This window comes from Drosophila subpulchrella, chromosome 2R (genome assembly GCF_014743375.2).
Source record: "Drosophila subpulchrella strain 33 F10 #4 breed RU33 chromosome 2R, RU_Dsub_v1.1 Primary Assembly, whole genome shotgun sequence".
NCBI classification, from domain to species: domain Eukaryota; kingdom Metazoa; phylum Arthropoda; class Insecta; order Diptera; family Drosophilidae; genus Drosophila; species Drosophila subpulchrella.
In genome coordinates, this window is record NC_050611.1 from 1,037,821 (window position 1) to 1,544,877 (window position 507,057).

At 42.4% G+C, this 507,057-nt stretch overlaps 76 protein-coding genes and 1 long non-coding RNA gene across 121 annotated transcripts; 34 read left to right on the plus strand and 43 right to left on the minus strand.

The window, feature by feature from the left end:
• Positions 1 to 1,841: 1,841 nt before the first annotated feature.
• On the minus strand, positions 1,842 to 4,039 carry LOC119551704. The gene is made up of 3 exons (XM_037861177.1): positions 3,862 to 4,039; positions 2,739 to 3,808; positions 1,842 to 2,675 (listed from the first exon to the last, which is right to left on the minus strand). Exons 1-3 carry the CDS (start codon positions 3,974 to 3,976, stop codon positions 2,022 to 2,024), a joined length of 1,839 nt encoding a protein of 612 aa, XP_037717105.1. The 5' UTR covers positions 3,977 to 4,039; the 3' UTR covers positions 1,842 to 2,021.
• Positions 4,040 to 6,420: 2,381 nt separating this feature from the next.
• On the plus strand, positions 6,421 to 9,718 carry LOC119552122 (putative inorganic phosphate cotransporter). Of its 2 annotated transcripts, none has more exons than XM_037861909.1 (4): positions 6,421 to 6,524; positions 7,907 to 8,116; positions 8,172 to 8,626; positions 8,693 to 9,718. In XM_037861909.1, the coding sequence occupies exons 1-4, from the start codon at positions 6,491 to 6,493 to the stop codon at positions 9,425 to 9,427; spliced, it is 1,434 nt and encodes a 477-aa protein (XP_037717837.1). In that variant the 5' UTR covers positions 6,421 to 6,490; the 3' UTR covers positions 9,428 to 9,718. The 2 variants fall into 2 exon arrangements, with proteins under 2 accessions (XP_037717837.1, XP_037717836.1); XM_037861908.1 differs by lacking the exon at positions 6,421 to 6,524 and adding an exon at positions 7,461 to 7,842.
• LOC119552124 (phosphatidylinositol-glycan biosynthesis class X protein) lies at positions 9,466 to 10,845 on the minus strand. Its single transcript, XM_037861911.1, has 4 exons — positions 10,655 to 10,845; positions 10,462 to 10,594; positions 10,256 to 10,404; positions 9,466 to 10,191 (listed from the first exon to the last, which is right to left on the minus strand). The coding sequence occupies exons 1-4, from the start codon at positions 10,783 to 10,785 to the stop codon at positions 9,783 to 9,785; spliced, it is 822 nt and encodes a 273-aa protein (XP_037717839.1). The 5' UTR covers positions 10,786 to 10,845; the 3' UTR covers positions 9,466 to 9,782.
• A 1-nt stretch (position 10,846) lies between these two features.
• On the minus strand, positions 10,847 to 12,203 carry LOC119552123 (ribonuclease H1). The gene is made up of 5 exons (XM_037861910.1): positions 11,823 to 12,203; positions 11,705 to 11,764; positions 11,413 to 11,648; positions 11,087 to 11,357; positions 10,847 to 11,026 (listed from the first exon to the last, which is right to left on the minus strand). Exons 1-5 carry the CDS (start codon positions 12,165 to 12,167, stop codon positions 10,931 to 10,933), a joined length of 1,008 nt encoding a protein of 335 aa, XP_037717838.1. The 5' UTR covers positions 12,168 to 12,203; the 3' UTR covers positions 10,847 to 10,930.
• Positions 12,204 to 12,248: 45 nt separating this feature from the next.
• LOC119552120 (ribonuclease 3) lies at positions 12,249 to 16,559 on the plus strand. Its single transcript, XM_037861906.1, has 3 exons — positions 12,249 to 13,822; positions 13,877 to 16,201; positions 16,263 to 16,559. Exons 1-3 carry the CDS (start codon positions 12,319 to 12,321, stop codon positions 16,391 to 16,393), a joined length of 3,960 nt encoding a protein of 1,319 aa, XP_037717834.1. The 5' UTR covers positions 12,249 to 12,318; the 3' UTR covers positions 16,394 to 16,559.
• A 364-nt stretch (positions 16,560 to 16,923) lies between these two features.
• LOC119552121 (mitochondrial-processing peptidase subunit alpha) lies at positions 16,924 to 19,185 on the minus strand. The gene is made up of 6 exons (XM_037861907.1): positions 18,981 to 19,185; positions 18,515 to 18,893; positions 18,043 to 18,459; positions 17,846 to 17,986; positions 17,286 to 17,790; positions 16,924 to 17,228 (listed from the first exon to the last, which is right to left on the minus strand). Exons 1-6 carry the CDS (start codon positions 19,034 to 19,036, stop codon positions 17,056 to 17,058), a joined length of 1,671 nt encoding a protein of 556 aa, XP_037717835.1. The 5' UTR covers positions 19,037 to 19,185; the 3' UTR covers positions 16,924 to 17,055.
• A 96-nt stretch (positions 19,186 to 19,281) lies between these two features.
• LOC119552125 lies at positions 19,282 to 19,749 on the minus strand. Its single transcript, XM_037861912.1, has one exon. It carries the CDS (start codon positions 19,640 to 19,642, stop codon positions 19,337 to 19,339), a length of 306 nt encoding a protein of 101 aa, XP_037717840.1. The 5' UTR covers positions 19,643 to 19,749; the 3' UTR covers positions 19,282 to 19,336.
• Positions 19,750 to 19,896: 147 nt separating this feature from the next.
• LOC119549590 (protein lifeguard 1) lies at positions 19,897 to 24,809 on the plus strand. The gene is made up of 3 exons (XM_037857749.1): positions 19,897 to 20,057; positions 23,793 to 24,004; positions 24,059 to 24,809. Exons 1-3 carry the CDS (start codon positions 20,006 to 20,008, stop codon positions 24,662 to 24,664), a joined length of 870 nt encoding a protein of 289 aa, XP_037713677.1. The 5' UTR covers positions 19,897 to 20,005; the 3' UTR covers positions 24,665 to 24,809.
• Positions 24,810 to 24,861: 52 nt separating this feature from the next.
• Positions 24,862 to 42,872, minus strand: LOC119549589. The gene is made up of 4 exons (XM_037857748.1): positions 42,342 to 42,872; positions 41,091 to 41,505; positions 31,161 to 32,082; positions 24,862 to 25,697 (listed from the first exon to the last, which is right to left on the minus strand). Exons 2-4 carry the CDS (start codon positions 41,232 to 41,234, stop codon positions 25,444 to 25,446), a joined length of 1,320 nt encoding a protein of 439 aa, XP_037713676.1. The 5' UTR covers positions 41,235 to 41,505; positions 42,342 to 42,872; the 3' UTR covers positions 24,862 to 25,443.
• On the plus strand, positions 26,461 to 28,420 carry LOC119549591 (protein LIFEGUARD 1). The gene is given in 4 exon segments (XM_037857750.1): positions 26,461 to 26,815; positions 26,818 to 26,918; positions 26,988 to 27,221; positions 28,003 to 28,420. Coding segments are annotated over 4 exon segments (792 nt in total). The 5' UTR covers positions 26,461 to 26,757; the 3' UTR covers positions 28,402 to 28,420.
• On the plus strand, positions 28,420 to 30,919 carry LOC119549588. The gene has a single exon (XM_037857746.1). The coding sequence runs from the start codon at positions 28,501 to 28,503 to the stop codon at positions 30,559 to 30,561; it is 2,061 nt and encodes a 686-aa protein (XP_037713674.1). The 5' UTR covers positions 28,420 to 28,500; the 3' UTR covers positions 30,562 to 30,919.
• Positions 33,489 to 34,281, plus strand: LOC119549593 (neo-calmodulin). 2 transcript variants are annotated; one of them, XM_037857752.1, is made up of 2 exons: positions 33,489 to 34,079; positions 34,148 to 34,258. In XM_037857752.1, the coding sequence occupies exon 1, from the start codon at positions 33,602 to 33,604 to the stop codon at positions 34,046 to 34,048; it is 447 nt and encodes a 148-aa protein (XP_037713680.1). In that variant the 5' UTR covers positions 33,489 to 33,601; the 3' UTR covers positions 34,049 to 34,079; positions 34,148 to 34,258. The 2 variants fall into 2 exon arrangements, with proteins under 2 accessions (XP_037713680.1, XP_037713681.1); XM_037857753.1 differs by having other exon boundaries at positions 33,499 to 34,079; positions 34,128 to 34,281.
• Positions 34,156 to 34,777, plus strand: LOC119549594 (calmodulin-1). The gene has a single exon (XM_037857754.1). It carries the CDS (start codon positions 34,293 to 34,295, stop codon positions 34,734 to 34,736), a length of 444 nt encoding a protein of 147 aa, XP_037713682.1. The 5' UTR covers positions 34,156 to 34,292; the 3' UTR covers positions 34,737 to 34,777.
• LOC119549592 (calmodulin-2-like) lies at positions 36,451 to 37,085 on the plus strand. Its single transcript, XM_037857751.1, has one exon. The coding sequence runs from the start codon at positions 36,562 to 36,564 to the stop codon at positions 37,039 to 37,041; it is 480 nt and encodes a 159-aa protein (XP_037713679.1). The 5' UTR covers positions 36,451 to 36,561; the 3' UTR covers positions 37,042 to 37,085.
• Positions 42,873 to 43,328: 456 nt separating the features above from the next.
• On the plus strand, positions 43,329 to 45,138 carry LOC119551228 (protein RRNAD1). 3 transcript variants are annotated; one of them, XM_037860465.1, is made up of 5 exons: positions 43,329 to 43,454; positions 43,508 to 43,708; positions 43,778 to 44,595; positions 44,644 to 44,834; positions 44,891 to 45,138. In XM_037860465.1, exons 1-5 carry the CDS (start codon positions 43,374 to 43,376, stop codon positions 44,968 to 44,970), a joined length of 1,371 nt encoding a protein of 456 aa, XP_037716393.1. In that variant the 5' UTR covers positions 43,329 to 43,373; the 3' UTR covers positions 44,971 to 45,138. The 3 variants fall into 3 exon arrangements, with proteins under 3 accessions (XP_037716393.1, XP_037716394.1, XP_037716395.1); XM_037860466.1 differs by lacking the exon at positions 44,891 to 45,138 and having other exon boundaries at positions 44,654 to 44,829; XM_037860467.1 differs by lacking the exon at positions 43,329 to 43,454 and having other exon boundaries at positions 43,576 to 43,712.
• LOC119551229 (zinc carboxypeptidase) lies at positions 45,068 to 46,680 on the minus strand. Its single transcript, XM_037860468.1, has 2 exons — positions 46,268 to 46,680; positions 45,068 to 46,185 (listed from the first exon to the last, which is right to left on the minus strand). Exons 1-2 carry the CDS (start codon positions 46,613 to 46,615, stop codon positions 45,193 to 45,195), a joined length of 1,341 nt encoding a protein of 446 aa, XP_037716396.1. The 5' UTR covers positions 46,616 to 46,680; the 3' UTR covers positions 45,068 to 45,192.
• Positions 46,681 to 47,866: 1,186 nt separating this feature from the next.
• On the minus strand, positions 47,867 to 49,650 carry LOC119550149 (septin-2-like). The gene is made up of 2 exons (XM_037858659.1): positions 49,414 to 49,650; positions 47,867 to 49,325 (listed from the first exon to the last, which is right to left on the minus strand). Exon 2 carries the CDS (start codon positions 49,293 to 49,295, stop codon positions 48,024 to 48,026), a length of 1,272 nt encoding a protein of 423 aa, XP_037714587.1. The 5' UTR covers positions 49,296 to 49,325; positions 49,414 to 49,650; the 3' UTR covers positions 47,867 to 48,023.
• Positions 49,651 to 51,244: 1,594 nt separating this feature from the next.
• On the minus strand, positions 51,245 to 52,885 carry LOC119550281 (septin-2-like). The gene is made up of 2 exons (XM_037858870.1): positions 52,809 to 52,885; positions 51,245 to 52,720 (listed from the first exon to the last, which is right to left on the minus strand). Exon 2 carries the CDS (start codon positions 52,688 to 52,690, stop codon positions 51,419 to 51,421), a length of 1,272 nt encoding a protein of 423 aa, XP_037714798.1. The 5' UTR covers positions 52,691 to 52,720; positions 52,809 to 52,885; the 3' UTR covers positions 51,245 to 51,418.
• A 483-nt stretch (positions 52,886 to 53,368) lies between these two features.
• LOC119549012 (RNA-binding protein spenito) lies at positions 53,369 to 57,585 on the plus strand. The gene is made up of 3 exons (XM_037856653.1): positions 53,369 to 53,506; positions 53,676 to 54,309; positions 54,375 to 57,585. Exons 2-3 carry the CDS (start codon positions 53,750 to 53,752, stop codon positions 56,203 to 56,205), a joined length of 2,391 nt encoding a protein of 796 aa, XP_037712581.1. The 5' UTR covers positions 53,369 to 53,506; positions 53,676 to 53,749; the 3' UTR covers positions 56,206 to 57,585.
• A 70-nt stretch (positions 57,586 to 57,655) lies between these two features.
• LOC119549014 (tctex1 domain-containing protein 1-B) lies at positions 57,656 to 58,966 on the minus strand. Of its 2 annotated transcripts, none has more exons than XM_037856657.1 (4): positions 58,526 to 58,609; positions 58,234 to 58,314; positions 57,974 to 58,173; positions 57,656 to 57,922 (listed from the first exon to the last, which is right to left on the minus strand). In XM_037856657.1, exons 1-4 carry the CDS (start codon positions 58,592 to 58,594, stop codon positions 57,757 to 57,759), a joined length of 516 nt encoding a protein of 171 aa, XP_037712585.1. In that variant the 5' UTR covers positions 58,595 to 58,609; the 3' UTR covers positions 57,656 to 57,756. The 2 variants fall into 2 exon arrangements, with proteins under 2 accessions (XP_037712585.1, XP_037712584.1); XM_037856656.1 differs by lacking the exon at positions 58,526 to 58,609 and adding an exon at positions 58,777 to 58,966 and having other exon boundaries at positions 57,682 to 57,922.
• Positions 58,967 to 59,140: 174 nt separating this feature from the next.
• LOC119549013 (PX domain-containing protein kinase-like protein) lies at positions 59,141 to 62,896 on the minus strand. 2 transcript variants are annotated; one of them, XM_037856654.1, is made up of 8 exons: positions 62,523 to 62,894; positions 62,135 to 62,420; positions 61,655 to 62,063; positions 61,411 to 61,592; positions 61,112 to 61,351; positions 60,746 to 61,053; positions 60,454 to 60,637; positions 59,141 to 60,355 (listed from the first exon to the last, which is right to left on the minus strand). In XM_037856654.1, the coding sequence occupies exons 1-8, from the start codon at positions 62,622 to 62,624 to the stop codon at positions 60,141 to 60,143; spliced, it is 1,926 nt and encodes a 641-aa protein (XP_037712582.1). In that variant the 5' UTR covers positions 62,625 to 62,894; the 3' UTR covers positions 59,141 to 60,140. The 2 variants fall into 2 exon arrangements, with proteins under 2 accessions (XP_037712582.1, XP_037712583.1); XM_037856655.1 differs by lacking the exon at positions 60,454 to 60,637 and having other exon boundaries at positions 62,523 to 62,896.
• Positions 62,897 to 63,683: 787 nt separating this feature from the next.
• On the plus strand, positions 63,684 to 65,254 carry LOC119548979 (COP9 signalosome complex subunit 4). Its single transcript, XM_037856574.1, has 2 exons — positions 63,684 to 64,341; positions 64,409 to 65,254. The coding sequence occupies exons 1-2, from the start codon at positions 63,754 to 63,756 to the stop codon at positions 65,057 to 65,059; spliced, it is 1,239 nt and encodes a 412-aa protein (XP_037712502.1). The 5' UTR covers positions 63,684 to 63,753; the 3' UTR covers positions 65,060 to 65,254.
• Positions 65,255 to 65,296: 42 nt separating this feature from the next.
• LOC119548978 (acetyl-CoA carboxylase) lies at positions 65,297 to 78,540 on the minus strand. Of its 2 annotated transcripts, XM_037856572.1 has the most exons (14): positions 78,386 to 78,540; positions 76,838 to 77,020; positions 76,302 to 76,687; positions 76,107 to 76,228; positions 73,766 to 74,132; positions 72,268 to 72,556; positions 68,477 to 72,210; positions 68,112 to 68,414; positions 67,879 to 68,049; positions 67,386 to 67,814; positions 66,455 to 67,324; positions 66,044 to 66,391; positions 65,848 to 65,982; positions 65,297 to 65,784 (listed from the first exon to the last, which is right to left on the minus strand). In XM_037856572.1, the coding sequence occupies exons 2-14, from the start codon at positions 77,001 to 77,003 to the stop codon at positions 65,650 to 65,652; spliced, it is 7,455 nt and encodes a 2,484-aa protein (XP_037712500.1). In that variant the 5' UTR covers positions 77,004 to 77,020; positions 78,386 to 78,540; the 3' UTR covers positions 65,297 to 65,649. The 2 variants fall into 2 exon arrangements, with proteins under 2 accessions (XP_037712500.1, XP_037712501.1); XM_037856573.1 differs by lacking the exons at positions 76,107 to 76,228; positions 76,302 to 76,687; positions 76,838 to 77,020; positions 78,386 to 78,540 and adding an exon at positions 74,687 to 75,096.
• Positions 78,541 to 79,765: 1,225 nt separating this feature from the next.
• On the plus strand, positions 79,766 to 82,969 carry LOC119548980 (nucleoporin seh1). The gene is made up of 5 exons (XM_037856576.1): positions 79,766 to 80,175; positions 81,265 to 81,385; positions 81,447 to 81,884; positions 82,351 to 82,559; positions 82,618 to 82,969. Exons 1-5 carry the CDS (start codon positions 80,126 to 80,128, stop codon positions 82,922 to 82,924), a joined length of 1,125 nt encoding a protein of 374 aa, XP_037712504.1. The 5' UTR covers positions 79,766 to 80,125; the 3' UTR covers positions 82,925 to 82,969.
• Positions 82,970 to 85,672: 2,703 nt separating this feature from the next.
• On the minus strand, positions 85,673 to 87,796 carry LOC119550726 (mitochondrial dicarboxylate carrier). 2 transcript variants are annotated; one of them, XM_037859624.1, is made up of 2 exons: positions 87,315 to 87,796; positions 85,673 to 86,796 (listed from the first exon to the last, which is right to left on the minus strand). In XM_037859624.1, the coding sequence occupies exons 1-2, from the start codon at positions 87,725 to 87,727 to the stop codon at positions 86,343 to 86,345; spliced, it is 867 nt and encodes a 288-aa protein (XP_037715552.1). In that variant the 5' UTR covers positions 87,728 to 87,796; the 3' UTR covers positions 85,673 to 86,342. The 2 variants fall into 2 exon arrangements, with proteins under 2 accessions (XP_037715552.1, XP_037715554.1); XM_037859626.1 differs by having other exon boundaries at positions 86,556 to 86,796; positions 87,319 to 87,796.
• A 1,941-nt stretch (positions 87,797 to 89,737) lies between these two features.
• On the minus strand, positions 89,738 to 95,590 carry LOC119551391 (hairy/enhancer-of-split related with YRPW motif protein). The gene is made up of 3 exons (XM_037860718.1): positions 92,641 to 95,590; positions 91,821 to 92,035; positions 89,738 to 90,783 (listed from the first exon to the last, which is right to left on the minus strand). Exons 1-3 carry the CDS (start codon positions 92,904 to 92,906, stop codon positions 89,960 to 89,962), a joined length of 1,305 nt encoding a protein of 434 aa, XP_037716646.1. The 5' UTR covers positions 92,907 to 95,590; the 3' UTR covers positions 89,738 to 89,959.
• A 3,378-nt stretch (positions 95,591 to 98,968) lies between these two features.
• LOC119551393 lies at positions 98,969 to 100,451 on the minus strand. The gene is made up of 2 exons (XM_037860719.1): positions 100,230 to 100,451; positions 98,969 to 100,043 (listed from the first exon to the last, which is right to left on the minus strand). Exons 1-2 carry the CDS (start codon positions 100,269 to 100,271, stop codon positions 99,201 to 99,203), a joined length of 885 nt encoding a protein of 294 aa, XP_037716647.1. The 5' UTR covers positions 100,272 to 100,451; the 3' UTR covers positions 98,969 to 99,200.
• A 2,751-nt stretch (positions 100,452 to 103,202) lies between these two features.
• LOC119549955 (ornithine decarboxylase 1) lies at positions 103,203 to 105,219 on the plus strand. Its single transcript, XM_037858338.1, has 6 exons — positions 103,203 to 103,493; positions 103,750 to 103,907; positions 103,957 to 104,254; positions 104,308 to 104,556; positions 104,907 to 104,975; positions 105,036 to 105,219. Exons 1-6 carry the CDS (start codon positions 103,224 to 103,226, stop codon positions 105,174 to 105,176), a joined length of 1,185 nt encoding a protein of 394 aa, XP_037714266.1. The 5' UTR covers positions 103,203 to 103,223; the 3' UTR covers positions 105,177 to 105,219.
• Positions 105,220 to 112,004: 6,785 nt separating this feature from the next.
• On the plus strand, positions 112,005 to 113,154 carry LOC119551342 (daxx-like protein). Its single transcript, XM_037860659.1, has 2 exons — positions 112,005 to 112,210; positions 112,261 to 113,154. The coding sequence occupies exons 1-2, from the start codon at positions 112,016 to 112,018 to the stop codon at positions 112,648 to 112,650; spliced, it is 585 nt and encodes a 194-aa protein (XP_037716587.1). The 5' UTR covers positions 112,005 to 112,015; the 3' UTR covers positions 112,651 to 113,154.
• Positions 113,155 to 121,034: 7,880 nt separating this feature from the next.
• LOC119550651 (ornithine decarboxylase 2-like) lies at positions 121,035 to 131,563 on the plus strand. The gene is made up of 6 exons (XM_037859492.1): positions 121,035 to 121,307; positions 122,086 to 122,243; positions 122,301 to 122,598; positions 122,657 to 122,905; positions 131,285 to 131,353; positions 131,411 to 131,563. Exons 1-6 carry the CDS (start codon positions 121,038 to 121,040, stop codon positions 131,555 to 131,557), a joined length of 1,191 nt encoding a protein of 396 aa, XP_037715420.1. The 5' UTR covers positions 121,035 to 121,037; the 3' UTR covers positions 131,558 to 131,563.
• A 3,602-nt stretch (positions 131,564 to 135,165) lies between these two features.
• On the minus strand, positions 135,166 to 140,086 carry LOC119550631 (leucine-rich repeat-containing protein 70). 4 transcript variants are annotated; one of them, XR_005219492.1, is made up of 9 exons: positions 139,451 to 140,086; positions 138,746 to 139,285; positions 138,456 to 138,678; positions 138,264 to 138,400; positions 138,052 to 138,204; positions 137,817 to 137,997; positions 137,229 to 137,368; positions 136,635 to 137,152; positions 135,166 to 136,584 (listed from the first exon to the last, which is right to left on the minus strand). XR_005219492.1 is itself a non-coding variant. In XM_037859466.1 (9 exons), the coding sequence occupies exons 2-9, from the start codon at positions 139,122 to 139,124 to the stop codon at positions 136,567 to 136,569; spliced, it is 1,410 nt and encodes a 469-aa protein (XP_037715394.1). In that variant the 5' UTR covers positions 139,125 to 139,285; positions 139,451 to 140,086; the 3' UTR covers positions 135,166 to 136,566. The 4 variants fall into 4 exon arrangements, 3 of the variants coding, with proteins under 3 accessions (XP_037715394.1, XP_037715393.1, XP_037715392.1); XM_037859466.1 differs by having other exon boundaries at positions 136,974 to 137,152; XM_037859465.1 differs by having other exon boundaries at positions 136,829 to 137,152.
• Positions 140,087 to 159,854: 19,768 nt separating this feature from the next.
• LOC119551713 (protein Optix) lies at positions 159,855 to 171,250 on the plus strand. The gene is made up of 4 exons (XM_037861187.1): positions 159,855 to 160,745; positions 161,796 to 161,914; positions 162,902 to 163,151; positions 169,928 to 171,250. Exons 1-4 carry the CDS (start codon positions 160,459 to 160,461, stop codon positions 170,763 to 170,765), a joined length of 1,494 nt encoding a protein of 497 aa, XP_037717115.1. The 5' UTR covers positions 159,855 to 160,458; the 3' UTR covers positions 170,766 to 171,250.
• An 11,542-nt stretch (positions 171,251 to 182,792) lies between these two features.
• Positions 182,793 to 197,381, minus strand: LOC119550743 (homeobox protein 2). 4 transcript variants are annotated; one of them, XM_037859659.1, is made up of 5 exons: positions 197,102 to 197,381; positions 186,930 to 188,099; positions 186,500 to 186,862; positions 185,501 to 185,638; positions 182,793 to 185,444 (listed from the first exon to the last, which is right to left on the minus strand). In XM_037859659.1, exons 2-5 carry the CDS (start codon positions 188,097 to 188,099, stop codon positions 184,962 to 184,964), a joined length of 2,154 nt encoding a protein of 717 aa, XP_037715587.1. In that variant the 5' UTR covers positions 197,102 to 197,381; the 3' UTR covers positions 182,793 to 184,961. The 4 variants fall into 4 exon arrangements, with proteins under 4 accessions (XP_037715587.1, XP_037715591.1, XP_037715589.1 ...); XM_037859663.1 differs by having other exon boundaries at positions 186,500 to 186,829; positions 197,102 to 197,380; XM_037859661.1 differs by lacking the exon at positions 197,102 to 197,381 and adding an exon at positions 196,646 to 197,018.
• Positions 197,382 to 198,093: 712 nt separating this feature from the next.
• LOC119550290 lies at positions 198,094 to 202,595 on the minus strand. The gene is made up of 3 exons (XM_037858881.1): positions 202,210 to 202,595; positions 201,986 to 202,151; positions 198,094 to 198,910 (listed from the first exon to the last, which is right to left on the minus strand). Exons 1-3 carry the CDS (start codon positions 202,477 to 202,479, stop codon positions 198,753 to 198,755), a joined length of 594 nt encoding a protein of 197 aa, XP_037714809.1. The 5' UTR covers positions 202,480 to 202,595; the 3' UTR covers positions 198,094 to 198,752.
• A 353-nt stretch (positions 202,596 to 202,948) lies between these two features.
• Positions 202,949 to 214,533, plus strand: LOC119549185 (protein lingerer). Of its 10 annotated transcripts, none has more exons than XM_037857006.1 (15): positions 202,949 to 202,968; positions 205,045 to 205,450; positions 205,506 to 205,683; positions 206,069 to 207,483; positions 207,579 to 208,003; positions 208,646 to 208,753; positions 208,868 to 208,972; positions 209,102 to 209,202; positions 209,822 to 210,345; positions 211,402 to 211,536; positions 211,592 to 211,717; positions 211,786 to 212,034; positions 212,257 to 212,412; positions 213,257 to 213,289; positions 213,722 to 214,533. In XM_037857006.1, the coding sequence occupies exons 2-15, from the start codon at positions 205,073 to 205,075 to the stop codon at positions 213,818 to 213,820; spliced, it is 4,032 nt and encodes a 1,343-aa protein (XP_037712934.1). In that variant the 5' UTR covers positions 202,949 to 202,968; positions 205,045 to 205,072; the 3' UTR covers positions 213,821 to 214,533. The 10 variants fall into 10 exon arrangements, with proteins under 10 accessions (XP_037712934.1, XP_037712940.1, XP_037712939.1 ...); XM_037857012.1 differs by having other exon boundaries at positions 209,822 to 210,249; positions 211,783 to 212,034; XM_037857011.1 differs by lacking the exon at positions 213,257 to 213,289 and having other exon boundaries at positions 211,786 to 212,028.
• Positions 214,534 to 216,545: 2,012 nt separating this feature from the next.
• Positions 216,546 to 217,351, minus strand: LOC119549996 (vacuolar protein sorting-associated protein 28 homolog). Its single transcript, XM_037858409.1, has one exon. It carries the CDS (start codon positions 217,256 to 217,258, stop codon positions 216,626 to 216,628), a length of 633 nt encoding a protein of 210 aa, XP_037714337.1. The 5' UTR covers positions 217,259 to 217,351; the 3' UTR covers positions 216,546 to 216,625.
• A 441-nt stretch (positions 217,352 to 217,792) lies between these two features.
• Positions 217,793 to 228,104, plus strand: LOC119550654 (solute carrier family 2, facilitated glucose transporter member 3). 3 transcript variants are annotated; one of them, XM_037859498.1, is made up of 5 exons: positions 217,793 to 217,931; positions 226,002 to 226,285; positions 226,706 to 227,306; positions 227,367 to 227,688; positions 227,762 to 228,104. In XM_037859498.1, exons 1-5 carry the CDS (start codon positions 217,905 to 217,907, stop codon positions 228,013 to 228,015), a joined length of 1,488 nt encoding a protein of 495 aa, XP_037715426.1. In that variant the 5' UTR covers positions 217,793 to 217,904; the 3' UTR covers positions 228,016 to 228,104. The 3 variants fall into 3 exon arrangements, with proteins under 3 accessions (XP_037715426.1, XP_037715425.1, XP_037715424.1); XM_037859497.1 differs by lacking the exon at positions 217,793 to 217,931 and adding an exon at positions 225,758 to 225,876; XM_037859496.1 differs by lacking the exon at positions 217,793 to 217,931 and adding an exon at positions 225,759 to 225,882.
• LOC119550656 (solute carrier family 2, facilitated glucose transporter member 1) lies at positions 217,815 to 225,505 on the plus strand. Of its 2 annotated transcripts, none has more exons than XM_037859501.1 (7): positions 217,815 to 217,931; positions 222,008 to 222,112; positions 222,177 to 222,337; positions 222,847 to 223,441; positions 223,501 to 223,713; positions 224,412 to 224,514; positions 224,763 to 225,505. In XM_037859501.1, the coding sequence occupies exons 1-7, from the start codon at positions 217,905 to 217,907 to the stop codon at positions 225,014 to 225,016; spliced, it is 1,458 nt and encodes a 485-aa protein (XP_037715429.1). In that variant the 5' UTR covers positions 217,815 to 217,904; the 3' UTR covers positions 225,017 to 225,505. The 2 variants fall into 2 exon arrangements, with proteins under 2 accessions (XP_037715429.1, XP_037715428.1); XM_037859500.1 differs by lacking the exon at positions 217,815 to 217,931 and adding an exon at positions 220,457 to 220,856.
• On the minus strand, positions 217,945 to 219,647 carry LOC119550657 (sugar transporter SWEET1). Its single transcript, XM_037859502.1, has 5 exons — positions 219,470 to 219,647; positions 219,317 to 219,394; positions 218,563 to 218,792; positions 218,306 to 218,481; positions 217,945 to 218,235 (listed from the first exon to the last, which is right to left on the minus strand). Exons 1-5 carry the CDS (start codon positions 219,544 to 219,546, stop codon positions 218,116 to 218,118), a joined length of 681 nt encoding a protein of 226 aa, XP_037715430.1. The 5' UTR covers positions 219,547 to 219,647; the 3' UTR covers positions 217,945 to 218,115.
• A 339-nt stretch (positions 228,105 to 228,443) lies between the features above and the next one.
• LOC119550598 (solute carrier family 2, facilitated glucose transporter member 3) lies at positions 228,444 to 230,724 on the plus strand. 4 transcript variants are annotated; one of them, XM_037859409.1, is made up of 6 exons: positions 228,454 to 228,656; positions 228,707 to 229,453; positions 229,541 to 229,753; positions 230,086 to 230,188; positions 230,242 to 230,520; positions 230,585 to 230,724. In XM_037859409.1, exons 1-5 carry the CDS (start codon positions 228,540 to 228,542, stop codon positions 230,493 to 230,495), a joined length of 1,434 nt encoding a protein of 477 aa, XP_037715337.1. In that variant the 5' UTR covers positions 228,454 to 228,539; the 3' UTR covers positions 230,496 to 230,520; positions 230,585 to 230,724. The 4 variants fall into 4 exon arrangements, with proteins under 4 accessions (XP_037715340.1, XP_037715339.1, XP_037715337.1 ...); XM_037859410.1 differs by having other exon boundaries at positions 228,533 to 228,656; positions 228,715 to 229,453; XM_037859411.1 differs by lacking the exon at positions 230,585 to 230,724 and having other exon boundaries at positions 228,451 to 228,656; positions 230,086 to 230,191; positions 230,242 to 230,313.
• Positions 230,725 to 231,091: 367 nt separating this feature from the next.
• LOC119551324 (potassium channel subfamily K member 15) lies at positions 231,092 to 237,569 on the plus strand. Its single transcript, XM_037860619.1, has 7 exons — positions 231,092 to 231,543; positions 235,635 to 236,080; positions 236,141 to 236,492; positions 236,552 to 236,781; positions 236,842 to 236,968; positions 237,089 to 237,190; positions 237,247 to 237,569. The coding sequence occupies exons 2-7, from the start codon at positions 235,776 to 235,778 to the stop codon at positions 237,316 to 237,318; spliced, it is 1,188 nt and encodes a 395-aa protein (XP_037716547.1). The 5' UTR covers positions 231,092 to 231,543; positions 235,635 to 235,775; the 3' UTR covers positions 237,319 to 237,569.
• On the minus strand, positions 237,487 to 239,006 carry LOC119551326. Its single transcript, XM_037860620.1, has 2 exons — positions 238,877 to 239,006; positions 237,487 to 238,817 (listed from the first exon to the last, which is right to left on the minus strand). The coding sequence occupies exon 2, from the start codon at positions 238,757 to 238,759 to the stop codon at positions 237,623 to 237,625; it is 1,137 nt and encodes a 378-aa protein (XP_037716548.1). The 5' UTR covers positions 238,760 to 238,817; positions 238,877 to 239,006; the 3' UTR covers positions 237,487 to 237,622.
• Positions 239,007 to 239,241: 235 nt separating this feature from the next.
• Positions 239,242 to 242,991, plus strand: LOC119549238 (calcium permeable stress-gated cation channel 1). The gene is made up of 3 exons (XM_037857137.1): positions 239,242 to 239,386; positions 240,067 to 240,989; positions 241,049 to 242,991. The coding sequence occupies exons 2-3, from the start codon at positions 240,084 to 240,086 to the stop codon at positions 242,417 to 242,419; spliced, it is 2,277 nt and encodes a 758-aa protein (XP_037713065.1). The 5' UTR covers positions 239,242 to 239,386; positions 240,067 to 240,083; the 3' UTR covers positions 242,420 to 242,991.
• On the minus strand, positions 242,778 to 246,799 carry LOC119549237 (cullin-4A). The gene is made up of 11 exons (XM_037857136.1): positions 246,493 to 246,799; positions 246,006 to 246,420; positions 245,702 to 245,946; positions 245,180 to 245,640; positions 244,941 to 245,127; positions 244,689 to 244,881; positions 244,490 to 244,626; positions 244,046 to 244,435; positions 243,702 to 243,980; positions 243,490 to 243,642; positions 242,778 to 243,428 (listed from the first exon to the last, which is right to left on the minus strand). Exons 2-11 carry the CDS (start codon positions 246,328 to 246,330, stop codon positions 243,333 to 243,335), a joined length of 2,466 nt encoding a protein of 821 aa, XP_037713064.1. The 5' UTR covers positions 246,331 to 246,420; positions 246,493 to 246,799; the 3' UTR covers positions 242,778 to 243,332.
• Positions 246,800 to 246,817: 18 nt separating this feature from the next.
• LOC119549244 lies at positions 246,818 to 247,715 on the plus strand. Its single transcript, XM_037857143.1, has 2 exons — positions 246,818 to 246,932; positions 247,036 to 247,715. Exon 2 carries the CDS (start codon positions 247,065 to 247,067, stop codon positions 247,530 to 247,532), a length of 468 nt encoding a protein of 155 aa, XP_037713071.1. The 5' UTR covers positions 246,818 to 246,932; positions 247,036 to 247,064; the 3' UTR covers positions 247,533 to 247,715.
• Positions 247,716 to 248,502: 787 nt separating this feature from the next.
• LOC119549236 (arfGAP with SH3 domain, ANK repeat and PH domain-containing protein) lies at positions 248,503 to 256,221 on the minus strand. Of its 4 annotated transcripts, none has more exons than XM_037857134.1 (13): positions 256,063 to 256,221; positions 252,840 to 252,912; positions 252,630 to 252,775; positions 252,224 to 252,564; positions 251,714 to 252,156; positions 251,202 to 251,637; positions 250,659 to 251,139; positions 250,480 to 250,599; positions 249,582 to 250,335; positions 249,451 to 249,527; positions 249,295 to 249,342; positions 248,857 to 249,042; positions 248,503 to 248,796 (listed from the first exon to the last, which is right to left on the minus strand). In XM_037857134.1, exons 1-13 carry the CDS (start codon positions 256,189 to 256,191, stop codon positions 248,599 to 248,601), a joined length of 3,432 nt encoding a protein of 1,143 aa, XP_037713062.1. In that variant the 5' UTR covers positions 256,192 to 256,221; the 3' UTR covers positions 248,503 to 248,598. The 4 variants fall into 4 exon arrangements, with proteins under 4 accessions (XP_037713062.1, XP_037713060.1, XP_037713063.1 ...); XM_037857132.1 differs by having other exon boundaries at positions 249,582 to 250,419; XM_037857135.1 differs by lacking the exon at positions 249,295 to 249,342.
• Positions 256,222 to 256,960: 739 nt separating this feature from the next.
• Positions 256,961 to 258,954, plus strand: LOC119549241 (nuclear pore complex protein Nup50). Its single transcript, XM_037857139.1, has 3 exons — positions 256,961 to 257,214; positions 257,271 to 258,439; positions 258,500 to 258,954. The coding sequence occupies exons 1-3, from the start codon at positions 256,989 to 256,991 to the stop codon at positions 258,836 to 258,838; spliced, it is 1,734 nt and encodes a 577-aa protein (XP_037713067.1). The 5' UTR covers positions 256,961 to 256,988; the 3' UTR covers positions 258,839 to 258,954.
• On the minus strand, positions 258,880 to 261,337 carry LOC119549239 (coilin). Its single transcript, XM_037857138.1, has 5 exons — positions 261,118 to 261,337; positions 260,978 to 261,063; positions 259,413 to 260,917; positions 259,149 to 259,355; positions 258,880 to 259,091 (listed from the first exon to the last, which is right to left on the minus strand). The coding sequence occupies exons 1-5, from the start codon at positions 261,250 to 261,252 to the stop codon at positions 258,952 to 258,954; spliced, it is 2,073 nt and encodes a 690-aa protein (XP_037713066.1). The 5' UTR covers positions 261,253 to 261,337; the 3' UTR covers positions 258,880 to 258,951.
• Positions 261,338 to 261,536: 199 nt separating this feature from the next.
• On the plus strand, positions 261,537 to 263,391 carry LOC119549243. The gene is made up of 2 exons (XM_037857141.1): positions 261,537 to 262,225; positions 262,284 to 263,391. The coding sequence occupies exons 1-2, from the start codon at positions 261,669 to 261,671 to the stop codon at positions 262,753 to 262,755; spliced, it is 1,029 nt and encodes a 342-aa protein (XP_037713069.1). The 5' UTR covers positions 261,537 to 261,668; the 3' UTR covers positions 262,756 to 263,391.
• A 51-nt stretch (positions 263,392 to 263,442) lies between these two features.
• Positions 263,443 to 264,805, minus strand: LOC119549242 (snRNA-activating protein complex subunit 3). The gene has a single exon (XM_037857140.1). It carries the CDS (start codon positions 264,765 to 264,767, stop codon positions 263,640 to 263,642), a length of 1,128 nt encoding a protein of 375 aa, XP_037713068.1. The 5' UTR covers positions 264,768 to 264,805; the 3' UTR covers positions 263,443 to 263,639.
• On the minus strand, positions 264,798 to 265,433 carry LOC119549245. The gene is made up of 2 exons (XM_037857144.1): positions 265,274 to 265,433; positions 264,798 to 265,197 (listed from the first exon to the last, which is right to left on the minus strand). The coding sequence occupies exons 1-2, from the start codon at positions 265,337 to 265,339 to the stop codon at positions 264,820 to 264,822; spliced, it is 444 nt and encodes a 147-aa protein (XP_037713072.1). The 5' UTR covers positions 265,340 to 265,433; the 3' UTR covers positions 264,798 to 264,819.
• Positions 265,434 to 265,774: 341 nt separating this feature from the next.
• On the plus strand, positions 265,775 to 269,376 carry LOC119550893 (polyadenylate-binding protein 2). 3 transcript variants are annotated; one of them, XM_037859881.1, is made up of 6 exons: positions 265,775 to 266,048; positions 266,255 to 266,460; positions 266,745 to 267,146; positions 267,768 to 267,901; positions 267,964 to 268,033; positions 268,625 to 269,376. In XM_037859881.1, exons 2-5 carry the CDS (start codon positions 266,362 to 266,364, stop codon positions 268,004 to 268,006), a joined length of 678 nt encoding a protein of 225 aa, XP_037715809.1. In that variant the 5' UTR covers positions 265,775 to 266,048; positions 266,255 to 266,361; the 3' UTR covers positions 268,007 to 268,033; positions 268,625 to 269,376. The 3 variants fall into 3 exon arrangements, with proteins under 3 accessions (XP_037715809.1, XP_037715810.1, XP_037715811.1); XM_037859882.1 differs by having other exon boundaries at positions 265,775 to 265,962; XM_037859883.1 differs by having other exon boundaries at positions 265,777 to 266,048; positions 267,967 to 268,033; positions 268,625 to 269,222.
• Positions 269,368 to 270,101, minus strand: LOC119550894 (general odorant-binding protein 99a). The gene is made up of 2 exons (XM_037859884.1): positions 269,946 to 270,101; positions 269,368 to 269,889 (listed from the first exon to the last, which is right to left on the minus strand). The coding sequence occupies exons 1-2, from the start codon at positions 269,988 to 269,990 to the stop codon at positions 269,503 to 269,505; spliced, it is 432 nt and encodes a 143-aa protein (XP_037715812.1). The 5' UTR covers positions 269,991 to 270,101; the 3' UTR covers positions 269,368 to 269,502.
• Positions 270,102 to 271,746: 1,645 nt separating this feature from the next.
• On the minus strand, positions 271,747 to 292,618 carry LOC119552171 (phosphatidate phosphatase LPIN2). 5 transcript variants are annotated; one of them, XM_037861999.1, is made up of 12 exons: positions 280,851 to 281,053; positions 277,789 to 278,220; positions 276,988 to 277,196; positions 276,785 to 276,922; positions 275,582 to 276,715; positions 275,418 to 275,517; positions 275,146 to 275,274; positions 274,857 to 275,052; positions 274,587 to 274,798; positions 274,023 to 274,523; positions 273,727 to 273,830; positions 271,747 to 272,442 (listed from the first exon to the last, which is right to left on the minus strand). In XM_037861999.1, exons 2-12 carry the CDS (start codon positions 277,966 to 277,968, stop codon positions 272,247 to 272,249), a joined length of 3,099 nt encoding a protein of 1,032 aa, XP_037717927.1. In that variant the 5' UTR covers positions 277,969 to 278,220; positions 280,851 to 281,053; the 3' UTR covers positions 271,747 to 272,246. The 5 variants fall into 5 exon arrangements, with proteins under 5 accessions (XP_037717927.1, XP_037717928.1, XP_037717924.1 ...); XM_037861996.1 differs by lacking the exon at positions 271,747 to 272,442 and adding an exon at positions 272,777 to 273,375; XM_037861995.1 differs by lacking the exons at positions 271,747 to 272,442; positions 280,851 to 281,053 and adding exons at positions 273,015 to 273,375; positions 292,483 to 292,618.
• On the minus strand, positions 281,964 to 292,621 carry LOC119552172 (PDZ domain-containing protein GIPC3). 3 transcript variants are annotated; one of them, XM_037862002.1, is made up of 2 exons: positions 292,483 to 292,621; positions 281,964 to 283,504 (listed from the first exon to the last, which is right to left on the minus strand). In XM_037862002.1, exon 2 carries the CDS (start codon positions 283,389 to 283,391, stop codon positions 282,378 to 282,380), a length of 1,014 nt encoding a protein of 337 aa, XP_037717930.1. In that variant the 5' UTR covers positions 283,392 to 283,504; positions 292,483 to 292,621; the 3' UTR covers positions 281,964 to 282,377. The 3 variants fall into 3 exon arrangements, with proteins under 3 accessions (XP_037717930.1, XP_037717929.1, XP_037717931.1); XM_037862001.1 differs by lacking the exon at positions 292,483 to 292,621 and adding an exon at positions 284,452 to 284,608; XM_037862003.1 differs by lacking the exon at positions 292,483 to 292,621 and adding an exon at positions 284,056 to 284,197.
• Positions 292,622 to 293,602: 981 nt separating this feature from the next.
• Positions 293,603 to 295,423, minus strand: LOC119551884 (ras-related GTP-binding protein C). The gene is made up of 5 exons (XM_037861480.1): positions 295,239 to 295,423; positions 294,686 to 295,156; positions 294,403 to 294,621; positions 294,201 to 294,343; positions 293,603 to 294,147 (listed from the first exon to the last, which is right to left on the minus strand). The coding sequence occupies exons 1-5, from the start codon at positions 295,239 to 295,241 to the stop codon at positions 293,826 to 293,828; spliced, it is 1,158 nt and encodes a 385-aa protein (XP_037717408.1). The 5' UTR covers positions 295,242 to 295,423; the 3' UTR covers positions 293,603 to 293,825.
• Positions 295,424 to 298,945: 3,522 nt separating this feature from the next.
• On the minus strand, positions 298,946 to 303,178 carry LOC119551150 (fatty acyl-CoA reductase wat). Its single transcript, XM_037860342.1, has 5 exons — positions 303,044 to 303,178; positions 302,145 to 302,257; positions 300,125 to 300,635; positions 299,254 to 299,950; positions 298,946 to 299,194 (listed from the first exon to the last, which is right to left on the minus strand). Exons 1-5 carry the CDS (start codon positions 303,117 to 303,119, stop codon positions 299,044 to 299,046), a joined length of 1,548 nt encoding a protein of 515 aa, XP_037716270.1. The 5' UTR covers positions 303,120 to 303,178; the 3' UTR covers positions 298,946 to 299,043.
• A 908-nt stretch (positions 303,179 to 304,086) lies between these two features.
• LOC119550380 lies at positions 304,087 to 304,837 on the minus strand. The gene is made up of 2 exons (XM_037859030.1): positions 304,698 to 304,837; positions 304,087 to 304,636 (listed from the first exon to the last, which is right to left on the minus strand). Exons 1-2 carry the CDS (start codon positions 304,730 to 304,732, stop codon positions 304,195 to 304,197), a joined length of 477 nt encoding a protein of 158 aa, XP_037714958.1. The 5' UTR covers positions 304,733 to 304,837; the 3' UTR covers positions 304,087 to 304,194.
• A 218-nt stretch (positions 304,838 to 305,055) lies between these two features.
• On the plus strand, positions 305,056 to 307,925 carry LOC119550616 (probable ATP-dependent RNA helicase DDX27). The gene is made up of 5 exons (XM_037859443.1): positions 305,056 to 305,221; positions 305,280 to 306,104; positions 306,302 to 307,034; positions 307,096 to 307,639; positions 307,700 to 307,925. Exons 1-5 carry the CDS (start codon positions 305,129 to 305,131, stop codon positions 307,851 to 307,853), a joined length of 2,349 nt encoding a protein of 782 aa, XP_037715371.1. The 5' UTR covers positions 305,056 to 305,128; the 3' UTR covers positions 307,854 to 307,925.
• Positions 307,926 to 308,181: 256 nt separating this feature from the next.
• Positions 308,182 to 310,391, plus strand: LOC119550617 (poly [ADP-ribose] polymerase tankyrase-1). Its single transcript, XM_037859444.1, has 5 exons — positions 308,182 to 308,368; positions 308,436 to 309,319; positions 309,373 to 309,435; positions 309,492 to 309,687; positions 309,750 to 310,391. Exons 1-5 carry the CDS (start codon positions 308,288 to 308,290, stop codon positions 309,906 to 309,908), a joined length of 1,383 nt encoding a protein of 460 aa, XP_037715372.1. The 5' UTR covers positions 308,182 to 308,287; the 3' UTR covers positions 309,909 to 310,391.
• A 355-nt stretch (positions 310,392 to 310,746) lies between these two features.
• Positions 310,747 to 313,902, plus strand: LOC119550510 (DNA mismatch repair protein Mlh1). Its single transcript, XM_037859216.1, has 2 exons — positions 310,747 to 311,570; positions 311,621 to 313,902. The coding sequence occupies exons 1-2, from the start codon at positions 310,766 to 310,768 to the stop codon at positions 312,796 to 312,798; spliced, it is 1,983 nt and encodes a 660-aa protein (XP_037715144.1). The 5' UTR covers positions 310,747 to 310,765; the 3' UTR covers positions 312,799 to 313,902.
• On the minus strand, positions 313,680 to 315,513 carry LOC119550511 (succinate dehydrogenase assembly factor 2-A, mitochondrial). The gene is made up of 3 exons (XM_037859217.1): positions 315,354 to 315,513; positions 315,071 to 315,258; positions 313,680 to 314,519 (listed from the first exon to the last, which is right to left on the minus strand). The coding sequence occupies exons 1-3, from the start codon at positions 315,369 to 315,371 to the stop codon at positions 314,243 to 314,245; spliced, it is 483 nt and encodes a 160-aa protein (XP_037715145.1). The 5' UTR covers positions 315,372 to 315,513; the 3' UTR covers positions 313,680 to 314,242.
• Positions 315,514 to 317,528: 2,015 nt separating this feature from the next.
• LOC119551824 (prolow-density lipoprotein receptor-related protein 1) lies at positions 317,529 to 383,708 on the plus strand. Its single transcript, XM_037861385.1, has 21 exons — positions 317,529 to 318,167; positions 356,841 to 356,954; positions 359,934 to 360,059; positions 360,136 to 360,258; positions 361,071 to 361,322; positions 361,386 to 361,718; positions 362,101 to 362,477; positions 362,699 to 363,444; positions 363,507 to 364,574; positions 364,655 to 366,413; positions 366,478 to 366,773; positions 366,839 to 367,194; positions 367,256 to 367,524; positions 367,584 to 370,320; positions 376,895 to 378,932; positions 379,000 to 379,386; positions 379,442 to 380,255; positions 380,318 to 380,882; positions 380,954 to 382,286; positions 382,345 to 382,471; positions 382,587 to 383,708. Exons 1-21 carry the CDS (start codon positions 317,990 to 317,992, stop codon positions 382,737 to 382,739), a joined length of 14,151 nt encoding a protein of 4,716 aa, XP_037717313.1. The 5' UTR covers positions 317,529 to 317,989; the 3' UTR covers positions 382,740 to 383,708.
• On the minus strand, positions 355,096 to 355,911 carry LOC119551825 (protein nemuri). The gene has a single exon (XM_037861386.1). The coding sequence runs from the start codon at positions 355,901 to 355,903 to the stop codon at positions 355,184 to 355,186; it is 720 nt and encodes a 239-aa protein (XP_037717314.1). The 5' UTR covers positions 355,904 to 355,911; the 3' UTR covers positions 355,096 to 355,183.
• A 1,666-nt stretch (positions 383,709 to 385,374) lies between the features above and the next one.
• Positions 385,375 to 385,878, minus strand: LOC119551237. Its single transcript, XM_037860477.1, has one exon. The coding sequence runs from the start codon at positions 385,811 to 385,813 to the stop codon at positions 385,388 to 385,390; it is 426 nt and encodes a 141-aa protein (XP_037716405.1). The 5' UTR covers positions 385,814 to 385,878; the 3' UTR covers positions 385,375 to 385,387.
• Positions 385,879 to 386,368: 490 nt separating this feature from the next.
• Positions 386,369 to 391,313, minus strand: LOC119550334 (protein deadpan). 3 transcript variants are annotated; one of them, XM_037858953.1, is made up of 4 exons: positions 391,010 to 391,313; positions 389,334 to 389,616; positions 388,875 to 388,970; positions 386,369 to 387,719 (listed from the first exon to the last, which is right to left on the minus strand). In XM_037858953.1, exons 2-4 carry the CDS (start codon positions 389,457 to 389,459, stop codon positions 386,631 to 386,633), a joined length of 1,311 nt encoding a protein of 436 aa, XP_037714881.1. In that variant the 5' UTR covers positions 389,460 to 389,616; positions 391,010 to 391,313; the 3' UTR covers positions 386,369 to 386,630. The 3 variants fall into 3 exon arrangements, with proteins under 3 accessions (XP_037714881.1, XP_037714880.1, XP_037714879.1); XM_037858952.1 differs by having other exon boundaries at positions 389,334 to 390,105; XM_037858951.1 differs by lacking the exon at positions 391,010 to 391,313 and having other exon boundaries at positions 389,334 to 390,420.
• Positions 391,314 to 393,797: 2,484 nt separating this feature from the next.
• Positions 393,798 to 394,926, minus strand: LOC119551064. The gene is made up of 3 exons (XR_005219523.1): positions 394,362 to 394,926; positions 394,164 to 394,300; positions 393,798 to 394,101 (listed from the first exon to the last, which is right to left on the minus strand). It is a non-coding gene; the product is annotated as an uncharacterized LOC119551064 (long non-coding RNA).
• Positions 394,927 to 396,170: 1,244 nt separating this feature from the next.
• Positions 396,171 to 398,691, plus strand: LOC119550709 (protein peanut). Its single transcript, XM_037859588.1, has one exon. The coding sequence runs from the start codon at positions 396,373 to 396,375 to the stop codon at positions 397,999 to 398,001; it is 1,629 nt and encodes a 542-aa protein (XP_037715516.1). The 5' UTR covers positions 396,171 to 396,372; the 3' UTR covers positions 398,002 to 398,691.
• Positions 398,692 to 409,312: 10,621 nt separating this feature from the next.
• Positions 409,313 to 415,049, minus strand: LOC119549492. Its single transcript, XM_037857596.1, is given in 3 exon segments — positions 409,313 to 409,345; positions 409,347 to 409,493; positions 415,029 to 415,049. Coding segments are annotated over 3 exon segments (201 nt in total).
• A 295-nt stretch (positions 415,050 to 415,344) lies between these two features.
• LOC119549493 (serine protease 44) lies at positions 415,345 to 418,488 on the plus strand. Its single transcript, XM_037857597.1, has 3 exons — positions 415,345 to 415,566; positions 416,215 to 416,929; positions 417,818 to 418,488. The coding sequence occupies exons 1-3, from the start codon at positions 415,345 to 415,347 to the stop codon at positions 418,486 to 418,488; spliced, it is 1,608 nt and encodes a 535-aa protein (XP_037713525.1).
• A 3,572-nt stretch (positions 418,489 to 422,060) lies between these two features.
• Positions 422,061 to 422,515, plus strand: LOC119551377. Its single transcript, XM_037860699.1, has one exon. It carries the CDS (start codon positions 422,150 to 422,152, stop codon positions 422,408 to 422,410), a length of 261 nt encoding a protein of 86 aa, XP_037716627.1. The 5' UTR covers positions 422,061 to 422,149; the 3' UTR covers positions 422,411 to 422,515.
• A 262-nt stretch (positions 422,516 to 422,777) lies between these two features.
• Positions 422,778 to 424,276, plus strand: LOC119551162. 3 transcript variants are annotated; one of them, XM_037860360.1, is made up of 2 exons: positions 422,778 to 422,863; positions 423,824 to 424,276. In XM_037860360.1, exon 2 carries the CDS (start codon positions 423,886 to 423,888, stop codon positions 424,192 to 424,194), a length of 309 nt encoding a protein of 102 aa, XP_037716288.1. In that variant the 5' UTR covers positions 422,778 to 422,863; positions 423,824 to 423,885; the 3' UTR covers positions 424,195 to 424,276. The 3 variants fall into 3 exon arrangements, with proteins under 3 accessions (XP_037716288.1, XP_037716287.1, XP_037716286.1); XM_037860359.1 differs by having other exon boundaries at positions 422,779 to 422,899; XM_037860358.1 differs by lacking the exon at positions 422,778 to 422,863 and having other exon boundaries at positions 423,704 to 424,276.
• A 1,052-nt stretch (positions 424,277 to 425,328) lies between these two features.
• On the minus strand, positions 425,329 to 426,195 carry LOC119550947. The gene has a single exon (XM_037859971.1). The coding sequence runs from the start codon at positions 425,955 to 425,957 to the stop codon at positions 425,610 to 425,612; it is 348 nt and encodes a 115-aa protein (XP_037715899.1). The 5' UTR covers positions 425,958 to 426,195; the 3' UTR covers positions 425,329 to 425,609.
• Positions 426,196 to 428,111: 1,916 nt separating this feature from the next.
• On the minus strand, positions 428,112 to 428,725 carry LOC119551238. The gene has a single exon (XM_037860478.1). It carries the CDS (start codon positions 428,646 to 428,648, stop codon positions 428,319 to 428,321), a length of 330 nt encoding a protein of 109 aa, XP_037716406.1. The 5' UTR covers positions 428,649 to 428,725; the 3' UTR covers positions 428,112 to 428,318.
• Positions 428,726 to 429,437: 712 nt separating this feature from the next.
• On the minus strand, positions 429,438 to 430,473 carry LOC119550662. Its single transcript, XM_037859508.1, has one exon. It carries the CDS (start codon positions 430,286 to 430,288, stop codon positions 429,560 to 429,562), a length of 729 nt encoding a protein of 242 aa, XP_037715436.1. The 5' UTR covers positions 430,289 to 430,473; the 3' UTR covers positions 429,438 to 429,559.
• A 1,326-nt stretch (positions 430,474 to 431,799) lies between these two features.
• Positions 431,800 to 433,912, minus strand: LOC119550550 (venom serine protease). Its single transcript, XM_037859281.1, has 4 exons — positions 433,688 to 433,912; positions 433,129 to 433,561; positions 432,347 to 432,515; positions 431,800 to 432,293 (listed from the first exon to the last, which is right to left on the minus strand). Exons 1-4 carry the CDS (start codon positions 433,904 to 433,906, stop codon positions 431,918 to 431,920), a joined length of 1,197 nt encoding a protein of 398 aa, XP_037715209.1. The 5' UTR covers positions 433,907 to 433,912; the 3' UTR covers positions 431,800 to 431,917.
• A 350-nt stretch (positions 433,913 to 434,262) lies between these two features.
• LOC119550056 (venom serine protease) lies at positions 434,263 to 435,908 on the minus strand. The gene is made up of 5 exons (XM_037858515.1): positions 435,639 to 435,908; positions 435,248 to 435,572; positions 435,049 to 435,147; positions 434,739 to 434,898; positions 434,263 to 434,680 (listed from the first exon to the last, which is right to left on the minus strand). Exons 1-5 carry the CDS (start codon positions 435,864 to 435,866, stop codon positions 434,293 to 434,295), a joined length of 1,200 nt encoding a protein of 399 aa, XP_037714443.1. The 5' UTR covers positions 435,867 to 435,908; the 3' UTR covers positions 434,263 to 434,292.
• Positions 435,909 to 507,057: the final 71,149 nt, after the last annotated feature.

Here is a 507,057-nt window from a genome sequence, read left to right on the forward strand (position 1 = left end):
AGAACTAACTGAATCTACAGACTTTCTTAAAATCTCTCTCATGTATTGCTCTTAATTCGGAATGCTTTCGCTTGGCGCAAAGAAATTCATTAAGAGGACTTGTTGGGCAATTGTAGGCGGGCAACTTTGGGCCAATAAATCCTTCCTAGCTGTCACCAAATTCCTTGGAGTCATGCTCCTTTTGACAACCTGCTAGGTAGAAGATAAGCACGAAGACATTCACTTCAGCGGAGGGACAACTCCCTTCGTGACGTAGACAAATTAGTGCAGTTTAAATTAGCAGGCGACTAATTTGATTACGAGCTGATGAAAAATGTTCCGTCTTGTCAGGGGGATTTTAATAGGCGGCAGACAATTTTCAGGAAAACGCCCCTGAAGTTTGCATATAATTAAAACACAATTCAAAATGCAAGCAGACAGACGAAGCACACAAAAAATACATGTTTATTTTTAGCAAAACTACAGTGCATATATTCCTAATTGCCACTGGAATTTGTCTGCTTTTCTTTGACAAATTTTCTCACAAATATTGACAGGGATTTTGATTGCAAAATGCAAAAGTCTTGCATCTCAGCCACAGGCCAAAAATGTTGAATAAATATTTATCCAGCAAACAATAATGACTCGCTCCAAATGGAAAATGAAATGGGAGAGTTTGTTATTGATTCAGCTTCTGGCTTAATTAAGTGGCAGGGTGAAATACTCCGAAAATGATTTACTATTTCAAGGGGCGAAAGTGCATTAAAGCGAGCCAAAGATAAACACGAGGAAACCCTAATGACCATATATTCGGAACATAGGTAAGTAATACTTGGCTCATCAATCATCCGCTGTGTGAAACTTTTAGCGAAAACGTTTAAACGTGACTTCCGACTTTGGGGAGCAGAATGCCGAAACCAGAAACCCCAAATCGTGTGCTGATGTTGCTTCCCCCTAAGTGAAGTATTTATTACAGCCATGTATTTCTATCTATGCCAGCGCAAGGTGCCAACTCTTGTGGCCATTTCCATTTCGGGACTGGCCCCCAAAATAGTCTGCTGAACCCGGCATAAATCAATTATTTTGGGATAGCCGCTTAACGGCCGATTCGCCGCCGGCCTGCACTCGTAAGGTAAGCAGCCCCCTATCGTCCCCTCATATCTGATGCATTCACATGCTCGCCTGCACTCGTAAATTGCACTGAACCCTTTTAAGCGTTCCGCGAATTCGATTTGACCTTTCGTCTGAACTTTTCGGATTTTTTGCGATCCGATCTGCGGGGTAAACACGACTGCCAAAGCGTAATTGTCCATAATGGAACCATATTACATCGGTTTTAAAAGTTTAACCGAATTTTGTTGAATATTTGACCCTGTTAACAGAATGAACAAAAAGAACTCAGCAACCAACGTAACTTATTAACTAATTGCCAGATTAAATAAAGTTACACTGAGAATACATCTTCAAAATCATGGGTGCCACTGGAGTGGGTGTGGTAAAGGGCTTTAGATAATTTTATATTGACAAGTATTGACAAATTAAGAAAAAATGTTATAAAAAATTAGAACTTTTTAGTATTACTCATTAAAAAGTTATAAGCAAGAAATGGAGCCGACTCCAGAAGAATCTCGTGTGTAATCTGAGTACCATCTAATAATTATATCATCTTTCTTAGGGCCTTTTGGCTGTAAGCTAGTGTAATCGAACCATTCGACTACAGCACTCTCGTCTTATTGTTGTTGAAGGTTTACAGGCGCCACCTATCGGAAAGAGTGCTGCCCATCATGAGAATACAAAGCGCGCCTCTTTTCAAAATTGTAAAAGCCGCAAAAATATCCCAAAATACATTCATATTGCACAAGTACTTGTTTAACAATCTATATTTTCTTGGAATAACTTGCGATATCTTAAGAACGGATACATTTAATACAAATGATTGTAGGAAACGAGATTTTATCACTTTGGATTGCAATAATCCAGTTTCATATACCTACACTAAAAACCTCGAAACTGTGTTTATATTTTTTCTCTTTAATCTTGTTTTAGAGATTGACTTTGCAAGTGGCCTGGTGGCGTTTCTTATCGCGTCGCTGGCACTCTGCGCTGCAGTAGGACGCAGTAAAGCAGCAGTCGAAGACGGCCTCTTGCAGGCAGAGATAGCACCAATGCTTCCTTTTAACTTCATCCAGCTTCTTTTGCATGGCGGTCAGCTCGCTCTGGCAGTTCAACAGATTCTCGTGCGCCTGCACTATTTCGGCGGTTAGATTTTCATAGGTAACTAAGTCAGAAATGCCACGGATGGGCACTGGTGATGGGGTATCTGGAGCGCTGAAATTAAGCCTTCTCTTCTTTGCAGTGCCGAGAGTGGCCGGAGTCGGAGGTCTTCCTCGCTTGCCAGTCGAAGTAGTTTCTGTTGATTCCGTGCAATGGGAAAGGGCTACCTGGATGAGATTCTCGGCAACTATGGGATCTGCATGGAACCCAAACAACGAGGCGGAATAGTGTGACAAGATCATGTGGCACTGCAGTTCCCTTAAAGCTGCACTCAGGGCTCGAGAGTTCCGTGGCTTGAAATGCGACTGAATGTCGGACTCTATGGGAGTAATATCACGTTCAGAGATGAGTGCCCGGGAATGAGAACCACCGAAAAAGCGGACATCGTACTTGATGGGCTGCCTTCTTGACACGCTCATGACCTGGTGAAAAATAACTATAGTATAACATTGCTATAAAGTTTAAAACACTCTTCGAATATCTACCTTTGCAGGCCAGGGTGGCGAACCCGTTTGTTTGGCAAAAACCAACTCGTGCCGCTGAAGACAGGGCTTGGCGAACCAAAGCTGAGACAGACTAGCCTCGTTGGAATACCTATAGCAGTCGGGACATCGTCGTATTTCCCGGATATCGTGCGTCACATCCCTCAACAACCACTTGGTGGCATTGTACTCGACGCTTTTGGGCCCAAAAAATACTGCAATGTTGTGTTGCAGATCGAGCAGGTCCATTAGAAACTCCGCCAAGTACTTATACTTCTCAGTCTCGATGTTCCGCTCGATGTCGGACAGCCCCAAGATCTTTGTCTTAAAAATGGTGCGCTTGACCAGCGTCTTGTCGCGTTCGTTCCAGTGCTTGGCCATGTACTTGGAAACGTCCATGGATATCCAGGAGTAATGCTTTTCCCAAGAGTATCTCAAAAGGCAGCCCAGTTCCTGTTTTTCCAACTGCGGTGGATTGAGGAGAGCGGCCAGGGCGAGTAGACGGCAACGTGTGCATCGCTGTAGATCACTGCCCTCATCGCTGTCCGAACTAGTCTGCACTTCATCCTTGACCCTGGCCTGCTTTCGCTGGCGGGCGCCCTTCCGCTCGCTCACAAAGAATACATCGTCGTCCCACTCGGGGCTCTCGTGCTTAAGGAATTCCGGAGTGGCTATTGGTTCCTGACTGATGTTGCTATTGTGATCGAGCAGGAGCTTTGGCGTGGGTGTCCGGGCAGCCTCTAAGTTCGGGGTGCTGTGCTCCGGCTCCTTGTCCGACTCGCTGACCGCTGACGGAAACCGGTAGGGCTGATTCTTGTCCGAGGGCACCGAGTAATTGGGCTTCTCGGGATCCTTTCGCTGGCAATCCTCGTGAAAGCAGCGTTCACAGGACGCGCATTTCTTCACGACTCCTGGCAAATGGCACTCGAAGCAGTAGGGATCTCCCGTGGGACTGGGCAGGCTGCTCACCTTCTGGCAAAAGGTGAGGGTCAGCCGCTTGGCCCTTCCGTTGGCTGCTCTTGGCACCAGTATGCCCCGCTCCATCGCATTCTTCACCGACAAACTGGCTGCCTCTGGGTGGAGTTGTTAAACTTTGGATTGGATTGGGTTAAAATGATTCACCTACCAGCACTCATGGAGTTAAGCAGGGAGCGTTCTAGGACAGCCACTGGCTGGCCAACGCCCTTCTTCAGCTTGTCCATCCAAATTCGGATGGCCAATGGCGGAAAATCGCTGGCCATTTCATCTGCGTTTTAATGTTTTTCTGGTGAACGGAGTAAAGTGGAATCAATCTTTGGCGAAGTGGAGAAACATCGATAAACTTCGATGTTGTTCCATTTTGTAGTTCCCTCCTGATATCGATGTTTTGGCAAATGATGTCGATGTTGTATCGACTTTTAAAAATGAGCTGTAAAGTATATTACAACTTATATTTTTTGTTCAATGCGGCAGTGTTGTCTGCGAGCAACAGCCATATCATTAATCAGATGTTTAAAAATAAAAAAGCTATTAAACATACGAATCCCTTGTGTCAATTGTTATAGGTTTCAAAACATATGATTCAAAAAATTAGTAAATGTTCGCTAAACCATAATTTTGTGGTACAAAAATACTTCAGGGAGGGAGTTTTACCAGTTAAGGGAAGTGTTTGAAACAAATAATGCAAAATAAATAGTGCAGTGCTTTCGTACAATCTTATTGTTTGAAGTATTTTTTTTTGCACTAATAACTGCATCCATTGGATCGCACTTCCGACAATTCTACAATAATTTAAACAAATAAATATTATAATTAGAGTATTTGCACCCAAATATAACGGCCGATACGCTCGAGAAAGTCATGGAAAATGCTCCAAAACTGACACTTTTTGCCATCAACAACAAAGGTGGCAATTTGGTCGATGTTGTATTCAAAACCTAACTCAAATGAATTGTAAAAGATCAATCTAAATAAACATAAAACATTTTCAATGAATTTTTGTTTTTGAATGTGAATTCCTTTCACCCAGCCAATCTATTAACAAGGATTATTATTTGAGCGTTGTTCGACGTTTGCGAGAAGCAGTTCGTGTAAGAAGACCAGAATTATGGAATATAACACGTCTTGGTTTTTGTGACAACCACCGTATTTGCCTGATTTAAGTCCGTGTGACTTCTGGCTATTTCCACATCTAGAGAGACTTCACCAGGGAACGCGTTTCAAGTCAAATGCGGAAATAACAAAAATTGAAGAAATCGCTGATGGCTATTACTGGAAATGGACTTTTAGGCATATTTCGGTGATTGGAAATGTGCTGCCCTAAGTGTATTTTAAATACTTACAAACAAATTGATCATACTTTTTGCCACAGTAGTAAACACCTGTAACCAAAAAAGTTGTGGTTTTTATACCCTTGCAGAGGGTATAATGATTTTAGTCAGAAGTTTGCAACGCAGTGAAAGGGACGTTTCCGACCCCATAAAATATATATTCTTGAGAAGCATCACTAGACGAGTCGATCTAGCCATGTCCGTCTGTCCGTTTTGACGCAAACTAGTCTCTCAGTTTTAAAGCTATCCTTAAAGCTAGCCTTCCCAAAATTCTTATTTCTATTGCAGGTAGTATATAAGTCGGAACGACCCGGATCGGGCAACTATATCCTACACCTCCCATAGAATTGATCAATAAATATTTTTTTTTAATTTAAGAATATTATAACTTTTGTTTTTCATAACATATTCAAAATCGGGCGACTTTTTAGCATATATGTATTTAGCTGCCATGGGAACGACCTGAAAGGGTAAAGAAACTTCAGCTTGCCGAAGTTACAATTTATTTTACGTTAAAAAATAAGAAATAAAAAAAGAACAAGTACATAATGTACAGCTTATTTTAAATTACAAGAAATAAGAGCAGGAAAAGAAGCTATAGTCGAGTACCTCGATTATAAGATAAGTAGCCTTTAAGTCGGTTTCGGTTGCAGGAATGCCGGAACGAAAATAAAATTTCTGCACAAAAAATAGGGAAATTGTCGAAAATTCTGGTGTTCAGCTTCTCCCTTGCCCTAGCCTCACTGATTGGATGTTATAGATTTCAGGGACCCCTTCATTTAGTTATTATCCCACACACTTTCTCCTTATATAATGATAATTACATCAATGATACACTTTTAAAGTTGACACATCGCTTAAACCTATATAGGCTTTCCCCAGAATTCACCTGGAATCCGATGTGTGGACGACTCTACTCGGAGGCCATAAAACAATTAGATAATCACCAACTCTTGCCGACACAATTCTGTGAAAAAGTGCACAAAACAAGAGATTACACTTGAATCACAGGCCTTAAAAGGGCTTTCTACTGCAGCACAGTGACTCTCTAAAGGTGAGATAGCTCCATTCCCACTATACTATTACTGTGGCCAGTAGCAGATCGCGATAATGGATCAATTGTTTATAGACCTCTCGGCAAGTAAAAGTAAATCAAAGACAAGGCAAAATATAATTCGAATTGGATCGGTCGCAACAAGTGCCGAGATCTCTGATGGAGGTTTATGGTTTTATGATTATTGCCGCGATAACGGCAAACGATCTGCGTAGCCTCGCCGGCACTCAAGAACTGGAGGCGGAGGCCCCTGTAATCAGGGAAGTGGGTTCTTGTGATATCAGTATAAAAGCGAAAGGTACACCAATCGCTCCGCAGTCATCTAACGATTTCGCGTCCAGGCACTCCTGACGACTTTTAGTCCGACGTGAAATAACAAATATATCATTAACATGGGTTTCGACACCTCAGAGGATAAGGCAAGGCGTAAGTGACTAATCCAAGAGACAGTCGATGTGTTTTGAGTTTCTGTTCAAGTGCAATTAGCTAAACCGTGCGAAATACAGTCGAAGTAGTGCATCATACAAAGTGTAGTTTATATATTTTGAGTTATATTTACTTACATTTGTAAAATGTAAAATATTGCATTATCAAAATATCGATTTGGGTCAATATTCAGTCTGATACAATGAAATTTTGATATCATAATAATTAAAAGAGAGGCGTTAGCATGTTTACTTCTTCTAAATTATCTGGTATCAGATTGATCCACGAAAATACGATCTAAAGAATATCTTTTACAAAATATGGGCTACAAAGTTCTGTTGCCAGAAGGTAAAATAAGTTTGGAAAATATTACCAAAGCTGGACTGCCTTCGTATCCAAAGGGTTAACGAGTGATTCTGTGGGTCTCCGGTCAATGTGACAGATCTTCATCGGAGTCTTATACAGAACCAACAGCTAATTATAGGTTATTGATAGGAAATGGACGACGTATGTTATGACAGAAATCCAAGATTATAGTGTACATACTTATATCACTGATAATCTTCATAATACCCCGCCGCCGCTTTAAGAGGTGTTGGTCTTATACGATCGCTGTCTTTCTGTACTATAACTGCACTTTACGACACACCAGACCTACCCTAAGAGATGGTTCCATTGCGAAACAAACGTCTGGCTATATTTGCAAACCATATCTGGTCGTATTGTACATATATCAGTCACTTGCTGAGACTAGAGACTTTATGAAGATCATCAAGAGTTAAATACGTTTGACACAAAGAAAATACTTATTATCTTTTGTGAGGACTGTACATCTTCAAGGCCACAATTTTTGGGGGACTTAATCTCACGGTCCATCGAGTTCATAAGAGGCAATTAAAGTATACGACTCTGCTCACACATTCTGCCCCCTCTCAAATCTACTCCACTGTCGCCATCGAGAACTTTTCCATTGAGAGTGAAGCGGCTTTTGTTTTCCTCATTGGCAGGCGTTAATGATAATGACAATATTATTATAATAAAACTCACAGAGCTCTGTCGGAACCGTTAATTAATGGAAAAGTCACTATCAGAGCATTGTTAAACGGCAATAAAATGTAAATTGAGTAAAAAGGGTCCCAGAAATAATCAAGCCAGTGACAAACAATTCGCACAGTACATTTATAATGAGGCAATCAATAAATCGTATGGCCAGACGCCCGTTAAATCCGTAACTAATCAAACATGGTTTATTATTCCAACGGAGAAAGAAGGCCCCTGCTAGTGCGCGTATTTCCAAATCCGCTCAGGAAAATAGCCTGTAAAAGATACGTTCACTGTTTTTGTAACATAATTAACTAATATAACTTATCATATCCTTTTAGCCAGAGGTTTTGGAGCACGCCACTGGCAGGCAATCCTCCTGTTCGTTGGCATGATGATCAACTACTTCCAGCGGGTCAACATCTCGGCTGGCATCGTTCCCATGACCCAATCCACCGCAGGTGCTCCATTCTACAACTGGGATACGTCGGATAAGTCCTTGATCCTCAGTAGCTTTTTTTGGGGCTATGTGGTGTCCCAGGTGCCGGCAGGTGAGCTACTAAAACACCTGCCGAAATTCAAAATTTGTAACCCCTTCTTTTTTAGGACTCCTTGCGAAGCGATTTGGAGCAAAGTTGGTCCTGGGTTCGGCGACGGCAATTGGAGGCATCTTATGCTTCTTCCATCCCCTGGCAGCCAAAAGCGGCTGGGAGAGTATTTGCGTCCTGCGCGTCTTCACCGGACTGGTTCAGGGAACTGTCTATCCGTGTGTTCACACTCTGCTGGCCAAGTGGGTGCCGCGCACAGAGCGAGGAGTCCTTACAACGGGCGTTTATTCGGGAGCACAGTTCGGAACGGCGGTTATCCTGGTCACCAGTGGGTTTATCTTCGAATCCAGCATGGGCTGGCCGGGATTATTCTACCTGTCCGGAGGTCTAGGCCTGGCCTGGGCGCTGCTCTTCTTCTGGCAGGCGGCCGATGAACCCGCCACGGCGACCAGGATCAGCAAAAGCGAGGTGGAGTACATCGAGAGCCTTACGGGCAGCAATAGCTCAAGTCAGGTTAGTGCGCTTTTAGTGGTCTCATCAAAGTTTGGGTAATCCTTAAGGTTCCACCTCTACTTTCAGTCTATGCCCGTGCCCTGGTTGTCGATCTTCAAGTCGCCAGCCTTCTACGGTCTGCTAGCAGCCCATTGTGGATTCACCTGGGGCTTCTACACACTACTCACCGAAATGCCCACGTACATGAGCAAGGTTCTGCAGCTGAACGTCAAGTCCAATGCCTTCCTCTCCTCGCTGCCGTACTTCGCCATGGGTTTGCTCTGCTTTGTGGTCAGTCCCATATCGGATTTGCTCATCAATCGGGGCACCATCACGATCACCACGGCCCGGAAGCTCTTCAACTCAATAGGACAGTGGGGACCGATGGCTTGTTTGATTGGATTGGGATACATGACTGCGGACGAGAAGACATGGGCCATTCTTCTGCTGACGCTGGCCGTGGGTATCAATGCGGGCTGCTTCTGCGGCTACCTGATCAATCACATCGATCTTTCGCCCAACTTTGCCGGTGCCATGATGGGAGTGACCAATGGCATTGCGGGCGTGACCTCCATAGTGGCTCCATTAGTGGTGGGGGCGATCATATCAGATGAGGAGGATGCAAGCGAGTGGCGGCTGGTGTTCTTCATAACGGGAGGAATTTACCTGGTGTGCAACACCTTGTTCGTGATATTTGGCAAGGCCACTATTCAGCCGTGGAACGAGCCGCCTTCCATGTCCAGCACCATGACACTGCGCAACCACCAAGAGAACGATTCAAAGTTCATTGCTCCAACGTCCGAAAAGGATAATCGGTTCTAAGGCACACGCCCTGCTCATGTAGCCCACTGACAATCTCGTTAATTGTAGTAGTTATATATTATTGTTATTATAGCTTGCCGTCTGTGCCAGCGAAATTTTGATATGCCTAGCTTTAACTAAAGATATTGGTTTATGTTTACGCTTATGCTAAGGGAAGCTTAATATGACTTAGTTGTGTGAAAGCACTTTACGACGTGGCACGTTTCTAGGGTGATTAAGTCGTTTTGAGTATGTCAATAAGTAAATCGTCTATGCATACAGCATACTAATAAATATTTACAGCCCTGTGTATTCGCCGGAATGTGTCGTTAGATTAACCATTGTTGACTTGGAACCGCACCGACTTTGTCGCCTGTTACTTGACCTTTTGCTGTAGCAGACGCTGCTCGTTAAGACGCTGATTGATGCGTCGCGTGTTGGCCATGGAGCGGATGATGGTCCACAGGGCCAGGGACCAGCCGAGCAGAATGGTGGCGCACAGCACCGGGCCGTAGGCGGTCGCCTGGCCCACCGGTATCTCGGCACGTAGTGGCGTCTTCAGCTGGCAGTCCACGTGCACCCGCCTCCAGTTGCAGCGCTCCAGATTCGCCATGGTCGTCGGCTGGCCATCCTTGACGACGTTCTCATCAAAGCGGCTTTCCGCCGCATTCAGGCAGTATAGCTTATCGGGCCGGGCAACCAACTCGTTCTCGATTAGCTCACTATCGGCCATCGGGCAGTTCAGATAGAGCTCCGGCAGGGGGATGGCCACCGTGGCAGCCGACCTGAGGGGATTACATGGTGTTATTCTGGTGTGAAAATGCAATTCAACATTCAAGATCACCGCACCGCTTATCACTGGGGGCATGGTAGCGAAAATGCACTGGCAAAGCCAGCGTCTCCGTAATCTTGGGTGTACCGCGCAGTAAAACGGAGAAGGGCTGCGCCCGTTCCGTGGCCACTTCAATGTTGACGAACTTCGGGTAGACGGCACTCAACTAAAAAGGCACAATGTTATGGACGGTCCTTGTAAGTTAATCTTCCCGATAACGCACCCTCTTCAAACGCTGCAGGTCGTCCAGTTCGTCCGTGCTTATGTAAACAGATGCGGGAAATGCCTGGAGCAGCGCGTACTCGCAACCCTTGCCCACCAGTGGATAGTCGAATCGCAGGCGGTACGTGAGGGACCTGTAAGAACAATTCTCACTTTAATTTAACAAATTCAAAGAGCACTCTCCTGGCAAAAACCTGTGCATGCCGGCTTTGTCCATTTCCACTTGAATAATGGGTGGTTCCACCACATAGCAGTAGCCCACTCCTCCCGTTAATGCCAAAACCAAAATAAACAATAAACACTTGTCGTTTACCCTGGAAAACATTTGTATAGCCTAGTTAAACTTAAAAACTTCCGATGAAAAATTGTAAATAAAAACATTTGGGTTAGGGTTGTCAATGCACTTCAATTTATTCAGCGTTGCCACATCGATTACACACTACAAAGGCGCTTAATTTCAAAAATGCTTATCAGGAGTTCCTTTCCTTATACATAGCGGATCCTTGTCGCGCTAATTTATCGGCCATTTCGTTGCCCTCTATGCCCTTGTGAGCCTCCACGTAGTTCTAGGAATTCCGAAATAAAGTTAAGCAAAATGTTGCAAGGTATTTTACTAATTTACCCACCCATTTTACTGATATATTGTTGTCCTGGAGCAGCTTATCCAATTCTTTGAAGTCAACTACGTTCTTCACAGGCTGATTGTTCTTCAGCTTCCAGTCTCTTTTCTTCCAACCCGCTACCCAAAGGGTTATGGAGTTGATCAGGAACTGGGAGTCAGTGCTGATGCACAGTTTCTGGATTCCCAAATCCAGGGCGGTTTTTATGGCATAAATTGCGGCCTGTATTTCACCGACATTGTTGGTGACGCGGCCTTCCACGGGCTTGGCTGCATTTCTTTAAGGGTTTAGTGGTTATATAGCATTAATTTCGACTTACATTAACCACTTACAGCTGGTGATTCTTGCCGAAATAAACGCCATAGCCGGCACTGGCTCCAGGACGCCCATTTCCTATGCAAGAGCCATCTGTGTACACAATCACATAGCCCTCGGCGTCGATTTCGAACTGAAAGGCACCCACCTGCTTGAGAGCCGTGGCTTCAGATACGTGAGATGCATGTCGTGGGATCTTATTTCTAGTACCGCTAGAGTCGTTGCCTTTTCGCTTGCGATTGAGGATGTCTGCCTGAAAATGGGTACATATGTTTAGTGTGGTCTACGGGAGGCACTTTGATCACCTACCAAACTGCCACTGCTAGATGATGGCTTTGGATCTCCTTCCACTTCGTTCATGGCAGCATTCTAAAAGTAGAGACGGTCAGGGATTGCATATTTCACACTTGTATATTCTCCTGCTCACCAGCTCATCTTCAATCAGGTCGTGATCCTCTTCGGGCCAGGCCTCTGTGTACTTGGGCTTCTCGATCCTATCGATCCTTTCCTTCCAACTAGCCGGAGCTGCCTGCTTCTGGCCCAGGGGCACCGCCGCATCCTGTGGAGCATACAGCGGTTTACAGCCATTGACGAACTGCTCCGCCTCCTGGCGCGTGTTGAACTTCTTGTACTTGGCGTTCTTGAAGCCCTTGACCTGCTCCTCGCACTCCGCCCAAGAGCCGTATACTCCTGCCCTCCGACCACTGGCTACGGCGTAGAAGGCCATCGTGCAGCGTTGGAGGCTCCACGAAAAATACCGGGGAAGTAGCATATTTCAATGGCGTCGTCTATCGAAACATATGTGGCATGGCCTTGCCGGATGGGCGAATGTAAACAAACCCCCGGGAGTTGCCAGATCAGTCCATTCGCGGTGGAAAAAAAAACAACTTGCCGGTTTTCCAGAAAGTTTTTCATAAAGAAACATGTACCAACCGCCTTTACCGCCGCCGCCTGTCCAGCCTCCTCCTCCGCCTCCTCCACCCCCGCCCGAGTCAGACGATGCCCTGTCTCCGCCGGGAGTCGGTGTGGCCTCGCACACTTACTTGTCCAATGAAACGCAAGCTCAGGATTACGTGTATCCGGCGGCATCGACTCTTCACGCCGGCCCCATCCCCAGCTACGATCCCTACCAGCAGCAGGCGACTTACGGATACGATGGCTATGCTTACCAGGACCCAGCACAGAAGTTCTATGGACAGGAGTCCGCCTACCAGGCACCAGGAACATCCTATCCCCACGAGAGTTACAAGTACCCAGAGCGCTATCCCGCATACGCCTCCAACTACCGACAATCATCGGAAAGGGAGAGGTACAGTTCCTATGGCTCCAGCCAAGGCTACCACCATTATCCAGGCTACAGCTCGGGAAAGCGTTATGAGCAGCGACATGGCCAGGAACACCGACATCAGCAAGAGCCCCGATATGCTCACGAATCACGACATGGACATGGACACTATGCCCACAGGCCACCAAAGGGATCCCACCATGGCTACTATGGATCTGGAAGGGGTGCAGGCAGCGAGGATTACCCGCAGCGCAACTATCGCGAGAGGGAGAGAAGCGAGCCCGTAGAGAAGCCCAGACCAAAGCCCAAAGTGGAGACCGAAAGGGACCGCCTCCTGCGGCAGTGGTGCTCCAACTTCTGCGAGAAACCCGAGGATTATGTCAAGAAGATGAACGCCCTCAGCGAGGCGGATGCACCGGCCGAATCCTGGGTGCGATCCTCGCCAGCTGAGCCCTACTACGAGCGCACCAAGAGCGAGAACGAGGTCAAGGGTCGCGTGCGGCTGCAGAAGCTGTGCAACCTGTTCGACGAGGAGCTGCTGCAGAGAGCGGAGCGGGTACGCCAGAAGCTGCCCGTTTACGTGCCGCCTCCGAGGAAGGCGCGCCGGCGTGTCTGCAAGCATAAACACAAGTCAGAGGCCTGCTCATCCTCCTCTTCCTCTGACGAGGACTCCGACGACGACGCCTTTAAGATCGAGCAAGACTGCTGCATGGAGGAGTTGTCACGCAAGGTGCAGCATCCGCAGAGGGTTCACGCAGATCTCTGGCACAACGATGCCGGTGAGATGAACGACGGTCCTTTGTGCCGTTGCTCGGCCAAGTCTCGGCGCATTGGGATCCGCCATGGCATCTATCCGGGCGAAACTGGCTACAAGTTGTGCGACCCAAACAGCAACAATGCCGGAAAGCTTTTCCACTACAGGATCAGTATCTCGCCGCCCACAAACTTTCTGACCAAGACACCCACCATCATCAAGCATGATGAGCACGAGTTCCTGTTCGAGGGCTTCTCGCTTCTCTCGCACGTGCGTCTCACCGATCTACCAGTGTGTAAAGTGATCCGTTTCAACATCGAGTATACCATTGAGTACGAGGAAGAGAAAATGCCGGAGAACTTTACGATCCACGAGTTGGATCTTTTTTGTAAGTAAAACTAAAAACTGCTTAATATTATCTATACCCAGTGCTTGATTTCAGTCAAATACCTGTTCCATGAACTGCTGGAGCTGGTGGATTTTAATCTGATGCCTAATGTGGTGTCTGGCAGCGCCGAGGAATCCTGCCCGGCATTCCACTTCCTACCGCGTTTCGTCCGCGATCTTCCAGATAATGGAAAGGAGGTTCTGGCCATGGTCGAGGTACTCCGCTACCTCCTGGATAATTCCGCCCAGCTAGTGGAACGGCAGCAGCTTCTGCACCTGAACCAGATTAGTCAAAGCGAGTGGCAGAACTACGTGGACTTCATCAAGGGAATGCTGGTCACAAAGCCGGGACACAAGCCGTGCTCCCTGCGCGTAGATCAATTGGACAGGAACAACTCCGATCTACCGGAGTGCGTGGATCGCGAGACTGGAATCTCGCATCCCGCAATTGTGCACTTCGGTATTCGTCCGCCACAGCTAAGCTACGCGGGCAATCCGGAGTACCAGAAGGCGTGGCGGGAGTACGTCAAGTTCCGGCATCTGATGGCCAATATGTCAAAGCCCTCGTTCAAGGATAAGCGCAAGCTGGAGGAGAAGGAGCAACGCCTTCAGGAGATGCGTACGCAGGGACGTATGAAGCGCAACATCACGGTGGCCATCAGCTCAGAGGGATTCTATCGCACGGGAATTATGTGCGATGTGGTGCAGCACGCCATGCTGGTTCCTGTCCTAACAGGTCACCTCCGCTTCCATAAGTCACTGGACCTGCTAGAGGAGAGCATTGGTTATAGCTTCAAAAATCGCTATTTGCTTCAGTTGGCGCTGACGCATCCCTCCTACAAGGAGAACTACGGCACCAATCCGGATCATGCCCGCAACTCGCTAACCAACTGCGGCATCCGGCAACCGGAATACGGAGATCGTAAGATCCACTACATGAACACCCGCAAGCGAGGAATCAACACATTAGTAAGCATCATGTCCCGGTTTGGCAAGGATCACGAAACTGTTTCCAATATCACACACAACGAGAGGCTGGAATTCCTCGGCGATGCTGTTGTTGAGTTCTTGAGCTCGATCCATCTCTTCTTCATGTTCCCGGAACTGGAGGAGGGTGGCTTGGCCACATATCGGGCAGCGATTGTCCAGAACCAGCACCTGGCCCTGCTGGCCAAGAAGCTGCAACTGGAAGAGTTCATGCTGTATGCCCACGGGTCCGATCTGTGCCACGAGCTGGAACTGCGCCACGCCATGGCCAATTGCTTTGAAGCACTTATGGGTGCCCTTCTCCTGGATGGTGGGATCAAGGTGGCGGATGAGGTGTTTACGGATGCACTTTTTCGGCAGGACGACAAGCTGTTAAGTATCTGGAAAAACCTGCCGGAGCATCCGTTGCAGGAACAGGAGCCCCTAGGCGATCGCAACTGCATTGATTCCTATCGAGTGCTTAAGGAGCTCACCAAGTTCGAGGACTCCATCGGAATCAAGTTCAAGCACATCCGGCTCTTGGCCCGCGCGTTTACCGATCGGTCCATTGGATTCACACACTTAACCTTGGGGTCCAATCAGCGATTAGAATTCCTCGGAGACACTGTGTTGCAGTTGATTTGCTCGGAGTACCTGTACCGCCACTTTCCCGAGCATCACGAGGGACATTTGTCCCTACTGCGTTCCTCACTGGTTAATAACCGCACACAAGCGGTGGTCTGCGATGACTTGGGAATGCCCAAGTATGCGGTTTATGCCAATCCCAAGGCAGATTTGAAGACCAAGGATCGCGCCGATCTTCTGGAGGCCTTTCTGGGCGCCCTTTACGTGGACAAAGGTCTCTTGTATTGCGAGCAGTTCTGTCACGTATGCTTGTTCCCGCGCCTGCAGCTATTCATCATGAACCAAGACTGGAATGATCCCAAGTCCAAGCTGCAGCAGTGCTGTCTCACCCTGCGCACAATGGATGGAGGCGAACCTGACATTCCCTACTATAAGGTAGTGGAGGCTAGTGGTCCAACCAACACGCGGGTGTACAAGGTGGCCGTGTACTTCCGATCGAAGCGGCTGGCCACCTCCAGTGGCTCTTCCATTCAGCAGGCGGAGATGAACGCGGCCAAGCAGGCACTAGAGAATTCGAGGGATCTCTTTCCGCAACTGGATCACCAGAAACGCGTGATCGCCAAGAGCATCAAGAAGCAAACGGGAAACGAGTTGGACAACGACAGTGATCGGCAGCACCAGGAGGAGAAGGTCAAGCGGCCGAAGTATGCGGCTCCGCTACAGGATGAAAGTCACCTGCCCAAACAGTATCGCATGCACGAGAACATTTCCAGCGACGAGCTGCCAGAGGATGATGACTTTGAAAGCCCTGCTCCCAAGAGCCCAACAAGTAAGTTTACAGACAGAATGTGCGGTGTATATAACTACATATATATCATTTCCTTTTCCAGTGCCCTTAAAGTTGAATAGAAGTGGCAATAGCAGCAGCAGCAGCGATAGCGATGGGTCCAGCTCATCTGCCAAGCGTCAGCGCCGCGTTAGAAAGAGTTCTTCGGTATCTTCCCTAACATCATTGGGATAAAAGTATCTGATATTAGTAGAGGACCAAGCCTAGTAATGAGAATCGTAGGTACGGAACTGAAAATAGTTTGCTTTTGTCAATATCAATAGATTGACTAAAAAATTCTCTCAGTTAGCATAAGCATAAAAATTGTATCACGGTTTTGTAGATTACCTAGAAACTTATAAGGGAAGTTTAAAGGTAATCTACAAAACCGTGATACAATTTTTATGCTTATGCTAACTGAGAGAATTTTTAGTCAATCTATTGATATTGACAAAAACGAACTATTTTCAACTATTTTGCAAACCAAAACATTAACACATTTTCATAAAACATAGATTAGACCTTTTTTCCAATTTCGTCATGTGGCTTTAAATATATGTAATATCATTGCCAAATCGTTTTTGTTCTTTCTTCCCAACACATTTTAAAAAAGTATTGTCTTTAACGTGTTATTCCTCGAATAGGACCCAAAGATAGGTCCGTCCTTGTTGGCTTAGATACACATATATCAACCCAAAGTCAGCCAAAGGAAACGCTTGGTAAAATAACCGAATCGAATTTTGGTCAATATTTAAGCCAATTTAAACTTAACACGATTGCCCTTCGTACAAAATTGTGAAATACGAGTCCAACAAAGCGAAGTGATCTCTCAGATCGTAGCCGTCTCACATCCAGCGCTATTTGAACAGGGAAAGCCGCCGGCCCAGTCCGGATCGTCCCGATCCACTGACTGCGTTGGTGATGTGGCTCATCTCGGGAAGATTGTGGATGTCGCCGCGGGCAGCCACCGAGGGCGGGGAACTCAGGAGGCGTTGGGCCACGCGCTGGATGTCGGCAGCAGTCACACTCTCTGAAACATTTTAAAATCATTAATTGAAAAGTTCGAAAGTATCATAAAAGACCTCACCAATTTCCTTGATAAAATGCTTGGGTCGTTTGCGGTGTCCTGTTACCAGCACTTGACGGCCCACATCCTCGAACACAACGGGTCGCGACTCCAAGTTCATCAGCAGCATGGACTGCAGCTGGATCTTTGAGCGCATCAGCTCCTCCCGGCCCGGCTCTGCGGCCATGCCCATCATCTCGCGGGTAAGCACCTCGACCATGTCGTTCATGTGCTGTGGCGGTGCGCTGCCATGGATGCAGAACAGCCCGGTGTCGGCGTAGGCATGGTTATACGCCGTTGCGCTGTACATCCAGTGGTAGCGGTTCAGCACCTTTGTATACAGTCGGGAGTACATGCCCTTGCCAGGACCGCCGGCCGAGAAAGAGCCACCACCGCCCATCATGATGTTCAGTACGCACAGCGGCACAAAGTCTTTGTCCTGGTGGGAGCAACCCTCGAAGCCAAGGACCACGTGAGCCAACTCGGGAAGACCAGCGGCTGCATAGATAGGGATTTCGCATTGTTCCTATGGGTAATGGAAAGGTTTTAAAAAGGTAGTTAAGGGTTTTTGTGGAACCCACCTTTACTATTCCTCCAGTGTACTGGGCAATAGACGTATCCACTTGATTGGGACCCAAGTCGTCCAGGGCTTCCGTATCCCATATGGCTTTGTCCTCTACAAAGTATCTCTTCACATGATTCACCAGCTCATCGTGATCCACCTAGCAAAAGTTTACTTTATCCAAATTCCAGTACATAAACTTTGCCAAAGACTTACGCCAACACCAGCAATGACCATGCGCTTGGGAGAATGGTGGTACTTGAGGTAGTTCATCAGCACCTTCCGATCGATGTGGTCTAGATTCTCCAGCGGACACAGCTTCGGCAGGCCCAAAGTGTTGTCCCTGTAGGCCGCCGCGTGAATCATGTCCATCAGTATGGGCTCCTGCTCCGGCCGCATGCCCAGCGTCTCCAGCTCAAAGTTAACGGCGCGCCTGGCCAGACTCACTTCCTGATCGCTGAGCGTGGGCCGCAGGGTGACGTCCGCCAGCAGACGCGTCACAGAATCAATGGCCCGGCTGTCGATGCTGGCAGCATAGATGAGCGTATCCCGCGAGCTCTGACAGTCGCAGATGCCGCCGTTCTTTTCCAGCTCCTTAAGTATGGCGTCCTTGTTGGGAAAGTTGACTGTGGACTTTGGAATGGGTAGCCCAGTTAGCAAGGATCTTACTCAACAGAAGCAAACTCACATTGAAGGCCAGCTTTTCGAGGAAGTGCGAGACGCCGCTGGGGTAGGCCACCTCGTACCGCGGTCCGGAGTCGATTACCAGGCCCACAGTGCAGAACTGTCCGTATCGCGGCTCCGAAGCGACCCGCAGGCCATTCGGCAGCGTGGTCACCTTGGTAATGGCGCTCTCCGCCAGCGGAGCTGCGTAAACGGCCTCCGGCAGGTTGGGCAGTGGCTCGGTGAGGGGCGGCAGGTGGGTGACGATCTCCTTGGACGGCGTGTTCACCTTCTGTGGCCCATCGCTCGTCCGCACGCCGCCGGTAATCTGGCCGATTCCGGTGCCACTGCCTACCTCGTCGCCGCCCAGCGTGGTCACCTTGGTGGCCAAGCGGCGTGGAAACCTGCATTACGTTCAGGGGAAAAGGGCAATCGTTATTTTTCGCCGGCTCCATAACACCCCACCTTTCACCACCCCACGAGATTCTTACGTGCGCCAGGAGTGTCTGAGCATTTTCAGCATGCCGATGCTGCGCGCGTTCATCATGTGCTGGTGATTTGGCTTCGGTAATGGTATTTACAAATTTATGTGATTTATATTTGAATTTGATTCAGAAACATATTTTTTTATTCTTTTTAAACGAGAGAATTTCGAAGAAAAAATGTTGATTTCTTCTTCTTCTGCTCTTGCCTTAAGTGTCAGTCACACAGAAAACCAGGGCTGCACGAATGAAAGGGTTGCCAGCCCGCTTGCAGCTCGGTTTTCCGTTACAGTGATAAATCTTTATAATATCGTTTTCAAATGGACTTTATTTGTGTATAATACAGATGGGTTGGCTTAACAACGCTAGTCAAAATTGAAACGCCTCTTGCCATCAAACCGATAGCCATAGGCAGCTGCATTTTTTGTGTCCACCAGCGCTGGGTTCCGGTGCTTGAAGAAGCTGCCATGTCCGTGGGCAGGACGTGAGGCGCTGTTGGGGATGCCGTCCACTTCCCGCGGATAGAAGGCCTCGAAGTTGCCCTCAGGCGGCAGGCAGCACTCGGCTATCTTGGGATCGTTGGGATCATAGGCGGCCACAGTGCCGTATCCAAAGAGGACGGCCAATGCGAGTGCAAACAACGCCTTGAGCAATATTGTAATTAAACTCATTATCTTACAATTACACTCACACGCGGACAGGGGACTTTTACTTTTTGCTGGCCGAACCCGTTTAAGCCTGACTCTGCGGGCCCGTGGCTTGTGTGAACTGAAGTGATTTTGACCATGTCGACGGCTCATATACATACATATGTACTACTATTTGTTCGAATCAAAATATTTGAAAAACAGCTGACTCTTTGCGCGACACTCTGGCATCTCTGAACAAAAATAAAAGCCGGCAAGCTTGATTTCCATTCCTTTCCTCCAGTTTTGCGGTACAGACACAAAAGATTTTTCTTATTATTTCATCCTTAGCACTCTGTAGATAGGCATATTTTATTCAGTTATCACTGTTATCCATTACTTTTCGGCATGGATTCACCTAAAAAAGTGACTGTGTTCCTAGATAAAGCTGCGGTGGTTGGTAAGTTCCTACCATTTATTTTAAAACTGCATATTAATGTACGACGTAAATTGTACGTATATATGTGATTGCGGAGCCCAGAGGGACTTCTTAAAACCATTAACTTAAAAAAAAACATAAAGCGATAAGAAACATTTATTTAGAATGAATCACCCTGCTTTATGAACGAGCTATTCGGGGGTACCAAAAAACACCTATGTACATCTTTAGCGTAAGTATCTTATTTGCATAATTATACAATTTTCATGACAGCGCTGAAGTGATTTTTGTGAATCCCCTGATAAATATGTATTTCTGGATTAATAAAAAGTTGGAAGTAATAGGGTAAAGTGACGAGCAGGGTAAGGGTAATCTCATATCAATAATCTCAAATAAATGTTGTCGATTTCTCTTCTCGTGCAGACAATGTGTTTACAATAATTTTATCAACAATTCGCGGAATTTGTTCGTGAGATAATTTTGACTTAAGAGGTGGAGCAAAAATTAGAAAACCTATTCAATTAATAAGTGTTCAGCAGTGCCAGGACAACGATTTGTGAAAAATTAAGTCAGATAAATATATACCCGTACATATGTATTAATAAGATCTTCAGCAACAGTTCGTGGGACTTTGTGTTTTTTTAGCGCATTATGAAAGTGGAACCATCACATTTTCAACAGCACATTGTAGGGTATCGTGACGAACAAAGAAAGTTTTTTCGGTATTTGTTTACATTATGTCGTTATTTCTTTCTTCAGAAAAAGCTGCAGCCGTTAACTAAAAACAATACGATTTTTTTTTGATTTTTGAGATCCTGAGATCATCTTATTTAACCGTACAGTTCAATTTGTAGTCCATTGTTCATTTAATAATGTTAGTGTATTGTATTTTGTATTTTTAATAATTTAATCATTTTCACATCTGCATAGAGTTTTGGTGTGTATTTATAAGGGGCAACCCCTAGAATCTGCATGCCTAATCGCAACATTCTACCTCTTATAGTTTCCGAGATGTCAGCGTTCATACGGACATGGCTAGTTCGACTCGGTTAGTGATCCTGATTAAGAATATATATATATATAGTCTACATACGACCCCGTTTTTTTGATTTTACCAACTTACCAACCGCAAAGCGCGGACTTAAAGATTATAGCGCACGCTTGGGAAATTATGGAGAAAAAAGTGCTAGGGAAGAAATCGTATGTTCACTTTTGTCAGGCCGGTTTTTAAGTTTTTGTTTATAACTTAAAGAGTTTAAGTTGAATAAAGACGAAATTGAAATAATAATAACATTTAAAACAAGATTGCATCATTCTCTTCCTGTAAAAGCTATAGAAGTTGGTAACATCAAAAAAAAACAAGGAAGAACGCTATAGTCGAGTTCCTCGACTATCAGATACCCGTTACTCAGCTTAAGGGACCAAATGGAAATGGAGATATGGAAGCAGCAAAGCGAGATTGAAATGCGCCACCTAACCGCGATATCGATATATGGTTATGTGGGCAGTAGACTGATTTAAGCGTTATGGGCGTTAGGGTGGGCGTGGCAAACTTTTTTTGGATCAGTCGATAGGTATTGACGAGACTTAAACATTTCAGTTAAATTTTTTTATCTAGCATGAAAATTGTGAGCGCCACAGGCTTATGCGGTTTGTGGGCGTTAGAGTAGGCGTGGCAAATTCGCGTAACAAACTTGCGCTGCTTACAAGGCTACGGAATCTAAATCTGAAATTCAAATTGTCTTTCTTTGAAAGCTTCCGAGATATACAAGTTTATACTTGCGATTTCTTAAAGCTTGTGGGCGTTTCGTGGGCGTTTTGTGGGCGTGGCACCCTGCTGAAACAAACTTGCGCTGCGTAAGAAGCTCAGGAATCCCAATAGCCTAGCTCTAATAGTTTCCGAAATCTCAGCGTTCATCCGGACGGACAGACGAACATGGCTAGGTCGACTCGGCTAGTGATCCTGATAAAGAATATATATACTTTATGGGGTCGGAAACGCTTCCTTCTACCTGTTACATACTTTTCGACGAATCTAGTACACCCTTTTAATCTACGAGTAACGGGTATAAAAAGGGGGTCGTATGTAAACTTTAGTTTGCCACTGTATATACTTTATCGGGTCGGAAATGCTTTCTTCTTGTCACATACCTTCAGACGAATCTAGACCAGTGGTCGGCACCGGCCTATCTAGTGAGCATAGGGAAGTGTTCTGCCCATCCTCTGCTCGCTCACGTATAACGTAGATGTTCGTATGACTTCGGCATGGGTCTTCGGGTCTTTTTTTTCTCAGCTTCGGCGCACTTTTTTGCTGCTGCGGCAGAGAATTTCAGTGCAAAACAGAGAAACGTCAGGCGTCAGAGCGCTGCGCGCCAACTTCGTGTTTCTTACACTCACACTAATGCAAGGCAAACTTGTGATGGTATGTGTGTGCCGACCACTGATCTAGACTATTAGATACCCGTTACTCAGCTAAAGGTGCTGAGTGCGAGGGAGATGGAGATATGCATGCAGTAAATTTGCTGATTACATATTTATCACTTCTCAATCAAAAAGTGATGTGTCCTCGGAAGATACATCTATTTACTTTAAATAATGCCAATTGTCAAACGGTTGTATAATTGGATTGTGAGATAGAAAGATAATTGGATTCTGAGATCACTGTGGACGGCAGTACACGTAGTGGCGAAGCGCGCAAGAGAGCGTTCGAAGACAACTACTATATACATATAGCCCCAGAATTGAAAATCTGCCATTATGGTCCGATCGTAACGAGTGATACACCATTCGAAAGGTATCGCAAAAACTAAAAAGATTGCATACCAAGACTTTCGAAATATAGATTTGTTTGTGACGAAAATTGATATTACATTCGATAAAATAAATAAACTATAATAAATTTATGTATTCGGCACGCTACAACAGAAAATTCATGTGTAGGTAAATAAATATTTACTGTTGCGGCCCGAAATCATAAATTTAATATAGTTTATTTATTTTATCGAATGTTATATAATTTTTGTCACAATTGTTGATATCAGAAATTTTTGATAAAGGCGCGTTTGCCACTACTTTTTACCTCGTTAAGAGGTGTTTTTGTTTGATATGTTTTAGCGAATACCTCAAAGACGATTATTTGGAAAATAGTGACACCAGCGTGTACAGTGTACACTGTACACCGATTGGAATTAGTCTAGAATATTTGGGTTTAAAGCTAAACTTTTTTGGCAGTAAGCTAGTGTAATAGTTCTACAAGACCCAATAAACGTTTTTTATCTAATTTATTAATGCCAATTAAATCCTCATTACATAGTTAAAAAAGATTCGCTTCCGAATCGAAAAGAAGTTTGACCGAAAGGTATCGGAAAAACTTAAAGGATTGCATACCACGACTTTAAGAAAATCAATTGACTTGGGAGAAAGCGGTAAAAACTTAAAAAATTGGAGCTGTTGGGACCGGTTTTGGGCTCTTTCTGACAATACGCCTCGTTTTCTAAAATCGGATGCTCTGTTGAGTTATTCCAAAAACAAGATTTTAGGGGGCTTTTCAAAATGCCTTTTTTGGGAGTTTGTCTTAAAACGTTAAGAGGTGTTTTTATTTGATGAGTTAAATTTGTACTACAAAGTTGTACTGAAAAGTTTGTAAACTTTTAACATACTCTGTATATACATATGTATGTATATTAAAGTTTTTGTTTCATTGTATTCTCATAGATCCAAAATGCATAGTTTCTATGGCGTTTATTTCTGTTTCAGTACCCAATAACAATGACCGCTACCCACCTATTCCATTGCCACCACCTCCTCCAAGAAATGGAGCCCAGCCCGAGGATTCGGCTGCAGAAGCTGTACAGCCGCACTTGCTGGAATCTGGAACGATTACCCATGACCTAATTGTAAAAAGCATTATCTTTGATGATCAAACTATTCGCAAGGGCTTTGTGCGCAAAGTCTTTGGAATTCTCATGGTAGGTTGTACATCTTACATCCAGTTTGACATTGTATCAGTTTTATTCTTGCAGATCCAACTACTGTTCACTTGTGCAGTAATGGCTACATTTGTTTACCACGGGCCCACCAAGCAGTTTGTGCGGGAGAATATCGTTGTCTTTTTTTTGGCCATGATCGTTAACATTATCGTCATGATAATGATCGTCTGTGTGGAGAGCGTGCGACGCAAGCACCCAGTAAACCTGATTTGCCTGGCCATCTTTACCTTCACCATGTCGCTGCTCCTGGGAGCCGCAGCGAGCCTAATGGATTCCAATGTTGTCCTCTCGGCAGTGGCAATTACTACGGTGCTGGTCACAGCACTCTGCATCTACGCCGTGCAAACTAAATACGATTACACCGCTGCGGGCGGGGTAGCTATAACCTTTGTGATGATCCTTCTCGTCCTGTCAGTGTGTAGTTTCTGGATGCCCGGATTCGTGGATAGCTTGCCAATTTCTTGCTTGTGTGCCGTAATCGGATGCTTTTTCCTGATCTACGACATGCAGTCCATAGTCGGCGGAAATCGTGCGGAACAGTTGGATCCCGAGGAATATGTATTCGCAGCTCTCACTCTGTACGTCGATGTGGTCCGCATATTTATTTATGTTCTTCGGATCGTACAGAAATTTGCTTAGTGTGGCTAATGACAGTCACGCTGAAAGTAACCTATTGCATTTGTTTGTACTCATTTACCTCTACAAGATATAACCAGCTTCAGCTTTACTAAAATGTGAAAAAGTGCCATTTACAATTGAAGGGCTACCTATTAACTGATATATAATAGCAGGTTCAATTTATTGGCCACTACGGAGTCAGAATAAGAACGGTTTCGTTTGGTATTGGTAATTCAGAATTTTATTAACTTACTTTTTTGGCTCGTCTTGTTCTAGGATAGTTACAATACATTTATATTTATATACTGTATATGTTTGTCTATGCGTGAGTAACTATAAAATACAATCACAAAATGTATGCCATTTGATGTTCTTATGTATTTACAGTTGGGGCAGTTAACTAAACAAGGGGTTTTACAATTATCGATGCGCGCAGCAAGTACATGGAAACATTCACACAGATATTCATGTAGATTTTCGGTAAATAAGTAACTAGGGCTTGACTAAATTGTTATAAGTATTGATAAACTGCACATCCTAACGCTACGCTAAACTACTGTGCTCTGGTCTGTTCACTTCTGATCTTGTCTTGGACACCAAATCGTCTGTCAATCTCTGCTTGTTAGGGAATCGCCCGAGCGTTATCTAATTCATATTAAGGATTCTCTTTTACGCCGTAATTCCTACTAATCTTGGTTTGTTCCGCCGGCTCCTGAGTGTGTCTGTGTGTGTCTGTAGAAAATGTTGTATCAAATGCTTTGGCCACGCCCACGTTCACTTCTAATTTCAGATCTCCCTGCTCAGTCGTCCGTAAACGGATGGTCGGATGTCTCGCTGCTGTTGCGCCGCCTGCTCTCCAGAATCCGCGTCGCCTGCTCTAGCGTCTCCTTGTAGAAAATGTTGCGTGGACTGTCGCTGGGCAGCGAGTACTCAGTGTTGTCCATTTGCGAGGTAAGACCCAGAACAATGTTGAAGGCGGACGCATCGTACCCGTGGCACCCGGAATATCGGTACAGAGGCTTCTTGTTGAACTTGCAGCCATTAGATTGGGCACCTGCAAAAAAACAAATGTAATGATATAGTTAACAGTTCAATTTTCGGAGGGTAGATATATAAAATAAGATGAGCCTTAAAAACCCAAAATTTAATATTCTTGCTTTTATGGTTTTACCAGCGACGGCTCAAGCTTATAACAACTATAACAAATGCAAAATTTCATTCCCACCACCGTCTTTAAAATATAAGGGAACTATCTTTAACTTAGGAACTCCTGGTTATACACAATTAAACAAGACAGAACGCTATAGTGGAGTGCCTCGAATATCAGATGAGCAACGGAGCTAAGGATATTAATATATGAAAGCAGCAATACGACTTTTTCCTAGATTGCAGGGCGCAATCGACTAAGGCGTCCTCCCTTGCTGAAGAGAGTTAGAGAGTTAAACTTTGACGTGCAGATTCTACCAGTGCCTTTAAAGCTTATGTTTATTTCAGCCGAGAGTTTGTTTGTACCCACAATTTCAATGATTATTTAGTGTGCATTTTACTTTTATTAAATTTGTTAAGAAGTAAAATTGGTTAGGTGAGTGACGGCTATATGATATTTGAATCACTCGACTACAGTGGTCTCAACTTTACTCTCTCACACGTCTTCCTCAACCGTTGGGCATCCCTATGACTTAAAAAATCGAATTGACGAAAGAACTTAAGCAGCATCGATTGGTGAACTTCCTACGAATATCGACCGAGTATCGGCCGTTTTATGCTTAAAAATTCTACATTAAATTATGCTAAAAATCGAGATTCATAGATAATGTACTTTCACAGAAATAAAGATTTTCATTGACATTCCAAACCGTTCTGGTTTTTAAAAACATTTTAGCGCTCCTATTGAAAAACCCGTTGTATCTACATCACCCTTTTGCTCCCTTTAGCTGAGTAACGAGTGCCTCGACTACAGCGTTCTTCCTTGCTTTTATGTATGGTGTGGGGCGTTTATGGAAATAAAATGGAAATGGAGTATACCAAATTAGATAAACTATTAACTGGAAAACGGGGCTTATCAAATACAGAAATATAATTAGGCAGCAGTATCTCCTCAGTTGAGTGGTGAAATGGACGCCATATTGATGGTGGAAAAATCGGAAATCCCGGGAATTGCTATACAATGTGAACTTTGCTGCCCAATGGACATTTGCAAAGAACTTTTGAATTTGACATAACAAACATTGGACTCCGACGTCGTCTGGTGCGCCGTTTCTATGGAATACTAATCGTAGGTTTTCCGCTATCTATTTTCGAATCGAACAACTTAATTTTACTCATTATAAAATGATGCTTGCAGCTGCAGGTGGTATTTACCTTGCCCTGTCTGGAGTTGTTGTTAAAATATCCTTTGCCTTACAATTATATAATGTCCATATCCATGGTTTTAACTATGATCTTGTATACGTGCTTCTACGTTTGGCGGGAGTGGAGGAGATTCGGCCCTTTCAACTACTTGGTACTTTTCTTAACCACATGCATCGGGTCCTTTAATAGGAGTGTATATCTACTTAATTTGGTGCAATCACACTGGGTGAGTCAAAACTTGTTTTTAGCATTAGACGTCGGATTGTTTGTTAAATTTTTTTTTTAAAATCCATTTTAAGTATTGTAATTTAATGAAAAACAAGAAAGGAGCTAGCTACGGCAAGCCCATGTTTCTATACCCTTGCAGGTCGTTCCCTTGGGAGCGTTGTATGTTCAGAGGTTTTGGATTTTTCAAATACTGAAAACCAATTACAGAAGCATTAAGATAATGTTATATTTTAATTAACTACCGTTTATGTTTACCGAAAACGAAATATAAGGGTCTTTGTGTTACTTTGACATTATTATCCGATCGTTCCTATGGCAGCTATATAATAAAGTCGTCCGATCTTATTAATATTTTATTCGGAGTTCTGAAATATTAAAAGAATGATATTGCCAAGATAAAAAATAATTTTTGATCACTCCTATGGCAGCTATAGGATATACATACATAGTTGTCTGATCCGGCTGGTTCCCACTTATATACTACTTGCAATAGAATTAAGAAATTTGGGAAAGTTTCATCCCGATAGCTATAAAAATGAGAGACTAGTTTGCGTAGAAACGGATAGACGGACATGGCTAGATCGACTCGTCTAGTGATGCTGATCAAAAATATATATACCTTATATTTACTTACCCTCTGCAAGGGTATAATAATATATTTTAATAACGATTTTAATGCTTAAAAAAATTATACTTGCATTACTAATAAGCTCACATTGAAATATTTTGCCTAAATATAGAGAGCATTAAGCTTTATTTTATAACCGTTCGTATTGCAGGTCTATGTGTATCCCGTCATCCTAATCGTAGAGATCTTAGCCCTAATGCTATACTCCGCCCAGGAGCGCTTTCGGTTCACCCAGATTCGAGGGATTTCCATAATCTGTCTCATCTTTGGGTTATTTCTGCTGCTGGCCTACCGACTGAACCGCGTGGTCGAGGTCTTCTCGGGAATGGCCTGCACTGTGGAGGCGTGGTACGTCATATACGACACCCACTACATGCTGTGCGGTGGACATGGCTACAATATTGGACACCAGGAGTATGTTTTTGCAGCCTGCAACATTCACTGCGATTTGCCCAAGGGGGTTTGGCATTTGATGAAGTTGCTCTTCTTCAACCAAATCATGGATGCCATACGCATGTTCCGCGATTGCTTCAGGACCGAAGTTTGCTAAGGGAACCCCCCAGTTGGCTTTGAAATACAACACTTATTGTTCGATTTTATTTCGGCTGTCAAAATTTTGTAATAAAACCAGTCTAGCATTTTCTTAACCATGCCAACATTTTTCCAAGCCATATCCAAGTCAACGCTGCATCCCACGGTCAGGGATAAGCATAAAATGTTCCTGGGACATGCTTGTCCGTTTTTCAGCAGTGCTGGCAAAATCTCTAGGGCAGAGAATCATTACAGCCTCCTTAGGATCAATAATGAGAAATCGGAGATGCCTCTGATCAAACGAATGGAACACCTCCAAAAGGGCATGTTTTCAAGTGGAGTTAAATCATGCAATGCGCAAATCGAGATGCCCAAGTGGAAACGATTCAAGAATCACATAAGGCAGCTAAAGCAGATGTACCAGTCGCCTCATGGCCAGCAGTTAAAAGCTAGCAAGTCAAAAAGAAAGCTTCCCCGAGTAAGAGAAAAACAATTGTTTGAGCAAAAGGAAATTTCAAACAAAGTTTTCGAAATAAATCAGACTAAAAGGCAAAGAATCCGATTCAAGCCCCAAAAGAATGTTCCCGTGCCTTTGGCAAAACCTATTAACTCAAGTCCAAATAGTCCAGGATTTTGTCACATTCTTAATCGACTGCTTAGTAGATTTGTGTTTAGAAAAAACAAAGCAAAAATGCAAACAAAGTTCATTAAGCCTAATGATAAAGCAACGAAAATATATAAAAGATCATCTCAACTCAGGCAGAAATCTTTACAAAATCATAGGTTATCTGTTGTAGAAACAGAAAAGAAGCTAACAGAACTGTGGCCAGCCCTAGTAGAGCTGGGCGAGTTAAAAGGCCCAAAGAATCCATCAAGGCTAAGCACGAATATGCAGTATACGATTTTAAAGAAATTATCTCGAACTGCCTTAAATTTGCCCACGGAATATAGAGATCTTTTGAAAAACATGTCTACAAAGAGGTCAATAAAACACGGGATAAATTCGTTTTATGCACCATCTAAAACATCGTCACTAAAAATAAAAAATCTCAAAAAACAGCCCTCTCTGAACCAGCGATTTGATTTTAAACTGGGTGAAAGCCTAAAAATTCATGACTACGGGTTCAAGTATCTAAAGGAGCGGGCCTCGAAACTAGATGCTTCCAGTAGAACAAATATGCTTAAGAAACAGCTAATAGATTCTACTTCACCACGGGAAGCGGAAGCTATTTCCAGCAAAAAGGTCTTTCGAACTATGGACATGAGTTTAAGACGTTCAACTAGACAAACTGCGGCGAACATGTTCCTTAACATACAAAGATCCTACGAAAGAAAAATTTCTTCTAAGACAGAACTTGTACAGCAACTTCATCGCTTGGATAATTTAAACCATGAGGAGCCTAACAGCTTTGATTATTCTGATGAAACTGTATCGCCGTTATGTTCCGACTTGTCGGAGCGGTTAAATAGAACATTTAAAAGACTTAATCAATCCAAGGCGAATGCTGCACTCACGATTTCAGGCATCAACGATTCGCCTCAAGAACTCTTGACTTTCGATAATTATGAAGTTGTTCACGTTCCTTTGAATAAAAAGAAACGCCAACCTGTCAAACTCTTAAGGAAAAAACAACCCAAGAGTTGTAACAGAATTCATGTACCCCAGGCTGATGCAGTTACTCAAACTGAATGCGAATGTGAAATTTGCAATTTGCTGCAAAAATATAGGGCAGAAAAAGTACCACCATTGGTGAAGGAAATGGCAATCAAACAAGACTTCTTGGCGCACCGACAATACTATATGGAAAATTTAAAGCATAGGAACTTTAAGGTGTGTACTAATAATGTGGAAAAAAGCCAAAACTTTTTGGGCTCTGTAATAAAATCCCCCCCAAACGATTATTACACAAAAACCAAATATCTTTGTACAAGCATCGTAAATCTGAAAGATACAAATATTTATTTGCGGGGCTTCAAGCGCATTTCGGAAAATTATCGTCAACTAGGATCACCCTTCGGTATCGAAAATTCCAAACCACAAATAATTAAAGCTTACAAGAAACCCGATGTGACGAAAAATTTGTTACAATGCTATAAAACCCTTTTCGAGGCTGAACAGCGGACACATGAAATATTTACTAATGTCTTTTATCCGAAAGAAAATATTTGTCGAGCATGAAGATACATTTTCAGTTTGCATTTGCTGTTAATGAAGTGGTGATAAGGTCCACTGCTCTTTGGAACGAGTTTAGTTGGTTTTGCCATTGTCAATCAATGAAAAAAGGAGAAATGCGCGGCCATCGGTTTCTAATTTATCTTCAAGAATATAAAAAAAACATATTCATTTTATTGAATTAATTGTCAATGAACTGTGTGTTCACTTCACATGAAGTCACGGAAACGAACACAGAGTTCATTTCAATGAAATTCAAGGGAATGAAGCCAGAATTATGTTATGTTGGTTCATCTGCAATATATGTAATAAACAAAGGAAAAGTGAAAAATGGCCGGTTGAATAAAAATGAATTGTTCGATCAAAAAAGGCACTGTCACGTTTGCTATCAATCCCAATTCAGATGGTAATTACATAATTTTCCCTGATGTGAGTGCCATCAACGGAATGCCGTGCAAATGACGGTCATTAGTACACCAAACCCAAAGGAGAGAATGGGGTGGTGGCACGAATGTAGGTTTGATTGATTTATATTGGGGAAAGAACAGGGCAAATTCCTAATGACAGTTTTCCATATCCGAAATTCACCCCAACTGCCGACTCACCGATTGGATCGATGCACTCGAGGGTCAGACAACACTTTAGCCAGGGCAGCATGATCTTCTCGGTAACCAGGGGATTGTCCGAGAAAAATACTGCATCCAGGTCGACCATCCGCAGGAAGTTGAAGTCCTCAGCTTTCGACTCGAAGTAGTCGAACATTTTGGGATGCGTCAGCGAGGACACCGCCGTTGGCGTGTTCCAGCCAAGGACTCCCGCGGACCGGACCCCAGCGGTCTTTACTCCAGGGTTCATCACGCTACTCTGCAGCTTGTGCAGCTGGGCGGAGCCGCCTCGCACCCGCATGTAGTTTTCCAGGAAGAGAACCGACCGGGCACGCATCAGACCGTCCTTGATCACGATGGGCCGGTACGCGTGCGTCCGCTGATCACTGACGAAGGAGGGGAACTCCGACAGGTCATAGGTGATCACCGAGCACCGGCTGTTGTTGCAGTAGGCGCCCAAGTCCCGCAGCTGCTCCTCTGACACGCCCAAATCGTATATGAGGAGGTATTCGCTGGGAAGCTTCGCTGCAATGTTCTGGGCCAGTAGGATGGCCGATGGAGCCTGACCCTCCAGCACATAGGTGACGATGGTGAAGTTGATCTTTGTTCCGTTGTACGGTGTGGTGATCCGTTTGCGCTGGCCCCGTTGCTCTCGATCTCCCGGCTGGCCATCAAAGGTGACGGCATCCTGGGGACGCCGTAGTCCTCGTAGCTCGCTGAGCTCTTGTTCCGCTTTGGTAGCCGGCGCTGGGAAATCTGTTTTAGGCAGGTGCTGGCCTGGTAAGCCAATGACGGCCCCATTCTGCTGAGCCTGCTGTTGCTGTTGGCCTGAGGCATCCTTTGGCGAGGTGAAGCCCAGAAGTAGCAAATACTTTGGGTCTATTTCAAGTTTTTTGCGTTCCAATCCAACGCGGAGGTTCTCCTGCAAGAATTAAATAGAAAATTAGTGTTTAAATAGGGATTTCCAAATTAATAATTCATATAATAGCAGACTGCGGTTAACTAAATATGGCCACAGTTCTTGTGCCCAAAAGCCAAGCTCGGCGAGTGAAATTTGTCCCGTCATGGGAGCAATTCCGAGGCGACACATATTAGTTGGCCCGGCGGAAACACACATGTGAGAAATCTTTTCATTACGGCCCTCAAGCACGCTCCCTTCCCGCAGAAACCAACTCATACAAATACCCCAACCCAAAACACAAACGCCGCCACACAATGGAACCTTCTCGTGCCGATGCCAAATTTGTGTCTACTATTTGTTTTGAATGTGGCCAGAGGAGAGCGTGCCGCATGCTCTGGCTCCTGGCGCTGCTCCTTCTCCAGCCAAAAGATGGTGTCAGGTGTGCCTCACTGCGGGCAGGTGAAAGGCCCTAAGAGGAAAACAACTCAAATTAACCTGCGGCAAAAGGCGAAGGCTAGGCGTCGCCAAACCCAAATCGCATGACAACCTTGCTCGACCGATGGCAACCACTACTTCTAAATTACACTTAAAACAAAAAGTATTGCCCTAATTCATTTCATTACCGTTTTAATCATCTTATTTTTCGGCATTGAGTTTAAAACATAGTTAAAAAAAGTAATTTGTTAGCTTTAAAAGAAAACAATCAAGCATAAAATTAGAAAGCCATCATATAAATTTTGAATAGGGATATCACCATTGAAACTAATTTAACCCAAATTTCCTATAACTCTAGAGAGATTAAAAATCTATCTTTTATGAAATCAGATAAGCAAAGATAAGCTAAATATCAGGTTTACAAAAACCAATATTTTGTTGATCATGGAAAATCAAGTAATGGTAGTTATTGTAAAGTAAATTGACTCAAAACTAATATGTAAATTCAGTTTTTATAATGAGTTTACATAGAAGCTAAAACAAGCAGGGACATTATATATAAGCTTTATGAAAAGTGGTGATCTATTTTGTTTATTTATTTCTTTTTAAAGTAAAAATTTGCCGTGCAAACTTTTATAGTTTAACATTAGGAAAAGGAAAGTGACTGTGCTTTTTTTCTTCCTGAACTTTGTTAGCAAAAATCGAAAGATACTAGTTGTAGATTACGGTTGTTATCTATGGGTATAGCCGTCTCTATGTCGCAACTGAAAGCGATCAGCTTCAGGGCCTTTTGGCCCAAGGACATTCGAATCAATCAACTCTGTCCCTGTGACATTGCGCTTACACAACGAGTTTATTGATTTTGTGCCAATCGGTTTTGTGCACTCTGCAGCGAAATGAAGCCACAGGGGGATGTTCATTTTTCCGTTTTTATTTTCCGCAGCTTTTCCCTTGGGGTAGGAATCGATTTCAATGTCAGGAGCCGTGTGAAGTTGAAGGGGGAAATTCAGTTAACACCTCTGAACAGAGAAATACACAGTACAACAAATATACGATACAACGCCATATACCACTTATACACCCCCTAGCAACCAAACCAATTAAGATGGAGGATATATCGCATGAGGAACAGTCCCTGATCTGGGAAGCCTTCCGCATCTTTGACAAGGAGAACGAGGGCGCCATCACCTCCAAGGAGATGGCGGTGGTGATTCGCGCCCTTGGTCGCCAGCCAAACGACTCGGAAGTTCAGGCCATGATCAATGAGGTTGACTCGGATGGTAATGGCTCCATCGCGGGTCGTGAGTTCTGCAACATTATCGTTCGCAAGATGCGTGACACGGGCCAGGAGCAGGAGCTGCGCGAGGCCTTCCGCATTTTCGACAAGGAGAACAACGGCTATATTACCACCACCGAGCTAAAAAATGTTTTCTCGGCGCTGGGCGTTAAGCTTGGCGACGACGAGTTGGAGGAAATGATACGCGAGTACGATTTGGATCAGGACAATCACATCAATTACGAGGAGTTTGTTAACATGATGACAACGCGATAGCCTCTCTCTGGTTATATATAGCTCTTTTAGGGTGAGTCCATGATATAAATTAAATTAAAAGTCTCAAACTGTCCTATAGTATCCGTTTTTCTCCTGCAGGCAACAGAGGAACCTTTCGATCCACCTTAGATTTATTTGTCAATATATATTTTTGGTTTATTATTTAGGAACTGACACCAACACGAAAAGAAACGTAAAACAACGTTCCAATACTAAAAAAAAATAACACTTTATTTTGGCCAGTATGAGCAGTTTGACCGATGCACAGATAGAAGAGATCCGGGAAGCTTTCCATCTGTATGACACGGAAAAGTCAGGATTTGTGACCATTAGGCAGCTCGGAGGAGTAATGCGGGCCCTTGGCGAGATCCTTACCGAAGCGGAGATATATAACCTGGCCAATGAAACTGACTTGGACTTTGGTGGCCAGGTTCAATTCAAAGACTTTCTGTATGTTATGTCTAAGCGGCTGGAGGAGCAAAACAGTCTTGTGTCCTTAAAGCAGGCCTTTAAGATCTTCGATCGCAACGAAGTGAACAGTTTTACGATTTTGGATATCAGAGCGGTGATGACCAATCTGGGCGAAAAGATGTCTGACAGTGATTTGCAAGAGATGTTCCAGGACATTGATATGGATAAAGATGGAAAGATATCCTTTAACGAGTTTGTTGCTGCCATGCGAAGCTGAATGAGAAATTCCAAATTGAAAGCATTAAATAAACACGAACCCCTTCTAAAAAAAAAAACCCACCCTGGTAGCGTTTTTTTTGTCTCGGCGCCACTTGGAATTCCCACCGAATTCCTTTGGGTCAGTCGGGGCAGCGCCAGAAAGTCGGCTGTAAAACCTTGTCCCAAGAATTCGGATTGTGTGTGTCCATGTGACTGGGCGCGTGACTCCGAAATGGGCAAAATGGTCGCATGTGCCTAATGGTCGCCGGGGAGTGCCAGGATATTCCAAAGGGTGACGGCGATGAGGCAAAGCAATCATAAAAACGAGCCACGCTGATTACGATGCCAATTTAAATATTTGACCGCGACCGCACTCCCTGTTTACTTTTTCTCTGGCGAAGTTGATCATAAAATGTTGACTCATTCAGCAACTTAGTACGCACATCTTGCTAATAAAATACTGCAAAATTACTAATAATATGGGAAATTCCTATATGAATTAAATAAATAAATATAAACACATGGATCTGACTTTTAAAATCTCTAGAACCTGCATTCTTAGTCCCAACTATCTGTTATAGTTTCCAAGATCCCAGCGTTTATTCGGACGTATTTAAGCGGATTGTGACAAAATTTATCTAGGGCAATCGATACATTTTTGCTACAAATTTTATTATAGCCCAACACTCTAGCTCCTCTAGTTTCAGCAATCACAGCGTTTACACGGACAGTTGGACATGGTTAGATAAACACGGCAAGTGATTCTGATCAAGATTATTTAAATATTGAGGGGTCGGAAATGCATCCTTCTACCTGTTACATACTTTTTCCCGAATACAATATATTTTTTTACAGTTCGAATAATACTTAAAAAAGCATTCACCTTTTGTGATCCACAAATGACTCAAAGAATCAGTCTAGAAGTTTTGGGACCTGTGATGCGTGCTCTCGGCCAAAACCACGGAGTCTGAAATTTACAGATATTCCAAAAGACTTGAAGGTGATTTCTTTGGCTACATAACCCTAGAGGATTTTATTGAATTGATGACCAAAATTTATAAATTTATGGAATATTCGGGGCATTCAAAGGCAGCATACAATGTTTTCGATTACGACAAAGATGGATTTATATCACATAGCAAGCTGCGAAACCTTTTTTCCAATCTTGGAGAAAAATATGTGACGAAGAGTTTGATGATGTGTTCCGCCTGATTGATTGAGATGGCGTCAATACCTGAAAGGATTTTTACACCGCCTATAAATCTCAATCTAAGGTTTAATTTACTTTGGCCTGACCCCTTAGTTGTACCGCAAACTTATTTAAAATTTTACACTCAGTAAAAAATAAACATGAAAATAAATATTTTGACAGTACGTTACAATAATTTTAAAATTGTTGGGAGTTATAGTAAATGAGCCAAATAAGAATACTTGGCAGTTGTGTATTTTCAATACATAATCACAATTCGTTAACGGTAATCCGTAATCTGTTATGTTGCAGAATTGATGAAATTGTTGCCATGACCAAGGCATGATTTTATTTATTGTAGATAACTGTGGTCTTAGCAAATCTATAGCTGACAACATCTGAAAACTCAAAAGTTTAGGGAATATCTAAGTGCTCGAGATCTCGCAGTTTTTACGGACAGATTATAGTCTGATAATTTTCGACAACAATAACGGGTTAAAGAAGGCTTTGAACTTAGTTTATTATAACAATTCGGAATGTCACTAGAAAATATGACACATATAACATTAACATTTCAAAGCTAAAACCTACACTACACACTAAAAGATATAAAAACTGTACAATAAAAACAAATACATAAATATAACCAAAAAACATGGAAGACACAAAAGAGGAGGAAACAACTATTCGTTCTCTGACTGAGGACCAGGTCACAGAAATTTGCGAAACATTCGCGCTTTATGAAACCCCCCGTACACCTGGAATGATTAGGCAAAATGATCTTGGCAATGTGATGTACCAACTGGGAATAATTCGCACTGAATCGGAGATCAACTGCATGTTCCAGGAATTTGAATATGAATTAAACGAGGGGGTCACGGTAGCGCAGTTCCTCCATGTTATGACCAAAGTCTACCAGCAGCTGTACGACAAGGATTCACTAAAGGCAGCTTTTGACGCGATCGACGAGACTAAAAATGATGCAATACACGGCAGCGATCTGCGCCACTTTGCCCTGTCCATGGGTATGAAGTTTACAGATCTCGAGTTCGAAGAAATGTTCAAACAAGTCGACTTTGATGGCGATGGTAAAATTGGCTGGACAGATTTTGTAAAAGCTGTTACAAAGCCCTGAATTGGTTATATAAAAACATGATTAAAAGACACGTATAACTCTTATCATCTTGCCTTTTAAGTTTGGTTGGAATATATAACTTTTCTGTTTTATTGCAGGCTTTTTAAGATGTGCGACAGCATTAAATAGTTGTTCTACTCGTAAAGTAAAATGGAATAACTTATTCGTCTGAAAGTATGTAGCAGGTAGAAGGAACCGTATGGGACCGAAATCAATTATCTTGTCGCTAGGAATTTTGAATTTTGACTACATGGCAGTTTAAGCAAAAACTTATTTTTTGAGAGTAAAAATAAAAAATAAAAAATATCTCAATTTCATCGATTAGCGAAAAGATAATTCTTTTTTTATAAGTAGCAAAGAAGGGTTCGGGATTTTAATTTTCCCGGAATTGTGTCCACCACAAGCACCATTCCAAAATAATCGCGTTTTAAAATGTAAGTTTGTTGCTTAGGTAGCCTAAGGTAGTAAGCTAAGATAAGATAATGTAAGATATTGCGTTAATATCTTCAGTTCTTCAAATGCCAGAAAATATATATCATTTTTTTTAGAACCCTTTATAGAGAACTGAGCGATGCCTCGTTTACTTTATTGTCTATTTGCTCTCCACATAAAGGCCATCTTTTTTCAACAACCGCATTCATGTTAATCAAAGTTCAGGAGGTCAGTCGGTTCATCGCTTGTCAGCAATATTTTCCTAGCGCCCTACATGGATAATTTAAATAGATCATCGTCCAACTGCAGCTTAATTGCATTATTCAGCATGTGAGTGGGTGGCGGTGCGACATTGAAGCGATGGCTGTCAAAGCTATATGGCAATCAATAGCGCTCGTTTAGATACTTCGCACACAGGTAAACATGAAATATAGGTAATCGCTGTGCAAACGCATTGATAAAGCTCGCGGACATCGGGGCAATTTAAGTCATTGATTAGTCCATCCATTAAGAGTTGACACAAATTGTCACAAATAGGGCAGTGTTAATATTTCATAATATTCGGAATACCCTAGTATAATGCTATAATTGGATTATCAATTTTCGAATTACTTTGTTGTTTGAATTTTAAAGCAGTTCTGTCTGCCCCACAGTTTTAAAGTCCACTTAAAGTCGTAGTTTGTTTAATCCCACATGTTTATTTCCCACGAAACAAGCACTTAACTGTATGAAAAATGTGGGGTGAGTTTAGAGCCATATTTGTACATTTGTATGTATAAGCCATAATTAATAGAATGAATTTACTTTGGTATGTACAAATTTTTTGCCTTTCAGAGGGCCCTATAAAGTATATGTATTCTTGGTCAGCATCACTAGACGACTCGGTTTAACCATATCCGTTTTTACACAAACTAGGCTCTCAGTTTTAAAGGTGTCGATAAACCCAACTTTCCCAACCATAACATATAGCTCCAATAGAAGGGTCGGAAAAATATTGGATACAAATTTTAGCTTAGCTGTTTTTTATCAAGTTAGTTTTATACCCGTTACTCGTAGAGTAAAAGGGTATACTAGATTCATCGGAAAGTATGTAAAAGGCAGAAGGAAGCGTTTCCGAACCCATAAAGTATATATATTCTTGATCACGATCACTAGCCGAGTCGATCTAGCCATTTCCGTCTGTCCGGATGAACGCTGAGATCTCGGAAACTATGAGAGCTAGGCTATTGAGATTTGGCGTGCAGATTCCTGAGCTTCTTACGCAGCGCAAGTTTGTTTCAGCAGAGTGCCACGCCCACTCTAACGCCCACAAACCGCCCAAAACTGTGGCTCCTACAGTTTTGATGCTGGAATAAAAATTTTAACTGAAATGTATTGTTCTCATCAATACCTATCGATTTATTAAAAAAAAGTTTGCCACGTCCACTTTTACGCCCACAAACTTCAAAAAATCGTAAGTATGAACGCGGATATCTCGGAAACTATCAGAGATAGAGAATTGGGATTTCAGATTTAGATTCCGTAGCCTTGTACGCAGCGCAAGTTTGTTATTCGAATATGCCACGCCCACTCTAACGCCCACAAACCGCCCAAGCCTGTGGCGCCCACAATTTTCATGCTAGATAAAAAATTTTAACTTAAATGTATTGGTCTCGTCAATACCTATCGATTGATCCAAAAAAATATTGCCACGCACACTCTAACGCTCATAACGCTTAAATCTGTCTACCGCCGGTAGGTGGCGCATTTCAATCTCGCTTTGCTACTTGCATATCTCCATTTCCCTTCGGTCCCTTTAGCTGAGTAACGGGTATCTGATAGTCGAGGTACTCGACTATAGCGTTCTTTCTTGTTAACTCTGGGTTTATCACTTTTATAATATACATAACTATCGGTATATTATACGGCTTCTGTAATATGATTTTAATGGCATGATATAGATTTCGGCTTGCCGCAGTTAGCTTCCTTCTTATTGTTTATAGTGCAATCACAATTTTCCACTAACGTAGCTATTCCCTTGACTTATCAATTGGGGTCACTATTTTGTTCGGTCAAATTACCAGTGTCACGTGTTGAAAAAAGAAACAAAACATTCATATTTCTAGTTGTGCAGTACTAATAGAAATAAAGTTTGCTTGATTAATGAATACTCCATCTTCATAGACAACTAAATGTTTCTGAGACACTTGGTGGAAACGGTCGGCATGCATCATGTGTTTGCAATTGCACACTCAATCACTTTAATTGTAAGTCTATATGCTTGCTTACATCAGTGGAAATCGAATTGAACATATAAGCGTAATTCGAGTTAGATATATATATGTAGGTATCGGTACTAGGGCAAACCAGTTTAGTGGAAATTCATTGCAAATTACTCACGGAACACAATATTATATAGATATTGTTGCAATTGTAAAAACGGGTTTATAACAAAAAATAATTGAAATGCGTAGAACTCCCGTTCAATATATTCTGATTTTTACAAAATAATGTTGAACCCTATCAAAACAGTGGTATTATTTATTAATGCTTCCATTATCTTTGTTTGTCATGATTCCGAAATTGTACTTTTCTGGTTATCTGACTTCGATAACAACTAGTTGTAAACTTAAAAGACAAGACTCTTTCTTTACGGTTCCATAAAATCTATTTGCTTTTATATGCTTACGTGATAAGAAAACAGCCAAAATACGAAGCTCCACGTTTGGATATTTTACTAGCCAATGTAAAATGATGAATTATAACCATCTGGCTATATAATTTAAAGAAATCCCATAGCAGCGAAAGTCTCTGGGCTGTGGTTAACCGCAGTCCCCTCGAGTTACCCAATAACTCAACGGGCTTGCAACCTGACTCCGGCCGGAATCTAATTAGTGTAAACAGTAAACGCTTTGGCATGCGAAACCCAAACAGAACCAGCACTGGCCATGGCTTTTCGTTTGCCACCACGGCCAAAAGTGTTCTGAAATGAACCTGAACCTGGTCAACATCCGCCCCTTTCCTCTCTTCCTCCTCCAGACACTTGTGTGAGTGATGCTGATGACTTTCGGTTTGCTGCCGGCCTGTTTGTCTTGGCCAAATGTGCCAGACTGCCTGGCGTATCTAGCTTTCGGCCCGCCCAGCCAGCAGGACGTGCTTCAATTTGGCTAAAAGCATAAAGTGAGTGGAAAATAAGCTACATGTGTGGGCGGGGCAAGGGCGGAGCACAGTTCAAGGCCAAGTTTGATGCCAAAAGCCAGACACTGCCAAAAGCAATTGCCAGAAAATGTCGTGGATATAGGGCCGTCCATCAACATTAGACAATCTGCTGATAGTGGAAACTATGAATCATACATGTGACCCGCACCATAAATCAATTAGGTTCGCATTTGTTTTTCCCGAGCTCCACCCTGGTGATAAGTTCAAGCGCTTCAAATCTAAGGAACCCAAAAACAAGTGCACTGTGGTTTCGATTTTCCCTATTTATATGTGAGTTTCAACACGCCCGCGATAGAAACGAACAGATAATTGTTATTTAATTCCCTTATCTAAGCCATTCGGCACAATGTGGGGCGCGGAGTGTCCGTATCAGTGGTCGGCGTCGGCACTTAAATCCCCGAAAATGTGAGTCAGCTCACCTGAAACTCTTTGAACTGCTGGTGCGTCTGGACGACGATGTTCTTGAATGAGTCGTTCGGCTCGCCGGCTGGTCCGAATGCGATGAATATGATCGTGGCGATTATCACTCCGATCAGTAGCAGGATCAGGTGTTTCGTGCGCATGGCCGCTAAAATTGACTTCGATTTCGCCTTGTAGCCAATTTTGCGGGCAAATATGCGCTTCAGGGTGAGTGAGGCCTCCAGTCTGAAGGCTTTTTGGCTTCCCTTTTAGCCAGGTGGCAAAATTGGTCTAGTCCGCCGATGCTCACATTAAATCATCATTAATCTCGCTGGATTCTAGCTTGCAACGCAATTTCGTTATTGAGCATTTATTTATTTAATTTGTCTTCATCATTATGACTGCAGTTTCCCGTTGTCGACATTATTTTGCGACCTGTTAATGAAAAACGAAAGCAAGCATCGGTGAATTTGTTGGTTTCTTTCGTGATATTGAAATGTTTTTGGCATAGGCTTGGGTGTTTAAATTATCCAAATAAATACAGATTTATTGTGCACGCTCCCAGATTGTGTAAATAAACTATTATTGATTTATTTGTGAGGTATTCTAAACAAATTTATTTTCTTTAAGTTTTTGCTACAATTGCTTTAGGGCAGGAGAAAATTTATTTATACATATGTTTATCTAAAGTTTTAATTGTTATAAAGGTACAAATCTAAAGCTCTACTAAAGATGTATTGAACTGATTTTTTTTGGATCTGGAACATTGATATGAAATGAGTCATCATTATAAAGTTCCATGAGTCGATCAGAAAAGTATTTTATTAATAATATTAAACATCATCAAGTTTACATTACTTTATGTTTCTAGAATTGAGTGTGTTCTGTTGATTTAATAATAATAATCATTATTAAAGAAAAGTTAATGATTATTGTATTGGCTATTTCTTTTTATACTTTGGAGATCACTTCATGGAAAAATATCTGATTTTGATCACTTATGAAAGACAGTTCAGATCGTATGTAAATTGCCCCAGAAACTCTATTATCCCTGATCTGGGGTGCGGGTGACTGCATTTGTTAACACCCTCAAAGCAAAAGCCGCGTGGTCGCCTTGATGGGGTTAATTTCCTGGCGCCGGGCCAAAAAGCAAGATGACGAGTGCAAGGTGAGGGCAATATAGCGATAAATACAGATGTATGGAGCTACATATAGACATGTGTATATTACAGCGGCGATGTGACAACGATGTGCAATGTGCGTCGACTTACGCTTTTTATGCGGCGCTAAACAAGGGGCAGCGGCTATTTACAGTTGCTTTTGTTGTCCGCCGCTTGCAGTTGTTGTTGCTGGGGGATGTTGGGGTGGCGAAACGAAGAAGGCCGAGAAACTACCGGCGCAGCCTCCATTAAACTTTTCTGATAAGCCCACCCGACACACACACTGCCACAAACGACTTGTTGTTGGCCCAATACTTTTACATAATTTACAGTTTCTGCGGCTTGTGAATTTTACTTTCAGTTTCGCCTCGCAACGGTAAATAATATATGCGAATCACGACGGGCGGCGCGGCGAGCAAACAAAACACTTGAATTCGCAGTTCAGTGGGCTACTAGAGCGCTTGATGTTGTTACTGATGGCCTGCGTTGTGAATTTGTCGTTCAACTGCTGCCGAAAGTGCATCTGCCAGCGGCGACTCAGTTCACAGGCCAGAAATTTAAAATATAAAAAAACTACAACTGCACTAGAAAAGGAAACGCCGTGCGCGCTTGGGCTTGCTGAAAGTTTTTTTATGCAAATTCGATGGGCCATAGAGGTGGGGGAACACCGACGGAAACATCGATGTTTCAGGGCGACTATCGATATCATCAGTATCATCCGCTGTTCCAGGATGGGGTCTCAGCTGTGAGAGGTGGGTGTCTGTGCTAACGGCCAATGTACTATGGGTAAAAAGTCCTACTTTTTGTTTTCAAATTTTCATTATTGTGGTTTTCTGATTGAACGATGTTTAAATTTAAAGACACTGATTTAAGAAATTTGTTTGGTTGTTTAAGACTACTGTAAATTTCGGTTTTAGAATATATTAAATTTTGATTGAGAACGTACTAAACTGCTCAGGGCAAATATATAAAAGAACAAATTGATAAGCATTGAGCGTGAAAAACTTGATATCATCATTACATCGATACCGTATAGTTATTATAATCGACTAGTCGAATGGTTGGAAGCTCCACTAACTGAAATGTATTTGATGTAATGTTGTGATGTACATTTTATCTTTATTCATTATTCCTTTTTAAGAAATGTTGTTCATAAAAGAAAAACTGGATAAAAGCTTGGCATTGCTGAAAAAGTATGAGTGGTTGCTGGATGCTTATGTTCTGGTTAGAACTTACAATATATGTATAAGAGTTAAATAAAACAGCGTTATTTATAGGACTTCTTTCTGGACGACCATTGGAGTAAGCTTCCTGAAAACTGGCAGCAGCACTTGGAAAACATTCCCTTGGAAAACCTAGGAGATCTGCTCCAAAACGAGGATCATGATCTGCAGCTGAACTGGCCAGTGGATCTACTGGACTTGCGACAGGAGCTGCGCAACCTCTGCATCGGCCGTGCACCCAAGAAACAACTCGAAGTTGGTAAAATCCCTTCGGTTTCTGAACAAGAATCACCACCATGTATTTAAATGTCTAACCCGATGTAGAACTCCTTTCCCTGCACACTCCTGGATCATCCCAAACTAAAGCACATGTTCCTGAAGCGGGTGAAGCCCAAGAAGCAGCACGAGGTCGCCCGGATGGCAGAGATTTGTGCTCTTAGTCATCGACAGACACCTGTTGATTTTATCGTGGACTTCGGAGCCGGTGTGGGTCATTTGGCACGCATTCTGGGCTATGGATACGGACTGCAAGTGTGCTGCTTTGAAATGCAACCTGATCTCAACCAGCAGGCGGGGGAAATCGATCTGAAACTCGAGTCCATGGCAGCGAAACATCTGTCGCAGGCGGAAACCAGGCACTTCCGGCGACCAGTGCATCTCACACAGCGTTTGGAGACCAGCACGCAGCCAGCTCAGTTCCTCTCCAGCATCCGGAAGGCGCTGCAGCTGGAAGACGACAAGTTCCGTTTCGGAATCATCGGCCTACATCCGTGTGGAAACCTGGGACCGACATTGATGCGCATGTTCCTCGGCTGCCCGCAGGCTAGGTTCCTCAATTTTGTGGGCTGTTGCTACCAGAAAATGACCACCCAACCCACGCATCCCAGGGAGCAAGTACATGGCTACCCGCTCAGCAGATTTCTCAGGAACACACCAGGATGCCAGCTCAGTTACGAGGCCCGCGAGATCTCTTGCCACGCCTTGGAGGTGTATACCGATCGTCTCAGTGCTGGGGACTACGAGCACCTCCGGATACACTCTCTGCGGGCCGCCGCCGAGCGAATCATTGTCCAGCAGTTTCCAGACCTCCGGCACTGTGCTCTGCGGAATGTAAAGCATTCACCCGGCATGACGTTCCACCAGTAAGTTAATCCTATTCCCAAGACATCGATAGCCAGCATGTTGCTTAGATATTTCCAGAAAGCCGTGCAGGGAACTCGATTTGAAGCTCTGGACAGCCGGATTCTGAGTAACGAGCAGTTACAAACAGACCTGGCCAACTGGCAGCGGATAGTTTCCTTCTACACACTTCGATTAATTATGGCTCCACTGGTGGAGAGCATTATTCTCTATGATCGCTGCCTGTTTCTAATGGAAAACGGTATAGTTCAAGTTTTAACAGAGAACAATCAAGTATTAAGAACCCCCTTCTTGCAGACTGCCAAGTGCAGATAGAGGCCATTTTCGATCCCCGCCTCTCACCTAGGAACCACATTACCAGGGCCGTGAAACCCTAACTCGGATAGGGTAGAATTACCCTAATCTGACGACCATAAATCCCGCAGAAGTGACATGCCGTCTGAATCTTATCGTTAAGTGGCTTTGTGATTACACTTTATGTTGTCTTTATATGAGTTTATTTTTATATAGATAAAGATAATATCGTGTTGCCGATAAAAAATGCACTTAGAGTTTGTCTAGATCGTTGAACGTAAAACAAGCTGGCAAATCCAGGGCCTTCACTTGTAGTAGCCCTTCTCGGCCGCCGCTTCAACGATGGCGCGAATGGCGGTGAAAGCTTCGCTGGCAGTGGGCTGGATCTCCACTGCGGGCAGGATGAAGAGGTCCTGGCTATCCGGAGGACCGCGCAGCTCGAAGGTGTATGCTATCGGGATACCCGCCTCGGAATGCGCCCAATCCATGCTGCCGCCGCTCGACGGATAGATGGTTTCGTACAGACTGCCACTGACGTAATCCCTGCCGCTCTCCGCCTTGATCGCCGCCGATGCCTTCTTGCCGAACTCCTGCAGGTCGTCGTAGTTGGACACCCGCTCCTTGGTGTAACCATATGGGAACATCAGCATTTGGGAGTAGGAGTGCAGCGCAATGTACGTCTTGATCTGCTCCTTACCCGCGTTTGCACGTATGAACTCAATCAAGCGCTGGGTCTCCAGCTCGCTACCAGCTGAGGGTCCTGCAAAATCGTAGCGGGTGGGATCGCTGCTGGAGCCCGTTGAGTTCCAGTGGTCCGGGTAGTTCCTATTGAGGTCCACCCCACGGCAGGTGCCGAACAACTGACGATTCTTGCGCCACATTCGATCGTGCTCGAATGTGTACTTGTAGCCATCGGGGTTGACACAGGGGAAGACGAACCAGTTGTAGTCCTGGGCCAGTTTCTGCACCTTCGGATCCTGGGAGGTGAGCAGCTGGTTGATGATGTAAGTGGCCGCGGCTGGGGCAATCCACTCCCTGGCATGGATGCCACTCTCAATGAAGATGGCCTTGTTACTGGGGCTGCTGCTCAGCTTGACGCCCTTGATGGCATTGCCCTGAGTGCTGGTGCCCATGTCCAGCACGGTCACGCGCTGTGGGTACTTCTCGGCCATTTTATCCAGCCACTCGTAGATGGTCTTCAGGTGGAAGAAGTGCTGCCAGTCAAACTTCGAGGCATCAATGCTCTCCGGCTGAACCTCGCCCAGATTACGGTCGATCTTCTCCTGGAAATTGTAGGTCTAAAAGAGGGTTTCCTCGTTTAGTAAATACATATGTACATAGGTACCAAGTCAACTTGTTGACTTATTTATAGCAACTCACCAGAACCCGGTGCTTAACTTTGTAGGTCTTGATCAGGTCGGCAATATCAGCCACGCGATGCGCCGCCACCAGAATGGACAACTTCTGGCCAATCTCGCGGGCATGGCCGATGAAGGTGAGGCTGTCGCTCTGCTCCTCCAGCTTCTGGAACAGTTCGATCTGCTCCTCGTTCTCGAACTCCACGTTGTAGATGCGGTAGTTGTCGTAGCGGGCCTGGTCCGGAGGAGCTACTCCGCAGCCGGAGGCCGTCGCCACCGGGCACGTTCCACTTTCCAGTTTAGTAGTGCTCGCTGCCATCGTCAGTATCAGAATGACTAACCATTGCGCTCCGATCCGCGACGTTAGCATATTTATAAAAATTGTTTTCTATTTTTCCACTTTGTTTTGTTTGCCAGAGAGAGAGAGAGAACCGAACCGCAGAGAGGTAGTCGCTATCAGCGGAATGAAATGGAGGAGGGCTGCTTGCGGGCAGGGCGTGAAAACCAGAAGTTCCACCACAGCTGTTGGCTAAGCCAGGGTTTCCAGCGACCATATTTTGCATACACATATGGCGGCCTTACAACGATTCCGCGAAAAGTAACCCATTTTCATATTTTACAAGGTGTGCCAGTCAGGTAATTTTCTTAAATTTCTACTTTACGATTACAAATTATAGAAATGTATCAAATTACTCTAGTTTAATTTGTACTGTATCCCCATATACCTATAATAAAATCAAAATTAACATACATAGGTACTTAATTAATATAAGATAATGGTTAACTTTATAATAGTTTGAACTATAACTGTTTTTCACCATTATTTTCATTAAATTTTATATTAAAAGATTTACTTCAAAATATTTTACATGTATATTCAGATAGTGATTTTTTAAATTATTGGTATTGGAGACATAATTTTTCCCTGTGAAAACCTTTAGAATTTCAGCTGTAAGGACCTATTAAACTAAACTCTATAAAGTTCAAAAATTGTTGTTCAAAAGTGTTGTACATATGTACATAACTCCAGACCTTTAACCCTCAACCAGTGGCGGATCCACGGGGGGGGAAATAGGGAAATTGAAAATGCATGCACTCTGTAATGCATGCATATGGTTGACTTTTCAAATATAACCACTTTGTTTACCTAAAAATTGGGATGAATAATTTTTGTTTTATAATTTGTACTGTATTTCTCTCGCAATAATAAGATTGAACCCCAAATCGAAGAACAAGTTCAATTTCCCCCCCCCAAGAATCGTCTCTGGATCCGCCACTGCCTCAACCCACTTTTAAAATTAGTCTAACATTTCATATAAACTAGTACAAATATTATGAAATATCAAACAAACAATAGGTATGTCCTAAAATATTCCGAAGAGTAAAATGCTACAGTGAATATCATAAAGATTTGATCTTTGGACAAGTGCATTCGCCTACCATAGCATGGCATATACATAGATAACACCTCTATAAAAATTCCGCAACCCCATGTTTTATTTTTATCAAAAATATACAAGTACTATTAAGATTTTAAACCAAAACCCAAATCAATCCATAAAAACGAGTAAGTTCAGTCAAGAATCTATTTTTTTGCACTTTTTTCTAAAAGTATGAGAAAATCGTCATGCCTTATATCTACATTTACGACTAAGAATAGCATTATATTTATGTTGTTTGATTAAAATTCCTTAACTGTAAAGTACAAATCGATCGTATCGCATCGTAAGATTAATAAAAATCGAAATCGTTTAAAATTCGAAACACTTAATAGTAGGCTACTTCTTCTTGCTCCTGCCCAATGTGAGTGTGTGCGTACCAGCATTGGCCAGCTGCAGCCTGCGACGCTGCAACTCCTGGCATTCTTCCTCCAGCTTGCGACGCGCATCTTCCAGTTGCGCCTTCTCCTCAAGGTGCTCGCGCTTCAATCGCTCAAACTTGGTGTGCAGGTCCTTCTCACTGTCCTTTAGCTCGTTCTCCTTCTGCTTGACCCGCTGCACGAACATCTGCCGTACTTCCTCCTCCTTGGCCTGCAGGCTGGCCAGATGGTCGGATCTCTTCGACTCGAAGGTCTGCTGGAAGGACACCGGCTGGTTGTTGCTATCCACGTCCACAAAGCCCATTTGTTGCAGGCGCCGCTGACGGAAGAGCTCATAGTGTCGTGTGTGGGTTAGCTCACGCAGATCCTCCATATTTGTGCGTATGAGCATCTCGCGCAGCTTCACAAAGTCACAGTGCGATTCGTTCTCTATGTGTACCGCTCCCCAGGGATATTGCCGGGCACGGACCAGCTTTCCGGCCACCTTCACGAACTCCGTACTGCCAACAACGGCAAAGGGCAGATGCCCATTCATGGAGGCGTTGGTATCGGCCACTGTCTCATCGTCCGTAGGAAACTGGTAGATGCTCACTTTGTTCCGGCGCAATTCCTCCATTATCCGCTCCTTGAACCCAGACAATTCGGACTTGGAGATGGTGTCCGCCTTGGCGATAACGGGTATAATGTTGACCCGAGTGTCCAGCTGTTTCATGCACACCAAGTCCATTGCTTTCAGTCCATGGCCAGTGGGGCAGATAAAGTACAGACAAGCGTGTACGCGTCCATCGTGACCACTGGCCATCGCACGCTGGATCTTGAGCTCCTCCTGCAGGTACGCCTCGAACTGGCTGTCCACATACTCCACCAGAGCCTTATAGCTGTCCTCCTTGTTCACCTGGTCACCATATCCGATCGTGTCGCAGACGGTCAGCTTGAGGCGGACGCTACTCTCCTGCAGCTCGTATGTGCATGCCTTTAGCTTCACATTGGGAAGGTTGTGCGGACTGGGCGTGGACCCAAAGCTGGTGTTAAACAGCGTGTCCATGAGCGTGGATTTGCCGAGAGCCGTCTCCCCGATGCACAGTATATTGAAGCTGAAACCGTTCTGGACGCTCTTGTTGACCAGTTGGTCCGGCAGAGTGTCGAACCCCACGTGGCCACCTAGCTGGAGCTGCCTGGGGGCTTTCGGCGACACCTCCTGGGTCTTCTTTTCAGTCGCTAAATGCACCATTTCGCTTTTGGTTCTGGCAAAACAATGGGTCTGAATGGCAACGGGCGCCACTCTTTATATTCGAAAAACTTAAGGCAGCTGCTTGTGAAAACCCCTGCCTTTCTTTCTAATCACTTACTTGGGTTTTCCGGCATGTGGTATATAACGAGATTTTAATTCTGTTCTGTCCCTTTCTACCTGTGATCTATTTTACCTGTACCCTTGACGAATTTGAACGAGATGCCGCGTCAAATGCTTATCGAGAGACTGCTGCTCGATAACAAAATACATCTCGACTGAAAATAGATGAGTAGGTTTAGCTATAAAACAACCAATAAAATATGTATGTTTATTTCGAAAAACATTATGAATGAGCTGCTGTTGAGACTTAAAAATATGGTACACCCATCGTTAAACGTGAAATTTCTTAAATTGCTACGCTTGCTGAGTTTAGATTGTCGGAATATTTATTTATATAAAGCTTATTAACAGTATAAAACTATGAGCTAACTAAATTAACAAACAACTTTACGATATATTGCCAAAGAAATAATGTCTTAAAAATCAAGTTTATAAATAAAAAAGAATAATAATATTTTAAACATATGTTATATATTTTTTATTTACTACTTATATTAATTAAATTATTTCATTACAGGCTTAAAAATAGCCAAATGTGTGATGGCTATCGATAACCGCATTCCACTTTCGAAGGAAGTGAGGTTATTGCGTCTTAAGTGTCAGTATGTTTTTGTCATCGGTGCGAAAATGAACTTCGAACAAAGAGCCAACATTAAATTTTGTTTTAAAATTGATAAAACTTTTACCGAAACGTTTCAATTGATGAAAAAAGTTTATGGCGATGATTGCCTATCCCGTAGCAGAGTGCTCGAGTGGTTTCAACGTTTTAAAAGTGGTCGTGAGGACATAAATGACGATGAACATGTGGGCCAATCAAAATCCGTGATCACCGAAAATTCCATCGAAACTGTGCGTGAATTCATAAAAAATCAGCCGAAATCATCATTAAAATTCATGGAAATAGAATTGAACATCTCCAAAACATCGATTTATCGCATTTTGACCGAACATTTGGGCTTACAAAAGGTGTGTGCACGGTTTGTTCCGCACAAATTGACTGACGTCGAAAAATTGCTCAGAATTCAACATTCGAAGGACATCATTAAAGAGGCAAAAAAAGACCCGAACTTCCTTTACAAGATTGTGACTGGTGGCGAAACGTGGTGTTTTCAAATTGATCCCGAAACGAAACGCCAGAGTGCTGAATGGAAGGCGCCGGACGAGCCGAAACCCAAAAAATCGCGCTTGGAGAAGTCAAAAGTGAAGACAATGCTGATTTGTTTTTATGATTCCAAGGGTATTGTCCACAATGAATTTGTTCCACCCGGCCAAAACGTTAATGCGGAATTCTACCTTGGAGTTTTGAAGCGTTTGGTGCGCCGTATTCGACGTGTTCGGCCCGAATATCGCGAAGATGGAAGTTGGCGTTTGTTGCACGATAATGCGCCGTCTCATCGATCGGCGCTTGTGTCCGACTATTTGACCAAAAATCACATTTTAACCATCAACCACTCCCCGAATTCACCTGATATGGCACCGTGCGACTTCTACCTTTTCGGAAAAATGCATTTGCCGATGAAAGGAAAGCGTTATGCAGACGTAGAGGCCATTCAAAAGGCTTGCACCGGCATACTGGCGGCCATACCGGGCAACGAGCTAAAACACTCGTTCGACATGCTTTTGGACCGTGCAAAACGCTGTGTTAAAGCAGGAGACTATTTTGAATAAAATAAATTGATTTTGCCGAAAAAACTATTAGTTCTGTCTTTTTTTTAAAAGGCCTGTTTACTTTGGAACTCACCTTGTACTATTAAGATTTCAAACCAAAACCCAAATCAATCCATAAAAACGAGTAAGTTCAGTCAAGAATCTATTTTTTTGCACTTTTTTCTAAAAGTATGAGAAAATCGTCATGCCTTATATCTACATTTACGACTAAGAATAGCATTATATTTATGTTGTTTGATTAAAATTCCTTAACTGTAAAGTACAAATCGATCGTATCGCATCGTAAGATTAATAAAAATCGAAATCGTTTAAAATTCGAAACACTTAATAGTAGGCTACTTCTTCTTGCTCCTGCCCAATGTGAGTGTGTGCGTACCAGCATTGACCAGCTGCAGCCTGCGACGCTGCAACTCCTGGCATTCTTCCTCCAGCTTGCGACGCGCATCTTCCAGTTGCGCCTTCTCCTCAAGGTGCTCGCGCTTCAATCGCTCAAACTTGGTGTGCAGGTCCTTCTCACTGTCCTTTAGCTCGTTCTCCTTCTGCTTGACCCGCTGCACGAACATCTGCCGTACTTCCTCCTCCTTGGCCTGCAGGCTGGCCAGATGATCGGATCTCTTCGACTCGAAGGTCTGCTGGAAGGACACCGGCTGGTTGTTGCTATCCACGTCCACAAAGCCCATTTGTTGCAGGCGCCGCTGACGGAAGAGCTCATAGTGTCGTGTGTGGGTTAGCTCACGCAGATCCTCCATATTTGTGCGTATGAGCATCTCGCGCAGCTTCACAAAGTCACAGTGCGATTCGTTCTCTATGTGTACCGCTCCCCAGGGATATTGCCGGGCACGGACCTGCTTTCCGGCCACCTTCACGAATTCTGTACTGCCAACAACGGCAAAGGGCAGATGCCCATTCATGGAGGCGTTGGTATCGGCCACTGTCTCATCGTCCGTAGGAAACTGGTAGATGCTCACTTTGTTCCGGCGCAATTCCTCCATTATCCGCTCCTTGAACCCAGACAATTCGGACTTGGAGATGGTGTCCGCCTTGGCGATAACGGGTATAATGTTGACCCGAGTGTCCAGCTGTTTCATGCACACCAAGTCCATTGCTTTCAGTCCATGGCCAGTGGGGCAGATAAAGTACAGACAAGCGTGTACGCGTCCATCGTGACCACTGGCCATCGCACGCTGGATCTTGAGCTCCTCCTGCAGGTACGCCTCGAACTGGCTGTCCACATACTCCACCAGAGCCTTATAGCTGTCCTCCTTGTTCACCTGGTCACCATATCCGATCGTGTCGCAGACGGTCAGCTTGAGGCGGACGCTACTCTCCTGCAGCTCGTATGTGCATGCCTTTAGCTTCACATTGGGAAGGTTGTGCGGACTGGGCGTGGACCCAAAGCTGGTGTTAAACAGCGTGTCCATGAGCGTGGATTTGCCGAGAGCCGTCTCCCCGATGCACAGTATATTGAAGCTGAAACCGTTCTGGACGCTCTTGTTGACCAGTTGGTCCGGCAGAGTGTCGAACCCCACGTGGCCACCTAGCTGGAGCTGCCTGGGGGCTTTCGGCGACACCTCCTGGGTCTTCTTTTCAGTCGCTAAATGCACCATTTCGCTTTTGGTTCTGGCAAAACAATGGGTCTGAATGGCAACGGGCGCCACTCTTTATATTCGAAAAACTTAAGGCAGCTGCTTGTGAAAACCCCTGCCTTTCTTTCTAATCACTTACTTGGGTTTTCCGGCATGTGGTATATAACGAGATTTTAATTCTGTTCTGTCCCTTTCTACCTGTGATCTATTTTACCTGTACCCTTGACGAATTTGAACGAGATGCCGCGTCAAATGCTTATCGAGAGAGTGCTGCTCGATAACAAAATACATCTCGACTGAAAATAGATGAGTAGGTTTAGCTATAACACAACCAATAAAATATGTATGTTTATTTCGAAAAACATTATGAATGAGCTGTTGTTGAGACTTCAAAATATGGTACACCCATCGTTAAATGTGAAATTTCTTAAATTGCTACGCTTGCGGAGTTTAGATTGTCGGAATATTTATTTATATAAAGCTTATAGCCAGTATAAAACTATGAGCTAACTAAATTAACAAACAACTCTACGATATATTGCCAAAGAAATAATGCCTTAAAAATAACGTTTATAAATAAAAAAGAATAATATATTTTAAACATATGTACTTCTATTAATTAAATTATTTCATTACAGGCTTGAAAATAGCCAAATGTGGGTCGATGTTATCGACGATGCCACGATGCCAACACTGGTCTGATGGCTATCGATAACCGCATTCCACTTTCGACGCATACAGAATTTGCAAAGCCGCAGAAAATTTAAGAATCCGAGGAATATTCGCGATATATTGGGAAAAAAGCACTGTAATTATCTTTTGACGCAAGCAAAAGAGGTAAGGACACTGGAAACAATGCTCATTTTCGTGGTTTTGGGGTATTTTCCGCCTTCAGCGTTTTTTTTTTGTCGTCGGGGCTCCGCCATTTTCTTTTCACTCGGCCGCCGCTTGTCTGCTTGCTTTTCACCAGTACTTTCACAAGGCTCGTATCTCGAATAATTCGCAGAATCCACACAACCAAATTGCGAGAAAGTTCTCAAGCAGCACCAACCGAGGAAAGAAGTACCGGAAGAGCCGCCCATGAGTAGTCATCGAGACGGAGCCGGAGCCGATCGAATCACAATCAAAATCCACAACATGAAGCGCAGCGCCTCGCGCTCCCCGGGTCCGGCCGCCAGGAGCAGTTTGTCGCGCAACTCGCGGAGCATGGGTCGTGGCTACGACAACGGCAGCGGGGTGCCGGGCGACTCTCCCGAGCGCCTGTCGCCGGAGCGCATGCGACGCCGCTTGGATCGCTCGCCAAGTCCACGTGGCCGCTACGGCTCTCCGCACCGGGAGCCCTACTTGCGTGGTCCTCCACCCGCTGAGCGACCCGCTGCCTACAAGGTCCTGTGCGTCAGCGCTCTGCCGCCCAAGGCTCCGGACGAGTTCATCGAGGAGACACTGTACCGCGAGTACAAGAAGTTTGGAGACTTCAGTGTGCGACTGGCTCATGATCTGGATGAAAGGGTGGCCTATGTTTGCTTCCGGACGCCGGAGGATGCACGCGAGGCCAAGCACCACAAGCCGCGCCTCATCATCTACGACAAGATGGCCATTGTGGAGCCGGTGTACAAGTCCACCACTAGGCCAGAGTATAGGTATGGTTTCATCATTAAAAATTTAGCTTGTTCCTAAAGCCTAACTTGCTTTTGGTATTTTATAGACCCCGCGGGCACTCCATGTCCCCGCCAGACTACGAGCGCTATCACTACTCTCGCTCACCCATGGGCCCGGGGGCTCCTCTGGATCACCGCCGGCCCCCGCTTGATCCCTATGACCGCTACGGTCCTCCGCATATGCATCCGCACGCCGTACATCCACGGGATTACCGGCCAATGCACCATGACTATCCACATCCGCCACGCGGTCCACCTCTGCATCGCGGCGGCCATCCTCATCACCTCCATGGCCACGCACCACCCCATCAGTACGCTCCCATGAGACCACTGGCGCCACGTCCACATGCTCCTTACGAAAAGCCCGAGAGCAAAAAGGACAAGTTCCCCAACTATTTGCACCACGTGCAGCCCGAGGACGATCCCCTTTCCACGCGCACCCTGTTTGCAGGAAATCTAGAGGTGACCATTGCCGACGACGAGCTGCGTCGCATCTTCGGCAAGTATGGAGTAGTGGATGATATTGACATCAAGCGTCCACCGCCTGGCACGGGCAACGCGTTCGCGTTTGTGCGCTACCAGAATCTGGATATGGCTCACCGGGCAAAGATCGAGCTATCCGGGCAGTACATCGGCAAGTTCCAGTGCAAGATCGGATACGGCAAGGTGACTCCGGCTACTCGTATGTGGATCGGAGGATTGGGCGGCTGGACCTCGGTCACTCAGCTGGAGCGAGAGTTCGATCGTTTCGGCGCGATCAAGAAGATCGAATACCAAAAGGGCGAGCCATACGCTTACATTCAGTACGAGACCGTGGAGGCGGCCACGGCGGCGGTAAAAGAGATGCGAGGATTTCCCCTGGGCGGACCGGAGCGTCGACTTCGCACGGACTTCGCAGAACTACCGGGCGCCACACCGGCAGCACCATTTAAGGGCTCCAAGCCGCCATATGACGAAAGTGCGTTGGAGTACCGGCGTCCGGAATATGATCCCTACTACGAGGAGTCTGCGTCCTACGCACCGCGAGGTGGCTACTCCCCGTATCCACCCAGAGGTGGCTACCGCGGACGTGGTGGCTATCGTGGAAGAGGACGCGGCATGTACCACTACCACAATGATGTTCACAGGCCGCCGCATCCTGGGTCCTTAGGTGGGTCCTCCTCGTCGGTGCCGCCTCCTGGAGGAGTGGATGATGAGTGGCGACGCCCACCTGGAGAATCTTACGACAGGGGAGCCCGCTCCAGCTCTCGGGAACCTGGCGTGGAACGCTCTCGGTCCAGATCGCCTTTGAAGCGCGCTCGCTCTCCCGGATCCGATTCCGACACGTCGACTCGCCGCAACGACGCTCTTGGATCAGCCAGTACAGTGCCCGAGGTGGCTCGCAAGTGCAGTACAGTGTGGACCGGAGCCCTGATCCTTAAGAGCTCCCTGTTCCCAGCCAAGTTCCATCTGACGGACGGCGACACAGATATTGTCGAGTCGCTGATGCGCGACGAAGAGGGCAAGCACAACCTACGCATCACCCAGCGACTGCGCTTGGATCCGCCAAAGCTGGACGATGTGCAAAAGCGAATTGCATCGTCTTCGTCGCACGCTATCTTCATGGGCTTGGCCGGCTCAACAAATGACACCAATTGCGACGATGCCAGCGTGCAGACGCGTCCGCTGAGAAACCTGGTCTCTTACCTAAAGCAGAAGGAGGCGGCTGGCGTCATCTCTCTACTGAACAAGGAGACGGAGGCAACCGGAGTGCTGTACGCCTTTCCGCCCTGCGACTTCTCCACGGAGCTGCTAAAGCGCACATGCCACAGTCTGACAGAGGAGGGTCTGAAGGAGGACCACCTGGTCATAGTGGTTGTGCGCGGTGGAACGGCCTAAAGTGTAGCTGAGTCGGTGGGGAGGAGAGGCAGGTGTTGGACAAACTGGAGGTAATGACTAGCCACAGTGCTCAAGGAGAGGCTCCGACACACCTAACTATAACATAAAAGCCGTAGTCGTATCTTAGATGGCCCCTCAAAAGGAGGAGGACAAGGGGGTTACATACACGCATGGGTCGTGTATGTGCATCCTCCAAGCACCGCACACACACACACACACATGATGCACACATCCAGAGACATGAGCAGAACCGAGGAGATATCACCCACACCTCATGACCCCTATCGCGTATTAATTAACCATTAATTAACCTTCTTTTGCAGACAGGATCTCTCTTTATGGTTTCATTTCAAGTTCTCGATGTGTTAGTGCCAGTGAAGTTCATACATCTTTTTTATTATTGTGCTAAAAAGTTCGAAAAAGTCGATCAAGATTGTATTTAAAAACAACCCATACAATTTTTCCAATTTTATTATGTTAAAGTGTACAACTGAGAATGAAAACAACATGAGTAAAAAACCAAACATTTTCTAAAAAGTCCATTCGAGTGTCCGCCTATGATCAACAACTAGTGCATAATAATCTCGATGAAACAGTTTTTGTGTTCCTTAAAGTTGATTTCCTATTTTCATTTGTGTTACGCTGATGATTTCGCCTTTTGGTCTTTAGTTTGTGATCCTGAAAATACAGTGCGACAAAAGTGCACCAAGTAGTGGTCTGATTGTCCAGTTGAGTCCACAACCAAACATTACGAAGTGTCTCAAGAGATTGTCTGCAGTGCGATTTTCCCGTAACAAGAGCAATCAGTGCGAAGTGTTTAATTCTAGCTGGGCTTCAGTTCAGTTCCCCTCGATCTCTCAGAGGTTCCTTGGTGATTTTGGCCTGTGGGTGCGTGAAAGTGGCTACCATATCCAAATCGTGTTCCGATCCCCGATCTATATCCGTCTTCCATCCGAAGAGAGAACGTCGTGTAGCATTTGCTCCAAAATGTCTTTGCTGTTTGATTGGGTTTGGCAATTGTTACATTGGTTTTCTTGTGGCTGCTATCAACAAAATGGTGTTTTGTTTATAATTTATACATGCGTTCATGCTACATTATGTTTCTGTGAGTTCAAGTGTCATTTCACGAACAAAAATCAGTCGATTTACAATGATAATCCAAGGAGTTGGCCTAGTGCATGTGTTGTGTATGCGAGTGTTCTCAAAAATATTATTTATATATATACCAATCGTAAATCTGTACACTCAGAGATAGTTATAACGATCTAACTGCGTTTGATCTTGCATCATTAGACAGATGTTCGAATAATTTAGGCTTGAGAAAATATTATATCAAACTATTACACTGATATTTAAATAAACGTCAACTACCGAATCCTACCTAATGTGTTAAAAAGTCTGGTGTTAAACAACGTGAGCTGTGAGTTACAGTGCAAGTCCGAGTGCCAAACAAAGTGAATTAATCTGATGACCAACACAGCAAGGTACAAACATTTTGCAGTTAAGCATTAACGTCAATTTTAATAACTCGAAGGCGCCAGAATGACGATTTCAATCGTAGTACAGGTAAAAGGTGGTGCAGACCGCAAAGTACGAAGGTCTCTCCACGCTGTAGGTCACAAATCCATCTTTTTCAGCATCCCACAAGAAGTTCACCATCGAGTAGAGGCCTTGCATCAGGAATTCGCCCACAGTGACCAGCACTATGTAGCGATATCTAGGGGGATATGTGCTTAGTCAGAAATAAATGGGCACAGCACCAAGTCACCTGTCGTAGTTGTCGAGCTTGATCCGGTTCTTGATTTCCTCGCTGACCTGGGCCGCCATGTGGAGCGAGTGCTTGGGATGGAACATGTACTCTTCGTTGTAGTGTCGGTTCATCACCGCCTTGATGATGTTCTCTACGCGCTCCTTATTCAGAGGATTCTTTGACTCCAGGCGGTAGGTGGGCATGAAGCGCATCGTGGGCTGCGAATCATACGGACCTTAAGATACAAAGGGGGACGGCTGGTCACTGTGCAGACTTACCTTTGCCGCCGGAGCACCCATGCCCAGGGGAACGCCTATATGGGACTTGGTCAGCGATCCGCGCTGGCTGCTCGCCGGCCTCTGCATGACGATGAAATGGGAAACCGAATATGCATGTTAGTAATGCCTTAGACACTGTATCCCCCAATAGAACTCCCACAAGATATGGCGTGACTTGGCCAAATTTCAGGCAATCCATGTACTCCCGTGTTCACATTCCGTTACAAGCATCAATTCATTAAAAAGACATAAAATACCTATTGTAACCATAATGGCAAAATCAATCGTATACCTTCTCGCGCTCCTGCCCCAGGCAGAGATCCACCAGACCCGACCAGTTCTTCGCTGCAGCGGCTGCCATTGCCTGGTATTAGGGGAATCGAGTCGGGTCGAGTGCGTAGCGGTTACCCATAAAACCACAAATGATTATGCCATTAGGCCATTCCCTGCCAGATTGCTTGACGGCCTGTCGCCGTGGCAATTCGTGGCGCTTGTTGAATCAATACCGAGCCAAATTATGCGCCACTTGTCAGCCAAACTTACCTTCTGATTGCCCTCGGCCGACTTTTCCTTCTTCTCCTTTTTCCCCTTGCCAGTTTCCGCCTCCTTGGCGGAAACCTCGGGCACAGCGTCCTTGCTACGGCGCTCTTCCGGAGAGTCACCCATGATCACTGTGTTTAACTAAACGTATTTTGAGAACTCCCAGACTCAAACAGAAATCTAATCTCAGACAACAGAAAAATGATAGCCCCCTTGGATCGACAGGAGATTAAAGTCCGGTTTACAACGACAATTAGTTTACACTTTATTTGGTTTGCAATGTGGGGAATACATTTTACTTTCGTGCTAGCATTTCGGTTCCGACTCCCTTTTAAAGTATACATATCAAACACATACACACAGTCGGTAGATGATAATACGATATTTACGTTATTACTGGGTGCTCTTGTGGCCACAAAACATCAATTACATGTATATACACATATTCAAATATAAATATACTCGATACATAATTTGGATTCGGTTAAATACACACCTAATAAATTGTCTATAAAAAGAAAAACGATAACAGTGCGAATTCTTGGCCACATTTCCTTGTCTTTGTCTTTTGTTCCAACTATTTTGAGTCCAGGACTCCGAGTATGTCTAGACTTTTACGAACAGTTGAGTGTTTTAAAAACATTCGTGGCTCTTCGAAATATAAAAAACTCAAATTTACAAAACCTGCAGTACAACTACTAAAAATTGGCGATAAAAACGCACTGGTGGAGATAGCACAACACCGAGGAACAGTTTCTTAGACATCTAACATCCATATCCATGTACTATATGGGCCAGTGGGCCTTATAAAAGAATAGCGTCTCGTCCCGTGCAAATTTTGGTGCAGACTTATGTAAATATTGGAAAGTACGAAATTTCTTCTTGTCGTTTCTTTCCCGATTTTCTGTTTGTTTAAGATTCTTTGTTTCCGTTTTTCATTTTTAGATATTCGTACCAAAGTTAGTTTCAGTCGTGTAGTGGACACATAGGTAAAGCTTTAGTTGCGATCTGGGAGTCTGTTCGCAAATGAGTGACATGTAACTTGTTTACATAAATAGACATATTCTTTTAGCCGATAAATCGTATGCAATGTATAGTGGACACGTATAAGATGCAATAATTATAATCAGTGGGTTTCGTTAGTACATATAGTAATTGCTGGATTGTTTTGGGGTATATGCTATGCTCAGCGGTGTCTTCGATCTGCTGATTTGTTTTTTTTTGTTTTTCTTTTTTCAAATATGCCTCTAAAAATGTAGCTTTTGGAATTCGATTAGTTTCCGAGTTATTTTTTGATTGCACCGTTATTTCATAACGCCACATTTGGTCCAAAAATTGTAATGTTTATAAATCTTTTAGTACCCCAGCTAGTCGTTGGAGCGTACTTTACGCAGCGACCCGCGATTGAACTTGCAGATGGACTCGAGTAGAGCGGAGCGGGTCGGCTCGTCGCCATCGCCGTCCTCCGCATCCTCAGCTAGCATGTTCGGAGTCGAAGATTGCCGTTCCACGGAGGCGCCTGGCGACGCCGGCACCTGCTGATATATGGCGCCCAAGTGCGGCCCCGGAGTAAGCGGTGGTGCTGAAAGGAAGACGGAATTGCATGTGAGTCAAGTTAGTTCGGAGGAACAGGCTAACAAACTACTAATTTGAAGCTGTGAACGGCTGTTAGATAACTACATTTGATGCCGGCCAGTAAGGGCTCCTCGGGAGTGCTGTCGGAGCGGTTAAAGGAGTCTGCCCCACCAGCCACCGCTGTGCTGGAGGAAGCTGCTGTTGCAGTTGCAGCCACAAGCGACAAGCGTCCATTGTTTGTTTGGATAGAACCTTGCTGCTTTAGCTTCGACTGTTTGTGCTCTAGTTTCTAGACGTAAGCATCGATCAAATAAACGAAAAGAGAAACCAAAAAGTGTTCGTTAAGTGGCTGTGTGAGATTGATCTACGTGTAATGGTTGGGAATTGGGCAACTAACTGCTTTTTGCTTGGACTTGCGTTTCTCCTCCTCGGAGCTCATCAGTTCCTGGACGCGCACGATGCGCTTCTGGTTCTTCACCGACTTCTGTTCGTCCCGCAGGCGGTTCTCGCTCTTGATGGCTGCCTGCTTTAGCAGCTCTTTGGCGTTCAGGGATAGCTTGAAGTACGGCTTCTCAGCATTGGCAGCAGCGCCAGCGCTTTCACTTGAAGCGTATTGCGTGAAGAATCTGTGACCCAGCAGTTGCTCCAATGTTGGTAGGCCAGCCTTGCAAGCTTCCTTGGACAGAATGCTCTCTAGCAGGCATTCTGCAAAGACAAATAGGTTAAAAGAAACTAATATGCTTGTTAATATAAAGGGACCCACTTAACGCCTCTGGACATTCAGTGATCTGGCGCACCACAGACTCCTGCAGCGGATAGCCCATGGCCATTTCGAAGAGGACGTGACCAAAGCAGTATACATCAATAGTCTCGATGGCATGGATCTTGCTGTGCTGCATAAAAAAGGGCCGGTAGAATGCTGGCACGCCCAGTAAAAAGTTCTCGATGTCCAGCAGCTTAACACAGTCGTCCACTATCACTATGTTTCCGGAATGGAGATGACCTTAAAGAATTTTAAAAACTAAATTATTTGTTTCTTCAACGTGTCCTGTCCTGACTTACCATATGCGTATCCCTTGGAATGCAAAAATATGAGAGCCTCTAGGATCTGCTTGCCATACGTGGCAACCTGTTTCATCGAGAGGGCAGTGCGCCCCTTCGGATTGCCGTACTTGCTGAGGAAGGGATTCTTTGGGTTTGCGGCCATGCACAAAACATCCTTCAGGGTACCGTGCTTATGGAACCTATGTGCGGAATATGCAATAATGTTAGCCTTGCTCTGCGAAAGATTACTTCAGATACTGACTTCCTGATAACGAGGCATCCATTTTCAGTGTGGGCGGCCAGGAGCACCGGCTCGATATGCGGATGCTGGAGGCCCATCAGGCTCTTCATTATGCCCCCGATTTCCTTCTCGTCGACGAACTTGTCTGGCCCGTACTCGAGCCACTCGGCCACCACCTCGGCCCCCGGATCCAGGGTTCCTGCATCGATGGAGTGACCGCTGCCATTGCTGCTCCCAGCAGCGAAATGCTTGCTCTGATGGGTTTGCGAGCCGCTCTTGACCAGCTGCTTGTTGTGGCTCTTCTCCGGCGGCTTGGTAGTCACCTTAAAGTAGTGCTTTCGGAGGCGCCAGCCTATGGCGCCCATGGTTCCGCCCAGCGACCACGTAGAGTCGTTTCGCAGGCAGAGCATGGCATTCTGCACGGCATGGTCTGCACAGAAATCAGGGTATATAGATTATGGGTATTTTGGTCAATCTAGGGCTCTAGGAAAGTGAACCCACCGTGGAAGGACTGCGAGTAACTCTCGGGATCGACGAAGCGCTTGGCTGGCAGCGAGGAGGCCAATATGGGATTCATTAGTACGGCGTTTATGTACACTTGCAGGGCTTGCTTCCGTTCAGCTACGAACTCCGGGCGCATGTTACCAAAGATGCGCTTGCGAGGCAGCGGCAGCTCGATGCCGGAGACGCGGAGAGACTTGTCCAGCCGGTCGAAGTCATTGTAGCGGCGCAGAACGGTCCAGTAGTCCTTGTTGCTGGCGCCCCTCCACACGCGCAGCAGGTACTCCTGCAGCCAGACACACACACGCACACCGATTGCATGAAATCATCAACAATTATTGATTTTTCGCTGGGGTCAGCAGCTCCACCCCCCCAAGGTTCCACCTACCGTATGTCCGGCGACCTCCTGGACAGCGGTTATCTCGCAGCTCAGCGCTTGGGTGTCGTCAATTGGCAATTTCCGTTCATATCTGCTCGCAAAAACGGCCATTGGACTCCTTTGGATACATTTTCCACTTCACTCGGCGAGCTGCGCTGCTCCTGATAAGTGTATGTATGTGTGGGATTTGTCCCCACCCTTTTGGAAGCAGGGTGGACTTCACACTAGTTGTCTTCGAGTTCCTCGACTAAACACTGATCATATAGGATTTGCGGATTGTCTTGCTCGACCCCGATACAGGTTTTTAAGGCCAATTGGGCCCGTACACATATATAACTTTTTTCACCTGTTTACTGCAGCGAACTCACTATCAGTTTGGTATCGAAATCTAATTATCGATAATTTGCAGGACTGCATCTCTTATTTCTTTTGTTTCATAAAAGCGCCAATTTTAAATATACATATTTATATGTGTATCGTTGCCGAGGTGTTCATTTATGTGGGCATCTAACCTTTTTTTCAAACCATCTTCTTTATTTTCCCTTCTCTTAAAACGTTTGTTTTTATTCAGGATGCTTTCTTTTGTAAACGAAATTTTACCCAATGCTGAGGGACCAAAAGCCCAGCTTGTTTATCGATTAAAAGCCAAGTGTTCCACCGTTTAGCAATTCGGATATTTTTTTCCAGGTCTGCCAGCTCTAAATCAGAACTGTCGCTTACAAAAACATAGCTTTAAAAGCCATATTTCTGGAAGGGTACTTGGAAAACCTTCAAACTGATAATAATAGTGTTTTTTACGCTGTTGACTTTCATTTAACCCAGGTTAAAGGCAGCTAAATATACAAATGTATGTAACTTGTCTATTTTGATATTTTTTTATAAACGTGCTAAAATTTATTTATTTATATATAGCTAACTTACAGTGTAAAACTATGAGTTAACTGTTAGAGTGAGACAACTTTCTTAAATGGTATGGGATAAAATAGTTTTACGAAGGACGGAGAGGATTTTGTTAATATGATTTTGGTAGGGTTTGCAATGGCGTTAATGGGGTTTTATATTGAAACAGGTAAAAAATACAATACATTACATATATTATAGAACTTCCAGCTACTTTTACCAGACCTAGCTAGAAAAAAGCTGATGCCCCATTAGTGCCCCGGCCGGACTCGCCTGTTATCGATAACGGGGATGAGCTTGCGTTGTTGTTCTTAGCTAGTGCGAAATAATACAAGTGAATATGGCCGCAAACTACGCAAAAACGAACAAGGGTATCTCGACGGCCATCCTGCGCAACCAGCTGATGGGCCTGATCAACTTCACCGGCACGCACAAGGATCAGGCGGACAAGTACCGTCAGCTGCTGAAAACGGTGCTGGCGAACACCGGCCAGGAGTTAATCGACGGCCTCCGGCTCTTCGTGGAGGCCATTGTGAACGAGCACGTCAGCCTGGTGATCTCGCGCCAGATCCTCAACGACGTGGGCAGCGAGCTTAGCAAGTTGCCCGACGACCTGTCGAAGCAGCTCTCCCACTTTACCCTGGAGAAGGTCAATCCGCGCGTCATCTCGTTCGAGGAGCAGGTGGCCGGCATCCGGTTCCATCTGGCCAACATTTATGAGCGCAATCAGCAGTGGCGCGATGCGGCCACGGTGCTAGTGGGCATCCCACTGGAGACGGGCCAGAAGCAGTACTCCGTGGAGTGCAAGCTGGGCACCTACTTAAAGATAGCCCGTCTCTACCTGGAGGACAATGATTCCATGCAGGCCGAGCTGTTCATCAATCGTGCCTCGCTACTGCAGGCCGAGACCAACTCCGAGGAGCTGCAGGTAAATCACATCTAGCTAGATGAAACCCTACCAAAACTATACCTTTCGATATCCGCATCCTCCTAAGGTACTATACAAAGTCTGCTATGCCCGTGTCCTGGACTACCGGCGCAAGTTCATCGAAGCAGCCCAGCGATACAACGAGCTCTCCTACCGCAAGATAGTGGACCAGGGCGAGAGGATGACGGCGCTGAAGAAGGCGCTCATCTGCACAGTCCTCGCCTCTGCCGGGCAGCAGCGCTCCCGCATGCTGGCCACTCTGTTCAAGGACGAACGCTGCCAGCACTTGCCGGCCTACGGCATTCTTGAGAAAATGTACTTGGAGCGCATCATCCGGCGCTCCGAGCTGCAGGAGTTTGAAGCCCTGCTGCAGGACCACCAAAAGGCTGCCACTCCCGACGGCTCCTCCATCCTGGATCGAGCTGTTTTCGAGCACAATCTGCTGTCGGCCAGCAAGCTGTACAACAACATCACCTTCGAGGAGCTGGGCGCCTTGCTGGACATACCCGCGGTGAAGGCGGAAAAGATCGCCTCCCAGATGATCACCGAGGGCCGCATGAACGGACACATCGACCAGATCTCGGGCATTGTGCACTTCGAGAACCGCGAACTACTGCCGCAGTGGGATAGACAGATCCAGTCATTGTGCTATCAAGTTAATTCCATAATAGAGAAGATAAGTGTCGCCGAGCCCGATTGGCTAGATAACCTGAACTGAAACCGACTCTCACCAATCCATTTTCCCCACGCCACACTCAACTTCATTTTTATGAGAGACGGCAAATAGGAGCGCAGCAAATCGGAGGATATTACCCGCGACTGCGATAGATTTCATTATTAATTTATATAAAATAAATGAAATTATGTACATTATCGATCCTGTGGAACCAAAAGAAAAGAAAACGAAAAACCACTTGCCATCCAGCGATTTTTAAAAAATGTATTGTACCATATATATATTTTCAGTAACTCGTATAATTCAAAAAAAGCTCTGTGTACAAAGGACTTTAGTTCTTAGACAACTAATGGAATGATTTGTATTCAAGCGATATACATATTCAATTATGTACACGATACAACTAGTTTATCGGGGCCACTTAGGCAACAAATCTACCCATGCCTACAACTCCAATACATAACTAGATTTAGGCTAATTACGTTTAAACAAATTCAACTAAACAAAATGCACATCATGCAAGCTTTGCGGTATTTTACAAGCGCAAAACGGGGTTGAGAAATGTGGTGAAAGGCGGGAAAGGGTAGGGGTGAAATTGGGGGCCTAAAACGAACTTAGAACCTAGCGTAGAATCATCCCTGGGTGCTGTTTGAGGTTTCCTCGTTCAGCTGCATCTGGGCTAGTGTGCGTACGACCACGCCCCGATTTACGGGCGTCAGACCCTGGCAGAGACCCACCACAGCGTCCAGCGCTACGTCGGGACAGTCCTGCAGAACAAATAAAACCAAAGTCAGTTTTGAAACGATTTGGATCGATTTGGTTACACTTACCTCGAGCATTTTCGAAATGGTAGAAATGATGGCATCCCGCCTCACGGAATTCACGTTGCGGGAAACGATAGACTCGCCATTGCTCTGCTCCTCATACCAAGACACCATTTCCTCGTTTTTGTCCCACAGATATGCCTGATAATAACATGATATATTTTGTAATGGATGCCGAGAGTGTATAGTCTAAATTGCTCACCTCTGTGGCACCCTTTTCCTCTACCAGCCAGCGTCGCAGCATCTGCTTGGCCTGGCCCACGGAGAGGTTGTCCTGGGCGCGCAGGATCTTCTTGATGTACGCATCCTCCAGCAGGAGACGGCGCAGGCGCCAGTACAGCCAACGGCGGGAATCGCGCCAGGGAACAATCTCGCTGATGCACTCCTTCTCCAGCATTCGCTCCGGGGTGTCGTGCAGGTCGGCAAAGTGAACTGCTACCGTGTGATAAACGTGCATAAGCACAGCAATGCGAGCCTTGATCTTTTCGTCCACCTGAGCAGCCTTGACCTTGTCGCCAGATGTATTTGCATCATCAAGCTCCTTTTTCAGCTGTATTTAAAAATAAAAATTCAATTAATCGCTCCATGTGTTGAACTAGCATTTGAAACCTACCCCAATGGTGGTGGGATCTAGGCGATGTATCGTCTTGACCAGGTCTTTCTCTTTGTACTTTATCTCCACAATGCCCTCCGGCTCAAGCACACCTCCTCTGGCCTCCGGATCGGCATATGTTTCCATGTAGCGCGGGTTAATGAGGGAGTCCAACACGGCCCAGGCTCCACCTCGCAGCTCGGCATTGGGCGGCAGGTAGATGAGCACTGGCTTCTTGTACTCCCGCAGGCCATCGACGATGTAGGCACCGAACTTGACGATTTGCTCGTACATGTCTTTCATTCCTCCGGAGAAACCACGCCAATTAGCGAACACGATCAGCGGCAGCTCCTCTCGCCCAAAGTCCTTGATTGCCTGCGCCGTTTTGTACGAGGAGTCCGGGTACCACACTTGACCCGCCTGCTGCAGGGTCTTGGCCTCCGAGTCCAAATTGGCGGGATCGGCGGGCATCTCCACCTCCACGGTGCGTGTCTCAACAGCAATAACGCCCACGGGGACACCACCCAGTCGGGCGCGACCGGTGACTACCGTCTTGGCCCACGGCGCCATAATTTCGCTCCAGGAGTCGCGGTCAAAGAAGCCGTTCTCCCAGTCATTGGCATTCACGGGATTCACACGGCCACCGAGCATCCAGCGCGGGTCGTACGGCGACTTGGTGGGCATGAAGTCCACTGGCCGATCGACACGATCGCAAGGCAGGATGATGGGCAGGTCGCAACCGATGTAGGCGGGGATGTACGAGAGCCAGTCGAGGATGGTGTACACACCATCCAGATCGATGGCCTCAGTCTTGTGGGTGACACCGTTGTTGAACATAATCTGGGTGCCTCCCAGTTGGTTGTTGGAGGCGTATACCTTGCGTCCAAGCAGCTGAAAAAGAGGAAACAATTATTAATCGGTTCTAGATCAAAAATAAATGCTGCCTTGTTACCTTATTCAGCGCGGCATAGCCCGTGAGTATAATGTGCGAGTTGTCGATCTGGATGACGCGCTGGCCCAGACGCACCACATAGGATCCAATGCCGATGGTGCGGCAGGTGACCATAGCGATGGTAACAATCTCCTCGTAGGCCTGCGACGTCTCACCGGCAATCAAACCGGCGTACCGCAGGTTCTCCACACCCAGGCCGTCGTCCTTGCCGATGATGTCGGTGATCTTGTAACGCTGCTCGCCCTCGTCCTCGATCAGGATGGCCCTCACCGAATTCAGGTTGGCCACCTGGGCGTAGTCCTCGGTGGTCAGGTAAAGGTACTTGAAGCCCTTGTCCGGCTCCTCTGGATCCTCCCAAGCGATTTTGAACATTGCCTTTACCTCCTCAGCAAGTCCGATGCGGGCACCGCTGTTTACGGAAATGTATATCTAGAAGAAAATGAATGGAATAGCATAAAGTAAATGAAGAACCGCGGAGAAAAATCAGACTTACCCTGGGTACTTTGCGTTGGCGGGCCAACTGGGAAGCCTTCGCGAACAGGACGTCCTCCTTGATGCCGAAGGAACCAATCAGGTATGTAAGGTCGTTGGCTATTACAATGATCTCACGGCCATTCGGATACTCGGGAGTGGCCAGGACAATGCGCCAAGCCACCATTCCGCACTGAAATAAAGAAATAACCGGTTTTAGCTTCTCTGATGTTGTGAGTCGAATAGAAAACCCACATTGTTTTCACCAGGCAGACGCTGCATCTCTACAAGACTGTCGCCCTCAAGGACCAGCTCCTTGCACTCGATTAGGATCTTGTCCGGAGTGCGGATGTCCACAGTGGGACGAGCCTTCGAGAACTCCCTCCAGTGACGCTCGGTCATCTGGCGGAACATGTCAGGCACATCGTAGACATAGGTGGTGCCGTTGGACTGCGCCTGGAAGCGTTTCTGCTGCAGGAAGTCCTTGGTCATGTAGGGCGTGGAGATGGGATGTCCGTGCAGAGATCCCTGCTTCTCTCCGTAGGCCTTGAACTTGATCTGCAAATAAAGGGTGAAAAGGTTTTAAAACATTTTAGAAAGAGGTTTTTATTTCAACTTACGATTCCTGTCTCCGGTTCCGTTTGCTCCGTGTACATGGAAATATCCAGGAAGTAGCCGGAGTCATTAGCAATGCATAGGCGCACTGCCTGAGTGGGCGACTGCGGTGACTGGCGGATTACCATCTTGAGCTCGGCCTGCAACACACGCAGCTTCCACAAACGTGGTCCGTACCGCATAATCATCTTCGTCACAGACTCTTCAATCTTGGCCGGGTCCATAATGACGGTGGGCACAAAGTTCAGGAAGATGTGATTGCAGTCGGTGCGCTTGGCGTGTGGATGCGAGAAAGCCACCTCCAACTCATCCATGGCCTCCAGAAGAACGCGCTCTCCCTCGTTCTGCAGATACTCGAATGAGGCCTCCTTGGTAATCAAATCCGAGTGACGGATAATCGAGCGAATAAAGAAGCGGTAGTCCGTCACCTCCTGACCCTTGGACACCTTTGCTCTGCCGAGATACAAATGCATCTTCTGGTTAGCGGTGGGCAGGGCCTCTAGATCGTATGTCTTCATGCGGTTTAGCTCCAAATGGAAAGCAGATGCTGGCTCAAGATGCCGGTAAATACGATCCTCCGTGAACTTGTCCCTAGCTCGGTACGTGAAGAACTTGGGGAACTGTCGCTTCTTCAGAGCGGCAAATGTAATTCTACGGATGCGTCGCTGGAAGAGCTCCTCGTTGTGCTCCTGGCAATAGTTTCCAAAGATCTGAGCCATTTGCAGATCATCCAACTCTCCCGTTTCCCTGACAGCCACGCTAACAATGTGAATTGGTTCCGTGGACTTGGCCTCCTCAGCAGCATTCGCCCGGGTCACGGGATCCGAAAGCGAAACATTGATAGAGGTGCTGTGCCTGCTGTCCGAGATGGAATCCGCAGCCTCCACAGCCTCCAAGACCTTGGCATTGACCATCGCAGGCGAGACAAAGTCCTCGAGCAGATCCAGAATCTCGTCCGAGTACATCTCAAAGTGCTCGAATGAGTCGAAGGCCGCAATCGCACCGGTGCGCACGAATGAGCTTCCCAAGGACTCGGCAGCTGCCTGATCTAATCCATCGGGAGAGGACATACGAGAGAACAGCCTGTTCGGATGGGCGGTGGGTAGGAGGAACTGGAAGTGAACAAGCGGTAGGCCACCGGACAGCTCCAGATGCTGCAGGCAGGTCAGCTCATAGGAGGTGTAAGCTCTCCTCACATAAACCTCCAGAGCGGCATTGCACACGGCGCGGTTGGAGTGGTAGAAAAAGTCGTGCAGGATGTCGAAGATCGAGGTCTCCGACAAAATCAGACGCTGCAGGTTCTCAGGGTGGAAGTCATGGCCGTACATATCAACGGCCGACAAGAAGATCGACTCCATTTGATTGTGACGCAGTTCATAGGCGGGCTGGTGGGCAGCGATCAGCACTTGGCGGGATCGCAGTGCCACCCTCGAATGCTCCGCTCGGTTCAGGGAGGTTAGCTCACTCAGAGTGTTGGCCAGTTCGTCAGTTAGTCCAGGTTCGTTGGCCCACAGGTGATCGATGAGCAGGGTGACCAGCAGATTCTTCTTGGCCACCTGAGAGTGGGAGAAGATGGTATTCACCACCGTCAGCATGTCGTCCTTGTGGTGCTCCCGTACCAATCCCACGCACTTGTCGTAATGTCCGTGCTGGAACTGCGACTCAACGTCATAGTACTGACGCAGTAGCTCATGCACGGCGGCCTTCATCCTGCCACGGATTCCATTCCTGTAACGCTGCACCAGCTGCACAATGCTCTGGGTGGTCAAGAAGAAGACATCTCGGTCAGCGCGCTTCTGAAGAGTGGCTGCATGGCTGTCGATCACGCTGGCGATCTGCTGCGATGGGAACTGGGCCAGGACACTGGTTATGTTGCGCTCATACAGCGTCATTAGCTTGCGGATCTTCTTCTCCACAGAGATGGGGATACGGCCAGAGATGGAGGCGATAACCTCTTGCAACTCCAGCAGCGGCAACGAGGGATCGCGCAAACTCTGCATGAACTTCTCGATGATGTCCCTTAGTCTCTGCGCATTGAAAGGTTCCGGCAGACAATAGCCAGCCAGTGTGTTCTCCAGGATGCTCTTGTAGGTATTGTGCACCCTGTTCAGCTTCTCCGGAACCGGTGCATTCTCCGGCTGGTGGAACTGTCCCTTGAAAGGCTGCGCCTTCGTCACGAGCGATGGATCGTCCAACTCCAAATGTCCCAGCAGCGATCCTGCATCCAGAACCGCTCCTGGTCGACGCACAAATGTCACTGTGCCCGCCTCCTGAGACGTCAGAGTCATCACCATCTTCATTACCTCGATCTCAGCAAAGGCCTGGCCCTTGCCAACATGGGCGCCATCTTCCACAATCATATTGATAAGCTTTCCCGCTGAAGGACTGCGCAACAGCGAGGGATCGTTCTCCTTCTCGAAGACGCACGTCTGGTTACCAATTACGATACGGTAACGATCCACCTCCTCCTTCATGTACGTGGTGTAGGACGCTCCCTCCAAGGAGATGAGCAGCCCACCGTCGGAGAGGCGGTGCACCTCGATCTCCTTAAACGAGCTATTCATCAGCAGGAAGTAGGAGTTGGCTCCGCTCTTGGCAGCCTGAACCTTGTAGCGGATACCATCGTTGATCAGCTCAACATCCACCACGTTGGTCAGCGTGTTAGCCGCCTGGATCTGACCCTTCTCTAGCGAGGTCTGGAAGCTGGAGAAGCTCTCGGTTATCTGACGATCTGCGATGTGCAGCGAACCGCACATAACGCCCAGCAGGATGTCCGGTTTCTCGGATTGCACACGTTCTGCAATCAAGGCATCTAACCAGGCGGTGTCGATGCTGTTGTCCAGGAAACGATTCGTCTCCAACAGAGTGATCAGGTACTCCACGGTGGTACGGAAATCACCACGAATGGATAGCTCCTTAAGGGCAATCACCAGATTCTCTCGAGCCTGCTGACGATTTTCGCCCCAGGAGAAACAATGTCCAAACTGTGAGTCGGCGAACTCGTGCAATCCACCACTGGCGGCAACACTGAAGTAGCCCCACACGTTCTTGCTGGACCGGAAGTTCAGCTCCTGCACGGTACCCGAGCTGGGCTTGAAGCCCTCGTCGGGATTCTCTGAGGTGATACGAGCAGCAATGACATGACCAGAGGGACGTGGCTTGTTCGGCGGATTTTCAAAGTCAATGATAGAGGATCCCCACGGAGACTCTCCGTACAGCAGACGAATGTCCTTCAGCCGGTAGAGGGGAATTCCCATTCCAATCTGCAGCTGAGCGGCGGGCAGATTCACATCGGCCACCATCTCCGTACACGGATGCTCCACCTGCAGGCGGGGGTTCAACTCCAGGAAGAAGTAACGGCCCTCCTGATCATACAGATACTCCACGGTACCAGCGCTGACGTAGCCCACCATTTTGGCCAGTCGCACGGCGGCCTTCTCCATGTCCTCAAACACCTCTGGCTGGGCTACGATGGCAGGGGCTTCCTCAATAATCTTTTGATGGCGACGCTGGATTGAGCAGTCACGGCCAAACAAGCTGATGGCATTGCCGTACTGATCTGCCAGCAGTTGTACTTCCAAATGGCGAGCACCGCGGGCCAGCTTCATCACAAAAATAGGTGATCCGGGCACCTCGGCTTGAACCTGGCGGAACAGCGCCGGGAACTCTTCGGTGGTGTCCACACGACGAATGCCCTTGCCACCACCTCCCTCCGAGGCCTTGATCATCACAGGGAAGCCTGCGAAAAAAAATGCGTTAAACACTTTCCTTAAAACGTCGTACGGATTTCACTCACCAATCTTGCTAACTGCGGCCAGACCCTGCTCCACATTGGTTACACAGCCGCGGCCGAACAGCTCGCTGGATATCTTGATCTTCTTGCCACTGTACTGGGCCTTCAGGTCCGAGCCCGACCAGGGCAGGGTGGGGATTTCGGCCGTTTGGGCCACAATCGAAGAGGCCACCTTGTCGCCCAGCGCCCACATGGCACGCTCCGGCGGGCCAAGGAACACCAGACCCTCCTTGTGGAGGAGCTCCGGCAGCTTAGGGTTCTCGGAGGCATGACCCCAACCAGCCCACACGGCCTGCAATCAGAAACGGTTCATAAACGGGATTATAATCAGTTCATTTTGATTTAATAAGTCAAACACCCCAAGGACAGCGGAGTGGAGGTGGGTGTGGGAAAAATTATGGTATCGAGCTTTATTGTTGGTAAAAATCAATCGTGACGTCATTGCCGCACTCATCGACAACACCCGGAAAACAAAACAAAATAGATAATTCACACTGTGCAAAAAGATTTCGACGCATTTGCTAATTAACCCCAAGTTGCCTGCAATAACTATTGGAAAGTAAACACTAAACAGTGAATTTCCACTCGTAAGTGTTTTGAATGCATTCCAATCTAACCAGCAAGTTTCTAGACCAGATTGTTGGCCCTGGTCCGAGGGAGGGGAATGAAATAATGAAGGGTCTTAGATTACCGGTATAAGGTTGGTTTTGAAGGGAATCTCAAGAATAAGTCTATAATTACTATTTTTTAATTACTACCTATTTACTTTTGGCTACAACAATACATCTATAGCATTAATAATCTAAGCAATAATCTAAAAATCTATTAACATTAATAAAAATCAATATCACAATAAATGTCATAATGTCATTATCACATCCTAGCAAGCTTTACTAGCTTTGGATTTGGTTTAAAAACTGAATAAATTAAAATTACGCAAAACTGTTTTAAAAATTAAAAAGACATTACATTTAAGCCTTAGTAGCCTTTGTAGTTCTCAAGATGTATGTATACCTATTCAAAAACATGTTATTTTATTTGTTAATTGGTAATTGGCACGTACAATCGTTTACACAGTAAAAGTGTCCGTGAAAACAAACTACAGGCTTTCATAAAATACATTTGAATTGCTCTCGAGCGTATATTATAAGATGACCAATTTCGGAAATTGGGCAGGGCAGTCGGCTTATACTTTGTTCATATCTCGAAGTAAAGCCATAAACAACCTTTCCCCGGGTATTTAGTCACATTTTGTAGCACAGTGTTGGCTGACACATACAGTCTTCTATATCTATCTGCTTTCAAATGCCGGCCGTCTCGTAAACACTCGAACACAAATAGGGGTCTCTTTGTTGGTATGCGGGACGATCGCTTAACTTTGCTAGTTCCTCCGATTGACAGAGTGCAAATACAAATCGTACGATGCGTTTTAGGCGGAGCTGGCTAAGCCAAATAGACAATACGGACCGACAAGGCGGTGGCCCCCAGATTCCGGACTCACCTGCACTTGAGTGCGAAGCGCAATGTCCACGATGAGCTCAACGTTGGCGTAGTTGTTGTTGTTGGATCCGCCGGGCACGGGCACATAGTGATCCGCCATCTTGATGTACTCGGCATTCGCCTTCAGATCCTCCGGCGTGACCATCACCACAAACCGAATGGCGCGCTCGTTCTTGAACATCTCGTATGCCCATCTTCGGATGGAACGCATGCACTTGACGGCCGCGATTCCGTTGTTGGCGATCAGGACTCTATTGATCACACGGGTGCCACCGAAACGCTTCACGAACTCCTCAGTGGTGGCGATGTGGAAGTCACGGTCCTGAAGGCGATCCTGGCCCAGGCCAGTGCCTCGCGACATGCTCGGCCTGGAAAAGATCAGGAGAAAGGAGTTAGTAAGAATAATATAAGAAATGCAGTGAAAACGGATGGGATCCCAGAGGACAGGGAATAACAGATTTGCAGAGACCTTTAAAACAAAAAATATAAATAGTGGTTTGAAATCCTTTTAAAACCAATTAGAAATAGCCCTGTAGTAATTATTAAAATACAATGTCCTATTGTTCAAACCGGACTTTTAGAAACCTAATAAAGAGATTTAAGTCCTAGGAAACCCTAAATTTGTAGATTTGAAGGTGGGCTTCGACTTATACACTTTTTGTCCGTGGCTTAACGTTTTTAATCTGTTAAATATAAGACCTTATTAAATCAATACCCCAATTTTTGCTGATATGTGTAGATAATGGCGCGATGAGACAGGTGGGAAAGCAAAGGGAGGGGCGGGCCAATGGCAAGAAGATTTGACAAAACCGGTTTAGCTGACATGATCAAAAGTTCTTGCACATAATTCGCTTTTGTTTACAACCAGTCGACGAGTATTGCATTGCACTAAACAAACAGGGGTATTTGATATGGGATTTACTTGAGGGTTCCCACCACGGGGACGCCGAGTAGCGATGGCGACGGCTGGTTGTTGTTGGCGCTGTGATTGCTGATGTTGGCACTCATCTCGTTGGCATTGTTATTAGTCTCGTCCTGGCCACAATCTACGGCAACAAATTGGGGTATAATGGGGCCCGAGCCCGCTCCTGATCCCGAGCCTGAACCCGATCCATTGGCGTTGTCTTCACCGGATTCAACAAGTACGAAACGCTTGCTGGCACGACGCTTCAACATTCTAATTAGCTCCACGAGGGCCAATAGCATCCAAAGTGAACTCTGGCGAGGGGATCGTCGTTTTTTATCGGGGGCTCCTCGCAATTATGCAAGTGTGACTAATAAGCGAAAATATTTTAGTGCCACTGCACCACTTTCACCGCGCTCCGCTGGCCGAAAAAAACACAAAAATCAATGTCGAACGATGTCCGCACACGCGAGAAACTTATTTGGGCAACGGGCTGGGTCTTGTGGGTTATATTCTTCGAGTTTCTGGGGTTTGCGGAATGCGGACCGACGGAGCCGACGACTGCCTGGGAACTGAACCTCGGAGCGGTGCTGGCCACCATCGCTCATACGCCGCGTTGGCCGGAGAAGCGGAGAATCGGAGAGACCCGAAGAGCGGGCCAGTCGCTGGCAAAACAAGTTTTAAGCATTATGAATGAAAACAAAACGCGGCGTCCCCACATGGCACTCTCTTTTTGATGGCCCCCTCTCACTTTTTCTCTCCATGTTTGCGCACCGCGAAAAGTTCTCGGAAAGCTGGGGGACTGAGACTGCCTCTCGGTCGCACTCACGGTCCCGAGCTTTGTGCCGTCTCTTTTCCCTAAACTCACGCGATATGTTTGGCGGCGTTTGGCTGTGACGCAGTCACCTGTTCTTTGTTTTGCTCGCTACACTGAGCGGAAATGCCTGTGCAGTTGGCAACAATCAAAACTATAAACGAATCTCTAGTTATAATCGCTTCATTATTGAAGTGTCTAATTAAAAATATAGCTTTCATTCAAGTGGATTGTTTGACGGATTTTGAAAAATCCTTATCTAATACAAGGACGTGAAATACTCCAGACATTCTACAGATAAGGTTGAACTTGAAAATTAAAATATATGAATTGAACAAGATAAGGCTATTATACATTTTCTAGATAAACAATTTAAAACTATAGTGCTGTTCAAGATTTTTGAAAAATTTAAGATAAATGTAAATTTTAAATTTTACTTGGCCTGACTTTCGCTGTACTATATAAAACAATTTAATAGTTTAGTACAATTATTTTCGCCATCACATTTTTGACTTTGATGGAAAAGTTTTACTGCTGACTAATAAAATGCTGCCATCGTAATACCGATAATGTATTTTTGATGTTATAGCTATTTTTGATTTGGGTAAACCCTATTCGCCTTACCTCAACCGCTTGCGCCGCTCGGAAATATCGCCGTTCTGCCGAATATCGTTCTGCATCTTCTGGGGGAACTCGTCGCAGGCCTCGCCCGCCTCGGCAGCCTTCTCATCGATCTCGTCGCCCACCTGTGGGATGGTCGAAACAAATATACAATCGTTAGTGGTGGTGCCAACAGATTGGGATTACAGTGCTCTTTACCAGAAAGCTGGGCCTCTCGCCCTCCGCGGACTGGGCGGCGGTCTCATTGGACTCATTTGTTTCACTCATCTTGACAATGTTAATGTCTATGCTGTTGTTGTTCTTGTTCTTGTTGATGCTGTTGTTGTTGTTCTGATGGCAGGTGATGCGGATGTTGTCGTTGCTCAGGTCGGTTAGTGCGCTGTCCTTCAACTGTTCGCACAGCTCCTCCACCTCGGACTTGAGGCTCTCGCTGGAGAACTTGACCTTCTTGATGCAGGCCTTGGGGAATCGCTTGTCACCCGCTTTCACCGCTGCTGTTGCTGCGGCAGGTGGTGTCGCTGGTGCAGCCGAAGGGTTGCCAGTTGTGGTTGTTGTTGCTGTAGCTGCAATCACGCTGGAGTTGTCTGCAAGCACAGAGATAAGAAAAGTAATACAAAAGTTAGTCGTGGTCAAAAGTCACACACATTACAGACTAATTATACTGGGTTATCAGCTAGGTGTGCGATTTGTGTGCCCTTCAAGTGTTTCGGTGTAACAAAGTTGTGGATTCTTACGATTGGTAGCGGTGTTGCTGTTGTCGCTGTCGCTAGTTGTTGCTGTCGTGGCCAATGGTGCTGCTGACGACTGGACGGGTTTGAATCTTTTCTGGCCGCGGCCAAAGATCAATGTTAAGAGGAATGCGAGAAAAGCAGCCAGAGTGCCTAATAGTGTGATCAACATCGGCTATATCCAAAAAGCTGCTTTAAATCGGTGAATGCAAATCGGATTAGATAATCGTATCTTGTGTCGGGCTTGGCTTAATTTACATTGTGGGGACGGTGAAAGTGCCTGTGCATTGCTATGGGTTTCGCATCATCTCGTTTCGGAGACTTTTCAAGTTCAAAAACCTTGCCACGAAATTGTAGGCCAAAGCGGCGAAACAAAACAAAATAAAAATGCTAATCTATGCATAAACTAGTTGGACAGATACAATTAAGAAACCGAAAAACAGCCATATGGAAACCAAAAATAAATCGTTGCCAGGTCAATGAGGAGTTGATAAGAAACATGGTTAGCGAATAAGGAGTACTCTGTCTCAAAACTAAAAATAATTTAGGGTGTCCTAATTAAATAGTTCAAAGGTTGTGATTGCATCGAAAATATCAAAACAATAATAGGACATTTTTGAAGTTCGTTGGTTAAGGTTGAAAATCAAGCGATGGTAGCGGTTATCTACTGATCTATATATTACGTGGTAGCTGTTATCTACTGATCTGTATATTACGTTAGACATACGTGTAATCATTGACAGATCATTAGGTGGCAAATTCGAATTAGTCTATACTTAAACACAACCAAGTCAATAAACATTCCACTCTAAGTATATGCACATATTGTTTTCAATATACTATGCAAAAATACAGAAGCTCAAAGTGTTCCCGGGCCAAAAGTCAAAGATTGCTGTACTAATAAGCAATCCCACTAATAATCCCCTTCGGCAGAGTGTTAAAAACGCTAAAATTAATGTTGGATATTGGGGGTACAATGTGCAGCGCATTAAAATTTAAAACAAAACGCAGAAGAGTGCGAAAGAAAATGGAAACAACTCAGACTGACAGAAAAAAACCCCAGTTGGCGGTGTGGAAATGCAAATTGGTATGGCCAGTAGAAGAGGTCAATGATTTTGGCATTACAGTGTATAAGTGTGCCAGCCAGCGGGGCTTTGAAAGGCAAGGAAAGTCGAATTAGACACCGGAATCGATCTCTGGCAACAGTCGGGTGTTATGTAACGCCCCGCGGCAGGCGCCTTACTCGGAAATCCCGAAGTGAACTAGGATTTGGGTTACACTCCGCGCTAGAAACGACTCAACAGGTGTGGATCCGCACTCGAGTAGCTTTATAAACACCTCCCAAGTGGAGTCGTATGTTTTTCTACGGACGATCTTACGATAAGAACTCGAGGGCTCCGCATCTGTTTGAATTACTCAACAGCCGAAAGTACAGAAGTCTTACTAACTGCGATAATCTTGGGGGCAACACTTTTCGGGGACCTTGACTAGGTTTTATTTGGTTTAGTTTTAGCTTTAGGTTATTTTTAGGTTTACGGTTTGATCTCGCTTTACCACTCTGCGTGTGCCTTTGTCTAGTTTCTGGTGTAAGTTTCGAAGACGAGGTCGGATCGGATCGTATCGAATAGGATCGGATTCAACTTCCTAGACTGACTGGTTCCGCACGATTTCTAGATGGCTACTGCAGTGACCGACGCTTGGAACTCAACTGGGCCATGCTCGTCCGAAAAGCGCTATCGATGCCTGGACACCGCTGCCCGCGTAGCGCCGACTTCGACTTCGACGTCGCCACTATCAATATCAACTATAGCTATGGCCAGGTTTCCGTGCGCGGACCTGTGTTTGTGCGTGTTCAGGTTGTTGCGCTCGTATGTTAATCGCCGGCGGGTCTCGCGGGTCGCCAAGCCAATTGTTGTTGCCGGCGCTGAGTGACCAGAAGGAATACAAGCGTACAAGTGAGCCCCACTAATTCGAACAGTAAAACGGTCGACTTAAACAGGGAAATCTCTGGCACTAAAAGCACTTTTATAAGGCCGACACGGGTAATTGTAAAAGTATTGCCCAACGGCTTGAGTGATCTTCATTCAAAATGAATAGGCCATAACATTTTACGAATGACTAGATCTCTGATTTAATTTTAAAAACAAATTTATGTGTGGAATACACACTTTAAATAGTAAACACAGTGGTTTTTGAGATAACATAACTACACTGTTTGAGTTTTCTTCAATTGTCTGATTTAAAAATATTAACCAATCTTAGATAATAGATCTTTTAAAAATATTTAACGACCAAAAACTTTTATTTTTTGGTTTAAACTGCGTAATAGATAACACAAATTTGTTTACAACACCTAGAGTCAAGGCAGAAGTTCGTCTTACGAAAGTTCCACTGTTGAGGGCAATACGTTCCTAACGGTCTGCACTTGATAAATCGAGATAAGAGCGATATGTCGATGGTGATCAGCTGTTGCCAACAAGCTGTAGTTGTCGTTCCCTCTCTGTCTCTATAAGTCCGTCTTTCTCTGCTCTCTTAAATGTATCTGTGCCAATGTGGGAGCTTTTCAATGTCAAGGTCGCCGATGTTTTAACTGTGCTGTTGTTTTTGTTGGGGCAGCGCCACCTGGATTTAATCTGAAAGTTGACCCATCCGCTGACGGTAATGCACTCTAGGGTAATACAATAACAATAACAACAACAACCATAATTTCTCAATTTGCTGGCGTAAGTGGCAAGCGATGCTGATTAGGGTTAAATGAGCGAAAACGCCAGAAATTGATTAGCGCGATGCACTTGAAATCGAATCATTAACGAATTCAGTCCGCTGCCACGAGCAGAACACGCAAATGCCGCTGATTTGTTTTCATTTTTTATTGTTCGGCTTGTACGGTTGCTCCCGGCATCGGCAGAGGTTTTTTAAAAGTCATAAAAGAAATTCCCGACGCGACGCCCGCTTTAATCTCAGATAGGAGAGGGCGAGTGCCTGAAAAATCTTCCGATTTCGGCATTGGCCTTGGCGACCGATTATGATTAATACTTAACGGTGACGGGTCTCCGGGCCTCGAAATCTTTCCCGGGATCTTATCGCACGGAAATTTTTTGTATTTTGGTTTTCGATTTTTGGTCAAATTATTCATGTTTGGCGCGTGGCCACAAAAAAACCGTCTACTGGTATCACCTCCAAATAATAATAGAACCGAAGTCGGTCGCGTGTGAAACGCCTGATTTCGATGGGCTTATCTGTAGGATTTCTACACAGAACCGAACTAAGATTGTGTTCGAATGACTGGAAGGCATGTTGAAGATGGATGATACATTTAAAGAAGGCATCCGGCGTACAACAAAGTAATGAATCCCTTTATTTTAACCCACTATTACATTAATTTATGGTATTTATATGATTAGTTCTATATTACTCAACATGTTTTAAATTTTTCCCAGTGTACAAGTGGGTTTGTTTTTAAATACCACAACAGCATTTTTGGGACTGCCCTTTGAATTTTCGGTTGTAATTCTTTAAGGGATTTCATTTGATGATATGTTTAATATAATATTGTGTAAACATTTCCAAAAGAGATGCTGAATTATCTGTAATGGGGATGCAAGTCCTCAATTTAATTCTTATTAGGTAATTGAAGCCGGCTGACACACACACGCGCAGCTATGCTGCTCACTCGCCCACACTCATACATACATACGTCACGGGCATCGCGCGATGTGTAAAATCCAATAGGAATCAAGGTCAGTAACGAGTGGGAGAACGAGAGAGAGCGAAAGAAGGCGAGCATATTGCAGATGAAAAGAATGGGAATGTGAATTTATATTTATGCTGCCCACTGCACTTTAATACTCTGATAGAATTCGGCACTTTGGCCAGCGCATTCAAATGATAAACAAACGCGGGTCCCGATCTCTGTCTATGCTGGGGGGTTATTCACCCCGCCGATTTGCATATATGCGCATACATTTCGAATCGGGCTGTAATTACCCGTTTAGCGCTTAGATTACCGCACTTACTTTTCTCCATCGCACTGCGCTTCGCACGTTTCTTTCGGTTGGCAATTTTGTTGTGTGTAACTGTTCTTTTCCGGGTGCAAAACTCTCTCTCCTAGGACTTTGGGGCCTTGACTCCCCTATTTCACAGTTCCTAGCGGTTCCCAGAGGGGCGTGTGGCACGGCTGATAAGTTATCAGGTTGTGATCGACTGCAGTGCTGTGTTTGTTATTTTTCGCTTGATATTTGTTCGTATTTCACGCGTAATTATTCACACTCGATTGGTGTGGCCGTTCGTTGAGAAATACTGAAAAATACTGGGCGAGGAAATCAACAGCTGTTCGGCGGGTGCAAACCAACCCTGTCCTCCCAGGGCTGCATTAGCGGCGCAGATTTTTCGGCGCGTGCATTTTATAAACAACAATTTCGGCAAATAACCAGGTTTTTGAGCATGTTCGACGTGGAACCCATTATTGCCGACCACAAGGACGTAATACACGATGTGGTCTTCGACTATTACGGCCGCCGGATGGCCACTTGCTCCAGCGATCAGACAGTAAAGGTAATGGATTGGTTTTCTCTCTGCGATAAAGACCTCTGTGATCCGGAATTTCTACTTACAGATCTGGGATGAGGACGGGCAGGGCAAGTGGAGCGTCACCAGCAGCTGGAAGGCCCACTCCGGCTCCATTTGGCGCGTGTCCTGGGCGCATCCGGAGTTCGGCCAGGTGGTGGCCACCTGCTCGTTCGATCGTACCGCCTCCGTTTGGGAGGAGGTGATAGGCGATAAGATCTCCGCCAGCAATACCCCATCCCGGAGATGGGTGCGCCGCACCACCCTGGTGGATTCGCGGACCAGCGTCACGGATGTGGAGTTTGCGCCCAAGTACCTGGGACTCCTGCTGGCCACCGCCTCCGCCGACGGCATCATCCGCATTTACGAAGCCCCGGACATCATGAACCTTTCGCAGTGGCCCGTGCAGCACGAGATCGCCAACAAGCTGCCGCTGAGCTGTTTATCCTGGAACACGTCCACATACATGGTCACCCAACTGCTGGCGGTGAGCATACATATATCTCTAAGAGAGATCTACAGAAAATACAAATTATCCATGATAGCTAAATGGAATCTTAGCGTGCACAATATTTAATTGAAATGCATCTAAAATCCTCTTATATGACATCGTTCTAACATTTAACTATATAAGTTGAAGGAGAATTAAGAAGCAGGATGTATCAGATATCCCTATGATTTTTTTTATTTTTCAATTCTGTATTCGAAACTTGTATTCTTTGGAATTCCAATTTATTTTATGGTACAAAAGTGAAGATATCCGGGTTAAAAGATGTTATTTAAAGATTATAGGTCGTTTTCTCTTCCGCACGGTAAAATAAAGTGTTCCCATAAATCGTATGGATATTAAGAGTTTTAAACCTACATGCGGATGAGAAACTGGCGCTAAGTGTTGACACCAAATTGCCATACTTATTAACCAAATTATATTTTATTCTCTTTTTTTTTTGCAGGCCGGCAGCGACGAGGCGGCCACGCCTACCGGGAAGGTGTTTTTATTTGCCTACAGCGAGAATGCCCGAAAGTGCGTGAAAATCGACACTGTTAATGACATAACCGACCCGGTAACGGATGTGGCCTTTGCTCCTAATGCCGGTCGCACCTTCCACATGCTGGCAGTGGCCAGCAAGGATCTCTACATTGTAAACCTGCGGGGCGTGACGTAAGATTGATAACAATATTTAAAGAGAATCTATTCTAAATAATGTCTATAATTTCAGAGATGCCACTGGCGTTTCGAAGTTGGACATCCAGACTATCAAATTCAGTGAGCACATGTGTCCTGTGTGGCGCGTCTGCTGGAATATGCTGGCCACCATGTTGATCTCCACGGGCGACGACGGCTGCGTGCGTCTGTGGCGGATGAACTACAACAGGCAATGGCGATGTGCCGCCGTCCTCAAGGCGGAGGGCAGTGGACCCACCTACGAGCCAGCTCCGCCCACCCCGACGCTGGCCACCACCGCCTCGGCCACGGCCAAGTTCTACAAGAAGGGCACCATCGGCAACCAGGTGCCATGGCACTGATCTTGTACTTAACCTTTAGAGTCCCGAATAAATTCCTAAGCTAAATCTCTTTTGGTTACTTTTCATTTTGGGTAGAAACGTTTCTTCCTGACTAAATATTTTCAAATGCCTAAAATAAGTTAAAAGAATTTCTAGTTGTGGAATACACTTTACACTTTTCTTATATATTGTTGTTATACATTACAATTCTTTTATACCGATATATTCAAACTAACATGTAATACAATTTATTTATACCGATAACAAAATTGTGTTATTAGTTTCGGGTACTAAGAAAGTTGGAAAACATTTTTATATTCCTTTTTTTAATTATACATAGGGATAATATTAAGGTAAAGAAATGTTCTTTTAATATTTTAGTAGGCCAGAATTCCTTTTCAACTAAATAAATCGCTTGTAACAGCATGAGCAATATAATTTTTTTAGAATTTGAAGATCTTAATGTTGACATTCGACCAATGATAAACTAAATGCTGTTATAAAAGATTCCGAAAGCATTCTAAACATTAGGGAGGGATGTGAATTGGTGGTGTTTTTTTTATCCCACTTACGTCTCGGAATAGGAGCCTGCATTCTAATAAATCCAACAAGTATCTTCCTGGTCCACATTTCTCTGTTGTGTTTAGTATTTTATAGATCGTGATTCCTTCCGTGCATTCTCGCGTTACATCACAAAACGTGGGGATCTAGTTTCCCAAATGTAACAGGGACTAACGACAATATGCACTAATACTCAAACTTTTGCCGGCAAACTGGAGCAATATTGATTTCGGACAACTTCCCCGGAAAGCGAAAAATCAAAACAAAATTAAAGTTCACATGACAAACAAGAGTGAGCACTAAAATAATAATAAGAAGTGCTCTCTCTTGCGTCACTTATGTGTGTGTGAGCGAGAACGGCAGATCTGATATGCTAGCTATTTTTAAAAGCCCACATCGCAGGCAAAATCGAATTGATAAACTAGAATACAAGAAGAAAAACGCATTTTCAGGTTCAGTGGTTGCATTCAAATCCATTTATTAACTTTTATTTATGGGTTATGTGTGTTCGATTAACCCCTCTCATTGGAACAAAATCAATGGATCATAAAATTCGGCTTAAGTGCATTTACATTCCATCCACATGTGCATAAATTAAATATTAGAACACAACAAGTGCCCATAGCAACGTTTTTATTATGTTTAACACGAAAAACCATTCAGAAATGTCGCGAAATATTCCACTTAATTGACTCGAACCGCAATAAAAACAGGAATCATTTTCACTTTCGATGACACCACACAATTATAATGATATGCAACCACCCCACGGCGGGTATTCGGCCTCCTGATCCTGTTGCTCTGCTGGTAATCGAAGGAATGAAATCCCGACCGACCAGCTCAATGGTTTTTGTAGCGTGGATTTGATAAAACCACCCCGCATGCGTCGATGTCAGAAATACTACCCGTCCCAGATCCGAATGATTGTCTCTAATTGGAAGTTTTGACGTATGTATTATGTTAAAGGCGATGGTGTTGACGCCGATCTCTGAGCCGAACCACCCTTAGACATTTTATAGTAGACCCGGTGGGTGGTGGTTGGTAAATCGCGTGGGAAGTCAAAGCTCAGGGGTCTCTCACATAGCCGAATACGTGGTAACTCCCGAAGCATTTATATGTGTTTAACCGGCAAAAATAAATTAATGCGCAAAAGATTGTTTCTTGTTTTTTATTTTAGGGGTGATTTCGGATTTTCCCATATTCCACGGACAGCAATTCTGGTTGCTCGGTTTCAATGTAATTTTGGTTTCAAGTGATTTTTCGGTGTGGGCTATTGGTTCTAATTGCAAGTACTGGAATTCTACCAAATTAAATTAAACTATTCATTTGGGAACTAAGAACTGAGGGATTTAAGACATATTGCTATCATTTTTCCCTGACTGTGGGAAACGCATTTTGAGAAGAAGTGATATTCAAAAAGTCAACAACAAATTGGTTTTGAAAACCCCCTTCACAACCAAATCATGGATCCGCTATGGGACACCATATTATTTTATATTCACAATGGAGCCCAGCAGCACTACTGTCAACTGACTTATATATTTCAAATTTTGTGAATGATAAATTAATGATATATTATTATATATTTATATTATTATTAGAACAAGGAATAGAAAATAAATATGTATATATAAACTGTATTCGCTGGCATTTTTGAACCTCATTCTCCGAAGAATTCGAGATTTAATTTTTGAAATACTACCGTGGGCAAAAAGTTAGGTGAATTTTTAATTTAAACTTCGCGGGCCTACTATTTTGGGCTAGTTCTTTGTTCTGGAGTTGGCAGGACTCTTCATGACATGACTGCTAATAACGAATATTATTTGACCGTTATGCGTCGTTTACGTGAAGCAATTCGTCTAAAATGACAGGAATTATGGGATAAGCGTTTCGAGTCGATTGAGGTGTTAAAAGCAGAATCGAAGAAGGCGCTGATAGCTATACCAAAAACGGACTGTTTGACATGTTTCGTGGATTGAAAAAATCGTTGGCATAAGTGTATTTTATCGGAAGGGGATTACTTCGAAGGGGATTAAATTGATTTAGAAGAATAAATATGGATTTTTCATTTTACAGTCAAATTCACCTTACATTTTGCCCATATTTTGTTACTAATTTACATCGGATACGAATGCCTCTATTAATCAAAATATTAGAATCGTAGTTAATTCTAGTCCTTTTATAAAGAATACTTTATCATGGTTTTTATTTATAAATCACTTATTCAAGTAATATAGTAAACAAGTTTTGAATCAGATGGTGACTTGCACTTCATTCGATTTAATGTTTGTAGGAGTTCTTACTTGAAATTTCATAAACATTTAGCTAACTTGAAAACTTTTGAAAATAATCCTTTATACCACATCCAGTTATATTAAAAAAAGTAGCTTGCTTTATTTTAACCCTGCTACTTTTGTGATACAGTTTCCCTTTCGGTGTTTATGTTTCTGGAGCGGAGACAAGATCCTGGGCCTGTTTTCCAGTTTTTCTCGAACACTTCCGGTTTCTCCTGCGGTTTCGGGTTCAGTTTTTGGTGTTCGGGGTTGCGACCCCAGCACCTTGCTAACCCCGCTCCCTAATTACGGGCGGCGAATGTGCAGCCGGCTTAACTAACCGCCGCGGATTGGGTGCTCACGTGCTTAGTTAGTTGCTCAGAAATGCATAAGCGTATGCAAATTTTATAAACCGTGAGCGGCATTCGTTGACCCCCAGCGCAGGCTGACCAGCGGTCAGCGGTCAGCGGTCCGCGATCCAGTGGTCCAGCGGTCTAGTGAGCACAGTGGCAGTCTGTTAGATCCGGATTATTTCCGATTCGGTGCATTTGTAAAATATAAAATATTAAAAATTTAAAAGCGAAATGGCGACGGAATTGGGAGCATCACTTCGCATCTGGCGGCAGATAACCGAAGCGGAGTCGCGCCTGCTCGTACAAGATAAAAGTGATGATCGTGTTGGGACTGACTCGTATCAGGGCCGGAATGAAGCCCTTATAGAAGGCCAACGGACCCTGCTTGGCGATGCTGAGAAAGGCCCCCCCAATTCCGGAGAACTCGCCCGGCTTGGCGTTCATGAAAGTGGTCTTAATCACATCGAGCGGTTGCGTTATGACCGTGGCAATGCATCCGGCTATCGTGGAGGTGGCAAAGTGCAGCGGTACACCATCCTTTGCTCCTGTGGCGTTCTTGAGCATCTGCTTCACCTGGTCGTAGGCGGCGTTGGTGCCGATGGTCAGCAAGATGGCCCTCGACACGGCGGGCACAGTGCCACGGAAGAGACTGGACAAGCCTTCCTCCTTGTAAATGCGGAACAGGCCGTCAAACACGTTCTTGTAGCTGAGGAATTGGTTTCGATGAGACGTGTTGATAAAGGGGAAAGGGTACTGCAGACAAGAGAACAAAGCACGAGATACAAAACGCCACCATTGTGAAAGATGTTGCATACTTCAAAGGCGTAAGCAAGTGTTCTTATTGTAATGTAAAGCCTGTGTTACCCAGCTTAAGCAGTGCGCACAGTTTATGGACCTGTAGTACAAGGCCTCAGTAATTCATCAGAAGTTCCACAGAAACACTTGAATTATGCATTAATTATCATACAAATGATTGATGTTGTTAACATGGGCCTGTGGTAGGGTTTTGCTATCAACATTTAATCGACTTGTTATCGAACTTTAATCAACTCGGCACATTGATGTCATTAGCCTATTGGTGACATGCCGAACTGCAGTGAGGTACACAATTTCTCTGATTGAACAATTTAACGGACAGGGAACGGAAGCTCCTCTTCCAAGCTAATATCCATTAGCTTTTAGTTAAATGGTCCCTAGAAGATCTCTAGGACATGACATACTCACTTACGTCGGCTTTCCGGCGGCAACTTGCTGTCGTTCTGGAGCCGCACTGTGACCACGTCCCCCGGAACGCCCACAATACCACCAACGAGTCCCGCGAAGGCTGCCAGGCCCATCTTGGCACCCATGTTCCCGGCGTCGACAAAATCCTTGCCAGCTTCGTACAGGGCAAAGCGTGTGGTGGTGTACGTCAGCTGACGGAACCACGATGCCGAGATGCCATTGTAGAATCCCAAAAAACCACCTCTCTGGTAGATGTTCCTGATGATCGCGCCCACCGGCATCCTCTCCTTTCGCGACTGCGTCTGCAATTGCACCTTGACCAGGTCCAGCGGGTGGGTGGTGGTCACTGCGATCGCCGAGCAGATGCCGCCGGACCACCAGCGCGGCAAGCGCCTCTCGTCTTTAGTACCCATAGAGATCTCTGATTGCCCTATACTTACTACAGGTTTCACTGATTTTTTTGAACAAATACCAAATAACTGACAAGTAATGATACACAGGTTTTTTGGATCTTTTACACTGAAAAACAGTGTTTTTTGTGCGTGCTTGTGGAATGCTATGGCAATTAAATTATGTTAATATACACAGAGAGATATATTCAAGTACATTGTTCTTGTATTGAGAAAATTCGTTCTTAAAACCCGTGTAAGTACATTTTATTATCATTGTTCTCATTACACCAGTTTACAAAAAAAAATTGATGAAATACGCACTTCAGGAAACCTTTGTTTTCCGGTAGGATACATCTCCCTGATTAAGAAAAGGGCATTTAAAATTTTTTCTATGGTACCAATTTTTTTTTAAGTGTAAAAAACGTTTTTCGCACTTTTTTATTTTCTAACTCGAGTTGTGACAAACCGAATTCGGTCATTAAAGACTCATTTTACAGGTAATGGAATGCCCTTTAACTTTCTTATACACATCATTGAGTTCCATTCATTAGTTTAGAAGCTACACTTCGTCAAAGTTTAAAAAGTTGGAAAACATGCAAAAACGCTGGCATAAATTGCATCTTTAAAAATACACGCCTAAAAACCGAAATTAGTTTTATGTTGTTTTCTTAAAGACTGAACTTTAACGGAGAATATAAGCCATTGATTACGACAATCCGTTGGTAAATCGATTTTTTACAGATTTTTAAACGTATATACCCAAGTTCAGTGCTCGGGAGCAGCGGCCGTTAAACATTATTTTAAATTTTCAGTGTTGAGGAACGTAAGAATTTGGTGCAAGTTGTAGTGCATAACGTCAGTTTCCTGGGTATTTCCTTGCTAAAAATATATGAAAATGATTTCCTTGTAACTGCAATCGCATACTTTTTAGCTTGCCAAGCACTAATAGCAAAGAAACTGACGTTATGCATAACTACTTGCACCAAAATCTTACGTTCCTCAACACTGAAAATTTAAAATAATGTTTAACGGCCGCTGCTCCCGAGCACTGAACTTGGGTATATACGTTTAACAATCTGTAAAAAATCGATTTACCAACGGATTGTCGTGATCAATGGCTTATATTCTCCGTTAAAGTTCAGCCTTTAAGAAAACAACATAAAACTAATTTCGGTTTTTAGGCGTGTATTTTTAAAGATGCAATTTATGCCAGCGTTTTTGCATTTTTTCCAACTTTTTCAACTTTGACGAAGTGTAGCTTCTAAACTAATGAATGGAACTCAATTATGTGTATAAGAAAGTTAAAGGGCATTCCATTACCTGTAAAATGAGTCTTTAATGACCGAATTCGGTTTGTCACAACTCGAGTTAGAAAATAAAAAAGTGCGAAAAACGTTTTTTACACTTTAAAAAAAATTGGTACCATAGAAAAAATTTTAAATGCCCTTTTCTTAATCAGGGAGATGTATCCTACCGGAAAACAAAGGTTTCCTGAAGTGCGTATTTCATCAATTTTTTTTTGTAAACTGGTGTTATTAGATCGAAATGGTGATAAGAGAAGAGATAAATTGAGTTTACTTAACAACTTTTTAGTAAGTATACACTACTGACTGGACTAATAGCTTCTTTGTAGAGATATACAATGTAAGTACCGCCAATTCAACTTGATCAGAGCGAAATCAAAACATTTTCAACTTCAAAAATGTAGTTCTAGTTTTAAGAACATTTTCAACTCAGATTAGAACTTCTGATGTTCTCGGTGTAGCCTTTTTTAAGCGCACTGGCATTTTTAGTTACGTTAGTTAGTTTTAACGCCGTTAATTCTCTTATATTAAAAATGTATAATTTTAAAAATGTCTTCTAAACCAAAACAAACTGAATAATGCTCTATTGTTCTCAAATGAAAGCCAACCCTTTTTAATCTTTGTTGGGAAATTGTTTTGCCCACCGTATACTTATCTTTGTAAATTTATTCTCAAATGTTGAATATTTTTACCTTATTATTTTTATTACATAAGAGACGATCAATTCTTTCACTTTTAAATATATTCGGTTATTTACAAAAGATTCACAAAAGGTTCATTAACTTATCGTACTGAGTAATTTAAATGTTTATGCTTTACGTACTAGCTACTTTCAATGCATTTTTCCCCCTTTTTCTGGGTAGGATGTGAACTTTAAGACTATCACACTTGGTCTGCTCTGACTAGAATTCCTGTTCTGATTTCCTGTTTTCAACTTGAAGTTTTTCGATCAATAGGCCATCTCTGCGCCCCAGGGTCGATAGGGTTTGGCTCCGTTGGGCGTGGCATATTGAAGGACGCTGGAGTTGTTGTAGTCCTGGCCTCCGCTCACGGGATACTGGGGGGCGGCACTGTAGCTGAGGCTCTCGGATCCCACGGCAGCTGGACGATTGCTGTTGCTGTTGGTCAGTTCTATGTAGGTGGGTATCTGCTGCTCGGGATGCACCACGCTGTGATCGTGGGTGTAGTGTTGCTGCTGTGCCGGCTGAGGTGTTGTCTGGGTGCGTTGCTGTTGATGTTGCTGGTGTTGCTGCTGCTGCTGCTGTTGTTGTTGTTGCTGTTGCTGTTGCTGCTGTTGTTGCTGCTGCTGTTGTTGCTGCTGCTGGTTGCTGCTCTCGGAGTGAATGTCATGGCTGGGCAGGGATTCGTTCACTCCCGCTCCACTTGTCCGCGAGACACTGGTTCGTCCTCCCAATTGCTGGGTCTGCTGGGAGGGCGAGGCACTCAGCGTCGGATAGCTGGACACATAGGCACCCGGGTTCGATGGCGCCGCGTAACTCTGGTAGGGAGCTGCCGCACAATTCGGCTGATAGCCAGAGGAACTGGAAGGAGCGGGGGTCCAACCACCCGGACTGGCGCAACTCTTGGCCGACAGCTCGCGCTGCTGGACAAAGTACTGCAGGTGGGACATGAGGCGCAGGCGCAGCGGATCCTGGATGTCCATGCCCTCGATGGTGACCAGGTATCGGGCCACCTCGGCGGCGCACTCGCGGAAGCCGATGATGTGATAGTCCATGGCCACTCGTTGCGGGTCATAGCTCAGCGAGTCGAGAGCTGCGGAGAAAGGAGGCGGAGAAAGTCAATAAGCTGTCTAATCCCGGATCGAGCAAACAATTAAAATATCTGTTCCCACGCGACGTGCATAAAGAACAACCCCCGTGTCCTTTTGTGGGATGACTAGCGAGGTGGTTATCAGGGGGTGGAAGCCCGCTCCTCACTGTAGCTTTACTTTGCCATAGTGGTGGTACTACCGCCAGCGTGGGAAGCCCCGAGATTCGAGATTCACTCGCCCGTTTGGGGTGGTGGTGGTGCTGCTTTGTTTATGGCAATCATAACTTTCCCACCATTCGACCCTGTTCGGGACAACAGGTCAGGATTGTTTACCCAGATTTGTGATAATTTGCCGCATATTGTGTTTAATTTCGTGACTCAATTGATTCCCACAGCGGGGTTTGTTAGGGGATTCTAGTTGGAGTTTCAAAAATATTTGTTTTCCTTCAAGTATATTGGCAAAATTCTAAGATCATTTTCGAAGTTCAATGGAGATTTTTAACATATTTTTATACCCGTTACTCGTAGAGTAAGATCCGTCGGAAAGTATGTAACAGGTAGAAGGAAGCGTTTCTGACCCCATAAAGTATACATATATATTCTTGATCAGGATCATTAGCCGATTCGATCTAGCCATGTCCGTCTGTCCGTTCGTCCGTCTGTCCGTATAGACGCTGATATCTCGGAAACTATTAGAGCTAGAATGTTGGGACTAGGCATGCAGATTCTTGGGATTCCTGCGCACTGTTACGACCACAAACGACTATAACTTTAAAACTCGTCTAGCGCCCACATTTTTTAATATTTTGTAATTGTGTTAGTGAAAAAGTCAGAGGTGCTTTGAGCATATCTCCATCCCCTCGCACCCCCTTAAGATGAGTAACTAGTATCTAATAATTAGGGCCATTGACTACAGCGTTTTCTCTTGATAATGTTCCAAATTTCGGAGTCCTTGGTATGATTATAACTGAACTATTCGATATTTCCTAGTGTTTGTAAGCCCCACGTTTTAAGTTGGACTGATAAATATAGATACTTACTTTTAGACTGCAAGCTCTTCAGATGCTCCACGGTCAGTTGAAGGATCTCTGCCTTCTCCAGCTTGGCAGACCCCTGCTTTTCATAGGCGGAGGGCACCAGGCGTTTCAGTTCGGTGAGTGAGGAGTTGATCCGATCTCGCCGCTTCTTCTCGATCACTCCGCGACGCTTCTTGCGGCTCATCAGTTGGCAGCTGCCCGGTTCGCTGGGCGAGATTCTAAAAGCACAGAAAAGAAGAAAAGGTTTAATATTTAGTATAAATTTATGAAAATGGAAAATATTTCGGTCTATTTAGATGCAATTTTTCCTTAGATATAAGAAATTTATTAATGTTTAGCAAGGCTATGAAAATCTTTGTTATATCGAATAGGATCTATCATTTCTCTCTTCTTATATGATACATTATACATGTTATAATATCAAAAAAGATTAAGAACAAGTCCAGAACATTTTGCTTGATTCAAGGTTCTTAGATCCAAGAAATTACGTTAGAATTTTCTTTAGTAAAATTTTCCAGCCTTAGCACTGTGGGACTAAATCATGAGCTTGCACAAACGAGCAAATTCACTTTTTGATTCCGTCTGGTCTTAAGTTTTAAATGAAGGTTTTTTATCCTAGAAGTCTTATTGATTTTTTCGGTAATATATTTTGGTGGTACCAACATTTTAGATTTACTGAATATGGACACTTTTTACAACAACCAAGATGTTGGGGCTAAGTCCTCTTTTCAAAAAATATGTCAAGTTTTTAGATGTTGTTTTAAAAGAGAACTGATTGGTTGAGAAGTTGAAAACACTTTGGTTGCTAGTCACGAATACGCACTGTTCTTTGGAGGACTCCTCGGAGTAGAGATCGTCGCAGTCGCTCTCGGAGAGCGTCCGCTTCAGGCTGCCGTGTCCGTGGCTGTGACCCTGGCTGTGGCCGTGGCTGTGGTTGCTGTGGGCGCTGTGGTGGCTCTGCGGCGGCGGCACCCAGTGGCTCTGGGGGGTGGTGGCGATGGCGGTGGCGCCCGGCATGACCACCGCGGGTCCCGTGGCATAGCCCCAGTGGTGCAGCGACGGCGCGTTCACGTGCATGTTGTGATCCATTATGATTGCTGGTTTGTTTACTTGCTACTGTTTATTCGCTGCTCCTGCGCACTTAACACTTGTGTAGTGTTGCTGTTGCTGTTTCTGAAGCTGATGTTGCTGTTGTCGCTGGGCGAGTGTTGCGTGTTGCTAGTGGCACTGTTGCAGCAAGTTGCAGATAGAGCTGAAGACCGGCGGAAGGCTAGCGGAGCTAGTTTGAGCACGTGACTTATCGTGTGCGCGAGCGGCGTTCGACTGATTCTGCAGCACACGTCGAGCGGACGACCTGCCCTCCGCTGCCGCCGCTCAACCCCTTTTTACCGCCTGCGGCAGCCGTCCAATAAGATGCAGCAGCAACCACCCCCTGGCAACGCGTGTTGGGCGGGACTGGGGTAGGAAATGCTGGCGATGTAGATCGCTGCCAAGTGAACAAGGGAGTGTGCGACAAGGAGAGACAAGCCGCCAGGCCGGCAAATGAGCAAGCCTCTGTCATCAAGCGGCGATTTCGAGTCTATCGCTCTCCATATCAATGTATCTGATATAGCCTTTTCGGCAGCATCGGCGGCCTGGCCTCTAATCGGCGCCGTGGGCGACAAACTGGCGACGTCCGCCGTTCACTTGTTCGCCGCTGGAGCGCCTGCAGCGGACCATGGAACTCAAACTGGAGCACGCGCCCGAGCAGCCGCCGGTCGTGTGACATCGCGTGGCGCTGGCGCCGGAAAAGCCCCAACAAGTGCAACAGCCGCCGTTGACCTTTGTCTGTGCTGGTGGCCCACACATTTCTAGGTCAGTGTTGGCTCAAGGTTACGGCATCAGGAATCCGGAATGGGAACGGGGACAGTGGCAGGAGATGGATCAGGAGCCGGATTCGAGATAACAGCGACTGCGGCAGCAGGTGACCGAAGTTGACCTAGAAACTGCTAAATCGATTGTTTGCCCAGCGCTATGCTAATGCGCATTTTATTTAGGACTTGCAAAACATCAATACGAAATCTTTTCATGTTTTGGGCATTGCCTCGTGTTTCAAAGTGCAAGAATTAGTAATCAACCATTCTTCAGCAGACAATCACAGTTTGGGCATCACAAACGGATTTCTTCCGCGGAAAGTGTAATTTTGAACAATCCAAATATTCAAGAAGCTCGTCACGTTTGGACCAAAATTGAATGTTTAGCCAACATCTCTGTTTTCCGGAAGGAGTTGACCAATTTCATTGTTAATAAAAATTCAAAAAGTTAAGGCCCCTTGCAAAGTCATATCTTATTTAATATTGACGTTCAATGAGGAGTATGGTGGATTTATGAGATTGTACAAGGTAGGGAGGAGAAATAAATTTGTTAACTGCCTTTGTACTAAATAATTACTTATTTGTATTTAAACCCCAATAGAGTAAAAATGGGGGGCACACTAGAATCGATCATAAAAAAATATTCGTGGTATAAAAACGAGGTGCAAAACTGTAACATTTGCTTTTTTTATTTTACTTCGCCATTTCCCTTCTAGTTGACCAAGATCTTCCATACCATTAAAGAAATAGTACACAGAGAGAATTCTGACGTTCTGATCTGAGTTGAAAATGTTCTTAAAATGAGAACGGCATTTTTTGAGCTCAAAATGTTCTCATTGTGATTGAATCAAATTGAGTTTGTACTTAAAATTTGGTTAAACCAAAATTGTTCTCAAATCAAGAACGAAATGTTATACATTTATCACGTGGTTCTTAAATCAATTTCAATTTGTTCTCAGAAACCCAATAATCTCAAAATGTTCTTAAAGTAAGAACGGAAAGGACTAAAAATAGAGCGAAAAGTGAGTTGCTTGAAATGGTTTGATGCGGATTTTTTATAACGCGTTAGTATCTTTCGGTTAACATTTAGCACGCGTTAGACCCTTCTTCTTTGCTCTTCTTCTTCTGAACCATTCGGCTGGCACATTTCATCAGCGTTTCGATTTGTTTGTGCCGCATTTTAGATGAGAAAGATTATCAGCTTTTATCTAAACGAGAAATTAAATTAAATAGCGTTACAATTAAAACATGTCTCTCCGAACTCATCGAATACATTAGAAAGCTTCCTGCACATACACAGTGAGAATTCTGACGTTCTGATCTGACTTGAAAATGTTCTTAAAATGAGAACGCCATTTTTTGAGCTCAAAATGTTCTCTTTGTGATTGAATCAAGTGGAGTTTGTACTTAAAATTTGGTTAAACCAAAATTGTTCTCAAAACAAGAACGAAGTGTTATACATTTATCACGTGGTTTTTAAATCAAATTCAATTAGTTCTCAGAAACCCAATAATCTCAAAATGTTCTTAAAGTAAGAACGGAAAGGACTAAAAATAGAACGAAAAGTGAGTTGCATTTCGACTTGAAATGGTGTGTTGCGGATTTTTTATAACGCGTTAGTATCTTTCGGTTAACAGTTAGCACGCGTTAGACCCTTCTTCTTTGCTCTTCTTCTTCTGAACCATTCGGCTGGCACATTTCATCAGCGTTTCGATTTGTTTGTGCCGCATATATTGCAAAAAGTTTAAAGTGATGGAAAGTGAAAGTGACGAGCAGTTGTTAAAGTTCCTGAAGGATATTGAAATGGAGTCCGTAAGGATTTATGTATTCGGCACGCTACGACAGAAAATTTACATGTAGGTAAATAAATATGTACTGTTGCGGGCCGAAATCATAAATTTAAACTAGTTTATTTATTTTATCGAATGTAATATCATTTTTCGTAACACTTGTTGATATCAGAAATTTTTGTTAAAGGCGCGTTCGCCACTACTTTTTACCTCGTTAAGAGGTGTTTTTGTTTGATTGAAGTGTAAGTGTTTTTCTCAAGAACTTGGTAAGGACAAATTCGTTCTTGTTTATGTGTTCTACATACATATCTGTATGTATATAAAAGCACATGTAAACAAAAACACTTATAATTGTCAGAAAATCATAAAAAAAAAACTTATAATTACTCTCACATTTCTTCTGTTATTTCTATTACATTAATTGTATATATACCTTAATATTATAAGAGACTTAATCCTGTAATTAATCACATATTAAATACATATATATTACAATTTAATAAATGTAAAAACTATTACAAACCTAATATTATTATTTTAGCGGTTTTTTGGGAAGGGTATTCAATCTAGTATTTAGCTTATTTGAAGATCGATTTGAGCTCATTTTTTCGTTTTACAAGTCTAAAATGTTCTCCTTTTGATCCCAAATTCAGATAAAATCAATATCAAAATGTTATCACATTGATCCAAATATGTTCTTAAATTAAAACCAAAATCAACTTGAAAATGGAACGAAATCAACTCAATTCACTTTTTTAGTTCATACCATTTCGTTCTAGAATTAAGAACATTCGGATCAAAATAAGAACATTTGTGCTTACACGGTTTTTAAGAACGAATGTGCTCAATTCAATCACAATGTTCTTGGTTTTTCCTCTCTGTGTAGCTTTGTTCAATTGTAAAATATTTTCTGAAAATTCTTATGAAAGCTATGAGAATATAGACGTCTGGTCGGCTCACGCTTTTACCCTGATCAAGGTATGCATAAAAAATTAAGATTTAAAAAGATTAATGTCAATAGGTTTTTTTCTGAATATTTCTATGGGAGCTATATATGTACATATACTTAGGTGTGCGATGCACAAAAAAATAAGTTTTGGAAAGAGTCAATAGCTTTTACTCTGCACATAATATCTTCATTTTTTGAAAGTTATATCCGATCGTTCCTATGGGAGCTATAGAATTAAGACGTCCGATCAGGATGACTGATGTGAAAGTTTCAGATCATTAGCTTTTAATCTAAGCTCCCAAATGGTATTAAAACAGACGGACAGACCGAGTCGAACTCGCCATGTCCGTCCGTCTGTCCGCCCGTAGGAACGCTGATGTTTCAGAAACTTTAAAAGCTAGAACTTTGGAATTTTAGGTATTCTTACGCGTATGTTAAGGGGATACATAAGTTAAAAAAAATGTTTGTCTAGGTTACATTCCGAAATTTTCAATTCGATTGTTCTAATAGCTCTAAACGCTAAATGATATTTTGTTCCTCTTATCAATACCCGTTCACTAAAATGTTATAGCCAAATAATAATAATAGTAAATTAGCAAATTCAATAAATGCAAGAGGGTTGGAGATATATTCATGCACAAAATGTAATGAATAAAAGCTAGGAGGCGTGATAGTGAAATAGGAATAAACGCTAGGTGGCGACTTTGCACTCTTGGACTCCCCTTAGCTGAGTAACGGGTATCTGACAGTCAAGGGCGTCGACTATAGCAGTTTGCATTTTTCGACCTGTGTAGTTTAAGAATTACAAGATGCGGTCTTTACATTTGCAGCTTGACGGATCGCATTTCAATAGTGTTTTTCTCAAAATTATGACTTCGAAACCGGTGGGCATGATAACTAAGAAGTGACAGCCAATTTGATTTGCAGAGGCCATATTGATTTCAGTTGGAGGTTTCTAACGCAGTTCGGACCCTATAAAGTATACTTGTATATAACTTTGATCATGATCATAAACGCAGTCGATATAGCTATGCTCGCCTTTCCGTATTAACGGCATAGCGACTTCGGAGATCTTGGAAACTGTAAAAGCTAGAGTGTAAGGATTAGGCATGCAGATTTTAGATTTCCGAATATGGGCAGATCCGAAAAATGGTCAACCAGAACCGAAACAAAAAAATCTTCATAATCATCGTATTTTTTCGTATTTTTACAAATAAATGGCCATATTTTCATAATACAGTGGAACCTATGCTTTCATTTGTTTTATTGAAGAAATTTCCTTGAAAACTGAAAAAATTTATTTTATTTTCATTTTTAGCTACTTTTAAGAAATTTTATGATTAATTATTTCGCAAGGATAACATATGATTTGCTTGAACTTCTTCTACCAAATCTGTTTTTTGCAATCTAATAAGAAGATAAAAATCCAAAAAGGACAAACAAATTTTCAATTAACTGTTAATAAAACAACATGGAAAAATCGTACGTTCGCGACCTGTACGTTCGCGACCGGTGCTTAATTCAATAAAAAAAATCAAATGGAGATATTTCCTTGGGAACAGACTCGAATGAAAGCTACATGAATCCATTTTAAAAGTAAAATTATTGCTTTAGAATATTCCGTCCCAATTCGCAGATACTTGCATTTTACTAGATTAAGCCAAAGTCGACTTCCATTTTGTGTACGTTCGCCAATATTATGAAAATTATAGCTCAATAAAACCCATCATTTACACTATGCTAAGAGCTAACAAAATCCTATCGAATATCAAAAAAAAAATTCAGAAAAAGTATATTTTCTTTTTTTTATTTGCACTAAGTGCGTACGAACGTACGTTCGCGACCCCTGGAAATGCCCATGTCAAAGCTTATACGGAGCCAAACTACAAGGTCTAAGGTCCTCTTCAAAAACATATCTTATTAAAACTATTTTCGGCAGAGCTACAGCGTCGAATATGTAACAATAGAAGAATATAGAATAGAATGTCATATAAATGTTTTTTCGCTACCGCTCTATTTCGAATTGTTTCTCCCACCCAATCCGAAAAGCACAAAGCAACATTTCTTTCCACTTACTCGGTTAATTTCGACCGACGAGGCGTAAGCTTGATAATAATGGCGCACCATATCAATTTCAAAAAAGTACATCAAAATCGAAAATTATAAAAAAGTGCTTTTCATTTGATTCGGCATGCTGTCGCTCAGGTTTCAACTGTGGCAAACAGCAAAGTGGAAATGCCTAATGGCCAATGCCAGTGTCAGTGCCGGCGTGGGACAAACGCGAACGGAATCGAGCCGGAACCCACCCTAATCAAGTGGATGGATAGTGCAGGGCTACAGCTGTATAGGGCCATGGCCATACATATAGCAGCACCAAGTTGAACTTGCACCACCGCCGCGACGCACCCAAAATCGCAGCCGTGGCTCGTGGGAAAGCCAAAGGTCCACGGATTCTCACGAGCGTCCAGCACGTGCGGGTCGTGCGCCGGAATGGAATGGATCGATTGGGATGGGGGTGGCGGCGAACTTACTCCCTCCCACAGGACAAAGGGCATTCGCATTCTGAAGTGCATTACTCAAGGTATGGAGCCAAAGGAGCGCCGCACACAAACACACTTTATTGTTAATGGATATTCTCGAAAACAACTTTCTATAATGAAAATTGCGGTCTACCGACTCAAATACTCGAATACATATATATACGTAGGTAATTCTCACAAGACTGGTTATCGTGCTCAATCGCTGGACGCAAAGTGGAGGTTACAAAGCCGCTGAGTTTCCGTTTCCGTACTCAGAAGCTCCTAAGGCAAAGATTACAATTGTTTCCGGCGGCCGCGTTGTCGTGCCTGTGCAGGTCCAGACTCAGCGGTTCCGTGTCGTCCACCCAGGTCTCCAAGGTGCAGGAGCTGGACTGGTGGCTGGACTTCTGGGACTGCGAGAGGGATCTGGTGGCCGCCGCTGCCTGGCGCCACCTGTTGTCGAAGTCCTCCCAGCGGTCGCAGGAGTCGTCGTCCAGGGAGTTGCCATTGATGTCCCACTTGACGATGGGTAGGTCGTCGTGCGGCGGCTCCATGATCACCACGCTGTGGTAGTTGCCCTCGAACTTGGAGCCCAGACTGATGCTACAGGGGTGGTAGCGGTTGGCCGGGGGAATCCTCTGCTGCACTTGTTGTTTCCTTGGAGTTGCCTGTTGCTGCCTCACAGGAGTTGGATGTTGCTGCTGCTCCAACTGCCTTGGCGGCTGCTGCTCCTCCAGCTGCAGGTCCAAACTGGAATTAGAGGGCGTGTGCCGGAGATAGCGGACATTTTCCTTGTAGTTCACCCGCTCGAATTCAATGCTCATTGGCAGGGTGGCCAAAACCTCGTAGCTTCCGTAGCTCATCAAGTACTTGGTCCTCAGGTCGTGCTTAACTTCGGGCTGCGACTCCTGCGTTTCCTTGGCCAAATCCAAGTCCGGATTGCACTCGCTGAGCTGCAGCTCCTCGTAGATAGCCTCCGTGACCTGGCAGTTGCTGTTCACATCCAACTCCAGATCCCGCTGCAAGTCCACCTCCACCTCCTCGTCATCATACCCATCCTCCTCGTCCAGCCGCTGCACAAACAGGTGCTTTGAAGTCGATATCTTACGCAGGAACTGCAAAAACACAATCGATGGGGACAAAGTTAGCGCGAGCAGGTAACGCGGCGTATGATTAACGTGCCAAAAGGGCTGGCATGTGAACTTAAACTGTTTATTTTCATTCGGCGGTTGTGGCCATCGATTTTTTATTGATTACCCAGTGGCCACAGCCACTTAGTCGGGCGCCAGGCAAGTACTAACCTTCAGACAGGACTTCTTGGTGCGCCTCAGCAAATGCGACATGCTGACAATGTCTTTGTCGCCGCCGATTTATCCTCCCAAATTGAACGGTGCAATTAGAGTGGCTATTGTCGCCCTTCCATCGGAGTTGTGGCAATGAGCCGGGGCATGTGCCTCATCTCTGCTGCAGCCCGTTGGCCTATCCAAACAAAACTGAACAAGGAAGCGCCGAGTCGAACCCTCGCAGGTGGAGCAAGGACTTCCCACGCCGCACTCGTGCCACATGACTCATGGCAGCGGCACGAGTGCACGGAGAAAAATAGGTTGCACTTGCAATTCGGCGTTTTAAAAATAATGGTTTCGATTTTAAATGAAAGTAAATGATTTTATTAATTAGGTTATCAAAAAATTACATTAACTTATAATATCAATATCAATGAAAGTAAATGATTTTATTAATTAGGTTATCAAAAAATTACATTAACTCATCATAACCCTCTAAAATCTTGTAGTGTTAACTATAAGATAGAATAAGATCATAATAATATTTACTACGATTAGCAAGCTTTTTGGCTTTACCAAAATTTGGGATTATACCCATTAATTCCTCCTTCAATTTTTAATATTTTCAACAAAAGTGTTTGATTACACTTACTATACACTTCTACCATTTTTTAAACAACTGATTTGAAAATATTTTAAATTAGGTATGCTCAAGCTATTTAAAATCAAAACACCTTTTAGGATGTTGATAGTATTTGTCTTAAACCGAGTGTCTTCAAAATGTTTTCTATACTTTAGAAAAACAATGTAATTTAAGGTTGCCATAGACATCGCAAAGCGTTGAATTCGTGTAGAACTTAAAAATATTGTCTAACTGAGTTGCATGAAAACGGATGTGTGGTAATATTTCCCACTGTGTACTGGGTAGCAGTGCAAGTGCCAGCTGAGAGCCTCTGCCGGCACAGGCGCAGTATAATCCAGGCGCAGAGATTGAGAATCTCGAGTGGGTTGCCCCTAATGCGGTAATGGCCCGGCTTAGACCCATTCCCCGCCAGATCCCCTGAACCGAAGGTCCTCGAATAGCCGGTCAAGTGCCTGGGGTGCTACGATGGGCCAAAGGTGAGTCCTGCTCCCTGATTATTATTGTTCGTGTTGCTGATGGGGGCGCCAACTTGGCGCTGCCTTTCACGGCAAGTTTATTATGAAACTATTTCCGGAGAGGGTTGCCACTGGATTTGCGGGAGGTGGTCATATAACCACGGTTAGTTCACTATTACCACGCGAGTTATGTTATAAATAGTGTGTCAATGCCATGTATGCTGAAGTGGAAGCGATGTTTTAATGACTGACTTTATCTAAAACTATTCGCGTGGAACGATAAGCTTATTAAAAATTAAAATTAAATTAAATTAAATTAAAATAAAAAAATATTTCTGATTTTGTTTTCCACTTTTAAAATTTCATCCCTTGAAAATTTTGTTAACGCTCCTGATATAAGCTAATCGTTTAATCTATTAAAAACTCGATTAGCTCAAGTTGCTCAATATTCTGTTATAAGAGAGAGCAAGTTACTTGGCCTATCAGCACATATATTTTAATATTAATCACGATCACGCAAAAAAATAAAATCGAAAAACGTAAAGCAGAAATAAAGAAATTTATGACCAAAATCTTAAAGACTTAAAATAATCTGAAAATTTATAATATAACTGTGTTGCTATTTACACAACTTTAAGCAAAAACATAAGAAAAAAAATAAGTTGTAGAATAATTAGCTAAATAACTAATGTTAATAGATTTAAATTTTTCCCAGGGGCCAGGCAATTTAAATGGATCTAAATTTTAAATCCATTTCAATGGGAACTTCTGGGACTGACGACCGAACTAATGACATTTGCATGTAAATTTCCAGCAATTTAAGCGAATGATTTAAATGCATTTAGTTGTAAAAAAAACGAAACCAGTTTTACAATTCAGCATGGTAAAAGTTTTTGGGATTCCGATTCCGCATTTTTTGTGAGCACTTTACAGCCTGTCGTCGATTTGTCACATCACTCAAAGTGAGGAGTGCTCACTGCGGTTTCGGGTTAGTTTTGAAATCGCATCGGAACTGGAAAACTGAAAACGAGTGAATGATGACACTCGCAGCAAATTGCAATCAAATCGCAATGATTCGGATATATCCGATTCCTTGGGTTTTCGAGCATGACAAGATCCTTTTTTCGCCCATCGCTCAATACTTTTGTCTGAGGTTTTTGACAGTTATCATTCTGGGGATTCCAACTCCTTTTTTTGAAACATCTTCACCGAAGACCGCGGGGAGTGCAAAAAATATTGATGGGCTTAACCAATTAAAGGTTGATTGATCGGATACTCTAGCTCAAGCTGGCGATGAAGAGCTGCAATTGCCAATATCGATTACAAAAGTTTGATTTTAATTTTTAATTGCCAGTTTGGGCGCAGGCGAGGGGTTGCTAAATTGGCCAGGACAACAGACCACAACAACCCACCCTGCCGACACGCACACTTCTATTATTATTATTATTGTCATTGCCGTGGAATTTCCTAGGGGTGTGCGTAGGGGTTTGATGCGATTTCGATTTAGATGTGAAAGGCGGTGTGAAGTGCCCCGTGTCCGCGGGGCAAGTGTCGATTATGCACGACTTGATGGCCACTCGGGCATTTGCTCTTGAAAATTTACATTTTATTAGTTTTACATGCCCGTGCAGCCTGGCGAGGGCATTAAAATTATTTACGATGCCAAATATTGTTGGTTGTAAATTACGCATTCTGGCAAATATTCATTTGGGGAAGGGAGGGCGAGTAACGGCCGTCACAATCGCTTGACCTTTTGCCGCTAATTAGAGCCGCATTGTTCCCAGCTGAGGAACGTTTTCGGAGCGTGTTTCTAAATGTTTCGCAAGTCTGTTGCGATTCGGGCACAAGTCGTTGACTGATAACAATAGTGATATGGGACTGACCGGGGCTCCATTCAGTTGCGAGCAGTGCGAGATGGCGAGCGGTACCCCAGAAATTCAGTACTACGACCACGAGCTCAACATCCGCCGGGTGATCGAGCAGTCAGATCTGCAGGGTCTGGACCAGGCCCTCAACATCTGCGATCTGTCCAGTGTGGAGAGGAAGCACTGTCTTTGGCAGGAGCTCCTGCCCAGGATAAAGCCCTACTACGCCGTCAAGTGCAATGACGATCCGGTGGTGGTCAAGCTCTTGGCTGAGCTGGGAGCCGGATTCGACTGCGCCTCCAAAAACGAGCTTAAGCTGGTGGGTCAACTTACTCTTATAATCTTTCCCAAGAGCGTGTTACGCCAAAACGTGCTCTTAACAATGCTCGGGCTTTGGAAATATTCCACATCACTTTAATCAAAATATGTATATTTTTAATAATATACGTACACTAACACTAGAATGTTTTATACTTTCTTCTGCTTACGAACCCAGATTAGAATCCACTTCACATTTTCTTGAAACCGATTTTAAAACCGTAAATATGTTTCATTTCCATATTCCCTATTTATAGGTCTTAGGCTTTGATGTCTCTCCGGATCGTATTATCTTTGCCAATCCCTGTCGACCTGTCAGCCATCTGGAGTACGCCAAGGATAACAAGGTTGCTAATGGCACCGTGGACAATGAATTTGAGGTGTACAAGCTGCACACGCACTATTCCAACTCAAAGTGGGTATTAGCTTACTTAAAGTTTCAGAAGTATAAATTTGCTTTTCAGCCTTATCGTGAGATTCAAGAGCGAGGCCAAGGAGGCGCAGTGCCCACTGGGCGATAAATTTGGCTGCAATGCGGATGTGGATGCAGCGGCCCTAATGCTGCTGGCCAAATCCTTGGACCTTAAGGTAACCGGCACCAGTTTCCACGTGGGCTCCGGATGCAGCGAGCTGGAGGCCTACGATCGGGCCATCAAGAAGGCAAAGAACCTCTTTAAGTTCGGCGAGCTGCTGGGCTATGACATGGATTTTTTGGACATAGGCGGCGGTTTTCCCGGCAGCGATGATGGAAAGTTTAAAAAGGTGGGTTGAATAAAGCACTGTCTCCTAAGCAATTGTAAAAGTCTTTGTTACAGATAGCCGAGAGTGTTAACACCTCGGTACAGCGCCATTTTCCCGACGAGCGTGTCCAAATAATTGCCGAGCCAGGACGTTTCTTTGTGGCGGCTGCTTATACACTGGTCTGCAAGATCCATGCAAAGCGGGAGATTCGCGACGAAGCTGGGAAGCTGGACACCGTGATGTACTACCTAAATGATGGTGTATACGGATCCTTTAACTGCATTCTGTACGACCATCAAGTTGTGACTGCTGAGCATTATCTGGTAAGCGTAAAAATCCTTATGCTTTAAAATTTGTGTGTGTGTGTCTTAAATGTACAATTAAATACAGGATAAAACAATTTCCTCTCATCTTTGGATTTTTAATTCATATTCTTTACCAATTCTTCCTTACCAAGACTATATATTGTTTTATTTATTTTCCAAATTCTGTTATTTTCATATTCTTTTGAACCGATAATAGTGTTATTTTGGACGTTAAAAAAGTATTTATAAAAAGTTTTGAATAAATCTAATTTACAGTTTCGGTTTAATAGAAATACATATTTTTTTTTTTATTAAAAAAAAATTGTAAAATTAAACTAAGAGATCTAAAACTACAAGTAATCTTACAGGATGGAGCAGACTCCTTGCCTCATTTGAAGTCTCTGATTTGGGGACCCAGTTGTGATGCTTTTGATAAGGTAAGTAAAATTACATTTTAATTCAGCAATATATCGAAAAATGTTTCCCTTAACCCTTAGATATCGGAAGACCTGCTGTTGCCCAACTTGAACAGAGGCGATCTTTTAGGATTTCGCAACATGGGAGCCTACACAATGCCTATTGCTAGTCCATTTAATGGATTCGATGTCCCCAAGACCGTGTATTTCCGTGCGATATGACTAAACGGCTTAGCAATAAAATCAACACTGTCTGGAATTTTTATTTGTTTGAGCTTAAAATTCTCGTTGATGGAACTTAAAATGAAAATTTTTTGATTGGTAAAAATCAAAATGTATTCCATTTTTTCTGGTATTTCCTTAGCTTATCTGAGTACCACCTATTTGCTTCTCGCTCTCTCCTATGGTAAGCTCGCGGTTTTCGTCGAAGTGAGTAATATTGAGTACTCAAGTGCCCTTTGGTGAAAAAAAACAGTTGTTTGTTTAGTAAACTTACCTCTGAACGCGAAAATTGTAAGAGTTTTGATAACAGCAGAAACGGCGGCTACATTTTACTTGGTGTTCTATAATACCTTGAAAAATTTGTGTAGCAACGGATATGACAATATTTAAGACTAGGTATGCGTAAATAATCTCTAAAGATCTATATTTTTCTAGAGCGATAATTAAGTGGATACGCCCACAGCGCAAGCCCTAAGAGAGTGAAAAGAAAAAATCATAAAACAAAAAAACACAAATTTAAAACCTTTTAGCACAGAAACCCAAAAATGAACTTTGTGACATTTACACGAACCATTTCTAGTTTTCCAAGATATTTGGTTGCTCCTGAGTAAAAGTTCCTACAAACTTTTTTCCATTACCTACAGGTTCCGCCGTATAGCTAAAAATTTTAAAACCCGACATTTTGAATTATAAAACCACATAAGTGGACACATATTAAATATTTCCGCTGAAACACACTCTCAATGTATGACGGCATTGCTAAAAAAAAGTCCCCATCTTGAACCATCGTCCATGACCTTGGAGTTTGACGTCAAAGTTGAAACTCCAAAAATTTTAATTTTTATTTTTCATCAAATCAATTTGCTGCGGAATGCTTTAATTTCTTTTATTTATTTTTTCATCTGATAGAGATGCCAGACGGTCATAAATAAGGATACGTCTGTGTTCTTTGCTTTGAGCACTTCTTAAATGGCAATCGTTGTGCTTTTCAGCGCGGTACTCAGATGAGCTAAGGAAATACCAGAAAAAATACCAGATTTAGCGAGTGAATTTCGATGAACGACGTTAGCCGCGGCCCAAAGAATAAGAAATTTGATCTTTGGCGGTGTTCGTGCAAAGGCTTTATGAAAACTAAAAATTAAAAATGGAAAAAAACACCAAAATCGGATGCAGGAGGTCAGTGCAGATGAAATAGGACGCCTAATCCAAACTGTTGCCCTTTATTGTGGGATTTGACCGACAGGAAGCAATAACACAACAGGGGCAAATCCGAAGAATAGTTAAGGTGCTGGAGGAGATCCACTAGAGAATACCAGTGCAAAGGAACATGCCGAGTGGGATTTCGCTCTCTACATGGACATCCTCCCAGGCGTGTCCTCGTAAATAAAGTAAGACCTGGCCAAAAGAATTTGGTTACGTTGTACTTATAAAAGTATATTTTTAGCAGAACCACCAGTAATACGATATCCGTCGACCTCTTCATTAGGACTCCGGTGGTGGAGCTACTTGGCCAGCTTAAGCGGAGCTTGAGGACCCACTGGCTTCTATAGGGAGGAGGAAAATAGGGCGCCCGCTAAGGAACAGTTGGAGAAGCCATTGCCAGCCACTGCCAGGATGCTGGGCGACTTTTCGGCAGCATTAGCGGATCAACTCCTTTCCCAATCCGGCTCCCACTTCCTCAAGGTCCAATATGCCTTTTGGGACTTGGAGCTGGACTGCGGTGGAACAGGAAAGATGGCGAAGCATCCGTGGGACGAGAAGGAAGCTTTAAGCTACACCCAAAAAAAAATCGTCATCAATATGCCAATATTTAGGTGTCAATGTGATACTATTGAGTGTCAAAAAATCTTTGATACGAAGAACATCAAATTGACCCTAATATAGGATCACTATGCCACTTGAAAAAAGTTTTCTACAAAAAACCTTTTTTGTTTATAAAAAAATATAGGCGTGGCTCAGACTGCTAGCGCATTGTTTTTGATGCGCGGGCCTAAGGGTAAGTGGTTCGAGTCCCGCTCATGACAAACTTTATTTTCTTTTTTATTTGAAATCTGGAAACGTTTTAAATATAACTTTTTTATTACAATTGATAGAGAAATGTTAGATAGACCGGGGACCTTTCGCACCAGAGACAGACACCTTACCCTTTGGTCTATCGCACAACGTTTCCCGCGGATGTTTAGTTCAAATCCCATGATAGCCGATCATTGAAGCTGGAACAATCAAAAAAAGCTTTTATCGGTATCGAAGTATCCACGGTTGTTTTCACTATTTCGGGTCAAATATGATTTTTCATACAATGTAGTATACTTTTGATACTTATTTAGGACCAAATTGATCCCAATAATTTGATCCTAGGTGTAGTGTCATTTTCACCCACTCTTATCAAATTGACACTTGAAGATTTTTTTTTGGGTGTACTAATTTACATAAATAAAAACATTCGTTGAACATTGCATTTACTTTTTTTTTAATTCTTTGTGTACCAGCAGACTCCTCCTTTTTACATTTCTCCAATTGATTTGTTTTCCGTTTGGCAACAAACCCAGCTGCTTGACAGTAAGACCATGCTACATGCATTGCGGGTGAACTTTGAAAACTTCGGTCACACTACAACGAACAAGATTTTTCGACTAATGAAACTAGCGAAGCACCAATAATGGCTGGTGATGGCTCCTCCAGCTGTCCCTTAGCGGGCGACCTTATTTCATTCTCTCTATAGAAGCCGGCGCATCCTATATCTCCTAGAGGTGGAGAAACATCGATGTCAGCCAACATCGATGTTTTCAATAATTTTGGCGATAAAACATCGATGTTTTAAAAAAAAAAAAAAAAATTAATTACACGAGTGTTTCTATTTGATTTAAGCTTTATTTTAACTTTAAATAATGTCCGAAATAAAAAAAAATAGTTCTTGACAAAAGCTGTTCATAAAGTTTCAAACATGCCTAACATAAACAAATATTTCATTTTATTTGATATACATTTGTAGTAGTAGAGATGGTAGATGGTAGTAGAGCAGTAGAGATGGAAAAACATCGATGATTCCCTGCCAAACATCGATGTTTCGAAAACATCGATGTTAGCATCGATGTTTCTCCACCTCTAATATCTCCACTCCATCACCAGCTGCCAAGTAGCTGGAGAGCTCGTCAGAGATCGAGCAATGTCCCATGTTCCTTCCCACTGGGATTCTCTAGTGGATCTCCTCCAGCGCTTCAACTATTCTACGGATTTGCCCCGTTGCTTCCTGTCGGTCAAGTCCCACCATAATGGGAAACAGCTCGGATTAGGCGTCCTTTTTAATCTGCACTGACCTCCTTTAGCCGTTTTGGGTGTTTTTCTTCTATTTTAATTTTTTAAATCTCCACCGCTTTTGCACGAACACCGCCAAAGATTAAATTTCTTATTCTTTGGGCCGCGGCAAACGGCGTTCATCAAAAATTCACTCGCGAAATCTGGTGTTTTTTCTGGTATTTCCTTAGCTCATCTGAGTACCGCGCTGAAAAACAGACCCGACGTAAAGCTTTAGCCGCCTGTTTGCCTCTAGCTCACTCCTATGGTTAGCTCGCGGTTTTCGTCGATGTGAGTACTAGGCTTAAAGATAAAAAAAATATTAAATCAAAATATCTCACCTGAATCCGTTTTCCCGATGCCAAGTAGTCGATCGATCTATTTGCCTGAAAATAAACTAATAAATGCTCATTTCCACACCACCTTGAGGTGGAGCAACACGGCTCGTTTGTTTTACGTGGTTCGCCAAATAGCCCTAGCCCACATATAAAGGAACAACTGAAATATTTATACATATTCAACTTATATAATATAACTAAACAAATAAAATCATTCAAATTCATTTGATCCCACGCTGCTCGTCTCCAGTCCCTCGCTGCCCTTAAAAATGTCACTCTGAATGTTGAAGAGGACTAGTACACACCAGATCTCTGGGTAAAAGTCTTGACCATTAAGATGCAGTTGTCTTTTCGTGATTTTCAGCTTCTTGATGGCACCACGAAGGCCATTCTTCCACTTTCGGCCAAAACCTTCAAGGATATCACTCTTCAGATAGCAAGCCTGGAATTGAAGATCAGGCGCCACAACAAAAAATCTAGAGGCGGCTTTCAGAAGTTGGGTTGCTTGTTTTTCTTTTATTTCAGTGAGTAATGGTGGCGTGTTGGTTTGAATATAGTCATAATATTTTTAAGAAATGGTTTCAAAATTAGTTTTGGGAATTGGTTTCGCATACAAGTCGCCTAGTATGACTTCTGTATGCGAGTCTTCATAAGTTTTTTTTATGTACAACATGTTTTAAAATATAAAATAATAAATAATAATAATAACCAAACACATACATAGGTATTATGTATTTAAAAAAAAATATATTAATAAAAAACTCTTTAATATTGTACTTTACCTCTTCTTCATCCCTCGGCCGCTTCGGGACAGGGCCAGAATCTCCGGCTCCGGGCTCAGAAAGGTCCTTCAGAGATTTTACGATCTCCAAAATCGAGGTATTTTTAAATAATGAGCACGAGCTTGATGCGATTTCCAACGAAATGTGTTTGTTTTTAAAAATAAAAGAATCCATATTCACCAATTCGCCAATTAACTCTTGTTTACTTTTAAGTCGATTTTCGATAGTTTTAACAAATGCAACCGTATTTCTAGCTAGTTTTATGCATCCCTGTTTCTAGTACGTTTCAGCACTAGCACCGTGTTTTTTTTTAGTCTTAACTTTTCCGAGCCCTTGGACAACGTGATGCTGGATATGGGTGAGGACACGGACATGGACATGGAGGACGTCGATTTGCTCATCGAAGAGCGCAAGGATATAAAGGTGATGTAGAGGAAGCAGCAGATGCAGTTCCCGATATTGATAGAATGGAGGTGCTGCGAAATATACCGTATTTTGAAATTTTCAGGTTTCCAGCCGGCAGTTTCCTGGAGGCTACCGGCCCGAAGCTTCTGAAGTTTGCGCGCGATGTGAGGAACGGCGGTGGATCAATCCCCCTTTTCAACACCTTGGAAAGGAAATGGGATTTTATGAAACCTTATTGATGAGCTACATCTGCCCCAGGTGAGAGCTTTGCGTATGTATGTATGTGTGTGTACTTTATGGAGATTCATACCTTTTATATGTATAAAAATAGGCGAAATTTCATATATAACTAATTTTACCTCGTTAGGATATAGTTAAGGTTTTAGTCCCAATATTTTATTAGATTCCAGATACCTTGCACCAATATAAGGCATCCACATTTGCCTTGCAAACTTTCGATGGGTCGCACTTCCAAGTGGTGTTTATGGATGTAGTTCTCCATAGTAGTTCCACAGCATTAAAATAGTTTTAAAAAAAATTATTCAATTTTTAAAAGATTAAAATATTTTTCATCTTTTCTGGCGTTTGTTTCCGACAACTGTCCAATAAATGAAAAAGCGATAGATTCCACAGTTCCAAGATTGTGGGATTATTCTCATTTAAAAAAAACTTATGAAGACTCGCATACAGAAGTCATACTAGGCGACTTGTATGCGAAACCAATTCTCAAAACTTATTTTGAAACCATTTCTAAAAAATATTATGACTATATTCAAACCAACACGCCACCATTACTCACTGAAATAATAGAAAAACAAGCAACCCAACTTTTCAATTCCAGGCTTGCTAGAGTGATATCCTTGAAGGTTTTGGCCGAAAGTGGAAGAATGGCCTTCGTGGTGCAGCGCTTTGCAGGCGCAGACACCGGAAAAAAAGGCAAAGCGGCGATTGGCCTTTGACGAGCCGGAATCCGGACCGGGAACCTCTCACCTGTGGAGCCCCTGAGTCACCAGCTAGGTATGTCTAAGTTCCTAAGAAATTTTTGTTCAAGTCGATAACGTTTTCTCTTTTCTAGTCGAGGACAACGACGACAACACCCCAGGGACCGTAGAAGACCTTCCACAGATGGTGTTGGATAAAGACGATGAGTTCATGTACCTCTGGACGGAGGTCGACCCAGGTATGTCTAAATCGTATTATATTTGTAGTCGTCGATAATCTTATCCCTTTTCCAGACGCAGACTCGGAAAAAAAGTTTCAGTCAGATTGTCTGCTGTGCGAAATGGTATTTAGTACCAGAAAACTTCTAAGTGTACACAACAGATCGGACGAGCATCTGGATCTGGACAAAGAGATGAGGACCAAATTTGGCCTTCAAAGTTCGGCTGCCTTCTTCTGCCGGAGGTGCGGAAAAACGGCCACCACTAAAGGCAACCTTAGGCGCAACCTTGCCGTCCACGACGGTAAAAATAAAGGAGTGTGCGATGTGCAGCAAATTGTTCAAATGCCCTGTCTTTTAAAATGCACCAGAAGCGCTGTGAAGTAAGTCTTCATTAATACAGATAACTTTTTTAATATATTTAAATATATTTTTTGAGGAAGGAGCTGACGTGGCGGACATGGAGAAGGAGCTGGACGCTCACATAGCCGCCAGCAGCAAGGGTAAAAAATTGTCATTTTTTTTAATTTTACATATTATTTATTTATTTATTTTATTTACCGTGGTTTTCGATGCCATATAGCCAACAGGTAAGTGCAGATTATTTTAAGTTTTTGAGATCTTTATGTTTATTTATAAAGAATGTGTGTTGAGTGTTTTCTTACGCAGTCGAATAATGGAGCCAAACGAAGACGACTCGAGGATCCCCTGCGACAAATGGCTTCATCTGGCCCCAGACAAATTTTCCCCGCCAAACTTATGAACATACCAAAGGCGTCCCTGGGATCCGTGGTGACAGCACCTGGAGTGGGAGCAGGACCTGCAAGGGTACTTCCAATCCCAGCGGATCCCCACCGATGCATGCACATCCCCAGTGGTATCACAGTTAACGAACACCAGAAGAACATCCTCACCACAAATGAAAATCTGACCATTTCCCTGGCAGAGCCCAACAACAATAACGAAAACAGCAATAATAATAACAACAACACCAACAGCTACAACAACAATGTGAAGCAGGTGAAGATGGGCGCCGTCCAGAAAGTGGCCTGGTCGGTGAGCAGCAAAGCGCCCAGTCCCAATGCCCTGATAACCCCAGTATCCAGTCACCAGGTGAGGGTGACGCCTGGCAACCAAATACGGGTGACAGCCGGAGCCAATGTCATCCAGTCGCCATCCGAGTGTTGCCGATGACTCGCCCGCCGGTTGTAATAGGTCAGCGCCAGCAACAGCAGCAGCTACCTAGATCCTTGGCTACCCCCGAAACCACTGCAATCACAGCCAAAGACGCTGGCAAAACCGCTCCAACAGCCAGTTCCACAGAAATTAACGGTACAGCAGCAACCAAAGGCGATCGTGGAACAACAGCTACAGAAAGCGTCCCCGTCGCAGATACTGCCACTGTAAAACTTCCACAACAGAAGACTTCCCTTGGGTCTTTCCAGCAAACGCAAAAGCCACAAAACTTCAACTTCAACTGCAACAACAGCAAATAGCTTTCCTGCAACTGCAACAGCAACGAATATCCGTATGACAACTGCAACAGCAACAGGAAGCCATGATGGGGCAGTTCCAACAGCAACAGGTGCCAGACCGATGGGTCTGCTGCGGCCACAACTTCAGCCACAGCTCCTGCAACAAAATCCTTTGACGCCGACCCCCACGCCGAGATCACGCCGGTGCCTCCTAACAGTAGAGAGTCATTCAGGTGAAAGCTTAGTCTGCTGGCGTAGTCAACGCCGCAGCCGCCATCATGAGTGCAGCTCGTACTTTGCCCTTCAAAAGCTCATCCCGGCCACTCTGCCACTACCTTCAACGCATCTCCAGGGATTCACAACCAGTGCCACTCCCCCGCAGCGTCTTCTGGCCACTCCGCCACATTGTGCGGCCGCCTTGAATGAGCCGCTGCTGCTCAACCTACCGGCGATCACAAAGCTCTCACGTGGGGCAGATGTAGCTCATCAATTACAATTACGGTGTTAAAAAGATTAATGAAAAACCGTTTAATCCAGAAACTGAACCATTGGATACTAAGACATGAACCACAATGTAAACAGCTTAGCCATGACAATCATTCGACGCTAACTTTCTTAAGCTTATTACAATTCTAACAGAGAATGTGCCAGGTTAAACGGTACATTGGAAAGAGAATTTTTTAAACTAATTTACATATTTATAACCCAAAATTGAACCCACAGATTCCGAGAATATCAAGTGTTTTCAAAGTTGTCGTCCTCTTGCAAGAGGCGTATCATCATTATTATACACTAATAAGTTAAAGCGGCGTTTAAGACAGTCACTTTTTGTTCTGTAGTGTTAATATATCTTTTAGTTCAGTGTGATATATAAAATGAGATTTAATTAAACCCTGTTAAGACTCGAACAAAGTCTTACATGTTAGCAAATGGAAACTTTCATCTGTCATTGAAAAATTATTTCTGTTAATGACTTGGGTAATAACCTTTTTAAAGTTATCTCCCATTTTAAAAGGCCTATTTTCGAGTGCGTTGGAATGATCAAATGATCATTTAACCGTCAGGTTTCCAAATGTTCTTCCCGAACTTTATTTAGTCCGAAAAAATCACTTTTAAATAATCTTACCTTCAATTTCTTAACACCTTTTTTCAGCTAACTTATTTTAACTGTTGAAATTTTGTTTCGATATTTCCTTTTAAACTGTCCTCTTTAAGGTAGGTTTTCTAGGCCTTTTAAATCGTACTATGAGGGAAAGCAGAACAAGAATATTCCGGTTTGACAGGATTAACTTACCGAACTACACAGTTTGAAAGCTAATCCATTTTTCGGATCAACCCCTTGTTTTGATTCAATGACACTGTGCTTGAATTTTTTAGAAAATGACTGAATTGGTCCATTGCTGGGCCTCTTATTTTTAACATCAATAAAATTCCCTATACCATTTGTCCAAAATTAATTAAGCACCATGAATTTTCCTAAACTAACATCTACCATCCCAGGATGATGGTAAATGTAAGCTTGGCCCATTTCTGGTTGTCCTGACATCTTTTTGTCACTGAAAAGATGACCAGCGTATTGGACGTAAATATATATTTTTACTTCACTCTGACCTGAAATGGTATGCGAAGAATCTGCTTTCCTTTTCAGATTTAACAGTCGCTTCATACTGGCTTAAATCGAAACTGGAACAGCTATCTTCTTATTTATAGCATATAGCATCGATGACAATATTATATACTAATGGGTCATTTCTTCAGTCAATACTTGCCAATCCCACTGTTTTGTCGATATCAGTATCCTTCTTAAGAATGTGGAGCAAAAGACTTGTATGTTATTTGTTCCACAGGTACACTTTCCACAACGCATGCCTGAACCTAATAGCAATGAAATAATCATTTGGCGCTGAAAACAATATTTTGAACTTAGTATAGCGATGTTTTCCATTTTTTCAGAGCAACAGAATTTGCACTTCCCCCCCCCTTCGGATTCGGTTTGCTTATGCCGATCAGCTTTTGCTTCAGCGATTCCTTATGTGAACAGGAATCCGCTTATAGTTGCACAAGCGATTTTAAGCGGCTGTGTGCAGAGGGTATTAAGCAACCAGCGAAGAGTGTTCTTAAAAGCGGCTTAGCACATTTTTTAAGGTTATTTAAAAATGTCATATGAATTTATATCTTTACTAAGTGGTATTTATACCCGTTACTCGTAGAGTAAAACGGTATACTAGATTCGTCGGAAAGTATGTAACAGGTAGAAGGAAGCGGATTAGATCTGAAAGTGTCGCCGAAGTGACTCCGAGAAGTGCCGCCAAAGTGGCACATTTCTTCCTGACGGGAAGAATGCGATATCGCCGAAGTAACTTCTGGAAGTGTCGCCGTAGTCACTCAAAAGTGACTTTACATAGGTTTGTAGAAGATACCTAGAAGAGTCTTTCCCAATTGAAAAATCTTGAATGAGAACATATTTTCTTATACTTTAATATTTTGCATTTATTTTTTGTATGTAGGCTTTGTCCGCTTGTATACACGGTCCCAGGTATGTAGGAAATTTTCTGAGCAATGTTATTTAGGTTCAGCTCCGTTGACATAAGAAATATATTAATAACCATCTCTAAAAGAAACAGAAAAAAATTGTTTTTTGCTCAGTCAAAGTAAATACAAGGAAGAACGCTATAGTCGAGTACCTCGACTATCAGATACCCGTTACTCAGCTAAAGGGACAAAAGGGAAATGGAGATATGCAAGCAGCCCTGATCTCAATATATGGTTATGTGGCGGTAGGCAGATTTTAGCGTTATGGGCGTTAGAGTGGGCGTGGCAAATTTTTTATTGGGTCAATCGATAGGTATTGACGAGACTAATACGTTTCAGTTAAAATGTTTTATCTAGCATGATCATTGTGGGCGCCAGGGGTTTGGGCTGTTTGTGGGCGTTAGAGTGGGTGTGGCATATTCGCGTAACAAACTTGCGCTGCGCTCAAGCCTACGGAATCTAAATCTGAAATCCCAATTCCCTATCTTTGGTAGTTTCCGAGATATCCGCGTTCATATTTACGATTTTTTGAAGTTTGTGGGCGGTTTGTAGGCTTTAAAGTGGGCGTGGCGAACTTGTTTTTGGGTCAAACGATAGGTATTGATGAGAACAATTCATTTCAGTTAAAATTTGTACTCTAGCATCAAAACTGTAGGAGCCACAGTTTTGGGCGGTTTGTCGGCATTTAAGTGGGCGTGGCACGCTGCTGAAACAAACTTGCGCAGCGTTAGCTCAGGAATCTGCATGTCAAATCCCAATAGCCTAGCTTTTATAGTTTCCGTGATCTCAGCGTTCATCCAGACGGACAGACAGATGTACAGACGGACAGACGGACATGGCTAGATCGACTCGGCTAGTGATCCTGATCAAGAATATATATACTTCATATATATAATATATATACTTCTGACTGAAATCATTATACCCTCTGCAAGGGTATAAAAAGTTTCAAGATTGAGGGCGCTAAACAGGTTTTAGCGTTATAGGCGTTAGAGTGGGCGTAGCCCTCTAATGAAACAAACTTGCGTTGCGGAGGAATCTGCATGCCTAATACCAAAATTGTAGCTCGTATAGCTAGCGTATAGTTTTTGAGAACTTAGCATTCATACGGACATAGTGATCCTGATCATAAATACATATATTTAGTTATAATAAATACTTTATGTTATAAGAATTTCATTTTCCACGTAGGCTAAATCGGAAATCGGAATAGGAAAATCGCCCTAAAACGGGGGTCAATTACGACTGGGTAACAAAATAAAGGCAACATTTTCTAAAAATAGGCATGTATTGGTCTTACATTTAGGGCGATTTTTCTTAGATCTAGGGTTAATTTTCTTAAGTCTAGGGCGATTTTTCTGTTTTTAAAGGTAAATACCCTTAACATATGAAAAAATATTTTAAGTGTCAAAGGCGGTATTTCTTGAAATTATGGTGAAGCGCCCTAAAAACAAGAGCAAGTGCCCTAATTATTAAAACTAATTTTTATAAAAAAATCGTGTTTGGACATGTTTACTGGTTCTCGGCAAACATTATCTGCGGTACTTTTTCCAGGATTTTGTTTAGGATTATTTGACTTTAGTGTCCTTTTTTCACTATATTTTGAGAGGGTGAGAAAAGGGCAAGGTTGTTATTTGGCCGCTCCACGCATGTTGGTAAACTGCTTATTAGAGTCATATGAACTGAAAAGTAGTCATTAAACAGAATCAGGGAAATAACATTAATATAAAACAACTTACTTCTTGAGAAAAATTCTGCGACCACGAGAATTGCACTCACGACCGCTGGGTTCGCAGTCGAGAGCACTACCGCTGCACCGAAGACGCATCGCGCTAGGTGACGCGCAAAAAGGGTGCATATCTCAATTTTTCTAAGAACAAATTCTCAATTTAATTCTAAGAAATATTCTCACTAACGACAACAAATTATGTTTTATTTTACCCAATTAGACTAAATACATTAAAAAATTATTATTTTAATGAAGTATACATTTTTTTGTGTTCTAAAAATGTTTTTGCCTCTGCAAACAAAATTGTTTAAGAATTCAATTCTAAAAACTTGCACAAAAAAGAAAAATAAATGTTGACTCTTCGTGGGCTCGAACTCACGCCAATTAAATGCGTTTGAAAGTTCAACGCATTAGACCGCTAGGCCACCGATTTTCAAATTTTAAGGGCGATTTTCTAGTTTCAAGGGCGATTTTGGATGATTTTTTGTTTTACGAAATAAGGCGATTTGCCCTAAATATGAGAAAATATTAAAAGTATATGCTCGGAAAAATTCGCCCTACATAATAGAAATTTGAGAAAAATTAACCCTAAAACATATTTTCTATGGCGATTTTTCCTATATTTAGGGCGATTTTTCTTAATGTTAGGGCGATTTCATGTTTAGGGCGATTTTTCTAGTATTTAGAAAAATAATTTTATGAGTGTAGATGCCACCCACTTTCTGCTTTTACACGTTTGAAAAATATTGATTTTAGGAAAAATAGCATTCAAAAAACGAATCATTCGTCACTATACCATATCCTCACCTTTATATCAGACATGGCCAGCAGATGCAGAGCATACAATACATAAATTTAATATAGTTTATTTATTTTATCGAATGTAATATCATTTTTCGTCACAATTGTTGATATCAGAAATTTTTGTTAAAGGCGAAAGGCGAACGCCTCTACTTTTTACCTCGTTAAGAGGTGTTTTTGTTTGATATCAGAAGTTTTTTTTGCACAAGAGTTTAAGTACCCCAAAACCATGTCTAGGAGTCGTCCCCATATGGCTTGGCTATTGAAAAACCAAACACACAGATTCTACCCCTAATCTTAGCTGAACGCCACCTTAAATTAGGCACAACAAGTTTTATCGCTTCAATTACCTATTTTAATAGCACAAGTTTGGAATCTCAAGGGCTGTATAGTTTCAGATTCCAAGAGAAATCTGTCGTTTCTTACATTTCCCGCCGAACTAGCGGGTTTTTGCAAAGTGGTAGAACAAATAGATCAAGTTTCCTATTTCGATTAGCTTCTTGCAAGTAAAGGACCCTAAAACCATAACAGATTTTCCGTTTGAAAAAATCGAATAAGAATTTTTTTCATCAAATTGGTTTTTTCTTGTTTACTTGAATAAGTATGAAATATTACGTATACGGAGCTGAAACGAGTTGCACTTTTTATCGCTTAATATCTTCCAAACGGTAATTTTTAGGGCAAAAAGTGTTATATATCAAAAGTTTAGGAATCTCAAGGGCTGTATGATTTAAAATTTAAAAAGAAATCGTTCGACTCAATTTTGAGAAAATAGTCAAAAAGTGGTTTTAAAAAATAAATTTTTATCATAACTCCAAATCTATTATATTCAGACAATTTTACTGTATAAATAGTATTTAGCAAATTAAATTATTTTTTCAGAGATATATAGCACGTTTCTGTAGCATTAGCATTGTTTAGAACTATAAGCATTTTAAATCTGGTTTTTTTTTTATTTCCCGCTAAAATAGCGGGTTTTTCCAAAAGTCGTAGGACAAACGTTTTCTATTTTAAGCTGCTTTATACACCCATAGGGTTTCCAAAACCCTAAAACTAAGATGGGATGCATACAAACCCACAAACAAAGGGACAAACATTTTCATTTTGGGAAGAAGAAGAAAATCTTGTTTTTTGAATTACTTTTGAACGGAACATCGGATTTCAACAAATGAGATGTCATTCGACGCGTATTCTCAGTAAAAATAAAACTAGCTAAACTGCCGGGGGCTTTTATCCCCACCGTATCCAGCAGCTTCAATTTTCTAAATTTTTACTTTTACACTTTCACCGCTTTTTCTCCCAAAGAAATCTATATTTCGAAAGTCTTGGTATGCAATCTTCTTAGTTCTTGTAGATTATCTTGTTTTTTACTCTCACTGTTTTCAAAATTATTGGTCTGCGACAGACTTACCTGAGAATTGTTTCTCTTTCACTTTTAAGCCACTATTTATTAAACATAACAATGTTAATTGTTGTAGTTTTGCTTTAACTTCTAACTCCTTCACTTAAGTAAACGCAAAAGTGAAAAAGAAGAAAAATGGCGTGTGCCTTCCAGAAAAACAACAAGCAACAATAACAACGGTTCCGCTAATCCGTTGTTGTTCTGTTTTTTTGGCATGTCCCGTTTGGTCTATGCATCTTGCACTTAGAAACAGGGTGTTTATAGACATATCCGACTATGCAAGTCGTTATAAAAAATATATATTTTTAAAACTTCACATATTAATAAATAATATTAATAAACCTATATATATTTATTTAAGAAATACAAATAATTTAAAACCCAAACATATTATTTTAATTGGTCGTTTTAACATTTACGAAAAAATGTCGCATTATTCAAAAGGCAAGGGTGCACAAAAGTATTGCTATTTTAATTGCTGGGCCTCCTTGCCCTCACACGCATTTCTCCAGCTGAGAGAGCCCAAAAGTACTTTTTGTGCGTTCTCTTTGCGGACTCCGACTGAGGGCGCGTCTCTTTGCCGCCGTTGCGCTCAGCTCTGCCGGCTTCGCTTGCTGCTCTGCCGACGTCGCAGTCGGCTTCGTGATGATTGGGCGCCTACATAACTCAATTGTGGAACTGCAGGGTGTGTATAAACCCTTTGCGGGATTTTTTTGGCACATCCACTTTCGACTAACGGAACCCATTGAATACCTTCAAAATTTTCGTACTTTATACTAAGATCAATGCACAACACCTTAAAGTTAATGTAGCACTTACCTGACTTTATTATATTAACTAAACGATTAAAGTTACTCTGGGCGCACAATTAAATGGATGCTTCCCTTTCAGTCACTCAAAAAGAATGCACCAAGTCTTCTTCTCACTCCTTTACTTGATTTCTTTTGTTTTCTCTTCGCTGTTGGCGCGTGCCACTGCACTTATACCCTTTCTAAGGCGAAATATATCCGACTGTGTAATTTTTACTTCTTAAGTAAAAAATACAATACGAATTTTTTAAAAATGGTAATATTAAAATGTTTTAAATATTTAAATCAATTTTAACGCACTCATTTTCTATAACTACCCTAAAAAATCTATTGTATAATGTAATGTATAATAAGTAAACATAAAATTATAAGTAAATTCAAATTACTTAATTTTACTATAATCAAATAATTTACTTATATAAAACAATATTAGTTGTTTATTTTCGATTTTAAAAAATAAAATATTAGGGCATTCTCATGTCGCTGCTCTACCAAAATTTTTCCGCCGAAATATTAGTCGCTAGCCGAACATAACGGAGACGCAAAAAAAAAATAACGGACCGGCCGAAATTTGTCTGCGAGCGCGGAGTGCAGGCATATTATAAGGCAAGAAACAGAGGGAAATCTCCAAATATCTGTCTGTGTTATTTGCACGACCGTTTTCGTAGGCAGTCTTCTACGCTGCGCCGACTGCTCTGCTGACGTCAACGGCGGCACAGCGTTTTAGGCACAACAAAAAAACAAAAGAGCTTTTTGCCTTGAGCCATGTCACCGCGTCCCTACTGCAGAACTGAAGGGATGTCACCGCGGTATTCACAAGGTGATTCACAAGTGAACCTTTTTCGTAGGCATAGAGAGAGAATAAAAAAGGGAGAGAGCCCTTTCTCTTTCCGAGATCTTCCTGGCTGGAAATTGTAAATTACACATTCTGGCGAATATTCATTTGGTAACGGCCGTCACAATCGCTTGACCTTTTGCCGCTAACTAGAGCCGCATTGTTCCCAGCTGAGGAACGTTTTCGGAGCGTGTTTCTAAATGTTTCGCAAGTCTGTTGCGATTCGGGCACAAGTCGTTGACTGATAACAATAGTGTTATGGGACTGACCGGGGCTCCATTCAGTTGCGAGCAGTGCGAGATGGCGAGCGGTACCCCAGAAATTCAGTACTACGACCACGAGCTCAACATCCGCCAAGTGATCGAGCAGTCAGATCTGCAGGGTCTGGACCAGGCCCTCAACATCTGCGATCTGTCCAGTGTGGAGAGGAAGCATCGTCTGTGGCAGGAGTTCCTGCCCAGGATAAAGCCCTACTACGCCGTCAAGTGCAATGACGATCCGGTGGTGGTCAAGCTCTTGGCTGAGCTGGGTGCCGGATTCGACTGCGCCTCCAAAAACGAGCTCAAACTAGTGAGTGTTCGAGGGGAACACTCTTCGACAGCAAAAGAAAGAGAAAAATGTCAACTGCAATCCGATTTTCTTCATTTGAAATCAGCTTCGAAAGAAGTATACAAATTTACTATTGCTTTGATAAGCATCAAAGTGTCTTTATCAGGAGTGTCCCATATATCGTTAAAGTCTTTGTCTCAATTTATGATAAAGCTCATACTATTTATGACTTCTTCGCGTTAATACAAATTTAACCAACGCAAAGATTATCGAGATATTTTTATACCCGCTACTCGTAGAGTAAAAGGGTGTACTAGATTCGTCGGAATCTTGATCAGGAGCACTAGCCGAGTCGGTTTAGCCATGTCCATCTGTCCGTATGAACGCTGAGATCTCGGAAACTATAAGAGCTACAATACTGTGATTAGGCATGCAGATTCCTGCGCAACGCAAGTTTGTTTCAGCAGGGTGCCACGCCCAAACCTGTGGCGCCCACAATTGTCATGCTTGATAAAAAATTTTAACTGAAATGTAATAGTCTCGTCAATAGCTATCGATTGTTCCACGCACACTCTAACGCCCATAACGCTTAAATCTGTCTACCGCCCACATAACCATTTATTGAGATCAAGGGTAGGTGGCGCATTTCAATCTCGCTTTGCTGCTTGCATATCTCCATTTCCCTTTGGTCCCTTTAACTGAGTAACGCGTATCGTTCTTCCTTGTTTCTTACGTGACCTTAAACTATTTTTAGGCACTCAAATCGATCCACCCTAACACATATATATAACATCTTTAGGTCTTAGGATTTGGCGTGTCGCCTGAACGTATTATCTTTGCTCATCCTTGTCGTCCTGCCAGCCATTTAAAGTTCGCCAAGGAACAGGAGGTTGTCAGTGGCACGGTGGATAATGAATTCGAGGTTTACAAGCTGAGCAAGTACTTTCCCAACTCCAAGTAAGTTCTACCCAACTCAATATTTTAGTGGTACAATGATAGAGTTCCGTATTTAAGTCTCATCGTAAGATTCAAGAGCGAGGCCAAGAAGGCGTTGTGTCCATTGGGCGAAAAATATGGCTGTGATGCGGAGGCAGACGCTCCGGCTCTAATGCTTCTTTCCAAGGCCCTGGGTCTCAAGGTGACTGGCACCAGTTTCCATGTGGGTTCCGGATGCAGCGACGTGGAGGCCTACGATCGAGCCGTCGAGAAGGCCGAAAAAATTTTTCGGTTTGGCGAGCTTATAGGTCATAAGATGGATTTATTAGATGTTGGGGGAGGCTTTCCGGGCGTAGATGATGAATTGTTCGAGGAGGTGTGTGCAACAAAGCTTCCGTCTTAGAGCTATTTGTATAGAGAGACGCCCTTTACAGATAGCTGTCGCTGTTAACACCTCGGTGCAGCTCCGTTTCCCCGATGAGCGTGTTCAAGTAATTGCAGAGCCAGGACGTTTCTTTGTGGAGGCTGCCTACACATTGGTCTGCAAGATTCACGCTAAGCGAGAGGTCCGCAATGAAAACGGAAAGCTGGAGAAAATGATGTACTACCTAAATGATGGCATCTATGGAGGCTTCGCAGGAATATTTTACTGCCCTGAGAAGCTAACTCCTGTTCTTTACCTGGTAAGAAAATAATAAATCTCTTTACAAGCCAATTTAATTATTATATATCTTAAAATCTTTTCAATTTCATATTTATTTTTAAATCCCATATTTATTGGCAGAAATATTCGCGTCTGATCCTATAAAGAATATCAAACAAAAACACCTCTTAACGAGGTAGAAAGTAGTGGCGAACGCGCCTTTAACAAAAATTTCTGATATCAACAATTGTGACGAAAAATGATAGTACATTCGATAAAAAAAATAAACTATATTAAATTTATGATTTCGGCCCGCACCAGTAAATATTTATTTACGTACACGTAAATTTTCTGTTGTAGCGTGCCGAATACATAAATTTAATATAGTTTATTTATTTTATCGAATGTAATATCATTTTTCGTCACAATTGTTGATATCAGAAATTTTTGTTAAAGGCGCGTTCGCCACTACTTTCTTCCTCGTTAAGAGGTGTTTTTGTTTGATATCAGAAGTTTTTTTTTGCTCAAGAGTTTAAGTACCCCAATACCATGACTAGGACTCGTCCCCATATGGCTTGGCTATTAAAAAACCAAACACACAGATTCGACCCCTAATCTTAGCTGAACGCCACCTTAAATTAGGCACAACAAGTTTTATCGCTTCAGTTACCTATTTTAATAGCACAATTTTGGAATCTCAATGGCTGCATAGTTTCAGATTCCAAGAGAAATCTGTCGTTTCTTACATTTCCCGCCGAACTAGCGGGTTTTTCCAAAGTGGTAGAACAAATAGATCAAGTTTCCTATTTCGATTAGCTTCTTGCAAGTAAAGGACCCTAAAACCATAACAGATTTTCAGTTTGAAAAAATCTAATAAGATTTTTTTTCATCAAATTGGTTTTTTTCTTGTTTACTCGAATAAATATGAAATATTACGTATACGGAGCTGAAAAGAGTTGCACTTTTTATCGCTTAATATCTTCCAAACGGTAATTTTTAGGGCAAAAAGTGCTATATATCAAAAGTTGAGGAATCTCAAGGGCTGTATGATTTAAAATTTAAAAAGAAATCGTTCGACTCAATTTTGAGAAAATAGTCAAAAAGTGGTTTTAAAAAATAACTTTTTATCATAACTCTAAATCTATTATATTCAGACAATTTTACTGTATGAGGAGTATTTAGCAAATTAAATTATCTTTTCAGAAATATATAGCACGTTTCTGTGGCATTGGTTGTTTAGATACTATAAGCATTTTAAATCTGGCCTTTTTTTTTATTTCCCGCTAAAATAGCGGGTTTTTCTAAACGTCGTAGAACAAACGTTTTCTATTTTAAGCTGCTTTATACACCCATAGGGTTTCCAAAACCTATATACATAGTAGTTGTCTTCGCACGCTCTCTTGCGCGCTTCGCCACTACGTGTACTGCCGTCCACAGTGATATATTCTTGATCAGGATCAGTAGCCGAATGGATTTAGCCAAGACTGTCTGTCCGTGTGAACGCTGTGATATTGGAAACTATAAGATCTAGAAATTTTTGACTTTGGATTTACATTCCGTAGCTTCTAATTTAGCGAATGTTCGTTAACCGAATGTGCCACGGCGATTTAAAGGCCCACAATCGCTAAGGGTCTACCTTCCAGTTTTTTAAGGATTTTGTAAAACTTGTAATAAGGTTTCGTTTTGATTATTATTATACCCGTTACTCATAGAGTAAAAGGGTATACTAGATTCGTCGGAAAGTATGTAACAGGCAGAAGGAAGCGTTTCCGACCCCATAAAGTATATATATTCTTGATCAGGATCACTAGCCGAGTCGATCTAGCCATGTTCGTCTGTCCGTCTGTCCCGATGAACGCTGAGATATCGGAAACTATGAGAGCTAGGCTATTGAGATTTGGCTTGCAGATTCCTGAGCTTCTTACGCAGCGCAAGTTTGTTTCAGTAGAGTGCCATGCCCACTCTAACGCCCACAAGCCGCCCAAAACTGTGGCAGTTTTGATGCTAGAATAAAAATATGTAACATGAACGTGGATATCTCGGAAACTATCAAGGATAGAGAATTGGGATCTCAGATTTAGATTCCGTAGCCTTGTGCGCAGCGCAACTTTGTTACGCAAATATGCCACGCCCACAATTTTCATGCTAGATACAAAATTTTAACTGAACTGAATTGGTCTCGTCAATACCTATCGATTGAAAAAATTTGCCACGCCCCCTCTATCGCCCATAACGCTTAAATCTGTCTATGGCCGGTAGGTGGCGCATTTCAATCTCGCTTTGCTGCTTGCATATCTCAATTTCCCGTTGGTCCCTTTAGCTGAGTAACGGGTATCTGATAGTCGAGGTACTCGACTACAGCGTTCTTTCTTGTTTAACTTCTATTGTATCTGCTATATTAGCAGTTTCTGAACATTTACTTTTCTTTTTAGTTTTCCAGAGATTTAGCTGCTTTAGCTTTCTTAGCTTCGATTAAGTCTTCAGCGGAGAGCAATATTTTTTCTGAAGGAATTTTTTCCAACACTCGCACGTTTAACTTTGAGCATTGTTCCCTTGTAGGCAATAAACATATTGTACACAGAGAGGAAAAACCAAGAACATTGTGATTGAATTGAGCACATTCGTTCTTAAAAACCGTGTAAGCACAAATGTTCTTATTTTGATCCGAATGTTCTTAATAATAGAACGAAATGGTAGGAACTAAAAAAGTGAAATGAGTTGATTTCGTTCCATTTTTAAGTTGATTTTGGTTTTAACTTAAGAACATATTTGGATCAATATGATAACATTTTGATATTGATTTTATCTGAATTTGGGATCAAAAGAACATTTTAAGCTTATATTAAATGGAAAAATTATTTAAAATTGAATACTCTTCCCAAAAAACGGAAAAATAAGTTTATTTAGTTTTTAATAGTTTCATATTTTTATTAAGTTGGTGGCAGTTATTTAATATTTGATTACTTTAAGGCTTATAATAAAAGATTATGGTACATATAAATGCTTATAAATATATAAATCTAAACTAATGTAATGTAAGGGTGCGCTGGAAATAAAAGAATAAATATGAGAGTAATTATAAGTTTTTTTAATGATTTTCTGATAATTATAAGTGTTTTTGTTTATATTTGCTTATATATGTATGTAGAACACATAAACAAGAACGAATTTGTCCTTACCAAGTTCTTGAGAAAAACACTTACACTTCAATTAAACAAAAACACCTCTTAACGAGGTAAAAAGTAGTGGCGAACGCGCCTTTAACAAAAATTTCTGATATCAACAATTGTGACGAAAAATGATATTACATTCGATAAAATAAATAAACTATATTAAATTTATGATTTCGGCCCGCAACAGTACATATTTATTTACCTACATGTAAATTTTCTGTCGTAGCGTGCCGAATACATAAATCCTTACGGACTCCATTTCAATATCCTTCAGGAACTTTAACAACTGCTCGTCACTTTCACTTTCCATCACTTTAAACTTTTTGCAATATATGCGGCACAAACAAATCGAAACGCTGATGAAATGTGCCAGCCGAATGGTTCAGAAGAAGAAGAGCAAAGAAGAAGGGTCTAACGCGTGCTAACTGTTAACCGAAAGATACTAACGCGTTATAAAAAACGCACCAACGCAACACACCATTTCAAGTCGAAATGCAACTCACTTTTCGTTCTATTTTTAGTCCTTTCCGTTCTTACTTTAAGAACATTTTGAGATTATTGGGTTTCTGAGAACAAATTGAATTTGATTTAAAAACCACGTGATAAATGTATAACACTTCGTTCTTGTTTTGAGAACAATTTTGGTTTAACCAAATTTTAAGTACAAACTCCACTTGATTCAATCACAAAGAGAACATTTTGAGCTCAAAAAATGGCGTTCTCATTTTAAGAACATTTTCAACTCAGATCAGAACGTCAGAATTCTCACTGTGTATGTGCAGGAAGCTTTTTAATGTATTCGATGAGTTCGGAGAGACATGTTTCAATTGTAACGCTATTTAATTTAATTTCTCGTTTAGATAAAAGCTGATAATCTTTCTCATCTAAAATGCCTAACCTTACATGTGCTAAGGTCTGTGAAAAATCTTGATCTGACATTTTGTGTTAGCTCATCATAAGAAAATAACTTGACCCATAAATTTGTACGGTGCGGACCAGAAAAATGTTTATGAAATCTCTCTTTAGTCACATTAACAAATGGAGAAGGTTCGTTTATTAGTTCTAGATGCAATAAATGTCCAAGAAATAAAATATTTACTCTTCCAAACCAGCCATCTGGGTGTTGCAAAGTATCATATACTCGTACCATCGTAAATTTATATATTGTAATGTTACATTTGAAACCATTAAAATTTCATCAATTATAATAAGGCATACATTTTTAAAGTTATCCCGCAATAACTTTAATTTGGAATTGATTAACTGTATATATTTGGCAATGACTCCATGCTTAAAAGGAAAGTTTAACTATCTATGTATAGTTTGGCCATTTACATTACGAGCTGCAATTCCCGTAGCACCAGCCACAACGACTTGTTCCTCAAGGCTTTTTATGATAAATTTTCTAGCACATTAATTAAAAACGATTTTTCAGTGTAACACATTTTTTGGAGATAGTCTCGGATCTTTCAATGTTTTATTTTCAAGATCTGCCTTCCATGCAATACAATAGGTGGAGACAGTATTAACAATATCGTCAAATATTCTTTTTTGGTCAATATTAAGCTGAATAATTTCGTCAGAAATTGAAATGTCGTATTCATTTAAATCGAGATGGTCCGTTTCATGTAATTCGTTATCTAATAGTACTTCAAATCCAACAATATTCTCACATTCATCGTCATCTTGTATTGTATTTATATTTTCCAGTGCATTAGATTCTCTGGCTAATTCAGTTTCAAACTCTTCGCGTGTTGTAAGCAATTCTTTTAACTTATCATGATACTGCATGGCTTCTACCAACTTATCTTTACACATTGCAAATGCATCAAAATAGGATTCCAAGCCTCCTTTAAGTTTTCTTATATTTCGCAAAGGCTTAAATAAAATTAGGAGACCATAGTAATAATTTTCCGGTTGCATTTTCCGGTTCGGCTTAAAATGATTTAACAAATATGGCCGCTTTCGTTTGCATATGTAACCATTTTCATATGGATATGATATTGTATTCTTTGGCGTTTCTTTTGGTCGATTAGGATAATGAACGTCGACCCAGTTGGCGAAAAAATATATCTGTGTCATCGTCATTCATATTATTTAATTTAGTTCTTGATTTTACTCTTCGACTTCTTTCTTGCCGTCTATCTATTATTTTATAGTCGTATTTTCATCGGTGCCGAATAAAGGAATTTGAAGTAATGTGTCAGCAGCTTTAAGTGCTCCGCACTCCGCACTTTGTTAGAGCCCGCATTGCAAATCGCCATAGATTGCTTGCGACCGATTTGTTTTCAAAGAAATCTCTAACATCATCAGTTGCAAAGGACTTTTCTGCTTTTGTTTGATATTTACAAACGTATGTCCCTAAAAATCCAGATTTTTCTCCTACACATTGAATATTTATATTTCTACACCAAGCTAGTAAAACGGGCGCATTTAATCGTTAATATGTTTTTCCGATTCATTTCTTTGCAAATCATACAATCTTCATTAATTTTCGACGGCCAAGGATGGAATTTGCAACGCTATTCATGACTAAGCAACAGCCGGCTTTTCTTGGAAAACTAAATCTTCAAATATTTAAGGATTGACCTTTTTTGCTCTTCTTGTGTCGCATGCAGTAATTATTGTGAGTGTGCGCTTGATATTTACAAGCTCTGTCGAAAAGGGTTGGGAAGGATTCTTTTAGAGGAAGGCGACACGTAATCTATTTACTAATAAAGCATGCAATCTCTTCCTCACTTGATTTGTCGATAATTGGCGCGTCCTTAACCCATAAAAGGATGTGGAAATGTTGTAAGCCTCTTGATTCATATTCAAGCCGTCAATCATAATGTTCTATCTCACCCAGAGGGTTATCTTTGGACATAAGAAATCGCATCATGGGCTTAAACTTTATATTCATAAATAGTAAAACACTAACGTGGTCTGAGGATATAAGGTTATTAAACGATCGTGACTTGTTAGCACATATTTCGTTTCTTATTCATAGAAATTCGTGTAGATCTTCCCAATGATACTCGCTTGGACTTAGCGATATCAATCATGCAACTTAAATCATTTTTTTTAAATCTCCAAAATTGTTCTGTATTTCGTAGCCGTCCAAATATGGTTGATAGATTAGCATTTGTTTCTTTATTATCTTTAATCATGATAAGTAAACTAGCTTTATTTAAATGTTTTGTTGCAGAAGATGTGTTTAATTTATGGAGTATTCCGGCAATTAATTGCCGTAAATTTGCTTGGTTGACCAAAATGAATAAATATTGCTGATTTAATCGAAATCTACTATGTATCGACTTTAAAATCCATTTTGTATATTCTCCCGGTTTTAATGCAACTTCTCTTTGCTGGTAATGACCGTTACAACCGCTAATAAATATATCCGTTAAACAATTAAGGTCTAAATTTGTATCTCTATTACTAAGGCAATCATCCATTACTTTTAAAACTTGATAGACAGTGGCAGGCTCAGCACTGGTTTTTATACCCGTTACTCGTAGAGTAAAAGGGTATACTAGATTCGTCGGAAAGTATGTAACAGGCAAAAGGAAGCGTTTCGGACCCCATAAAGTATATATATTCTTGATCAGGATCACTAGCCGAGTCGATCTAGCCATGTCCGTCTGTCCGTCTGTCTGTCCGTCCGGATGACCGCTGAGATCTCGGAAACTATGAGAGCTAGGCTATTAAGATTTGGCGTGCAGATTCCTGAGCTTCTTACGCAGCGCATGTTTGTTTCAGTAGAGTGCCACGCCCACTCTAACGCCCACAAACCGCCCAAAACTGTGGCTCCTACAGTTTTGATGCTAGAATAAAAATTTTAACTGAAATGTGTTGTTCTTATCTATACCTATCGATTGACCCAAAAAAAAATTTGCCACGCTCACTTTAACGCCCACAAACTTCAAAAAATCGTAAGTATGAACGTGGATATCTCGGAAACTTTCAAAGATAGAGAGTCGGGATCTCAGATTTAGATTCTGTAGCTTTGTACGCAGCGCAATTTTGTCACGCGAATATGCCACGCCCACTATAACGCCCACAAACCGCCCAAACCTGTGGCGCCCACAATTGTTATGCTAGATGAAAAATTTTAACTAAAATGTATTGATCTCGTCAATATCTATCGATTGATCCAAAAACAAATTGTCCACGCCCACTCTAACGCCCAGAACGCTTAAATCTGTCTACCGCCGGTAGGTGGCGTATTTAAATCTCGCTTTGCTGCTTGCATATCTCCATTTCCCTTTGGTCCCTTAAGCTGAGTAACGGGTATCTGATAGTCGAGGTACTCGACTATAGCGTTCTTCCTTGTTTTTTCTATAATAGGATATTCTCATAAAATCATCACATGAATCTTTTGCGATTATTATTGTCTAAACTATTTTCGATATTATAATAATATAATATAACAAGGAAGAACGTTATAGTCGAGTACCTCGACTATCAGATACCCGTTACTCAGCTAAAGAGACCAAAGGAAAATGGAGATATGCAAGCAGCAAAGCGAGATTGAAATGCGCCACCTATTGGCGGGACACAGATTTAAGCGTTGTGGGCGTTAGAGTGGGCATGGCACATTCGCGTAACAAACTTGCGCTGCGCTCAAGCCTACGGAATCTAAATCTGAAATCCCATCTCTCTATCTTTGATATTTTCCGAGATATCCGCCTTCATTTTTACGACTTTTTGAAGTTTGTGGGCGGTTTGTGGGCGTTAAAGTGAGCGTGGCAAACTTTTTTTGGGTCAATCGATAGGTATTGATGAGATCAATACATTTCAGTTAAAATTTGTATTCTAGCATCAAAACTGTAGGAGCCACAGTTTTGGGCGGTTTGTGGGCGTTAGAGTGGGCGTGGCATTCTGCTGAAACAAACTTGCGCTGCGTAAGAAGCTCAGGAATCTGCTCGTCAAATCTCAATAGCCTAGCTCTCATAGTTTCCGAGATCTCAGCGTTCATCCGGACAGACGGACATGGCTAGATCGACTCGGCTAGTGGTCCTGATCAAGAATATATATACTTTATAGGGTCGGAAACGCTGCCTTCTGCCTGTTACATACTTTCCGACGAATCTAGTATACCCTTTTACTTTACGAGTAACGGGTATAATAATACAATTCTGCTGTCCATCACTGCTTTACATGCTCGGGAATGCTTCATTTTACTTCCTTCATACTTACTCTCCAACGAATCCAACACACCCTTTTACTCTTCGAATAACGGATAAACAAATTAATTTTTACAGGATGAAGTCGAGTCTCGGCCAAAGTTCAAGTCGTTAATTTGGGGACCTAGCTGTGATGCCCTGGATAAGGTAATCTAATTAACCAAAGCATTCAATATCAACAAAATGTTTTTTTGTATCCTTAAGATATCGGACAATTGGCTCTTGCCCAACTTAAACTGTGGCGATCTTTTGGTTTTTCACAATATGGGAGCCTACACAATACCCATTGCTAGTCCCTTCAACGGATTCGATGTGCCAGAGACCAGGTACTTCCTAGCAAAGAGACTTTAGATATCTTCTAACGCATTTAAAATAAATAAAACATATGTACCTATATGTTTTCACCAAAAATAAACAGCTGAAAAATATTTATACCTATTGTTATAAATACGCATAGTAGGAGTACATGAATTATAAATACTTACCCCTGCTGAGAATTATATCATTTTTGCCAGAAGTTTGTACAATGTAACAAGGAAGAACGCTATAGTCGAGTACCTCGACTATCAGATACCCGTTACTCAGCTAAAGGGACCAAAGGAAAATGGAGATATGCAAGCAGCAAGGCGAGATTGAAATGCGCCACCTACCGGCGGTAGACAGATTAAAGCGATGTGGGTGTTAGCGTGGGCGTGGCAAAGTTTTTTTTGATCAATCGATAGGTAATAACGAGACCAACACATTTCAGTTATTTTTTCAGTTTTTTTATCTAGCATGAAAATTGTGGGCGCCACAGGCTTGGGCGGTTTGTGGGCGATAGAGTGGGCGTGGCATATTCGCGTAACAAACATGCGCTGCGCTCAAGCCTACGGCATCTAAATCTGGAATCCCATTTCTCTATCTTTGATATTTTCCGAGATATCCGCGTTCATATTTACGATTTATTGAAGTATGTGGGCGGTTTGTGGGCGTTAAAGTGGGCGTGGCAAACTTTTTTTTTGGTTCAATCGATAGGTATTGATGAGAACAATTCATTTCAGTTAAAATTTTTGTTCTAGCATGAAAACTGTAGGAGCCACAGTTTTGGGCGGTTTGTGGGCGTTAGAGTGGGCGTGGCACTCTGCTGAAACAAACTTGCGCTGCGTAAGAAGCTCAGGAATCTGCACGCCTAATCGCAATAGCCTAGCTCTTATAGTTTCCGTGATCTCAGCGTTCATCTGGACGGACAGACGGACAGACGGAGATGGCTAGATCGACTCGGCTAGTGATCCTGATCAAGAATATATATACTTTATGGGGTCGGAAACGCTTTTTTCTGCCTGTTACATACTAGTAACTAGTACTAGTATACCCTTTTACTCTACGAGTAACGGGTATAAAAACACATAAGGATCAATTTGAGATTTGCAAGGTAAATGCATGGTAAGGAGCAACAGCAATATTTGAATGTCTCCGAAATGACTGAGACGAAGCCCAAAAGGGGAGTGTGCGAAGTATCACTGTGGACGGCAGTCCACGTAGTGACGAAGCGCACCAGGAGGGTGTGCGAAGGCGACTACTATATACACGAAGAAATGAAAATCTACTGTAATCTTCCGATGGTTTTGACTGATACATAAATCGAAAATTGTTGCAAAAACGAAAAGGAATGCATAGAATGAGCGGTGAAAGTGAAAATTTGATCTGTTGAGGCGGGTGGGGACAAATACCCCCCGCTATTAACCTATTTGTATTCTCACTTAAAATACGCGTCGAATGACACCTCAACTGTCAAAATCGGATTCTCCGTTCAAAAGTATTACGCAAAACAAGATTTGGAGGGACTTTTCAAAATGAAAATTGTATTTTGTTTGTCAGTTTTTTCTAAAACTTTATTTTAGAGTCCTGAAAATTCTAAACGATGTTAAACAGCTCAATATAAACAAGAAAGGAAGTTAACTTTGGCAAGCCGAAATTTGTATACCCTTGCAGTTATAATTATTAAATTTAAAATTACAAAAAATGATTTTCCAATAGTATAAGATATGTCAAAAAACACCGAAGCTGTAATTTGTTTCATATTATTTTCCCACCAATTTTCCAATTGTTCCTATGGAAGCTATACGATATAGTCGTCCGATTTTGATAAAATTTAATTCAAAATTCATAACTAAATTCAAAACTAATAAAAAATGTTATTTCCAAGCGTAGGAGGTTATATGTTTAAAAACACCGAAGCTATAATTTGTTTCATATTATTTTCCCACCAATTTTCCGTTCGTTCCTATGGCAGCTATATCATATAGTCGTCCGATTTTGATAAAATTAAATTCGAAACTCCTAACTAATTAAAAAATGTTATTTCCAAACGTAGGAGGTTATACGTTAAAAAACACCGAAGCTATAATTTGTTTCATATTATTTTCCCACCAATTTTCCGATCGTTCCTATGGCAGCTATATGATATAGTCGTCCGATTTTGATAAAATTAAATTCGAAACTCCTAACTAATTAAAAAATGTTATTTCCAAACGTAGGAGGTTATACGTTAAAAAACACCGAAGCTATAATTTGTTTCATATTATTTTCCCACCAATTTTCCGATCGTTCCTATGGCAGCTATATCATATAGTCGTCCGATTTTGATAAAATTAAATTCGAAACTCAGAACTAATTAAAAAATGTTATTTCCAAACGTAGGAGGTTATACGTTAAAAAACACCGAAGCTATAATTTGTTTCATATTATTTTTCCACCAATTTTCCGATCGTTCCTATGACAGATATATGATATAGTCGTCCGATTTTTATAAAATGTAATTCGAAATTCAAAACTAATTTAAAAATGTTATATTCAAATGTGAATGTTTAATGTAAAAGAATTAAGAAACTGTATTTATTTAGTAGATCGATTAACACATTTTCGTCACAAAAGTTGATATCAGAACTTTTGTTTGCTGAAGTTGCGATCGTCACTAGATTTTTACCTCGCTTGTTGGTCCCTTTGTTTGGGACCGTGGTGCGTACCGTTATGGCTTTAGGGTCCTGAATTCCAGGTTATTGCATTAATATGATCGAGATAGAATATTTTTTTCTACCACTGCTTGAAAAACCCGCTAATTTATCGGGAAATCAAAAGAATAGCCAGTTCTTTAAGGCTTATAGTTTCTAAATGTTCAATGGTACATACACGTGCTATATGTCGCTGAAAAGGTAATTCAAATAAAAAATTTTCTTAAAACAAAGATTCGATATTTGATGATGTATTAGGCGCCTTCAGCGTACAAAAGTTCTGATATTAACATTAGTGACAAAAAATGATTTTAAGCGCGACTAAATGTTTATTCCTCCCGCTACAGCTAAAGTAACTCAGCTAAAGGAAGTGCGAGAGGAATAGAGATATGCATGTAGCAAATCGGCTGTTTCCGAAATTGCATCCTGTATCCTATATCTATTCTGCATCCTACTATAGTCGCCGGCCTCGACTATCAGATACCCGTTACTCAGCTAAGGGGAGTGGGAGGATGATGAAGATATGAAAGCAGCAAAGCGACAATATTGCACACCCCGAAACAGCGCCACCTAGCGTCCATTCCTTTATTTGCTTATAACTTTAATTGTTTAATAATTTTAATGGATGGTCCGATTTGGAAAATTTTTTAAATGAAAATAGACCTTGATAATCAAATCAAAACAGTGACTCAAATATAAAACCAACCCCTTTACTTAGTGATCCACAAAATCAAATGATAAAGGTTTTGTGAACTTAATCCTTTTGTTCTTAAGAACCTGTGCTTTGGGGACCCAGTTCCGATGGCCAGGATACGGTGAGCTTAACATTTGATGCCGTCAACATCAGCTTATGTTTCCATTACTGCTTACTTGTTTTGGAAGGTGTGCTCCTGCCCAACTTGAACGAAGGTGATCTTATTCCCAAGAACCTGTACTTCCTGAAACAGACGCAATAAAGAAGACACTTGCTTGCATTTGTAACCAACATGGATTCTTTATTAGTTAGATTCTCAGATTTTCCCCACGGGGATAACTATTGCTCACATGGAGAGCATTATGCAAGCCCAGCTTTCGATGGGGTCTGTTCTTTGCAATATTTTGAAAAGAACAGCTCTAGCCAAAGGAAACTGACCCGAATCGGTGGTGCGGCGCATTCTCTTCAAAATATTCCCGGTCCCGCAATCGCTCCCACCTGCACCACCGCCCACCAGTGGGTGGCTACTGACCCAAGCCACCGGTTGGTTGGGCGGTGGGAATGGGAACGGGTACGGCCGGATCGGGGTGTCAGTGTTAATAGCTAATCGAATTACAACTTAGTTTGCATAGACATAATTGAAAAGGTACGTATGTATGTGTGTATAAAAGTATATGTATAAAAAATTTCCAAAATTCCACTCTGCATATACATTTGCTTAATTCACTTCTTGCATAAATATCAAACTTGTCAGATGCCTCAAAAATGTAAGTAAATTCTATAAAATGTCACTATCTTAGCAGTGTAGAGCCATCCGAGTGATTTACTACTGGGAGCTCTTGATATGTCACGATATAATAACAATATAACGATATGCGTTCTGGATTTTTGTGAGGGGCTTGTGGGGGGTTTCAGGGATTGGGATTAAGGATCGGGAGTACTTGCCCCTTGTTCATGGCAAATAAAGAGTACAAACTACTTATTCCATAATCAGTTCTTGGTGATTGATGCAAATGAATTTTCTTATATTCTCTTGGGATTTCCCTCCGTTTCGCCTTGCCTCTAGCACCCAAAGTGGAGCCACAACTGGTAATAGTTGGTTAGAATTGGATGACACCTGGAGTCATCTAACTTCAACTAGGCTAGATGCTCTGGGGTTAGATTGATTGAGTGCAGAAGGTGGGGCGGGAAACAGGTGGGGGGACTACGAAACGCGTTAGTAATGATTGTATCTCACAACACCGACGACAAGACGACGATAGACTACACACAATAAATTGGTATCCGTACTTATAGGCCTGCAAAACACATTGTGCAGGTTAACGCGTATAACAACATAATCCCTTGCTTAAACGTAACAATATTCTGATATGTTTGGGTTTCGGTTTGGTTTTCCTCTGCAGGTGCACTGGTGCCTAAATCAAGCCTTATATCTAAGCTATGTCCGTTAACAATTGAATATCTCCTCGTGCTGATCGAGACCAGCACTCCCCTTCGAGTCGAGCTACTGTGCGTGTTGGAGTGGAGTGGGTTGGATGATGGTGTTGCCTCTGGAGGTGCGTCAATTCAACAAGGTGGATTGGGACACATATTCTTGCTGCGCTGCTGCTGCTGCGACTTGCTGCTGGTTCAAAAAGCGTGCTTTCTGAGTCTAATTATTGGCAGAGTTGCATAATTCACGGACTCTCTATAATCTATAAGAAAACATACAATACAACAACACAGAAATGGTTTGTAGACGTACGAAAGGTCTGTGATCTTGGGTCTGGGATTGCTATCAGCGTTTTGCATTTTAGGGGTCTTTATGTTGCTTTACGCTGTGAACCGAATCAAACCGAATGGAACTGGGGGCGACCGCACTATTTACTATCACTGATCACTGATCCGAGTCTGAGGCTGGGTCTGGGGGGTGGAACTGAAACTGAAGCTGAAACTGACCCACATAGAACATCGCGTCTAGCTGGACAGATGCGGCTTCAGTTTAGACGCTAGTCAGAAAGGCCACGCTACACACGGCAATCTGGGCCAGGATGTTCACTTGCAGGATCCGCATCAGACCGCCGCTGGTGGGCGAGGGACTCACATTGAGGCCGGCGCAGTGCATCTTCTCGGTGGGCATGGCCTGCACAAAGTACTCGCGGTTGTCCAGCGACATGTGGCACAGAGGCTTCTTCTTCTGCGACATTTCGTCGTCCTTGTTCTTCAGGTCCTCCAGCAGCTTGGGGAACCAGGTCAGCTCGCAGGAGCAATTCAGCGGGTTGTCTGCATGGGCAAAGGGATATTGATTTTGGCTTAGCTTAATAAAGACCTTGACTGCGTTCGAGTGCCCATGACTTGCCAGTGATATCGATGATCCGGAGGGTGTCGATGACCGGCTCCATTATGTCCTGCGGAATGCGCTGCAGCTTGTTGTTCTGCAGGTTCAGCGTCTCCAGGGAGTTGAGATTCTCGAACAGAAGACTTGGGAGAACCTTAATGCTAAACAATGGCAAAACGTAATGGTTGGGTATTAATAAACACTTCCAATCTTATCAAGTCAGCTCGACAGCTTTATAAAGTATTATCGATGTCATGAGTTCTTGAAACTAAAAACTACAAATGAACAATATGAATCGGTAAGTGTTAAAATTGTACGATCAATATTGTGTTTTGATACAATGAGTTCATTTATGTGAGTAGTTTTTACGCTGCTGTACACTATAAGTGTGGCGGCAGAGAACGAGCAGATCCCTAATAACAAGAGCCTACCCGTCGCTGTTCTAAAGGATCTTTAGAAAGTGTCATTAAACTTAACACAATTAGTGTGAGTAACTTTGCTCAAAACGAGCAGGGCCTAATAACAGCCTACCGAACGCTGTTCTTAAGGGTATTTTGAAAAAGTCCTGAAACATTTGAATCTTAATCTTTTTATTAAGAAGTATCTTACTCATTCTTCTGCAGGTTGAGGAAAGTGAGAGAGTCTCCAAATCCAGTGAAGGCATCTTCGGCCAAAACATTGATGTTGTTATTGCGCAAGTCCAAGTGACGAAGGCGGTGCAATGGACGCAGTGCCTCACTGGGAACAGTGTGGATTTGATTGTCCCCCAGGCGCAGATACTGCAGGTTCTCTATGGACCAAGAAGGTTAATTAATTGAAGAGACAAACGGAGAAGACAACGCACCCTCCAGGCCCTTGAAAGCATCCTTGTCAATTGAACTGATCTTGTTGCCCTCGAGCTCCAAGGAATTCAGCTGGGTGAGGTGGCTAAAGACATTGGCAGGCACGGTGGTGATCATGTTGTGGGCCAATATCAATGAGTCCAAACTCTGTAAGCCTGCCGAAAGAAAAACAAATCAAACAACTGCATAGCGCAAGCAACATTACAATAGTCACCTTCAAAATCCCCTTCGCTGATGGCGCGTATCTTGTTCTCCTGGATCTCAAGTTTTTTCAGAGTGCCCAAAATGGAAAGAGCTTTCTGCGGGACACTGCTTAAATCGTTGCCACCCAGATTTAGGCGCTTAATATGGCTAAAAATATGGGCTTTTGAGTACCACATGCCAAATAAAATAGATTAAGGCTTACTCCTCGAGTCCTCGGAAAGCCTCGGGATCGATCTGTGTAATCTTGTTCTCGTAGAGCGTCAGAATCTCCAGGGTCTCCAGTCCCTCGAAGGCGTTGTTGTGAATCACGGTGATTTTGTTGTGGTTCAGATTGAGGATCAACAGGTGGAACAGGTGCCCCAGAGCCTGCGAGGGCACCGTCTTCATTTGGTTCAGGGAGACATCCAGCTGGGTGAGTCCCTCGCCTGAGGTGAATGGTAAAGAGAGAAAAGCTTGAGATGGCCGAACCCAAACCGGAGTCCGTCTAGTTACCCAGCGAGCTGAGGGCGTTCTCCTCGATGGCCGCCAGGCTGCTGTTGTGGATGGTCAGGTGACGGATGTCCAGGGCCAGGAAGACGAAGCCCTGCAGCTTGGGCAGGTTGTTGTGGCGCAGCTTCAGGTAGAAGATGATGGGGCTCTTGCCCTTCAGCGTGCCCATCGACTTGGTGATGTGCACCAGGTCGGTGGTCTCGCACAGGATGTCCAGTCCGTTCTTCTTCACCGTGCAGATGCAGGGCGCGATCTCGCTCTGCTCGGGGCACACCTGGGCCTGCGGCAGCCCCTGGCCGAGCACCTGGCCGATCGTCACCAGCAGCACCACCGCCGCCACCGCCGCCGCCGTGTGTCCTGGTTGCAGCTGAAGTCTCGCCATGCTGAACACCTGCTGGTGGTTTGCGAATTCCTTGGAGGATGGGGGCGGGCTTCTGTGTGCGCGAAGGAGGTCCCGCGGTATTTGCAGCTAGAGTAAAAGTCGTGACTGGTCGCGATTTCCGATGCTGATGAATGCTATCTACAATGGCTATTGCCGTAGCCCTGTGTGCGAAAGGAGAAGCGGTTAGGTTGGGGGACTTCAATTAAGCGCACAATGCGCGATTTTATTTGGGTTGTGTGCCCGCGGATTAAAAATAAATTGCCCGCAATTGAGCTCTAGCCGCGGTGCTCCTCCCCCGTCTCCCGTCTCCGGCCTCTGTATCTCACCTAAATGGTTTGTCCGTCCGCGGCTGGCGAGTGCCAAATGAAACATGCCTCCAGCTCCGCCGAGATGCAACAAATCCGCCAGGCTCTGGCGCTCTCTTTTTCTGCTTTTGGGGCTCTTCGCGGGGCAGCTGGAGTCGAACCGCCGCACGCTCTCTGCCTCTGCTTCTTGGGGGTGGCTATGGGGCGTATGCGTAATGGCCAGTGGAGTGCCAACTGGGTTAGTGTGTGTGTATAACGATGTAACGGAAAATCGATACGGCGACGTCGAGAGATTGTTGAATGGCCCGTTTGTTTGTATTTGTTGCTTCGCCTCTAACTAATTCAACAGTCCTCGAGCGCTCCTTTGTCCCCTCCTGGGTCCTTCGCTGCCCATGTATCGATGAATCCCCACCGTTCTCCGTCACATCCACGAAAGATGGCCAGCCAGGGTCCGTCTAGTGGGTACTGTCGCTCTGCCAGGCTCTTCTTGGCCCTCGGTACAAGTCAATATCAATCCCGTTGCATTCTCTGCGGAATCCCACTGGCAAGCCCCGAATCCTGAACCCAGAATCGGAAAGTATTTGAAACGGTTCGAAGCGTTAGTTGATGGAAAATGAAGCACGTTTGGTTGGCAAAACCGACGATTGCGGACTGAGAGCGCTCGGCGAGAAATTGAATATAACATCACAGTTAACTCTTGGGGGTGGCTCAAGCTTTTGAAAGCTCTGCGAAAGCTTCAAATAGCGCTCAAAATAATCCCTTACTGACCCCGACTAAAAACTACGATTGGCTATCAATCGTTAGACTCAATCGAGGTTTAAAGTTCACGTTTCCAAGGGGACAGAGATAAGTTACTTTTGAAAAATATAATTTTGATAGCCTCTGACCTTTAATTGTGTGATTTTTGCTAATTGGTATACCTTATCAATTCATAGTTCCTTTGTTTTTTTAATAGAATAAGAGGGTATTGCACAATTGTTTTTTCCAATAAGGATTATAAGTTCGTCCAGAAAAGAGGGAAAGATGTAAGAAAGTAACTCTTCTTTGGAGGACTCTATAAACTTAAATTGTAAATAGTTCATTATTATTCCAAGGGATGAAAAGAACACATTTGATTGGACATTAAAATGCACTATGTCGTTCAGGACATTACAAAATTAATATTTTGAAACAACTCGTTTTTGGGTCTGCGCTATCGCTTTAAAGTATCACTCATACGCACGGTTGCCCTTAATCAAATATATTATTTTCATAAAAGTGGCCCCGACTTTAATGTTAAGTCAAATTCGGGCTTTTGTCTTACAGCCTTGGTATTTTGTACACAAATTACAGTTGACAAAGTTTGAAAGGGGAATCGATTTTTTGTAAACAATTTTCCTGGACACTTGTCGTAAGAGTAATTATTAAGGGAAGCCGTAGTACCCTTAATAATTACTCAAACGACAAGTGTCCAGGAAAATTGTTTACAAAAAATCGATTTCCTTTTCAAACTTTGGCAACTGTAATTTGTAGTAGCAAATTAGTAAAAAAAATGTTTGCTTTCGAATAGTTTTATTTACACTTAAATTTACCATGCGAAAAGGTAAGAAAAAGACTTTCTTTTCTAAACAAAACTATTTTAAGCAAAATGGATTTAGGGTCAAATTTATGGAGGCAATAAAAATTGAACGATTTTCAGAAACGATTAAAGTATTCGATTTCATGTATTTTTAAATGAAAACATTTTTTTTTAAGCTTTGGCAACAACAAAAACCCTCCGGCTGTGACGTCACTAGCGTCTAGAACTTTTCTTGGGGTTATTTTTGAGTGACTTTTCCAAAATAGATCAAGGGTAATTATACTATTGTTACTCGTAGAGTAAAAGGGTGTATTAGATTCGTCGGAAAGTATGTAACAGGTATGCCGGTGGTGGTTTTATTTTTATTAAAAATACCCATCGACCCAAATGACCTCATTTGTTAAAATTTGATGCTCTGTTCAAAAGTTATTACAAAAACAAGATTTTGGGGGATTTTCCAAAATGAAAATGTTTGTCCAATTGTTTGTGTATGAATCGCTTGTTGGGTTTGGGGTCTTAAGGACTCTATTGGTGTACAAAGAAGCTCGAGATAGAAAACTTTTTTTACCATTTTGGAAATGGGCTTATAGTTTCTAAATAACTTAAACTACAGATTCGTTGTACATGACGATGAAAGGTAATTCAGTATGAGTTTATAGCTTAACATATTTCTTAAGCCACTTTTTGCCTATTTTCTCAGAATTGGTTTAAGCGATTTCTTTTCAATTATCGAAAATATATAGATTGTACATTTGACTAAATCAAAAAAAAATAGAAGGAAGCGTTTCCGACCCTACACTAGTGGGCATACGTCTTTCGACAAATCATATTGTTAAGTGTAGAGAGATTTTTTAAAAGTTTCTTTGCATTTAGTATTCGTTTTGTTTTGAAAAACTTTTAGCAAACACATTTTTATTTTCAAGCCTATAAAAAGTTAAGCAATAGATTTAAATGACCTTTCCATTGATGCCAAAATGTATATGAAGTAAGTTCAAATTATGAGTATATGTAACTTTTGTTTTGTGTTGGCTCTATTAAAAGGTAAGGCCTTATTAAAAGGTCAAAGGAATTTGATGATCCTTATATTACTAAAACCTTATTTATTTCGCTTGTCCGCCCGATACTTGAGTATGGATCTCTCGCCTGAAGTCCCCAATATGGAATTCATGTTGATCGTATAGAATCTATACAGAAAAACTTTTAATAAAAAAAATCGGATTATAAGGCAGTGCTGTTAGAAGGTTTCATTAAAGGGTCGGCTGTAACAATAACCTTATTCGATGTGAAATTGATAGCCCCGACTTGGTAAGCCAGCTAAATTTTTCTGTTCCATGCAGATTAACAAGAAATTACATTCCTCTAATTTTAAATCATTGTAGATCTATTACTTGCATGAACCTTTCAGAGTATTATGTTCTGACTACAATCGACTTTATCATATTAACTCAATATCTGACTCTCTGCCTCTCTTAAAACGATTAATATTACATTTTCTTGCTCAGAATTAGATCCTACTTTTTTCCTCGTATTTTCTCACGAGTTCGTGCCGTACGACACATGACAGCGCACCTTGGTCGGTGGTCTCCCGCGGGAAAAAAAATTACTTTTGACCACCCCCTTTATTATGCAAAGTATTTTAAAGGTTGTAATATTTTGTTTTTTTGTTTACTCTATCTATTATACCGTTCATTCATTTCCGGAACTTCTAGGTTTTTTCTGCTGATCAAGAATAAATCGATTATTTACTAGAAGAGGAAAAGGATTTTAGGGCAGACATCTTTAAAATTTCCAATCATAGAATTTCATTTATTCCAATAACGTATTGAATTATAGCCGTTCGTCCAAAGGCTGCCAGCCGACCAATGGCTTTTTCAATTCGCTCCGCCTCCTTTGAATTCGTTCCTCCCGTTCGAATTCGCTCTGCCTTATCGAATTCGTCCTTCTTTCAAAATCGCCCCTCTTCATTCAAATTCGCCCCTCTTGTTTCAAATTCGCCCCGTATATCAACAGGCAGTTGGCAACGCGAAGATTTCTGGAATAGCGCCATCTATGAAAATTTTGTAGCGACCTCTAGCGGATAAACGAAGAAGCATGCTTTTACTGCTTGTTTTTGTGTCGGCTGTTGTTCCATTCTCACATCCGGTTTTTGTCTCGGCTGATGTTCTTGCATCGGTCTTAGAAAAAGAAGTTGGTGCTACCAGATCGGGAAAAATATAACTCATATGCAAGGAAGAGGAAGAACACATGGCGCCTTGATTCAAAAATGTTGAATTTCTTTTTGCTTTATAAAAGTGAAAGAACAGAGAAGGACAAAAAAAAATATTACAAAATAGGAGAAGGGAAGATAGAGAAGGGACAGATTGTCGCAAACAATTTGAAAAAGATCAACGGAAAATTTGCCTCTGCAAATTGGGCCTTTGCCCAAGCATCATCAATTTCAAATCGTAAAAGATGCCTAATTAATAAAAATCATTAAGAACCATTGAGATTTTATTAAAGCCGGACGTTTTTTCTTGAAGTAGGTATAACAAAAACTAAAGAAAAGAACCAAAAATGTGGTTTATTCAATCACTACTGGGTACCACTTATACCTTGTTGCCGACTCCTGTAAAAGGGTCATGTTATTGAACCCAACTTTCACTGCGTCAGCTGACTGCTCCAGCAGCATATCCTTTGATGACAGTCCTGATCGGGTTACAGCAGCACGTGGGCGTAATTTTCTCGCAATTAGGATGCGATTATCATAATATGGGCGAGCGTCGTCGAAAGGGTAATTGAAGAAGAGAAGAAACCAGCTCAACCCATTCCCCACTGCAGCGGGGCAGTGGATGGGGATCTGGATCCCTTGGCCTGCCACATGGCCACATGGCCACGTGCCTGCAAGACGCCTTCGGCCGGTACAAAGTTTCAATTTGATATTCCTTGGCCAGGAGGCGAGCGTCTTGGGGTTGTTTCGGCGCAGCCCGGGATTAAGTTCGAGTGTGGGTCGGACCAAGAACGATTCCGACTCTGCGGCACTGTGGCTTTTGACACTGACAAGAGGTCGTGCGATGTGCGGGCGGAATGCGCATCAGCATAAGGTCGGACTTTGGATTTGACAAAGTGCAAAATCCTTTACACTTTGAAGCCTGATTGACTTCTTATCCTTGAATGGATTTGAATGGAAATTGTGTTTCACTTTCCTGCTCGGCTAATGGTGGGGTGTGCTGGGCTGGGCCCTGCGAGTGTGAGTCCTATATAAACAAACGGAAGATAATCAAGATGTAAAACACAATCCAGAGGGGGAGGGTGGGCTCGCCGCGCCGGCTGTAATTCAAAACCAAACAAAACCGTTGAGGAATCAAAAGGCAAAGCGATGGCAAATTACAGCGTTACAGTTGCAGTTGCCTCACAAAAATCGGAGGGGGAACGGGGAAAGGGGATGGGGCAGGGGGTGGGGTGGCGTTGGGAAAGCGTCGCTGAAAAATTGTGAAGCGGAATTTCGCAATTTCACTTTGTACTTGGAAAACTGTTATTAACTTAATGAAGGAGTGTTGTGCGCCACATTTACCTGACACGTGATTCGGAGCGAACCGGAAGCTGAGGTCCCACAAAGGAGCTGGGGCTTTTGGCTCTTTTTTCTGTACTTTTCGTGAATGTGAAGTGCGTTAAGTACTCAACTGGGAAAACGTATTTAACGTTGTGCAAACGGTGTCACATCGTAGATGTTATTGTATTGGTTACCGAATTATAAGCAATAATTTATTTAATATTTAATTTTAATATTAAACTGGTAAATGTCTCTTGATTTAAATATATTCATTTATTCATTTGATCACTAGTAGACATTACATACAAATAAAAGAGCAGAGAATGTATTGCAGCTAATTCTAAAGATAATTTGTGTTTCAACGGCATCATCTTAGTAGATAAACTTAAACCCCAAATGTTCAAATTTCATTGGTTTCTTTTAATAGAATTAACTAAAATTAAACAACGAAACAAATAAAAATCAAAATCAAAAATTAAAAAGATGGCAATGTTTGATTCCTTCTCCCCTCCGTGGGGATCAGGGATAATTGTGGCGGCGTCGGGATCCCCGATGCTAATAATTGTTTAATTGCATACCTAGAACTGCTAATACTATGTCGACATGTGAAAACTCTAGACAGCAATTCTAAGTATCCTATTGTTTCAACTTTACGCCCTTAAACGAGGTGACAAGTAGAGCCCACTATTTTACACCTCAACACTTTGAAATCGGTTACACAGCCATAAATCAGAATAATTAATTTTGAACCTAATTGCGTGATTTTAATTGCCCCAGAATTAGGCACTCAATAATTTAGTGAGCCAACTGAGTGATTAATCAATATTAGCAACTTATTCGAGTCGAATAAAGGTATATGCCTAATTGGGTTATACCAGTATCTATTCTGGAAACTTTGGGCTGGCTTCCTGCAGATTTAACAGTAGCTAACAAACCGAATTCGTCGGCTGCTGTAATTAAAACAAAGAGTGCGTTGGGCACACAGGTTACCCCGCACCGCGCCTCCGGAACCGACACATATGTATGCAGCACGGGAGCGTTGGATACCCACTATATGGCAACCAAGCCATCCATGTAACCGTATCTTTGCATTGGCGCTCAGATGAAGCTCATCTGGCAAAGTGGCAGGTTAAGTAAACAGTTTCATTGTGCGAATTCAATTAAAATTTATTCAAAATACGTCAACGGCAGCTACTCAAAGCTGCTACTACGGCCGCAATCGCTGGCGCTGCCGCTGCTCTGCTGCAACAAAGTACAAAAGTATCTGTGAGATACATTCTATATACGCGCTACCCTTCTCTCTTCCTCTCTCCCTGTCTCCCTCACCCCCGTGCGGCTGCCATTGGCAAAGGGGGCGTGGCACGGCCTCGTTCACGCCCCAATTGAAGTGGAAGCGAGACGACCATATGGCGGAGGGCCAAAGTGAAGAGAGTACATACGGCACAAAGTATCTGTGTGAGCAGGAAGTTGCGCTGTATGCGTGTGCCACTTGTTTTGTTGCTGTGCCCCACAGCTGCACTGTAACTGCTGTCTTGGCAAGTGGTGTAAATGGCAATTTGTCGACGGACTGCGGACGCACGGACGAAAGCCGCCCCCGCACACGGTAGCCGTGGATAGAGCGTCGCGCTGACAGCCGCTCTTTCTCGCTGGCATTGGCATTCGGCTTTTGGCCCGGCCCGCTCATTTCTGCCATATCATCGCCGTCATCATCGCCACGATCATCATGCCCTCCCCTCCTCCACTGCTCCTCTCCACTCCCCGCGTCATCGTCGCACTCAAAAAGTATCTTATTATCTCTTTGTGCGAGAAAACACTGGCGAACACACCACCTACCTGTGTGCCCTGTCAACCCATTCGGAACCCATCATCCGCCCCATGAAAGATATTTACAAATTGCCTAAAATGTAGCCCATGATATAGAAAATGTAAATATAAATGTATAACAAGCAATAAATACATGGTATTTTTCCTATATTCGGAAGACCACTTCACAATAGTTCGCGTTCTTTTCAAAATTTTTGTTTAATTCCTTATATCTCTTCCTTAAGATTGACAGAATTTTTACATAAAACCTTTAAATCGCTCAATATCAATACGCGAGTTAAGCTAAAGGAACCCTAAATGGGAGCTAACTAGTTATGATAAGTATTTATACATATATATGCGGTTGTTCTGTAGAGTCCTACAAATTTGGCTTAGTGTTATTTTGACTGTCTATACCTAACTTTATTTATTTAAGCTCAGAAGTTTTCTAAGTTAATATCTCTTAGCCTTGTATTTCACCATATAAGTTGTTCACGTACCTTATTTCACAATTGTTAGTAACATATTTTAATTGTGCATTTAAAAAACAATAAATTATTATAAACGCTCAACAAATAGGTCACCACTTTATACATTTAAACCATTGAAAGGAAACATTTTACCATATATCTTAAATAATCATTATAATGGGCTGCGAAAATACTCTTTGTGTTTCCAAACGGAAACTATCCGAGCGTGTTTAAAGCTCTTCTGAAAAAACATCCTTCCGATGCGATTTGCCCGGCCCAAAGGACATTGCCGGTGACAAGACCAACAATGGCGAGTCCAGCCCTATGACATTGATGGGCATTGACGATGATGCTGATGGTGATCATCATCAGCGCCGGGAATGGGAATGTGGCAGGGAATGACGATGAAGTAACAAGGAGGAACGACATTTCCAGCTAACGAATTCAATTGAGTTGAATTTTTCATTTAAGGTTTATTTAACTTTTTTATTCCATTTCCAGGCAGCAAGCAGGAAGAGCCGGCCGCAGGGATTCACACACAGTTGAGATGAGATGAGATGAGATTCGATGCCATGGGATGATGTGCGATGAGATGATGCGGTGCGAGATGAGATGAGGTGGGGCGAGGCGGGGAAACACATGGATGCGGAGTGCCAGTGCCCATGGATATGGATGGATGTGCGATTGTGCCAATGGCGGCAGCTGGGCCGAACACTCGAATATACACAGCGTGTACAGACAAACGCAAATGAATTTATGCCTAATGGCGGGATTGTTGTACTACTTTTTGTCCCCGTCCCCGTCGCAGTTGCCACATCGCATTGTTGCACTGTGTCGCTGTCAATATTGAGCTTGATTATTAAATGACACATTATGTGATTTCCAACATGTTCACTGGCCACCGAGGACCGGGGCTGCTAGTCCGGGGCAGGGGGAGTGGGGTGGTGGACCCGTTCCCACTTCAAGCTCGATTCAAAGGAAGCCCGATGGGCGTCATCCCGGTCCATCTGTTCGACCCATCCGCAGAGCAGCCAGTTACATGGCATGGAAGTCATTTTGTAGCACATCAAGTACGTGAGCTGATTGCAATTGTGAAAAGGAGGCGGCTGTGGGGTTGAGTGCGGGGAGGAACAGAGCCGCCGGGAAGGGGGTCACGTTTTCAGCAGCAACCAGGCTTCAGTTTAAATATATTTTCTTCAAATCAGGAAGATTACTCGAATACAAAGGATCAACATGGTCATGAAAATATTAACAAATATCAATACTCTTTCAAACATGTCTTGTTTTTTCCCTTATCAATTAAATTGTAACCCGAAAATACACAATTGTAGAAATATATATACAATTAAACTAGAAATATGGAAAAAGGGGATTCATTTTTTGAATACAATGAGATAGGAGAAGTGAATGATGATATTGCTTAAAGGAAAAATGATGTCTCTATTTTAAAAGAACTACCTAAAACCATTTTACTTAAGGATACCCCCTTGCTAAAAACCAAACTACTTCCCTGTGAAGTGAATTTGTAATGTTTCTTTTGGAAATGGCGTCGCCGGGGCGTTAGAAACCACTCCCACTCCCCGGCGCCCACTTTGGGTAGCAAAGCAAACTACCCCGAGTGGCAACAGAAGCTGAAATGCCACAAAAGCCGTGTTAGCGTAACACTCCGCAAAGGCCCTGCCCAGTTCAAACTTTTCAGCACAAATAAATTGAAATTGCGCACATTATATGCATGTTCCTGGGGCAGGCTCACGCCCCTGGAAGGGCAATGCAATGGCCACATTAAATGGCAACAATTTGATTCCCTCCCGCCCAGATCTGGAATCCTGCCTGCCTTCAGATCCTGCCCAACGGGTCACTGGCGAAACGCCTATTGTGCGCCATAATGAAATTAAAAAATCAGTTACTGTTGTGCTGGATTCGGGGAAGGCAATGTCGGGGAAAAGGTACATTATGCCATTAGCAGAGCCATGCCTGCCATACAGAGCATAAATACAATAAAATCCATTCACAGAAAAGAAATCAGGAAAATAGAAATAAGGTGGCGCAGAATTGCCCAATTTGCCCCTGCCCGCCCGAAACAGTTGGTTCCATTTTGAGTTCGAATTACAGCATTTGGCATAATCTGAAACCCAGTCGGATCCCACCGACTACAGCGGATGAGTCAATTTACATAGTGCGGACTATCGGGGTGGCCGCTTGCATATTAGTTAGGGGTTAGTTTTTCGGGAAGGAATTATGTTACCATATTTGTGAAAATTAACAAAGCTAATTATGATAATCCTCGAGTTTATTAATAGACGATGGGAGAGATTTTCTAAAACATCTACGATCGGGTTGGAATCCTGATTTTAAGCAGCTGTTTTGTGGGTTTGCCATGGCGTGAAAAAATATAAAAGGAGATATTAGGATTTGTCTTTCCTCTAGATGAAACTCTTAGCAAGAATCGTATTTTTCATCCAAATATCTTAAAGATTCCTAATGCATTAAAAACAACAACCTTCTGACTGAAACTATAATACCCTCTGCAATTATATTGGTCTTTAGGTTGATTGATAGCTGATTAAAAGCCGTTTGGCATACATTTACAATTTAAGGCAGCAGTAATAGGTCCCAGAGATGTTGCTTTTATTAAAAACACATCATACTAGTCTAAAATTTATTTATATGTGATCAGTATCTTCCCGATAAAGTTTCAAATTCAAGGCAGGCGTTTATATAGATCTGGGTGTTTCTTTACCTATCCGAAACTCTTTGTCGCATCAAATCTCCCAAGGAATCCTAAGCCTCTTCTCGAATGGCAATAGATTCTGTGACTTTGATAGTATACTCTCTGTGGCCTCTCGTTTTACTGCCTTTTGCCCACATCCTTCTTTGTGATTAGTTTACGGCTTTGGAATTCGATTTGTTTTCTTTTTACCGTGTTTTCGAATTTCAATTTTTTCCCTTTGCAGCAGGACGATGTTATCAATCGATTGACTTGGACTCCTCTGCATCTGTGGCTTCGGCTCATTTCCGTTTTGGGTTTGGAGTCAATAAGGAAACCAACTTGGTCTGGACAGGGCCGGATCCAATTGCCCTAGTCCCGGGCTGGCAGGGAGAAAGTTACTGGCCACAGAGCGGCGGCGACAACTGCAAATGCAATCAAATGCGTTTAATTTCATTGCTGGCCCAATGGTAATTACAATATTATGACAGTTCTGCGGCTCGCGATGAATAATTATCACCTCATAAATTGCGACAAACCGCAAGGCGGCATTTACACATGGTCAGTAGCCTCTGCTCGAACTCGAGCTCAAGACCGGGACTCGAGAGTAGGACCCAGGTCGGCGATGATTAATCGCCCAAGTTAGTTGAGTCGCTGCCGCCAAATGCAATCAACGGGCCACAGACCCGTGGGCCTCAGAGGTGGCTGCGTGATCGCTCGTGGGCCAATGCTACTCGTTTCTCTCGTGAGTCACGACAGGTTTTGCGACTTACAGGTTCCTAAAAATTGTAGGTTTGATTTTAGCTCCCAAAATATTGATTCACTAGACTTGTATTCTTCAATTGGATGATCTCAAGCTTTCCTCTAATTGTATCATGAATTTATGATGAGACTTTTTTCAGCAAACCAAGAATATAAGCAATACTTATCCATTTCTGTTTAGTATACTTAAAATTAGTATACTAAAAAATCGTAATTGTTTGGTCGTGTTTTTTGAATAATGTTCTTGAATCAAGCACTTTTTCGGATAATTTGTGTTTTAAGAACGATTTATTCTTAATTCAAGAACGCGCAGCATACTCATTCTTAGAACAAGCCCGAAATATACTATCCGAAATCAAGTATAAATCGCGCTTCAATTTAGGATGCGTTTTTTCTGATTGTATGTGTACTGTACTGTACCATATATTATATATGAAACTTAATTGTTCAGTTACCTTACCCTAACATCAATCAAGCCCCTTTAAAAGAAATCACACATAAAAAAAAAAATTACAAATGTTAGAAAATAGCTTTTCTACAAATTTTGCACTTTTGCAGATTACTGTTACACCCAAAAGAAGAAGTTAAGATTTAATACCGGTTGTATACCAGAGGCAGTATTGAAATTAAAGTATTGATTCAAGACTAAATAATAAAAAATCTATACATTACAGTTTCTTTTCTATATTAAGTCTAGATTTTTGATTTGTGGTATTATTTTTGAAAAGTTTAATTTAATACTCATCTTATCGACGCCAAATCGATGCTCATAAGTGTAGAATTAATGTAACAATAGTTGCTTTTCTATGATTATTTTCTTTCGGTGATGTATACTACAGGAAAACAGTCCCATATTTGGTTACCTATAAATGAAGTTTAAAGTATGAAAATGTTCAAAAGAGTTTGATGTTCCAATACCATTATTCTCACGCGACCATCTCAGGCTTATCTGTTTTGACCTGGCCAACACTTGGCTCGCAGTGCCCACCTCCACTCAACTTGAATCCACGCCGTCCACTCGACTTGGCCGCGCCCAACGTAAATGTTGTGAAAAGCAAATCTAATTACGCGAATGCTCGCCGACTATTTGAAAATGGGCAATTCCTCAAGATACTTATCTAATTAATAGCCCGGCAGCGGCTGTGTGGCACAGTTCCATTTCGATTCCATTCACAAGTCGGCGCCGCGGACCACTTCTAATGAGCGGGGTGGCCAAGAACAATGGACCTCGGGTATCGCCGAGGTGATCGCTCCCTCTTGCCAAAAAACAAAGCGGCTCCGTTGGGTGGGCGTTTCGACAATTTGAGTTTTCACGTAGCACCGGGGTAGGGTGCAAAGTACGGTAATGTCAACAAAGCGTTCCCGTTCAATTAAGCGGAGCGAGAGGGGAGAGTAGGGGACGCGGACCAGCTATCTCCATCTTGGTCCCCCGGGGGGAATGGGAAAGGGAATTACCCGAGAAACAAAGGCAATCAACGGCAATTGACGGAGCGAGATGGCAGCACTGCGCGTGGGAACGGGACGGAGAGAGCGAGCGGTAAGTGGTGCGCAGGCGCATCGAATTAAGCTCATTGCGCATTTGACGCGCTGTTTGACGTTTCCTTTGTGCGCCAGCAGAGGCGGGGGCAGGGGCGGGGGAGCAGCGGAGGGGACGCAGAAGGGATCATTAATTGACACTCCACCTCTAGCTCGTCAACGGCTAGTTTATAATTGTGCGCTCCTCTTTTTCACCTACAGTCAAGACCCGCTTGGGGGGAACTTTGTAGCTCCGTATCTAAAACATTTACATTTATCAAACCATTTAAAAGGATATTATTAGATTCCATTGTTATTAGATCATTATTCGATTTTCTGTCTAGTCTGTCTGTCATCTATAAAAATCCATATTTAACAGAATTTTAAAAGCAATACTTTAATTTAAGTAAGTTTCTTGACATTGCATACTTTCTGTAAAAAAGTTGTGACCATATATAATAAATTATTTAAAGGTTAATTAAAGAAATGATTTAACAATATAGTGTAAATATTTGTGTGTTTATGTAAGGTATAATTTCCTATGTCTTAAATGATTTTTAATAAACTAGTCAAATCATTAAGGAAGACAAAACTCCAATCAAAAGAATCTTGAAATCTTTTTTATTTTAGTTAGTACAGTACATGTACTATCATTACAATATGATTTCTTATGATATGATAGGGAACGGTAATTTAAGTATGGAATCTTTATGGATCGTGATAACTTGATTCCTAAAGTGGCAATAATTTTATTTCATAAAATCTTCCCATGTCATAAGAACTGGTCTAGCTCACCAAGGAAGCGTTTACTGTACTCGGTTGCCTTTTTCACCAACGATCGACGGGCACATGCAAAACCAGAGCATCGATCATTAGTGGTGATTACTTGGAGTATGCACGGTATAATGATGCTTTTTAGCACCGATTAAGACAATCCGAGCTGGCAGGCAGCTATCGCAGTAATTATCCACTTAGCGCTTGTTAGACAACCCCGATTTCGATTCTCATGGCAGCGAAATGTCAATCGCATTGATGAATGTGCTCCCAGGTTGATTTGAGCTCCCGGGAGCCCCCGCCTCCCGATCTTCCACTCTGTCCCATAGCCGAGGCTCGCATGCATAATTTATATATTTATGGGCAGCAGTATCGCTTCCACAGACCATTTTGGGTCCGATTATTTTGACCAAATATGGCAAATTCGATATTGTCCACAAGGACAAAGAGCGAACGAGAGGGAGGGCAGCGGTGCGAGAGGGAGACGGGCTGAGTTCCCCACTGACAGACCCTGGTGTTAATGACTTAATTAAACCACCAGGCAAACCGTCCGATCTGCAGTCGCACTCCAAGTCCCAATTGGTGGCTGCTCCTCCAGTAGTCCGACAATTTCACACTTTTTGCGTGGCAATGACAATATCAAAAGTGGCACGACTGGTAAAACTGTCGCAAAAAAGTCCAGCATACACAGGTATACACAGGCAGGACCCGCAAAGGCGTAGTTTAAAGGGGTTCAAAAATCTGTTGTAATTTTAAGACTTTAAGATTTTATAAAAAATTTGTTTTCCATAAAATACATCTTTCTTTACATTATTTTCTGAGACTTTAAATCTTTGGTCTAAAAACCAAACAGGCAAAAGCACAGTTAAGTATAACTTTAAAATGTTACAAGTTGAGAAAGGTGACTTTTCTTCTTACTTACCTCGTTCTTTAGAACTATTCTATCACAAATATTAATACCAGAGACCGATTTTATATTTAGACCCTACGTGAAAAAGTATAAGAATATTTGTTATACCCGGTTCTCGTAGAGTAAAGGGTATAATAGAACAGGTGGAACGAAGAGTTTCCGACCCCACAAAGTATATCCTGCGCAGCGCAAGTTTGATCGCCCACAATCGCCTATAACGCCTAGCGCCCACATTTTTTAATATTTTGTAAAAATTTTAATGAGGTTTGATTTTTATTATCATTTCCTATCTACATGTCAAACATTTTAAAAATCTGATTATTCAATACAAAGCTATAAACAAATTATAATCAATATTTTGCAATTAAATCGAGATTGTCCAAAACATGTGGCAAACCAGCTGTTGTCACTTTTACGCCACCAAGCCGCAAGAGGCGCTATAGGCTAGGTGGCGCTATAGAAGAAGAAGATAGGTGGCGCTATAGACAAGGTGTGCTAGTGAAATAAGCTGAGTTCCTTTAAACATACCTCCCTCCCTCCCTCTCGCACTTCCTTAAGCTGAGTAATAATCTAATAGTCGAAGTCATCGACTATAGCGTTTCCTCCTGTTTTCTTTTTAATTTGACAAATTTATTCCACTCTTGCTTATTTTATAAAATAAATACGTCATAATTAATGATTATTTTGCGTCTCTGCTTAAAACTTCATAATATGACCTTTTGGAAAAATAAATGTATCCATCTTAAGATACGACCCACTTAATTGAATGATGTTTGTGGAGTTTATTAATTATAAGTGAATCGGTCTTTCTGGCATTGTAAACAGTTTACCATTAGGTTGTAGTGTTGATTCTCATAAAAATTTGATAAATATTAAAAACAGATATCGGCTTGACATTTAATATTGTAATTGTAATTAGCCCCCATTAGCTCCGCTACTGGCCCGGCCTAATCTTGCTCTGGCCAGGAGATTTCACGCATGTTCCGTGCCGCGTATCACTTGACGATGGGATGACGATGACGACGAAGATGACGATGGTGAGGAGGATGCTCGTTCCCCTGCCAGCTCCTCGCCTTCGTCAGTCTGCGTGGCTCACCTGAGAGGTGAGTTGATTAATATGCGCAGTGCTGGCCAAACAGTAGCCGCGGCCAAATGCTGCTGCTCCAGCTCCTGCTCCTGATTCCGATGGGCGAGCAGATGACACTGAGCCGCTCGAAAGTCACCATCACCACTTGACATATCCATTAGGCGGAACAGAACCGAGCCGAACAGAGCAGAACAGCCGAAAAGTAAAGTCACAGAGTGCGGCTCGGTTCGTTTTGCGACCGCGTCCCCATCATAATTATTAAATGCAGCTCAATACATTTGCCTCGAATTTCTGGAATTCCTCCGCAACCTAATGCCCAAAGATATTTCTTGGGGCCGCCGCAGCCGCCGCCGGCCTTATGACTATGGAATGCAGCCCAATCGCACCAGGAGCGAGTTGGGTAAGACGAATGTAGTTGGTTGTAAGGACTGTGGCTTACCCTGTACCCCATAATGTAAACTATATTTTAATGGTTACCTCAAGCTATTGAATGATCGGTATATTAACTTGTACTACATAATATTTCATTCCACCATAACAACTTTTTCAAGATGCTTATTATTTATTTATAAAGCTTATTTCATTCATAGATTGATAAGTCTCTAAAGCCAGGGTGAGATTAAAGTTGGCTAGGACTTTTCGTAGAACAACTATTAATATTTAAGACGAAATATAATATAATATTTTAGCTTATTTCCTATAGTATTTCATGACAATGATGGATAATTTGGTTAGGATAACTGATCGTCTGATTAAAACCCAATATACTTCTGTCATCACGCAGTACAGGGAATAAAAATGCGACTGGGACTTTGACTTCGACTGGGACTTGGGACTCCTCTAGGCTCCTCGAAGACTCCACTCTAAACGCCGGCGCGTCTGGAGGAACAGGAACAGGAGCTGGAGCAGCACGGCAAGAACGATGTAAATTAAACGAATACCTTGCCACAGCGCCGATCTTTCATCATCGATGCCACATCCTGGTCCTGCCCCCGTGAGTCGCCACTTGCTTATGAAGTTATTTCATCTTCGTTTTCAATCACTGAGCCTGCGATTTCTCTTCCCGATTTATTGAATTTCGTATAAATTAAAATATTAAATATTTTCGGCGACGAAACCTTTTAATTACCCAGTTTGTTGTTCCTCTGTCGTTTGGTATTTTTGCCAAATATTTCATAACCTTCGGGCTAGGTTAACGAACTCTTAGCCAAATGTTACAAAAGGAAAACGTTTAAATTGAATTTGGGTCCCTTTTTAAGGGCCCGGGACCTGTGTGGGGTCCTCGTAATAATATTACAATATATTATTGAGTGTGGGACACACTTGGGTCAGTTATGGCGAAAAATAAACGACACTCTGGGAACGTCTATAAAAAATGAAGTACAATAAAAAATGATTGACATCGAGGTGTTATTTTCGCCTAATGCCCTTTGAATATTCCACACAACAACCCTCGGCGTCGTCGTCCCACTGTCAGGAATATAAATATTCAGGTACATGGAATCAGATTAAATTATCTTAAGCAAATTGAGACGCAGACAAAAGGCAACCTAACTTTCTTGCGCCCGAGGGTGGATAACCCGAAACTAAAAAAGCGAGTACATTTAAATTATATTGTTGGAGAGACTGTAGTCCCTGTATAACCCCACCATATGTAGGTAGAGCACACTAGACTGCAATAATAGAGATTTACTTTCTGGCCGCGGGCTCCCCATCGAAAGCCAGCCAAGTGCGGTGGTCCCTTTGTTGTTTGCGGTTGCCTTTTGTGTGGCGAGTGGAAAAGCCTTTAAAGCCTGGCCAAGCGCGCATCAAAAATGGCTTTTAATTGCCTTTTAATTGTTTTCGCAAAACGAATTCGAGCGGGCCCTAACAGTATGCGTATTTGGCCTAATTACACAGCTCTCCTCGCCAAAAAAAAGAAGGGGTGAGTGCGGCCGCCTTGGAGCGCAAATTTTGTCATTTAATGGACCACTGGGCGTATGATTTGATTGAGCCAGTGACACAGTTAGCCGGAGTCACTCACTGCGGGGGAAGTTCCACGGGTACTCGCAGTTGGGTATTTTGATTAGCACCGCAAGCGCAATTGTCAACAATATGATATTATACGGTGTACTCCGAGTATACCCCAAACGAAAAATCATGGTTCGTTAGGCAATTCAAATGGGATTGCGATTGCTTTTTGGCGTTCATCAGGCCAAAGAAGTGAGTTGAAGAGACGGGAGAGAATAACCGAGCTACGCTGATTCATGGATATTTATTTAACTGATTGATCCCAAAAATTGAAATGAAAAGCTTTCACATTCTGCTCCTTAAAAATGTTATAGGTCATGTTTATTAGGACAAAGTTATGTAAATTAATATATTGCATATGAATGAATTCACATAATAATAGATGTACTATCTTTTCACACTTTTTATTTCGCTATTTTCTTTCCGAATATTAAATAGCTTAGCGGTGTAGTTCTTGTTTTTCTTGATTTCAAGTCTATTGATGTTCCTAATTGTTGTGTGCTCGACTCCGATGATTGCGGCCCGGTTCGATTCCCAGCTCGGATAGATAGCAGAATAGTAAGCTTTACTAATTCTGAAAAGTGTCTATAAATAACTTCCATGTAAATAAAAAATAATAATTTAAAAAACAACAAATACAAGTTTTTCGGACTTTACCTATTTTTTTATAGGTTGGCTAATTTTTACTATTAAATAGTTGATTATAAAAAGTTTTTGTGAAGGAAATATATCTAAAAAGTAATAGAACTTGACAAAATCAGTTTAAAAATGTGTTTGAAAATATATTCTTCCGCAATTCCTTAAATCTTTTTATAAAGAAAAGCTTTTCCTTTGATTAGTTTGCTCAACCCACTAGATCACGATGTTTTTACAAAAGTACATATCCAAAATTTTTCTTTGGTTCGTATTCCCCTTCATTATATCTCAAGCAGCTGTAATCTTTCGTGCTCCTTTCCTTTGAACTCAGTGTCGCTGCTCGAAACGAATGCCTCGCGGCCCTTACAGTATTACATTTGCATTTCAGCTTGTATCTGCAGCGGTGTGGCCATGATTCGATTGTATCTCTTACTCCATCCCCAATTGTGGCGCATGAAAGGTGATCGATACCATAATGAGCGTATTCAGAGGACATCGGCAGTGGCGGCACATAATGTGGCTGTGAGGGAGCTGGCGCAATGCGTGCCCTATCATCCCGTATCCATAAGGCTGTATCTCATGGTGAATGTATCTGTATCTGTTTCCGAATCTGTATCTATGTGGCCGCTGCCCACACATACACAGCGTTTGTCGCTCTCGTAATGCAATTGTCCAAAATGCTCAACCAACTACTCAAAAAGTCATCGTTCAGATTTAACGCGATGAGGGTGGGGGCTTATAAAGGGGGAGGTGGTAGAGAGAAAGAGACAGAGCGAGTCGGGCAGCAATGGCGATGTTCACGTAGTTGTGTTTGTAAGCTGTACATGCACTTATACATGTACTTTTACATTGGTGTTGTAGGTTAAAGTTAGGGTGGTGGCAGAGGGGAGTGGGGTGTGTCATTTCAGGGGTAACGAGAGGGCGTCAGTGGGTGGCGGTTCGTTTGAAGCCGGCGGCTACACTTTTTGAAAACTCATTTACTTGTGGCATGTAAACAACTAATCTGTTAACACTCCGGACAAAAGCGCGAACGATACATTAGCGTGTTCCCTGCCCCCGCAGCGCCACACCTCCCTTTCCCCCCTGGGTATTTCCGGCTCCTGTCAAACCCGGGGAATGATGAAGCACCAAAAACCGACCGCCACACCACTGCTAAAAACCAACGCCAGTGACAGCGCCACAATAAAAACTTTTGCTCGTGAATATTTCCCTTATTCGGCGGGCATAATCAAAAGTTCCCTTTTTGCCAAAATGAAAACGTGATTTTCTCTTCTGTCGTACATATAACCGTATATATATGCCAAATAAGAGGGTTGGAGGTTCGTCCTGGCACAAGGATATGGCTTACAGGGGGCAGAAGTAGGGACCTGAAGGGGGGAAGACGAAGGAAAGAAGGTGGGGAGGGAAGAGGCGGCGGCAGAGGTTGCCAGACCACATGGTGTCAAACATTTTGCTACACTTACACAATATGCTTCACTTACTGTGGAAAGAAACCAGTGGAAAGGGGTTTTAGGAATCTGTAGTAAATTTTAGGTAAGCTTTTGAATTGATATCATGTTTTTATTCTTTTTGCATGCCGCAATAATTATTAGTTCTCTAATAAAAATACAACGCTAGCATACATGTGTCATATATATTTGATTCATATACTCCATAAATTCGACTGATTCATGACGACTCTTAAGAAAATGCATGTCCCGCCAGATCGAAAAGTTACCATTATAAAAGAAGATAGTTAAAATCCAAATGCATCAATGTTCCTTTAGAATTTACTAAAATATCGATGAATTTTGTTTATAATTTACAAAAGCATAAACGTTTAAGCCTAAACGACTTTGAAAAAGTTGGAAAGGTAAAGGTTGGTAAAAAACTTAGAAATAATTATCACTTGGAAAACATGTATGTGATCACTTTCTGAAAACGTCCTGCGTTAGGCAGCCGTGACTTGACGTAATCGCCTCTGTAAATAAATCCCATCTAATTTGCCCGCAAATAAACATAATCCGCCTGATCTCGTCCCACTGTGCGGCTGTTCGGGTGCCTGACGGGCTCTGCTGGGTTGTTTTATTTGATTTCTTTATCAATATCTGAGCTGCCTTTCCGGCGGCTCACCCCTCGGTGGTGGTGCCACACAGTTCCAGTTCCAGCTCCAGAGCACCACTCCCTCCCCGTCCGAAACCCCTATTGTACGGCCCGTTGTTATCCTGAAACTGCAACTGTATTAGTTGCCCTGGGCCGGTGTGCGTGCGGCTCTTATGTACGATTCATTTAAACGAGACCCAGAAGGCGATGCCACCACCGCAGTGGCGGGAAAGAGATGCCAATGCAAGCGGCTGCCCTGGAAAGCCGTGCGCCAGAGGGAGACGTCCGTAGAGCAGCAGGAACCACGCCCACCCCGTGCGGCCCATGGTATGGTGGTGCTTCGGTAGTATCCGTATCCGCATCTGCTCGCGTATCTGTGTGCGGCAAACTGGTTGTGGCCTGGTATTGGTGCCAACTCGTTTCTGTTTCCATATCTTTGGCCATATCGTATCTGTGTCCGCCCGTGTATCCGCATCTGCAGCTGTATCTGTATCTGTATCTGGATATGTATCTGTATCTGTGTCTGTTTCTGCAGCTGGCAGGCGGTAGCAGTGAGCAGTGGCAGCCGGAGAGCCAGAGTATCTGTATCTGTGGCGCGTCATTGTTGTGCTGCTACTGCCGCTGCTGCTGCTACCGCCTCTGCCGATACAGCTCCATAGCCTCCATAGCTTCTATAGCTTCTGTGCCGTTCCCGTCGCCTAGTGGGCAGCTCAGTTACAAGACCATTATTTGACGTATTTTTTGCGCGCTCGGTTGGTCGTTTGGTTGGTCGCTCTCTCGGTCGTCGGATCGGTTATATCCATAGCCAACAGCCAAAGCCCCCCTTTTTTCGCTTCGATGTGGAGCAGCAGTTGCGCTCCGTTCGTGGACCGGGCACGGGTATCGCATTCATGAGCTGGCTCATTGGCAATCATTTGGATTCGTACGCCAGTCGAACCGGTGGCCACCTCACTCATCCAGATGGTAGATGCATCGATCGCGCGTGCAAAGTGCTAACCCTAACCTGATCTAAGCCGTAAACCCTATCCAATCGGATCGATAAACCCCTCAGTGCTAGTGCAGACAAACACAGAAACATAGCCAAGGAATTGAATTAGTGACTAAACCAGTGTAGTGCCCAGCAAGATTGCTTCGTTCCGGTGGAGAGTAGTATGCCAATTTGTTCACAGTGGATTCAACGAATAAAATGGCCGTTGGACCGACGGAGGGCAAACAGCCGCCCTCAGAGAGCTTCTCGCCCACGCACCACCAGATTATAGCACCCAGCCCCATCCTGGCCGTCCCAACGCTGGCCTTCTCCGCCGCCCAGGTGGAGATCGTGTGCAAGACGCTCGAGGACTCCGGCGACATCGAGCGGTTGGCCCGCTTCCTGTGGAGCCTGCCGGTGGCCCTGCCCAACATGCACGAGATCCTCAACTGCGAGGCGGTGCTCCGGGCCCGCGCAGTGGTCGCCTACCATGTGGGCAACTTCAGGTAGGATGGCCTTCTCGAGATGGGGCAGACAAAGCCCCCGGCTCGAATGACACTCACTATCCCAGATACCCAGCCCCCTCCTGATTAACCCCGACAAACGGACGCTCGGTCATCCGATAGTTTTCCATAGCGACAGCTTAATGAGGGCACAATGAGCCGCTAAATTAATAAACAAAGGAATTAATTTACTAATTAAAGAACTCGCTTCCCAAAGCAGCTACCCAAAGCCAAGTGGAGCAGGCTTGATTAATAAAACACCGACCGAACAATAGGTTCCACGTCAGGATCGGGGTTTCGGCTTCCGTCGCCACGACAAAATATAGTCTCACATTACACTTGGGCTTCTAAGACAACCGGAAACAATTCGTTCGAATGGGAATTTCGCAAAAAGCCATCAGCCATCAGCCCTCGCAAAAGAATGGCGAAAGATTAGCTTTTTAGGGGGAATTATGCGGTAGACTTTGCCTTGTGATCTTCGGCTAGACAAGCCAGCCATTTAGCTCGTTGCGAAGTGGGCAAACAGGTCCCCCAGGTCCCAATGGCAATCGATATCGACAATTATCCGATCGGCTCTGGCAATCGCAGCTAAAAACGGTTGCATCAGGTTTTGCATCTCATCTATGTCACATCAAATGAAGCTGACTGCGGCTCGAACAGCTATGTAATTCGAGTATAATCAATCAATGCCCAGACTCGTATATATGGCCTGCACATGCATATACGGATCTGCCGATGCAAGTGATTTGATTGCTTTGACTTGGTAAATAAACGACTTCCAATTAAAATCATTTGACGTACTCAACTGAGCTGTCAGCGCCAGTGACGACAATAAATGCTTATGAAATTGTTTCAAAATACATATGGCTGGCTTAGGACGCCCGTCGAGCGAGGGGTGTAAGAACTGGGAGGGGGGATGGCTTTCGCAGCGGGACTCCAGGAAGTCCCAGAGGGTTGATGGGGTTGAAGTGAAACCAGCCCGGCAAATTCAACTTAACTTTCAGCCTTAACTTTAGCACGGCATTGGATACTCACTGGATACTCTCTTTTCAGGGAACTTTATGCAATAATAGAGAATCATAAGTTTACTAAAGCGTCCTACGGCAAGCTGCAGGCCATGTGGCTGGAGGCCCACTACATTGAGGCCGAGAAGCTGCGCGGTCGATCCCTGGGTAAGTAGTGCAATTATCCATAGCTAAGTTCCACTAGAACGATCACAGAATGATCAGAAATCTTTGGAACTGTGAGTAGTAGTAATACAGCCAAGGAAGAACAAGCAATACAATACAAGATCCATAAAGAAACCTAAGATAAGTTCTAAGCTATTCCCAAGACAGACGACAGCCAAACCTCAATTGATTTCTATAACATATACACACATGGTTAATATTATCGATAAGGATTATAAGGATTATTATAAACTAAAAGTAGGTTCTAAGCTCCAAGTATATTATAGATATATTTAGATAGTGATATTGCACATTTTATGCTTACTTTACGATTGATAGCTTGACATCGCCGCTGGTCAACAGGTCGGATACGAAATATTTTAATAATAATACTTGTTAGAATGAACAGCAGGGATTAGCTATTTTACATTTTTTAAAACGAGTTTTTATACACCAAGTTCCTTAATTGTTATGTCAGGTGGTTGTTCAATTAGCTAAAGAGGAATTTACACTAATGGCTTTTGACTTAAGTTAGTCAAGGAAGCTATGATCCTAAAGTTATGTAGCACATTAAATACCTATATTATATTAAACTAAATGGCTAAATCAAAGACATATCTGAAATTAACTGCAATCAACGTTTGTGCTGAAGATCAACTAAGTTGATTTTAAATATACAGAGTTCAATTACTTTATCTACAATTGAGCTAATTTTTAAAGTAATGAGGAAAGTCGTTTATGTAAAAGCAAAATGGTTTCAAAGTTTGTATGTTTTGGAAAGTATGAAAAAAGTTTATAGCTAAATCTGCGTTAAAGACAATGAAAAGTATTTGCTTTGTGGAGATTGACAGTTAAAGTCGTCCCTTTCCTACTTAATTTGTCTATTTAAAAGCAATATAATCTATTTTAAAAAGCAATATATGTTGGAAGGTGAATAATTAAATTACATTTTGTTAAATATACCTAACAGATTCCATTGTTATTTTCTAGGACCCGTGGACAAGTATCGGGTGCGAAAGAAGTTCCCCCTGCCGCCGACGATCTGGGACGGGGAGCAGAAGACGCACTGCTTCAAGGAGCGCACGCGGAGCCTACTGCGCGAATGGTACCTACAGGATCCCTATCCGAACCCCACCAAGAAGCGGGAGCTGGCCAAGGCCACCGGGCTGAATCCCACGCAAGTGGGCAACTGGTTCAAGAACCGCCGCCAGCGGGATCGGGCTGCTGCGGCCAAGAATCGGTAAGTTGTCGACCGCCTCCATTAGCCATTAGAGTTAGAGTTAGGGTCTAGAATAGTTGGTAACTCGATCGGGCCGGGTAGGGTAAGCCGATATCATCCTCCGGAGAGTGGGTGCAGTGGCGGCGGGGCAATGGGGCGATAGGGCGATGGGGCGGTGGCGAAGTGGGGGGATCGCACAGGAGCGTTTCCATTTCATTGATCCGTGCCGATCTGCGGCAGCGGTGGCGGCACCCAGTGAAGCGTTCTCGATTTCTGCTGTTTGTTGCGGTCGTCGCTTTTTGGCCACATTAAACTGACCGCCGACGATGACGATCGGTATGGGTCTTGGTCTTGGCCTGGCCATAACGACGAAGGAGACAACGATCATGATGATGATGATGACAGTGTAAACGCAGCTCATGCTTCAGCTGGAAAGGTGCAACCGCTTGCAAAATATGGCCAGGAGAAGTTAAAACTCGACCAATTCGCGCGAAGTTGAAATGAAGAAGATCCGCTCGAAGTGAAAGAAGGCAAGTTAAGTGGAATGACACTGCAAGAAAACTCAGATCTGAAGTCGAAATCGTAGTCCACTCAAGTGTTTGGCTGCTCCTGCAGATGCGCAAATATTTCAAGTTCTACCTGCTCACAAAAAAAAAACGAGAAGAGAGAAAAGGAAAAGTAAAAGAAATCGAGACAACATTTGGCATTCCTTGGAAACCTCGCAGCCCGAGAGATCTCATCCGAGAGATCCCGTCCCGTGTTTATTAAGTTAGGAGCAGCCTCGTCTCAAATTGAATGAATCTGCACAAAGCGCCAACCGTAGCCCCAAAAAATAAGGAGAATACAAATAACAACTAAAAACCAGATGCGAGCGGGTCATTAGTTAAAATGATGGCGATTATTTCGCTTGTAAAGCAGCAGCAGCCACGGATACGCGGCCATTACAACTCCATCCGCACTCGATCCGCGGATCCCAAGTCGAATTCGAGTTTTTCGAGGTTTCGTGTAGTCATCGTGTTATTAAGCAGCGTCGGCAAAAGCCCCAGAGATGAGACAAAAAGGCGCACTGGAGCTACAAAATACATACGTATAAAAAATATGAAATTAAAAGCCGTTCATATGCGACGGCCAGACAGCTTCGACAGCGCCAGGCGGCAGACAGGGGCGGCGAAAGGGAGCCAAAGGGGGGCAAAGGGGCCGAGACCATTCTAACCGGCGACCAAAACCAGACCCAAACAGGCGCTGACTGTTCAAGCATTGTGCGCTGAAAAATTGTTAACATTTTTGCTACTGCACTTGTGCGAACGACGAGTGGGAATCGAGAACAGAGGGCCAAGTTCGCGGACCGAATGTTATAACACCCTTGCATGCCATCTTGTCCTAGGGGAATTATGGAAGTCGTTCCTAAAAGGGACTCAAAGCCGAGATTGCTTTAAGGGTAACAGCGTATTCAAGGAGACTATTCAAGTTTTGTGGGCTAGTTGTTGTTTAGCTTACTAAACACCGAAGAATTAATTGATATCGCCATCAACTTTACTTTGTAACATTGTTATAAAAGCTGAAATTTGGTTATTGTCTTTCTAAGTAATTATGAAAAATATGTCATCTTTGAAGAAAAATAGTATATCTATTCTGGAACAATTTTTAATCATAATTATTTTAGACGCTGAGATTTTAGTATTTCCATTGAACGGTGGTAACAACTAATCAACAAGCCTTTTAATCTTCGGAAATATACTCTAATTCTTTAAAATTTCCTTTAACAATGAAATGATTTCATGACCCCGCACCTAAAGAATATGCTCTTAAAAATGTTAGTCAGATATATTTTAGAAATAAATCCCCGCTTAAGCGGTGCAAAGTCCTCCTCAAATCAGTAACACCCACAGGAAGGGCATAGAAAAGGCAGCTGGAGCTGGGAAACGAGATCGTGAAGGCAGAAGGAGCCGCGATGTCAAACGGCTGTTGTGGCCCGGACGAGATGGTAAATCAATCAAATGCACAGCTCCAATCCACTCTATTAGAAAGGCTGCAAGGCAGAGAAAGGCAGCGGCGCGTTTCCCGCTCCCGAATTGAGTAATTAAGACATCGGAGATTGATCGACTGAACTCAACTTAACTCGACTTCAGTCGCTACGGCGGAAACTTGGCGCTGCAAGCTTGTCATGCTCTGATGCCTCCAACTCCAACCACCAAGTGGCCATTGCAGGTGGAGTGCAGTTGCAGTTGCAGTTGCAAGATATTCAAAATCAAGATTGCCGCGCATTATACAGGAATTCTGGGGAGGCATCTGAATGGGCTGCCGTATCTTACAGATGCCCCAGTCATCACCATTTGTCTGATTCAGCGGAACCCCTTGAGGCGTGCAAAGCCCATTGAGGAGCGGATGGGAACGCAATTAATCTAGCATAACTACAGCTTGGATATCGATTCGGCTATTACGATTAACACAGCACTTGGAAATGTATTGTAAATACTTCCTAATCTAAAAATTGGATAGATTACGGAATACATTTTTGCTAGAACATCCAACCAGATTGTGTTAACAATACTGTAATTACTTGTTAATGGAGAACCTGTAAATGCAAAACGATTTGTATTCCTAAATACATTTTTGCCTACTAATATTTCTGACTGCTCGACTGAGTCACAAATCGTTTCACAAATCGTTGGAGAAGCTTCTATTGTGCAAATTCATTAAGCCGAAACCCCGTCTCGAGACTTGATTTTGATCAATTACAATTGCCACTCGACGATGCACGACAGCGATACGAGGCTCTTGGCCAAACGGAGCACCCGAATCAAATGGATCCAGTGAATCCACTGAATCCGCCTCGCGCCGATGGTTTTATTGCGTGAATTACCCGGCAAGCGAAATGCGTGGCTCGTGGACAGCCACTGGAGATGGAGATGAGATGAGATTCGCCCACATCCGACCAGCCATCCATCCATCCATCCATCTCGAGCAGAAGCGATGGCCAAATTAGGAGCTCAGTGGGCGACGGGCATTGGGCGATTTGTCAGGGATTCAGAACACGAAATATACCAGCAGTCGGGTAACCGAGTGAAGTGTAATAAAGTTGAGCACCCAGCAAATATGTTGTAAATGTCAATTATCAATCAAACCAACAAACACGCAGGAATATAGAGACACAAGCAGATGACCAGGGACTAAATTTGAAGAGGTTTTTCCCATCGATTCCCAGCCTCTCGGCAGCCTCTCTCGAATTCTAATGAAGAAAGGAAGATGCAGAAGCAGATATTCCCATCCCCATCCCCAACCATCCAGCCCCCAACCATTGTCAATATCCGAGGCGGAGGGCCCACTTGTCCGAGCGCTCGGACAGGGCACTCGAGCCCCATAAGTACCCATACCATCCAGCCCATGAACGAGATGCGATCCGAGGGAGCTGAGCCCGGACCACTCGACGCTGTTTGCACAACACCAACTACCGTTTTCGGTGGCTTGTGAGAAAAATATACAACCAGCTCTCCAATGGGAGCAGAAGCTGGAGTTCCCCAGAAATACACAGAAAGAAACATAAAGATCATTTGCTCATTATCATAGTAACTGGAGCATGAATAGGTTGGAGATATTAGCTGACTATCAAGTAGATTGTTTCTATAAATACTATATCATAAACATAAATATTATGTAGTTCCGTTTTCTGGAGTATCTGTTAAACTGAAAGTTGACTCTCACATAGCACATCAGCTGTTACTTTTCAACCTTATTTTTAAGTTCCCTATTCAGTACTATTTTGTTTTCGGTGTAACTGTATCTGAACTCCAAGAACTGAATGGATGTGAAGCTTCAATGTCGGACACTTCAATGCCGCATAGAAAGTGTATTAAAGAAATTAATAAGAAGTCAGGCTCGAGTCATCATCATCGGCAGTCGGATGACTCTCTATCGATGGCTGGCTGGTTGGATGGATTGTAGCTTGTTGGATGCTGGATTTCTGGATTGCTGGGCAGGCAGCAACACCGGATGTGGCCTTTGTTCAATTGACAAGTGAAAGAGGCTCGACAAATAAGCGGACAGGCGGCGGAACACAGCATTGCGCCCCAAGGGTTGGAAATATTCAAATGCGAGCAAATTTAAATCCCGTTTGTCAACAGATCTCTCAGGCCGGAGAAAAGGAATAAATATAAAATAAATGTTGATTGCATTTAGGACCCCTTGGGACTGCCGACTGCTCTTATTGCCGCTGCTAACTGCTCACGCCTGTCCAAATATTTACACAATTTACGGCATTCAATTGAATTGACACAATTATTGAAAATACTCCAAGAGAGCGTTGCAATTTTCCGCCTGATTTTGCCGCGCTATTGATTCTGTATTACCTGCAGGTTCATTGATTCCTCCTTCTAGCTGGTTTTCGGTCTTTAAGCCATATTTAAAGCGGGCATTTTTTGTTGGTCTAGCGGATCGTGTTACTGCTGCCCTGGCATTCTTTGCAGCCTGAATGGGTTTCAGTTCGCTTTCAGCTCAGTTCGACTCCACTCGACTCGATTCGAATCGAATCGGAATCCCCATCTTCTGACATGAGCCGATTAAGGAACATTTCAATGCATCTCGGGTTACTCCGCAGAGCCAGCCCTTTCGGCTGGCCATGTCCAGGCGGGTAATTACATACGTGTCATTTCGGTTAGGTTAGGTTAGGTGCCACGGGGTATCCGATTTCAGTAAACCCTTGCCCTTGTCCTTGTCCCTGTGCTTCTCCGTAAACCGTAAACCTCTCGCTGCCAAGTCAATTGGGTGGAAAATGTATATCATATTCGTGCATCCAAGTTTTTGGTTTCTGGGCTCAAGCCGAGCGTGCCAAGCCCCAGCAAGTCGCTCCAGTCGTGTGTGAAAATGGCCTTGAGTCGCCCGTGCCAAAAATCTGGCTACCAGAAGCAATTGCAAGGACTTTAGCGCAGTGATGGGTTAGGGTTTCACCTTATAGACCCACCGCTCTCATCCCGCTCTGCTCTACGGTCGAGTTAGATGGTTCCGATTGCTAAAAATCGAAAACATCGGGAATTTTTTAATCGAAAAGTCATTTTTGGAAGTATTCAAGTACCTGGATTTCCTGTAGCTTTAGTTATTCAATAAATTTCTCTTTCATGTGGTATGGTCTTCAAAGACTATATTTTAAAAGCATTTTTTTAGAAGACTTTCAGTTTTAAGCCTTGGTCTGAACCAATGAGATCAATTATTTTGACCTGAATATAATAACTGATTTTAATAGCCATTTCTGTAATATACCTAAACGGTTCCAATTGCTGTAGATAACGAATCCCCTTGAAAATTAGACAATTACCTTTCTAAAAGCTAAGCCCTTTTTTGGTGATATCTTAAAGAAAAAACTGAGAAAACCAATCTCATAGTTCACCCCTTCAAGGTTCTCATAAGCTACTTCTAAAGTTTCACCGTATCGACCCACCACACACAGATTGTTGCCCAAATTCCCATAGTTAGGTTCCAATTACCCAAATCCAATATCTGAGAACACAAAAATAAGCCGAGAAACCTTTCTAATCGGAAGGCCCTTTTCGGGAGTATCCCAGCAGCGGGCAGTCCCGATCGCTCGGCTAACCCAACAATTCATCAGGCTGTGAGTGATCCATCAAGTTGGCACATTAGGCAACTAAACGATTTAGTGCTCCCTCTCGAGGGCGAAAGACAAAGGGCCCAGAAAGGTAGCCGCAGATACATTTCGCAGCTCCAGCCGAGCCGAGGTGGTGGTGTCTCTGCTCCCGCATCCAGATTGCCGGTGGAGCACCATTAATCACACAACACGAGCCGCTCCAGGATCTCAGGGCAGCCAGAAGGGGAACAAATTGCAGCAAGTTGAGCGAATCCTAACCGATAATTATGACATTGCAGGAGTCATGGCGTGATGGCAAATGATGATGTATATGAGAATGCTTCTCCGCCCTGGCTGGCCACGCAGAGATCTCCGGCTCCTCCTCCTCCTCCCCCTCCTCCTGCTGGTGTTAAATCCATGGCGGCTAATCAAGTCATCTCCTGGTCAGATGGCGCGTCTTTTGTTTTGGCCACAGACGATTTATCTTAAGCATGTGTGAAAGTTGTGTCAGATTTATGAGCCGCCTCCCCCTGTTGCGACCCCTCCCCCCTTTGACCCCCTGCCGCTGCGGGGCAGCGACAAATGGGCCGCCTTAATGGGCGTTTAACCGCAGCCACTGCAACTGTCCAGCATCGACTAATTAACGATGCCGACGCCGATTCCGATGCCTTGATGGCTTGATGTCTTCATGTGGCAAGGCGGAAAATTGCCATGAAACTGTGAAGTGAATGTCGGAGGGAAAGGCCTAGGGAACCGAACCTCTCAAATTCTATCAGTTTTTCGATCAGTTACGGCTTTTACTTAAAGCTGCATTTATAGACCGCTAAAGAGCTTCACCTTGATGCCTTTACCTTGATGTAATTGGGTTTACAAGTTTCTTAACTTAACTCTTAACTAGGTTCTGTCAAACAAAGATAATTTTCATATTAATTTATATCAGTTATTTTAAGGTCTTTGTTAAGGTCTTAAAAGTACCTTAATTGGTAGGTATTATGGGTACCTGAAAATGTTTATATTCGGTATTTATATACACATGATAAAACTGTTGTGAACGATCTCATGAGTAAAAGAAGAATATTTCTTCTTCAAAAATGTTGTCATTAGTCATTAGATATAGATGTATAGTTAAAGTAAGGCAGAATTGGCCAGTTTCCTAACAAAATTTATAATACACTTACTCGCAGGAGGACAAATGCTAACTTATTCCTTTTCTTCTTTCCAGTATCCAGCACAGCCAGAACTCGGGGATGGGCTGCCGCAGCCGGCGGGCGGACGGAGGAGCCGCCTCGCCGACGCCCTCGGACAGCTCCGACTCGGACATCTCGCTGGGCACCCACTCGCCGGTGCCCAGCAGCCTGCAGCTGCAGCACAGCCCGGGCAGCACCTCCAACGGGGCCAACGACCGCGAGGAGAGCCTCAGCGTGGACGACGACAAGCCACGGGATCTGAGCGGATCGCTGCCGCTGCCCCTCTCCCTGCCCCTGCCGCTGGCCTCGCCCACCCACACACCGCCCCAGCTGCCGGCGGGCTACGGGGGCGGGGCGGGCGGAGGCCACGGAGGACCGCTCACCGCTCCCGGCTGCCTGCCGCCCTTCAAACTGGACGCGGCCACCAGCTTGTTCAGCGCCGGCTGTTACCTGCAGAGCTTCAGCAACCTGAAGGAGATGTCCCAGCAGTTCCCCATCCAGCCGATCGTCCTGCGCCCGCATCCGCAGCTGCCGCAGCCACTGGCCTTGAACGGGGGCTCCGGCGGACCACCACTGCATCATCCGGCCTACGCGGCCGCCTACAGTGTGGAGTGTATTCCGGGCCACGGGCCACCACATCCGCCTCCAAAGCTAAGGATCAACTCACCGGAGAAGCTCAACTCCACGGCGGTGGCGGCGGCATCGGGCGGAGGAGGAGGAGGAGGGGGAGGAGGAGCAGGAGGCGGTGGAGGAGGTGGAAACCATCACCATGAGCCCACAACCACGGGCTACCATCACAGTGGCCAGCTGCTGCTCCATCGACCCTTCTCCACGTCGCCGGAACTCAAGCACAGTGCTCCCGAGATCACATGATATCAGCGGGTCTGAGGTGTCCATCTATAAGCCCACCCACCCGATCCACACTCGTCCCCATCCCCACCAGCCCCGAAGCACTAAGGCCCAGCTATTCAGATTGTTTCAATTGTATCTCTAAGTTAGCCCGTAGTTAAGCGCATCCCAGCGGCGGAGTTCGAGCAATAATCGATCCGGAACTGTTTCCTATATCATGACCCATAATTACCTATACCTATACCTATACCTATACCGTTATCCAGCAGCAGCAAATCGCAAGCGTCGCACACTCACTCTTCAAAGATAGCCATTTAAGCCGGATGGAAAATGATACACAGATTTAGCGGTAATTCAGCAGGCGGGATCCCCCAAATCTGAACTTGAATTCGAAACGTTTTCATTCTAATTTTGTGTGTGTGTACGTATTTGTAAATAGAGTTTAAGTATGCAAATCATAGAGCTTACGTATACATTTAGATTGCAATAAAAACCGAATGAACAGTTAAGAATTTGAATCATTATACAAAATTGCGTTATTTGTTTGCGATCTGATATGGGAATTGGATCGGAGGGGTAACTTTTGGGAATGCGAAACTAGGTTTCGAAAGGAGGTCGATTAAACTGACTGAAACGGTAACTGGAGGTCAAGTTGCCTGATTAAAAAAGCATTTCTTTTGGTAAAAATTGCATCATAAATATATACATATATATTTATTTTTAGTATTTTAAAAAAGGTCAGAAAATCAAAATTGTATTTTAAAGCAGTTGTTTTTTTTGTGCTAATATTTATTTAATTTAAGCGTTGATCAGCCAACCTAATGGCTATAAAACGCATGGAAATAACATAGGAAAAAACATGGCATGAAACATAACAGAATTTTAAAGCAGTAGAGGAATATCCATTCGTTAAACTCCCTAACTAACGAAAAGTAACAGCATATAATCAACTCAATTTTCTTTAAAAATACGGGTTTTTAAGATACAGGATACAATTCGCGCATCGTTAAAACAAAGATAGCCTAGGCAAGGGCTTATTTTTTATTCACAGAAGTTTAAGAACATTTTAAAATCAATTATTACCAGAAATGAACGTAAGGGATATCCTTTAAATACTCCTTGATCCATAACTTTATTGACTATCATGAGCATTTTTCCTCGAACAAATACAGACTGCTAAGCAAATAAACAGTAAAAACTAAGAACTGCCGGAGGATAGGGAAATTTTCCTTTCTTCATGTGATATTCCCAACTATTCATCTGCTGCTAATGTTGCTATTGTATTCCCCGATGTCTGTTGATATTTTGAAATAAAATATCAATTTCTGTGTAAACATCAACAAGAGCTGGAGTCGGGCGAGAGCCAAGTCAAGTCCGAAGGGAAAGAACAACATCCACGATCGGTGGCAGTGGCAGCCTCTCACTCCAGCCAGCTGAACTGGGAACTGGGAACTGAGCACCGAGACCCGAGATCCGAGAACCGAGCTGATGGCGTCGGCGGATGGCGCCAACGATGACATGTCCGGCCTTGCCATGTCCTACTTGAGTGGTTTACTTAGCTGCCTTATGAAAATATCCAATGCTGTGGGCAAACACACGAATGCATCCATATCCACCGCCAAGCGGCCCATAACCGAAACCACAACCTCTCACCAAAAAAGCAGGGAGATGAAAAACTGACGCGTCACTGTCACTCACACAAATGCACCACATCATCGTCATTATGGGCTCAAAGTCTCCGATCTTCCCTGGGAACAGACTGCCTTTATATGTATATCGAATATAGAATTGTTCCAGCAACACGGAGAAAAACTTGGCCATTTAATAGCAGCCAGCAGATATTAATATTCAACGCTTATTTGGATAACCGACTTTGGATAAAATGTAAACGCGACTTTCACTACTTTAAAATGATTTTTCCCGTTTCCATATCCTTTGGTTAGGCATTTATATTCACAAGTACGCCCTTTTGTCTTTATCGAGGGTGTCACAGAGATCCTTACTTGCGAAATTTTTGCTGGTATTGATGCCTACGTACTTGTCCCCTGAATTTCGCACCAAGAGATTTCTATTAGACTACCATATAAGTAGAAATACATATTTTGCTTACCACGAGTATAAGAAAACAGGCCTATATATTTCAAAGTTACAGTTATATGTTTATTTTATGTTTTTAAGTCATGTTGACTTATGTTTTATAACATACTTACCCATAAAACTCTAAAACTCTTCCCAAAATATACCCCATTTTAGGATCCGGCAGTTATAAACTCATGTTAGTGCCACATGCTCCTCCGATTTCAGGAGGACTTTTCTCTCAGTGCCCATATGCGCGATCTAATCTGGTGCCAGCTAGCGCCACAGACTCACTTGCCCAGATTGATGGGCCAAACGTGGATGGATGACTGACTGACTAGTTGGATATAAGTGCTTCCTTTTTCCAACAAATTTTCGGCTCAAATTACAAGGTGAGACTGGGGGCCCAAGGTACTACCCAGCCCAAATGAGGGGTGTGAGGTGGAGGGGACCGACCACGAGCATGTGCAAGTTGTCAGGCCATCCGACAGCCAGCGAAAGAAACACTTGAAAGCGCAATTATCAGTAGCTGGGCACCGGGCGCATTAAGTATACGCCGCATTGTCAGTTAATTTTCACTGCAGGCATTTTCGGCCATTTCATGTTTTATTTTTAGGCGCGTCGAGTCGAGTCGAGTCGCGTCGCCTCATCACCGTCATCATTATGCATGATGTGACACTTTTGACCCCGTTTCCTGCAACCCTCCAATTTTCGGCGACGTCTGGAGTTGGTATTTGGATTTGGCATCGGTACTGGGAACTGGGAATCAATAGGCGCTAGACGAACGCCATATGTCTCCAATTAGCTGGGCCGACCAAGTAATTGATTTTACACTTGGCCAAACGGGGGAATGCGTCGTTCGAGGGCCATTTACCAACTACAGGAGTCTGAAACACCATTCCATGGGGTGTGCGACTCATTGACGGACTGACTGACTGAATGATTGACTGATTGACTGTCGTCAGGCCAAAGCTCCTGTTGTTGTTTTATCAAATTAGTGCGTTGTCGCCAAAACTCGACCGTCGGGGGTTGCGGCTCGTAATTATTAACGCCACGGAGCAGTCAAACAACCTCGGACTGTTGTGGTTGCATTTACATATTTTACAAGACGACTCAATTAGGTTAACCGCAAAATAAAAAGCCTCAGTGCAAAGGTTTACATATTTCGAATTGAATTTATGCACCCTCCGGCCGAATTTGTTCCTCAGTCTATCTACTCCTCGTTCATTTTTTGTCAATTTGTCCGCAGTCCCCTTCCCCCTCCCATCTCCTTCCATGGGTCGTCTCGCCCGGCAATTGCCATCCTACAACTTCCCCGAACAAAGAACGCGCACAGTGGAGTGCCAACTCATCGTGGGTGCACAAAATATTTGGACATGCGACAGGGAATGTTTGCCTTTCGAGAGAAATTTACTTGACAAGGTTATTAGATTGTATGGGCTTGCATAAGTTATGAAACAAATAAGCAATCTTTAATTAAAAAATATGTATTTTACAATCATTTTTGGTACTTAATATGATTTAAAAATTTAAAAAAAAGGTATTCTTTTCTTAGTATAACACAAATCATATCTTAAGCACTCATTCTTTCGTTAGAAACTACACAGAGAAAATTCTGACGTTCTCATCTGAGTTGAAAATGTTCTTAAAAATAGAACGACATTTTTAAGTTGAAAATGTTATTATTTTGCTCGAATCAACTTGAATTGGCGGTATTTAAATACATTGTATGTACCATTAAACTATTACTTCAGTCCTTAGTGTATACTTATCAAAAAGTTGTTAAATAAACTCAATTTAACTTTTCTCTTCTCATGATTTCGTTCTTATATTGATACCAAAATAAGCTTACACGGTTTTTAAGAACGAATGTTCTCAATTCAAGAACAATGTTCTTAGATAGTTTTCTCTGTGTAGACGTAACAGATTATCGACCTAACACATTCTTTACTTATATTAGTTAATATCTATATTTAATAAAGATACATTACGGTTTTAACTACACTCTTTAGTTTTCAAAGTCTGAGGTTTTCCGATCAGGACGCTTAGTGGCATCTTGCACCACTGTAGCTGAAGCTTATTGACAAAGGGACCACAAACACATACAGACAGCTAGCGTTTACCACAATATAAAACATTTAACGTGCACATCTTTAAATCTTTTGACAGACATTTGCTCACTTTTTAAGGGGGGTTGAAAGCGAACGGGGGTTTTCGGGGGTGGGGAGCTCAGGGCAGGGGACAAGCGAACCCCATCATTAAGTGCGTAAATGTACTGTAAATAGACAAACGCGCTTTGAATAAAATTTAGCCAAAAGAGTTGCATTGTTGCCAGGCCTTTGAGTGGGTGGAGATGCTACAGAATGGGGTGCGGTGGGTGGATGGAGTGGTTGGCTGCAGGGTTAGCAATGCAAATTCCCTGAACAAACAGCAGCCAAACCGAGAAAAGCCCATCTGCGCCCATCTGCTCAGACAATTGTGAACAGTCAACAAGGCGAATCAATAAATTTAACTTTATTATGATAATTTGTCAGAGGAAAAAATATCTATAAGCTTAAGTGAATAAATGAAATGAAACCACTATGATATATAGTTCAAATCATTTTATAAAGAAGACATTGTTTAAAATAACAGAAAAAGGTTGTCCTTTCTTTCCACCAGTCCATAAATAAGTGGTATATTAATTATTATTATCAAGTATTAAGAAATGCTATACTTAATCTGATCATATTTATTACCATAGCTCGTCTGTTAGGTTCTATAATTTTTTGACAAAGCCAAAAATATTTTATTTCTGTGTAGCTAGTGGGTACTGAATGGTATTGGCTTGGTGGTTGTGCATACTTTGTCAAAATATTTGCAGCATTAAATGAGCAAGACAAACACTTCACACATGCTCAGACCTTAACCCTTTTCATTGTGAGGGAAATTGTCCCTGCCACTCCTGTATCTCTGCCACCTCGCCCCCAACACCGCCCGGGGGCGTGGCTGTGGGGCAACTGAAGACTCTTCACAGCTTCATTAATGAAATCCACTGCCTTCGGTTACAGAATAACTTGACACTCGCACTAATTGTCGCCCAGGAGTCCCAATGAAAGGTGAGTCGCTGTCTCAGTCGCTTTCCCTTTTGTCCTCTAATGAGATTTGCCCTGCATAAAGCCATCGATACATACATACCTGCCTTTATATACCGGTCTCTTATTCGCATTCGTATTCGGAATCGAATTCAGAATCGTATTCCTGCGAAAGGTGCACGTCGGACAAAAGGAGGCGTCGATGCGTAATTCATAAGAGCATTGAAAAGGCATCAGCCACAGTAACGAAGTACCCGGAGTACCCGGGTCTCTATCGCGATGATGTCTTCATCCTGGGCCAATGGCCAATGGGCGTGGCCATATTGCGGTTGTGTCTCGGTGCTAAAGAGACTCGCCTCCACAGCGGTCTGGAGTTCCATTCCCAGTCCCTCGGACTCGGATTCGAGTTCGGATTAACAAAAGCACTCAGCCAACTGATTCTGATTCTGAAAACATTTCCGCTGCCATTGTTATTGTTTCCCTAGCCCACAGACCGCATGGATTTGGAGATTTGGAAACGGATTAGAGAAGCGGGGAACGCATTAAATGCTCTGCCCGTGATATTCATGAGCCCAGGGACGGCTGCAGATTTTCCGGGCGATTATTGGAACTCCGTGTAAACGGTTTTGACCCGATAGCATCGCTGAAATGATGACAGTAAAATGTGCTCAATTTTAAGTTGGATGATAGTTCCCTGAAGAGATGACTTGGTTGGGAAGATAGGTTTAAGCCAGCCATTTTCTGAAATGAGATATGAAGAAGAGAATCATATGGCTTACAGAGCCACCAAGTAAATACATATCTTTACTATTTTGGTATTTATTATAAAAAATATATTTATAAGATCTTTAAAAATATTTTTAATTAATCGTCCCTATTTTCCAATCGGAAACCCTCAATGGCTGCTGCAATTGGAAGACTTAATTTGAAGTGCATTAACTTAATCGGCCAATGGCTGCCTTCACTTGAGCTAATTAAACTGAATTGCTATTCCAATTTTCCACTTGCATTCAGAGATTCGCCCTGGGACCATCATCATCTCATCAGAGGCAGCTGGAAAATTGGGGCTGACTGGCCAAGTGAGCTTTTCCATTGAAATCATCTCGACTAGCTAACAATGCACTGTGCGGAGATTGAAAAATCGTATTGAATTACTGAAACAAAAGTGAAACAGGCAAACCGAGACCGGAGCCGGGAAAATTGAAGTTAAATCGAAATCCATAATGTTGGCAAATGTGCTGTTTCCATTGTCTTCCCCAGCGATTCCCGATTGAATTATGAATTAATAAAGATGTTTTGCCCGCAGGCCAGATTTCGGTTACGCCGGCCAAAAGGGCCAAAAAAAGGGCAAGTCGGAGCAAGTCAACCCCTATGGCAGAGTGAGTTTGGCTTTTCGGATTTTGGCAAACACGCAACGCAACCCAGCTTACAAATCCGTTACAACAACAGTGGCCGGATGTGTGTGCTCGTAACTTGAGGATGCACTTTTTGCCGCTGCCCCTTTTATTGGAAGATAATTGGGTTCGGGAGATGAGCAGGGCAGGATCTGAGCGACCAGACAAGCGTAAGGCTCACCCAAACTCGCAACTCAATTGAGATTCAAATTCACTTACCCCAACTCATCGGAATCAGGTTCTAATGTTTCAGCTGGCCGACCTAACACATCGCCACCACCATAATCTTCGCTCGTAACGCCCTCATCCAAAACCAATCCCTCCTCGTCGTCCCATTCGCAACCATGTCCAAGGCTTTTGACGTGTAAATGTTATCTCTTTTACAAATTAAGCCCAGCTTCCCATTCCCCTCCGCATTTTCAGCCCGACCCGGCCTTGTGGCGGGTTGCATCAACATGTACAATATGTACACCCTCGCCCGCTCCATGAAACCAAAAAATGTCCAACAATTAAATGTAATTTGAACTCACTGACATGAGCTTGGGCGATTCTCGATTGTGTGCGGCAGGGGCTGGAAAATACTATTTTTGGGGGAGATCAACAAGAAGTGGGATAGATAGTATTTGATAATCACTTCTCTGACAATTATTTTCGTACAGATTGAAGCTTTGAATTGGTGTATAAACAAGATAATTGTTCGGCAACACAAATCCAATTGTAAGCCACTTTTGATTATTTCTTGTTTTCTTAAAACTATATTGAAATTAATTATAAAGATCAATCTGAAAGATTTATTTTTTTTTGTTTACTATTAAAATAAACTATATTGATATAGGTGGAAAAAGAAAATAGAAAATCTTCATTTTATAACATAACATTAAATGAGTTCATAAATTCGTTTTGCGTTTTTGGCCAAATTAAATATGTTCTTATGTCCTTATTTAAAGCTTATTAAAAAATTGATGATTTTGATAAAACTTTAACTTTAAAACACATACCTGTTATTATACGTCTAGTGGAATGTAAGAATCCTTGTAATCCTGTAAAATTTTTTTTTTTCAAAAGCTTGCCAGTTAATTATACTAACCCTACTATAAAGAAGAAACTTGGCCAAAAAAAGAGATTTAATATTAAGACATTAACAGATTTCTACATGCATCTGCTTTATTATAAAGACTATTACCACCCGCTGCTGGTTCAAAAGGAAAAAAGGAAATAGATAATCTTTATTTTATAACATATCAATTCTTGAGTTCTTAAGATCCGTTTTGCGTTCTTGTCCAATTTAAATTTGTTCTTACACATTTGTTTTATCCTATGCTCTTTAAAAATTGCTGTTTTTAATTAAACTATCCTGTTATTATACGTCGACTGGAACGTAAGAGTACTTGTAATCCTTCAAACATTTTTTTTGCAATAATGGTCCAATTGTACAAACTTTTACAGTAACATATTTTGGTTCATTACCTCACTTACCTCACTATAAAGTATTTTTTTGGACATAAATAAAAATTTAATTGAATTTTGAAATATTAAAAGAAGCATATCTGCTCTATTATAAAGACTATTACCACTCGCTGATTGTTCAAAGTATCGAGTGTCACCAAAAGTCTCATTGAGATTTTTAATAATTTGTTAAGCAAATCTTCCTCGAATTGACCCTCCTTTCGGCCATGTCAGCTTTAAATCGGTTTAGGCTCGGGCCGCACACACTCGCCCACACAGATACTGTGGATATATTCGGACTGCCGGGAGCGATGCAGATGCCAATGGTGAACATGATCCCAGCCAGAATTGACCACAAAGCGGTCAGGGAATTGTGAGAGTGTATTGGTAAGCCCTACACTGAAAAAAGTGTTTTCTAGACTACATATTATAGACTTAATATGGCATTAAAGACACAAGTTTGCGTTTCAAATTAAAGGTAATACAAATATCACTCTTATTTTAATGTGTCTTAAACATTAAGACCTATTGACTTAAATTTTGTTGCACTTCGTGGAGTTCTGTCTTCGGTGACGTCATTGGCTTGTCCAAAAATCTCGGCCTTTGTCTCGCCGACCTCAAGCCCCATTTTAAAATCCATCTGCGTAGTGCATGCGTGTATTTGTGGGCTTAAGTGACACGTATGCCAAATCGGCTTAAGGGCAAGTTATCGGCATTTGAAAATAAAAACACGCGCATTATCGACACCAAGCTGAACAGAAGGTTGATATGTGGAACTACACTTGGAGAAAATATTATTGATGTTCGTTTATTAAAATGACGAAGACCAATTCTTGAATTATGTTATAATAGACAGTTAAACACAGAACACATAAAAGTTGTTTGTCGTGTAGAAAGAGACGTTTTAGTAAAAGATTGCAATCTTTATACTCGGTAAGTTGATGCAGTTTCAGTAGTTTTTAAATGAATTCGGGAAGGCTTATGAGAAATTTAAGCCTTACAGTTACAAAGTATAATGCAGCTAGTTATTTATTTTTATTGCACACTTAGTTCTGGACCATGTTTATGTAAAATATGCGTAAATTCATAATAAATTTGTATTTTAAATTGCAGAACACTTCGTACGAAATCAGTCTAAAAGCCGCACTGCTTTCTCGCCGTGTAGGCCGTCGGCTGCAGCGTTCTGGCTGAAAATGAGGATGAGGATGTCAAAGCCATCGTCTGTCTGGCTGTCAATGCGTTTTCCATTTGTCGCCTCTAATGACACACATATTTAGGTGTTAATCGCCTCATTGGAACGCTGGCAGCGGATTTGCTCGCATTGTTGTCCGGCGGTTGGGTTCGGAGTCGGGGATCGAGGATCCGTCTTGCAGCTCCGGAGTAACCCAGAGTCGGTCGCAGGGTAAATATTGATGCTGCGATTATAACTATTGATGCGTTCACAATGGACTTGCCGGGCATTATCCTTAGCCGATCTTCCCTCTCTCTCCACTCTGCTCGTCGGGCGATTAGTCGTGACCGGGGTTTCAGTCAATCGTGTTTTGGCTTTCAGACGCATTATCCCCTAAATCGCAAACAAAACTGCAAACAAATTGCCGCAAAGCGGGACCCGATACAAGGAAAAACATTCCGTTTCGGGGCAAGCGGAGCATATGCTCGGAATCCGGATAGGCATCCGAATCGGGAGGGTATTAGGAAAATTGCCAAATGGCTTCACAGAGGAAGTGAGCTGCCAATGATACGATATATCCGAGAAGGCGACTCTGTCTAACCATCTCTCTTTCGCACTGATCTGCGAACTGGGGTTGTTTAATCTGATCGTGTTCGGGGTGTTCAATAAATTAGTTCGCCATTTAATAGGTCTTCTTCCAAAAAAAAACGACTGAAACAACAAATAAAAAACATTCCTTCTTCCCCTGTATATAATAACCAGCTGCAAAATTAACATAAAAGCACATTGTTAACTTTTTATTGTAACCATGCTATATTTACTTTAAATAGATAAGTTTTCTTAACAGGAAGAGCAAAAAATGGTTTCATATTGTAAATTTAGGGGTTATAATGACAAATCTTTTTCATTTAATGACCGAACTCGAAATAATAATATTAAGTTTAATGGTTGTTTTAGAACGAAGCTCTATAGTTGAATTCCATTTACCGCCGGCATTTACGATGCTCGCATGTGTTTTAAGGAAAAGAGAATCAGAATCAAATTCAGCCTTTACTTATAGAATAGTAAAGTAACCATTTTTATATTTCACCTTTAAAAAAATCAGCTAATTAAATTCGTTATTATATCCAAGCGAAAAATATGGAATACATTCTCAGGGAAATGAACCAATACTTGCCTATAACATAACAAGACGACAGGCCTTGACAATTATTTTTAGAACGTTAGCTCTTCTTTTAATTGGAGTATATGGTTAAGATGCTATACATACGCACAACTGTAGAGAGGAAAGCTTGATGTGACCTCTCACATATTGTTATTTCTTAAAAAAAGTTCTCCATTCATATTTGGTAATCAACCCTTGCCAGCGAGACATATGTATCTGTTGCGGTATGTATTATACAAACTGCGCCGGCGTCATCATTTTGGTCGAGATTATAGAACCTTTCCAACCACTGTGCTGATGAGGAGTTTAAATTGGTCAATTACCAGTCAACCAATCCAGAGAATAAATGGAATAAATGGAACACTGGGACAGCGTCATCGGTAACAAAGAGTAAACGAGTTTATCTACCCTATGCGGAAACCTTCAAAATCCAATTCCTGTGAATAGATGGTAGACTTAACCAGAATACAAATTTTTTAGTCAAAATTTAACTTTTCCTTTTGCGGTGGCTCACATTTATTAAATAATATGATTGGCATTTATAATAACGATATATTGATATATAGATAAGTATTTATTGGCCAGTTTTTTATTCCCGTTACTTATAGAGTACACTGACCGTTTTTGACCTTTTGTGGTATAAACAATTTTTTTTAAGGAAGCACTTTTTTTTGTTTCTTATAGTGAGTGATTTTTTGATTATTATCACTCTTGTAGTAAATGAGCGATATATCCTAGAAATGGCCATCCCCGTATATCTATCTGTCCGTCTTTCCGTTCCTGCACAAATCAGTCCCTCAGCCTTAATATTATCGGGATGAAACTTTATCATTAGTCGTGTTTCTATTCCATTGAGTGTATAAGCTGGAACGGGATCGGATATAAAGTTTTCGTTAAAGCCTATCGATTGACCAAAAAAAGTTTGCTACGTTTGCTATAAATTATAGGCTTCAAACAGTGACGTTACTGTCACAAGTGACGCCATTTGGAGGTATATCGGCACTAACATCAGAAAGTCAACCAGGCCAAAGACCTTCATTTACATCTCCAACCATCTAATTCAAAGCAAAACCAACATCGTTTTAAGGCCGAGGTATTGGAAACCATCTACGAAAATTAAGAGATATAATGTTCAGACCGAAATGACCCGAGCAAAGGAGTTGTGATCTAAATTAGTCTCATTATAATATTGTTTCAGGGTTCACTTAAATCGATTGAAAATGGTTGTTCGAATAAAACCACATATATGTTTGTTTTGAACGAATGCAACATTTTTTGCAAATATCTCAAAACTTAAAAAAGTTTCAGAATCTATATTTTTACACATTGCGTTCCAACACTTTAAACTCTGTGGATTATTCTAAATTTATTTTTAAATTGTTTAACAGGTACCTAGAAGTTGAGGCATTTCTTTCTTTTAATGACAATACCAAAGGAAGTATTAACACATAAAACTAGGAATACAATTTTATTGAAACAAAATGTAACCAATTTCGAAAATTTTAAAAATAAGTTTTGTAAACATCGTAAAGCGAAATTTTAAAATTGTTTTAATATTTTAATTGCAAAATATATTTTTATTTTTCAAATATGCAGTGTCAGTAAGCGAGTGCACCCACCCAACCTAGCTGGTACACCATCCTATTCACCTCTGCAGTTTACGGCACTGTTAACATACCATAGAAGAACTGCTTTATGTACACTGCTTTAAATAAAACATTTTTATTGTTTGTTTTAAACCATTTTTATTTCTAAAAAATTAACATGCCTTTTCTGTTTGTAGCTATAATTATAATCACTAATTAAGTAAATGTTTTGTTTCTGTTCTTAATCCATTTGGTGTTTTAATTGTTTTCTGTTCTGTTATCGATTTAATTCTATTAAAATTTAACATGAAAGATCGCTAAAAATTGCTCAATTGTTACATTCAACGTTATACGCCTTTTGATTTCAAAATGGATTGATTTGTGTAACAACTTGATGGTATTTTATCAACAAAGTTAAAAACAAAAACAAAATTATGCCCTATGTGGTAAGTTACCGAGTAGTAAATAGTAAATATTAACTGAACACAACAAACCATTTTTACACGTGTGAATTGGCTAGAGAAGAGCAAAGTAAGGGGGTGATTGATTACCATATATTGCTATGTATTAGAAGTTGGGAAGAACGTAATGTACATAATGTGCAAGTGCTGCAGGGACCTTCTAATGTGCTAACGGATGAACAACAAAAATGATTAACAAAAACCTTCGACTAAGAATTAAAGCTAGCTAAAAGTACAGATCAAATAACAGTAGAAGATGGGAACTAAACAACGTGGTTGGCTTCGAATCCTCCTTTTTACATACATAAGCATTATGGATAAGTGTGTTATTTTCGCTAGAATTTGTGAACATCATGGACGGATGTTAATTTGAAGTAAAATTTAGCGCACAGTGGCGCCTTGCTGGCTGCATACAACCCGTGACGTCAGCAAAGGGGGTGGTTCGGGAGCTGGGAGTCGGGAATCGGGAAAAGGAGAGGAGAGGAGGGTCCTGGGATCTGTTTTCAAATTTTGATTTACACTAAAGTTAACTATACTAATCAACAGTTCCATGTCCAGTTGGTTGTTTGTACAGTGATCGCTCGTATCGTAGATGTAGATATCAGTATATCAGTATATGTATGTAATGCTATTATAGGCATCTAAGGCATAGTTTTGTCTAAACGATAAAGTTCATGTTACTCATATTTCGATTTACCAATTATTTACAACAATTTCGTATCACAATTGTAATTTTTGCATGTTTTTGTCTTGCTTGTTTAAAAAATGTTCCTACGCTCCAGTTGTATGCAAACTTACGAGCAGCACTGTGCGAATATTCGAAATGTTATTCCCCAATCGAAGAAACCCTCGATCGTTGTTGTTATTGTGTTACATTAGTTATTCAAACTAGGAGCTATGTAAAAGGTACGAGTATAATAAGTGAATTCATAATTCGTTAACCCTCTGCTAAGCTAAAAGAATCTGTATCTGAATCTGAATCTGGATCTGAATACGAATCTATATCTGTATCTGCATCTGTATCTGTATCTGTGTGTATGTCTGCATCTGGACCTGTGTGAAGGTGGCGTATATATGTAACCTGGCTATGTACGTATATATCCTGTGGTCTATATGTAAATATATATATATCCGCGTAATTAAACTTGCTGCTGTCGTATTAAACTCTGAAAACATAACAAATTTAAAGCCCTTCGCTGCAACTGTATAGGCATATATATCGGATGTATCTATCATGTATGTGTGAAGTGTGAAGTGTGGATGTTTAAAACCATAAACTGCCACCTTTGAGGCGAGCCTTAGCTATATAATGCACTAAAACCGACTTAAGCGGACTCGCGTTGACGCGAGTGTTTGCTGGCCAGTTGAACCGGCTGGAAATTATTGCCAAGTACTTAAGGACTAAACTACAAAACCTAATGCATAATAAGACTACATAACAGGGTTGGTTTCCGGGAAGGTATATATGTTCGTATATCCATCGCATTCCGATTTCGACTCTGCAATCTCGACTGTTCGACGTCGACGTCGACATCGACATCGATATCGACTCTTTAAGGGATTAGGTAACTACGTAGCTCTCATTTGATTTTCATACTCTCTGCATGCAGATCATAAAAATATGATGAGTTATCTCTAACTAACTATATATGTAACGTAGACGTAAGTGTAAACGTAGAACTAGATGGTAAGTGTATAATTTGCTCTGAGCTTAACTGTGTGCCTGGTTGTGGAAAATCTCTCAAAATTGAGCTAAGTAAATATTCTGAATCTGCATTGATTCCGCGGACCGTCCAGATCCCGAGCCGGCAAGCTCCTGGTTCCTACTTGCCGGCCAACTGTGGCTGCTATTGGTGGCTCTTGCTGAGCAGGTGCGAGTTGAACTCGTACACGTTGTTCAGCTGCTCGCCGCAGATGTTGCACCGCCACGGATTGCTCTCGCAGTGGCAGCCCTTGTGCAGGAAGTAGAGCGTCTCGTCGGGGAACTCGATGCCGCAGAAGTGGCAGGTGAGGATCAGCTTGCGGTTGAGCAGCAGGTCTCCATCCTGGCCGGTCGACGTGATCGTCCCGTTGCAGATGGGCGTCGAGCTGGCGCCATTGGCGGCATTGGGCGTCGCCGGAGCGGGTGGGCCACCCCCGGCTCCTCCGCCCCCGCTGCCGCCATTGATACCGGGCGATCCCCGACCCGATCCGTTGCTCAGGCTGTTGGACAGCACCGAGTTGTTGTTATTACTCTCCAGTGGTGTGGCGTTCCGGGTGATCCGGTTGTTGGCCTTTGCGCAGATTCGACGCTTGAGATCCTCGCGAAGGAGCGATTTCAGTGGCGAGACCTGGGGAAACTCCGTTTAATTATTGCTGGAATCTAGGAGGTTTTGTAACTAATTACCTTGATCAGTGAGGTGATTCTGTTGTTGTTGTTGCTACTGCTGTTGTTGTTATTATTGTTGGAAGCCTGTTCTGTGTCGCTGCTGGGATCACTGCCGTTCATCAGGTCCTTCTTGTCCATATCCTCCGCCATGGGCTCCTTTTGATCGTTACAAATTAAAGTTATGTTAAGTTAATAATGTTTTATATGCTGAGAAACGTTACTATCTTAGTTTAATTATTATAAATTATTGAGAAATAACATAACACTCAGTAAACAATTAGTTATTATTTACTCTTTTCTCAAAAAACCTTTAAGATATTTAAGTCAAAAATGAAAACTTAGTCGTAATTTTCCCCCCATTTATCTTATTTGTAATATGAAAATTCTTGGCTGGTTAAAAATAAAGAGCTTATAAATACCATTTATACCTACCATCAATACCAAATATAATACATAATTCATGGCATTTCAAATCATAAAATTGTTGTTGGAAATTAATTTTACAGGTCAAGATCAAACGCTAAATCACACACCAATATCTGTATAAGCCCTGGATCTCGGAAAGCTTTAAAAGCTAGCTCAGCCAAATTAGGTATGCAGTCTTTTGTGATGCACAACAGGTTTTCAAAATATTGTTCCGCCTTCGCATGCAGAGGAATTGCGGAGTCGATCTTTTGCGACTCGAGCATCCATACCTTGTACATATTTTAGCAATCAACTATTTTATTATACATTAAAATTAGATATTAAAGTGATTTTGAATGAGCAAAATTACTAAGTATTCTTAACTCTTATTTGTTGAAAGATCTTAGTTGGAGTTTTGTGTGTTCACTGTTCCGAAGTAACTTATTAGTTACCTATACCTTCGATAATTATCTTTATTCTCACAAAGCTGCCAATATAAATTCTCATAAAGATTTACACATGGCACTTCTGATAATCCTTATAGATATCCACAGTCAAATGCCAAGTGATGATCTTTGTCTATCGCCCCATCCTAAGACTCGTCAAGCTCACCTGTTTGATGGGTATCAGACTGATTGACGGCGTTATGTGGTTCTCGTGGTGGTGATGGTGGTGGTGGTGGTGCGGATGCTGGTGGTGGCTCTTGAGCCCACCACTCAGACTGCTGCCAGTGGTGCTGGATGTGATGGGCGTGGCCTTTGTGTTGCAATCCATGGGCAACTCCACCGGCGATTGCATGATGAGGGCTCGATCTTTCACCTTATCGCCATTGGTCTCGGCATTTCCATTGCTAATGGAGTTGCAGTTGTTGTTGCTCCCGCTAATATTGTTATTGTTGTTGGTAGCGCAGTTGTTGTTGTTATTGTTGTTGTTGTTGTTGCCCTGTAATGCAGATTCACGCCAAACGCAAATCAGCTAGTTTATTGTTTGTAAGCGAGGGGGCTAGTGAAAGGGATTGGTTGCCATACAGCGATCGACTTACATTAAACAACTCCGTATTGCCGCTCTCGCCCAGCGTCGAGATCTCCACGTGGGGCGTGAGGAAGTGCATCGGGGGCGTGGCATTCTCCAGGGACCGCATGGACTCCCCGCTATCGCTGGCCGGAGGAGCCACCTGTGGCTGCTGCTGCTGCTGCTGGGATTGAGATTGCACGGGCACGGGACTGAGTCCAGGTGGCACGTAACTAGCTGCCGCTGCTGCTGCCGCCGCCGACGCCTGGGATTCCAGGGCCAGGAGCAGCGAGGAGGTGCCGCCCGGTCCCGGGTTATCCAGATCAATGCCGTGCCGGTTGAAGAAGTGAATCCTCAGCGATTTCATGGAGCCCGCCCGATAGCTGCACAGCGGGCACGTCTTCACCAGGTCATGCTGACCCACATGCTCGTTCTGGAAGTGAGCACGCATCGCTATCTGGCGCTGGAAGCCGCGATTGCAGATCGGACAGTGATAGGGCAGCGTCTTGGTGTGCGTGGTGAAGTGCTCCGCCAGGTGGTCCTTGCGGAAGAACCTCTTCTGGCACACCCGGCACTCGTACGGCTTGACTCCCGTGTGCCGCATCTTGTGGCGGCGCATGTTGGCGCCGTTGGAGAACTTCATGTTGCACACGTCGCACTCGAAGACCTTGCGGGAACTGCTGTTGCCACCGCCTCCTCCCCCGCTATTGCCCGCGGGCGAGGAGCTGGCCGAGGAGCTGGAGCCGTTGCCCGCCTGGTTGTCGCCCTTGCCGCCCTCCATGTGGCCCAGGCTCATGTTCTCCGGCTCCTGCAGGTCCTCGCTCTTGAGGCGCGCCGATGCGGCCGCCGCTGCTGCCGCCGCCGCCTGACCCGCCAGACACTGGACCACATGGAGCAGCAGGGATGCCCGCGAACTGGTCTCGAAGCTGTCGCAGCGCTCGCAGCGGAAGGTCATGGGCGGCGAGTGGGGGCCTGTGCTGAGATTCGTGGGCGTGGGCGTCGGCGATCGCGGCTCCTGCAGTTCCGACTCGGAGGCGGATGAGGCGGCTTCCTTGAGGCTGCGCAGCGCCATCGCGTTGTGATGCAGCAGGGCCGCCGTGGTGGGCGTCATGTCCACAATGATGCCGCCACCCACCGTCGGACTGGGGTCCTTTAGGGCCAACTCCATGCCGCTGGCCGCCGTACTGATCGTTTCGGCCATCTGGAAATGCAAAAAATTAATGCTTTTAGTTCTTTCAACATCCACTCAAAGAAATAAGTTTGTTTTTATTATTAAGGAACATCATTAAGATTCAAAATGTTTCGCTGTTTTTTTTTTCACTGCAGATTTTATTTATTTTAAATGTGGAAATACTTAATCTAACAATAATAGTTAATTAAACCCTTAAATTTAATGAAATTTTTTTGAAGAAGTAAAATGTTAACGGTAGATATTGATTGATTGATTAATATTGATTAAGTATTTTCCAATTTAATCATGCAATTTAATACGTTTTGTGTTAAAATTGTGTCTTTGTACTTTACACAAATTTGTAATTCAAAATTTTAAAATCAATAGATATTTATTTTTAATATTTCATTTTTTTATAAGCGACGGTGCCGTTTCTAGATGTAAGCAACCGTTTTTTGGCACAGTGCAAATGAGATTAGTCCAGACCACGCCCGAAAATCGATGACAAGCTGTGGTTGCTATTTTTGCGGTTGTATTTTGCAGTAAGTTTTTGGCATTTCAAGTGCTTCCAACCCAAAGACCCAAGCCCAAACTCAGACTTCGACTCTAATAAGCCAAATTGGTGTCAGCGTCGCAGCTTCGTGGGATGGTGGCCAGGGGGGTAGGGGGTAAGGGGTAGGTAGGGGAACCTGCGGAGAATTCGCCAAGAACCAAACCGCCAACAGCCACACCGACACCGACCATTTTTGGGCGGCCTTGTTGCTGTAGTTGTTGCCGGCGTTGACGTTGACTTCGTGCTATGAAAATACCAAAGTTATTGGGGCCAATTACTGGTCTTGCAGGTGGGCAATCATTTGGACACCCAAACACACACAGAAACACTGCCCGAACCAGAGATGGGGACCACACCAACAAGAACCAAGCAAATCATTCAAAAGTTTGCGGCAAACACAATGGCACCAAATGGCATTTGGCACAAACATTTGCCGTTGTTTAGGCAAAACTTTAAAAAGAAATTAATTCTTCAGACCTGAATAAATTTAATTGTTGAAAATTTAGAAATTTTAATTTAGAGTAGGTCAGTTTGATAAGGTAATTTTAACAATATACATTGATAAAAAGTCGGTCTTAATTTTAAACATAGCCAAAAATAGAATTAGAAATAAGGCTTCATTAAAGCTCGAGGTTACTTCCCCCCAAAAAAAACGTTTATAATTAAAGTTTCGAGTTTCGTCCCATTGTGCAACGTCGGCTTAGTGACGCATGTCACCCGTCGCTGGCCCGGGTTTTGGCAATAGGTCAAATGTGGCTACCCATAGATAGTTATAGGTACGTCCACATATGCACAGGTGCGGATGTGCGGATGTGTGGGGTGTGCGAGTGTGCGAGTGTGCCAGTGAGTGTATATCGGGCAGCGTATAAATCATCATCCATAATCATTCGACAGAGCTGGCCAAGCTCTTCTCGCAGCTAATTTAATTCAACCTTGAAAGCTTGTGCATTAGCATTAGCCAGATCACAAAAGCCAAGAGCCATGGGGTTCGACCTCAGCCCCGACCAGCTTCCCTATGCCCACATGCGGCCAAAGAGATATGTGCGAGTGGTTGTGCATTTCTGGCCAGGTCAGCACTCTGAAAAATGAAATGTGTGTCGTAGGCCTATTTGAAGGCATCTACATAATCACAAATTCACTTTTTCGATGCTCCACGCCGCGCTGGCGAACGGGTTTTTCGGAACGAAACTTCTTTTTCGGGCCAGGCCACTTAAATGTTGTAAACTTGTAAGCATTAGCGGGCTGAGCACAAAAACCAGAAAACTAAAACGCTGAAAAACGCACAAAAAGTCGGTTTGCATTTTCAGTAATTATGAGGCGCTGTTGGCTTTGGCATTATAAATGCCATAGTTGCCAACCCAATGGAGTCATTGGGTCAAGTTTTAAAGTGCAACTGGGTCAGGCTTTATCATTATTATCATTATCGCCACCACCTCGCCATCGCCATCGCCATCATCATCATCGTAATCTCTGGCCAAGCGATGGCTAACATACGACCCAACCTGGGCTTTCGGGTCTCCAGTCTCGGGTCTTTGGGGTGTCCCGCATTTTCACTTGCCCGCCGTGCTGTTCCCAATTCGAAGCCCCGAAAGCCGAAAGCAAAGAAAATATAAAGCGTCGCTTGGGCTTTGAGCCGCTCTGGAAATGAGAAATGGTAGGAGAAATGCGAAATGGGAGCACACACACAAGTGAGCGACATAATTGGAGCGCCCTGAGAGCCCTTAATGATGTCGCACAGTGTCCACCGGTCGGGCGTGAAGGTGGGCCCACGTGGCCGGCTTATTTCGGGGGAGGGTCGCCAAAGACATATGGGGCCGAGAAATAGTGTTAAACAATAATTATCAAAAGAAATTATAGTTCCAAAGTGTTTACCATAGAATAGGAATTATAAATCTCTCTAGCGAACGAAATACTAAGAAAACTAAAAATATATTTCAATATATTTTGATATGATGTAAAAAAAAATTTAAGATTTTAAAACAAGATAAATATACCTAACTAAAAATAAAATTAAAATTAATATAGAATGAAGAAATCAATTTACAATAACTCAATACACATGACGGATAAGTAATATAAACGTTGCGTATGATTAATATTTTTTGAAATTATATTATATTGAGGGTTTCGATTTGCCTGATCTTTTGACAAATTTCAAGCGGCAGATCCTTAATTTGTGAGTATAGCTGGATCCTCCCAGCTTAACCACCCACTGTGGGTAGACAAACTTTAAAAAAGTTTTCAAAAAGTATGCTATACCTTTTTATAAGATCCTTTTATAATGAGAACTTGTAAACTTATTATTATTTTGTATTTCAAAAGTTGAAAACTTTTATAAATTCGAAATGAATACAATTTTAATTAAATATGAAATAATAAAACTATACCAATATAAATTTACAACAAATAAAAAAATAATTCCATTGGGTATAAGCATTTTTTCTTAGTTGTGGGTAATTTCAATAAATAGTTAAACATTTATTTCAATATTAAATACCTTATCAATGCATTGATCTAATTAACTTGGGTAAGCTTAAAATTCCCTATCGCTATCTTTAAGCCACTGTGCGTTGGCTTGTAGGCCAAATGAATCTTTTGCATAGCCTTAGGCCGCGGCGCACGATTCCCATTCAAATTTAAATCAAAAGCTAGTTTATTAGCATTGCATTGACCAGTGGGGATTTCGAGCTGCGGTTGTTGTTGCTGGAAGTTGTGAATCCGAAACGGAATGGGAGTCGGAATTGGAATTGGAATTGGCTTTGGAGTCGAAGTGGAAGTGGAGTTTAAAACGAAGACGAGCGCATCTTTTTGAAGGCGACTGACTTTCGAAGGCTGGATCTTCATGCAAAATAGACCATATAACAGATTTGACCTTAGCAGCGTTTTTTTCCCTTTACCGGTTTTCCAGCGTGGGATGGGCGGGGGGAGCGCCTTTCGTCACGCAACAAAATGAGTCAGTCGGTCGATGGAGTTGCCTTTGTTTTTGTTCCCTCCTTTGCCAAATCAATGAAGCATTCCCAAAAAGAAAAAGAAAATAACAAAAACAACAACAACAGGCGGGTAACATGTGCGTCGAAATGAGAACAAGAACAGAGCGAAAAAGAGAGAAGCGGGAGAGAGAAAACCACTTTCCATGGTGACACACTTTTATGCTACGTGCTGTTTTGCTACTTTTGCCGCTGCTTTAGCTGCTGCAGCAGCAGCAACAACAACGACCCGACTCCCATAATAGAAAGTGGAACAGGAATTTCCCCCTCTATCAATGCCAGAGAGCGCACGGCGATGATTTCATTTCGGTTTTGGCCTGGCCTGCACTCATTGCGAAACACTTGCCACGGCCAACAAGCAACGGGCAGCAGCAGCAACAACAACGCCAGAAAATCAAGAAACGGGCGAAAAAAAGTGGGGAAAAAATAGTTCAGTGGGAGCCGCAAAGCAGCTGAGCGAACTTTGGAGCTCTCTGTGTACAGCGCTCTCCTCCACACTGAAAGAAACAGGCCAGCTTTAAATGCGCCGGCTTAAGATATATTTATAATTATCAGACACCTTGGCATTACATGCAATATTACTAAATGGCAAGGGTGTTGGAATTTCATTTCCGAAGTTTACTCTTATATGCATTTTGATATTATCTATATTTAAAATTGATTATCATAACTAAACAATTTTTCTCTCCATGTGGCTCCCTAAAAGCAGCTGAGCGAATGTTGCATCTCTCTGTATACAACCGCTCTCTCCCACGCTCTTTCTCCCGCCCCACTCTCTCTCGTTCGGCAAGTGCAGCGCATGTCCCGTTTTTGTTTATGCTTTTCTCACACCGCTCTCCCTGTTTGTTGTTGCTGCAGGTGCATGCTTTTTGCTCTCACTGCAATTGCAATTTTGTGGCATTAGGCGCGTGAATTAATTTCTAATTGATGGGACCAGCAACCATGCTCTGCCCCACTTCCGATTCCCAGAGAGAGTCTGCCGCTCTGCTCTCTTTGGTAAGTGGCTAGCGTATAATTTTTGTTGTGTGTTGACCTAATTATACGCTCATTTTGATTCACTTGATTTTCTCTGCACACAAACACTGGCAAACACACAAACACACTGGCACGAACGTTTCGTCACTGCGACAAGTGGAGCAGGCAGCGACGCCGGCAGAGGCAGCAGCTTGTGGCAGCGACCGTAATTTCTTGTGGTTACTGGGACGCAAAAACAAATACAAAATATAAATAAGGTGGGATACACCCCCTCGCAACTCACACTAGCATGCGTCTTTTTATTAATTGCATTCGAAGATCTGCCAATAAATTCCCGGTTCCGAAATTCCGAAAATCCGAAGAACCGAAATACCGAAATAAACTGAACCGAACTGAATCCAAACTGCAATTGCTGGTGGGAATGGAATTAGATGTGGAAGTCCCACCAACTGCATCTGTATCCGTATCTGTGTTCGTATTCTGTGTCTGTCTCCGTTTTGTTTGGGACGGAAATGCCAGGGCTGGCGTCCGTGGGGGGGCACTACTTCAGGTGAGTCAGAGTTCAAAGGGGTGGGGGATCCAATAGTTATTAGCTACATTTATTTCTGCACTGAGAAAATTTGTTAAGCAAACATTCCTTTAAATTTCATCAAAATAACAATTCCCTTAAATGGAGGGCACTATATGGTTTTTTCATACAATCATACAATCAAATATTAGGCTTTTTTGTGATTAAAAATATAAACATTTTTTAGAAGAACAAAATTGAGCCTTATAAAAACGTTTGACTACATCAAAAGCAAATTAGAAAATGTTAGGAATTGATTATAGTTTCAAAATTACGATTTAAACCATTTATCAATTCAAAATTCTATGTACTTAAGTATTCTAAAATCAATTTATGCACTTCGATTGACCACACACAATAATAAAGATTCAACATATATGGAGTACCAACCCAAAATACTACTTCTTCTGAAAAACTGGAATGTTCTTCTTTAAAATCGTTTTAAAAATGTCTTGAAAGGTTAAGCGAGACACCAATTCAAACATGAAATTCATCTGTTAGCTAGAAAAATCGAATCACCGAATCGTGATCACCCTAATCATTTTTTGGAGAACTAAACCAATCTTCAGAAACTCAAATCTTTGGAAAGTGTCAAACATTTAAGCTTTAGTTATAAACAAAAATCATATACATCTATTTACCCAGACTGAAAAATTTTAATGTTCTTTAAAACCGTTTTAAAAATGTTTTGAAAGGTTAAGCGGGACACCAATTCAAACATAAAATTCATCTGTTAGCTAGAAAAATAGAATCACCGAATCGTGATCATCCCTAATCATTTTTCGGAGAACTATAATCTTTTTAAACTCAAATCTTTGGAAAGCGTGGTACATTTAAGCTTTAGTTATAAACAAAAAACATATACATATTTGCCCAGTCAACTACTGTTTGAAGATCTTCGTTTGGGGGGAATGCTTGAATTTGAAGGCCTTTTTTGGTGGGTTATTCTCCCATGAAGTGGATGTGGATGTGGATGTGGATCCCCCTTGGCGCCAAACACCACTGGCGAAGATTTGCCAATCGCTGGCTCTCCGGCACAAAGCACCACTACACCGATGCGGTGCCCAGAGAGCCGCCACTCACTCTCGCACACAAGCACACGAGAGCACACACAACTCAACCGATGGCACAGAGACACAGATCAGCCGCAGCAGCAACAACAAGACGCAGCAGAATTTGAAATTAGGTCAACAGGTTTGGCTGCTTGTAGTGGTGGGCCAGTTACTCGAGCGTATGCCGTCGTCTTTGCCTACGACCTCGGCTGTCATCATCGAGGGGGGTGCGGGGGAGGCCGGGGGAGTGGGGAGTGGGGATGGAGGCGGTGAGGGAGCACCAGCAGCAGCACCAACAACATCCCAGCTAAAGCTATCGCCGCCAACGCAATATGCGTTCCGTTCCGTTCGCTCGTCGTTTATTGCACCACAGTTCGTGCAGTCTGCAGTTTGCAGTGCAGTTTGCCGTTGCTGTGGGGGAGATGCACTCGCACACACAGCCGCACAGGCACACACATCCGAATTGAGCACACTGCAGTGTGGCTGTGTGGGTGGGTGGGTAGCAAGGGTGTTGGGTGGTGGGTGGTGGATGGCAGGCGATAGGCGGTGGGAAGAGGGTTGTCCGCCCGTCACTGTGTGCGTGTGCTGCATTTGGGGAATGAGCCAGGGATGCAGAGCATCATTCTAGCATCCCATTGCAAGAGACAAATTTGGGATCGATAAGGGGGGAGGAACCGAAGTCAAACACCCACAGTAAGGCCTTTTTAAATGAATTTTCTTAATATGTAAGCGATAAATACTTAAATACTTAATGTAACCTCTTACAATGGAAGTCTTTGACTCATTAGTTGATCTATAGTTCTGGCTTGGCAACAAAAAAATGCAAATGTAATAGTTGTAAGGGTAATAAAAAGCTATATAAAATACATTTCCAAATGGATCATTCCTTCCATTAAACACCTAATTTACCTTCTATGTTGTGGTAAAAATGATTTAGTTCACCAACATACAAATAAAGAAAACCAATTTACAAAACATAGCAAATCCTTTCTAAAAGCGTTGAAACCCACAAACCCAATTCTTAACACAATGTTATAAAGAAGTGAAACTTTTTGTGGCGGTCATTAGTTTCTTCAAACCAATTCTAAGTTAAACCATTTTAGAAAACTTTACAGAACGACTTTAGCCGACCTATTTAGTTCTTAGATCAACTAAATAGAGATATTAAATAAAGATATTAATTATCCAGAATTAAGTATACTTTAAATAAGTTTTAAAAACTAAGCTTTGGACCAAATATCTTTGTGGGAAAAGCGTCATTTCATGGTTTCCGTTTCAGCTATTTTAAAACCATATCGGATATAGAAACAGGTGTGACTTGTGACTGCCGTTTCAAAATGCCCGAACCCCTTCTTGAATGGGCAGGTAGCAATCTTCTGGTTGGAAACTGTTGCGAAAACGCGCATATGTTCTGAAATGGAAACTCAACGCGGAGCCGACTGGCGAGACCAACTCGAGTTTCTGATTTGATTTCGATGCAGCCAAGAGATTTCCACATACTTCTTAGTTGGTTTCTGTGTCACAATCACACAGACGAGGTGGATGGGGCGGAGGAGCGAGGGAAGAGGGCTGCAGACGGGTATGGGGACGGGCCAAGTAATGAGCTCCCAGAGAGCTGCAGCCATCGCCATCGCCATCGCCACCTGCAGCAGCGACGGAGGCGTCGCAGCCACCGAAGCCGGAGCAGATAATCCCAGTAGAAATTGAAACTAGCTGCGGCAGGTTTAGAAACTGGTATAGAAAAACGCCAGCCACAGCCGCAAAGGCAGAAACAGCAACAGAAACAGCAGCACACATAGGCAATCGACCTTGTAGGAGTGTATTTTGTCTTGGAGCATGCCCGTAAACTGGGCCAACGCGATTGCACTGAAATCAGGTGGGCGTGACGTAGGTAAATACAGTGCAACTCCCCGATATTGGATTCGCGGTAACTCCATATGCGTTTGTGTCTATAGGGCAACAGGAGGTATGATTGTGTTGAGAAATATTAAATTAGACACATTCTAAAAAGACAATCAAATAAGTGGAGTGATCTGACCTACCCCAATAACATAGGGAACTAAAAAAAAAAAGTATTTATAAAATTTGAGGAAATTATAATATTTATATTAAAACAATGTATAAAATATTGTTATATTTATGATTTTAAAGATTAAATAAGCGAAAAATTGTATTTCCCTAATGATACACCCTCTATTACAAAACTATTATCAAATGCTTAAAAGTCCACTCATCTTGAGTTATTAAAGTGACAGATGGTGGGGCCGCCTAGGGAAGTTTGACTGTATGTTGGCCAATAAAAGCGTTAGTGTGTGCGTGTGGGAAAGCTGGCTGTACCCTTGGCGCCCATTAATCCATGGCGGAAAATCCACGAAAATCTGTCGCAATCCGACAGATATCCGAAATAGCCAGGCGCTCGCAGGAGTTTCGTAATTACATACCCGCTAAATAAAAGAGCGGCAGCCTTGGCTTCTGATTTTCAGTTTCTTTTTCTCGGTCTCTAGCTTTTCAGCTTTTCAGTTCTTTGGTTCTTCGGTTTTGTTGTTCAGTTTTTCAGCTTTTCAGTTTTTTGTTGCTGTTGTTGTTTTTTCGTTTTTTCGTTTTTACTTAGCATTAGCACAGCTGGAGTCTTTTGCAATGCTCTCGAAAAAAAGAAACGCGCTGGGTGTTTGGCAATTTTAGATTTCAAAATACCACAAGGTGCATTCTAACACACACACAAAGGCACACACACGGGCACACGGGGCGCTCTCTCGCTCTCCCAGACACACACTAGGGCACTATTGCAGTTCTTGGATCTATGTTTCTCAATGGATTCCATGGAGCGGGGGCATTACTTTTGCAATTTGCAATTTGCGTACACTGCGGCGGAGTCGCGGATTATTCAACCAACTAACCTCCCACAAAAACGGCAACTGGAACACAACAACAATCGCTCTGGATGTGGATGTGGATGTGGATGCACTCGAAACAACGCGAGCGCGAACGCGAGATGCCGAATGGATATGGATTCGAAACCAAACCGAAATCGAAATTACGCGCAGCTCAAAAGGGCAAGAGTTAGCTTTGGGCCCCAAATAATAATAATAATAATAACAACAATAATAATAATAAAACTGTCAGTGGACAACGCGCGCTCGGAGGCCACATCCGAATGGGCCAAAAGACGAATCCACTCTGAGCGGATTCGGATTCGGAATCGGTATCTCTCGGAATCGACTCTAGCTCCGCCGACGCTGGCTGCCCGCGTCGCTGCCGGCGTCGCTGCCGTGGCGCTCGGTGAAACAAAAACAACTCAAGCGATTCCGATTCCTCAAGGCCTACTATTTAGGCCAAAAAATAATGTACCACAGCAACTACAGCAGCAGCAGCAGTGGCAGCAGCAGTGGCAGCGGCGGCGGCAGCAACTCGTTTCTTACAGAAATGTAAACGTTCTAATTGAGTTCTCATTTATGGCCCGCTACACCGACTGTGCAACTGAGTGCTAGTACTTGTTGTTGCAATGCCTTAAACCATCGGAAAATGTTTTTATCCGGCTGGCATAACCATTTTCAAATTGGAAACAAGTTTACTGAACCCTGCTAAGTTGGCTTTTCCACCAAGACCACCGACACTCGTCGTTTTCATTTAAAATCACTTGTCTCAGTGGGTCTGGCGATTAAATGTCCATTAGCAAAATACAAATCTAGTGCATCATGCTGCTTGATGACAAAACCTTAAGTTAATATTATTAATATAATAATGATTTTCTTTTACTCCTTAATATAGTATTTTAAAACCCAATGTTTCTCTCAGAAATGTTTTCGAAACATCAACCCATCCTTTCCATAACATATAACGGAATATAAATGATTCATGTATGAAAATCGCAAGAAAATAACTTCATATGTGTACTAAGCAACAAGACAATATTTATTTGATTTTTTTTCTAATGTAGACAGAATTGTTTACTTGTTTGACATTATAGACCAATAAATCTAGATTTATGTTTCTTATCAAATCAGTTTTTCCAATCTTAATATTATCCTTAATAATAATATAAGGCAAAGATTCTTTCAGATGATAAATAAAATATAATTAATACTGCTGTATCGGATACTTGATCTCGCTTCTAAACAAATATTAAATATGTAAAGTAAAATATCGGTTTAAGAACTGCCTTACAGGTGTCTTTTTCTAAACTCGGAACATTTATTCTTACTTCGGCATTATATTTACATGTGACTACTACTTGTAAATTAGATTCGTAACTACAGCCTCTAAGCTTACCTACTTACTAAAAGAGCTGGGAGAGATGCAATAATATATTTACAATACTATATCTAAGTAATGTAATTTAGCCTTATTGAGCGGTGAAAACTTTAATCCATATTTTTTCAAGGGAGTTCGACCAGAACGTTACGGTTTGAAAGTCTGGCGTTTTGAGGCGGTACGCAGCCCAAAATAACCTCATTACAGTGGAAAGAACAGAACCAAAAACTGGTTTGGCTTTGTATTCCTTTTAAGCTTCGCAAACAAAATACATCCAAATTGTTACAATATTATCAGCTATTCCCAATCGGATTCAGGTTCGCATTTTTGAGAACGTTTAATCTTCCTCCTTAAATCATGGTTTCTTTTATGATAGCGGACCTTTAACACATGAAAGGCAGCTCTGATATCGGCAATGTACTCCGTTTCGGTATATCCATCTCTTTTTAGAATCCCTAATGAAGAGAGATACAATTACATTTTATTAAGTGTTAGTTTATAGTTTTAATTTAATTTTATAATTAATAAATCCTACGAGTATTACACTAAATTGTATACCGCCCGAAAATGCCCATAACACCTAACGTCTGTTTGGCGCGACATTTTTGAAGTTATTTTTAGCCTAAAATAAAATTGTGTTTTTTAATGATTAATATCTATTAGATAGTATTAGATAGATAGAATTCTAGTAATTACAATAATAACAATAATAATCACCAAAGTTACTAAATTAATAAGTCAAAAAGGTCTCAGTAGCCAAAAGACAAGCCGTTGAATTTCATTTTTAAAGAAGAAAATCTATAGTCGAGTTCTTCGACTATTAGATACTCGTTACTTTGTATCAAATTTCAAATAAAATAATATTCAAAGGCATTTCTATTAGCGCGGCACGCACCAAACATACCAGCGCCACGGCACCTATCGGACGGTAACGGTACTACAGACAATATCTAAGCCACGGCACCTAGTGGGCGGTAGCGGTACTTTTGACCATGTCAAAGCCCGTTTAACTTAGTTAGTCATAACATTTGAAATATCGATGCGATGAGAATACCAACATTTAAAATCAACTTAAATTTACACCATTGCAAAACCTTCAAAAATGTGACCGCTAGACAGGTTTTAGAGTTATGGGAGTTTATGGTCGTTAAAATGCGATGGAAGCCCAAGAATCTACATGCTTACTCCCAACATTTTAGCTCCTACAGTACGGACGGATGAACATGGCCAAAATCAACTCGGTTTGTGATCCTGATCCTGCTACGCACTTTCCGTCGAATCTTATATTCCATTTTTCTACAATTAACAGGTATAATTTGTCAACAGAAAAACATAGTTCTTATACCCGTTACTCGTAGAGTAAAAGGGTATACTAGATTCGTCGGAAAGTATGTAACAGGCAGAAGGAAGCGTTTCCGACCCCATAAAGTATATATATTCTTGATCAGGATCACTAGCCGATTCGATCTAGCCATGTCCGCCTGTCCGTCTGTCCGTATGAACGCTGAGATCTCGGAAACTATAAGAGCTACAATACTGGGATTAGGCAAGCAGATTCCTGAGATTCCTGCGCAGCGCAAGTTTGTTTCAGCAGAGTGCCACGCCCACTCTAACGCTCACAAACCGCCCAAAACTGTGGCTCCTACAGTTTTGATGCTAGAATAAAGATTTTAACTGAAATGTATTGTTCTTATCAACACCTATCGATTGACCCAAAAAAAGTTTGCCACGCCCACTTTAACGCCCACAAACCGCCCACAAACTTCAAAAAATCGTAAGTATTTACGTGGATATCTCGGAAACTATCAAAGATAGAGAATCGGGATCTCAGATTTAGATTCCGTAGCTTTGTACGCAGCGAAATTTTGCTACGCAAATATGCCACGCCCACTATAACGCCCACAAACCGCCCAAACCTGTGGCGGCCACAATTTTCATGCTAGATACAAAATTTTAACTGAAATGTATTGGTCTCGTCAATACCTATCGATTGATCCAAAAAATTTTGTCACGCCCACTCTAACGCCCATAACGCTTAAATCTGTCTTCTGCCGGTAGGTGGCGCATTTAAATCTCGCTTTGCTGCTTGCATATCTCTACTTCCCTTTGGTCCCTTAAGCTGAGTAACGGGTATCTGATAGTCGAGGTACTCGACTATAGCGTTCTCCCTTGTTCCTTTTAAAATTGGTAGCTGAGTAATGGGTATCTGATAGTCGGATTAAGCTAATTAAGTTTACCGTAACCGCTTTAAGTTTGTAATTTCAATACAACATTTTTGTGTGCTAGTAACAGTTTTTAAGGAATGGTGTAAAGAGGTGCACATATGAGTAGCAAGTACAATAGTTTCTCCGAACATGCGAGATTAGGTACAAAACTTACTATGTTATTTGTACGTTTGTAAAATGGGTCTGCCTGTCTTGTTTTTAAATTTTGTTGAAAACAAGATAGGATTTAAAAATCAATGCGTATATTAACATTTATGTCCAAAGTGCTGTTGAAAAGTTACTGTTTTCGTACCTATGTTGGTACATGGTATTGGCAAAAATAATTTCTTATGTAAGGCTATGTAAGGCTAGAAGTTTAATACTCGGTTTCTCTCAAGGACCAGCTAAAAAAATAAAATAAAATTCCCTATCCCGTTTATGTTTTACATAGTTAGGTCTCAACCAAACCAAATTTTCTTAACCGGGACTTTATCTGTAACTTAACTAAAGATCATAAGAGGAGACTAGTATAAATGACCGCAAATTTAAAATCAGGTGCGACAGACGGATTAAAACAAGTGGCACATTGATCGGAATTTATTGTTATACCAACAAATAGTTTTTTTTTTTTTTAATTCCAGCTATTTTAGCAGGAAAACAGCTTTAAATAGTTTTTTTTGTGCTGAACCACTAAAAATATATGTAATATACAAATATATTCTTGTGCTATGTTCCATTAAAAATGTTTATCGAAATGCTGTGCACGCCTTATTAAGGTAATTTGCCTAAGGGCCAATTTCTTAAATCCATGAAAAAGTAAAAGACTAGATAAACTGTAAAATAAATCAGTTTTCGTGGCTCCCTTACTTTATCGGGACGAGAAACAACTAGAAAGAAAATCGACCTGTAAAGCAAAATCATCGATTACTGCATCAGCCTGCTAGGTTTTCGACACATTTTATGATTCTTAAAAAAGTTATTAAATTTTTAAGTTATTAAACAACACAAAAATTTGAATATGCCGATGCCATAAAACCAATAGGAAAATAAAAAGAGATATAAAATATACAGATAATAAGTGTATGCCTGATATAGTTTTAGCTGAATATACAAAGTCAGGTGACGGATTTATCCCAATGAATGGTTTAAAGTTTACTAAGACTCTTTAACTCAGGCTGGTATTAATAACGGTTTATAAAGCGATATACATCTGTACATTGTACATACATAGTGCATTCAGACAAAAATCAAATGCAAGGATAGCAAAACATAGATAACAAGTTCCAAACTCAATAATATCGGATTCTAAAGTATAGCATTACTCACCAAAAATAGTTTTGTTAATGTGTTTGTACTGTTTAAAGGATTGTTTGGAGCTCACACCATCGTAATTGTAGGCCATGAGAACATCGCACTCGAACACCTTTGAGAAATTGTTCTTCAGAGGTTCTTTTCGACCTTGTGGTCTTAAAATTCCATGCATAATGTTAGCCTAAAAAGAAGTGAGTGGTAAATACCAAACTAGCAGGCCTAAGTTGTGTGAAGCTCACATATTTGTTGCCCGGCTTGGAAAGATTGGCGTCCAGATTGGGCAGCTCTTCGGGATCAGTGACCGGAAAATAGTCCACTTCGATGTTGTATAATTCAGCGGTGGGTGTCTTGCCATTGACCTGGCATATCAGTGTCAGGATCTCATTTTGATTGTCTAGGATTTTGTCGAGTTTGTTTTGCAACTCCGCTAATGCATCCTCGAGGAACTCGTTGTCGGACAATAGGGGATCTTCTTCACTCAGAATCTCGGAATATATGTGCTTACTCATTGCGTGTAGTTTTATCTATTAGTATAATAGTAACCAAAGGGCTGGTTGGCCCTCTTTTAAGACATTCCACTATCTATCATTTTATCACACAAAAACGTTTGTTTTGTTGACGATAGAGATGTGCAAATTTACAGATTGCTTGAATTTCTTAATGACCCATCGATATACTAGCTGATTAAACAGAGCACCGAACCCACGGTAGAATTTTCTACGGTCCTTACTACTAGTTGAACAGTTTTATAAAATTCTGATAAAAAACATAAAATTAGTCTCACTTTACAAAATAATTTTATAATGGATTTTCTTTATTGTTATTATTATAAAATGTCCAATAAGAACGGGGGTAAATTCAGATTGAAAAAGCCAATTAGAATGGTGCAAGTCCCTGCTAGATTAGTCGAACGCAGGGTTGCAAGCGTAGATAAAATGTCTATCGATTGACTTCACAGCAAGGTCACATTAAAAGTGCGTTTCTCGGCGCATTTGCAGGTATTGTGTGTGGCTCCGTTTTGAAAATTTGTTTACCCGGTTTAAAGCCGTGGCCGAAAGCCTGCTGAGGTGTCAAAGTGTAGTTTAAGTGTCCCCGCACCTGTGCATCGTGTTTTCGTCCCGATTCTCGGCGCCCTGACAGCGCAAAACTTGGTTGAAAATTCAATAGTTGCCGCTGTCTGGAGCGGCGGTGTCGCCGTCAATTACTGGGTCCCTTGGTTTACATAAGAGCGAAAGAGTCAGCTAGTGTGGCGTTGCAGAAATGGCGTCGAAGTATGTGCACATGGCTGGGGCCGACTTGATAATATTTAAGCAATATTTCCCGTTCGCCCCGATAAGTGCCGCTGGAAATGCATTTTCCTTTGGGGAATGCCCAGAAATGAATGTGATTAGCCAACGGCGAGGCGTACATTTCTTTTTTCGGCGCAGTGTACGCCACTTTGTCCGGTTTTGCATTCCGCTTTGTGCGCTTCATTCGGTTTCAATGCCCTCGCATTCAGTGTTGCCAAGTGTCGGAGCGGGCCTAGTGATGTGTGCCAGCCGAATCTTGCCGGGAATAGGTGTTTTTGTGCAAATATTGTAATTGATATTGATTGCCCCTTCCAGCACCCACATCTGACCATTTTTAGCCTTAGTTATGTGCTTCAATTGATGGTTAATTTACCAGCCTTGCCAACTGCACTCGCACCTGGCAACACTGGTCGCCCGCGCTAGTGCGGGTGCGAGGGAGACGCCGATAGGGCAGATGCAGAAGAGCGAGCACAAAAGCGAAAGCGAAAAACCGAAGCGAGGCCAAGGAGTTTACAAATCAATTTTTGTGTATGTCGGTCCCCGCGATTGCCGTTGCAATTGATATTAAGTAGTTTCCGGGTCCCGGATTGCAGTTCCCAGTTCCCGGTTCCCGTGGGGCAAATCTCCATACCTTGGCGGACGTGCGAAAAGCGAGACTTGATGGCAAAGTGAAGGCGGCAGCGGCCTTTTGAATGTGTGCGACAGTACTCGCGCGTGTGTGTGTGTGTGTATGAATAATGCATGGAAAGGCGTTATTCACGGCAAAAGTTGATAAAACTGTTTTGACAACAAAAATTGTGTGATTCAGATATGCACTTGGTATCGGGGTCGCCCCTCCCACTCCCTTTTCCATGAACCACCCCCCTTGGAAAAGCGGCTGACGTTTCGGCTTCGATGCGTCTCGGTCACGTACCCCGTCCGCCCCCTCTCACCCACCCCTGTTACCTGTTTTGCCAATACATTTTCCGCCCCCCTCGACACCGCGTTTTCATTAATTTTTGTTATTTCTGAATACTCGCTTTGTTTGTGCGTACGCTCTTCCCTCCCTCGCTCACTCCTTTGTTTCGGTGGTGTGCGAGTGTGAGTTTGTTCGCGTTCTTTCATTCTCTTTTATTAAATGTACATTGAACTCTCATCTTGCCAGCTTTTCTTTCGCGGCTCTCTTTCGGCCACTTGTTTTGCAATTCCACACATTCGTAGATAAAATCTGTCTGGACTGTGGGATTTTATCACCAATATTCCCATTCCCAAACGAAAAGATTTAGATATTATCTGGTTCTTTTTAAAGTCGGGCTTCCAAATTCTATTAGCCACAACAGCTAAAAAAAAATATATAAAACAAATTCTGATTAGCTTCTGCAGCATACGTTTTTCAGTCTTGGTTTTAATGTTCGTTGTCGTTCGCTTCACCTAAACTGGATATAAGCAGATTTCCAGTACTTTTCTAGGTATGTGAGCATATGTACATGACCTGGTTTTACACTGCAGGATCTAACGACAATTTCAGAATCTCGACTTCCACCCTACACACTCTTATTTTCTGTATATCGTGTTTGTACTATTGTATTTGAATAACCCATGCCGGTCCTTGAGATTTTAAATAATCTACCAAATGTAGAACGATTATCTAAAATATTAGAATTTTATCCTAGTGCTTTATGTGCACAGTTAACTTCTGCCCGAAATTCCCATTTCAAATCAGTCAGCTCAGACTTAAAATTATATCAGTCAGATTGTAGATCTCCTAGTTTTAATATTGTGTCTTCCATCTTTTGCGCCTTGCAGCTAATTTGTATATACAGTGTACATAGAGATGAGCACACAAACTCGTTCAGGCGGCGGAGGAGGCGGCGGCCACACCCGCAACCAGAAAAAGTCAAATGCCAGCCACTCCGGCGGAGGAGGAACCGGCCACGATGGAGTCTCACACGCTGCGGCCGCAGGCAAGAAGGGCGGCCAGGATGCCAGCAAGACAGACAAGCCAGAGAAGGCCCAGCCCAAGGCCACCACCGAACAGTTGCGCATTGCCCAGATCACCAATAGCACCACAGAGGATCCGCAGATCAACGAGAAGGTCACCCTCCTGTTGACCATGACCCAACGTTCCGAGGAGGAGGTCTGCTGTGCCCTTAACGAGTGCGATTACGACCTGGAGGCAGCGGCCAACTTTTTGATCGAGGAGCTACCGCAGGTAAGCTTTGGAACTAATCCCCTGCCCTCCATTCACTTAATCGAATCTGTTGCAGGGCGCCTTTGCTAAGTACGAGAAGAAGCGCAAGAACAAGGCTGCAAATACCACGGCCGATGGCGCCGCTGGTGATGGCGACTGGGCCGATGGCAATGCGAACGCGGACAAGCGGGAAAAGTCACGGAACCGGAGCTCAAATCGCGGTGGCACCCGCGGCTCCACCGACAGTCGTGGATGTAAGACCTCATTTTAAATGACGCTCATTTACTAAAAGACTAGATTTCAAAAATGTTCGTGGATCATTAGTGTAATCCTACAGTTAAGGCCTCGGAAACGTTTTAAGCATTCGGTTTAAGTTGTTACAGTTTTTATTACTTAGGCCTTATATCTATTTATCCTGCATTTATTGAAGTTTTCAATATCCAGCTTCTTTTAAGCTGCTACACCTTTTATTTTTAAAGCCTAGTGTTTATTATATTTTATTGAAGTCTCTTCTAGTCCATAGGCAAAAACTGAGGCTAGGTAATCCATTTTCTAGAAAACTATAAAGTCGTTTTAGTTAATGAGCTTAATATTCCTTCCCCTTAACTATATTAAGACTTTTTCTCTTTCAACTTAAAGGGCGCGGAAGAGAGACACGCGAGAACGAGCGCAACCAACGCGAGTCTCGTGAACCTCGCTCTGGCGGCGACCGCGGAGAGGATCGTACTAACGACAACTATCGCGGACAGCGCAACGGCGGCCCACGCAGTGGACCCGGAGGCGGCGGGCGCGGCGGTGGCTTCGTCTCGCGTTCCGGCCGTGGTGGCGGCCGCATGGGCGGACGCACCGGTGGTCCACGAGGCGATCGCGGCAGCGGAGGCACTGGTGGTGGTTATGGACCTCGCAGTGGCAACGCTAACGAGGACCACCACGAAGTGGAGCTGTGGGACAATACCATTGCCCAGAATGCCGAGAAGCAGCAGCAGGCTCATGACGATGCCTGGGGCGATTGGAATAACGAGGAGTACGAGGGCTCGCTTAAGGACAGCAAGGTGTTCACCACCAGCAACCTGGCAACGCAAACCGCTGCTAGCGTGGTTAGCGGTACTGGAGCGAGTGGTACAGGTGCCTCTACGGTGGCTGGCAGCGAGTTGTCTGCGCCACCCGGTCTCGAACACCAGTTGGTGCAGCAAGGGTCTCTTCTAGAGGAGAGCTCCAGCAGCGGGCCAGTGCCAGTCACGCCGCCGGCAACGCTGACCGGCTCGGCGACCACGCCGCTGTTACAGTACAGCGCAGCGGTCAGCAATCCACCGCCCCAGCTGCAGTCCCAGGGTACGCAGTCAGGAGCTGGAACGGGAGCGAGCGCCGCGGCCGGCGGTGGAGCGGGCAGCACACCGTCATCCTTTGTTTCCGCGTCACCCGACACATTCTCAAGTGCGGCCTCGGCGGCCGCCACGCTGGTGCACCAGGTCCAACAGCAACAGCAACTCCAGCAGCAGCAGACGACGCCCATCAAGCCGTCGGCTACGTTGTCGGTCGAGCAATCTCAGTATTTCAACTCGTTGGCCAGCCAGGGCGTCAGCCCAGGTTCCGCAGCGGTACAGCCGGCGCCAGCGGGTTATACGCAGAACCCGGTGGCCGCTTACTCGCAAACGAGTACTAGCGTGGGTGTGAGTCAGTACCCCAACACGTATGCCAACGTGTTTGCCTCAGGAGCGGGAGCAGGAGCTGGCCCTGGCGAGCAGTCGCAGCAGCAACCGCAAGTGCGAAGGACGCGCGTCAAGCTGCCACCCCCCTCGAAGATCCCGGCGAGTGCCGTCGAAATGCCTGGAGATAATGCACTGAACAACATTGGCTACCTGGACGTGCAGTTCGGCGCTCTAGACTTTGGCACGGACGATGGCTTCGAGGCACTGCCTGAAAAGGTTGGATCGGGCTTTAGCATTGACGGTCAGCAGCAGCAACAGCAGCCAGATGACTACCAGAGCAAATCCCAGCAGCAGCAGCAACAACAGCAGGCGACGCTTGCGGCGGGTCTGCAGAGTTCTCAGATCGTGAGTACCTAATCAATTTTACTTAAAACAAAAAAAATTATAAGCTCGTGTTGTTTTTACTAAGTAATTTATATATTACATTTCCGCAATTACAGAGCGATGCCTTAAGCGCGGCGGGCTATACGAGCCGCTCGACGGCGCAGCAGCAGCAACAGGGCGTTAGCTCGGCGGTCAATGCCACCACGGCGCTCGATCAGCTGGCCAAGAGCGATCCTTACGGTCAGACGGCCGGCAGTGGTAACGCCTACCAGAACGCATACCAAAGCAGTGGAGCGGGCAAGACGACCAGCGGCTACCCGACAACGGCGCCCGGCGGCTATAGCAGCTCCACCTACGCGAATGTGCAGAGCTCGGTGGCGAGCAGTTACCAGCAGCAGGGATACGGCTCGTACCAGCCCAGTTCCTACCAGCAGCAGGCTGGCACCGGAGCACAGAGCGGTACAGGTGCGGTAGCGGGCGGCGGAGGCGCGGCGACGCAAAACATTCCGGTCGGAGGCAGCAGCAGCCAAAACAGCACTAGGTATGCTAGGTCCCCTCATAATGTATTGGTTTATGTTTCAGTTTTTGGCCTACCCCTGCAGAGCGTTTAATTTTTAGCTTTAAGACATCCCATTCGTGCTTAAAGAGGGGATATTTCATATTGCAGGATAGCATTGGTTTTAATCTCTTTTTATATCAACCTTTTTTAAGGTATAAAACTATAAACATTTTAATTTCAAGGAATCAAAAACACGCTTAGGAAGTTTCTTGTTCTAATGAATGTGGCAATGGCAATTTTTTTTTATATATATATTTTAAATATTTTGTTTCTGAAGGCCTTGCGCAAGCTTCTAACACTTTATTCAAAGAAATATGTTTTGAAGTCATGTCAATCAATTAATCATTAGTCAGCATATATTAAAGCACTTTTAATAAACAACCACAAGGAACTAAAAACCCAATTCCGTGAGGGTACTAGCTTCGTCTAACCAAGTTAACATTCCATTTACGTTTATTCGTGTTTTTTGTATGCAAGTTCTGGCTAACAATCTGCACCATCCGAAAGGAAGCTAATCCTCATTTTTTACTGTTTCTCTTTTCTCCTAACACGTTTAATGTTCGCTCATGTCCCCAAACAAAACCAAAAACCACCCAACCCGCAATCGTACTCCGCACTTAACAGCGGCAATGCGAGCTCTGCCTACCTCACATCCGGATACTCGACACCACAAAGTGCTTACCAGTCAAGCCAGAGTGTTTATGGCAACACTGGACTGTCCAACAACAGCGGGTAAGTACCAAATGCGACGATCCCGGACCCACTACCCAAATTTCCCTGGGGTTTGCCCGTTATCCTCCTACAATTTCTTGACTTGTGGTTAATTGCGGCTTCTTGCACGTTCAGGTTCGCTGGCAGTGCGAGCAACGCGTCCTCGCAGTACGCAAATTTCAGTGCCAGCGCCAAGCTCAAGGATGCGACCTCGGCCAGCAGCGCCGCGCACTACGACAGGTAAGTGCGAAGCCACCCGCTCTGCATGCTCTGCTTCACCCCAGTTTCGGACTAACCCAACCCCCTGGTGCATGACACTGCGAAAGCGGATCCCAGTAGTACTAAACGTTGATCTCATTGACCTTTCAGTGTCTCCACCAGCAGCGGCGTGAGCAGCAGCAGCGGAAGCACAGGCAACGGTGGTGCGGTGAGCGGACAGGCAGGTGCTAACCAGGCGGTCGTTTCAAACAGTAAGTAATCGTGAATTTAACATAAATGAGGCCCAAAAGGGTAAACACCTTTGTCACGCCTAATGATTCATTAATAGAAATATATAGGGTCAAAATACTAGTACATGTTGTATAGCTTTCGATCAGCATTTGTTCTCCTGTTGAATTCAACACGTAGCACGTAGCTTGGGAATTTAAATATTATTTTGCTGACCGCAATCAGCCTTGAGTGAGTAAAGCAACTCACAAAGTCGCTAGGCACAAGATTCAGTATCAGGGGATCGCATATTTAAATTCTCTGAAGTATTATGCTGGCCAATCTAAACGTTTTTATAAGGAAAAACAAATATCACAAACTTGTAGAAACGAACTCTTATCAGCTCTCCATTGGAATTTTTAAAGTGTTTTCTTATTGTCACCTAATTAACACATTTTTTATTAGCTATGTTTCGGTTGCTTTATCCTCAAAATGCCACATTGCCTGGGTCAGTAGATAATCAGCAACTAGAGATCTCTGAATTATCTTAGTACGAATGTTTTAGACTATAGATTTCGATTTCTCATAGGTATTAGGTAGACACTCTTCTAACCCTCTAACAAAGTATCAACAAGTAATCCCATACTTCTCCGATCTCTTCAGATAATGTGAGCGGCAGCAGCTCGGTCAGCAATGTGACGGCGGGCGTTGCGAGCGGCAACGTGGCCGGCGTGGGCGGAGGCGTCAGCCAGAGCGGCGTAAGTAGTGGAGTCGGCGTGGCCGGTGGCAGCGCGGCCAGCGTCGGTGTGAATGTGAACAACAACAGCAGCAGCGCCAGCTCGGTGGGAGCAGCTGCCGTTGCCCAGACGGCCACAGGAACCACCGCTGCGGTGCTGGCCTCGCTGACCAACAAGAACAGCAGCAGCAGCAATAGCAGCGGCAGCGGTGGCAGTGTTGCCACGACGGCGGGCAACGCCGGCGGACCAGGTGCGGGAGCGAGCACCGGCGGCGTGGGCGGCGCATCGGGTGCTGGTGGTGCTGGTAGTGGTGGTGGCAGCGGCAGCGGCTTGGTGCCCACCAACATCCAAATGGTTAGTCAATATATTCAGACTGGATTGCCATACTATCAGCAACCAGTGTATTCCTACGAGGAATTGCAAATGATGCAACAGAGAGTGCCACATGTGGTGAGTTCATGGAGAAAAGCAAAAGCAAATACCAAACCAACAACTACAAAATGCAACCGACCAATCAATCGAACCGTCTCTAATCAATCAGTAAACGTATCAATATCCTCCCATAACGTTCGCTACAACGTTTTCGCATTAGTCAAGTCCTAATTCCATTAAAACGCATACGACAACTGCTCAGCGCATCCCAGCTCGCCTCCCGCTGCTGATTGAGATCGTTGTTCCGGATCCGGGCTCGTTGACGTTGCGGCCTTCCACTTTTAACCGTTTCTCAGCGTGCATTGTACATAATAACATATTACCGCGATGTCTGTGATCAAGTCCTTAAAACCACCTCCTACATGTCTGTTTGCGTGTGTGTGATTGTGTAAATAAGCTGACACTTTCTTTCGCCACCTTGCACTTTAATTTCGTTAAACCATCCGCTTCCGTTTCCATCCAGATCCCACATTCCTGGCATTATCATCATCATCAAAAAACTATCCATATGTATTGCTTATCCTCCAGGCTCTGCTTTACACTCCAAATTAACCAACAACTAATCCTACTTCTCTATTCTATCAAAATTTTAGTTTTTCTTGAAAATAAAAATCATTTAAAATCGAATACAAAAGTATTGGTTCAATATTCAAAATTTTGAAATCGTATATAAAATAAAAGTACCTTTTTATTAAGAGTTATAATTTCATTGTTTTAACAGTTTTGGAAAATAAATACATTTTTTTTTATTTCTAATTTCTTACCTAATAACTATCAAACCGTTTCCCGAATCTGTGCTCTTGACTCACCTACATTCTTCGATTTCCTAACCATTATGTTTTTTGTTTTTTACCTTTAACCTTTCATATTCTGACTTGTGTATAAATTTATTGCATTTTAAATCATATTTCATTTCGTTTGTAATCGGCCGCAGCTTTGTCAGACCATGCAGATCGCTTTGAGTTTTTCCAAGCCTATAGTCTGACAAAGTGGCATCCGTCATCTTCACTGCCATTATAACCCACTCAATCTGCTCCGTTGATGGCAACATAATGTGAATATTCTCGTTTGCAGCAGGGATATTACGATCTAAACTATCCGCCAGCCAGTTTAGGAGCTGGACGTGACAACCTCGGCTCGGTGACGTATTCTGCAATGAATGACGGTCGCTTTGCCCGCACTGACAATAACTCCAGTCCGGTTGGCAATGTGAGTTTGAAGCTTTAACGATCCTGGACTCTGTTAACCGTGTTAATTTCTTTAGGTTTCCAGCACAATGTCTCAACAGGCGGGCTCAAGTGCGCCCATGCTGAATGTTCCTTATGCCTACTTCTATGGCGGCAATGTGATGCCCGGTAGTTTCCAATATGGCACGCCCGCCATTTATCCAGTGAGTTTAAAAAATTCCGATCAAAGTGTATGTGGCCCCTAATATTGTCGAATTTGACTTAACAGCAGCAAATACCGGCAGCCAACACTGCCTCTGGTCAACAGTTCCCGAAGCCTTCGTACAGCGCGGGCTATGGCTCGACCAGCTATGACACCCTTTCGCAGACCACGCAGGATTACAGCAAGGGCGGCTACTCGTCAAGCGTGAGCCAGCAGAGCAAAACGCAGGCGGTGTCCAACCAGTCGCAGGCAGGCACTGGATCCGATCTGACCTCGTCTATGTACGGGAAGGGACATGTGGCGCTAAACAAGGTTAATGTACGTATGGTTATAAGCAGGGCTGTGGACCGAGAGAGGGGATTTTCTGACCCATTCAGAACTAAAACATTCAAACAAAGAGTGTTCTTAATTACGTCATTGGATTAAGCCAATCATCTGATTGTCATTACTAAAGCAATACAACGACAAGAATTCACAGCCCTGGTTAAAACAAAGTTTCTCGACTTGTCTACAATTGATCATTGAACGTTTTCTTTACAGTCGTACGAAAAGCAGAGTTTCCACTCGGGCACTCCGCCGCCGTTTAACATGCCCAACACGCAGACGGCTGGTGGCACCTCGGCCCAGCCGTACGGCATGTACTTGCCGATGCCAGCGGCCGGACACCACAATATGATCCACCAACCCATTCATCAGGTACATTCAGACTTACCACTCCAGGTTGTTGTAGGCGAAGGGGAGGACAGCCATGTCCTCATCAATGAGAGTGGTCCGCAAGTAACATATCAGATCTGGCAAGACGACAATCCTGACGACAGTCAGGATGAAAGTGTCGAGCCCCATTGCAATAACTTTGAGCAGGATATCGACAGCTATCAAGACGACGTCAGCGGTATATCCTTCTTTGCCGACTGATGAAGTGCTTAGGGAAACTCATCTCGTCCTACCTCACACACAAATTTCAGTTTGCACCGTATCACTTTCGTTGACAGCGTTTATGTTTTGGTTGATGTCTTTTAAATGCGCTTACACCCACACTTACATTTATCTAACTACACAACATGCACATATCATGAATTTGGTTTTTTCTTTGCAGCTTTGAAGCTGATTTTGTTGAACTTTGACCAGCATGTATTTGTATATTTTTTACATAACCCATTGTTAAAGTATTTAACAGGCACATGAACACTAACTAAACCTATTTTGTACACCATTAATCACATATCACTTATGCACTTCTCTTGTGCAAGACACCTAAAGTATTCTTATTTATGTCCTTAATTAAAACCTTTTCTTTTTCACCTGTGATCGTTACTAACAAATTACATTTCATGCATTTTCTGATTTTTTGACATTGTTTCGGAACATCTGCCTCAGAAGGAGAATATAGTTCTCCTGGGGAAGTTAGTTGGCTGAATTCGGAATTTAATAGTTTATTCGTCGGTAGTGAGAGAGAGAGAATTGTGAAATGCATGAAACTGTTCTATTGTTTGACTTTTCTTTATAATTTCTTTTGATTTTTTTATGGGACAACAATTAGATGGACGGCAGGATTCATAGCTCATCCCGCCGGGTAAGTTCCTTTGTTGTAATCACGTCTAAAAGTTGCTTAATTCTTGGTGAATTGCACATGTTAACCCACCCACGCATGCCTCACCCCCACGTAATCTTTCTCATCACATCTTGTTTTATATCATCTAGTCTCTAGTTGCATGAATCCCACAGAAGCGGCGCCGAAAAGAAGGAATCGTTTGCCAAAGGGGTCGTGCTGTTTCTGAAGCATATCCATTCATGTGCCTATACTATACTTTAAATCTGCCGTGTATATAATCAGCGAATATGTGTATTTATAACTGCGTGTGCTCTATATGTTAACCCACATTTGTGTATGGATGGCCGAGTGGAGTCCGAAAGAAGCGGAATATTCTGCTTGGGAGAGCGGCAGCATCAATCAATCCACGATTCGTTTGACATGCTTACTGATCCCCACCCGTATCTGTTGCAGGACTCGAACAGTGCCGGACAGCGTCAGCAGTCGACCAGCCAGTCAAAGTCTGCTGGCAAGCAAGGTTACTCGCCCTCGTACTGGACCGGACAGAACTAGCTTCCGGAGAACACGATCTGGCGGCCCCTGCAGATCGCCCGAGCGAGCGACTTCTATAGCCTTCGCAGCAGTAGCAGCAGCAGCACCACAACCACCACACCCATTCACCACATTTACAGCAAGAGCAGTGCCAGCAATCCCCGAGCGCTGCCCATCACACACGCCACCAACACGATAGTGACCACAATAGCAGCCAGCCCCACAACAACGACCATAGATGCCACCTCCACGCCATCAGCAGCAATAGTGACGGCGACGTCGGCAATTCCGGGTATTCCCGCCCAGTTACTGATGCTCGTCAAGGAGCAACCGCAACAGCAGCAACCACAGCCGCCAACACAACAACAAGCACTCGCCGACGAGGCGGGGAGCGAGAAATCCTCGCCAACGTCGGAGGAGGATTATCTAATATACGAAGATAAGCGATCATACTTTAATTAATAAGAAACGTTTTTACTACGAACGCACTGTAAAGGCGCCGCCCAGCAGCGCCCTGACCACGCCTCCCTCCCTCCCCTCAGCCACTAAACAAAACACACACCACACTCGCATAAAAACACAGCATGAAGGTGTTTCAGGTCGCAGGAGGCGACTCCTAAGACCAACCACACACTCCCACAATGAAACAAATAAAACAAAACATACAGCAACATCCGCATAAATATACCAAGTACCATTTTCACATTGCATACAAATAAATTTACAAAGATAAAGAGTAACAATTATTAATTATTAAAGGCGTAAAACGATTTAACAGATTTAAGAGCGTAAGAGAAACTGGAAGAAGCAGAACAGTAAATTAAAAATACAATTATATATATTAAAGAAAACAAAACCACAAACATAACGTGAATGAGAAAATAAAAAAACAAACAAAAATTAATTATTGTAATCGGTTTAAACTTATATGTATAATTATAACCTTAATATTTAAACTAAATACAAAAAAGAAGATACGATTAAATCCAAACAAAATGCAAAAAAAGGGAAACACCGTGTTCTTACTTAAATCGGTTGGAATGTTTGATTAAAGGACACGTTCGATATCTAAGAGTTTATTTGTGTTTCCTTCGTTCAAACTATTTTAAAGTACAAGTACACATACCAAAGTTATTTTTACGTAAAACAAACTTCGATTTCAAGTGCTTGATAATAAGTCTGTACTGACCCTGTACAGCTGTAGAGATCTGGAAGATGTTAGGCTCAACGCTCAAAGAGGGGAGCCCGTTGACAAAACAGCTCGAGTATTAGCTCAGTGCCAAACTTTTTACGATGTTTGACTCGATCAAAAACATATCTTGAGCTCATGGAACCAGAGCTGTAAATTGCTGTAAAAAAGCAATCTGCTCAAAGGAATTCAGGGTATATTTTATAACACTTAAATTAATTGCGTTTTGCCGGGGCGGATTCGGTATCAAAAGATGGATGCATCCGATGAATATACTGCCAATTTTTTGGTGCGATATCCGGGCGTGACCTATTTTAAGGTCGACGTAAAGTGTTGTCAGTGACTGGAAAAAATGGAGGAAGAAATCGAGGAAAAACGCATAGGCGTTTTTTCCATCATGACCACACCAGGCCACGTGTTTGCAACACCCTGGCTAAAATGTAGGACATGAATTGGAAAATCATGCCTCATACCCCATATTCACCGGGCCTTTTCATTAAACGGAAACACAATCAAAATGGGGGCGATGTCAAAAACCATTCTGAATCTTTTCTCAACAAGAAATCGGATTGCCAAACATGATAGCGAATACAAAATTGATTGGAAACAAGAAAGGAAGTTAACTTCGCCAAGCCAAAGTTTGTATACCCTTGCAGTTATAATAATTAAATTAAAAAATACAAAAAATGATTTTCCCAATAGCATAAGATAATATGTCATAAAACACCGAAGCTATAATTTGTTTCAAATTATTTTTCCACCAATTTTCCGACCGTTCCTATGGCAGCTATATGATATAGTCGTCCGATTTTGATAAAATTTAATTCGAAATTCAAAACTAATTATTTCCAAGCTTAGGAGGTAATATGTTAAAAAACACCAAAGATATAATTTTTTAAAATTTGTTTTTCCGATTATTTCTATGGGAGCTATAAGATATAGTTGTCCAATCTTGCTGGTTCTGACTTATATACTACCTGCAAAAGATATAAGACTTTAAAACTGAGACTAGTTTGCGTAGAAACGGACGGACAGACGGACATAGCTAGATCGACTCGTCTAGTCATGCTGATCAAGAATATATATACTTTGTGGGGTCGGAAACGTCTCCTTCACTGCGTTGCAAACTTCTGACTGAAATCAATATACGCTCTGCAAGGGTATAAAAACGCTATATTCAAAGAAATACACTTTTAGTTTGCACTGGAAAACAGGCACGACCTTATCGACAATACTTCAGCGTTAATCAAAAATATGAACTTTTGAAGATTAGTCTTATGGATCAAGTCAAAAAATCTGTCTGTCTTTAAGAATTGGACTATCTTCAGTCGAAGAATGCGCACGAGGGTTAAGGTAACACAGATTTTACCTAGAACAAAATTACATTTTTTTATTACCTATTAAATATAGAGTTCCAAGGATAGATTATATGTTTGCCTGGTCTGAATTATAATACTTTGATTGATTACGCAGCAAACACCTCTAGAGATTACATTAAACATATGGGAACTGGTTTAGAAGGTTAATTCTCTTTTAAGCAAAATGCATGCCTTTGGCTAAGGTATATATAAAACTTGTTTAATTGTGAATATGCTATTTAGATTTAAAGATACATGTAAACAATGAGAAAGGAGCCGCTACTGGCTGTGCAGAAGCTTGTTAAAGTCCGCGTACGCCGACTCCAGGTCGAAGAGGAACTGGCGAACTTGGCCTTCGCTCAGTTCGTCGGAGGCTTGCATTTCGTTCAGGCTGCCCAGCCACTTCTCAACCTTCAGCTTGGCATCGAAGTCCTCTGGAATGAGGGAAAGGCGGTTCATGTTGTCCGCAAGGTCCTTAACGTCGGGCTGCAGGGCGTCCATTGTGTTGATCTGCAGGCGCAACTTGTCCATGATGGTGATGAACAGCGATACGATCTCGGCGATGCACTTGGAGGTGTTGCCCTTGTCGTCGCGTATGGTGATGGGTCGGTCCTCGCGAATCCGCTCCAGCGCCGCCGGGCAGTCCAGTCGGAACTTCTTGACGAACGTCTCCACCGAGGGAAACTCGTCGCACTGCACCTGCTTGAACGCCACCTTGTACTGCACCAGGTATTTGGAGCAGGCGGCCGTGTATTCCTGCGGCGTAATGCAATCGCGTATGTAGGCCTTCTCCAGCTGCTGGATGGTGTTGATGATTGCGTACAGATCGGCCATGTTGTCGTACCTCTCGCGCTCGCGGGCGTTGCGGAACAGCTTCACCTCTTCGTACAGCTCGGGACTCTGATCCTGCATCCTGATTTTAGGTCAAATACTATATGGTCCAAAGGAAAAACAATGATTCACAAAACAAAACCCAAGACTTAGCAGTGTGGCAGTGCAGCGAAAATACCAGCAGTTCAACCAGCAAGCCAGTGTTGGTAAACACTAAATCGTTAACAGTCTGTCCAGTTCGAATTTGAATTTTGTGAAGCCAAGTATTTATGATCGTGATAATCAGTTCCGGCCCCTAAAACACCTTATCGATGCTAGATGTTTTTTGGTGGACAAATAAAGATTACCGTTTTATCTGGTTGCATGTTTACTGGTTAATTCCACGAATGCCGATAAGAACTATTATTGAATTAAGAGAAGGCGTTTTCATTGATTAGACCCCGACCATCGAACAATTTCATTAAATCAACGGTCGCTTAATTTACCAGTTTATGGCCCGGAATATCAGCTTATCGATACCATTGACCGCAGCCCAGCAAAGTGCATTGGGTTCACATATTATTATTCCCAGTCAGCAATCCGCTCGCAATCTGTTCAGACCTCGCCGAAACGAATTCGGGGCTTTGTGCTTATCCGCGATCAGATCTAATTAACAAGTGTTTCGGCTACTCAATAATTTTCTGTGTATACCCTCATCTAAAATACAGATTCCAGAGCTTACAACTAAATGGGCGCCACCGAACAGCAAGGCAACGTAAGTAGCAGCATTCTCGAGGCAAATCTTCGGGGTTTAATAAATATTTTACAATAAATGAAGGCTTACTATTACGTATGTCTATAGTAAATAAGCTTGGCGTCTAAGCAATCTAAAATATAAATCCTGTATGCGAAACGCTCGGATGCCAAAGCGAAATGCGTGGCTGTGACCAATCAGTTGCCTAAAACGGCACCGCCTGTTCGACCAGCTTGTAGCCATGGCCGGAGTAACTACGCGGCGGGTACAGGACAAACAGGCCCAACTGCAGCAGCGACAGTATGCAGCCCAGAAAGTTGGGTATCTGAAAAGCAAAGCAAACAATTGCCACCGTCAGTAATTCGCTGTTTGGCCAGCGGTGGGAAGTGGTTCACCTGGATGAATGAGTCCGATATCAGTATGCCGTAGATTAGCCACTGCAGACTGACCAAAAAGGACGTGGCTATCAGGGGCAGGGGCAGGCTCTCCGAGTTCTTCGCCCGTATCACATGCAGCAAACTAGCCAGCGGGGCGGCGAAGAAACACACGGTCACGATGCAGCAGACGATTCCTGAAAATATATCAAAATATATATATTTCGGAAGCTAGAAAACCTGACTTTGGTTAAATAGCTTGAGAGACGTGCTCATACCTGTGATGTGTATCATTCGATCGCGCTGATCTTCCAGTCGATTGGTGAAAACAATGACCACCACCAGTACGGTCAAGGAGAATCCGAACTGCTTAACACAGGCACGTTTGTTGACGGTGAACACATAGTATATCAGCGTGTAGACCAGAAAAAGAGTCGACCCAATGATGTTGACTAGCACAACGCTCTGCTCGTTGGTTAGTACTCCATAGCGCAACCAAAAGCTGCACCTGTTCAAATAAAGTTTAGTTCATTTAATATTGTACTCGAAAAAAGCAAGGGTAAATTGCCAACCAGGCAGTCAAAATTCCCACAATTAGTGAGAATATTAAGGTGGTGCAGGGATTAACTATGCTTGCTGTCTATTTCTGGCAAATTTCCCCTATGTTTCCACAAGTTCATAAGTTTGATACCTACTTTTTTATTTCTAGCACTGATACGCTAGTTATTTTAAAGTATTCCTTGTGGTTTCGGTGCTATTTTTAATAAATTATTTTATGCTTTTGGAATCTGAATCTGGGAGGTTCTAAAGGAAACTTAAATTTAAATCAAAATGGATTATTAAAGAACTCGTTAACAAATTATAAATAGGCAAATAATATGTGTAACAAACTTTCATCATTTTTTATTTTCTGACAAAATTTCGGCTTTTTAAATGGTTTACCCCATAAAGCCCCAACCAAATCGTCTCGACAAGCGCGACCAATTCGAATTTATATCAATAGTGCCGACTTGGCAGTTTCTTTTTACTCACGATAAGAAGCCGCATATGAAGGGAACTCCGGAAGAGTCACCCGTGCTTTTCTTCTGTATGTACTTTCGGCAAATCATGCTGCAAGTAAGGAAAACATTTGTAGTTACTTTGGATATTGTCGGATCCAACGTTTTCGGGAGCTCGAGAACTTACGCGCCGGAGAGGAACTGGAAGACGGTGCTGATCACCGCCGTCGTGGACAGCAGGGAGTCGTAGGCCACCGCCGACATAGCGATCGATCTCCTTAATAACTTATGCTAAATTTAAACGGTGGTAAGAGACGCTACGCTTCCAAATACAACGTCAACAAAAAATTGAACAGCTGGTCGGGAGGACGTAGAGATGGCACTTTCGACTAGTGATGGCCTTATGTCCAAGTTTTTCGTCACATCACGAACAAGAAAAAATTTTTATTATTATTTATTAATTAAATACTTACAGTTAAATTAAATATTTCAATTAATGTTGCATTTCTTATACAATACAATAAAAAAATTTCAGCTTTGAGTCATGGTAGACCCTTTATGTCCCATCGTGCTATCGATAACACGATTAACCTCGCGCGTGGTTTTAAAAACATTCATAGGCAAGTGATGCCGGATTTTGAGGATAATTAAATTTGTCAGGCGTAAAAGGTAAATACATCTAATTTTCCCTTCTCTCTACCCAGGTTTTTATCTTATTTTTTGTAGTGATTTTTTTTTTTTGGAAGCTCTTATTCCTCCTACTACCAATTCTTAGTTTTCGATAAAACTCTGGCAACAATATGGGAAAAAGCTTTTCTACCCTTGCAAAAAGTATAACAAATAGACTTATCCATTAAATATTCTTAAGATGTTCAAGTATTAATAGTTTAATATAAATAAAAACCAATGTGTAAATTCGAGGTCTATCAATACTTACCCATTTTGAAAACACTGTACCATCCTTAAGATCTTCTGTTGGCAGAGTACAAGTATGTTCCACCGCTTTGCAAATCTAAATACTTATTGATCGGGGTCACCATGAGTTATTTCCGAGGGTATGATGTCTTCGGATTGTCCTTGTTGTTTGGTATTATCTGTGGCCGGCAATCGGAACTTTGTTGTGGTTGTTGTTCGTTCTTGGCAAAAGCTTTTTCTCCACCAACCTCGCCGCTCAGCTGGCATTCAGTCGCGCTCCCGACTCCAACGCTGCCATAACATAACGCTCCGATTCGATCCCGCTCGCACTGCTGGCGGTGCGCCGTTTACAAACAATTGTAATTGGTATTTCAAACTGTTGGGATCGGGAATAGGAATATAGATACGTGGCCCGTTACACAACACTGATTCGAAAACCGATTACCTTACCCTACCGCCCACTTGTTAACAATTGTTTTGACTGTGTTAACACGCACGCGTTTGTTCCGAGTGCCCTAAGAAGTGTTTCCTTAAGAAGTGGTGATTACCAGGCAAAGTCCATAGCTATGGCCAGCAAAAGTTACCAGGCGGAGGCCCAGCAATTGTACCCACAGACCACAAGAGTCGAACTTCTCACGATTCAGACGGAAACCAACCAGGTGAGAATCCAGATGCAATACTTCAGGTGAGAGAGCGGGAAGATCGCCGAGCAACCTACCACCAATGTTGTTGTCGTTCTTTCGACTCTGTTCTATCTGCACATGCACATTTTCTTGGTTTTCTCTCAGTGACGTTGTTTTGCTCTCTCTCCCCGGATGCTGTTTTCATTTCTTTTATCTTACGCATTTTATTTTTAATATTTTGTACTCTTTGTTTTCTTTTGTGTGTAAATTTACTTGACTTCTGCTCTTCTATACATTTCATTTTCTTTTATTGTGGTTTTCAAAGGCGAATATAATTTTATATACGCGCTCATATATAAACAACGTATTAGCATATGGTTGATTCATTTACAGTGGAACCTATGTTGACAATGAGTTATATACTTAGGAACAGTGGCGGTCAAATTGAGAAGTTCAAAATCGATTATTTTTTAAATAAAATATTTTAGGAGCTATTGTGGGATTACTAATTGCTATAAAATACTCAAAAAGTACAAACCTGACAAAGATTTTGAATTATAAATTAAACAAAATATTTAAAATGGTTTGTAATAAGATCTTAGTTCCTTCTTATTTCGAACATTATAAATTTTTAGTTTTACTTACAAGTTTTTATAGTGTCAGAGAGCAAGAAAAAACTTAGCAAAAAAAATATTTCTGAGTATCTAACATAAAAGGTAAGCGTATACGTACTTGTATACTTATATACTGTAACTTTGACCTATACTGTTTACGAGTACTTTATCGCCAGCGCATTTATTTTGGCAAACAAACCGATCTCCCAGTGTGTATAATCAGCTGAGTTCCCAGTCATTTCTTATCAGTTATAAAGACACACCGCCTGCGGACGTTAATTCAATTAGAACACTCTACCCATAAATAGTATTCCGTTTAATCGCAGCTGATCCCAAATGCTCCTGCTGAGAAATGGAAAGTTTTGCCCTTGGGTCAAGTTTAGCCATAATTAGCGCCAATTATACAGGTCCTAATCTGTAAGCGGGAATTAATCAGAAAGTTGTGATAAGCCAAGTTCAATCTTGAAAAGACCTCGCACAATGACGCACTAAATCGCAATCAGAGTCATAATTTTGGGCTCGATTAGGGGAAATGTTTTGGCAGAATAACAATAGTTGCTTGAACACTTTCAGATACCACGATGGAGCAAACTCCTGCTGCTGGTGGCCCTGGCAACCACCTTTGGCGGCGCTGTGTCCACCGGCTACTGCATTGGCGTTATCAACGCCCCCTCCAAGGTGAGATATCCCCAGCCAGTTAGTCGGCCAACGGAACCAAGTCACCAAACTACTATCCTTACAGCTCATGAAAGTTTGGTGTAACCAGACCGTATACGAGACCTATGGCAGTAACCTCAGTAAGGACGGTCTGGATCTCCTGTGGTCGTCTGTGGTTTCTGTGTTCCTGGTCGGAGGCGCCATCGGTTCGCTGGGCGGTGCTGGAGCAGCCAATAAATTCGGCAGGTAGCTATTAATCAACCAGATAAGCCCCTTGAATTTTCTCAAGTGCCCATAATCCGCCAACTAATTCTCATATCAATACAAACCACTCAGAAGTGGCCGGTATTATGCCCTAACAATTACAGTAAGGCTTTTAAAAACTTGGACACTATACAACAAGTTTACATTTTGGTTGACAGACTCATTTAAGAATTAAAGATATTATTTAAATCATCTAAGAAGGAAAAAGTATTTGAGTTTATTATTATTGTAGTATCAAAAATATTCTGATTTTAGTGGGATTCATTTTTAAATCTTAGTTTTGAAAAAACAGTTTTTATAATTCAAGCTTTTTTGGTTTTGTTAAATATCATAATTAAAATCTCTAACTAAAAGGGTGCATTTTTGGAAAAGTTTTTTAATAAAAAGTATATAAAAAGTATAACCGTAGAAGTGAGAATTTTCTCAAAATCTTTATAAATAACTCATACCAGCCTCTGAGAAACAAATAACTAATTGTCTTATCTTTCCAGAAAAGCATGCTTTCTCATCTGCGGCGCCCTGTTCACCGTGGGAGCGGTGCTGTTCTTCTTCTGCCGAGCAGCCAGCTCTGTGGAGATGCTGGTGATCGGCAGGTTTATTGTGGGCCTGGCTTCCGGCCTCGTGACCGCCACCCTGCCCATGTACCTAGCCGAGGTGGCTCCCTTGGCTCACCGCGGAACTCTGGGCGTCTTCATCGCCGTGGGCGTGACTGGGGGCGTGGTCGTGGGCCAGGTGTGCAGTCTGGCCGTTGTCTTTGGCACCGAGGATCTCTGGCACTACGCGTTGTCCGCCTACATGGTTCTGATCCTGGTCTGCTACCTGCCATCGTACCTATTTCCCGAGAGCCCCAAGTTTCTCTACATCGTCAAGGGAAATCGTGCGGCTGCCAAGCGGGAACTTCAACGTCTGCGTGGCAAGGATGAGGATGAGCTTATAGCCCAGGAGATGGCCGAGATGGAGGCGGAAGCCAATGCCAAGGTCCAGACCAGCAGCTTCTGCGATGTGCTGCGTGATCCTCGCCTGACATTGCCTCTAATCATTGTCTGCTGCTTCCACGGCGGTCAGCAATTGTCGGGTATTAATGCGGTGAGTTGTGGACTAATCCCTACTTTGCGAGTCTGTTAAATAGGAAATTGCCTTTTCAGATATTTTACTACTCGGTCAGCATATTCGAGAAGGCGGGTCTGTCCGAGGTGAATGCTCAGTGGGCCAATTTGGGTGCTGGCTGCCTGAATCTGAAGGTCTCTCTCCTGGGACCCTTACTGATGTCAACCTGCAATAGACGAACCCTGATGATGTTCTCCTGCGCCCTGTGCTCAGTCTTCCTGTTCACCATCGCCTTTGTTTTGTTCTACATTGTGAGTTTGGCTACACACATCGATCTCTTGGAAAAGAAACTCAAACTAAGTCACAAATCAAGCTCTGCTTGGTTGGTTATCATATCATATCCTTTCTAGCACCCTTGCAGAGTGTATTATGATTAGAGTCAGAAGTTTGCAATGCAGGGACGCATGCCCGTCTCTCCGTTTCTACGCAAACTGGTCTATCAGATTGAAAGGTATCGGAGTATAACTTTCTCAAAAGTCTTCTTTCCATTGCACATAGGACAACCATATTCTATAGATCCCATTGAGTGGTCGGAAAAATAATAGAAAGAAATTCTTCGTTGATTTTGATGTTAAAATGTTATGTTAAAATTTCCGAATTCAGAATTTTTTTTTTAAATCGGTTGACTATATCACACAGCTGACATAGGAATTATTTATATAAAAATCTCCCGAATATACGGTTTCTGTAAAATACCTTCGTATGATTTTAATTGCTGATATGCTTTAATCAGCAAGGGTTTATCAACTTCGTCTTGCCGAAGATAGCTCAATTTCTTGTTTTTTTTAAGTTTTTGAAATTTTTATTAAGTTTATCTTGCTTTATTTAAATGTAGAAGGCTCAACATTGTCCTTTAACCATTTCACTTTATTGCCTAATCTGGACATTTCAATATCTTTAAAATGTGTTGCTTATCAGTCTTTAATTTTATTTAAATGTATTTTTTCAGGACCAAGTCAGCTGGTTTGCGATCGCTTGCATCGTCTGCATCATGGGCTACATATTCTTCTACCAATTCGGACTGGGTCCCATTCCCTACTTCATCGGTTCAGGTAATTTGTCGCGTGACTCCATTGTTTGTACGCATTCCAATAGCTCCATTAATCGTGACTGGCAGCCTCGTGTTTCGAAGAAGTGGCTCTGCAATTGAGGCGTAATCGGAATCAAATGGGATTCAATGGCTCACAACACATTTGTTTACGGCCATCAGGGACGTTCCCAGACACACTGGCTCTATAATTGGATAGACGAGTTATATTTAGACCTCTAACTGATTCGATTTGTGCTCTCCAATTTGCAGAACTGTTCGAGGTGGCTCCCCGCTCCGTGGCCATGTCGATGGGCAGCCTGTCCTCGTGGACGTGCAATTTCATAATTGGCATCTCGTTCCCGCTGCTGCAGAACGCGTGGGGCGCCTTTGTCTTCCTGCCCTTCTCCATTACCTGTGTGCTGCTCTTCCTGCTGACGAAATTCTATCTGCCGGAAACGCGGGGACGCGATCCCTCGGAGGTGGCGCCACTCGTATCGAAGTGCTTCCGCTCCAAGGTCAAATGAGGCCTAGCCCAGTGGGCTCGTCTTGCCATTAGTCTTAAGTAGCCGGTAGTAAGGGGCAAAACGTTCTAACTCCCATTGGCACAGTGGGCTACTCAATGATTCGTCCAAGTCGTGTGCCTTTCGTAAGAGCCGACAATAAGCCGGAATCCACATTGTTCAGGGGCGAATTGCTCTAACTAATAGTCTGTAAGTTCTTTTGTACAAACCAATAAATGCGAGAATGGATCTAACTTTAAGAGTCACCCTGTAAGAAAGCTTAGAGCGCTCCGTCCCCTTATCACTGCACAAGTTCAATTAAAATGCCTTGGGACGGAGCGCAAAGTAATACTCTGTTAATTAGATTTATTGTTGAACAGAAAGCGCCGCAGAACCATCTCTGGATGCCCTTCCACGGCGTCGGGTTGGGTGAATAACGGCCAGAGTCTTGCCAAACTAATGTAAGCTGCTTTAAAAATAGATTTAAATATAGCCTGATCTGCCTGTTGTTTATGCCTAAGTGTCGGTAAATAAAACCTGTTAATTCAAGAGCGGGGGTCCTCGGATCGAATTCGAAAGAGTATTTAACTATTGACCTATTTTCCCGGGTAGTAGTTAGAGCAAACAAACGCTCCCGTGTCAATGATAAGAAAACAAGTGCTCGTAAGACAAAAAGGCTGAATTTATCTATGGCTGGGTTATGTGCTGTAAACGTATTCCCAGTCCGGAGTAAGCAAAGTGAAGATGTGTTTATGTGATTGATATACAAGCGGGCCGGATGAGTCAACGAGCTGCCGAACGGCACTGAGTGAGCGATGCGATTCATTTTCGGTTTAGCTCTCGGCGTGCCAGCATCGCTCCATAGCTCCATCGCCATGGTTGTTGTAATGGTGATTCCCGAACTCTTCTTAACGCTTTCTTCCTCATCCGGGACGAGTTTGTTGCTTAAGTCTTTCGATTCCGGCAGCTTCGAGTGCTAATCACGTGAATCTCGTTGCTCTCCTTGCAGCATGTGACCCCGCCCAGGGTCAACGGCTGGACCCCGCTCCTGCTGCTCATCTGTCTAACCGTAACGCTGGGCACCACGGTTCCGGTGGGCTACTTCTTCGGGGTCCTCAATTCGCCGGCGGAGATCATCAAGAAGTGGTGCCAGGACATCCTTGCAACCGAATACGACACCATCGTCACCGCAGGCCAGCTGGACATCCTGTGGACGAGCATTGTGTCCATCTACCTGATTGGAGGCATCTGCGGATCCTGCTTCAGCGCTCTGCTTAGCGATAAATATGGCCGGTAAGGGGTTCTTCAGTGACCAAAAAAAAAAAAAAAAAAAAAAAGGAAATTATAGAAAATAGTTTTAAAGTTGAAAATGATTTGATGATTTTATGCAACTGGATAATTCTTCAACTGAATCATTTTAAAAGTAAAATGATAAGGTTTTGTCTTTTCTGATTCTGTCTTAAATTAAGCTGCAGTTTTCCATTTAAAGAAAAGATTCTCACCAAAATTGGTTTAAATATTTGCATATGCTTATCGGCATTTAACCTTTGAATTTGGGAATAGTTCAAGTAGTTTTGGTCTTTACTTTAGCCAACACTGTAGAATGCGAAAATGGTTCTTAAAAAGATACCTATGTTAAAAAATATGTATTCAAGAAATGTGTTAAGGTAGTCTTGAAAGATATAGAAGATCATCCTCCTCTTTTACTTCCAGCAAGGGTTGCTTGCTCATCAGCGGGGTGCTCCTCGTGATCTCCGGCATCCTTTTCACCTGGTGCCGTGCGGCCAAATCGCTGGAAATGCTGATGACCGGCCGTTTCCTGGGCGGCATCGCCTCCGCCCTGATCTTTACCGCTCAACCCATGTATCTGCTGGAGTCCGCTCCCTCAGAGCTCAGCGGCAGCGTCGGAGTGTTCACCTGCATTGGTGTAACTGGGGGAATCCTTCTCGCCCAGGTGTTCACTCTCTCCCACTTGCTGGGCAACGAGCGCCTGTGGCCGTATGCTCTAAGCTCCTACAGCCTCTTGGTGATGGCATCGCTGCTGCTCCTTTGGTGGTTTCCAGAGAGCCCGCGATGGCTCTACCTGCACAAGCGGGATTCCTCGGCCAGTGAACAAGCTCTGCTCCGTTTGCGTGGAAAGAACACGGAGGAGGAAGTGCGGCAGGAACTGGCCGAGATGAAGGCCACCCTGGAGGCCAAGACCAGCTCCGAAGCTAGTTCCTTGTGCTCGGTGCTGGGTGACAGGGAACTGTGGCTTCCACTTCTGTTGGTCTGCTCCTTCCAAGCTTCCCAGCAGCTAAGTGGCATCAATGCCGTAAGTTAATTAAATATATTATATTTAAAATTTCATTATAATATCGGATTTCCCTTGCAGATATTTTTTTACTCGCTCTCTATTCTGACGAATGCGGGCTTCTCAGAAGGAGCAGCCACTTGGTTGAACCTGGGAATTGGGATCTTCAATCTGGGTACGTCTCTCCTGGGACCACTACTCATCCACAGGTTTCCGCGGCGCCCTCTGATGATGATTTCCTGCTCCACTTGTGCTCTGGCCCTGCTGGCCATGTCCCTGGGACTCTTCTTTCTGGAGAAATCCGGCAGCACGATCCTCACCTACTTCTGTGCCGCCTTCATCCTTACTTTCATTCTGGGCTTCCAGCTGGGTCTGGGTCCCATTGCGTACTTCATTGGCTCAGGTTGGTGTACCTTACCAGAACTAAGACCAAACTACTATATAAATCTGTATCTTTTTTTTCCTTATGAACACAGAGCTTCTTGAGGACTCGCCTCGCCCTGTGGCCATGTCGATGGGCAGTCTGTTCTCGTGGATCGGCAACTTCCTCGTGGGCATGTGCTTTCCCCTGCTCCAGAGTGTCTGGAGCTCCTTTGCCTTCATCCCCTGCATGTGTGTGTGCCTCTACTGCCTGCTGCTCACCTGGCGCTACCTGCCGGAGACACGTGGTCGGGAGCCCAAGGACGTCAAGCCGCTGATGAGCAATGGCCTCGCCTCGAAGCGGAACTAATGTGTCACATTACCCATTCGTAGAGAATAAAACGAGCTGGACTTTCATAGAAACTTTTGTACTTGGTTTCAATTCATTAGTGAGTAAATTTAATGGAACTTAATTTAGTTAGCTAACTATTGATTAACAAGTCAAGCCCTTGTCATTATTTTACTGGACTTAAAAAAAAACAGAGGTATTTTTGGTGCACATTAAATGGGAACATTAGGACCTAAGATTACTATTCGGTGACCCAGAGCTATTTTTAAGCTTTCATATATTTGTTGGCTGTTTTACCGACGAAAGAGATTATAAATACACAAAAGGATTAAAGATTTTAAAAATGTTTTAAATGGATACCAATAAGTTAGACCGTTCTGACAGGCAAAAAACTGGGAAATCCATCCACTAAATTTAACAGCCCTAAAGAGTGCTATAAAAATTATAGAGATGACTGTCCCCAACTGTCAGTATTTCGATTAAATCATTAGGAAGTAATATGAATACATAGCTTGAGATCGAAGAACAATACCTTCAATTTTGGTATGGCCGAGGGGAAGCAGGGCTGGACAACCTTGCTGATGTTCATCTGTGTGTGCATCACCGTGGGCACCGTCATCCCCGTCGGCTATGCGTTTGCCGTGGTTAATGCTCCATCTACGGTGGGTCACACGGAATTTTAGCTATAACCCCATCTGAAGAGCACCTCCAGTTCATTAGGTCGTGGATAATGGAATCGGCTCTAACCCGGTATTCATCGCGACTGGGCGAATCCCAGGTGACGATAATGATGTCGGCCGTGGTCTCCATATTCCTGATCGGCGGCATGCTCGGCGCTCCATTCGCCCCCATCTTCAGTGCCCGACTGGGCCGTCGAGGCATACTGGTCCTCAGTGGGATGCTGATTCTGGTATCCTGCATCTGTCAGCTGTTCTGCCGGATGGCAAACTCAATTGAGATGCTTTTGCTGGGTCGACTGATCGGAGGACTGGCTGCCGCTCTAATCTATGCGACGCAGCCTATGTATCTTGTTGAGCTGGCTCCGGCGGAGCTAAGTGGCAGCGTGGGTGTCTTCACCTGCATCGGGATCACCGGAGGCATCGTTTTGGGTCAAGTCATAAGCTTTAATTTTGTTCTGGGCACAGAAAAATTATGGCCCTACGCCCTCGCTGCTTCGGGAATATTCGTGATGATCGGACTAGCGCCCATCTTTTGGTTCCCTGAGAGTCCCCGCTTCCTGATGTCCCAGGGCAAGAGGGAGAAGGCCAAGGTAGCGTTGATGCGTCTGCGGGGGGATGAGGCACGCGTAAACGCGGAGATGGCCGAGTTCGAGGTCACCTCAGAGACAGCTGGTCAAAAGATCACCATGAAGGAGGTGCTGTGCAACAGCAAGCTCAAGATGCCTCTAATTATCGTGAGCTCCTTTCACTTCGTCCAGCAGATGAGTGGCATAAACGCGGTGGGTAGTCCTAAACATAACAAATGTTTAACCATGGATAACTGACCAGTAACTAGAGTTGTTCGCTCACCTCTTCTCCTTTGCCAGATTTGGTTTTACTCCGTGGACATTTTCACCCAATCCGGATTCACTTTAGCGGTGTCTTTATGGCTTAACTTCGCCTTGGGATTCCAGAACTTTGTAGTCGCCCTCTTGGGTCCCTTGATAATGAGGAGGGTAAACAGACGCCTCATGATGATGCTGTCGTGTCTCTTCAGTGCCATCTTCTTGATCCTGCTTGTCGTTGGCCTTAAACTAATGGTAAGCTTGTATATCTGTCATGCACGCAAACAAATTTCGTTGGTAAAATTGACCAAAGCACATAGTATAGTAACTAAAAAAAACTATACTTAACTATATAAAATGTTTGTAGATGTATTTGTTTTTTGCTTTGTTTACTATTTAATAGTTTGGTAAGTTTTACATTTTTTTTATAGTAATTATTACGTGTACCTGTTACATAAGGGTAATTATGTAATTAGTAAAATTGAGAATTCTATGGTTGAGGACCGTTTAATATTATATTGGTCAATATTACCAATAGGTTTTTTTTGTGTGGGGCTTAGATATACATCGTTTATTTCCACCCACAGTTATCCATAAAAGAGTTCTCATTCGTCTGCATTGCCTTCCTGTCGCTGTATATCCTCGCTTTTAACGTGGGTCTGGGGCCCATTCCTTACTTCATTGGATCAGGTTGTAATCCACCCCGATGTCCAACCTGTTGCTTATTTTTTCCGGCTCCACAGAGATCTTCGAGCCAGCGCCGCGCCCTTTGGCGATGGCTTTTGGAAGTTTTTTTAACTGGTTCGCTAACTTCGTGCTTGGCATGATGTTCCCCATCCTGAATTCGGTGATTGGACCGTATGCTTTCCTAATTTGCGCCGCGTTCTGTGTTTACGGATTCCTGCTGACCTGTCGCTATCTGCCGGAGACAAGAAACCGCGAACCCAAGGATGTGGCGCCGCTGATGGAAAACGGCTTCAGGTCCAAGATAAAGTAGGAGCTAACTGGAAGTGCACGACCAGGTTCGAGATCTTTCTGTACGCTCTTGATGACATTATTATAATCTTGACGTTTGACATATCCTAGATCTTAGTGCCCAAATAGTTCAGGAAGGTTCATGCTGAATTGTCAATTTCAAAATGGAAATTAATTAGCAGTGTGTTCTTTGCCTTAAACAAATTCTTCGTATCAGACTTTAATTAAATAACAGTATTTTTATATCTTAATAATCAAATTCTCAAGTTTTTAGGGAAGGAAAATAAAAATTCCATTTGGGACATGGTTTTTACATTTTTTAATTTGTAAGTTTTTTTTATTTACTTATAAATAATAATTTTAAGTATACAGAAAATTATTTGTACTACTAAATTTGGAAAGATCTTACTTGATTCCTAATATCTGTGTAGGGCATGCATATATCAGCATAGATCGACTCCCTGTGAGAGAGGATTCCTCTCTCTTTCCGCAGCGAATGATCGCTGATCCGATCCTCATTCCGAATCCAACAATGGAGCGCAGCGACGTCACAGGTAGCGCGTCAAGAAATCCGTCTATAAATACGAGTGCGAGTATGGGTTTTAGTGGGCAGCGGAACGTCGAGCAGCGCGCACGGCCGGCGAATGAGGCACTTGCTCCGGAATCGCATTCGGCATCGGGAAACGGGCGGAGATGGCTAGATGAAGTCAAGTGCGGTGGGGTTAAAAATAAACAAGACACGCGAAACAAGCCAAGAAGTTATTCTGTGCAGATCAGCCGGAATCGCATCGGAAAACTCGGGAAAATCTGTAAAATAGCTTGAAGAAGGAATTTCGTGGCGTGCGTTGAATAACACTGATAAAACAATATACAGAGCGCGCAAACATAAATAATATTCCACATGCATAGTTCGGAAATACATCAGCTGCTAAAATAAACGGAGCAACCGAACCGAAGCACCAACAACAACAGCCAACCGATTCGCCGCCCATGACGTCACGGATGAGCATCTGGCAAGGAGCACCAATAGCATCACCAACAGCATCATAACGAACTGAAATAATAAACAGGTTCGTGATCCTTAAAAATGACCACCAAATGGATTTTACTACAGCCACTTGGCCGCTAAGAAATTGAAAAGTACCGGTTAAAAATCAATAGCAAAACCTCGAATGAAAATCGTTTTTTGTGCTTGGTTTATTTACAAAACTTTTAAACAAAAAATTTAAAATATTTTGAAGTGTTTCAATAAATAAAATAAATTCAGACAAGAATGTATTCAAGTGTTTTCCATTGATCTGATGAATGGGCTTTTCTGAATAAACAACTTAATTTATTTAAACATCCCATACTGCTTCTAATGTACATTTGTTTTATTCAAATAAAACAAATTTTGTATGATCCAATTTAAGCACATGGAGAAGTAAGAAGGTAAAATAAGTTTATCTACTCTAAGTACAGACGTTTATAAATTGCAATAAATTAATTATGTAATCAGAAAATAGAGACCTGTCTGAATCAACCGTGTTCCATACGTTTTTTGTTTTAAAACATTTTTACAGCCTCAGATTACACTAGTTTCCAAAATATTATTTTTAAAATTTTTAAAGAAGGTAGTTCCTGGTAGAGTTGGAACCCTAAATCACAAAAAAGAAGTCAAGAATGTTTTTATGGAAGTTTTTTTTAAAGACTAAGCAAATAAATAAACAATACTTTCATTAATAACAATAATTTCGAATACATATACTGAAAATAGTGTAAAAAGTGAGTATTTGTAATTCTTATACGATTATAAATAGTTGTTACCGATTATTCTTACAACGTTAAAAACAATAGTTTTACATCACTGTCTAAGGGGACTAAATTAAACCCCCTTACGTTAATCAATACTGAAACTCAAATTTCAGGCGCGAAGCCTTTACCGGCGTAATATTGCAAATTTAAAAAAAACAATCAAATTTATTTTAAATTTATTTAGATTAAAATATATATATATATATATATATAGATCACAAAAACATGTTTTTTTTAAAAATTGTCTTAAAAAACAGTATAGACTTATTTTTTGCAATCCATCACCCTTCTTGGACTATTTTGGCTGTAAGCTAATTAATTCATTCATCAAATATTTTCTTTTCATATAAAAGATTCTAAATGACTGACAGTTTCATTTTATAATTTAAAATGAATCTCTTGATACAAAAAAACAAACTCTCTTCTACAGAAAATGAATCAATTACATTAATGTACCTCTTTAAAAAAATACTTGGCTTTTCAATTCTTGCGTTGGGAACCACAAAACAAGAATAAACATAAAAATTCTTAGGTGGCCAAAAATTCCTGCGGTGAAATGTGGTCTCTTTTCAGATTCCAAAATTTTTTTTATTTTATTTGTCATTATAATTGTATCTTCGCAATGGTTCGAATCATCTCGAAGTGTTTTAAGACATATATCCATTGGTACATTGAACTCGTATTCATATGTTTAAGTAAGATCACGGATGTGATCAAAAGGTATTGTTAATTTAAATGATGCCCTACTTTTGGGCCATGGAAATTCAATTTCGAGTGGTCGGCAATATTTTTATGTGGTTTCTTTCCGATAGGAATAAACCTCACAATTCACCCGGCATGCAGAAACAGAAACTCGATACGCAACCAATTCTCCCATTCTGCGGTCAATGCTCGAAAATTAGTTTTTGACTCGCACACGTTCTTGGTTCGGTTCTGTGCCGATCTGTCATGTCAATTAGGATGCTGGCCATCAATGTGCGGTGATGATGTCGTCGCCGTAATTTCTTATTTTCCATGCCAGCCAGCTTTTCACCGAATTTTCACCATAATTAAATTTTAAAATCTGCTCTCGTGTAGCCGCTGACACTTAACATTCTGGGGCTGTCTGTCATATTTAAGCAATTCTTGCTTTCAATTTTCCTCTTGCGTGGCAAATTAAATGTTGAGAATTAATTGTGCAAGTGTGCTGGCTGAAGGACCTGCATGGTATGGCACCAAAGATTGGCAGAACACTCGGCAATATTTACAAAAAACAATTCAGGGCACCTGCATGAGGTAATAGCTATGTAAACATAAGTCAGGAAAGTGTTTGCAATCAATGTCGTCATCTCTCGCATAAACAAAATTACAGAGACATGACGCAATTTAGTTGCTAGCTAAAAGGCAACTCGTTTGGCCAAATGGAAAATTGGAAAAAGGCCACTTCCAAGAAGCAGACAGAATGCTTAACTTAACAGCATCTAAATTAAATTATTCGATACTAATTTTTTTTGCCTACAGACCCCCTTTTTTCAAGGCAGATCTGATCTGCACACAATACATTAGCCGGCCGTTTCCTGGGCTTTTCGCTTTGATCTTTTCGTTAATCTTCGGATTCGGGTTAGAATGTCTTAAAAATTTTCAGAGCAATTATAATTAAAACTTTTGATGCTATGGGAAACAGACATTTCGAGCTAATGAGTGTACGTCTAAACGGAAAATGACTTTATTGCCGCTGGCCAAAAATATCGCGCCAAACTCGCCCGAAGTGCATTTTAATTGCCGGCCACAAAATGCGCTCGGTCTTGGCCAGAATCTCCCTGTTCGTCACCCTCATTGCTTAATTGCATCAAAAACATAAACAGTGGGCATGTTTTTTATGTCAGTCCAGCCCCTTCGGTTCGCCCTGCGAAAAGCATCCATCCATAATGTGTTTTCCTTCCGAGGTTTTGTGTATTTTCATTGGAACACACGCATTGAACCACGCTGGCGGGTTTTTAGTTTGTGTTTGTTTTGTGTTTGGATTTTTAAATTATGTATATGTTTTCGCCTGTAAATATGGCAGACATCAATTGCAAATCGATATTAATTTATGCCCGCTGGCAGAGTGCCTGCCAGATTGAGCAAATCAATAAAAATATACATTTGCCTACCTGCCCGATTTCCACCGATAGATATGCTGTGCGAATGCGTGAGATCGAGGTGGGCAGATTCTGATTCCAAGGCTAATGAGACCGTGGATCGGGGAAATACGGCGGCCACAAATCAAGCAAATGACTGTCGGTCCCCGTCCAGAACAGAAGTTTATAAAAATAATGCCCCAATGAACTCGTATTTCACACCCACTTAATAAAACCCTAAAAAAAGATTGAAAACCAAACAAAAACAAGCAGCGTTTGGCAACCGCAGACGGCGGATAGGATCGTTAGGAACTTTCCAATTTGACGCCACGGCTACGCCATCAATTCTCGAATATAGACGAGTGTCATCCTCCGGCCACGCGAGAAATTTGAAATGCCACACACAAACGATCCGTGGGGATGGGATGAGTCGCGATGAGAGGAGATGATGTGACTGTTCCATAGACCAGCTGCCAAGATTGTAGTCCAATAACTCATGTTCATGCTGGCCATTTATTAGAGAACATAGAACACACTGTATTAAAAATAAAAATCCATTCATGCTGCTAAGCGATTTCGCATTTTACTTCTCTCGAAAATGTCCGCAAACAGTCACGGCGAATGAGTTACATGCAATTTCAGAATTTTCGACATCCCAGGGTGGAGATAATCATCTCAAGTTAAAGTTAAATACCATCAATTATGTTAAAGGTACAACAATATGTATTTTCGGTGGGAATTTTTTTAAATTTATTGATTTGAAATTCCGTAACACAATAATTTGTCAATATGTCATTTTAATGTGCGTGCTTTCATTTTAAAATCCCAATTTTTAAGACATTTCGTTTTAATCAAGAAAAGTGGAATTTGAAAAAAAGAATTGTAACAAGTCGATGGAAAGTTTTTTAAAATGTATTCATTTTTAAAACATTTTGTTTAAATCAAGAAAATAGAATTTAAAAGATATACAAGTTATATCAAGCCTTATGGCGGAACTAAAAGTTTTAGCGATGAATTTTCGGATTTGGTTTTATAGAAACGATATTGTTTTAACAGCAAATTTATTACAATGTCTTATCCAAGCATGGGTGAAGATCGTATATTTCGCGATAATCCCGAATAATGAAAATAAACCACCCACATAACAAATCTTCTTTGAGAAGATTTATGCCGCCGAACACTTTGATAATATAGCAATGTAGCGGGTTCCTTGTTTATTTACCACTCTGCGTTTGAGAACCAGGTAAACTAATTGTGGATATTTTTAGCGATAGGTAGCCGGAAATCCTTCAAGTCGTCATCGATGCGAGTGTCGGACCAGACCCGAGCATGTCCAGGCGAACGCCAGTGGAAGGCCAATCGAAACCGGAACCGGAACTAAAACCGAAACGGAAGCGAGCCGCCAAGACATGTCCTCGCGACGGAGCTCCTTCCGAAGAAGGGAGAAGCCCGCCTTCGAGCGCTTCAAGGACCACTGCCGCCACTTCACGGCTTTCATGTTCAGCAACGTGGGCATCATCCTACTGGTCACATTCTACATAATCGGAGGAGCCTTCATATTCCAGGGCATCGAGATATTCGAGTACGAGCGTCTTAAGTCCGAGAAGCCCCATCGCTTCATTGCACGGAACTTTAGCGGGGAGTGCCTGACGCGGATCTGGGAGCTTACGGCGGAGAACATAAGCTTCTTCGACCACCATGCCTACAGGAGGCGGTAAGTCATCCAGGATTCCAGTATATAAGGAAGTGTCTCTAATTAAATGTAATTCCTCAGGGTTAACGATGCGCTGCTGGACTACCAGCGGGCCATAGTGAAGAAGCAGCTGAAGGGACCCGACGTGGAGCAGTGGAGTTTCTCAGGCGCCGTCCTTTTTTCGCTGACCGTGATCACGACCATCGGGTATGGGAATATTACGCCCCAATCCGAGTGGGGAAAGCTGGTGACCATTTTGTACGCAATCATTGGCATGCCCCTGTTCCTGCTCTACCTGTCCAACATTGGAGATGTCCTGGCCAAGTCCTTCAAGTGGGTATACTCCAAGGTGTGCCTGTGTCGAATATGTCCCGGCGTGGCCAAGCGTCGGATTATCCGCGAGAGACGAAAAATGCGCCAGTTGGCCAGAGCGGTTGGTTGAAAGCAACTTTCATTTTTTCGTATCCTTTAAAATCCTTTAACTACCTGCAGCTGCAAATGCACGACATGGAGAACGCCCGGGGCAGCAGCAGTTACACCAGCACCAGTAGCACCACCACCTCCAACAGCAGTAGTAGTGACTATACAAAGAGTTCCCGACAGAGCTCCAGTCTGGTGGATATTCCGTACACAGAGTCTGACTCGGATATCGAGCGGGAAATTCGAGGTAGCACGGATGAGATCACGGTTCCAGTCACTGTCTGCATATTCGTTATGGTCGGGTAGGAGAAACTGCATCTTATAGTGAACCCGAGAATTCTTACAAATCCTTCTCACTTCAGATATATCCTTTGGGGTGCCCTGCTCTTCGGACGTTGGGAAGACTGGAACTATCTAGATGGCAGCTACTTCTGCCTTATATCGCTCAGCAGCATTGGATTTGGAGATCTGGTGCCAGGTGATCGGGTGGTAAGATATTCTATACTAAACAAATTGTAAATGATTTTTAAATCGAATAACATTTCATTTACAAGAGATATATAAATCAAAATAATTATAATTGCTCCTTGAACATATTTTACCCTCCAGATAACTGCCGATAAAGATAAGGTGGAGGTCAGCTTCATTCTCTGTGCCATGTATCTACTTCTTGGCATGGCCGTGATTGCCATGTGCTTCAATCTGATGCAGGTAAATGGGAAATCAGTTACCATTCTCCAATTTCTAACGCACGTTCTTTTTTTCAGGAGCAGGTCGTCCACAATATAAGGGCCATCAAGCGGGGATTCAAAGCCTGCTTTCGATGCCGCAGCTCTTAGGAGGCTAAATAGCTACCCGCTTACAAAGATGTCTTGTGGTACAAAATCATATTATTATTCACCATTAATGTAGGCTCCTCCCCTAGGATAGCTTAATTTATAACTGTACATATATCTAGACAGAATGTGTTCCTTTTTTGGTAAATGTATAATACTTGTAAACATAAATGGAGATCTAAGTAGGTTTATTTGTAGTATTCTGTTTAATCTGAATGGCAAGAATATACATGCATTTTGATTACTGTCTAAAAGTCTGGACGAATACGTCGAGATGATTCTAGGGACTAGAATACGCAACGGGTCTTTAGACTAGCTTGCTCTTCAGGGACAACGCGCATCTCGGTTTCTGGTTCCGCTCCATCCGCTTTTGCCTGGCCACCATGGCCTTAACCTCTCGATCCATTTTCAGCGGCGAGGCAACCGCGATCTCTGCGTAATTGGGTAACGTGGTGCATACCTTGTTCGCACAGGACTTCTGGAATTGTTTGATGAGATCTTCAGACATGTTGCGTATGCACGGATTGGTTAACAAGTCAAAGGCTGTGACTTTTAGGGCCTCAAACTGCTTCCGTGTCTTCCCAGTCACCTGCTTTCGAATGATTTTGTTCATTGAAACGGGCGCACTGCACAATTTGTTGGGATCGCGTACGTCCAGGGTCTTTTTGGTGTCTACTATCAGTTTGCGATGGCGCACCTCCAGCCTCATGGTGGGACTGGGCACCTTGGTGGAGGATGCCGTCGCATTCTTTTTTTTCTTTAGGAGGGGTGACCAGGTGGGTGTCGGCTTTGCTTTGCCGGCGATGCCCCCCTTTTTTCGGGCATAGGTCCGTACGGGTGGAATCTTGGGTGTAGACTTGTTCAGTCCAGTTTCCTTTGATTGAACATTAGCCAGGCTCATACGGGAGAGGACTGGTGGGGAGACCTTTGTCCCAGAGAGTCTTTCGCTTTGGTAAACTGGCAGTTGAGGATCAGGCGAATGCAGGCGAGGGCTCTTGGATGCCGGCTCCTGGCAGAGCATCTCGCCCATGTCCACTTCACCCAGTGAAGTCAGCTGAAATGGTCGGCAGCGCGGTATCTCGGGAGTCAGCTGCGGGACGACGTTCTCCTTGTCAGCCCAAGCTCGCGAAAAGGACGAACTCGACGGGGTGCTTTTGGCAAGTGGGGTTGAAAGGTTAACATCGAAAAGGGAGCGCCGCAAAGGGCTCTTCGAACTACAAGGCCTTGTGCCCATGTCGCCCTTCAAGGAATCAGTTAACATCCTGCTCTCTTGGCAGCATCTTCGATTCGGGATGATGTTCTGAAAGGTTATCCGACCCCCGACAATCTGCGGCATGAACAGCTCACTATCGAAGCCCGGACACTCTACCAGGACAACATTCTTGCCGGAAAGCAGCTGGATCTTGAACTGGATCTTCAACTCCTTCGATGGTGCAGGTTGCATGATGAAGATTTGGTTGGGTGATAAAAACGCAGTAAAAGTCTTGAAAATGTGTGTTTGTCTGTGAAAGGCAAAGAGATTAAGAACTAAAAACTGTTCCTTAATGTCATTTTGACGTACCACACGATGAAAAGTAAAACTCGCTGTCAACTGCGCCAAAAACAAATGGTAATAAGCATATTTCGATTGAGTTACGAATAAAAACAACTGAGATCCTCCACAACGCCAGGGCTAAAAAAACACAGGGTTGCATTGGATCCTTACGGATAGAGTTGGTGGTGGTGAGTTTTGAATACGATATGTTGCTTTCAAAATGTAATGCATTTAATGTAATTTTAATATACTTAAACAAAATATATTTAAAAAAGGCTTACCTAAATTCAAAAATATTTAATAACTTACAATAAATTAGCTTGCACACGACTACCCCTAATGCTCAAAACTTTCGATAGTTAACAGAGCCCTATCGATAAATGTCAGTAAAATGCATTGAGGGGAGCGAAAGGCAGTTATTCCGTTTTTTACGACACAAAGCTGAATTTATTGATGTGCAACTGAGGAAACTCAAAGCTGATGTTTAATGCAAAGTTAAACAAAAAGATTCACTGGAAATAAGGAATTTCATTGAAGGTATGCTGTGGATTGTTTTGTAACCGCCAAGTGAAGAAAGTGAATAACAGTCTAAAACACACAAACACACTGGCATTTAATCTGTGAAAAATAATTAAATAAGTATATTGGACCAGTGGCTTTCTTTTGTTGCATTTTGCACAATTGCCACGCGACAGACAATGTCGAAAATGGCTCTTTGATGATTCATTTCGAAGACAAAACGCAAAAAGGGAGGTGGACCAACATGACGTAGTGCTTCTTCCCCCCACAAACAACCACCCCCTTTCAGGTTGCCTCATGCCCACAAAAACATGTTTTATTCGCCTATTATCTCATTCCTAAAACTGACTTACTTCTTTGTTGCTGTTTCTTCTGTTTTCGCTCCTAAAGATACCGTATCTGTTATATACGAAGTGGTTACTTTTAAATAGGCTAATCTGTGGCCTTAGGGCTCTGCCCGCCAGCATCTGCATCTGCGGTCTGTGGACTTTGTTTAGTTTGACCGAGTGACCCAAAAAGATCACTCTGCCTTGAGGGCACTGGAATAATCCTATCAGCTGGGTCTGGGTGCTGATTGGATACCAGAGGTCGGGGTTTTCCCACGGCCTTATCAGCAGATCAGCTGTGTTGATATCAGGGCCTTATTGGTAGCTTCCAAAACAATCAACTAATGGCTTCTGATTTCTTTGTGTTTTCAGTGATTCACCCGCTGGCCATGTCGGACAACGGCAATGCTTCCTACTGCCAAGCAGTAAGTAATCGCACCTCGTTCTTCACCACCGCCTACAATGGCATTCCGGAAACCCTGATTCTGAACACCATCTTCTGGATTCTGCTGATCCTTCTGTTTACGACTCTGCGACACCAGGCGGGTGACTTTGGTCGCCTGGCGCTGGTCAACAGCAATGGGAGCAAAAAGCGCTGGACAGAGATCTTCTATTCGCGGGCCGCCAGTGTGGTCGATCCCCAGCCGAGCACCTCAACTCAGGTGTCGCCTAGGCCAAGCGCCACCTCCCAGGCGATCGCCGACTCCACGCCTTTATCACCCATTCAGCCCGAGGAGGGTCTTTTCGGTTGGATCAAAGTCACCCTGAAGCTGCGCAAGGAGACCATCCTGCTGCACACTGGACCGGATGCCGTGCATTACCTGTCCTTTCAGCTGCACCTGATGGCCGTCATGGCTCTGGTGACCATCATTTCGCTGGTCGTTATTCTTCCGGTCAACTTCTTCAACGGTCCCAAGGAAAACCCTTACGACGTGAATGCCTTTGGTCGCACTACAATGGCGAATCTCTCGCCAAATTCGGCGTGGCTTTGGGTGCACACGATCATCACCATTCTTTATATTCCGCTCGTGGTACTCATCATGCGGAGAGCCTCGGGACGGAATGCCTTTAAGAAGGCCGCCACCCGCACCATTATGATATCCAACATATCGTCCAGCGATCGTAACAAGACCGTGGTGCGGAACTACATGCAGGAGCTCTTCCCGGACGTCACCATCGAGAACGTGTCGATAGCGTACAACATTTCACGACTTTATGTAAGAAACGCAGAGTTCGAGCGAGTTCACGATGCGAGATTGTACTGCGAACATCATAGGAATAGAGATACTTTGATGGTAAGTTTATTTACCCCAATTTTAAATGCCATCAGTATCTTATAATGTTCTTCACGCAGGCCAAACCCGACATGTGTTCCTGCAAAAAGGAAAATGCTTATGAGTACTATCAAAGAGAGGAGCGTAAGTTATCTGGGGATGTGGCCCGTCTGCGCGCTTCCACGATGAATGAGCCCCTGGACATTGCGTTTATTACTGTGTCCACAGTGCAAGAGGCGCAGAATATTGTTACCCACTTCACACCGGGTACCTACCGCCAATGGCACCTGGTGTTCGCTCCGTCACCGGATGATCTCTTCTGGGAGAACTTGAATGTGAACAAAAGCCACTGGTATTTGAAGTTCTTTTGCGTGAACGCAGTGCTCTTTCTGGTTCTCTTCTTTCTCTCCACGCCGGCCATTATAGTAAGCCTTCTCAACAGCCGACCATGGATAAAGGAAACGGAAAGCAAGATCTCGCCGCTTGTATCTGATTTCCTGCCCACATTGATGCTCTGGACCCTGTCGGCGCTGATGCCCGTGATTGTGGCCATTTCGGACAAGTGGATGCGGCACTACACACGCTCCAAACAGAACTATTCGATCATGACAAAGTGCTTTGGCTATCTGCTTATGATGATTATGATTCTGCCTTCCCTTGGACTGACTTCCGCCCAGGCGCTACTGGAATGGGGATTTACTAACCAGACTGAGCGCTGGCAATGCATTTTCTTGCCTGAACGTGGCTCCTTCTATATAAACTACATCATTACGGCGGCCTTTATTGGAACTGCGTTGGAGCTGTTGCGCTTCCCGGAGCTGATTGTCTACATTTGGTCATTGCTAAAGGCTAAATCCAAGGCCGAAACGCCGTACATTCGCAAGGCAATCCTAATCGAGTTTCCCTTCGGAACGCACTACGCCTGGACCACGCTCGTTTTTACCATAGCCATTGTCTACAGCGTGGCCTGCCCGCTGATCATGCCTTTCGCCATGATATACATCTGCCTGAAGCACTTCGTGGATCGCCACAACCTCTATTTTGCCTACGGACCATCAAACATGATCTCTCGCAAGGGCGGAAAGATCCACTCGACAGCAGTAACGATGACCAAGTTCTCGGTAGTGATCTTGGTGCTGGTCATGGCCATGATATGTTACATCCGCGGCGATGATGGCATGGCCCGCTTCCTGCTGCTCATCATCAGTCTGGCCATTACCCTCACTCTGTTCACTTTTATGTCACCAATCAAACGATGCGCTGCCACGCGGCGGCCAAGCATTGTGGAGATTGCCGGTCCGGCACCGATCTACGTTCCCGATGTGCTTAAAGACAATGGAGTAAGGACCAGCAGTGTTCGACCCTCAGTAGCAGGATTTGGGGGCTACGGCTCCGACAGCGTTTCCGAGTACGATAGCTCGCAGTACAGCGTCAACAGTGTGGAGGCGTAAATAGTATTAGCGTCGGGAGACCCTACATTTATTTTTGTAAAATATCTATAGAAGCCACTGAGAACTTTGCAAGTTGACGGCTTTAATTTGCATACGAATGAATGACAGGAGGAAAACAGCAAGATAATTTGTGATACCTAGACCAGCCTCAATGTCGATTTTGATATGTCCCTTGCACGCAAACGCGATTGCAATATTTATTTCTGATGTGTATATAATCTAACTAATTTTCCAATTTTATCTGTAACAACTGTACATACTATATTTCTTTGCTAAATGCTTAACAAAGAGCTTCATGCTAATTTTCGAAACAGTAATGCTGTTAATATTTTACAAATGAAACACACAGTGCATTATATTATTTCACGTAATTTTTTTATTTATGATAAATAAAAAACTATTAAGTTTATGCGTATCTCTTTTGCATACAGAGTTACGAGTACGAGTTATAATTATTTTAATATTTCCTTTAGAAAATTAGCCTGCAAGTGTCACTTCTATTGTTAATTGAAGGAGAACTATCAATTAAAAGTAAACGAAATACAATTAGTCCAATAAATGAGTTTATTGAACACTTGGTTCTTTTTTCGGGTTGACGACAATTTTATATTGCTGGACCTTTCTACTTTCCGATGGCGATGACCTCTTCCAAGGGGCACGGCTCGTAAATTATCTGCTTAATTGATAAGGTAACTTACAAAAAGAACTGTAGCAACTATACTACCATTAGCTGGGGGATTGTTCAACGATCTAGTTATAGAAGAAACAAAATTACAGCTGAAAAATCTTCTGAACATCGCTGAACGGACCAGGGACACTCCAAAAACTTCATTAGACTGTTAGTATGTATGCGTATGGTATAGAACGAGTTACAATCGAATCGGTGTTCGGAGTTCACAGAAGCTGCGGCCATTTATGCCACATAGTTGTATTGATTTTGATTATCCTTGTCCCGCTCCATATAGTCGCGATCGATGAGCGACTCGATACGCTTTTTTAAGTCAGCGGGCTGCAATATAAACAAGCTTGTTAGGCCTAGGCTGCTAAAAATAGGAATGTCTAATATCTACCTTGACGGGGAAGGTCAGCTGGTTGAACAGCTCGGTGATGAGTAGATTGTGGCTTAGCGTTTTCCGCATTTTCATAATTCGCACAATAGCCGCATCTATTTGATACTGACGATCCTGGAAAACTCGCTCTTCCGTCGCCTTTTGCTCCTCGTTCTGGGGAATATAGGATAAATAAGCCTTTTGAAATATCAACCATAGTCTTTGGTACTCACCGTCTCCTTCATCTGTATTTGGTTGATCTTGATTCTGAACAATTTGTTTGTGAACTCATTGTTGAAGTCGAACTGATCGCCATCTAAAATTTCGCGACCTTTCGGTGTTTTCGTTATAACGCGGGCGCGACCACAAGCCAGAGATTGAAGTGTCCTACGCAACTCTCCGTCCTCAATGAGGGTCGCGGCCAATATCTCCTCGTAGCTTAGAATTGGCTTATCGTTGAACAATAACAGCACAAGCGCTTGAAACAGCGAGACCAACAATTCCTTTGGACCCTATAAATAATAGTTTACCGTTAAACAAAATCTTTTGTAAAATTAAAAAGGCTATTTGTGATTACCGCATCAAACTGCGCACGCAGCATACAATTTCCCAAAGTTGGCTGCCACTGCAACTTCCGCCCGCTGTGCTTTTCCAGATAAAACTTGTTGAAAATCTGCTGCGGATTAATAAACTGTGGCGGCATTGTGACTTCCGTGGGCGCATATGTTGGCCAGTACCCCATAGTTAGAATGCTGACGCACAAGTCCAAGTTGTGGACATCGCGATTGTTGCTTAACGCGTGTCCGCGGAACGCTGTGTTGATATCCCGGCTCAACTCCATGTCCTTAAACATTCCCTCCAGCTTGGAAGTGAATCCTCCGCCGCACTCCTGTTTTAGCTTGGACAGCATACTCTTTTCGGAATCCACTGAGGCCGATTTGCCCACAAGTAGTCGTTTGGCCAAGTCCTGGAAAAGTTTTGGGCATTAGTCAAACCCGAAATACAAAAGAGACACACATACCTTTTTGTAAAACGCTTCAAATACGTCCTTGCCGTGTATAAAGCGGAACAGAACCATGATTTTATCCAGAGTCTTCTCCAACTCCTCATCGGTGGTTCCCTTGTTACCTGATCGCAGTTTCATGTCTACGTATTTAGCTAATGGAAGAGTAAAGTTACATCAAACTGTGTAAAAGGTAGTAGTAGCCATGGAGGCTTACCAATGAGTTCGGCCGGCTTGTTGGCACGCTGGTTGATAAAGAACTCAAAGGCCTCGCGCAACGAGTTTGTGAATTTCTCATTGTGCTCGAAGCAAGTGCGAACGATCACATCCATTTTATCCTTGAAATCTAGCAAGTCTTGTACCATGCTCTTATCTTTCTCAGGATCGATAACAATGGTGCGCCCCTTTTTCTGAAAGGCAAAAAAATGATTTCTGATTGTAATTAAAGAATTTTAAGAGGAACACATACCTTGATGAAACCGTTGAAGTTGCCACACAGCTCAGAGGTTCCATTTTTGACTCGACTAAGCAGGCCGTACAAAAGTGTGAGGTCGTTCAGTCTGTTGTCTTCCAACAACGAATCCAAGCCCTTTTGCAATATTGACGTTAGGTGTTCCGCGAGAAGCTCCTTTTCCACATTGTATATCAGCGGATGCCTAAGAAAAGTGCATTAGTAAAATGGTTTTATTTTTGACCGATCTAGCATACTTTGTGCTGGAGTCCAGATAGTGCCGCAAGCGCTCGTTCTCCTCCGCCAAACGCTTGTTGACGTGCTGTAAGTACTCGGGCACCTCCAGTTCCTGCATCTTGCGTTGACTCTCAGCCTTGTACAGTTGGTTGGTTGCGTCCAGGAACTTCTCCTCAAAGGAGCTGGTGTAGATCTGCAGGTCGCACAGCATGCGCACCAAACTCTTTAACAGACCTCGGTCCACGGTGGAACCCTGGCGTTCCTTTTCGATCAGCGTTAGTAAACCGTCGACGGTCCGCTTTTGGACGACGCTGTTCTGAGCAAAATGGATGCGAAAAAGGTCCAGCCCCATGTCCCAAATCGAGTGAATGGACGAGTTCTGCAGCACATAGGTCCGGTCCATGTACAAGAATATGCTGCGAATCATGATCATCTGCTGGCAGAACGAAAGCCACCAGTGGTTGATCTTTTCCAGCAAAATCTGCAATGCGATTGAGAGTGATAATTGAGCTTTTGTCTCAGCTTTCTTGGCAGCAACTTACCAGTTTGTCCATGCTCCCGCCAGTGAGCTCCTTGAGCTTAATATTGCGCTTTACGTGCTGCTCAGTCAGCTCCTTCAGTTTTGCGTACAACTGCGCATCCATCTTGTGGCTGCACATGTTCACCACCGCCTGGTAGAGCTCTTCCAGCGAATATTTTATGGGCTTCGAGAGTTGGATGGCGATAACGGCCTCCTCGAGCTTCACGTACGTGTCCTCGGAGTAGTTATCGGGCAGTGTGGGCTTAGCTAAGGGCAAAGGTTAACATCACGCAGGAGAAAAGTATTTAGATCTAGATGGAACATACCCTTGAAGTTCTTAATCACTATCTTCTTGACGTCGCCGGGCTTGCTGTTGTGTATGGCCCCCATGCGATTGAGAAGGTTTGAGGTAGTTGAAGCCGTGCGAATCTCGGCATGGCTGCCGCCCAGCTTGGAGAAGTTTGGCAGGCGCTCGCCGTTGGTAGACGCGGAGTTCATGTTTTGGGCAGCGAAGGCACTGCGGCCCAGGCTCGAGGCGGCGGCTGCGGTGGGGGCGGCGTTCTCGGCCTTCTTCAGGCAGGCGGCTATGTTCTCGGTATTCTCGTGCAGCTCAGTTGTGTCCATGGGCTTGTACTTCTTGGCAGCACTCATAGCTTTCGGACCCGGCTGCCCGCAGGCTCTCCACTCCGCTCCTGTTCGCCTGATCCTGCCCTGCTCCCGTCGCACCGGTATGGCCTGGTCCTGTCGTGGAGATTCTTCTCAGTTTGCTGGATCTATTCACACATGCAGTTTTTCAGTTGGCTAGCTTCTTACCGCTCAGAGAACTACCAGCAAGTATTCCTTGCGTTTTGTGCGACTTTTGCACTGGGGCCGACAACAAATTGGCAACTCGCGACCTCAAGGCAAAGAGACTTCTCGTGCAATTTCCGGCTGTGGATTGGTCTTTTCCGACAGTCGGCGTCCTGGTGACCAAATGGGGGTCCTTCAGCGACTGGTTGGCTATCCAAATCGAATCAACTTCGCAATTATAATTCCACGGCTACCATTATATTAGTTGCTTTTTGGTTGCATGCGGAAAATATTGCTTTATTGTAGTAGGGATGTGGATATCGGACGAATCGAACCATCGATTGGCTGCGCGAAATCGATAGCTTAGCGGGGACGACTGTTAAACGTCATGGCTGTTATCTGGGCTAACATTGTTTATCGCTGTTAGCAATACGCATTTGTTTTATCTGAAAACCAAGTTGAAGGTAAATATTGAAAATCTAACACTAATATAATTTATTTTTGTAAGCAAACACAACACACCCAACAACTAAAAGTGTTTACTTCATTTTTGTCTACGTTTTCCAGAAAATCCCTGCTAAGTAACCGCGTGTAAAATGAACACAAAACCTGACAACAAACCACCATTTAAAAAGGTGCGAAAAATAAATGGGGCAAACTTTCCAGCTAGAAGAATACCTCAAAACGTTCTGAAACGCACCCTCGAAATAACATCCAATCCCGAGGACGGTTTTTGGCTTAATAAAAGCACATCGTGCGCTCCTCCAATCAGCTATGAATTATACAGCAATGCAAGACGATCTACTACCTTTGAAAAACTACGATTGGCTCGAAACTGCCTTATGCAGCGTGACTACAAGAACCTGGCTAAAATATTGGCCTCCAATCATACCGGTGACTCTTCGTTCGAAAGAATCAGTTTCGAATTATTCATGGATATAGCAAACATTCTCCAAAAACACCCAAAACTCAACACAAAGGTTGCCAAATCCCAAGAAAAACCGACTCCTCCCAAAAGTCCCTCTGATGAGGAGGAGGAAACCATGGAAGCCCTTGAATTTTAGTTTGAACCTAACTTTACTTACACTCACAGTCCAACCAACAATTTAAAACGACTCCATTATTTTTGGTAAAAACACAACCTTATATATGTGTATATATTTAATAAGCGTTATGTTCTTCCTTTTATTTGACTTATACATAATATCAATATGTTTAAGGTTTTGCTAAATAAATACTGAAACGTGTGTACAAAATGTGTAAAAAGAAAAAGGGTGTGTGGTGTTTTAAAAAAATATGTATATACAGTTTAGATTTCCGAAATGATCATGTGTCAAACAAGTCTCGAAAGAAGACTACTTGTAAGTTGCAATAATATTTAAATACGTTTATATATATTGGGTACTTAATTGGTAACAACTTCTAGGTACAAAGGGCTTTGTTTTCCTTTTTGCAGAATTATGTTCGATTTTCTTTAATATAGCAATGGTGGATTTCGAATTACGTTCGCAATTGGGTTAGCTTGGGCATTGGTTTAGGTAAATTTATATTTTTTTTCAACGTTGTTTTATAAACTCTTCGTCAAACCATCAACAACAGATTTAGAATACTTGAGTACGAGTGTAAGCCAAGGTCCCGACCAGGTCGGGTGGGTATAGTTAGTATCTGTTTATGGCAGCATAAAGTATAAGCATACAATACATGTTTTCATCTCCTGACAATTCTTCTGACATTGAGTAACTTTTGCGCACAGCTTTTGAGGCTAAGATAAAGTTAGATTTGGATACGCTACGAATTACAGCATTTGCAGGACAGTTATCAGTTATCAAAGCGCAAACTTTGGGGTGGAAGCCTTCGGAAATGCACAGCAAGATCTCTACTTAAAGGCTCTGATTGAAATATAGGTGTAAATGAGTAGTTGGCTTCTAAGCTAAGGGTCGCTCACTTGAGACGTTTACATGTTTAGTCTTAGGCAAATAAATAGGCGCACGCTTTGTGATAAAATGCTTGTAATAAATAAAAACTTGTCTTATGTATCATTAGAATTTAAAAGACGCATACACACACATCAATATATATATCTATATACAATCACGCGCAGCCACACAGTCAGCACAAACAATGGATTGCTTAATCAGGCAGCATATGAACAAAGCTGACGGGGAACATGCCCTTCCTGGCCGGCTGTCCCTCGATGATGCCCTCCATCCAGTTCTCGTCGTCGGTGCGCTCATTTAGCACGATCAGGATCTCGCCCTCCTTGAACTCCAGCTCATCATCGTTATCCGCAACGCAGTCATAGAGAGCCCGGCACCGCCTCTGACCATTCTGTTAAAGAAAGTAATATGCATTAGACTTCGAATAGAAGGAGGATGGTAAATAACCTACATAGTGGAACTTCCCGCCTGGTCCTGGTCCGCCGGTTTTCGATGGATTGTCTGGCGATGAGTTAAGTCGATCGTTGTCGCTCGAGGACACATTCGACTCGGCGGAATGGTCCAAGCCGCCGCCAGAGCTGTCCATGTCAGTGTGCCAGGACTCGTAGTCGGTGAAATTGGCCGACTGATTAATCAACTGCAATGTTTCAAAAGATAGTTATTATCCAATCTGAACAGAACAACGGCCAAATAGAGATAAAACAAAATTGAACACAGAGAAAGATCTATTCGATATAGTTTGTGAGTATGGGCGCATGGGTTAGAGCTTTAGAGAGATGCACAAAACGAGACACTTAGTAGAGGAACGACAACTGCAACAGCAACGACAACAATAAGATTGCTTGTCAAATAATGAAAGTGCAAATGAGCGGAGGTGCTTGCCATTTACCGTCTCCTCGCTGGACTGGCATCTCAGTGCGATGATGTGTTGCTTGCGCTGCAAATTGTTTGCCGAGTGCGGATCAGATCAAATACAGAGAAAGGTATGGGTTTTTGAGCTACAGGTCCTTTCAATCGCCCACTACGCGGTATTTGGAGGACTTACCTTGCGAGGAGGCGCCACTGGACCCTCGTCCATTGAACTGATGCTCTCGTTCGACTGGCCGTTTGAAATTTCACGCTCTGGAAGGAAAAGATTAAGGCTCTGCGATATACAGCAGCTGTGTTGATGCTCACCTGGTGGAGGCCCTGGTGGAGGAATCTTTGGCCGTATCAGCGCCGATTTGTCTACATGCTTCAGCGTGGGCAACTCCCCGGTGGGCGGAAGGACCAGCTTGGCGCCTGCTAAATGGATATTTCTGTTTAGCGACTCACCGCTGGGCGAACGCTTATGGCCAAAGGTAGTCATGGCGGGCATGAGAGTGTTGTTGCTTCCGTTGCCCGATCCTCCCGGATCCTGGGATACTCCATACCCGTACCCTCCTCCGCCCCGAGGGCTGCTCTCCACGCTTCGGAGGTGTGGCAACGTGCCGTACGCCACATCCAGCGACTGGTTCTTGTGATTAATGGCCCGAATATCGTTGGCATCGAAGTTTTGCGAGTGCCGCGGCGGATGAGGCAGTGTGCCATAGAAGGAGCTGGACGATGCGCTGCCCAGTGTACCGGGCGGCGGTGCCGGGGCCGTACGCTTCTTCAGCGAGTTCATGTTGGCCGTGGACGTGGACTTCCTTGCTCCCGCCACATGGCCACCCAGATCGCTTTGCATGTTCAGGCTGTTTCTCGCCGCGCGGACGCTCTGGCTGGAGGCGGAACTGGGGCTGGAGCCGCCGTTACCCGCTCCACCGCCTCCCACATTAGTGGCACTGCCCAGATACTGCCCGACGCTGATGTGCTGCTTGGGCGACGTGCCCGCAGAATGTGTATAGCTGGGCAGACCGGAGGGCAGAGTGAACTGGCGGCTCGGACAGTTGGCGATTGGACTAGAACTGGACTGTATGGAGTCGCAAGTTGAGGAACGTGAGCGCAGAATGGGCGAGTCCCCACCAGCAAAACTGGGGGGACGCGAACGGGATTTCTGCAAGCAAACCGAACAGGGATCAGCATAGATTTTAATTAGACCAAAGGCGTAACTTACGCGCTCATCGATGACCGTCTCATCGTCACTGAAATCCGTGGATCCATCCTCGTTGGGCAGGTTCCAGTCAGTGTTGATGTGGTCGAAGGCGCTCTTCTCCCGCTTAATGGCACATTCAATCTGCAAGATATCGGATATGGATTGTTGTTTCTTCGAGTGTATTCGTGCAAAAATCTTACAAGCTCCCTGCAGCTATTGTGTCCCATCTCTTTGGCAATTTCCAGCGCTGTCTTGTTATGAGAGTTTTTGAGCTCGTAGTCCGCTCCGGAACGGAGCAGTAGCTTCATACATTCCCTGCGATCATGAAGAGCACACAGATGCAACGCCGTATTCTTTCCCGTCACGTCCAGGATGCCGGCTGGATTGGTGGCCTTGTTGAGACCCTTGGGCGGCATATTTTGGATGAGAAAGTCGACTATGTGCAGCGTGGATCCCATCTCGCGGAGCACGGCCAGATGGAGGGCCGTTTCGCCAGCATCCGAGCTAGGCAGACAGCAAGTGAGATCCGCTCCTTCCGCCCACACCTGGAGCAGCTGACTCATGTCCGCATTGACCACTGCCTGCTCTAGGTCGCACCGCAAGTCGTTGTCATCCGAGCAAGTGCGCATCACATAGCGCTTGGCCACATATTTGGCGCGGATGAAGTCGTAGCGCTCCTCCCTGCAATCATAGAGTGGAGCTCAGCATTTGGAAACAAGCACACACAGTCTAACAAAACTTACATGCTGCTTTCGTGCTGCAGCTTGCCCCTTCCCAGTTTCGCCTCCATAATGTCGTTCAGAGTGCTGTTGCCCATGGCACGAGCAATTAGCAGGTTGGCCGTGGTCAGGTTGTCCAGCGTAAGGCTCTGAATGCGCGAGTGGTGCACGCCCAGGTCGCGATGCACACCAGAGCACTGGATGCACACCAGGATTCCAAAGTTCAGGCTTATCCATGTCACATCGTTCCGCGATCCGCAGTCGCAGCATCGATCGTTTCCTGGCAGTAGCTGCACGTAGCGGATCACAGTCTTCTGCAGCTCCACCAGACTGGGACTCATCTGAGGATTGGCGTGCTGGAAGGCCTTGGTCAGCGCCTTCTCTTTGCAGTTCACCAGCACGGCCATCCAGGCCTTCTGGTCGCCCTCATCCTCCGCCTGAAAGTGATATGGACGATTATCTGCGAAAGGGGAAGGTGGATGCATAATTAGCTTATGAAAATAAGTGATATTCAACTCATTCAAAATTTCACTCACAGCTAATCAGATCAAATCCTCGCTTGTCATCTGGCACCGGCTTGATCTGGCAGGTGAGCAGATTGACGCGCGTTGGCGGCTTGGACTCGTCCGCGTGGAATATGTCGAGGAAGCCATCGCTGGTAACCCGACAACGTCGCTTCTGCCACACGCGTCGCACCTTGCCCTCGCTTTTCTTGAGGAGATGGCCCTGCCGGGTGACGCCGTGATGCTTGTCGCCCTGCAACTGGTGGAGAGAGTAACCAGCTCCCCCACTCCGGCTCTCCGACGACGGCACATTGTCCACCCGCTCGAAATCTGGGGTGCTGCGTAGAACTGTTCGCAGGTCCAGCAAGCTGCGACGATCCTCGTCCTGCTTCTGCTTAATCTCGTGTAGTTTTTCGCTGAGATCGCCGATGTAAGTTCCGAAGTGCTCGATCGTCTGCAGTCCGTCCTTGAAGTAGCTGTATGGGATGATGCTCAGCATATTAGTAAAAGGATAGGCCGGGGTCCCTGGATTTGGGAACTCACTTGCTCAGCGCGTGATAATACTCAATGAGGTGCTGCAGCAGCTCGATTCCCGTCTTGGTCTTGATGTCCTTATACTTCAGCAGATACTCGCAGGTCTGCAGCTGGTAGAGACGACGCTCCTTCTCCATTTCCTCGGCCACCACGGCTGCGTCAATCTCCGTGCGCACCATGCCCGCCTCCTTGGCCTGCGCTTTCTTCTCCTTCTCGATCTTGATGAACTTTGCCTCGTAGTCCTTGGCCGCCTTGTCGAAGGGCCGCTTCATGTCGCCCTTGACGCCCCGCAGTTCGCTTTTCAGCATTGAGTCCACCGGAAACATCACAATGTTGTTGATGTTTTGCATCTGTTTTGGAGGGTAAACAATTTAGCAAATAGATAACGGACTGGGCACAAGCCGGGGATAACTACCAGGGTCTTCATCAGCGCACTGAGCTCCTTGGTGACAACGCTGAACTTAAGGAAGGCTGCCCCAATGTCCGGTTCATCCTGTTCGATGACCTTGCCGCCCAGGCGCTCCAAAGCCCGCACCATAAACATCTCATTGTCCACATGGGCTGTAAGATAAACGCATCCCAAAGATTATTCGCTGGAAAATAATATATATTTTATCAGACTCACTGTTTCCCGAGTTGTGGATGGCCTTGACCGCCTTTTTAAGCTTCGTTAGACCCTCCCGATCAAACTCCAATCGCTGTAAGAGGAAAGAACACTGAGTAGTTAGATATGATCACAAAAATAGGGTGTTTAAAAAGATTGAATCTTTTTGTCTTTTTAGCTAAATTCTAAAGATGTAAAGGGACGGCTGCAGAATTTTAATAACTTTTCAGTTGCAAATTTTTATTTAATTTTTAATCAATAGGCGGCACCTTTTGTGTTGTAAAGGAGCAGCCACAATGCATTCTCCCAAGCTGAGCCGAAAATGGGAAGACAAAATAGAGGAAACGCCTTGGATGGACGCCGAATGAACAATATATTCCCAGATTGAAACCGCGTCAATATCGCCATTAGGTATTCAGTTCGCCAGTTGGTTGACCAACCCCTTCGATGTTCCCCCACATTTTATGGCACTAGCTAATTGAAAATGTACGACAAGGTCACTTCTATTATTAAACTTAATAACCGAACCAGCCGGATTTCAAATGCAGTCGCATGCACCAATTAAGAAGGCAAGTGAAAAAGATTTGAAGCACTTCACCCCACCGATGCACGCCCCCTTTTCCAGCATGAGTGTTTCATGTGGCTGAAGTTCTTGGTAAACGAACACCGGAACCACATAATCAGTATTTCAATCCATTTCTGAAGTCAAAAATAAAAGAGTTCGTTTCCCCCATTGACCCATTGACTCCCCCCAATTGGTTTCAATTCAAAATGTTGTATAGAAAATTGAATTAGCCCCCAAGAAGAAAGGGGCAAAGGGATCCCGAATTCGCCTGGGAATCACATAGAAATCGGCAGAGATCGCTTACATTCCCGCTGAAATTGAAATACGAGCTCGGGGCAAGCAACTGCCCATAAATACTGGAGATTAGATTAAATATTATGTGCTGAAAACAATTTACAAGCGATTCGGCAGAGCCAGCTCCGGGGAAACCTGGCTATTTGCGATTGCAATTCGATACTACGCGATAGTGTGAAACATCTGGGGACAGACGAACCCCTAGCAAACGGCTGGAGAGGATTAGTCATGAGCAGAGGTTGAGCAAATTACTGGGAATGCAAACAACACGCCTAGAACGAAAACAAAAACCAGCTAACAATATTCGTCAACTTGTTTTGCTCTTTCTTCACGAGTTGCCCGGCCAGTTGGCTGTTTTGATAACAAAAGATGCTAATTTATAATAAGTCAAAGCCCCAGAAGAAGGCTAAAACCGCAACACTTTGTTATAGAAGCGGCCAAATGAATGGCACACAGAGAAACTCTTGGCTGAACGAAATTAAATTTCGTTTTAGACAGTTTTACAGCTGCTCCAAATATAATAAACACGCAATGGGAGAGACTGGCTGAAAAAATGAAATAAAATTCATTTAACTGGCGGAATGGAGGTCATTGGGCTGCTTGGGCTACACCAAAAATCCATCAGCGAAATTAAATATTAAATGTTTGATGTGGTGTCCAAGAAGGCGGCCCAGAGTTCCGGGAAAAGTGGGAGTGACGTGACCAATAAATCGTCTAATTTTGTTCAGCTGGGCGCTGCATTCGCCGGGGAATTAGAGCATTATACAGATATAGATGTATATTGCACAATCGGGACACTCTAGAATCTCCTCTAGTGACAAAATGAATGAATTTTCCACTTAGGCAGTCAGTTTTTTCTGTGGGCGCTATCCCAGACTTACTTAGTGTCCGCACGGGAATAGTTTAGCTTTTCTTATCAGACCCCTCTTTCCGGCCGTACAGTGTTCTTTGTGTGCTTAGCTTTATCAGAGGGCGGACGGGGTGTGCGTACTATATATATATGTATGTATATATATCTGAAAAGCGACATCACAACAGCTGCCTTGAGTAAATATAGAAATTGCAGCATGCTCATGTGGCAACCACTCCCACTTCCCCGCTCCCCTAGCTTCATCTGCATTGATACTATAGCCCGGAATGCACTTAGTATTTTCATAACACTATTTTTATGGAATCGAGAAAACCACCTTGCGGGTAGAAAGAGAAAGAGAGCGAAGGCTGGTGAGAGAGACCGCATTAAAATAACAGGCGGTGGCTCATTTTGGCGCCGCGCCAATTTACAAATCTTTCTGCTACTTCCCCCTGTGCAAATAATAATCATCATCGTTTTGCAGGGGGCGTCGTCTACCACGTTTGCTGCAGTACGGCTCGGCTCTATACCTAGTCATGCTCCGGTTTTCACTTTCACGGATTTCGATCAAATTGCTCTAAGTTAGGAAATACCCAGAAAATACGAGCTAAAATTGAAGTTAAAATTCTTGACCCTTGCTTCATGGCATCCAAAACATTATTCAAATATATAAATTTATAATATGTAGTCTTTTTCCTCAAGGTTGCCATTACTTGTTATAATAAATCCAGTCAGTTAGTCACAATTTTTGACTCAAAAATCGAAAAATTTGCATGCCCTTACCAAGAATGTATTGTAACATCATGTGGCAACTAAGATCCATAGGAATTATATTATGATACTTAATTTAGTCATACTTCACCCAATCCTCAAAGATAATAAAATAACAGGAAAAGGCTGTGTTTCTGTAAAATTCTTTGCTAAAAATACAAAAGGAAAGTATCAAAAGTGTTTTTGTATATGCAAAAATTAGATTACCCCTCAACAAGGAAGACATTATAAGTACATATATTTAAAGTAAAGTAAACCTCTTAAGTACATAAAGCGTTTGAAAACCACAAAATGAATGTTTCTTTGAACTCTTGGGAGTTATCTGAACAACGTCATTTGCCTTACAAATAAATTATTCATCCCTATATAAATAACCAGTATTTATATTTATATTATCTAAATATCCCTTAGTTTTTTCTCTTAGTTCCTGAACTTATTTACTTCAGGAAAGTACACGTAAATTAATAGAAAACCCCGGAATAGGGGTGTCTATGTGAGTGACTTGAATTGATACTTTAATTGCTGAGCGGTAAGTTTAATTGCATATATAGTATGTACTTCAGGCCAAAATGTGAATTGCACAGCCATGGAATACTAGATGGGTACATCTATGTTTGGGGTTCCCGGAACACACCTGCGAAATGCTCACCGGCCACCTTGAACTGTTGTTTTGATTGTGCTTAGGGCGATGGGCGCATGAATCGATATAGATCCTAACTACCTGAGTGATATGTAGACCTGGGGACCGCTTGGGCGACACTCACCTCTTCGAGAACGCCAATCGTGTGGCGGCAGTCGGGCATCCGGGAGGCGAAGGTGGAGGTGGTGGGCGAGCTGTAGTCGGAGCGCGTCTCCTCCACGAACTCGGACACGGCAATCAGGGATGGCGGCATTTTGCTCAGGATGTCCGGATATCACGAAGTCCTGATATACACGTATCCCTCACTCACACGCACTCGCACTCACACACACGCGATTCGCACGCACACCAGCTCAGGCCCAAGGCCGTGGCACGGGAGCACAAATGGGAGAGGGAGCGGGACGGCGAATAGCTGCGAACGCCTCTGGCAGGATAACGCCTCTATCTCTATGCACTGTACGTGTTTTTACGCCTTTGTTCACTCCCGACTTGTGTTGCTGCTCGTCGCACTTTCCCTGGCACTATATCTATATCTATATCCATATATCCACGCACTGGCGTTCTCATCATCCTCTCGCGATTTGTATATTGCTTTTCGCTTTTCTGCCTTTTGGTACTGGCACACTCAGTCACTCGCGCTGCTGCTGCACAATTAACGCTGGCTGAATTCGATTCTGGGAGAAGTGCGCAGTGCCCGGGCGGCGGGTCCAGAAGTCGCGCGAAGCATGGCAGGATCAGGAACGCACTCTACTCGGACTGGGACTCGCGGCACTGGACATGGTCGACCCGACTCTAACTTTAGGCGTGATTTAATACTTTTGTTTTATTGCGATTTTGTGCTGCTGGCGTCTCGCTGCGTACAGTGGGTGTTGTTGTTGCCCTATCGATAGGCGAACGCCGTCATCGGCCATCGATAGCCAGTCGCTCACAACTGCGCTCGGCAACAGAGTGTCCGATTGCACTTATCGACTGACAGGCAACGCGGTGTGGATTTCGTTCGCTCTTCTGAATTTTCACTGGGATTCTTTGAAATTGAATAACTCCATTAAGATGGCTGGCAAGCGACAGGCCACCTCGAACCTGAACCACGACAACTGGGACCAGGAGGAGGAGCCCGAGGAGCGCGGCACCTTCCGCACGGCCAGCGAGCAGGAGCTGAAGACACGCGTTATCAAGAAGGCGCGCCGCAAGATTGCCGGTGGATCCTCCGCCGCTGGCGAGGATGCCGCCGAGGTCACGCCAGCGGAGCCCAAGAGCGTGTTTAGCGGATTCACCGGTGGGTTTTTGGTCCTTTCTGGATCTATAGTTTTCTCACACTTTTTTTCCTTTCAGGTTTCGGAAAGCCGGCTACAATCGCTGCGGCGGCCTCGCCGTTCACCTTCCTCGCCAATCTGTCAGCCCCAGCAGCCACCACTAGTAAGGCCTCCTCCTCCTCCACTAGCGAGCCAGCCAAGCCCTCATTCTCCTTTGGGCTCAGCTCCAGTGCGACGGACAAGCCGGCCAGCACTAGCATTTTCGGCACAGCCAGCATCAGCAGCTCGGCCCCGTTCTCTTCTGCGGCCAAGGAATCCACAAGTACCACCGATGGCGCCAAGTCGACCTATTCGATTTTTGGCAACATATCAGAGGCCAAAAAGGAAAGCAGCGAGCCCAAGACGTCGGTGGCCAGCAGTAGCAGCAAGCCAGCGAGCACCACCTCCAACTCCAACTTGGAGACCTCCGAGTACCGGGAAAGCGTGGCCGAGCTGAACCGGGCAGTCATGAAGTTCCTGCAGGAGAACATGGACAAGAGTCCCTATTGCATACTGACGCCAGTGTTCAAGAACTACGAGAAACACCTGAAGGAGCTGCAGGACGAGGAGAGCGCCAGAACAAACAGCACGAAGACCACGCCCGCACTGCCCAGTTTTGGAGTGCCAGCTGCTGTAGTGCCCAGTACATCGTCGCCATCGAAGCCGACTTCCACGTTTTCCTTCGGAAAGCCCAGCACCCCGATAGGCGGCACCACATCGCCCTTCGCCAAGAAGCCCAACTGCACCGTAACCAGTGGCGGCACAACCACCACAACCACAACACCGATGTTCTCCTTCGGGAGTACGGCAGCTTCCAGTGCTCCGGTGTCGACTTCCGCCAGTATATTTACTTTGGCTCCAAAGCCAGCTGGAGAAGCCAAGGTCGAAGACGCCCCTAAGTCCAGCATCTTCAGTTTCGGAGCGAAAGATGCTACCACCAAAAAGGACGAGCCCTTGTTTTCGCCACCGAAGACTAATGGTTTTAGCTTCGGACTAAAGAGCAACAGCGACGACAAGCCAAGCACTTCGTTATTCGCAGGCTTCGGAAAAGCACCTGAAGTAGGCGGAGGAGATGCATCAACGGGATTCTTCTTCAACAGCAGTGCCAAGCCCTTTTCCTTCGGAAACATTCAACCGCCAGCAGCAGCACCAGCCAATGAAGAAGCGGAGGATGAAGAGGACAAGCCGCCAAAAGTCGAGTTCAAACAGGTAATTGGATTTCATAATGATTAGTTGATGAACGGTAACTTGACTCTCGTCTCCAATCAGGTCGTAGAGGATGATGCTGTCTACTCGAAAAGGTGTAAGGTTTTCATTAAAAAAGACAAGGACTTTGGCGACCGCGGCGTGGGCACGTTGTACTTGAAACCGGTCAAGGACTCTGAGAAGACCCAGCTTCTAGTGCGCGCAGACACTAATCTGGGCAACATCCTGGTCAACCTCATTTTAAGCGAGGGAATACCCTGCCAGCGCATGGGCAAGAACAACGTGATGATGGTCTGCGTGCCCACGCCGGAGGACAGCAAGGCCACATCGCTGCTGCTGCGCGTAAAGACCGGCGACGAGGCAGACGACTTACTGAAGAAGATCAAGGAGCACATCAAGTAGAGATAGACATCTAAAACATGAATTCGTACATCTAAATGTTGTTTAATCGTTTATACTTTAAATACCATACAAATACGAACACCTGGAAATAGAAATCAAGAATGTACACATTATCAGTCGATTGTGGCTACAACGATTTTTGCCTCTATCATGTCTCTAAGATGAACACTTAAAGATCCCACGTTTTCAGAAGATTCGTCTAAGCCCTTCACACAATACTGGCTCAATACACGCCCGATTCCAGAGGGACAGGCTAAAAACGAATTGAATGTTAGGTTTGAAGTTGTAATTTGGAATTATGGTGACTTACTGATGGTCTCCACTGTAATGACTTTGGTACGGCGGTTGACGTAGGCGCAGTTTCCGGCGATAAACTCGGTTGTCCCGGATCTTTCGTTTCCCTTGATCTTCTGCAGCTTAAACAGCACCGTATCGCCTCTGGTCGGCAGGGTGTTTAGAGGATGTGCACTCTGCAGGAGGTCGATTATAATATCTAAGGTGTCTCTATCCTTCGGGACTAATAAGTGAATTTTACTTATACGTAACTATTAATTAATTTATTTAGTTCTCTTACCCTGAACTGACTCTACATCAGAATCTAAGTCTGAAACATCCATGTTAGAGTCATCTACAACCATTACGTCGTCATCGGAATCTGAGATTAAACTTTCTGCACAAATGCGCACTGGTGAGTGTTTTATATCATCAGATTGGACTTCATTTTTAGTCTCTGATGTCTCGGCAACGTCTTCCAGAGTGTTTCCGTCTTTCATTGTGTCTGCTGGAAGAGTTCCATCGGGTTCAGTTGTATCGTCCGGTAGAATTGATTCGGCTTCAGTAGATTCTTCAGGTTGAGTTGCATCAACTTCGCTGGATTCGCCCGGAAGGGTTGCTTCAGCTTCAGTCAAATTGCCTGGAAAAGCTGAGTCAGCTTCAGTCGAATTGCCTTCAAAAGCGGATTCAGCTGCTATTGAGTCCTCTGGAAGACAAGTTTCCGCTTCGATTGTGTCCTCTGGCAGAGTAGTTTCGATTTCCGTAGCATCTTTTGGCAGGCTTGCTTCACCAGTCGTTTCTTCTGGAAGAGTCTCTTCACCTTCAACATGTAAGGATGCAAGGCGTATTTTTTCTAGCTCATCATCTTCTTGTAAGTTTTTAGATTCCAACATTAATGTTGGTGATTTTTCCCCGTTGACTGCAACTGGGTTGAAGTCAATTGGCTTAAGTATTATATTTTCTAGAATTTTGACCTCGTTTTTTTGTTGAGGAAATTCGAATATGCGTGGAACATTGGAGTCCAGCTCCAAGAGAGGACAACGAAACGTAACGGATGGACGAGGAGAGGCCTCCGATTCCAGCTTCGCAGTATTGTCAGAAACGTCAGAATGTTTCGGGCGGTCCTTGTTTTTGGAATTTTTTAGCTTCTTGGGGCTCTGCTTCTTCTGATCCAAATCTGTTAAATGAGATGTTTCCGACGGAATTTCAGGAGATCCCGAGAGGGTCCTTTCTTTGGAAGGCTCGCGAGTGGGACCAGCTGGTTCCTCCACTTCGCCTTCCTCCAGCTCCATCTCAGTAGGTTTGTCTGTCTCAAACTTATGCGATTTTGCGTGATTCTTGTTTTTGGACATTTTTGTCTCCATGTGAGTGCTACTCGATGTACTCGCAGGAGCAGGTGTCTCCTCCTCCTGCAGTATTTCCGCAGGAACATCAGACGCTTTATGGCGGTTCTTGTTTTTGGAACGCTTCTTCTTATTCGCTGCCTCGTCCTCCTCTGTCGCGTTTAAAATTGTCTGAGTTTCAGGCGTTTTTTTGTTTTGGCCTTTGTTTTTAGATCGCTTTGACTCCACAGAAGGTCCAGGAGTGTCTTGTTCCTTCTCCTCCGCTTTTACAAGAGATATTTCTGCCGAATTTTCGATCCACTTATTGTCGCCTTGATTTTTGGAGCGCTTTGATGGGCGGAGGGGAGTGGAGGCATCTAGGTGAACGCCTTCTTCGGCGGAACGATTCTTGCGCTTTTTGCTGGATTTCACAGGAGCAGGACATACAAAGGTGTCCTGGTCACTATTGGCGAACCGAAATGCCCTGGAAGAGATGAAATTGTTTAGTTTTTTCTCGTGGAATGGAGTTACATAGTTCACCCACTTTAGTCCATCGGCAGCTTTGAGTACTTTAATGGATTCCCTCGGGGACAGGAAACATCCATCTGTGGTTAGAAGGCTAATGTCCTTCTGCAGGAGACAATGTTATCTTGATTAAAATCACACAAATTCCTAAGCACATACCAAACTGAAGAGGTTCTGAATATGGTCCTGGACGTCCTTGATGTTTTGCCATGTTGCATCGATGAAAACTAACGACTGCCGACGCTCGTCCTTGAAGAAGTTGGACAGATCCACCTTCATGCTGGAGTGGTGCATGTTTAGACAAGGCAGTTATTTGCAATAAATTCCCCAATTAAAAATGCGCCTACTAGGCTAGAGGTGGAACTAAATTTGATATCGCTATCGTTCACTCGATGATTTTATTTTAGTATCCCGCAATATACCTTTTGTTTAATTAATCAAGGCCCGCGACGAAGCAGAACAACAATGGAGAACTTTCTATAATAATAAAAAAAAAAATCTTGCAAAAAGCTTGCATTCAAAAACCCCTTGAGTTATCGATATCAACGAGGTACATATGCACGACCGATAACGATAAGGCACTTCTTGTGTACTCTACCAACGAAAACAAAGTTCTTATCAATACAGTTTGGCATTAATCACGGCTCCGAATTAGATCAATGATGTGATTCCGCCACGAGGAAGCCGTTCCGTTCCGATCCCACTCCAAAATGAGCCACGGCGACCAGAGTCACAACCACAGCAGCCAGCGGAGCCAGGAGCGCGCTGGCGGAGGCGACTCCAGCAAGGACAGGGAGAAGGAGAAGAAGGGCTGGTTCCACTCGCTGACCAGGCGCAAGAAGTCCGACTCCGCGCTTGCTGTGTCTGCATCCGCGTCCAGCAGTGGATCCCAGAACAACAACAACGAGGTGTGCGTCCTTGAGGCAGCGGACTCTTCCATGGCCAGCTGCAGCAATGGGGGCACGAGCACGGGAACCCTGCGCAGGCGGCGGGACAAGGACAAGGAGAAGCGGAACGTGTTCGCCAGACTCCGCAGGAAGGTGGGCCAGGGACTCAGCTCACTGCGTAACTGGCACTCGATGGGCGACTGCGACGACGGTGGCACCACGGATGCCACCTACGAGTTCCTCACGCCGGCCATCTGCCCGGAACCCACGCTGCCATTCACGCACGACTATTTGCGATTCATCCGGAAGAAGTGGCTGGAGCGAGAGGACGCCCACTCGCCCAACCAGGTCATGTACAAGGCCTGCTCCGAGATGATCAAGTAAGCGACGTTTTTCTCGAACGGTCATCGATCGGTGACTCATTTCCTTTGTTTTCAGCCAAGTGTGGTACTGGGGTGAAATCTCCAGGCGCGATTCGCAGCGCCAGTTGAGTGACAAGCCTACTGGGTCGTTCCTGGTCCGTGACTCGGAGACCAGCGGATCTCAGTTCACACTGAGCTTCCGGATTGTAAACGTAACTCTGCACTATCGGCTGGAGTTCAGAGAGGACTTCTGGCACTTCGAGGAGCTCAAGTACGAGTCGATTGTGGAGATGATCGAGGACATCTTGCACCGCTGCACCAACGACAACTTTGTGTGCTTCGTGAAGGTCCCCAACGAGATGCAGCCGCCATTTCCGGTGATTCTCAAGTACCCGCTGAGCCGGTACGCCAACATGCCCAAGCTGCAGGACCTGTGCCGCCGCGTTCTGCAGCGCCAGATGTCGCGCGAGCAGCTGGCGCAGCTGCCAGTGCCGGCGCAAATGCTGGAGTACTTGTCGGTGGAGCGGGAGCTGGTGTTTCAGAGCTAGGCGCCCGCCCTCCGCCGCTGAGCACCAGCTGGTCAAAGCTTTAACATGGAAGTAAACGCAAGCGCGTACACCAAAGAGATCCGGGCGAATCGATTCCCAGCCTGCAGTTACTCGTAATGATATTTGTTGGTCGGATTGGCAATATGTTTTTGATGCATTTCTACGCCCCAGTAACTAAGCGCACAATCTCTCACCACGTGCACGCCGGAATCCCAGTGCGCAAGTTTTTACTGTATTGTACTGCTAAGTACCACTAGAACTAGTATTTTGTCTAGGATAAAACTCTGTTATTGGCCATAATTAGTCTATTGGTTTGTTTTCCATGGGTCTTGGTCAAGTCTAAACTCTAAACGCAGTGCGCGAATCCTTACATTTTTGTAAAAATCGAACTATTGCATATATACATATATGTATTAACGTTAGTCCTAAGCCAGATGTATTGTACTATTTACGTTGTTCGCATTTTTGTATTCCTAACTTGGACACTAACTTTTTGCTAATCTAGATTGCATTGAATTTAGGCAGCTTTACGGCAATCGAATCTGTTCAATGCCAATTACTCTTGTTGCAATGTGTATGTATTTTATTTAAATCTATCTACGAATATTTTACAAGAATAAAATATCAATCAACTCATTGGGCGATCTTGCAGTCAATGAAGTTCGCAAATAAAACAAGCATCACGTCTAAACTCTACTCTGTTTATTATTCTTATACTGATAGTATAAGTCAGTACACTACTTGGTAAAGTTAAAAGACTATTTTACAAAAAATTCCGGGAAGCATTTCCCATCCCTATAAATAAATTAGGGATTTCAACTCTTATGTCTAAGCATGCCTTGCAGATAAAAACTGCATTTTTTCATGAAGTTCCAAAGTGTTAACTAATCTAATACGACCACCTCACCTTCTTTACGCTCCTCCTCATCCTCCGCGTGGTCGTATATGCGATAGGCCTTGAACTGACCCACCTTTACACCATCCACGTAGAAAAAACTGAGGAAGCAACTGCGGCACAGGTAAGAGGGATCGTGCAGCTGTCGACGGGACTGCTCTACAATGAAGCTATAGCTGCGAACTCCGCACATATAGCAGGTCCTGCGATTGAAGGTGCTGAAGGCGTGAGGGTAGGGATAAAGACTGCGATCTGGGCGTTTACTGCGCGGCGTTAGTACCTCGATCTGTGAGATCACAAACAGGTGCTCGCAATTGCCGTGGTGCAGGTAGTGCAGCGGCGAGCCCGGACTGACGGTTAGATCGATGAATCGTTTGCCCTCCATATTCTCCACTTTAAGCGTTTCTCCATTCACTCCATTTGCTCTGGCTGCCCACTTCAATACGGTTTGCGAATAGTCGGGATTGTTCGGATTGCGTTTGTCATTGTAGAAAGTGTCGTTGATGAAGAAGTACCCCGGATTAGTGTCGATAGTGGGCAACGGAGCATCCGGATCGTGGCTGATGTCCACGAACCGTTTGCCACGACAAACGCAGCTGATCTTGTCGCGCAGCTCGGTCAGATAGTTGCTGCCCAGACAGACGTACTCCTCTGCGAACACGGGGATCTCCACCTTGAATCCTCGATGGTAGGCCCGCGGTGGTCGGTAGAGACGTACGGTTAGCTCCAGCTCGCAGGCATCCAGCTGGAGATCGGGGCAGTCCTTCGGCGGTGGATTCAGCTTGTGGGTGTACTGTGTGCGCCCAAAGGCACATTTGCGTGACTTAGCTTTGTGCTGGGTCAGGGCCAAAAAAGTGGAGGGAACATGTTGATCCCCCGGGGGCTGGACAAAGCTTGGACGAAATTGGTCTGTGCCGGGCTGGAAGACTGCAATCGAGCTGTCATCTGGCGACTCTATCAAGTCCAGGGAACAGCTCTCACCCACATCAACGATCACGGGGTTGGTTTGTAGGTAGAAGGGCACATCGTCCGCCGCGCCTGATAGTTTTGTCTGATATTGGGCTAGGAAATCCCGAAGGTTTAAAGCCGGTTCCGTCGTCGTACAGACTCTCTCCATTATGCTAAGAGTGATTGGAATTATTTTGCGTATTTCGTTTAGCTCACTCCACCTAATGCTCCTCTCCGAACTTGTTGATCGCCTCCTTATAGGTAATATTTAACTTTAGCGACTCCGGCTTGGCCTCCGTCTGCTCGTCCTCCTCGGCCTTACTCGACTTCTCGGCCTCCTGGTGCAAGTTGTCGACGTAGACTCGCTCGAAGGATATCACCTTGGTGGACTTGTCCACGTACTGGTACCGCTGGCGACACACGGACTCAAAGAGCGGATCGCTGGCCAGGTTGTCCTTCTCCTTCTCGAAGAACACGTTGGTTCCCACGGAATGTTCGTAGCGTCCCCGGTAGATACTGCCATTCACCTCCGCCATGGGCGCATCGCTCTCGATGCCGATGACCTTAATGGCCGCGTCCTCGTGGTTCAGCTGGAACGGCTTCAAGTAAATAATAAAACCATAATTTTAGTTTGCTATTGAGAGTTGGGTAGTGCCAGTACTGTGTTTGGAGTACCTGAACGTGGTTTTTAAAATCCCCGAATACTAGGTACTCTGTCTCCTCGTACTCAGAATCGGACATGCTCCTCCTGGTTCTTCGCCGTGGGTAAACTAAGGGGCTTAGTACCGGGAATATTTTCTTTTACGAGGTTTGTCCATGAAGTGCTCCAAAATGCATGGCTTGTTCGCACTGGTACCGCAACAGCAGCAGCGTTAAAAATGATGCAGAAATGTCGTGTTGTGGCACAACTGGGAGATTGGTACCCTCCTGTTTTTACATAATCAAGCCATTTTCTTATTCGCATGTTAAACTAAGACTAGGTTTTAAAGGTTTAATACCCATTTTCATTTATTTATTAACAAGCTTATTTTTAACTCTTCACAACATGATTTGATCGGTTGCGATGTTAAGAGGCAGTGCAGTGTGAAGGGCACATAAGTATACAGTTCACTACATGTCACCGTAAGTTATCGATAGCACAACATCAACACCAAAAAAAACATCGAGGCTAAAACTGTACCGAACTGTCATCCTTAGAAACGAGGCGAATACAAACGGTGGCAAATTTTCCGTGTGTTCTCGTATTATTGTAAATATTAGTCGTTAATAAACACTAAAATTAAGTGCCGACGTGGTCTGGCGTGCAATAACACCGAGTAGGCTGCAGAAAGGTGGACTTTCCACCGGAAAAAGAGCAATTTAAAGTACGTGTGCTTTCGACGACGCAGCGGCCATTTTGGGCGAACTCAACGTCAGCAGAGCGAGCACCCTCTTTGTACATATTTTTAACGTAAGAATAGTGGGTTAAATGGTATTAACCAGGGAAAAGTGAATTTGAACCAGAAGCTAATGGCTTTCCCCGACCAACCTCAAATCACTTGGATTGACTGGAATGCCAATATTTTCACTGCATTAGCATACTGGCTCTCTTCATTCGTTCTCTTTACGCCATCAACTCTCTTTTTGCTCACTTTCGCCGCCCTTTTTCATTGACAGTTAGCTACGACGACTGCCGTTCTTCGGACCCCCGCCGTAAGCTTACGCGCCACCAGAACCGAGCTTTTGCAGCCGACGTAAACGTAAACAAAACCAAAAGCGAAACCATGGCCGATGAGGATATCACACTGAACGAGGACCAGCTCCTGGAGTCGTTGGAAGAGACGAACGGAGAGCAGGAGACTGAGATTACCACAGAGAACGAGGTGAGTTGAGAGGCCCGGTTGGTGATGCAAGGCGATGCGATGCGAAGCGGTGGCCATGGCCAAAAACCAGTTTCTTGGCCCGCCCTGCGAAAGCCCGCCGATTCCCTGGAAAAGCTCGCCGAGCTTTTGGGGATATACAAAGGCGAAAGCCGAAAGCCGCAGCAATGGCTGCCATTTTCAAAGCGTCGCTTCGCATCACCACTCCATTGTCTGCCGTGCTTCTTGGGCGTTTACCCACCAATCCGATACGGATCCCATTCAATCCCGTCTTTCCGCGTCGCCAGGAGGAGGGCAGCATGCAAATCGACCCCGAACTGGAGGCCATCAAGGCGCGCGTCAAGGAGATGGAGGAGGAGGCCGAGAAGATCAAGCAGATGCAGTCAGAGGTGGACAAACAAATGGCCGGTGGGTCCACCACAGGTTTGGCCACCGTCCCGCTTTCCCTCGAGGAGAAGCAGGAGATCGACACGCGGTCCGTCTACGTGGGCAATGTGGATTACGGCGCATCGGCCGAGGAACTGGAAGCCCACTTCCATGGCTGTGGCACCATCAACCGCGTCACCATACTCTGCAACAAGGCTGACGGCCATCCAAAGGGATTCGCGTACATCGAGTTCGGATCGAAGGAGTTCGTCGAGACGGCCCTGGCCATGAATGAAACCCTCTTTCGAGGGCGTCAAATCAAGGTGCATATCAAGAGCAAATTGATCTTCATATACCGGCTACTTATAGGGTTAAAATGATAGGATAGGCTTTCTGTTTTGAATTTTTAACTTTAACATCAAGTAGGATTAATTGAAATCAGTTGGACCGTTTATATTGCTGTGCTTTGCGTAAAAGCCTAGTCCAACCCTAATCAATTTTCAAATTCTTCGTAGTGTTTAGGCCTATACGTATATAATCAAGATGTTTTCAGTTTTAAGAGTTTGAGAATTTAGATTCTGATGACCATTGAGAATTTTAGGTACCAAATTTTTTGTAATAGACAGAGGTGGAGAATTTAGATTCTGATGCCCACGGAGAGCAGTTCTTTGCACCAACTTTTTTTTATAGTAGACACATAGTTTTAAGATCTTGAGAATTTAGATTCATATGCCCACGAGAACAGATTTTGGTACCAATTTCTTTTATAGAAGATATTCGAAATATACAGCCTTAAATTGAACCATTTCAAACTATACCTAGAAGCATTACCACATTTTTATAAGTAGGGTTTATATTTAATAAAAATCCTGTAAGTAGCGGGTAATTGACAGGGTGCTCGACTGAAAAAGTAACATAAATAACTCTTGTGAATTCATCTGCAGGTAATGTCGAAGCGCACAAACCGCCCTGGCCTCTCTACCACAAACCGCTTTGCACGCGGCAGCTTCCGGGGACGAGGAGCCCGTGTCTCCCGGGCGTGCTGTCACTCCACCTTCAGAGGCGCTCGACGCGCAATGTAAGTGGGCCCTGGTCAATCCCGATTGGATCCAGCTAATCCCGGTCTGTCTTTCGTTTCAGAAGGGGTTACCGTGGTCGCGCCAATTACTACGCTCCATATTGATTATTGTTTTATTAAAACCTTAGTAAGGTAAGCTCACAATTTCAAAATCATCTCCAAAAAACCCAAACGAACGAGACTGCTTGCTACCTACCTGAAACTGGTTTTTATTTTTGGGGTTTGATTTACGGGGTTGAGTTCATCTATCTGCATGATTTCTATGTAGAGAAAGGATAGCCTTTAAAGAAAAATAATGGATATACGCCAAATAAATTAAATAGGATTAAGTCAATTTTTCAAAGATGCTTTTAGTAAGCTATCTTAAAAATATAAATCGAAGTTTATATTAAACGAAGGTCATGGTTGGTTAAAATTTCATTACGTTTGTTTTTCCATTTCAACACACTTGTACTCACTGGGAATCTCAACTTTAAAAGCTATTAATCGTAATTTTCGATTTGGTGATATCTGCTAGTTTTAGAATTAAAATTTTTGAGGTGTAGCTGTATAGTTAATTAATGGGGAACCAAAGATATTTAATTCGAGGAACAAGACTGACTGATTTTCTGTTCCCTTCAAGTGAATGCCTTGTCTTTCATCCGCATCGTTTTGGGACGAATAATAACGCCTTCATTTAATTTACCGACACTCTTCTTTAATCCAATAACTATTTGATTTCAGATTTTTTTACAATATTATTTCAAAAAACATTATTTTATTGCCAAACTTCTTTGATAAATAAAAACAAAAAAGAGAAAACAATCACAAGAGAAAACGCCAGAAAAAATATCGTGTCAATAAAAAATGCGTCCCCAGCAAGAAAACAGGCGAAAAAGAAGAGACTTCGAAATAATAAAAAAGCAACATGGAAAAACGAATATCTTGACTTGGCTATAATGTTTTTTGAAGCACCCAACACCAAACACCCCTTTTTCACACATTTTAAGTTTCAAATAAAAAATCAAAAAAGAATATGAAAACAAGAAGTTGATTTAGAAAACCAAAAAAATATATATCAATAAATATATATAAAAGAAACGCAAAAGAAAACCACAAACCATAATAAAAGAAGTTAAAAGATGGCAAAATCAAGTAAAAGGAAGAAAATAATAAAAAAAATCAAAAGAACACAAGACTCTTGGGAAAGAAGTAAATCAACAAAATAGATAAAAAATTGCGTAATTTATATATTCAAAAAAATATATAGAGTAAAGAAAAGAAGTTGAATTTTACTGAACTGAAAAAGAAGATGACAAATATAATCGAATTAAACAAGCTATCAATGCCTTTCCTTTGGGCGGGACAAGGTTTTGGGATTGAGGATGCGATGTCAAGCTGCCCCCACGGATGAAGCCTCTCTTCCAGCCCAGCAGATTTATAACTATGCGTGTGTGGCATATAGCAGCGAAATAAAAAGAACAATCTTCCTTCAAGCACTATTATATGGTTTTATTTCAATTGTAGGATTGCAGAGCCTGAGCGGATTCACTCGGAAATTCCGCCTTGTTGGCGATTTGTTCTTGCGGTTCTAGAATTGACGTGAAACTGCGCGGCACATCCTAGTTCTTCTGGACGGCGGCCTGCACCAGGGGCAGGTTCTTGCCCAGGAAGCACTTGAAGCCGCGGAAGGCCCAGGCGTTGGCGGGCGACTTCTGCTCGTTCTTGTCGGCGCACTTCTCGATGTCGGCCTTCAGCGCGTTCTTGTCCTCCTTGCCCTGGCCCAACTGGGCCACCAGGTGGTCCACCTTGAAGCCCTTGGTCTCATCGAACAGGTCGAACTTGACGAAGATGCACTGGATGTAGTTGCGGGTGATGTCATCGTCGGGGTAATCGAAGGTCTTGTACTTGGCGATCAGGGCTTCGGTCACCTTGCTGCTGGCGGCGCACTCCTTGCGCGCGTTCTGCAGATCCTCTGCGGTACGGATCTTGTACTCGGCGGCGGAGGCCTGCAGGGAACAAGAAGATTACTGGCTGCCATCGAGTTCTCCGAAGTTATACTCACCAGACCCAGGAGGGCGCACAGCAGGATGGCAACAGCGTTCTTCATACTGGAATTGGACTTTTTATTTGCTTTCTGAGAGGGTTGCTCGAAGTGATCGCTCAATGGGAACTGTTGGCTGTGGTCTGGGCTGCTCCCGCTTTTATACCTTCGAGCACTGCTCCATGTGGGTATGTCGCACTCAATTGTGGGGCGATTTTGAGTGTCGCTCAATTGAGTTGCACTCGCTGGCTGTAATTTAAATCTCATTATGGAAATTTCTCGAGGTTGCTGAGATTATCCAGTAATAGATAGAACTTTATTCTTTGTTGTATATCCTTAATCGTCATTTTGATAATGTCTCCTATCATGATAATTAGCTTTTTATAACTTTCGATTATCATTCTTGCTAAACATAATTTTTGATGATACTTCTCTTAACATTCTATTTGTTCATTAAGCTATTTGTAAAAAGTGATTCTGAGCCAAATTACTGAGTAGCGATCCATAAAAACAGAAATTTGTTCCATGCTAAATATCTTTTCAGATAAAGCTTTCTTAAAACTTTCTTTTGGAAGTAATACATAAGTCGGAATGGGCTGTTTTGAACAACTATATCTAATAGCTCCAATAGGAATTCTCGGAAAATTAAATGAACAGAATGGTAGTACCCTCGTTCTTTTTTTCTTTAGATAATGTACCTGAAGTATCATATTATAGGATTTAAAAATCCAATAAAATCATTTAGATTTCTTATATACAAATTTGCCGCATTTATTTGTTTTGAGCGCATTCTGTAGGATGTTGTTTTAGCTGCAAGGGTATATAAACTTCGACTTGGTAAAGCTAGCTTCCTTGCCTGTTTTAAGATGGTGTTCTATAATTTTTAATAAGTCGCCTTGAATAAACACCATCATGCGGTGGATCAGCTGATTTAGATTTCAGTTGTTGCATTATTAACATAAACAGCTAAATCTTTTTAAATTTCCATCGTTTGTCTGGAGGGGCCGCAGCGACGTCTATAAACTATACATAAATGCGCTTTGCATGGGTGGGGTATTTTGCGAAGGGTATAAGCCGATCAAAATATTTTTAGATAATGCAAAACTGATTCTGATAGGGTTATAGAGAAATTTAAATCAAAGAAGTTTGGCTGAGATAGTGTTTTTAATTTTTTTTTAAAGAAAATATAAAGATAATTTACGATCTTAGAGGCCACATAGAGTTTCTGCTGCTTTGACTGGAAAATGTTGAAATATAAAAATTCATCTGAAATAGTTCAACAAGAAGACTAGACTACGAAATAGTAAAACGAATCGTTTTTATTTGTTTCCAATCCATGACAAAACTGGAAACGGTTATCTTATATCTAGTGTTTTAACACACTTGTAAAAATCTTTTTTTAAGGTTCCCCTATTTCGGGAGAGTTTGGCCCCCTAGAAAAAGTCATTGTGGATCTGCCACTGAGTTTGGATGACCGACCATTTGTGGTCACTTAAACTGCCCACTTCGTTGTCCGTGGGCCTTTGTACGCCAATGTGTATGCTGTACGGCCGGTCGGTCTGCTCTGCATTAAATGAGCATTAATTGAATTGGCAAAATTACGTTGACAAATGAAATACTCCCCCGCCAACGCACACCCCACCCTGGGATGTCATAGATGTGCCCCCAGCCCGCCGATTTTTGCAGCCACATACGAAAATTTTCCACTGCAACATGAGTGGCCCCATGGGAATCGAGTACCATCCGAAGTCCACTCAAATGTTTGTATATATCATATACAACCAGCCAGACAGGTGCTTTTCCAATAACAAACAGAGACGTGTTTATCTCGGCTTTCTTTGAATTTGAAGCATTTATTTGTATTGAAACACTATAGTTAAGTATACATAGGTCTAAAGCACAGTTTTCATAAAAACTCCAAATAAAAACCTCATCACAATGAACTAAATTTAAATGATCACATACGAAAAATAATGAAATCGAAAATCACAACTCCCATACGCCGTTTGGAATATGCATCTTCTAAGAACCTGCAGGAGTCTCAAAGGAACTAACTATAGTAATAATAAAACTCAATTTTGATTACAACTTAAGTCCAACCATTCAACTAGAAACGATCGAAATGTAAATGATAATGAAACCAAGGCAATCGCGAATCCTGGCTAAGCTTATGCAAAGTTATAGATATTTCATTTTTGGTAAGCACATCTAGAGGGTTTGAAGCTAAGCAAACAAATCTGAAAAGCGCTATCTGCTATATAGAGTTTGCTGCGTATCCGTATAAATATGGTTATAGTATAGTTAGGGTGCTAAGGAACCAGTTCACTGCTCGGGAATGGGTCGCAGGGTGGTCGTCTCCACCTTGCTGCTGGGTGGCACCAGTGCCGTCTCCAGCTCGGGGATCTCCAGGTCGGGGATCGGGTCGCGCCAGTAGTTGAAGTTGGAGAACTCGGCGGAGGCTTCGTCGTGTTTCACCGGCGGGAACAGTTGGTCGACAATGTACGTCATGCTGCAGTATCTGGAAAAATTAAGCAGTAATATGAGATCACAAGAAACATTAAAGGCCAACGCCTGTGGCTATGCTACAATGCCCCCCTTTCGGCAGCAGCCCGTGGGTATGCAATAAAGTTTCGAGAAACTTTGTAACCGGGAAAAGTCGCCTTGGGATATACTGCGCTTTTTTTTAATACAGTGAAATTTATATACCGCGAACTATACAGTCACATACTCACGCATACTTAAAAATAAATGTTCAGTTTATAGAAGATCATCTATGTATATACTCTAACTACATTCAACTATCGGATCTAGCTCACAACTCATGCCACATACGGATAAATAAAAGATTTCCATCACAGCGAAAATAAAGGTATATTTTGTTGGGTATATATAATTGTCATTCTTAAAACTAGACATAAAGACCTGCTGGGAGCAGAATACTTTCGAAACATAACTGGTCGGCGAACTTGGAGCTCGCGGACCTGGCACATCAGGCACAGACATATATAGGACACTCCTAACTCTCATAGAAAACTTATCACAATTTTTAAGCTGCACAACCATCGGCGTGGGATAGGACTGGAGCTATGTCTAGGAACTCAGCCACTTGGGGGGCGAGGCCAAGATGACCTCGTTTTTGGAGGAGACGCGGCGGACTCGCATTATGAGACCCACATCGGCCGACTCTTCGTCCCCGGAGGCCGCGTCCGCTTGGATGCCATCATCATCGTTAGCAAAAGCATCGTTGTAGAGGGTTCCTTCGTCATCGTCCTCGTCCCCGCTGCTCTCCTCACTCGGGCCGTGCTCCACGTCCACGTCGTAATCGTCGCTGAACTGCAACTCGTCCTCCGACTCCTCGTCGTCGAAGACGTCCGTCCGGTAATCGAAATCGTCTTGGTTGGTTAGCAGGGGAAAGTACTCGTCGACTTCTAGCGACTGATTGATGTAGCCACTGTGTAAATTTGACAACCAAAATGCTTGAATTGAATTTGGCAGGCTTTTCGATCGGTTGATTGATTGGTTGATTGAGTGGGGTGCGTTTTGGGGTAGTACAATGGATAGATACTACACAGTAAAGGAAGTACACTCAAACAGCTTAGAAACACCTAGCGTTACGTAATGAAGTTAATTCGACTTGAGCCAATTAGCGTTTGTTTGTTTGTTTTGGTTTTGCGAATTAGTTAACGTTATCGGATGTGGCATGAGTTCAGTAATGAGCAACACCGGAACCATATACATGGGGAGACACATGTGCAAATAGAGCTAACACTAGGCTAGGGGATCCTTGCGGATCGGTACTTACGAGGACTGGAATGTTTGGGTCAGCTCGTGCTTCAGCTCGCCCTTGGTGTTGATGGTGAAGATGCGCATGATGGGAATGCCGACGGCTCGGTAGGCCCACACGTCCTGGAAAGGAATACAAAGGGGGTGGATTTAGTAACTCGTCTCAGCGAGTATATAAAGTAAATGAGTAATTGAGAAACCATTTCCGATTAAATGATGGAATCACTATACGACAGATATTACAAATACCCATCTTAATTACATCTTAAGATCTAAATTGGTCACTAAATCGGCAATGGGGGCAATGGGACTCACATTGATGCGATTGCCGTAGCCGGCGTAGAAGGGCTCCTTGTCGGGGAAGAGATCGCGGATGTCGGACAGGCAAGCGATCTTGAACTGCTCCGGCTTCTTCTCGATCACCTCGCGGTGGAAGGCTGAGATCAGGGAAGTGGGATTCAGCAGCAGCGGGCCGTCCGGAAGCATCACGTTGCCCTGCCGGATCGACCGGAGATACTCGCGTGTCACCCTGCTCTGGCCGATGGCTCGGGCCGACAGGTAGAGCAGCTTGTAGCCGTTCTGCTCGATCTTCGAGAAGAGCTGCGCCACCCCGAGCTGCGCCCAGTCCTTGCCCACCATGGGCAGGATGTGGCCCAGCACATCCGACCTGGTGATGGTGCCGTCAATGTCCGAGATCACAACCTTGTCGTTGTGCTTCCAGCGGAACAAGTAGCACTTGCAACGCGTCGTTCCCTGATAGGCGGTTGTCACGCTGAACTCGATCTCGTTCATGCCCTCCTTGAGGTTTAGTTTTTTCTGGAGGAGTTAAAAGGATCGTTATATTTCTTGTTGGTGAACTAATTGGCTTTCTGGACTCACAATGGCCGCCGAGCTGAGTCGCAAGGACTTCTTGTAGCGCTCCTTGGGCTCTTCGCTCCGGTAGGAGCCCATGGACAGCTCCTCCAAGTTGTCCACTAGTGCTGAGGTGTACTCCGCGTTCACTAGCGAGTCGCTCTTGCTAAGCGTGGGATCGCTGATGTCCGGCGAGGTGGGCCGTGAGGTTTGCGTGGCCACCGCAGCCTGATCGCCATCTGGAGGAGATTAAAACTATTAGGTTGGCCGCCCACTAAGATATCCCATTAGACGTACCCTTCTCATCCTTGCCCAATGGCATTCCATGAGCGTTGCTCCCATGGTTGGGCGCAGCGTCCTGCGAGCGCCGCCAACTCCACCAGTAGCGCTTGGTCTGGCCCACATTGTCGGCCTGGGCAGCTGCTTCCTGCTTCTCGTCTCCAACCAGGCACTTGCCCTCCACCGTCTGGGACATCAGTTGCTCGATAGCTTCCTGTTTGGGGAACATTTCAAACACAATATGTTTAGAGCGGGATGCGAAGAAGGCATGGAGCTACACAAAAGCCTTGGCCTGGGGCCAACTTACATGGGTTAGTGGCTTCTGGAAGGTGATCATTGTCATGACAATGGGACATGCAGCCATCCAGGTGTAGTATTTGCCATTCAGCCGTACGACTAGGTTAGGCGATGAGAAAATGCTGGGGCTTTTGCACACCTGCGCACAGGTACAAATGAGGGCGTGGCATGGGAAGAGACTGGTTAACAAGGCGGGATGCAGTGCGTGGGGGGCGCAGTGAAGTGCATGGAACTTAAACACACACACAGAACATAGCGCTGGGCCATTCTGGGAATACTCACGTCTGGATAGTTGACCAGGTGACGATCGAACTCCTCGTCCGAGGGTGCTGATCCCTGCTCCGACATGCCGCACATGGACATGGCCACAAAGTCCAAGTACCTGAGAAGGAGTTACAATTGAAATGGAGGATGCAAATAGGAGTCTACTGCGGGGCTAAACTTACTTTTTGTCTTGCTGCTGTTTGGTCTCGTCAAAGTCCGAGTCAATACTCTTCTGACCCTCCTCCAGGGAGCTGGGCGAATGGGGCAGGCTGGTGCCGTTGCCACTCTCGCCATCCTCCTCCGGCGGCGAAGCCTCCTTGGACCTAGGTGTGGGGAAGTAGAGGGCCGCCATCTCGGGATCCATGCTGCCTGCATCCAGGTCGGACAAATAGATGTCCCCCACTTCGCCCACGCCCTTCTCCTTGCGCAGCCGATTGGCCCGCTTCATGAAGCTGAACATGTTGCTGAGCATCGACTGGTGCTCGCTCTGCTGCACCTGGGCGGCGCTCATGGCCTCGTTCTTGGCCTGCTCCGGAGTGGGCAGCTCGCCCCATTTCCACGAGGCGGCGTTCTCGTCGTCCACCACATGCCGCTTGTCCCGCATCGTTGTCTCCAGCTCACTGTCACTCTGGATGGGCGTCGAAGGTCGTCCGCCGGCGACGCGACCCGATCCGCCCGCGCCACTTCCCACGGGAGTGGTTATCTCCGTGTCGCTGAAGAAGTGAATGTCCAAGTCCAGACGTGGATTGGTGGTGGGGGTGTGGGGCAGCTCGCTTAGCGGGCTGTCGTCACCGGTGCGGGCGGTGACTAGAGGACCCGATGGTTGCTCATCATTTGACGAGGAGGTGTTGTTGTTGTTGGTGGCACTGGATATGGGGGCATCGCCCTCATCGATGTTGGTGACTCCCAGAGATGCCGTCTCCGCCGAGGGCAAATCACCGCCGGCAGCACTGCCCACGGAGCTGCTCGAGGAGGTCTTGCGCTGGGCATTCTTCTTCATCTGCGACTTCTTGCGCCGCTTCTTGGTCTTGCTCTTGGACACCTCCTTGGTGGCCTCGCTGGTGGTCACCGGAGTTAGGGTAATATCTGGTTTGGGCTGCTCCTTCTCCTTGTCCTCCTCCTTGTTCTGCACTTCCTTCTCTGTCTCAGCTGTCTCGTTGGAAGCTTTGCTTTGGCTCTCCAGCTCCGACTCTGCCGGCTTCTTCTCGCCCTGGAACAGCTCCTCGTGCTCGGCCCACTCCTGGCGAATCTTCTGGGTGGTGAACTCCTTCAGTTTCTCGCTCAGATTGCGACGTTCCAGAGTGTTGTCCGTGTGTCTGTTTTGGTTGGGTATGCATTAATCGAATATGTACCGGATGGCATGGGTATGAAAAGGCATTGTGTACCTGCGCTGCGTGTAATCCGAGACCTGGTTCTCGAACTTGCCGCCCTCGACGGCGGCTTCCTTGGGCTCCTCCTTGGAGAAGTCAATGGAGTTGCGTCGCGGCATCGGCAGGGGCAGGAGCAGATCCTCGCTAGCGTTTCTAAAATGGTTAGCAAGTGACAGGATGAGTCTGGGCTGGTGGCGAATTAGGCAAATCCCACTTACTTGTCGGCCACCACTCCGCTGATGTCCTCCATGGTGTCGTTAGCCTTGTCCCGCGACTGCAGGAAGCTGTTGGGGATGGGCGAGGTGGCCAGGTTGGCCGGCAGCTCCTCGTCCTCATCCTCCAGGAACTCCTCCACGAAGAAGGCCTCGCCGGAGTCGCCCAGCTTCATCTGTATGTCGACAGGGGTGCCATTGATCTCAATGTCCACCTAAAGAAATGGTTGAAAACGTAGATAAGTAATTGAAATTCGTTTAATTTTGATTATTATGTAAATTCCTTCCGCAATTCAAACCTATATCTGTTATTTTGCTTTATTTAAATACGATCATCGACACTCACATCGTATTGCATATATTATAATTTCGCTAATTATTTTGTTTGCGTAATTATAAGATATAAGAGCATCAATAGGCAATACCCTCTTTACAAGCTCTTTGTACATTTTACCTACATATAATATCATACAAACATTTTAATATCTCAGGGCCTAGATACAAAGTTCATGAGGTTTAATGATTGGTTGCTACATTAGAGGTTCCCCTAGCAATAACTTGCCTCGTTAGAAACGAAAGTCCCCTTAGTTTTTGATATGGATGAGATCATCTCGGCTTTGCCAAAATAAAACACCTTGTCATTAAGATGTTAAGTGGACATTACCCAATTAATTAATGCATTACCACCAAGATGTTTATATCTTAGATTTGGAGACTTATCTAACTAGCGTTCTATATATTTTTCTGGCCTCTTATACACGTGTCTTCTTAAATATACAGCTTTTGGGGACTAATGACTCCACTTACCACCTTCTCCCGACTCCTCAGCACTCCCAGTTTGCCGAAGCGAACGTGGAAGGGTGAGCACTGGAACTCGCCATCCCGCTGCTCCACCACGATCACATCGATGGCTCCCGTGAGGGTGGCCGCATTGATGTCGTTGTAGAAATCGCGGAAGTTGCTGAAGACCCGCGCCAGGCTATTCATCTTTGGTCTGCTTCGGTTCGGTTCGATCTGCCCGAAAATGGGGGCTCCTTACTGCTGGGGATCTCGCCTTGAACTCCCCGGGATCTGCTTGTCTAATCGCAAAGCTCCGACTTTGCGTGGTTGCGTCCGCCTTGTGTGGTTATATGGCAGCCATTTTTATTGGCAGGCGGTCAAATGCGCCGCTTATTGACGGAGGAATCGGCTCTGCGACGTGCTGGGCGATACTTTGGACCCGCCTCTGAGATACGGCAACTGTAAAGGGCAAAGCGGAAACGGTCATGAGTAATTTGTATAGGCCATAAACCATTTTTCCGACATTTATTTCGGCTTGGCAACGGCGAGCGTCGGCAGAAGAAATAGACAAATTGCATCAGAAGGCATCCTGTGCGCATTGGAAGCCCCAACAATGCACCTGAATTTTATTTTTAACCCTTCGTCTTTCTCTCTCGCGGTGCTCAAAGTCAAGGTGAGTTCCTATAGACCGGAGACAAAGCCTCGGAGCAATGTGTTGCTGACCGCCAGCAACATGCAGTACTTTTGCGCTGAAATGTTGCCAAACGGCGGACGTGACGTCGAAAATACAAGCGCAAAATGAAAATTATAAACAAAGCATCTTCCTATAATATATTTAACACTTGGGGTCACAGTCATAGCAACCATCTAAACGAAAAATAAATCCCTAACATAGTACCAAACGTAGTAATTATAATAGTTGTTGATATAATAAGCAGAAACTCGGAGTTGTTGACTTAAAAATAACTAATCATTTGGAATTCTTCATTTTTTTACGATCAGAGATTAGCTTTTATGATTTGATTTACGCGTCGCAATAATATTAACTCGCATTACTTTCAATTTATTTTTGTTATTATACACTATTTAATATTTACTTTGGAATGGATTATTTATTAACAAAATGTGCAAGGTTTTAAAAGTTTTGTTAAGGGTCAAACTAGAGAAACTTATGGCAAATGATTAAGAAAGTTTATATATATTTTTTTTTTCCATTTTAAAATAATATCTTTTTAAACTAATAATAATATTTCGACCAGTGTTGTTCATGTGCGAGTATCACTTGATTGCAATTCATTTAATTTGCCCTGCACGCGGTTAAGTTTATTTACAACAAGTTCAAGGCAAGACTCAACTTGGAAAGAGGGGCTAATAAAATTATTGGGGCTGTCGGCCCCGCTGAAGGCACTTTCGAGTGCTTATCTGGGATAAAAACTATTTACGAGTGTCACCACCGATGAATTGGGGCGATAAACCAGTCGAACGCCGCTTATCAACGACGGTTAGCGATACCAGTGGCGTGTTCTACTGTTGCGAATGATAAAACACAGAATAAACAGCCCCACGAAACACAAACTCATGCGACCTCACTATAAGTATGAATTAATCATGGGCCCCGAAAGACATCACGCGATATCGAGTGGAACGCGGGCTTTACAACTCGGAATACAACCGAACAAGTTCGTTAATAACTAGCCGTGGAGTTCAATGTCCAACATTGCACAATAATTAGGCGAATTCAACAAATAATAATGGATTTTTGGCTTTTGGCAGCCGTGCCAGCGGTCGTCGATATCGGCACTTCACACACTCGACAATCTGGCGAGATTATTTTATTTTGGCTGGCTGGGAATTCGAAAGAATTAGCCAGATAAGCCTTCAATAGATTTGAATAGGCAAAAATACGATTCTTTGTTGTCTCAATTGTTGATTTTAATCAAATGCCTACATTTAACTACAAGTTTTTGGTAAACATTTGAAATTATTTATAAGTTTGTTATTAAAAAGTGTATTTTTGAGTCAAACCTTGTATGTATCATTTGTACTAATGATATTTTAACTCTAGTTTAAGTTAAATTAAAAATTTTACTAATCGCTTCCAATATCAAATGTTTGTGAACAGGTTTTATTTAAAAGAACAGTTTAAGACTATCAATGAAACATATACTTTAAAGTGGGGAAACCCTATTTTGTTAATATTTAAGTGTTGAATGACTCATGTATCAATTTGACCGACTATTTCGGTGATACTTTTTCTCTCAGTGTATGGAAGGGGCGGAAGGGGGACCTAATCGGGAGTCCTACATTTGCACGCACCACCCGAACAGCAGACATCACGCCATCTGTCACGCGTTGCGGCCCCGCTTCACTTTCACCTGCGAAGCTGCGGAGCCAAGCAAATCGCGATTCGTGGAGCAAATGCGGGTAGCAAAACAACATTCGATGAAACGAAGCACATGGACATCAGCCGATGGTAACAAGAGTAACAACAGTGGGTAACAAAGAAACCCCAGAATGGGGCCAACTTCGGGAGCTATATGCGAGTGTATCCAGACAAAGGCACAAAGGAGAACTCGGGCCTCCACACAAACAATAACTCCGTGACTCGAAAGATAACGCTGCATTTCTGTATGTACAACAAAAGCATTTGTATTTCCTAATATCTCAAACAGACGCTTGAGAAACTATATTTTTTACCAGATAAAGGAAACATAGTTCTTGTACTGGTAAGCCTTTATTTTTGTCTGTGCACAATCACGCAAACTTAGCTCCCGCACCAAATCGAAATTTAAATCCAAGCAGATTGGTTCAATTTCGCGACGAGTTTAGTTATAATGTGCATTTTAATGGGTCTGGGTCTGCGGCTGTTTGCTGATTTGTGTTGAGTCACGATCAAAGTCCAGGGAATCGGAATGGGGGAATGCGAGCGAAGGAAAAGTGGCGAACAAACAAACAAACACGGGCACAAAGTCTAACCAAAGATCTTGCCAAGAATACGTCTGCAGGCGTACGTTCTCGGCGGATCTCTAGTATAATGGAAATTTTCGAAATAATTCGTTGGTTTTCGGTATGTAATCCGAATTCACTACCTGGCACAAAATTTCAGCACTGCTGTACAATCGGCGCCCTTGAAAACACTAGCGAAACTATGGCGAATCACTCTGCTTTCCGTGTATTTTGTATTTCTTTTCTGTTCACAATGTTATTGAAGAGTTCTTGGGTGTTTCTTCGGTCTTTCTGATTCTTCACTGTTCGGTTTCTTCCGTTCACTTGTTGCTCGCTCGAGATCTCTTTGAAGACTGAGCGTTGGAGCGGTGCGGCTAATCGAATTAGGCAGGTGCCCGAGTGTGAGTGAGAGCGCGAGAGAGTGCAAAAAGAGAGCAGAAGCTTCGCAACAAACCTGTAAAACCGGAAAGTCATGTAACTCTTGTTGCCAAGGCATATCTATGTGCAGACAGGGGCGGTCGGAATAATAGCTACCCTGCATTTTTCCTTTCACCAAAAATTTTCTCGAACGTTCTTCTTCTGTACATACATTTTTATCGAAAAATATAGAAACATATTGGGAAAATTTTGGGAGTATTTAAGTTTTGGCAAGTACTTCTATTAAGTTGACCACAAGTGTATATAGGCAAGTGTGTGAGTGAGTGGTGTGCAAATGCACGCTCTCTCGTTCTTACGCTCTTTTGGCAAGCCTTAATAACTGTGCTTATCAGCTGCTCGCACGCCAAACAGCAGCTGTTTATGCGCAATCAAAAGCTCTATACGTGTAATAAATAAAATAATGGTATATGTATGATCTGATCAGAGTCTGGGACCCCAGAAAAAGCGTCATTGTGGGATGGCGCGATCTACGTCACTGGAAATGTTCAGAGATCTTTTCAGACTGACTAGATTCTTCTTTCGGTACAGGAAGTCTGCCATAGAATATAGACCCGAATGAGTCCCCATGATCCATGGTCAAAATATGCTATACTGCGGGCAAAGCAAATTGTGGGAAAACAATAAAAACGCTAAGAGAAAAACAGCCAAGCAATTCGTCACAATTGAGGACTGTGGAATATTTTCCGTGTGCCATACGATCGGTGCCAACAAGAGATAACGACAGCTTTATGAATCAAATTATACTTTAAGACCCGAGCAAATAAACAAACTTACCAAAACAGATAACAATAATAATCAAAATTAAAACATAAGCAAAATCGTGTATGATTAAAATAATTTAAATTTATTTGTATTGTTTAAATGATAAAACTAAAGAAATATAGTTATACGTATGTACATCGAACAAATTGTACCAAAAATATATAGTATGGATGCCTCAGCACATCTTCCCGTCCATCTAAACGAATGTATATATAATAAATAGGTTACCGTGAAGAATACAAATAACTAAATAATTGGCAAAGGCAGACGACATATGTTTGTATATGGGATTGTAGCATGATATATGGTAAATATAACTAGGCTCTAAAACAAAACATATTCAGATAGCAGATAGCAGATAGAAGATAATAGCAATTACTAAGAACAAGTCCTCATTTCAATGGTTTTATTGGGCCCCAATAAACAGGCAAAGTGAAATGCGTCCGAACCTCGGTATGGTAAGGTCCCCATTACTTGGGACTGGTCGTGGATTTGCGCCGGGCATCCGTTATGGCACCCCACAGCTCGATGATGAAGTCGTCCGTGAAGCCGAAGGACTCCAGGTCGGAGTTGTCGATGGCCTCGGCGAAGTCCATCGAGTTGGACTTCTGGTCGCCCAAGTCCCAGATCTGGGACGCCAGCTCCGTGTCGTTGATGCCCATGAAGGACTCCAGCAGGTTGTTGATGGCCTCGATCCCGGCCACTGTCGCCTCATCGAACTGCGGCTCGATCTGGGCATTGCCATTGGCCTTGAACCGCAGCGTCTCCTTGCCGCTTCCGTAGTTCTTTCCCCCGGCCGATCCCGACGCCCTCGACTGGCTGCGCGGTCCGATGCCCTGGAAGCCGCTCCTCACCGGCTCAACGAGGCGCAGGGTGAAGGTCTCGCCGGTGGCTATGTCCTTCAGCATGCGCGCCACCTCGTAGTGCCGCTTGCCCACCATGTTCTGGCCATTGAGCTTCTCGATGTGATCGCCCACGCAGATGTGCTCGATGCGATCGATGATCGAGTCCTCCTTGATCCGCTTTATGAAGGCGTAGCCGGCTCCATTGTCCGTGATGGTCAGCCCCAGGGCGTCCTGCGACTTCACAATCTCGATCTCCTTGGGACGACCCTTGCGATGGGCAAAGATGAAGTCATCCAGGCCGATCTGACCGCCCAGCAGACGCGTCATGTCCACCTTGTGCGAGTTGAGGGTGCAGAAGAGGATGTCCTTCTCGGATATATCGAAGCACTCGGCAATCTTCTGGTACAGCTCGCGAACGCTGGAGAAGTCGTGGATGAGGCCGGTGGGGCTTCCGTGGGCCAGTTGGCAGTGGAAGACCAGCGGCGGCTTCGTCTTCTCCGGAATGCTGTTGTTGTTATTGTTATTGCTGATGTGGCTGCCCTGCGAGGAGCCGGAATTCATGGAGGAGCGGCTTCCGAACTGGGAGCCCCCATCCGCAGTGGGTCCCTGTTTGGGTGATTTTCTCGTGAAGAGCGGCATGATGGGATGGGATGGTGTCCTTAGCTAGTCCTTGGGCTGGAGAACGGACTCTAGTTGTGGGACATGTAGGGCTGGGTTCGTCCAGTGCCTGTTACCTTGCTCTTGATCCTGATCTGTGTGCGTAGAAGAAATGGGGATGCTCTTGCGATTAGGCGATTACACTTGGTGTTAGGCGTTGCGTTTAGTATGTTTTGTGGCAGTTGCTTGGGCCTAGACTTAGTCATAGGCTGGTGGTGAGTTAGTAGCGATTAATTGGGGGATGAGAGTGTGTTCGTGTGCGAATACGGAGTTAACACTGTAAAGTACAGCCCACAACCAGGCTAGGGGTTTATCTAATCGGTTTGTCGGTTCGAATCGGTCGTAAATTGCAAACGGGAAGTGGAAATACCAAGGCCACCTGAACAAAACAATGAATCAGAAATTGATATAGCCAGATTGGACTTAAAGCCAGTGAGATCTCGACACCTTAGGTTACACCTTATCACTGGTTTTTTTTTCGTTTAGTATTTCAGTCAGTCGCACCATCGAACACTTGCTATTTGAGGTTAGACACGTGTCAAAGATCTACTACTATTGTAAAGTTCTTAAGTGGGGTCTCAGACAACATAAACACTCTCACTAATTACTATTTAGTCAACGCGGTAATCAATTGATTAATTGTTACCCTACTAAAGCAGCATAACAGCGACGAGCTGCGGAAAAACACATTGAATTCCAACCAACTTTTGTCACACTGAGCTGGCTGCTTTTCACTACTTTTCCCCCGACTTTCTGGTGCTGCGATAAGATTGACTGAACGCGCGCGATAAGACAACTCTGCAAGATAAGAGCCTCGGCAAAAGATACGGGTGGAACCGAGGGTTTATCGCTCAGTTTCCGCTCCCTGCCGACGACCGTCCGATGCAGTCCGTCAATGTGAACTGAGCCATCGGCCGAAGGTGGCCACTTAATGGCAGCCTGTTCCCCTCTATGTTTTCCTTCGTATGTTTGTCTCCTATGCACTTCCGCTGGAGAAAAGCCGCAGTTCATGAACCTCCACCTCTCCGCTAATTGTACGTACATGAGGGAACGAAGCTGGCACAGCGCTTGAACTTGTACTTGTCTTGGATCTGACGAATTGCATTTACACACTAAAATTTTGATCAAAACAGAGAAGTCTTTTAAATAAAAAGGCCTGGAGAAATGTAAGCCACTTGGCTTCCTTAGATTTTTTTGGCAGCTGAGTGAGTAGGGTGTTCTACTCCCCAGTTGAAACATCGAAAAACCACTGCTCTGGGTTCGAGTCCCGGTAGGTTCAATTAACATAGGGTCTTTAAAACATAGCCGTTTTAATCACAATGCATAAATCACTCATGTCCACAATCCAAGAAAATATAATTATCGAATTTGTTTTGATCAATTTAAAGGTTTGGCCAGTAGGCCAAATCAGGTATTTCTCTTAAACTCAGCATTTATGTTGTAGAAATGATAAGATTAGATGGAATAAAACAAATTAGTATAGATACTAAGCAAATGTCTTACAAAAGCAATGATACTCCATAGTTACAACATCGAAAAACCACTGCTCTGGGTTCGAATCCCGGTAGGCTTAAATGGTATAGGATCTCCAAATTACAGCCGTTTAAAAAACAATGCATAAATCACGTAAGTCCTTAATCCAAGAAAATAGATTTATCGAACTTGTTTTGATCAATTTAAAGGTTTAACCAGTAATTTAAATCAGGTATTTCTCATAAAATCAGATTTTATGGTGTTAAAATGATTAGAATATAGATAGTATAGATACTAAGCAAATGTCTTACAAAAGGATACAAGTATGCGAAAAAACCGCATATGGTTGGGGCATACAAATTTAAAATTAAAACTCTGAACTAAAGCTGCAAAGTAACTCAGTTCCAAAGATTTTTTCCCCTTCGGTGATGACGATAACTGGTTCTCTCGGCTTTAATTAAAACATGTTACACACATCCCAATCGAGAAAACAACAAGAGACGAGCCCCTTCATTCATATGTATCTCCATTCCCATATATAAGTATATGTGCGAGCGGGTTCTACAATGTAATGTATTCAGAGTGTCATAACAAGCAAAACAACAGCGAGTGGATAGATAATGCCGCTAGTCCCATCAAGGTCGAAATAGTTGAGAGCGCGTGAGTTGCTCGCGCCTTAACAGCCCAAGAATACTCGTTCTATGCTGATACACATACAGATGCGAACTTATAGATTGACATACATCGGCCGATACTATATGGCGCTATATGGCACCGGCTAAACGAACTACGCAGTGGAGGTGAAGCATAGAATTTAATGTGCCCCCAAAGGCGGAAGCCGGCTGAGAGGGCAGGCCCCCTTCGGAAAGCAGAAACCGGTGCGAACGATGATCTGCCATCCGAAAAAGTCTGCTTCAGCTACAAGTTGCTGGCAAAAAAGAGATATACGCCCAAAAGTTGTCGTAAATTATACCATCCAGGGTCATTAGCTGGGGGGCAGTGTTGACATTTCAGCTACTTCTGCGTTCGATCAACTCGTTTTTGTCTCATAAAAGTGAACTCGAAGGGAGGGCAAATGTTGGTTTTTATCTTTACCCAACGTGAGCCCATGCTTTATTCATTAGAGATGTGTATTATATCTTTTTTCTGTTTTGTAAACAAACATACGTATATGTCTTTAGGGAGTTTAATAGGTTCAAATGGGTTAATACATAGATAACCTCTTGTGTGAGCTCTTTAAAAGTTCAAGATAAATACAACAAATGTGATGAATAAGCCTTTAGCATGTAAGTTTCTTATCTTTTTGTTATTAAAAACTTGAAAACAAATCATCAAAATTCATCATAACTTTATTGCCAGGTCTTGACTACTTTTACTGGCCAGGCCTAGATTCTTACAGTAAAAAGTGGATCGACATAGAGCTAAAACTACTCCGATATGATCCCCCTACGATGTTTTTCTGATCTGTAATTGCCGCTTGGATAAGACGTGAACAAATTCCCTTCCGCGTTGCCGGCTGATGGTGTTGTTTGTTTTGCCCACAGCTTGTTTACTTGGCTGCCATTGGTCGCCATCGGTGGGCTCGCCGTTCAGAATGTTGAGTATCGTGGGATGGATATGTAAAAGAGCTTTAATTTGCTGTAAACAACAACAGGCCGCGACAACAACTGCACATGGCTTTTGTCAAATTACAGAAAAAGTGCACTTAAAAATAACAACTTGGGATAGCAAATGAGTAAACAACAATACGTGCGATTGTTTACCCCAACGGATCGGGAATAGATTTGCGTGGGGGTGCTACACCAATGGAAGAAGTACTTAAACCAGTAAGGAGAGTATTTGTAAGTTTTAGATGATAATGTGCTTGGAACTCTGTTATAAACGCAGTGTTTAGTTATTGTTATTGACTTGTTTTTAGGTTTAAAGTAAAAGGCAAAGTCTTATAAATACACGATACGTGATCAAGTAAATACGCACACCATAGCGCGATTGACACGCGCGTGGGGAATCGGATAATGACACTATTTTGGGTCGCCAAGTTTTTTATACCCTCACCAAGGGTATTATAATGTTCTCGTTAAGACAGTTCACACACAGTTCATTCATCAAAGATGTATCGGAGAATGGGTCACGTTTCAGTTAGAAATATCATTGAAGGAATCGATAAAGAACTACCTATCTTACCAAATACATTCAAACATTGTTGTGGAAAAACGAACATTTGGGATATTTTCTAATTATAGTTATGTTCCATTATTTTTATACCTTTTTCAAAAATTTCAAAAAGTTAATATCACCTTAACATCGAAATGAACTTGGAATTCTAAAAAATGTACCTCAAAGAAATAAAGATTACATCCAATATATATATAAAACCAATTCAGAGTTTCCTTTTTTACTGGCCCTGAAATTTCCCATACTATACTAAAGATTTTAATATCAAAATATTTATATGTATATTCAATAATTAGCAATCTTGAATAATTACCCTTAAATATTAAATAAATAGAGATTAAATTCTATTGTCGTTTCTGTGGAAATAGGTTATACCACAAAAAGATTATGGGGAACCAGAACCTGAAACCGATAAGAATTTGTCAACTCGAACTAGTCAAGGGTATTACATTTTCCACTTGCAGCTCGCACATGCAATTCTTGTTATCAAACAAGCCTTTTGCTGTTGCAATCGACGATGCACTTGTTTTTATTCATTATTGCGCTGTCAAACACCCACTTTGTTTTTTGTTTGCGTAGTTTGTATACAACCAAGTACCTACTTAATAGTACTCGCAAGTCTAGGGGAAAATGAGGAGAAAGGTGAGACCTAGAAGTGAACTTTGATTTAAATACATGTATTCATCGCTTTACGTGGTAATTGCACTTTGAACACCGTTTGCTTTTAATCCATTTTGTATATCTGAGTTCAACTTTCATCCCCACATATAAGACTTGAATTGTTGGTAAACCTTGGCAAGACAAAGGTTGGGTTGGATATTGTTTTCCCCAATTTTTATAGTATCAACAAAACCACGAGTAGTGAACTCAATGTCAAAAACAAAAATACAAAGAGAGCTCTTTGTTTAAATAGTTTTATATACGTACATCCTAAGAGAACTTTCTCTTTATGAAGAGAGTTTAAAAAGCTCTGGTTAAGCTCTCCAAAAGCTTTGAAAACAAGTTTTGTACTCCGGAAGAGAGAGAGCAGAGATCGCGGATCTCCCATTTCGTTGACTAGGTCAATTTTTTCGACTGAATGCGAAAATCACCGGTAACGCTGCCGAAAGGCGAGAATCCAGCGAATACCGCCTGATCTTTGCTAACGGTGAAACTTAATTCGAAAAGTCAACATTTGTGGGCAAAGGCACGGAGACAAGCAGAAAATTGAGCTGCCGTATCTAATGGAATCGAAAAGAGTGCCGCACAGAAGAAATACAACAATATCATTTTTACATAGTTTTGTTAAAAATATTTAGATTTCAGAGCCACAAAAAATTTGTACCTTTAATTTATTCATAGATAAAATATTTTTCTATCCGTTACTCGTATACTTGATTCGTCGAAAAGTATGTATTAAACATGGAGAAGGAAGCGTTTCCGAACCTATAAGATATATATATTCATGATCAGGATCATTAGCAGAGTCGATACAGCCATGTTTGTCTGTCTTTCCGTCTGTATAACGCTTGAATTTTGGAATTAAGAGAATTAAGAGATTCTTGCGCAGCGCAAATTTATTTCAGCATTTCTAACGCCCACAAACCGCCCAATACAAAAAAGTTAACTAAAATGTATTGGTTTTGTAAATTCCTACCTACTATACTATTGGGTATCTGATAGTCGAGGTAACCGACTATAGTGTTTTTCAATGTTTAAAATGTGTAGGTAGATTTGTCAATTATTCTACTGTTTTTCATATTTTTATCTCATAAAAAACGTTAAAAGCATTTATTATATTTTCACCTTTGGCTTTAATTAATAGTATCAAATCTTTAAGTCTTGACACACAAAAAGTAAAAGGAAATTTAAACATTTTGGATTTCTGTGTAGCGTTGGTAATCAATAAATAAACAGTGACATCGGGCGGTTAGGTTCCAGTTACAAACAAACAGAAGTATCAGTTGCGAAATGAAAACTTACTAGTATAAACAAATACAGCGCGGAATACGTACATATGTACATACTTATATGTATCTACTGATGATTCAGATGGTCTGTGGGCGAACGAAGCAAAAGCTTTAAATGTCGCTTCGCCCTGCCCGATAATAAGTATTATTTATGCACTGTTTTTGTGGCATTTTCCGATCACGTTTTTCTGTGGTCCCCCTATTTTTCACTACATTATTCATAATTTGCTGACATTTTCCATTTGCTACGGTCGCTTTTTGAATCGTTTTTTCCCGACTAGGGTCCCAACATAAAGTCGTTGCTCTATGATTGGGCGATCCAGAGCAATGAACTCGGAATACCACGAACTGCAGCCCTGGCTCAAATATATCGAATGGCCCTTTATGGGGCATATTATACCCATACGATACACCAATGTGGAGCACTAAAAACACCCGGGCACCGACATTAGGGTCTAGTTAGCATAATGCACACACACCGGAGGGGCGGCACACCGAAATAACAATGAACACACGCAAAGCCATATATACATGGCGAAAGAAAACACTCGGGCAGTTTTGAAAACATTTAACCGTTTCACCTCGCTGAACCGCGAACTCGAAAAAGCAAATTAAGCAAACGAATTAAAGCCGAAAACCCGTGGCAAAGTTTGTTTTGGGCCAAGTTTATGCAGCCCGACAAAATAAACCCAGTTATAAATTTTTATCTTTTTGTAACATTTCTCTAAAATGGTAATCTGAAGGTTGTATTGTTTTTATAGTGCCTATTTCACCAGTTCACAAATTATGGAAATGAATTCGTAGCGGAAGTTCTGGGAAAAAAAAATTAATTATGTATTACGTAAAATCGCATAATATTTAAAAATATTTCTAAAATACCTTTACAAATTTAAAATAAAAAGTTTTTCGAAGTATTTCATAAAGGTATTTAAGAAATATTATTTTTTATGTGCCCGTAATTTATGATTATAGGCTTGAACCAAGTAGGTGCGAATCTTTCAGAGATCCCTTATTGCAATAAAGAAACGATGCTATGTCGTATCTCATGTTAAAGAAATGACGCTACAAAGAAAATATGTGTAATTAAAGAGGAGAATAAAAACATCCCGCAGATGGAAAACATGCAGATTCATTCACACTGATTCCAAGTATATCACACCATACTGATTGGAAAAACGTTAGTGCAATGATGCTGCACATGTGCGCCTATGAATAAGCATAAAAAAGCGCAAAGCGCGGGCATAAAAAACACAGTTAAACTGATTGGCGAATGTTGATAGGTCGCAGCGCCGCAGATAAATGGGTTGGCAACCCTGGACTCGAGGTATCCAACAATGGAGCTGTTCTTTGACGCTCCTCCTCGTCCCGCCCAAACCCATTCCGCTCCAGCATTTCATAAAGCGCTCGGTCGCATTGAAATGTCACGCAAGCAATTTACATAAATGGAGTTGCTTCCGCTCGGAGAGCTGGAGAACGGAGAGCGTGGAGTGGACAACAATGAATCGCATCCATGGAGAAAAGTATCTGAGTATCTGACAGCCAGTGTCTGCGTATCCGAGCGCTGCTCACGTAGGAAAACAACTGTTAGCAAGTGGCGGATGGCCGGGCAAAAGGCACCAGCCGATAGCTGTGGAGCGGAAGCAGACGAAGGAATCGAATCGATCAAACAATTTCCGAGTCCCCCGTAACTACACAGTGGAAAAAGTGCATTTTCAATGTCCTTTTCAAGACATCATTAAATGTTAAACATAAAAACTAAAATACTGTTCATATTATTATATTAAAAAGGGTTAAGCCATATAAACGTGTTGAACACTAAGGTTCTGGTTCATATCAAAACATTTGGAAAATTATCAAAATTTTCTTATAACTTACTATATTGGGGGAATGGTACAATATAGAAAGGTAATAATTAAAATAAGAACAGATTGTTTTTGAAGGGAATGATCTTTGAAGTGATGATTAGCTACTAACCACACAAAAAAAATATAATTAATTAAGATATACCTTTAATTATGATAATATTGCCACAGTTAGAAGATCTTTTTCCCTTTTTCCCTCTGTAAGGCTTTAAGCTAGAGCATCTTCGTTGGGTTTCCCACTGACCAACTTCACGGTTAGTTAACACCTTAATTTGCCTACAAATTGCTCGAGTTTTGGATTTCTTTGGTCATGGTTGCGTCTTTTGTTTCCCCCCTTTTCGGTGGGGCAAGTTGAGAATTTTGTTGGAGAGATAAAAACTGAAAATCGGAAAATTCAATGCGTAGACGCACGTGCTGGCCGCATTAACGCCGTAGTTTTGTAAGAGGGAAAACGGCAGTGAGCAGTAATAATTATCTCGATGTGCGTGCTGAATGCGAAAATGAAAAGACGCTTTTATTATCGCCACTTCTGCGAAACATTTTGTAATGCTTATGCTGGAAAAATCAATTCGGCCGTGAAATTTCGACGAAAAGGAAAAGCATGCCATGTGCACCCCCCGAAGTCCAACATACTTTTGCGACGACGCAAAGAAGCCGGCACCCCGAAAAATCAGACGGACTCGCAGACCTAACCTCAACATAAAGGCGAAAAACGAGGAAAAGCGACTTGGGGCAGGCAATGGCCATAAAGCATGGAAACGCGGCTTTCAACGTGATGCGTTTTCTTTTCGGGGTGGGTTTCGGTGTATGAAATCATTTTCGATTACGCCTTTCCCTCTGACATAAGTGGGTGTGGTGCCTGAAACACTTGTCGTGGTGGAAAACTAGTGATTAAGCCGCTGCAGCAGCTGCAAAAATCAATATTATCGCGGGGTCAAGAGCGGTTTATCGTGGGGCCTTGATTTCTACACATATTGCTTTTGAAAATACTGATAAATTGGTATTAAGCATTTAAGGATTTGTTTTTTTTTTAATAATAGAAATAATAGCGAGTTTTTATATTCATTACTAACAAAATTCGATATAATAGGTGAACACTTTTGTTGATTTTTCTTCCCTGTTGCCAGGCAGAATATCTCTTTGATTTCAGGGCATTTTCACCCCCCGAAAACCCTGATATCCTCCAAATAGTCTGGAAAAAGTCATTGTAATGCTTGAAGTGCAATGTTTTTTATGACATTTTTTGGCTGTTGCCAGGCGGAATATCTCCTCCTAGTTTTCGACCACCCTCCACCCCCCGAAAATCCTGATGACTAAGAATGATTTCGCTTTCCTTGCCGCCGAGCGAAATACAATACAAAAGATGGGAAAACGCGTGCCGCCACCTTTCACTTTATTTGTTTGTCGGTTGAATAAAATTTGTATGTTAGGCAAATGAATGAGGAACTGGCCGACTGAATAAATGCCCGAGGTGCTCCACCACGTAGGGTGTTAACAATAACCGAAAGACAATGGGATGTGTTGTACATTAGGTATAGTGGAAACCAGGCACCAGAGAGAGACGAAAGACCCGATCAGACGAATATAATATCGAAAGTTGCGAACAGTACGCACCTGTTAGTCGATTAAGATGCTGCTGATGATGCACTTGCATATGTGTATATCAATTTGCGGGTAATGATAGCCCGGTTTAAGGTCTCGCCGACTCCGATATTCCGATTTCCAGTTGCCTGTGGTGTGGATCGTGGGCCCGAGGAAAGCGCCGCTAATGAGCGAGGAAAGCGGACTTTTCGTATCGTATCGTATCGTACCGGACCAGTTGTTTGTCGTCGTCGCCTCGCACACTCGAAACAATTTGTTCTTCTTTTTGCCCAACACGTTATTGAATCTCTTTCACCGCGAACTAACTGGTTTTTTCAGTGCTCCGCCACTGCTCGCCAAATACACACACATTAACCACTTTCCAGGGTTCTCTTTCGCTTAATCTGCCTTTTTTGTGTTTGCCTTTGGTGGCTTTAACGATTAGCGCCTGGGCGTTGAAATTGAATTTGGGCCGAGACGTCGACGCACAATTGGCTAATTAAAAACTAGTAGCGTTATTTAACTAACCCCCGGGAAATGGTCGCTGCACTGCGCTCGAAAATTTCGGACCTCGCGCTGGAGAAATGGAAAAATAACAACAACTGAGCCCAGCTGAGCGCCAAGTGTGACCAGCTTAGGTGCTAGAGGTGGGGTAAAATCGATTATGCCATGGACTTATCGAGTACTTGCGGCTTGGAACTTCGGTAAAATACGGTCAGTTTGGCGCGTAAATTAGAACAAATTTAAACTTAAGTTAGGGACATGATCTAAAATTATAACTGACTTGGAATTTGGAAAATCTGCCTTTCCAAAATACATAATTTTCATCAGCATACCAAAGAATGTCAAAAACAATTAAAGAACCGACTTCTTAAAGTTCGGTGAACATTTTCAGTACGTGTACAGTGTACTCAGTACACATATAGTTTAGTTTACTGAATTTTGGAAATAACTACTTTACATAGTTTTACGTTGACAGAACTAAGAGTACTATGATTTTTAAAGAATAAGCCAATTTAATATCAGTGAACTAAATGTAATGGTCTAACTTTAAATAAAAAAGAAACTGGTTTACGAATCCATCAACTTGAAATGAACAGTATGATAAAATTAAAAAAGCTTTTACAACGATATTATCAAAAACCAACCCACGTTTGTATTTAAAAATAGACATATTTATTGGTAGCATTATCATTAATTTCAACCGCTGGGCAATTTGTTAACCTGCTCTGTGGGAGTGGCGACTTAACGTATCAGTAGACAAAAGTAACAGCAGATATAACGAAAGAGAACGTACAAATTGGAATCGATGTGTCCACAGAGAAGGTAGCGTAGGGCAAAATAAATGGGGCTCGCCGCCGGGGGATGGAGTGCGCCTAATTGATCGGCTGCGCTCGCGACATCCCAGCTGCGTCATGGCCATGGCGAATCAGGGTCTGCTCCTCGACCAGGTCGTCGTCGTCCGGGTCGTTGTTCTCCAGCTGCTTTTGGCGCTTCAGCCGAAGCTCGAACACCTCGCTGATGGCGTCCCTGAAGCAGATGAAGTTGTAGTCGATGACGCCTTGTCGGTTAAAGTTCTCCTCGCGCAGGATGCAGACCAGGGCCAGGAACTTGTTCACCTCCCGCAGGTAGAGTATCGTGTTGTTGTTCAGCTTGATGAGACTAGAGCTTCCGCTATCAAAGGCGGTTTCCTCGGAGCTGCAAGGAACCGATGTTAGACCCAGTAAAGTTAAAGGAATAAAGTAGCTTGCCTGTATATGCTGGACAGATCTATGACCACGTCAATCATGTCGCAGCAGAGCTCGTAGGTCTGCATATCGACAGGCGAGGAGTCCGTGGCTATGTATATCTTGGAAACCACGTCGAACAGAAAGGCCTTTTCGATGCCTGAGTTCTGCAAGGATTACGGGGTTAGATGGGTAGTTTGAAATCTTAAAAGCAATCCCAACATACTGGTATAAAGATGTTCAACAGGTTCTCCAGCGTGGGCAGCTGGGGAATAAGCTTCTGCACCACCTTGGAGAAGGCCTCGAAGATCGAGTGATCGTATATGGAGGTCAGATGGAAGCTCAGGTGAATCTGATTGAGGCCGGCCTCGCTGAGGTCATCCGACGACCGCTGGTGGATATCCCGCTGCGATTCCATTTTTGAGTCGTCGCTGATGCCATCCACCTGGGAAGCAAGCAGGTGTCGCTGGGTTATCAACGCCGATAAGCACTTAAATCACGGATATTACCTTGTGTATGAAAACTTCGAACTTGATGCGCTGGTTCACCTTGTAGGCCTGCAGTACTGTGTTCTTGAACTTGGTCAGCGCCTCGTTGTAGTCATCCTTTGCGTCGATGACGAAGACTAGGGCGCCACAGCCGCCGAAGATCATATCGGCGTCAAAGGTCGGCTCGAAAAAGTCTATCTGGCCGGGGAAGTCCCAGATCTGGAACTGCACGAAACTGGAGTTGTTGATGTCGTCCTTCACGATCTTGCTGGTGGACTCCAAGAAGAGGGTCTCGTTCGGCGACATCTTGTGGAAGACCACCTTCTGGATGGAGCTCTTGCCGGATCTCCGCATTCCCATTAGGAGAATGCGCGGTTTTGTCTCGCTGTTGCCCGTTGCATTGGGCTCCAGTTCCAGGCCATCCTGGTTGTACGCCCGGTAGCCGAAATCCTTGGGGAACGTGTCCGCCGGATAGTCGTCGTCATCGTAGCTCTGAAAATGCGTGATGGGATGCAAATCAGGCGGTTCGAATGGGCGGGGGCCAGTGCGCGATAGGGCTTCTTTGTCTACTCACCATACTGCTGAAGTCTTTTGCCTTCCACTGAAAGATGCTTTTGGGGGTGGAGCCGGCTGGGTGTCAGCGGACGTGTGCATGAAACACACAGATAATGGATATAGCGGTCGCGATCAGTTTACTTTTTCTACTTTTCCTGCGGGTTTCTTATCGGAATCACAATGTGTGCACACCTGCGGGCGGAACTCAGCTGTTCCTATCGATAGCAATCAGCTGGGGGCGATTACCAGATGTAAGGCAGTTTGGTCACACTCAGAGATGACAGTTTTGAAAAACCTTTTAAGGCTTTAGAATTGCAAAACCCACCAAGTCAAGCGAGGGTATTTGGGTTTTCATAACTTTATATTATAAAATAAATCAGTAAAAACTGGATTAAGACGATTTTTTTTTTTCAATTTTAATGAGAATACAATAAACGCCAAAAAATGTCTTTCTTTTATGAATTTTTTTTTGTGAAAATACGAGCATTGTTGGCCTATTTATTGTTTGTACTTCCTTTACATTTTTTACTACTTTTAATTGGAATTTTTTTATTTTTCGAAGGACTTGTGAGTAAAAAACGTAATTTTTGACAAACTTTTCTAGCTAACTAATATTTTTTTACCATAAAAAAATGAAAAATAAATAAAAAATATAAAATTTTAGAAAAAACGGCTTGGTATTCAGCTCCGTTACTTGTAGAGAACAAGATTATATTGTTTTCGTCGGAAAGTATGTAACAAAAATTTACTTCATTGTCATACCAAGCGCCCTGTTATTTAATAAGTTATAGCTAAGTTAATAAGTGAAAATAACCTTGCATGGCCAATAAAACCGCTACCATCCGCAAGGTGGCGACGTCTGATAGATGTTTCTTGTTATACCCGTTACTCGTAGAGTAAAAGGGTATACTAGACTCGTCGGAAAATATTCAACAGACAAAAGGAAGCGTTTCCGACCCCATAAAGTACATACACTGGTCGCCATAAGTATATATACTTAGTATATACTTAGCTTTTGTTTTTTCAAAATACTTATGCCGACCAGTGTATATTCTTGATCAGGATCACTAGCCGAGTCGATCTAGCCGTGTCCATCTGTCCGTATGACTTGTTGGGACTTGACATGTAGGTTCTTGTTCTTCCTGCGCAGCGCAAGTTTGTTTCAGCAGGGTGCCACGCGAGTTACCGACCAGTCGGTAGGCAACGAGCCTCCGGCCAAACCTCCCAGAGCTACCCTAGAAATGGTACGCTGACTGGGCGACCACTTGAGCCCACACATTTGGATGCAATTATGATGCAAACTGAAACATTGTTTAGACCCGGCAACGCTTACGTTTTGATGACATCGCAACAGGATGCCCCGCCCCTCGCCACAGGAAATATGACACAAGCAGACACTTCGAACGGATTGCTGTATAAACACTCTTTATTTCATCTTGTATTAGTGTACAAGCCCTTATGTATAGTATATAAGATTTTATGTACACTTTTGGCAGCGGCGGCTTCTCGGCCACCGCTAAACAATATATGAAGTCAGTCTAGAAATTCACTTTTATCATCGAAGACATACTTATTTTATTTCAACTCGTATTATTTCCAACAATTATAAATATTGAAGTCCCAAATACCAATTCTGAGGACTATTATACGGATAATTGGAACCCCCTTGGACCACCGCTAACTTGGCAGATACAATAACTCGCGCACTCTAACGCCCACAAACCGCCCAAAACTGTGGCTCCCACAGTTTTGATGCTAGAATAAAAATTTTAGCTGAAATGTTTTGTTCTTATCAATACCTTTCGATTGACCCAAAAAAAACTTTGCCACGCCCACTTTAACGCCCACAAACTTAAAAAAATCGTAGGTTTCAACGCGGATATCCCGGAAACTATCAAAAATAGAGAATTGGGATTTCAGATTTAGATTCCGTAGCCTTGAGCGCAGCGCAAGTTTGTTACGCGAATATGCCACGCCCACTCTAACGCCCACAAACCGCCCAAACCTGTGGCGCCCACAATTTGCATGCAAGAAACAAAATTTTAGCTGAAATGTATTAGTCTCGTCAATACCTATCGATTGACCCCAAAAAAAAGTTTGCCAAGTCCACTCTAACGCCCATAACGCTTAAATCTGTCTACCGCCGGTAGGTGGCGCATTTCAGTCTCGCTTCGCTGCTTGCTTATCTCCATTTCCCTTTGGTCCCTTTAGCTAAGTAACGGGTATCTGATAGTCGAGGTACTCGACTATAGCGTTCTTCCTTGTTATACCCGTTACTCGTTGAGTAAAAGGGTATACTAGATTCGTCGGAAAGTATGTAACAGGCAGAAGGAAGCGTTTCCGACCCCATAAAGTATATATATTCTTGATCAGAATCACTAGCCGAGTCGATATAGCCATGTCCGTCTGGCCGTCTGTCCGGATGAACGCTGAGATATGTGAAACTATAAGAGCTACAATACTGGGATTAGGCGTGCAGATTCCTGAGATTCCTGCGCAGCGCAAGTTTGTTTCAGCAGAGTGCCATGCCCACTCTAACGCCCACAAACCGCCCAAAAATATGGCTCCTACAGTTTTGATGCTAGAATAAAAATTTTAACTGAAATGTATTGTTCTCATCAATACCTATCGATTGACCCAAAAAAAAGTTCGCCAACTATCAAAGATAGATAATTGGGATCTCAGATTTTGATTCCGTAGCTTTGTACGCAGCGTAAGTTTGTTACGCGAATGTGCTACGCCCACTCCAACGCTCAAAAACCGGCCAAAGCTGTGGCGCCCACAATTTTCATGCTAGATAAAAAATTTTAACTGAAATGTATTGATCTCGTCAATACCTATCGATTGATCCAAAAAAAATTCGCCACGCCCACTCTAACGCCCATAACGCTTAAATCTGTCTACCGCCGGTAGGTGGCGCATTTCAATCGCGCTTTGCTGCTTGCATATCTCCATTTCCCTTTGGTCCCTTTAGCTGAGTAACGGGTATCTGATAGTCATGGTACTCGACTATAGCGTTCTTCCTTGTTTTTCTTTAAAATCGCCTACATCAACAGCATTGGGCTTCGGCTTCCGGCCTCATCATCCGCTCCGCAAAGCACCGGCATCTATTTCCAGCATCTATTTCCAGCATCCATCAAGCAGTCAGCAACCGCATCGCAAAACTCCGGCAGCTATTTAATAGGTTTTTGAAAATACTTATTTTTGAACAGTTTTTTTGTTATCTCCGAGGTTTTTTTTTCATAACATATGATTTATTTTACAACTATAATGTCACCCTTAATTTTGCTGAATAGATAATAAGGCTATATTGAGTATATTGTGAGCCACAACTCGACAAGCTTTGAAAATGTTGAATTTTTTTCAACTTAGTGACTGTAAGGCGTATGTTGATATCGTAAAAACTCGAAAAAAGGGTAACGTTTAGTTGTATAGTATCACCTACATTAGTTAAGAGCAACTCGAGATATAATTAAAAACTCGGAGATACCAAACAAATTTGTTTAAACAAATCTTATATGCCAAAAATTGAGATGAAATAAAATGAGATTGGACCATTTGCTTTGCCGCAAGTCTCTATCTCCCTCTCACCCCTTTAGGTGAATAATGAGTATTTGATAGTCGAGGCCATCGACTAAAGTTTGTTTTTAAACAAAGTTAGAAATTATCTGGATTTTGAATTCACCTTTTCATAACTAAATGTTGATTTATTAAAAAGTTTAGGAGTAATGGGTACATTGAAGGCATTTTTGTTATTTTAATCTTTTTTTACATTTTTCGTTTCTTTACCCAGTTACTTTCCTTGATTAAATCATTACCCAGTGTTACATAATTTGAAAATTGGCTTTCGGGGGTGATAGAGTAACCTCTATGGCTTCTAAATATTGATCAGTAATAAGATTGTACGAGATCCAGATAAGTTTGCCAACAATAAGGCAAAGTACCACTTGAAGAAAGCGATGCATTATGTGAAACCTGGAAATGACATTACAAATAGTAATCAGTGTTTTCAAATCTACATAAGTACTGCGCACCAGAAGTGTTTCCGTTTAGCCTGTTCCAATGTGTCCCAGGACTCCTTGAAAAGGAAACCACGCATCCCGGACATAATGCAATTGCGGTACTCCTCCCAGTTCAGACTGGACATATCGAACGGAAATATTGATTTATCTTCCGGTGACATAGACTCCCACATATGGTTGGTATTATTCGTATCCATTTCGTACGTTTTTCCGCTGAATGGGTACAGGAGTATCAGTGCTTCGTGGATCTTGTGATAACTTTTTATCAGGATGGGCTGTTTGCCTTGAAGCCGTAAGAGGAGATCAAACAGAAGACCGGGCAGCATGTGATAAAATATACTCCCCACTTTAAATAGCCAAATACAGGTGGTGATGTGGACAAATGGATACCAAATCGATTTAACGACCGGAAATTTACTGTTGTATTCGAGATACATCTTAGTTGCCTCTCCGAAGGTGACACAATTCGTTTTGGGCGGTGCGAGGGTGTAAATGGGCGGTGTCGAGTTTGATCCAGCATTCTTGGCCACATGCCATCCAGAAGCCAAAGCCACGTTGGCGCAATAGTCGCCAGGAACAATTAATGCCCTCGCTTTAGGGTTGGCATATACTAGGCGGAGTATACCCATCGCAATGCCGTATATCATGGCTACGAATCCGTGAGGGTTGTCAATCCATCCCGACAATGGTTCCTTGAAGTTGGCTAAAACTGCAAATTACAAAACATTCATATTAGTCCCGGTTGACATTGAAGATATATGGGGATCTGTTCGAAATTTGTTTAGCCTTTGTTTTTGGAAAAAAATGCATTTCTAAACCATATCTTATAAATTTGCACATCCGTTGAAGAGTATTTTACATGTATACGCATACAATAGCTTACTAATGGCAGGTCGAAAAATGCAGATTGGAACGTCCTTAGCCTCCAGCTGGATCACCTGCTCGGCCAGGGCCTTGGTATATGTGTAGGTGTTTGGAAATTTTCCCAATAAAGCTGGAGCAATGTTGTCCACCACTTCTGTGGTTAAAGACTCGTTAAATTCCAGCACCTTGGCAGCCGGGCATGTCAATATCTCCGGATAGAATTGCTCCCCGATGTGATCCAAAGGGCAGTTAGAGAAGGCTGTGGAGATATGAACAAAGGCCTCGAGGCACTGCATCTCCTTGGCCAGCTGGAGCATTAAGCTCGTGCCTCGCGTATTGATGTTTAGGGCCTTATGAAGAGGCTCCACAAAGCGGACGGAGGCTGCACTATGAATGACCACATGGACCTGGGAGGTCAGTATCCTTCGATCCCCGTCGCTGAGACCCAGACCCAGTTCGCTGCAGTCCCCCGGAATGGGCGTCACCAACTGCAAAGCATTTGGCTTGACCTTGAGTAGGGGCTCAAAAACCTGCAAAAAATATATTCGTCCGATTCGAAATTGATTCATTTATAAAAAACAATTAATAATTATCAAATAATTACAGCTCTTAGCGAGGTAATGGGTATGGCGAGCGCACCTTCTACTTACAAAAGTTCTGATATCAAATTTTGTGTCGAAAATTGCTTGTAAATTCGACTAAATAAATACACTTTCTAAAATGATTTTAGTATGCAAGCTTCAACAACATTATTAGGCTTTTAAGCATGCAACATTTTCATTTTGGAAAGTCCTCCAAAATATTGTTTTTGGAATAATAGCTATAACTACGTGGACTGCCGTCCACAGTGATATCTTGAAATTTTGCTATCATCACGGATCCCATATGTACATTGAGGTGGTCTAACAAATATAATCATGTTCTCAATCTTAAATTGGGTAGATACTGATGTGAACCAAACGTATTCAAAGAAATATAATTTTTTATTTATAGACTTAGGCTTTTAAAATGCTAAAGTCGATGGCCTCGACTATCAGATACTCGTTACTCAGCTAAAGGTAGTGCAAGGGAGTCGAAGATGTGCATGCAGCAAGTCTGCTGCTTTAGCCTTTTAATGAATGGATTGAACCATTTTTGGCATGATAGTAAAACAACATTCCATTTACGATTTTCACAAATAGTAAAAAATGTGGGAGGCGGACAGGTTATAGCGATATGGTTGTAAGAGTGGTGTGGTACTAAACTTGATCCGCGCAAGAATCTCTAGAATCTGCATGACTTATCCCAACTTTCTAGCTCCCGACGAATCTAATATACCGTATTACACAACGAGTAACGATTATTAAAATGTGCGGTTTAACACCGTTGGATATTTCTACTACATGTCGACTCGTAAACGATTGTTGCTATTGAGGACGATATTGAAAATGTGCTGCAAATTGGGTCGATCGGATGGCCACTGCAATGCCTTTCGGGGCGACGAATGAAGTGGTCTTCCAAAAATGAACCGCAATGCTAAGGCTTTTGAAACTACATTTATTGAAAAAATGCACCCGGATTGTTTGTATAGCCATTTAAAACATTTGTAGTCTGTTGCGCTGTGCAATAATGTTTACCATGCGAGTAAGGCGTAAAAAATTGTTCTGCCATTTCTATTCATGTAAATTTATTGTTGGAATAATTTTTATAGTGGGGGAGACCAAAAGTCATACTACGTAATATAAGTCACCAGATTAGAATAAATTTTGAAGTCAATGCTCATTTATTTCCGGAAACGTTCCATGCAAATGTGGACAGCCCTATTGAACATATCTGTATATATATATTCAATTTAGTTGCATAAAACCAATAATTGTTATTCTTTTTACATAACTTTCAATTTACCTACATTCTTATCAAAGTATTTACGTATTTGCTGATTTTAAGGGATGTTTTGAACGAAAATTTGACGACTACATCCTAGATCATCATCGCTTAGCTGTTTTAGTATAACTAACGTTTTATACAATTTTTCACGTAATCACAAAATTTGGACTTACAGGTTCGTTTTTCCAAGCTTCGAATCGTCCTTGCACACTGTCATTCTTCTTGGGCCTCACCAAAAAATATACACGTTTAACATCTGTGGAACGCAACAACTTCTCAATGATCACTGAAAGAAACAAGGGAGAACAATTAGATACTCGTTAATTTAAAATAAATATACTTTTTTATTTCATCGACATTAAAATGTACTATTTTACACTTGTATCTACTGGCTGTGACGTTATTGACGATGTTTTTTCTAGATAGCGTAAAATCATTACATGTGAACTAATGGTCCGATTTAAACTATTTTCGGCGTGCTGATAAGTATTGACATAGAAATAAAATAAAATAGATTTTAAATTTTAATCATTGAAACTGTGGGTGCCACAGTTTTGGGCGGTTTGTTGGCGTTGGAGTGGGTGTGGCACCCTTTTGAAATACACTTGCAATGCAAAAGAATCTCTAAAATGTATATGCCCAATCCCACTTTATAACTTTATAAGTTTCCGACATACCAGCGTTTATCCGGAAGGTTTTTTTGAGGTTTGTGTTGAGTGGCGTATTAACATTTTTTTTTAGGTCAATTGACGAGAGCAATACTTTTTAGTTAAAATTTTTATTCTAACATTGAAATTCTAGGAGCAACAAATGTCCATATTGTAGCTTTTATAGTTTCCACATAGTTTCCAGGTCATGCGGACTGACGGACATGGCTAGATCGTCTCGACTACTGATCCTGACCAAGAACAAATGAACCTTTTGAGGTTGAAAAGGCTTCCTTCTACCTTATACATACTTTCCGACGAATCTAGTATACCCTTTTACTCTACGAGTATCTGGTCTTCATACAAAAACGATTTGTACTAGAAATTTAATCCGGATATATCCTTGCTATTGTCAGATAGTATACCTTTGCCCAGAAATCCAGTTCCTCCTGTTACGAAAACAGTCTTGTTGTTATAAAATTTCAAAATGTCAGTCTGCATTTTGTAATGTTATGATACTGGCCCCGACGACTCGCCTTCGCAAATGAGCAGTGCTTTCTCTATTTACTATATTTATAATCGAATGCTAATGCCCGTGTGGTGTTCATGTAAGCCCTCAATTATGCAACCTGCAAGGTACATCTAATTGTGCCAGCTAGTCGAATGCAATTCATTCGTAATTGATTAAATGACCATTTTAAACAGTGCTGTGAGCCATTTCGGAGCTGAACCACTCCAAACCGCATATTTTCTTAATATTACTCAAAAGGTTGCAATTAAAACAAGGAAGTACGCTATAGTCGAGTGCCTCGACTATCAGATACCCGTTACTTAGCTAAAGGGAGCAAAATACGAGGAACAAATCGAGATTGAAAAGCGCCACCTACCCGCGATTTCAATATATGGTTATGTGGGCGGCAGACAGATTTTAGCGTTATGTGCGTTTGTGGGCGTGGCACTCTTAGAACCTATATTTTTAATCCCACATTTCACATTTTCAAAGATTAAAACTTGAATAATTTTTTTGGACCATTAGGTAAAAAGTAGTGATTTTGCGCCCCGATCTGGCATATCGTCAATAATGTGCCAGCAAGTAGATAAATGTGAAAAGTATATGTAAAAATTATATTTATTTTAAAGTCTTAACTTTGTTACGGGTATCTGATTGTCGAGTCACTCGATAAGGCTCTTCCTTGTTTTAATTTTAAAAAAACTTTCTGCATTCATCTAAAAATAATAACTTTCTAGTACAGATACTGTATTTTTCAATGAAAACCACTAAATATTTTAACACTGTGTTAAAAAATTCTGTTGAAAAACACAGCGCTGTCGTGTACAAATTATATTGATGTACATAAAATTTAACCTAGCTTTCCATGGCACCACCAAATAATATATTAGTGCTTTCGTTGAACAGAAGTGAACGTTGTTAAATAACCCTTATTAGTAAAACCAAACTAGCGCCTCAAACATTTGTAATATATATCGCTTTTACCTTTCAGTTGCTAAAAATGTTTAATTTCTCCAACTTGCTCACTTAACGAAACAAAAAACGTACAATTAGTCAACTCTAAAACTACTGGGCGGCCAATTTAGCGTCCAACTGGCCCAGATCGACGCCCAGTTCCCTGAGCCGACTCTCCTGTTCCTTGGTGTCCAGTCCGTGCTCCTTGTTGTACTTGTAGTTGACCGTGAGCTGAACCTCTTCCAGGCCGCTAACGTGGTCGTACAAATTGCCCTCCAGCCGCAGATCGATGTCGCTTTCCTCTCGCAGAGCACAGAAGTACAGGAGGAATACGCCCAAGCTGGCGGAGATCACGTAGGGCTGGTACCACAGCGACTCATCGCATCCTCCGCTCCGGGTGTCCTTTGCCCGCCAAGTGGCTGCCTGGCTGCCGAAGAACTTAATGGGCTCGTTGCTGACCATGTCCTCTTCCGGTTTCTGGCTGGCTGCTCCCTGATTTTTCGCATATAAGCGTGATGCAGATGAAGTACCACCTGTCGCTGGCACCAATTGCCTGCGCAAACAGCAGATTATTACACCTCTTTATTTGTGTTCTCAAGTTTATAATAACTTACCGCAAGGCTCTGGTTTTTGTCAGTAAACGCAGCATTTTCTATCCGGAACTCAAACAAATTTCATAACAAAATTGGTAAAACAGCTGATCGTGTGGAATTAGAGATGAGGGAACTTCATTGCCGGCACATAGTAAATCGATGTTTCGATGGCTTGCAAAATATCGAAAAAATTAAAAACAAACGAGAAAAAAAAACTTTTTCAGGACATCTAAAAATATTTATAATAATAGTCATTAATAAAACTAAACATTATAAGACATTGAAATAAATGCTTTTATGCTTAAGCTATTATCAAATTAAATACTTTCGACTGATATCGATATTCGTAGACGATGACTTTGCCACTGTTTATCCCATCACTAGCGACCCACACGTGTGCTTTAAATTGTAAACACGCGCTGGAATTTTAAAATAGTTTTTAGCTGGGAAAAATGGGTGCAACCAAGAACCTGGACTTGATAGGCACCATCGAGGATGATGCCGAGGTAGAGAACTTGTCGGAGGACTCCGATGCGGAAGTGGAGGTAGGGAAGTCACAGTGTTAAACCCAAATCCAAATTGAGCTCCGTGGTTTCTCTACAGTACCAACCCACCAAACTGAGACACAAGAAGGTGACGGAGTTCGAGAAGGGCTTCGAGTTCGTGTCCTCGGTGAAGGAGTACAACCAGGACACCTGGGACGACTTGATGAAGTATGTGAAGAGGAAGGCGCGCACAAAGACCGACGACAAGATCGCAGCCCGGCTGCAAAAGAGAGGTGGCGCTGAAGCAGTGGCCGCGGAGCAGAGCGATGGGAGCGAAATAGATCTTTCCGAGGACGAACTGAAGCATGATAACCTGCGACTGAGGGAGAAGAAACAGTCCAAGAACAAGAAAAAGAAGGGCGGCGAGGAGGATGAGGAGGAGGAGGGCGAGAAGATGCAGTTCGACGACACTGTGGAGGCCAACGAGCAGATCACCTCCTTCTACCAAATGAATCTGTCGCGTCCCCTCATGCGTGCCATCGGAGTGCTGGGCTACATCTACCCCACGCCCATCCAGGCCTCCACGATCCCGGTGGCCTTACTGGGTCGCGATATCTGTGGCTGCGCCGCCACGGGAACGGGCAAAACGGCGGCTTATATGCTGCCAACCCTAGAACGTCTGCTTTATCGTCCTCTTAACAACAAGGCCATCACCAGGGTTCTGGTTCTGGTGCCCACCCGTGAGCTGGGAGCCCAGGTCTATCAGGTGACCAAGCAGTTGTGTCAGTTCACCAGCATAGATGTTGGTCTGGCAATCGGTGGTTTGGATGTGAAGGCCCAGGAGGCGGTACTGCGCCAGAATCCCGACATTGTGATTGCCACACCCGGACGTCTCATTGATCACATCAAAAACACTCCTAGTTTTACTTTGGACTCCATTGAGGTGAGAAAATCAAAGAGCAAAACGTTAAATTACCTGAGCTATGATGATTATCCATCCTTGCGCTCTGAGCTCTTTCCCGAGCTAAGAGGACAATATGGTTCTTGTTTCTGCGCGGCAGATGCAAGCTGATCCTTAAGCTATATCCATTTTTGTCGCAGATGTTTCTGTATTATTTAATGACATGAAATCCCGAACAGGTTCTTATTCTGGACGAGGCCGATCGTATGTTGGACGAGTACTTCGCGGAGCAGATGAAGGAGATCATCAACTCCTGTTGCAAAACTCGGCAGACCATGTTGTTCTCTGCTACAATGAGCGAGCAGGTCAAAGATCTGGCTGCTGTTTCGCTGGACAAGCCTGTGAAGGTGTTCGTCAACAACAACCAGCAGGTGGCCTTTAATCTGCGCCAGGAATTCATTCGCATACGTGAGGATAAGGAGGGCGACCGCGAGCCCATCCTGGCTAGTTTAATTTGCCGAACGTTCCATGACCACTGCATGGTGTTTGTGCAAACCAAGAAGCAGGCCCATCGATTGCACATTTTGCTGGGTCTTCTGGGCGTTCGAGCTGGTGAATTGCACGGCAATCTAACCCAGCAACAGCGTCTGGAGTCGCTTAAGAAGTTTAAGGAGGAACAGATTGATGTGTTGATCGCCACTGATGTAGCCGCTCGTGGTCTTGATATTGTGGGCGTGAAGACGGTCATTAACTTTGTGATGCCCATCACCACAGAGCACTACATCCATCGAGTGGGTCGTACCGCTCGTGCGGGTCGTGCTGGTATCTCCGTCTCCCTGGCCGGCGAAAAGGAGCGTAAGATCGTCAAGGACATTATCAAGAACGCCGAGAGTACTATCAAGAATCGTATTATTCCGCCAGAGATCATTGAGAAATACCGCAACAAACTTACGAGCCTGGAGCCAGAGATTCGTGAGTGCATTTATAAAGACATTTATAGTTTATCAGCTATTGATTGTTGCTTCCAATTTAGAAAACATTCTGGATGAGGAACAGGCTGAACGGCAGCTAGCCAAAACGGAGCAACAGCTTTCCAAAACAGAGCGCAAGCTGCTGGGCCAGACCAACGAGCGACGTGGTTGGTTCCAGACGAAGCAGCAGCGCGAGGCAGAGAAGGATCGCCTAGCTTTGACAACGGGAGACGAGGAAAAACCAGCTGGTGGCAAGGGAAAGGGAAAAACAGCCGGAAAGCGCAAGCGGCCTGAGTACGGAGGCGACGGCGAGGATGGACCGCCGGTTAAGGAGCTGGAGGCGAAGCGAAACAAGAAGAAGAAGGAGGAGCCCAGGAAGAAGACGCCCGAGCAGCTGGCCAAGGAGCGGGCTATGAAGGAAATCGAGAAGGTGTCGCTGGTGCGTGCCAAGATGGCCAAGCTGCGCAAGCGACCGGGCAAGCTGGGAGCAGCCACCGAAGCCCACAAAGGCGGTGCCTCGGACAGCAAACCCAAGCGGCGCGGCGGTCAATCGGCATTTACTAACGATTTGACTGATGTCAGTCGAGGTGGAGCCCTGCGTTTAAGGTGAGTAGTGCTCTTCCCTTTTTTTGATTTGGTTTATTAGCTTATAACTTTCTTTTTCAGATCCGAGGCAAATCGGCACAAAAAGATGACCAAGATTACCGCCAAGAAGAAGGCCAGCAGCGTAAAGATTACCAACAAGGCGGGCAAGAATAAGTTCAACAAGGGCAAGAGCTTCGGTGGACCGCGGTACGCCAAAAAGGATAAAAAGAAGTAGAACTGCAAAATATAGATGTATGCAATGTTAAATCGTAATTTTGTAAAATAAAACTTTTACTTCTTTAAGGCATTGAATTGTTTTCCATTACATCAAACTGAGGATCACATAAAAACTTAGTTGTGTAACTAAAAGAAAAAAACATTTTAAATAATGTTAACTAAAAGGTCATATTTTATTTAATTGAAAATATATTATTATTTTTAATAAATAAATATCCAATTCATATTTATTTATAGTTTTAAGTTTGGTATTCCTGAATCGTTTGGTTTAAAAAGCGCGCCATTGATTTATCGGTAACAATCGATGGAACAAGCTTTTGCAACCCTACTTTTGCTTTGGTGCTTTCTTCCTTTCGCGTTTTTCCTGATTTTTGGCCACAACAATGTGCTAGGACTCCTTAGTTTGCATTTTTCTAAAGCCAATCCCACAAGATGAGCAGCCTAAGCCATTACGGACCTCCCCAGGACTCCGACTCGGACAGCAGCTACGATGGCTTCTACTTCTCGGATGATGTGAGTGCTCCTTGGTACTGCTTCATTCGGAATAATCCTTAGGTGCCTTACTTTTTACACTGCCCAGATCAAACGCTCGAAACCCGCACCCTATGTGGATCCCGAGCAGAAGCTCTACAATGCGGTGCTCGACGGAGATCTACAGACGATGCGGGATGAGATGCAGAAGCTCGTCTTCCAGGTGGACCAGACCGTGAAGGGAGGCCCCAACTTGCTGATGCTCGCCTGTCGCGAGGGACACTACGAAATTGTTGAGTGGCTGGTGGAGAAGGCAAAGGCCAACGTAAACCGGCAGCTGGACTCGGTGATGCCGCTGATGATGGCTTGCGACAGCCAAAACAAGGATCCGTATGTGGTGGAGAAAATAGTGCGCCTACTCCTGCGCCACGGAGCCGTGGTCAATGTGTCCGACAAATACGGAATGACACCCTTTATGTTCGCCTGCCAGAACGGCTTCACCGGCGTGGTGCGCCTCCTGATCAAGGACGTCAGCTTCGATGCAGTGGATAATCAGGGCTGCACGCCCATCTTCCATGCCATCGAAAGGAATCACGTGGAGGTCGTCAAGCTGCTGGTGGAAGCAGGCGTCAATGCCACGATAGCTAACAACAAGGGATACACGCCCACCCAGGTGGCCGAGTGCCATGGATACTACGATCTGCTGGAGATCCTGCCGCGACCAGCCTCCACCTACCTGGTGCCCACCCACTTTCTGGGCTACAACACGCTAAGGGATCATATTCCACGCATCTTCCTGAAAAGTGACTGCCCGGAGTATTTCCAGGAGCTGAACGGCATCCTGCAGTCCATCAATGTGGGAAATATGGTTCAGCATTTTGCCATCGCACGGACCTCGCTGGCCGAGTTCCTGGTCATGGATGAGGAGTCTCTCCGGAAGGTGGGCATCGAGTATCCCATCTACCGTCACAAAATATTGAAGGGCATTCTGGAGTAAGTGGATTTTAATGTTAGGTGACCGCAATGTAAAGCTTCTTTCTCCGCAGCTTCCATCTTCATCATTGGTGCAACTCGTCGGTTGCTCGAGTCAAAGAAAAGGACATGGACAAGTGGGTGTGATATTGATTATGTTCCCTTTCTCATTAACTTACAGACTCTCCTTTAGCTTTTACGAGATTCTAATGATCACAGCCAATCATCTGCAGCATTTGGTTATCATTCAGGCGTCTTTGCGATTCGTATTGAATAACCAAGAAGAAGACCAAATGGGGCATCCTAACGAGACGCAGCTGGCCACTATAAAGAGCAATGTTCAGGGATATCGCGATGTGCTCAACCAAATAACAAAGACCGTAAAATATGTAAGTTCTGATTTAAAATGACTTGAAACTCTAAACACCACTAATTTATATTATATTTTTAGCTTGGATCATTCAGTCCCCCACAGAATCCTCTTTTCATTGACTTTAACGAAATCCTGGCCGAGCGAAAGCGCAAGAAGGTGCGCAACTACTTTAAGTACACCACCATTATCCTCGGAATCTCAGTTTTCATTTGCCTCAAGTGCAAGTGGTTCTCATAGTATTCGTATCGCTGCATTTCCAGAATCATTTTTAACAATGCTTCACAAATAACGTTGTTTTCCTTACCACTTGGTGAATCCGGAATTCATTTGTTTTTCCAAATCAAAATAGTTTTAGTTGAAAAAAAGTATTTAAGTTTATCTCAAATTTCCTTAAAAATATCTCTAAAATAGACAATTTACTGTTGAGAAACCTGTAATCTCAGATTACACATTTAAGTTTAACATATGTAATAAACTATAAATATATTATTGAGACAATAGAAGTTCAAGAGCAATGAAATGAAATGTATCAAATGTTACCTGAAACTCGTAAAAATACCTGAACTTAAAAAAAGAGTATATTAAAAATGTAACTTGAAGTTAAAGAAGAAACTCACAATAACTTTAACTTGTAATGTAGTTTTAGGCGTAAAGAAGTACCAACATAAACTAGTGTTACTTTTATTAACCGGTTAATAAAGGAGTTGTTATTAAATGTAATGGCTTTACTATTAGCTTTATTAAAGGGACTTAATCGTTATAAGTATGATGATAAAAATCACAAGTAATTTATTATTTTTTGAGTTTAACTTTTTCGGTTGAAAAATATTTAGGGTATTATTATTATTTCTGGTGTGCTGAACCAATAATCATTTAATTTGTTTGTTTTTTAAATAACATACTTTGTTTGCACTTATGGTTCCTGGCTTTAATTTAAGTTTTAGACGTCTCAATAGTTTTTAATGTTTATCTAATTTCTTAATTTAATTTACCAAGTAGCTCAACTCAAACTTACTGTGATTCTGTTATTCTCCCGCGCAATCAAACGGTCACACTACTTTTTGTTTACAATCATTACCCAAAGATATTGCGCCATGGAGCCGGGCGTCATCCGGAAGTTGGACGAGGTGGTGGTGAACCGCATAGCCGCCGGCGAGATCATCCAGAGGCCCGCGAACGCCCTGAAAGAGCTGCTCGAGAACAGTTTGGACGCCAAGTCGAGTCACATCCAAGTGCAGGTAAAGGCCGGCGGTCTGAAGCTTCTCCAGATCCAGGACAATGGCACTGGGATACGGCGCGAGGATCTGGCCATCGTCTGCGAACGCTTCACCACCTCCAAGCTGTCCCGCTTCGAGGACTTGGCCCAAATAGCTACGTTCGGCTTCAGGGGAGAGGCGCTGGCCAGCATCAGTCATGTGGCGCATTTGTGCATCCAGACCAAGACGGCGAAAGAGAAGTGCGGCTACAAGGCCACCTATTCGGATGGCAAGCTCCTGGGACAGCCAAAACCGTGTGCCGGAAACCAGGGAACCATTATCTCCATCGAGGACTTGTTCTATAACATGCCGCAAAGGAGACAGGGGCTCCGTTCGCTTGCAGAGGAGTTCCAACGACTGTCCGATGTTCTGGCCAGGTACGCTGTCCACAATCCCCACGTGGGCTTCACTCTCCGCAAGCAGGGCGATGCACAACCCGCCCTGCGCACTCCAGTGGCCAGTTCCCGGTCCGAAAACATTCGGATAATCTACGGGGCAGCCATTTCCAAGGAGCTGCTGGAATTTAGCCACCGGGATGAGGTTTTCAAATTCGAGGCTGACTGCCTGATCACCCAGGTCAACTATTCCGCCAAGAAGAGCCAGATGCTCCTGTTCATTAACCAGCGACTGGTGGAGTCAATAGGTGAGTCACATTAGCTTCGCCCGTTTTAGATTAATAAGAAAATCTTCCAGCTCTCAAGGCCGCCGTGGACTCGGTGTATGCCACCTACTTGCCTCGAGGCCACCATCCCTTCGTCTACATGAGCCTCACGCTGCCGCCCCAAAATCTGGATGTGAATGTTCATCCCACCAAGCACGAGGTGCACTTCCTGTACCAGGATGAAATTATAGAAAAAATCAAGCAGCAGGTAGAGGCCCGTCTCCTGGGAAGCAATTCCACGAGGACCTTCTACAAACAGCTTCGGCTACCAGGAGCTCCAGACCTAGATGAAACGCAGGCAGCGGATAAAACACAGCGCATCTATCCCAAGGAACTGGTGCGCACCGACTCCAGTGAACAAAAGATAGATAAATTTCTGGCGCCTTTGATCAAAATTGAAACAGGTGTGTCATTCAGTTCCCCCCAGGAGGCTTCTCCTCTGCCAGAGGAGAGTTTTCGAGTCACTGTGGCGAAGAAATCCCGAGAAGTGCGTCTTAGCAGTGTGCTCGACATGAGAGTCCGGGTGGAGCGGCAGTGCAGTGCTCAGGTCAGGAGCATCCTCAAGAACATTGTCTATGTGGGTTGCGTAGACGAATTCCGCTCACTATTCCAGCAGGAAACGCGCCTCTATATCTGCAACACCCGCTCCTTCAGTGAGGAACTCTTTTACCAGCGGCTGATCTACCAGTTCCAAAATTTGTCTGAGATTACTATAAATCCACCGCTGCCACTAAAGGAGCTCCTAATGCTTTCGCTGGACAGCGAGGCCGCTGGTTGGACGCCCGAGGATGGCGATAAGGCTGAACTGGCTGCCAGTGCTGCTGAGGTACTGATTAAAAAGGCACCTATTATGCGGGAGTATTTTGGGCTGCGCATCTCGGAGGAGGGCAACGTGGAATCTCTCCCCAGTTTGGTAGCCCAGCATCGTCCCAATGTGGCCCACCTACCAGTTTACCTTCTTCGCTTAGCCACCGATGTGGATTGGGAGCACGAGGCTCGTTGTTTCGAGACATTCTGCAGGGAAACAGCTCGATTTTATTCAAAATTAGATTGGCGGGAAGAATCGGCTGGCGCACATTCCAGATGGACCACGGAACATGTCCTATTTCCAGCCTTTAGAAAGTATCTCCTGCCACCAACTCGTCTCAAGGAAAAAATCTTCGAGCTCACCAACCTGCCCACGCTTTACAAGGTATTCGAGAGGTGCTAGTATGCATTTTTAATGTTCTTTTTTTGTTAAACAGTAATGCTTTAGAAACAAGATCTCCTGGATCATAACCTATTCAACTATATTGATATATTTCAGGGACCGTAACCGGTATAACTCTTACTTTTAAAATCATTCCTTAATCGTTATTCATCGCCTTTTATTTATAGGTCATAAGGCAACTGTTATTTTCCAACTTTTATATAAATGTCTGTAAATAAGTTATTTTCTGGCTAAAAAATAAAAGCCTTCCCGTAACTTTTATTCAATGACTTAAATGAAAAGATAAAAGTCTAAATATCTGTTATTCGAAGACTTTTACTAAAAAATTCAATAAATAGTTAATGATCAAAAACGTACAAGTCTTAAATATCTGTAGCCAACGGAAATAACGCAGAAAGCTCGTATATTGGAATTTGGTTGGTTCCTCTTGTTCTACAGAAGTTGCGAATTCATAATTATGGGAATTTATGAATGGCTTCAAATGGTGAATACTAACAAATTTGTTACAATAGTCAATAGTGTTTACTCTTGCTCTAAAGAATTCGCCGATTCATATATTTAGTAATTTGCGGATGGTTGAAAATGGCCAGACAAATATGTAACAATGGTCAAAAGTGGTTCCTCTTGTTCTGAAGAATTTGCGGTTCCATGTGATGGATGGCCAGCACTAAAAAATTGGTTACCATTGTGAATAGTGGTTCCTCTTGCTCTAAAGAATTCGCGGTCGCATTGTGTCAAAGAATTTATGTGTATAACTACAAAATCCAATCTTGAGAACATACATACATAAGTACAAAATTCTACCAAATTCAAGCAAGAGACAAGCAAAAAATATTTTAGACTTACATTTTCGGCCGTTCAAATAAAAATTATTTAATGACTTTTTTAATAAGTCTTCTCATAACAGTTACTTGGACTTTTATTTTTTCAGTCTAATGACTTAAATAAAAGTTACGGGAAGAATTTAACTTTTCAGTCAAGAAATAACTTATTTACAGACTTTTATATAAAAGTCAGACGATAATAGTTAGTTCATGAACATTTCCAAAAAAGTTAAATTTTTTTAAGGTCTTTGTGAGATTGAATAAACTACAATAAATTGGATTTGTGAATTTTATCTTAGGTTTTTAGTGTAATCCGAAGTGTAAGATTTGTTAGGTCAAAAGTAACAAAATAACTGTTATTTTCAGTCCCTGATATATTTCTTAATTTTTAATTTTTTTGAGTTTTTGCTATTGATAGCCATAACGATAAATTTATAGACCTTCATGATTGCACTGCAAAGACTTTAAGGATCTTTGGAAACTTTCGAACAGATTGTATTCAGGATCAAAGAATTCGATTTTAGCTCAATGTGGAAGGTGACGATCTCCTGGATCACATTATAATGAAGGCTTCAAAGCAATTGACAAATATATAAGCATATGGATAAGGTCAGGGAATACTAAGTATTCAAATCCGGCTGGCGGAGACGTGAGACCCGCTCGGCATTCTTCACGTGCTCCTTCAAGAGCATCATAATCTCCGTGTCGTACTCCTTGGGAACGGGCTTCACGTTGGTGGCCCAGTAGTAGATGTCCCAGTCATTGCTGACCCCGTTGATTAACTGATCGTATAAAGCCGTTTGCTCGGCGCTGAATTTCTGAAGGTGCTTGGCCGCAAATGTGCTGAGCAGAAGATCGTTTTCCAGCATTCCGCGCTTACGGGATTGATACAAAAGACTGGAAAGGATTGTAAAATGTTCAACTGAATAATACGGCATATTACTAAGCTCGTTTTGCCTAGTTTTATAAGTCCCTTAATATCCTCTTTAAAATAAATGGAAATATATTGTGAAAAAATCAGGGACCGTAAATCATCATTATTTGTGATTTTTAGTTTAAATGACCTACTAGATATTTTGGTATTTCTTTTTCCAATTTGGCTGATTTTTAGGTACATTGCGGGCAAGAGTAAATAGATTGTTAGTTTCTCTTCAAGTTCGGTAATTTAAACAGCCTTCGTGGACAAGAGTAAAAATAGTGTAGTGTAAAATTAGTCTTTTCAAGAGAAAACTCACAAAAAATGATTATTTTCGGTCCCTGGAAAAATATTAATGGAATTTATATTAATATATGATAATATAATAAAGTAAAATTAAAATATCTGTTAAGATTAAATCAAGAAGGTAATATTCAAATGATTTATAAATTTAATCATGAATGCATACAAATTTAAGAGAAACTGGTATTAATTATCTAATCGGAGCTATGAAATCAATAGTTGTACTCACCGCTGCTTTCGAATATCCAACGGCTCGTTGGGACGCACAGGATATTCCGGCAACGGCAGATAGTCCGGGTCCTCGTAGTCGACAATCACATCGTCAAAGGTGCTGGTCAGTGGCGGAGGAGGATTCCGCACATTCGATGCACAACGTCTCCACGGCAAAAAAATCCAGCTCGAAATATCCAACGTCATCTGGTCATTGCAAAAATAAGTATAAATAGAAGTGCACAAAATGCATTCAATTGCATTCTTATGTAACTGCATTTAGCACAATTTTAAGGCCTCACCCTTAGTTGGCGCAGCATTTTGAGGACAGACACCGCTTATAGAATTGTATGTTTATAAAGTTTGGAAGGAAGTTTCCGATTTATATTAGATTTTGAGACAATTCGAAAAATCAAAATATTTTGACAGCGGCCGGCTGCTCGATTTGTGACTAAAAAACGAAAAAAGCATTGCCACTTTTACAGAGCTCTTTTAGTAGAGATTTGCACCTGATTTGACATTTGTTTGGTGTAAAGAATACTGCGTTTTTTTGCCTTCACTTAACATTTACATTTAAAAATAACTCATTCGTAAAGGACTGACTGTAAAGATACAACAAATACAAATCAATACATTTACTAATTTGAAAATCAAAGAAAAAAAACCTCTTAACGAGGTAAAAATATAGAGACGATAACGTTTCCTGAAGGTGCAATCGTCACTAGATTTATACCTCGATAAGAGGTGTTTTGTTTGATATCAAAAGTTTTTTTTAAACACATAAATTTTAAATAACATAATTCATCTTCATTCAGCTTCAATTTTCTTAATTTTTACCTTTACGCTTTCACCGATATTTTTCCCAAATGAATTAAAATGTAGGTTTTTAGGTTTTGCAGTATCTTTTAATTGTTCTACCACTAGTTATGATCGGACCATCACAGCAGTGATGCAGCGGGCTTCGTCACAAAGTAGACTGCGTCCACAGTAATGTTTGAAAAGAACGCATTTTAGTTTTCGTCAGAAATTTTTTACGCAGAGAGGAAATAAAAGTCGTTTTGAAAGGCGTAGAAAGTATTTCGAAATTCCTTTTAACGATATATAGCACAAGCCTGCAGTGTTCGTACTTTAAAAGTTATGGGTGTTCTAAATATAGCTATTTATAGCTGTTTTTATGCCAAACTAACAAGTTTTTCCAAAAGTGGTAAGTCCTAAGATTCTCATATTAAGTTGTTTAATATCATCTTTAATTTCCAGAACCTTTCTGAACAGGTAAATGTGGGCCTTTCTGTTGATTAATAACTTTGAAACAAGACTTTCTACATCCAATGAGTCGTATGTATGTTTTTTGAGGAAATTAAGAAAATCGGCATAAAAAATATGCTTGCCCATAATTTTTAAACGGTGGTATTTAGACAAATCAAAGTTACTTTTCTAACAACATATAGCACAACCCTGTAGGTTTTGTAGTTCACAAGTTACGCGTGTACAAAATGTAGCTATTTATGGCTGTTTTCTCGCCAAGCTAGCTAGTTTTTTTCAAAAGTGGTAGAACTAATTTTTTTATATTAAGCTGTTTAGCATCGTCAAGAATTTTCAGGACTCTAAAATAACGTTTTGGGACATACTGACAAACTGACAAACAAAATAAAATTTTCATTTTGAAAAGTCCCCTAAAATCTTGTTTTGCGTATTACTTTTGAATGGATCCGATTTTGACAGTTGAGGTGTCATTCGACGCGTATTTTAAGAGAGAATACATGTAGGTAAATAGCGGGGGGTATTTATTTCTAAATTTTCACGTTTATTTTTCGTTTTCACGTTTACACTTTTACTGCTCTTTATCCCAAGCCAATTTACTTTTTTAAGTCTTTTAGTTTTGGTATCATTCAAAACAATCGGACGATTCTTCGTGTGTATATAGTAGTCGCCTTCGCACACCCTCCTGGTGCGCTTCGTCACTACGTGGATTGCCGTCTACAGTGATTAGAGTTTTCAATTTGGCGCCCTACCAATTCTGTTAAAATGACTAACAGCACAGTTATGTTTTAACTAACAGCGGCATTCCAGTGTGACCGCACCCTCAAATTGAAAATGTTCTAACATCTCGTCCTATTTACTTAACCGGTTTGATTTCAAACGGGAAAAACTAGTGGTGGCTCGGTAGTAAGTTAAGATTTACATTTAAAAATAACTCATTCGTAAGGGACTTACTGTAAAGATACAACAAATACAAAAGTAAATAAATGTTGACCAAAACTCACAGTTTCAAATAAAACGGGTCTACGTAGACAAATCAATTGAAATACATTGAATAATTTGAAAAATGGATTTTTCAAATTGGCGCCTTACCAACTCTGTTAATATGTCTAACAGCACTGTTAAGTGACAATTAACATCTGTATTCCAGTGTGACCGCACTCCAAAATTGAATTGGTGTTCGGTCTTGTGTCGCTCTCGCAGAAATCGAAAAATTTTTGAAACGAGCGGTTGGTGCGCGCTGCTCCGTTAAAATCAAAGAAAAAAATCTGAAATTTACGTCGCTTCGGAAAAACAGCCGGCAAAGATATTATGAGTTAATATTTGTTTTTCTTCCATCCGCCGTGTTTCGCGGATAAAAAAAATCGAAGATCTCGGCATGAGGATTGGGGAAATAATTAAGTGTGGTGTACTTAGGCAGCGAATTCTTAGCGCGCAAAGCGTTTTGAAAAAGTAAACAAATAAAATGCATGTTTCAATGGAAATCTGAGTAAAAAAGTTACCTGTTTGTGATTTCTTTGCCACCCCCGTTTGGTGTGTGCGTGTGTGCGAGCGCGTCTGTGTGAGTGTTGTGTTTTTGTGTAAAAGGAAAACAAAACGGAAGGCTGAAACAACAGCAGCAGCAGCAACAACAAAAACAAAGGGAGCAGTGTGTGCGAGGAGTGCGGCCAGCGGCAAAATGCCGGCGACAGCGAATTCGTGGGTGTTGTTGCTGTTGTTGTTGGTCGCGGTGGAAAGATGCAGCAGCAGCAACAGCAGCGGGCGCATCAATAGTCGCAGCAGCAGCAGCGGCTATCGGAAAATGCAGTGGCAGGAGCAACAGGAGTCCCCCACCCTGCGCCCCCTTCCCGAAAAAGGTACGTGTGCTATCTCCCTCTGGCCCGTTGGCATCTCTGAGTCGCTCTTAGCTCTCGGCCCCTCTTGCCTCTCGCTTCCTCGCATCTTAATTGTTGTTAATCTGCGGTGCATTAACCTGTCCTACGTAAACATGTCCCCCACTCTCTCTCTCCCTCTCTCTCGCTCTCTGCCCCACCCCCCTCCCCCGGCTGTGCCAAAAATAACAACTGCTCTCCGTCTGCAGCCTCTTTGTCTCTCTGTTCTTTTTTGTTTGTGTGTCTGTGTGTCACCCCACCCCCCGCCAGCCTTCGTTCACTTTGTTATGCAAATTCCTTGGTTTCCTCGCTCGCAAAAATGCCGCAAAACAAATGGAAAATAGAAACAAAAACAAGTGTATGTGCAAGAATATTTTTGTCGCTTGTTTTTTTGCGGACTCGCGTGGAATTTTCACGCAACAAGAATTGAATAAAAATATTTGTGTGCCATGGAAAGATGCAGAACGCGAGGATAATCATAAAAATGAGTTAAGTTTAATTTACTCTGGCTCAAAGGGGCTTGGAAATGTGTATGTGTGATAATAGCATTTCAAAGCCTTATCAGTCTATTGTATTTACATACCTATGATATGCATATATTATTTTTTTACAATCAGTGGAAGAACCGCTTTTTTATTGATACCAAAACATCTACTATTTTGCAGTATATTTTTAATAGAGTAAACCAATTTAAGAATGTCCTTCCAGTAAATAAATAAAAATATTCAGATAGTTAGGTAAGTGCATTTGAGATAAAAAAGTTTTTGTGTGAACAAATTATTCCGAAAGAGTGGTCTGAAAATATTGTGGCACCAATTAGTAATTGAACTTTTCACTTGAAAACAATATGGTTCGCATTTGCTGTCCGCCTCTGATGATGATACCAAATTAAATACTTATTGCGCTGAAAAATTGCACAGCAACAACAAATGAATTTAAATAAATTATGTACGTACAATGGACTTCTTGACGGGGCGCGCATTATGCATGCACATGGGCCATGACCCGAGGGTCCAAAAGTCTCCGCACAAAGGCCACCGCCCGCCCCCTCCAGCTCGTTAAGATACAGATAACGAGGGACGCGTAGAAGTAAATAAAATTAAAGTAAGCATTTCCTCATTTGAGGCTATGCGACGCCAGAACTTTGTCACAATTTAAACGAGCGAAATGCACAGAAGGCACCGAAATCAATCAAATAAATTGTCTGTCTGACATTCCCAACAAGACATCACATGGTGTAGCACAAATAAATGACAAAATTAGTCAGTCGGGGGAATTATTTAATTATTAAGTTCACTCACTTGTTTTGCCTTCAAGTTCTGTAATTGTATCCCTTAAAAGAAACGGATTCCTTAAGGCCTATTGCTAAATTTAACTTAATAAATCGAAATAAATTACTTTGTCCTGGCTGGTTAAAATAGCCTTCAGTCTTTTGAGCTTTCACCATCGGTCTAGTTATTTATTGTTATTTACCATTTGTGTTCTGTTTCCAAGGTCGTTCACTTGCCTCTTAACAAATCGCATAATTAAAGCAATTTGCATATTGTTAATCCAGATAAATAGAAGTGGCTTTATGCTTTATTTAAAGAGCGCCTATTCTTGCGAATTCCATTGGAATTGTTTTGCTTGGATAGGATTTTCTGTGACATTCTTGTTTCTTTAAGACTTCCATGTCTTAAACTTAAAATATATGGATGAAGTGCATCGGAAAAACAGATCTTTAACTGAAAAATAAAACATATTGGGTTGTTTATTTTGGTATTTTACCTATAGGTAACGTACGTTTTCTCATTAAATGTATGGAAATTTTAAGCTTAAAACATACTTTTAGTTTAATAATGTACAAGAAACCGGTGATTCTCTTAATAAGATTACTGTTTCGAATTGAGGGATCGTTACACAATTTTTTTAAAATATTTATAAGAAATTTTCTGAATTGTTCCCAACCAATCTAAGAAAACGTCTCGGAAGAAATGTAACTCGGGAACGCATAAGAAATACCAATGGATTTGGCTGTATAAATAAATTATTTATTTATAAGTCAGGGAAGAAATGTTAGCTTCTTTTTATAAATCCTATCTTCTTTTGAAACATTCTGTAGCCCGGTCAACAGTTCAACAGTTCTACGATGCAGTAACAATTTGCGACCCGTGCACAAATTTGTGTAGCCAACTGAAGTGTTTCGCAGTAAGCGTTCCGCCCCCGCGGGTCAAAAGGGGGTGGTGGGAGGTAGAGGTGAAGGCCGTGCTTTCAACCCTACAGTAAACCCTCCCCTTTGGCCGCTGCTGCCTTTTCTGCTTTTGCCGTCCAGGTCTGGCGGAAATATTGCGGAAATCGTTTATCATGTCGCCAATGGCTCTGTTTTAATAATTGCTGTCCGCGTTAAACGGTCGAAGAGGGAAAAAGGGGGAAAACCGGATGGGAAAGTGGGAGTGGCACGCCTCATTTGGGTTCGCAATCGGTTAGCAGAAGATGCGATGAAAGCGCACCGATTGGCACTTGCGATATATTCATGACTGCAACTCTTCCTCGGTTTATGCGAGGTCTGTTTCAATAGATCGGTTCTTGGGAGGCTGAATTAATGAAGTCAAATTGGTGATTATTAGGCGATTTTGAATTGCAACATATACAATAAAATTGTGTTTTTGTAAGTACAATTGAAATATCATATTGGTTATATAAGTCTATATAAACAACTACTGATTAGCTTACAATTAATAATATAATTATTAATATAGAATTATTATTTAGAAAGCAAATAAGTAACTCTGATTTTTCTTATCTTGCTGATATGTTACTAAGTCACGAGTTCGATCACTGATTAGGCTTTGTAAACAAGGTTCAAAAGGTTAATCATTTGATTATTATTAGCTGATACTCTTGAAACTTTAATCTATGACTAAAAGACTTTAACATATTAGAATATGATTTGCCTATGCAAATAGCAGGTGCTTCTTTACATAATGTGGGAATCATAGATTAAATGTGGTTTTAAATTTTTTTTTATTAACGAAAATGAAGGGGAAATATTCAAATTGTAGCGTGTTAATGAGTTTGACAATTATGAATCCTTTTTCATAGATTCCAACATGTTATGTGCATAGGCCTTTCTCATCGCCATCTGTCAACGTACAAAGTTCGGATTCACCTTTAAACCAAATTTTTGGCCGCCGTATTTATTCTCACTCGGGTCCGTTCAAGTTCCACATTAAGTTTGTTTGTTTGCTCGCCTCAAGTTCAAGAGCAAACGATAACCTGTCCGCAGACGATTAGGTAACAGCAACAACAATAGAAACAAACAAGTTTGTAAGGTGAGTTACAAACACACCGACACACGCACACACACACACACAGGTAACACCTGCTTAAAGAGCCAAAGAAAAAATGGAAAAGCAAAGCCAGAAAGAAACAATTTGCCTTTAGCGGGGCCAACAAACAAGAAAGCAAGTTGGCCAAAAGCAAAGCAAACGGGGCCCAAAACAAACTGGACAAGCCGGCCGGCTTGTGAGGCGGAAAAGGGAAACAAGAGTGGTGGGAAATCGGGGAAAAATCTGGTGGGCAGCCTTTAAAGTTTTCAGGATTCCCCATTTTTTATACATTTTTTACCCCTGCATAATTGAGTCTGGAAATTCGGTTAAGCCAGTAATTTGTTGCAGAACAATTATGTGGAAAATCCATTCAGGGGTTTCTTTCACACACGAAATTCCCTCGCTTTTTCTTTTCCCCTTTTTGCGAATTTTTTATGCAAGACGTTTTTTCTATATTGATTTATTGTACAATTTATTGTTGCCGCTCAATGCAGGCGAGCTGCTGTGTGCTGTCTTTATTGTATTTCTGCTGGCTGCAAGCACATTTATGGTCCGTCTGGCCTCGAATGACGCACCACCGAGATGGGGATGCACAAGAAAAATCCAGGATCAACCCCGGAAGAGGACTGTATGACATTTTAAAGGGCAGTGGTAGTTAAAAATTCATGCCTTGAACAAACCTGACTATTAAAGATTTGTTATTTAAACCGAAACTATTTTAAAATATCCAAAAAGTTAATTTTATCCATGTGTATTTTTTGTGAAAGGGTAGGTTTTAGAACTAGGTTTATTATGGGGATTTTAAAAAATAGGTTATATTTATTTGTATCACACACGAAATTCCTCTTATATCGCAAATTTCTTCCCGTGTGGGTCTAAGAACTGGAACCGGTTCAGATTGGATCGGTTTGGTTCGGTTCGCCGAACAAAGACACCAACACCGCCAGGGGGTCTAGACGAAGTGCCCAATATGGTCATGGGCAGGACAGTTGGCCAACGCATATGTTTTGTTGTCATCATCAGCGATGACTTGACATTCAGCCAGGAACTAAAAATCTGAACTCACGAATTGCTATTAATTGCCATTTACTCATCGAGGGTGTTTTTCCATTTCCCCATTGGCAGAGTTTTTCCTCATCCACCCCAGTTTTCTGTATTAAATTTTCCATTTCGTTAGCAAGTACTGAAAAATGTCAATTGAAGAATTGCAAATAAATAGATGCCAATTAAAAATTCATTGTGCTCACAAAATGAGTTGCCACTTAAAAAGTCATCGGAAAAGCTGTGTGTTATCAAAATGCAAAAGTTCCGTTGCAGAGAGAATTTCAAAATTAATTAATTTTGAAAAAATATTCTTGTTTTGTGACTAAATTGGTTTTTGTTTTTCACATAACTTCTAAGTTTAATCAGCAAATAAAATACTTTCGCCGTGATTTGTGTTTCTGTCACGATTTTAATTAAGCGGATGCTTACCCACACGACGATTTATTTATTTTTTAAAGGGAGCTAGAAGTGTTGTTTGCTTTTTACAAATTTAAATGATTAATAATCCAAATGTTTGTCAAATGTGAATTTACTTTTTCCATTTGCGCACTCATTTACCCACCCACAGAGTGCACTTAATTTACTTTTAATTAGCAATGAGCATGAAATGATTGTACGAAAAGCTACAAACTCAACGAGCATCTCGAGTGAACCTCGCCATTTGTGCCCCTTGTGTTCCCCAACCCCTTTTCCTTCTCCACTCGGTGCATACTTTTGGCATAATTATTTTTTTACATAATGAAAATATATTTTATAATTGCCTGAAGCCGAGAGAGGGCCATACAGCCAAAGTGGTTTACTTGAGGTCAAATATTTTTCGCATTCAATTGAAATGAGAAGCAGCTGAAAAATGTGGGGCTTTAAAACAAGATGATCTGAGTGGAATGTCGGATTTTCAGACTATCGTATTGAGTCATTAAAAAGTAGGTATATCAAAACGTTATTAAATTGGATAAGACTGTCCTTAGAAAATCTGTTAAAGTTTAGCCAGCCTGTAATTAGTTTTCAGTGAAGCAAAAATCAGTAGGCGACCGTACATAATGCTAAAAGCTCTTCCAAAGCAGTTAAACTCTGAAACAGCAAAGGCATCAACAACAATGGACCTCGGATAATCTCTATATATGGTCAGCACTCGATGTTGATGTGTTGCTGGCCAGTTTTCTGCGGCATCGTTAGAATATTGAAAATGCATTAAAACGGCACTACGGATTTGCTTGCGGATAGTTAGTTGGATGGGGAACGAACTCGGACTGGGAAGTGCGGGTGCGACGTAAGTAGTAAATGTTATACTCGTGTAACAGCAAAACCGCAAAGCCAAACCAATCCTTCACCCATAGACTCTGATGGCTCTTTCCCATGGTTTATGCGCAACCGATTTTGCAAACCTAGAACCAAGCCTGATTATCCGCATGAACCTGGGTCAGTACGAACGGTAGTAGTCCCATATTGCTGTCCCACACCCTTTATAATACAAAAGTTTATATTATTGAAGACCGCTTTTATTTCACTTGTGTATATAAACTGACATATTATTTTCAATACTGGTCAAAGGGGAAAAATTCGAAATTTATGTAGCCCACTTCGCAAAATTTTCAAATATCGCTATTTTTATAGAAATCTTTAGTTTTTTAAAATAAAAAAAACAGATGAGAACCAAAGTGGGTTTAAGTCGTATCAAATTGATATGTAAGATGTAAGATGAAGACTTAAGATGAAGTATAATTATTTTAAGGGTTACCATAGGGATTTTTTTTGGAGCATTGGAAAAAATGGTCTTTCAACTTACTAAGCAAATAAGGATAGACCCAAAAAATACCAACTCATAAAGTTTAAAAATATCATAATCATGAACATATGTTTTTGCTTAAAAACTCTATAAAACCATAAAGCTGGAAATGATAATTCCTTATAATAATATTATTATTAGAAATCACTACCCGTTAAATGGTTTTGATATCGAACAAACCTTAAACTTCGTGCGATATTTTTTCGCTGCTATCCCCAGGTACATATATGGTTTTGTTCCTCGCGTTGCATCCATGAAACATTTTACAAAGTAATTTGACCGAACGACGACAGGCGGTATTACGGGCAGAGGGGATAGGAAAAGTAAAAAGGGGGTTGGCAGGCAAAACGCAAATTAATGATACGCAATTGCGGCAAATCGCACGCTTCCATGTGGGCGACGTTTTGTTTGAAGTGCACTTTGTCCTGTTTGTGTGTGTGTGTGCAGTGGGGCAGTGGTGTAGTGGGTGGTGAAGTGGGTGGTGTGGTGGATGGTGTAGCGGCGGTGCAGCGGCGGCGGGTTGCAAAAGGGGTCTCGGATGTAATTGCAAGCTGTCGTTTGCCCGCTTTTTCCCATCTGCACCGCGGCATGTCCGTCTCCGCATCGCGTTGTGGCAGGTTCTCAATTAGTTGTATTAATAACAGTCTGATGCCTCTCAGTTTCCACAAACTACATTTGGTCAAAATGAACTAAGGATTACAAGCGAACTAGACCAAAGTAAACGCATTGCAATTTTAAGGGTATGTTATTTTATGATCCCATGCGGACTATATTTTGACTTAATTACTATTTTTATACAGTTTCGTAATGTTGTAATGTTGGAAAGGGAACTTAACTATCTAAGCAAATAATATTTATTACAAATCGGAAGATTTTAAACTCTTAACTGATTTTGAAGCGATTTTTCAGTTTATAAAATTCTCATGAAATATCATTTTAGTCGTATTTTAGTAGATCAACAGAACTATAAAAATATTAAAAGCACTTTCAAAAGAAACTCTGCCTTAAATAAGAAATAAAATGACACATTCGTGTTCTTAAAAAAAAGATTTCATGTTTTGCACCGCCTTAAAACGTGATTTTTATGTTGTTTAAAAAATATATTCTTACCATAAAGGGTATCAAGGGCAGTACTCGTACCCTTTTAAGTACAGCTTCCTGGAATTTTTATACCCGTTACTCGTAGAGTAAAAGGGTATACTAGATTCGTCGGAAAGTATGTAACAGGCAGAAGGAAGCGTTTCCGACCCCATAAAGTATATATATTCTTGATCAGGATCACTAGCCGAGTCGATCTAGCCATGTCCGTCTGTCCGTCTGTCCGTCTGTCCGTCTGTCCGTCTGTCCGTCTGTCCGTCTGTCCGGATGAACGCTGAGATCTTGGAAACTATGAGAGCTAGGCTATTGAGATTTGGCGAGCAGATTCCTGAGCTTCTTACGCAGCGCAAGTTTGTTTCAGTAGAGTGCCACGCCCACTCTAACGCCCACAAACCGCCCAAAACTGTGGCTTCTACAGTTTTGATGCTAGAGTAAAAATTTAAACTGAAATGAATTGTTCTCATCAATACCTATCGATTGACCCAAAAAAAAGTTTGCCACGCCCACTTTAACGCCCACAAACCGCCCACAAACTTCAAAAAATCGTAAATATGAACGCGGATATCTCGGAAACTATCAAAGATAGAGTATTGGGATTTCAGATTTATATTCCGTAGCCTTGTACGCAGCGCAAGTTTGTTATGCGAATATGCCACGCCCACTCTAACGCCCACAAACCGCCCAAGCCTGTGGCGCCCACAATTTTTATGCTAGATTAAAAATTTTAACTGAAAAGTATTGGTCTCGTCCATGCCTATCGATTGATCCAAAAAAAAATTTGCCACGCCTACCCTAACGCCCACAATGCTTAAATCTGTCTTCCGCCGGTAGGTGGCGCATTTAAATATCGCTTTGCTGCTTGCATATCTCCATTTCCCTTTGGTCCCTTTAGCTGAGTAACGGGTATCTGATAGTCGAGGTACTCGACTATAGCGTTCTTCCTTGTCCCTTTTTTCTGTTTTTTTTTGTTTTAGCATATTTGTCTACCTTTGGCGCACTCGTCGGGGCGTTTTTGTTGTTGCCACTGCTGGTTTTTGTGCTGTAATTTGTTCCTCTTCCTTTGTTTGCCCGACTGCAGTTGTTGCTGCCGCGCTGCGTCTGTTATTATAAGCACAGCGCTCGACGCTTTGCAAAATTGTTTCCACCTCCCCCCGATTCTGTATCTTTTGTTTCGCCCGATCCATTTGGAGTAACTGCTTCCTTCCACACCGCCCACTTTCTAGCCCCCGGTTAATCACAGTGCATGGCTTCCATAGATACATGTTGCACTAGCCATCGATGATAACTCCTCCTCGTCGAAACATGTTTCACATGCTCGTTGATGCGTCGCAACTTTGTTCTCTAATTTATGGCTTTGTCCCATCAATTGAGGGAGATTCGTGGGGGGTGGAGGGTGGAGGGCACCAGAGGATGTTCGATGGGTGGGCAGATCCTTATCAGCGGAACACGCGTCGTGGAACGGGTGGAATCGAACCCAGACAAGCGAGGCATGAAATATGAGCCCTTCTCGCATTAATTGCTGCAAGCCATCCCACAGACGGTTTTGAATAATTACTATCGGTTCTTCAAAAGTTCGATCAATATATTTTGGTCACGGACATCTGGGATTAACTATTCTTTGAGTTTCCTCCATATAAGAAATTTTTTTTTAATATTTGGTAAAGATTTTCTCAAATAAAAAGTTCTTTCAAGCACCAACAAATTTAGCAGTTTATTTAACGTTTGAATTGAATTTAAATACTAAAAAATGCTAATGTTTTTCTAACATTGATATATTTATAATGGAACTGAAACTGAAATTTAACTGACAGTTTAATTTAGATGATTTCCTTTCCGAGAAACATTTTTCAACGTGCAAATAAACACTGTTTTAATTAAATTTCCATGAAAATGTAATAACGTGTGAGGGCTGCTAACTATTTAATTAAGGGAACGGCTTTCAACCCTAATACAATTAAGGGCGGCTAAAATATTTTAGGAAGGCTGGCCTAAGCCAGCAACACTAATTAAACCAATTAAAATATTTTCCCTTATAAATCAGCCAAATTCCTACGCCGAATCATATCCTTTTCCCTAGGTTTTGCCATAGTTCATTTGGATAAGTTTTCAAGCGCGTTATGCGCGGCTGAAGGAGAAAAGTGGAATGTGTCAGGGGCAGGGAGTTTGTTTCCCTTGCTCGCTGACAAAGTTTGTTAGTTTTAGCGCCAATTTTAATGTGCAAACTTTTGGCGGAGACTGTTTCCAGCCACGTTTTGTCAGCCACTGTGCGGATGGGGAGAGCTCTTGGGGGTGAGAGATCGCTTCGGGTTGAATGATTAGCAAAAGTTTTTCATTTTCTGTCTCCCTTACTTATAACTGGGAAATTAAGTATTTTGTGCAGTCCAAACTTGAACTAGATTAGAAAGGGGGACGAAGGGACTTAAATGCCCTGTGAAAGTAAAGTTATTTTCCGCGGAAAGCTGTTTTGATGGAAATAAGTTTAGTAGTGATAATGAAATGAAACTGGATCGAAAACTGCAGATGGAAATTTCAATATATGTATAATCCCTCAAGGAGGCTCACATTATAAAATACCACCGCAAATATTAATATTTGAATGAGTGTTAATACCTTTTATAAACACCTGCAAATCAAAAATCACTGACGGTATCTGCCATCAATCAAATTCCTTTGTTTGACCCTTAATTAATTACTACTGCCGCGGCCATAAAAACTGCCTGGGCTCAACATTTTTTGTTATTGAATATCCACTTTTTATGAATTGCCTTAATTGTTAAAAATAATAAAGCAATAAATACTTCAAAAAAAACGTGAAAGGATAAAACAATAAAGCAGCGCAAAGTTGCAATTCATTTCCACAATATTTCCAGTGCCATTGCCGTTGATGATTTGTGTAATTTGCGCCCTGGCGAACAATTTTTCAATTTAATGAAAGCGGAGTGAAAGAGACGGATCATTTCCGCCGTCCCTGTCCAATCCGCCATATCGACATCCCGATGCTGACAGAATTTCAATTTATGCTCGGGATAAAACGTAAAAAACACACTTTAATAAATGTATATTGTAGGCATGAAATATATATCGGAGATATATTACACGACCCGCCAGTGGCTGCATAAACAAACAACATGGAATGCGGCCCAGACATGCGGATTGATAGAGTGCTTAATTGACAAATGATTGACAACTATGGCATTTCAGAGGCGCTGGAAAAAAAGCATTTATAAATGATATGTAACCTTATGGTTTGGCGGGCCATCAGAAAGTCCATCGGATCTGTAACAAAGCAACAAAATGAAAAAATTAAATAATTGAATGGGTCCTATAGAATTTTTTTGTTTCCAATTTGCAATGCAATTTTTCAATCATTCTTTTCAGTCATTTTCCGATTCCTATATTTTTTCAGATTCTATTTGTCTGCTGACTTACCACAGATAAAACCTTTTCAGCAGCACATTTCTGGAGTGCTCCTTTCAGCTTGCAACCCAACCCTCTCTTTAAAGTCACAAAAGTCACCACCAAACCCAAAAAAGGAGGCCAAACCACCCGAGCCAATCCCTTTATATTTCATCAATCTTTGTTAATCATTTTTCTACTACAAAAAAAAAACGAAATAGGAATAGCCACAATTTTCGTTATACATTTTTTCAAAAAGGGACGAGATGATTGCAAAACTCGAAACATACTTTTAAACCCTGCTGGCACCCGCATTTTTTCGGTCCTGAATATTTTTCGCTTATGAATTCTTCTGTTAAACCGTTGGAGGTTCGAAAATGTAAAAAAAAAACATACCTTCGACCATTAAGACCTTCCACCAAAAATGCAAGGTTGTAATTTAAATCAGCTGTCTAAGTATTGCCACACACCCTTGATTAAAAATTCAAAGTATTTAATAAACTGATAGCAACATATTGATAAACTCTAGTTTAAGGTTGATAAGGAACATATTTTAGAGGAATATTAAAATGAATATAATACTAAACAAGAAAGAACGCTATAGTCGAGTGCCTCGACTATCAGATACCCGTTACTCAGCTAAAGGGACCAAAGGGAAATGGAAATAAGCAAGCAGCAAAGCAAGACTGAAATGCGCCACCTACCGGCGGTAGACAGATTTAAGCGTTATGGGCGTTAGGGTGGGCGTGGCAAATTTTTTTTTGGTCAATCGATAGGTATTGACGAGACCGATACAGTTCAGTTAAAATTTTGTATCTAGCATGAAAATTGTGGGCGCCACAGGCTTGGGCGGTTTGTGGGCGTTAGAGTGGGCGTGGCATATTCACGTATCAAAATTGCGCTGCGTACAAAGCTACGGAATCTAAATCTGAAATCCTGATTCTATATCTTTGATAGTTTCCGAGATATCCACGTTCATATTTACGATTTTTTGAAGTTTGGGGGCGGTTTGTGGGCGATAAAGTGGGCGTGGCAAACTTTTTTTTAAGTCAATCGATAGGTATTGATGAGAACAATACATTTCAGTTAAAATTTTTATTCTAGCATCAAAACTGTAGGAGCCACAGTTTTGGGCGGTTTGTGGGCGTAAAAGTGGGCGTGGTACTCTACTGAAACAAACTTGCGCTGCGTAAGAAGCTCAGGAATCTGCACGCCAAATCTCAATAGCCTAGCTCTCATAGTTTCCAAGATCTCAGCGTTCATCCGGACAGACAGACGGACAGACGGACAGACGGACATGGCTAGATCGACTCGGCTAGTGATCCTGATCAAGAATATATATACTTTATGGGGTCGGAAACGCTTACTTCTGCCTGTTACATACTTTCCGACGAATCTAGTATACCCTTTTACTCTACGAGTAACGGGTATAAAAAGCATTGTATATCAGCAGAAATTCAGACCCTTGACAGGTTTTGGTGTCACTCATTCCGCTTTAGTTTGACTTTAAGAAATGTTGATAGACACCCTCATTTCCTTCTTCTTCGTCATATTTCATGCCCCCATTTCCTTCCACTTTTGTGGTTGCTCTGGTTTTGTTTTAGTTGAAATACTTTTTTCTAGTACTTGTATTTTCTAGGAAATTAAAATGAAGCTTTGTTTCAATCTACTGGCTTTTGTTGTGTGTTTGAAGTGAAAAATTTTTAATTTCCTCGCAGCCACAAAAGAATTCGCAGCTAGCTAATCCCGGGGACAATAAGGGGACAGAAATAAGCAGAAGTAAGAGGGATGCTGCATCTGCTTGCGTGTTTCTATTTGTCGTTGTCCCCCCCGTTTTTGTGTATCTTTTTCTGTGCTCCGCGAAGAGCAGCCTTTCACAAACAGACACACAAATGCTCACCTTAAACAAATACAGAGCCCCGGTTAAGGGGGCCAAAGACTGGCTTTATACTCATTTACAGCTGGAGCTTTTAATCTTAATTTTATAGTAGTGCAAAGCCCTCCCTTCGTCGTCCTGCAGGCAAACAAGCCAGGACCCTCCTGTCGAGGGCTGGCTTAGACCCACTCCTCGGCTGCCAACTGTCTGTCTCTCCAGCACTTTTTAGTGGCACTTTAGAACTTGTTCGGGGTCCTGAACGTGTGTGCACGGCTCCCATTCATTACGGCGGCGCTCGAACTAATTTAATCAGTTTAAATATGCATTTGGTATGCACAACATAACGCACACACCGCTCCCCCTCCGAGGACGCCCAATTAGAGGGACAATATTATATCAGAATTCGTATTTACAAAGCGCAAATTAAATGAAATATCTCGCGGGTTTCCATCCAATTAGAACACCAAAATATTGCATGATTATCATTCTATTAATGCAACAATTAAATTTAAGTGGACACGTTGGACTTTCTTTCAACGGAATAAGGCAATAAATATTTAATTTTTATAAATAATTATCATAGCAATATATATATTTAAATTAATAAGCTTTGTGTATAATTGAGCAGAACGTTGTACTCTCATGATTTTATTGGATTTTCTCTGTATATTTGAACGGAAAACTTTAAATGGTTTAAAACCGAGTAAATGCGGTTAAAGATTTTTGTTTTAAAAATATATGTATTTAAGTTCGAATTTAAAGATATAATAAATACGAGTAAAATTATTTACCATAAGCACTATAAGCTTGTGATGGTACATTTTTCATTTAAAAATAGTAAAGTGAAAGTAGTTCATTTTCGTTGTTAGTTATGTTTTATTAATTTATGAAAATATATGCTGTGGATAAAAAAAAACGCTCATGTTGATTTAAAAGGCTCATTGCTGATCCATGCATATCTGAATATTGGTATTGCGGTAAAGCCAACAGTTTGTTTAATTTCATAAGCTGCTAGCTTGATTTTACTAAAAACACAATGGTTAGATGATTTGGTTATCAAATTCAAGTTACCCAAACAAGGAAACATATGCAAAACAGTTTTTAAAATAAAGTCAAATATTGCTAACTGCTGCATTGAATTACATTTCCTATTCCTGAGATTTTTTTGTTTTTGAGATCGTAAACTACGTACGTTAGCACTCTGCAACTTGCAGCTTATGCTTCTGGCTTCATCCCATTTTGCCTCCTACTTCGTCTGACAAATTGGCTTCAAATCTTTTGACATGCTACGTCAAGTTTGTCATATGTCCTGCGTGCACTTTGGGATGACAGGGATGTGACCAGGCTCCCCGGGCGTTTTCTGGATTCCAAAGGAAGCGATGCCGGGCCAGAAGAATATTGTTTTAAAGTGTGTCAGTCAGCATTTCCCCCCTAGTTCTCTGTCTGTTCTGCTCTAACTGCCCCCTTTTCCTCCCCCATCAGCCGTGTGTTTTCGCAAAGTGAAAATGCTCGGAATTTTAATGAAGGAGGTGGCTGGGCAGTCGGCAGAGATTTGTCTGGCATCCTGCTCAGCCTCTCCAGCGGCTTACGACTCCGACGCGCGGCTGCTTTGCATATTTTTCCATTAAAAACGATTTAAATACCTTTTGCCATGTTTTCTTCGCTATTCTTCTTATCGCAGCCGCTTTCGACACTTGGGCGAGAAAGTTCTTGCCCCTTCTAAGCTGGCAAAGAAAAAAGATTGAATTTTATAATAAATTTCGCCAGGCTTAGGTGGGCGACTTTAGGGGGTGTTCCCTGTACCGGCAGACTATCTAGCGGCTGTCGTTCACCAGCGATTTATTGGTGCCACGGGCTTCGGAGCGGGTTAGCCAATATGTCTCCTTCCAGCATTCCAATGTGGGTTTGCTATCCTGTGCTGAAATGCAATTGAATCGGAATGCCCTGCCAAAAAAAAATACAAAAAAGTAAATCCTAGTTTTTATTGGCTATCTACCTTGTTTATTTACTAATATAAGAATATCTAAGCTATTAAATTAGTTCATATTTCTTATAATTCCCTTATATTTCAAAAGCACATTTTCTCACCAATTCATTTCCTTTACTTCCAGGTAATGCACATACATCCAGAAATCCTATTAAACCATCCGTGTTTGTCCGCTCAAATGGCTACCTCACCGCAGACGGAGGTCATCATGGATTAAATTGACCAAAAATCTTCCGCTTAATTGTGAGCTAAATCGGGGCGCATTAAATTTATTAAGTACTACACATTGTTGTCATCATTGCCGATTGTTATTGCGATTGCGAACTACTCTTGGCTGCTTTATTGTTATTATTATCATTACTTTTATTATGCTCGTGATTGCCTCAATAAAAAAGGCAAGAAAATAACCGCAAGATTGCGTTTCATTAGCCACATATTACGTATACGCTCGTAGACATCGCGGTGCCATCAACTTCAGCGAAGGCAAATCAAATCAACTTAAGTGCACTGAATTAAATTCAATTGAATATAGGTATACAAACTAGACTTGCCTTACATATTTTATAACCCAGAATGTTATTTTGTATTTATCGGGTTAAATCCGTACATTGGTTCATTTTTGTGTTTTGTGTTTTGCCGTTTTATCTGAATTAAGTTGTCAAACTTTATTTGTATTAAAACATTCATACAAATAATTGAATTATTTACGTTTGAGTTGATAAATAAAATCATTGCTTTTATTCTTATTTGATTTATTTATTAGAAACATTCTGGAAGCTGGAAACAGGCTGCTGTTTAAATTTGTCTGAAATCTCAAAATATTCTTAAAAGTATAAAATAAAAGCTTGGTTAAAAAATATGCAAGTTATTCAATTACGGACTGAAAAACCTAAAACGAATATACCCAAAACCTGTTGTGTGTGGTAAAATAAAATGAATGAAAATTTTTCAGCCGGAAGGAAAATTTCCACAAGGAATTTATATCTTACATTCTTAAATTGCGTGTTTTGCATTGTTTACGTTAATGCTATTGTGCGAACGGTTTAATCTTTTGACACGTTGTTTATTTTTCAGCGCTCTTATTGCTCAATAAGTTTGTTTAAGTTGTTCTCCACTTTTGATTTGGCGATTGGCCTCAATTTTCTCAATTGTAGTTGGGCATTTATGAAACTTTTAAAGTTGAAGTTCTCCGGGGTCTGGGCAAATCCATCCGCCCCTCTGACACTTGGCGAACTTTATATTTATATCCAGGAGCTTGAAAGTTGGCTTCTGCTCGAAGGCTTTGAGTACTTCATTAGGGCGCTTTGTTACTCATTATGTGCGCACATTACTCAAACCAACGAGCAACTTTTCACCCGCACACACACACTCGCCCGACCGTGTACAAACACCAGGTCCAAACATACACATGCATATTTAATGTTAATCCTTTTTCAAAAGATTTCCCACCCACTCGCCACTCTCTTACACATTGAAAAACTTGGCTCGAAACTTGGCTCGAAAACTTGGCTACTTAAAATCCATCTTAGTATACACCAAAATATATTTATCATTTACCAAATTAAGTGGTCAAATGGTTTTTAACCTAAATTTGAACAAATACAGGGACTCTTTAAATACAAATTCAAAAAATAACTGAAAAATAAAAAAAAACTTTTATTTCAATAATGTATCTATACATAGATTCGTTTTTTGTACTATACATAACATATAGTATCTAAGGTATTTCAAATTCAATAATTCTTACAAGCATTCTCTATTTATTTATATTATTTTCGTCTCGGTGGGTCTATTAGTCCATTAGGTAATGAGAAGTATTTAAAATGTTGTATTTGAAAAGTAGTACTCCATAAAAAAATCTTTGATCTACCAGTGCCTTAGGCCAAAAGATTAATCGCTTTGCAAAATAGCAGTTCCGTAACTAATGCAAAACGATTATTTTAAAAATCTTAGAAATATATTCTTTGTGGTCAGTTTCTTTCCGGATAAAATATTTGAACTCTTATATTCTTTTCTGAAATTCTGAGTATACTTAATTAACAATCTGTTATGTTTTAAGTATCTAAAGCTTAGTTTAAAGACATTTCCAAAGGGAATTCGCGATTTTAAGTTAGTTTGTTCAAGTGTAGTTCCTTGGAGTTCCTTGCCACTCCTCGGCTGCTGCCCTTTCGGTTTCAATCAACGGCAGCCGCAGCAGCAGCTGCCTGAATATTTTCATTATTAATGCTCGCCAGCAGTCATCACATCTCGCCCTCATTTATCCCCAGCCCTCCGCCTGCCCCGCCCCTTGCCGCCCACCTGGCTCCCAACCAATGCCGCAGACACCTCCCCCCACCCACCGCGTCTGCGGCGCAAATGCTGACTTGGCTTTTTGTCTAGAGTTGCAGCCACATTGCGTTGGTCATGGGCAGACTTTGTCGCTCCGAGTGGGTTTCTGTTTCCTGCCTCTTCACGGCACCGCTTTCGCCCCTTTCTCCCCTTTCTCCCGGCTTTCCCCAATTCCCAGACGTCGCTGGCGCTGAGTTGGCCCCGTCTTTCTTACCTGTGCCAAGTTTTACGCCGTTCTGCCAAATCAATTGTTTGTAATGAACTTGCAACGGTGTGCTGCCTTTGGCAACGGCAACCACTGTGGGCTGTTTGGCCAAATGAAGTGGGCAAAATAAGTGCAGTTTCGTGTTTCACTAATATCAAATGAATATTCGTTTCAATTATAAAGTAAGTGGTTAATGAACTTACAAATTTATTGGAAATGTAGGACAACTACGAATCTTTTTCAACTAATTTACTTATACCAAATGTATAATTAATAGAATAGACATTGAGAGAGAGAAACTTGAGCGAAAAGAGTAAAATATTTACAAATTGAATGGAAAAGTGTGACTTCATTCATTCTGAATTTATTAATTATTCAATGGATATTAGTAAAACTGATGAAAAAGAATAGTAGTCTTCTTACTTTTCCAATTTGTTTTTCTATTAAAGTATAAGTTAAATGTGAACGTTTAATAGAACGGTAATCAGAGTGTTAAAAAAGTATTTAAAACACTGAAAGAAAATAGGAACAGCACTTAAACACAGCCACAGAAAACTAGGAATAACATGTGGGTCTGTATGAAATAAAACCATGTTAAAATTGACAGACACACAGATTTTAAATGAAAGCTTTCTAAACTTCATAAAATGCCCGTTTTAAATATTAATTTTAATTGCATGTTCAGGAACACAATAGGGGCTTAAGAACACGGCCTCCCAATGATTTAATTTCCTTTAATTTTACATAAAATGTTCAATTATTTAGTTATGAAGTGCTAACAAATACAAGTTGTTAATATGTTGGAAACATTACCATACCAATTCAATTGTCAGAAACATATTCAAACTTGCTAATGCTACGCCCAAAGTATCTTTCCCAAAGCCTCTTAAGAGGCTTCTTGTGTTCATCCAGCTCACAAGAACTCCATTACCGCAACAATTGAAATTAATTAGTGCTGTAATTTGATTAAGTACAAAAGCTCATTCTTTCACTTTCGCCCCCTCTAAGTCCCCCTTGTCGACTGTCTGCATAAATATATTAAGCAGCATAAAGCTGTATAAGTATTGCTGCCAGTATTTGCATTTCGGCCCAAGAACTTTTTCTGCTTTTGTTTCTTCATTAAGTAATTGCCCCCTGTTTTCCCAAAAGATTTCTGCTCCCCATAAAGAATCCGACACGTGTTAAGTACGTATGTAAATGAAGCACCCCATGCTGATGCCAAAAGTCTCAAAAAACCTGGCAAACCAGAGTCTTCTCTCCAATATAATTTAATTGGTTTTTTGTGTTATTTTTATAGGGTATGTTCGCGAGCGGAAGAGTTGTGTGGAATAAAATGGGAATATGTTTAGGAGTACCCAATGGAATATGATATGATATGTTATTAACAAATAAATACTATATATAGGGAATATTTTAAATTCGACAGAGCTTTCTAACAGTCTTAAAGATTTTTACGATTTTCTGTAAGGGTTTTATGGGATAAAAACTTTCCATTCAGGCCCCTATAAAAGTGATATCACATCATTACGCGGTAGTTCAAGGCCCAGAACTTGTGAAGTCAGCCCTCTTACATGGTTTTCATTGTTTGTCGACTTGTTCCTCGCTCGGGGGCGTGAACTTTGCTTGGCATCTCATTGTCATCGTCTTGTTTGCCGTCTCGCATATTGAAAATTTAAATTGCAGTGGGTGGCGGTGGCAGTGGCAGCCGGCAAAGATCTGTTAACATCTTGAGCCACATTGACGCCTCGATGTGAAACATTTACGCAATCCTTGGCATGGGGACTGGTTAGCACTTCCCCGCGAGGGATTTGCTTTCCCGGCGTGCCTAGGCTGATTATGAGTTTTCTTTGAGGAAATTGGCAATTGCAAATCAATTTAGGCAACAACTTTGCATAAATCAAATGCTTCGGCACCGTCAGCTGTTTGAAATTTCTTTGGCAAATTGGAAAAGCGAGCGGGCATCGAGGACGGAATGTTATTCTTTCAGTTTATTTGCCAAAAATGAAATAAGGAAGCAATTTTGCAAATTTACAGAGGACCAGCGGAAAAAGTTTTTCCTCCTTTGCTCTTCCGGTCTTTGGGTCATAACAAAGGCTGTGAAATTTTGCACAGACAGCAGAAAGCAAAGGCAAATACCAAGAAAAAATTGCCAGAATTGTACACAAAATAAGTAAAGTGATGCAAAACACATTTAAATATGTGCTCCACTCTTTCGCATTTGTTGTCTGGCCCTCCGGAGGAGTCTTAGGTGCTTGGGGGAGGGTGAGGAAAATCGAACCAATCCTGGCCGAAACCCATTTGCGCCTTGGCATCCACACTTGACTGATTTTACTTAGCTCGGACTCGGAATCCCCAATACCTTTTACTCCTCCGTCGCCCCGTTCAATGACAACGTCTCTCTCAATTCTCGGTTAACGCAAAGCAGCTCAAAGTGATTGATGGTTGAATGCATAAATTATTGATGCCCGGCAGACAATGCTTCAAGTCTAAGGAAGATGGCCCAAAACAGCAGCTTTAGTGGGTGAGAGCATTAAAAGTTGGTCCGAAAGAGAATGATGTGCCAAATTGTGGAACAGTATGCTGGCCTTCCGTTCTATTGGGTTCTTAAAAGTAGCGAATACGCAAAGAAACTAAGGAGCGGTTGAATAATAAATGTAAGCGGTTCGGTAATAGCACTAAAGATGCTTTAATCCTTTTTTCAAACATTAAATTACCTATTTTTGATAATCTGTTAAAGGGTTAAATTCCCATTGCAAATATTTTAGGACAAAATCATTAAGGTTAAATGGCAATACTACAACTATTGATTTTTATATTCCCATTACCATAGATACTTGTGTTGCCATGACCGCCTCAAAAAAGCGTACACCCGGTCTCATCCGGTCTCTACCCATAATAGCCTATTCTATTATCTTTGCAATTCCTGGAGTGTAGATTGCGTCAAATGCTTTTTATAGATATTTACTCAATGGCTAAGGCAAAAGAGGCGTAAAAACAATTTAAGCGTAATTTGAAGCTTAAAGTAAACAGACAAAAGTGAAACGGAGAGCAAAGTGCGGAGAACGGAAGTCTCGGGGGGTTAGTCGTAATTGTTGGGTGAGTGATGATGGCAAACTTTGACAGTTTAATAGCCCCGTGGACACTGTTTCCATGGACGCCTGTCAAACGATGCCTAATCATTGGAAAAAGCATAAAAATTCCCTCATGAAATTGCGCTCTTTAAGTTGTACAGAAGTTAACTGGAAAACTGGCCGGAAACTAAGAGAGGCTCTTAATTTGCGGTTCGAAGGATGTGGGCTTGGAAATTGCATTTCAATAGATTCTCAAGAGCTGAGTCCATCAAACTGGGCCAACTTAAGGTTACTAAAAGCCTTTTTCTATAGTTTCAAGTGCCTACACATTTTTTTAACTCATTGCAACAGTTTCTCTCTCTTAATTTTACCCCTTCTGTTTTCTTCCCCCTTTTTTTAACCAAAGTGCTTTAAGCCTTTGAAGCTGAGCAGCTTAGAAGCTTTATAGCTTATGTTGAAAGCCTTGTGGTTCCTTACTTGATGCCCATATTTTGAAAAGGTAACAGCAACAACAATCTCTGGTGGTTTAAAGTTATACCAGCTGCCAATCAATGGCTACAGTAATGGGGGCGAGAGGCAGTGTAGGGATTCTATGGAAATTGAAATCGTTGGGCATAAGTTTCACACAAGCGTGATAAGAAGACTTCACGTGGCAGAGATTGTCAATATGGAGAGAGTGCACAGAGGAAAAAAGGTGGTGGTCTAGTGGTTCAGTATTGGTTTCTTTTAAAGTTTCACGGTTTACTGCTTCTAACTCAAAAGGAAACAGGTTAATCTGTTTATTTTGCAGATCAGTAACAAAAATATTTTAAACTGGGAAAGGTTTTGGATTTTGATAAATTTTAATCAATAACGGCAATGAAAGGATTGATATTAAAGTATAATAATATTATACACCAGTGTAGTGTCCGTAAACGGTCTCTGTGGACCGTGTGAGAACAAGTAGTTAAAACGTACCAAATTCCCGTCTAAAATGTTTTGTTGTGCACCTAGTAAAGAAGTCAGCAAAACATTGTTACGTAAAAACATTATTAGAACCACAACATTAAACAGTCCTTGCTATATTTTTTCTCTGCATGGAGCTTGATTTGGGGGTAAGATGTTATTGACATGTGTCACATATGTCTCAATGCTTTGGCGGAGTGGAACAGAGTTTTGGAGCTGGGACAGCAAAGTTGTTGAGCTGTCGGAGGATGTGCTCCAAATTGCCACATAAATATTTATCGCACACATCGGGGAGAAAGATATCATTTATTCATTTACCCCAGAGACCGAATTTCCGCTTATGCCGTATTTATACATATGTATGAAATTCAGATAGATTTACGACTTGCCAAAAAAGTAATTGGGTTTCGCTTCAACGACAGCCGCACAAAAAGAGGAACCGAGGAAATATAGCTCATAGAAATTTGATTAGCCGTATCAGGGAAAACAACGTAAAGAGTTCCCAAGCACGAGGAACGTGCTTTTCCAGCACTCGGGTCTGCTGAAATCAAAGTTCACCCCGGGGCCAAAAGGTTGCTGTCCCAGAAACAAAGCCATAAATAGAAACGGAAAATCAGTGGAATCAAACCTTCCGCTGTGGTTGAAGTAAATATTTATATTTTCGCAATCGGCTTAATCCAAATCGTCAAGGTTAATTTCAGTTCAGTCGGGCAAACCAAAATACACATAGATTGCATTTCATTGTTTTCGAAAAGTTTCGCATTCATAGGACTGTCTCTATCTGTACGGAGAAGATAAGAGAACAAAACAGGGTCCAATTAAAAGTTTCGTCCGGGGTAAGTCAAAAAATATTTAATATGCAATCTAATATGTAAGCCTCGGCCTTAGAAAACTTGTCACTCAGCCACTTTTCGTGTTACAGTTTCCCCTTCTCTGGTCTCAAAGCCCAACTGCTTCCCTTCTTGCCCCAGAATGCCCAATGCGCAAGAAGTCCGGCTGTCCAAACTAGTTTGCTTGGTTGATTGGCTGACTGGGGCTGCCGGTTAACGACTCTCCAAGCCTCCCAGAGATCGTTGGACACGGCCCACGCGAACACTGCTGGACTTCGGCCTAATGGCTTGACCCAAAAGATACGGCTAAGAAAATCAAATCCAGTAAATATTAATGACAATGTCTACGAGAGCACGCATTTGGGAATTTAAATAAATTATTGCACATTTACAGCTCGAGAATCACATTCAAATGTGTGTTTGCCAGCATAGTCGAGTTATCGACTTCGATTCCAGAATCCAGATTGATTTCCAATGCGATTAGTTCGCCTTATCGCAGGCTGCGTGGGGGTTTGGGTCAAACTAAGTTGAAATTCATGTCTGGACAATAAGAGGGAAATGTTGAGGCCGCATGGCGAGTTAATAAATAATGGAAGAGAAGCTCTTCAGGTGAGGTCTCAGGTGTGAAGGCCTAAGATGATATGGCAGGTTCAGCTCTTGGATTAAATCTCCTTTTTGTGTTGCCTTCTTTGTGCATTTTCTTTAGGCTCTGTTTTGAAAAGTTTCTAGAAGGTTGCGAGCTCTATGCTCTGCAGTTTGTTGCAAATCAAACATTAAAGTAATTTTCATTACCCGTTACTCGAAGAATAAAAGGGTATATTGTCTTCGGGGAAAAGTATGTAGCAGGTTGAAAAAAGCGTCTCCGACCCCATAAAGCGTATTTATTCTTGAGGCGAGTCGATCTAGCCATGTCTTCTCTGCCGTTTGAACGCTGTGATCTCGGAAACTATATGAGCTAGAGAGTTGGGATTTCAGATTTAGAATCCTAAGCTTCGTAAGCAGCGCAAGTGTGTTTCGCAAATGTGCCACGCCCACTCTAACGCCCATAAACCGCCCAAAACGTTGGCTCTTCCAGTTTTAGTGCTGAAAACAAAATTTTAGCTGAAATATATTGGTTTCGTCAATACCTATCGATTGAGCTAAAAAAAGTTTGCCACGCCCACTCTAACGTCCATATATAACGCTTACACCATAAGTGTAGGTGGCGCTTTACAGTCTAGCTTTCCGCTTGTATATCATCATTTCCTTTTCGCTTCCTATATCTGATTAACGGGTATCTGATAGTCGAGGCTTTCGAGTATAGCGTTCTTCCTTGTATATAGACTTATATTAGATTACCAAGCAACACAAGGAATATATCTAGCTTTTTTATCTAAAGTCCAATACAACGAAAAATGACATGGACAAAAGTCAATTGTTTAACCAATTGTGGCATAGGTCAGCGCTTTTGTTGGCACATCTTAAAGGTCTTTGGTCTTGGCTTTCCCCTTCAAAAGTTCACACCGATCCAAGGAAAAAGTTCAACTCGACATTACCCTTTACCTTAATGAACAAAACCAAGGCAAACAAAAAGCATTGAGACGAAAGCGAATCATGATTTGCGAAATCCCAGATTCCCCCTCATCGGACTTCATTTCTTCATTGTTTCTCAAGCTTAATGTGGGAAACTTGGCTGCAATTACAAAACTGCAGCGAGTGCAGCAGGAGCTCCTGAAACCCGAAACCAGTAAGTTAAAGCCCGTCAAAGGCGCAAATAAAATCAGGAAAGCGATGGAAAAAAGAGGAGGGGCGGGGTACGAAGGAGCCTAACAAGTTGCAGCTGGCATCAAATTTCTGCATCTAGAATGACACAGAACGAAGAGTTCTGAAGCCCGAAGGAGCTGCAGTGAGCTGCATTTCAGGCTCCTTTTTATACGGTTCCTCCTTCGTTTCTGGCCTGGCTCTTTTGGCCTGGCCAACACATGTCCAGGGCCAAGAGTAGTTGGCAGGCAGCAGGCATCAAGACTTACGACACAGACGAAATGATAAGCGGGCCAAGTGCTCGCGACGTTCGGGGAACTTGCAGATATATCTAAATTTAAACATTACATGCGTGTGCTTGAGTGTGCTTCTATATGTACGGGTATATATAAATGCACGTATATATTTATTTCATTTATCAGTCGTGATTTTTCCTTTATTCTCGTCTTATTCTTTGTTTAGGTGGCCGTTCTGAACCTGTTCGGTTCAACTGCAGCGGCAACGTGAGCGACGCACAGCAACAACTCGAACACACCAGCAACATCATGTTGAATCACAGAGAAAAAAGTGGGGAACTATCCTTATCAATACCGACGCAGTTATACACTTCCCATAAATCCAGAAAATAAATTTTATATTTGTTATTCAAATATTTTTTAAATGATAATAGCTTAATTTTACACAAAGTCAGCTTGCAATCTGTACAAGTTAAAAAAAAGGGTTATTCTGCTTACCAGTCATAATTGCCTATCTTGGAGAACACAATTCCACTGCCGAGTTCGAGCAGATCAAATGGACTAATGAAACGTATGGATAACAAACAAACTGAAATTCAGTTGCACAACTCAGAGCAGTAACAAAAAATAGCAACAAACCAGCCAGAGGTGGAAGTAAATCCTGGTCCCTGGTATCGGTCATTTTTGTCTGAAGGACAAACCACAGTCCGACATCCAGCAATCCACGAATGAGAGTCAGGGACTCCCGGGGAATGCTTTGAGCTCTTCATGGATGGTTTTAATATGTTCTCGAGGGTGATTCAATTACGTGGACTGCTCCTGTCTCAGTTACGTGGCTGCTGATGGTGCAGCTCTTTGGCTCTCCTGATTCTGATGGCACTGAGCAAATATGATACACGGAACCAAATTATGGAAACGTTTTGTGTATATATTATTTATTTATTTTAATATTGAACAAGATATAACACTATATACCAAGGAACCTGTTACATGTTGGCTAGATACAAACGGTTTACCTGCTAGTACCCGTATAGCTTTAGAATGTTTTAGTTTTATGTCAACGTTTATATGCTACATTTACGGATCTAGAATTCGGTTGTGGGGGTTTTCATTGCCAATTTGTTGTACAATCCTGTTATAATACATCGGAAATCATGGTTCGACCTGTTTCATACTTTTCCAAAACTTTAAAATATAATTTTGACTTTATTAGGTAAAGATATCAACAATTTTTAAAATATAATGTATATTTAACAAAGTCAAATGTTAAGACACAAAACTGACTAAAAAATTTGTGGCCAAGTAACTTTCAGTATGTTTTCAGAGCTTGTTTCAAAATAACTCTGTATAAAACTGATAATAATAAATTTCTCTCTGTCCAGTTACCGGGGACAGGTGGAGTCAACTGTCTTTGTTGTTTTTAATGAGCAGCGATGGGGAGCTGCAAAAGGAAGCGAGAGGAAGAAAGAGCGAGAGCGAGAGGAAGCGAGTGGGGGAGGGTCAGAGTCAAGTGCAGTCGAAGGGGTTTTTGAGGGGGTCAACAACACTGCGGCTTACCAGACTAACCGCAAAATCGCTTTGGCTTGCCTCTGACAGATGTCCCTGAGTCAACACTCCTTCTGCCTCTCCTTTTCACTCCGCATATCCTGGTCTTTAAAGGATTTCTTGCCAAAAAGTTTTCGTTTAAGTGAAAATCATGTTTGTCCTCGTTATCCGTTGGTCACGTTTGTCTATTATTCTGAAATTTCCCCAGGCTGTGCTTTACGAGTAATATTTTTATAATGCCCCTTTCTTTATGACAATTTGTGTGTGTATTATGCGGTGATGAATGATAATAAGTATAATGTTCTTTATGCCTGTTGAAGAAGTGCTTTAAAGCAGTTTTAGATGCCTCACCGAAATGAATATGTTCCCCATGTAAGTTATTGAGAAACCTCCCTTGTTGGATCCACTATGAAGTAATTCCCAGAAAGATCAGCGGCTATACAGAAGCAAAAATATTTCAAAATATTAAATAATTTGTTTTCTTCATATAATTCATATTTTCTTACTTCATTTTTGACACTTTGATATTTAACTTTTACTTTATGAGACTAAATTCTGATTATCTAGTACCGAATATGGCGATGTCTTTTTGATGTCTTTGCTCATATCCTCGTACGTAACATTTTCTTCCTTTTTGAATACTACACATATAAGCCAAAATTCAGGGTATGAAGTCCCGAATATGCCGACTTTATTATTTATCTCTCTAATATCTTTGTTCCTATCCTTGTCCATAACATTTTCTTTATGTGTCGAGATCGGTGAACGCCTTATACGCATATATACAGACCAATTTAATTTGAATGTCTCAATTCTCATCTAATTATCCCATTGTGTCAGTGCCCGAGTGTTCTGTGTGATTTATGCCACTTGAGGGAACAGATAAAATAGATCAACGCCCGAAAAGTTTAAGGCTGTATAAGAGGGACTCTCTTGCATCGGATAATTACAAAAACAGAGGGGCAAATAAAAATTATATTGTTCGGAGGCTCTTTGGATAGCCCGCACTCCGGCACTTAGCTAATGAAAAGAAAGAACCCCTAAGAGAAATGCGAATGGAGATGGGATGGCGATGAGGAATGGGGCGTGTGGCATGCTAAGTGTAATGGAAATTTTTCCACTAGGCCAACTGCTCCCATCCTCTAATCAAACTGGGGGCTAATTGAGGCCGGCTCACTCGATTTGCCCCTTTTCCCCATCCTCCAGTCTCCAGCCCCTAACTGACTGGAAAACATTTGCTTCCTCTACATCAGCAGCCAAGGAATACGGCCGCATTGTGAGCAGTTTACGGCAGCTCAGTTTAACATTCGCTTTTATGGCATTTTGATAGCTGCAACATCTTCTCTAATAACTGCCCAGTCACCGGACAATGGGCTGCGAACAGCAGTCCCCAATTAAATAAATCGATAACTGTTTGCCGAAAATAAATGCTTCTTTATGGGCATTTGATTGCTCGTATAAACGCCAATTGAATTTGTACAACAATCAATTGAAATGATGGATTTTATAAGCCTGACGTACGACATTAAAATGTGTTGCTGTCAGTAAATACTAGTCATAATAAATCAAAACCTCATTTATCAATTCATTTCAAATCGACGCGAAAACTATTGAAACCGATCAAAGGTCAGTATGTTCTTAGATGACTTATAACTCTTGATATTTGTTTCTTTTTTTAATATTCTTGTGTTGGAATTCTTATCGTTGAAAGTAAATCTATTTTTAAAACACAAAATAATAATTTGATATTCGCATTGTACATTTATTAAGTATCATTTTGACCATTGATCAATGTTAATTTAACATAAAGGAATATTATTTCTTGGATTTACTCTTTTTGGAAATTCTATCCAATCGAAAAAGGCAAAAAAGCGATAGTTATTCTTTTATTAATAAAATCAATATTAAAAACTTTCCGAAGCAGAAACAGAAAACTAAATCAAGATGGCGAACTCAATAAAGTGATACGCCTCGCATTTAAATATAATGGATAATGAATTTTATCAAAATGATCCTCTAATCTTATGAAATTGTTCTCTGTGCAGTATAAAAAACTAGTTTTACACTTTTGATATAAAATACTGTGTTTTAGTGTCTCTCCAAGTTTTGATAATAAGACCACTTACATTTTATCGAAGCCAGCTGTACGAGTAAGCATGAACATTTATTATTTAGGGCTCCCAGGCCCACTGTACAGTGCAACATTGTGCCCTTGTCACGTCTGCCTCAACTATGGAAGCGTGTGAGCCATGCCAACGAAAGTGTTGTCCGCTGCTCGGCATTATGGGAATCGGAAGGGGGTGGACTGATGCCACTGCTGCAGATCTTGGTGGGTGGCACCTGCGTTGATTACGCAATTGGGGGTGCCGAGACATTGTAGGCAGACATGCCACTGAAAGATGATGTTCTTGCGAGAGATCCCGTTCTTAGTGTCGTTGCTGTAACTATTTTTACTGCGATTTTCATGCTCTGCTGCCTTCTTGAAGAAGGTCTTACTTTCATCGTTTATTGCATGGAAAAGTTTTGCAATAATTTTTTATTTACTTGGCTTCGCCCCCTCTGCACCCACCAGTATTTTTTATTGCATCGTAGTGTGCCTGGGAAATGGGAAATAGTAGTGGAGGCAACAATTTTCTTTAGCCCTAGCCCCCCGAAACTTTGCCACTTAAAATATGCGTAGCTCCAACTTTTCCCTAACCCAACTCTTCTGGCTGGCTAATCATTTGGAGCGTTTTTTGCGGCCAATGTCAGAGCAATAAAAAGAGGGCCTCAAAGGTCAGAGGTGGAGTCACGTTTTAAAAGTCATCAGCCAGGGATCCACAAGTGCCTCAAAGTGCTGGCCACCTCAAAGGCTCCAAGGGAGTGCTTTTCGGAAGGAGCAGGCCGATAAAGTGAATAACGAATGGAGCAGCTAAGAGGATAATGGGGATATCTTGGTCCCAAAAACATTGTCGCCTGGCAATCACTTCAGGCGAAGTAGCTACACAATTCGAGTTGAGTAGTTGGGTAAATAAATTGGTTGTTCTACATGGCGTGTGTCTAATATGTGGTTAAACATTGTGTATGCGCCACAAAAGACGAACAGGGCGTAAAGCTCTGTCAACAGCATAATGAAATCACCACAAATCAAACTGTGTACTAATTTGGGGCCGCACAATTTTCTCTAAAATAAAACCGAAGCGCAATGAATAAAATTAAAGTTGGCTTAAAAAATGCAGAAAGTTTTGCTTCCTTTTAACAATTCCTGGTCAAACTTTTTACCGAATTTGTAATGGTTAATATTGTTGTATGAAGTAAAAATATATTGTTCGCCTTAACAATATTAATTAATATTTTATAATCTTAAATAAAATCATTTCTTTTAATTGGGGCTTAAGTGTGTAATACAGATCCACCCCACTCTTGTTAGAAACAGTATATGTAATATGTATTTTATTCCAAATTTTGTAATTTTAACTCAACAATTTTGTTGTATAAACACCCCCACATCCAAATTATGGTGTAATACATTTATTTATCTTGCAAAGTGAAGTAACAATGGGTATTCTTAATCGAAGAATCCACTTTTGTAATAGAGCTTTTAATATTACAACAGCCTCTCCAATTTACAAGGCATAGTGCTCAGAACACTCTATGCCAAAGTGTTTAAAAATGAATAGAAATCATCGATTGATTGCTGTTTGCTGTGGTTGTCGCTGGAGTTTTTTGTGCTGCAGCAAATGCATTCATTGTCCCCGGGTACGACAAGTACATGACAATGACAGACACGACAAGCCACAACACATCCACGCCCCACATCCTTCCCGGTTCTTCCGCCCTTCCGTCCTGACATCCTTCCTTCCTGCCCAGAAACAAGCAAAATGAATTTGCAGTCTTAGGAGTTGGGAAATCAATGGGAGACAAAAAGAAAATCATTTAAAGCCTGGTTGTTCGGCTCCACTCAACTGGCAGTAACAGAACCAACAACAACCATGTCAGCTAAAGAAGATTGATGATCGCTTACATATAAATCATAGTGCATCAGATAGCAGGGGAGGGGGGCTGCTCCAATAATATAACTTTTGCCACAACTAGAAAATTGTGTTTATAAACATTTGCGAAGGAAATTTTCAACATCCAGAAAGAGATTGAAAAGACGAGAGGCCCACAAATGTGATGATGATGATGATGATGCAGGCCGGGGAAAGCATGAAAAGGCATCAAGTGCTTTAAGTTATTGACTCAAACCCTAACCCGAAACTTGAACACAACATGAACCTATGGAAGGGTAAAGTTTGCAGACTGCAAAATAATGCTGCCCTGGAAAAGTTTGCATTGTCTGTGCACATTTTTCAGTTCTGCATACTTTTTATTTTAATCAGTGAGTTCGACGTTATATGCATTTTTATACACTATTGATTTAGATTTGCTTCTTCTCTGTGCTTAAAAAACTTATTTGGCAGAATTTTAAGTACTTGGATATCCTCATTTTATATAATAAATATTTTTGGGTGGCTTTATAGATAGAGTATAAACGCTTGCTTACCATTTGAAGGGTATATTTATGAAAATTCGCTACATTTTATTTCTAAAATTTAATATTTGGACTCAAAGTTAACTTTGTTAATATGCAGTTTTTTTACAAAAAGGTGTTGAAGTCTTTATTGTTTCCTTAGCTCCATTTCTCCTCAAGTTTTGCCTCATTAATGCAAGTTTGGCCTTTAGGCAACCAAAAAACATAGCAATAAAATGGAAGAAAAATTGGTAGTGCGAGTGCGAAAGGAAAGCAGAGGGAGCTCTTTTAAATATTTGCTACAAAGTTTTTCCTCAAATGCAAAGAGAAAGTTTTGCAGCCCTTTTGCAGGATTCCTCCTCCTCGCAGTTTTCCCCATTTATGTCCCTCGACAAGCGTTGATGATGCTGCAACTTTTTATGGTCCATCCGGATGCAAAATAATATCTCAATTTTCGGCAAAGTGTGCAAAGGGAAACTGGATAGTCTTGTAGAAAGTCAAATAGACTGGCTTATTATTTTTTTGAAAAATGGGCAATGCACTCAGGTGGTTTTCTTACTGATGTGAATTTCGACATGCTTAATATCGTAGTCCCCTTTCTTGCTAACTCATAAATGTTTCAAAAACTCCGATAGAAAAAGTTCTCGTTCATTTTTTTGCCACCCCAAAAACAATTAAATTTAATAAACGAAGCACTCATTTACAAGTTTGTGTGGTTACAGACAAAACAAATTGCTTGCCCAGTTGAAGTAAAGTTAGGGTTAAAGTTTTATTTTACTTTTCGGTTCTAAGTGATTTGGCTTTTAGCAGTGCACTGGCTCAGCCCCCATTTTCTCCATTGGGCCGGGCAGAAAGCACGTAATAAACTCGATTTAAGTGCCGAAAACATACGGCCACAGACAACAAACCGAGCGAGCAAACCGAAACCAAAAACGCCGGCAAAGTCCAATGTCCACGACAAACAAGCCAAAGCCGGACACGGCTATCTGCCCCAAAGCTATCCCAAAATGTCCTCCCCCCCAACGCCATCCTATTCAAACATGCAGAGATGGCAGCGAGCTATTCTGAAAAAATTAACCCAAAAAGAGAACAACTGGCCAAAGCTAAAATAAAATGGTTAGGAAACAAGAAAATTGGTTTTTCCTTTCGCCTTTACAAATTTAAATTCATAGAAATGTATTTGGAATTTTTCCTCGACTGTATTATAAACTGCGGTGTCTAACTCTTTTTGGATTATGACATAATTAAAATATTTTCATTATATACGGAAATAAAATTATTCACTTTTTGTGCACAGAAACAAAATTAAGAAGACATCATGTTTTTCTCTCCTTTTCTATTGTGAAGAGTTTCGAATATGGCTTTCTCGCTCTCACCCAGAGTAATTTAAGGCGATATTTTCTCAAAAATGAAATCCAAGAAATGATAAAAGTTATTCCATGCGTATATCAAATTGATCGTTGTTTTCTTTCTGTGTGGAAAAGCTGTATTGGCATCTCTTTAGGAGAAATGTCGGCGGTGTTTGGCCTGTCATGGCCTGCAAACTCAATCCTCCCATCCGCTTTCACAGGCGCAATTCAGAACCGATTCCCGTATGCATTTAAAGTACATTTATGTCAATCACGCTCATTATGCGCACTTCGGTGCATTAAATTATGCATAGGGACATGGAGAGGCGAACGGGCAAGGATATCGCATCAGATGGGGCTGTCGATATAAATGAAAATTGAGACCGCAGTACAAGGAAGTTGAAATGCCAACGGAAGCCGCCATATTTGTATGTACGGCCAGATGCTGGACGGCACCGCAGCGGGGAAAACCCCACAGGATGCAGCTCCTGCTTCCTGTTTCCTCCGGGCCCCACGGCTTGCTTTTGACCATGCCCAGCCGGAAATCTGTACCGCCCTCAACACTCTGTCACCTTTATCACGTTTTTATGCCTGGAATCATCTATAATGAAATTAATTTTTAAAAGCATGGGCATTCTCTTTTTTTTGCTTATCAATTTAGCGGATGCAAATTTACTACCAATACACGGAGAAAATAATGAATGTCCTGCTTTCCGTATTATATTTATTTTAGTTTTTGGTTAACAACCTATTCCGTATTTAAATACTCAGTAAAAATATACATATATAATGTGCTATGGTCACTTTAAATTGTATTTTTATTGAATATTTAGATTTCCTATTCTCCGTGTACAATATCCTTTTATTTTTTATTAAATGCTTTTTTAAGCCATCGATTTTTGAGGAGTGATAAACGTTGCCTTGGTACCGCTTATTAAAAGTAGCTGCGAAAATGTTGTGACATCAAAAAAGAATCTTCCCAGAGAGTTGTGCAAATTTTCACAAAGTTTTCCATTAAAGGCGTAAGAAGACGAAAAGCTGGCGAAAAGCATTGAGACGGGTGATGGCGGAAGTAAAAGTGATGTGTGAACTGCAAATTGCACGAGCTGACAACGGAAATTCGTCGGCTGCCGGCAGTGAAAATCTTTACGATATTCATGGACCCAATTCGGAGTGAAGGATGCTCTGAGTTTCGTGTGGGAAGTTTAACATTCAATCGTTAAGTTTGTTGTGAATTTAAGGGGCAATTATGCAGCTCGTCATAATTTATCGATGTCTGGCAACATTTTAACCACAATTGTGTTCAAGGATGGTATTCATCATTCCATAGGAAATTAAAGCCTTAAGAACATTATCAAGTGGCTTTTCATTTCGAGCGTCAGTTCCAACACATTAAAACATTTTATTCTCAGACAGATTATAACCAACTTTAGAGAGAGAGGTCTTAATATAAATAAGGGCTTTTAGAATAATTTAAATGTGTTTCATACTTGTTTGCTGAAGAGCTCAGAGATCTTAAGTCCTGTTATAAAAAGTTAGTTAGCAATGTGGGAATTAAAAAGATGTAATTACTTGAATTATAAACAGAAAACATAAATTTGTTAGAACCATGCAGTTTGTTAAGACATGCAATAAATTCACACAATATAGAGATAGAAAAAATAAATAAAATTTCGTTTAATTTTTTAATCAAAAACCCTAAAAATTACACAGTTACTCATTAAAGTGAGCAGGGCTTATTGCAAGTGTAATTACATTTAATTAATTGTTTGATATAAATTTCAATACCAATTTGTTGACCTTTTATTTCCGTAATAAACACCAATTGTCCTTAATTATGAGCGCAGCCTCGATGCAGTTGGAAGTTCAGGCATCACGAAATCCCTGAAATCTCTGGCACATTGCTCAGCCGACAACTGCCGCTCCCCTCAAACAACCAGAGACAACAACAATCACGGAAAATTGTGTGTTGCATACCCCTCAGGCGTGGCACGTACTCCTGCCAACTGTCAACGCGTCATTCAGCGCGCTAATTAAGTGAAAAACTATGTTACACACAGACAACCAACGCGCACAAACACACATCTTTTTGACCCAAAAAGCAAACAAAAACATGAGTAAAAAAACAAGAAGGAAAGTTTTCCTAGAGTTCTCGACTAGAAGGTACCTGGCACACAATAAATCTAGTCATACATTAACTGGATTTAATTGAAATAGCCACTTCTTAAAAGAAATCCAATCAGTTATGCAAGAATCAAACAGGCCTTTTGTTTTATTTTAAATATAATTATAAAATGGCTAGAGAAATTATTAACACAAATATTACTTTGAAAATCTTTTTTTGAAAGGTTACAAATAATTATTTCTAAAAAACGTTTGTATCAATCAGTTATTAAAGAATCAAACAAAAGTCGTGAGGCCTTTTACCTTACTTTAACGACTTTAAATAGGATAATATAACGCAAGTGAATTTATTAACACAAATATTCCTTTAAGAATCTATTTTCAATGGATAAAATCAATTATTTCTAATGACGTTATGAATACCTGAAAATCCAGTGATCGATTTTTCATCATTCCAATTTTTATTTTAAAAAATTCCATTTCTTCCCCAAGCAAAAGGTTTCCGTATGGGTATCTAAAACATAAACTAAAACCAATATACCCCTTAGAGTACTGGGTATAAAATGCGCGCAAAGTTGTTGACAAATAGAGGGGAGCAGAGGTGGGGAAGGCGGGGGGTAAAGCTGAACTGGATCTGAGTCCTGAATCCGAAACTTTCTGCTTTCCGTGTGCGCCCACATAATTCGCAACAGCGACAGATGCAAATTTCCCTTCGAGCCCAAAAGGCGCTTAACCCGTTTTCCTGTTGATGGAAAAACAAGCGGAGATTCAGGGCAGAGGTCGGGTCGCTCGAAATCAGAGCAAATAGCTAGGAACAAGGACTTTAAAGCTCAAGTAATAGAGCTGCGTTAAAGCCCCGATAGAATTAAAGGGCCAGCGCCGAAAAAGGAAACCAAGTTGGAAACTAAAGCGTTGGCACGTCCTGCCAGCCAAGAGTCAATTAAAATTTCTATTTGATTTGGCAAATGTCAGTGGCAGGCAGCCGTCTGCTGGCAGACCATTCGGGGGAGACAGGACCTGAAACAGAGACAGGATCACAGGACCACTCGCCCACACAACCGTCCAGCCGGAGGAGTACTTGCCCCATCCCATTGTGCTGACCAACTGCCAGCAGCAGTCCAGACAGATAAGAGCAACTCGAAATTGGCTACAGGTAGACAGAGTAAACACAGGATAACGTCTCTCAATGTTCTCGAAAGGAATTTCGCTGGGGAGAGAAGCGATGTAATGAAAATTATCTTTAATTAATAAAACTCCTATAGTCTGACATTTTATGGAAGAAAGTACGTAACTTAAGTTTTAGTACATTTATTTAGTTTATACTCGTTGAGTAAAAAGGTATATTGTATTCGTCAGAAAGTATGTAACAGGTAGGAAGGAAAGTATAAAGTATATAATAATATAAAGTTATACCCATTTTCGTCCGTCCGTCCATTTTCCTGTATGTACGCGGAGTTCTCTAAATTGTATGTATAAAACCTAGAAAGTTGGGATTAAGCGTACAAGTTCTGGTGTTCTAAGGCAGCCCAATTTAGTTTCAGCATAGTGCCACGAGTGCAAAAGTCTGTCTGGCGCCCACAGATATAAATATTTTATTTTAGTGTACATTTTAGTTGGTTTTATTAACCCATACCTTTCCACATGCCAATAAACATATCAATCGCAATAATATACTCAAAGATCTGAATAACTAAGTTTATAGGTTACAAGGACCTTGCATAGTCGGAGGTACCCGTACCATCCTCTAGGTGGCTCTAAAATTGTATTTTATAAGTGTTCAACAGACTAAGCCTTGTTTCTTGCTTTAAGGTTGGTTAGTTAAGTAAGAGTATCTCCTAGTTTTGTTTAAATTAACAGATTGCATCTTTAACAAACTAGTTTGCTATCCAACTAAATAATCTTTTTTATAAAACATCATGTTTAAAAAGAAATTTAGAGATATTAAAACGTATTTATTAAACTTCGGAGTTCTTTAATATGTGTCTTATGTAAATGAAATGATAAATTTAGTGACATTCCATTCACCTTATCGTCTTCATTTTTTTTGAAGTATTTTAATAAGGTGCGCAATATTTAATTTCGTAAAAACCTTTATACACCAAATCCAACTGAAATCAGAAGAATTTTCTGTGGAACATCCTTATACAAACGATTGGCATGACGACGTTGTCAGGTAAACGAACCCAACCAGGGCAAAAGATAAGCTGAAGGGAAAACAAACTGAAATTGAGTGCATCCCAGCCAGAGTTGGCGGAGAAGTTGGCTCCCAAGCTGCACCGCCAATCCTTTATTTTGATTTTTATGTGGAGCAAGCACTAAAGCTCAATATGAACTAAATCAAAAAGAGGCGTAAAACTAATTTCGAACAGTGCAAAAGCGGCTAAACGAAATTGCAGCGCTCTATAATTTATGGGGTCATAGAAGAAAAGCGGCATAAATACATAAAAAAGCACTATAACAAAAGCGGAATAGCTGGCGAAATTTATGACTTGCGGTTGCTACCTGGCACACACACCTGTGTGTATGAATTCGCGATAAAAACTTTCTCTGCTGCAGTACGTGAGTATTTGGTTCGAAAAGTATGCTACAATAAAGTTTATTCCATCGGATATGTACAGCGATATTTGCAGATCGTTGCTGCTAAGCCCTTGTTTTACGTTGAGCTGAAAACATTACTCCTGGGGAATTAAATATAAATTAATTCGGTGCTAGTTTTCTGCTGAGTTTTAATTTATTATTCGCTGAATTTATTCCAATAAAAAACTTCCAACCTGCAGTAACCTACATAAAATGCAAAAAGGCAACTAAGGAAATATATTCAATGTATTCAGCGGACACTAGGTAATTAAATTGGTTATGCTAAAGCGTGGCTAATTTAAATAGCATGGCCCAATAATAATTGCTTCTGGCCAGCCTCGGCCATTTGAAAAAAATTTAGCATGGAAATATGATCAGTTTCCTATTAACATACGTTTTAATCAAGAGTACTTTTGCACTAGATCCTCTGGAACTTGATACTACGAAAATAGATTGCTCTGTCAATGGAACCCTGGAAAAGTGTCCCAGTCCCTGCCCGGAAACTTGTGAATTTCTAAGCGGTTCCTGTTTCAATAAATGTGGGGGCCCTTGCGTCTGCAAAGAGGGCTACATAATCGATCCTGATCGCAGGATTTGCGTCCTCAAATCGGACTGCCCAGCTAATATGAAGCAGACTACGCTGCGCAGGCATTATCCTGTGAATATTGAATTCTTTGGCTCCTACATACTGTTTAATCTAACGGATTACAAGAGTATTGAAGTGAATATACCCGCAAGCTAAAAATAAATGAATATTTAAAGATTAAAAACAATGTTTTTAAGATACTTTTATCGTAGGATTATTAAAATTGGAATAGGCTTGTTTTAAATTAAAAACTGTTTTAAAAAAACACATAAGACGCGATATATTCGCTAACTCGGCAAGTCTTTAGGTTTTAAATATTAGGAAACGGCTCCTTTTTATTTTTGAACGACACTCATCTGGAAATTCGATGGGAAAAAAGAGGCAGGCAAAGTATGTGGTTTTTGTTTATTTATTGTAAGTTTGGCTGCTGTTTAAACGAGTTGTAAAGCTGCATTCAGAGGTGGGGGTACTTAACGCTTTAGGCCACCTTGGTGGCTGGCGCTGCAGTCGTCTTGATGGCGGCTGCTTTGTTTTTCTGGCCCTGGCGTTTGTTCTTGTTGCCCGTTCGCCGCTTGTTGCCGCTGCGCTTTGATGGAGTGCGTTTGCGTTGGCCACGACGACCGCGCCTTCCCTTGGCCCCGCACCGGCGATTGCCCCCCCTGCGGTTCTTGCGGCCACGCCCCTTCCGTCCGTTCCGCCTTCCGCCGCGCCTGCGATTAACTGGCTCAGCCCGGGACAGCTCACTTTTCTGTTCGAGTTCCTGCTGGGGCTCCACGAGATCCTGGACTTCATCGGTGGGCTCCTCCTCCTGCTCCTGCTCCTCCACCGCTTGCTGGTGCTTCAATCCAGTCTTTGTCTTGGGGTATGCGGTGTTAGAGGTTAGCTTTTTGTTATCCAGATTTTGTATCACCTCGTCCTCATCGCCTTCCTCCGCCTCGTCCCTGGCATCGTTGCCTTCCTCCTCGTCCTCATCCTCGTCGGCGTCGTTGGCCAGATCCTCTTCGTGCTCCTTAATGTCATCGCCATCCTCTTCGTCCTGCTGGACGGCATAATACCTGGCATTCAGGCGCTGGAGGAGACTCAGCTGCTCCGGACTAGGTCTGGCCTGGATGGTGGTCCTCCTGGGCTTGGCCGAGGTGCCAGTTCCAATGCTGAGCAGTGCCACCAGGGCAACGAGCAAGAGCCACTTCAATGACATGACTGTTGGATACATTATGTTGCTGCACTAACCCCAAACCATGGCTTTTATGGGGTCTCAAGGTTCAGCTTTTGGCGGCTGAGTAAACGAGGCGACCTTTTTGTTTGACTTTGGAAAGTGGGTCTTGGGGAGTGGAATATGTTGTTATCAGGAAGCTCGAAGCATTTCCGACACCATCTTTTTTCAGCGCTAAGCAAATTTAAATTAGTTTTTTATTGTTTACGAAATGTTGGAAACAGCTTTGACCGGCCTAATGATGCAGTGTTCCTGAGTCACGTACTTCGGCATTTGGCTCCCAACAATGTGGCTCCGTTGTTAATGTTTAATTGTAGGCACGTACTGGGGCTACAGCAACTGCATAAACATTGAAATTATCTGGCGTTCTCAGGGAAGAGAGAGAGAATGGAACAGCATCAGGCTTTTCGGTGGGCTGTCGGTGGGTGGTTGGTAAGGCGGCCTTAACACGTCCCCACTCTGCATGTCAAATGGAAAAATAATTTGGCAACCTATTGGTCACAGCTGTGGATCAAATATTATTATTCGGGAATAATTTATGTGAGCGTGCGTTGATTGCGGTCTCGATTAGAATAATGCGCAATAAGCAGAGATAGAAATTGTTCATCATAATGGAAAATATGCCAGTGCTTTCGATTCTTTATTTAAATTTTAGTTTATTTATTTTCGTAAATGCATCTCGTGCATCTTAGGCTGCTTTAATTAACCAGCTAAGAGGATCAACCATACTGCTAGGATAAATGGCTGCTTGGCAACCATGGCACTTTTGGAGATTACCATAATTGCTTCCATTCCACACACCTCCTTGCATTCATTAAAATTCAAACTTGGACGCAATTGATTGAATGGCTGCCTCCATTTGCCCGTTTCCCTTTCCTTGCCGCCCTGAGTGACCATTATTCCGTCATCTCTCCCATTGCAGGTCCCTGCCCAGCCTCGTACTTCACATGCAACGATGGATTCTGCATACCGATGCGATGGAAATGCGACTCCAAGGCCGACTGTCCGGACATGTCCGATGAGGGCAGCGAGTGCGGTGAGTACCCAATGTGTCCCCCGATCCGTGTAAGTCCGGGTGGAATCCGGGAATCCACAAGAGCTGCCGAACCCCCGCTGGGGACATTAGCAGGCGGTGATTGCTTTATTATTGGTTTGACTGTTTGGTCGGAACGCTTTCTGGCCATTCCCCGTGTGTCCGTCCTAATGACAGGTGGGCGGGCCTAAAAATTCACCGCAAATACATGGCCCAAAGTACCGGGCCCATTCACCGGCTGTCCGTAGCAAATGCAATTAGTTGTCGAACCATTTTTGGCCGACAAATCCGTAGACTGAAAGCCTGTCATGGACCTTAAAAGCCAACTCTGGTCGACTGTCATTGGGAAATTTAAGCGTTTGTCCTTAACACTCTCGAGGGCTGATAAGTGGAAAAAGCCACAAGACTAAAATTAATGTGTGCCCATTTTTATCTTTCTCTGTTTTTTTTCCTCCGCTGAATGACAACGGCGAACTGCAACAATTGCTGCTGGCCCGGAGAGTTCTGGCATTTTTAATTTAATTTTTATGGCACTGCAGCCGGAGAGAGAACGACAACGACAACTCAGACGACAAATTGTCGGCAAATATTAATGCAACAGATTATAATAAATGTGCCCGGCACATCGTTGTCATCTACATTCGCCCAACTCCCCCCACTTTCTCCTTATGTACTGCCCCCTCCCTCCGTTCGCGCAATTTCAATTAAACTGAACTGAACTGAACTGAGTGCAGACATACGTACTGGCACACACACAGAGTTTATAAAGTGTTGTCATATATATAAGCCTCTTGATATATTGCATTTAAACTGGCCTCGTTACACTAGCGACAAAAAAGTTTTCTCAGATCTCCTCTCCATATAAATTTATTCAAATTTATACGCAACTTTTAAATGAGGCTTGACTTAAATGGACTCTCGGGATTTAAAAACTGTGAATATTTGAGCTTTGGCAATATTTTAGTTGCCACTTTTGAGGGAGTTATTTGATGGGGGGCGCAAACCGCTAGGGAAAATTTCAAATGCAAATACATGTGAACTTTTTTCGAAGTTCTAATTTAAAAATAGGAAATGTTTAAGCCTTAAAGGTGTAATTATTTTCTAGGTAGTTGTTTGTTAGTCTCTAGTTTTTGATTACAAATTGTAACAGTAAATGTATACCAATTTTTGGTAAATTTCGAAGAAGCTTAAGGTTTAGTTCAAAATCTATGCCCATTAATTCCTTTCCCTTCATAACTACTTTCATAATCCTTCACTTTTCTTCCAATTCCTGTTTTGTTCAAAATGTATTTGTTTACCATTTTCGAGTGTATCAACTTTTACGAGGTCTCTTTCTCATTTCTCTGCAAATGGAATGTGCACGGGAACAGCAGACATTACGGACAATATTATAATATTTTCCTGTTTTCCTAGAGTCATACATTTGTGCTCCTTGTGAGCATTTCAGAGATGCAAATTGTTTGACACAAATAAAAGGAAAATGTGCAAAGAAGAATTCAAATAACGCGTTGTATTCTCGCCGCATTGGAGGTCCAAATCAAAGGCAGCCATGACAATGCCTTGACAGCGGATGGGTGGCATGGGTGACACTCCTTCAGGGGGTGGAGAAACCGGGATCCGGGAGGCAGGAGCACAAGGAGCGACATCCGACCGACATGCGCGACTATAACCATAAAAGCCACATTGGCGACACATGGGAACGGCCAAAAATATTTCGCTTGCCAAGAGGTTAAACTCCAGAAACAACCATTGGACGTGTCCATGTCTCCGTCTGCCGTGCTTCCGTATTCCCGTACTCCCGTACTCCCGAATTCGCGTGGCAATTTCCATGGCGCTGGCGGAGGGCAACACGGATATAATACGTAATAAGCCCAAGGGCATGCAGTCACGGGGTCCAGAGTGAAGTTTACATTTTTTATTTCGCCCCGAACGCAAAGAGCACGGAGCTAACAGGACCAGAAATTTTGTCAGGGGAGCAGTGGAGACGGCGTTCTGGGATGCTGACCACCACCAAACTGGATCCCGGCATTTATTTAATCAACTCTGGCCCTCGGAAATGGTCAAAAATGATGTTGCCGGCCAATTGTTAAACATTTTCAAGTGCCACGGGGAGTTCAACTAACTGGAAGCAAAGTCAACTCAAAAAATTAACGTTCCATTTAGCCAAGCGTATTTGTCACGGTTATTTTTTTCATGGTCCTCCAAGGGTTGGCCATTGTCACCCCCCAAAAAAAAGAATAGAACTCGTTCACTTTAATAAAAGTCGAGCTAATTGGGTAATGACCATGAAGGGGAGAAGGAATGAAGGGAACCTAGGGTTATTTTCCATTTTAGAAAGCTGCGTTACCAGATGGTCGCCAACCTAATTTGTTTCTTTTTAAAATGAATGTATTTCTCTGGGAAAAAATATGTGTGGTATGTTCAGTTTGCCATTTACAGATATGGGGTGCCAAATGTTAGAAGATATGTAGCCTTCCATTTTCCCAAAAGATGCAACTACCCCTATTCCCAATTAAAATTTCCCAAAATAGGAGTTACAGCTTAAAAATTGCATGCTTACCCACATTTTCGTAGTTCTCTAGGACTATAAATTACACCTTAAACCTGATAACCATATTGATGACACTTTCCAATTCCCCCCATACAACCCCATGTAACCCTTTCAAATTATAAGTGCCAGGATTACACAGTTATTTCTAGGATTTTCCACTTAAAGTGGAAGTTCAAACTTTTATATCTGCCGAAAGTTGGCCACGGCTGCCCTTGTTTGCGTGTTATTTACGATATCTCGCGAAATAATTCAGCGATTTGTACGAACAACAGCAGAAGCAACTTTTTGTTGGCCGAAAAGCGGACCAGCGAACGAGCCACCGGCCCCAATCCAAGACCACTAACAAACCCCACCATAAATCTTCATTTCGGTTATTGTTATTGTACGGGAGGAGTGGAGTGTACTGAGCTTGGTTCTGTTCTGTTTTCCAGCCGGGGCGCCCAAGTGCAACGAGGGACAGTTTCGGTGCGGGGTTACCCGCCACTGCATCCCGAACAATTGGCTCTGCGACGGGGAGTTCGACTGCGGCAAGGGCGACACATCCGACGAACTGAACTGTAAGTAAGCCGCGGGCCCTTCTAGCGCCACCCACTAAACCGCCTCCTTGCTTTCTGACTTCCTTATTTCGACCAGGTCCGAATGGCGCTACGCCCAAGTGCCGCGCCTTCGAGAGCCAGTGCCGCAACGGCGACTGCCTAGAGTTGTCCCGCTTCTGCGACGGCCGCTGGGACTGTGATAACGATGAGCTGCAATGTGGTAAGTGGGTGCAGCTGACCGAAGCGGCTAATTGGGCCGCCGAAAGCCAACTCAATCGGTTTCCGCCGGCCAATACTGCTAAACAGGGCCAGTATCATAGCGCGGCCAATTATTGTATTGATATGGAAATGTCTTAATTATCCAATTCGTAATCTAGTTGCGTAGTTATCTCAGGTACTCAAATTTAATATAGGTAATTTGTACCACGAAGTTTAAACTCCAGTTCACGATTTCATTAGTTTCCTTACTTAAATTATGAAGGTGCCTAGGATATTTGGGAAAGGGAATCAATACTAAATACAAAAATGAATTCTTTTATATTTTTTTTAGAGTAATAACATTGCTATCAAATTCGTTTTTAAATAATAATTCATAATAAAAATTCATTAAATGTTTTTAGACATGTTTATTTAAACCAAATAAGAAAATAGCACTTCAAATTTATATTATCGGTTTAGTTCAACGAAAAGTTTTTTCACGTTCTTTGGTTAAAATTTGCAACGCAAGCTACGTCTTATCTCTCGCAACTTCAAAGAATGTTAGTCTTTATTAAAAATTATTTTTCCTTATTACAAAAGGACTCGTGATGATATGGCCATTTTGAATTTTAAATTATTTAATAGTAATACTTATGCCTATTGTTCATTATTATCGAGCTTATGTTAATCAAAAAATAGATTTTAATCTCTAAATTTGCATATGATTTCTAGGAAGAGAAAACGGACTTTAATTTGTAAAATAATACATAATACATAATAATAATAATAACATTAAAATAGATAGACCTAATGATAAGCACTACTCCCAAACAGATAAACAGAACGCTGCCTGCGCCGCGCTGAACTGCAGCTATAACTGCAAGCTGACCCCGCAGGGGGCACGCTGCTACTGCCCCAAGAACCAGGTGCCCGAGTCGTCGAACTCCACCCGCTGCGTGGACTACGACGAGTGCTCCGAGCCGGGCACCTGTGACCAGGTGTGCCGCAACACGCCGGGCTCCTACGAGTGCTCCTGCGTCTCCGGCTATGCGAAGACCAAGGGCAGTCGCTGCCGGGCCATCAATGGTAAGGGTCACAGAAACCTCCCGGACCCAGATGCACAACCGGCTAATCCCTCTCAATTTATAGTGCCGCCAACGGAGCCGGCCACGCTGACTTTTCTTTCGCAGGACGGCATACGGCGCATCGGAACCAGTGGCGAAGTCATCGCTCCCACGGGGGCAAAGGATAATGATAAAGTTACGGATAAGGATAGGGACAAGGATGGCGAGGGCAATGAGGAACAGCTGCTGCTCACGCAACCCGTTCGCTTCGTCCACGCCTTCGACGTGTGGCATCGGAATCGCACCCTCTGCGCCCTGCACTTCAGCTGGTACGAACTGCAGATGCGGTGCCAGCGCATCGATGACGTCCGGGTCAACTGGACACTGCCCTTCTCCTCCTTCGTCTCGCCCCAGCAATGTGAGTGACCGTTTATATTGACCCCGATTGGGGTCCTTGCAAAAGGTATCCCGTTTAAGAATAGAATTTGTTTCCCATTTGTGGTGACCATCCTTAAAAATAGTTCCCATCCAAATATAAACTTGGAACTTTACCGAATTTATAAAAATATTTATAAACAACCTGGCTCTACCAAATAGTAATTAGTTCAGTAATTAAATGTTTACTATATCCTATTCGAAAATATCGATAGTATATGGATAGTATTGGATAGTATTTCTAAATAAAGCTAACTGCTATGGTTATTCATAGAGCCGCACATATTTAAGAGTATTCGAGTTATCGATGCAGAATGCTACGTTCTGGTTTTCATTGCTTGCCTTGGTCTATTTTTTCTTCACAGTCTTCACAGAACTTCGATTGGACTGGCTGTCGGGTAATTGGTATTTGGTTAGCGAGGACGATGGCCTGGTCTATCTGTGCACAAACGCAATGGCCTTCTGTCGCGTGATATTGCAGCAGGTGGATCCGCTGTCATCTTTGGCGCTGGACCCCACCAAGGGCTATATGTTTTACACGGATTGGACGCCCAGTTTGTCGCGTTCGCTGCTCGACGGCAGCAATCGCACTGTTTTGGTCACCGACCAAGTTTACCACCCGAGCAGCGTCACTCTGGACCTGGCCAATGAGTTGGTGTACTGGATTGATATCTACAAGGATGAGGTCGAACGTGTGAACTACGAGGGCCAGGACCGTTGGACCCTCAAAAGAGCACCAGATGTAAGTATTTAATGGGAAAAATATTTCCATAGAAATACCAAACTAGGTTCTCTTGTTAAAATATTTTCTATTTTTACATATTGGTGAAAAATTCACTTACATCTTTTTATTTATATATAAAACGGATTTTAAATTAACAATATTCAGAAAAAAAATCGTTTACTGTAGCATACTTTTTGGGGCTTGTGATGACTGATGTCTCTTATTCCCCTCTTTTTCAGACCCCTGTGCCATTGAAAACCATCCATGCCGTAGAGGTCTTTGAGAACTCAATTTATTTGGCAGCCTGGATGGACAAGGCCATCGTTAGCATCGATAAATTCACGCTCAAGGCCCGCGTCCTCCACGCGAATGTGAGCCGTGGTGCCAATTTAAGGATTTTCCACCGCCAAAAGCAGCCCGAGGTGGCTCATCCCTGCCGCGATAACAACGCTGGCTGCAATCAGATCTGTGTGCCCCAGTGGACGAAAGGATTCGCCAGCGCCAAATGCCTGTGCACCGCCGGGTATAAGTTGCACAATCAGACGACCTGCCTGCTCTCCGCCCTCGACAAATTTCTGGTCTACAGCGACAAGCACCTGGCTAGGATCAGCGGAGTACCGCTGGACACCGAGCAAGTGCAGCAGCTGGAGCAAATTGGTGAGCAACCAGATGTCATGGTACCGGTGTACAATGTCTCCAAAACCCTGGCCATCGATGTAAACGTGCGCGGCAAGGCGGTGTTCTATGTGGTCGCTGACTCGGATGCGAGTCTCGCCGGAAAAGAGGAACCCTTGTGCAGCATCCGGAGTCAGTCGCTCAACGGCAGTGTCTCCCGACTGCTGACCCACGGTCTGAAGAAGGTCCACGCCCTGGCCTTCGATTGGATCAACGATCACCTGTACTGGTCCAGCCACCGGAGCCTGCAGGTGGCTCCTTTAAAAAATCTGAGCAAGGTGCTTACCTTCAGCACCGACTGCGATGCCATGTAAGTGTGGTTGATGATATAATGTAACCCAGAGTTTCTTACAAATGAATCATATTTTAAAGGTCCCTGGAACTGGACCCCACGACCGGGCTGCTCTACTGGACGCAGTGGGAGTCGCAATCCTGCGAGGCCGGCATCTACAGCGCCTGGATGGATGGCACTCACAAGGAGCTGCTGGCCAAGGGCACCGGTGCGATACCCATGAAATGGCCCCGCAGCCTGGACGTCGATCGCCGCACCAAGGAGCTGTACTGGTGCGATATCCGGTTGGGCACCATTGAAGTCATGAAGCTGGATGGCACCGGGCGGGAGGTGCTCTTCAAGTCGGACCAGTTCCATCCCTACTCAATGGTGCAGTACAATGGACTGATTTACTGGGCTGACAACAGGAATTCCACCATTTGGCGTTTCCACGCGCACCAGGCCAACCTGTCCAGCACATTTAGCTCAACGGTGCATTTACAGAGAACCGGAAGAGCTGCAGATCTGCGGATCTTCGATGTGGCCACTCAACCAATGCCCCAAACACCCAGTGCCTGTGCGCAGTCCAAGTGTCCGGGAATGTGTTTGAACACTCCGAAAGGCGCCATATGTCGCTGTCCCGATGGGTTTACGCTCAACGGCACTGGCAGCCACTGCATCCCCCAGCTGGCTCCGTCTCCCATTCGTCCCAATTGCACCTCGGGATTCATCTGCCGCAGCACGCGACAGTGCCTCGATAGCAAGGACATGTGCGACGGATTCGACGACTGTGAAGATGGCATCGACGAGAGCTCCGATCCGAAGGGGCCTTGCAATGCCAATACCTGTGACAAAACCCTCAACTTTGTGTGCAATGGTCGCTGCTATCAGAGATCGCTGCTCTGCAGCTCCATTCCATACTGCTCGGACGGAACGGATCAGGCGAACTGCCAACAAAACACCTGCAACAGCAACGAGTTCACCTGCCACAAAAGCGGTCGTTGCATTCAGTTGACGTGGGTTAATGACGGAGTGGATGATTGTGGACCGGATGATGACTCCGATGAGACGTCGGAGACAATCTTCGCCAGCAAATGCCCGGAATTTGACTGCAACAATGGGCGGTGTCGACAGTTTGCCGACATCTGCGACGGCATCGATAACTGCGGGTAAGTTATCAAAGCCTGTGGACTAATCCAGCATGTCTCGAGCTTAGAATCTAAACTAATATTTTTATATCTCTCTCTAGAAACAATGCCGATGAAATGGAATGTGAGCTGGAGTGTGGACACGGGGAGAAGTACTGCCGCCCCATTGGATGCTTTGGAGAGATGCACATGTGCGATGGGATCCACGACTGTGAGGACTTCAGCGACGAGGCCAACTGCAACCAGACAAAGAGCGACAATCATCCGGTGACTGGATGGAAGGATCTAAGCGAATGTGCCCCGCACGAGTTCGCCTGCCTGGATCCGTTCGAGTGCATCCCGGACTTTCTGCGCTGCGATGGCATTCCTCACTGTTTTGATAAGACTGATGAGCTAAACTGCACCCATATCAATGCTAGTCGATTTGACATGAACGAGACTGTAATCTGTGAGCATCCGGATCGGCTGTGTGGCTTCTCCAAGCAGTGTGTGACGGTGAACCAGCTGTGCGACGGAAAGAACGATTGCGAGGACACAACGGACGAGGGCTTCCTGTGCGCGGATAAGCTGTGCGACCGGGGACATGAGTGCTCCCATCGTTGCCACAACACGCCGGAGGGGTATATCTGCTCCTGTCCCGACCACCTGTACCTGCAACCGAACGGAAAGCGCTGCAGCATGCAACACGCCTGCGATCACTGGGACACTTGTTCGCAGGTGTGCGAGAGCAGCGGCAAGGGATACGACTGCCGTTGCTTGGATGGATTCGACCTGGGCTACGATCGGTTCACCTGCAAAAGCACCGCTCCGGATGAGCCTTACGTCATCTTTACGAACAGGCAGGATATCAAAGGTGTCAACCTGAAGACCTTGAACGTGGCCAACTTCTACACCTCCTTAAGGAATATTATCGCATTGGATTTCCTGTACAACAACGAATCCAATGTGGAGATATTCTGGACTGATGTGATTGACGACAAGATTTATAGGGGTCAGCTGGTCGGCGAGAGTCTGCGAAATGTAGTCGCCGTCATCCACTCTGGACTATCCACCACCGAGGGCTTGGCCGTGGATTGGGTTGGCAAAAACCTATACTGGATCGACTCGAACCTGGACCAGATCGAGGTGGCAAAATTGAACGGCAGCTTTCGGCGTACACTGATTGCCGGCAACATGGAGAGCCCAAGAGCTATAGCCTTGGATCCCAGGGAGGGTCTTCTTTTTTGGACCGATTGGGATGATAACTCGCCAAGAATTGAGCGGGCCAGCATGTCGGGCGACGGCAGACGCATGATCTCCACCAGCTGGCAATTGAATGCCGGATGGCCCAATGGCTTGACCCTAGACTACACTCAAAGAAGGGTGTATTGGGTGGATGCCAAGTCGGACTCAATCAGCAGCACCATGTACGACGGATCCGAGCATCACGTGGTACTCCGCAACAAGGACATACTCTCCCATCCGTTTGCCATCTCTGTGTTCGAGAACTATGTGTACTGGACGGATTGGCGAACCACATCAGTAATACGTGCCAACAAGTGGAATGGAAGCGACGTCCAGGTGCTGCAACGCACCCAGTCCCAGCCTTTTGGCATCCAGGTGATGCACTCCAGTCGCCAGCCCTGGGATCGGAATCCCTGCGGCGAGAACAACGGAGGCTGCTCTCATCTTTGTCTCCTTAGTGGTAAGGGAACCTTCAAGTGCGAGTGTCCCCATGTGATGCGCCTGGATCCCAGCAATGAAAGGAATTGTGTGCCCAATGAACAGGTGCTGCTGTTCGTCATGGTGGACGAGATTCGGGGTATTGATCTCCATCAGCCCAGTCACCTCACCATACCAACTATTCGGCAGTCTCCAAGGGTGAGTAAATAAATCGAACTAAGTATAAACTTTTCGTAACATTAAGAATTTCCTTTTTTTAAAGTTGGTGGCTCCACAACGCATAGATTTCCTGGTAGATGAAAGTCGCATTTTCTGGTCGGACATTCAGCAGAATGAGATCTCAAGTGCCGGAATTTCGAACGGCCTGATTGAGCCCATAATCAACACCAACATTGAGAAACCCTATGGCTTTGCCCTCGACTGGATTGCCCGAAACTTGTACTTCTCTTCGGGTCAGATCAAGTGTAATATTCTGGCGAGTAATTTAAAGGGTGAATATGTGACCACCATCCACGAGGATCTGAATATGGTGGACAGCATTGTCTTGGATCCCGCTAAGTAAGTCAACTTGCCTATCAACCCGGCCAAGATGAACTCTCTGACCTATAATCTTAAATTTGCAGTGGAAAGATGTATTGGATTCACTCTGCCTCCGACGGAAGCCTGTCCCAGTTGGAGCAATCCAATCTAGACGGTTCGGGCCGCTTGTTGATCTATGAGTACGAGAACAATCTCCAGAGTCTGACAATGGACTTCGACTCACAGCGACTGTACTATGCTTACGAGAGCTCGGGAATCGCCTATTACGACATTCCAAAGAACGAAACGCATAAGGTGCTGGTGGCTAGTGCGATCACTTCGATCAGTTCGCTGACTGTCTACAATGGGACGCTCTATTTCCCGGAAAATATTCAGAGTGTGATTATGCAATGTGAGAAGGAAGCGTGCTCCAACATGTCCTTTCTCAGGGTTAATACAAGTAAGTGGATCTCAAATCCAGGATTTAGCTCCTCTGATTATAAATTTGTTTCCCTTTCCAGAGAGCATTCAGAGCATGAAGATGTTTTATGCGGATGCGCAAACAGGCTCAAATACCTGTGCCCATTGGGCCTTGGGCGGTGGGTGTCAGCACCTTTGCCTAGCCACCTCGGCCACGGAGCACGTCTGCCGCTGCGCCCTCGGCTATGATGTGGAGCCAAACAATCCAATCGGTTGTGTTCCGCGGGCGGAATTTATTTTCTACTCCATCGATGTGTTGCAGGGCGTGGAAATGATTGATCCATCGGAGCAGTTTGACACGCCATCTCCGGTAAGATATTTTATTCTTCATTTGAAGCTTAAAATTGCTTAACATTTACCTTCTAATAGGCTTTGGTGCCCATTTCCCGGGTAAGTTCCGCCAGCTTCATCGATTATCTGGCGGCGACAGATACGCTTTACTGGGGCGACACCGAGCTGGGCAGTATATCCCGCGTGAAACGCGATGGAACCCAGAGGGAAACCATTCTGGAGGCCCTAAATCTCGTGGGATACAAGCAGCAGGACTGGCTGGGTGGTATTGCCATCGACTGGGTGGCAGGAAACATCTACTGGAGCGACACGAAACGAAATATCATCGAGGTTGCTCGTCTGGATGGAAGCCATCGATATGTGGTGGTCTCCAACTTGGACAAACCTACGGCTCTAGCGGTGGATCCGTTGCAAGGAATGCTTTTCTATGTTACCCAACAACACATTGGACGCGTTGGCCTGGATGGCAGTCAACCCTTCGTCTTGGTCAATCAAACGAGAGCCAACTGGGCGGTTGGCAGTCTAGTCCTAGACATAGAAGCCACCAAGGTGTACTGGTGTGAGCGCTACCCGGATGCCCTGATGAAGGTTGACTACGATGGAAATCTTAGGCAGCAGCTGCTGAATGAAAGCCTCAACAATCCCGTGGCTCTTTCCAAGATGGGAGAGTATTTGTATTGGGCGGAAAACAAGTACAACGAGGGAATCATTCGAGTGGCCCCCTTGGCCAACCTTAGTCAGTCGAAGGTGGTCCTCCAAACGGAACAGGATGCCATTAGGGATCTGAAAATCTACTCCAAGCACCTTCAAAAGGGAAGCAATCCCTGTGCCCACGGCAACGGAGGTTGCGAACAGCTCTGTCTGTTCAATGGAACCAGCGCCATCTGCGCCTGTGCCCACAGTCACCTGTCCTCGGATGGCTACAGCTGTGAGCCGTACGAAAACTTCCTGCTGTTCAGCTATCGGAGCAACATTGAAAGCATCCACATGACGGATCATGCTGATAAAAACTGGCCTGTTCAAATGATTTCCAATTCCAGTTTGATGAGGAACGTGATCGCCATCAGCTATAACTACGAGGAGCAGATGGTGTACTACTCGGATGTCCAGCTGAGCACCATCAACCAGGTGTACTTTAATGGCACGGGACAGCGCGTCCTGCTAGGCCAGCAGGAGCGAGTGGAGGGTCTGGCGTACGACATCGTCAACGAGCAGCTCTTCTGGACCTCGAACAACAATGCTGCCATCCGGAGCGTGGAGCTGCGGCATCTCTCTGAGCACGCCGATCAGAACCTAAACCACGTGAAGAACGTGCTGAGTCTTCGGGAAAAGGACAAGCCGCGTGGCATCGCCGTGGAGCCGTGTCTGGGCATGATCTACTGGACCAACTGGAACGAGGAGTCGCCCTGCATTCAGCGATCGTACCTCACCGGATACGGAACTGAAGTTATCATAAAAACCGATATTAAAATGCCCAATGCCCTGACTCTAGACTTGGATCAGCAAAAGCTGTACTGGGCGGATGCCCGGCTAGACAAGATCGAGCGGACCAATTACGATGGCACCAATCGAGTGGTGTTGGCCCACTCCACGCCCAAGCACGCCTTCGCCATGGCCGTGTACGGGGACCTCCTCTTCTGGACAGACTGGGTGCTCCATGCTGTGGTTCGAGCTAACAAATACACGGGCACGGATGTGCTCTTCCTGCGGGAGCATGTGACCCGGCCTATGGGCATTGTGGCGGTTCAGAACACCAGCATCAACTGCGATGCGAATCAGTGCAAGATCCTGAATGGTCAGTGCGAGGATGTGTGCATCCTGAACAAGAGCGGCCAGGCTACCTGTCATTGCACCCGGGGCATCCTGGCACCCGACGGTCGACGCTGCATTGCTCCAGTGAACACGAGCTGCGGCGCCCTGCAGTACAACTGCCACTCTGGGGAATGCATACCCATGGAGCTAACCTGCGACAACGTGACTCACTGCGCGGACGGATCGGACGAGTGGCGCAGCTACTGCATCTTCCGCCAGTGCCCGGAGACGCACTTTATGTGCCAGAACCACCGATGCATTCCCAAGGAGCAGAAGTGCGACGGAGAGCAGCAGTGCGGCGATGGCAGCGATGAGACCGCCCTGCTCTGCAAGTGCCAACCGGATCAGTTCCGCTGCGGAAGCGGCGAGTGCATTCCGCGCAAGTTCCTCTGCGACAACATGAAGGACTGTCGCGACTTTAGCGACGAAAAGACGTGTGCTCCCACTCCCTGTGAGGTGGGCGATGTGACATTTGTACATTGCGGCAACAGCACCATGTGCATCATGCCCAGCTGGCGCTGTGACGGCGATCCAGACTGTCCAGATGGCACGGATGAGTTGGACTGCGCCAACCGCACCAATGTAAGCTGTGATCCCGGCCAGTTCCGCTGTGCCGCCGGGAACTGTATTGCCGGATCCTGGCACTGCGATGGCGAGAAGGATTGTCCAGACGGAAGCGACGAGATTAACTGCCGCACCGAGTGCCGGGGCAATCAGTTTGCCTGCGACAGAATCTGCATCCCGGCCAGTTGGCAATGTGACGGGAAGAGCGACTGCGAGGATGGCACGGACGAGGGCCCGCAGTGCCCGAGTCGGCCATGCAGACCGCACTTGTTCCAGTGCAAGAGCTCCGGTCGCTGCATTCCCCAAAAGTGGGTGTGCGACGGTGAAAAGGACTGTCCCAGCGGCCTAGGCGATGAGGGCAGCGAGGACGAGGGTCCCCAATGCGGGGGCGTTACTCACATTCCAGACTGTCCGCCACCTGCTCACCTCTGTACCAGTGGTAAGTCTGAGTTCTTATATCACATTTCAACACTTTCTTAAAGTACCTATGGTTTACCATTATTTTCAAAATCTAATACAACATTACGTGTAGTTAAGAAACATCATCTTTGTTTTGCTTGCGTACAAAGCTAAATTAAATATTTGTTTTTACACTTATCATTTTATAAGAAGTTTGCAATGCAGTTATGGAAACATTTCCGGTATTTAAGTTAGAAATATTATTAAAAGGCTTCAAGAGCGAAGTCAATATCGTTTGTCTGTTTTACGCAATAAGCTCCTAAGTTTCAATCATTCCCAAAAGTAGTCTCTTATGATGATTATATCAAATAGCTGCTAAAACAGCGATCGATCAATGAGAAAATGAAAGCAAAATAGACATAACTTCGCTTTTTCTAACAAATACGCGATAATATGGAGATATATCGATTTTAAAAATGTTTTTAAATTTAAAATAAAACAAACATTAAAACTATCGGTATATTTGTAGTACTGTAGAGTAAAACCTCTTTGGTTCGTTTTAATAATCTTTATTTAAATTTGGAGCAGCAAAGGTGCCGCTACCAACGTCCAGTTGTTTCTGATCATAAATTTTTTCTTAGATTCTAAGTAAGCCTAAGTCCTAAGGGAGCGCAGCCGCCCACAGTTGGACTGCAGAAGTTATGAAGTTATTTTATAAGTATATTTTACTTAAGAGAATAATTTTTTTTAAACCTTTTTTTTTTAATTAAAACAAGGAAGAACGCTATAGTCGAGTACCTCGACTATCAGATACCCGTTACTCAGCTAAAGGGACCAAAGGGAAATGGAGATATGCAAGCAGCAAAGCGAGATTTAAATGCGCCACCTACCGGCGGAAGACAGATTTAAGCATTGTGGGCGTTAGGGTAGGCGTGGCAAATTTTTTTTTTGATCAATCGATAGGCATTGACGAGACCAATACATTTCAGTTAAAATTTTTAATCTAGCATAAAAATTGTGGGCGCCACAGGCTTGGGCGGTTTGTGGGCGTTAGAGTGGGCGTGGCATATTCGCATAACAAACTTGCGCTGCGTACAAGGCTACGGAATCTAAATCTGAAATCCCAATACTCTATCTTTGATAGTTTCCGAGATATCCGCGTTCATATTTACGATTTTTTGAAGTTTGTAGGCGGTTTGTGGGCGTTAAAGTGGGCGTGGCAAACTTTTTTTTGGGTCAATCGATAGGTATTGATGAGAACAATTCATTTCAGTTTAAATTTTTACTCTAGCATCAAAACTGTAGAAGCCACAGTTTTGGGCGGTTTGTGGGCGTTAGAGTGGGCGTGGCACTCTACTGAAACAAACTTGCGCTGCGTAAGAAGCTCAGGAATCTGCTCGCCAAATCTCAATAGCCTAGCTCTTATAGTTTCCAAGATCTCAGCGTTCATCCGGACAGACGGACAGACGGACAGACGGACATGGCTAGATCGACTCGGCTAGTGATCCTGATCAAGAATATATATACTTTATGGGGTCGGAAACGCTTCCTTCTGCCTGTTACATACTTTCCGACGAATCTAGTATACCCTTTTACTCTACGAGTAACGGGTATAAAAAAAATTTTTTTTTTTATTATTTACTAAGAAAATGGAATTGGGAATAATATTCGTACGTAAAGAAAAAGTATTTCTAAGCATGGCCATACTAAATACAATTATGAAATGAACAATTTTAATCTATCCTTATGAACTGTAAGTTTTTATACCCGTTACTCGTAGAGTAAAAGGGTATACTAGATTCGTCGGAAAGTATGTAACAGGCAGAAGGAAGCGTTTCCGACCCCATAAAGTATATATATTCTTGATCAGGATCACTAGCCGAGTCGATCTAGCCATGTCCGTCTGTCCGTCTGTCCGTCTGTCCGTCTGTCTGTCTGTCCGGATGAACGCTGAGATCTTGGAAACTATGAAAGCTAGGCTACTGAGATTTGGCGTGCCGATTCCTGAGCTTCTTACGCAGCGCAAGTTTGTTTCAGTAGAGTGCCACGCCCACAAACCGCCCAAAACTGTGGCTCCTACAGTTTTGATGCTAGAATAAAAATTTAAGCTGAAATGTATTGTTCTCATCAATACCTATCGATTGACCCAAAAAAAAGTTTGCCACGCCCACTTTTACGCCCACAAACCGCCCACAAACTTCAAAAAATCGTTAATATGAACGTGGATATCTCGGAAACTATCCAAGATAGAGAATTGGGATCTCAGATTTAGATTCCGTAGCCTTGTGCGCAGCGCATGTTTGTCACGCAAATACGCCACGCCCACTCTAACGCCCACAAACCGCCGAAGCCTGTGACGCCCACAATTTTCGTGCTAGATAAAAAATTTTAACTGAAATGTATTGGTCTCGTCAATACCTATCGATTGATTTAAAAAAAACTTAGCCACACCTACTCTAACGCCCTCAACGTTTAAATCTGTCTACCGCCGGTAGGTGGCGCATTTGCTGCTTGCATATCTCCATTTTCCTTTGGTCCCTTTAGCTGAGTAACGGGTATCTGATAGTCGAGGTACTCGACTATAGCGTTCTTCCTTGTTTTTTCTTATTATTTGTTATTATAATGTTATTTTTTTCTCCTACTTCCGTTACTTTATACGGACCGGTATATTGATAATCTAACTTATGACCTGTTTCATTTCTTAAGAGGACTTGATCACCTACTGACATATCTATGTTATTATTATACTAGATTCGTCGGAAAGTATGTAACAGGCAGAAGGAAGCGTTTCCGACACCATAAAGTATATATATTCTTGATCAGGATCACTAGACGAGTCGATATAGCCATGTCCGTCTGTCCGTCCGTCCGTCTGTCCGTCTGTCCGGATGAACGCTGAGATCTCGGAAACTATGAGAGCTAGGCTATTGAGATTTGGCGTGCAGATTCCTGAGCTTCTTACTCAGCGCAAGTTTGTTTCAGTAGAGTGCCACGCCCACTCAAAACTGTGGCTCCTACAGTTTTTATGCTAGAATAAAAATTTCAACTGAAATGTATTGCTCTTGTCAATACCTATCGATTGACCCAAAAAAAAGTTTGTCACGCCCACTTTAACGCCCACAAACCGCCTACAAACTTCAAAAAATCGTAAATATGAACATCGATATCTTGGAAACTATCAAAGATAGAGAATTGGGATCTCAGATATAGATTCCATAGCCTTGTACGCAGCGCAAGATTGTTATGCGAATATGCCACGCCCACAAGCCGCCCAAGCCTGTGGCGCCCACAATTTTTATGCAAGATACAAAATTTTAACTGAAATGTATTGGTCTTGTCAATACCTATCGATTGATCCAAAACAAATTTTGCCACGTCCACTCTAACGCCCATAACGCTTAAATCTGTCTACCGCCGGTAGGTGGCGCATTTCAATCTAGCTTTGCTGCTTGCATATATCCATTTCCCTTTGGTCCCTTTAGCTGAGTAACGGGTATCTGATAGTCGAGGTACTCGACTATAGCGTTCTTCCTTGTTTTTCTTATTTTCTTCTATCATTATTCTAGCTCTTTTGTATGCTACTTCTAATGTATATTTACTCTTCTTAGCATAGTCATCTATATTATATATGGGCTCTATATTTTCTATACTATTAAATTGTTTCGGTAAATTATTTGTTTTACCAAATACTAGCTCATATGGACAATAATTATGTGCCATTGAAGGGGTCGTGTTGAAACAAAAAACGAAATATTGAAGCCATACGTCCCAATCAGTTTTATCAACCGATATATATGAGCGTATGTATTCATTGAAAGTTCTATGACTTCGTTCTATTGTTCCGACTGTCTGGTGGTGGTGTGCCGTAGATGTTATATTTTCAATGTTTAGGCATTTGCACAAGTCATTTATAATTGAATCCTTATATTCTGTACCCATGTCCGTAATGAACGTCTTTATTGGACCGTACTTCAGAATAAATGATTCAAAAATGGCTTTAGCGACACTGTTCGCGTTCTTATTTGGAACTGGTATGGCAACTAAATATTTAGTCAGGTCACATATTAGAGTGACTGCATACTAATTGCCTTTTTCTGATTTTGGTAGTGGACCAATAGTGTCCACAATCACTCTGTTGAAAGCATTTATAGGCGTATCAGTTATTATCAATGGAGTCTTATTGTGCTTAGTTATTTTAGCTTTTTGGCATTTCTGACATTTTCGTATGTACTCAGTAATATCTCGAGTCATACCTTTCCAAAAATAATGTCTTTTGACCTTGGCAAAGGTTTTTGTAATGCCAGTATCACCTCCTTGTATTGGATCGTCCTAGAATTTAGACAGTTTAGCTTCTTTCTCATCTTGTTTTTCTATAAGGGCAACCGGGTTGAGTAGCGCTACTCTGAATGTATTCAATATCTTATTGCCCATTTGTTTAAAATTATCTATTGAAACATGTTCAAAGATATTTTCCCACGGTGCCATTTTGAGTTGGCTGATTTTGTTTATACCGGCTTGCATTTCAAGCCTTTGGAAAAATTTACCTAAGTCTAGGATTCCATTGGTATATAAATCGCTAACATCATATCTTGTAGTAATTTTTCTACCTTGTTTAAATAAACATATATGTTTCTTAAATCAATGGCGTTTTAAAATCACGGGCGATTTTCTAATATTTATGGTGATTTTTTTTTGAGTGTAGCATATCTTTTACATGCAAGGTCACTACATTGTTTTTGACTTCATATACGTTGGGCTTAGAAGCTTTCTCTATAGATTGCGTAGGCAATTCTATTTGTTTGTTTTCCGCGCGGATTTTCTGTCTATTTTGATATCTAGTAGTGACTTTCTTTATATTTCCACTAATATTTTGTAGATCTTTTTTTTGTCATTGCTTTGACTGCATGCTGAGTGGAATAACTTCTGGCTAACTCTAGTGGTAAGCCGTCCCTTATATATGCACCTTCTAAAGATTTTGTCATCTGCTCAACCTCTTCTGTGTACTGGTTAGCAGTTTTATTGCGTTGCTGTAGGTTCATCAGTTTTGCTGACAATACTTCTACAGTTTCGCCTTTGACGTTGCTTTTTAATCTGGAAATGACTTCAGTTATTGTTGTTTCATTTCCGATTAGATTTCTGGCGACACCTTTTAGCTTTGTTTTTATTATGGAAACTGCTAATTGTTCGTGCTCGCCTTTTATTGATTCTATTATTTCTAATGCATCAATAAAACTTGTTAAGTTTTCAGCTTTACCATCGAAAACTGGTATAAGCTTGGATGCTGTATTAATAAAATCAATATTAGATTGTGCCATTGTGATATTGTTACTTATTTTATTTTCTATTATGCTTGAACTATCATCAGAATCTGTACAATTATCCAGATCTGACATGAAAACAGCTGGAATAGTAAGATTATTTAAATCTTGCTCTTCTATTTTAGGGTTTGTCTCTGTAAGGTCTTCTGATTCTATTTGGTCAATGTTTCTTCAGAAAATTGACTCATTGTATTACTTTGCATCTACTTTTACATGTTTTCTACCTATTGTTTTGTATAGCTTTACGGGCTACACTTCTAATTGGGCAGAAAAGGTTCCGCTCAATTTTACAATTCTTATTAAATATATTTACATTGCAATTATTTTAACTGCTGCATCAGATGTCTTCCGCGTCAGCTGGTCGTCGCCGGGTTGGCTACGCTGACGCTCCTTCGTAGGCGAAAGGGACGTGGAGTCCCTCGCGCTGTTGGCTGCTACTGATGTCCGTGGCCTATTGGTTCAGGCGGGGCCGGTGCCGGTCTTCGCACTGGTCTTCTTCGTGCATGTGTATTTGCATGCTGCAGCTTCTAGTGGTCCAGGGCAGTCGTTCAGGCAGACGTTAGGTTTCTTCGGCAAAGGCTTTGGAGATGGTGGTTTATTAGTAACTGTTTCGTTTATAACTTTAATATTAGCTGAGTGAGTTGCAGTATTTGGCTTTCGTTGCTGGAGGCATTCTTTTAGAAAATTAAGCTCAGCAGTTAATTTTTCTGCTGTGGCCCATGTGGGCGGCGTTTTTGTATACAATAGCCACTTAATGTGAGCTATTCTTTTAGTGATCTTGTTTTTCTGGCCTCCGCGTTTGCCCATTACTCGCACTCTACTCACTCAGACTTTTAATTTAATCTTTATTTAAATTTGGAGCAGCAAAGGTGCCGCTACCAACGTTCAGTTGTTTCTGATCTTACATTTTTCCTTAGGTTCTAAGTAAGCCTAAGTCTCGTGGCTGCGCTGCTCACAGTTGGACAGCAGAGAGACGGCTATGTATATCTTATATATTATACATATTTATTTAATTATGCTCTCTGGCTGAAGCGCGAGGGTATATGCATGTACTTGAGTTCGGTTAAGCGGCCTTGCACTTTCTGTGAGCGCGCCGATCGACTCATGTTTCGGCCACTTGGGTTTTTGACCGGGCCTTTGCTTATGTAAACACTGCAACAAAGTGTTTCAGTGTGTTTGCTCTAAGTACTTTTGGTACAGTAGTTATTCAATATATGCATACTACAGTACAGTCCTATTTGAAAACAAAGAGGCAATTTTGTTTAATTTCTAATTATCAAATTGTTATCTTCGCAGGCCTCTGCATCGACTCTCATTATGTATGCGATGGGGATGAGGATTGTCCTGGAGGTGATGATGAGTACGAAGGCTGTGTGCCAGCCTTTCTTCCGCACTCCTGTCCTGGCGGATCGCTGATGCACCAGTGCCAAGATGGCCTATGCATATTGAAGAACCTGACGTGCGACGGAAAACCGGACTGCGGCGATGGATCCGACGAGACGAGCAGTCTGTGTGCCCACACACGGGGATGCAATGGCACCGACGACTTCCGCTGCAAAAATGGAGCCTGCGTTCATGCTGATTTGTTGTGCGATCGGAGGAATGATTGCGGCGACTTTTCCGACGAGGAGATGTGCAATGTGAACGAGTGCCTGATTCCGGATATCTGTGAGCACGAGTGCGAGGACAAGGTGGTGGGTTACCAGTGTCATTGCCGGCCGGGGTACAAGGTCCTGCCCAAGAGTCCGCACCTCTGCACGGACATCGACGAGTGCGATGAGCAGCAGCCGTGCTCCCAGACCTGTGTCAACACATACGGATCATACAAGTGTCTGTGCGCAAAGGGTTACGCCCTGGTGGATCACCACACCTGCAAGGCCACCAGCAACGTGTCCATGGAGCTGATCTTCTCGAATCGCTACTATATCCGGCAGGTCGACATGGCAGGCAACGGCAGTATACTGATCAACGAGCTGTCCAATGCAGTGGCCCTGGACTACGACTGGGATAGCCAGTGCCTGTACTGGTCTGATGTCACCAGCATCGTGGGTACCATCAAGAGGCACTGCCCCAAGGAAAACAAAACGCAGACCCTGCACCAAGCCATGCTGAAGAACCCCGATGGACTAGCCGTAGACTGGGTGGCAAAGAACCTGTACTGGTGCGACAAGGGTTTGGATACGATAGAAGTATCACAGCTCGACGGAAAGTACCGGAAAGTCTTGATCAACGAGTATTTGCGGGAACCTCGTGGCGTTGCCCTGCATCCGTATCAGCGGCACATCTTTTGGTCTGACTGGGGCGACACTCCGCACATAGGCAAGGCTGGCATGGATGGCTCCAACCCTAAGATGATCATTCGGGATGGCTTGGGTTGGCCTAACGCCTTGACCATAAGTTTTGAGACGCAACAGTTGTTCTGGGGCGATGCCAGGGAGGACACGATCTCGGTGAGCGATTTAGACGGAAATCACACGCGATTGCTGCTGGCCAGGAGCATCAATCCGTTACTGAATCTGCACCACATTTTCGCCATCGCCGTGTGGGAGGGTCGTATTTACTGGTCCGACTGGGAGACCAAGTCCATTGAGTATTGCAGCCTCTTTAACGGTCAGAACTGCACCACTTTGATCACCACGATCCATCGTCCGATGGACCTACGCGTGTTCCATCCCTACCGCCAGCAGCAGCCCATAAGCGGAAATCCCTGCCTGGCGGCCAACTGTTCCACGCTGTGCGTCCTGTCGCCGGAAGAACCGTACTACAAGTGCATGTGTCCAACTAACTTTGTCCTGGCGGATGATGGACGCACATGTCGGGCTAACTGTACGGCTGCACATTTCGAGTGCGTGAACACTTACAAGTGCATTCCGTTCTACTGGCGCTGCGACACCCAGGACGATTGTGGCGATAACAGCGACGAGCCGGAGACCTGTCCGCCCTTCCACTGTGAGCCTGGTCAGTACCAGTGCGCCAACAAGAAGTGCACCCACCCCTCGAACCTCTGTGATGGCACTAACCAGTGTGGCGACGGATCGGATGAACTGAACTGCGACAAGTTCACCTGCTTCGATACCCATATGAAGTGTGGAGCGACCGCCAACTCGAGTGGCTTCTGCGTGGACAATGTGAAGCGATGCGATGGAGTTAAGGACTGTCCGGGCGGAGAGGATGAATCCGCGTGCACGCCACTAGTGTGCAAGAAGGATCAGTTCCAGTGCGGCAACAATCGGTGCATGCCTTACGTGTGGGTGTGCGATGGGGACATCGATTGTCCGGACAAGTCCGACGAGGCCAACTGTGATAATGTCTCTTGCGGAGCCCACGACTTCCAGTGAGTTTACCATTTTAAAGAAATACTAGCATGGTAGCTTAACAGCCATTGTCCTCCTTACTTTCAGATGCGATTCGGGTCGGTGTATTCCACTCGCTTGGCGTTGCGACGACGACCTCGATTGCCCCAATGGAGAGGACGAGCCAAGCAGCTGCTTCACCTCCAAGGCTACCTGTGACCCCACCTACTTTAAGTGCAACAACTCCAAGTGTATTCCGGGTCGTTGGCGCTGCGACTACGAGAACGACTGCGGCGATGGCAGTGACGAGCTGAACTGCCAGATGCGCAACTGCTCGGAGAGCGAGTTCCGGTGTGGTACGGGCAAGTGCATCAAGCACAACTACCGCTGCGATGGAGAGATCCACTGCGACGACAACAGCGACGAGATCAACTGCAACATCACCTGCAAGGAGAATCAGTTCAAGTGCGCCGCCTTCAATACCTGCATCAACAAGTAAGTGGTCAAAATTGGCTTTCTGGTGTATGATGAAAATACCTACTTCTTTCAGGCAATACAAGTGCGACGGAGACGATGACTGCCCGGATGGGTCCGATGAGGTAAACTGCACCTGCCATTCGGACCATTTCAGCTGCGGCAACGGAAAATGCATCATGTCCCGCTGGAAGTGCGACGGGTGGGACGACTGCTTGGATGGCAGTGACGAGAGCTTAGAGACCTGTGCCAAGACCCACTGCCATGCCAACGCCTTCAAATGCCACAACCAACTGTGCGTCCGGAACTCGGCGCTCTGCGACGGCGTCAATGATTGCGGCGAGAACGAGGATGAGTCCGATGCGGTGTGTGCGGCCTTGCCGAAGTGCCGGCACGACCAGTTCCAATGCGAGAACGACGACTGCATCTCGAAGGGCTATCGTTGCGACGGGCAGTACAACTGCATCGACGGATCCGATGAGATGAACTGCCAGCCGCCGGTTTGCGGATTTGGAAGCTGTTCGCAAATCTGCATCGAGAAGAAAGCGGGCCACTACAACTGCAAGTGTGCGGATGGCTACCACAAGGGGCCAGAGAAGAATGCCACTTGCCTGGCCTCCGGACCGGATCAGATACTCTTGCTCGCCTCTGAGCAGGAGTTCCGATTTATTCTGCCCGCCAAGCAGGAGGGAACCACTGTAGTTGGCTTCTTCCAGACAGACAGCCTCAAGATCGATGTGTTTGACATACTAATTAGGCCCAAGGACACACTTCTCTTCTGGATTGACTCGCACCACGGCAAGGTTCACACCATGAAGATTGCCACTCCGCATGTCGAGGGTACAGGAGTAAGGGTGCGGCGTGATCTTAAGGAGCTGACCGCATTTAACGTGAGTACACAACAAATGATCAGCATACAAAAGCATAAATATTTATAATTATTACCATTTAGATCCCCGAATTGGACGACCCAAAATCGTTGGCCGTGGACTGGATCTCTCAGCGTGTCTACATTATTGATTCGCGGCATAATCAAATTCTGGCAACCGATATTGAGGGTAAAAAATACATTTCTCTTGTGTCGACGGGCATGAATCCCACGGATATTGTCCTGGAGCCCGAGTCGCGCATTATGATCTGGTCGACGCTGGAGAACGGCATTTTGGTGGCCTCCCTGGACGGCAGCAACAAGAAGAGTTTGGTGGAGCGCGACGTGGGCTGGCCAATCAGCCTGTCTATGGACTATCCGACGGGTCGTTTGTACTGGGCGGACTATCGCAAAGGAACAATCGAGACGTGTCGCCTTAATGGCAAGGACCGCAACGTGGTGCGTCGTTTTGGAAACCGGGAGAAACCCCAAAAGATAGACGTCTTTGAGGACTATTTGTACATCAAGCTCTACGATCAGAGTATCATTAAGATGAACAAGTTTGGCAATGACAACGGAACCTACTTGCTGAAGGGCTATCGGTCGTCTGACATTGGCATTCTACATCCAATGAAACAGAACAGAAATAGTAAGTAAAAACCCAGAATCTCCATTCGTTTTCCTTAACTGTGATGAAACCAAAACGTTTAATTTTTCCAGTAAGCAATCCCTGCGCCAAGGATCCCTGCAAGTCCTCCCGCTCCCTCTGCATTCTCTCCTCGGAGTCGTCCACTGGCTACAGTTGTAAGTGCGCCGAAGGCTATGTGATGACCGATGATGGTGTGTGCAAGGCGCACGCGGACATCCCCGACTACTGTCCGCTTCAGTGCAACCTGGGCACCTGCAAGATCGTGGATCACGTGCCCAAGTGCATCTGCCAGGCGCAGTTTGAGGGAGAGTTGTGTGAGCACTATCGGTGCTCTGGTTACTGCCAAAACTACGGGGTGTGCTCGGTGGCGCCACAGTTGCCGGGATCCCAGGAAACGCCACCTCTGAAGTGCACCTGTACGGCGGGATGGTCTGGAGCAAGGTGCGAGACCTCCATGCCTGTTTGCCAGAGCCGCTGCCACAATGGGGGGTCGTGCCTGCTCTCCGAAACGGAAGGCATGAAGTGTAGCTGCCCGGATATGTTCACCGGCGAGCAGTGCGAGCACTGTAAGAATCTCACCTGTGAGAACGGCGGTGTCTGCCGGGAAACCCTAACGGGCACCCCACAATGCGAGTGTCCGGATGGCTTCACCGGCAAGCGATGCGAGATCGATGAGTGCGCCGACTTTTGCAAGAACGGCGGATCGTGTGTGATCGGCACAAAGGGCCAGCGTCAGTGCAAGTGCCCCAGTGGCTTCTTTGGCGAGCACTGCGGTTCCAGTTCCTGCCGGGACTTCTGCAAGAACGGAGGAACCTGCTCGGAGCGGGGTGGTCGCCTCAGCTGCACCTGTCCGCCGCGTTACATAGGAGAGAGCTGCGAGTCGGATCTGTGCAACACCTCTAGTCCGCCGCACTTTTGCGAAGGCTCCAAGGTGCCCATCAGGGATCCCTGCACTCTGATGATCTGTCAGAACGCTGGTACCTGTCATATCATCAAGGGAGTGGCACTGTGCAATTGCACGGATCAGTGGAATGGAGATTTCTGCACGGTGCCCGTTCCGGACGACAATCCCTGTGTGCGGTACTGTGCGAATGGTGGTGTCTGCCACCTGGATGAGTATAGCCTGCCCCATTGCAGCTGCATTGGGGAGTGGCAAGGAAATGCCTGTGAACTGCCGCCCCTTTGTGTCGGAGGCGAGTGCAACGTCTGTCGGCCGGGCAGCTCTATCAACGAATGTTTGTGCGAAAACAACAAGGTGGTGCCGTGTCTGGTGGACAGTGCTGACGCCCTGAAGGGCGAACAGGAGCCCACGGAGTCGGGCGGAGTGTTCTCCGTGCTGGCCGTCATCCTGGCTGTGATTCTACTGGTGCTCGCCTTGTTCGCCGGTGCTGTTTACTTCCTTAAGTGAGTGGTTTTTATGGCATTTTATTAGGCTTATCTAATCCGTAATCCCTATTTGCAGGAAACATCGCATAGCTCAGCCATTCTCTCACGCTCGCCTGACAGACAACGTAGAGATCATGCTCACCAATGCCATGTATCGTGGTGATGCAGATGAGGCGCCTACCTTTGCTAACGAAGATGACAAGGTGAGAAAATAATTCCCTAATTTTAATAACTAACTAAAAGTAGCTAGTACCAAATATTTTATTAACCCCATCTCACTTTTCCATTTACCACCACTAACTCTAGTTTATTTTGCAGGGTAACTTTGCCAATCCCGTGTACGAATCTATGTACGCGGATGCGATTCCGGAGCCAGTGAGCACGGAAATAACACACAGCACGGCTCCGGACGAGCGGAAAGGACTGCTGCAGCACACGCACGACGAGAATCACACGCCGGACATCCTCTGATGATTGACCGGCTGCAACCGGGAGCTGTGCTAGGCACAGCTGGCCAAGGAGATATCCACATCCCAACACTCAATAACGATTTGAACTCGAACAATGGACTGATAGCTTAGCCATATAACGAACTTTTGTAAACGTTGTGTACATTTTGTTTCCTTCTATTATTTTGATATTATTTTAATTTTGGGCCTACCTTGGTCCTTATCCAAAGAGCTCTAACTCGGGCAGCCTTGCTCCCCTTGTTATGTCCCTAATGATGTCCTTATACCTTATTACCGGGAAGTCTTCTTTTCGTTTGATTACACGTTTTACAAGCAATACGCCTTTTGATAAATGAATTTTTAATATACTTGAATCTGTGTATATCCGAAACGTTTTGTGGATCTGTAAATTTAGTAGTTGGTAGATTTAGTTGAAGCTCGCGAGCTGAAGATAACGTTGTACATATTTTATACATTTATTGCCCACAAGCAGCCTAGTTAACATTAAACGGAAAAACCATTCGAGCAGTCACTAACAATTTGCCAATTAGTGAACGCGAGCGAAGTCGAATTCGTCTCTGGAGATTGACCAAATATGCATTTAAATTAATTTAGTCTTCACAATGCCAGGACGACCCAGCGCCAGCATATCCAGAATATATAAATTAACGAACAAGTTGCTTAGGAATAATTGCATCACATAGTTTACACAACTAGAATACTTATGTCTACATGTATGTAGCATTATTTAGTTTGCACGATTTTCAAATCAATCGACCTAAAACCGAAAGAGATTTCATGTATAAAATAATGCTCAGATAAAAGCCAAATTTTAACAATTATACAATGTAAAAATGATATTTATGCAGATAATGATGTATGTAATTAATTAAGTAAAGTGCAAATCGAATAACTAACGCGCGACAGCTCACGCACTGCAAAAACCACTGTAAAAACGTAATAAATATTCATTAATTCCAAATAAATCGAACTAAGGTGTGTTTCATCTGGGGAAGACAACAAGGGATCAAGTATAAAGATACAATGCAATGCTAATGCCGTAATCATGCATTTTTTCTCAAGGAATTTTACAGCGCCCATATCCTGGGAAAACTAAAGGAAACAGTTTTCCACATTTCCCATTGCGCAAAGCTGTTCAATCACAACCATCTCACGGATACCGATAGATACACTTGTTACCCACAAGAAACCAAATCAGCCCGTGAAACCCAGATAACTGGGTCCATTCAGGACCTATTTGGTTTTGTTCCTCCTTAAGAAATGCAAGCGATTTGAATTTGCCGATGCACAGGTAGCCGGGATACATTTCATCCTTTTCTTGCAGCAGAAAAGGATCACAGGGGCATATTCAAAATGTGTGTGGGAGAGTTCCTGCGAAACACCGCATGACTTTGTTTTCGGCAGGAATAACTCTATTGTGGGCAGGGGAATTTGTCTGTGGGAAAATCATGGCCAGAATTGAAGAATTTTTGGCAAGTTAATTTGTTAAATGACAATTAAATTTGCTGGAATCCCAAAAAACAAAAGAACAAGGCAGGCGCTAAGATGAAATCTGTTAATAATGGAAAACAAGTTTGCCCGAAAATGTGGTAAATGCCCTAATATTTATACGAAATCGAGGTAAGTGCACATTCCCACAGCGATTCCCAGGAAAGAAATCAAAAGTAAAAATAAAAGTGATTGCCGAAACCCCACGGAAAACGCTCAGGATTCCGATCCCAGCATCAAATCACAGCAAACACGACGCACAAAGGAATGAAACCGAAGGATCCAGCGAGACAAGTGGAATTCAAGGAGACGGGGCGGGGAGACCTGCGAACAACCACAAAGCAAACAAGCAGCGATAAAGGATCTCAAGGATGTGTGGGAAACACACGAACAAGTGCAACGGTGTTGGGAAATGCAAAAGGATAATAGCGTAAAGAGGAAATGGAAATTATGATAATTTTCGATCTCTCGGCGGAGGTGTTGTTGTTTTTCTCACAGCAGGATCGGGTAACAGCAGCGCCGATATGATTGAGTGTGGGAAGTGCCGAGGATCCGAATAGCCGAATATCGGAGGTTCCGAGTCCCCAGTCCCAAACAGAAAGGTAGAAGGTGGGGGCGACGCTCGACAGCCACACGCAAGGCAGCCGCAGGACGAGAACAGGCTGTTGCGGAAGTTATTACGGAAGTGAAATCAAATTATGAATAAAAAATCAAAAAAGGGTCGAAGGGAAAAGGAAAGCAAGGGGAAATTGAAAATTGAAGTGGGAAATGGGGATGTAAATCAATTTGTAGCTACAATCCTTATTCAATCACTTTCATGTGGATTCTACACTAAGAGGAATTAGAAAAAATTAAAGACATGAAAAATATAAATTGGTATGAACGAGAATTTACAAATTTTAATGAATTGCCAATTCTGGTAATTAATCTGAATTTTACTTTCCCCGATTTTCGTTCCCAGATCGAAATGGCTAGTCGACCTGAACCAGAATATATACTTTCTGTATACTTTCTTTGAACTTTCACATACTTAAAAAAATGTATACAATATTACGGCTTCCTAACTAGTAGTAAAATATATTTATAAATTTTATAATGCATCTTTTTATTTCAACTGCATTTTTAACCTAAGGACTAGAAAACAAATTTATAATTTACAGCTTAGATAGTCTCAGCCTCCATTTCCACAATATCCTGAGTGTAGCCAAACAATCTCTTGAGCATGTTGTAGATTATCATTTGTCGCGTCACTTCCGCTTCGTACTTCATATAGTCCTTGAGACGATTCTGCTTATAGAGCTGGTCCAGCAGATCGAACAGCTCCATTTCTAAGGCTCTCAGTGGAGCTTCTAATTCCGGAGTATGGGTACCAGCGAACAATGCCTGCATATAGATCGCGGAAATCTTCTCCAGGGCGGCATCCAAAGTATTTAGTATGGAATCCTCGGGATCGTGCAAGAGCTTCACAGGGCCCGTGAGTTTTGGAGAAGCTCGGTATTTATGAATACCATCTTCAGGATCGTCGGCCAACGTAATTAAAGGCAGGATCGCCCAAATTAGAACAACGAACAGCTTATTTCTTAGCATAGTAACGATTTTTTCCGAATGAATTGTATTGATATTTTTTTATGCACGCCTGAAGATCACTGCGCGCTCTCGTTTGCACTTAGTTTAGTTTTTCACACAGTGAATAAACGCTATGGGCTTATATAGCCTCGATTGTGAGCTTTCAATTGGGTAATCGGTTCAATCAAACTTTGCAAAAACATTGAACATAAGATGCAAGGCTTTTTCCGGTGCAGTCATACCACTATCAGTTTGATTATTGCTTCCGATTTTCCAACGAGTTCAAGTACTTCATTAATGCGAATTGAAATACATTTAAAAAAACTAGCAATTTCCAAAAACCCTTCAACAACATTATCGATTGATTGCTTGTTTCTTAGCATTCGTCTTTTATTATCATTATTTTCACTAATTTTCCAATCATCAAATCTTTAATTAACTAAAAACTAAAATTACAATCGTTATGATGAACTACTAAAATAGAAACGTGAAATACTTAACGATAAACGCTATACAATGAAATCTACATAACTTAAATAGAAACTCTTTTAATTGATTAAATAATTGAGAAGTAAAAGAAACATTAAAGATCATAATTAGTTAATGAACTACATAATAGTCGTATAAAAATGCTTAAATGAGAATTACACAAAAAATATACAAAATCACAGCTGAACTTAAAATGAAGAAAGCGAAACGTGGATACATAAAAACATATAGAAGTCGTTGAAACTTAATGGGGTTCTAAAGCATTTGAGTTGGTGATCTTTGAAAAAAATTGCGATGAAATAAATTAACAGTGGATAAACGTAACATAGAAGTGGGTTATACTGATGATCTACCAGGGCCTCCAGGCGGAGCTGGACTTTTCGATGGCGCCGGCGAGGAATTTCTTAGAGGAGGGCTCATCCAGGGAGCAGTCACTGGAGTCGGCTTCCGCATCCCTGTCCCGCTTGGCGATTCCGCTGGTGGAGCTCACTTGCTGTTGCTGCAAGTGGGCCAGCGATCGCGAGCATCCGCTGCTGTCGTGGCTTCCGGCACTCAAGTTGAGGGATCCGCTGGTGTTAAAGGATGTCTCCGCGCTGGTCGGCGGCGGAGTGGAGAAGACCCCGGCGAAGCTGTGCTTGCTGATCACGTCCACGGTGGGCGAGGCAGCCCGCGACTCCTCGCCGTGGCTGGAGATGGAGGAGATGGGACTCAGCGGCGGACTGCTTGTGCTGTTCTTCGCCGGCAGCTGCGTTTGCACGGGCAGTGGGTGGACGAGGCTTCCCTGAAGATTGGCCGGGGCAGCATTGCTGGCTGGCTTGCTGAAGGCGCTCATCCGGAAGCTCTGTGTGTAGTCACTCAGATGCGTGGGATTGGCAATGCTGGCCAAGGCGGCGCTGGCTGTTCCAGCTGCCACTCCAGCCGCAGACCCTGGCCAGGCGAAGGGTCCTGGGGGCGGAGCCGTGGATCCGGTGTTTGGCATGATCAGGGCAAACTCCCCCGAGGGCAGGCGGGAGGGAATGAGCTGTAGTCCGCCCATTTGAATGGCCGGAGCAGACGACTCCGTGCGGCTGTTGTTGTTCAAGTCCTGCGGCAGCGAGGGGAACAGGGGAGTGGGAGCAGCCGTGGCCGGCGTTGAGGGAAACAAACCTCCGCGGTAGCCATTGCTGAAGTTGCTCATTGAACCGATTTGCTCCAGACTATTGGCGCAGTTGTTCAGATGGGCACTGAGTCGCTGACGCACTCCCGTGTCGATGCCGTCCATTTGGCTAACGTAGCGGTTAACCTCCTCGGCGCACTCCACAAAGCCCGTCTTGAACTTCTGGACCACGCCGGGATCCGATTGGATGGCCATGTTCAGCTGCTGGCGCTGCACCGACTGCAGATGCTTCACCGTCATCTCAAGTATGTCGGCCTTCTCCAGTTTGGTATGACGAGCCGGCTAAAAGCAGAGAAAAAGAAGGAACCAAAGTCAGATAATGATGAAATGAAGATGGAGTAGGAGATGGTCGGGCTAATTGTTTGGGGCCCTACAACAAGTTCAACGGCTTGGGAAAAAGCAAAGTTAAGGAGCACGTTTCGTGCCTCATATGTCCAACTATTCGCGTGTAATCTGCAGTCCACTTCAGCCGAGTCCACTCTGTAAATATCACACGACCAAGGTGAGATTCAGCAACTACAGCGAGAAGAACGATCTTCGTACTGTGCACTGAGGGAAAAGGGTTCTAAGGCAAGGAAGTTGAGGTTCTCAAGCTGATCTCCCATATCATCAAATTTTGATAGATCCTTATTATTGAAGTAGTTTTGGAAGATCATATATACATAAAGTGATTGCATACTTTATAAAAAGTGGTTTAGGTTGGAATACTCTCTGGTAAAAAATATTTCCCACCATATTTTAAATTCAGAACTTTGTTCTTGATCTTTCAGATCTTTTTCGTCCAGTGCGATCTTCGTCATTCTTCGCTCCCCGTTTCTCCGTCTCTTTCTCGCCTTCTGGGACTGCATATTTTAGCAAAAGGTTCCCACGCAGGTCGCTCGCCAGTCCCCGCCCCCTCACCCTTCGAGCCTCACCCTCCCCCGCTCTCCTGTCTGAACCTTTTGTTTACTTTTGCTTTTTTCCCTCAATGTCTTTCTTATTTGATTTTTGGTCCGGCTCTCCTGCAGAATTCTGCGGCGGCAAATTTTACTTGATTTCTGCTTTGTAGTTTTCTCACAGCAGGATCACTCCTTGGAAAACTGGTTTCGTTCGCATCTCCACCGATTTCTGCGTAATTCCTCGACTTGTTAACACTTTTTGGTCTCTTGACTGACTCCTCGTCGGCGCTCTCGTGTAATGATCATCAATAAAATTTAATACTCAATTAGAGCCCTTGGTTTTTGTGTTTTTTTGCCGTTCGAGTGTCGTAGGAGTTGGTTTTTTATATAGTTTTTTGTCCTTTTGTACTTTTGCCGCCCTCGGACACTTGTGTCTCAAGGGTTTTTATGGTCTGACATAATTTATAAGGAAAGTGAACTGATATGGATCGGGGGCCTAGTTTCTAAATCGCGGGCGGACAACTCCTCTTCTTCTCTGACTCATGGAGAGGATACTTACGTCTTTTTTCATGGCCTCCAGGATAAGGGATTTCAGTTCGTTGAGGCAGTGATTAATGCGAGCCCGACGACGTTTCTCCATAATCGGTTTGTTTGTCTAAAAAAGAAAGAAAGGGAAAAGCAATTAGTTAATTGTCCAAATTTGAAAGAAATTTATTGGAAGTTTAATGAAATGTTTGTACAACATTTAATTTTAAGTTTTGTTTGTCTGGATTCTATACGAAATATATGGTATTTGTAATGCCGTTATGTAATTTGATACTTTTCTAGCCCCAAATAAATAATCCTTAAATAGGGATTTTTTCAAAATATCTTTTTTGGTTTTAATTAGTTTAAATTTTTGCCATGATACATCGCAAGGTTTTAAATGACAATTAACTGACATGCAAACCCCTCTTTGGAATCTTCAAATAGGTTTTTTTTTACTAACTAAAAGATCAAATTGCAATACCACGCTCACCTTTCTCAATTCCGCCTTTGATAATCCATTCGGATTGGACGTGCGTCCATTATTGCCATAGCTGTCGCTATAGCCATTGGAGCAGTCGAAATCGTCGTCCGAATTAATATCGTTTTTGTAATCCATTTTGTAACGATTTTAATTTTTATATCCAAGTAAGAAGTAATCCAAGATATGTCAGCTTCGGTTTGGTTTTTTCACAACACAATAACTTTGGTTCAAGTACGAAAATGGTTATAACAGTTATTGCACGTACTTTTTAGTAATGTCCGAACAGCAAAAACTTAACAAGCGGTACGCGTTTAAAGATCGTTTTAGTATGATATGGTATTTCAGTTTTTCATTCGAGGGAGAGCGGCAGACGACCGCGCTCACGGGATGCCAAAAGGATACTGATCCTCGAAGTCGACTGGCACTGACTAAAAACGAATCGAGGCGAAGGCGAAACGAGTCCCCGAGTGAAACCAAGACGCTCGTTTACCTGGCGACGCGGGCAGAGGCAGCGGCAGAGGCAGGTAGACAGCTCAACGATCGCCGTCCGCAGACTGAGAACTTCCACCGCAGCAGCAGAAGAATTCCACTCAAACGTAGAGCGAGTGAGTGTAAACTATCCCACAGAACCACCCCAATGAGCTGGGCACTTTGGATGGGATGAGTGAGCTATGTTATTCCGATGCAGGCAGAGTTGTCGAGCCGAAGAATTGCGGAATCCAGTGGGATTACGGAAAATAGGAGCTTAACTTAAGTAAACGAACTTAAGCCCGACTCTGATCTAGAAACAACACAACATTCGGTCAAGTCATTAGTCGCATGTTGAGGACCAACTCCTGATTTAAGGTGTTTTCTCTTAAATATTTCAAAGACAAATCTCCTTAAAAGAAAACATAGCAAAGACCATATAACACCTTTATATTTAAGTTTGTTCCTTAAGAAATGATAAGTGTTCTAGTGACTTAAAAAGTAACCAACTTTCAATATTTCTTTGAGTTTTACCAGGTATAGGACCTATTAATTCGGGTCACTACTTTTACCCAGGTTTTTGAAAACTTCCGCGCCATTTAATAAAACGATTTCTAAAGTAAAAACCATTATAAAAGATTCATTTTCTAAGATCGTTTTTCATCCAAATTCTGATCAATTTCGGAGAAAATTATTATTCTACTCGAAAATATTTAGAAATATGGTTCGAAATTTAAGATCTCTTACGACAAAAACCATTGTTTCTGGAAAACAAAATGTATTAACCGATGTGTATAATAAATTGTAGATATCAATAAGTAGGATATTTCGCGACAGATGTTGGTACATACGTCCTTTAAAAGTCCGGCTGTGTTTTGGGCGTCTGATGGCAGATTTAGTCGCATATATTTCACCCTGGCCAAGGGCAAACTTGATCAATGCCCGTCCAATGATTTGCAATTCATTAAGGAAAACTCCTTGCAATTGTTCGGCGCAGCTGTCGCAACCCCCATGACAACCCAACCCCCTTGCAAGGCGAATTGCTCAGATTCAGATTCTTTATTTTTGCCTGGCCTGCCTCATCAGGAGCGTCTTAAGGGGGTTGCTTGGGATTGGGACCGGGATTGCGACTTACGATAGATCGGAAGATCAGAATCGGACCTGGATCGGTCTGGGGTCTCGGATTCAGGGTCGGGGGCAATCATTACGGAGCTTACCTGACTGGGCCAGTTTTTATAGCCGATCCCCGGCAGATTTTCCTTTTTCAGGCAAATTTATTACTTTACGATGTTGGCAGGATTAAGACCAAAGGAGTTGTCAATAACCATGGTCGCGGGCCATACGCCAGCTGACAGCTGACATAGCCATCTACCTATATCTCGATCCCGATTTGGGGAGTTTTGGGTGGAATCGTAAACGTATTGCGCCGCCTGGCAACTCTGGTTGTGCAAAGTGATCCCTCGCGGCTTGAGCGTAAATCCCGTGTTAAGCAATAATCTGTGGTGACCATCCATCATCCACAAGCTCTGCAGCACTGATCATGTCAGCTTTTGTAAATTGAATAAATGCTAGTGCCGTGGTTGGTGAACTAAACCAACTAAACCATGGGGTTCGGTCGAATTGTGGACTGATGAGCATATCACCATGCTTAATAACGATCACTTTGGCTCCTTGAATGCCGCAAATTTGGCAAACATTTTCCCACGAAAACCCCAAATAAACACGATGAGCTGGCAGAAAGTAAGAGAGACTGAGCCAGAGCTGAAGAAACCTCAGAACCATCCGACATATGTGGATCAATCGTCTGGCGAAACGTGCAGAGTCTGCTGCTCGAGTCTGCTTCTGCAGAAACTGAGAATTGAAATTCTATAACGAAGAAACCAGGCAGAAATCAAAGTTCAATATCAGCCCCAAACACCGGTGCTGTGGCTTCTCTTCCTTTTCTCTTTCTTCCCGGCCAAGGGATCAAGGTAAACGCCATTTAGTGTGGCACGATCGCTGCCGATCGGTAGCCCGGCTTGTATCTGTATCTTCCAGTCCTCCTTTTTGGGGCTTCCCGGGCTCCGATTCTCGGTGCGTTGTTCCCAACGCACGATTTACACATTAAAACACTTTAATTTTTATTGTACAGCCGGTCGGTTGGGAGCTTCGATCTGTCGACCAGTGACGATCTACTTCCCTCTTTTTTAATCAATTCTGAGGGGACCGGGGGACGAGGCCGGAGACGGAGACCTTTCTCAACCTCAAATTAGTGACTTTGGGAGTATGTATTTTTAGCTGTGGGAACTGCAGTTATTACTTGGGGTGTGCTGGCTGCAACGCCCCCGCACCTCTCCCATATATATCTGCTCAAACGTGCACCAAAAATAATGAGCATGAAAAATATGAAACGGTAGCAAATGTGTGAACTGATCCAAACGGAACTAAACCCAAGTGGATTTAGTTGGGGGAATGGGGGAAGGAATAGAACTCCTCCTTCGAGCAAGATATATGTTGATTTAAATGAATTCCTTGTTGATTTTTATGGCGCTTAGTCGCGAGGGGAAAAACCTGAGTGAAGTGTGCGGTCTGCGGGGCATTAGAAGTCGTGACGGGCCGCCCAACAATTTGATTGTTTTTTCCTCCTGTGGGATATTTTATTTTTATGAATTTGATAAATGGCCAGCCAGGAGTCGGGCTAATAACTGGAAAGTTCTTTCTGACAGACTCCAAAAAAAGGGAAAAGTATTTTCCACCCAAAAAAGAGATGAAGGCTGCTATAAGTCATGAGTTCTCAAGAAAGGGGAATTGTCACACTTTTGGTGGTTGAAGCTTGCCTTTTTATGGCTTTTGGTAATATGTGGTAATGCAGTCAAACATTTACGACTCGGATTTCCCTATGACGAACCTTATATGAAACAAAATAGATTTATTTTTAAATGAAAGTTTAATACACGCCATTGATTATTGAATGTTTTTTATATCTCGGGCTTTTGTAAAACATTTTGAAAAACCCTGTGTAGAAAATTTGAAAGTTAATAATATTTGCGAGTAACTGTTACCTTAATTATTCTGGTAAATGTCACTATTTCATGGTCCACTTAATTATTTTTACTGTTTGATCAGCTCCTCATATGAAAAGTGTAATATACACATCTTTTTTATTTTTATAAAACTACTTAATGTTAAAAATTCGATTGTTATCTTATTTGTTTACCAATAAAAACCGAAACATTTATGGCGCGTAGACTATAAGATATATTGGCCAAAAACTGCCAATTCAAGATCATTGATCCCATTGATTGGTGACCCATCCCAGCCGATGTAACGGTCACTTGGAAGATCAGCTGCTCCTAAGCCAACATTTGCACTAAACTGTCTTTCGCTCTCGTGCCAAAGATTGCCTCAGCTGCCGACCCCATCCACTCTCCATCCTCCCGGCTGCATCCCCCGTCACTTCTTTGGGCTATGACAACAATGGATTATGGCCCGGACAATGGTCGGCGCTAAGAAAAACTGACTTTCCAGGGGACGACGGGGTTTTCCTCCGGCTTCTAGCGGGCCCTAATTGCTGGCAAACATCTTACATAATATCGAAGGAGATGCGTCTCGGAATGGATTTCGTATGGAGTGTGCCTGATGCGAAACAGCTGCTGAGGATCACAAAATCTATGAGGAAGGGTTGCGGGGAGATTAAGTGGGATTTGTTTATTGTAAAGATTTGCGGTTGCAGCTTCGGTGGCACTTTTTTAACCCAACCCTAACATCTGTCATAGAAAACTTGTTGTTTTTTGACAGCCTAAGAGAAAATACATTTTTTTTTCAATAATTTAAAACAACGCATTTTAATTGTTCAATGTCAATAGCTGCAATAAATAGCAATAATCAACTTTATTTTCAAAACAACTGTTTTCCTAAATTATATTTAGTTTTGTACAATATTCGAAATTATAAATATCTAAATAAATGTTAAATAAAATAAGTGCCTCGACTATCAGATACCCGTTACTCATAATAAATATAATTTCAAGTAGAGGCAAAACGATGCTTGAATTTTTATCTACTTTGCATTTTTACATTTTACACTTTTCACTTTTATTTAATGGCCGTGGCGACATTTTGACGATGTTCTTTCCAGATACGGGCGTAAGGTCATTACTTATTAACTAGTGGTCCGATTTAATAATTTTAATTGATAGGTATTGACAAGATCAATACATTCCAGCTACAATTTTTGTTCTAGCACTAAAATTGTAGGAGCCACAGCTTTGGGCGGTTTGTGGGCGTGGCACTCTGAAAAATAATGGGGCTGCGCAGGAATCTCTAGAATCTGCATGGAAAACTCCAACTTTTTTAATAGTTTCTGGGATCTTAGGGTTCATACGGACATACAGATATTCGGCTCATCGACTCGGCTAGTGATCCTGATGAAGAATTGTACTTAATAGGGTCGGAAGCGCTTCCTTCTACCTTTTAAGTTCTTTCCGACGAATCTAATACATATACCCTTTTACTCTCGTAACATGTATCTATAAAAAACATAATTAAAATCAATTGACAGTCAAATTAGTGGGAATAATAATAACTTACCACAGGGGAGTTGACACTACAGAATTTCTCTTTCCCCTGACGACAACAACTGTAAATCTTCCAATAAGTACAGTCATCCCCCAGGGTAAAAATCGAGCCACCGCGAGTCATATCAATTCATAAATGCATAATAATTCCGACAGAGGCTAAAATTAAAACAGGAGTCGCTGCGGAATAATGTGAGAAAAAAACTTTCTCACGATCACCTTGATGTCGCGCAGACGGCGTTTAGTCGAAATCCACGTGCAAAAGGGGGAAGTTGGTTCGATCGGGAGGAAGGAAGGAAGGAAACCACCACCAAAGCAGGCGGAGTAGGACGTAGGACGCAGGACCCTCCGATGGTGGTGGTTAGTTCCTCCCCCTCCCCTCCTCCTCCTTCATAGGCGATCGCCAGAAGTGCATGAGAATTTAAATTACAAACAAACAGAGAGCGATCGCACAATCAACGGGCTTTGTCCGTGTGCGTGTGTGCATCGGCATGCGATAAAGAGGAGGGTGAGGAGAGGGAGGGGGAGGGTGCCAGGACGAGGCGTGTGTGGGAACCTTTGACGAGGACACTCGAGCATGAAGCGGGTCAGCCGACAGAAGGCAATTATTATCGAGCTCCTTTTTTATGGCAATTCCCACACGCCCACAAGAGGCGTTAGCTTGCTAACCGCTCTCCGAGGAGAATCAAACGGAATTATGGCAAACGAGAGTGTGAGAGAGACGCGAAAGCCTTGTTCTCACCCACGCGAAAGCATCATGTTTAACGGAGAAAAGAGAACATAATTTTCTCTCAACACGAGAGATAAGCTCAGCTTCTTTTTTGCTGCACTCACGGTCATGCGCAACATTGAAACAAAAACCAAAACGAAACAGCAATCACAAAAAAACCAAGGGCGTCGAGATTATAGGGGGTCAGAACTGGGTTCCATACAAATGCCTTGAAGAAATTATTAAAAACAATTTCTCGACTTGTTAAGAAAAAAAATGTAAGTCGTTAAACATAAATAAACTATGGCCTTGAAATATCTTTACTCTTAGGAGGACTAGAGTTTAGACGATCTGCTACCACAATTTGTTACAAAAATATTTCAGCTTATTTATTTTTGCCAATATTTTTTAATGTATTATTAAAGAGAATTAAAGTTAGAAAAATTAGAGATAATAAATATTGTTTTAAAATATTAAAGCAAAGCAAAAGCATATGAGTACCAGGTTTAGTAGAAATTACTGTTCAAAATTTCATTTGCTTTGCCTGTCTTTATTGAAAAACTTTGTATCTTCTAATAAAGGGAGTTAGCAAACCGAAACAATCAATAAAGGCCTTTGCTGCCATAGCTTAATTTTTACTTATAAGATAGCGTTAAATAACAATATTATTAAACCACGGTTTTTTTCGTAGCAAAGATGCCCCTAATAATCCTCCTCGTCGCCACCACTGCTCCAAGGAAAAGTCAAAGTCATCCCTACCAACAATTTCTTCCTGTGCATGCTAGCGGGCGATTGTAATGCGATCCCTGGCCACTCAAGAACAGTCATTCAGACCAGAAATCTGGAATCCCAAGTGCGGGGACACATGAATGCGTTTCTTTGCCTATTTTTAAACATAACATTCCATTTGGAGTGATAAGGCCACGGAAAACAGTCCTCTTTTGCCCGTTTGCATGTGCATTGCATTTCTCTGCGCCTGTGTGTGTATGCGTGGTGGAAGAATTACTCATGCGCTCTCTCCCCAAGCGTCGGTTGGTATTTTCCCGGCTCCCTTTCGGTATTTTCCAGGGTCACACTGCGCCGGAGCTGGGCGTTGTTGTTGCCGCCGAGAGCGGAGCAGAAGTATTTAGCGCGTTGCCACTGACGGTCCTACTGACACAGAAAATGCAAAAAAAGTAAGAGCGAAAAAGAGCTGGCGTAGGCGTGACAAAAGCGGTGAAAAAGCAACGGTTTGTGCAAGAAAAGTATAGAACTACAGTGAAGCCAAGCAGCGAACGAATATCGAAAGCAAGAGGCCGAATTTGGCGCTATTCCAATGAATAGTCCTCGCTCGAACGCGGTCAATGGCGGCAGCGGCGGCGCCATCTCCGCTCTGCCCAGCACCTTAGCCCAACTGGCTCTGCGCGACAAGCAGCAGGCTGCGTCGGCGTCGGCGTCCTCTGCCACCAACGGCAGCGGCGGCGGCAGCGGCAGCGAGTCCTTGGTGGGCGTCGGCGGACGACCGCCCAACCAGCCGCCCAGTGTGCCAGTGGCCGCCAGTGGCAAGCTGGACGCCAGCAGCGGAGGCGCCTCCAACGGCGACTCGAACAAACTGACCCACGATCTGCAGGAGAAGGAGCACCAGCAGGCGCAAAAGCCACAGAAGCCACCGCTCCCGGTGCGCCAGAAGCCCATGGAGATCGCCGGCTATGTGGGCTTCGCCAATCTGCCCAACCAGGTCTACCGCAAGGCCGTCAAGCGGGGATTCGAGTTCACCCTGATGGTGGTGGGCGCCAGCGGGCTGGGCAAGTCGACGCTGATCAACTCCATGTTCCTGTCGGACATCTACAATGCGGAGCAGTATCCGGGTCCCTCGCTGCGCAAGAAGAAGACGGTGGCGGTGGAGGCCACCAAGGTGATGCTCAAGGAGAACGGAGTCAATCTAACACTCACCGTGGTGGACACACCCGGGTTCGGGGATGCCGTGGACAACAGCAACTGCTGGGTGCCCATCCTCGAGTACGTGGACAGCAAGTACGAGGAGTACCTGACCGCCGAGTCGCGGGTGTACCGCAAGACCATCTCGGACAGCCGGGTGCACTGCTGCCTGTACTTCATAGCGCCATCGGGACACGGACTCCTGCCACTGGACATTGCCTGTATGCAGAGCCTGTCGGACAAGGTGAACCTGGTGCCGGTGATCGCGAAGGCGGACACCATGACGCCCGACGAGGTGCACCTGTTCAAGAAGCAGATCCTCAATGAGATTGCCCAGCACAAGATCAAGATCTACGACTTCCCCGCCACGTTGGAGGACGCGGCCGAGGAGGCGAAGACCACGCAGAATCTGCGCAGCCGAGTGCCATTCGCGGTGGTGGGTGCCAACACCATCATCGAGCAGGACGGAAAGAAGGTTCGGGGTAGGCGCTATCCCTGGGGCCTCGTGGAGGTGGAGAACCTGACGCACTGCGACTTTATAGCGCTGCGCAACATGGTCATACGCACGCACCTGCAGGACCTCAAGGATGTGACGAACAACGTCCACTACGAGAACTACCGCTGCCGGAAGCTATCCGAACTGGGCCTGGTGGACGGCAAGGCCAGGCTGTCCAACAAGAACCCCCTCACCCAGATGGAGGAGGAGAAGCGGGAGCACGAGCAGAAGATGAAGAAGATGGAGGCCGAGATGGAGCAGGTGTTCGACATGAAGGTCAAGGAGAAGATGCAGAAGCTCAGGGACTCGGAGCTGGAGCTGGCGCGGCGCCACGAGGAGCGCAAGAAGGCGCTGGAGCTGCAGATCAGGGAGCTGGAGGACAAGAGGCGCGAGTTCGAGCGCGAGAAGAAGGAGTGGGAGGACGTCAACCACGTGACGCTGGAGGAGCTCAAGCGGCGCAGCCTGGGGGCAAACAGCAGCACAGACAACGTGGATGGCAAGAAGGAGAAGAAAAAGAAGGGTCTGTTCTAAGTCAACCCGCTCAAAACCCCACTTCCCCGCCCTCTTCCCCTTCCCCATACACTTAAGCGCTAATCTCGAACACAAGACAAACGAATGCAACCCCTAGCGTATCCTACACTTATACCTACCGCATAAAGTAATTCAAAAAGTGCATAAATATATCTATTGTTGGGCCCCAGCCGCCCCACAAGGCTTCTATTCGCACAGCAATCGTCCCGCGATGGCGATGCATTTGTTTTCTACATTACTATACAAGTACATATAACACATAGCAGTTGCAGTATTTTACCAATATATATCCACGCATTACTTGACGAGACACATTTGCTAGCCTAATGAATTGAAACCGCAAACGAATTAAATCGAGACAGTAACAAACGGTATTTACAAAATACTTAAGTATCTTAAAGCTTAAATAAAAGTAAAAACAAAAACAAAAACGGAAAACCTAAGCAGAAATCACGAGTACGCGGCGAAATTGATCCTAAAATTAATTATAACGAATAACGAAACCATGTATAACGTATGCTATTGATATTGTAATTGTATTTTACCTATTATGCATAATGTCATAAAACACCCGAACCCACACACAAGGCAAAAGCAAAAGCGGCAACAGCAGCAGAAAACATCAAGAAACAGAATATACTCTTGCATTTTACAAAATAAAGTCTTCTCCTTAGTTTAACTACATAAAAACGGAAAGCATTCCATATTGACTTCATTGTTTACTCAACTGCAGCGGAACGAAGCGATCGAACAGGGTGTTCTTCTGATCTGATCTTGTGGCACACTTCAGGGAACTAACAGCGTGACGCTAAGTTTTGAAATACGCATTGCCATGAATGAAGCGAGCATTCTGCAATCTCTGACTAATTTTATGTTACACATAGGTACGGCGAGGGTAAATGGATGAGTCATCCGTTCCACAGGAGCGCTGGCTTGTGAACGTGGCTTGAAGCGGATAGATAATTCGTTAGTTACTCCGACCATTGTTAGACGCTTATTGGACCACTGAAAAATCTCGTGGGGGGCTCGAAAGTACAGTGGGTCCTATTCAAAGAAACTATGCTTTTCATTTTTAAAAGTTTCCTTTTATGTCGGTTCTTGCCCATACGCGACTCAAGTAATTCCGAAAACCCCGACACTCCCTATATGTCAATACATGCATACAATCTTTCGATTTATGTACACACAGCTGTGGTCAAGTCAGTAGGGAAGCAAATTTTAAAGTTATATTTTAAAAGACAAAAATTATGAGTACTTTCTTAAAAATTTATTTCTTAAAAAACTATTTTTAGTTCGATTTTTTTTTAGATTTTTATATTAAGGTCTAAAGTGGTTTTTAAACCTAAACATTTCTTCGTGGGTTGGTTAAATTTGAACTACAAAAGTAAAACTTTTTAGCCTGCTCAATCAGTTGGTAATAAAGATAAAATAGCCAGCTTTATTTAGTAAAAATTAAGATAATGCCAGATAAGATAAAAAGGTTGGCGAGAAGTAAATATTGAATATATTTACTCATATCAAAAACGAGTTGCAAAATCATTATTCTTGGAAGATACATTCATCATTAAATCCACAAAAATGGCTACCTTATCTATCTGATAGATAACAAGATTTAAATTTTTTTATAATTATTTTCTTACTACCTATGGGTAGTATTTTGACCTGCCTTGTTTGTGTATGAAAGTATTGCATTTCGCTGGTTCTCCACTTGAAATTGCTTTCTAAATGCCCCAGACACAAGCTTTATAGAGAGACATGTGTGCATGGATATTTAATTTATGCACAAAAATTAATCCATAACCCAATTGGAAGGCACTCAATTAGAGCCGTATAAACCGTAAAATGAAAATCCATTGGTGAAAGACATCGAATAAATATGGAGCGAGAGTGGGCGGGGGAGAGGCGTGCACGGGGGGTGGTGAACGGTGGGCGGCTGAAGGGGTGGCCATCAAGATACGCTTGTCTGTGTGTGCGAGTGCCGCCTGTACGAGTGCTCGAGTATGTAAGTCAACAACGTTGACGCAGCACTTAACTCAACTCGCAGCAATTGGCTTTGGCGATCAATGAACGCAGCACCAGAGAAGAAGAAGCTCCACTGAGAGAGGCGTGCACTGAGCGAAAATGCTAATAATTTTGAGGTCTGTTACATAAATATGATAAGAAATATAACATTTACAACATTTATTTAAATTTTTAGTTTAATTTTTGATATGATATTAATTATTATCATAGATATGTCTTTTCATTAAAATTCAGTAAATATATTATTTATGTAACAGTGTTGTTGTCCAATGGGAAATGTTAAAAATTACAAGACGGCGCGAGACCGATACCAATTTTTCAAGATCAAGCCCCAGATTTTTTGGTCTTCAAGGTAAGCTAGTGGAAGGTATTTCGGGGAGCCACAGAAATCGCAGAGCGCCCATTCAGCGTGAATTTCGTATGTGCATTAATAAACATTTTATTTTATTATTCAATTTTATTTTATTGTTTAATATTATTTTATTATTTATATGATCATTTTAGGGATAGAATGTGATTATTATTCTCCATGAAAAGTGTATTTTCCAGCAGATCGATCAAGAGCTTGTTATCCTTATTTTCGAGTGTACTGAAGTGGAGTTCGTTTCGCTGCTGTGTTGTTTTTAGGACGATGACTCAAAAACACAACATATGGGCGGGGGGATGGGGGGTCGGGGAGTTAGAGGGTAGGTGTGTGTGTGCGGAGCTTATCGGGCTGAAATGAGAGCACAACAGCCCGTTTGTTCTCGCCTGCGGGTGAGCTTCATGTGGCGTCCATCTGGTGAGAGTGTGTGCGTGCGTATACGGAACACCCTGTTACTGCGATTGCTACGCTTGCGGACGGCATTCCTTCACGTCAAACGCGAAAATAACACAAACCAATACCAACCATCAGAGCCAAACGCTTAAGATTAAAAACAAATGTTGACCGTTTCTAACGAGCCGGCACATCGTAGACAGAGAAAGAGAGAGAGAAAGATAGGAAAGAAAGAGCCCCACTCTACCACACACCCACATCAGCCTGACACACTTACGTGACTGCGAGAGCGGGAGAGCGCTGCGCCTGCGCCTCGCTCTTAGTTTTACGGTACTCAAAAGTATGATCGATTTCTGATTAATATGACACAAATTAAGTGCATGACTGATATAATATTTTTCTAATATTCAAACCTTAACATTTAACATTTAAAACCTTAAAGTGTAAAATAACATTAAAAAATTTAAAACCTAAAAAACTTTTTTAATTACATGCTGGGAATCTAAAAGTCTATTTAGCTGGGATAGAAAGTTCAATATGTTTTTATTTGAGATTTCCGCTTTACAGTTTTAAATTGTTCTTTTACGAGTTCTGACATTTGACATGGCAATGGGAAGTGATTTTTATAGGCTGGTTGGTTCATTGGTTTGTTTGTTTGATTTTCTCTCATTTCCCCATCCCATTCCACTTTCAACTCCCCCTGCTGCCCCGCATCGTCTCAATGTCAAACTGATAAGGGCGCGTTTTCCGGTTTGTTTGCCTTCGCTTTATGATTACTGCTATACATATTTTCTTGTTTACAATGCAAATAAATTGAGATCGTGCGGGCAGCGATCGAGACGTTCTATCAGTTTTATGCAACACTTGTGGGAACGCAACTTCGTTGATAAAACCACTGGGTCCATAAATTACCCGCTGCGACTATACAAACAAACACTTGTTGGAATTGACACATATTTGTTTGGGAGACCATGTCTTTAATATATGTAGATAGATCTTGAAGAGTTTAACGTTAATTGCTAGAATTAAGAAATGAAAACAACATTACTTTGCCTTTGGTTTCTATTGGACTTTGGAAAGTGTCAAGAAGGGAGCTTCTTATGATTTCTTAGCAAAACTATTATAATTGATAAAGTGATACTAATTACAGATACTATTTAATCTGCGAATTTAAGGGGCGCTAGCTTAAAGACCCGATAGTGGAGATAGTCCAATGGCCTTCGTGTGGTCCTATACCCTTCATCTCGATCGGAAGTGATTCTTCCCCACATCCGTTTCTCTCTATTCCGAACCCATAGCGGTAAAATTAATTTCGCCATCTTCCACTTCCTCACCCACAATCTTTGGGAATCTCTTTTTTAATTTTTTGTCCTTTTTTGATTTCCGTTACGCTTGCGCTGGAAGCGTGTATAACATCCGCTCCCTACTTCCCTTTTCCTTCCCGCAAATCTTTCGTTTCGCTTTTGTTGATCATTTTACAGTTCGAATATTTCCTTTGTACCGACATCCTGGGAATCGCAGCTATTAACAGGTGATCCCGCTATCTGGCAAATCATTTGCGAAGGTGTGAAAATATATCCAGGACTCTGACGGTTTTGAGGGTGGATTTTGAGCCATTGTTCGAATTGTTCTTGTTCAAAGTGTGGGAAGTACCTCAATATTTTCGTTCTTAATTGAGTTGTTGTTGATATGAAATTGATAAAATAATAAAGACATTCAAGTGGTACATAAATTCATATACAGGGAATAATGACAAGGTATATCATTATTATTACTATTGAAATTTCATAATATATTAAGGTACTAGCTAAAGCTCCCTAAATATATATACTTTAATAGTTTGTTCCACCTAACATTTAAAATCTCAAGAACATATTTGATATAATTGGCTGTTCTGTGACACACTTAAGACCGGGTTTCACCTCCTAATGTACAGATTTCTGAGTGCATTTTGGCATTTTTTTTTATTTTTGGACAGCCATTTATCCCACAATCTGTCAGTACACTTGACACATGGTCTCAAGAACACTAACCGCACAATTATGCCCCTTAAACGCTCCCAACAATGCAACGCAACAAAGGACAAAGAGGAAAAAATCAAAACTGAAAGGGCTATTTCGGGTATAATTTCATGTAATTGGGGACAGTTGGCAAAGAGCAGATTTGTGGTCTGCAATCCTGACCCTGGGAACAGATTTCATTGGGCATTGACAGTTGCCCGGGTCGGTTATGCAAACTCAATTTGGGTCACTCACATTTCCAGGGGTCACGAGGGGGAGGGGGTGGCATGGCGTCTGTTCATATCGTGGCAGTTCGTCAAGTGACCTGAATGTAGGTTAGGTGGATGGGATGCTGATGCTGCTGCGGTTTAAAAGGTGCAGTGGTGCCCCAAAAGGGGCTGTTTCCGTTAAGACTTATGGCCTATTTTACCTAAAAGTCTATGCATCTTTTAAGAATATTTGTTTAACTAGATAAGATATATAATATTACAATTAACTATTTTTTTAATTATATCTTAATGTTTATATTAAAGATTGAATAAAAGTTACTGACATATATCTAGTTAGTCATGCGATTTCTGTTTGCTCACCTTGTATGATGAAATGAAATGCTTAGGAGCTTAGTCATAAATTATATTTATTGTTTTTTGCTATCGGAATTTAGAATGCGTCACTTTTCTTGCATATTAGAAACTTCGGGTGTATCCGTTATGATACATTTTATATTGTATAGAAATGTTAATATTTATCTAAATATTGGGCATAGTACTGAAGACCGATAAAGTGACGAATTTCAAAGTCATTTCTTAATCGAAGATATTAATGGGAATGTCTATTAATAAGGTAAAGTCTTCGGTGTCTGATTTTTTGAGACATTAAATGGATAAATTAGAGGGCTATAAGTATTTTATGAATATCTGGCTTGATATTTTTCTGTGTTGGACTGTGGTGGAAATCCCTCTTAGAGGACGACACTGCTGGTGCTAGCCGGCTTTTGTGATGCATCTTGGCTTGTGCCACCCTTTCTTTTTGTGTGCCAGCCTGCTCCATTGAATGTCTCTGCATGCCGAGTGCTGCTCATCCTCCATGTATGTTGAATGTTTTGTCGGAGACCCCGTCCCCAAAATCCCCTTTCCAAGACCCCCTCGAACCCATCAGCATCCATTCAGCCCGAGACTCTGCTCATAATTGATGTTCAAATTGCTGGTGAATGATGCAAGCGGTGCTGAGGAAGAAGCACTTGCCACAGATTTGTGTTGTGCTGGTCTCGATTGTGACACGTTGGGTCTACTGCATTATTATTATCATTCTTATTGTGAATCGGGCAGATGATGGTTTTGTGTAGCCACATTAAATTGATTTAATTAAGCTGAATTAGACAGGCGGAAATGAGAGGTGAGGGGCGTTTCAGAGTTTTCAGAACGCAGCACACGTGCCAGGAAGTTATCATCTGTCGAGGTGCAGGAAAATACGTTACTTTCGTTAATTTCCCGACTCAACAATGTGCATCCTACGAATTTTATAAGTCACGCGGCAAAGGAGCAAAGGATCCCGCACAAAAGAGGGTCCCCTCTTTGCCGGCAGGATCCTCATTGAGCCCTGCAATGAGCTCTCTTTCTCTCTCTTCGGGGTTGCAGTTGCACATTGAGCTGCACCTTCGTCCTGTTTGAGTAATTGTTATCGGTGATCCTGAAATGAACGTTACTTTGAGGCCTAGGCCCGGTGTTCTTTTCCTGGCACGCGCCAATGTTTCCCCCAGTCAGTTTTACTTCCAGCAGCTGCTCTTCCTTTTTTACCGAGTCCTGCAGGACATTCTACTGTAATTGAAGTGGCAGCCGAGATTCTTTTTTAGCTGATCCCTTGAAACTGTGAGAAGGGCCGCATTGCTAAGTCTCAAATCTGTCAGATTCTGTCACTATGTTTTTGGACATTTTTGAGATTTTCGCTTCAATCAAAGATATTTTATGAAGGGTCAATAAAAACTGTCGATCTGTAGGTTCTTTGTCTTTACATTGTTCACACTTATAATCCAGTAAAAAACCTATTCCAAGAAAATTAATTAAATTACAAGAAAGCTACATGATACCAAATATTTTTGAAGTAGACCTATCAAGTAGAACTATGTAGATATACGTACTTGTAATTTGAGGGGTGGACTCGACAATACTTAACACTAAATAAGTCTACGTTGTGCCACAAGATTTAATATGTCAGTAGCCAAAAATATACAAATGTATGAAGTATGCATGTACTGACTTTTAACTTGCAGGTACACAGTTGTGAAATTTGGATTTCGACCACCTAAAACAAAAGGATAGTGCTTTTTTGTTGGTCATTTGGATGACACTTATTTTAATATAAATTATATATTCATTTAATTGTTTTTATTTGCAGCATTCAATCCAAAAAATAATTGAAAGTGTGACTACATTTTGTCGACCCATAGTGCTTATCACAGCTTAAAACGAAACAGAAATGTTCTATTCCTTTATAGGTTTCTGTGGTCTAGGAGTTATTTATTTATGATAAAAACTCATTCTATTGCTTAGACATCCATAAAACTAGTTCCTCTAACTGAAAAACCCTTGATAAAACTCACTCAAGAGTGTCACTCCACTCAAAGCCCAACTCAAACCCGAGCTCAACTCACATCCTTGCAGAGGATACGGGGCGTGAAATGTCTCAGCCTCGGAATTCCGGCGAACACAGCAGCAGAGCAAAGTTCTCTAACCATTTTCATGGTTGCCAGCAAATTATCTGTTCGGGGTTTTCTGGGCCCGGGGTTTTGGTCGAAAACCGAACATCGCTGACCACAGCAAGTGTCGCCGATTTGGCCAAAGGACACTCCCCGGAAGAGAAGGAGGAGGAAAGCGGGATCCTTGGCCACTCATAAACACATTATGCATGCCACCTTGGGGGGTGTTCGGCTCACAAATTTGCAGTTTTCGTTGTGAATGTGCAAAAGTGCCTATAAAACCATAACGCGTTTTCTAGGAAAAGCAGGGAAAATCAGGTAACGCCCTCGACTGATTTTGGCTGTGCCTGTGTTTTGACAATCTCCTTTTCTTTGAGGGATTTTTGTAGGTGAACCATAAAGCGATTATGATTGGGAAATATAGTTTTTTCGGCCTTTGGGCGAAAAGTAAAAACTAATTAGGGTTTCTGTTAGAAAAACTTCGTTCTACATAAATAAACCATTAATTTAACATATCGCTCAGCCAGAACGAATCGAAGGCAGTTTGCCTGAGGTCAGAGACGCAAGGGATCGGCCGGATCGCATGGCAACTCGTGACCAGGTGTGCGCCAAGTCGTGTGACGACATCACATCGCACAACCAATATATCTGCGCAGACCTTTTTATGCATACGTTATAGACCAACCCGTCGTCTTTCAGAAATCTCTTTAAAAAACGAGCAAAAGTTTGCTGCGCATGCGCAGCTAAAAGTCTCCACCCCTTGGTTACTTTGGCTTTGTTTCCAGAAATCTTTTGCGAAATGTACAATCAGGGGGTTGGTTCGAACACAGAAAAAGGGGGTTCGTGGTAGGAGCAGGAGGTCTCCAGGGGTCGCTGAGGCGCAACGACCTTTCGCTGTTCCAAGGGTTTTCTTTGCTTTTGCAGCTGTTGTTTTTGCTTGAGCGAAAGATTTTCCTCAAGACACCCCGAAAAAACAGTCTTGGTTGTGTGCAACGCGTGTGAAAGTTCTGTAGTTCCGTTGTTTCCGTATTCCTGGCCACGCTTCAGCCATTTTGTTGGATATTCTCTGGCTTTTTGGGAAGCAGATTCTAGATCTGACTGCGGCGCAAAAGGAACTCGTCCTTGGGTGGGGGAATGTGGCATAAGCGTGTGCAAAGGGGATCTAGGGGAGAAAACAGGCCTGGCTCTCAGCCTGTGCCAACAAAAGAAGTTTGCCAAAGAAATTACAGTTCCTGTGAAGCGAGCTAAATGTCGTAAATTTTAGGATTTATTCCAAAACAGCAGGCAGCAAAACTCCCCATTTATAGTTTGGCATAAACTCGTATGGGGAGGCAAGCCAGATTGGTCAAGGGATTTCCAGTGCAATTAGAGAATTTTGAAAAAGTCATATATTATTAAATACAGATCTCAATACTTTAAACTAAATCCTTACCAAATATTAAATTACTTTAATAAGGTGTGTATCAAGTCTTTGTGGTGCTATACAATCATTTTGCTTAACTCTTGTCAAATTTGTAGATAAAAGTGTTGTAAGTATTACAAATTATCCATTGGTCCTTGATCATTTCTTTAGGAACCAGACAAGAATTATAGTAATTTTTTGTGTTTCTAGGCCAATTGTATCAAAACCATATGATGCCAACGATTTTTGACACATTCAGCGGTCAAACGTGATCACATTTTTTTGTAGTTTGTTATTAGTAATTAAAAGAGTTCCTTTAAATATAAATGTATTCCACGAAGCAGAAAGCTCTGCTCTGTTTGTGTCGTTTTCATACACTTCCTTTTTAGTTTGGTATTTTCAGATGTCTAAAATAAATCTATAATAAATATTTGTTTTTAAATAAATAAAAAAATTGTTGCTTGCTAAAAAATAAAATATCGTATGTAATTACAAACACCTTGGTCAAATTGACCCATATAATAATTAAATGGACTCAACAAATGAAATTGGTAATTTGACCAATTAAATTAAACAACAATAAAATATATACTATATACATGCTATACTTCAGTTGGTTTACTATTAACAGTAAGTAGTTTAACTATTAGATAGCAGAGTGGTTACAAATTAACTATTTTCGTAAAGCATTAGTCATCTCAAATGGAAAAAGATATGGTAAAAAAAAGGGAAATCAAATGGCACTAAAAAAATAATGCAAAAAAAATGTCATTATAATTCCAAAAAAGTAATGCTACAGAAAAATCGTTTTATTGGCTCATGTATAAAAAATATCAATGTCAATGCACTTTTATTAGATTTTCACAAATTAGTGAAAAATCGAATTCAAAAAAGAAGTTGAGGTTAAAAAGGGTAACAATTTAAATAAGCACTGTCTTAAAAACACCCTATTTGTTATGTGTTTAACATGCGGACTTTATATCCTTGACTAAGAATGATGCGCATTTTTGACCGGAGGATAAGAAATAAATAAAGCGAAAGTCCCAACCTACTGGCATGTTCTTAACTTGTAATGTTGTTTTAATGTGATAATTCATGCCCATCTATTTTTTTGCGTTTTATGCTTTCGGTATAATTAGTAAAATTATAGAGTTCAATAAAATTACAGTTCCCTCGTCCAGACAGGCCTTGAGCTGTCCCAGTTCTTGGTTTCCTCATTAATGTCTCTGAGTACTTACGGCTAAATTGTCGGCCAAGTCAATGTAAACAAGTCCTGCGACCTTGATGGTAGCGCTAATGGCTTTATAGTGCACTCCCATTCCCACTGCCACAGCGTGTGTATAATGTTCGATGCAGTGTCCTCGACACAAGGTTACATTTTATGATTTGGCAAATTTCCAGAGAGGGAGTTCCGTGTATGGGCTCGAAAGGATGCGATGCGCAAAGTTGACGGCAGAACTGCTTGCGTGGAAGGACTGCGACTCAAAAGGATGCAGGAAAGGATAACTTTATGGGCCGCTTGTAAAGACCGTTTGAGCATTGGACAATATAAGCAATGGGTGATTATTTGTTTTGGTCACAATAAAGACGGCGGGTGGCAAGGATAATGCAAGGATATCCTTCTGCATCCTCAAGCCATTAGCACGGCGATTAGCGGCTTGTACATAGGGACTTTCGGCGGATGGAAGGGCTATGTCAGACTTCTAGGAAATGAAGGTCCTTTTTCGCGTTTACCCAGCAGTTTTTTACTTTTGCGCAAAAAAAGTGCAGCGAGATTTGCGTAAAAAACGTTTGCCAATCGCAGTTCTACGGATTTTGGAAGAAGGTTTTGTTTGTTTTTTAGGTAATATTATGTTATTAAAAAGTTTCCAGGAAGCCCGAAGACCCTTTAAGTATTTGTCAAAGCATTTGCTATTATGCTTAGAATGTTGTGTCTACAATTGCGTGAAAAGGCGTCTAGGGTTAGGAAAGAGGTTCCGGGAATCTAATAAAAAGGTTTTTTCCGGTTATGCGGAAATGTTATGCAAGCTTGTCTGAAAAATCCTGCAACTATTGTGGACAGTTCTTAGAAAAAGACTCGCTGACACTTTTCCGATAAAATTCATTTGAGCGACAGCAACAATCCAAAAAATCTACCGATAAGCTGACAAAATTTCTTATCAAAATAAGTGAAGAATAATAAATTGTCGATAATTGTAAATCTCGCCCAAAAATCCCAGGGCAATCCCGCTAAACTAATTTTCCCAGACTCTATTTCAACCCCAAACCGTAAACCCAAAAACAAGAACAAAACAATAAAAAATTGAGGAATTTCTCAGCGCAAAAATTCTGAAGGATCAGCAAGGATTCTCCTGTGCTACACTAATCGTTTATTATGATCAACGAGCTGAATCAATAAAAACGAAACGAAAACGAAGCGCCTACTTCAGGACATGTCATCGTCCTGTTCTCGTTCTGGTTCCCATTCGGGTTCCCATTCTCGATCCCATGGCAACCTGTTTCACAGGGTTGGATGTCCTTTTGTGTGTGCGTTGGAGTGTTACCGTTGCCGGCCGTGAGAATCGAATGCACGGAGGGGCTCGGCAATAGGGGTAACAGGTTCAGGTCCTGGCCCTGCTGCACAGGTATGCAAAAGTCAAATTTGTTTGCTATGGGAATTTGTCGGAGGTGTCTGGCTTGGGAAAGTCTTTGAGTGCGAGTGTGTGTTGTGCGGTGGGAATTCGCTCAGCTCCTTTTGTTTGGTGTGAATTTTATTGAAACTCTGAAAATTGTGGGCGGTGAGATTGTGAGTGATCAGGAAGAGTTAGGGAGTAGTCTTAATGGGGTTTCCAAGGAACACGACTTGAACCAGAAAAGTTTAGAATTGGTTACAAAGTTGTTGAAATAAACATGAACTTAGGCGACTAAATATTTTGGAAATTTTTAAGTACAACGTCGATAACAAAATAATTTTCATAATTGACTATGAAACACTTTATACTAATAAAAAATAAATAAATAAACAAAAAAAATAATATAAGCACCTGTTTATAAATCAATAAAAATAATTTATCGTTTTTAAACGCTATACAAAATATATATGAAGTATTTTTCTCGTATATTTGGATTAAGAAATATTTACAGTTTACTTTTTCGACGTTTTGGGCCCAACAATCTTATCATATTAACAATTAAAATTACTCTGTTAATTATTTATTTATTTATTTTATTTACTCTGTCACTTCCTAGAAATTGAAGAAGGTTAGTGAATTTGAGACTCAAAAAAATTTTTAACAAAAATTAAACAATCCTTGAAACTAGGATTGTAAAATTAAAGGCCTCTCGTTTTTGATAAAGTAGTTTAAGATGTACGCTTTGTTTTAGATATTTATTTAAATCTTTTTCTCTTCCCATCTTAACTACTCAAACATAAATTCTAATATAATTTCGATTCCAGTTTCTGCTAATTTCCTGTGCCCGCCCCAGGCCGTCGTTTTGAGACATTTCACACAAATTTCGTGCACTTCCTTCCGGTGAGCGGAAGAAAAGGAGCGCATAAGGGCAGCCAGCACGCAGAAAGGATATTCTCCGGCCAGACAATAAATAGAAATCTAAATTGCAAAATATGGGCCACTGCCTGTGGGAACCAATTTGATGTGGGCCCACCCTCGCATCATCGATAAGATCGTCGGCCAAAGGAGGTGCTGAGAAAATCTCGTTTGTTGTGGCAGGGCAGAGGGTTCCATTGTTCGCCTGGGAGAAACATTTTGCTTGTTTGTGCTCGAAAACAGGTTAACAGGTATTTAGCCCGGAGATCAGTCAGGATTAGGGCGATGGACGGGGTGCGATATCTTGAGTGGGTGGTCAGCTATCTATCATATGGAATCCATTTGCGAGGGAATGGAGCATGTTTGCTGTCCCATAAATCTGGGGAAGACTTGAAATCGTTCGTATTTCATTTGCATTTCAGTACAAGCAATTAGGCTAAGGACTCTGGGAAAAGGGATAATGAAAAAATAAGAGAGAAACCGAACTAGTGAAATTAAATAAAATGGTAATTTGATACGCGCACACTTATGAAGTGCGTTTCTCAAGGACTCGCAGGTAGTCCTTCGGGCATGGAGAGTCCTTTGTCTGAGCTCACATTGGCGCATCGAATGGCAGTGCAAGCAAACAGATCCTTGGCCCCGAAGATCGATCGTTATCCTTGGGGAGCGTTAATTAGATTTGCACCGAGCGGTCCTGATCAAAGGCTCAGTGGTCAGTGGAAACTCTGGAAAAATCTCAGACGTACACCTGTGGGAAAGGACCCCACGCAGCCAGGACTACATGCACTTGCTCACATCTCTCTCAGCAGGACGTTCCATTGACTGACCTTTCCTCTTCCATTTAATTTCCATTCTTATTTGCAGTTCCTTTTATTAATTTGAAGTGCCCGCACTTCATGCAACTGTTGCGCTTCGTTTCATTTCTTCCTTCCGGAAGAATGGTCATCCTGTTGGCTCCTATTGTGCTGGCCCCGGCACTTCCTGTGGGTCACTTGGAACCCTGTGGCCAAAACAATCTATTGTTAATTAATTGTGCTGGTCAAGCAAAACGCCTGAGAAGAGGAAGTGGCGGTGGACGCCAGGTAATCATTAAAGGAGTCAAGGATATCAATGTGCTAGTACTTCGCATGTATTATGAGGGATGGAAAGTATGTCTAGGGCAGTAATGATCATCACCAGAGAAAGCGGAAGGACTTCTAAAAATTACTTTCTTTTAACCCTAACGTTTTGCATTGCACTTTCTGCAATTATTCTGATAAACTTTGTAAAATGATTAGATGTAATGTATTTTCTTCTTTTTTACCCAGATATTTATTTGGACACTTATTTACAATAATGACAAATCATGTTGACACTGAATACAAACTATATAGACTAGTTATAATAAATACATTAAATATTTACGTTTTCAAAGAGTTTGACTTAAGTGTAGTAGTGGTGCAGGCAGAATATTGCAGATTGCAGAAGGATCGGAAATTATGTAATATATTTTCATGTCAAAATCTCTTCGTCAAACTTCAATCGAACATTTTTTTTCTTTTTTGCTTTTGATGTAAGTGCTGGAATGGAAAAAGGGCAAGGAGATAGAATTAGTTGAGCTGGATGAACAACTAATTCGCGTATCGTTTCATTAGGGACCTGTTTTGCAGAAGCTAATTTTTCGTTGATCTTTTTAAAATTGTTGCGACCTTCTCCGCCTTTTTTTCTCCCATTTTTTATATTATCCATTTTCGTTCTACTCTGTTCCTACACTTTTATCAAGCTCAAAAATGCAATATTTTTGAATCAAGGCGCCACGTGTTCTTCATCTTCCATGAAATGTTAAGATGTACCGTTTTCTAACAGAAATGTTAAGATTTTTCTAACATTTCTGTTAGATTTTGATACATCTTAACATTTCTTTTAATTTCTGAGAAATTTTAAAATCTGGCTTGGGTCCAGGCTTTAATGTAATTATAACAGTTAGCTAAGATATCACCTAGTTAGTACTTAAATTGCTTACAAGTATTCTACATATTCTTACACGATGTGCTGGCGCCCCCTAGCTTATATCGACAAATCATACGTGGTGTTTGATCGCCACCTGTGTGTCGTGTTCCTGATTTTGTTAGTAGTCCTACAAATCACCGCTAGGTAGCGCTCAAAAAATGTTTTCCATAACCAAGCCATAAACAATTATTAATTATTCATTTTCAAATATTTTGTCATAAGAAATTTAAAAAAAACGTAAGACCTCAATAATTATTTATCCGTTGGGCAATGTATACCTCTTCTTAAAAGGAATACGATTAAAGGTTTAAACGTTTTACAAAAGCTTAAATACAAATAGGAAAGTCTTCGTTTTCCTATTGCATTCACAATTAACCAAAAAAGCTTACTTTAAAATTTGATCAATCGATGGTCTGAATAAATAATTATAAATTTAAATGAAAATTATAATACCTACAATTATATTTACACTTATTAAAGACTCAAGAAAGGAAGAGATCAATTTAACTTTGCCCAAAATGTTGATTGGAAATATTTATACATAATTCCGATTAATATAAGTTTTTAGTTTTCAATACAATTTTTATTGCTATGCCGATACATATCGGATATAGAACAAAGAGTTCAAAACCAAAATTGACTCGTTACACTAAGCAGTCGATTCGGTGCAGAACCGGTACCGGAACCAGTTCCGTAATGTTTTTAATTAGTTTAAAAAATTATCATATCTTTGAAAGGTGAGCTGCTGAAGGTGCCATATTCAGCAGTGTTAGCTAATAACACTAGTTAACGTAGTTTGTTTTTCCGGTAAAGTTAAGGTCTCTGATTAAGAAAATAGAACTAAAATTATTTTGTATGGTTAAATTTTTTTGAGTGTTCAAAACATTTCCGATTTATCTTTAGTTCTATTTCGTATACTCTCGATACGGTATTTAGTTGTAATTAATAAAGGTTTTAAAGCCTTTACTAAAAGATACATTTTAAGCCAAACTAACAAGACCCAAAACCCAAATAGTTGGGTATTATAAAAATACTTTTTCAAGACCTTACTAGATAATGTGTTGTTAATGTTTTTTTTTGCGATTCCTTGAGATTAAAATAAGTTTATAAACAACATTCTCTAAACATTCGTTAGTTTATTATATTTTTAGGAATACCTGCTCATATCCCGGTTCCCATGTAATTAATGTGGACTTGGTATACACTCCTATAAATTTCATAATTCAAATGGTCACATATTTTGTCCTCCTCCCCTCTCGGTGGAAGACCTTTTCAAGGGTGCTGCAACCTCCACTCACATGTGTCATCATCCCACTGCGCAAAAAGAAGTCCTACAACTGTCGCTTTTGCGGTGACCCCCATGGAACTCACACCTCCATGTCCGCGATCCCCCTGTTATATATTTTTTTTATTGTGCCAGAAGGTCTTTGCTGCTCCTTCGAAATTCATTTTAATTCGTTTTTATTTCTTTTTAATTTTTATTACATTTTCGTATATTAGCTTTGACTTTGCTTTAGTTGTATCCACTTTGAATTATTTGATGTTTGTTTTCCCCGCTCGCTCTTTGGGCTAAAAATGAAAAAAGGAAGTGGAAAACAGCATCAGCTTTTTTCACCAGCATTGTTCCGCGGACCTCTGGGTGGAGAAGGAGGGGACCTGGACGGCTAGGACCCTCTGGTGGTCGGTCTCCGGTCCGGTTTTGTAGTTATTGTCCAACGTTGACTGTTTACGCCGAATGCTCTGCGCCACGTCGCGATCCGCGGAGTAGGAAATTAAAAATGGCGAAATAAAGTTAAATTTTTTATGGCTTGTGCAAATAAGTCACAGGCAGGCGGCCAGTGGGGTTGGAAAAATCCGTGGAACTGCCGGGGAAATCCCGGCCAGCAGCCGATGTGCCCCGCGTGTAGCTCATCGCTTGTTAAGCAAGAAAATAATATTAGCATTAAGCGTTTGTCTCTGCGCCTCTGACAGACACGGCGCCATCCATCGTCCCTCCCAAGTCTTCTCCCTTTTTTCTGATATTTATTTTACAAAATGGGCGACAAACTTGCCCGGTTTCGGCTTCATTTTTTTCGCTTCTCCTGGTCTTGTAGTTTGTGTGCTCTCCTCTTTTTGCTCATATGGAGCACATCCAATTAAGCAGCTCTGAAAGTGGTCTAAAAAATGAGTTCTGCTGGGAGTGGTCGGGTGGCTTGGCGGGTGCGAAATTGTCTACTTTAAAGAGGTCTCGGGGAATTGGAATTAATGACTGTATGAGAGGCTCACAGGTGACATACGGTGAAATTGAAAATTAAGCAAATACTATAAAAAGTAAAAGCAAATGATTAGAGTAATTTGTTAATAGCAATTAGGAATGTGATAGTCCTCATAAGGCGACCAAACGAAGTTCTGTAAAACGAGGTACTGTCCTATTATTAAACTTTATTTATTTACTAGACTTCGAAAGAACTCATAATAATGCTAATTAGGGTGTTTTTAAAATGTTTTAATATTTTTCTTATAATTATGAAAATAACAAAGGTTTAGAAACTCAAATACCTATTCAATTGAAAAGATATTATTACCCAAGGCACTGATTCATCTAAGACCTACCCCAACAGGTGATGAAGTTCTGTTTATGGTCACTTCCACCTACCGACTTCGAAGTGGTCCACATTTCAAAAACCTGTTTTTGATTGACACACTTGCACTTTCTTTCAATTAGCCGCCAAAGACGCTCGTGTGCCGGCCGCTGTCTTTTCTTTTCGGCGGTAACAATTTGGGATTTCTTCGAGACCCTAATTAACTCGCATTTAAGGCAGGAACAGGGCGTGGGTGCCAAAAGAGGTGTTGAGAGACTCGAGTTGTAGGCAGATCGCGTGTTGATTCGGGTGTTGGCCTCATCATTCTTAAGAGGCTGTCTTCGGCGGATCTGGTTCAGTACCGGGTTAGACCTCGTCGCGACCGTGATCATGTGGATTTGGCTGCTGCTTCTACCACTTTTAAAAGCGTTCTCTACGAAAGCCCTTTTCGAACAGTGTAACCACCAAGTGAAACTGCAATCGGGCCAGAAACTGCTCATCAACTCGCCCTATTACCCGGCCCTGTATCCGGTGGGCACTTCCTGTCGCTACGCCGTGGAGGCTCCCAAGGATCAGGTGCTGCAGTTTAAGTGTGAACTCCAACTGCAGACGGTGAGGAAATAAAGTGAAAACAAAACAGTGATGAACGGAATTTATTTAAAAGCAGGCGGCAAAGCTAAATATTGTTGGAAAAAGAAATTTAAAAAACTTTAATTCGGGTTATTATGCCGGTGTTGCGACGTTGTGCGGTTTCTAAATTTGTCGGATTTAAAAGAGGGGTTTTGGGAAAGAACTTAATATATCGGTTAGAGATTTGTAACGCAATGAAGACAAATACGTTTCCGAATTTGTTTATGTTCCCGATAAGAATAACTCTAAGGTGATCTCCAGCTTAGTTCATCTTACTCATTTTATTTAGTACATCTTTAATAGATGGAATTATGTTTTTACTAAAACTTTTGCTTAGCCTGATCTCAGTAGTTAACTTCAACATGTGTTTTTAGAAAAATATTGCTTGAACGAAATTAATAATAGTGAGTGAACTAGCGTGTGTTAATAGAAATAGATTGCCATTGTTATTTGCTTTTAATAAGCAAAAATATTAATTTCTTTAAAGATAAGAAAAGATTAGTTAATATTAATATTATATCCGAAGTTGATTTTTCCGTTATTGAAAATAGTAGAAGTTTAAAAATATCAAAGGTTATAGTGGTGTTACTGTAGGACGTCTTCGACAATGTATTGCTTTATTTTCCGCAGCTTTCAACGGACTCTAAATGCCGCAAGGAGGTGTTTCACTTCAATTCCGAGGGCGACGAGGTGTTAACAAGTTCGGAATACTTTTGTGGCAGCGGAAAATTCGAGCGCAAAAGTTTTCTCAATCGTGCGGTGATTTCGTACATTTCCAATGGACGTTCGGAGCCGCCCTCAACAGTCAAGTTAAAGGATAAACTCTCGGCGGGAACAACTGCGAGTACAACTACCGAGGCACCACAAGATGTTTCAATAGAGGAGCAGGACGAGGAAGAAGACGAGGAGGAGCAGGAGGATTCGGAGAACTCAGAGGAACCCGAGGAGGACCTCAGCGACGAGGTGCTGCACGTGTTGCAGGATGTGGGCGTCAGTGATGCCCTGGCCTATGTGGCCTCCCTACTTTACAATGACGAAGAGTCCAGAAAGTCTAGCACTACTATTTACCTTGACGCATTGCCAATTCGGAGCAGCTCAAAGACTTCCGTGAAACGTGCTCGGATTGTTTCCAGCTACCCGCTTGCCCCATCCCCATCACCTGGTCCCGGAGGAGGACGCTTCACCTGCCTGGTGGAGGCCTTCCAGCCCACGTGCAGCTGCGGCTGGAGCCGGCTTCCCCGAATAGCCAGTCCCACCAACGAAGAGGCTTTCCTGCACGAGTTCCCGCCAATGGCCGGTGTCCTGACCAAGAAGCACGGAAGGGTCTTCTGCGGCGCAGCGATCAGTGAGTATACGGGCCAAATATCGGGGATCAGGGAACCAAATAATAAGCAATAAATTACTTTTGAATATTCCGAATTTTAACAAAAAACACCTAACACTATTTTTTTAGCCTATGATTTAAATTTAGAATACTGCCGTCCTTAAAGGTAGTTCGTTTCTGTCACTTAACATTTGTTTTTAATTTATTAAGATATATATTTTGTAGCTCTCTAATTAAACGCTAAATTAAAACCTCATGTAGAATTCCTTTCACTGACATCCTTAAAATAGTTACATACTTACAAAAATAAATTAAACATTAAATGTTAAAAGCTTCTCGTTGAAGTTCTCTAAACGTGCATAAGATAATTTTTAAAATCTCATACTTCGTTTGAAGTGTTAAAGCTGAAAACTGTGAGCATCGAAAATCCGCGAATTCTTTAGAAGAGGCTTTTAAAGGGTTGCTTATGTCATTTTGAATGAATATTTTATGAGCCACTTTAGAGGATATTGAATATGAAAATTTTTAATGAAAAATAATTATTAGCATTGTATATTTATAAAGTAATGAAATATTTTTAAATTGGCAACAGTTTTGTCAGAAGTCATGAATTGTTTTGTTATTGAAATCAAAAGTAATAAGTTGTTTTATTTTTGGCATTATTTTTTTAAAAAGTAATACAATGCCCATTACAATTGATAAGTAATTTAATGCCCTTCTATAAGTATTACTTTTTTAAAGTAATGAATTGAGCTTTTATTGATTACTTTTTTAAATAATAACGAAAACCGATTTTATTAGCATTAGTTTTTTTAATGCTAATGCAAATACCAATTCATTATAAAAGAATTTCATTAAGAACCACTCTGTATGTTGTGTTAATGCTTTTTCCTTTAACTATTGCTACAGTTCACCATCATTATATGCTGTCGGCCGCCCACTGCTTTCTTGGCCCGGAGACTAGCAGCGCTGCCAAGCTCCGAGTGGTGGTGGGCGAGCATGATTTGGCCAGTGCCTTCGAGACGTTCGCCACCCGCTACTACGACCTGGACGCCCTGATCCTGCACGAGGACTTCAGCCAGGCGAACGGACATCCAAAGAATGATATCGCTCTGCTGAGGACGCGAACGGCGATCGTGTGGAGCCGGCATGTGGGTCCTGCCTGTCTGCCACTGCAACAGGCGGAGGATGGCAGGAAGCTACCGCTGGCGGGTCACCAGGTGGTTGCCGCCGGGTGGGGCACGACATCCTACGGCGGCCCACAGACCCACCGCCTGCTGAAGGCCACATTGGATGTGATCGACGGCCAGCGGTGCAGGCAGGCCTTGACTTCCGCCGGTGGGGTAGCGCCACCGCCGCACACCTTCTGCACCTACACGCCCGGGCGGGACACCTGTCAGTACGATTCGGGCGGAGCTCTTTACGAGCGGATCAACGGACGCCTGGTGGCCGTGGGCATAGTCAGTTTTGGCCAGGGCTGCGCCACTCAGCAACCATCGGTCAACACTCGCGTCGCCTCCTTCATCAAGTGGATTCGGAGCAAAAGCCCCGAGGTGGCCTATTGTCCTGGCAGAATATAGGAGCAACCACTACTCTGATTTATGAACTCGTAGTACGGCAAAGAAAGTTTTGTAAAGATATTGAAAAAATGCTTTTGATTAATGGGTAAACATGGGGGTTGTAAGAGATAAAATCTTGTGAGGAGATCTTTAAAGTTACTTTTAGTAGAGCCAATATTACATAAATAATAATAAATTGTGATTTTAAAACAGTTAAAAATGTAATGCTAAAGATTTATTTTAAATCATGATTACATAGATAATTTTACAACTTTATCGGCATAATCGACTATCAGATACCTGTTATTCAGCTTAATGGAGCAAAAGGTAGATGAAGATATATGAAAGCAGCAAAGCGAGATTGTAAAGCGTTACCTATCCTCGATTTAAATGTATGGTAATGTGGGCGGCCAACAGACTTAAGCGTTATGAGCGTTAGTAGGTCGTGGCAAACTTTTTGGAGTGCGAGAGGGATGGTGATATGCGTGCAGCAAATCGGCTGTGTCCTAAATCGCACACCAAACAAGAACGTGTTAGTGAAATCTCGAAAACAGCCGATAGGAATGAACGCTAGGTGGCGTTTTGATGTGGTGTGCGATCTCGGAAACAGCCGATTTGCTGCATGCTTATCTCCATCCCTGTCGCATTCCCTTTAGCTGAGTAACGGGTATCTGGTAGTCGAGGCCATCGACCATAGCGATTTCTCTTGTTTTTGCATAAGTTTCTACCTATACTTTAAAAACATCTTAAATTAATCCATCTTTGAGTTTAGATGCAACTTAATTTTAGAGGTTTTGCTTGTATTTTGAAAACAGTTTTGAGAAAGCCATATTTTAAGAGCAAATTTAACTTGTGTGATATAGATATTCCTCCCACCTTCAGTTTCGGGCTGTCGAGCCACTTAGCACTCGTAAGTGGGTGTCAAGTTTGTCGCTTTGCCTGAACGCGTTGGCATCAATATATCAGCACCGGCAGGTGGAGTCCCCTCCACTCGGCTGTCAATCATGCATGCGAATGGGAACGCCTGGCTGGAGCTCTATGTCCTCCGCCTGAGGCACTGCAATTAAGCGCAAATGTCAACTAATTAACCTCAGGGGCGATTGCGATTGCGATTGCGAGTGCCTGCAACCCATAACCCTTCACTCAGCCGGAGGGCCTGTCAATAAAATTCTTTTCAGCTGCTTTGTTTTTGCAGCCAGCCGGAATCTTCCTTTCAAATAAATAATTAAACGTTTCGCATAACAGATGAAGCTCGCTTTTAGGCTTAAAGGCAATACGGATCTCGTCTGGCGGGTGCATCTTTTTATTCGCTTTTCTGGAGGACCTGGACCTGTTTTTTGTCTAACTGGCACTGGCGTTGCACTTTTTCAATGCTCCACCCTCGTCGAGTTTTGTGTAGATATACATATCTGTCTAGCTAAGCTCGCCTGCATTTCCTAGTTGTTGCAATGTATTGGCCGTGTTGGCGTGTGTTTGTTTTGCAGTTTTGCTGTTTTGGGCACCGTACCCGGTGCCTTGCAAGCCTGTTGTTCAATTTACGTAAAACGCGGCCAGGGCAGAGCAAACCAACGTCAACTGCAGTCGGTGGCATCAAGTGTTGGCTGGGATTGGCGGCTCCGCATAGAAATGGGCGGTGGTGCGTGGAGGGGGTGGTTGCCGTGCTCTGGTGGCACTAATTGAAAAGCAGCAGCCACTAACAGCAGTCGTCGCTAAAGGGCCGTCGAGGGATTGGGCTTGGAGATGCTACAGTAAAAATGTAATAACTTTGATTATTCCGGATTCCCTAGTTAGCACTCGTCATTACAAAAAAAGATGGATAATAAAATCCATACGAATTTCAAACTACAGAAAGTCTTAGAGATTGTTATCCCAAAACAAAAACTTTACCAATCTAATCACTAGAATTTTCTAATCACTTTTAAATGTAACTTTAGGTGTCTAAAAGTATGCAACAATATACTTAAAGCTTAGAAGTACAATGAATTCATTCGGAAAGACGAGTATCCTTTATTCACTGCGTACTTTAAAAACATTAAATGACACTTAAAAGGTATTTCAAAGGTTTCCAAATCAAAGCACTATTTTATTATATACTATAGTTTATTATATGGAAAAACTGTTTCAATTTTATTTTGGTTTTTTTTACAATTGTTTCCTTAAAACCTTTAAAAGATTTGGAAACAAGTAATTTTTAAACGAGTAAATGGCCTTAGAATAATAAGAAAAGAAAATTAAAACCCCTTGAACTATCCTGCGATTCTTCACTGTACGAAGAAAGCCAATGCGCACAACGCTTTTTACTCCTTGCTTTTTTTCTGGCAATTTCCTTTGCATACTTTTGTGCTGCATTTGATTACAAAATGGCGGCGCTGTCCTGGCTGCTGGATGCCGTTTCCTGACTGCTCCTGCAAGACCTGCTGCGGCTGCAACAGGAGCCATTGCAGTCGTAATGCAGCCTAAACATTGCGTTTAGTTTTCGTTTTGCTGCAGCTACAACTGCTGAAATCGCCTGGACTTTGACTATTCATTAGCGTGTGTGCTTGTGTGGGTGTGTATCTGTGTGGCAGGATGAGGGCCAAAAAACTCTAACAAGCTCAAAAAGCAATTTGCGAGGGGTCGGCTAAAAAATTGGCAAAAATATCGACGTGCCGGCTCATGCAATTGACGTTTTGCGGGTGTGTGGGAGAAGGATTTTCGCGGACTAGGGATTGGGGCCTGTTACATAAAACCACGCGTTGCACAAAAGCCGCCAAATCGTCGTCGCTCAAAAGCGCCAGCAATGAAAATACAAAATGGCCGACCCATACGCAAGTCCAAGTTGTTCCACTAAACAATTTCGAGCTTACAAATTCAAGAAAAGTAATGAACTTTTATTTCGTTTGTATGCCAATCGATATGGTTGTTAAACGATCGATAGCACTATCGGGGATTTAAGTAAGTTTTTTAGAACACGGCGGTATTTAAAATATAAAGTTAAACATCGAGCTTTCTTTAATTTTAATTTGTACACATTTTCAAGAATTAATTTTCGATTAAATTTATATTTAGTTTTCTTTTGTAGCTTGCATTCTTTTTTGTTTTTGTTATTTATCGTTTATTTTCTACGACTTTCAATTGCATCGATAGCCAAAACTATCGCTTGAGCCCGCTTTCAACTTTTTCCGAACCACACCAGTCGTTAGTAGTAACTAAAACTCATCCATGTAAAAAGGTATAGAATTCGAAGAGGAAATGGTTTTCGGAATCGCTTTCCAATTATTTCGCTAACCCTCAAAAGTAAATTCGGTTTGTGGTCAGAAATTAGTACATATCGCAGGTTTTTTTTAGCACGTAGCTACCGTACACACGACTGGGCCAATTAAATCCATTTACATGGGAAACCAGTTTATTTTTAGATTCAAACCCGAAAATAAAATAAATTAGCTTTACTAAGCCACATATCAGAATATTCAGGTTGTTTGCTGAATGCCAACTGGAGAGAAATGGTAAAGTTACGTAAAAAATTACTAAAAGAAATTTTAAAAAGTTGTAACAGTTTGTTTATCTTAATACAAGTATACAGATTTAAAAAAATACATAGTAGGCATTTTAAATATAATCTTAAGCACCAGTTAATATTTCGGCTTTGATGAAATTTGAAATCGTAGTAAAAGTATTTTTGAACCTCTAATCCCGAGCCAGAATGCCTTTGGGTCGAGCTCTCGGGGGCTTAGTACTTACGAGTGTTCCCCGGAGCCGGAGTTTGCATCAGAGAAGAACGCGACGACCATTCCCTGTGGTCCCAGATGCGAGGCTGAACACCCCAGCGCAGTCTTCCCGACCGCCGCGCATCCTGGTCAAAAGCTTCCTGGCCCTACACCAACTGGACTCGGCCTACATGCAGGATGCTCCTCGTGATCTTAGAGACTTCTTTATGTCAAACTGGAAAAATGTAAAGAGCTGATACACAAGTCTGGACTTTCGCTTTTACTGAAATATAAATTTAAAGCGCACAAATAAATTTATAATGCACATTTTTGAAAATAAAGTAATGGAGACTGATACTATATAGCGAGATAGTTTTTTCTTCCAAGGGTACCGAGACTAGAAAACAGCGTTATGGGCATTGGAATGGGCGTGGTACCCTCCTGAAACAAACTTGCGCTGCGCAGGAAGCCCAGAATCTGAATGCTTAATCCCACAGACAGACGCACAGACGGACTAGATTGACTTGGTTTTTAGTTTAAAAGGTTATTCAATATGCTAATCACGCTGCCCTTGATTAAATTGTCTAAATACCATAGTTTTAAAATTATAGTTAAATTTTTGTTTGGCACTTCGAGAATTTTTTGATAAAAAGCTCGTCCTATTTTTTTAAAGTTTAAATTATGTAGCCTTCGATATTCTTCACTTTTTAGTACGTAAGATTTTTGGCCATAAAAATTAGCGTTTGGTAAATATTGGACCGTTTTTCTCAGTATAATTAATATTTCCTGCTAATTTGGATGCACAGCAAAACTGTGCAAACCCAACTGGTTAAGAGATCTTCATTTAGATTTATCAAGTAGCTTGAAGACCCGTTTTGGAAACCAATACATATGTACACTTTTATTCTAGTATCAAGACCATAGGCACCACAGTTTTGGGATGAAATGACCGAACGCTTCTCAAGAATCTTTAAAATCTGCATGCTTAATCCCAAAGTTCTACCTTTTATAGTTTCCGGAGATCACAGCGTTTATTTAATTTCCCTAGGCAGTGTGTGAACATTTTTTTTAACAAACAAACGTACTAAAACCTAAAGTTTCTTGTCTTAAAAATTTGTACTTAAGAACTGTATTTTGTTTGAGATGTAGATTTTCGATGCTTGGCGAAGTTTTGAAATTGAAAATAATTGATTTAAGATCGAAATACTTAACATTTTTTTCTGAGTGTACCATCATCCATCTTGGATAACATTTGCTAATTCTTGATGTTTCCCTTGCCATTACTGAAATGCATGTATAGTATCACTTGAGTAACACTATTATATTACGTATACGCCCAAAAAAATGAGAATTGTAAACTACTCAAGAAATGATAAGTAGGCACAAAATATTATTACATAATTGAAAAAGCTTTTCAATCCATTTAAATGATGTTTGAAAATGGCTGTCTAGTTAAAAATTAAGAAGAATATACTTTTGAATAAATAGATGGTGAAACAAAAGTTATTTTTTGCTGCAAAAAAAACATTTAAATAGTAGTAGGCTCGTCGTATACATTCCCTGAACGAATTCATTATGAAAAGCTTGTTTTACTTACGTTGGTTAACCTAAATTTTAAAAGTATTCTTTGAGCACCGGTAACGTAACCACCTATCGCATAATGTTCCCAGGTCGGGCCCTGATCGGATTCCCGATCTTCAAGGCGGATACGCGGTTACACCAGCAGCGGAGAATGTCGGAGCAGAGGCTCCCCTACCATCGCAGACCAGTGCCCGTGAAGCTTCAGGAGCGGAAGGAATCTTGGACCGATCTGAAGAGACCGCCCTTTCTGCTGGTCAAGAGCTTCCTGAACTTGCGCCACATGGACGCCGACTACGGGAAGGATATCTCGCGAGTTACGGAGGAGCTATGTTTCCAGCCACACCGCACTCTCTATATCAATGTCCTTCAATTACCGCATCGTCGCTTTTCGGAAACGGACAGCTTTGCGGAGATAATGGTTAAAAATCCGCTAGCTTCGGACTCTGTTCCGGAGCCGTGAGTGTGGGTAATCAAGTTCATTGGAAAAGGATGTTTTTTATTAGTTTTTTTTTTATAATAAATGTATCTTTTAAATTGTGTAACCTTTGTGTATATGATGTTTATACGTATCTATGAGCTTGCATTATTTTCTAGTAAGGGATAAAATATGATAACGATACGCCATCCGCTGGATGATTTCTTGATTAAATATTTCATGCTGGTATTAACTGAGGTTATCGAAATAGGAAGAACCAGGTACCGGAAAAAATTATTTCGATTTTCCTGACTAAAAAATAGTTCACTTAAAAATGTCTTACAAAAAATTCAAGAACACCAATGAGCTCAAAATTGGTCAGTGTATGCAAATCCACCATCATATTTACTTTGTGAGTTTTATATTTATAAGTTAATTTTAAAAAATATTTGTTAAGTTTTATTCAAAAGTCAGGCAATAATCGTTATTAACAAGTAGAAATAAATAAAAATGATTTTTTAAAGTTTTATTTCATAAAACTCAAAATAAAACTTAACACGTGACTGCGGGCAATGTATTGGAATTTTAATATGATTTAAATTGGTTTGTACATGTTGTTTAAATATATATAATTAACAAATTTACTTACAACTTTTTTGTGAAAAAAGTTTTTTTTTGCGAGATCTTAAAAGTCGTTTGGTAAAACCAATTTAAACCGAAAGAATTCGTGGATTGAATTTTACCCCTTCGGTAAAATCATGATGGCAAAGTAACATGGTGATAATTGAGACAAACTTTAGTATGAAGCACTATTTAAGTTAAATTGTCAATTTTGTAGCTTAAATAAATGTTAAAATAAAATTTTTTATCGTATGTATTAATTTAAATAATATTTCAATTTCTAATATTTATGTATTTATTTTATTTTTATTTTTTTTTTTTTTGAGTTTTATACTCATCAATATAATTAATTTACTTATCAACAACGCAATTTTTGAGCGAAATAAATTATAATCAGAAATAATAATTATAGTGCGCGTTTTTTGTATAAAACTTATAATGATTACGGTCCCTGGAAGGAACTACTTTTAAAAACGAATCCATAATATTTAAGTACCCTATTGATGGTCCCGACAGAACCAACAGACTCTTTCATATTACAACAAATTAATAGTCTGATTTAGGTGAAAGGTAACAGATTTATTAAATTGTATGGTGAATAATATGGAAATTTCACCGGACGATCGAGATCGATCCGCACTTCAGTTCGAATAAGTCGTGATCCTGTACGTTGTGTTAATTGGGCAAGTACTTGACAAGGCTCATGGATGCTTGATTATTTGATAAATTTGGTGAGTTGTATCTAAACAGGACAGGTCCGGATTGAAGCGTACGGCAGCCTAATTTGAGAGAGCTTTCGGCGCTGGCTGCAGTTCATAGAGAGCATCATGAAAAACGGTCTAGATGTCGTAGGTCCCATAAACCATTCGTCGCCGGAAGTCCGCCCAGCGGTAGCGCGGATTGCGGAAGCGGATCGTCTGCACCTCGCCGCGGTCCTGCACTTTTTCCTGGTACTTCTGGAAATTCTTCACGTAGCACCGGGGAGCGTGGTGATACTCCGGGTTCGGTTCGTCCCGCTGACGGCCCAGGTACTCATCGTTCCTATTGAGATTGAGATCCCGATCCCCCGCGCCCGGGTTGCGACGTGTCGAATAGGCGAATCTTCCAGTCATGCGGAACGCGGCTTGGCGGGCCGCCAGTCGAACGAAAGGTGATAGGACCGCTAGGTTCTGGTTGGTCAGCACCATTTTGAAAGATCTTGAAATTCGTTCGGATTTGATTATAATTTGGTAGTCCGGATACCGATTTTGGTGTGCCAACTGTTGATGGATGGCTGTATGCGGTGATGGCTTGGAAGAGATTGGCCGAAAGGAAGGAAAATGAATTTATTGCCTTTCTATTATATTTGATGTCTGTTAATGGAGGGAACGTAGAAAATGTGAACAGAATGAATATGAATTTAGTGGGAGGAGTTGCTGAGTTAGAAAGTTGTTTCACATCTTGATGGCCCTTTTGTCATTCGCATGTTTGACTCAAAGTATGATTTAACATATTGTTAGTTTGACATGCAGACGAGAAAATGGCCCTATGCGTTGTATAATTGTATGAAATATTGGTTCAGCCACTATGTACCTATTAAAAAATGTAATATGTTTCTTGATAAACAACTAAGGGTAATAAAAATATATAAAAATATTAAGCTACCAATAAAAGTATTAATTTTCCTACTTTGGTGTTTCTGGGATACTTTTTAGAAGAAGAACTACTTAAAAGTACTAAGGTTAACGTAATGTGCATGCAATGTTTTTCAAATGCATTGTTTTTACTTTACCCTACAATTTTATACATATTGTTATTTTTTAACTCAACAATGTGCATTATAGAACTTAATGCTTTGTTGCTTAAAAAGCTATTTGTTATGATACGGTTTTAGGAACCAGATCAAACTAACATTTTCAAAGGGTGGTAACACTTAACAATTTAATTGTTATTGTTCAGTGTGTTGTATTAAATATGATAATGTAGCATTTTGGAATTACCTTTTTTCTCCAAATCATTCTCCCTTTACGAATTGTTGTGTTGCCTGCACTCGAGACTAAAGCGCAAAACATAATTAAACAATTAAAAGCCTTTCGCCACTTGTCCTTACTTAGCCCAATTCGCAGGCCGGCACATCAAAGCCGTAAAAAGAGTTGTGCGCCTAATTACGCTGCCAAGTGCAGTGGATGGAAGAGCGAAATGCAAATTTGCAACAAGGCAATAAAAAATACATCAAAATTAACTGGCAACAATGAGAGCGAGTGGCGAAATCACAGCATTTGTGGGGCCAGTTAATTGTGAAACTTGGAAGTGAGGAGCAGGATTCAAAAAGGAAAACACAGAAGAAAAAAAACTGGTTTTTATAACAAGTTACGTATTAAGAATAAAAACATAAATGCTGAGAAAACATATATATATTATCATAAATTGCAATAAATAAAAGTACTACTACCCAAAATATTTTTTTTTAATATTCTTTATCACGAATTGGGTTAAGATTTTTTAGAGTGCCGGCTAGTAGGACAGTGCTTTGAATGAAAAGTGGCTGGAACCTCGGCAGTCTAGTCCCGGACTGTAATCCTTGGTGCTCTGCATTTTTTTAGCCCCCGCTGCCCATTGATTTTTTCTATATTATAAAATTTATGCTACCCGCTCTGCTTTGTTGCACTCTTGTCTCTGCCACCACCACCCAGTGCACTTCATTTTCTGCCTTTGCTTTTTATAGTCATTTTTTATTTTCACATTTTTTCCAAGCGCTTTTGAGCTTTTGTTGTCGAGTGCGCGCCAGTGCCACCCGAGCCAAAAGAAAAGGGCTTGACAATAAAAATTATGAAGCATATTACTTGAGTGCACTTGGGTTCCTCTTTCCATTCTTTCCTTTTGCCACTTTTTTCCCAGTCCTTGTTTGTGTTTCCTCAGATCAGAAGGATGCGAAGGTATGCCAAAGTATGTCGCTAGTTTTTGAGAGCAAACTTGCGTGTTAAGTAGCAAAAAGGGTTAAGAATACTTGTGATAATAATAAACTGGACTGCGAGAGGAGGAATGGCGAATAAAGGGCTATCTTCAGAGTATTTCGGACTAGTTGGAAAATGTCTCTATATTATTTTACTAATATTCCTTAATACTGTTTAAAAATCAAAAATGTTTTAATGATTTTATGCAAATCTTAAGCACCTGCAATTGCATTTATTTAGACTTCAATTAGACTGCGCTTGGCCAGTTGACGAATCGAAAGCAGGTTCCTGGCGAAAATTGGCACCTCTCTTATGTGTCTGGTTTCCCTGAACAAAACCTACAATTTTAATTTTTATTATAACGATGCATTTTATCCAAAATTCGAGCACCTGAATTTTTTTCATTACCATACAATTTTATAAATTTATCCTGAATTTTATTTTTAAACTTAACGATGCAGTTTATAGATTTTAATGCTTCGTTGCTTAAAAAGTAATTTGTTATGATACGGGCTTTTGAGCCCGATCAAAACAAAATACTTTTTAAGCCACAAAGCGGCCACGAAAATCTGATGTAAATGGAATTTGAAGGGGACGCCGTTTTGGAAGTCCTTGCTAGTAACTGCCGTAGATCATCTTTCGCCGAAACTCGGACCAATGGTAAGTTCGAGAAAAGCAGCTGTGCTGCCTTCTGCAAAACTGGCGGAAGTACTCCTTGCACCGTTTATTTCTTTCCAAAGGGGATATTTCACAGTTTGGGCTGGAATGCAATTTCAGATCCAATTTCTGCGGCAAGTCACCTCTGCGGAAGTAAACAAGGGGGATGCTGCGACGAAGTTCCGGATGGACGAAGACGCCGGGTTCCTGGTAGATTTTTGGTCGCGTCTGAAATTCCCTTGCAAGGCATCGGCCCTCGCCTGGGAGGTTTTTGAAAATTTTGATCATTGTCTAAAAGGATGATAAATTTGAATTTTTTAAGACCGATTCTGCATCCCAAATTTATTCGGGATGTATGAAGAAAAGGTTACTAGGTTTTTAAAGATTTTTCGATTGTTTGAATATTTATATACACGGCTAATAAATTTATAAACAAAGTTCTTAATTTGAGAACGTCTTGTTCTTAAATGTTGTTTCTTAAAATAAGTACACACGTTCTAAAGGGGAAACTTAGGAAGGGGTTACTGGCCCATAAAACAAGTACAGGATCATAAGAAAACTGCAGCTTACATTTTTTTGACAGTGTATTAGATTAGATTGAAAATGTTAAAAAAAAGAAATCAAAAAATGATGCAAAAATTTCTTAGATCAATACCAAACTTTCATAGTGCAAGATATTTTGGTCTACAATGTCATAACTCATTTTTATGGCATCTTTTCCCAATTTCAGAAATTGCTTTTTCACCTTTCACCCTTGCACCTTTTTTCCATTAATTTACAGAACCTTTTAATGGGATCTACTGGATATATTTGGTTTCTAATCCGGTCCTATCTGACTTCTACAATACCTGCTATAGAAATATGAGTTTGGGAAAGTTTCTTTGCGATAGCTTTAAAGCTGAGACTAGTTTGCGAAAAAAACGCAGACAGACATGGCTAGATCGGTTGAGCTGTTGATACTGATGAAGATTACATATACTTTATGGGGTCGGAAATGTCTCGTTCACTGCGTTGCAAACTTCTGCAAGGGAAAAAATATATCGTATTTATTAAAATAAATATATAAGCCATATGGAATAATTTTGAAGACTAACTTTATTTGTGCTTTCTAAAAATATGCGATGGAAACGAGAATTTGAGTTTTCCGTAAGAGGCGTCAATGGCCCGGGTGGATTTCGCCATGACAAGCTCTTGGATGCCTAGAAGCTCGTGCGGCCGTAGATCATGCTGTGCCGGAACTCCGCCCAGCGAGTGCGATGGCTGCGGTAGGAGTTGTATGGCGATATGACCTTCCGCGAAATGGACGCGCTGAGCGGACGTTCCTGCTGCTTGGAGGAGGCGAGGGCGACCCTTTGGAGAAGCTCCTGGTCGGCCCGGGCTCGGTCCTCGTCCTCCTCCGTGTTGTCCTCCAGCTGGCCGAAGACCGCCTCCCGAACGGAGCGGACCTCGAGGTCCGACTCGTAGTCGTGTTCCTCGTCCTTGGCTTCCGGTTCCTGCTGCTGCTCCTGCATCTGCTCCTGCTGCTTGGCCTCCCATTCCTGTTGCGCCCTGTAGGCTTCCGAGTCGTCGTAGTTGGGCACTTGCGCGGACTTGACCTTCCGCCTCCTGGCCGCATTCTGGGCGGCCACCACATTGTTCCGGCGGCTCGAGATATCATCCGGCTTGGTTACGGGTCGGAACATGGCGGAGTCCAGGCCGGAGTAGTTGTTGCTCCACTGGCGCTTCTGCTGCCTCTGCCTAAGGAGCTGCGCGACCGCAAAGCCCTCTTCCCTCGTCGGCCAATCCTTGTTCCAGGGAGCCAGGACCTGGCCAGCGCTATTTTGGCCCTTCTCCAGGCCCGAAATGGTGGTCAGTGAGCGCCGGCCTTCAATCAGACTGCGCTTGGCCATGTGGCGAATCGAAGGCAGGTTCCTGGCAAAGATTGGCATCTCGCTTATGTGTCTGGTTCCCCTAAATTTAGATTAAACGGATAATTTTTCTCAAACGGTTTGGATTCCTTTGGCCAAAATTGAATCCACAAAAAATTTGAAATTGTTAAAATTAAGGCGCTCAGGCAAAGCAAATTTAGGTTGTCTTTGGGGGAAAACTGGTTCGAAAATGAAAAATCCCACAAGATACGTGTTGAAGTATTCGTAAAAACACTGACACTAATACTAATGTCGACTTTGCTCCGCAAAATTTCAACTTCATCTTGAATAGATAGACCAGCAAAAAAATATGTGTGTGTGCTGCGAAAACAAATAACATAATTTATTTACGGCCACAAGGAATTCAATTTGATTGCGACTTGAATCTTTCGGGCAAATTAAACAACAAAGCCAAAATGAAAATCATAGACCAAAAACACAATTTGCCATCGTCACATGAACATTTATTAATTTTGCATTGCAGTGGTGCGAGGTCCTTTGGTGGCCCGATAAGTCCTGGGTCGAATTTAACGCAATTTCCAAATAGAAGCAACAACAACTGCGAGACATGAAATTGAGTTAGTACACAATTACAACAACAATTATGAGTGAAGCCGGCAATTTTACAATAAATACCAAACTATACATGAAATATAATCTAACTTTAAGGCGAATTTATACTCTTATTTTTATTTTTCATGAAATCATTGGGCAGATCATTGCTTTCCATAATTTTTAACTAAAGAATTATATTTTTATAAATTGTCTCTTTTTAAAAATACCATTCTTCAAATTTTTTTGAGGTTACAATTTAAGGAATATTATTAGGTTCAAAACAATCTGATGACAATAGAAAGACTACACCGAAAATAGAAAAGCAATTATTGTCAATTCTACACTTTTGAGAATCGATTTAGCTTAAAAATATTACCATTAAATAGAATAGAAATGAAACTGTAAGATATAGACTTTATATTATTTAGTCTTGAATTTCAATACTGCTACTGGCATACTTTCTATACAACCGGTATTAAATCTTAACATTCTGTTCTTTTTTGGGTGTACGATCTTATAGTTATTGCCATATCCAGTTAGTGTATTTGATAAAACTTTATTGCGTACAAAGAACTATGCCTGGCGGTCCATGATGGCCAGCGGGGCATGATTGGTTAGAGCGGGATGCTCGAGCTTGTTCGTTGTTTAAATGTAGGCAGAAACATGTCACTGCTTTTTAATTTAAATGCAAATTAAGGCCTTTGTCAACACTTTGCCAAACTCAAGACAACGACGACAAATGCCTGAGGCAAGTGCAAGGAGGTCGGCTAAGGAATGACTCTGGAGAAGTATTTCGTTTGAGTATGCGTGTGCACGGGGAAAAACCCGAGCAATATTTTGTGTAAACAAATATTTTTTATAGCTTCAAACTTAATTATAAAAAAAATACATATATTTGTATTTTAGTATATTTCCAATATTTATAGTTTTATTCTAAAACTACTGCTCCAAAACCATTAAAAGACTAAGAAAGTATATAAAATGTGTGATGATAATTTATTAACGGAATATAAAAAAGACACCGAGTTGATGGCACGTCATTGCGATCGCTCTTCGCTCAGTGTGTGAATATGGTCATCCGTCAGGTGCGTATCTTTAACGCACACACACGGCCCCGCCCACATAGCGCCACATCCAGTTGAGGTGCGATGTGACCCGTGTGTTGACCCCAATGCCGAAGGGCTGACCGCAGGCCCGGCCAAAGCTGATCACGCCCAGCAGGAACATACGCTCCCGCTGACGCAGGATCACCGGACCACCGGAATCGTACTGACACGAGTCCTGGCCCCTGCCGCCAGCATCGTAGGTGCACAGGTGGCTGGGAGTGATGCTGGAGTTAAACCGAGCTCGGCACACGGCATTGTCCATGGTCAGCAGGGTGGCCTTCTGCAGGGTGTTCGACTTGGAGGCAGCGAAGCCCAGGGTTCCCCACCCCGTGATGTCTACATTTTGGTAGTTGAAGCTACTCTCTCTGCCGGAAAACTAAGGTTAAAATGTATACATCTTGTAGTATGAGTCACTTACGCCTGTCGAATTGGAAGACAAATGGGCGCCACTCCCCTAGACCATTCCATCTGCGTCACCGTCTGGAGGAGGGCAATGTCATTAATGTTGCCAGATGCTGTTTCCATGTAGCCAGGATGATTATAGATATTTTGAATGCGATGTTGCGCCGCGTATATCGATTCGCTACCTATATCAGATATATAAAATAGTTGTTAATTAATAAGTTTGAATTATCTATGTTCAAGAGTAGAAGAAATACATTTTCTGTCATTTAAAAAAAAAATAATTTAATTTAATTTAATTTTAAATAAGAAAAATCAGAAAAATAACAACAATATGGAGCAATGATACTTGCGCTAAATGTCAATTAATTTAGAAATACATTTTAAGCGTAATTTTTTTGGAAACCATTCTAGGAGGCTTTGTTATTTACTGGCAAAAACTTTAGTGACTATGGTTTGTCTTATAACGTTAATATCTTAATAAAATCTTTAAAAATTGTAGTCCATGGGTGATGAAAAATAAATGTTTTCTCAAAAAAAATATTTATAAAACTTGAATAAGAGTATCAACTCTTTAGGTTTTGATCAATACATTTATATAAATTATGAATTTTAAAAATGTATATTACCTTTAATTTAATAAATAATACATGTTAATATGGATGGATATCCATTTTAATAGGAGATTCTGCTCTTTAGGCAGTGCTTTCGCATGGATTATTTGTTAAAAATTTCATAATATTCAAATGTACACCGTTTTATTTTAATAAAATAATAAATACGGGTAAAATCACTTACCTGTGCTTAAATCATGCTCCCCGACAAGTGCCAAAAGGCGGCTGGCCACCGGCTGGCGGGCGGTACAGTGGGCAGCGGTCATGATGAACCGATCGCTGACGATACTCCCGCCGCAGAAGATGGGCAGGTTGGAGGCCAAGTCGCGGAGGCCCACCATCGAGGGAAACTCGTGCTTTCCCGCCTCCACTCCGTTGGCAATGCGGGTCGGGAAGGACCAGCCGCAGTCGCAGGGCGCCGGACGGGCCACCGCTTGGCAGCTAAGTCGGGATCGCTGCTGGGTCTGCGGACTGCTAGAATAGTAGGCGAAGGCCATGGTCTGAAAGTTGGATATCCTGTTGACCTGTCCCATGCGGCAGTAGCGTTCGCCGTCCCGAAACTGGAGGTCACCATCCCGGGAGATGAACAGGAATTCCGAGCCACAGGTGTCGGGGAACTAACCAGGAAAAGGTTTTAAAAACATTTGGGATTTCATGTGATGATAATTAAATATGACGATTTAAATATTTTAAGCGCCTAACACTCGATTATATGATGTATACATTTTTCCATGATTACTTACCAACTCAAAGCGACAACTCAAATAGATCACATGATTGCTGGGGGCTTTCAAGCGAAATCGGCAGTTACTTCCACTTGGTAGAGCTCCCGGATAATTGAAGCTGGTGATATTTATCATTCGATTTGGCTGCAAGTCATAGAACCTGGTGCACTGTTGTTGGGCACAAGCCACACTGTTTAATATAAGCACAAGAAAACCCGAAAACTTCAGTTCGTACATGATGGAAACGTAGCTAGTGCAGTTGTAATGCCAGAGAAGTCTCGGCGCAACTTATATAAGACCCCTCAAGTTGATAAGGAAAATCGTTTTTTGTAAATTAAAAAATTATAAATATTTGCGAAAGCCAAAGTGCATTTTTAGGTCAAGGTGAGGAAATGTAACTATTTACTTGGTTTTTAAACGCACTCAAAAAAATATACAGTTGGTTTTATGGGCTTAAAAAATCACGCGGATGGAAAAGTACTTAAAATATAATTATATATCTTTAGTAATTACCGATAATTAAGAAAATATATAAAAGATAACTTCAAATTTATTGTAATTATTATTAATAGAAAGCATCCCCATTCCAATAATTCAGTAGTTGTCCATTCATTTTATTTCCATTACAAGCTGACCACACAGTTCGAATTTCCAATCTTTTGGCGTATCCAACTTATGTACGATGTTACTCTGGTATTTACACCCATCGGATAACTCGATGCCGCACAGCTCTTTCCAAAACTGATTATTCCGACCAAAAACTGCTTGGATTTTCGCAGGATAACTGGACCACCGGAATCGAACTGACAGGAGTCCCGACCTGTGCCAGAATAATCAAATGTGCACATTTGCCCGGCATATATCGTGGCGACATTATTGTATTCTGTCTGGCAGTCCTGGTTGGAGACCACATTCAGGTTGATCTTTTGCAGACTTGAGGATGTGGGTCCAGCAAAGTAGATAGTTCCAAAGCCGATCACATCGACGACATCGTAGGTAAATGGTGAGGTGCTAAGCGAGAAATGAGATGTTATTAAATGATAACTTTGATAATGAAATCACAACTCACGTTCCCACAGGAGGCAGACAAATGGGACCTACGCCACGGGACCATTGAATATTACCTGCTGTTATCAAAACCGCTATATCATTGTTTACGTTTGGATCGCTTACGTATTGCTCGTGGGGTATCATCTGTACTATACTATATTGCTGGTAGTACCTGGAAGCTGATAAAAATAATATGGAGTTCAATTAATTTATAATAAATTCTGTGACATTGTAGTTAATGTATTAAAGTGCTTGTTTTAGGGTTTTAAATTCTAGGGAAAACATTATGTTGAAAAGTATGCTAAATACAATTACTTCAGTCAACTTACGGTTTACCAAGTTATTGGTTCCTACAATAGCTACCACATCTGTAGCCTTGTTGACCATATAGATACAATGGGCTGCAGTCACAATATAACGATGAGCCACTGCAAAATCAAACATGGTTACAGTCTATTCGAAATACAAGAAATGAAAACTAAATGATCAGCCTAACTAAATAAATATTTTCAGTTGACCTAAACTGACCTATGGTTCCCCCGCAGAAGGATGCTGTCTTCGAGGTGACATCCTTGAGGGCCGCGTAGCTGGGATATTCGTTGGCCGCCGCATTCTGGCCATTGGCAATTCGCGCAGTGGCCGACCAGCCGCAGTTGCAGCTCTGTTTGGTGGTGGTCAAGGTGCACTTGAAGTTTCCCCCCTTGGTGCCGGTGGAAATGTAGGCGAAGACCACTTCCCTGAAGAGAGAGTCCCGCGAAAAGGTTCCAGAGCCACAGAAGTTTTCAGCGCCACGCATCTGAAGATCGCCCTCCGGGTCGAGCCAAAAGTTATCCGTGGTACACTGACCATTACTCTGAGGGGATACAAGTCACTTAGGTATTTTCTATTATAAAACCCATATATCTTGGCTATTCCCCACCGATGGCAGTGCAACAGTACATTGCACTTGGATGTAATAGTCCAAGGGAGCGGTGAACTTGTACCGACAGGATGTTCCGGCGGGATAGTTGCTGGGATAGTAGGGCGACTCAAGGTAGGTGGTTCCCGGACTCAGGGTGTAGGTGTTATCACAGCCCTCGAAGTAGGCCAAAACGGCAGGTGCCAGTAGAACCAACGGGATTAGGGAGCGGCTAAGCATTTTGGCCATACCTTTCCACTACGAAGTCAGAACTCAACTGGGCTGGCCCGATAATGCCACCCACACCTAATATCAGCAAAGACAACTAAAGCTAGAGCTAATTAAATAAATAATAGGCCGCGTTCCAGCAGACGATAAAACAGTTGGAGCTTGCGGTGAAGTATACGCCCTGTTTGAAAGCGATTTCGCCCCCAGTCTGCAGTTGTGCAAATAAATAAATGTAACACTCGCACGACCTTGTCAACTGCATAACATATCGGCTTTGAACTTGGCTAGCAGTGCCTTCGCATTTTCCAGTTAGGCTGATAAGATCCATTTGCTGGGTCACACTAGGGGTATTCTTGTTGTGATGTTACGAGTTTTGGCTAGGGTTATCCAACAGCTGCGCGCCTGGTGATAAGCTAAAGTCGTTGGTAAATAAACATTTTTTGAATAAAGAGCTCTAATTAAAGGGCAAATAACAGCAAAAATACAGAAAGCGTCAACGTTCGAAGATCTGTACAAACAGATTAAAAGTGAATTTACTTCTTCCCGGTACGTGATAAGATAAACCAGAAGCAGGAACACCTGTTATCGAAAAGGCCTACTTTTTAAAGAAATTTCGCTTTTTTTGTTAAATTTACTTTTTAATAATATGTTTTGTGTAGCATTTAATTTTTTATATTATTAATAACACTTTAACTTATATCATATTGCTCTTTACAACAGATAAAATATATAACATATGACCCTTTGCATAATAAAATTGTAGCAACCTAAAATAAAAGCAGAGTTGTTGTGGATTTACTTATCCAAGCACTTTGTTTAGTTTGCTGATTTATATTATGTTATAAAACACATAACTATCTTACGATTACCTGCCTATGTGTTTGTAAGAGTTCATGTGAAACCAGAGCTGAAAAAAAACCTTTGTTGATATTTAATTATGTTTACGCTTATACAAATTTGCATAGCTGTAGTATGTTTGCCATAAAAGTAGCAGACGGAAACTTTTAGTAATGAAAAAATGGTAAATGCTAAATACGCAATGGAAAAGCAGTCGGTAGGAATTAAATTTGCGCTAAAAATCAATTAGGGAAATCGGCAAAAAGAGCTAAACCGTAATGGCTGACAAGGTGGAGCTAAATGTCGATGAAAATCAAGCAATCTGTCTATCAAAAATTGACTTTATGCAAAAATACCCACCGAAACATGTACAGAAAAAAGCGCCTAGGAGCATGCAGCAGTTTTGTCACAGGACGCTCCGAGCTGTGTAATTATAATATGGAAACAAACTGTTCCTTTTTTCATCCGCAACACTTTTGATGCTGCACCCCGCACCCACCCCGAACCACTCTAATTTCCCTGCCCTGGTACATAGCGATCCAATGTCTATATTTTCTAGTGTCACACATTTTTTGCACGTATTTTTGTGTGCGTTTTTTGTTGTGGAACACTTTTTTGCCGTGCATTTGCATTTTCCACTAATTTGACTTTTGTATTGTTGCGGTCGCTCCCGCCCCTCCCCCTCCCCCTCCTCGCCCTCTGGGCCACCCCAACCATCCAGTTTATGTGTTAGAGTTTTTTCTGCTCCTTTTGGCTTTCCACCAATCGCATTCCCTCTTCCACATCTCTGTCTGTGTGTGTGTGACTGCGCGTGGGTATTGGTGGGTGGGCTGCGCTACGCACTTTTTGACTTTTCGTTGGGGAAAATGCGTTTTCATGCACTGGTTGGCTGTCGAGTGGGATGCCTCGGGGAGGGGTTGGCCCTGGGTTGGGTATTTGGCCAGGACCCCCACCACACCGCCCCTATGTCTCTATGGCTCCCTTTCCGTCAGCTGTAGTTGTAGTGCATTTCCCAGAGCTTGTCATTTGATGTGGCTGTGACTCTGTGGCCATATCATTAATTGCCGTTAGCTGGTAACAGGAACTGGGCATGAAAAGGCTTCGAACACACGCAAATTAGTGGGCTTCGTGAACTGCATGGGCGGCAAAAAAATAGATGGCTTATAGTAAAAGCATGACTTTGGAAATTGTATTGATTTGGGAAATTAGTAGTCACGGTTCTGAGTATGTAATTGCCTTTTTTAATTGATCTAAAAAAATTAGAAAACGTAGGGTCGTTTTCTTGTCGTAAGGGTAAGCTTAAAACAAAGTAAATATATAAACTGCACTTTAATCTTAACAAGGGGATCAGGAAAGGGTTACGATATGTATTTATTATTATTTATTACATGGTTTTTAGTATCAGCTACGTGTTTAAAAATATATTAGTAATGTAAATATAGTAAAACCTCTTGAGTCTAGCCTTAAGTCTGTTGGTAAGATAAAATAAGTTTAAGACCTAGTCTAGACGGTCAAAAACTTGTAAATAATTATTTTTTTATATAAAAAACAGTTAAACAATGTCTAAACATTCAAAAAATAAATGTTGTGATTAAATGAATATTGATTTCTGATTGTAAATAATATTGGCAGAGAAATTGCAAAATATATTTTTGTTGAAATTGGCATCTGTCTGCGTCGCCAATTATTTTAAAACTTTACTTAAGCAATTAAAGATTTAATTTCGTAATTAGCATCAAAACATTGAAAATAAAACTTTTTTAAATTTATAGTATTTAATACATCTATTAATTTACTTAATGTAGTCATTAAAATATGACAAATTAATAGCTTATAAACTCTTTTAGAGAGAAGTTTTAGCCAACTCGAGGTCATGTCAGATTAAAATCTCTATAATATTAATTTTAAAACACCAATATTACTAAAATTATGCATTTAAAAAATAGTATATTACAAAAATACAAATTATATAAGAGCGTATTAAGTGATATATATATTTATTTTATTTTTTAAGTATGTACGAACTTGTTAGGTGGTTTTTAAAATAAGCAATCTACTAAATTAGTAGTTGTAATATTTCCATAAATGCCAATTAGGAAAGTTTATTCGTGTAAGCATTTACAAAGCCCACGATAAAGTAGGAATCTCCTGATTGGCAATCTGTGAACAGTAATTGGTGCTTCCTGAGCCATAATCCAGCAGAATCGGTGCATCCATCAAAGGATGCCTCTTTCCTCGACTATTGCGTGCATCTTCCGCCCTCTAACCCCTCTAAAATTCACTTACATCGCATATAGACAGAACGGAAAACACATTCAATTTGCAGCACCTTCAATCACAATAAATCCATACAAATTTCCGTTCTTTTTTCAGGGCGCAATGCTTTTCAAATGCAAACTAAGCAAATTTTAATTAATGAAAAATTGCAATTAAAAAACGGCCCTGGCTTCCTTGCCACCGCCAACTATCTCCCTCTGTCGAGTACAGTTTTCCATTTCCACGCCAGATAAAAAATGGCCAAAGGAAAAGAGCAAGCAATCCGCAGGCAAACAAAAACACAAAACTGGTGTGCCCAGTAAATGCATAAAAAAACAAAACGCACCGAGAGCCAGTACATACATATGGGGTGTACATAGGGGGGTTTTTTGGGCAGCTTTTTTTTTTTGCGGTGGGGGGGGGGGGTGTCGTATGCATCTAAGCAAAGCTCTGTCGCTGCCAGCGTCGCCGATTAACATAAACACGCAAAAAACATTAACAGAGCCTCGTTTTTTGTTGCATTTTCCAGCCTCAGCCTCGGCCTCGGCCAACGGCAACGCAGTTAGAAAAGCCAAGAAAGAAAAACGAAAAACTGGGAGGGGGAAAAACTAAGGCAGGGTAAAAAAGATATTTCATACATAGATAACGTGGCGTATGTGTAATGTGCGAATGAGACGCAAGCTGGCGAACGGCGCTGGCTGCCTCTCATTCTGGCATTCGCTCATTACACTCATTTCGCATAGTTTGGGCTGGCGCATAGGCAATTTTCCGTTTTCCGCACACACACACACACACACACACAGACACACACCACCACCGCAGCACCCAAACCCAATCACAAAAACGCGATAATAAGAGGAAAACGTGGCGCAAAAAACTACACACAGACACGGAGATGCGGATACATAGAGGGAAAGAGCGTTTTCCCCCAGCAGCTGGCTCGGCCAATCGCAGAATTTGTTTACGAATCGGGGGGCAAAAGCAACAGAAAGAAAACACTTGGGGAAAAGAAAAATGCTCACCAGCTCTCGCATTTTCCGCTCTCTCTCTCTCACTCTCTTGCCGCTCCTCTCGCGGCACAGTTTTTATTTTTCTTTCGAAGGCCACGTGTCGGGTGTACTGCTCTCTTAAGCGCCGCGCTCTCTTCGCTTCGTTCAGTTTTTCACCGGGCGGGGGGTGCGGCGGAAAACCCAGGGGGGTGGCGGGGACAGCGGGCGGCACATACTCGCTTTGGTTGGCTGGCAAACGGGTTTCTGTCGATTGACGTTTTAGTTAATATGGTCAACAAATTTTAATTGAATGGTCCATGTTTGTAAATGTTTGATGAATGAATGCAAGGGGAAACGAGAAATGCCAGCGACTCAACGAGTTTTATTGCATTTGGCAAAATGTTGGGCATAAAACACTTTATTTACCAACCAAATGCATTTGAATTTAAATTTCATTTTATAAAAAAATTTCACCACGGCAAGATGTATTTAGAATTGAACTACACGGTTTACTTAACCAACCAAATCCATTTAGACTTAAATTGTATTTTATTCAAAAATGTAAAAAACTTTTAACAAATACAAAAAATAAACGACTTTATAATTCGATTATGTTATAGAAATTGATGGATATAAACGTACGAACCAATTTCGACTGAAATCTGGAACACTTCGGTAGAACTAATTGGAAATTTATAAAGAGGGTATACTTTTTAAGTGTACCGAGAAAAATTGAGAACGGAAAAAGCTAAGATCAAATTATTTGAGAACTTCTTTTCTCACTTGTTCGAGAAGAAACGTTTTTTAGTCAAGACGAAATTCACTCGACTTGTTTTTTGAGGGGTTGCGGTTTTGAAATAGAGATGAAAGTAATGTGGATTTTTTTCACCTCGGTTTTGAGAACTTGAAAAATGGTTTCGTTCTTGGCTCACTTTTTTTCCAAGCCGCGGATTATTTGTATTTGTATATATCTATCATGCATGTTCTGGATTTAAAATTGGGGTAATTTAATTAACTTTGATTTGCAAAAATGTTAATACGTAGTAGGTTTATAAGAATTTTTCATACAGAAAATTATTAATTAAATGATTTTATTTATATAACGGTTCAGAACATGTAAGAATATATAGGGGTATTCTAAGTTGTATTAAACATAAAAAAAATATTAATAAATAAAATAGACTAAAATAGATTAATAAGTATTGTTTCTTAATACTAGGGACCGAACCCTACTTTTTAGTCAAGTAGTAAAATGAAATAGTTCAGTATAAGTTAAATGGAAGTGCTATAATTACACAAAATTATCAGAGACTCTTCCTGCCATTACTCAAACACTTTACGACATTCATTAACCCAGAGACCAGGGAAGTAAAAAAACCCGTTATGTCCCCAAAGAACTTTTCTATTAGCCAACAATCGATTACCGAGCTTATGACCTGCGTGCCGGGCTATAAGCAGATATTACTCAACCAAGGGTTAGGGGTCTTTTTGGGATAGGAAGACAAGGTGAATGAAAGAACCGAGCAAACAGTTAAATGAAACGGTAAACATAACGCATTAAATGGTAATGTCGCCTAATTGTGTAATTCGTGGTGTTGCATTTTGGTTGTCATTTACATGGGACATAACAATGGAACTGCCCCCTTCCAAGCCCACGCCCTATAATAGCCCTGGAATAGCCCCTAATGAAGCCGCCAAGGTGAGCGCTAATGAAGTAATTACAACAATTAATTTAATTATAAATTAAGCTATTGTGCGCTTTGTCGTGACATTTATGGCAGTTCAAAGGGTGCGAGTGTCGCTGGGAGATGGGGAGTTTACCTCAGTTGTCGCGGTTGTTTAGTCAACATGTTTACAAAGGACACCGAAGGACAATCAGGTACAATGCTCACAAAGGTTTTTGGCTCCCTAACAGAAAAAGAGAGTAATGTTATTGTTACATAAAATCACATTCAAAACAAGCACTGTGATAAAAAAATTAGTATATATAACTTTAAAGAATATATGTGCTTTAATGTTATGGCATACATATTGGGTTGGCAAGAAAGTCATGTCGTTTTTTTTCAATATTTTCAAAGATGATTTATTTATATCAGGACTTATAATTAATCAATTATGTATTGGCCGTTTTGTTCGACCACTAATGACCATCTCTCGGGCAGCTGCATAATTCCGCGCTCGAAGAACTTTTGGTCTTTTCCAGCAAAGAATCGAGACAAGTGGTTTTCGACAGCCTCATCTGAATCAAAGTTTTTACCATTCAATGAGTTTTGAAGAGATCGAAACAAATGGTAATCTGAAGGTGCTAAGTCCGGACTATAAGGTGGATGTGGTAGCACTTCCCAATTCAGCTCCGTTAATTTTTGCCGAGTGACCAAAGATGTGTGGGGCCTAGCGTTGTCATGGTGAAAGACTATACCCTTGCGATTAGCTAGTGCCGGCTCCTTTTCTTTAATTTTTTCCGCCAAATTGGATAGCTGGCGACAGTACACATCTGAATTGATGGTTTCATTCCGTCCCAGCAGCTCAAAGTGCACTACACCCTTCCAATTCCACCAAACAGACAGCATAACTTTCCTCTGATGGATATCGGCCTTTGATGTGGCTTGGGCTGGCTCATCTTTCTTGCTCCATGATCTTTTTCGTTGGACATTATTGTAAACAACCCACTTTTCGTCGCCAGTAATGATCCGCTTCAAAAAAGGATCGTTTTTAATCCGTTGCAGCAGAGAATAGCAGATGTTGATACGCTTAGTTAGGTGAATTTCCTTTAAGTTATGCGGAACCCAAACATCGAGCTTGCTTACGTAGCCAAGTTTCTTCAAATGGTTTTCAACCGTTGTATGCGACACACTGAGCTTCTCTGACATCTCCCGCGTTGAATAGCGCCGGTTTTCATCCAGCAAAGCCTGAATTTGTTCGTCAAAAACGGCCGATGGTCGACCAGAACGTGGGGCGTCTTTAACTCCAAAATCTCCAAGCCTGAATTTGGCAAACCAGCGCTGACATTGGCGATCACTCATGGCATCTTTACCATACACTTCGCACAATTTTTCGCGAGCTTCGACCGCTTTTTTTCCTTTTCGGAAGTAAAAAAGCAAAATATGCCGAAAATGCTCACTTTGGTCCTCCATGTTTAATTTGCTATAGCTTCCACAAATGTTATCGAATAATTACCAAATTTTCGTCGATAGTACCTAAGACAATAAGCTTTAAAACGATACTAAAAAGTGTGACCCTGGTGCTCGATTAGTCGTAAATAAATTAGATTAAAAACGATTACTAAAAAAAACGACATGACTTTCTTGCCCACCCAATATATTAATTAAATTCTAATGAAATTAGCTTAAAATAAAAAAATCATTTTCATTCCTTTAAAACTTAAACGGTACGGACTAGTTTCTATAATATTAAATGGAATTTTTATTGGAAATCCACATCACCCCTGCCACCCTATAAGTTCGCACATATTACGCATACGCCGTGTAAAACCGCGTGAAAACATACAAGCAAACAAACCTGGTCATGTGCATGTGTGCGTTTTCCTGTGAACTAATGAGCACTGCACACAACCACACTCGTGCACAATTTTCACTTCAAATATTTTCCATATTTTCACACCTTGTCAACTTGTTTGGTTTGCCGTTTTGGTTTTGGGTTTATTGGCTGGCAACTGGCACTTAATTGAAATATAAAATAAGCCAATTAAAATTAAAATTATTGACGCGCATTATGGGCTGTGGTGGGCCTCAACTCTCCGAATATCCTTCCACATCCTTTGGCCGATGGCAGACTGGTGATAGCCGTTGTATTTATTGAAAATTACTGTAAATGAGCTGTGCGGGGAAAGCCTGCTGCAACTGTTGATAATTTGTAAATTATTGCATTGATGATAAAATTGCCACATTACATATGCATATCGGTTTCAAACGTACGAATTATTTGTTCAATATGCACTTAATGAAGTAGGATTTTTAATTGATTTAGAGGAGTGGGAGGATTTAAAACGATGAAGGGATTAAATTAATCTTGCTAAACACAAATCTGGGATTTGAGGTTACTTCTACTGAGCTGTGATTACTAAAAAGAATTAAAATAGTTTGTAAATTATTCGATAAGTGTGCGTTTCTATTATTTATTTTTGTTTAACAATTTAAGAAGAAACAAGCTTAAAGGTACAGTTCTGTTCAATGTAGATCCCCATAGAGAGAATTCTGACATTCTCATTTGAGTTAAAAATGTTCTTGAAAATAGAAGGAAATTTTCGAGGTTGAAAATGTTGTCATTGTCCTTGAATCAAGTTGAACTGGCGGTATTTACATCGTATATCTCAACAACTAAATTATTAGTCCAGTCAGTAGTGCATACTTATTAAAAAGTTGTTACATAAACTAAAACTAGCTTTCCTCTTTTCCCCATTTCGTTCTAATATTGAGAACATTGATACCAAATTCTACTTACGCGGCTTTTAAGAACGAATGTTCTTCATTCAAGAACAATGTTCTTGGATATTTCTCTCGGTGCCCCTTCTTTTGCATTAGTGCCAAACTATTTTGCGAACAGCTACTCAAATATCGTTGGTTATTTTGCCTAATTGAGTACAAGTATAGCCAACCTCATTTACCCCCTGAAGGCCACGAGCACGAACACAACCCGAAAAATGTTCGATGGAAAATCGCAAAATTCAATATTTGAGCATTTGCAACACATGCCAGAACAAACCCGGAGCAGACCAGAACAGAATGGGGTTAACCGGGGCAGGAGGGGATGGGGGCTGGTTGCTGCCGGAGTTGCAGGTGGTAAGTTGCCTTCTTACCTGCCCGTCTGTCCGTCTTTTGCCAGTTAGCGATGCCTTCGAAAAGTTTGCCAGGACAACGCTGCTCTTGGGTCCTTGCGGCTTTTCCCGCTGCATTTCGGGTCGCGCAATTATTTAATGAAGTTATACAATTTTGCCCATGTGCTGATCAGGTACGTGCAAATATACGTATATATATATATATGAAGAGCTATAGGTATGTGCGTGTCTGTGGGCCCTGGTGAAAATTTCATTGCTGGCCTGACTTTTGTTGTAATTTGATTTTTGGTTTGTTGGCTTTTGTTCGAGTTCGCCATCGCTCAAAACTTTGTGCAGCGGAATTCAATTAAGAAATGTCAAAATTTTATTGAACACAATGCGGATCCCAGATTTTGCTTCAGGGTCACCCGGGCCCCATGGCCACCCGATATCCTGATATCCACGACATTAATTTAGGCACGCCAATAACCTTTGCGCACTTTTGCTGCATCAATTTTCATTAAAACGCGCGCGCGTAAAAAGTTGAATTTTTTCCCTAGCTCGCGAAAAAGTTAGAAAACCGTAAGCGGAAATGAATCCCATGTGCATAAATACGTATAAATCCAAAAATAAATTGAATTAAAAAAGGCGAGAGCACATAAAAAACGCAAAGACAAAAACCAAAAAGGAAAACGAGCGGGTCCAGCCGGCAATTGGAGTGAGCATAATAAATTCGAGCATCAGACTTTGTTTGGCTTAGTCAATGGTCCACATAGCAAAAAGGATAAAAAAATCCTAGCCATTGAGCATAGATGGTAGCGGTTCCCCGGTTGCCTGGATGGAGAAAAGAAGCCAGCCAAGCCCGTAAAAGAGCGGATGGAGTCAACAAACTGAGTGAAATCGCGAATTTATTGTTGACGCGTTCCCAAAAAATGTTGGGAGTGCGATTCCGTGAATGCCTTTCAAGTAAAGTTCCCCAAATGTATTACAATATCATTTTATGAAACAAGAAAATAAATTTATAAAGAATATTGCTTTAAAAAAAAGTGAAAGTATGTGTTATTCAAGAATTTAAATTACCTACATTTCTTTTTTTTATTTTATTAATGTACACCTTATACATTAAAATGTATTTGTATGCTTTTAACTTAATTATTAATGAAAAAACACGCAAAACACATTGTGAATTTGTAAATTTGATCTATTTAAAAATTAAATATTTGTATTTGGTATCATTTTGCAAAAGGTTTTTATATCGTTTCTTTTAAACGACCAATACTCTTTTTATTTATCCACACTAAAAATGTTTAATGCCTTTAATAAGTACCATAACGTTCGTTAAAAAATCGAAAAATTCTGATATTAGTAATTTTAGGCAGTCATTATCTTTTTTTGCTCCCAAGTGATCCAGCAGCATTTTCCGCCCAACCAAAAAACAAAGTCATTTATCTTATTTTGTCAAAAAATTGTCAGCGTGAACGAAAAAAGAGACTGCGGGTGTGGGCGAAGAGTGGGAAATAGGTGGGAAAAGGGTCCTGGCGAAGCAGTCCTTGTCTGGCTTCCGTTTCCTGCAGCATCTTCGCTTCCCGCCAGCGCTTTGTTGACAGCAATTGTCACAATTACAAGTTGATATGTCCTGGGCAGCTGACTTGCCACAGCATATATATCCTCGCTCCGGCTAAGTCAACTGATTTAAGTGATATTTATGCCAGACGCCGCGGCGGGCGTTCAATGGAGCAAGTGATAAGCGTGCACCACTTGACGGACAACTATGCGGATGGAAATGGGGATGGGCGGGGGAAGGAACTCGTCCTGGAACTCGTCCTGATTAATGGCTGATGCCGGCAAAGGATAAGGCACGAGGCCAGGATGCACGAGACAGCTCTGGCTGGAGGTGTTGGCCGCCAGTTGCCAGTCGCTGGATGACGGTATAAATTTTGTAATGTTAACACGACGTAAGACACAAGTTGAAGTGCCGCTAGTTCCCTTTGGGCTGCCAATGTTTTCCTAACTAATGTTTTCGTGTCCACTGATTAAGGGATACGAGGGGCATGCGGGTCTACTATCATTCTTTTTTTATATAAGTGTTAAATATTTAATTATAAATAAAACCATGCAATTTAAATAATAATATGTCTATTAAAATAATTTATTAAAATAAAGACTTATGTAAATGGTTACAGCTTTTTAAAAGCGGTTGTTTAGACCAACATCTCCATATCATTTCTGTTTTAAATTATTAAAACCTGACAAAGATTGACACAATAGGACACCTCAGTGGGTATCTTTTAGGCCTGTCAAAATAATCCCCAGCTAAATTATTTTTTCTCACTTTTTAGTTGCTTAATTTTCCTGCAAATTGATAGCAAGGGCTGTCCCCAGAGCTTCCCATTGAAGGCAGCATAAATATACCAGCCTTTTCCCGTACTACCTAACATTTGGAATTTTTTGCTCACTTTTATTACTCATTTGCGGACCGCAAAAGTTATGTTGTCTCATTAACTTTTAACTTGTTGGCTGGCGCTGAATATTCGCAGGGTTATTTGAGCTTTTCTCGGATACTGTTTTTTCCGGCGCACACACTCTTCAACTTTGGAAAGGACTCGACAGCGGTCTAGGGACATTGTTAAGGTAACGAGCGCTGTAAAAATATTATTTTTATTACAAACAAAAAAGAACGGGGGAAGTAAAGCAAATATTGTTCGCTGGCCCAACTCGAATTGCAACTAGAAAAAGTTGTTCTTCATGTGAGCTAAGCTTTTGACTTGACAAGCGGAAAAAGTGTATAAAAATATATATGTGGAAATTAATTTTAATGCAACAGAGGAGAGTGAAGCAACGGACGAAAAAGGTGAAATTACATATGATGTTTTAATTAGAGAGCAACGAATGGAAAAATATGGAAAAATAAATACCATACAAAAATAATTGAGTTGTGGTTTTTTAGTCTTTTGACTTTTGCTTTGAGAGCAACAATTAAATGTGTTCGGATTACTTGGAGTATGCAAGAATTCGTTCAATTGAATTATTTTTGGTAATTCAAGGAAAATCGAAAAGTGGAGTTTAAATTGAATTTGGATACAAATGGGGAAGATTCGTAGTTGAGTGGAGTGTAGGTTGGAACTCCTTGTATTTTTCCTGTGCAACAAGAAGTTGTATATAACTTAGAAATTTATATTTTAGTTTTTTTCTTCAAAAATTTGCCAGCACCCAAAATATTGACTTTCCACTAGCTAAGTTTTCTTTTTTAATGTTAGTATTAGTATTTTTTTATGAATGATTTGTTCAATCTCGTGAGCTGACTGCTGGTAGCACATAACATTATTTTTAAAGTGTTCTATTTCAGGTAAATAAAATTGGAAATACTTTCATTTCATCTTGTACAACATGTATTTGGAAACTTACAATAAGATATTAAACATTTATTTTTATTGTTGTAATTATCTTATAAATAATTTTAAGAAATAGGAACATTGCAACGAAAAAGGGCTGGAAATACTATTGAAGCGTATTCCAAATAATGGGTAATAATATAATTATCTTTTAAATAATTTTAAGAAATATATTGGAACGAAAAACAGCTGGAAATACTATTGAAGCATATTCCAAAATATTGAGCTGGAGTATTTTCCTGCTCCATTCTGGAATATAACAGAATACACCTCGTATCAACTTAGGATATTTTTTATAAATATTAAATTTTACATTTTACATACATTTAGCATGTACCTTTGAACAGTTAAATTCGTAATTTTTTGCGCGGAAATCAAAAGTTTGCTTTCCTGGGTTCAGTCGTTTGCCGCTTTTCATCCCGCAGCCACCCACTTAATGCAATCTAAGCGCAGCTGCTGCATCATTACGACACCTCTTCATGTGTGAGTGTATTCAGAGATGAGAGCGTGACATATAAAAAGGTCCCAGAGTTGGATTTATTAAAATGAAATAAATATTAAGCCCAAAAATATATATATTGTCAAACAATTTCGAAAGAAAACGTAGAATTTTGAACTTAAAAATGCAATTATCTTCCTTAAAGGGAAAAATTGTGTTTTCGTGCGTGCTTAGATTTTTAATTTCTCTCACGGCTGCACTTCTAGCGAGTATATATGGGATGCATATAAGGTATATAGTACGTGTGTGCGATGCGAGGGAAGTTTGTGTGCTTTGCTTCCGCTCAGATTTAATTTCGCTCAAGTGTAAAGGAGGAGCGAACAAAAAATAAAATCGCAACCATCACACTATGCGCCGCCTGCTGGAACTTTTTAGTTTACCATTTTTTCTGCCGCTATTTTTACTGCTTTTTTGTACACTTTTCGCTGTTTCGTTACTGACTATAATTTAATTCCGCCTGCATTTTTCATTTGCGGCACTTTTGGCGTTTCACCTGGCCGCCAGGTGTTGTGAGTTATGAGCGCCGAGAGCTGTGCGAGCTGAGCTTTTCCTCGGCAAATTAGAAAAAACTCTAATAAAAAACGGGAAATGTATGAAAAAATTCGGAAAATAGGAAATCCTCATGAGATTTGGTTAGGAATCAGAGCATATACATACGGGCATTTTATATATGTACACTGCACATACAAGAAATAGAAATTGGCGCAAAATGGAATGCAATTCCTTGCCATTTTTTCCCTGGGGTGTTTTCTCTTACAAATTGGTGTATTAAGAAAAATACAAGTTTTAAAATTTTTCATCTCACAAACTGCTGCTTTTTAAGAAGCTTCAGGTGGCATAACAAGGAACACAAGAGGTTTTAATATCTTTAGAGCCGTGCTATTTTATACTGACTTGACTTTTTCTTTGAAACTTATAATAACAGCAATTAAAATATCTTTGCTCACGCTGGAACCCAATTCCAATCAAGCATGTGTTTACATTTTAAATAGAAAACTTTGGAAATACATAAATATATGTGCACATTCAGGGCGGCCGTCTTGGCCTGGCCAAGTAATATAACTTTGGCTGCCGGCATGTCCACGTGATTAGAAAGTTTTCCTTCCAGGTGCCTGCAAGAGTGTGCGTGTGTTGCACGATGTTTTTCTTCTTTGCATGCACTTAATAACTTTTACATAATTTTGTATATTTTATGGAACATTTTATCGCAAAAGAGGGCTTTTCTTGTGCAGCATCCTTTGAAGGAGTACTCCAATCAGGCATGTGCTCGGCTTTCGATTGGGAAAAAGTTGTAAATGGTTGGGTGAGAACCAGAAAAGCCACATATGTATATTACCACCCGCTGAAATGGGTAATTGATAGACAGCCCCTTTTGCTTGATGTTTTTGCTGAAACTTGAGCAAGAAAACGACAAACAAGGATATCGAAAATGCATTTGCCATTCGCCAATTAAATTTCCTTATAAACGAAAAATATTTCCATCTTAATGGGACTTTGTACGTGCATTTCCCATACCGAATTCACCCGTGCCGCACACAAAGTCATTAATTAAATTGCAGTTGCATCACTAAATAATTCGATTCCACAGAAAGAGTGAAACTTCTGGCACTCAGAAGTAATAACTTATAATTTGCATGCTGGCTGCCCTTCATCTCGGTTGTCTTTGACTTGGCCGTCTTAGAGTTTTCCAGGGTTTTCTGGGAGCGACGAAAAGCCATGGCAACCGCAACCTTTCAGGCAAAAAGTCCAAGTTCCACAGCAAAAGAGTGTTTATAGTTTATTGTTGATTGAACACTAATTAAGTTTCCCAGAGCGAAAGTTTTGGCCTGGCCAGCATCTCCATCAGGGCCGATGGACAGCCGCTTGATTGGTTTTGTTACGCACTCCCCAGCTCAAAAGTCCGGAGTCCAAAGTACGGAGTCCTTGGTCCAGAGTCCGGAGTCCAGGGTCCGATGGTCCGGAGACCGCCCTAAGATGCCAGCCTCATAATGACGGACCAAGAAGTGAGCAAAAGTTTGCCTGAAAAGAACTTCTTGCTGTGCATTTAATAGCAATAATAATTTGTAGTTTGTCTATTACACAATCTATGGATGTTGCTATCGGGTTTTGGTTGGACCGAGAAAAACTTTCTAATTTCCATACGCCAAAACATTCACTTTACTTTGGCTCACAACTTTTCATCATCTTTGAGTGCGTCTGTGTGTTTTCGATCAATTTATGCATTTTCTATACTATACTTTGTGGTATACGGTTTTTTTTTATAGTCGAGCCCTTTGCTAACTTGTCTCAGGCCGCTTCTCCAGCTGCATTCCTGCAATTATTTCGGAAAAGGCAATTTAATTGCTATGCCAACATTTTTCTTCTTGTTGCCAATTGAGTGGTTTACTTTTGCAATTGAAAAATCATTGTTTAGACTATTGAAGTGCATTATCCGATGTGGCTCGCATTCGTTTCATTAGTAGCTAGAAAACGATGTTAAAGCGGAAAATTGTGTTGATTTATTGATTTCTCCTCTTACCATAAGGCTTTATTGATTTTAGATATAAGATACAAGGCAATAATGATGCAAAAATACAAATCAAGAGATACATCTCTTATTTGTAGCATAACCAGCATGTAAAACATAAATTTATTGGTGTTCATATTTTTGAAATTATTTTAAATTTGTGTATCTATAGATGCTGATTAGTCTTTTATTTTCGGCCTTTAATACCTACCACCCCGTTTATCCTTGCGAAAAATTCCGCGAAAAATGCCCGTTAAACGCAAAACACATAAAACTCGCAGTTTTTGTGACTTCCACTTGGTGTGCCCGGCCAAATCTAAAGCTTACCCCCAAAAAACGGGGCACAACCCCACCAACCCCTCCTTGTCACTGGCCCAACCCTTTGGCACTTGAACGGGCAAAAAAATGTTCTAAAAATTTGTTGGCTTGTTGCTTTTGTTGGCCATTTTATGCGGCGTAATTTTTTTCTACAGTGGAAGAGAGTCAAAAATGTTTTTTTGTTTTTTGTTTTGGCCCAACGCCTTTTGGTAAATTAATGCGAAAATTTTTCGTGAAATGCGAAAATTCGCGTTTTATTTTTTGCCGCTGTCGTATGTGAGTCTGCAAGTTGGCGACTGGTCAGCGTTGTTTGTTTGAGTCTGCCGGTGCCGGGGGGCTGAGCCCACCCCACCGCTTGTCCACCTGTCTATGCCGCTTGATTGATGGTTATTATGCGCACTTGTACAGCCGGGATCTACTTCAGAGTAGAGCCCACCCCCCCTGCCAGGACTCTTACCTTGGTTGGCCTGTAATTTCGGGCAGAGGGCGTCCAGGGTGTAGGATGTCGAGTGCGGACCGTGGTGGACCATCATCAATGCCAACACCCCGTCGCTGGCTTTTTATTGTGCGCGCACATATCAAATAATTCGTAAAAAATGTATTAGGAGGTCCGACATACCCTCGGTTTCCCCTGGGGGTTGTGAAATGGGCGGAGTACCGCTTGATTAAAATACCTGCCGGTTATTTGCATTAATTTTTGTACATACTTCCTCGCCGGGTGTCTTAATTTTGACATTTAATGCCCCAACCGAGCAACTTCATTAGCAGCCGCAAGCTCCGCAGGAACCTCAAGCCCAAAATCGACGAGTTGATCGACTATTGAGGAAAGCGTCTTGCATTTAATTCAGCTCTTCAACTACCGGAAGAGGGTTTGGTGTGTGAATGGCTGAGAACAATGTCGAAGGGGGCATTTACTAAAACGGAATGGTTATGTACTGAGAAGATGGGTGGGCGGCCAAATCGGAGCTGTAGGGACGCGACTGTAGTTACAGATTGGGGCACAGAGGCGTCCCATGAAAGGGTTGTGAAGAGATGATCATAAAGTAGAAACATGAAATATTCGGTATCTAGAGATCCGATATTTTTGAACTTGTCTTGAAAATATTGTAAATAATCAGGTCTTTTGGGTTTAAAACAAGCTGTATACAATTTACTTATTTATTTTAATCTGTTGGTATTTTCAAGGAATAACAGGTGGATTTTGTATTGATTTTCATAGTCGATAGGCAATTCAATTTTCATTGTATTTGGTTATAATAGATCCCGAACCATCATACATGCAAACTGGATTTAATGACAGATCCAGAAAGAAGAACAACAGCTTTCCAAAGTACAGTTCTTCACAAAACAGTATCAGGTACATCCAAATTAGCAATACTCCAATTTCATAAGTGTTAAAGTAGAATAGTTGTATAATTACCAACATTCACTTACATTTAGACAGGCTCAATAGCAGAATTTTCTTGTATGAAGACAAGATCCTAAGACTAGCAATCTATTTTTAAGCGCCCCAAGCATTTCTCAAGCCCCTTTGGGAACAGCGCCTCTGTGTTTATCTATGCCTATGTGTAGTTTACTTTCCCGTTCCGCACAAAAACCAATTGCTGTCTGCGCTCCTTCCTTTCTGCTCCCTCAACCCCCAACCCCACCCGATCTGCGTGTGTGTGTGTGTGTCTGTCTCTACATCAGTTGGTGCCTAAAAAAACGCTGCCAGCACTCACACCCACACAGCCACACACAGTGGCCATTAGGAACAGTCAACAGCACGCAGCCATCACAGAAATACAGAAATGCCCCTGCCCCCATTTTCGCTTATCTGCCGCCTTCTATGTAGACACTAAAAATTTTTCATTTCCAGGCGGCGGAGCCGAAAAAATAACGTGAAAAACATTTTTTGCTGTGCAGCAAACATTTTCGCGTATTTCTAAAAACAATTTCTGCGCGCAGCCCCCCCCCCCCCTGCAACGCCCCCCAAAATGATGAAATGCGTGCAAACTACACAAACACCAGTGCACTTTTCCGCTGCACCCACACACACGCAGACACAGATGGGCAAGGGTAAATAAAAAATGGCCCCCCCGGTTTTTTGCCAGTGTGTGTGTGAACCCCCCTTATGTATCCTAGGCTCCGCCCTGCGTTCGGCTGCGTTGCAGGGGCGTGGGTTTCGAGGGGGGTGGCAAAAGGGGTGGTGGGTGGCTGGGTGGTGGGTGGCTGGGGAAAAAAACTACCGACAGGCCCACGTTTGGCTTTTGGGATTGGTATTTTGGTTTCGGTTTGGGGGTTGCAACTAACGGGACTCTGCTGCAGTTGCAGTCGCTGCCGCAGTCGGCGCTGGCGTCGCTGCCTGCGTCGACGGCGGCTTGTTGTTGTTTATCGCATCGCCCGTTGAAGCCTACTTTTTGGCGTCTCCTATGTGCGTGCTCCTTTTCGTTTTTTATGCACTTTTTTAGGCCCTGCCAACCGCACGCTTAGTTTGCAATTAAAAGGAAAGATGCTCGCCATTTGTTGCCGCTCTCTCTCTCGCCTTCCCTGCGCCCATGCCCGTCCCTTTCTGCCGTTGGCTTTCCCACATTTTCCTATGTGGCGTTGTTGTTGCTGCCGCTGCTTATTTATGTACTCGCTTGGCGGAAAGCACAGAAAAAAGATGGGGAAAATTCAAAGCAGAGTTTTCTTTTAATGAAAAACGCTCGTCTTGCCGGCCCTACACACACTCTGTTGTGTTTGTGTGTCGTTGTCGTTGTCTGTGGTTTTCCCCAGCGGAAAAAAGGGGCACCACCAGGCAAATGACAGTTTTGCATTGCGGTTTCGTATGAAATTCTTTCTGGGATGGGACATTAGTTGGTCTGCTAAATATATTTTACACAGTAGCTTCCAGCTTACACCGCAACCCGAAATTAATTTGGAGAAAATAAATTATACGTACCCCACAGAATGGTTCTCTTTTAATTTTAAGAACATATTTATTAAAACTATTTTCACATTACCAAATTTTATATAATGGTATGAGGCCACTTGGAATTTTACAGTGTGCCCAGCTTTTTTCAAGGCTTTGACTTATACAAATTGGGAGATTATAAAGCAAAAACGAAAAATTTGTAGCACAGGAAATTAATCTGTCCAGGATCAAGAACAAGTTTGCCTAAGAGATTATTGGCTTATGAGTATTGACCCTCTGCAAAACCAAAAAGCAAAAGGAATAGTTGCCTGTACATATGCAGTTTTTTAAGGGGGTAAGGAAGATGCTATTGGAAAATAATTTATTGGCTTGAGAAATCTATTCTTTATTTTGAAGGAGCTACCTTAATCCTATTTTAATAAAAAAAGTACATTTAAATAAATTTTTAGTTGGCACTAACGAAGCAGGGCGGTTTTTAAGTTTCGTACTCAACTAAATCTTCAGGGAATAATCTATTTAATATTTATGTTAAGAATATATTCATGGGATGTCAGCTGGAGTACGATATTATTAATGATTCCCTTTGAATGCAGCCGGCTTTCGACGCATTGTCAGCTGGGGCTTACCACTCATTCAACTGCAACGTGCCTTGCAACTGCAACTGCACTCGCATCAAATATGCTCTCAGTGGGCGGGAAAGTCCCTGCCCCCATATTTTACCCTAGATTGCTGCTGCATTTCGCCGGACTTTGTATGCAGTTCGGGTTGAGTGAGTGCAACGCTTGCAACATGTGGCACGCACTATGGACCGATGGACCGGCTTTGTGAACATATGGTCGGAGGCCTGTTTTTGGGAGCTCTGCCGCCATTCATGGTCGGCTTTGGTATATATGTGCATATAGATATTTATTTAACACATTTTATACACATGCACTGGGTTTTTTTCGTCTGCCTCTCCTCACTGCCGGTTCTTTTTGGTTTGTTTCTGTTCATCTTTGTTTGAACGCTCTTCGCACTGGGGTTCAAGGTCGCTTAACAGCGGCAACAACAAAAAAGTCCGTCGAGTCGAGGGGTTTTTTATATACATATGTGCTCGGAACACATATATATATGTATATCTATATTGCCATATATGTGGATCAATGTCTGATTTATTGCAGCTCGTGCCATTGCACTTGATTGTGTCCCAAATACCAAATACGTACAAAAACAAACCCCACAAAGGGGATATAGAGCGTGTAGAAGCCAAAACAGCGGATGAAAGGAGTGGAGAGGGGTGGGGGGAGGAAAAGTGCAGGAAAATCAACTGAATGCATTCAATGCACAATGCAGTTGAAGTATTTGCTCCCATGACCCTGATCGCGGTCAAAATGCATGCGGCTTTCCCTTGTGCAGTCCTTTTTTATAACTTTTACCAGAATTTTATATTAATTTGCATTTGATTTTAAAGCGCTAAAATGCGTTTTTAGGCTCGATATGAGGCTGCGTCCGAATTTATTGGGCATACAATTTAACTAAAGCCATGCCCTTACACATGAAAACATTTATATTAAGCTTACTAAATATCTTTTTAAGAACTTTGATTTTGATTTTTTTGTCACTACTTTTATTATGTAATCATGTAATTTTCTAAAGATCTGGTTCCTTTTTAAAAGAAAATGATTTGATGTTTACTAAATATGAAAATTGATAATTGATAAAGTCAAACTATCTTTGTTTTAGTCTTAATTCTTATATGGTCCTGACTGCAAATACCATAATTAGTTATTGAATGTATAATTCTTTATAAAATGTTCTTTCTGTGTATCGAGAATATAAATTATTTAACAGAATCATATTTTAAATTACAGATTTAAAGGGAAGTATTCCTATAATTCAAGTTTTCTTTATAAACATTTGCTGCTTAAACACAGGGCTCTGGTCGGTAACAGTATTCCTATTCCACGTCGTTCAATAATCTTTCATCTTAGATCTCCTAGGATTTAAAATTTTGACTAGTCAATTAGTCGTCAATTAGCATAAGAAAGTGAGGATGAACAAGCAGGAATGCTTTAGCCGAATGCCTCGACTATTACTATGTTTATGCTATGAATTTCATGCATTCTCCAATACATGTAATTGTAATAGCCCCTGTTTATACAAAACAGACAAATTTATGAAATGATATTAGTAAAGCTGTCAAATTTTTTGAATTTGATATAGAACTCTATAGAGTAGTAGGCTGTGCTTCAACATTTCATACATTGGGAATGAATTCATAGTCAACTTTCGTGTGTTATAGAATTCATGAAATGGTGTTTATGCACACACGAATTTGCCCATTTCATGAATTAATTTCATAAAAATAGGCATAGCATAAACACAGTATATAAGAAACACGTTACTCTCTTAGCCAAATTAAAAGTAAATGTACCATCGATTAGAGGCGAAGAATCATCGATGTAAGCATTTTGATCTATCTTATATTTTTACATATTACACTTAACAGTTTTATCTACTGTGACGTTGCTATTCTTGGTCGTGCATTTCGTAACAAATCATAACTTATTAAGTATTTGTCTGATAGGTATTAACAAGCGGAAGGAAATAAAACTTATTTTAACAAAATAAACTCGCGATACGCAAAAATCTCTAGAATATGCATGCTACTCCCAACTTTCTAGCTTTCATGGTTTTCGATATCTTAGCGTTTATACGGAAGGACAGAGAGACAGACGGACAAGACTAGATCAACTCGTCTAGTGATCTTTATCAAAAATATATACACTTTGTAGGGTCGGAAAAGCTTCCTTCTACCTGTTACATACTTTCCGGCGAATACAATATACCCTTTTAATCTATGGGTATAACAAGATTGAGAAATTTTTAAGTTAATACCCTTAATACTTTAAATGTATTCTTAACGTATAATGTATAGGCAAAAATCTCTCGCAACAGGACAGTAAATCCTTTTTAAGTTACGTCGCAATGTTTGCTAGTACCTCTTCCTGAAATTTCTCGCTCATATTTGTGTCCTTAGAAATCATCCCGATTCTGAGTTACAAAGCAAATAGATCATAACTCACGAGGTAGCGCTTTAATTTACAAAGTTTGTTTCTCATTTGGTGGCTGGTGGCTGGTGGCTGGCGGAGAACCCCGAGAACCCCGAGAAACCGCAACCCGTGCACGGTGGTCAGTTGGTGCTCACTGACCGGATCCAATCCCAATCCCAATCCCCAGACCAGTGCCAATACCATGGCCAAACCAAATCCCAATCCCAATCCCGGGAACACCAACCTCAGCCCGAAATCCGCGAACCCGTTTTCTCTGCATTTTGGCCGGCAGCTTCGAAATGCCAGGCGATTGTTCAATTGTTTTGCTAACTTTGCGTTGTTGTTGATGTTGTTGCTGGCGTTGTTGGTTGTTGGTTGTTGTTTGCCCCCTGAACGCTTTCCATTTGACTTTGTTTTTTGGCGCAGACACGCGGTTTTTTCGGTGGACCTTCCGCAGGAGCTGGGGGTTGCTCGGGGGTGGTCCGTATGAGGCGCAGCAATTGTAGAATTTTTCTTTCGCTTTGTACACATATTTGTGTTATATTTGCATTGGTTTTATTTTCTGTCTCTGGTATCAAGCGGCAATCGGTTCTCCACCCCATCCGCCCATCTTTTCTTCACTCTGCTTTCTGCTCGGTGTTTTATTTTTACTATTTCTGTCAGTCTACGTCCGACAATGGGGTTTTGGTGGGGAGGCGGTGGATCGCCCTCCCCGGCGGTGGATTTAACATTTGAAATGGTCATCGACGCGCATTTTAAATGATCTATGTGTGTGCGAGTGTGTGCGGCCTTATGGGCGCTGCAGGGCGTGGCGTTTGGCTCTGTTTTTCAGGCTTCGCCCATTTTTATTATCTGGCAGCTGGAAGAAAAAGAAGGCAGCGAAAATTTGTGGTGCGAAAAGGAAAAATTCAGCCTGCGATAATTAATTGTGGCTCACACTCAGCTCGCATCCTTGGGGCAGGACATAATCAGGCTTCGTGTGTGCTCGCCGCCGCTCGTGCTCGTTGTTGTTTTGTTGTCGTGCGCCGACGTCGTCGTCGTTGCCATCGTCCTGCGATTGGCTTAGAAAATTGCGAATAGGCTTGGTCCTGGCCGTGCTTTCTCTTTGGCTGCGTCCCTTTCTCCTGCCTCTGGAAATAATCAGTTGAACGTCGGGAGACGCGGAAAAAATGTGGAAAATTCTGGGCTGCTTTTCTTCACATTCTGCTTGGAAACTAACGCATTGTGTAAATTATCACTTGGGCCGGAAATCATTTTTAAAATAAGAAAGAGAACGATAGGGAAGGTTCTTCAAAATGCCTAAGAGAGAGCTTAAGAGAGGCATTGAAGGGAGCAGGCTTACGTGGCGTATGCTTGATGGGCGCTTAGAACAGTACTCTACCATGGCGTATACTTGACGAGAGTTGCCTTACCTTTATTACAAATTCACTTGGCGTATACTTGATAAATTTATAAGATACATGGCGTATACTTAATGTGATCTACGAATTTTAATCAAATTTTGATTTTATTTATGCATGGAGCAATCATGTAATTTAAATGCTGAGGTATTCAGTAAATAATGCTATTAGCACAGGCTAACCGCAGGATTTAGCTCCATCGAAGCCATTCAATATTCCCTTTGAAACTGCACACTCTCTTTAGCCACTGCCAATTCACTTAGCCCAGAATCTCAACACTTGTCAGCACACTTGTCAGGCCAACCTTGAAAACTTCTTCGTCACCCCCAACCACAAATGGAAAATTCTCGCTCACTCAAAGTTTAAAGTTTTCTTGCTCAATTTTCGCGCTCACAGAACTGCAGCCGTTTGAGCGCTTCTCCCCTGTTCGGAAAAGCCAAGAAAACTACCCCCGAGAGCCGGAAAAACCATTTCTCCTGCTCTGCCGCCGCGCAGCTGCCGACGCCACTTTCTCCTGCCGGCAGCGACGCATTAGTTTGCAGCGACGTCGCTAACCTCAAGCAGCGCCTGTCATTGTCAGCGCTTGTTGTTGCCTACTTATGTTTTCCTCGTTTCGTTTTTTGCGTTATTTATTTTTGCGCGCATTTCCACGAAATTTTGTGATTGGTCGCGACGCCGACGAGGATGCTGAGGAAAACGATGACGATGACGACAACGACGACGCGGAAAATGTTCCCTCACCATGCACATACCATGTATGTACATATATATGGCTCATTTTTTCCGCGAGTCGCGAGCCGGAACGCTGACTCTGTCTCTGTTCAGCGTTTTCGGGGGATGGCGCCGACGCTGGCGCATTTCTTATTATGATTAAAAGGATAAGCGGCAGAAGTCGGCGGAGGAGCAGGCGCCGTCTCCTTCGGTTGCCGCTGAACAGGGAAAGAAAATTAGCTATTTCCCATTATAAAACCATTAAACTAGAAGCTGTACATCATCTAAACTGGTTATATTCATCATACGAATTTTTAAATTATAATGTAAAATACAAATAAAGTTATTAATAATATAATTACCTTGGCTTAAAAAATTTTAAAAATAAATTATTTAAAATTCACGGGAACTTATTTTGTATTGCCCCTGTATCGTTTTTTGTCTTCATATTTCTTCTAAAATTTCCTTTTAAATTATGTTTTACGGCATATTTTTCTCATCAAACGTATTGGTTTAATATTGCTTAAGCAAGGTTATATAGATTTTATCGACTTTAAAGACAGTACAACTGATGTGTAAGATACTTTGAGAACTACCTAAGAACTTACAAGGTACTTAATGTAATAATGACTTAAATGGTTGTTAAATATATAATACAATAATGATTTGTTGTTTGGTGAGAATTTATCGGTGATAAATCAAAAAATTCACTCATTATTTGCCAAAATGTTTTTCTCTGTGTAGCTGTTTTTTAAGGCTAGCTCCAAAGATTAACTGACGATTAATTGGATTTTCGTCTTTGTTGGCTTTCAGTGGTTCTGTTTGTTTTAGAAGTAACTTTCGGTCTTCTGCCTTTCACGGCCAAACACCGAATCGACTCACACCCCGAAGGATGCCGAGCTTTGACCCAAAACCTAGCCAATAAAGACATTTTTGACATCATCCTGCCACATCCAGTGGCAGAGTTCCTTTGCCCCACTTCGCCGGCCACATCCTGTCTAGCAAACATTTTGTCTGCGCGTCGTCTTGCGTCCTTGAAAAACAACACTCAGCCAGCTGGGAGACCGGAGACCATAGATGCCGAAAGGAGCAGCGAGGAGCAGGAAGGACCAAAGGAGAGCAACAGGAAAACGTTTTGATTTTTTTCTCGTTTTTGTTTCTGTTTTTCGTTGTGTGACACTTTGCAAATTCGCTCCAGGAGTTGGGAAAGTCGGGTGACTCTAAGCTTTTCCCCCACAGACACTTCCTTCGAACCGGAAGCGTTTTCTTTTCGCTCAAAGTTATGCAACATTCTATACTTTTAGCTTCATTTGTCCTTCTGCCTTTCATTGTACAACAGGGGTCGTGAGATGCTCTTAAAGTCAAGAGTGCTCTTGGCGTTAGCCCTTCATTGTTATGGGCTCTGACTTTTTCTACAACCTATATAAAAATATTTTCATACTTAAAATAGCTTTGAAAAATAAAAAAATAATACGAAAATATATAAGAACCACTTAGAAAATAAGTCAAAAGGGTTTCAATATAGACAGTTTAACCAGAAGTGATCTATAAAAGAATAATAAATTTCATACAAATTAAATACAAATTAAATCGTATTCCATTTCTTAGTTATAAATAAAATAAGAAACAAATCGGGTTTGGTTCATAGGTAACCCTTTAAAGCAAACACTCATTTGCAGTTCTGATGTTCTTCTTGTCCGCTACAACATATAAACATTTTATGTAAATATGTGCTTAATTAATGTTTTTTATAATAAACGTACAAAGGCTGTCGTAAAATAATGCAATTTATTATCTGCGGCTAAATCCATTAAACTGCAGCAACAATCAAAGAGTCAGCGGTGAAAAAATTGACTTTGATTGCCTTCGTTTTGTGTTTTGTCACAGCATTGTCGTGTGGCCGAGAAACGTTTTGCATTTAATTTGCTTGTGAAAAACCCGGGTTCGCTTTTAAGCCAAATATGATGAAACAATTTGATTACCGGCTGGCAGAGCGGGCAAAGGAGCGAGCGACGCCATGACTCCGGAAACGGAAGTGCCGCTGTCACATATTGACGTGGCGACAAATGCGACGCCATTCAACTTTGAGATTGTAGCAAAAGTTGCCCTTTTCCCCCAGGAACCCCTCCACGATCCCGGCCCCTCGCCGGCCGCCTCTCGGCAATGCAATTAAACTATTTCCGCGTTGCCAGTCGCTGTCGCAGAGTCAATAAAAATTAAAATAAAAACCTATATAAATAAATAACAATGGCGACGGGGCTATCGGAAAAAAATGGGCCATGGGCGACTTATTGGCTCCGCGCCGCTCGAATCAGCCAGGTTATTAGTAAATTGGGCGCCAAATAACTATGGTGATATCGCGCCCCAATCCTTCGAATCTTTATTCAAGTATTATGTGTCTGGCTGGAAAGTCATTGGCCGATGGTTTGTGAAAAAGTTTGGTTTAGTGTAAAACTTAATGGGCTATCAACTTTTAGTGTTGGCATTCTTGCCTTGGTAAATTAACTTAACATTTAACATTTTACACATAAAACTAACCAAAGTAACATACTAACTATTGCTATTTATTTTAAAATTATTTGTTTTATTAACAGACCTCTCTATCAAAATCGATCCTAACTTCAAGCCCTATTAAACAGACCTAAAAGATCCAAGTACTTTTAGCCACAACAAGAGCAATACTCCCAGCAACAACAGCTGCAACGTCTTCTATTCCAGGTGGTCGCGGACTCAATTCCAGTCCAAGTCGTTTGTTGGCCAGCTAAGTTGGCTTTACTACACAGGAGCAAAAAAAGTTGACTAATACTGGGGTGGTAATGATGAAAATATTTTTTATTGATATTTATAAAAATGTAGAAAAAAAGTAAATAATTAAAATAATGTTAAATTAGTTCCTAAATTAGTATTAATCCATTTATAGAACTAAAAACGGTTTTCTATGTTGGTATAACCATTTTTTAAATTTATTTTTTAAATATTAATTAAATTGTTGTTACTGCTTTAAAAAAGGATTATAAGATAATTGTTTAAAATCACTATGGCTTCGCATTATTCCCAAGATTTTTTCAAAAGCATTCAAATATAAATATTTTTGTGGTAAATTGTTTGATAAGATAGTCCGTTTCCCACTTATAAGATGCATAATTGCCAAGTAGAAAAACTATATTTTTTCCTGTGCTTCTCGGACGGACTTGGCTGGGCCAAGATTTACACTTCCTCGTCCATTGTTAACATTTACGCCATTAACCTGCGTTGGCTTTTAGTGATATGCCACAGGAGACCACACATCTTAGGAGTTTCCCTGGGACCCGAAGTCCTCCCTCCCAACTCTGTTGCATATTTGGTGCAATTAAAATTTTCGTTCGGCTTTTCTCGCTGCTCTTTTTTGGGTCCACGCTGGGGTCTTGTAATAATTTCGAATCTGGGAGGGGCGGAGTACGAGGTGGGTGTAGTTGGTGGATCGAAGAGCCGGGACCTCGCCTAAGTCACTTGCGCTGTCCTATGCAAATGCAATTGCCTCGTCTATAAATTAAATTATGCCTGCGAATTATGCATGCATAGCAGCGTCAACGGTCGGCGATGAGAAGCGGTCCGGTCCGGTCGGGCCAACAACTGCAAGACTCTGGCCGCCGACCAACCGCCGACAACAAAAGCAAGTACTGAAGACCTACCAATTGCATCTGTGCCGGAGTGTCTGTGTATCTGTGTGTGGCGGCCGCAATCGTAGTGCACTAATTCACATTTGATGTTCGTCGAATGCGTTTGGTCAATGAGGTTAAGTTACATGACGAGGCCAGCAGCGGGGGGCGGCGGACGTGGACTATTGGCTTAAATCGGAGGCGGAGGTGGCCCGGAGTTGGAGGTGGAGGTGCAGAATGAGGAGCAGCAGGAGTTCACCGTCTATTGATGATGCTGATGTGGCTGCCAGCAGGCCGCGGCTTGAGGTCCAGTGCTCTTACCAGTTTCAGCCAGCTTTGGCATGCTAATCGATGGTGTTGGCCAACGGAGTGTGCTCCTCCTCTTGCCGTAATTACAACAGCCGGCCACCGAGGGGATCATTAAAATTGTCTCCGACTTTCGGTGGATTTTCTGTTGATTTTGGACCGAATTTATGATTTGTGGCCGCTCTAATCTGACTATCTCGCACCAAATTTATGAATGCGATTATTTCTCGAAATTGCTTTTCTAATTTATTGTTTAATATTTTATTTGATTAGTTTGTGCTGATTCAGGCGTTTCCTTCCAAAGTAATTAATGCTTAAAGATGGCCTTTGTCTGTTAAGAATTCATATTTAGATTTTACTATGCAAGCTTATATACTCTATTTTTTGGTCAGATTGGTTTTTTTAATTGTTCTGTACTTCTTTTTACATTTTAATAAAGCGAATAAAAATAATTTATACAAAGGCTCTTAAATATAATCTAAATAAACTATTCATAATAAAAATATGTCCTTTAATTTTTTTGTAAAGAATATATTTGATTTTAATTTACTTTTTTAGATTACCCTATATATTTATTTATAATACTAAAGGATATTTCTAACAAGTATAAAAAACAGATTATTTAAACAGTATACCTGGGTTTCGATTTACTAAATTTACTAAATAAATTATACGTGTTATTTTGATAGCTGTTATTTATTTATTTGCATTAATAAAACAAGTGGAATCCTTATGCCTGGAGTCCTTCTAAATTGATTTAATCTTTTTCAATTTTAAATGTATGTTTAAATAGAAACTCGAGCTCAACTCACTACTCCACCGGCGTCATCAATCATCTTTTATCCGATTCAAATGTGTTCTGTTCGCCATCGACTAATCCAAAACTTTTGACACATTTTAGTATCCATTCCCTGGAGCACCCTCCACTTTCGGTTCGGTCCTCATGCTCCAGTTGGCAATCGAGTGAAAAAATGTGCGCCACCCAAGCAATTAGTGGATCCTTCCTTCCTACACGACCTAGCCCACTAAGCAGCCAAGTCGAGCTGGCCGAATTGACAGCATTCGCAGTTCCCCCGGCCGATTTCCCTTTTGCCAACTCCCTGGCAAACCGGTTGCTTCATTTGCCACTCTCAGAAATGTTCACCCACTCCCCCCCCCGACTTTTCCAGCACTTTCAGCCCCCCCTGGACCCCCTTACCACCCGCCCGTGTCTTCATTTCTTACTTCCTTCCTCTGGCATCTGCTTGAGCTGGCTGGCTTTCCTTGCCCTCGCTCTTAACTCAATTGCGCCCCACTCACTCGAACTGGTCAGCGCTTTTAACTCGTTCGTTGAGTTTTGTTTTTCCCCTTTTTTCAACCTTCGTTGGCTCCGGTTTCTCCTGCAGTTTTTACTCACCGGCCGTGACGTCACGGCGGCTGCTCCAGTTCTTTGGGCATTCCTTGGCTTTCGCTCCGAGAAGTCGAGATGCCGAGATGCCGAGATGCTGGCACGTACGCATCCACATCCACATCCATCAGTTCGCCCTCGGAGTGCGCGGAGGCATGTGGTCCAGTCGGCGGCGGGATGAGGTGGCTCGGTTGGTCTGCTTTTGGTCAGGTTACGTGAACCCAAATGGGCGCCAGCTGTTGGGAAACGGATTTGAATGGGTTCCAGGGGCTTAGTTGAATCAACCGGGTATTTCGCACACAATAACAAAAATGGCAAGCTATTGCAGGGGGGATCTGGTATCTGGGTTACACAAACACAATCTGAACTATTTAAATAGTCTATTTTTTAGAAATCAGCCTGTAAATACTGAACAATAATTACAATATATAGTTATTGTTTTATAAGGATTTATTTTATTTTTAAAATCCCTTTTCTGATTCATTTAAACTAAAATCATTATGAATTACTTAAAAATTAAACATCATAAAATAAAAATTGTCATGTTTTTAAAAAAAACTTACTACTATTATTTTTAAAATTTTATTGTTTTAGAAATCGTATAATTTGTACATATTATAGTAAGAACAGTCTGAAACAGTTTGACCCCTGGATCGCAAATATATTATATTATGGCAAAGTGTGTTTTTAACACTTTTTCTAAGTTTTTACATCAATTATGTCATATTGAGTTGTATCTAACCCATTTGGGCGGAATGTCTTTAATTTTACAGTAAAAGATTAGAGTTTAACTTTGCTAAGCAGACTAATTTTATTGGGCAATTAACTTCAGCGCAGGAGCTTGTGCGAATTTCGGCTGTAAACTCAACAGCGTAAAACTTAAAGCATAAACTTTTGAAATTAAAATTTTGTTTGTATTGTATACCCTTATACAAATCCTTTCCGATCAGGTGGCCACATTCTAAATTTGCAGTAGGAATATTTTTTTATATGTATCTATAAGTTTCATATTTAATGTTTTTTATACTTTTACTCATATACTAATTCGTTAAGTTTTTAAAGGTAAGTTGTTTATTTTTGGTTTTTTTTTTTAATTTACAGATTAAACCTGTAGTTGCTCTTGAATTTCTATTTCTAATATTATTATAACATTTTTAAAAATAAATCTGACACCTTGAAGTTCGAAACCTGTTTTATACCAATGCAAAATGTATTGAAACATACTTACGAAATCAGCATATTTTTACATCCTTATTTAAAATGTTATATCTCCAGTCAAGGATAATATTTTGGCCCACCACTCAATCATTTACCAAGACTTACACGAGTGATTACACGATGCCGACTACATAAGTAAAAGAAATCATTTTCACTGTACTAAGCATTGTTTTCCTGAATTTTAAAAGATTTGAGAACTGAAAAAGCTATTAACATGAAATCAATAGCCTGTATTTTATAAAATAGTTATTATATAGCGCTATTAAATATTTTAAAATATTTAATTATTATTTTTTAGCCACATTTTAAGTCGTAAAACTTGGAAGGTTTGTTAAACTTTGGCTAACCGAAGTTAGCTACATTTCCCGTTCATGCTTAAATTTTAAAATATGCAATTTTATAGGTGCTAATTCTCCCAAAATGTATTTTTAAATGAGGCAGAAAATCCCGTTCCCTCCAAATTTCCACAAAATTTACGACCGCAATTAAAGTGGAGATCTTATGCACACAAATTAGCCCCTGAATGTGCCATAAACAAAGCAGCCCATTTCACAATCCCCCGCTCACTTGCGATACACACAACGGAAATGCTAAATTTTCATATTATTATACGGACAAGCGAATTGATCGATATCGATCGATCGGTCGCTGCGACTCTAACTGTTTCGACAGAAGCTCGAATTAACATAATTGAGAGGGGAACGGGGCGTCTCGGCTGGAGTAGATGAGGAGAGAACCAGTTGGCCGAAGTCTACTCGTTTTGCCCGGGTAATAGAATTACAAATTAAACGCGCACAAATTATACCAGACCACGGATATCGAAGACATCCAGCCCAGAAAGACGACGGACCCCCAAGACAGGCGGGGTTCCTCCGATTGGCACAGCCTCAGTTCTGCGACTCCGAGTCCGACATTTATGTAATACGAAATTAGACTACATTTTGAATGATTGGTGGGGCGAAGGGGTCTCGGGATTTGCAAGCCAAATGCGATTGCGGAGCAGGAAATAGTCGAACTAATTCCAGCCAAATTGCGTGCCAGCGAACTCACAAAAATTGTGAAAACTTTGAAAATTAATGAAAACAATTTGCAAGCGAATGGGGCAACGCACTTTTGCACATTACAGGGCGTATGCCATTTGCAAATGTTAAATGTTTCAATTTCCTGTGCCGAATGACATTTTAATGAAGGACTTGCCAAAAAATCCAGCTGAAATAATCGGTTTTGCGACAGGGTTTAATTTTCCATGCGTTTTTAATGCGTTCCGTCCCTGCATCCTCGGCCCTTTACGGTCCTGGACTCTGAACTCTGTGTTCTGGGTTAAGGTACTGGTACGCACAGCGGAAGTTAATTAATAAAATATTAAAAGTTATTTATTATCATTTAAGTTAATTACAAGCATGTGCATGGGAGGGCAGGACGGCAGGAAATGTCAGGAATATACAATTTTCTTCTTATAATGTTTATCGAAAGGGAAAATGTAACTACTTGTCAAGGGTTGTTATACACACAAGCGAAAGGGGGTTTAAATATCCCCTAGACACGTTTCAATTTTAACTATTTAAACAGAGAATTTATCTAAAGAATTTATAGTAATACAATAAACAATGTATCTAACTTTTTTTTTGCTTATGTTAAGTCTCAAAAAGATAGTTTTCTAATTTCTGTTAGCACGCAATATTTTCTTCCCCTTTTATCTATTTACATATTTAAAAATTTTCGAATGGCAACTGCACTTGAACATTTTAATTTTAGCGTGCCATAACTATAAACCAAGTTCCCACGGATAAACACCGTGATTATTAGCCACAATCGTGGTAATCTGCGTGCCAAGAGCCTGTTAACACCGGTAAAATAAGAATGTGCTAATTATAGAAAGTGGGGAGCAAAGAGCTGCAACTACTTAGCCAAGTCGGTTGAAAGACCGAAACTAATTGCCAGTAATTGTCTGGCCGCCTTGGCTTGGTCATTAATTAATTCAGAGCACTAAATATGTTAAAATTATGCGAGACTCATGTTGCATGCAGCTGACTTGTCTTGGCCCCAAACTCATATTTCCAGTCACTTTGCCACCCTTTTCAATTAGTTCTGCAGCTTGTGTGTGTCATGCGCTAATTTTCCAATAAATTAAGTTCACAAGGAAATCTAAACAAAGGCATTTTCGGGAAGCTGCGCCAAAATGCAAATTTTTGGGCCAAGAACTGACAGCGCACTCCAGAGCTTCGTCGTCAGCCCAGGCTTTGTGTCTAAATTAATTTGGTTGTCGCTCGTCCTTTTGGTCCTTGTGGGCTGCACTGCGTCCCCTTTTTGCAGGCGAAGGGGTTCGCCGAGGATCCCGGCACATAATTGCATTTATTATTGAGCAAAATGAGTAAGTTATTGTGGCCGTGACAAAAGGCAACCGCATATATGACGACATCGCAGCCAGGACGCACTTTGTGAAGGAACCGGGCCCCCAGCCCACCTGCCTTATAGACATGGTGCTGCCGCCCTGCTGTCTCAGCTATTCATACTTGTAATCAATATATTATGGCTGCTCCTTTGACTTTTGACTTTGTGCCGTCAATGTCACCGAAAGATTTCACCGGGGTGAAGTCAATTTCCTTTGGGGTGTTTAATTAATATTTTGACTAATAAATAGTCGTTTTCAGATGGAGTTTACTAACTAGTCTTACAGAGACACCACGGAATTTATAGCTTAGTAAATAAAAACTTTTAGGAAAAGATATTATATAAAAGTATATTTAAACCTACAAAAAAATAGTTGTATGGGTAAAATTGACCAATACGGATAGTTACTTAACTGTAAGAAAGAGTTAACAACTATTAAACATAGTGACGAGCATTTTATCGTTGCTTTGGTAACTATTAAACAGTAAACTTCTATTAAATGGTAAGTTGTGCGTATTTTGCTGTTGGGAAAGTAACTATTTCGTTGGGTGTGTAACATTTAATTATTATATTTAAATACTACCTTAATGTTTTTTGTGTATGGTTCTTTCGGTCCTCCTTACTTCTACTCAACCAAACTTGATATGCTAGCTGCTATATATATTTTTTCCAAGAGAAAATTCAACTTTACTTCTACAGATAACCTTTCCAAGCAAAAGAAGAATAATTAATTATGAAATAATAACATTTTTACTTAGCAGTAATAACCCGTTCGAAGAACAACAGAACTCTCCCCTGCCCTCTTATTATCCACTCAACCCGTTAAGCTGGCAGACTCTCGGATAGTTCCATTGTTCTAAGTAGAACATTTTCTGTGATGGTATTCTAATTGAAATACGTAAAATAAAATTATGAATATGCAAAATAAGCAAATGGATGACAATGCTAAGCAGCTTGGTTTCGGTTTCGGGGAGCTTGAACTGGGGGGCGGTGGTTATCCACTCCACAGTGGTAAATGTTATGCTGAGTAGCGCTCGACGTCCAGGTCCTGGGCATAATGAAAACTAAAAATCAAAATGCGTGATTATAGAGGCTGGAGGAGGGGGACTGGGCTGGGGCTATGAAAACATCAAAAGTTTTGCATAATTCGCTTATGCTTAAAATTGTTCAAGTTGTACTTTCCGGGGGGGCAGGGACAGGGGCAGGGAGTTGACGAACATTTTTAATTAAAATGTGTATAATCAGAAATGTTGAGCTTCGGCCGAAGGCGTTGCTTATGTAACAATTATATTTTGCACTTGCCGTGGCTGTACATCCTTATGTAATGGCACATAGGTCGATTATGTATCGGGGGCAATAAACGAATTTACAACAGCTGCATTGGAGCCAGGACATATATGTGCTGGATAAATTGCATTGCATACTTCCAGGCGCCTTAGAGGACGTCTGCAAAATTACCAATTTGAGCTCCGTGCATGTAGTTGTGGGCTCTCAAGCCGGGGTGTTTATATGTGGACATTGAGTATCACTTATAATTAGAAACTCAAAAATGCACAAACACATGCCTGAACGAAGTTGCTAAGGATATGCAGCAGACAACAACAGCCCTGAGCAGGACAACGACATCGGGCTGCCCCGAGACCTGAGACCCGACCCCCGACCCCCTCCATCCTGCCTATTTAATGCATATTTCGTATAACTTTGATGTGCTGCAAATTCACTTGATGTGTGTTCGAGCTCGTGTGTGAGCTGGCTTTTATGTATTTACGTTGCATATGAAATGATATTTATAGTAAACAGATTATTTTATATGCAGGTATATGCAAGTCGAGGTCCTGCACACTGCATTCGACCCCCTGGATCCTCCGCCCCTTCTAACTGGTGAGTGTGTGTGTGTGCTGGCCGAGATGACAAAGACAGAAATGTCTGCTTTGTCTGTTGTTTGCCAGGACTCGCTCGGCTGCTGTTGTTGTCTCTTTAGGCATATAAAATGATTAGAACTAATGGTCAATATGCAGATGAGTGTTGAGAGTAGTTTGGTGTTTATTTGCACAGTGGGTCAAAGTGGATTCAAATTGCTTTCGGAGGGAAATCTAAAAATCAACATCAAAATATATTCCTAATTTCCATTAATATCATGTTTCATATTATATTCATAACTAGACAATATCAAAGAGGACATCAGTATGGTATCATATATAATACGATTGTGGTTCTAAAGGCAGATTATGGAATAGTGTTTCTCTATAATTCTGACTTAGTTTGAATAAAAATTTTTAATTTGAAAGTATTTATTTTTGAATTTTAGAAAAGGAAGTTTAATTCTTAGTTAGTATTATTATAGCTTGAGTTTTGAGACCCGATAATTTCCATGCCTTACCTTTAACTTTTCATAGGATCACCGAGAATCTTTCCATTCCTATTGCTATTAAACACACCTCGCCCCAGGGTGCAGCATCTTTCCTGCAGCCATCGAACTCGTACTCCATTCCCCGCTGCAGGCCAGATTCGACCACAACTGCATCCGAGGCATCTGCAACTCCATCTGCATACTCATTATATGCATTATGTATTGGCCGAGTGGGCGGGAAAGAGACGGAGCGCTGTGCGCATGTATCCCATGGATGCCCGGGTAGCTGTGTATGCTTCGAGAGCACTAAACAAATCAAGTTTTACTCAACATTATTATCAACATTTATGCATTCAGAAGTCACCCGCCCCACGCCCAAGACCCTAAGCCCACAAACACACCAGCCCCGAGACTAACTAAGCCGAATTGGAAAGACATTGCAGCGATGGCCCCAAAATGCAAACTGCCGTGCCCCCCTTAAGGAAATTTATCGAAATGTTGAAACAGATTTTATGCAGCCAGTGGAAGGGAGGGGAATGGAAGGGGTTCTTTCAGAAGGGGAATGGAAGGGGAATGGAATGGGAATGGCAGGGGCTGAGGTGGAACAGGCGGACAGCCGCATGGACACCCCTCCGCCCTCCGCCCGATCCCGATCCCCATCAACTTTGGCTTCGGCTTCTGCTTCTTCGAGGTTCCTAATTTAAATGCAAATGAGATTCATTTGACGACGACACCAACATACTTTGTCCATGTCCATGTCTTGCGCTCGCACACAGCCACGGCCTTAAGTGTGTGTGTGGAATTTGATAATGTGTGTGTATGTACAATTAGACATCGGTCTGTGCATGTATTTAGTTGCATGTTGTCCTTTCGTACGTACATATCTAAGCTCGCATATAATACATAAGTTGGCTCGAGTTTGTCTCTTGTCCATGGGTTCGTGTGCCAGTGTTTGGTTTTCATATATAAATGAACTATTGCAGTGTAAATGAATTAGTCGAGAGCCAGTGGCGGCGCTGGTAAAGTTATTGGGGGTCTCTAATTGTAAAGGGGATTAACAATAAAAAATATAATTTTTGTTGATCATTAGCTACCAGAAGATCCCTCCTCGGGCAACAAGTACCAATGTATTAGAGTACTTCAAAAAGAATTTTTTATACCAATTTATAATTAAATCTTATAAGCTGGAAATATAAGTTAGTTTGCATTATTATTAATAAAATCTTTTGCACAATCCGATAGAACAAAAAACAAATTCTTTCGTTTATATGCATTTTTTCAATATTTTTTGGAACAGGTTTGGCTTAGACTTTTGTCCATTTTTTTAAAGGTATAAAATTTACCCATGTCATTGCGATATTTTCCGGAAGTGATCTTATTATTGCAACTTTCTTTACTCCGAAGTAATTAGTTTCATATTCAGAAGATAATATCGATAATATCGATATTTTAACATTAAATTCGATATTTTTCGATTATTCTACTTTACGATATTTTCGATACGATTTTAAACTCTATATTTTTGACGATACAGCATAGCGGATTTTTCCTCTCTCAATATGGGGTAGAGAATTTAAAAGTATTTTAACAAGGATTATCCTAATAATTAGTTTCATATTTTGAAGATAATATCGATAATATCGATATTTTAACATTAAATTCGATATTTTTCGATATATCCAACTTTACGATATTTTCGATACGATCTTAAACGCTATATTTTTGTCGATGCAGCATATCGGATTTTTCCTCTTTCAATATGGGGTAGAGAATTAAAAAGTTTTTTAACAAGGATTATCCTAATAAAATAAAATATGTTAAATCCAATAACAGAACAATATTCTGAGGTATCACAAGAGATTTTTCCAAACTATGTTTCAGATAAAGACCCGTTTATTTATAGGTCACATCTTATCCAATCCGTAGTCTTCCGTAACCCCTTCGCATCCCCTCCAGTGCACGAGGCTTTGACCACGACTCTGGCTTAATTAAGCACTTGTCTGCATACATTAAAAGCTGCCACTGTCGCTGTCCTTTGCCGACGGCAGCTGTCCTTTTCTGGCTGCAGCTTCTTCGTTTTCCTTATTTTGCCCAAATACAAAAGCCTATTCCGCACCGATAACTGCAAACACAACAAACACAGCGAGCGGCAGCAGCAGCAGCAGCAGCGCCAGAGCGGCAACAACAACTTGGCCAGTTGGCTGTGTTGGACAGGAAGCGTTAGGAAGCGTCAGGACATGCAGCCAGCTACTTGCACTCATGTAGATGACTTGCTGCTCCCCGGCGTTTCCGCTCACGTCTCGTATATACCAAACAGCAACAACAACAACAAGGAGCAGCGCACAATTATAAATCTGTCCACACACAAACACAGGGACGGAATTACCCCCTTTTTCGGACATGGACGTCGACAATGATGATCATGAGGACGACTACGACGACGATGATGATGATGATGATGACGACGCTACGGCTGCTTAAGTTTTTGGCATTAACAAAGCTACCAGCCCAGCTGTCCCCCCTCGGGCGCCATCAAACCAGAACGGAAACCGAAACACACCCCTCCTCTCCGACCCCCCCTCAGTCGCATACTAACACATAGCCGGAGTGCCTGACAACACCATACCAACACCAGTGCAATGTCCTTGCCAACGCTGCCAAAACCGCCTTGGAAAATTAGCATCAAACGCATAAAATGACCAAGTCTAAGTCTGCCGCAGTGCGGGGAGTGCCGAGGGGGTAGTGTTTTCGGGGTGGAGAGCTCCTGGGGGGGACGGGGACTGGAGCGGGCCTTGCATTCTCATTTGGAATTACGAAAATTCAAAATTTACAAACGAAAATGTTATGAGAACGTAGCTTGGGCCAGGATTTTCCCCATCGTCGTCGCCGTCTTCTGCTCCTTCGTCCTTCGTCCTTTCTCTGTCCCCCTCTCCTGCTCCGTCTCTTTCTCCGTCTCCGAGTGACGCACAATAGTTGGTTAGTATAGCAGGCGGTGGGTTGTCCTGGGATCGGTGTGGGTATCCTGGGGTGGCCATACCGTACAAGTTAATTCAGTTAAAGGACCCAAAAAGTCTGGTGTGCATTTTCGGCTATACAAATGGACGGGGTGGGCGGTGGATGTTTGGTGGGTGGACGGCTTTGCCTATGCATGTATTAGTATGCGTAGTTAAGTTCTGACGCCAGGACCTCCCCACCCCCCTCCCCCCACTGAGCCCCTTCATTTTGGGGCGGCCAAATGCGTTGTGGTGCGGGGCTGAAGGAACTTTAAGTAAATGAACAGAAATGACAGGCAGACATTTGCATTATTATTAGTACAAGTTGCAGTCGTGTATCTGGGTGGGGGGTTGGGTGGCTCCTGGGTGGTTTTGGGGCTGGGCGGTGCTTTCTGGCTGGGTGGGTACGCCTCGAAATGCATTTCATTGCATACATTTAGGAGGTTTTCATTACGTCGCAAAAGTTCTCGATCCTCTCTCTCTGTCTAGCCCTCTGTGCATGTAAGTTTTCGGTTACGTGTTTAGCTCGCCGTCTGTGTGTGCGAGTGTTCCGAACTCATTCTAAGTTATTGAATGGAATAAAATGTAATTTAAGTAAATTAGAATTTCAGCCGCATAGCAAAATTGTTGATCCAGGTATGTACTCGAGTACATACGGGTTTTCAGTCGGCAAAGCTCTTGGTTTCGCATTCCAACTTTTTCCCCTCGGCAAACCCTACATGCATATATTGATTATTGATTCAGAGTGCCAACAGTTTTTGAAGGTTGCAGGTGGGCGAACTTGCTACTCCTCAAAAATAATATTGTATGTGCTTATTAGAAATGGTATCAAGACTACAAGTCATTAAAACAAAAGAAACCCAACAAGAAAAAGGAAAGTATTATTTTTATAAGAAACAGGGCACACATCTTCCATTACTCTACTGGTTTTTTTAGTCCTTGCACAAGTTCAGATTGAACAGAGAGTATGCAATTAGAGTTTTGAATTAAGGATATTTTTATATATATTCTTGGAATGTTTTTATAAGTTTGTATAATGATTAAAACCCTTTGTTGCACGACTAAAAGCATGATTACGGATACTTAGCAGCCGGATAACCCCCTATTCCAATACGTTCCTATGAGTAGCTTTCCGTATTCCATCCCCAAACCTACAAAATATAGCTACACACCTCGAAAGTCAAAACTTGGCTTGCAATTGACCATCGTTCCAGGTCCGATTAAGCCCAGTGGGTAGTTGAATGGGTGGTGGGGTACACCCATTTCGGTTGTCGTCTGGCCGCGAGCCCCCCACCTCTTTACTTCCTCAATTGAAGCTGCTTACCCTGGCGACCAGCGATTTTTTGCATTGCCATTTTTAGCGCTTCAACCCCTTCCGGCCCTGTCCCCCGAAATTCTTTTATTTCGCGTAAATTCAGCCAGCAACTTTCTCATACATTTTTTCCGTTTTGGGGGGAACTGTCGCTTGACCAAATGGTCGCCACCCAACTGCCCCCGAGACGACTTGCAGGGTGGACCGTCCACCTACCCTTCGGACTGATTATGGGTACGTGCACGTTGGAAAATGTGCAGCGACAGTCCCATGTTGGCCCCATACCATACCATGTACGCTGGGTATATGAGGCCCGGCCCATCTCATCCTGCTACCTTCGCATGCGCCCAAAAGTTTGTTTTGTGTTTTGTTAATTTTTTCTTGGCCGCGAATTTGTTTTCATTTACGTTTTTGCATTGCCCAGGCCAACGTTGCCCCCCCCCACTCCATTTTCCCATTTTTAAGAGTACGTTCGTATGGGTGTGCTGGGGGATTCGAAAACAACGCGCGGGTTTCGGTTCACTGGAAATTGGTAAAAAACGATGCCAACGAAGAAGCCGAGCCATGTGGAGGATGCAGGAGGACGTCGCAATCGCCAGCGCCACCTTAAGCCGCACACCCGAGCATTAAAAAGCAAACCCCCTTTTCCATTTTTGGGTGGGTTCGGTTCGGTTTGGTTCGGTTCGGTTCGGTTCTCTGGCTGATGCTCAGCTGTTCATTTTTATTATTTTGACCATTATCGCGTGTGGTTCGTTGCTTTGGTCAGCAGCCACGGACGCTGGCCGTTTGTTCGAGTCCTGCTGATTAAACATTAATTAAGGAAAACAATGCTCCTGCTGTTCGTGCTCTCTCCCGTCCGCTCCCTGTCACTTTTCGCCACCCCACACCCCTGGTTTGGGCCAAAAATAAAAATAAGAACAAACTCGCGGAATTTGTATAAAAATGCAAAATTACGAATTTCGCGAGTTTCGTATTCGCCTCGCATTGTACACATGTATGTATGATGTGGGTGGGCTGAGTGCAGAAAGGGGATGACGGGCGCGGAAAAAATGTTGCTTAAATCGCCATAAAAAGTAGTAGAAAAATCATCGACAGACGTAATAAATTAAAAATTTCCATTGGAAAGGGGGGAATGGACGGGCTTGGACTGTTAAGCAGCAGAAAAGAAGACACCGAAAGTGGAGTGGGAAATGGAAACACCCAAGGGTAGGTACTACGAAATGGTCTAACATTTTTGCTAAAAATATCATATTTAGTAGTGATGCTAGCAGTGTATGCTACGAGTGACTTGGTGAGGTTTTTTTTTAAGTATCTTAATCGAATATTGCTTTTAATAACAATTTAGGACACATTAAGTATTTGGCTAGCTTACTCCCACTTTTTTTTATTTTGAACCAATCTAGCGCAAAATGACTAATCAACTTGTCAATTTAGTTTTTCGTTTTGTGTCCTCCGCTGCCCTGACATAGTTTTCTCTGCGCCACAAGCTGGTTCTCCATTTTCAATGAGCAAATTTTAAAATTCAAATCACGTATTTGCCTTACTTGGCTCATAAACACAGGCGTGTGCACTCACACTCACAGTGACCCTTTTATTCTGAGGACGCGCATGATAATGCATTTTGTGTGCGCAAATTAAAATTTGCCATTGCATACAATTATGCTGACGTTGACTAGAATTAGAACCTTGAACATTGTCATAATTACTCCGAAATTGGTGTCAATTACTTGCAAAAGAGTGCTTTCCGAGTGCAGGGGCTGGAATGATGTCAACGGGAGGCCCCACTTGCCTTGTTGACCCTAAAAATAAACACAAATTAGCTTACATTTATAAAACGTTCTTCCTATGAGGTTTATTTTTTAAACTTTCTGTTTAAGGGTAGAACATAATTCTCTATAACTAAAGCAATACTATATATATATATATATATACATACAATTTCTAGCCAAGATATATGCTTTGAGAGTAACATACAACTTACCAACAATGTATTTCTTAATTTTAGAACTAAAAAATATTATATTTATAGATTTATTTTCAAATTATTATTTTCCTTATTAAAATGGTGCTCAGTCCCAGAATTTCTAAAAAGGTTAGAAAATGATTTGTTAAAAAAAGTATCCTTTTGTTATAAATTTATTAATGTACCCTGGCAGTGGGTTTAATGATTTCACTCAAAAGTTTGCAACGCAGTGAAGGAGACGTTTCGTCTTTCCATCTTATATTCTTGATCAGCGTCACTAGACGAGTCGATCTAGCCATTTCTGTCTCTCCGTCCGTCTGTCCTTTTCTAGGTAATCTAGTCTCTCAGTTTTAAAGCTATTAAGATGTCACCTTCCCAAAAGTATTATTTTTTTGCAGGTAGTATATAAAACGGAACGAGCTGGATCGGATAAATATATCCCATAGCTCCCATAGAAATGATCCAAAAAAAATATTTAAAAAAATGTTAAAAAATTACAGCTTTGGTGTTTTTAGACATTTCAACTTCTACTCTTAGGAATATCATTCGTTAAATATTTTTAGAATTTCCAATAAAATTTTAGAGCAAATTAGATGACTCTATCCTGTAGCTGCTATAGGAACTATCGGATAATCAATGCCAAAATAATACAAAGACCTTTATGTTACGTTTTCGGTAAACATGTACGGTAGTAATTATACCCGTTACTCGTAGAGTAAAAGGGTATACTAGATTCGTCGGAAAGTATGTAACAGGCAGAAGGAAGCGTTTCCGACCCCATAAAGTATAAATATTCTTGATGAGGATCACTAGCCGAGTCGATCTAGCCATGTCCGTCTGTCCGTCTGTCCGTCTGTCCGTCTGTCCGTCTGTCTGTCCGTCCGGATGAACGCTGAGATCTCGGAAACTATAAGAGCTAGGCTATTAAGATTAGGCGTGCAGATTCCTGAGCTTCTTACGCAGCGCAAGTTTGTTTCAGCAGAGTGCCACGCCCACTCTAACGCCCACAAACCGCCCAAAACTGTGGCTCCTACAGTTTTCGTGCTAGAATAAAAATTTTAACTGAAATGTCTTGTTTTCATCAATACCTATCAATTGACCCAAAAAAAAGTTTGCCACGCCCACTTGAACGCCCACAAACCGCCCACAAACTTCAAAAAATCGTAAGTATGAACGCCGATATCTTCGAAAATATCAAAGATAGAGAAATGGGATTTCAGATTTAGATTCCTTAGGCTTAAGCGCAGCACAATTTTGTCACGCGAATATGCCACGCCCACTAGAACGCCTACAAACCGCCCAAACCTGTGGCGCCCACAATTTTCACGCTAGATAAAAAGTTTTAACTGAAATGTATTGGTATTGTCAATACCTATCGATTGATCCAAAAAAAACTTTGCCACGCCTACTCTAACGCCCACAATGCTTAAATCTGTCTACCGCCGGTAGGTGGCGCATTTCAATCTCGCTTTGCTGCTTGCATATCTCCATTTTCCTTTGGTCCCTTTAGCTGAGTAACGGGTATCTGATAGTCGAGGTACTCGACTATAGCGTTCTTCCTTGTTTTAAATGGAACATTATTATCCAGTTTAAACCATAAAGTGTACTTCAAATTATTGCACTTTCTGAAATAAAGTATTTTAAATAAATCAATCACCGCTACATTTTCGTTCACCTTACGAGTATACCATTTGTGCTCACATTATTTGCTTGTTAGAACGCGAGCACACCTGCCTTCGATGCACTATCAGCTGGGCACACCGGCACTTTCCCTGGCGGTGACCTCCAATCCAAATTGCTGTTCATTTATATAAAATGAAATTCGTGCAATTAAGAACGAGCTGCTGCTCCTGATGGCGATGATGATGGCGCTGCAGTGTTCTTGCGGCCAGGTCTCACTTACCTCCTTGACCTGTGGCCCCGCGAACGCGGAAGGTAACGGGGTTTCACGCGCTTTGGCGGTCGTGTCCTTTGGCTGCCAGATGTTCTGGTCCTCTGGTTCCATCCGCTCAGGTCCTTTCGCATCTTCGTGCAACTCTTCATTTGCATCCGCAGCCAGGACCTGGGCTATGGCCTTCATTATATGGGCCGCTGGCAGGAAGCAGCGTAAAATAGGTTAGAGGTTAATTTTAGTGCAAAGTTATGCGCCCGAAAGTATGCAATTAGATTGCGCCCCGGCCAGGAGCAGGCTCCTGTGATCCTGCCTCCGCCAGTGTGCAGCCCATTTAGCTATTTGGTAGCTAAGTCAGAGCTTAATAAAATTAAAATATGAAGAGTTTCTTAGGTCAGATTAAATTGATTGATTGTCCATGAATTTAATTTTAAAATACCAATTACATTGATATGATACCAGCCTGAAGACTTTATAATTCAGACATATTTGTCCCCAACCTTTTTAAATTTAACCTCTTAGCCTAATAATTGTATCACGGATAGAAGTCCACATAATCACTAATCACACCAGTGGGTGTCTTTTATATATACACGGAGAATTACAAATTTGAATTAAAAATGAATTTATATGTATGCATCAGAATTTTATATTTTATGAATAAAATCGCATTCATAAAATTATTAAAATTATTAATATACTCCAAAAGTACAATTTCCTATAAATCAATTACTATTTACGCAATTTCTCTTTCTAACCTTCTTATTTCATAGCCCTTTTTCGAATCTTTGTTTAGCTACTTTTGTAATTTATAGCTGGCCACACTCCTCTGTTTTAGCTGTGTGTCAATTTTGTTTGCCTGCAATTAGTTAAAGGGCAAAGGGCAGGATGGCTAGCGAAAATTCATTCCTGGGAGCCAAAGTGGGAGAGTGCAAAATGTAATTTTCTCATTAGGCAAATTTTTTCGTAATTGACTGCGTTCTAAGTGAATAAATTTCACTGCTTTTGAGCCACGTTGCAAAAATAATACTTTTATATGGGAAATTGCGTCATTAAGGCCACCAGTACCAAACCACTAACATTGTTCTTATCTCCGCATGGTATTTTCAATTTTTCTAAATCCATTTCCATTTGATTTTTCAATTAAAAAAGTCCATAAAAATCCTGTTTGGCAGATAGGAGATCTAACACTAATTAGAATGCTCTGGCCATTGGGAGAAAATTAATAAAAATAGACCAGAAAAATCGGCAGAAGGGGGAAAATATGCAAAACTGCGGCCAAAGCGTTCATTATGTTATATGGCTCGATATGTCAACATCGGAGCCCCCAAAAAACTGTCTGATTCCCCTAACCAGTCACCGCATATTAGCAATTCAAATTTGCCCATTAAAAAGCGGGCTGCGATGCGGGCTGCAGGACCGGCGAGAGCGACTACAAAAGTCAAATATTGCCCAATTTCAAGATTAATTGTCTACGCACCTTACGGACGCCCAATTCCGGGACCCCAAAACCCAACCTCCCGAGATCTTAAAGGGTTATTCGTCCGACCGGGCCGCACAATTAATGCAGAACTCAATAAACTTTTGTCGAATGAAATTTTATGCTAATTAGAAGTTGATTTTTTGGTGCCCGTCACACACAAAAGCGTATCCAAATGATAATGCCTCAACTCGGACTTTTGGGTTTGCCTACTTGAGACGACGGCCCATTTCCATACCCCTCGGTCCAGTCCACCTCCATCGCCAGGATTGAAGTCCATCCCCCTGATTGATTTGCATTTCTAAATGCGTTGTCGGCATTTGTCGTAATTTGCTGCTGCCAGGAAAATGTTGTCGCATTTTCGTTATAATTATGCATTTTAATTATCTCGATGAAGACGCCCGTCTTGGGCCGGCAACAAAGGGTTAAACTTTGGTTGTTTGCATATGGCCAAAGGATGGGCGGGCCTGCCTTCTTGGCGCTGTAAACGTATGCTAATTTATCATTTGGGTGATGCTTAAAATTGGAAATTTTGTCTGGACCGAGATGAAGTCGATTCTGGTCCAAGGTACCTTGGAAATGAAACGGAGAAGGTGTCTTTTCAGGAAATAAAATTACTGTTGGTTATTTCAGGATATGAAATTAGGAAATTAAGTATTTTCCATATAAATTTTAACTCAATATGTTTTGAAAAGAAAACATACATATATTATTTAAACAAGATTTAACTACAAAGAATTAATAAATTAAATTCAAAACATATATTTTAGTTTCAAAATTTTTGTTTCCTTTGTAAATATGATTATTGAAGCAACCTAAAGGATACACATTCTTTATAATAAAGACGTGTGCAAAACAGAGAATAAATGTTTCTTAAGAAAATAAAAATAAGCCATTAAAATGTGTATTCCCTATACCTTTGGAATTCAATATTTTCCACTGAATATCACCAGAGAAACACTCTGCAAAAATTAAAAGATTTTCCGTAGCTTGGTTTTATGGATGAAATTGATTATTAATTGCTTAGTTTGATTCTGGTCCTGGGGCAGTGTCTTCCCCTCGTTGGCCATCCATAAGGTATTTATCCCCCTTATCAAGCCCGACTGCTGGTGGTCCTCATCCGCCCGGTGGAGCATGACAAAAGCAAACAATTTATGTCACAGCAGCGCCGCTTTACATAACTCACAGGCCGCTCTGCCCGACTTGGCTTGGCTTGGCCTGGCTTTCTTAACGTGGCTCGAACGGCTGGGCAGCTGGTGTGGCTGTGGCCCTCGAACCTGGCTAAGCAGCCCGTGGGCTAAGCGTGCTGCTGATGCTGATGACGATGACGATGAGGATGCCAGCGATGATGCTGCTGGCCAATGCGCATGCCAGACTCACCAGCTCGAGCAGCCCAATCCGACTCCAAGTCCAGCTACTGGCTGTGGCATCCACTCATATATGTATATGATTTCGACGAATGCTCGTTATCGATTTGAAACTTATATGGAAAAAACTAATGAAAATCAGCCAAGACCATCCGAAACGTAATGAAGGAAAACCGAAAGCCAGGCGAAGCATCAGCAAAAGTGAAGCTCGGCGGAGGCGAATTAAATTAAATTAAATGAAAACTAAATTCAAATGAGTTTTCGGTGGCATTAAGAGGACAGACAGCAAAACAGGGGCTCGAAAAGAAATAAGGAGCGACTCTGAATCGGAGTCGGAATCGCTTAGGGCCTGTCCTTTGGTATCCGCTGATTGTTGTTATTATTTCTTGTGCTGAACGGGTTTTTGTAATGAATTAATCCTCACAGCGCTTGGCAATTTGACTGTTGGTGGCTTTGGCTTCGTTTCGATGCAAATCAGCTGATGGCCTGACAGTTGACCAAGTTGGCACAGTGTCCAGGGGCTGTTGGTGCAAAGAACCCCATCTGTAATGAGATGAAAGACTATTCAGAAATTATTTCTTATGGGAAAAAGTCCATTGAGTCTTTTAGGACAGGTTTCTCAATGTCACGTCAACTTTTGAAATTGAGGTTTATTGTGGTTTTTCAAAATCATGTTTGGTTTTAACTAACCAGAGGTAATTTTCAGAGCACTTTTCTCTTTCGGGTTTGGCTGATTAAATTACCCACTGATTTGTGAGATGTCAGACTTTGAAAGGATTATTCAACTGTAAAGTTTAACAGCAAATTAAGAAAACGAATTAGTCTTACTGAACAATTTAACTTCATGTTTACTTTCTGTGATAGCAAACTTGAACCCTATAATGAAATTAAGAAATTTTCCCTTAACATAATAATTCTGAAAAAGAAATCAATTATAAAATTCGTAAATAATAAATAACCGTTTGATCAGCAAAGATGTTGAGACGTATAATGCCAATTTATTTATTTATTTATTTCGCTATCAGATTTAGGCTTGCTTTACTGGCTACTTCATAAGGTAGACGAGAACAAGGATTTTTTTTTATAGTCCTAAGAAGAAATTAGGTCCGTTCCTAAATTTTTTGTTAAATATGTATCTTTCGCATTTAATAAGTATATTAATTCCTCAAATTTAAAATATCTTCAAAGAAAACATTTATTTATTTTTAATTTTCCCCAGCTTGGACCCACTGCCACCCAATCGCTGTACTTGACGTCTCAACAAAACGAGACGAAAATGAAATAAGACAAAATCAGCCAGGAGCAAAGCAGCGCAAAACATCAGCATCAGCAGCTTGCAAAGAGACAAATGCAAATTGCATGATTTCTTTTGTAAATAAGGAACTGATGAGCAGGACCAGAAATCGCGGGCTTTGGGGAATACATGGGGGAAGGGAGTGGCAGCTGGCGAACTCGTCGCGAAATCGAAATGAAATCGATGGCCCCCGGCGATTGACATGTGCAGCCAGAGGACAGTTGGGGACAACTTATTGTCGATGCAAAATAAGTTGTCTTGCCATCGACGGAAATTAGTTTAATTGTACGAAGGAATCGCCCGGCGGATGTGGCGGCAGCTGCAGCGCTGCGAAAAATAAATGCAAAAGCATCCAACTTTTTGGACGCTTCCCAGGGAGGTGATTAACATTTAACTGAGGTACTGGGGTGGCCGGGCAAATTGTGCATTCCATCAAACATTTATTTAAACTTTTGCGGCCCAGTTGCCAGGATCTGATGCCTGATGGGCAGCGGCCAAAAAAAGAGCGGGTATAAATAAAATGCATCGCATACTTTTTGGCGTAACCGCATAAAACAATTTTCATTTCCTTTCAACTACCAGAGCAATAAAATATATATACCCACATGCAAAAAAGTACGTGGAGTCCTCCGGTTTGCTGGCTCGGACCAGGTAACATCGAAACAATTTTTAACCATTGTCAGCGGCCACCCTTCTGTCGATGCGACCAGGGCGCGAATTACAATGTTTGAACGGTTCGGCTGTCCACTCAACGTCTATGGAAATGTGTCTGACGGGGGATCGGCCTTTAATGGCCACGCATATCCGGTGAGTGCCGGAGCAGGCCTCAGATGGATCAAGGATATGAGCGGTAAAGAGGTCGGTGGTCGTCCTTTTGGGCAGACAAACTTGTGACGCCGGGAAATAGGTGGAACCACCGCCCTTTTCCCGGACGGCATGCGAAACGCTTACCACAAAAATCCATTGCGGTCGCGTTTCATATTTTAAGATTTTGCTTTTGTTCTGGAGTACTAGATTGTAGGTATGCAAGCTAATTTACTTATTCCTTGGCTTTACGCAGCACTTGGAATATAGGAAATGTGAGTTATTTGGAAAAAGCCAGTGAAAAAACTATGTGACCATGGTAAACTAACAATAATAACAAGATGATAAATAGTAAAGAAAATAAAATGAATATATGGTTGTACCCAAATGTAAGCAAATATCCCAATATTTAAAAAAGTAGGTATGATATTGAGAAGATGTTTTATTTTGTGCTTTACTTTCTATCTTTCATAAAAAATCTTGTATATTATTATAATCTAGTTATTGTTGTATATGCTAAAACCGCAATAATCCTAAAATTCGCCTCCATTCGGCCCTAATAAGGCTCCGAAAATAGTTGGCATTACTCCAGGACCCCAAGGACCCTCGCTCTTTCCCCCAGTGTTTGTTCCTCAAACAAATTAGACCAGACAAACAAAGTGGACTAGTGCATGATAACCCTAGAAGAACAACAATAACGGCAGCGGCTGCTTGTAATTAGTGGCAATAACAAAAAACTTCATGGCATACTTGCAGGTCCTCAAACGTGCGCCAGTGAGTGTGTGTTTATTTTTATGCCGGGCTTCCTCTTCCTTTTGGCCCACTGTGTGCATTTAAGTATGTTAACAAGGAGCAGAGCGTGGATGAGGAACTGCAATTGCAACAATTGTGCATCTAAATAAAAAAATGAAAACACATACGTAGCGTACTTTTCTGGGCCCCAGTTTCAGTTCCAGTTGCAGCGCCAAGTGCCGCTCACTCAAATAAAAAAATTGCCTCTCCTTGTCAGTTTAATTATGACATAAAAATGCCCGCAAGTAATTTGACATCATTAGCCCCAGCCAAAGGATGATGGGCTCGGGAGGGCTGAGGGGGCGGGGCGGCAGGACGACAAACTCAACGAGGGCACAATTGTCAGCGGAAGTGAGCACACAACAACACACTCATCGCCCCCGTCCCGTCATTGCTCTTAGCCCGTTGTATTTGTATCTGTCAGTTTGTTCTCTTGTAGCAGCATGTACACATTAAAAAATAATACGAATAATAATATAATTAGTATTACCAAATGAAATATTATCCCTAGTCATCGGATAATACGTTAACCTGTATACTCTCATTTGAATTTAGGTACTATTGTTTTTCACAAAATCCTAACTTGCTTGAGCTTAAATCTAATTATATTTTATGATATATAGGTTGATGTTATATAAAAGTATGCTTTGATTCGAATGTCTACTTATCACCAATTAACATACTCATACTTTAACATGCTAAATTTCCGATTTACAATTTTATGTCTTACCTCGAAAGATATATTCATTTTCATGCTACAGAAGTTAGCGCCTTTCTCTCCGAACAAAAGCTTTTGAAAACCACAAAATAAGTTCGACTTTATCATCGGAACTAAAACAAACAGATCTTAAAAATTTATTTGACAATTAAAATTGTGTATATAACGGAAATGGTTCATAAATATAAATTAAACAAAAATAAAATCTGTATACAATCTTATATCATTGGGGACATATTTCACAGAGCCATATTCAGCAGCAATATGAACACTTTTAAGAGGTTTTAGTTAAGCTACAAGCAAGGAAACTTAGTTAATTGTTGAACTGTCTTAGGTAAATAAAGCGACAATAAAAATTAACAAGGCAAATGATTAGTATTTCATTATAATATTATTTTTTATGAAGGTTATTTTAAATTAGCTTTCATTTTATGCCCATTTTACTAGATAAAATTCGTTTGATTTATATTATAAATGTTGTTTTTAAGTCTGATTCCATTTCAGGACTTCTGTTTGTCATTATATCGGGCAAGTGTACCGCTTCCTACTAATTAAGCGGCGTAAGTAAGTTCTCGTCCCTCGACGTCTATTTCCACATGCAGTTTGTGACTGCAACAATAGTTTTGCTGCACTTTGCCTGGCTGGAAGTATGAGACGAGTGTAAGTGGCGTTCCGGCAGTCTAAGCTCAATTAGGCGGACATACCGACACACACACAGTGTACGGGCGGAGCCTCTCATTTCGACTTATTTGCATACGAAAACCAGCAGAGGGCAACGAAATTAAAATGGCACGAATAGGTGTAATGCGAAATTTGGCCTGGGAAAATGGTCTTGGCCATTTGGGCTGTGCGGCAGGGGCAAGCGGTAGCTTTGTCCCGCTCGAGCGTCGGCTATGGTCGTCCCTTTCTAACCGAATTGCTGGCCAGGCATGTGACATAATCCCATCGCCTGCCAAAAATTCTTCGGGCTCCGAAAATCTTGCGTAGAATGCTGAAAATCATGCTGAAGTCTACTCCAATGCCCCGGGCCAGGTGTCCTTGTTGTTGTTTTCGTCCTGGGTGTGTTTGTGTGTGAGTGTGGCTTATGATTCCTGAGACGCACACAGACACAAGTGCACGGACTGCAGTATATAGGATGCACATGCAACTAATTTTTCTTAATTTCGTTAGTCCCTGTGTGCGGACTGCTAAAGTGCAAACAAGCCAAGAGATCCAGATACACACTCGAGCACACACACACCCCGAGCGGGGGCTGTGCACAACATATACGAGTGATATATAGATGATTTGTATATGAATATGCGATAGGCATCTAAAGCACATAATGCTAAATTTATGAGCCGGCTGCACACTCACATGCCACTCGGAAAACACAACGTGTGGATGTGGATGTGGATGTGGGTGTGCGCTGCAAATGAATTGAAAATTTGAAAATTTGCTGCATTGAAAGCGAATTGATGTTGGGACGAACGCAATGTCTTGTGCCAGGACTTAGTGGTTTCGGTCCTGTGTGGGTGACTTCAAATTAAGAGAAATGTTTTATGCAATAAACCAAATGAAAATGTTGATTAAAGTTTTGCTTTTTCATTTGCCAGGCCAAATTGGACAAAAACTGGAGGGCAATTTGAGGGAAAAATTGTAGAGAGTATGTGCTCTTAATATGCAAGTGCTTAGGTGCCTATATAAAAATCTTTTCTAGCTTATGTTTTAGAGGAAATCAAACCAACCCTTATTTGGTGTCTTTTTTGTAGCTTTTAATGTTATAAATATATCGGTAATTTATTATAGTGCTACAAATAATTTTAGACACATACCTTTTACAACTTTATAGAAAAAATGGCTTTTTCTGATGAGTCAACATTTTCAGTTGGCATTAAAAAGACTGCAAAAGTCAATTTCCATAATTGAAGTACAAAATAAACGGAAGAAAGTTGTGCTTAACATTTAATATGACACAAAGTCATATTTAATTTTATTGCCACGGACACGCTGCATTCTGTGTGCATTTAACCCCACCCCGAACCGCCGGCTGCAATTGACCCGATGCCAATTATCAGCCCCGTTGCAGCAGCCTGCCCCCCATCAGCCCCGCCCCTGCCCTTAACCCGTCGCTGGGCCAACATATATGCGCTGACAGCGACAAACTGTTTTTGTGGCCAGCGGCAACCGCATTATCGAAATCATGGCAATGGCCACAGAGCGTCGCGGGTTGGCCAATAACAGTCCAAAAATGCAATTTTACGTTTTCAATTAATAAACATTTGGCGACTGACTCCGGTCAGGGTTACGGTGGCCGAGGGGCGGGGATCGGCGGGACGGGGGCCGCCAGGAGTCGAGGGACCGGACTCGAAGGCTCCAGAGTCGTGTATTTTACATTTGCGGCTGCATAATTTGGTAAATCATTAACGGTAGAGCAAAGAGCCGTGAAGCGATGACCGCAATATTCAGGGGAGGATTTCGTTCAAGGATATCACGTGAAAGAAGTGCTGGATCGCCAAACGAACATCCAGCATTGAAGAGCAGCACCAAAGAACGGGGTTGTCCAAATATTATATTGGAAAGTAGTAAATATATTAAAATAAATGGAGCCTTTCATAGTTTTCTAATAGCAAATCATACTTATAACCATAATTTTAACATTCAATGCTTTGTTAACGCAGGTCTTAATCGAGTGCATCGACTATCACATACCCTTTACTCAGCAAACCAACTTTAAAAAATTGAAACCCAGTTTTCTCTTATAAGTTAAAAGTTTTAACCAGTTTTAATATTAAATTCCAGTACATTTCCTTAGCCACGGTAGCTAGCGGACAACGCCACCTAGCGGATCATAATGGTACCACTGATCATAGAATGCCTTGTTCACTTATAAACATATTTTGGTTCAAAAATGTTTATATATATAATGTTTATTTAGTGTATAAAATACTACATGACTGCTAAAAAATTAAATAAAAAATATTATTTAGCTTGACACATATGAAAATAACTTATCTTATTTGTTATATTGCCTCTATAAGAGAAGAAAATCCCGACCTTACAAATTTCTGAAAGCCGGACTGCTTTCAAATGTTATGATTTACTAATTTAATAATGCAAGCTATGAAATGCCGTGAAATCGAAAAAAAACCTTTAACAAATTTAGCATTAAGGGCATAGGTTAAGGTTACCCACGAATTCGCCCATGTCCTCGCCAAGGGGTAAAAGTCCAGTGGACAAACAGATAAGGGTTATCGAATTTTAAAATATAATATTCATATTTACTATTGAACACGCAGCATAATTTCGGGAAAAAAGCGCTCATTCTTCGTGTGCTTAAATATTTTTGTTTTAATTTTAACTGGCATGTTACATTCGCATCTCCCTCTCTCGCTCGCTCCCCTCAGTCTGTCCCTTTCTGCCGGGCAGGGACCCTTGCTTCCCCGTCCCCCCGCCGCCCCCCGAACTGGGTACCCAATCCTGCAGCCTGCCTACACACGCCCATTGCTAAAAAAGAAGAAAATGTAACAAATGCCGGCAAAAACTACGCAATGGCGGCTCGGTAAAAAAGCCGCGACGGCAGCGGGAAAAAAGCCAGAAAACAACGACAACAACGAAGTCGTACCCACACAAGGCTCCGCCCACCAAAAAAGGCGGACAGCGCTGCCGACGTCGCGGCAGCGAAAGCGGCAAGAAATCAACACAAAACAAAAAAATGCCCATAGTTGATTTTTGACAATTTTTTTGCACGCTGACTTTTTGAGCTTTATTTTCGTATATGCAAATGGGTGTGTATCGAAGGGAGTTTTGCTCGCTGTTTTGCCAAGAACGCCGCTGCTTACTTTATTTTCACCTGTTTCCTGCCTTTCTGCATTCAGTTTGAGGCGAGCCTGCCAGTTTATTGATAAACATTGATGACTGCCGATGAGGGGGTGATGGTGGAGAGGGGGGGGGGGGGGGGGGGGGAGTGTCAGGGGTTAAAGGGTTAAGTACGTTTTAAGGGAGAACGCGTGAATAAGAATAATAAATGTATCTATAGTGGCAAAGAAATTGGTGAGCTTAACAAATCACTCATAAAAGTGCTTAAAAGTATGCAGTAATAATTTTATTTCTTACACTGAAAAGGTTTGTTCACCTTAGTTAAGAAGTAACTATGTAATGATGTACATATCCGTTGAATTTAGCGTAGTAAAAATAGTGTATATGAAAAATAACAACACATATCAACTTTTTTTAAAAAAATGTATCTATTAAAAAAAACAGAAAAGCTATACCCTTTAAGTGTTACAAATATACACTGAAAACGTAGATAATATAAGCAAGATTACATTTTATTAAGCTGTATTTTAAATTAATAAGTACATTTTATTTTAGAAAATAATATAATTCGATTCTATAAGAACTTTATATAAATATATGCCAAATATAAACACATACGATTGTATGACATGGAACACCCACTTTAAACTCAGTGAATTTTACATATAGGCCCTTTTAAACTTCTAGCCAGAAAAGTGCTAAACACACACCTATTTAGGCTAAGCCCTGTTTAAATTAAAGTCCACTTGCCTTCTCCGAATTTACGAATTAGCTTTGGGGCAAGATATCGTCTTAATTTGCCCCCTTATCGCTTTATCGGTTTTAGCCCGATGCCAATCACTTTAATTTGCGGCCGTACCCGGCGTATGCGTAATGCGTTGACCCCAACGGCCGAGCACACAGCCAAATGAAAATTGCATTCCAATTGAGCGGCTTTTAACAAAACACTCGAAACGGGCAGTGTTTTGGGCTTTCAGAAGGCGCATAAAGACGGGAATGGACGGAAAGGGTGGCGAGGTCCTGCGGCGGGCCACATGAATCATCATAACGACAAGTGGTCGTGCTAAATGGTAGGGGATCAGCCGATTTTATAGTTAGGCCCGTGAACGGGCGCCAAAAGTATGCCACAGAATCAAACACAGACACCACTCACACACACAGGCACATACGCACCCCGAAAATCTGTTATTTGTTGTGTGTTAACAAGAGGAAGAGCGCCGAAGGGGGCGGCTGCATTCTGGCAATGGTCCAGGGGGCGTGGCTGGCACGCAACATTTTATGCATATCCGTTTTTGGCCGCAGCAACAGTTGGCCAGCCGGCGAGTTGTTAAAGCCAAACGGTTTTTGTGTTTAAAGTGGCGAAACCGGGCGAACGACCTTGACACATTTCGCCCCCCCAAAAAAAAGGGGCTTTACTTGGGGAGGAAATGCCAAAACGAGCTGCAAACGTCTCTAGTCGGAACCAAAAATATATTGCATACTTCGCAGCTGAAGTTTCCACACAGACAGACACAGGGAATCCTTGGAGTGTGAAGAGAGTGTGGCAAGAAGGATACGCAGAGGGGGGCAGGGGGCGAAAGGTGGCCAGGAACAAGTGGCAGGACCGAAAACCAGTTGCCAGGAAAAACTCGGGCCACTCGCTCGAAAAAGTATGCTACGTTTTTTCATGTGTGTGGGTGTGTTGGCATGGGGGGTGCTTGTGTGGGTGGCAGTCCTTGAAAAGGCATTTCTCACACAGCGGGACAATGTCTAAGCCAAAGTTGAACGAACGTCCATATCTTCTTCTGCTCTGCCCCAGCTCCCTTTCTCCGCTTTTTTCTCTGACTTCCACTTTTCCGTCTGCCGAGTTTGTTTGCGTTTTTATTGCGACTTTTCCCAGTCGCTTTAAGCCGGCATTAAGCGACCTTGACTGCGGACGACCCAGAGAAGATGTCCTGCATATTTCAGCGCCTCGTGTTTGGACCATGTTTAGCAAGCCACTGCAGCTGCAAAAGGCAACAGGCACTTCCCATTTTTCGATGCGCACTGCAACTGCACTTTCCGCCCACTCGTTGCAGTTTTTCCGGGCGGTGGACAAGGACACGGGGGGCCGCAGGACGAGGAACATGCACTCGGACACGGACACTATTGTCGCCTGTCTGCGTGCGTCGCCCACCCCCTCACCGGCCACCCTTCTCCCTGTCCTTCAGCCTGCCTTCTGTCTGACTGTCTGGACTCCGGACTCTGGACTCTGGACTCTCGACTCGGACTCACTTTCATTCATTGAAGCCGTTGGCTTGCTATTTGGCCATTGAGCTCATAACTGACACCACCTCAGTGCCCACACTCGTCTCCCTGTCCCCTGAATCCTGAATCCTGATCTCTACACCCTCTTTTTTATTTTTGGCTTTGATTTGCTCGAAACGCCTTCGGGTGACCTTCAACAAATGTTGCAAAGTGGAAGGAGCCGTCCTTCATGGCAGTTTTATATTTGGGGTGGTCTGTGGTGTAGATGTAGACTTGATTTGGTACATAATAGTGGAATCTGTCTACCAGGAGAACGACACATTTGAAAACAGAAATGTAGGTATAATTAAAAGTTTTCAGGAGAACCATAAATATCTCGAATGATTTGAATTCTCTAGAAAAGGCATCTAAAAGTATGCAATGTAAGCAAAAAGTAAGGTGGATTATTTTTTTTCGATTTTCGTGGTATTATGAATTCCTTCCACCCGGCCAAACTGGGTATATGGAATATTATTCAATCGTTATGCGTCGATTGCGCGAAGCCATTCGTCTAAAAGGACCAATAACTTTGGGTTTTTGCATCACGGTAAAGCACCGGCTTACATTTAACTCGTTCTTCGTGACCATTCAACCAAAAATTCAACGCAACTACAGTATTCGCCTTATTAGGGTACGTGTGACTTCTGGCTGTTTCCAAAACTTAAGAGACCACTCCGGGGAACGCGTTTCGCGTCGATTGAGGAGATTAAAAAAGTCGAAGAAGGCGCTAACGGCTATACCAGAATGGGATTATTTGGCATGTTTCGAGGATTGAAAAAAACGTTGGCGTTATTGTATTTAAATGGGAGAAGAAAAAGAATAAATAAAGATTCATTTCTTTTTTTACCGACAACAGTATGCTAACTGAATTAACTATATTTCATGGCAGGATATATCTTCTAAAGGCCCAAATTTCGTTTCATATTTCGAATATTCAAAAGATATTAAAAATATCATGATATAGATACTATAATCGTATATTAATCTTAAATGATTATATTTCGTTTCAAGACACTTCCCCTTTCAAAATATCGTGACAAAGGTAAAGAATAAACAATAAAAGTTCGTTTCAAGACACATCCCCTTTAAAACGGGGGACTGTACCGTCACAATTACAAAAGCTGCAAAACTTCTTCATCCGAAGTTAACTCCCACATAGCAAAGCCGTTCCCGATTTGGCGCCTAAGGACCTCCGTCATCCAATCAGCAGGATTCCTAGTTGCCAGGCCAATGGCAGACGCAGTTGCCAAGTGCCTCCAATTGGCGTGGCAAAAAACGCGGGCGCGTTTTGGATAATGAGCAAAAAGTTGATGAAAAACATCGCGGGGCTTACTAAACACCGAGGATGCCAAATGGGGGTTGAAAATGCCGAAAGCGAGTGGGCAAAATTAAACGAAGTTAGCTTGTTTATAGGGGAATTTTAAGGATGTGTACTTAGTTTGTACAAATTTGTGTAAATATTAATACTGCTTTAATATGTACAACTAAGGTTTTCCTGGGATTTCCATTCCCTTATGTTTACTCAGCCATCCAAGAATAAGTGACCCACTCACCCCCCTTCGGAAGTAATGAAAATTTATCACATGAGGATCAAAAACTGCTACATGCCAGATGCTGACAGATTAACCAAATGAGACCCCCAGCTACAAGCCAGCAAACTAACCAAGCAACTAACATCGGCAACAACAAATCGAAAACCTTTTGAACTACAAGCAAATCCATTTCACACAATTTATGTACAAGTTTATTTCGCGCTTCCAATTTTCCGTCGATGTCGATTTGCTTTTTGGGTGGCTCAAAGCATTTCGATTTGGACTTGCACTTGGATTCGAGTTGCTGCCGCCGCTGCTGTGGCTTTCCACAGAAATGTTAACAAGCTCTCAGCAGACCCACTCGCACACACTCGCACACACTTGTCCGGACGCGAGTGTGTGGGGCTGGGGACGTCGCCGATGTCTAGATTGGCCTGGCCTGGCTTTCAGCTTGTTTGGGGTCCGCTGCTTAACCCTACAATTTCCTCTAATTTCGGTGTACATTTTATTTGGAAGGTATAGTTTTATTAAAAACGAAGTTTGACATTACTGGAGTATTGTGTGATTTATACACAAATAATGTTCCATATTTTAAGTCATCAAAGTTTTCTTTAGTAAGCTAGTAGAATTTTAGAAAGATCCAATATTGCTTTCAAAGCAATTCCAATTGTGTCTAGAAGTGCATTTGGCATTTTTAAGTATATAAGTAAATCTATCGGATTTGGAATACTCATTGACACCTCTAAATTGATTTAAAAGTAGTAACTTCTATTCCAAAAATATTTTCATATGATATATAGGTAGTTAACTTTTAATTATATAACTTTTTTTATTTGTTTGATAAGCTTACTAAGTTATAATATAAATAAACACTACTTACTACAATATCTGCCGAGCTCTCGGAAATATTTTATAACTTAGTAATTTAGTGTTTAAAATATTTTAATTTGTATACCTTAAGACACATTTAAAAACATATTTTAAAGACTATAGTATGACTTGTTATTAAATACATTTAAGAAACCCATTAAAAAATATTCGGTAATATTTTCAGGGTTTACATAAGTTAAAATTTACATACATATGAGAAGTAAACTCTAGAAATGCATAGCTCTAAGGGCCAACCTGCCCTGAAGGGTTAAGATGGTGAAAATTACAAGCCGCACTCACTGCTGGTAGTGCAAGTGGGAAAGAGAGCGGAAGCGGGTGAGTGAGCGAGAGGGAACGTTTGGAGACCAGCCCGTTTAGACAGTGACAGAAAATATCTGGAGAGGGAGAGACCGAGTCGAAGTAGAGAGACCCATGCATTCCTAATCTTGTTCGCTGAATTCGTAATCTCATTAAATTTACATATTAATCAAGGGATTTTAATTACTCTTACACCGCATTGCCAATGCCAGTGCCAATGCAAAACCAATGGCAAAGGTAGTGGCAGTGGCCAAAAAGGAGGCTCTCGAAATGAGCCGGGCCAAGTCCAACGTCCTGAAGTGAGGCATAAGCAGTTCTTGAAATCGCTACGTCTCAGTGAATTATGCACTCAGAAAAAGGTTTGAAGTTTGTTATTCATAGAATATTAAATAAAATAATATAACCATAAATATATCCGACCACAACTTATTACTCTTGTTATTCAAAGCTCAAAGAACTATAATTAATTTTAGTTGGTATTACAAATGATTTGATTTTTCCAAGTGCACCTAGTTGGAATGAGTCGGGAGACCTTCTGGTAAGGGGGGACCAGAATCAGAGACTGCTGTGGTCGTCGCTGTCGTCGTTGTCTTGGCGTGTGGACCCTCATAATTTAATTGGACTTTGTGTGGCGCATTGGCGATGGCTCGATGTGGAAGTGGTTCGGGCCATGGCTAAGACAGCCACTCGAAGTGAGCCCCCCCCTGGCCCGCCGCCCCTGTCTTCTTGCGCTCCTTGGCGAGGCAGAAAGGATTACACGAATTTGCGTGTCAGGCGTCAATGTAAAATCGCAATAAATGAAACTAAATTACAAACTAAAATGCAAAATGAGCAGGAGGGCCCCCAATCCACCCCTTCATTTGCGGATGTGCGGGTGTCTCTGTGTGCACTGAGAAATATTATTATAAGGTGTAATGCGTATTTAAATTAGATTCTCTCACAAGAATTAGCAGAGATGGAATTAAGATTTTGTAAGACTGTGATTAGTATAAATGGAAATAAACTTTAGTGATCAATACCTATCAATATCCAATGAACCGTACTAACTGCACTGCTATTTTAAAAGGTATGACCGACTTAGTTAAACAGGCTTTGGCTTGATCAGTGGTGCCGCTACGCTCCGATAGGTGGCGTGGAGCTGAACTCGGCAGTGAGTGCCGCGTATATCTAAATACTCTGTTCTTTTATTTTAACTGAAAGTTGATCACGGTAACGGGTATCTGATAGTCGTAGCATTCGACTACAGCGTTTATTCTTCCTTTTATATTAATTTTTCAAGGGTAGCAAGTATCTCCTAAGCTCATCTCTTTATTGAATTTAATTAATTTCGTCAATAAGTCGGTATTAGGAGTACTCCATGACTTTTAAAAGCTTATATATTTTAAGGCTCTTCCTGTATACCTCCTACTAATCTGGAACAAAATGTATGACTGCATACATGAATGGAACAAAGATCTATATCGACAAACACGGCATAAAAATAATTTAATCTGACATGTCATATAGAGCTTCAAGACATAACATTAAATAAGTTCAGCTATTAAAGACACACAAGTTATTAAGACGGAAAAATATTTTAAAATTCAAAAATTTTATTTTCGGTGTGGATACAACTCCCCGCTTTATCATCAGATGTCGCTATGCGTGTTCTCTAGCTGGTGGTGCTTTTCTGGTCTGTGTAATATGCATAATGTTTGCCTGAATTCTATCTGAGATATGTGGGTTCCCGGAAGGTGGGCCAGGAGGCTCCGGAGAATCGGGGATATGTGTAGGAGTTTTCTGAATATTTCCCTTCTCCTTGTCAAATCAAGAGGGTATATAGATAGAGCATTAACATCTTTGCTCGTTTGCCCATAATTCGCCAGCAATAGGGATTAAGGCGAAGCTTTGCCACGGATCCTCCAAGCTCTTCCATCATTAAGTGAGGGACGTAAAGCTTGGGGGGATCGAAATTTATGGCATTTATAATGACTACTTTGTGGCCATGTTGCAGCAGACACAGTTTTAAGGCTTCATAAATTATAAAAAATAATTATAATGAGATCAATTTTTAATCGCCGTCCAGGCCAGAAAGCGATACGAAGGGAGGATCGGGCCAGGAGCAGCGGGCCAACTTCCTGGCCAGATGGAGATGGCAGAGCGCAGCAAACGTTGAAGGTGTAATTATTATCATATCCTGCATCGCATAAACAACCATCCCAAGTGGAGAATGGCCAGCAACAACTGGCGAGGAGAACTGGCAACATGAAATACAACACTCGCGCCTAAACACGCAGCACCATCCTCATCATCAGCGGGTCCTCCGCCGCCGCATCCCCACCTACCCAGATCCACCTCCTCTCCGCCGCCGCCCATTAGAATCCCGAGGAGCTGGAACCCTGAGCAAACACATCCAGGCGAGCACTTTGGTGCAAACATTTAGAGTAGCAACTCGTAAAACTTCAATTTAAGACACGTAATTTGCAATTCACTCGAGTGCAGATTAGAAGCGGCATGTCCACCATCGCAGAGGGGGCGGGGTGGGGCACCAGGGGGTTAAGCAATGGGAGCTAGAGTTGGGAGTGGCCAACTGGCCACGCAGCCGCTGATGATGATGATGATGATGGGGACGGGTCTGGGTATGGGTGTGGGTACACAGAAGAAAACATACACTGGTCGGCATATGTATTTTGACAAAATAAAAGTTAAGTATACTCATAACTTGAATTTACTTCTTGTAAACTATAGGCATCAATGGAAAGGTAATTTCAATGCCGTTTGAATGATACAATACATTTCTTTACCCATTCAGTACTTATTGAAAAGGACAAATTTGTGTAAATCAACTTTTAAATTTTTTTTTCAAACTTTTTTCCTCGACTTGAAAACTTAAACTTTTTGATGCAAAAAGTTTCTTCAAACAAAAATAATAGTAACTGCAAAAAGAATTTTTCAAAAATCATTTTCCTTATATTTTTTATGATTTTTTGAAGGTGACAATGTCGGAAAAAATTTGTATGAAAAAGAGAAAAATATGGCTCAAATGCCTGTTTTTAAGCATTTTCAAAAATTCATAAAAAATATAAGAAAAATGATTTTTGAAAAATTCTTTTTGCAGTTACTATTGTTTTTGTTTGAAGAAACTTTTTGCATCAAAAAATTTAAGTTTTCAAGACGAAGAAAAAAGTTTGAAAAAAAAATTTAAAAGTTGATTTACACAAATTTGTCCTTTTCAATAAGTACTGAATGGGTAAAGAAATGTATTGTATCATTCAAACGGCATTGAAATTACCTTTCCATTGATGCCTATAGTTTACAAGAAGTAAATTCAAGTTATGAGTATACTTAACTTTTATTTTGTCAAAATACATATGCCGACCACTGTAGATCATTTTAAGCATCCAGTATTTATAGGTTTTGAATAAGAGGATTCCCATTTAATAGCTTCATGTTTTTACAATATTAAAAAAAAGGATTGATCGATATATAATATCACTTTTTCTCTTGGATGGCATTGGATAATCTTATAAAGTCTCCGATCTTTTTATTCAAAATATCATCTTAGAAAATGTCTTATTCGCGTTTATCAAAAAAAAAATTTCTTAGAACTGCTTGAAAATTTAAAAAAAAAAATCATTTTTTCCAGTGTAAAATAATTCGAAGTCCGAGGATCTTTAGCTAGCATGTAAGCTCTCAGTTGGGATCTTCCTATGATCAGCATGTACGAGTCGAGTACTTAGCAGGCTGGTTAGATCAATTATAGAACTGGAGGACTTATTAAACGAGGCTTTTATAAATGACTAAAATATACGTACGCCACAGATCACTTGATTGCATTCTAAGAAGGCTTATTAATGAGCACAATGTAAGAATTTGAGAACTAGGCTTAAAAGTATTTAATTAGTCAAGGCAACCCATACAAAATAATTGATCTAATACTTTGATCAAAATATTTCTTATACATTTACCATTTGAAAAATTGATTATCTTGGTTTTAAAATAACTTCTTAGTTTTAAGAAACCTCATTGATTTTTCTCCCAACTCATTTCAAGATTCAGATATTCTGGCCGAACTCAATGAGTGTTCCGATGTTTTTTAAGATCCCAAGGGATTGGGCGGCTACTCCCGCCCTAATCCTTGAACCCATAAAACTCCGTCTCATCTGTGGCAGTGGCTGCCTCATCTGCTGGCCAACTACTTGGCCAACTTGACCAGCAGCCACTACAATACCAACAAAAACAATAATAACGACGACAACAACAACAGCAGGCAAAACAGGCCGCGATTTTAATCGACTTTAATCAAAGAAATTTCATATGTGACCACGCCCACATGCAATTATGTTTAAGAATGCAAAACGATTTCGCCAAAGGAGGCGGCGCGGGGAAGTGGAAGCGAGAAAATTAAAACTGGCAAAAATAAATAAAAAACGAGATGATGCAGAGGAGGACGAGAGCAGGCGAGCTTCAGCGAAAGGCTACGAGGCAGAAAACATAAATTTAACAGCAAAAAGAAATATTATTATGAATGCATTAACCACCCGAGCAGAAGAAGAAGCAGCGGTAGGAGCATCAGCTAAGCGAGTCTGCCTAATTATAAAGTCGTGAGTCTGGGTCTGGGGAGCAGGAACAGGTTACTACACCTCCGATCCGATTCCGATCCCGATCCCGATCCCAACCGAGGGCCAAGCTGAGCCGGATCGGCTCGCCCATGAATGAATGCGGAATGAATGGCCCAGACCCGTTCGGACCGGGCCGAAAAAAGGAAAGGAAGAACCAAACTGGCGAGGGAAAAGGGCTGCCAAAGGTTATGCAAAACGCCAAATGTGCTCGCGACTAATCATTAAAATTATACCTATCTATGGGCCAGAGTCACATAAATCTTTTATTGATTTATGCTGGCGGGAAATGCACTTTTAATTGGCTGCGTTCCGATCCACTCTCATAATTAGAGCTAATTTTAATGCCGCCTGAGAAGCATTCGCGTTCGCATAAATCACCCAAAAAGGAAGTGAGTCATAAAAGTGGGCTGGCTCCAGGGTTGCCACAAACTCGACTGCCGCAGCGGCAGCAGCAGTCTAGACTCCAGAGTTGACAAAGCCGGGAGAGAAGCCTCAAGTCCACAGAGCCTCCTAGGTCTCGTAAAGCCCGCTCTACGAGTGTGCCGAAGGTGGTGCGTTCAATTAAAAAATACTTTACGATATTACAAAATTACCACGTACCAGGGTGGTGGCATTGGTGGATCGGTGAGGCGTCGATCTGGAAGAATGGGCGGTTGCAAGGGTATAGGAGCCTGCCTCCTCGGAAAAGGCAGCAGCCCAAGCCGAAGCTCAGGTCCAGTCTCCAGAGCCACGTCCTCCGAGGGAACGCATGCGCATAATTCGAATGGCATTAAGTACGCCACTTGAGGAACAAACTGCGCCTGGTATTTGTACGATTGGACAAAATTGGTCTCACAAATGTAGAATGTTGCCACCATTTGTAGAAAAATATACAAATATTTTTTAGCTATGACTAAACTGGAGGAATAGCTTAGTAACTTAGAAGCCAAATTAATTTTGCAGGTATCTTATAGGAATTAGATAAAAATAGGAACTAATCCAATATAAATAAATTACCTACTGAAATGTTTTCTTATGTAAACATGAATGTACCGAAAAATTCTTTATATCAGCATTCCAAAATATTAATGGACCCTTTATACAATATTTAATTACCAAAATACATTTTTAAAACCCAAAGTAAATTCTATATTCGTCTATAATATAATAATATCTATAATATTTTGACTTCTATATAGATTGAATTTCCCACACTTTGTACCTTTGAGGGCAATTCTTTTTAAAATGTACAACATGCTAAATAAAATATCATCTTGACTTTAGAACCTATTCCTCCGAATATAAACCGCCCCACTGTTGCGCGTCGATGAGGCTTCCGTGTTGCCTTTGGGCGCTTTTTTATGCAGTTGCTGTTACAGTTGGCCGTGTTGTTGTAGTTGTTTTGATTATTGTTTCTGGGCAACAAAAGCGACGGTTAAAATAAGACAGAAAGCAATAATGAAAATTCAATAATATTAAATTTTTATGCGCGCGAAATTATTGCAGTCGACGCATAGTTTGTGGACATGTTTGGTAAGGAATGTTGTAAGGAGTGGGTAGAATGGCAGCGGGGCCAGGACGAGAAGTACCATCGAAGGAGGTTGAGTCCAGCGTTAAGTACAATAACAATTAGCATTCGAATGCTCGGTGCCGGAGTCGAAGTCCATTCATTTGTCAGTTAGCACCTTCCGCATTCGCACACCAATCTCCGATTTTACCTCTCTTTCTTATTAGATAGTCCCGTCTTTCTCTCTGTTATGACAGCTGGAGTCTTTTTTGGACCCTGTTAAGTTCTTCCCAACTTCACAGAGAAAAAAAACATTTTTACATATAAGATTTACAAAATTTGTTATCCCTTAGTCAGAATCAAAGGGGATATAAAACTTGTAAGACTCATTTTTAAAAATTTGTATTATCATTTAATCTTGTATTTAAATAACGGGCTTGTTAATTTTGAAATTCTGGGTTCTCTAAAAAAATAACTTTATTAATTTGAAATTTTTCGATTACCTCATAGAATATTTCCGAATTCATTAAATGCTAAAGACAAAAGACGTTTAAATCTTTAATAAATAAGTAAACATGCAGATAGTATCATAAATATGTTTTCCTTAACGGATCCCTAAACTATATTTTGATATATTTTTCTGTATCTCTCCGTTCTCCGCTCTCAGTGCCTCGTGATTAAACTTCAACTAATTTGGTGCTCCCGAAGAAACCGGTCGGGAGTCTTGGCCAAGTCCAAGTGCTGCTGCCGCCTTTTCCCTGATGCCAAGGCCCCCCGTCTCCCCTCCCGTTCCCCGCTGGCTAAGCGAATGAATTATGTTATTTGAAATTAGTTTGTGCCAGGCTTTCAAAACTCCTCCAAGTGCAGATACACACACACACGATTCCAATCCCACAATCTGAGAGCTGGCAGCGCCTGCGGAGTAATCAGGTTAATTTTAATATGTTTTGTATGCACCGTCCCTCTTCCTGCCCATGCCCCTGCCCCCTCCTATAACTTCATGGGCATGACGACGCCGTCGCCGGTTAATGGAAAAATATCTCAAATGATGCTGGCCAGGATGCCTTTTGTAATTAGCAGCCATTTCGACGAGAACCATCCAACAAAGCAAAAAAGTTTGCGCGCTCTTAATTACTCTCCCTCTCTGTCATTGAATCTTCCTCTCTCTTTCTGCGGCCCCTTTATCAGTCCTCATAACTAGATTTAGTAATTGATCTCGATTGGGATCCTAAATATCTTAGGATCTAGTTTACATTTTAGTCACCCGAACTATACTTTTTAAGATACTTCTTATATTGCATTATCGTTATCATATTATAGTAATGGAATTAATGGGATTTTATAATAATTCTCATTTAGAATAATTAAACTAAAAGTTATTATATAAACTAAACAAGTTTAGGGATCTTATAAACCCTCGAAATATGTGTTCCTCATACCAGGTTAAGGGTATCTCCAATCCGGTGTAGTGGGCGATGGCGATCCTTCACCTCTATAGTCTTTATGGCTTGTCTAGGCGATAATTTTAATGCTGTTTGGTTTATACACGTTCGACTATTTCACTTCATTTTTCTTACACCACCGAGCGGTGCTGACAAGTTTCGGAACGTTGCTGAAAATGTGGCCACAGTTTGCCCCGTGGCACTATGGCAATATATTAGACGCAGTCGGGGGACGGGAGATTTGCATTTAATTACGGGCGGTCGGCGGTCGAGGGGAGGGTCCGTGGAGTACGCCCGAAAGCCAAGTTAAGATCGAGTCAAGACGCTGGTCTGCGTGTGTGTTCCAAGGCAAACGGACTGAAATGATAATTACAGAAAGCATGTAAGCTCTAGAGAAAGAGGGAGGGCGGTGGGGTGGGGGCATTGCAGAAAGAGACGGGGAGATGGGAGAGAAAGAGAGCGGTAGACGGACAATGTGCTAGAAAACGTTAATTTCAAATTTATGTAGAGCGTCTAGTTTCTGGGCCGTCTAAGCTGATGACTTTGAGTTACCACCACCCTCCCGACACCAATCTCCTTTAATTTATACACTGAAAAATATCGTAATGTTCAGTTAAACTGTTTTGCGTTGGTTATATAGAAACTAGATTTGAAAGGGCTTATGGTGATTAATCCTAGCATGGTATGATTGAAAATGTGTGCTATGAATGGCTCTCCATTTATAACAAAGCACTTAAATCATTTTATATTTGGCTTCAGATTAAAGGCAAAAATAAGAAAAACCTAGTTTTGTAATTATACATAGTTCCTAAATAATACCTTAAAACTAGCCTAAAGTTTGGCTGCGGGGTTAAAGACTTATTCAATATGTATTTTTACAAATGAGTGATGATTTACTTTATAATGTTTAAGGGGATAATAATATTATTGAGATTTGTATTGTATTTCATATAAAAAATGTAAATAACAATTATAATATAAAATAATATCTTCACTAAGTTAAGCTACAAATTAAAACCAAATTTGCTGTGTGCATCCAACGCCCCAAATCCCCCCGAAGACCCCTTTTCAGCCATCTCGTCTTGCCGTGGAAGAAGTTTCCCAAGATGCCCGCAGGGCGCGTGCTGAATTTAATCAGTTTGCCGGCCAGACCGGCGATCTGCAATGACAATCAAGCCAAGATGGAAAGTGGGCAGTGGCCCCACTGCATCCGCATCCTCGACCGCAGCCACATCCCTCCGCCCACCGCCCATTTGCCACCACCCCCTCCCCGCTCGGCCGGCGGGTAACGTAAATTAGACGACAACTCGACAGTGCAACATTTAACGGTAATACGCTTTATAGCTGCCGGTAAAATGCAGCACAAAATTAGACATAAAAGACCAAGACGGGCGAGGGAGTGAGCGAGAGGGCGACAGCTTCCGAGCGAGATGGACAACGTGAAAATTCCGAAAATTAAGTTGATGAGGTGATGTGGACCAGACGTAGAACACAGAGCGACAGAGCAGTAAAGTGCCCGCCGAAGTGGAAGCATCAAGCGGCACTTAAATATTGACCAAAATTGGCTAAAAACAAAATCAACAGCCACTAGAATGGACACGATGGCCCATTTGAGTTTCAAGATGTGCGAATCAGAGATACACTTCGGAAATGTCGAAATTAAGATCTAGTTTACAAGTCCGGGATAGATTTTGTGGTATACTTCTCAAACGACAAAGCTACATTTATCTAAATGTCTTAAAATTATATGACTTTCCATATATTTAGTTCTTGTAAGATAAATATTTGCACCAAAGGATTATAATTGTTTTGATCCTTTTCCTTGGAAGAACAATTCTCTAAAACCAAAATACTCTATATAGAGTTAAGGTACCCTCATACCTTTAATAGAATAATATAGAACATACAAAATTATTCCTACCGCATTATATTTTATAAGAAATAAATTAGCATAGGCATATTTGATTACTGATCTCTGATCGAGTTCTTCTTTATACACTTTCCCTTCAATCATTAGTCAGATTTTGGCTCGGAATCTGGGCAATCGCCAGTCGAGGAGGCCTAAGTGCATACCCTAGCAAATCACATTAGGAGGAGCAACAACGAAATCATCAAATGGCGTAGGCTGTTGCAGTCAGATTCGGTTTTCGAGGTAGGCTATACGGAGCGCTATACTCCACCGGACTTTGGGGCCTTGAGGGGTTTTCAAGGGGCTTTCGGCCAGACGACGACTACGACGTCATCGACACCTCCGATAGTCGAGGCGGGTGGGTGGCTAGACTGGACGACCAACGGCAGCAAAATCAGCAGAGGCAGCCTGTTTGGCAGCCCCGACTGACCGACAGCGACCGGTTGAAGACCGCACCAGTCGCTGCAGCATCTTCTGCCCCCCGAAGGGGGTGGGGCGGCGGGTTGCGGCGGGGCTTGTCTACTGACTTGACTGTAACCTCATTGACCAGAAAAATGCAAGCGGCAACAGCAACAAGCGCAGACAACAAAACATCAAATGTGAATTAGTGCAAAGGTAGTCAAGGAGCAAGGATGCACTGAGAAAAAATGGAAAAAAAATATACTGATCCTTATATTTTTGGTTAGTTTTGTTTTATATTTTCTTAAAAAAATATTACGATTAAGAAAATATTATTCTAACTTTTGTTTTAGGAGCCTGTTGTTTACTATTTTCTTTTTATAATAAACTATATACCTGAAAATATATTATGAAGTAGTTAAACGATAAAATTCCTTAACCAAAAAACATAACAAAAATAGTCTCGGTAGTTTTGTATTTACTTTCCTTAATATTATTATAATACTAAAAATATATAATTATTATAATACTTAATCAATAAATTTCCATAGTTTGAAATGTATTTTATTTTGTATTACCAATTTTATGTTCCCTGTAGCATCCAAGCTATTTCATAAATTTATTTGATTAACAATTGACAATAAGTCGTGGTTCAATTTTTCTTAGTGGAGTAGAAAGAGAGCTGAAGAAGGAGCAGAAGACGTGGCGGAGGGGAAAGGACGACGAAGTGGGTGGAAGAGTGGGAGGAGGAGTGGGCAGAACAAGGCAAAACGTTTCCATATTTATTGGCACTTTTCGGTTTTCTGGAAGCGGTTGATGCCGATGCAAAAGGGGTCGGGCGGGGTGCGGTTCAGTGGACCCGGCACACGTCAGATTGTGGGTGGGAGGGAGAGGGGGCGGAGAGTTAGAGTGGGAGCGAAGGAGTTCAGGGTTTCGAGTGAGGTTTTGACCGACGAGCTGAGTGACTGGGGCTTTGGCATTGGCTTTGCTCTGCGGATCGAAGCTTAAATAATTAATTCCCAGCAATAGTTGTCGAGAGGTGGAGAAGTGAGGGAAATTCTGGAACCATTGACAAATGGGATAGACACCCCTAGCACCAAATTGCCAACATTATGCTAAAAATTAAAATGTATCTGTGATAAAGCAATGAGTTGCTCCATAGACACTAGTGAAATCTTCATGTCAAATTTGATATTTCCAGCCTTACAAATGTGGGCTCCACATATCGGCTATAACTCTAACTGTTCATAGCTGAATGGTTCGATTTGATCTACCCGATGTGTAGATGAACTGTGATCCCGATCAAAAACATATATGTACACTTTATATGGTTGCAAATGTGTAGGTCTACCGGTTTCATACTTTTTAACGAATATAATCAGGGGGGTCTCCCCAGTTGGGGGGAAATTTGTTATGACGTTTAATTAAATTTCCCCTTTTACCAAAAAAGATTTCGGCGACAGCCGGCATACTCCAACCCAATGTTAGGACTTACTACTTTAAGAATAAACTAGTTTCCATTGGATAAATCGACCAATTTTTGGTTTGCCTATCATAGTCAGCCATGGGTATTTAAAGTTTTTGTTCACAGAGCATTCAATGGCCAATGTATGTTTATGTACTTATTTAAAACAAATTTTAAAAATTCAGCTCTATAGACTAAAACTTATTAACTGATTTTTGAGAAAAAGTTTCAAGCCCTTGAATATTTTATTAAGAATTTGAAAAAATTAAATAGAAATTTAAAACTTTCACGAAACATTACCACGTCTCCATAATACCTTAGTGCTCCTGAGTAAAAGTCCCATACGAAGTTATATTCCATCACCTACAGGTACCGCGGTATAGCTAAGAACTCGAAAATTTGACGTTTGCTCACATTTTAAATGATGTGGCCTGCATAGCTAGACTTACCATGCTCATTTTTGCTGGAACGCAATCCAATTCACCACGGAGTTACGCAAAAATATTCTAAGGGAGTGTAGGGTAAGGTGACGAACTCATCAAATCCCACACGTGACGTCACGTCAAAAATTTCAAATAATTGTAGTCGACTTCTCTGAAGAAGGCTATGTAGGCTATAATGATTTAATTTTGATTTGGTAACTGTTGACATTTTATCGTTGTTTGTTTTTTTTTGTACAGCCGATAACCTATAAAACTATTTTGTATCGATTTTTGCGATCTTGAAATAAAGCATATTAATTTTTAGACATTTTTTTAAGTGTACAGTTTAATTTGTACTCCATTATTTTACTTATTCAACCTTTCTTGAAGAAAAAATAAATAATGTTCAGATCTCCATTGATTTAGAGTGCGTTTTCATCAGCTAGTGACCTTACCTTACAACTTTTAAAACTAAAAAAAAATTGTGTTCACGCCAAGAGCTGAAGTATTTAACTCATCTGAATTTTTACCGTCGAACTTCTCTGGAGTATGCCCATTAGATGTCAGCTATTTTCTAATTTTAAACTTTTTAAAAATATTGATTTTTGGATAAGTGACATACAAGAAACGAATCGTTCGTCACTATACCCCACACTCCCTTATCATTTATTTATAATTTGTAATAAATTGCCTTGTATAATAGGAATGATTTCTCACCTTACTTAAGATATGTCAATTAAAAACCATATCCTTTTTCGAAATTTTAAGAAACTCCTGAATTTCTTAATGCTAATTAAGAGAAATAATATGTACCTTAATCTATTGAGTTAATACTATTAGATATGTATTACTCATCCGCCAAGTTGGTTGGTTTAGACCTCATACTTGCACATGTAATGCCCACAATTTTAAGAATCTCCTTACTCATCTGGGGATATACATGGAATCGCAATAAAGTGCAGTGTAAAAGTGCAATGTTTGGCTGTAATAAGTGCTCAAATTGCGCTCACAAAAAGCGCTCACACTGCAGCCCACGCCTCCCTCTCCCTCTCCCGCTGCCCATGAGAACACTCTCTCCCTCCCTCTCTCGCTCTCTCTTTCGCCGTCGTTAAATGCTCGCCTTTCGTCAAGTATGCAACTTCTCCTGCCTCAGAACAACAGTTATAAGCTCTGCCCACGCCGGCGTCTCGG

Coding starts and splice junctions, on each gene's coding strand:
- LOC119551704 (XM_037861177.1), bottom strand. CDS start 3,976: ATGGCCAGCGATTTTCCGCCATTGGCCATCCGAATTTGGATGGACAAG. Junction 3,809..3,861: donor GCTTAACTCCATGAGTGCTG/GTAGGTGAATCA, acceptor AACTCCACCCAG/AGGCAGCCAGTTTGTCGGTG. Junction 2,676..2,738: donor CGCCACCCTGGCCTGCAAAG/GTAGATATTCGA, acceptor ATTTTTCACCAG/GTCATGAGCGTGTCAAGAAG.
- LOC119552122 (XM_037861908.1), top strand. CDS start 7,767: ATGGTTTATTATTCCAACGGAGAAAGAAGGCCCCTGCTAGTGCGCGTA. Junction 8,117..8,171: donor GGTGTCCCAGGTGCCGGCAG/GTGAGCTACTAA, acceptor CTTCTTTTTTAG/GACTCCTTGCGAAGCGATTT. Junction 8,627..8,692: donor GCAGCAATAGCTCAAGTCAG/GTTAGTGCGCTT, acceptor CTCTACTTTCAG/TCTATGCCCGTGCCCTGGTT.
- LOC119552124 (XM_037861911.1), bottom strand. CDS start 10,785: ATGTTTTCCAGGGTAAACGACAAGTGTTTATTGTTTATTTTGGTTTTG. Junction 10,595..10,654: donor GACAAAGCCGGCATGCACAG/GTTTTTGCCAGG, acceptor TTGTTCTTACAG/GTCCCTCACGTACCGCCTGC. Junction 10,192..10,255: donor CATGCCCCCAGTGATAAGCG/GTGCGGTGATCT, acceptor TAATCCCCTCAG/GTCGGCTGCCACGGTGGCCA.
- LOC119552123 (XM_037861910.1), bottom strand. CDS start 12,167: ATGCTACTTCCCCGGTATTTTTCGTGGAGCCTCCAACGCTGCACGATG. Junction 11,358..11,412: donor TTCGGCAAGAATCACCAGCT/GTAAGTGGTTAA, acceptor AAACCCTTAAAG/AAATGCAGCCAAGCCCGTGG. Junction 11,027..11,086: donor ACAATATATCAGTAAAATGG/GTGGGTAAATTA, acceptor CGGAATTCCTAG/AACTACGTGGAGGCTCACAA.
- LOC119552120 (XM_037861906.1), top strand. CDS start 12,319: ATGTACCAACCGCCTTTACCGCCGCCGCCTGTCCAGCCTCCTCCTCCG. Junction 13,823..13,876: donor CCACGAGTTGGATCTTTTTT/GTAAGTAAAACT, acceptor GCTTGATTTCAG/TCAAATACCTGTTCCATGAA. Junction 16,202..16,262: donor TGCTCCCAAGAGCCCAACAA/GTAAGTTTACAG, acceptor TTCCTTTTCCAG/TGCCCTTAAAGTTGAATAGA.
- LOC119552121 (XM_037861907.1), bottom strand. CDS start 19,036: ATGATGAACGCGCGCAGCATCGGCATGCTGAAAATGCTCAGACACTCC. Junction 18,894..18,980: donor CTCAGACACTCCTGGCGCAC/GTAAGAATCTCG, acceptor AACGTAATGCAG/GTTTCCACGCCGCTTGGCCA. Junction 17,987..18,042: donor TGGTCATTGCTGGTGTTGGC/GTAAGTCTTTGG, acceptor AACTTTTGCTAG/GTGGATCACGATGAGCTGGT.
- LOC119552125 (XM_037861912.1), bottom strand. CDS start 19,642: ATGAGTTTAATTACAATATTGCTCAAGGCGTTGTTTGCACTCGCATTG.
- LOC119549590 (XM_037857749.1), top strand. CDS start 20,006: ATGGATTCACCTAAAAAAGTGACTGTGTTCCTAGATAAAGCTGCGGTG. Junction 20,058..23,792: donor AGATAAAGCTGCGGTGGTTG/GTAAGTTCCTAC, acceptor TTTCTGTTTCAG/TACCCAATAACAATGACCGC. Junction 24,005..24,058: donor AAGTCTTTGGAATTCTCATG/GTAGGTTGTACA, acceptor TTATTCTTGCAG/ATCCAACTACTGTTCACTTG.
- LOC119549588 (XM_037857746.1), top strand. CDS start 28,501: ATGCCAACATTTTTCCAAGCCATATCCAAGTCAACGCTGCATCCCACG.
- LOC119549593 (XM_037857752.1), top strand. CDS start 33,602: ATGGAGGATATATCGCATGAGGAACAGTCCCTGATCTGGGAAGCCTTC.
- LOC119549594 (XM_037857754.1), top strand. CDS start 34,293: ATGAGCAGTTTGACCGATGCACAGATAGAAGAGATCCGGGAAGCTTTC.
- LOC119549592 (XM_037857751.1), top strand. CDS start 36,562: ATGGAAGACACAAAAGAGGAGGAAACAACTATTCGTTCTCTGACTGAG.
- LOC119549589 (XM_037857748.1), bottom strand. CDS start 41,234: ATGCGCACGAAACACCTGATCCTGCTACTGATCGGAGTGATAATCGCC. Junction 32,083..41,090: donor AGCAGTTCAAAGAGTTTCAG/GTGAGCTGACTC, acceptor TAATTCTTGCAG/GAGAACCTCCGCGTTGGATT. Junction 25,698..31,160: donor CGAGTGCATCGATCCAATCG/GTGAGTCGGCAG, acceptor GTTTTTTTGCAG/GTGCCCAATCTAATGGCTGC.
- LOC119551228 (XM_037860465.1), top strand. CDS start 43,374: ATGTTGTTCATAAAAGAAAAACTGGATAAAAGCTTGGCATTGCTGAAA. Junction 43,709..43,777: donor CACCCAAGAAACAACTCGAA/GTTGGTAAAATC, acceptor AACCCGATGTAG/AACTCCTTTCCCTGCACACT. Junction 44,596..44,643: donor CCCGGCATGACGTTCCACCA/GTAAGTTAATCC, acceptor CATGTTGCTTAG/ATATTTCCAGAAAGCCGTGC.
- LOC119551229 (XM_037860468.1), bottom strand. CDS start 46,615: ATGCTAACGTCGCGGATCGGAGCGCAATGGTTAGTCATTCTGATACTG. Junction 46,186..46,267: donor AAGTTAAGCACCGGGTTCTG/GTGAGTTGCTAT, acceptor ACCCTCTTTTAG/ACCTACAATTTCCAGGAGAA.
- LOC119550149 (XM_037858659.1), bottom strand. CDS start 49,295: ATGGTGCATTTAGCGACTGAAAAGAAGACCCAGGAGGTGTCGCCGAAA.
- LOC119550281 (XM_037858870.1), bottom strand. CDS start 52,690: ATGGTGCATTTAGCGACTGAAAAGAAGACCCAGGAGGTGTCGCCGAAA.
- LOC119549012 (XM_037856653.1), top strand. CDS start 53,750: ATGAGTAGTCATCGAGACGGAGCCGGAGCCGATCGAATCACAATCAAA. Junction 54,310..54,374: donor ACCACTAGGCCAGAGTATAG/GTATGGTTTCAT, acceptor GGTATTTTATAG/ACCCCGCGGGCACTCCATGT.
- LOC119549014 (XM_037856656.1), bottom strand. CDS start 58,899: ATGGGTGACTCTCCGGAAGAGCGCCGTAGCAAGGACGCTGTGCCCGAG. Junction 58,174..58,233: donor TGGGTGCTCCGGCGGCAAAG/GTAAGTCTGCAC, acceptor TATGATTCGCAG/CCCACGATGCGCTTCATGCC. Junction 57,923..57,973: donor AAGCTCGACAACTACGACAG/GTGACTTGGTGC, acceptor ATATCCCCCTAG/ATATCGCTACATAGTGCTGG.
- LOC119549013 (XM_037856654.1), bottom strand. CDS start 62,624: ATGGCCGTTTTTGCGAGCAGATATGAACGGAAATTGCCAATTGACGAC. Junction 62,064..62,134: donor TTACTCGCAGTCCTTCCACG/GTGGGTTCACTT, acceptor ATTTCTGTGCAG/ACCATGCCGTGCAGAATGCC. Junction 61,054..61,111: donor TGAATGTCCAGAGGCGTTAA/GTGGGTCCCTTT, acceptor TTGTCTTTGCAG/AATGCCTGCTAGAGAGCATT.
- LOC119548979 (XM_037856574.1), top strand. CDS start 63,754: ATGGCCGCAAACTACGCAAAAACGAACAAGGGTATCTCGACGGCCATC. Junction 64,342..64,408: donor CCAACTCCGAGGAGCTGCAG/GTAAATCACATC, acceptor CATCCTCCTAAG/GTACTATACAAAGTCTGCTA.
- LOC119548978 (XM_037856572.1), bottom strand. CDS start 77,003: ATGTTGATCACACTATTAGGCACTCTGGCTGCTTTTCTCGCATTCCTC. Junction 76,688..76,837: donor CAGCAACACCGCTACCAATC/GTAAGAATCCAC, acceptor CTGTGCTTGCAG/ACAACTCCAGCGTGATTGCA. Junction 76,229..76,301: donor GCGAGAGGCCCAGCTTTCTG/GTAAAGAGCACT, acceptor ACCATCCCACAG/GTGGGCGACGAGATCGATGA.
- LOC119548980 (XM_037856576.1), top strand. CDS start 80,126: ATGTTGAAGATGGATGATACATTTAAAGAAGGCATCCGGCGTACAACA. Junction 81,885..82,350: donor TGGTCACCCAACTGCTGGCG/GTGAGCATACAT, acceptor TTTTTTTTGCAG/GCCGGCAGCGACGAGGCGGC. Junction 82,560..82,617: donor GTAAACCTGCGGGGCGTGAC/GTAAGATTGATA, acceptor CTATAATTTCAG/AGATGCCACTGGCGTTTCGA.
- LOC119550726 (XM_037859624.1), bottom strand. CDS start 87,727: ATGGGTACTAAAGACGAGAGGCGCTTGCCGCGCTGGTGGTCCGGCGGC. Junction 86,797..87,314: donor CCGCCGGAAAGCCGACGTAA/GTGAGTATGTCA, acceptor CCAATTCCTCAG/CTACAAGAACGTGTTTGACG.
- LOC119551391 (XM_037860718.1), bottom strand. CDS start 92,906: ATGGATCACAACATGCACGTGAACGCGCCGTCGCTGCACCACTGGGGC. Junction 92,036..92,640: donor GAGGAGTCCTCCAAAGAACA/GTGCGTATTCGT, acceptor CTGTGCTTTTAG/AATCTCGCCCAGCGAACCGG. Junction 90,784..91,820: donor GAAGAGCTTGCAGTCTAAAA/GTAAGTATCTAT, acceptor CTTTCTCCGCAG/CTCTCGACTCGCTGAGCTAT.
- LOC119551393 (XM_037860719.1), bottom strand. CDS start 100,271: ATGTCGCATTTGCTGAGGCGCACCAAGAAGTCCTGTCTGAAG. Junction 100,044..100,229: donor CCAAGAAGTCCTGTCTGAAG/GTTAGTACTTGC, acceptor GTGTTTTTGCAG/TTCCTGCGTAAGATATCGAC.
- LOC119549955 (XM_037858338.1), top strand. CDS start 103,224: ATGGCGAGCGGTACCCCAGAAATTCAGTACTACGACCACGAGCTCAAC. Junction 103,494..103,749: donor CCAAAAACGAGCTTAAGCTG/GTGGGTCAACTT, acceptor CCCTATTTATAG/GTCTTAGGCTTTGATGTCTC. Junction 104,976..105,035: donor GTTGTGATGCTTTTGATAAG/GTAAGTAAAATT, acceptor CTTAACCCTTAG/ATATCGGAAGACCTGCTGTT.
- LOC119551342 (XM_037860659.1), top strand. CDS start 112,016: ATGCACATCCCCAGTGGTATCACAGTTAACGAACACCAGAAGAACATC. Junction 112,211..112,260: donor TCCAGAAAGTGGCCTGGTCG/GTGAGCAGCAAA, acceptor CCCAGTATCCAG/TCACCAGGTGAGGGTGACGC.
- LOC119550651 (XM_037859492.1), top strand. CDS start 121,038: ATGGCGAGCGGTACCCCAGAAATTCAGTACTACGACCACGAGCTCAAC. Junction 122,244..122,300: donor AAGTACTTTCCCAACTCCAA/GTAAGTTCTACC, acceptor TCCGTATTTAAG/TCTCATCGTAAGATTCAAGA. Junction 122,906..131,284: donor TAACTCCTGTTCTTTACCTG/GTAAGAAAATAA, acceptor TAATTTTTACAG/GATGAAGTCGAGTCTCGGCC.
- LOC119550631 (XM_037859465.1), bottom strand. CDS start 139,124: ATGGCGAGACTTCAGCTGCAACCAGGACACACGGCGGCGGCGGTGGCG. Junction 138,205..138,263: donor CAGCGAAGGGGATTTTGAAG/GTGACTATTGTA, acceptor TTCTTTCGGCAG/GCTTACAGAGTTTGGACTCA. Junction 137,153..137,228: donor CCGGATCATCGATATCACTG/GCAAGTCATGGG, acceptor TTGCCCATGCAG/ACAACCCGCTGAATTGCTCC.
- LOC119551713 (XM_037861187.1), top strand. CDS start 160,459: ATGGCCGTTGGACCGACGGAGGGCAAACAGCCGCCCTCAGAGAGCTTC. Junction 160,746..161,795: donor TACCATGTGGGCAACTTCAG/GTAGGATGGCCT, acceptor CTCTCTTTTCAG/GGAACTTTATGCAATAATAG. Junction 163,152..169,927: donor GCTGCTGCGGCCAAGAATCG/GTAAGTTGTCGA, acceptor TCTTCTTTCCAG/TATCCAGCACAGCCAGAACT.
- LOC119550743 (XM_037859659.1), bottom strand. CDS start 188,099: ATGGCCGAAACGATCAGTACGGCGGCCAGCGGCATGGAGTTGGCCCTA. Junction 185,639..186,499: donor GTCTGATACCCATCAAACAG/GTGAGCTTGACG, acceptor AACGATCAAAAG/GAGCCCATGGCGGAGGATAT. Junction 185,445..185,500: donor GAATCACCTCACTGATCAAG/GTAATTAGTTAC, acceptor GAGTTTCCCCAG/GTCTCGCCACTGAAATCGCT.
- LOC119550290 (XM_037858881.1), bottom strand. CDS start 202,479: ATGAGTAAGCACATATATTCCGAGATTCTGAGTGAAGAAGATCCCCTA. Junction 202,152..202,209: donor CCAAGCCGGGCAACAAATAT/GTGAGCTTCACA, acceptor ACTTCTTTTTAG/GCTAACATTATGCATGGAAT. Junction 198,911..201,985: donor CATTAACAAAACTATTTTTG/GTGAGTAATGCT, acceptor TCTCTTCATTAG/GGATTCTAAAAAGAGATGGA.
- LOC119549185 (XM_037857004.1), top strand. CDS start 205,073: ATGAGCACACAAACTCGTTCAGGCGGCGGAGGAGGCGGCGGCCACACC. Junction 208,004..208,645: donor AGCAGCCAAAACAGCACTAG/GTATGCTAGGTC, acceptor CGCACTTAACAG/CGGCAATGCGAGCTCTGCCT. Junction 211,718..211,785: donor GCACGCCCGCCATTTATCCA/GTGAGTTTAAAA, acceptor ACTTAACAGCAG/CAAATACCGGCAGCCAACAC.
- LOC119549996 (XM_037858409.1), bottom strand. CDS start 217,258: ATGCAGGATCAGAGTCCCGAGCTGTACGAAGAGGTGAAGCTGTTCCGC.
- LOC119550657 (XM_037859502.1), bottom strand. CDS start 219,546: ATGTCGGCGGTGGCCTACGACTCCCTGCTGTCCACGACGGCGGTGATC. Junction 218,793..219,316: donor TTCATATGCGGCTTCTTATC/GTGAGTAAAAAG, acceptor TTATTTGAACAG/GTGCAGCTTTTGGTTGCGCT. Junction 218,482..218,562: donor TCGAATGATACACATCACAG/GTATGAGCACGT, acceptor ATATATTTTCAG/GAATCGTCTGCTGCATCGTG.
- LOC119550656 (XM_037859500.1), top strand. CDS start 220,764: ATGGCCAGCAAAAGTTACCAGGCGGAGGCCCAGCAATTGTACCCACAG. Junction 222,338..222,846: donor GCAGCCAATAAATTCGGCAG/GTAGCTATTAAT, acceptor TTATCTTTCCAG/AAAAGCATGCTTTCTCATCT. Junction 223,714..224,411: donor CCTTTGTTTTGTTCTACATT/GTGAGTTTGGCT, acceptor GTATTTTTTCAG/GACCAAGTCAGCTGGTTTGC.
- LOC119550654 (XM_037859496.1), top strand. CDS start 225,808: ATGCGATTCATTTTCGGTTTAGCTCTCGGCGTGCCAGCATCGCTCCAT. Junction 226,286..226,705: donor CTTAGCGATAAATATGGCCG/GTAAGGGGTTCT, acceptor TTTTACTTCCAG/CAAGGGTTGCTTGCTCATCA. Junction 227,689..227,761: donor TGCGTACTTCATTGGCTCAG/GTTGGTGTACCT, acceptor TTATGAACACAG/AGCTTCTTGAGGACTCGCCT.
- LOC119550598 (XM_037859409.1), top strand. CDS start 228,540: ATGGCCGAGGGGAAGCAGGGCTGGACAACCTTGCTGATGTTCATCTGT. Junction 228,657..228,706: donor TGGTTAATGCTCCATCTACG/GTGGGTCACACG, acceptor GAGCACCTCCAG/TTCATTAGGTCGTGGATAAT. Junction 229,454..229,540: donor AGATGAGTGGCATAAACGCG/GTGGGTAGTCCT, acceptor CTCCTTTGCCAG/ATTTGGTTTTACTCCGTGGA.
- LOC119551324 (XM_037860619.1), top strand. CDS start 235,776: ATGTCCTCGCGACGGAGCTCCTTCCGAAGAAGGGAGAAGCCCGCCTTC. Junction 236,081..236,140: donor CACCATGCCTACAGGAGGCG/GTAAGTCATCCA, acceptor GTAATTCCTCAG/GGTTAACGATGCGCTGCTGG. Junction 236,782..236,841: donor TGCATATTCGTTATGGTCGG/GTAGGAGAAACT, acceptor TTCTCACTTCAG/ATATATCCTTTGGGGTGCCC.
- LOC119551326 (XM_037860620.1), bottom strand. CDS start 238,759: ATGCAACCTGCACCATCGAAGGAGTTGAAGATCCAGTTCAAGATCCAG.
- LOC119549238 (XM_037857137.1), top strand. CDS start 240,084: ATGTCGGACAACGGCAATGCTTCCTACTGCCAAGCAGTAAGTAATCGC. Junction 240,990..241,048: donor GGAATAGAGATACTTTGATG/GTAAGTTTATTT, acceptor TTCTTCACGCAG/GCCAAACCCGACATGTGTTC.
- LOC119549237 (XM_037857136.1), bottom strand. CDS start 246,330: ATGAGTGCTGCCAAGAAGTACAAGCCCATGGACACAACTGAGCTGCAC. Junction 245,641..245,701: donor GCGGGAGCATGGACAAACTG/GTAAGTTGCTGC, acceptor ATCGCATTGCAG/ATTTTGCTGGAAAAGATCAA. Junction 244,436..244,489: donor TTGAAGCGTTTTACAAAAAG/GTATGTGTGTCT, acceptor AAACTTTTCCAG/GACTTGGCCAAACGACTACT.
- LOC119549244 (XM_037857143.1), top strand. CDS start 247,065: ATGAACACAAAACCTGACAACAAACCACCATTTAAAAAGGTGCGAAAA.
- LOC119549236 (XM_037857132.1), bottom strand. CDS start 256,191: ATGCCGCCATCCCTGATTGCCGTGTCCGAGTTCGTGGAGGAGACGCGC. Junction 252,776..252,839: donor CATCCACAACTCGGGAAACA/GTGAGTCTGATA, acceptor TTTATCTTACAG/CCCATGTGGACAATGAGATG. Junction 252,565..252,629: donor GTGCGCTGATGAAGACCCTG/GTAGTTATCCCC, acceptor CCTCCAAAACAG/ATGCAAAACATCAACAACAT.
- LOC119549241 (XM_037857139.1), top strand. CDS start 256,989: ATGGCTGGCAAGCGACAGGCCACCTCGAACCTGAACCACGACAACTGG. Junction 257,215..257,270: donor CGTGTTTAGCGGATTCACCG/GTGGGTTTTTGG, acceptor TTTTCCTTTCAG/GTTTCGGAAAGCCGGCTACA. Junction 258,440..258,499: donor CAAAAGTCGAGTTCAAACAG/GTAATTGGATTT, acceptor GTCTCCAATCAG/GTCGTAGAGGATGATGCTGT.
- LOC119549239 (XM_037857138.1), bottom strand. CDS start 261,252: ATGCACCACTCCAGCATGAAGGTGGATCTGTCCAACTTCTTCAAGGAC. Junction 260,918..260,977: donor AAAGCTGCCGATGGACTAAA/GTGGGTGAACTA, acceptor CATCTCTTCCAG/GGCATTTCGGTTCGCCAATA. Junction 259,092..259,148: donor CATTACAGTGGAGACCATCA/GTAAGTCACCAT, acceptor ATTCGTTTTTAG/CCTGTCCCTCTGGAATCGGG.
- LOC119549243 (XM_037857141.1), top strand. CDS start 261,669: ATGAGCCACGGCGACCAGAGTCACAACCACAGCAGCCAGCGGAGCCAG. Junction 262,226..262,283: donor GCCTGCTCCGAGATGATCAA/GTAAGCGACGTT, acceptor CTTTGTTTTCAG/CCAAGTGTGGTACTGGGGTG.
- LOC119549242 (XM_037857140.1), bottom strand. CDS start 264,767: ATGGAGAGAGTCTGTACGACGACGGAACCGGCTTTAAACCTTCGGGAT.
- LOC119549245 (XM_037857144.1), bottom strand. CDS start 265,339: ATGTCCGATTCTGAGTACGAGGAGACAGAGTACCTAGTATTCGGGGAT. Junction 265,198..265,273: donor ATTTTAAAAACCACGTTCAG/GTACTCCAAACA, acceptor ATTTACTTGAAG/CCGTTCCAGCTGAACCACGA.
- LOC119550893 (XM_037859881.1), top strand. CDS start 266,362: ATGGCCGATGAGGATATCACACTGAACGAGGACCAGCTCCTGGAGTCG. Junction 266,461..266,744: donor AGATTACCACAGAGAACGAG/GTGAGTTGAGAG, acceptor CCGCGTCGCCAG/GAGGAGGGCAGCATGCAAAT. Junction 267,147..267,767: donor TTCGAGGGCGTCAAATCAAG/GTGCATATCAAG, acceptor ATTCATCTGCAG/GTAATGTCGAAGCGCACAAA.
- LOC119550894 (XM_037859884.1), bottom strand. CDS start 269,990: ATGAAGAACGCTGTTGCCATCCTGCTGTGCGCCCTCCTGGGTCTG. Junction 269,890..269,945: donor TGTGCGCCCTCCTGGGTCTG/GTGAGTATAACT, acceptor TGTTCCCTGCAG/GCCTCCGCCGCCGAGTACAA.
- LOC119552171 (XM_037861996.1), bottom strand. CDS start 277,968: ATGAATAGCCTGGCGCGGGTCTTCAGCAACTTCCGCGATTTCTACAAC. Junction 275,518..275,581: donor AAACAGCAGCAAGACAAAAA/GTAAGTTTAGCC, acceptor ACTCCTTCTCAG/GTACTTGGACTTTGTGGCCA. Junction 275,275..275,417: donor ACCTGGTCAACTATCCAGAC/GTGAGTATTCCC, acceptor ACCTGTGCGCAG/GTGTGCAAAAGCCCCAGCAT.
- LOC119552172 (XM_037862002.1), bottom strand. CDS start 283,391: ATGCCGCTCTTCACGAGAAAATCACCCAAACAGGGACCCACTGCGGAT.
- LOC119551884 (XM_037861480.1), bottom strand. Junction 294,622..294,685: donor TCGAAGTTTTCATACACAAG/GTAATATCCGTG, acceptor CTTGCTTCCCAG/GTGGATGGCATCAGCGACGA. Junction 294,344..294,402: donor TGTTGAACATCTTTATACCA/GTATGTTGGGAT, acceptor TAATCCTTGCAG/AACTCAGGCATCGAAAAGGC.
- LOC119551150 (XM_037860342.1), bottom strand. CDS start 303,119: ATGCAGACTGACATTTTGAAATTTTATAACAACAAGACTGTTTTCGTA. Junction 302,258..303,043: donor AACTGGATTTCTGGGCAAAG/GTATACTATCTG, acceptor TGTTTCTTTCAG/TGATCATTGAGAAGTTGTTG. Junction 299,195..299,253: donor GCTAAACGGAAACACTTCTG/GTGCGCAGTACT, acceptor TGTCATTTCCAG/GTTTCACATAATGCATCGCT.
- LOC119550380 (XM_037859030.1), bottom strand. CDS start 304,732: ATGCTGCGTTTACTGACAAAAACCAGAGCCTTGCG. Junction 304,637..304,697: donor ACAAAAACCAGAGCCTTGCG/GTAAGTTATTAT, acceptor CTGTTTGCGCAG/GCAATTGGTGCCAGCGACAG.
- LOC119550616 (XM_037859443.1), top strand. CDS start 305,129: ATGGGTGCAACCAAGAACCTGGACTTGATAGGCACCATCGAGGATGAT. Junction 306,105..306,301: donor TTACTTTGGACTCCATTGAG/GTGAGAAAATCA, acceptor AATCCCGAACAG/GTTCTTATTCTGGACGAGGC. Junction 307,640..307,699: donor GGTGGAGCCCTGCGTTTAAG/GTGAGTAGTGCT, acceptor TTTCTTTTTCAG/ATCCGAGGCAAATCGGCACA.
- LOC119550617 (XM_037859444.1), top strand. CDS start 308,288: ATGAGCAGCCTAAGCCATTACGGACCTCCCCAGGACTCCGACTCGGAC. Junction 309,320..309,372: donor ATATTGAAGGGCATTCTGGA/GTAAGTGGATTT, acceptor CTTTCTCCGCAG/CTTCCATCTTCATCATTGGT. Junction 309,436..309,491: donor AAAGAAAAGGACATGGACAA/GTGGGTGTGATA, acceptor ACTCTCCTTTAG/CTTTTACGAGATTCTAATGA.
- LOC119550510 (XM_037859216.1), top strand. CDS start 310,766: ATGGAGCCGGGCGTCATCCGGAAGTTGGACGAGGTGGTGGTGAACCGC. Junction 311,571..311,620: donor GCGACTGGTGGAGTCAATAG/GTGAGTCACATT, acceptor AAAATCTTCCAG/CTCTCAAGGCCGCCGTGGAC.
- LOC119550511 (XM_037859217.1), bottom strand. Junction 314,520..315,070: donor TTGGATATTCGAAAGCAGCG/GTGAGTACAACT, acceptor AATCCTTTCCAG/TCTTTTGTATCAATCCCGTA.
- LOC119551824 (XM_037861385.1), top strand. CDS start 317,990: ATGCCGGCGACAGCGAATTCGTGGGTGTTGTTGCTGTTGTTGTTGGTC. Junction 366,774..366,838: donor ATTGTCTTGGATCCCGCTAA/GTAAGTCAACTT, acceptor TTAAATTTGCAG/TGGAAAGATGTATTGGATTC. Junction 379,387..379,441: donor TTCAATACCTGCATCAACAA/GTAAGTGGTCAA, acceptor TACTTCTTTCAG/GCAATACAAGTGCGACGGAG.
- LOC119551825 (XM_037861386.1), bottom strand. CDS start 355,903: ATGTCATTGAAGTGGCTCTTGCTCGTTGCCCTGGTGGCACTGCTCAGC.
- LOC119551237 (XM_037860477.1), bottom strand. CDS start 385,813: ATGCTAAGAAATAAGCTGTTCGTTGTTCTAATTTGGGCGATCCTGCCT.
- LOC119550334 (XM_037858953.1), bottom strand. CDS start 389,459: ATGGATTACAAAAACGATATTAATTCGGACGACGATTTCGACTGCTCC. Junction 388,971..389,333: donor CAAAGGCGGAATTGAGAAAG/GTGAGCGTGGTA, acceptor TTTCTTTTTTAG/ACAAACAAACCGATTATGGA. Junction 387,720..388,874: donor TGGAGGCCATGAAAAAAGAC/GTAAGTATCCTC, acceptor CTCTGCTTTTAG/CCGGCTCGTCATACCAAACT.
- LOC119550709 (XM_037859588.1), top strand. CDS start 396,373: ATGAATAGTCCTCGCTCGAACGCGGTCAATGGCGGCAGCGGCGGCGCC.
- LOC119549493 (XM_037857597.1), top strand. CDS start 415,345: ATGTGGATTTGGCTGCTGCTTCTACCACTTTTAAAAGCGTTCTCTACG. Junction 415,567..416,214: donor GTGAACTCCAACTGCAGACG/GTGAGGAAATAA, acceptor TATTTTCCGCAG/CTTTCAACGGACTCTAAATG. Junction 416,930..417,817: donor CTTCTGCGGCGCAGCGATCA/GTGAGTATACGG, acceptor CTATTGCTACAG/TTCACCATCATTATATGCTG.
- LOC119551377 (XM_037860699.1), top strand. CDS start 422,150: ATGCCTTTGGGTCGAGCTCTCGGGGGCTTAGTACTTACGAGTGTTCCC.
- LOC119551162 (XM_037860358.1), top strand. CDS start 423,814: ATGTTCCCAGGTCGGGCCCTGATCGGATTCCCGATCTTCAAGGCGGAT.
- LOC119550947 (XM_037859971.1), bottom strand. CDS start 425,957: ATGGTGCTGACCAACCAGAACCTAGCGGTCCTATCACCTTTCGTTCGA.
- LOC119551238 (XM_037860478.1), bottom strand. CDS start 428,648: ATGATCAAAATTTTCAAAAACCTCCCAGGCGAGGGCCGATGCCTTGCA.
- LOC119550662 (XM_037859508.1), bottom strand. CDS start 430,288: ATGCCAATCTTTGCCAGGAACCTGCCTTCGATTCGCCACATGGCCAAG.
- LOC119550550 (XM_037859281.1), bottom strand. CDS start 433,906: ATGTACGAACTGAAGTTTTCGGGTTTTCTTGTGCTTATATTAAACAGT. Junction 432,516..433,128: donor GGAGCATGATTTAAGCACAG/GTAAGTGATTTT, acceptor TATCTGATATAG/GTAGCGAATCGATATACGCG. Junction 432,294..432,346: donor TGTCTTCCAATTCGACAGGC/GTAAGTGACTCA, acceptor GTTTTCCGGCAG/AGAGAGTAGCTTCAACTACC.
- LOC119550056 (XM_037858515.1), bottom strand. CDS start 435,866: ATGGCCAAAATGCTTAGCCGCTCCCTAATCCCGTTGGTTCTACTGGCA. Junction 435,573..435,638: donor GTACTGTTGCACTGCCATCG/GTGGGGAATAGC, acceptor GTATCCCCTCAG/AGTAATGGTCAGTGTACCAC. Junction 434,681..434,738: donor TGTCTGCCTCCTGTGGGAAC/GTGAGTTGTGAT, acceptor TTTCTCGCTTAG/CACCTCACCATTTACCTACG.